Below are 576,716 nucleotides of genomic sequence, written 5' to 3' on the forward strand. Positions count from 1 at the left end.
TGGCCCAGTATTTATATCTTGCATAACTATAGAACTATATCAAAACCAGGGCATTGACTTTGGTACAATTTACAGAGCTGATACAGGTTTCACCAGTTATAGTTACTCTCATCTGTGTTTGCGTTGTGTGTGTGTGTGTAGTTGAATGCATTGTATCATACATGTAGCTGTGTGTAACTACCATTCATATTCAAGATATAGAATTGCACCATTACCACAGGAATCCTTCATACTCATTCCTGTGATTATACCCACCCTCCAATCCTTAACATTCTTCCCTCTGCCAATCCTTAACCCTTGGCAACCACCAATCTGTTCTATCTCTTTCTTCCCTCTGCCAATCCTTAACCCTTGGCAACCACCAATCTGTGTTCCATCTCTACAGTTTTGTTATTTTGAGAATATTATACAAAGGGCATCATACAGCATTTGACTTTTTGAGATTGACTTTTTGTCACTTGACATAATTCCCTTGAGGTCCATCCAAGTTGTTGTGTGTATCCACAGTTTCATAGCTGATCCTTTTTTATGGCTGAAGTATTCCATGGTGTACTTATACCACAGTTTGTTTAACAATTAACCTGCTGAAGGGATTTTTGGCTATTATGAATAAAACTGCTAGTAATGGTCAAGTAAAAGTTTCTGTGTGAACATAGGTTCTAATTTCACTGGAATGAATACCCAAAAGTGCAATTGCTGTGTCATTTTATAAGTACATTTTTAATTTTAGAGGAAACTGCCAAACTATATGGCACCCCACTCCAGTACTCTTGCCTGGAAAATCCCATGGATGGAGGAGCCTGGTAGGCTGCAGTCCATGGGGTCACTAAGAGTCGGACACGACTGAGCAGCTTCACTTTCATTTTTCACTTTCATGCATTGGAGAAAGAAATGGCAACCCACTCCAGTGTTCTTGCCTGGAGAATCCCAAGGATGGGGAGCCTGATGGGCTGCCGTCTATGGGGTCGCACAGAGTCAGACACGACTGAAGCGACGCAGCAGCAGCAGCAGCAGCCAAACTATATTCGAGAGTGATTATACCATTTTATATTCCCACCGACAATTAAGTGAACCTTGTCAGCATTTAGTGATATCACTATTTTTAATTTTAGTAATTCAGGTAGATGTATAATGATATTTCCATCATGGTTTTAATATGCATTTTCCTAAAAAGTAATTTTAATTTTTTTGTGTATTTGTTATCTGTATTTCTTCTTTGGTGAAATATTTTTTCATGTCTTGATCCATTTTCTGATTGGATTATGTTTTTTTTTTTTTTTCATGTTGAGCTTTGAGAGTTCTTTATTTAATCTAGACATAAGTCTCTTTGTTGGTTATGTGGTTTGTAAATATATCTTCTACTCTGTAATTTATCTTTTCATCCTGTTAACAGTATGTTTCGTAGAACAAACAATTTTAATTTTGATAAGGTCAAATTTATCAATTTTTTCAATGGATTACATTTTTTATGTCAAATCTAAGAACTCTTCGCCTAATCCTAGATTGCAAACATTTTCTCCTATGCTTTTTTTAAACCATAAAAAACTTCTACAATTTTATGTTTTATGTTTAAGCCTATGATTCATTTTGAACAAACTTCTGTATAAGGAATAAAGTTAAGGTCAAGGTCCTTTATTTATTTATTTATTTTTTTGCTTGTAGATGTCTAATTGTGTGAATGCTTTTTGAAAAGAAATGAAGTAAGTCATACCATCAATGATTTTACCTTACTTGAGTTTGCACAAACTTTCTTGAATGAGACACAGGATGGAAGTACAGTATTGTATCTATTTATGCACCCATGTTTCAATAAGAATTTTGGGTCTGGCATAGGGGAGGGTCTTAAACCAGCTGCCACAGGTTGATTCTGGTCTACATGCAGGTTTGTCCCACACAGTATTTTTTTTTTTTTTTTTGAACCAACTTAAAAAAATGTGAAGATCTCATGTGCAAATGTAAATTTACAGATTCTCCTTAAACATCAGAAGATTCAGTATTGTAGAGCTATATTCCTCCCTGACAACTGGGTCCTTGAGTTGAGTTCTTTGGCTGGCACATGCCGTTTCCTGTTCATGACGATCCCTGTGGACTCCCTGACGCTGTGAGCCCTTGTCAGTGTTGCCTCCCCTTGTCATTGTTTTTCTGGGATTATTGTTTTACAGGTCCAGTGCTTGTTCCTCTATGGACCTCTCTTCTCTCATTTTGGCCCGTTGCACCTATGATCATTTTAGGTTTCTCTTGGCCTGTGGTTCTTTCCTTTCCTTCTATGTCCCCTACCTTTCTCCTTTGCTCTGTCTTTCCCATGTTAATGATGTAAATCCACTTTCTACTGTCATTGGCATTAAAATGTCACCTGAGAGTAGCCTATCTGGTTATTTCTAGGCCTTTTGGGATCTTGGGCTTTCCTGATGTCTCAGCAGGTAAAGAATCTGCCGGCAATGCAGGAGATGAAGGAAGACACAGGTTCCATCCCTGCATCAGGAAGATCCCCTGGAGGAGGACATGGCAACCCAGTCCAGTATTCTTGCCAGGAAAATCCTATGGACAGAGGGGCCTGGTAATCTACAGTCCATGGGGTTGCAAAGAGTTGGACACAATTGAAACTTCTGAGCACAGCACATTTGGGAACTTGGCCCCACAGGATATCCAGCCCAGGTCCTGGCATATATTTCACCATCTGTGTGTGGTCCGTTTCCAATGCAGAGATAGTAGTGGGGTGTGGAGAATACTCACTAGGTATTTGGTTTTAAACTATGTGTCACGCCTTAGTTATTAAATGCCCCAGAGCAGTTACTGACCCATAGATTGGGCCACTGGGCCCAATCATAAAAGCCTAGCTAGTGGCACATCAACTATAATTATTCTAAGGCACACTTGGAGTATTTGGGAAAAAATGGCTTTCAACTAAGGGATGACTCATAGCATTCTGAAGAGGGAAGGCCAAGAAAAAGTAATGCCAAAGGAGGGGAAATTTCAAAAGCTTCTGGAGATACCTAGGTCAGAGGACATCAGACCTGAACTTCAAGGCCTTCTCCCAAATTCCACAAATCACTTTTGATTTCAAAAGAAACAATGATAACCATCTTGAGCACAAGATGGCAGTCTTAGGTCTGCTTCACTGCCTGTGGCTGTCTGGAGAAAAGTGATAGAAAACAGAGCAGAAACAAAACTGCTCATGTTGCTGAGAAATACTGAAAAATAAATAGCAATCAAGAAGGATGATGAGGGAAGGAAAGAGATTAAAGTAAATGCAAGCAGTTTATTTTGTGCAGTGTTTTGCTTTGTCTTAAAATTTGGCTCTACTCATTGTCTCAAGTCTCTGATAAATACGTGTGGGCTTGGGTCCCATGTGCGTGTTTTGGCTGTTCTAAAGCAAAGACCCTAGGAAGGAGCAGGGGGTGTGGGGAAACCAGAGACCATATGGGTTGGGGAGGAGGCAGACAGACAGCCTTGGTTCTGGAATGGAAGGGGTCTTGGGCTAGCCTATGATGACCTCTTTTCAGTGTTCTTATGAAAATAAGAAAAAGAAATATCCTCTTTACACAAAGAGCTATGCCAAACTCAAGCAAGCATTCAGATGGGGTTCCACTCAGAGGCAAATATAAAAAAAAGAAGAGTAAAAGACCCTTTCTTCCTCCTGTAGCCACTGAAATCCAAAATGAGGGAGAATGCTAACTACTTTGGGACACCCTCCTTTCTGCAAAGAAAGTCATGTTCAGGATAAAAAAATGAATGAGGAGAAAAGGCTAACTTAGCAGGAAGCTCTTTGGCATTCTCTAATGAAACACCCAAGGTAGCCCAGTTGGTATGGAGGTAGCCCAGGTGGTATGGAGGTAACCCAGTCCTATAACCAACCCATAACTATGTCAAAATCCCCAAAGCAAAGGAAGCTGGCAGGCTGCTGCTGCTGGGATGAGATGAGTTCTTTCTGTGCCTTGCCATTTCTCATGATGGCCAGTTGCAGGGCCGTCCCTCCTAGACACAGAAGTAGCATCTCCCATCATTGTTGTTTTCTCCACCCTGAAAATATGGGCAACCTTGACACTTTCAATCCTTCAATAACTTTCAGTGAAGTGATGTGATGCCTGCATTGTATGACTCTCTTCATTTGCAAAATGAAATTCATAAAAGCAATACCACCACTTTTGGAGGTGATATCCATCACATAAAAGAAAGTTTCAGACTTAAAGTTTCAGACACTCAATTACAATTTCTAATTACTCATCCAAGAGCCTTGTGAGATAGAAGATATGCGAAAATATTATCCCTGTTTGTTAAAGGTGGAGTTGCAGGCACAGAAAGGTAAGTTGAGAATTTAAAACTGCACATGCCTTTGCTTCATAATCTGTTATCTCTCTTGAAGTATTCTTTTTCAGTTATTTAGAGAACAAAGAGTTCAAAGGACATTGGTGGTCAGTGGGTGATAATGTCTTTGGGGTTGTAAGATTACTGGGGATGGCTCTCAGTATGTCCCCCCTCAATCTAGAAGAACCAAGTGACAAGGCTTTTCAAGTTGAAGTAAAAAAAAAAAAAGATTTCTTGGTTGTGTTTTATTAATCTGATAACACTCCTTGAAGATTGTTGGAAATATCCTGGAGTATATAAAACCCAGAATTAGCCTTGACTATCCTTAGAAATTGGTTTGTCTTTGGGGACAGAATTTTCTCTTCTGCTCAGCTCACTTGTGAGGGTGAGAGGAGATGGGAAGTTGGAGAGCATTTCCCAGCCCCCAGGACCTTCTCTCTTAATCCACAAGAAATCTTACCTTGTGTTCAGGAGAAGGCCTCCAGCAGTAGAGAAGATATATTGAAACTTTCAAAGAGTGATAGGGGAAAGGCAGAAGTTGCAGTTTCTGTTAAAGGGCCTTGCAGAATCTCCAAGACTTCTGACAGAAAATTATATTATAAGGCATGAGGTCACTCAACATGAAGGTCCTTTAAGAAAGAGGAATCACATAGGTGAAAAACAGAATTTCAAGAAAAGGTGAATTTTGCCACTTAAAAGAGGTCAAATTCATAGAGTCAGAAAGTACATTGGGAGATGCCAGGGGTCAGGGGTTGGAGAATGCAGAGTTAGTGTTTAATGGGGACAGAGTTTCAGTTTAAGAAAGTGAAAAATTCAAGACAAGGATGATGGTGAGATTCACACAATAATGTGAATGTACTTAGTGTAGCTGAAATATACAGTTAAATATGTTTAAAACAGTATGTTTTGTATTATGTGACTTTTATCACAACATAAAACATTGAATAAATATATAAGTGAAAGAAGAGGTGAATTTAGTTCTACAGAATAATCTTTTTTTTCCCCCCTGGGATGACTTCAGAAGTGCAATCATGATACAGACTTTGTATATAGGGCTTTCCATTCATCAGACTTAGGCTAGAACAGTTCTAAGATCATATAAAGCCAAGGGCTATGGCCCTTCGGTAGAAGGAAAGAAGAACACGAGATGAACACATGAAAGCAGTTGCAAAAGTTTCAGGGCCTGTCAGGTGCACCAACTATTGAGAGAGGCTGCTGCTTTACTGTGGAGAAGGAAATGGCAACCCACTCCAGTATTCTTGCCTAGAGAATCCTGTGGACAGAGGAGCCTGGTGGGCTGCCATCCATGGGGTCGCACACAACTGAAGCGACTTAGCAGCAGCAGTAGCTGCTTTACTGAGGGTGGACTGACCACAGGACAGGCTCTGATCAGAGCAAAAGGAGGTATTGATAGTAAGAAAGTAGTCATCAATTTCTCTTAGAGTCTAGTTTGGGCCCAAGAGGCCAGCATAAACAGTTGGTGCTAATTTGGGGAGCAGAGCAGAGGAAAGGTGCAGGCAGTGGTTCCACCCACGTGCCAGCTGTTTCCAGCCTCCTTGCCATCCCCCTGGTCATTTCTCCTGAGAAATCAAGTGCATCCTTTAAGACTCAGCTCAAGGGTCATTTTTAATTGCTTCCTTGAAACCATACTTGAATCTCTGATGGAGATCTCTGTTCTTCTTTTGTCTCCTATAGCTCCCAGCACATACCTTCAGTCTTACATCATGCAAATTGAAATGTTCTATTTTTACACATCTTCCCATAGGCCAAAAGCTCTTAGAAGACAGTGCATGTGTGCATACTCAGTTGCTCAACCATGTCTGACTCTTTGTGACACTGTGGACTGTAGCCCATCAGACTCCTCTGTCCATGGGATTTTCCAGACAAGAATACTGGAGTGTGTTGCCATTTCCTTCTCCAGAGGATCTTCCCAACCCAAGGATCAAGTCTTTGTCCCTTGCATCTCCTGCATCGGCAGGCAGGTTGTTTACCACTGAGGCACCTGGGAAGACAGGGATTGTGTCTTATATCTCTTTATATTTTCAGTGCTAAGCAGTATTTGTCAATTAAGAGAACTGAAGTTCTGATGGTTAAGGACCCACCATTCCCAAACATCTCCCTTGAAGTCAAGATATGAAAATTGATGTGGGTAGCTCTTCACTGACTTGTATCAATAGATGCTGCTTGTTGTTAGCAGTCTTAGAGTACCTTCAAAATTTCCAAGGTTATAGAAAATATCATCTTCCCAAGCAATAACCAAATATTATTTGCATCATTACAGGAGTTATCCTTTTGCTGCAGAGCAATTACTTTAAAGATGGATGTTTAATTAATTAATTATGTAATGCTGGTGAGGATCTGGGAAGAGAAATATAAGAGACATGGAGAAGATTTTGTGGTCAGTGAAAATGAGGTAGCTGTACCTCCATTTCTAACTCATAAAGTCCTAGAATATCAGAGCAGAAAGGGGCCATTGAGGTTGTCTACTCCCTTGTGGTTTTGGTTATCCACTGCTGTGCAGCATAACTACCCCCAAATTAGCAGGTTTAATTTTACTATTATTTTACTTTAATTTCACTATTTTACTCTGCTTCACAGTTCCATGGGTCAGACATTCAGGCAGGTTCATCTAAGTCTTCTGTTCCTAGTGGCGTCAACATAAGTCACTCAGTGGTAGTCAGATGGCAGAGAGATTGGTCTGGAGGCTCTAAGAGGTTCTATTTTATGAGTGGGGGCAAGGTAGGGTTTAGGTATGTCTGGAAAGCTGTCACTGGGACTGTCGACTGAGATGTTTTCCAGCATGCTAGCCCCAGGGTAGCTGGGCTTCTCACGTAGTGATTCAGGATTCCAAGAACAAGTCTTATAGAGCAAAAAGCGGAAGCTGCATCTTCTTTGATGATCTGGGCTCAGAAGTCACACAGTGATTCCCTTACTACTTTATATTGGCTGAGGAATTCACAGGCCTGCCCAGATTCGAGGGGAGGGGACATGGAGTCTACTTCTCAGTGGGAGTGGTATAAAAAAGTCCACAGCCATGTTTCCCAACTGCCATACTCACTTTAAAGACAGGTAAATTTGAGGATTTGTGCATGCTCAGTCATGTCTGACTCTTTGTGACCCCATGGACTGCAGCCCGCCAGACTCCTCTGTCTAAGGAATTCTCCAGGCAAGAATACCGGAGCGGGTTCCTTTTCTTCCTCCAGAAAATCTTTTTAACTCGGAGATCGAACCCATGTCTCCTGCATTGACAGGCAGATTATTTACACTGTGCCACCTAGGAAGCTTGCAAATTTGAGGATTAGAACAGGTAAATTATTTTTCCAGAAACACCACACAAGCTAGTAAGTGGCATGGTTGAGACTGAAACTCAGGCCTAATGGTTTCTAGAGCAAAGGTGAGAATATTGCAAGATGCTGCAGATAGTCCTTTTATATGTCAGTTCATTATTATTATTATTATTTTGATAATGGGAAGAAAGCTTTAGTTAAAGCTACTGGAAGGAACAAGCATAAACAAGTTATGTTCCCTATAGATTTTTTTAGAGTAATAGTTAAAATTTAGAGCTATCCTTAGAAATGAAAATGAAGGCAGTAGTTCTTGCCACTCACAGTATTGTGTGTGTATTTATTGATGAAGTCATGTGTAAAAGGCTGACTTCAGAGTTAGCTGAAGGGATCAATGGGGCAGAAAGACTGTTTTCCCTCAGGGACTGCAAGGGAAGGTGTCAAGGTGTCACTGGAAGTTTAAATTGTCCATTAAATACTGTTTTACGTTAAAGATTATTCAGTCAGGGAAAATCTAGACTGAACTTCTATTTAGAAAAAGGTGGCAAATGTTGCTGATTGGTCTCAGTATCCATTTTCCTTTTCTTCTGAGTAACAGAACCTCCTGCTTCAAATTTCTCAGAACGTTTGGTCAGATGCAGTTAAATGACTTATTTCTCAACCCTTGAGGTAAAGGAATGGCCTCTTGGCTAAATTCTTACCAGAGAAATAAGTGGGAGTGATGTAAACTTCCACGTCATTTCCTCAGAAGGAAATTATTTGCCCACCATTTCCTGTCATCTTCCTTCCTACAGGCTGGTGAATTAGTACCTGAAAATACACCCTCAGAGGAGCTTGGGTCTATGAATAACCCCACGAAGTAGGCCCACACATCCTTCTTGGAATGTGCCTTGGTTCTAAACTGTGATGTGAGAAAGAAACAAATTTTCTACTTGTTTGGGCTACCGTATTCTGGGGTCTCTTTACTGAAGCTGCTTAACTTCCATCCTACTTAATTCAGACAAGGAAAAACTTAGGAATATAAGCCTTCCACACAGGTGTTCCCCAATTCTTTTAGTTGAAATCACAACTTTGGAAGAGAAGACCTGTGCAGAGGAATGAGAAGTCTCTCTTATTAAATCAAAGCACAGTACAAAGTTTGAGTCTCACAAAGAGCATCTGTAATTGGAAAGGAGTGTCAAACAACCCTGGTTCAGCCTGATTTTGCCCCCTTGAGCCTCTTTTCTGCTGGGATGCTTCCACTTCAGTCATGAATGATACCATTTGTCCCAAGGAAATGTTGCTTGGGTATTATAGGGGTCCCTAGGACTCAGTGGATGAGGAGGGCAGGACACTCATGACAGGCCCATGGACACCCACAAGATTGCCCCTGTCTGCAGCGCTAGAGATCATACTGGCTAAGTAGGGGCTGTTGAGAAGACTGTCATACATCCTAGACTTCAGGTAACACTGTTTATTTTTTGTTCTGTTTTTTAGAAAAAATAGATAAAGTGAGAGTGAGGACAGATCTGGAGTTGGCATGAGAGATGAGTTCAAGGGTATTGAATAAAAAGAAAAGAAAATCAAAACCAAAAACAAACAAATCCCCTCAGACAAAGAATTACTAGTGGACAATACAAGCTTGGTCTTTATGCAATTGGGTGTGTGGCACATAGATAGTTCAGGCCGAAGTTCCAGGGAGACATTATATGAAATTTAGTTTGGTGAATTCTTGGTTAAACATCCACACTCAGTGTAAAGATGAATTAATTACTTAAGGAATGAATGTCAGCCTGAATAATGACTCTAGTTGAATGTCTGAACCTATCATGTTAAATAATTTTTGTCAATGATTTGAATGGATTCATGGAAAGCATGTATATTAAAACTTCAGATGAAAAAATATAGGAATAACAATTAAAATATTGGATGTAAGATTTAAGATTTTGTAAGATTATATGAAAGAGTCCAAAAGATTTAATTATCTGGGTCACTGAATCAAAGATAACAGCAATGAGGATTTTAGGAAGGATAAATGTTGAGTTGACAATTTTTTAAAACAAAAGTAAATAGATTTTTCCACACTAAAAAGAGTAAAAAGAAACACATGAGTGATATTAATGATATATTTTATGTAACATAGTAAATTCAAAATATTATTCCAATGTAAATAAATATAAAAAAATTAATGAGATATTTTGTTTTCTTTCTTTCTTTTTCTTGACTTTTCCTTCTTTCTTTTTTTCCCCACTAAATATTTACAGTAAGTGTTTATTTTACATTTATAGCACATTTCATTTTGGATTGGCCACATTTAAAGTACTCAACCACTCATGGTATTGGCTATCATATTGGAAAGCTTGGGTCTAGAAGGATATTGGTAGAGGGTTACAGACCTTGAGGTTGAAACAATGATGATGATGTTGAAACACTTGGAAATAGGTAATAAGAAGTGGGTAAGATATTTAAAGAGGACATAAACATTACATTTGAATATTGAAAGGAATGTGACATGGAAAAAGGATTTCATGTTTTTTTCTTTTGTAGCTAACAGGTTAAAACTAAGGCACAAAGGATGAAAATTATTAAGGATGCAGCACAGACTTTCATAAAAATAGAACTTCACAGTAATTAGAGGTGTACAAAATGGGATTAACTTTAGTTCAACCAATATATATTGAGCTCCATGTAAGGTATTCTGTTAGATGACAAGGTTACCATGACAAATAACAGAATTCCTTCCCCCAAAGAGTTGGTGATGGTTTATGACTAACTTTAATATAATCTCTACAGTGCTTATTACTAATACACTGATAAAAGATGGTTGCTGGAAGTATTTAGGCCAAGTTAGAAGTATGTCCCCTTGTAGAGAGGATTTCTGCAAATGAGAGTGGATCTCAAAATTGTTTGTGAATCACAGTAAGAAATACATCCATACCACAATCCAGCTCACCCCATAATGAGTTTCATGAAATAATATTATCATACATGTGTGATATGCCTTGATGTTTTCTATTCTAGTACAGCTTAGTCTATTTCATTAGAAATATCCTCATCAAATCCACTAAACTGACTGATTAATGGGTTACTACTTCAGTTGGAGGAACTTTTAGTTAAGTATCTGAAGAGGTCCGATACAACTGAATAATTGTACTTTTAAAACTTTAAGGATTATATGGCTTTAAACACTGTGGATTGTAATTGTTGATTGAGTAGGAACCAGGAACATGACTGCCACAATAAATCTAGGCTGGTGGCACAGAAGAGGCATCCATAATGGTTTATTATGGATGAGGAATAAGTAAACTCCCTTGTTTAAAAAAAAAAAAAAAGTTCTTTGATGGTGTCATAAGATAACTCTTGGTAAAACAAGACAACACAAGGACAGGTATGGGTATTGATATAAGACTACTGACATAGACTAGGAAAACAATATAGAGGTTACCATGAGATCTAGTCAGATAGATGGTTCACACTTAGATTTCAGGGTCACCTAGTTATCAATCAGTTCAGTTCAGTCTCTCAGTTGTGTCCAACTCTTTGTGACCCCATGGACTGCAGCATTCCAGGCCTCCCTGTCCATCACCAATGCCTGGAGTCCACCAAACTCTTGTCCATTGAGTCAGTGATGCCACCCAACCATCTCATCCTCTATCGACCCTTCTCCTATTACCCTGAATCTTTTCCAGCATCGGGGTCTTTTCAGATAAGTCAGCTCTTTGCATCAGGTGGCCGAAGTGTTGGAGTTTCAGCTTCATCAGTCCTTCCAATGAACACCCCGGGCTGATCTCCTTTAGGATGGACTGGTTGGATCTCCCTAGGTCCAAGGGACTCTCAAGAGTCTTCTCCAACACTACAGTTCCAAAGCATCAGTTCTTCGGTGCTCAGCTTTCTTTATAGTCCAACTCACACATCCATACATGACTACTGGAAAAACCATAGCTTGGAGTAGAAGGACTTTGTTGGCAAAGTAATGTCTCTGCTTTTGAATATGCTGTCAAGTTGGTCATAACTTTCCTCCAAGGAGTAAACATCTTTTAATTTCATGGCTGCAGTCACCATCTGCAGTGATTTTGGAGCCCCCAAAAATAAAGTCAGCCACTGTTTCCCATGAAGTGATGGAACTGGATGCCATGATCTCAGTTTTCTGAATGCTGAGTTTTAAGCCAACTCTTTCACTCTCCTCTTTCACTTTCTACAAGAGGCTTTTTAGTTCCTGTTCACTTTCTGCCATAAGAGTGGTGTCACCTGCATATCTGAGGTTATTGATATTTCTCCCGGCAATCTTGATTCCAGTTTGTGCTTCTTCCATCCCAGTGTTTCTCATGATGTACTCTGCCTATCAGTTAAATAAACAGGGTGACAATATGTAGCCTTAAAGTATTTCTTTTCCTATTTGGAACCGGTCTGTTGTTCCATGTCCAGTTCTAACTGTTGCTTCCTGACCTGCATATGGATTTCTCAAGAAGCAGGTCAGGTGGTCTGATCCACACAGTCCAAGGCTTTGGCATAGTCAATAAAGCAGAAATACATGTTTTTCTGGAACTCACTTGCTTTTTCGGTGATCCAGCTGATGTTGGTTATTTGATCTCTGGTTCCTCTGCCTTTTGTAAAACCAGCTTGAACATCTGGAAGTTCACACTTCACGTATTGTTGAAGCTTGGCTTGGAGAATTTTGAGCATTACTTTACTAGCATGTGAGCTGAGTGCAATTGTGCAGTAGTTTGAACATTCTTTGGCATTGCCTTTCTTTGGGATTGGAATGAAAACTGACCTCTTCCAGTCCTGTGGCCACTGCTGAGTTTTCCAAATTTGCTAGCATATTGAATGTGGCACTTTCACAGCTTCATCTTTTAGGATTTGAAAAAGCTCAACTGGAATTCCATCACCACCACTAGCTTTGTTCGTAGTGATGCTTCCTAAGGCCCACTTGACTTCACATTCCAGGATGTCTGGCTCTAGGTGAGCGTGAGTGATCACACCATCGTGATTACCTGGGTTGTGAAGCTCTTTTTTGTACTGTTCTTCTGTGTATTCTTGCTACCTCTTCTTAATATCTTCTGCTTCTGTTAGTACCATACCATTTCTGTCCTTTATTGAGCACATCTTTGCATGAAATGTTCCCTTGGTATCTCTAATTTTCTTGAAGAGATCTCTAGTCTTTCCCATTCTATTGTTTTCTTCTATTTCTTTGCAATGATCATTGAGGAAGGCTTCCTTATCTTTCCTTGCTCTTCTTTGGAACTCTGCATTCAAATGGGTATATTTTTCCTTTTCTCCTTTGTTTTTTGCTTCTCTTCTTTTCACAGCTATTTGTAAGACTTCTTTAGTGAGCCATTTTGCTGTTTTGCATTTCTTTTTCTTTGGGGTGGTCTTGATCCTTGTCTCCTGTCAATTTCCTGGAGCTCTCAAATACTCTCCATATGCTCTTCCCTTTCAGTTCAGTTCAGTCACTCAGTCGTGTCCGACTCTTTGTGACCCCATGAATCGCAGCACGCCAGGCCTCCCTGTCCATCATCAACTCCCGGAGTTCACCCAGACTCACGTCCATCGAGTCAGTGATGCCATCCAACCATCTCATCCTCTGTCATCCCCTTCTCCTCTTGCCCCCAATCCCTCCCAACATCGGAGGCTTTTCCAATGAGTCAACTCTTCCCATGAGGTGGCCAAAGTACTGGAGTTTCAGCTTTAGCATCATTCCTTCCAAAGAACACCCAGGGCTGATCTCCTTCAGAATGGACTGGTTGGATCTCCTTGCAGTCCAAGGGACTCTCAAGAGTCTTCTCCAAAACCACAGTTCAAAAGCATCAATTCTTTGGCCTTCTTCACAGTCCAGCTCACATCCATACATGACCACAGGAAAAAAAATAGCCTTGACTAGATGAATCTTTGTTGGCAAAGTAACGTCTCTGCTTTTGAATATGCTATCTAGGTTGGACATAACTTTCCTTCCAAGGAGTAAGCGTCTTTTAATTTCATGGCTGCAGTCACCATCTGCAGTGATTTTGGAGCCCAGAAAAATAAAGTCTGACACTGTTTCCACTGTTTCCCCATCTATTTCCCATGAAGTGATGGGACCGGATGCCATGATCTTTGTTTTCTGAATGTTGAGCTTTAAGCCAACTTTTTCACTCTCCTCTTTCACTTTCATCAAGAGGCTTTTGAGTTCCTGTTCACTTTCTGCCATAAGGGTGGTGTCATCTGCATATCTGAGGTTATTGATATTTCTCCCGGCAATCTTGATTCCAGCTTGTGTTTCTTCCAGTCCAGCGTTTCTCATGATGTACTCTGCATATAAGTTAAATAAGCAGGGTGACAATATACAGCCTTGACGTACTCCTTTTCCTATTTGGAACCAGTCTGTTGTTCCATGTCCAGTTCTAACTGTTGCTTCCTGACCTGCATACAGATTTCTCAAGAGGCAGATCAGGTGGTCTGGTATTCCCATCTCTTTCAGAATTTTCCACAGTTTGTTGTGATCCACACAGTCAAAGGCTTTGGCATAGTCAATAAAGCAGAAATACATGTTTTTCTGGAACTCACTTGCTTTTTCGGTGATCCAGCTGATGTTGGTTATTTGATCTCTGGTTCCTCTGCCTTTTGTAAAACCAGCTTGAACATCTGGAAGTTCACACTTCACGTATTGTTGAAGCTTGGCTTGGAGAATTTTGAGCATTACTTTACTAGCATGTGAGCTGAGTGCAATTGTGCAGTAGTTTGAGCATTCTTTGGCATTGCCTTTCTTTGGGATTGGAATGAAAATTGACCTCTTCCAGTCCTGTGGCCACTGCTGAGTTTTCCAAATTTGCTAGCATATTGAATGTGGCACTTTCACAGCTTCATCTTTTAGGATTTGAAAAAGCTCAATTGGAATTCCATCACCTCCACTGGCTTTGTTCGTCGTCATGCTTCCTAAGGCCCACTTGACTTCACATTCCAGGATGTCTGGCTCTAGGTGAGCGTGAGTGATCACACCATCGTGATTACCTGGGTTGTGAAGCTCTTTTTTGTACTGTTCTTCTGTGTATTCTTGCTACCTCTTCTTAATATCTTCTGCTTCTGTTAGTACCATACCATTTCTGTCCTTTATTGAGCACATCTTTGCATGAAATGTTCCCTTGGTATCTCTAATTTTCTTGAAGAGATCTCTAGTCTTTCCCATTCTATTGTTTTCTTCTATTTCTTTGCAATGATCATTGAGGAAGGCTTCCTTATCTTTCCTTGCTCTTCTTTGGAACTCTGCATTCAAATGGGTATATTTTTCCTTTTCTCCTTTGTTTTTTGCTTCTCTTCTTTTCACAGCTATTTGTAAGACCTCTTCAGTGAGCCATTTTGCTGTTTTGCATTTCTTTTTCTTTGGGATGGTCCTGATCCTTGTCTCCTGTCAATTTCCTGGAGCTCTCAAATATTCTCCATATGCTCTTCCCTTTAGATGTTCATAAAAGCTATGTAAGTCTGTGTTGACTTAGTGTGTGTTAAGTGTACAACTAAGAGCTAAAAGTGGAAGGTTTGGACACAGGGAAGGAAGAAAGTGTGATGATATCATGGGTGTGGCTAAGGTTCAGAGTGACAGTGCAGCGTGAAGCTCACAGACTATGTGGGCAGAGACAGGAAAACTTGAGACTCCCAACTTAGAGTTGGAGGATGTGAATTTGAAAACTTTTGAACAGTAAAACAGGGCTTTGGAGTGAGAGGGAGTGAGCAGGGTAATAATGAGTAACAGCCTCTGGCTCCGGTGTTGAGCTTCCTCCATACCAAAATATTTTCCATTTGTACATGCTTGGTACCTGAAATTCCTTTGCATTATGTCTTACCCCGTTTCCTCTACTAACATACAGATATTCTCAGCAAAGTGAAACATCCAGTGATGAACATTTTTAAAATTATAAACATGCTTTAGATTCATTTCTTTCCAGCAAAGGGAGAAACTCTAGAAAAAAGGTAACACTGGATCTGAGGGGGGAAAAGGCAACAAAAAGAGGAAATGTGGGAAAAGGAGGCATATGATGGATAAGATGGTTACTAACACCAAAGAAGTATTTCTTAAGTTTTCTGATCTGTCCGCTTCTTCTGCCAACAACCTCTCTAATCTTTCTAGGTTACCAATGTTATATTTGGTGTCAATAATTCTTTGCCTTTCTTCACACATCCATAAAGCACAATATTGGCTTTCTTTATAGAATCAGACTATATTACCATGCAACTTGCCTTATTCAGTTAATAAACTATGGACATACCTCCAGGTAAATGTATATAGTTTTAACATTTTAAATAGGTGTATAATATTAAAAAGAATGGAAGCATTGTAATTTACTGAATTTCTCTACTATTAATGGGCCTTTAGGCTATTTCTAGGTTGGGCCATTATCTATCTTTTGAATGATAGTTTTCTCAATTTTTTTTTTTTTCAAAATGTAAAGTGTTAGTTGCTCAGTTGTATCCAACTATTTGCAACCCCATGGTCTTTCCATGGAATTCTCCAGGCAAGAATACTGGAGTGGGTTGCCATTCCCTTCTCCAGGGGATCTTCATGACCCAGGAATCAAACCAGGGTCTCCTGCATTGCAGGCAGATTCTTTACCATCTGAGCTACCAGGGAAGCCTCTAAACGTAAAAACTATTACAAAGTAGGCTGTTATAAAATTAGAAAAGTACTGAACCTGAATTTATTAAAAAGCCTCTAAACTTTGTAACTGCTTCCTTTAGGGTGATTCTAAGGCAATGGCACCCCACTCCAGTACTCTGGCCTGGAAAATCCCATGGATGGAGGCTGCAATCCATGGGGTCGCTAGGAGTCGGACACGACTGAGAGACTTCACTTTCACTTTTCACTTTCCACTTTCATGCACTGGAGAAGGAAATGGCAACCCACTCCAGTGTTCTTGCCTGGAGAGTCCCAGGGACAGGGGAGCCTGGTGGGCTGCCGTCTCTGGGGTCGCACAGAGTCGGACATGACTGAAGTGACTTAGCAGCAGCAATAGCACTTCAATGGGAACAAGAAATTGACATTAGGAGGATCTAGGATAGTGTTTCTTTCTGGTTTTAAAAATAGCTTTATCAAGGAATTATTGATGTATAATAAACTAAACAAATTTGAATAAACAATTTAATAATTTTGAAACCATCACCACAATAAAGATATGAATACCTCCATCATCCTCAAAACTTTCCTGTGCTCCTATTTCATTTCTCCTTCCGGCTTTTCCCTGCCCACTCCTTGCACCTATCACTAACAATTTCTGATTTGCTTTATGTCATGATAGTTTATATTTTCTATAGTTTTATAAAAATGGGAAATGCAGGATATACTCTTTTTGTCTGGTTTATTTCATTTAGCATAATTATTCTTAGATTCATTCATTTGGTGGCAAGTATCAATAGTTGCTTGCTTTTTATTGTTGAGAAGCATTTCATTTTATGGACATGTTGCAATCTGTTTATCCATTTACCTATTGATGAGTATTTAAATTGTTTCCAGTTTTTGGTTATACAAAATAATCTGAATACTCACATTAAATATTTGTGTGGACATTTCTCTTGGGTAAATATATGGGGATACCAGACCACTTGACCTGCCTCTTGAGAAACCTATATGCAGGACAGGAAGCAACAGTTAGAACTGGGCATGGAACAACAGACTGGTTCCAAATAGGAAAAGGAGTACATCAAGACTGTATATTGTCACCCTGCTTATTTAACTTATATGCAGAGTATATCATAGGCTGGACGAAGCACAAGTCGGAATCAAGATTGCCAGGAGAACTATCAATAACCTTAGATATGCAGGTGACACCACCCTTATGGCAGAAAGTGAAGAACTAAAGAGCCTCTTGATGAAAGTGAAAGAGGAGAGTGAAAAAGTTGGCTTAAAGCTCAACATTCAGAAAACTAAGATCATGGCATCCGGTCCCATCACTTCATGGGAAATAGATGGGGAAACAGTGGAAACAGTGGCTGACTTTATCTTTTTGGGCTCCAAAATCACTGCAGATGGTGACTGCAACCATGAAATTAAAAGACACTTACTCCTTGGAGGAAAGTTATGACCAACTTGACAGCATATTAAAAAGCAAGACATTACTTTGTCAACAAAGGTCCATCTAGTCAAGGCTATGGTTTATGTATGGATGTGAGAATTGGACTATAAAGAAAGGTGAGTGCTGAAGAATTGATGCTTTTGAACTGTAGTATTGGAGAAGACTCTTGAGAGTTCCTTGGACTGCAAGGGGATCCAACCAGTCCATCCTAAAGGAGATCAGTCCTGGGTGTTCATTGGAAGGACTGATGTTGAAGCTGAAACTCCAATACTTTGGCCACCTGATGTGAAGAACTGACTCATTTTAAAAGACCCTGATGCTGGGAAAGATTGAGGGCAGGAGAAGGGGACGACAGAGGATGAGATGGTTGGATGGCATCACTGACTCAATGGACATGAGTTTGGGTAAACTCTAGGAGTTGGTGATGGACAGGGAGGCCTGGTGTTGTGGTTCATGGGGTCACACAGAGTCAGACACAACTGAGTGACTGAACTGAAAACTGAAACTGAAATACATAGAATTAGAGTGGCTGAATCACATGATAGGTGTATGTTTCACTTTTTAAGAAACTGTTCTACTTTTCCAAAGTGGCTGTGTCATTTTACACTCCCACCAGTAGTGTATGAGAATTCCAGTTGCTTCACATTCTCAGCAACACTGGATATAGTGAGCTTTTTAGATTCTAGCCATTCTAATTGGTTTGTAGGTATCTTCTTATAGTTTTAATTTGCATTTCCCTAATGATGTTGAGCATCTTCTCATGTGCTTATCTGCCACCTGTATACCTTCTTTGGTAAAATACACATTAAAATCATTTGCATACTTTTGCAACTTTTTTATTATTATTAAGCTTTGTGAGTTCTTTATAAAGTCTCTATAAGTTCTTTATTAGATATATGATTTATGAATAAGTCTCTCAATTTTGGGCTTTTCTTTTCAGTATCTTAAAAGTGTGTTTTTAAGAGCAGAAATTAGTAATTTTCATAAAACCTAATTACCAATTTTTTCCTTTTTATATTGTGTTTTATCTCTGAGTATTTTATATTTTATGGTATTGTAATTAGTATTATTTAAAAATTTTAATTCCTGATTTTTTTTATCACTAGTATATGATACAGTTAATTTGTAAACACTTAAGTTGCATTCTGCAAACTTCATAATTCACTTATTAATATGAGTAACTTTTTTGTAGTTGACTTCCCCGGTGGCTCAGACAGTCAAGTGTCTACCTACAGGAGACCCGGGTTCAATCCCTGGGTCGGGAAGATCTTCTGAAGAAGGAAATGGCAACCCACTCCAGTATTCTTGCCTGGAAAATCCCGTGGACAGAGGAGCCTGGTAGGCTACAGTACATGGGGTCACAAAGAATCAGAGGTGACTGAGTGACTTGATTTCACTCACTTTTGTAGTTAGATTTTATTGAATTTTCTATGTAAGAGATCATGTTGTTTGTTTATGAAGGTGGTTTTATTCTTCTTTTCCAATATGGATTTTTAAAAGTCTGTATTTCTTTACTTACTGCACTGACTAGAATCTCCAGTATAATGTTGAATAGAAATAGTGAAATTGGATATCCTTGTCACCTTCTTGATATTTGGGAAAGAGCATTCTGTTTTCCACTTTAAGCATTATGTTAGCTGTAGGTTTTTTCATCCATTCTACTTATCAATTGAGGCTGTTACTTTTTATTTCTAGTTTGCCAAGAGTTTTCAGGGGTAGATGTAGTCAAATACGTTCCTAAGTTTTTTGAAATCATGATATAATTTTAACTTTTTAGTCTGTAAGTATGGTAAATTGTGTTAATTTAAAAATATTTTCTGGTATTATTTTTCCTTAATTATTTTGTGGAATTCATCAAAGAAGCCATTTGGCCCTGGAGTTTTCTTTTCTTAAAATTTTTTTAAAATTTATTTTTTAATTGGAGGAAATTGCTTTACAATGTTGTGCTGATTTCTGCCTTACAACAACAAAATGGAGTTTTCTTTATGGGAAGATTTTAAACTACAGATTAAACTTCTGAAATAGATATGGGACTATTCAGGTAATCTATTCCTTCTCTAGTGAGCTTTGTTAGCTTTTATCTCTCAAAAAAACACCTCTTTCATTTAAACTGTCAACTTTATCTGCATAGCATTGTTCACAATATTTCCAACTCTCTCATGTTGTCATTGCTTTCCCTGCTGTTATTGATAACCTGGCATGCTGCAGTCGGTGGGGTAGCAAAGAGTTGGACATGACTGAGGAACTGAACTGAACTGATTGATAATCCATGTCTTCTTTCTTTCATTTCTGGCTAGCCTAGCAAGAGATTTATCAATTTTACTCATCTTCTCAAAGAATTGTCTTTTGGCTTCATAGATTTTCTCTCTTATGTTTCTGTTTTTTAAAAAAATTGCATTATTTTCCGTTCTGATCTTCATTATTTCATCTCCCCTGTTTACTTTGTGTTTCATATGTTCTTCTTTTGGTTTTTTAAGGTGGAAATTGAGGTCATTGGTTAGAGACATTTCTTCTTTTCTGACATAGGCTGGGAAAGATTGAGGGCAGGAGAAGGGGACGACAGAGGATGAGATGGTTGGATGGCATCACTGACTCAATGGAGGCTACCTAACATAGGCTATAGAATTCCTCCCAAATACTTGAAGAGGCTTTAGTGGCATTGCACAAATTCTTTTTCTAAATATTTATTTAACATCTGCCTTCCCCACCCTCCTAGCTTTACTGAGCACAAATTCTGATATGTCATATTTTCAATTTCCCTTTTGAATGTTTCTTTGACCTTGTTCCCTTTATCTTTTCAAGTAGTTTAATTATCTGCATGTGCTAATCAGTACTTCACTTCACTGAATACTTAAGATGGACCTTCTGCAGACCTCTCTTTCTCTGCATCACCCTCTTCACTGCTTCTGTCCTTGGGAACTCTGCTTTCCTTGATTTCCCTGACCTTTCAGCTACATCAGGGAGTTGAACTCTGCCTGGGTTCCCTTGCCCTGAGCCACACCCTTCACTGCCTTATGTCCACTGTCTTGAAAGCTGTTGTTTCAGGTGTTTTGTTCACTGTGTTGTTGGCTTGGTTGGGAGGTTAAATGTTCCCTATTACTCCATCTTAGTCAGAGGCAGAAACTGGCAGTGTTTCTGTTTTTGTTTTAATCACCCAGTATGGAATGTTAAGATCGACTTATTATGCTATTACAAGCACTAGAAAATGAAATGGCATCAAATGGAAAACAAAATATCACTGTATTCCATGTATTAAAACAAATTTTGTTTAGTGGAACTTTTGTATTAATCATAAGCATATATGTATATGTGCATTGGATTATGATCTAAAAGGCATTTTTTTACTGTAGGCCATGGACTTCCCAGGTGATGCAAGTGGTAAAGAACCCACCTACCAATGCAGAACATGTAAGAGACTAGGGTTCAATCCCTGGGTTGGGAAGTTCCCCTGGAGAAGGGCATGGCAACCCACTCCAGTATTCTTGCCTGGAGAATCCCATGGACAGAGGAACCTGGGGGGCTATAATCCATAGGGTTGTGCAGAGTCAGACACAACTGAAGCAACTTAGCACACAGCACATGGTGAAAAGAGTCTGAGAAACATTGTTCTAGGAACATCATGGTCCAATATGGACAAGAGTCTGCAGTGCTTAGTCTCCATCTCTGCCTTGAAGGGTTCATATGATTTGGGGGAAATTATCCCTATTTTACCTGAAAACTGTTCACTATCACTTATACAGCCATGGTCTGAGAAACCCTGATATCTTGTAGGTCTTAAATTGAGGCAGATTGGTACTTTTATCAGTTAATAAATAGTTATTGATTGTTCAGTGTGTTTCAGGCACTGTATATGAAAATGTTGAAGTACCAGTGTGAAATAGAGGGAGGCTGTCCCTGGTCTCCTGCCAGAACATACCTGGTGACTAGAGCAGGCAGAAAATCAGGCTCCAAGAATTGATGTGAGTTTTCACAGCACAGAAAAGACTGTGGAGATGGAAAGGAAAGTGTCTAGGGAGAATTATTCAGATAGACTTGCAGGGTTAGAGGTTAAGAAAATGTAGCTGGCCTGTTTGAGGAAACTCAACTTCAGTTTATTTCACTAAACACACACACACACACACATATTTTAATATCGACTACATCCTTGAGACGTATTAATGAAAAAATAAAGATCCTTGCTTTCATGGAGTTCATAGTCTACTGAAAGAGAAATAATATGAATATAAATTATAAATGATATAATAAGTAAATTATCTATTAAAAGATGGTAAGAACTATAGAAGGACAGAAAGCTGATTAGAAGTGGGGCTGCAAGTTTTAATTTTAAGAGAGATTCGGTAGGGGCATATTTAGACTCTAAATACACTAGTATTACCTATCTTTTACAATACAAATTCTAAAAATATTCCAACATAATTAGAATCTTATGGTCTGCAAACCACTCTAAAACTGGCGGTCCTTTGGATGTTGCCTTGACACTTTACTGCCAGTAGGGTGCAAATGGACCTTTTCTGGGAAAAATGGGAATCTGTGGAGATGTGAGAGAGATGTGAGTATTTTTGTACACACCCTTCCCCCAGGTGTTCCACAGGGGCAGCTCCGTTAAGGACACTGGCAAGACACGGGGAGGAATGTTATTGTATGACCTGGACCAAAACATTTTTGCCCTTGGCTTCTCTACTTTGGCACATCTTCACCCAGCAGGGGCTGAGCAGTGAAATGAACTTCAGCCAGGCCAGTTCAGCACCCAAGGCATGTTACAGCCAAGTGATGGCGATGAGAGAAAGGCCTACTGGCCTTGCAAAGGCCTGCAAAGAGATCATTTGGATGTTGCCCGAGGATTCCCGCTTACACTCAGCGCCCAGGATCTGTACGAAAGCCCCACTAAATGCTTTCAGTTCCCTTGTAGTATTTAAGGCATAGCCGAGATCTCAGCATTCACCTTGGCGTTCAGGGTTCTCGATCCTACCCACCCCCAGCATTTTCGGATAGATTTGTGGCTATGCTTATCTTTTGGAGGAGATCCCATCCCCGTCGCCCTTTTTCGCGGGAAGGTCTGCCAGCCTTTTTCCCCCGGGAAGAAGCTGACGAGGGCTGGTGAGCAGCTCACAGGTCGGGCAGGGGTGCGCACGCGTCGGGCGCCGCGGGTTGCGCATCTGGAGCCAGAGAGCGCCCCCAGCGCAGTGCCTGGCGCCGCCGCGGCCGTGGGTTGGTGTTCCCAAGCGTGCCGGGCGCTCTCTCCCCGCGCGGGGGCACCAGAGCCCTCGGAAGTGTCAGGCACTGCGGTGCATTTTCCCAGTTCCCTTTTAAATGACTGCGGAAAAAGAGACTCTCCGAGCCGCAAATGGGAAGACGGATTCTCAGACAAGGCTTTGGAATGCCCCGCAGCCATTATTTAACTGCGCCCTCAGAGCAGTTACGGTTTGTCACTCGACCCTCCCGGATCACCTCGTTTGTCCCTAGTGAGACCCCCAGGCTCTGCCCGCGCCGGGCTTCTCAGTAGCTGGATGTGTGTAGTGCTCCGGGCAGCGCGGGCGCAAGGCACGCGTTCGCTCTCACCCACGCACACACGAAAACGCTCAAGGTACGGCAGGGGAGCGAGGGCTCTGGGTGCCCCGCGTGAGGGTGGGCATCGCGGGGAGTGAAGCTAAGATCTGGGAATGGCTGCATCCTGCCAGGTTGAAGGATGAGATAAAATGACGCGGCGCCACACATTGGACAGGCCAGGGTTGCTACCGCGCATTTAGGGAACCCAATACGCGTCAGGCGCGCTCCCTTCCCCTCACATGTCTCTGTTTCCCGGGCGTGTGATGCCAGAAAACAACAGGAAAAAAGACCCGCTTAGAGAGCTGGAGTTGCATTTGGAGACTGCCCTCCCTCTGCCAAAGCACCAACAGGAAGACCCTCCGAAAACACCGATCCCCAAATAGATGACCCGGAATGGGGGCGGTTATGCTTGGTTACCAATGCTGGACACGTTTCGGTGTTTACAATATTTATTTATTTTTAGGATAGCTCGTCCTCCCTTTTAGGCAGGATGGGAAAGGAGAATGCAGCGGGGAGGGGAAAGGGAGGGAGGATTCCTATAATAAGAATCAGCGCATTTTTCAGAGCTGAACCGAGCCCGGTTTCCATTTCAAAAAAGGAGACGGCCTCTACTGCGATTTTAGAAGAGACCTGGGTGTGAATTAGGGATTGGGAGGTGTCAGAGCCGGGGAATGGTTCAGCTTAGAGGTACCTGGGTCTAAATGCACGCACACACACGCACACACAGGCGCGCGCGTCTACACGGCCAGGCTGTGTGCGGGTGTGCGCGTGTGTGAACTCCCACATGCTGCTGCTGTCTGCTTCTGGCCAGTGGCACCGATGCCTCCCTCCTCCCCCTCGCCCCCAGATTCCCCTCCCCTCCCTGTTGCTTTTGTCTGGAGGGTGTTATGGGTTTGTGTGTGTATGAGCGTGTGTGTTTTTGGATTTCAGACTAATTTTCTGGAGTTTCTGCCCCTGTTCTGCGTCAGCCCTCACGTCACTTCGCCAGCAGTAGCAGAGGCGGCGGCGGCGGCGGCGGCGGCGGCGGCGGCTCCCGGAATTAGGTTGGAGCAGGAGCCTCGCTCGCTGCTTCGCTCGAGCTCTCCGAGCTCCGTGCCCAGCGGCAGGAGGAGCCTGGACCCAGGCGCCGCCGGCGGGCGGTAGGCGCCGGAGCCCGGGTGAGCAGCGCGGACAGTGACCTCCGTCATCTCGGCCCTCATTGTCCCCCTTGGGGTGGCCGCGGCGCCTTCCCAGGTGGGACGCGCCGCGCCACCTGCCCGCGCCCCCTGAGCTCAGGGGCCGTGGCGGATTCTGCAGCATCATTCGGGGGCCCCGTCGCGGAACCAGCATCCTCGGCAATCTCCGCACCTCCCTTTAAGGAGTCCTACCCTGGCCGGTGCTATGGGATCCTGTCCCTTGCCCCATTTTTCCCTCCTTCAGCCTTAGGCACAGGGAGAGAGTGGGCACAGTGGTGCCCCGCGGCGTCAGTGCCATCGAGGGGCAAGTTTATTTCTGGGGCCGGCCGGAACTGGGCACTCATCTATCCCCAGTATCCCGGCTGGGCTCGCGGTGGGGGTGACGCGAGCGCGGAGGGAGAGTACCCCAATTAGTGGCGTATGGGGTCTTGAGCTCAGCCTTACGCGTATCTGTTTGTCCTCAGCCCCGAGGTGCGTCCCGGATCGCAGCGCGCGTCTAGCCAGAAGCCTGAGCCCCAGAGCATCCCGGGAGCGCCGCGGGCCGGTGCTCGGCTCGTTGGGCCATGCAGCGGCGGCCGCCGCGAAGCTGCGAGCGGCGGTAGCGCCCCCTGTGAGAAGGCCCGAGATGCCCCTGCCACTGTGAACGGTGCCGCCCGACAGGACACGCTCAGCCCCTGACACGCTCGGCTCTGCGCGCCTGAGACCAGCACCGAGAGGAGACAGCGGTGAGCGCGGCAAAGGCCACTCGGCGCGGGCAGGGGAGACCGGCCGGGACAGCTCAGCGACACGCACTCAGGCTGACTCGGGCTGGCACTGGTGGCTAGGAATGTCGTCCTGGACCAGGTGGCATGGACCCGCCATGGCGCGGCTCTGGGGCTTCTGCTGGCTGATTGTGGGCTTCTGGAGGGCCGCTCTTGCCTGTCCCACGTCCTGCAAGTGCAGCGCCTCTCGGATCTGGTGCGGCGATCCTTCTCCTGGCATCGTGGCATTTCCGAAGCTGGAGGCTACCAGTGCAGATCCTGAGAACATCACCGAAATGTGAGTTCCTGGTCCTTTTCCTTCTTCGTCCTCTCCTTGCCTCTAGGGCTAGGCTGGTCAGGCGGGTCCCTCCTGGGCATGAATGTTGTCTCAAGTCTGGGGAGAAGTCAGAGAAGAGAGGTGCAGGGCTGGGCCGTGTGTCAGTTACCTGTTTCACTGCCTTGGTGCTGTTAACACTGGGAGAAGTGTGATAATTTAAAATGTTCTAAATAATAGATGTCTATTATATAGTATTCTTATACACTTTATATTTCAAAGCCCTGCCGGTGTGTTTTAGTCTTTCCATATGCAATAACTTAAGTTTTGGACATTTTTGTTTCATAAGGTTCTCTGTGTATATTGGGTTAGGAGCAGTTCCAGTAATATTTATGAGAAAGGAGGTTAAAATAAGTAACTTTTGAAAAATCTGCTTAAGGAAGTTCGAGTGCCTCCCACTTAGCTTCTTTCTCTGAGAGCTGGAGTTTACCAGTTTCCTTTTTCATTTTATACATCAGATTTTGCATAGGAGATTGCATCCAGAGATGGCCTTGAAAATAATCTGTAAGAGGAGAAGTTCCGAGTGTTGAAATGCACTGGCTCAAAAGAGAAAATGTGATCCTTGGAAGCCTAAAAGCCTGGTCTGATTTAATTTGGACTTGACTTCCCAGAGATAGAATTTTGAGATCATTTGGATTATAAATCTTAATTGCCCATTGAATAGTTCCCCAGGAGGAGGTTGGATGATAAAACAGCATGGAATACTCTGATGAATGCTGTCTTCACCCTGGGACCCCTATGTCCCTGGAAGTGCTTGAGCTTGTCCTGGTCCATTAGAGAGGCAGAATTGTGTATTTCTGGCCTCCTCTGATGCGTTGTGGCAAATCTGTTACCAACTAGGAGCTCACCAGTCCTTTCTCTAGCATTCCCCTGTTCCCTCTATTAGAGATTCCCCCAGCCAGCAACTTTGCCCTTTTATGTTTCATTAACATGATATTTTATTCATCCATAAAAAGGATTGGAAGGCAAAGTTTCTCCCGGTTTACTTGAGGCTGTTGACACCAGGATAGGCAGCGTTGAAAGTAGGGCTTGGGCTGTGGCCTTCCGGTTGGCGAGTGCGCATGCATCTCCCCCCTCACCACCCTACCCACACACCCCCACCCCCCCGCCACGGATAGCACACACCCTGGTTATGCCAACGTTGTTGACCAAGACAACCTGTTTTTTAATGTAAGTAAGAGACCTTCCCAGCCTCTGCTGTTTGTCCTGTTGGTGATGCTCTTGTTAGAGGGCTCAGGCAGAAGGAAATGACAACAGAACAGAGGAAAACGTGCCGGCCCAGCAGTGCTAAGATGTGCCGGGAGCAGCCAGCTGTCAGGCTGGATCCAGGATGCTCAGATAGCAATCCTTCTGGCAAGGAGAGCAGCAGGCAGAGCTGGAGAGGAAGGGTGGGTAGGGTCCTGACCACGCCGACCCCGGCTTGGGCTGGTAGAGGCTCGCCAGGTTGGTCAGAGTCTGTGGCCTTTTGTCGGGATTTGTGTTTTTTTCATGAGATGGGGTGTCAGTAGTTAGATGGAGGAAGCCATATGGAATTCAGAGCCCTTCAGACTATTTTGAGACCACGAGGAGTGCCTAAAAACAGTTAGATGTTGTTTTCTTTTGTGATTGTTTTAAAATTCTGTTTTAGGTTCTAGATAGATAATGAAGGAGGAAACATAGGGCTAATTATTATTTTTTTCAGTTTAGTATTTTTAAGGCCGTAATTGGAGGAAAACTCTCTTTAAAAAATACTATTTTACGCCTGAGTGGTCTTAGCTGCCTGATAGATATGAAATTATTAATAACAGATTTGAGTAGAGTTTTCCTGTATCAGTTCTCACAACTGTTGTTATTTCCCTTTTATCTGATGGCAGGTTCCTATTTTCAGGCTTACATTTTTTTTTTTACATTTACTAAAGCATTTGTCACAGTTATTCATCTAATAATAGTAATCATAATTCCTAATTTCTACTCATTTTCTTCTTCTGATTTGAAAATCCATTGAGATTCAGGGAATGGAGAGGTGTGTAAGCTCAGTGTATAGGAATGGGGAATTAGTTTAGAAACAGGAGTCAAGCTGATAGAGGTGAGCTCTGAGAAGAAGTACTTTTCTTTGCTCGTTCCCTCAGCTTTATTTGAGACTCGTCAGTTTATGCCCCAGTGTCTTTATCTGTAAAATGTATTGAGATCCTTGTTTGGAAAGCACTTCATATAATTATTTTGAATTCTGGTGCTTTGATATCAAAATGACATCAGTGGTTGGGCTTGTTTCACTCTCATCCTTATATGACACCATCTGTGCTCTCTTTCTTACATATTAATATTTGCTTGAACAGCTTTTCAATTCTTGGCCAGTGGATACCAGCTACAGTTGGAACGAAATTACACTCTTTTTTTTTTTTTTTTTACTTTGTTGTTAGACCCAATGATATTCCTAAAATACCCTGCTTTAAAGTTCTAGTTTAATAAAGTTTAGCTGAAATTATGTTTCGGTTTTTTAAAAGTAGAACTAATGTAGCTAAATAAAGTGTGATTAGAACTTGCTGAAGCAGTTTACTATATCATTTAAAAATAGTAAATCTCTTAATATCTATATGTTGGGGAAATTGCCTGGAGAATCCACATGGACAGAAGAGCCTGGCGGGCTACAGTCCATGGGGTTGCAAAGAGTTGGACACAACTGAGCGGCTAAGCACACAGGGGAAAAGTCGCAATCACTGTCCTTTTAAGGTTCAGAGAGAAGCCATGGTGGAACATTTAAAAAATATACCTATAGACTAATTAAGGGAGAGAATTTTATTTTTTAATTCTACATGTATGTTTTAAGCCATGCTGACATTTCATTTTCAGAGTTCTTGTTTGAAGCTGTTTTATTAAAAATCTTCCCTTCACAGTATCTGTCTCATATTCTTTACCCACTGATGGGACCTATGTCTAGGTCTATATCCATCTATAGTTACACTTCACACCTGCCTAACATCACCCTGCCAAAATGTGCCAGCTTCTGTTATTTGGAGATGATTATCCCAAAGCAGTGCTAAGTTAAATTTACAAACAATACTATTGTCACACATAAACAGGATACAAGAGTAAAGTCTGTTGTTAGAGTTATGTAATCAGCCATTTAAGTTTCAGAATATGTCAAAATGCTTCTCAAAAGACATGTTCTGTCTCACCCGGTGGTAAGAGATATGGTTCAAACATAAAATAGATCATGGAGTTTTAAAAATCATGGTCAGAAATGGATTCATGTTGATATATGGCAAAACCAATACAATATTGTAAGGTTAAATAATAAAATAAAAAAAAAAAAAGAAACACATGACATAAAATCTACCTACCACGTTAACCATTTTTAATGTACTGTTCAGACGTGTTAAGTGTATTCACATGGCTGTGAAAGGGCATTCATTTTTATATTGCCTATATTTTATGCAGACCAGCAATGACTTTTTATTTCTAAATTTCTTTGGTGACATTTGCTGATTTGGGATTGATATTTGGAGACCAATCTAATATTTTTCCTCTTAGTACAACATAAATAGGATTTGTAGCTTCTGCTGCTCAAGCCTCTGTGTGCAATTCATTGTTGGCTTTGTTAAGCGATTGTAATGTTATGTCATTAATACATTAATTTTGGCTCTCTCACCTGCGTAAGCTTTTCCACTGCTGCAGTTAATTGTACTAAAATATTCTGGCATTTAAAAGGATTCAAAGGCATCAGATTTTATCACTGTGATATTTACTTCTCAGCCCCTCCATTGGGAGTTCTAGAGCCTTGAATTGTGCTTTACATGCATTTAAGAACTACAGCCTGTTTTCATTGTGGTTGCATAAGCCAGATTGGACTTGTTAATAAATTAGGCGGTCTTATTTACATCATTCATTATTCAATACAACTTGCAAACAAGTTAAAAACACTTTTTCTTCCTAGTGAAGGCATTCACACAGTTCAGCTCAGCACAGCCGTTTGAAATCTCAGTTTCATACCTTCTATCTCCACTCTGAGGAAGTTTTTATTACATTGGATAAAACAATTGAAAAGCCCTGTGACCTTCTGACCCTACTTTCCTCCACCTCTCCCTCTCCATCACCTCTGATTAACTGTACAGGAAAATGTATTTGATTATTTTTCATCTCCGAAAAGTGATATTTCCTTATGGGAATTCAGAGCAGTAGAGTTGAGCGAAGAGCCTGGGTTATATATTATTACAAGCAAATAATGGGAAATTAAGATGATGTGGTCATAGCTCCCCAGCTCTGTGTTTAGTTTTGTTTAAGATCTTTCACTGTTTCTATCTCATAAACCTCTGTTTGTGTTATTTCAGTATTCCCTTGTAAAGACATTTTCTAAGTCAAAAAGTCGGCTGAACAGCTGAGAGTTGAGGTCTCTTTATCCCCAGAACATTCTGCATGATTGCTTTGACTATCTCTAGGTTATAGGGGTAGACTTTTTCTTTAGCTGGGGAAAGGGAATTTAATTTTTCTTTTTCGACTTTTTGTTTCTTCTTCTCTTTGAAAAATCTTTGATACCAAGCAGGTGCCTCCAGTTTTAACTCATTGTTCATCCTGCCTGTTATGAAAAGAAACAATATCAAGCCATTATTGAATATTATACCCTGATATTATCCATCCAACTAACTTTACTGCTTCTCTAGAGAGATTCTTGTAGGTTCAAAGCAGTAGGGTAGAATGTAGCATTGAACCTGCTGCTCCTTATAGCAGTGCCAATTTTTGATTTTACTTACTGTTTACAAATCAGTTGGATGATTTAGGGGAGAGGTTATTTAGACAGGGCAATTTTTTCCCTCATTTGGTGTATGTAAGAGAAAGAAAGGGATAGAAAAAAAATCTGAACCTTGAGTTATTAATAGTTGATTGATCATTTTCATAATCTATTTGTTCTAAGTTTTAAAAAACATAAATCCCATCCCCAGGTGGCAGAGATCTGAGCCCTGCAGTGGCCTGATAATTTTAGCTTCATATTTCATTTCTGATTGATCTCTATTAAAAGAGGAAAACAGCCCACATAATCAGGATGCCTTCTAACCATTTGCTTTGCTCTCTGGGCTGTCCAGAGGACTGTGAAGTGGTAAATATTGATCTCAGAGATGAAGGAGTGAATGAATGCTTGTGGTTGTTATAAACCTGGGGAGAAAAATAATACATAGGTACTAAGCTTGCATATTTCAACTCCCCGCTCCACCCATGTTACAGAAAGCTGGAATTACATGATCTGGAAGCAGCTCCTTAATGTTTCTGGGTTGAGCTTGTCAGATGTAAACCGAGGGCTTTGGACCCTATACTCTGTTTCTGAAGCTCCGCAAAGCATCAGTTGTGGAGAAAGTTCAGTTTATACATCAGCTTTGAAGTAAGGAGTGGTGCTTAGAGCCCGGCAGTGAGAGAATCTGAGGACCTTCCATGTCATCATGTCCTGTGTGCATATTTTCAGCATCTGCTCTGAATTCTCCAAGCCATCCATGTCTTTTTAAAATCCTTAAAAATTAATTTTTTTATTGAAATATAGTTGATTTACAATGCTGTGTTAGTTTCAGGTGTACAGCAAAGTGAATCTGTTTTATATATATATACATATATATATTAATGTATGTGTGACAAATAGATGGGGAAACAGTGGAAACAGTGACAGACTATTTTGGGGGGCTCCAAAATCACTGCAGATGGTGACTGCAGCCATGAAATTAAAAGATGCTTACTCCTTGGAAGAAAAGTTATGGCCAACTTAGACAGCATATTAAAAAGCAGAGACATTACTTTGTCAACAAAGGTCCATCTAGTCAAAGCTATGGTTTTTCTAGTAGTTATGTATGGATGTGAGAGTTGGACTATAAAGAAAGCTGAGCAGCAAAGAATTGATGCTTTTGAACTGTGGTGTTGGAGAAGACTCTTGAGAGTCCCTTGGACTGCAGGGAGATCCAACCAGTCATCCTAAAGGAAATCAGTCCTGAATATTCATTGGAAGGACTGATGCTGAAGCTGAAACTCCAATACTTTGGCCACCTAATGTGAAGAACTGACTCATTTTAAAAGACCTTGATGCTGAGACAGATTGAAGGCAGAAGGAGAAGGGGACAACAGAGGATGAGATGATTGAATGGCATCACTGACTCAATGGACATGAGTTTGGGTAAACTCCAGGAGTTGGTGATGGATAGGGAGGCCTGGCATGCTGTGGTTCATGGGGTTGCAAAGAGTCGGACACAACTGAGTGACTGAACTGATGTATGTATATATTTGCCCACATTTTTTTTTTTTTAGACTCTTTTCCCATATAGGTCATTACAGAGTACATCTATGTCTTTTTAAGTGTGATATACTAAGAATACTGGTGGCATGTTAGTGCTGCGCTGATGAGTCCAAGTTCACAGGGTCACTTAAAGTCAAGATCAAGGAAGGAGAAGGGGCCTTAGAAATACTCTGCTTCAACCCCCCTTGCGTGAATGAGGGGCAGAGAAGAGAGTTGCTTTTCTGGCCATGGCACATTAAAGACATCACGGGGTCTAGAAGCTTCCTGCTAGCATCCAAAGGTAGCGCCAAAACCTTCCCTCTAGGGGGCCTCCCCTCTGTTCTGTTTCCTTTGACTAAACCTGACTCCAGCCCACCAGTTTAGAAGCATCAGAGATGTGAAGACAAGTTTAGTCTGGCTAAGTCTATGGGAACCCATCTCTACTGGAGACAGAGCAGTTAAAAGTTCATGAACTACTGATCACAAAGCAATAGCCTGATCTTTGCATGAGAACAAATATATTTCTTTGTTTACTGTGAGTGTGGTTGTTTGTTTTAATTTTAACTCTTCCTCTTCTCTAACACTTTCGCAAAAGCTAGGCTGCAGAGAAAGGCCTTCATGAGTTGGCTGCCATGAGAGATGCTGACCTTGTACCTGCTGGACCATCCAGGCAGGTTAGGATTGGAGCGAGGGCAGAGCAGACAGAGTGTAATGGAGGCCGCTGCCCCAGAGTCTTTGCCATAGTCAGGAGTGGTTACGTAGGTGGAGGAACCCACAACCTTGTATACAAAGTCTGTCTTAGCTCCCATGAAAGCTCTGTGGCCAGAGAGTACTATTCTTTCCAGCCTTCTCTTTGCCTCTACCTTTTCATGGCCCCAAGAGGCATAGCTGAGCCAGTGAGCAAGCTTAAGAGTTGTTGACTCCCATTCGGAATTCATTCTGCTACGATTTTGTACGTTGTACACGGCTGTGCTAAGCCTTTTCCAGTACAAGCGCACTTCTGAGACACACCTCTGGTTTCACACAGGGCTTCTCCCCAAGGGTCCTGGAGAGCACTTTACAGACATCTGCTTATTTAGGTTTAAAACCTTGTTCTGAAGTAGGTGGGAAGGTCCTGACAGCCTCAGAGGGACTGTCAGGTTGATTGGCTTGCCTGGGTTTCTCTGGTCAAGCTGAGCGTAATTCAGGATAGAATTTTATGCAGAGTCTTGCTTAGGGCTTTGTCTGCTTAGACCCACCTGTTCAGATTTGGCCTTGAGAGTACAGGCAATTTTAGGAGAAGTGTAGTTATTCAAATAAATGTTCACAAGTTAAATAGCACAGTAGTGAGCAGGAGGTGGATTGAGGCTTCATCTTGTATCTTTCTCTTCTATCATCATCTTCTCCTTTGTAATCTGTTGTAATCTTAAGAGGTAAATGATTTATGTGCCCTGGAGAATATAGTATCTTTTAGTATAGAATAAAATTTTGATAACCATACATCATTTAGAATCCCTCTTTTTATTGCAAAAAATGACCTATTATTGCCCACTGTTTCCTATAATCTTCATATTCCAATAATTTCCTGAACAGACCAGACACACACACCCTAGAATTCTATTTGTGTGTACAATGTGTCTATGTATATATAAATATAAGTATAAAACTCTACTAGGAGTGGTCCTTTCAGACTTAAGTATCTTGACTTGTAAAGTTTTTTCTAACAATTGAAGATTTACTTCTGTAAACCATCTAGACATTTTGGGGATTTAATTGACACACAATGTTATATTAGTTTCAGGCCTACAACATGATTTTCAATATCTGTATATATTACAAAATGATTACCTTAATAAATCTAATTAACATCTATCACCCCACGTGTGTGTGTGTGTGTGTGTGTGTGTGTTTGTGTGTGCAAGTGTCTCATATTCTGCTCTTTGTGACCCCACGGACGATATAGCCCGCCAGGCTCCTCTGTCCATGGAATTTTTCAGGTAGGAATATTGCAGTGGGTTGCTATTTCCTACTCCAGGGGATCTTTCCGACCCAGGGGTCTAACCTGAGTCTCTTGCATGTCCCACATTGGCAGACAGATTCTTTACCACCACACCACCTTGGAAGTCCAATCTCCACACATAGTTAGCATATTTTTTTTTCTTGTGATGGGAATTTTAAATCTACTATCTTAGCAACTTTCCAAAAATATACTACAGTGCTGACTGTGGTCACCATGCTGTACAGTATACCCCACTCAGACTTTTAATTTTGTTTTACTCATTCTGGATTTCTCTCAACAAGGACCCGACAGAAGTTCTTCTCTAGGTGAAATCTGTGAGCTTCAGGGCAGCGACTCTGGGCTGGGTTAGCCGACCCAGCTACTCAGAAACCCATGTGTCTGTCCTCTTTGATCAGGTCTCAAGAGAAGCAACAAAATATTACTGGTGAGGTATTTTTGAACAGTTCTACAATAGTGTTATTTAAATCAAAAGGCATTAGAATTTTGATTTTCGACCTCTGAAATACGGTGCCGTTTAAGAAGGTGGGCTCTTGTGAACTCTAATCTTTGCCATTAAAGTTGCTTCTATTTCATGTGCCCTGGAGTCCCCTGCTGCGAAGTGGCAGAGGGGCCTGGGCTTGAATCCTCTGACTGTGGCCCACAGTGGGGACAGTTTGCTTCCCTTCTTCGGCCTTGGCACACTTGTCTTGAAATGTGTGTGCAGGCCTGGGAACTGGGGTGGGCAGGGAGCTTGACATGATGGCCGCTGAGTTCTCTGGCCAGAGAAAACCCAGCCAGCACAAACCACACACCCTTTTAGGTCTGCTTTCAGCCTTACTTCACAGCCCCTCTGCTGAGTGAGTGGTAAACAGCCACCTGCCAATGCAGGAGACATAAGAGACGTGGGTTCAATCCCTGTGCCGGGAAGATCCCGTGGAGAAGGGCATGGCAACCAAGTCCAGTATTCTTGCCTGGAGAATCCCGTGGACAGAGGAACCTGGCGGGGTACAGTCCATAGGGTCACAAAGAGTCAGACATGACTGCAGCGACTTAGCACACGCACACCCTCGTATTGCCCTTGCCCTCCTGGGTTTGCCTTTTCCCTTTGTGACCCTTCAGTCTCCTTCTTCTGTTCTTGGTCATGGTTTTTATTCCCTTCCACACTGCCCTCAACAAACAGGCACACACACACTCAGGCAGATGGTTGGCTGCAAAGCCCCTTTCGTGGACAGTGAGGAAATCTTGGGTTGCAGAACCCGTGGATCAACCACCATGGTTCCAACTGAAACTGGCCTGCCAAGGTCAACTCACTCAGAGAGGCAGCAGCGTAAAGGACCCTTGGTAGCTGGATGGGGAGATGGGAGTTGGGGTTCAAGTCCATACTCTCACAGTTTCAGAACTCGGGATCCCGGATGAACCATTTAATCTCATCAGCCAGTTCCCTAATCCTGAAACTGAAGATTGGGATTAGTTGGATGCTAATCTCTAAAGAGATCTGTGATTCTGAGTCAGGCAGCCACAGGTGCCAGTCTTATCTTTTCTGTTCTGGAATTCACCCTTGCCTCCTCCCCCAGGCCTAACCCAGAGCTTGCTCCAGGTCTCTAGGTATCTTAAGCAACAGAGTCCTATCTGTGAGTTTCTCTAGGTTCACCGCTTTGGTTCAGGTTAGATGGCTTTGCAGGTTACCTTCTCCCTGCCAGTCTGCGTGGCAGTGCTCCCAAGGTTTCCTACCCATTGAAACAACTATCCCCCCTGCCCCCAGAGGTTGTTTTTTTTTAACATGCACTGTCTACCTGCACTTTTAGGCAATTGCATCAGCTAATCCACCCATTTACATCTGATCGGAATACCTGCTACCATGTGTGTGTGTTCTGACCTTCTCAGTCCACTCTTGGTCCATTTCTGTGGTTGCTGCTCCAGAAGGATCTCTAATTGGCTTGCCTTTTTGCCAGTCTTCACTTTCCATGACCTCCTAAGCAGGAGCTTGCCTGAAATCAGCTTTCATCTTTCTGCCTCCACCAAGTTTCATTTTCCTCCTGGCTGGAATAGTTTACCGCATGTTTCCTGATCGTCATGTGGGCCGCCTGTCATCTAAGTCAAACTTCATGCAAACATTAGTTCAGTTCAACTAGTGTTTATTGAGGACACTGGTGATGCTACAGACAAATTAGGTACTTTACTGAGGCAAGAAGCCTCTGAGTAGCTTATACACAGTGGGAGAGAGAGAGAGATCTAATTTTAATATAATGTGATAAGGACAGTCAGTGCATGAGGCTAAAACCCACATTTACATGGTGATTGTTTTCAGCTTGAGCCAGACATGGGACCAATTACAAAGGGTGTTTCCTCCCAAATGTGCATACTTTTTATTGTTAATAGTGGGAGGCGTGGACATGTAGACTGGATGTGAGCAATCCGCATGCCTGCTTTCTATGATGACAACAGCCCAGCTGAGTTTGGTTATTTTTTCTCTGTCAGTATTGTGATCTTCTTATGGCTCTATCCACTTATATTCCATATGAACAAACTGCCTGTATCTGAAACCAACCTTTCCCTTCCAGTACACGGGAAGGGCAGGAGTGTCTTTGGTTAAAACTAATCATTCCCCCTCTATGACAGATCCCATTCTCTTTAACTTTTCTCTGTTGATGACTTGCCCTCTCTTGTCTGAATTTTCAATCTCTTCCTCTTGTCAGTGTCAGAATTTAATCAGGACTGGGTCCCTTCCATCTTAGAAAAGTTTTCCTTTAGCTCTGTCCCCTTCTTCTCCTTCCAGGTTCCTTTAGTCTTGGCCCTTTTCTCTCTTCCTTTGACTCCTGATCTTAGAAGACTGGTCTGCATTATCTTTTTCCTCCCCTCTGAATCCAGTCTCAATCCACTGCTTCATCAAACTTGCTCTCCACTGCATCCCAAAGACGTTTATAGAACTAATCTAAGGCAAATTTCTCTGCCCTTCTCTTATTTGCTTCTTAGCAGAGCTTGGCCTCATTTCTCACTCCCTCCTGAAGCATTCTTTTTCTTTGGCTTTGGTGTCAATGAAGTTTTCTCATGTTCTCCGTAACCGTCTGGCTGGGGACAGTCTTCTTACTTAAAGGTTTCCTTTTCTCCTAAAAGTCGACGTCCCTTCAGCTTTTGTCCTAGGGCTGCTTCTCTTCCTGAGCTATGTCACCCTCACTTATGACTTCTGTTGCCTTCTGCATTCTCCTGATGTCCTAATAATTGTCCCCATCAACTATAGTGATGACCTTTGGGTCATCTGTCTACTGAACATCCTTCTTGGATATGTCATAGTGCATCACGCTTGACATTTCAAAATTAAATCATCATGGTCACCCCAAACCCATTTCCAGTGTTCCTACCTTAATGAATGGCGCCGCTGCCCACTTGGTCAAAATGTTTTGTTTTGCATGGCAAAACCTTGGCTCCGCCCACTCCTTAACCCCTGTATTCATTCAGTTATTGTCTTGCCAATTCATTTCTCTAAATATATTTCTCTAATTCTTTTTATCTCTGCTGTCCAGATTCCCTCATTCATTTATTCTTGCTTCCAACAGATGCTAACTGGGATCTGCTCTGTGTCATGCTAAGTACTTGGGATATGGTTGCAAGCAAGATTGATCTGGTTTCTTTTCCTTACCAAGCTTGCAGTCTGGGAGGAGAAAGAAACATCAAACAAATACTTACACAACCAAAAATTTAATTCAAAACCACCATCATTTTTTGCCTAAAATGCAGCAGCTCCGATGTGGTGTTCTGGTCTGCAGTCTCACCCTCTTTGTGTCCATATACCACACTATGTTGGAGTGGGCTTTCTAAAATGCTGACCTTATGTCATTGCTTCTAATCACCCCATGGCTCCCCATGTCTCTTAAAGCCCAAAGTTGTGGTTTTTTAGGTTTAAAAACCCCCAGATTATCACTATATTGCTATACAGTAAAGCATATAACTGTCACCTAGATTCAGACACACAGTCAGCGTAACAGTTGCTTTCCACACCAGCAGATCTATAAAGGAGAACAAATTATTAACTGGAAGCTTGCTTGGTGATCTTGGAATTAGAGCAAGGGCACTTAATTCTGCATTTAAAATGTTAAATGGCATTAAGTTAAGCTTGCCTGAGGCATCCATCTCCATAATGGGAGAGCCTTTACAAAGGGGAATGCAGAACTTGAAGTACTTTGGCCCAGACCTGTGTCCCCTGGATGGACACTCCTTTCTCTAGCCTTTATTCACTGCCCAGCACCAATTCTGATTGACACATTCTTTCTTTAGAAAGGTTAGTGCCTTTAGCCAAGACTTGCTCAAGCCTGGGAACCCTTCTGGGTCTTTAAAGAGATTTTGCACATTTTTTTCTTTGAAAGACATTAACGTTATTATATGGACTTTTATTCATAATTAGATTTTTTAAATTAATATTTGAAAGTTTAAGACATATAAACAGTATAAAGAAGTGTATCATGTAAAGTTAGTCTCCCTCCCATCATGGGTTCCAACTGGCCAATCCCTCTGCCTCTCTCTCCAGTAGAAACTTAGATTTTAGTTTGTGTGCCTGCTTTTAGAAATAGTCTACTCAAGCATGTGAGTCTATTCACATATGTGGGTATATATATATATACATATATGTATGTTTATGTATACATATATATGTGTATATCGGAGAAGGCAATGGCACCCCACTCCAGTACTCTTGCCTGGAAAATCCCATGGATGGAGGAGCCTGGTAGGCTGCAGTCCATAGAGTCGCTAGGAGTCGGACACGACTGAGCGACTTCACTTTCACTTTCCACTTTCATGCATTGGAGAAGGAAATGGCAAGCCACTCCAGTGTTCTTGCCTGGAGAATCCCAGCGACGCGGGAGCCTGGTGGGCTGCTGTCTCTGGGGTCGCACAGAGTCGGACACAACTGAAGTGACTTAGCAGCAGCATATGTGTATATAACTGTCTACATTTTAGTATGTTTTTACTTAACAGTGTATCTTAAAAATGTTTCTATATCAACATATGTGGGACTTCCCTGGTGACTCAAGAAACCCCTGCAATGCAGAAGGCACAGGGGATGTGGGTTCCATCTCTGGGTCAGGAAGAGCCCCTGGAGGAGGGCATGGCAATCCACTCCAGTATATTTGCCTGGAGAATCCTATGGACAGATGAACCTGGCGAGGTACTGTCCGTAAAGTCCCAAATAGTTGGATATGGCTGAAGGAATTTAGCACGCATGTATGCATCAGCATATGTACTGCAACCTTATTTTTTCACAGTCACACAGTACTCATTGAAGGAATAGATTTCATTTGACTAATTTTTACTTGGACACCCTGTGTTCAAGTTCTTGCACACTTGCATAATTTTATCTATAGGAAAAGTTTCTAGAATTTGAATTAGAGGGGCATTTGCATGACATCTGTGGTTTGATAGATATTGCCAAGTAGTCTTGCAAAAAGATCACATCGTTTTATTCTGCCACCCAAACTGGAAGCACCTGTTTTTCTGCAGCCAAGCTGATACTATTAAAACTTTTGAATTTGTCAATCACATTCGTGGGAAATAGTGTAGCATCATTGCTTTATTTCACAATTCTTTAATTATGATTTGTTAAAAATCTTTTTATATAAATGTATGTAGCTCAGTTGGTAAAGAATCTGCCTGCAGTGCAGGAGACCAGGGTTCAATCCCTGGGTCAGGAAGATCCCCTGGAGAAGGAAATGGCAAACCACTCCAGTATCCTTGCCTGGAGAATCCCATGGACAGAGGAGCCTGGTGGGCTAGAGTCCATGGGGTTGCAAAAAGTCGGGCAAACCTGAGCCACTAACACACAACAAGCCATTTGTACTTCTTTTTCTGTCAACTGTATATCCCGTAGGCATTTTCTTTTTCTATTGAATTGGTGACCTTTTCAAAAAATTGATTCCTAAAATCTGTTTAGCAATAAGAAAATTTATGCTTTGTCTAATGTTTTTCTTGTCTTCTGATGTTGATCATAGTTTTTGGTAACACAGACTTAAATGTTTTTGTAGTAAAATTTATTATTTCCTTATGACTTCTGTATTGTAAATGTGGCTAAAAAGAGTCTTTCCTTCTATAAAAGTATAAAATAAGTCTCCTATATTTTCTTCTTTGACCTTTACTATTTCATGCTTTTGTATTGCTCTATTCGGATTTTTAAAATATAAAAGGTGAAGTAGTAAAAACAACTGTTTCAAGATAGCTAATCAGTCTATCAGGTCTCCTGACACCATTGATTATATTATTCAACTTTTCCCTCACTAATTTAAAATATCAATTTTAAATTAAATATTTAAATTTTAAATGAATTCTAATATGGTTGAGTATAAAGATCATCTTTGTGTTTTGGCTTATTTTGGGATCTATCCTCTTCCGTTAATCAGTTTGTTTGTTGACATACTAGCACTAAACTTTTTATCTTCTGAAGTTTCACATATATTTATGTATTTTCTACTTGTATTATTAGTCTTACTCATAAATTACTTTCAGAATTTTCAGGATTATTCTTACATGCTAATTTTTCCGTATGCATTTTAGGAACTGCTTTCCTAGCTCCACCCCCCCCCATAATATTGATATTTTAAATTAAGACAGCATTTATATTTGTATATTAAAATCTCACAGTCTATTAATAAGTCATAAAAGCCCTGCACCCTCTAATTCAAGCCCATTTCTCCAGCCTCATTTTTTCCCTCTCCCTTTCTTTAATAGGATGATGCAGTCTCTCCGGGTTTTAAATTGCCCTGTGGAGTTATAGTCTCACTCACCTCCAAGGCTTCACACTGGCTGTCCTCTCTGCCAGGAATACCATTCTCATGGCTCCTGCCTCTGACTACCTTCCTCTGTCTCTCTTCCTCTGGCCTATATGGCTCTAACATGTGCTTTTACAGCCCCCACCCAGTGTTTCCCAACCCCATCATAGGTCACTTAATATAGTAAATGCAGGCCTACGTACCAGTCTGTATGCCCTCTTCTAGTAGGAACTAGTGTCAGTCACTCAGTTGAACTCTTTGGGACCCCATGGATTATAGCCCGCTAGGCCCCTCTCTCCATGGGATTCTTCAGGCAAGAATACTGGAGTGGGTAGCCATTCCCTTCTGCAGGGGATCTTCTCGACCCAAGAATCAAACCTGGGTCTCCTGAACCGCAGGCAGATTCTTTTCTGTCTAAGCCATCAGGGAGGCAGGGACCATGTGGATCTTGTTTATTGCTCTTCCCTAGCACAGTGTCCCAGAGAAGGCAATGGCACCCCAATCCAGTACTCTTGCCTGGAAAATCCCATGGATGGGGGAGCCTGGTAGGCTGCAGTCCATGAGGTTGCTAAGAGTTGGACACGACTGAGCGACTTCTCTTTCACTTTTCACTTTCATGTATTGGAGAAGGAAATGGCAACCCACTCCAGTGTTCTTGCCTGGAGAATCCCAGGGACAGAGGAGCCTGGTAGGAGGCTGTCTATGGGGTCTCACAGAGTCAGACACGACGGAAGCGACTTAGCAGCAGCAGCAGCAGCACAGTGTCCTAGACTTCCCTATTATCCACAGACATAAGGATATATATATACGTGTGTGTGTGTGTGTGTGTATCCCCTTCTCCTACAAATGTATCTTTTAGAATTCCAAATGAGAATATTTATAAAGTTGTTCTTTGGGTTGTCAGTGTGTAAATTTCTAGACATGATTTTCATAAAGTCATCAGGTTAAGATGTTTGTTTAAATAAATAACCTTTATGGAATTAAATAGCACTATGCTGGTTCCTGCACAGTAAGAAATCAATTCATCGTAGAGACAGCATCTTTGGAAAGGAAGAAAGAAAGAGCTTTGATGAGGCAGGATTATTATGTGTCCAGCAGAAAGGAGAGACAGAGAAGAGATGGAGGGTGAATGTAAACAGATAAAGAGAGATGCAGAACAAATCAGCTCAACAACAAGGGTAAATCCAGGAAAGAAGAATCATATTAGGGAAATTCAATCTCCAATGAACACATGGGTCTAATGAGGAAGATTTGTGCCTTTTCTGTTGTATAATAGCTAATAATGGATATCCCTGTGGATCAAATGCAGTTTTCCCTGTGACTGCATTTATGGCACTTCACTTAAAAAGCGATTCTGGTGTGAAATTTCAGATGTGATTTATCCTTCTTGTAGTCTGGATGGTAGAGGCTGTGCATTTTTCAGGGGTATGAACAGTGTGTCAGGTCCAGTTTAATGAAGCACCTGTTGCACATACTTTTGCACCTTTACAATCAGGGTGCATTGGGCTGATCCTGTAATGTTTCATGGTGCTTCGTTTGTATTCATAATAATTGACATTATCAGTCATCTTAGACATTTTAATAGTTGTTTGCAAAACTGATCACAAAGCAACTGATAGACATAAGAGATTTGCAAGTCTTCTAAAAATAGAGTGGGGAAGAATATAGGTGAACAGATTGTGTTGAATAATCCAAAAAGATAATTCTCCCTTGAGATAAATAACATCCATTTATTTATGTTTACACGATGCAGTATGTTCATAATATACATAACAAATGAAAATAGTTTAGACTCCTTGTGTATTTTGAAATTTAAACTTAAAAAGGAATGGTCATTATGGAACGAGCATATAATATTTAACTCTTAAGAGAAAAATCTTATTTTTGGTTGAGTCACTGACTCTCATGGTAAACCCGGGTGGCCCTCTGGGGCTTAACTTCTTTGCCATCTCATTTATTTTCTCAGGGAATTGCTTTCTCATTAAAAAAAAAAAAACAAAAAACCCAGAACTTTCCTAGAGCTTAACTGCCTGGTGACTTGAAAGCATTGCCGAACCTTTTATTTACGCCAGCCTACCCTGGAGTCCACTCTGTCACCACTCTCCTTTTATTGTAGATTATATCTATACATGTATAGTTCAGTGTGCCATAGACATTCTGTTGACAAAGTTATCTTTTCCAGCAGATGCCTGAAATGGAGGACAGGCATTGATTGTTTATACATGGATTGATTGCTTGATTGATCAATTTATTCATTCATCTAGTCAATTAATCAATCAACAAATATGTTTTGACTATGTTCTCCCACCAGGTGGTTTTCTGGGTCCTAGGTAATAAGACTTAGGCCAGTTCCTCCTGTTTATATGGCTTGTTGTAGGTCCCTAGTCAGAGCATTGTCCTGCACAGCTGAACTCATCAATAGCACCACAGACAGCAACCTTGGACCCTCCCACCACCACCATCACCACCACACACACACACACATATGCACACACACACACACACAGAGTTGTGCCTAGAACATGCTCATCTGCAACAGGAGGACAGACCCACAGAAAGGCCTGCACAGGCCCCGGGAATGGGCGTAAGGGTCTTTTCGTAGAAAATTCTGAGGTCCTACTAGGTCAAGAAGGGCAGGTATGATTTCCAGGCGGGAGCATCCTGCTGCCTCATATGGAGGAGTACCAGAGTGAGGGCCTCTGACATGCCAGGGCCCACTGCCTAGAGCTAAGGGGCAAGGTTGTCTGGGTCTTTGCCTTATGGATCTGACCTTGGCTTTGTGATAGTTTTGAACCATAATGTGCTATAGAATAGAGGAAGTACAGAGCTTTTGCATTAGAGCATACAGAGGGGACCAGATGTCATGATCTTAGTTTTCTTAATGTTGAGCCTTAAGATAACTTTTTCACTCTTCTCTTTCACTTTCATCACTTTAGTTCTTCACTTTCTGTCATAAGGGAGGTGTCATCTGCATATCTGAGGTTATTGATATTTCTCCCAGCAATCTTGATTCCAGCTGTGCTTCTTCCAGCCCAGAGTTTCTCATGATGTACTCTTCATAGAAGTTAAATAAGCAGGGTGATAATATACAGCTTTGACGTACTCCTTTTCCTATTTGGAACCAGTCTGTTGTTCCATGTCCAGTTCTAACTGTTGCTTCCTGACCTGCATACAGGTTTCTCAAGAGGCAGGTCAGGTGGTCTGGTATTTCCATTTCTCAGAATTTTCTACAGTTTGTTGTGATCCACAACAAACTGATGACTGATGTTGAAGCTGAAACTCCAGTTTTTTGGCCATCTGATGCGAAGAGCTGACTCATTTGAAAAGACCCTGATGCTGGGAAAGATTGAGGGCAGGAGGAGAAGGGGACGACAGAGGATGAGATGGTTGAATGGCATCACTGACTCAATGGACATGGGTTTAGGTGAACACTGGGAGTTGGTGATGGACAGGGAGGCCTGGCGTGCTGTGGTTCATGGGGGTCGCAAAGAGTCAGACACGACTGTTATTGAACTGAACTGATATAGAGGGGTGGCCTTTTCTGGTGGTTCAGATGGTGAAGAATCTGCCTGCAATGCAAGAGATACGGGTTCAATCCCTGAGTCAGGAAGATCCCCTGGAGAAGGGAATGGCAATCCACTCCATTATTCTTGCCTGGAGAATCCCATGGACAGAGGTCAAAAAGAGTTGTGCAGTCCCATGACTGGATGGCTAACACACACACATACAGAGAGGTGGTTAGGCTCTCCAGACTCCTCGTCCCATTGCAGTGCCCTCACCTCTCTTCAAGGGAATTCTCATGCATGAGGATCCATATTTCCAAGAACAGCTGTGCAGGATTTCCAACCCCCACCCCGCCCTCAACTTGTGTTACAACAAGCTTTGTGATATCACAGACACAGACAGAACAGCAAAGCATAGACTCTGTCCCCAGAAGTTAATGGGGAATCTGTCCCTGAAGTTAAGCATCAGTAGCTGCAGGTTTCCACTTTTCTCTCTTCCCCATACAGATTTTATTATTGCTCCTGAAAGTTCTAGATCTGAATGTACTAATAATTTTAAGAATTATTCAGTCCGTTTTATATATAAGATTGTTTACAATAGTTTCCATGGTCTCTGGAGGTTATCAATCAATTTGTATTCCATTTTCTCTTTTCACTGTCTTTCTCATTTTTAATTGCAAGACCTTACAGAATATATTCCTTCTTTTTTTCTTTGTTTTAAAATTCTGGTAAAATATACATAACAGAATATATCATCTTAACATATTTAAAATGTACAGTTTGTATCTTTAAGTACATTCACATTATTGTGTAACCAACACTACTACCAAAATCCACAACTCTTTTCATCTGCAAAACTGAAATTCTGTACCCACTGAATGACAACTGCCCTTTCCTCTCCCCCAACTGCTAGCATTCTACTTTCCATCTCCATGTATTTGATTCTTTAATTACCTCCAAAATATGCATCTTTTCTAGCTATGATATATTCCTTGAATTAAATGTCTCTATAAGAGATTTGTTTAGGACTTTTCGATGCACTCACACTTCCTTTCTGTAGAATGGCTTCTCTTTATTGTGGCTTTACATGGCCGATTATGACTAGAATCCCTTTTCACCAATATCTTTGTAGTTTAACTCCAAGGAAAATAATCTCTAACCTTCTATAAAAGCCACTAAAGGTTCACATATGAAGTGAAACCAGTAAAGGCAAAATTGGAAGTGTTTTTCACATTCTATCACTCACCTTACTCCCACAGCCTATAAAGTGGGCTGAAAAATTGTGCCGAAATCAAAACAGACCTTCACAGAAATCCTAAAATTTTACCACTTGAATCATTCTTTTTTCTTGACATTATGCTTGATGCTCGTTTTCCCCTGTGCCACGTTTGATCTATCTGAAAGTTAGAGCAGAAATATTAGTTCCCCAAATTCTCTTCCTGTGGAATGATTTGACCTGATCGGAGGCCAGGAGCTTTCAGAAGTGTACCATGCTGTGATTTGTGCTGACGTGAATGCTTTTTAGAATTCTTAAGTCCTGGGCTAATCATCGGAAGTTTTTTTTACACTATTCATCAATGAAACCTTGATTGACCCGAAATAATGGGAAAAGAGGAAAAGAGATAATTTGGGGAAAAGATAATTTTGTGTTGGATTGGAATTGCAAGATTTTACTTTTTGTAGACAGTCATTTTGAAACACACAAAAAATCATAGATTAAGTGATTTTCTAGTTCATTTTTTGAAAACTATAAAATGATGCTGTTGTACCAGCATATTGATCATAATGGCAACCATATATTGAATAATAAATATAGGAAATGTCACAATTAATCAACGTATCACTAGTATTTGAATAACTGATGATTATTTTACACAATAGGGTTAATAAGATAAAACTGAGAGAGAGGAGTGAGGGAAAAAAAAAGAGACAAGAACTGCAACTAACTCTTAACAGTTGATATAGTTGCTGTAACTGAGCACAACATTTGTCCTCAACTTATTGGCAGTGAGAAGAGAAGCTCATTATTAGCGGGGAGAATGCCTACTAATTCTGCAGGAACATAGCTCTGTCTGGCAGTATGTTCTGAAAAGAGTTTCTTTTACAGGGAATATGAGTGATGCAATTCACAGCTCTTATGAAAAGTGAAAATTTCATTTTCTTCTTACTGAGAAAGTCAGTGAAAGTTGGGGGCAATGACAAGGGCATCCGTTCTGCAAGGACACTAAAGTGGTCCAAGAATTTAATCTCCCAGTACTGTAATTATAAAACTGAAACAATGCAGGGTCTTAGTTACCCATCCCCTCATCCCCTTTGCTGAGCCAGGCAAGGGTGGAAGCAGGACTGCAGATGATCTGAAGTTGTCCCCTCTGACTAGACTTGGAAAATGTTACTCTGTTCCTGGTTAAAGCCAGATTCATTCTCTTTGGAAGCCAGACAAACAGATGGTGGGGCTGACATCCTTTCACAAGACCAAGCAGCCCAACTTGTGTGCCCATCCAGGTGGAAGCCACCCTGTCTGCAGACAAGATGAGCTACCAAGGTACCAGCAGGCAGATCCAGGCTTGCCTGGGGAAGCAGTGCTGTGACAGCCTCGGAACGTGGACAGATGCTTGATAGAGACCACAGAGATCCACCCACAGAGCCCAGCAGAGATGATTTTAGCCTGGAAACTGTTCAGAGCAGGTGTGACCAGACGGCTTCCCAGCCAGACGAAAAGTCCTCTCAGGCTCCTGGGGTGCCCCCACCCTCAAGAGGGATGGCCTCTCATGGGTCTGCCAGGATAAATTAACTGAAGAGTGTACCCTGAGTGACCCAGTGAGCTGACTTGTATTCCTGGTGGTTTAATATTGACCAAGGGCTTCCCTGGTGGCTCAGATGGTAAAGAATCCTCCTGCAATCCAGGAGAACTGGGTTTGATCCTTTGGTCAGGAAGATTCCCTGGAGAAGGGGATGGTTACCCACTCCAGTATTCTTGCCTGGAGAATTCCATGGACAGAGGAGACTGGCAGGCTATAGTTCATGGGGTCGCAAAGAGTCAGAAAAGACTGAGCAGCTAACACTTTCACTTTCACATGGACCAATATGAGAGTACACCTGTCTGAAATAAAGATCTTGGCTCCAGTATCACGTATGCCTCTTTCTTGATGGCGGTTCTGTATCAGGACCATTTCTGTCCCAGAGCTCTTCATCTGACATGGCAAAACTGTGCCGTGGTACACATTTAGTACTTGTCTCCTCAGGTTTGCTATGGCAGGTTATTATGATCTACTGAAAGATCTGAGAACTAATGTGAAATGGTAAATAAATGGGAAGAAAAACCATTTTTTGGTCAAGAAAAACATGTCTCTTGCTCCTCTTGGGGATTTTTTACCTTTGTACCAAGAATAGTATAAAGTTATACTTGGCTTATGTCTGTGTTCGTATTAGTTAAGTTTTTAAAACAACAGAAGAAGTTTCTAAAGGTTCTGGAACAGGTAGAAGTAACTTCTTCAAAAAAAGGAGGCATTTTTTTAAATTTAATTTTATTTTTTAACTTTACAATATTGTATTGGTTTTGCCATATATCAACATGAATCTGCCACAGGTATACACGTGTCCCCATCCTGAACCCTCCTCCCTCCTCCCTTCTCCCTCCCCATAAAAGAGACACTGATGTATAGAACAGTCTTTTAGGAGGTATTTTTATTGTGGTCTCTGTGTCATTTTATCTGATGAGACTCATTGTAAGGATCTCTGTGCATGGAGATGACATACCAGTGCAGGAGAAAAGTTGGAAGTTTGATGTCTCAGAGGAAATTACAAGCAAGAATTAAATCAGTGTCATTAAATCTTTCCATGAGCCAGTGAAATAGCTGAAGATGGACTGTGACCAACTGGAAATGTGCCCCAGACCCCCAGTGGCAATGCTCGCTGTGAAGGTTGCCAGAAAGAAATGCTAGTCTAGTTTGAAAGACCTTCTGGCTCTTTAAGAGAATATGGAAATTCAGATTTTTTTAAATGGGAAATCTTCCCATTTTGGAAAGCTAGCAGCTAAAAACAGAATTTATTTATTTTAATTATATTGACACTCTTCTCACCCTCTGGTTTAAGGTTTACGTGACATGTATTTGTAGGCTGGGGTCTAACCTTAAATTTTCATAGGAGGCTATTATTTAGTTTAAGTCAAATTTATATTTTTTTGCTGGAGACTGATATGTTTTAGATAGAAATTTAGCTGTAAGGTATTTTTCCGTAATTAATTTTTCTGGTCACAAATTGCAGTGTTTCTTTTTGGGAATCACTCCATTGATAGAAATGGATAAGAAAAGTTCTATATAAACACTCAGAGAGGAACCCGAGATATTTTTCCTTCATAATATGTTGCTGAAGTTTTTCTTATAATTTGAATGCTGAAGGGAACTGAGACATTATCAAGCCCAAATTTCCACCTCCATGGATGTGGGCACTGGAGGTAGGTTGAAATTCATTTCATCAGCTGGTTAGTGACCAAGCTGGCCCCTGGGCCCCAGGCTTCTGCTCATTGTTAATAATTAGCATTAATTGAGGTCCTTATATGTGGCTTGGGCAGATTTCTCATAGTTCTAACAACTCCCTGAGGCAGGTATTCTTATTATTCTGTTTTATAAACAAGGAGACTGAGGTGTAGGGACTTGCCCAAGGTCATATGACTGGTGAGAGGTGAAGCTAGTGGGGCTTGTTTATTCCTTACACTACACATTATTTTCCAGGCACTTCAATTTTTAAAAAATATGGTTGATTTACAATATTGGTCTCAGGTATACAGCAAAGTGATTTGGTTATACACACACACACACACACACACACATATATATATGTATATCTTTATTATTTTTCCCAATTCTCTTCCATTATATTAATAGTTTGTTACAAGATATTGAATATAGTTCCCTGTGCTATATGGTAAATTTCTGTCATTTATTTTATATATGGTAATGTACATCTGTTAATCCCCTACTCCTAATTCATCCCTCTGCTTTTCCCTTTTGTTAACCGTAAGTTTGTCTTCTGAGTCTGTGAGTTTGTTTCTGTTTTGAATATACATTCATTCGTATTATTTTTAAGGTTCCACATATAAGTGATATCACAATATTTGTCTTCCTCTGACTTCACTTAGTATCATAATCTCTAGGTCCATCCATATTGCTGCAAATGGCATTATTTCATTCTTTTTTATGGCTGAGTAATAGCCCATATATATGCATGCACACATGCTCAGTTGCTTAGTCCTGTCTGACTCTTTGTGACTCCCGGGACTGAAGCCCACCAGGCTCTTCCATTCATGGGATTTCCTGGGCAAGAATACTGAAGTGGATTGCCATTTCCTTTTCTAGGGAATCTTCCTGACAGCGATCAAACCCGAATCTCCTATGTCTCCTGCATTAGGCAGATTCTTTAACATTGAGCCACCCGGGAAAGTGAAAAGTGTTAGTTGCTCAGTTGTGTCTGGCTCTTTGCGACCCCATGGACCATAGCCTGCTAGGCTCCTGTGTCCATGGGGTTCTCTAGGCAAGAATACTGGAGTGGGTTGCCATTTTCTTCTCCAGGGGTCTTTCCAACTCAGGGATTGAACCCACATCTCTTATATCTCCTGCATGGGCAAGTGGGTTTTTTACCACTAGTGGCATGTGGGAAGCCTCCCTACATATATGTGTGTGTATATATATATGTGTGTGTGTGTGCATGCATGTATATATATTTAACATCTTTGTCCATTTATCTGCTAGTGGACACTTAGGTAGTTGCCATGTCTTAGGTATTGCAAATAGGGCCGCTATGAACATTGGGGTGCGTGTATTTTTTTGAATTAGATCTTTTGTCTCTTCAGGATATATATCCAGGAGTGGGAATGCAGGAACATATGGTAGTTCTATCTTTAGTTTTTTAAGGAACCTCCATACTCTTTTCCATAGTGGCTGCACCAATTTGCGTTCCCCCCAGCAGTGTAGGAGGGTTTTGTTTTCTTTACATGCTCTCCACAGGCACTTGAATTCTTAAATTCCCAAGGAATTTAGGCTATTCTAGGAAGCTGCAGTTCTCAGAGCTTGGCATTGTGTAAAAATCTGAGAAGATATTTTATTTATCTCCTGTTACCTCTATGTAGATATAATGCATGACAGCATCCTGTAAAATGTCCTCATTCCTTTTCATTGACTGTTGTTTTCAGGCTGTGATTATTTGCAAAGGACCATTTTGTAGAAACTTTAGAAATTATATCTTGTTGTAGGTGAAGGATTTACAAGTTAATGGTCCTAGTAGTGTGATACAGTGGCTCTGAGCTTAGAATTCAGAGGCAGGTAGATTTGGGTTCAAATCCTGTTTTGGCAGCCGTGTGACCTTGGGGATGTGACCTGGCAAGCTTGGGCCTTGGTTTCCTCTTCCAAAAAGCAGAAAAAAAAAATCATAGTGCTCTTCTGGTAGCTTTGCTAGGTTAAGTGAGACACCCATGGATACCCCAGTGTCCAGCACACAGCATTCTATCAAGAAGAATTACTGGGGCTACTTCTATGCCCTTGGTCAAAAACATAGATGTGCTGATGCTAATCAGCTTGTGTTATTAGGCTGGCTATTGGAATTCAGGTTCTGAGCCTGCTTACTTGGTATTCTCTGCATTCATGTTGTCACAGGTAGGGTAGTGGACCCTCTGTGAAGACTGGATTGAAGGAGTGAGAAAGTCTTCTTTTGAATCCTGCTTTGGCTCATCATGGACTGATCTTCAAAGCTCCTTCTTAGCAGTTTGCTGAGAAACTAAAGCTACCCTATTGTGGATTCAGGGAACAAGGGCAATTATTTAAATATTTATTTATTTATTTTTGGCTGCACTGGGTCTTCATTGCTTCATGCGGGTTTTCGCTAGTTTCGGAGAGTGGGGGCCGTTCTCTAGTCGTGGTATGTGGGCTGCTCATTGCGGTGGCTTCTCTTGTTGCAGAGCAGGGGCTCTAAGGCACGCGGCTTCAGTAGTTGTGGCTCCTGGGCTCTAGAGCACAGGCTCAGTAATTGTGGTGCAGGGGCTTGGTTGCCCCATGGTATGTGGGATCTTCCTGAACCAGGAATTGAACCAGTGTCCCCTGCTTTGCAAGGTGGATTCTAAACTACTGGACCACCAGGAAGCCCAAGGGGCAATTTTTTTTTTTTTAAAGCACTATCGTATTACCTGTGATGAATAGCTTACGGCAGAAAGGATCCAATCAGAGTTGAAATGCCTCACCCCATGGCTGTAAGCCTTAGCTCATATCACAATCTCTTGTGAAATTTGAGTTTATCTACTTTTATTAGCTTGACTACTTATTTATGTGGTGGGGTGGGATGGGGGTCACCAGAGTGTTGGGAAATGATTCCATTTTGAAGAGTGACCATTAGAAATATTCACTGCTATTTCTATTTCTTTTTGATATATTGCCAAAGTACAGTTTAGCTAACATAGTCTATGTCCGACTCTTTCTGATCCCATGGACTTGTTGTCAGCCAGGTGCCTCTGTTCATGGGGATTCTCCAGGCAATAATACTGGAGTGGGCTGCCATTTCCTTCTCCAAACAAAGTCTAAGGTAAAGGGATATTTTGCTTTGGAGTGATACTGCTGTTAAGCTAATACACAGGAAGAAAAGATGCATTAGAAACCACTCTTTGTTACTTGGAAAGGTTGCCTGGAGGAATTATTTGATAGGTTGTTAAAGCCAATGTGAAATATTTTCAAATGGGATGAGTATCCTTTCTAGGAAATTGTAGTTCAAAAATGTTTCTGTGAATTTTTCCTAAATTTCTCTCTCTCTCTCTTTTTTTCCCAAAAAGCCAGCTATGAACTTTTTGTTAGGCCTAGGGCCCTGGATGTCACATTGAGGCTGGAGAAGCTTTGGTGATGAAACAGAGTAAAATGGCAAATAGTGTGGGCTTTGCTTACATTTGCATTCTTTACCTGTTGACTTTCTGGGGACCCTTCAAGGACTGACCTTATGGAAGCCTTCACTGCCCAGTCATATCTTGTAGGTTCTTTCACTTGCCCTTGCGGTGCAGCTGCTTCACCTCTGCTCAGAAACATCTCTTCTGCTCATCAGATGCTGTGGCAGTGAGCACTGACCTTCAGGAGCATCACCCCCTCAAGGTCAAGAACAGCTGGATCTGAAGATTCTTTCTAGCTGTAACATTTCTGAGACCGAGATGGCAAATAAATGCTCATCTTCCGAGGGCAGTTTTTATCATTTACGAAAAATTAATGAGTATTTAGATTGACTAGGTTGTATGTTTGTGATCTAAATTTGCTTCTAGATAGGACAAATTTTGCTTTCAAAATTGGCTGTCTTCTGTTCCAGTCATTACTTTGTTTCCATGTTTTCTGTATGACAAATGAATTTATTTTCTATTATCACAATTTTTTTAAATTTAATTGTGCCGTGCACGTAGGCTTCAATAGTTGGACACAAGGACTTAGTAGTTACTGTTCTCCGGCTTGAGAAGTTAGGCTCAGTACTTGTGGTGCACAGGTTTAGTTGCTCCAGAGCATATGGGATCTTCCAGAACCAGGGATTAAACCTGGGTCTCCTGCATTGGCAGATGGATTCTTAACCATTGTGCCACCAGGGAAGTCTCCTATTATCACAATCTTCATTTAATGTTTATAGTGTATATATGTCTTGTCATTCCAATGAGATAATAAAAACTCCACTGGGGAATGTGGAAGTCAGATTGATTGCTTTAAGTCAGCCAGTATTCCATGAGAATTAGCTCTCAGTTAGGAAATGGACATGCAACTGTTTGATGAGTAACACTCTTCCATTTGAGGAGTTAACAATTTAGTAGGAGAGTTATATAGGTTAGTAGAAAAATACCGTGGTGGGTACAAAATGTATCTCCATTCCCTCTAATTCTTAATTATGAAGTTAAGAAGGAAAATAAAAGCTAAAAAAAAATGCTTGCCAACTGATGGAATAAAAATGTTCTGATTGAGAAAAAGCCTTTTTGATGTTGCTTGTAAATCAGGAAGTATCTCAGATATTGGAGGGGCCTAGATTAGTTCTGGGGCTCCCTGGTGGCTCAGTGGTAAAGAATCCCCCTGCCAATGCAGGAGATGTGGGTTTGATCCCTGGGTCAGGAAGATACCTGGAGAAGGAAAGGGCAGTATTCTTGCCTGTATTCTTGCCTGGGAAATCTCAAGGACAGAGGAGTCTGGTGGGCTATAATCCACTGGGTCACGAAAGAGTTAGACAGCGACTAAACAACAACAGAATAGTTTCAGGTGAATTCATTGAGAAGTTCCAACTTTTAGGGTGGTAGATAGTGGTCTCAGGATGTAGTGAAAGTAAACATCAACAATAGAAAACAACCCTCTTAATATGAGGTCCAAGAAGGAGTTGTAGAGAGAGATTTGGTAAAGGAGAAAGGCGTATTTGGGCAAAACAGAATGGTCAAAGGCCAGCGAGGATTTTGCACACATTGCAGATGGAGGGGTGAGCCAGAGGACTTTGAGGTCAAGGAGGTAAAAGGTAGAAATTCTTAAGGAGTATCAAATTTAAGCATCTAAATCCACAAAGTCTCTGTCACTATTCAAAGGCTGCCTACTGTCCTTAAAGGGGAGCTTGGGGGAGAATGGATACATATATATGTATGGCTGAATTGCTTTGCTGTCTACCTGAAACTAAACTATCAGAGTATTGTCAGTCGGCTATGTTGTTGTTGTTTTTCAGTCACTAAGTTGTGTCTTACTCTTTGTGACATCACCGACTGCAGTGCACCAGGATTCCCTGTCCTTTAGTATCTCCCAGAGTTTGCTCAGAGTCACGTCAGTTGAATCAGTGATGCTATCTAATCATCTCATCCTCTGCTGCCCTCGTCTCCTTTTGCCTTCAATCTTTCCCAGCATCAAGGTCTTTTCTAGTGAGTTGGCTCTATGCATCAAGCAGCCAAAGTATTGGAGTTTCAGCTTCAGCATCAGTCCATTCAGTGAATATTCAGGGTTGATGTTCTTTAGGATTGACTAGTCTGATCTCCTTGCCATCCAAGGGACTCTTAAGAGTCTTCTCCAGTACCACAATTTGAAGGTATCAATTCTTCAGTGCTCAACTTTCTTTATGGTCCAACTCTCACTTCCATGATGTCTACTGGAAAAACCATACCTTTGACTAGATGGACCTTTGTCGCCAAAGTGATATCTTTGCTTTTTAATATGCTGTCTAGGTTTATCATAGCTTGCCTTCTGATTTAATTTCATGCCTGCAGTCACTGTCCATGGTGATTTTGGAGCCCAAGAAAATAAAATCTGTCACTGCTTCCACTTTTTCCCCATCTATTTGCCATAAAGTGATGGGACTGGATGCCATGATCTTCATTTGTTGAATGTTGAGTTTTAAGCCAGCTTTTTCACTCTTCTCTTTCACCTTTAGCATATACTCCAATATAAACCAAAAAGTTAAGAAGAGAGAGAGAGCTAAGGCAGCAGCATCTGCAGGTTGGAAAGACAGAAGCTGGAAAGCTTGTCTGCATTCAAGGGAATGCTGGGGCATGGGCTCTAGGGGGAGACCTTCTGCCTTAAAGCCCCTGGGACCTTAGCTTTCCAGACCGGTAGGCACGGGCCAGAAGAGCTAGGGGTTGTCAGCAAGAGAAAGGTGTGTAGCAAAATGCTGGGCCTTTCCACTGCTTTGTTGACAGTGAAACCCTTCTTGAAACTTCTATTAAGCAAAGCTTAGCTCAGTAAAGAGCCCTCAGAGTTGGACATCACCTTGACTGGAGTGACAGGAAAAGGTTTTCTCGGAAGTCTGCCTCACTGCCTGTCCATGCGTCTCTCAGCTGTCTGCCCTAGCCTGGCCCTTCCTCCCTCCTTCCTAACCCTAGGTTAGTCTCTGTAGCTGCTGCTTTTCTGATTAGTGGGAGTGATGAGAGGGCAGAGCTCAGAAGACCTGGTGTTGCCAAGAACCTGGTGGAGGCACGTGAAAGTCACCAGTAGGGGGCAGCCCAGCATGCTTCTTAGTCTTCTGGTCCCATCCAGGAGCTCAGGGGCAGGGAGCAGAAAGCTTTTAGAAGGTTTGGTTTTGGGTAGTCCAAGGAACCAGGGACTCGAGCCCAAGTGTGTTTGGTCACCTAGTAACTGAGAAGCCCTGGAGTTCCTCTTCCCTGTGGTCATTTCTCTTGTGGCTTTCTCTGTCTCTGTCTCTCCCTCTTTCTTTCCCCCCTTTCTCCCTTCCTTCCTTCCTTCCTCCCCTTCCTTCCTCCTTTCTTTCTTTTTTCTTCATACACTTAAAAAATTCATAAAAGTGTAATGACATAACAGTAACTTCAGGTGCTTATATTCAGAACTGATACTTAAATATTTTTGTCTTTTTTGTTACAAAGGCATTTTTCTTTTAAGAAAAGAAATAGTTTAATAAAATAGTTTAACAGTTTCTGTTTCTTTATTCCTGACCCAAACCCATTCTGCTTTCCCAAGATGACTTTCCTTGCATTCCTCTTTTTATACCTTACAAATATCCCTCACTATGTAGTATTGTTTTATGTCATTTTATTGTTTTGCTTTAAAAAAAATTTTTTTAGAGTATAGTTGATTTACAATGTTATGTTACTTTCTCCTGTACATCACAGTGAATCTGTTATTCATACACATATATCATCTCTTTTTTAGATTCTTTTCTCATATAGGTCATTACAGAGTATTAAGTAAAGTTCTCTGTACTTAATAGTTATATATAGTAGTGTGTATATGTGAAGCTCAGTCTCCCAATTTATCCCTCCACCCCCCTTGCTGTGTCTTTTTAAAAGTTCACATCAATTGTTTTATATTATAAGCACATATCAGTCTGAAATTTTGCTTATTTTTTTTCTCACTTAGCATGAAGATTTCTTTCTGCTCAAATATGAAGATCTGGTTCAATCCAGCTTAACACACCTCATTTTATTGTTTCTTAATTGATGGACCCTTGGGCTGTTTCCAGCTTTTTATTCTGACTGTATTACAAGTGAATATTCTTGCATATGTTTCTCCTCATGTGGTTCTCAGATGAAAACCTAGAATGGAATTGCTGGACTCTATAAAGCGTGTGAGGTAGAATTTTCTAGGATACTGGCAAATTACTCTTCAAAGTGGTTGTGTCAGTTTATGCTCCCCCGAGCAATGTGAGAAAACTAACTGATCCTTAGAAATGCTTTATATAGTCAGCTTTTAAACATTGTGTCCAGCTAGCAGGAAAGGAATGGTAAGTCCATGTTATTTTAGTTTGCATTTCAGATTCCTTGAGGGGTGAGCAGCTTTTCATATGTTCCTGGACTGTTGGTGTTCCCCTCTGTGAATTGTTTGTTATTAACTTTACTGGCTTCCAGTCTATGATTCCTCCTTAATGGTACCTAAAAAAATGTTTCTTAAGGGGTAGATTTCATGAGCAGTTTCTGGCCTACAGCTATGTTGTGGGCATCTGTGCAGATGGTAACTTACGACAGAGAATTCTTGGCATCCACAGGGGCACTTGCTGACTTTTGCATCCAGCTCTTCTGTTGATTTTTTTCCATTTGACCAGGAGGAAAATCCATTCTTTATCTGGCATTCCTGCCTCCACAGTGGAAGAATATTCTCCAGTGACCACTTTGCATAATTTCACTTTTTTTTTGATGGTTTTCAGCAAAATCTTCTGTCTTGTCTTAGATTCAAGAAGAGTTATGTATTGCCTAACATCTGACTTATTTTTCATCTCATGATCACTGTAAATTTACCATTGACTAAATGTATCTTCTTTTTCTTCTCTTCCTGGGCATTGGTCACTGGAAAGCTTAGAATTAAGCTTGTGGTCCTTTTCCAGCAAATATTGGGTTGGCCAAAAGTTCATTTGGGTTTTTCCATTAGCTTGTATAGAAAAACCCCAATGAACTTTTTCGCTAACCCAAAATATATGTTTTAAACCCAGTTCCTAGCTTCACTGATATCTCTTCCCTGGCTTTTCTTTCTTCAGTGCCTTTTGTTTTTATGTTTAGCTCATTGTATTTTATTGAATACAAGTGTTGCTGCTGCTGCTGCTGCTAAGTCGCATCAGTCGTGTCCAACTCTGTGCGAACCCATAGACGGCAGCCCACCAGGCTTAAGTGGGGAGTTTATAAATTGGAAATCTGATGAAAATGAAATAACAGTAAAATAAAGGGCATAAATAATTAAAGGAAAAGGTAAACATTAATGCTTTGTGCCACAGACATTGATTAATACCTCCTGAGTGTCAAGCCCTGATGCAGTCAGTGACGAGGCAGGCAGAGAGAGCTGAAGAATCTGAAGATTTCAGAACAGTGACAGCCACCATGCCAGCTCATCTGTGAGGAGGGAACAAGTTCCCTGGAATCCTGATTGTGACCCTGAAGGAAGCCTTGCCTACATCGTTTGTCCTTTTCTTCTGCCAAATGCATGAAAAAAGCATTAAAATATAGGGCTCTCTGGAATGTGGTTTTTTATTGGGAAGTGATTTGGAAGAAGGAGGTTACTATGGTTTTTACTGGAAAATGTTAGTGGATTGAAAATCTTGGGGAAAAAATATCTAAAGTGTGGTAATTTTGAAATATCTCATAAAAACTCATGTTAAAAACTGTTGTTTGGTAATTAGGGTGGAGTCTTAAAATGTTTCTTTCTGTGTGAAGAAGCAAAGAAGGGAGTGAATCCTTCCTGCAAGTCTATTATGTTCCAGGCTCTCGGTACTGGGGAGAGCCTCGCTCTTTGAGCAGAAGATGCTCCCCTGTCTTGGACGTCGCCTGGTGTTGCTTTCTTATGTAACAGGAGACAAAGTTTTTGTGGGTCCTTTTAAAATTATTTCTCTTTGGTGTGATTTGGTTCTCTCAGAACCTTTTTATTTTATTTCTAAAGTTTGTTTTCTAAAAATAGGTGTTTTATTTTATTTCTAACATTTATCGTCTAAAAATGGGTGTCCAAATAGTTACCATGTATTTTGATATCTTTTTCCTTCTTTTCGATTGAGCAGAAGGGACCTATAGATGCTATATCTTTCCCCTCATTGGCTATTATTTTTCTCATTTAATTAATGTTGTTAACAGTAGGGTTACATATTTGTTTTCAGTGTCTTAATTGGGATGTTATATATCTTAAATGTTTTGAAAAAGAAAGGGAAATCCATTCTAATACAACTTCCTGGAGTGTCTATGGAGCTCCAAGTGTTGCCCATTCATTCTTCTATCCCTCCATCTGTCTGTCCACCCTTCATCTTTGAAGACCTGCTTTGTACGAGGTGCTTTGTTAGATGCTATGGTGCATGTTGTGGTGGTTTAGTTGCTAAGTCGTGTCCAACTCTTGCAACCCCATGGACTGTAGCCTGCCAGGCTTCTCTGTCCATAGGATTCTCCAGGCAAGAATACTGGAGTGGGTTGCCATTTCCTTCTCCAGGGGATCTTCCCAACCCAGGAATTGAACCTGGGTCTCCTGCATTGCAGGCAGATTCTTTACCAACTGATCTAAAAGGGAAGCCCCATGGTGCATGTTAAGAATTACAAAACAGGATCCACCTATCTTCAAAAAGAGGTCATGATCTAAGAAAAGTGAATAGACAGATGCTCAGATAACTTCAGCACAGGGTAATTCCATGGTAATAGGTTTGATAGCTTTGTGTTTATATTACCGGTGACTTTACTGGTTGCAAGTGACAGAAATTTCAGACCAAACTTTCTTTATGAAAACTAACCTCAGAGACAAGTGGATCCAAATGCTTCAAGTGGCATTTTCAGAGTTCTGTCTCTCTTTTTATCTCTTAGCTGTCTTTCCTCCTGTGTGCTGACTTCATTCTTGAACATTACCTTTCCCTGTGGTAGAAATATTTCTCATGGAATCCCCAAGCCTGTGTAATCTTTCAGCTAAGATCCCAGAGAAAGAAAAAGGCATTGTCAAAGCATTCATCTTTTGATTTTAGGGAAGCTTCTCATTAGTCCAGTCAAGGTTACAGCACATTTCTAAGCCAGTCATAGCCAGGGGGATGGGCTCTCTGTGCAACCAGCATTACCTGTCTACTCCTGTATGTGAAGGACTGGCAGATGGGGAAGAGGTTTCTACAGAGAGTGAGCATGTGCCTGCATGCATATGTGCTAAGTCGCTTCAGTCGTGTCTGACTCTTTGTGACCCTATGGACTGTAACCCACCAGGCTCCTTTGTCCATGGGACTCTCCAGGCAAGAATACTGGAGTGGGTTGCCGTGCCCTCCTCCAGGGGAATCTTCCCAACTCAGGGAATGAAACCACATCTCTTAAGTCTCCTGCTTTGGCAGGCAGGCTCTTTACCACTAGCATCATGTGGAAAGCCCCTCTACAGAGAGTACACGAGGGCAATGTGGGGTTCGTGAAATGTGGCTCCTGAAAGGAAAATTTCGTTTCATTACTGACAAAAGCAGAAAGAGTGGATCCTGGGCCAGGAGAAGAGAGGGTTTGGAGGAAGGGATGAAAGGAGAGAAAGGGGGAGGGGAATCTGCTTCAGTGTTTCTGGAGGTAAAAAGAAGGAGGGACTGCTACTCTTGGAAGGTGAGCACAGATGTGACTTGTCCTGTGTGTGGTGGTGCCAGCATCCCTGTGGCTGTCACAGATTGAAACCCTTTTGAGAGGTAGTGGATGCATTTATAAGTTATTTTCACCTCTGTATCCAGGGGATACCTTGAGTGGAGAGGCAAACTGAACTTGTTAGTTGAAAGAGTGATAAAAATTTAATAAGAAACCTGATGGTCCTGTCATTGAATATGAAACCTGCTCAACCATGGTTTCTCCTTGATCACACTCAGTGTTCCTCCCCTTGCTGTATTTAAAATAAATAGTGCGGCCAGGTGGGTGGGGAGGGATCACCTTGAGCAGTCTGGTGAGGTTGGATGGAAGTTGCCTAATTTTTATGGATTTCCTGCATTGAGTCTTGAGTTTGCACTCTGTTTTTCTTTTCTCTTTTTTTGCAGTTACATTGCAAATCAGAAAAGATTAGAAATCATCAACGAAGATGATCTTGAAGCTTACGTGGGACTGAAAAACCTGTGAGTACTCAGAACTTGCATACCTTATATCAGAACTTTTTTATGCTCTGTAATAGTCAGAGGGACGGGTGTTCATTAGTTCTAACATTCACGCCATTGTGTACTTTCTTAGGACCATTGTGGATTCTGGATTAAAATCTGTGGCTCATAAAGCATTCCTAAAAAACAGCAACTTACAGCACATGTAAGTAAAGCTTGATTCTTTTGCTTCCCAGGACCCAATTTATTCAGTGTTTTCCTCCTCTGTTTATTTTCCTCCTTTCCCAGCTAGAAATCTCCTTTTTAAAAGTTAGTATAGCTTCAACAATAGCTTAGAAACATTAGCTTTGATTTCTGAATAGCTTCAGAGGGGTACTTAGAACAGCCTACTTATTCCCTTTCATGAATTTCTGGGCCATTTCCATCTTGGACAGAGCAATAGACCAACAGAAAGGAGTCTGATGTGAAAACTATGTTCTGTACAGCGTTCTCGATTCTTTTCCTTGGACTCATGACATGTTCCCTGGAAGACATCAAACTAGTGGAATTGAAAGAAACTGACTTGGCCTTGGCCTTCACAGGGAACTAAAAACTGCTCATGCACTTTCTCCTACAGTAGGTCCTCTTTTGAACCTTCATTTTCCAAAAGCTATCTGCTGTGATTGATAAAAGTGGAGAAAAATCAATCATGAAACATGCCAGAGGTTCAGACGATTGTAACAATAGCAAAGGCTTCCACTGAAGTCAGGGTGATATCAACTGACGTCAAATGGAAATAAGACAGTGGGATCACTCCGGTTGTTTACTGTTAAATCCTCTTAGACGATGGCACTTAGTCAATAAGGTGTGGCCTTCCTAAGATGTTTCTTCATGAAGCAGAGGATTACCCACCCTTAAGCTCTGATTGTCACCCCCCACACCCCAAGTTTTCAGTAGGAATTTCTGTGGGAAGACTGTTGCTCTTGTGCTTTGCAGGTTCTCTGCAACAACACCTTCTATATTTCATAGTCTATAGTTGACCTGCAGAATTCTTAACTGCTTGATCTCACTTGATTTTTCTAACAGTTGGTAGGAAGGATCTTTCTGATTCCCATTTCATAAATGTATTAATAAAATCAGGTCTCCAGATAGAAAGTGGCAGAATTTTGATGCAGGGCTCATCATGGCTATGTTCTTTTAGTAAGAATACAGAAAATAAAATGTGTTTTGCATATAATGAGAGAATCATCCCTTGTAACATTTGTCCTCTTTCTTTGTCTTGGGTAGAACAGTTCCCTGACTGTTGCTCAGGCCAGTCTATAAAAGAAATCATTCTCTTTGAGTAGATTGCCTGGATACTCCATGGTGATTTGTTGATCTTATGAAAAACCTTAATTTCATCAAGCTAGTACAATGCCTTCATATTTCATAGGTGGCATTAATGATGAAGTCAATTTGAAAATAAAGTCTGTAGAATTAAAATGCAAAACTTTTGGAGAAAGGTGATAAAACTCCAAGAAACTTTATTAACACATTTCATTTAGAGGCTTTTTGGCAACATCTCTGTAGTTGGTTTGCCTGCACAAATTCTGATGTCTTTATGTAGGCCTTGATAACGTAAACAAGAGAGAAGAAGTTGAACACAAGAAAAAGGTGAAATGCTCTAATGCAGTCACTTAAGTGTAATGAGTGACCTTGGTGCTTATGTACTGGTATTTTCATTACTGCTCACTATAGACCTGAATTACTCAATGACTGCATTTTACTGGCTATTTTACTACATCACTTCCCCTGACGTTATGATCTAAAGAGTGGGCTATGGTTAATTATTCTGGAGAAGGAAATGGCAACCCACTCCAGTACTCTTGCCTGGAAAATCCCATGGACATGGTTAATTATGGTTTTACAAATAGACTTATTTATGACTCTACTGTGCCTCTTCTATTTTCCCTACTTTCCTTGTTCTAAGATATTTATATGAAAACGAAAGCCACCTTTTGTAATTTTTTTTTAGGCTGATATATGGTAGGATGACTTTAAAGGCATTCTCTGGGCTATACGTACTTATCTAAAGTCAATTATTTGTCCAAGTCTCCCAAAGAGGCGTCATTTGAAAATAGGAAACCAAGGAGATGGACATAATCTAGTTTTTTAACAGCCAACAGTTGGGAAGTCTAATTATTGATCAAACTACAAACATTACTGATATTTGTGGTGATTGTCAAATGGTAAGACAGCATGAAGTCAGGCTGATATTCATACAGAAGTCAGAGTGTCAGTAAGCTTCAGATAGTCACAGGACAAAAGAGGCTTCTAATTCATTTCAGCAGTTGGCTTTAGGAAGTGGCGGGGAGGAAGGGTTGAGTCTGGGTCTCAACCTCTTCCTATGACTGAGAACTCGGGGTGCTGGTGTGTTCTCCTTGATTTCCTGAGCAGCATCCTTAGTTGACTCCCAGCACCATGACTGTACGGGAGCTGATAAAGATCTGTGTATGAAAGGCTATTTCTCTCTACCCCTGGGATATACTGATTATCTCTCTGAGTTTTCCCAACAAAATAAAAATATTCACAGGAGCATCTGTTTCACTTTGGGCTTTAGGGACATTCAGACTGGATCCTGTCTGTTACTTTCATCATTCCTCTCCTACACTGTGCTTATTTAGTAGCCCACGCTGACTGTCCGGAGCCCCCTAGGACTGATCCCTGAGTTTATTTCTAGGTGCCTTTAATTCCTGCCCAGTCCCCGAGAATTCAGAAACTGTGAGAAAAACCAGTATTTGTGTTTTCCAGGGGCTTTGCAGAGGTGCTAATTAGCTCCTTTGCACAAGTTCTATAATCAAACAGTAAGAGGATTGTTGATTTTTTTTCCTCCTCTCCTCCTCCCTTTTGGCTTTTGGCCCCAATAATAAGTATGGTTCATAAAACTCATCTTGTTCCCGGCTCTCGGCTGTGCTGCTAGCAGCTCGACAGGGCAGCTGCCCCTGTGCTGGCTTGCTAGCTGACCTGGAACTGTGACAGTGAGTATGTCCTCTTTCTTTGCATCCTCATTCCTCATTCTTCTTGGGAGGAAAATAAGGGTTTTTTTTTTTTTTTTCCTTCAGAAGAATGGGGATTTGTGATGAAGATGAAAACATGTGTGCCTCACAGGCTGTGGAGAAGACACACAGAGTAACTTGTCAATGTATTATACTCTAGTGAAACCCATTTGTAATTCACGTTCCAAAAGAAAAGATTTATGTGGGCACATTTTACAACTTTCCTCTGGATTATTTTTTCATGTGGGTGAGCACTTTACACTCAGTGTGAAGAGAAAAGATGCCAGCATAGAAGAAAGAGGGCATCTTGGTGTGAGTGAAGTTTGAATGAGAGGAAGTCTCAATACAGAATTAAGCTGGAAGTGCCCATGTGCCTTCTCGAATTATGAGCTGCCAAAGTGGCATTTTCTTTATCCATCCACTGACTAGTGTTAGTTCATATATTAGCTCCTCCTGGTCCTTAACTTCTCTCTGGAGGAAACTGGCCAGACATACCAGGAGACCCTGACGCATGATTTTGTGGGATGGATACAACACACTAGCCTCAGTGTGGCCAAGATTGCTCTCCTCTTAGCTCCCCCATATTTACCTGACTCTCAGCCCAGTGCTCACTTTGCTAAACTGGAATCATACACTGAAAGGCTCATTGCAAACTGTTGAAGGCTCAGCTGTTTTGTAAAAGCTAATATTTGTTTTACATTCATGTTACTTATTTAAACACATGTCTAGAGGCCCAAGCATTGCACCCTTTTAAAATAAATTCGACCGGTAAACAAATTCACAGGAGTCAGCTGGCAGTATTAACGCTTTGAACTCCCCAGCTCAAGGTCTCATGGCATGGAACACTGGAAACTAAAACTCCTGTTTCATTAAATGAAACTATTAATATATATTTGAAACATGTCAGTAAATTCGTTAGTATTTTTCAGTCGCAAATAGCACATATTTTCATTGTCTGGATGGTCCAAATCTTCAAATGATATGTTGCTAGACTATTTGTTCTGGACAAAATCTGAGATATTATTTGTTTATCTGGTATTTTGTTTTTATTGTTCTCATTGTGAATTTTGTTTGGTTATTTGGAAGTCATTTAGAAGCAAGCACATGGAGTTAATCAATAGGTATTATCTTTTCGATTAGGATGTATTAAAGTCAGTTAATATTCAAAATTTTGTGTGTCATGTTAATATTTCAGAATATTCATGATGCTCTTTATTTTTGAAGTATCTTTTCGTCTAGTGAGTTTTGCTTTAAATTTAATTTAGTTTAATCCTCCTATTAATTGTTCAGAAAGTCAAATATCTCTAGGAGGTATATAACTTGGCTCAGAATATGGAAAAGAAACTTTTGGGTAAAAAAGAGATTTAAAATAGACATTATGAAAATTATAAACCCCCCACCCCAACCCCACTTTCAAGCAAGAATTATAGCAGAGGCAGGAAAAACTAAGATATCTCAAGGTGAAAGAAAAAGATTACTGGATCTAAGTAAGGCAGGAACCATGATCAAATAAAATTATGTTTTGAAAAAAAATTCTAAATACTTTATTCCGGAAATGTACACTTGTAATTCACATTTAATGTTTTTGATTCCTTTCAGCAATTTTACCCGAAATAAACTGACGATTTTGTCTAGGAAACATTTTCGTCACCTTGACTTGTCTGAGCTGTAAGTAATAATTTTGTATGGCATTTGCGGAAAATAATTTCAAAGGGAAGTGTAATTAAGTATTTTTAAAAATAAGCGATGCTGCAAATCTATTTTTATATCAAAATTTGAAAATGAGTTGAAAAACGATTTCTTAATTGTGGGCTACTTTTTTTATTCCTTCACTAGAGTATGATTCAGCAGTAAAAAAAATAGAAATCTCAATAGTAATGTATCATTTATGATGAGTTTAAATGTTTTTACATAAAGGACTTGTTTTCTAAAGGAGAGGAAAAGATAAGGGTTTTGTGTGAAAAGTATGGCTACACATCTCATAGCATTGGTTTGGTTTTTGTTCTGTCCAGGGCCTAATGGAGAGCAAATGCATTCAAGGAGGAAATATTAATACCAGTGGGCAAAGCCAGCACGCACTGTTGGTTTATGCTCCAAATGACGGTGCCCACTGGCCCTTAATGAACACTGGAGTAGAGACAACCCTCTCCCTACCCACCTATCTTTGTGAGATTTCCTACAGGGTCGGTCACTGCATTCAGGATTTATCCTCATGCCTAAATCCCTTTCGTTGTAAAACAATAGGAAAAACAAAGAAATTTATTGATCTTTGATAGCCAGCATTTCCAAGTGTGCTGAATTCTTATTCATTTATTTATTTGGCTTTGCCAGTTCTTTCAGTTGGGATCTTTTAGTTCTGGCATGTGGGATGTAGTTGCCTGATGAGGGATTGAACCCGGGCATTGGGAGCTCAGAGTCTTAGCCACTGGACCACCAGAGAAGTCCTCTTAATTCTTGGGCTGTCACTGTGAAGCAAATATAAACTGTTGACATTCCTACGCAGAGAACCCTAAAGCCCAGGATGTGTGTGTCAGAAATGAGCAAAGGTGGACCAGGTCTTTGAGTACTAGGCAATACCTTTTTCTTAACCTATATGTGGCCTGGGATGTAGGGTCCACCTCTAATTCACAAAGAAATTGTGCAGATTAGAAGATGCCACTAGTAGAGCAATGCCAAGTTAATGAGTTAGGTAATAAAGAGAGTTACGTGGTGGCAACTCTTTTGGAATAAACATAATCCAGAAGGTGGCAACACTGGTTTTCTAACCCACCAAGAGTTTAGTTGAGGATTAACTGAGGCTTCTGTTGGCCTATTTTAGCAATGAAGCCTATGCATGCGTGCTCAGTCGTGTCCAGCTCTTTACGACCCCATGGACTGTAGCTCACCAGGCTCCTCTGTCTCTGGAATTCTCCAAGCAAGAATACTTTAGTGGGTTGCCGTTTCCTTTTCCAGGGGATCTTCCCAACCGAAGGATTTATCTTGGGACTCCTGCATTGCAGGTGGATTCTTTATGTCTGAGCCATTTGAGTTAGGTTCTAACTTAGGGCTGGGCATACAAAGCTTAAGGAAGACATGTGAAGTAGAGTAAGCTACTTAATATAAAAATTTTGAGCATCACTGCACAGACTTTTTGTGATGGGTTAAAAATTGGATTCTGGTTTCATTTTCACATGTCTCAATATTCTCCCTGTAGCATATTTGATCAAGTCACTCAACAAATGTTAACTGTGTGCCTGTTACAAATCAAACTAACATGACATTAGGCCATGGGGATGTAAGGAGAAAGGTTTGTGCATTCCAGGACTCTGCTATCCAGTGGAAGAGGTAGAAGCCTAAACAGATTAAGTCTAACCTGCTCTAACCATCACTGCAAAAGAAGTCTGCTCATTGTGTGAGAGGAAGAAGCCAGCTGTCTGCCTGTGCTGTGTGGTCGGATGAACACTGGTGTATTTATAATTGAAGATCCCTTTGCTTCTTTATTCCTTCTTAGTTTTTCATGGATTCAAAACACCAGGAAACAACTTAGTTGGAGTTTAAACATTGTGGATTCAAAGGCATATTCCATACCCAGTAGTGTCAATTCTTATTTTGGTGTTGGAGGGATATTTGGAGGCTGTCAAGCCAACACAAATTAAATTAATATGCCTTGACCACATTTTCCCCAAAGAAACTCCTGGAAAAGTCTCCAGGGATTCCCTGAGATTCTTAGAATCCAACCAGAAAACCACAGGAGTAAATGATGTTGCAAAGCCCAGGTCCTGTCCTCAAGGAAATCTCAAGTATTGTGGTTAATGCCAGGCAGAGTCTACATAATGATTTTAAATGGCCTCATTTAAAGGCTCATTTCCATAAATGGAAGTCATCTTAAATAGGCCACTGAGTATTATAAAAAAGCATTTAAAGATTTTTTTCTTGTGGTTTTTATTTTCCTCTTGACTACTTCCTCCTTTACCAATCACAGGCCACAGGAGTCCGAGGCAGCATGTCTGAATGGTGGCTTTCTCTGTGGACACCCTCTGACAGGGGCTAAGTAGCTCAGCCTGTAGCTCAGTTGCCCTTGCTCTCAGAAAACCTGAGGTTGGGATGGGTGCACGTGCGTGTGTATGTGTCTGTGTGTTTTTCTGTGTGTGTGTGTATGTGTGTGAGAGAGAGAAAGATAGAAAGAGAAAGACAGAGAGAGAGAGAGAGAGAAAGATGTCCGAGAGCTTCCTTCCAGGTTCCATCAGTCACATTCACTCCAATCTGACTTTCTTGCACCAGTCAAACTGGACTGTGATCATGTCATTTGGAAAGCCGGGAGTATACCCTCCTGGCACTCACACTTTTGTCTTGTATTCATAATCTCATTTTTAGATCAGATAAAATTGCTCTGTCCTCCACTGAAGTTTGAACTTATTAAGTGGTAACACTTGAATCTCTAACCTGGTTAAAAGTCAGTATGTTGATGTTCCTGAAAACTTAACGTTGGCTTCTTCCCTTAAGATCTTCAAAACAGTGTAATAACTCTGATAAATTTGTCATGGCATCTTATTTTTCTCCATCTTATGAGCCATTGTTTTCTGTACTACATTATGGTTATTTCTATTCCTATCTTGTTTCCTTATGGGTCTGAAAGGTCTTATATCACTTTGCATCCTTTAGCCTCTATGGAGGTGTTTACACATAGCAGAAGATCAGTGTTCAATTAATGAGTGAATAATAAGTAGTTATACTATAAAGATGGGTGTGTCTTCCACAGATTGCCAGATGGAAGGAATTCATAATGTTATTAGTGCTTTGTTAGACACTTTTATAGCTAAAACTGAGAAAGAGAAGGCTGATTGAATTTCATTTTTGTTCCATGTAGAATCCTGGTGGGCAACCCATTTACATGCTCCTGTGACATTATGTGGATCAAGACTCTTCAAGAGACTAAACCTAGTCCAGAAACTCAGGATTTGTACTGTCTGGATGAAAACAGCAAGAATATTTCACTGGCAAACCTGCAGATACCCCATTGTGGTAATATACCTTTAAATCAATGAGTTCTATTTGCTATTAATTATCTAATTGCCATTGTGTGATAGAGAGACCATTACCCAGATTTTGTATATATGCTGTGGATGTCTCTACTGGGTTGGGCCATGTTTGTGTACAGTAGCTGAGAGCAGCTTTGCTGAGCATTCTTTGCAAGTAGAATATTAATGATCAGTGGATGATTTTAAGCATGCAGAAAAAGTGTACACTGTTTATTCCTTTGTTTCTTTGTTCATTTTTCTGTGCATCCATCCATCCATCCATCCAAAAAGTATCTGCTGAGAGTGTGGTACTTCACTAGCCATATATATTTGGTTGGCACCCAGGCTATGTAGAGCAGGGGTCCCCAACCCTTGGGACTGTGGACTGCACAATTAGAAACCAGACTGCACAGCAGGAGGTGGGCAGTGGGTGAGTGGTCAGTGCTCCATCTGCTGCTCCCCATTGCTCCCCATCACTCTGGCATTACTGCCAGAACCCCCCTCCCCACAACCTCACTCTGTGGAAAAATTGTCTTCCATGAGAGTGATCCCCGGTACCAAAAGTGTTGGGTACTACTGATGTAGAGGAAGGATCTTAGGGGATAATGTGTCCTGGCAGCATGAGAACATACAATTCAATATAGAACATTCCTTAAACTTGTCTTGGTCCCAGATGTCAGTGTCTCTTGGTGGGGTGCCACAAATGTGCCCTTAAACATGCTTTCTCCCATGTCTGGATTTATAGTCTCCTTTAGTCTTGTCCCCCATTTCTCTCCCCAGCATTTGTACTTCCAGAATTTAGAAGGGCACCATATCATAAAATAGCTCTGTGAGTGCCAGTGTGTTTACAAGAAAGGAAAATCCAAGGGTTCTGGTTAGGATTTTACTGCCGAGGGCTCTAAGGACATATCTCTGCAGTACCCACATATGCATATTATTCCTCTGTTGAAATTTTAATCAGTCAACCAGTTAATCAGTTCACAATTAAATGTGATCTTCTGGCCCAGTGGCTGGTGACACAGCAGACTGTCATGTAGCACCTGGTTCTTGTCTAAGGGGAATCTGTGTATTAACCATAAACTTTCAAGTCTTCATTTTCAGAGGAGTCTATTGTTTGGAGTCAATTTTTATTTAAGGAAAATATAGCTGCTGCTCATTTTTAATGAGAACGTAATAAAGGAATGATAAGCATTTGTTTCTTCCCCCGAGGAGTCTTAGAAGACAGCAGTTACCCTTTCCCCAGATTTGTGTTGTAACAAGGGCCCTTTGATTTCACAATGGGGAATAAAGCTTTGTCCCTTGTTAACTTCTCTCAGCTTTCTTTATTAGCCAGTACTTTAAAAAAAAGCTTTTAATATCTATCTTTTCCTGATAACTGTTCTCTATTCTGGTATAAATTTGTACCACTGAGAGAAATCGCCTAGAGGGGCAAGAAATTGAATGTTGAGTCACCTGGCCACTTGGCTGGCTCCCAAGTCCCCACGGCTATTGTGGCCACACTTTCAGCAACCACCGAGAGGGGAAAGAGAAAGCATCTGACTCCTGCTCTGATTTCACAAAAGGCTCTTAATAGATGTCTGCTTTGCCCTTGCCTGAAACCAATTCTTTTTTTTTTTTTTTTTAACTTTTGACCATATTGTCTTGAGAACATTCCTATAATACACCCACCTAATGTGTTGTTGATAGACCATTGTGATTGGGGTAGGGGAGGGATAGGAGTGAACTGGTTCTAATGTTTCCTGACCAATTTGTCAATTTTTAATATTTTTGAATTTGTTTCCTACAAATTAGTCAATGAACTCTGTGTACAAGAGTGAGGCCTTGAATCCACTGCTAGAGGGCATGTGTTTGGTTGATTGATTAGGACTGAATGATTACTTTTATGGTCATATTCAAAATTAATTTCAGTGTCAACAATGCTTTTCATAAAGCAACATTAGAAAAGAGGAACTGACAGACTTTTTTGTATGTGTTCTTAAGCTGTTATGCTCTTTCTCTGCTGATTTTTACTTTCTTTCCAAAGGTTTTTTTCTTATAATTGCACAAATACTATTAATACAAATTTTTGCAAAAATAATTTCCTACATTTGCATATTAAACTTGTCTTATGCTTGTTTGTGATCATTCAGATCAGTAATCATAGATCTATCATATCTTTTAAATCCTCGTCCTCTGTTCATGGTAGAATATATCTTGATTATGTTAAATTTTCCATATTGATGGGCATTTCCCATTTTATTACAAAACTATTTCAACAAGTGTCCTCATACATAATCTTTCTACATACATACAGATGCAAAGGCTTTTTAGAGTACATAGTAGGAAACAGAATTTTTGGTTAATATGGTTTGTACATTGAAAAGTGATTACCAATTTATAGCCACCCTAGCAAAGTGTACCTTATAGCAAGCTTCTTATTTTTTGTATCTCTAAAAAAATGGTATGTCATTACTTTTTAGTTTTCATTTTCCTGATTGCTATTGAGTATCTTCTGTTTTTTGGACATTGCAATTATTCTTCATTGAATTGCCTACTTATATCTTGCCTATTTTTCTATAAGATTATTCCTTTTCCTTCCACTGATACTGGTCATTGTTTTATTTTTCTTAATTGTTTGAAAGTTATAAATTGTTCCTCTATAAATTATATAAGGCCAAAATATTTATCACACATACTTAAACATATTTTCTGTAAATATCCAGAAAGAATACCCAACAAGATGAGAAAAGATGCTTTTACTTCCCTGTACTTTCACCTCCCTTCTCTCAGATTGTTATTATGTGAGATTTTATTTTTAGATTGTTACTTGATGTTTTTGAGGATTTACTATTTCTTTGTATGTCCTGGAATTTTGTTCCACTACTTCCTCTTGGAGTGGTTTTTCTTTTTGCTGGAGTGTATCTTCTAATATTTCTTTCAGATAAATTAAAAAAAAAAATCTTCATGTTCTTGCCCAATGGAAAATCAGCCTGTATTTTTTCTTCTCATTGGAATTGACTGAGTGTAAAATTCTAGACTCAAGATAACTTCCTCAGATTTTTGCAGATATCACCACATTTTCCCTGTGTTCAGTATTGCTGATGAGAAGCCCAAGGCCAGCCTGATGCTTCTTTCTTGATAGGTAGCCCATGCTTTTCTTTTTTCTCTAGAATCTTCTAGGATTTTCTCCTTATCCATGTTATTCTTAAATGTGACTACAGTGTAACTAGGCATGTGTGTGTGTATTTAAAATTTTATTTTGTTTGACATTCAGTGTACTTTTTCAGTGTGAGTATTCACATCTTCAGTCCTGGAAGAATTTTCTAATTTATTTAGATGGTTATTTACACTTCTGGCTTCTCTCTCCATACCTCTCACTCTTTCTATAATACTTTCCATCTGCTGGTTCTTTTGTGCTGCATAATGGGGGCCTGTTTACTCACTACTTTGCCCTTCAGCTATTTCTCCAGCTACTGAATTTTTCCTTCTGCCAATCAATTTTTAATTTCTGAAATCTCTAGTGATGCTTTTTTTTTTTTTTTTTAATGATTGAAACACCCTTTTCCATATAGTGTTTCATCTTATCTCTAGGGTATCCTCAGTACCTAGCATGACTGATTTTCTCTTGTAAACTTCCCGTAGTCATTGCTTCTACCTGGGGGCAGCTGCAGCAATTGTTGGATGCTGTGCCTGAGGTGGGAGGGCTAGGGTGGGATGAGGAAAGCTTATTCCTCTTGTCACTTCTTCTTGTTTTCTTAACCAATAACCCCGTGGCTTGGTGGAGGGGAGGCCCCACTGTGCCCTGCAGTCCACCTGCAGTCTCAGGTCAGCACAGCAGTCTCCCTGTTTTGTTGCAGTACATACTCGTGTCTGTTTCCAACTGTGCTGTTTTTCTTTAATTTCATTTCCCTACTTTCTTTTGTTCAGCAGTTTCTCATAGTTCTTATACAGCAATACAATGGCTTCTTATTTTCCAATATGATTGTTTATTAAAAAAAATTGATGTAATTTCTAGAGATTTGAGATGAGAGGGAGAAACTGACATCTGGGGCTTAGTCACGTATTAATTTTCCTCACAACAGTTTCCCAACTTTGGTTCTTTAGGAGAAGTTAGATTGAGCATCAGATTATTCTAGATTGTTGGATTTAAATTCTGTCTCTGAAATTCCATGTTGGATAATATCCTCAAGTCTTCAAGTCTTATTTAAAACATGGATTAATGATCAGTTGGGTTTTCTTTTAGGTCTCACCCTCAGCAAACATTTAAAACATATCTATATATCTACTGTGTTTAAGTCACAGATTAAACACAATGGATGGAGTTTATCTTATTGCCACTTTTTTTTTTTTAATGAAACTTGTTAGCTAACTCTGAGTAACTCACAGGAGTATGGACTTATGTATTTCATCATTGTAAACCCAAAAATTTGCTAGTAACTATGGCCATTGCATTTGGTTTGCAACTGGTAATACTTTAATTTCAATAAAAAAGAGCTATTGGGATTTAATTTCTTTGTAAGGTGGGCTTTCTTTAAAAACTTCCCCTTTTAGTATTGCGTTATGTAAGCATTGAGGAGAGTAAAAAGTTGGCTTAAAGCTCAATATTCAGAAAACTAAGATCATGGCAGCCTGTCCCATCACTTCCTGGCAAATAGATGGGGAAACAGGGGAAACAGTGGCTGACTTTATTTTGGGGGAGCTCCAAAATCATTGCAGATGGTGACTGCAGCCATGAAATTAAAAGACGCTTGCTCCTTGGAAGGAAAGTTATGACCAACCTAGACAGCATATTTAAAAACAGAGACATTGCTTTGTCAACAAAGGTCCGTCTAGTCAAGGCTATGGTTTTTCCAGTGGTCTTGTATGGATGTGAGAGTTGGACTATAAAGGAAGCTGAGCACAGAAGAATTGATGCTTTTGAACTGTGGTGTTGGAGAAGACTCTTGAGAGACCTTTGGACTGCAAAGAGATCCAACTAGTCCATCCTAAAGGAGATCAGTCCTGGGTGTTCACTGGAAAGACTGATGTTGAAGCTGAAACTCCGATACTTTGGCCACCTGATGCGAAGAGCTGACACATTGGAAAAGACCCTGATGCTAGTAAAGATTGAGGGCAGGAGGCGAAGGGGATGACAGAGGATGAGATGGTTAGATGGCATCACCGGCTCAATGGACATGAATTTGGGCAAGCTCAGGGAGTTGGTGATGGACAGGGAGGCCTGGCGTGCTGTGGTTCATGGGGTTGCAAAGAGTCGGACATGACTGAGCGACTGGACTGAACTGAACTTTGTAAGCATTATATGATGAACAAATTCTCTACATTTTAAAAATATTTATTAATTTATTTTTGGTTGTGCTGGGTCCTTGTTGCTGCATGAGGGCTTTTTCTGTAGTTGTTGCCAGCGAGGGCTACTCCGCGTTGCAGTTCATGGGCTTCTCATGGTGGTAGCTTTTCTTGTTGCAAAGCACAAGCTTTAGGTGCACGGACTTCGTTAGTTGTGGTTCATGGGCCCTAGAACTCTGGCTTAGCAGTGAATGGGCTTAGTTGCCCTGCAGAATGCGGGATCTTAGTTCCCGGACCAGGTATTGGACCTGTGTCCCTGCCTTGGCAGGCACACTCTCAACCACTGGACCACCAGGTAAGTCCCCAAATTCGCTCCACTTAATAAGCAAAAACACATCCTCCATGGTGCCTGATGTATCCCTTGAACATAACAGTCACTTGATTAATGTTTTCTGAATTGATCAATTAATAAATGCATGAACTGCATTATATTAATGATCAGATTGGACTAGATATTTTATATAATGTCCCAGATATGTCAGTTAAGTAGAGATGAGTTAAACATTTATATTTTTCCAGCCAAATTATTTCATATTTTAGCACTTTGCAGTTCCCATTGAAATGTTTGTCATTTTTGCATTTTGAAAGAATATCCTTTCTTCTTTCTCCTCTGCCCTTAGTGATTGAATGAGCTCAGTAGGCAAGGCTGGGAAGTTGAACTGCACAGTTCCCATTCCCATTCACAGCACAGTTGAAATGTCTCACAATATTTTTCTAACAGCCCCTCCTGCCGTGAATTACTGTAAATTTATTCATGCTGTGAAACATGTTGTGGTCTGTTTCTCCACCAAGTCCCTTTTAACCTTAGGAAAACTATTAATTACAAGGCAACAAAACATATTCATGTAAAATTTCCACATTAATCAGAAAAAAGGGGGTATTATGAGCAGTAGTTCTGAAGACAGAAACTGAATCACACAAGTGCTAGTGAAGAATGGTTCTTTTTCCAGACTGTGCTGATTTATTACTCCACATAGAAGTGTTCCTACTACTTCTTTTAGTGTTTTTCAATGACATTATTTATAACAGTATATATTCTAAATTCTTGTACTTAGTTCCTATGCATTTGGTTGATCTTTAGTGATTAGTTTTGCCGTACAGGTCTTTTCCCCTGGCTGGATGGAATTCTTACAAAACAGTGTACTTTGTACTTTAATTTTTTTGTACTGTAATTATGATTTAAATTTCTGGAAGAGAGTGTCTTTAGGAGGTGTTACTAGTGGATGAAATGCTTGGTTCTGAGCAGGCAACAAATGTATTTAAAAGGCAGTGTTCTTTTGGGTCAAATCCCTCAATCTGTTTTACTGGTAGCTAGTTACCATAGAACATTCTGGCCCCACAGTGAATTGTTGTTCACTCGCTCAGTCATGTCCCACACTTTGTGACCACATGGACTGCAGTATACCAGGCTTCCTTGTCCATCACCAACTCCTGGAGCTTGCTCAAACTTATGTCCATCGAGTTAGTGATGCCATCCAACCATCTCATCCTCTGTCGTCCCCTTCTCCTCCTGCCTTCAATCTTTCCCAGCATCAGGGTCTTTTCTAATGAGTCAGCTCTTTGCATCAGGTGACCAAAGTATTGGAGCTCCAGCTTCAGCATCAGTTCTTCCAATGAATATTCAGGACTGGTTTTCTTTAGGATTGACTGGTTTGATCTCCTTGCAGTCCAAGGGACTCTCAAGAGTCTTCTTCAACATTACAGTTCAAAAGCATCAATTCTTTGGTGCTCAGCCTTCTTTATGGTTCATCTTTCACATCCATACATGACTACTGGAAAAACCATAGCTTTGACTATATAGACCTTTGTCGGCAATGTAATATCTCTGCTTTTTAATATGCTGTCTAGGTTGGTCATAGCTTTTCTTCCAAGGAGCAAGCATCTTGTTATTTCATGGCCGCAGTCACCATCTGCAGTGATTTTGGAGCGCAAGAAAGTAAAAGTCTGTCACTGTTTTCATTTTTTCTCACCTATTTGCCATGAAGTGATGGACTTGATGCCATGATCTTCGTTTTTTGCATGTTGAGTTTTCAGCCAGCTTTTTCACTCTCCTCTTTCACCTTCATCAATAGGCTCTTTAGTTCCTCTTCACTTTATGCCATAAGGGTGGTATCATTTGCATATCTGAGGCTATTGACATTTCTCCTGGCAGTCTTGATTCCAGCTTGTGCTTCATCTAGCCTGATATTTCACATGACGTACTCTGCATATATGTTAAATAACCATAGTGAATAAAAGCTGATAATTTCAGTTGAGGGTTGAATGTCTGTGCAGTTATTATATCAGATCAGATCAGATCAGTCGCTCAGTCGTGTCCAACTCTTTGTGACCCCATAAATCGCAGCACGCCAGGCCTCCCTGTCCATCATCAACTCCAGGAGTTCACTCAGACTCACATGCATTGAGTCAGTGATGCCATCCAGCCATCTCATCCTCTGTCGTCCCCTTCTCCTCCTGCCCCCAATCCCTCCCAGCATCAGAGTCTTTTCCAATGAGTCAACTCTTCGCATGAGGTGGCCAAAGTACTGGAGTTTCAGCTTTAGCATCATTCCTTCCAAAGAACACTCAGGACTGATCTCCTTCAGAACGGACTGGTTGGATCTCCTTGCAGTCCAAGGGACTCTCAAGAGTCTTCTCCAACACCACAGTTCAAAAGCATCAATTCTTCGGCGCTCAGCCTTCTTCACAGTCCAGCTCTCACATCCATACATGACCACAGGAAAAACCATAGCCTTGACTAGACGGACCTTTGTTGGCAAAGTAATGTCTCTGCTTTTGAACACGCTATCTAGGTTGGTTATAACTTTCCTTCCAAGGAGTAAGCGTCTTTTAATTTCATGGCTGCAGTCACCATCTGCAGTGATTTTGGAGCCCAGAAAAATAAAGTCTGACACTGTTTCTACTGTTTCCCCATCTATTTCCCATGAAGTGATGGGACCGGATGCCATGATCTTTGTTTTCTGAATGTTGAGCTTTAAGCTGACTTTTTCACTTTCCACTTTCACTTTCATCAAGAGGCTTTTGAGTTCCTGTTCACTTTCTGCCATAAGGGTGGTGTCATCTGCATATCTGAGGTTATTGATATTTCTCCCGGCAATCTTGATTCATTTGTGTTTCTTCCAGTCCAGCGTTTCTCATGATGTACTCTGCATATAAGTTAAATAAACAGGGTGACAATATACAGCCTTGATGAACTCCTTTTTCTATTTGGAACCAGTCTGTTGTTCCATGTCCAGTTCTAACTGTTGCTGACATCCTTAATAGTCCCATGGATTGAAATTAGGTTTGCCTTTGATTTTTTTCATTATGTATAATGGTAATTTCAGTTTTTCACTTTACCAACCTTTGCACTTTTAGTGTAGAGCCTCCTTATGATACATCAACAAAATATTATCTATGTTGTGAAAGGTTGGGTCACAGGTGTCCAGGAAGAGAGGCCTGTTTCCTTGAGGTAAACTGATGTTAATGATTTGTTTTTTGTTTACTTTTGTTTCCACTATAATTTATAGTATGCATATTTCTTTAGCATATATGTATATACTCCTTTTTTTGTTTTAAACCAGGAAAACAGGTTGATAGTAATTCATATTTGCTAGCATTCACAGAAGATGAAATGCTATATTAATACTCCACGTATAATTTAGATTGGTAAACAACTTTATTTCCCTAGCATCTTAGCTAGGTTGATTTTTTTTTTTCTGAAAAACATTTACAAAGTCTAGTTTACTGCTTTCCTTCCTTTTATTAGAGACTGGTTTTTATCCACTAAAATACAGCAAGCCACACAGTGGACCGTTGCTTTTCTTTATCTTCTTAGAAGGCAAATAAAGCTGTTTTTTCTAAGCTGTCAGCAGCTGTTCAGATTTTTGTTTTTAGAAGTTTTGTGGTTGCTGTCACTGTCATGACAGCTCACACAAGTCTAGAAACACAGCTTCCCATTTGAGCTTGGAAAGTCACTTTGCTAATTTTCTGTCATTTTTGCAACCAGGTGTAAAGCAGCCACTTCTAAATAGGTCAGGCTCATTTTGGCTTCATTCCTGGCAGTGATATATATATGTTTAGGGAACACAAAAATAGGAAGATATGCCAAGAAGATAGAAAGTGAGTGGAGAGAAGACAGAAAGCAGACAAAAATCATAATTTACTTGAATATTTGTATACCCAGGGAGTGATGATCTAATAAGAAATGAACAGAGCTCAGGCTCACTAAAATGAGGTGGAAAAGAACATAATCCAGACCTGCAGATGGATATTGAAATTAAAACCCAAAGTTGACCCATCTCATTTATTGCAAAGTTGAGTTGATATTTCAAAAAGTTTAGAAGTTAGTTTTCCTCAATTATTAGGAATTGAGAATGCACATACTTTGAATTAGTGATCTAGTCAATATCATCAACTTTTAAGAAGTGTGCACCAGTATATGAAGCAGTGTCCATGGCTGTTGACCTGGATGTGGCTGGAAAGGATATACCAGCCAGCAGACCTCAGCAGAAAATCATCAGCTCTTCAGTGAAAAGGCTGACTCTCTTTAGATCTGTGCTTCCCAAGCTGCTTTAATGTGCACGTGAATCACCAGCAGTTCTTGTTAAAAAAAAAAAAAAATGCTTCTTGGGACTTTCCTGGTGGTCCAGGGGTGAGGACTCCATGCTTCCATTGCAGGGGGCATGGGTCCAATCCCTGGTCAGGAAACTTAAATCCTGCCTGCCATGCAATGCAGCTCCCCCACAAAAATTGCTTCCTTTCCAACAGGTATGAGTTGGGATCTGAGAGTCTACATTATAACAAACACCTTGTTCCATACACTATACTTTGAGTAGCAAGGGTTTAGACATGGGTCTTGGATTTTTGCTTATACAACTATTTATTCTTTTTTTTTTCAATAATAGAACTATTTTATTAAACATATGAACATAGATGCAAAAATCCTTAACAAAATTCTAGCAATCAGAATCCAACAACACATTAAAAAGATCATACACCATGATCAAGTGGGCTTTATCCCAGGGATGCAAGGATTCTTCAATATCCGCAAATCAATCAATGTAATACACCACATTAACAAATTGAAAAATAAAAACCATATGATTATCTCAATAGATGCAGAGAAAGCCTTTGACAAAATTCAACATCCATTTATGATAAAAACTCTCCAGAAAGCAGGAATAGAAGGAACATACCTCAACATAATAAAAGCTATATATGACAAACCCACAGCAAACATTATCCTCAATGGTGAAAAATTGAAAGCATTTCCTCTAAAGTCAGGAACAAGACAAGGGTGCCCACTTTCACCATTACTATTCAACATAGTTTTGGAAGTTTTGGCCACAGCAATCAGAGCAGAAAAAGAAATAAAAGGAATCCAAATTGGAAAAGAAGAAGTAAAACTCTCACTATTTGCAGATGACATGATCCTCTACATAGAAAACCCTAAAGACTCCACCAGAAAATTACTAGAAATAATCAATGACTATAGTAAAGTTGCAGGATATAAAATCAACACACAGAAATCCCTTGCATTCCTATACACTAATAATGAGAAAACAGAAAGAGAAATTAAGGAAACAATTCCATTCACCATTGCAACGGAAAGAATAAAATACTTAGGAATATATCTACCTAAAGAAACTAAAGACCTATATATAGAAAACTATAAAACACTGGTGAAAGAAATCAAAGAGGACACTAATAGATGGAGAAATATACCATGTTCATGGATTGGAAGAATCAATATAGTGAAAATGAGTATACTACCCAAAGCAATTTATAGATTCAACGCAATCCCTATCAAGCTACCAACAGTATTCTTCACAGAGCTAGAACAAATAATTTCCCAATTTGTATGGAAAAACAAAAAACCTCGAATAGCCAAAGTGATCTTGAGAAAGAAGAATGGAACTGGAGGAATCAACCTACCTGACTTCAGGCTCTACTACAAAGCCACAGTTATCAAGACAGTATGGTACTGGCACAAAGACAGAAATATTGATCAATGGAATAAAATAGAAAGCCCAGAGATAAATCCACGCACATATGGACACCTTATCTTTGACAAAGGAGGCAAGAATATACAATGGATTAAAGACAATCTCTTTAACAAGTGGTGCTGGGAAATCTGGTCAACCACTTGTAAAAGAATGAAACTAGACCACTTTCTAACACCATACACAAAAATAAACTCAAAATGGATTAAAGATCTAAACGTAAGACCAGAAAGTATAAAACTCCTAGAGGAGAACATAGGCAAAACACTCTCTGACATACATCACAGCAGGATCCTCTATGACCCACCTCCCAGAATATTGGAAATAAAAGCAAAAATAAACAAATGGGACCTAATTAACCTTAAAAGCTTCTGCACATCAAAGGAAACTATTAGCAAGGTGAAAAGACAGCCTTCAGAATGGGAGAAAATAATAGCAAATGAAGCAACCAACAAACAACTAATCTCAAAAATATACAAGCAACTCCTACAGCTCAACTCCAGAAAAATAAACGACCCAATCAAAAAATGGGCCAAAGAACTAAATAGACATTTCTCCAAAGAAGACATACAGATGGCTAACAAACACATGAAAAGATGCTCAACATCACTCATTATCAGAGAAATGCAAATCAAGACCACTATGAGGTACCATTTCACACCAGTCAGAATGGCTGTGATCCAAAAGTCTACAAATAATAAATGCTGGAGAGGGTGTGGAGAAAAGGGAACCCTCTTACACTGTTGGTGGGAATGCAAACTAGTACAGCTACTATGGAAAACAGTGTGGAGATTCCTTAAAAAACTGGAAATAGAACTGCCTTATGATCCAGCAACCCCACTGCTGGGCATACACACTGAGGAAACCAGAAGGGAAAGAGACACGTGTACCCCAATGTTCATCACAGCACTGTTTATAATAGCCAAGACATGGAAGCAACCTAGATGTCCATCAGCAGATGAATGGCTAAGAAAGCTGTGGTACATATACACAATGGAGTATTACTCAGCCATTAAAAAGAATACATTTGAATCAGTTCTAATGAGGTGGATGAAACTGGAGCCTATTATACAGAGTGAAGTAAGCCAGAAGGAAAAACATAAATACAGTATACTAACGCATATATATGGAATTTAGAAAGATGGTAACAATAACCCAGTGTACGAGACAGCAAAAGAGACACTGATGTATAGAAGTCTTATGGACTCTGTGGGAGAGGGAGAGGGTGGGAAGATTTGGGAGAGTGGCATTGAAACATGTAAAATATCATGTAGGAAACGAGTTGCCAGTCCAGGTTCGATGCACGATGCTGGATGCTTGGGGCTGGTGCACTGGGACGGCCCAGAGGGATGGTATGGGGAGGGAGGAGGGAGGAGGGTTCGGGATGGAGAACACATGTATACCTGTGGCGGATTCATTTTGATATTTGGCAAAACTAATACATTTATGTAAAGTTTAAAAATAAAATAAAATTAGAAAAAGAAAAAAAAAAACATATGAACGTACTGATTTTGTACAACACACATTTCTTTCTCTCCTCTGCCCCAGGAAGCCAGCGCTCTAGAACCCCATGTTTATAAAAACACACTTTGGCAGCTACTATGACAAGGTGAAAAAAGTGCAATTCTGAAAGTGACAACACATAACCAAAGTGGGGAACAGAAAAGGCAAAGCTGAGTGGGCCCAGGGCTGCTCATCTTCTCTCAAGAGGAAACAATTTAAGAATAGAAACTCTTGAGCATTATTTAAGCAGTACTGCCCAACTCTCTTGGTAGCATCTCTGTTTCAATTCCATTTATCTTGATGTTGTAACTAACTAATCTGTTACTTCTTTAAGAAATTCTGCCCTGGTTTATATCCTTTTCAGTGACCCGTATCCCTTTGAGCTTTAAAAACACAGAAGTCGCTCAGTCGTGTCTGACTCTTTGTGACCCCATGGATTGTAGCCCACCAGGCTCCTCGGTCCATGGGATTTTCCAGGCATGAATACTGGAGTGGGTTGCCGTTTCCTTCTCTGAACTAGCTTGAGTATCATCTAGCCCACCAAAGTTTCCCCACCCTACATTCTGTGCAACATCTAAGTTCTTGAGATGCTCTGTGTATGAAAAAAAAAAAAAATCAAGATTAAAGAAGTAAAAAACTATAGAAAATTCTATAACTCTGATGTTCACTATGCACATTAGTATATTAAAAGCTAAGAAATCCTACTCTAAAAGAAGCGTTAAACTTCATTGATCTTATAGTTTCCATGATTGTTTGAGTACATTTCATTTCTTTGTGATATCATGCTATGGCTTTGTTATTTTTATTTGAAGAAATTTGACAAAATGTAAGATATGCACATGTTTAAATTCAGATGTACCAATTAAAGCTAAATATTCATATTAATGTTGGTAATAACAGTAATCTTGCTTGCTTGCTTAGTGGCTTAGTCCTGTCTGACTCTGTGACTCTTCGGATTATAGCCCAGGCTCCTCTGTTCATGAGATTTTTCTGGAAAATACTGGAGTGGATTGCCGTTTTCTCCTCCCGGGGATCTTCCCGACCCAGGAATCAAACCCACATCTATGTTTTCCACATTACAGACAGGTTTCTTATCCACTGAGCCTTTGGGGAAGCCCAATAAGAGTAAATCAGTTCAGTTCAGCCGCTCAGTTGTGTCTGACTCTGCGACCCCATGGACTGCAGCACGCCAGGCCTCCCTGTCCATCATCAGGTCCTGGAGTTTACCCAAACTCATGCCTATTGAGTCAGTGATACCATCCAACCATCCCATTCTGTGTCATCCCCTTCTCCTCCTGCCTTCAATCTTTCCCAGAATCAGGGCCTTTTCAAATGAGTCAATTCTTTGCATCAGGTGGCCAAAGTATTGGAGTTTCAGCTTCAATATCAGTCTTTCCAGTGAATATTCAGGACTGATTTCCTTTAGGATGGACTGGTTGGATCTCTTTGCAGTCCAAGGGACTCTCATGAGTCTTCTCCAACACCACAGTTCAAAAACATCAATTCTTTGGTGCTCAGCTTTCTTTATAGTCCAACTCTCACATCCATACATGACTACTGAAAAACCATACCTTTGACTAGATGGACCTTTGTTGGCAAAGTAATGTCTCTACTTTTTGATAAGATGTCTAGGTTTGTCGTAACTTTCCTTCCAAGGAGCAAGCATCTTTTAATTTCATGGCTTCAGTCATCATCTGCAGTGATTTTGGAGCCCAAAAAGGTAAAGTCTCTCACTGTTTCCATTATTTCCACATCTATTTGCTTTGATGTGATGGGACCAGATGCCATGATCTGAGTTTTCTGAATGCTGAGTTTTAAGCCAACTCTTTCACTTTCCTCTTTCACTTTCATCAAGAGACTCTTTTGTTCTTCTTCACTTTCTGCCATAAGGGTGGTGACATCTGCATATCTGAGTTTATTGATATTTCTCTTGGCAATCTTAATTCCAGCTTGTGCTTCATCCTGTCCAGCATTTCTCATGATGTACTCTGCATTATAAGTTAAATAAGCAGGGTGACAGTATACAGCCTTGATGTACTCCTTTCCTTATTTGGAACCATTCTGTTGTTCCACATCCAGTTCTAACTGTTGCTTCTTGACCTGCATACAGATTTCTCAGGAGATAGGTCAGGTGGTCTGGTATTCCCATCTCTTTCAGAATTTTCCAGTTCGTTGTGATCCACACAGTCAACGGCTTTGGCATAGTCAATAAAGCAGAAGCAGATGTTTTTCTGGAACTCTCTTGCTTTTTCAATGATCCAACAGATGTTGGCAATTTGATCTCTGGTTCCTCTGCCTTTTTTAAATCCAGCTTGAACATCTGGAAGTTCATGGTTCACATACTGTTGAAGCCTGGCTTGGAGAATTTTGAGTAATATTTTGCCAGTGTGTGAGAAGAGTGCAATTGTGTGGTAGTTTGAGCATGCTTTGGCATTGCCTTTCTTTGGGATTGGAATGAAAATTGACCTTTTCCAGTCCTGTGACCACTGCTGAGTTTTCCAAATTTGTTGGCATATTGAGTGCAGCACTTTCACAGCATCATCTTTCAGGATTTGAAATAGCTCAACTGGAATTCCATCACCTCCACTAGCTTTGTTCATAGTGATGCTTCCTAAGGCCCACTTGACTTCACATTCCAGGATGTCTGGCTGTAGGTGAGTGATCACACTATCGTGATTATCTGGGTAGTGAAGATCTTTTTTGTATAGTTTTTCTGTGTATTCTTGCCACCTCTCCAGTAATAACAGTAATAGCTAATACTTATTAAAGGCTTTATGTGCACTATACATTATCTGGAATATTTTCCATAGTATCTTATTAGCCATCCTAAAAGCTCTAGAAAGTAGATGTCTTCAGTATCCCTATTTCTACATGAAGAACTGAAAGCTTACCAAGTATTATAAATAAACAGCTAATGAGTGAGTTTGATTCTAACTGACATCTGTTTGTCAGGGCCTTAACCAATACATTGATGAGCTGCCTCCTTTACTGGGCTCTTCTAGGCCTCAGAGGTGTCTCTTATGTCCAGGCAGCTGGTCATCTCTTATCTCTAGTGAGGTTTCTCAGAGTGTAAAGATCCTGAAACTTAAATCAGGATCCCATTACCGTAGTGCTGGAGGCTCTTGGAGGCATTGCTGAGCTTTGCTCTGTACTTGTGCTGATTTCAAATCTTATTAAGCCAGGAAGTAGTGCCTGGCAAATGGTTTATCCTGCCTTGGCTATTCATGCTTCCCAATTCATTTTTATTGTGCTAATTAAACCTCAAGTGATATTTCAAGTACAGATTGTTTTTTCCATTATTGAGTCTTTGGCCAGCATATTAATGCTGTAGAATTAACGTGAGTCAGATGCTTACTCATTTGTGGAAGACTTTACATTTAAAAGATCTAGACTTGGCCAATTTTTCACAGATTCCTTTGGAAACTGCTATGACAGGGTGATACAATTTCTCTGTAAATAAAGGAGATTCACTCTTCCCTCATAAATAGATGCATAAGTATTTTTTAAATGAACCAAATTTCCAGATTATGGATATGTATTGGTATTTATAGTCTGTGCTAAAATGGATATATGCAGTCTGGGAAGATAGTGTGTTATATGATGAACACCTTCATCTTTGAGTTCAAATCCCGGGTACTTAGGCAACTTTGGAAGAGGTATTTGACTTTTCCAAAACTCACATTCTTTATTAGTTGAATGAGAACAAATACTTCAAGTTTGATTGTAAGAATTAAATTAACAAAAATATAAAGTACTAGATAAGACTTCCTAGTACAGTGAATGCACAATAAACATTACAGCTAGTACTGTAATTAAGCAAACATTTTTAGAACTGTTAATCATGTAAATTTAGGCTTGAAGGAAAAAAAAAACATGGTAGATTTTACAGGGGAAATTAAGATTATGGCTTAGCATTCTCTGCTGAGAATCTCTATTTTAACCTCTTTTGTGCTTAAAATTTCCACACTGTTAGATACATTTGTAAAATGTAGGAGATTCACACCACTGTTTTATGTTTGAGGTTCCAGGAAAGGTGTCTGTTGATGGAGCCAGCTAGTGAGGAGCTCAGACCTCAAGAACAAGCACCATGGCAAGCCCTGGCTCTGTGGTTTTTCCAGACTCAGCAGATTAATCTATAAATACAAGAAAATGGGAGAGAAGTCAACAAACATTTGTGGTTTTGCAGTTGCAAACTGGGAAGTAGATGGATAAGTAGTGACTGACTGAGGCTGAAAATACTGGTTACCAAGTTAGCAATGGGGAAAGTCAAGAGGAGAGCTTGGTTTATATTGCAGAACTTCTACCAGGCTCAGGAAGTGAGAGAGTTCAGTGTACAGGAGAGTGGTTGAAAGATTTTTGCCCCGTACATCCCAGGTGTATATGAACTAGAAGTTTATTTTCTAAAGAGGATAAAACAAAGATCATGAGGAACTCCAAGTAGAGTTGAGGCTGTGAGAGTCATAGAATGATGGGTTTACATACAACTGTTTGCTTTATACCACTTTGCTCTTCTGAAAGAAATCTGAAGAGGATTTTTGCTTGTACAAAACAAGGTGAGGAGCAAAAATGGCATTCAGCATTTGTTTTGCATGGAGCTGTTAAGAGGCAGGGGGCACCCTGAGCAGTGGGAGTGGCACCACCAAGCTCCTTCCTGGGAACTACACTCAGCATCTCATCAAGACACCATAGTTTTGAGCTGTGTCTGTGAGAATCTATGCTTTATCTTGATTTATTCTGTGCATTTGTTAGCAGGTGTGCTAAGGTTACTGCTTCTTTGCTTTATGTCATTTCGGCTTTCAAAAGGTTTCATAGGAAAGTTCTGTTTTTAAATAGCCAGTCCTTAGTCGCTCAGTCATGTCCGGCTCTTTGCGAACCCAGGTTCCTCTGTCCATGCGGATTCTCCAGGCAATGTACTGGAGTATGTTACCATCTCCTCCTCCAGAGGATCTTCCCAACCCAGGGATGGAATACAGGTCTCCCGCATTTTGGGCAGATTATTTACTCTCTGAGCCACCAGGGAAGCCCAAGAATACTGGAGTTTTGGATAGCCTATCCGTTCTCCAGGGGATCTTCCCGCCCCAGGAATCAAACTGGGATCTCCTTCATTGCAGGTGGATTCTTTACCCGTAGAACTACCAGGGAAGCCAGAGAAACCTGTATTTCTAGTTTGCTTCCCCTTCTGAACAAGACACTGGAAGAGAATTATCTGCATAATCTGACCTATAATACCATCCAGAGAAGGATTTAAGGATACTGACACCAGGTGGTATCCATTAAAGAGGCCGATAATAGTGAAACTTTGCAATGATACTGGCAGTTAATAATATGTAATGATTCTAGTGCCCCATTCTTAAAGATTAAAGAACAGCCAAAGATCACAAACTGTTTGAGAAAAGCTTATATTAAAGACAAATACAAAACATCCAAAGAAAGAAAAAGTTGCAAGAAACAAAGTTGATTTAGACAGAAAAAAAATTGATAAGAAATTGTCATTAATGTCTCATAGATATTAGGGATTAGAAGAGATCTTGCTTCCATGAAATAAACACAAGAGTGTTAATAATAGCAGACCATTCAGGAACAACAACAAGCCTTGGAAACTAAAAGTATGACAGAAATGAAAATATCAAAAGAAAGCTTGCAAGGTAAATCTGAGGAAATTTCCCCATAAATAGAGCAGATAAAAAAAGACAGGATACAGGAAAGAAAGGTTTAAAACAGATGGGTTACCCAGTAAGTCTAACCACTAAATGCAAATCTAAGTGGTGAGAAGGCATTACATCATACTTGAATTGACATAGTTTTTTTCCCTTTCTTAGTGGTTCTTATCACAGTACTGCATCCTATAGTTAATGCAATCTTAAATTTGATAAAATATAACTATTACAGTGTTTCAGCTATCAGTAAGGTTTATAAACTTATAGTAAACTTCATGTTTACATTCAGACAACAAAACTTCATAGCATATGGTAAGATATGAACACAGAGTGATGTGAATGTAGTACGGGCATGTAGGAGAGCTGCCTTTCTGTATGAACATGAGCCGAGTTCTCATCTTCCATGGTGAGAGGCCAGTAGATTATGTTAAAACAGAAAAACTGGGAAGCAGCAATATAAGCACAGTATTTAGTGATACAGAGATCAATACCCAAAAGGAAGTTAAAAGAGATGAAATGAGTGCTTCTGGGGAGCAGGAAATAGTGCCACATGGGTACTATTTTTCACATGGTAGTTTGAATATTTTCTTTTTCCCCCCTGTGTTTGTAGTTGTTATGTTTTCCCTCAGTTTTATTAAGATATGATTGACAGACAGCACTGTATAAGTTTAAGGTGTACAGCACAATTTGATTTAAATACATCATGAAATGATTTTAACAGTAAGTTTAGTGAAAATCCATTATCTCATATAGATACAAAATTGAAGAAATGGAAACAGTTTTTCCTTGTGTTGTAAATTATATCTCTAGTAGTTACTTGTAACTGCAAATCTGTACCGTTTGACTACTTTATTCAATCTCCCCTCCTTCCACCTACCCCCAGCACCTAGTAACCACAAATCTGATCTTTTTTTCTATAAGTTTGCTTTTTTGGTGTGTTTTTCGGGTATAAATAGCCTACAATACTCTATTAAGTTTCAGATACACAGCATAGTGATTCAATATTCTATACATTTCAAATGATCACCATGCTCAGCCTTAGTTATAATATGTTACCATACAAAGATATTACATAATTATTGACTATATTGCCTACACTGTCCTTTTTGTACATTTCAAACCTGTTGGTACTTTGCAACTGGAAATTTATACCTCTTAATTTCCCTCACCTATTTCTTTCCTCTCCTACCCCACTCTCCACTGGCCACTATCTGATTGTTTCCTATATCCTATTTTATTTTTGTTTAATTTGCTTTGGTTTTTAGATTCCACCTATAAGTGACATTGTACAGTATTTGTGTTTCTATGTCTGATTTATTTCACTTAGCATAATACTAAGTCCATCCATGTTGTCACAAATGGCAAGATTTCATTCTTTATAGGGGTAGCATTCCATTGTATTTGTATAGCACATCTTAATCTTCATCCACTGATGAACACTTAGGTTGGCTATTGTAAAAACAATGCTGAAATGGACATAAGAGTGCAGACATGTTTTATGATTAGTGTTTTTGTTTTCTTTGGATTAATTACCCAGAAGTGAAATTGCTGGATTATATGATAGTTCCATTTTTAAAAAATTTCAAGGAATCTCCACACAGTTTTCTATGATGGCTGCACCAATTTGAATTTCCACCAATAGTGCATGAGAATTCCCTTTTCTCCATTCTTTGCCAACATCTGTCATTTGTTGTCTTTTTGGTAGTAGCTGTTCTGAATAATGTGAGGTGTTATCTCATTGTGGTTTTGATTTTTTGGTTTTGATTTATACCCTGTTGATTAGTGATGTTGAACCACTTTTCATGTGCCCGTTGGACATCTGTAGTTCTTTGGAAAAACGTCTATTTAGATCCTCTGCCCATTTTTTAAATGGTTCTTTTTTATGTTGAGTTACATGAGTTCTTTGTATACTTTAGATATTAATCCTTTATCAGATATATAGTTTGCAAATATTTATCTGTTCAAAGGGAAACTTTTCATTTTGTTGATAGTTTCCTTTGCTTTGAAAAATCTTTTTTACTTTGTTGTAGTTAAATTTGAGCTTTTCTGGTGGCTCAGTGGTAAAGAATCCACCTTCCAATGCAGAAGACATGCGTTTGATCCCTGGGTCGAGAAGATCCCCTGGAGAAGGAACTGGCAACCCACTCCAGTATTCTTGCCTGGGAAATCTCATAGAGTGAGGATCCTGGCAGGCTACAGCCCATGGGGTTGCTAAGAATCAGGCATGACTTACCAACTAAATAGCAACAACAGCAAAGTTACATTTATTTTTCTTTTTCCCCCTTTATTTAAAAAAAAATTTCTAAGACCAGTATCAAAGAGTATATACTGCCTGTGTTTTCTTCTGGAGGTTTATGGTTTTAGGTCCTACATTTAAATCTTTAATTCATTTTGAATTTCTTTTTGTTCATGGTATAAGTAAGTAGTTTAGCTTTGATTCTTTTGACTGTAGCTGTTCAGTTTTCCTCATACCATTTTTTGAAGAGGCTATCTTTACTGCATTATATATTCTTGCTTCCTTTGTAGAATAGTAACTGTTCATGTAAGTACAAATTCATTTCCAGGTTCTCTCTTCAGTTTCATTGATCAATGTGTCTGTTTTTGTGCCAGTATCATACTCTTTGGGCTTCCCTGGTGGCTCAGATGGTAAAGAATCTGCCTGCTACACAGGAGGCCCAGGTTTGATCCCTGAGTTGGGAAGATCCCCTGGAGAAGAGAATGGCAACCACTCTAATATTCTTGCCTGGAGAATTCCATGAACAGAGAAGCCTGGTGGGCTATACAGTCCATGGGGTCACAAAGAGACACGAATGAGTGATAAACAGACATCATACTCTTGATTGTTGTAACTTTATCATATAGTTTGAAATCAGGGAGCATGATACTTCCAGCTTTGTTCTTTTTTCTCAAGATAGTTTTAGCTATTTGGGGTCCTTTGTGTTTCCATACAAGTTTTGTGAAAATTGCCGTTTGTATTTTGATAGTAATTGCACTGAATCTATAAATTACCTTGGGTAGTATGGTCATTTTAACAATATTAATTCTTCAAATCCATGAGCACCATATATCTTTCCACCTGTTTGTGTTGTTTTTAATTTCTTTCATCAGTGTCTTAAAGTTTTCCAGGTACAGGTATTTCACCTTCTTAGATTTATTTTTAGGTATTTTGTTCTTTTTGATGCAATTGTAAATGGATTTTTTTTCCTAGTTTCTTCTTCAGATAGTTTATTGTTAATGTCTGGAAATGCAATAGATTTCTGTATATTAATTTTGTATCCTGCAACTTTACTAAATTAATTGATGAGTTCTAGTATTATTTTGGTGGTGTCTTTAGGATTTTCTATGTATAATATCATGTTGTCTTCAAACAGTGACAGTTTTACTTTTCCTTTTCAATTTAGATATCTTTAATTTATGTATTTTTGTCTGATTCCTGTGGCTAGGACTTCCAATTCTATGTAGAATAAAAGTGGCAAAAGTGGGCATCACTGTCTTATTCCTGATCTGAGAGAGAGTTTGAATATTTTTTTTAAACACTTTTTGTAGAATTATAGACTTTTCAAACTATGTGGCTATGTATTTTTTTTTTAAAGAAATGCATATCTGGAAAAAGTCACCTGGATCATACCACCAGCTTCAAGATTTTTAAAAAAATAAACCCATTCCTTATATTAATATCTTGCCATGACAAGCCTCTTACATTGGGAAGCTTAATTGTCATGAAAGTTGTCACCAAATTCTAGAGCTGGAAAAATCCTAGCTAGATCTTCTGATTGAACAGTGTATTTAATACAGAATGAATCACATTGAGAGAGGAGAAATGATTCACCTGATGGCACATAGTATGGGCCAGGTTTAGGGTCTAGGGCTTCTGACTCCTGACCCAGTGTTCATTCCAGTCAACTGCACTGACTCTTGATCACTTGTATATGTTTCATTGCTCGATATAAATTCAGTATATTAGGGGACTGTTTGGAACCTTGTGAAAGATACAACACTGCTCTCTATTAAAGGCTGACAAGAAGGAAGGGTTCTGAAGATGTCACACCAGCCACTGAAAGCCAGATCTTGTTGGAAAGTCCTCTACCAATTGTGGGAATACCATGAGACATATACTATGTAAATCTTGCTGTAGTCTGGTTTCAGGAATAAATACTAATAGTGTTGTCAGTAAGGACTGTGTCTTAAGAGAAGGATTTGTGCATAATATTGTGAAGGTGGCAGGTCAGAAACCCTTAGGTGGGCAGGCTAATGGAAATTTCATGGCTGTTGAAGATGAATTGCCTTTTCTGACCTGTGGGTCCTCCCGAGTTTAATGATGTGTTATAGTTCCATGGGACAGAGCTGTTGGGATGAATGCAGTCCTAAGGTGAGTTTCTGATACCAAGCGAGGGGCTTGCTTGACTGGCAAGACCTGACGTATTCTGAGACCCACCTTCATGTTAAAAATACTATGAATAAGAGCAGTATAAACACCCAAATGGTATAATAGTTTAATGAAGTGATACCATTAATAAGAAAAGCTGACTTAGAAAATATAAAAGTACAAAAATGAAGCTGTCTTGAAATATTAAAGAATGTCTATAAGCATCAGAATTTCATCTGGTAACAAATACTTTCTCAGGGTTTTTCCAAAAAAGAGCTTTTCACTGGGATAATGATCTATACAATTTTTTTCATCATGTCATAAATAAGGTGACCAAGTATACCTGTAATATTTAACTATGATTTATATAGCTTTGAAACATTCTAATGCTGTATGGTTCAAATTTATTAATTATCTTTGAAAAATGCTTTGAAACCAACTTCCATAATTGGACTGTTTCAAAATCTTGGTCTGCTTTTTAAACTTATATTTCAAGATCATAGTTTATCTCTTTAAAAATCTAGTTCTGGTAGTGGGTTAGATTTGTGAGTTATTTAATGGAAAAAAATGGGTTTATGCAAAAATTGTAGATGCCTCCCACCCTTTTGTCCTTGACTGTAAAAAAATGAAAGAGAGAAAACTGAGGGAAAAATAAGATGTTCTACAAATACAATGACTGTGTGCAAACAACTGGATTGATAACTGTAAAACAGAACAAGAACCAGAAGATGTAGTTCTACAAACTAGTGGGTTTTTTTTAAAATAAAAGATTATTCTGCAATGGTGTTTTTGAGACACATGCAAAATTTGTTTTCAAATCTCTTTACACATCTTTTGGCTCTCATCAAGTCTGTAAAGCTTATCAATTTGGCATTTTTTCAGATCAACATAAGTCAGTTTCAGAAAGCAAATAATGATTGATTTTTAAAGCAGAGAGAGTTTTCAACTTGTTGCTGTTATTTTGATAATGCACCTAACTATGTGTATATGTCTTCCTTTACTTTCCTTGCTCCACAGGTTTGCCATCAGCAAATTTGGCCGCACCTAACCTCACCGTGGAGGAGGGAAAGTCTATCACATTATCTTGTACTGTTGCAGGTGACCCAGTTCCGAATTTGTACTGGGATGTCGGTAATCTGGTTTCCAAGCATATGGTGAGTCTTGTGTTTGTATGTTTGTAGAGATGAGACTATCTCAGAACTTGAGATTGTATTAACCTAGTGATGATCATTTAATATTTTATAGGGCCACAGAGAGAGGTTTACAATGAGTTCTGTTGTGTATTTACTTTCTGTCTATTCTTACTAAACAAAGACTAAGGCAGATTGTATTTTAGTTACGTATACTTCATAGATTGGAAGTCTGTAGGTCTCTAGTAAGCTTTTTGTTTCCTCATGAGCAAGGTGAGTGACTCTCACTGTGGTTTTTTCCCTTCGAGGAAGGTAAGTAGGAATTCAAGGATTAAATCAGCTTCACACGTTTATAATTAAAATCTGGAGATAAGAGAATAACGTCTGAGTTGCCCCTTTTATTGAGCTTGATTAGACTGGAATTTTTTTTCTAATGTTACAGATGATTTTCTCTAGTTAGGGGAAGAAATGCCAAATCTTCTCACTATTGGGTTCAGTTCTAATCAAGATTATTTTTGTCTGTTAATTCATTTGTAGAATGAAACAAGCCACACACAGGGCTCCTTAAGGATAACTAACATTTCATCTGATGACAGTGGAAAGCAAATCTCTTGTGTGGCAGAAAATCTTGTAGGAGAAGATCAAGATTCTGTCAACCTCACTGTACATTGTACGTAATCAGATCAACGTGTGTTTTTAATAGAAAAGATCATGGACACACCCGCATTTGTGGTTGGGGACCTCTGCTGCTTTGTGCGTTAAAAAAGTATATGCAGTGTTTTCTGCGTCCTTAATTAACAAATGCTACCAGCTCCTTCCATCCTTCTATTTCTGCTAATCTCTCTTGTTCATGTGTTGTCTTTAAGCTTCTTTTTCGATCTTAAACTTATCCTTTTGTGCCTTATCTTGTCTTTTCTTGATAGAACATATTTTGAGCTGGTTATCTTCCTTTTGTTAATAACTTGTAGTTTAAATTTTGATAAACTAGTTTCTAAATTTTGTTCTCTCTAAAAGCAATATGAACCTTTAAAGTTGTGATACCTAAAGTATTGGGCTGGCTGTTCATATTCAATATATTGTTGATACAAAAAATAAACCTCATTAGTTTGACATCAAGCTTCTGTGGGAAGTGGAAGGAATACTACTAAAATGGCTGAAAATTATTATTACCTGCAAAAAACTTCTATTATTATAATTGCTTTAAGTTTCTGTCTTCTGAAGATAAAGGATATTAATGTTTCTTTAGTATATGTACATTGTTTTCCAGTATTGTAAACAATGCAATGTATATCTTAATATTCCAGATTGTTTCATTCAATGTGAATGATGTACATATTCAGTAAAAAAATACATACTCTTCACATCATTGCAAATTCTGAGCTGCCATGGTATAAATTAATGAGGTTTTACTCTGAATTAGGATTTGGCTGAGAAAAACACGAGTGTGCACAAGTATGAATGTGCATTATACACACGTGGACACAGGTGTTGGTACACTGATTAGCATTCACTCATAACACACATTCCTTATGTGACTGTTGGAGTGAATGATTGAAATCACCAACCTTTTGCCGGTGTCAATACTACCCCGATGCCCAGAAGGTCTGGGACTGATAATTTCTCATGATTTTGACCAATCTTGAAGTCAGTGTCATCCCCAAACATGTACAACCAAGCTTCCAACTTTGTGTTCTTAAATCAACACCTCACAAAAAGCACATTAGAGTGTGGTGGCAGGAAGAAATGGGGCCTGGGCATATGGGGACCTGGGCTGGTGGGAGGAAGGTAAGTATTGTTCCTCCCCTATTGTGATCCTTGTGTTTGTCACACAGACCTACAAATAAGGGCACTCCAATTCAAATGTTTTTCAGTTTAGGTTAATATCTATGTAGACTCCCTGGTCTGGAGAGCTGGTCTAGTCTATCAAGGTTTAGATAATGAGAAATAAGTGATACGGAATATTAACAACTGAGAGATCCTTTGCAGTGACCCATTCAGATGTCTTTGTTGCCAGGCTATGATTTCCCCACTTTGTGTGATGAACATGTACAACCAGGAAGTGATGCATGAAGGGAAGGGCATTAGGAGTTCTGGATGCCTGGTCCAGATTTTCCTCACTCAGTAACCTTGGCCAAGTCACTTAACCTCATAGCACTTGGGTTTTTTCATCTGAAAAAATGATACTATTAGGTCTCAAAGGTCTTTTCCTATCCTCAGTTTTATACTTATCAAAGTCAGACCACATGAAAATGGACCACATGAATCCCACTTAAGAGGGATTTTAAGTGTCTTCACTTAGGATAAGTACTCTGTTTAAAGATGCTACCTGATAATGCTTGTTTCCCTTAAGAATAAAGTGCTTTATATTTCATTTAAAAATAATCTCTAGTTTGTTTTTCAGGTTTAGATAGGACCTCAGACATTTAAAGGATCAAAACTTTGATGCATCTGAAATTCTAGAAAAAATGGACTATACTATAATGAAAAGTGATGCTTTTAAAGAGCATTTACTATCGACAGTGAAAAATATATTAATTTATCAGACTTTATAATAATCAGTCAACATCAGGAGTAACATTCTTTGCATTGACCAGTTTTATTTCTTTTGGAAAATTTATGTGAGATCCAGGCTTCAAGCAAGATTTCCAAAGTCATTTTTGTCATTGTATTATTTAGCGAAGCCCTGTAAGAATAGTGGTCCTCAATGTTTTGGTGATTAATCTCCATAATATCAAGGCGTATGTGTTAGAAACCAAAGTCAACTTCAAATGAGCCCTTTCCACTGTCAGAAATCACTGGGATCTGTTTGGAGTTGATTCTCACACTGAATAGGTGTAAAGATGCCTATGATGCGTGGATCTTAGGCAGAGCAGGGAAAGGATTCTTTCTGAAGCTCTCTGTAAAAGTTAAATCAAACTTGATGATGATACAAAATATTGATGGATTCCAGAGTTGCGGGTCATACGTTTTCTTAAACCAAACAATGGTTGAGTAAGACCCCCCCTGTCTATGACACAGAGATTTGGAGATGGGGAGAATTCTGAGCTTTCTGATGCTATTAACTCTCTCTTTTTCAATTTAGTTGCTCCAACTATCACATTTCTCGAATCTCCAACCTCAGACCACCACTGGTGCATTCCATTCACTGTGAAAGGCAATCCCAAGCCAGCGCTTCAGTGGTTCTATAACGGGGCAATTTTGAATGAGTCCAAATACATCTGTACTAAAATCCATGTTACCAATCATACGGAGTACCACGGCTGCCTCCAGCTGGATAACCCCACTCATATGAACAATGGGGACTACAAGTTAGTAGCCAAGAATGAATATGGGAAGGATGAGAAACAGATTTCTGCTCATTTCATGGGCTGGCCTGGAATCGATGATGGTGAGTACCTGATGTTTTTGCATCTAGAGAGGACTAGTGTGTATCACTCAACTATTGACAACATCATGAATACAATAAACCACTCCCAAACCCAGTGGCTTGAAGCAAACATTTCATCTTGCTCATGGGCCTGTAGATCAGCTAGGGAAATTTTGTTGCATGTGTGTTTTATCTGGGGTGCAGGGTGCAGAAATAGAAGCTACACAGGAGATCTACTTCTTAGGATAAGTACAAAGTACAAGAGGACAGCAAAAAAAAAAAAAAAATAATAATGCAAGGCTTTATAAGGCTTCCTTTTGGGATTGGCACAGAGTTTCTTCAACTTATATGCCATTGGCCAAAGCAAGTCATAGGTCCAAGGCCAATCCAAGGGCAGGGCCTCATACTCCTCCCATGGAGGTGATAGGGATGAATAATTTGAACAATATTCTGAGAACACACACATTATTTTTCTCTCAAGTGTTATATGAGATTTTGTACCCACAGTGACAAAATACAGGCAAATCTGTGAGCAGGTGAACTGAATTTGGTCGGCTCATGCGCTGTTTGAGATATGTTTTAACCAGTTGGGATTCAGAATCCTGCTCCCTCATCTGTGGCAGAGAAACCAACATTGTGGAATGTTTTGCTTACCTGGGCTGACTGAGTTAAGGCATCTGCTGATAGAACCGTGAATTATTTTCCTAAGAGTGGTACTAGTTCCCATCTGACCAATGGTTTGAATTGGGAAAAGGATGGCTGGTGCTGGGAGTCCAGTCCATGGTCAGCAGAAGAATTTCAGTGGGAGCCCCAGTAACAGCAGGGACAATATCATGCGTTTACTTTCTCCAGACACTCTTGTTCAGTGAAAGTATTCTTATTTGCTTGATCGTATTGCCCAAATACCTGATACCATTGTGGAGGCTGAGCCATGTGTTTGGCTACTGGGACCTGTTCATGATTAGAATTCCTCACCCTAACAGCTCTGAATTAATCAAAGCCACACAAAGCCAGCCTTGCAGAGAGAAGGGAAAATAGAGACTTGGAGGCCAGTGGGGCAGGGGCTGATTGGGCAGCAGGTACTAGTATGGCTTCCAGGACAGCCCCGTGGACAAAGGTGATAGCTGCCAAGCCACTTTCACCAAATGAGAGTGCAATAATTCTCGTTACACAGTCCATCTTCCTGTTATCCTGGTGTTTATTCAGCAGCTTTTTAAATGCACCAGCTTCCTGAGCGTGCTCAAAATGGGATTTGAATTATATAAGTTTGATTTACAAACAGCCTTTCAGGAGCACATAAAACAAGCTATGTTTGGATGCCTTACCCAGACACCCTGGCAGTTGTTGTCTGTTTCATTAAATCTTCCTCTTAATTGAGAGTTTAGTTGCTTGGCTACATTCGCTGTAGTAAATCGCTAGATTACTGTGTTCATTTTCCTCCTGCATATTTGTGGGAATAACAGCTTTATAGTTAAATCCAGAATCTTTGCTTCTGGGACAACAGTTTTTTGTATATTTTTAAATGAACATTTTATTTGTGAATAATTTTAAATCTACAGAAAAGTTACAGAGATGGTACCGAGAGTTCACAGCTACCCCTCACCTGATTTCCCTGTTGCTAACATCTTGCATTGCTTACTTTTGTCAAAACTAAGAAACTGACGTCACGTTAGTACATTATTCTCATCTAAACTTAAGGATTTATGTGAATTTCGCCAACAACTGGCTTCTGAAACTGTTGGAGGTGAACTTGATTCCAGGTTGAAGGTCTGGCATTTAAAAGTTTTAGAAGTGGTTTGTATGCTTTGATATGAGCACTGTTCTGTCAGTGTAAAACCAGAAGCTTCTATTTTAGATAGGATTTTTATGTGCTTTCTTTTGAACATTTCTGTACAGTACCAATATTTGGTACAGTTTAACTCATCTTATCCATGTGGCCTCATTTTTATCGATGGCTTTTGTTAGTTTTAATTTAGCTAGTGATTGGAAAGAGTGGTTCTCTGGTCTAAGTATAGCTCGAAGTTTCTCAAGTATTCCCTTAAAAGGAAATAATCATTTATTTATCTACAACAAAAATTAAGCCATATTTTTTTAAAGATGTTCTTTCCCTTTCTTTTCATTTATTGTTTTTATCAGATCTTTAAAATAAATATGGCTTTAGAAAAGACTGATTTTTATTTCACTCTAATTATTTACTCAAGGACCCACTATCAGGGAGTAATAAATGAAAGTGGAAATGAAAGAGACTTGGCCTAGGGTGATAGTGGATATAAATGGCCTGTATGGGCCATAAACCAGTGAGACCAGTTAAGAGACTGACCTCACTTGGCTTGTATGGTAGAATCTTTGTGGATATTTATGCAATTTGTAGCCCTAGCCTACAGATAATGGCTTTTCTTAGAAATGCTTTCTTTCCCTCTTAACTTCCCTGAAAATTAAAGAAAAATTTACAAAGGGAAATATTATATATATGTATATATAATACTATATATATTTATACCTTGCTGGTCTAAATGTCGGAGAAGGCGATGGCACCCCACTCCAGTACTTTTGCCTAGAAAATCCCATGGACGGAGGAACCTGGTAGGCTGCAGTCCATGGGGTCGCTAGAGTCGGGCACGACTGAGCGACTTCACTTTTACTTTTCACTTTCATGCATTGGAGAAGGAAATGGCAACCCACTCCAGTGTTCTTGCCTGGAGAATCCCAGGGACGGGAAGCCTGGTGGGCTGCCGTCTATGGGGTCGCACAGAGTCGGACACGACTAAAGCGACGCAGCAGGAGCGGCAGCAGGTCTAAATATACATTCTACCTTAAGGTCATGTTTGAGTTTATGGTCCTTCAGTATTTCTGTTGTCATCATACAGTAGTTGATCAAGAAGTTCAGCTCTCCCAAATCTCCATGATACGAAGTTATAGCTACTTTTCCCCCTGGTTGTTTTGATGAGATCCTTTTTTTCACACTGCGAGTTTCTGGACTTACCAGGAACCAGGCAGTCTGGGATTTCTGTGAAGTCAGTTGCATCACTGTATGAATCCAGAAGAATTAAAACAGCAACTCTTGGGGAGGGAGGAGGGTTCAGAATGGGGAACACATGTATACCTGTGGAGGATTCATTTTGATATTTGGCAAAACTAATACAATTATGTAAAGTTTAAAAATAAAATAAAATAAAACAAAAAACAAAACAAACAAACAACAACAAAAAAACAAAACAGCAGCTCTTCCATCTTTGGTCGCATGTGTTCCTCATTCAGCTCAGAACTCTGATTTCCATGAAATGGTCGCCTTGTTTAAGAATTCACTCTCTATTTGGAGATAGAGAAGGAAGCATGTTGACAGAAATTAAAACAGGAATAAAAACAGATAAATAAAAAGCACCTAATAATATAAAAATGGGTGAGCATGGAAGAGGATGACTGAACTTAGTGACAGTCCCAATTGCCTTTCACACCACATGGAGTGGAAACATGGGATGTTGTGGCAGATGCTCCACTTGGAGCAGAGAGACCCCAAGCCAGCATCAGCCAGGCCAAGAGGGTGCCATCTACAGGTGTGAGGATGTGAGACTGGCAGTAAAGATCCCCATGTGTTTCTCCAGAGTGCTGGAACCTTGCAGAGTCTGACACCAGACACTAGCCCCAGCCAGGGTGTTGTAAGGAGGGACAGGTGTTATCAGGTCTTTAGATGTCAGCAGGGCCCAGGTACCAGTCCAGATCATCACTGGCAACTTGACTTGCAACTGAGAAAGGGAGTCAAGACTTTCTAAACACTACATTGATTATTTCTGATCCCATGCTTGGAATTGAACTCAGCTCTGGTCAGTTTGGAGAAGGAAATGGCAACCCACTCCAGTGTTCTTGCCTGGAGAATCCCAGGGACGGGGAAGCCTGGTGGGCTGCCATCTATGGGATCGCACAGAGTCGGACACGACTGAAGCGACTTAGCAGCAGCAGCAGCAGCTGGTCAGTTTTGAATTATATTTAAAGTACAACAAGGAACTTTCTGCTTCAAAATGCATCTGAAGAACAGTGATTTTTATCTTTCTAGCACATGGAAGAGCACAGCTGGTGACAGTCAAATTTATTTCCTTTCCTCTTGGTTTTCCATTGTCCCTTTACTATTTAGTCACTTCTTGGTCTACTAGAACAGTAGCATCCTGCTCTTTGTTACACATTAATGGTTGAGTTTTAATTGTTTTTTAATCTTATTTTATTTTTTAAGACACATTTCTGGGGCTCATCTCTAGCAATTCTGATTCTGTGGTTCCAAGGTGAGGCTTGGGCTTTGGCATTTTTCGTTTTTGAGATTCCCCAGTGATCCCAGTGTGCAGCCAAGGGTGAGAGTCACTTGTCTGGGATGGAATTCTGACCCAAGCAAGATTTTTCTGCTCATTGTTGAGTAACAGACAATCCTTGGGTCACTTGAGGTTACAGATGGAATCTCAACTGCGAAACAGGATGTCGCTTCTGAGTTAGAAATCAACTCTGGACTTGATTTAAGGGTCAGTCTCCTCTCCCCTCTCTTCGCAGGCTGGCAGCATGGGGGTGGGGGCTAGAGCTAGCTAATGAGATTTAAGCTTTTGTGCTGCCTGGGTGGAGGGGATGGGCATGGGGATGAAGGGCAGGGAAGTGTACTGGCCAGTGGCTCTGTGCTCTTGGGACCTGGGTGTGTTCAGTGTCGATTCACAGCTCATCTTTCCTGGAGAACTTTGGGATTCCTCTCTCTGCAGCCCACTCTCCTGAAGCTCCCATGACATAAATGCATCCGTGTTCTGGCTGCTGAAAGTAGCTCCTCCTTCATACCCAGGAATGCAGCTTTGTACTTTGGGGGCTCCCTCTGGCCCTCTAGACTCCCTCACAGACTTCCTTCTGTGCTGCTTCCATCTGGTCCAGGGGAACCCTCATGATCCCTTGTCCTGACAATTCTGGGTGCACAGGTGGAACCCAGATGTCAGCTGCATCCCACCACCACACTTGGCCTGAGCCATCCCTGGCAGAGTCAGCCACTGGTCCTTGCACCTTTCACCTCCAGAGAACACAGGTCATGTTCTCAAGTGCAGCTGTGGAAGCCCCATGGTGGGGTGGTGGTGATGGTGACACTGGTCCCCAAAGAAACTTCTTTATAAGTCCTTCCTTTTTCTCTCCTCTCTGGGACCTTTTAAAATCTCTTCATGAATCAGATATTTCAAAGGACGAGGATTCAGTCCTTGCTTTTGTGAATTCCACCTTTGGTGCTCACTTTGGTGTCGGTTACTAAGGCAGGAAGAGTCTTGCTTAACATCCTGTTGTACTGGAATTCTAGGATTTTGAACAATTTGTCAGGTCTCTCTGGAGGTTTGAGAAACAGAAAATGCTGGGCTACCTACTGGATGGTGATGAAACACAGCCCTTTTTCCCAATAATAGAAAACACTTCAACTACCCATAAAATGATAAAAGACGGAGAAACACTTGGGCTTTCATTACTGTCTCCTGCTTCTCTTTGTGGTTGTCTCTCTTGGCTTCTAATTCCCAGGGATGTCCCTATCCCGCTATTAGGCAGGACCTACTCATGAAAGGAAGGAACCCTATTCAGCTGAAGATATGCGGAAGTTGCAGGCAATAAAGAAGTAAGCGCTCCTTTGAATGTTCTCTTTTTTGTAGAAGCCTTGAACAGAAAAACTAATCGGAGTAGATAGAACCTCAAACATTTTCCTTTTTACTTTCAGTGAAATAAACTCCTGTCTCTTGTGTTAATCCACATGACTCACTCAGATCTGGTGTTTGAGCTTGGAATTTTAATCATGCTTATCCCACTCTCCCTGTTATTCAAAGGGAAACTTTGCCACGGTGGGAAGGGTTTGCGACTAGGCTCTGATTGGCCTAAGAGTTGTGTCTTTCGTAACCTCTGTGGCTTTGAGCAATTTTCTTACCACCTCTGAATCTAGCTTTCCTTCTCTGTAAAATGTCAGGTTCTAATACTTACATAAAGGTGATTGTGAAAAGGAATATGTCTGGGCGTGGCCTCAGGGCCCCTCACCTCACACAGGGAGGAGCTCAGTGCTGTCCCCTCCCGGGGGAGGGGCAAGAACATGATGACAGTGTGCCCATCCTCATCTCCCTGGTGTGCCCATCCTCACCTTCCTAGTGCGCCCATCCTCATCTCCCTATTGTGCCCATCCTCACCTCCCTAGTGCGCCCATCCTCACCTCCCTAGTGTGCCCATCCTCACCTCCCTAGTGTGCCCATCCTCACCTCTCTAGTGCTATGCTCTCCAGCCTTAGGAAGAAACTTGCTGCCCAGAACTGCTTCATCCCAGCTTTGGCTTTGTCCTCACTTATCTGGGGGCTTGGGCTTGCCCAGAGAAGAGGACCCCCGGACTCTGTCACTTGACTACAGGAGCTTTTTAGACTTGGCCTTTTTAGGAGAAAACTGAGTCAGTGTTAGGTTCCTAGAGAGGGTGGGTGTATAATATAATATAAGCTGCCTCAGGTGTCTAAGCTGTCTCCCCTCACCTTCCCATTTGCAGTGGGACCCAGAGATATGCCTCTAGAGACAAACACATCTCTTGCCCTTACCCCTAACATTTTTGCAGTTGTTATTCAGCCCCCTCAATATTTAGATATGCTATTTTCAGGTTTACTCTATGTTTCACTGAAAAAGTACTATCCTCTATGAACACTGGGGTCTTTTGACTTTGGTCACACTTGCCAAGGAATTATAAATCAGGATTTCTCAGCCTTTAATGAGAGATGAGATCTCCTGGGGATCCTGTTAAATGCGGATTCTGATTCCATGATCTGGAGAAGGGCCTGACAATCTGCATTTCTAATGAGCTTCCAGATGGTGCTGCAAATCCATGGACCACACTTGAGTAGTGAAGGCAGTTCATTTACTTCTTCCTTGCAAACTCTGGCAAGGGTTGGGGAGGGGCAGTGTGAACACTGGAAGGACTATTCAGGCATTCATTGAGCTTACCTCACTGACTGTCCAAGGGTATTAACTAGGAATAATAAAAACATGGAGTAGTTGTTGCACAGAGAAGCACTCTGATTGGTTTTACCCAAAAGCAGGATGGCTCAGGGCTTATGGGATGGCTGAGTGGTAAAGAAACTGCCTGCCTATGCAGCAGATGCAGGAGGCTCGGGTCTGATAACTGGGTCAAGAAGATTCCCTGGAGTAGGAAATGGCAACCCACTCCAGTATTTTTGCTTGGGGAATTCCCTGGTCAGAGGAGCCTGGTGGACTATAGTCCATGAGGTCAAAAAAGTCGGACATAACTTAGCGACTAAGCAACAACAATAACATGATGACTTAAGGAGGCTTAGGAGAGTGAATAAGTAGAGATGGTGGTGCAGGCACACGCATAGAAAGCAAGGGGCTATCTGCAGATTCTCCAAAGAGTCTTCTGTATCCTATTTAGCTTATGGGTCAAAAATAAGACTTGTCTAAGATGAAATTGATCTATTATGTGGCTGTCACTGGAATTCAGTCCCACATATAGAAAAGTTGCTTCATGAACATGAATGTGTGTGGAGACTGAGTGGAGATTAGAAGTGGAGAGGGTGCCCTTTTAAGCAGAATTCTAACTAGAAATTCACGGCAGAGAGATTGCTTGTGAGGGCCATGTGGAAGAAACCTGGAGCTTTTGCTAGCATCTTCTGATTAGAAAGCACAAGTTCCAAGAATATTCAAGGTCAGGTATTATTGTAAACATGAACACATTGATTGTTTAAGAGTAGATTCTCTTATTGAAATCATGACCCGAATGATGAATGCTTTAGACTTGGAACAAACCTAGCCAGAGTGCTAGATGATAAAATACGCAGATTTTAAAGCTTTCCATTCTTTAGGCGGTACATAAAGAGTGTCTCTATGGCCCACTCATTCAGGAAGAATGTCACAGCTCAAGAATGCTCATTCACACAAGCAGTGGGAGTTAGTGACTTATGCTGCCTCATTCGGGAGCAGTTGTCTCCTATGCAAAATGTGCGTCAGAAGCAAACTATAAATATTGGAAGAGCTTTCCCCACAGCTTTTCATTTGTGCCATTTTATCCAAAGATTCATGACGTCTGGATGAACTAGCTCTCCCTACAGCACTTAGAATTGCCCTCGAACTGGCAGATTTAGATTTGGTGTACTTAGGCCAAAGAATGTAGGGTGAGGAAATTTCTCCAAATGTTATACATTCAGAAAATATAAAGCCCCCCACCCCTACTACTTATTCTTAAGGCTATTTGTCAGGACCCATGTCTTGTCCTGGGAGTGAAAGGCAGAAAAGTTTTGCCTGCTTTTCTGCCTTAAAAACAGAGAAGGGTATGGTTCTGCTATAGACTCATAATAATCATGATAATTAAGATTTATACTTAAATAGCTCTTTTTGTCTCAAGAGGACTAATGTTAATTAATTACGCCTCCTGAAGCTCCTGAGGAGTTGCCAAGCCAATGCTATTATCCTCTTCTGTCAGATGGAAGACTCCTTTGTTGTAGAAAAAGGGAAGAGGCTCTCAGTGCTGCAGGCACAGTAGAGATTCAGCCAGAAAAGGACCCAGATGTCTGAACCACTGATGTTTTTGGTCCCTGAGTTCCGCCTGCCATTCTTCGAGGGATGAGAGAAGGCTCTGGAATTCAAAAGGTGGTCTGCCCTGAGTTAGAAAACACTGTTGACAAAGCAAAGGAAAGTTTGTTTGAAAAGAACAAATCTTTTGTTATTCCTTTATCATATGGAATCCTTTGAAATATTTTTAAAAATCACACTAAAGAGAGTCTGCAAAAAGAATTGAACGTCTTAAAAACATTTTTTTTAAGTGTTAGAGACAAGAAGCCTAAAGGAAAGAAACAGATGTGTCTTCTGATCTCTGCTATTATTTTTATCTCTAGAGCAGAATGGAAAGTGAACCCTCTGGTCAGGCTACCTATCTTCCCCCAAGTTTTTTAATCCTGCAAATGTGTTTTTCCTTTTACAGTAGGTTTTGCAGTTAAAAAATCATAAAGATTTACTCATGAAGGTTTATACAAAGTCGTAAGATTTACTCATGAGCTATAAATGAGATTAGAAGATAGAAATAAATAGGCCCTCACATTAAGCTATTTAGCGTGGACTTAATAGAATGGTGGACGACATTGGTTCGATACTGTTGCGGGAGGAAGTGATTCTGTTATCCATGTTTAGAAGCTTAAATGTCCTCAGGGTCCATCTTTTGGAGGTGCAGACATGGCACGTTGAACACAGAGCTTTGTCAGGAGTGTATGTGTGGTTGTAATACAATCTTCATGGTTCTTTTTCACTTGGGGTTTTTCAGGCTGCACTCTGGACCTGTTAACTCTCTTCCCATAATTTCTGACAACAGGCAGGCCTTAGGTCAGCAACAAGGTACTAGTGAGTGTATTGCCTGGAGGTACTCAACAAACGCTTCAGAAGATAGTACTTGAACATCAGACAAACAGACATGGGCACTTATCTTGTTTTGGTTGGGAAAGAGTTGTGGCTTCTACACTGGAGTGAACCGCGGAGGTAGAGAATGGTCTGCTGCTTGTTTGGAATGCCAGTGGGTTAAGGGAGTCCCAGGAAGTCCATATTTTATTCTGGAGATTCCCAACATGAAGCTTCAGAGCTTGAGCCCACCTCTGTTGCTTCTGTCTGAGATTTCTTAGTTGATGAGAGCTACTAGGATAGTCTTCAAGAAACCATGCCATGTTGTTCTCAGTGGCTTCAATCATGTCCAACTCTTTGCAACCCCATGGACTATAACCCTCCAGGCTCCCCTGTCCATGGGATTTCCCCTGCAGAATACTGGAGTGGGATGCCATTTCCTCGATCTTCCTGACCCAGGCGTCAAACCCACATCTCTTGCGACTCCTGCTTTGGCAGGCAGGTTCTTTACCACTGAGCCACTGGGGAAGCCCTCAAGAAACCATGACTCTCTCTCTCTCTCTCTCGGGGACTTTCCCATTGGTCAGATGGTAAAGAATCTTCTTGCAATGCAGGAGACCCTGGTTCAAGGAACCATAACCCTTCGCAAATCTCCACAACAAGTGCATTACTCAAGTGCATTTCATTGACTTGTTCCCCTCCTATCCTGTGTTTATCTTTTCTCGTTCACTTTTTAATACTGATTATCTCCAACAGTGGTTCCCACCTTTATAATGATACATAGTGAATAAATTTAAACTAAATAAAAGGAACCAGTGAGAAATTAGGCTTTAAAATGGCAGATATCTTCAAATTTTTCCATTGCCAAAAGTCTGAAAAGGAAATGGTGATTTTTTTCCTGTTTCTGCATTTAATATGATGTTAATAGCTACTAGGGGCTTCCCTAGTAGCTCAGATGGTAAAGAATCCGCCTGCAATGCAGGAGACCCGGGTTTGATCCCTGGATCAGGAAGATCCCCTGAAGAAGGAAATGGCAACCCACTCCAGTACTCTTGCCTGGAGAATTCTATGGACAGAGGAGCCTGCTGGGCTACAGTCCATGGGATTGCAAAGAGTCGGACACGACTGTGTGACTTTCAACTTTAATAGCTACTGTGCTATTTGCATGTAAACATCATTGAAGCTTAGCTTGACTCAGAAGTTGCCAGAAGCAAAATAATATGCTTGTTAAGCTGGGATCAGCTGGAGTAATGTGACCCTAGCATTTTGTAAAGTCTGGGTCTGTGCATCCATCTGTGTAGCAGGTCTTCTAAACCTTTGTACAGGAAGAGACATTTCTTTCTTTTGATGAGCAAATCCTCATCTGACATAGTACAGTATGGTAGGGAGGAAAAAAAAAAATTGTTCCTCCTATGTTGTCTTTCTGTGAGTTTCATAATCTTGTGCTAAATTTGGCTATTTCTGACAATGAAAGTAAAGTGACAATACTTCTCATGCATCTGGGACAATGAAACAAGGAAAATATAGTGCTTTTCAGAATGTGTAGACCTGACGTCATGGTTTTGCTGGTGAACTTGGTAGAAATGTCATGCACTGATATGAATCAAAAGTCTGGAAAAGGACCTGTTTTCCAGGTTCTGAGCTAACCTATTTCCTTTTGATCCCATCCCAAATCCCATTTTTCTGTACCCATTTGCTATATTGAATTGATTCAACATTTTGAATCTTCCTAGGGCTTTGTGTGGAGAAGGCAATGGCAACCCACTCCAGTACTCTTGCCTGGAAAATCCCATGGACGGAGGAGCCTGGAAGGCTGCAGTCCATGGGGTCGCTAAGAGTCGGACACGACTGAGTGACTTCACTTTCACTCTTCACTTTCATGCATTGGAGAAGGAAATGGCAACCCACTCCAGTGTTCTTGCCTGGAGAATCCCAGGGACAGGGGAGCCTGGTGGGCTGCCGTCTATGGGGTTGCACAGAGTCAGACATGACTGAAGTGACTTAGCAGCAGCAGCAGCAGCAGGGCTTTGTGTGAGTAATGAGTTTGGGTATTCCCTTTCTGTGATGAGCCTGAATACACCTGTATATCAGTCATATATGATGAAGTTCATTCATGTGTAGTTTAGATAAATCTGGCTCTGAATCCATAGAGCCTCTTTACTTTCTGATGGAATCAGGTGGTGACTGCATGTGGGGTTGTTGAGGGTATGAGAAGAAATCAGAGTGACTGACTCGTCCCAGTTTTAGCACTTCCTATGTCCAGGGAAGGCCCCCATCCTGGACAAACTGCACAGATTTGCTCAGAACTGTCCCAGTTTTAAAACTTAAAATCCTTGACCTCAGGCCATCTTAGATGGTTGTTTAATCTAGTACAAGTGAGGGTCCACATACTTCAATCCAAATACTTAAGAAATATAATCAAGTTAATGACTTGTTAAATTAAAAAAAATAAGTTCTATTCTCCTACCTTGGGCTTCCCAGGTGGCACTAGTAGTAAAGAATCCTCCTGCAACATACTAGATGTGGGTTCGATCCCTGGGTAGGGAATACCCCTGGAGAGGACATGGCAACCCACTCCAGTATTCTTGCCTAGAGAATCCCATGGACAGAGGAACCTGGAGGGCTACAGTCCATGGGGTCCCAGAGTCGAACATGACTGAAGTGACTTAGTACATTCTGTTACCTTGGCAAATATATATTTACAATGACCTGGAAGCCTGGGTTTGCAGGTCGAATTCTCAGACTCTTGGAGTTCCAAGCAGGAGCAGAGTGGTTTCAGTAGAGCTGGTCCCTGGTCATGGCCCCTGCTGTGGGCTTCTGGTGATATGGTGAGAGCTATATGAAGGGGATGGGTGTGCATGTGGACACCTCAGCCCACCTGTCCTGGCTCACACTCACTCCTCACCCCTCCTTGGGTCTTGTGTCAGAGGGTGCTCACACTGGTGGCATGGCCCCCTGGAGGTGACAGTTGTAGGGGAGGGGCTTACCAGTCCTAGGAAGTTTGTGCAGGGCCATGGTGAGAAAATTCTGGGCTTTGGAGACCTAGAGTGAGGTCCAGAAGTGAGGAGCAGACTCTAGTGGGCAGATGCCTTGCAGATTCAGATTGTATTTTGAGAGACCAGTGGGACAAGATCAGAATGGGATCTTCTGAGGGATGGGATGGGGACAGAGGTGGGAGAGGGGTTCAGGATGGGGAACACATGTACACCCATGGCTGACTCATGTCAATGTATGGCAGAAACCACTACAATATTGTAAAGTAATTAGCCTCCAATTAAAATAAATTAAAAACAAAAGAAAAAAAGTAACAGATTACCGGGCAGTGCAAAAAATGATTTTCTTTCTTGGGATTATAGAACCTTTTCAGCAGTGGTAGAAAATCCTAACTTTGGGGGGACGTCATTAGGTAGGTCCAAGGATGTTGCAAAGAGAAAGGACTTCAGAGGATGGGCAGGTGCCCTGTTAATGACATTCCCAGAGCTTCCATTGAGATATTCCCTTGCTTTATTCACTGAATTCCCCTTCAACCTGCCGGGTCACTTTCAAGAGCCTTCTCAGGAATGTTGTATCAGCTACAAATAATTCTGACAATGTCTATTGATATTTTGTAACTCAAAGCTATTTTGAAATGATGTTTGGGATTATAAAACTCAAAATATAATTGAAAATGACTGGAATGATGACTTTGCATGAATTGACATAGGGTCATCAGAAGTGGCTGTACAGGTTGTGCACTGCACAATTTCAGGTGATTCCATTAACATTGATGACAGTCTTAAGGGTGCCCCCTAGAGTTGTACAAAGCACAGACTGCACAGCACTATGTAATATCCCTATTTTTTCCCCTGCTAAAATAGGTATCTTCTAGGTGAACCGTATTGAAATTCTGGCTTGAATATTAGGACCACTTTTATTTGGTTCTTCATTTAGATTAATCTTGATTATTTACTAAGAGCTACAAAAACAGAAAATAGGCTCAAGTTTCACTGACTTTAAGTATTTTTCTGCTAAGAGTTCAGAAATGAAATGAGAATCAAGTAAAGTTTATAGTTTACACATTTTATATTTCACACAGTGAGGAAAGACTAAAAGCATAGAAAGTGACTTTGGAAATTCATTTTGTAATCACTTAAATGTTACATCAAATTTTGATTTTAATTCTAAGCAGGCCATCATACAGATACTATAGTTTCAATAGTTTTGACTGAAAAATAAGTAGCAAATTTTTTTTGGTCACCTGTTCTTGTTAACAGTGATTTTTAAAAGATAAAAAAATTTTTTTGCAAATTTTCTTAGAAATATTTTAAAACAGAATATTCTGACCATTTTGGTGACTAAAGACATATCCAAAAACAATGGTATACTCTTGAATTTCTTTCTTGACATAACATTTTTTGTAACCTCAGTACAGAAAGTACATTTATTTTTCTGTGTTATATTAGGGTAATAAAAGGGTTATTCTGTCTTGGAAATGTCCCTTAAGACAAAGTGCAGAGAAAAATTGTACTTTAGGTATTATCATCCAGGCTGGTTAATAATGTGTTTGTGAATACAAATGGACCTGCCAAAACAAAGTTTGAAAGCAAACCCTGAGTCATCAGAGAATAATCAAAGTGGATCTGAAGTGATCTTTTTCTGGAATGAAAATACCAAAATTACAATTAAATTGATCAAGTGTTTAATAGAAACAGCAAAAAATGTGATCATAGTTCATTGATGGTTGAATTTTTTCTCATTAAAGTGATATTTAATTTTTGTTTGCCCTTTTCTTTGCCTTTCTGGAATAGAGACAGGGATTGTGGGCTTGGGAAGAGCAACAAGGTTAACAAGAAGCAAACCTAGAATTTCAGATTTTATTTACCTATAAAACAATCTATTCAATTTAAAACCTTCAATATGTATTTAGCCAATTTTAGTGGGCTTAGTTAGTAATTTTTTAACTTTGAATGCATACTTAATAAGATATCTTTGTTTTGTTTTGCTTTTTAGGTGCAAATCCAAATTATCCTGATGTAATTTATGAAGGTAGCTATCATGTGGTCTGTATTTTGTATCTTTTCAAAATATTTGTCTAAAATGTAATAAATCAACTGAAAGAAGAACTTTAAGCTCAATTAAATATACACTTCAAGCATGACTTAGGCCAAAATAATACTTCAAAAATCATTCGGTATTGATGGCTGTTTTCCCTTGATATTTACAATGCCTGTAAATAGTGTTTTCTCTCTCATGCTTGTTCTTGGAAGTAGTAAATCCATTCCGCTGTAACAGACATTTTGTTTCCATAATTGGGAACTAATTACCTGTTTAAAAGCCTTGACTACCAAGAAAAGGGAGGTGTATCAGTTTCTGGCTATGACGGTAAACCCAATTCAAAATTATGTTTCTTATATAATGAAAAAGCCTGGCTCAGAGACAGGAACCTCAAAGGCGAGGCATGTTTTAAGGTTGGTGAAACCAGCAACTCAACCATATCATCAGGGATCCAGTGTTTTTTTTTCCCCATCTCTGCACCCTTCTGCCCATTGTGCTGGCTTCACTGAAGGCTGGTTTCTTTTATGGTCTTAAAATGAGTCATTCACATTGATGGGAGAAAGGGAGGAACATATGAAATTGTTCCAGAAGAAGAACTTTCCCAGAGACCTCCATCAAACCCTCCCTGTTTCTGACTCAGGACTCAGTTGGGTCATGGTTCATTTTTGCCTTGGTGGCAAAAATCTATTTAACCCTTGGTTAAATAGATCCACCCCTGGAGTTTAGATCAACTTTCCTAGAGGAATAAATTCCCTTGAATAAAATGGATCTCTCTTAAATGGTAAAGAATCTACCTGCAAGGCAGGAGACCTGGGTTCAATCCCTGGGTTGAGAGGATCTCCTGGAGAAGGGAATGGATACCCACGCCAGTATTCTTGCCTGGAGAATTCCATGGACAGGGAGCCTGGAGGGCTTCAGTTCATGGGGTTGTAAAGAGTCAGACACAACTGAGGAACTAACACTTTTACTTTTAGAATGTGGAAAAAGAGAATCAAACTGTCCACTGTATTAGCTTACCAAATAGCTCATCTTTCCTTTGCTGTTTTAATTGAATTCCAGGGTCATTTTACTACATATGAGAATCCATTGTTAATAGTTTTGAAACCACCTTCATGACCAGGAGGCTTCTTTTGGGAAAATGGCAGGCTCAATTTCAAGACTTGGTTTGAAATTTAAAATTGATAAAAAGTTACATTTATCAAAATGTTGCATTTACATATTTATTCTATAAAATAGTCTATTCTTTAATTCTGATGCACAGCTTGACAAATGTGTATATTTATATTTTTAATGTAAAAATAATTTGCATTTTAAATATAAAATGATCCTTTCTGTGTTTATGTGTGTATATTTAACTTGAGCTAATTTTGTCTAGGGAATTAAATTGTGTTTTCTTGCTTTATGCATGTTAAGCCATATTTCCTCCAGGCTGTTGTGGTTTGGGTGATTTTGTGGATGTAATTTGTGTATTTTTATATTTATTTGTTCTGATATGTTTTAAAGAAAGAGTACGTCAAATTGTATCACAGAGAAATTATATTGTGATTTTTCCATTTTAAAATTATGTTTTGAACTCCTTTCCAATAATTTTAAGTCTCTAAAAATGTCATCTTTCCACTGGACGCAGATCACACTTTGAATATTTGGCCTAAAATGTTGTTATATTAAACTGTAGATACTTTAATGATTTAATTTTGCGTGAGTAGCTGGATATAATATTAAGAGGGAAAATAAGCAAATAAATGATATCTCCTAGTGTTTGAAATATTAATAAGTTCTAATATTTTCAAAATGAAAATGGTAAGAATATAGTTTTGCAGTTAAGAATGAAACAGCCACAGATCGAAAATAAATTCTGTTTCTGTTAATTTTCATTCACATTCAAAGGAACACTCTGCTAATAAGAATATAATTTAAATTGGTTGCCTTGAGGCCAGCATGATATTTCTACCAAGGGAAGATTAGCTGGGGCTGGCTTAATGAGGTTGGTTGTTCAGGATGGAAATTGAAGGCACCATATCTATTTAGAATAAAAATACAAACCATTTATAAACAACATTGTCTGTAATGTTTACTAAAACTTTTTATGACTTTATATATAATATTATTAATAAAGACATTCCCTACAGAAAAATCATTTATTTCTATCCTGATCCATGTAGGCTAAAAGTGATCCAAAGGAGCAGCTACATTTGAGAACTATGAGAACATATCCTCACAATTCTAAGTGTTGTGTTGGTGAAGTTCCCTATACATTAATTCTGCAACTGAAATATTGGCAATTCAGAACTCTTTTAAAAGTTCAAATGTGGACCCAAGTTTGCTCTCAGTGCTGAGTCCACATTCTATTTTAAGTGAATAAGTAAGATGTCCAGAAATCAGTGCTGCTGATTTCAGGTCTGATTTCTAGACTCTGTTGCCTTCTTGCCAGTTGACCTTAAGACTAGTAATTACTAGTAACATCTCTGAGCTTTCATTCTTCAGCTGTAAAACTGGTGGTTAGACTTGATTTCCAAAGACTCTTCTAGGCCTATAAATCTATGACTCTATATGGTCAAATTTTTTTGTATTTTCATTAAATACTTTATCAAAAAAGGAATATATTGATATTATATACAAACTTATATAATAAAAACCTTCATGTGCAGAGAAAAATCCTAAACCTGGTTTGGAATTTGACCAACAAAGCAAAGATGTAAAGATCTGAGTTGAATACAATTTTGACATCACACAGTCTTACAGTGAATTTAAACCAAGGTGGGGAGGTGTCATGTTTCTCCCCAGCCACACTGTCAGTGGTTTGGAAGCTTGTGATTTGTCTTGCTTTGTTCTGGATTCTACTGTGGCTCATGTTTGATTGCAGCCTAAAGACAACTTCATGCTTCCTTCTTTTTCCCCTTTCTCCAATTTAAGATTACGGGACCGCAGCAAATGACATTGGGGACACCACAAACAAAAGTAATGGAACCCTTCCCACAGGTGTTGTTGACACGGGTCGGGAACACCTCTCGGTGAGTGAGATGCTTACTTGTTTCCTAAGTTGGTTCTGAGCATTTTGATTGCTTGAATGCCTGAGGGATCTTCAATGCCAGTCTTTCAACAAAATACTTTCATTCAGATATAAATATGGTGTTGAAGGGTAGAGGAACTAATAGAAAGATTTAAGAGAAGTTATAAAGGTGCTGTGGTCTTCCCTGGTAGCTCAGGTGGTAAAGAATCTGCTTGCAATGCAGGAGACCCAGGTTCAGTCCCTGAGTTGGGAAAGTCCTCTGGAGAAGGGAATGGCAACCCACTTTAGTATTCTTGCCTGGAGAATTCCATGGGGTCACAAAGAGTCAGACACGACTGAGCAACTAACACACACATAAAGGTGCTGTATAGCCTCTGACTTATTGCTGATGATTCCTGTTTTAAATATTTGTCCTTTAGGGACTTCCTTGGCAGTCCAGTGGTTAAGACCCTACACCCTACAGGGGATATGAGTTCCATCCCTGGTCTGAGAACTAAGATACCACATGTCACTTGGAAGTCAAAAACAAAACAAAAGACAGATACAAACAAATGTTTGCAAGATTGTGGAAAAATAGAAAGCCTTAGATATTACTGCGGGCATGCGTGTGTGCCTGTTAAGTTGCTCAGTCATATCTGACTCTGTGACCCATGGACTGCCAGACTCCTCTGTCCATGGAATTATCCAAGCAAGAATACTGGAGTGGGCTGCCATGCCCTCCTCCAGAAGATCTTCCTGGCTCAGGGATGGAACCTGCAACTCTTGGGTCTGCTGCAGACAGGTTCTTTACCACTAACGCCACCTGGGAAGCCCCTAGATATTGTTAGTGAGAATAAAAAATGGTATGGTAACTTTCAAAAACTTTAAGTTTCTAAAAAAAAATTGCCCTTTAAAAGATTATTACTACTATATCAAGAAACCAGGTTTCTCATTCAATTGTTATTCTTCAGTTGCTCAGTCATGTCTGACTCCGTTAACTTGTGGACTGCATCACGCCAGACTTTAGTCCTTCACTATCTCGTGGAGTCTGTTTAGACTTATGTCTATTGAGTCAATGATGCCATCCAACCATCTCATTCTCTGTCACTCCCTACTCCTCATGCCCTCAATCTTTTCTAGAATTAGGGTCTTTTCCAGTGAGTTGGCTCTTTACATCAGGTGGCCAAAGTACTGGAGCTTCAGCTCCAGCATCCGTACTTCCAGTGAATATTCAGGGTTGATTTCCTTTAGAATTGACTGGTTTGATCACCTTGCTGTCCAAGGGACTCTCAAGAGTCTTCTCGAGCACCACAGTTTGAAAGCATCACTTCTTCAGCACTCCGCCTTCTTTATGGTCCCACTCTCACATCCGTACATGATTACTGGAAAAACCATAGCTTTGACTATATGGACCTTTGTCAGCAAAGTGATGTCTCTGCTTTTTAATATGCTGTCTAGGTTTGTCATAGCTTTTCTTTCAAGGAGCAAGCATGTTTTAATTTCATGGTTGCAGTCACCATCTGCAGTGGTTTTGGAGCCCAAGATAATAAAATCTTTTACTGTTTCGAATTTTTTCCCCATCTGCTTGCCATGAAGTGATGGGACTGGATGCCATAATCTTAGTTTTCTGAATGTTACATTTTAAGCCAGCTCTTTTACTCTCCATTTTCACCTTCATCAAGAGGCTCTTTAGTTCTTCTTCACTTTCTGCCATTAAGGTGGTATCATCTGCATACCCAAGGTTATTGATATTTCTCCAGGCAATCTTGATTCCAGCTTGTGATTCATCCAGCCCAGCATCTCATTCAGGGATATGTGTAATTCTTCTTGTTTCCACACCTTCACACTTGTCTCCTTAAATATCTTAATAAAAATTTCAGTGCCTACAGAGTGTAATAAATCCAGTAAGTTCTGAAAGGGGCTGGCCATGGGAGGATATAAAAATATGAATGAAATACAGATCTATACCTTTGGTTCTTATACTTAGGTCAGAGACCTGAGATGTGAATATTTGCACCTAAAATGCAAACAGAGGCTGAGCAAAGCAATAGGAGTGGTAGATGTAGACGGGCAGCAACCTGGTCCTTCCTCTTAGGAGAGCTGGAGGAGTCTGTGGGACAGGTTTCACAGCCTATGATGGATGCACGGAATTTGGACACAGAGGAAAGAAGAGGAAGGGTATTGTAGGTGTGTGAACAAGAGCCTGCAAACTGGAAACATTCTTGATTGGAAGGCAGGGTGTGTGAAGGATGGTGGTCAGAGGCAAGGCTGGGGAAGTTGTCCATGAGATCTTGAACCTCAGTGCCAGGTGGTTAGATTTATGGCACAGTGAAGAACATTAAAGGGGGTGTGAGTTCATCTCCCCAGGACTCTGGGGCAGCAGCTCAGGTAAAAACCCAGCAGATTCCTCCATTCTTTTCTTTTCCTTCTTTGTCATGTGCACCCAGTCAAACATCGTGTGAGTTCTCCCTCTTTGTAAACTTCAAACCTGTCTGTCCACAAACTATGGCCCTTGGGCCAAGTTCAGCTTATGTAGTCTATAGGCTAAGCATAGTTTTAACATTTTTAAGCGGTTTGAAAAAAAACAAAAGAAGGATGAAATTTTGTGATATGTGAGCTTTTTATGAAATTCACATGTCGATGTCCATAAATAAAGTTTTATTAGAATAGAATGGGAAATAGATGGGGAAACAGTGGAAACAGTGTCAGACTTTATTTTTCTGGGCTCCAAAATCACTACAGATGGTGACTGCAGCCATGAAATTAAAAGACGCTTACTCCTTGGAAGGAAAGTTATGACCAACCTAGACAGCATATTCAAAAGCAGAGACATTACTTTGCCAACAAAAGTTCGTTTAGTCAAGGCTATGGTTTTTCCTGTGGTCATGTATGGATGTGAGAGTTGGACTGTGAAGAAGGCTGAGCACCAAAGAATTGATGCTTTTGAACTGTGGTGTTGGAGAAGACTCTTGAGAGTCCCTTGGACTGCAAGGAGATCCAACCAGTCCATTCTGAAGGAGATCAGCCCTGGGATTTCTTTGGAAGGAATGATGCTAAAGCTGAAACTCCAGTACTTTGGCCACCTCATGCAAAGAGTTGACTCATTGGAAAAGACTCTGATGCTGGGAGGGATTGGGGGTAGGAGGAGAAGGGGACGACAGAGAATGAGATGGCTGGATGGCATCACTGACTCGATGGACGTGAGTCTCAGTGAACTCCGGGAGTTGGAATGGACAGGGAGGCCTGGAGTGCTGCGATTCATGGGGTCACAAAGAGTTGGACATGACTGAGCGACTGATCTGATCTGATGCCTATTTTGGAGAAGGCAATGGCACCCCACTCCAGTACTCTTGCCTGGAAAATCCCATGGATGGAGGAGCCTGGTAGGCTGCAGTCCATGGGGTCGCTAAGAGTCGGACACGACTGAGCGACTTCACTTTCTCTTTTCACTTTCATGCATTGGAGAAGGAAATGGCATCCCACTGCAGTGTTCTTGCCTGGAGAATCCCAGGGACGGGGGAGCCTGGTGGGCTGCCGTCTATGGGGTCGCACAGGGTCGGACACGACTGAAGTGACTTAGCATAGCATAGCATAGCATGCCTATTTACATATTGTTGTGGAGAAGGCAATGACACCCCACTCCAGTACTCTTGCCTGGAAAATCCCATGGATGGAGGAGCCTGGAAGGCTGCAGTCCATGGGGTCGCTGAGATTCGGACACAACTGAGCGACTTCACTTTCACTTTTCACTTTCACCCATTGGAGAAGGAAATGGCATCCCACTCCAGTGTTCTTGCCTGGAGAATCCCAGGGACGGGGGAGCCTGGTGGGCTTCCATCTATGGGGTCGCACAGAGTCGGACACAACTGAAGTGACTTAGCAGCAGCAGCACATATTGTTGTGGCTACTTTTGCACTCAAGGGCATATGGAGTAGTTGCAGCAAAGTCTGTATGGCCTGCAGAGCTGGAAATATTTATCATTTGGCACTTTGCAGAGAAAGTTTACCACAATTGCTTGTTCCTGGATGACTGCCCTGCTTCCCACCCTGTCTCCCTCTGCCACTCTTGTGATCTTCCAGCCTTTCTTCATGCATCAGCCTGACATTTTTTTAATAGTTTTTCTTTTATTTTATAAGTTTCAGCTGTACTATATTGTAATTTCACATCTGTGTACACTAAAGACTGATAATCCCACCAGCCTAGTTACCATCTGTATCATACAGTTGACCCTCTTCACTCATTTTGCTCACCCTGACCCCCTTTCTCTCTGGTAACCACTAATCTGATCTCTGTATCTATGAGTTGGTTTCTTTTTTGTTTGTTTGTTTTAGTTTTTTAGATTCTACAGATGAATGAAATCATATGGTATTTGTCTTTTGTTTGACTTATTTCCGTTACTATAGTACCTTCAAGGTCCATCCATATTGTCACAAATGGGAAGATTTCATTGTTTTTAATGGCTGAGTAATATTCCATTGAATAATACTCAATTCCATTGAGTAATATTCCAATAAATATATATGTATATATTTATATATATCACATATCACATCTTCTTATCCATTCATCTATTGATGGACACTTGGGTTGTCAACACATCTTGTCTATTGTAAATAATGCTGCATTGAACATGTGTGTAGTTGCTAAGTCACGTTTGACTCTTTGCAACTCCATGGACTATAGCCTGCCAGGCTCCCCTGTCCATGGAATTCTCCAGGCAAGAATATTGGAGTGGGTTTCCATTTCCTCCTCTAGGGGATCATCCTGACCCAGGGATCGAACCCACATTTACTGAATTGGCAGTCAGGTTCTTTATCAGTGAGCCACCAGTGAAGCCCCTGAATCTTGCATGTTTCTATTTTGCACGTGTATTCATTTGTATTGTTTTAGAATTGCACGTAAGTGATATCATACAGTATCATACAAGTTTCTTGTCCACTCTTGGCTCTCCTAAACCCAGTGCAGTGCTGTGGCATGGCGGTGGTGGGAACAGAGTGTTACCAGGTAGATAATGGGATCATTCATGGGAAAGCCATGAATGTTGCTTCCCACTGGATAGTCAGGACCACTGAGCATGGAATGCAATGTATGAGCAGGATTCTTGAGGAGGGGATGCCAGGGACAGAGGGTGGACTAGGTGTTCTTTGAGTTCCCAAAGCTGGGTTGGAAGGGAGAGAGGATTACAGAGACAAGACTCCCCTTGTTCTGAAATAGGCAACCTGACACTGAATCCCAGATACCTGTCCATTGCTGGGAGACAATAATTAGAAGGCACACCCTCTCTGTGCCTAAAATTCTTCCCTAGAAATGGTCCATTGAACATATGGGTGCATATATCCTTTTGAATTAGTGTTTTCATGTTCTGGTATAAATACCCAGAAGTAGAATAACTGGGTCGTATGGTACCTCTATTCTTAATTTTTTGAGGAAGTCTCCATACTGTTTTACATGTATCAGTTTACATCCTCACCACCAGTGTTTGAAGATTCTCTCTTCTCAATATCCTTGCCAACATTTGTTATTTCTTGCTTTTCAATAATAGTGTGGGATGATATCTTATGTGGTTTTGATTTGCATTTCCCTAATAATTAGTGATGTTGAACATATTTTCATGTGCTTGTTGGCAATGTGTATGTCTTTGGGAAAAAATGTTTATCCAGATTTTCCATACATTTTTTAATCTGGTTGTTTGGTTTTCTGTTGTTGAGTTGTATGAGTTCTTTAAAAATTTCAATATTAACCCCTTATCAGATATATGATTTGTAAATATTTTCTTTCACTCATAGGTTGAATTTTTATTTTGATGACAGTTTCCTTCACTGTAAAGGAGCTTTTTAGTTTGATGCAGTCTAATTTATTTATTTTTGCCTTTGTTTCACTTGCCTTTGGATTCAGATCTACAAAAACATTTTTAAAACTAATGTCAGTGAGATTATTGCCTATGTTTCCATTTAAGAATTATATGGTTTCAGGTCTTACATTCAAATTTTTAACTCCATTCTGAGTTAATTTTTGCAGGTGGCATGAGATAGTTTTCTAGTTTCATTGTTTTGCATATGGCTGTCCAGTTTTCCCAGCACCATTTATTGTGTTGAAGAGACTGTTCTTTCTCCACTGTATGTTCTTTGCTCCTCTGTTATAAATTATCTGTATATATATGGGTTTATTTCTGAGTTCTCACTTCTGTCTCTTGATCTGTGTGTCTGTTTTTGTGCCCATGCCAAACTGTTTTGATTACTGTAGTTTTGTAGTGGAGTGTGAAATCAGGGAGTGAGATACCTCCAACTTTGTTCTTCTATCTCATGATAGTTTTGGCTATTCAGGTTCTTTACTGGTACCATACAAATTTTGGGATTATTTATTCTAGATCTATGAAATACGCCATTGGAATTTTGATAGAGTTTACACTGAATCTATAGACTGCTTTGGGTACTATGGACATTTTAACAAGATTAATTCTTCCAGTTCATGAATATGGAATATCTTTCCATTTATTTGTGTGTGTGTATGTGTGTTTTTTTTTCAATTTCTCATCATCATCTTAGTTTTCTGTGTGCTAGTCTTTTCACTTTTGGTTAAATTTATTCCTAGGTATTTTATTCTTTTGGTATAATTGCAAATGGGATTGTTTTATTAGTTTCCTTTTCTGATAGATCATTGTTAGTATATAGAAATGCCATACATATCTGTACATTGATTTTGTATCCTGTGACTTCACTGAATTAATTTACTGGTTATAATAATTTTTTGGTGGACTCTTCAGGGTTTTCTTAATATGGCATCATGTCATCTGCAAATCATGACAGTTTTACTTTTTCCTTTCTGATTTGGATGCTTTCATTTCTTTTTCTTGCCTAATTTCTATGGCTAGGACTTCCAACATTGTGTTGAATGAAAGCGGAAAGAGTGAGCATTTTTGTCTTGTTGCTGACCTCTTTGTTGAGTTGTTATCATAAGTGGATGTTAAATTTTGTCAGGTGCTTTTCTCTTTATATATTGAGATGATCATGTGTGATTGTTTATCCTTCATTTTGTTAATGTTATGTATCATGTTGATTGATTTGCAGATATTGAACCATCCTTGAATCCCTGGAATAAATTACATTTCATTGTGGTGTATGATCCTTTTAAATCATATCAGATGTATTTTGCTAATATTCATTGAGGATTTTGCATCTGTGTTCATCAAGATATTGGCCAGTTATTTTCTTTTTGGTGTCCTCATCTGGTTTTGGAACCAGGGAAATGTTAGCTTTGTAGAATGCTTTTGGCAGGTTCCTTCTTCTTCAGTTGTTTCCTTTTCTTTTTTTTTTTTTCCTGAAGAATTTGGGAAAGATAGTTCTTAAATATTTGAATGTTTTTGTAGAATTTGCCATTAAAACTGCCTGGTCCTGGGCTTTTGCTTGTTGGGAGAATTTTGATTACTGTTTTAATATCCCCACTAGTAATTTGTCTATTCAGATCTTCTATTTCTTAATAATTCAGTCTTGAAAAATTATGTTTCAAGTAGTTTACCTTTTATTATCTTTTATTTTCTAGTAGTTTATCTTTTATTCTAGTTTGTCCAATTTTTTGGCAAATAATTGTAACATCCTCTTATGATCCTTTGTTTTCTTATGATGTCATTGCTATTTCTTCTCTTTCACTTCTGATTTTATATATTTGAGTATCTTTTTTATTAGTCTAGCTGAAGTTTTATTGATTTTATCTTTTTAAAGAGCTAGCTTTTTGTTTTATTGATCTTTTCTATTTTTTGGTCTTTATTTATGTATGCTTGGATCTTTATTATTTCTTTTACTAATATTTGGCTTCATTTGTTATGCTTTTTCTAGTTCCTTTGGGTGTAAAGTTAGCTTTCTTATTTAGGACTTTTCTTGTTTATTGAGATTGGCCTATATTGCTATGAATGTCCCTCTTGTGACCAGTTTTGCTGCACTCCAAAGACTTTGGTATGTTAAATTTCTATTTTCCTTCATCTCTATGCATTTTTATTTCTTCAAAGACCTATTGGTTGTTCAGTAACATGTTGTTTAATCTCCAGTTTTTGTAGTTTTTCCAATTTTTTTCTTGTGACCAAGTTTTAGTTTAATATAATTGTCTTTGGAGAAGATGTTTGATATGATTTTAATCGTCTTAAATTTATTGAGACTTGTTTACTGACCTAACATGTGAATTGTCTTGAAGAACCTTCCATGTGCCCTTGAGAAGAATGTTTATCTACTTCTTTTTGATGGAATGTTCTCTGTATATCTGGAAGGTCATCTGGTCTAACATGTCAGAGTTTGATATGTCCTTATTAATTTTATTTTTGGATAATCAATCCATTGATATAAGTGAGGTGTTAAGTCTCCTGCTATTATTATATCTCTTTCAAGTTCTCCCTTTCAGTTCAGTCACTTAGTCGTGTCCAATTCTTTGTGACCCCACAGACTGCAGCTTGCCAGGCCTCCCTGTCCATCATCAAATCCTGAAGTTTACTCAAACTCATGTCCATTGAGTCGGTGATGCCATCCAACCATCTCATTTGCTGTCGTCCCCTTCCCCTCCCACCTTCTATCTTTCCCAGCATCAGGGTCTTTTCAAATGAGTCAGCTCTTTGCATCAGGTGGCCAAAGTATTGGAGTTTCAGCTTCAACATCAGTCCTTCCAATGAATATTCAGGACTGATTTCCTTTAGGATGACTGGTTGGATCTCCTTGCAGTCCAAGGGACTCTCAAGAGTCTTTTCCAACACCACAGTTCAAAAGCATCAATCCTTTGGTGCTCAGCTTTCTTTATAGTCCAACTCTCACATCCATATATGACTACTGGAAAAACCATAGCCTTGACTAGACGGACCTTTGTTGGTAAAGTAATGTCTCTGCTTTTTAATATGCTGTCCAGGTTTGTCATAACTTTTCTTCCAAAGAGTAAGCGTCTTTTATTTCATGGCTGCAGTCACCATCTGCAGTGATTTTGGAGCCCAAAAAGATAAAGTCTGCCACTGTTTCCACTGTTTCTCCACCTTTGATGGCATCAGATGCCACGATCTTTGTTTTCTGAATGTTGCATATTTGTTCTGTATATCTTGGTGCTCCTGTATTGGGTGCATATACCTTTTTAAATATTATATCTTCTTGCTGGATTGACCCCTTTATCATTATTTAATGCCCTTTGTCTTTTCTTACAGTGTTTGTTTTAAAGTTTGTTTTGTCTTTTATGAATATAGCTATTCCAGCTTTCTTTTTATTCCATTTTCATGGAATATCTTTTTCCATTTCTTCATTTTCAGGCTGTGTGTATTCTTTCTTCTGAAGTCCTTCTGTATGTTGTAGGCAACACACAGACAGATCATGCTTTTTAATCCATTTAGTCACTCCATGTCTTTTGATTGGTGAATTTAGCCCATTTACATTTAAGAAATTATTGACCAGTATATATTGTCATCATTTTGTTAGTTGTTTTATGGCTATTTTTGTAGTTCTTTTCTGTTCCTTTCTTATTCTCTTTCTCTTTTATCTTGAGTTTGGTGGTTTTCTTTAGTGTTATGTTTAGATTCTCTTATCATTTTTTCCCTCTTTTTACTATAAGTTTTTTCCTTGTGATTACTGCGACGTACACATATAACACTATATGTAAGTAATATCCTGTTTTAAGTTGGTAGTAACTTAAGTTTGAATACATGCCAAAGCTTTATCTTTTTTACACCCCATCCCCATGATTATACTTGTGATGGAACAAGTAGAGGCTCTGTTCATCTAGTTTTCAGATCCTTTTCTGAGGAAATTATTTCATATTTAGTTGTAGACTTGCTGTGTCTATGGTAGGAGATGAGTTTAGGATCTTCCTACACCACCGTCTTGAACCCTCTCCCCTGAGTGACCTTTTTAAAGCACAAAATAAGATCACTCTTTTATTGTCATTCTCAGAGTCTTCTCAATGTATTGTGATGAAACTTTTGTTTTATAAACCCAACTCCTCATGATGGTTAATAGGGCCCTGCAGATCTTGCCCTTGTCTGTCTCTCTGACTCCATCTGCATGCTCTCCTCACTGTTTGCCAGTTATCTTTTTAAAATGCTCTTTTGCATGCTCCAGGCTTACTTTTGTCTCATAGTTTTCACACTTGCTTTTTTCTTTAGGAGGCATGCACTTCCCAATGGCCAGCACACAGTTTTAGCTAGAGTGGCTAGCAGCATCCATTATCCTATTTCATTTTCTTCTGAGTAGTTATTATTGTGATAATTATCTTGAGTATTTATTTGTTTACATGTTTAATATCCTTTTCCTTTCCCTGATTCTTTAGTAAGATTCTTAGTATAGGTGACCTGGTCAGTGTTTTTCCCAGCTGTATTCCTAGTCCTTGGAATAGTACTTGACACCCAGAGGTGATTAGACTGATGATGAACACTATAGAATGGGTTCAAGAAGAGAAGGGTTGGAAGTGGGGTGATGATTTAGGTATTTGGTTCAATAATAAAGAGATATGATGAATATTTAAACCAAGGCCATGGCAGTGGGACCAGAAGGCTCAAAAAGAGATGCAACTTAACTGCAACTTATAACATGCACATCCAGTATTTGGAGACACACACATGTTTCCACAGATGACTATATACATTGAAACAGCAAGAAAAACTGCTGTGTTAAATCAACTGCAGAATGTTTTTTAATTCCTTCCTTGTGCAGTCATTTAAGTTTTTACTCTCATACCAAAACACTTAATGTTTCTTGGTTTGAGAATGCTGTTTGTGTATGTAAGAAATCCAAGGAACGTGCATTAAACCCACTGATGCGTATGTATCTCAATTACTAAAAATCGTATGCTAACTTCAGTTTTCTCTTTTGAATCCAAATGCTAAATTTAAGCCCCTAATTGGTATTTCTCAATGTTTGAACTGGGTATTAGAATTAGGGTATTAGAGAGCAAGATCAGTGAAAATAATCCTTGTTGAAAGTCTGTATATTTTGACTCCACCTGTAGCCCCTAGGAATTTGTATGAGAGTGCAGGTCAATGTTTTGTAGAATTTAAAGAAAATTTCAAAATTATGTGTGGACCAAACATTTAATACATCAATAGCCCCTGATCACCAGAAAGATCATTAGATTAGAAGAAAAGTTTCAGAGTCAGGGAGCTGATACAAAATTCAGTGGTATTTTCAAAGCCTTTGGAAGACACTTGCAAGCAACAAATGCTCCTCATAAATGCTGCTGAATTTTCAGAGCAGAGCAGCTCCTTATTGTATGCTGAGAGGTAGCCTTAGATAAAACCAACCAACCAACTAGCCAATACTCCTTTTCTCCCTTGTGAAGACACTCCTACCCCAACAAACATACACACAGTACATGAAACTCTGCATTTGTCAAATAATTTGTCTTTGAGGAAATGATTCTTTTCATTGTCATAGGTGTCTTTGTTTATTAAAACATTCTTTACATTTAGAACTGCTTCAATAGGTTTAAATATTTGCTAGCAGATCATTAACTGCTTTTCTGGAGTCAATCACCTTTCCATTTTCTAAGTTAACTTAAACATTCCATAATGAAATAAAGAATGCAGGGTAGGTATATTATTCCCACGTACAAATGAGGGAACAGAGTCTTAGAAAAGTGAAGCATCTGTGAGCTGTCACAGCTGGTAAAGGTGAGGTATCCTGGAAACATAAGGACAAAGGTTTCCTGAATGCCAATCAGATACATTCTGAAGTGGGGAAGACTGTACTGTGGCTCTGCAGAGAGATCCTGGGACTCAGGGCGGGTCCTCCAAATCTCTCTTCATCTCAGATACCTTCCTATAAGATAGTGCTTGAACTTGTTTATCTGTATAATTTTGGAATTTAATAATAGGGGAGAGAAACTAATAGCTGACGATCTCTTTCCTATGAAAATATTAGTTAGAAATAAAGATTGAAAAAGAAATACACAAAACCATCAGATGAGGGAAATGATCTTGGTTAGAACAAGTTGATCCCTAACTTGCCTTTTAGGAATCACTACAATTCTATTTGTATATAGGTCACAGAGACAGAATTAAGTGTGTGCTCAAACATCTGTAGAAGTGTTGCCTGGGAGAGCCACTCACAACTGAAGCAGCAGAGAAAGAGAAATATCACACCTTTGTTCCACCCTAGACAAGTGTTTGGCATGTGCTCTTTTCTGTGTTTTGCGGCTTATCTAATGCTGTCTCCATCTAACCCCATCTGAAGGTTCTGCTGGGGGGACTTCAGTGTGTGTGTGTGCTCAGTCATGTCCTACTTTTTGTGTCCCCTTGGACTGTAGTCTGTCAGGCTCCTCTGTTTATGGAATTTTTCAGGCAAAAATACTGGAGTGAGTTACCATTTCCTTCTCCAGGGGATCTTCCCGACTCAGGGATTGAGCATGCGTCTCTTCTGTTTTCTGTATTGGCAGCCTGATTCTTTACCACTAGCACCACCTAGGAAGCTATAGCCATGTGTTTTTATTATTCTGCTTTCACTCTCAGCCACACACTTTGAAAATGCAATGTAGTGGATAAATCACACATAAATCACAGGTTTTATATTTGCTAGGTTTTATTTCAACCCACTCCAGTGTTCTTGCCTGGAGAATCCCAGGGACGGGGGAGCCTGGTGGGCTGCCGTCTGTGGGGTCGCACAGAGTCGGACACGACTGAAGCGACTTAGCAGCAGCAGCAGCAGCAGCAGGCTTTTATTTCAGTCCCAAGCTTGAGAGGTATGATCTGGGGCTGCTTTCTTATGTTTTTCTAAATCTCAGTTTTATTATCATCATTATGGCAAACATAATTAATTACTTTTAAACTAGGCACTGTGTCAAGCCCAATACCTATATTAACTGATTGACGATTTACAACAACCTGCAAGGTAGAGTTATTATATCCCCTAGTTTATATATGAGGATTATGAGGTGCTGAGAGGTTAAGTGATTTGTAAACCATGCAACTAATAAGTGGTAAATCTAAATTCTGAACTTGGAGAATCTATCTTCTTAATCTCCTCTTGACACTGCCTCTCACTATGGTATATGAATACCATATATAGTATATTATATGGGCATATTAATCAGGATAAGCTATGCTGTGGTAACAAAAATCCCAAAATTTCAGTGGCTTAAAACAATAAAAGCTTATTTCTTGTTTCATTACAGGTATTGACTGGGAGTTCTGTCAGCCTCATCCTCGTTCCAAAATGAGGCAGACATATCAGCCACATTTTGAAAATTCAGCATTTATTTTGGCACCAAGCCAGAGTACACTGCCCTTAGTGCTATTAACATTATTATCAATGGATAATTTTTCTTGTGGAGGACTGTCCCGGGCACTTCAGTATGTTTAGCAGCATGCCTGGGCTTCCCTGGTGGCTCAGCTGGTAAAGAATCTGCCTGCAATGCAGGAGACGTGGGTTTGATCCCTGGGTTGGGAAGATCCTCTGGAGAAGGGAATGGCTATCCACTCCAGTATACTTGCCTGGAGAGTTCCATGGACCATATGGTCCATTGGGTTGCAAAAAGTTGAACACGACTGAGCAAGTTTCACTTCATTTCACTTCAAAATCACCTTAACCATCAAGCACTTCTTTCCACAGAGTGCTAATTAAGTTCTAGCTAAACTATATCCAGATACAGCTATCCATCTGTTGTTGTCAATAAAGTTTTATTGGAACACCGACAAGCCCATTTGCTTGCATATTGTCTATGTCTGTTTTCACACTACAGCAGTGGAATTGACTAGCTGCAACAGAGATTTACAATATGAGGCTTTACAGGAAAAGTTTGCCAACTCCTGGTTTATAAAAACAGACATATTTTGGCAGTGGGACTTTGGGGGTGAATAACAAAAATGGAAGACAGCCCTATGTCCATCTTTTTTTCTAAATTATTAGTGTGTACTTAGCATTATGCACTTGTGCCTGTGTGATTTCCAGCTCGGAGCTGTGACAAGATTCACAAAGATATGCATTTACTGTCTTGTGTGATTCGCAACTTGCAATTACACTTTTAAATTAAAAAAAAAAACAAACAAAAAACCCTGTATTGATCTTTCTCATACATACAGAAAAGGTCACATGTCAAGTCTACAACCCCATGAGCCTTCATAGGCTGAGCTCACTCTCCACTTCTTTCCTGCCTCCTTCTAGACCTGCTAACTGCTCCAGGCATTCTGACTTCCTAAGAGCAACAATAGCCAACTTAAAAAAAAAATCTTTATTATGGACAACTCTCAAACATGTACAGGGTAGAGAGAATAGAGAAATGAATTCCCCTGTAACTTTCAGCAGCTTCAAAAAGTATTAGGATTTTGTCATTCATGTTTTATATTCTCTCTCTTCTCTTTCTAGATAGGTATGCAGGTATATAGGTAATAGATAAAATATCTATTTATGTATTATATAATATATGATGTGTTAGTATAAGTTTATCTATATAACATCAATTGGATGAATATTTTTATTAGCTTTAACTTACAGTTTCTCACTTGTAGAATAAGGATAATAATAGGACCTATATACTTCTTCCTAGGTTTGTTGAAGAATAAGTGAATTGATACCCATAAAGTTCTTAGAAAATCAAGTAGTAATTATTCAATAAATATTAACTGTCTTCAGCAGCAACAGCAGCTTCAGGGTGCAAGGAACTAATGAACAAGGTCATGACTGCCCTCTGTTCTTTTCTCTAGGTCTATGCTGTGGTGGTAATTGCATCTGTAGTGGGATTTTGTCTACTGGTAATGCTATTTCTGCTGAAGTTGGCAAGACACTCCAAGTTTGGCATGAAAGGTAAGAAGGGTTGTGTTTATTTTACTACTTATGTGGAATCATTTTGGCTTATGACTAATGCTAATTACCACTAAAGAAGGAAGCAGCTAGATTTACAATGACTAGAATTGAAGGCTGAGAAAACAGCAACAAAGCTATGATACTACAAATCAAGACAGAGCAAAGTCATGTTGATTACTCAGCACTACCCACTTTCAATGAGGACAATTGTCCCGGAAAACATAGAACTGGTTTCTTGAGTTTTCAAGTGACTAATTATGTCTGAGTTTTGCTTTTACTTCAGAAAAGCAGGCTAGTGCCAGTAGGCAAGTGACAGACACACATATTTTGTGTAAAAAAAGGTCCTTTCTGTTGTACATTTGACTTCTAGAATTTCCATGGCATGCTTTTTGTGTTGCTGCTACATTTTCAGATTCTCATCTTTTGAAATTTAAAGTGTTGGGAAGCAAAATAAGAACAGCTATTGGAGGTACATTGAAGCATTGTGAATGAGTCACTTCTTATTTTAGTGGAAAAGGTCCTAGAGCTTGAATAAAAATTAGGGTTTGTGTTGCCCACAATAGACCATTGGTCTCTTTTAGAAAATTGAAAATTCATTTCGGGGGGATATAAGTAGGCAAGAGTTTTAGTGATTAAAAAGCATTTGCTCCGATATTTAAACCTATGTATTGACTTATGTTATTGGTGAATTCTTCATGGTCTCTTATAAATGCCACTAGCTGGGGAAAGCTGTGACACCACAGTTAGTGGTGTCTTAATTGTGTTGGGGAGACAGCTGGGTGGGTTTTCTTGATCTATATTGCTCATCACATTTACTGTTATTGTTGCCTGCTTACTTGGAAATGATGTTTAAGTAGCAGTAGGTTGTCCAGTGTATAGCAGGCTCCGGGGTGGATCAGATCCATTTTGATGCTTTCTTCTTTCTTTTTGTGTGTGCCCATGAACAAGATGCCGAAACCTGAAATGAATGAGGAGGAACAGTGGTAAAGGCCTTAAATATAATGGCTAAACCTCCTCCTGACTCCCCGTTTGGCCTCTTGATCCTTGACATTTCTTCTGAAGGAGGAAAGATCTCTCATTCTGCAGTTATGAATAAGGCTTAAGTGGTGGTGATGGTGGACGGGGCTGTTCTCCAATGAGTTTTTATTAGTCCTATGGTGGTGGTTTGCAAACTTGACTGCCTCAGAAACTCCTGGAGGGCTTATGAAAACACAGACTTTCTGGGTTACTCCAAGAGTTTCTGATTTAATAGATCTGCTGTGGGCCTGAAAATTGGCATTTCTAACAGTTTCCAAGGAATGCTGATGCTGTTTTTCCCAAACATTCTCAGAGAGTCACCTTTCTATGGGATACACATGGGCTCCCAGGTCTCTTTCCAAGAGTGACAAGATGTGGGGATAAGCATTGCAAACCAGACCCACCCACAGCTTTGAGGAACTTTCTGTGTCCCTGGATTCAGCTGGTGCCCCAGTCTGGGCTAGGGTTTTCCTCTCTGTATGTCAGCCACCTGCCGTGGGATTTGGTTCTCCTCGTCTTGATCAGATGCTTCTTTTCCTTAGAAGCACTTGTGGTGAATATCCCCAAGAAGTTTTATTAGACGGAGATTCTAGCTCCATCACTTTTCTGCCTTGAGGGTAGGGTTGGAAGCTTTCATCTTATGGAATCTCCAGAGGAAGGATATATCTTAGGTCCTCCTGGGAGCTCAGAAAGGCGTTGGAAACTGTAGGAGCAATATTTGGGAGTCATTCTTCATTTCTACTTTGTGTTAAGACAATAACAGAATAATGGTCTGTAAATGTGAACATGCTCTGTAGTGTAGTGATGGAGAAGAATAAAAGGCAGATGTTTTGTTTCACAGAAGATCGTGTTTCATATAGTGACTCCAGCACTAAGACTAAAAATGTATCTTATCTGTATAATTTGGGATGACCACTGCAAAGCACCTACAATTTTGGGATATAACCTAAATGTAACTTTAACGATTGGTAAGAAAAGGTTTTACTTAACCTTGCCACAGAGCCAATAGATGGCTTTCTCCAAGCAGTAACTACTAGAGCTTATGTTTTACTCCCTTATTTTTAGACATAAATAAAATTGTTTTTAAAAATTTGTCTCGGAGGTTCTTGTTTAGAATAGCTTCCTTCTCTACTGTTAACTACATATCTATCTGTGTCACAGTTTGAACAAATGGGCCTGAGTTGAGGTTCTTGATTTATGGTCAGATGCTGAGCTGTAACTTGGGGATCTAGAAAAGATGAGGTTCATGTAATGAAACTACATAAAGCGTGGTGTTTAGCAATTAATGTAAGTTAAAAGGACCTCGTGTATAGCACAGGGAACTGTATCCTATTTCTTATCATAACCTACTATGGAAAAAAAGCTGAAAAGGAATATATATATATATATCCACTTGTATATATACTTTCGAGGAGGCTCGTGGGTTGCAGGAGACATTGGAGATGCGGGTTTGATCTCTGGGTGGGGAAGATCTGTGGAGAAGGGCATGGCAATCCACTCCAGTATTCTTGCCTAAAAAAAAAAAAAAAAATCTCATGAACAGAGGAGCCTGGCGGGCTACAGTCCATAGGGTTGCAAATTGTTGGACTAGACTGAAGTGACTGAACATGCATGCACACATACTTGGTGTATATATTATGTGTGTGTGTGTGTGTGTGTGTATGTGTGTTTATTTGTGGTAAACCTGAAAGTGTAGTTGTAAATCAACTCTACTTCAATAAAAAGAAGTTAATGTACTTTAAATGCTATTAGAACTTGAATTACTGTTGAAAAACATGCATCTTGAAAAGGGGAGAATATGTAAAAACACTGTTATACTCTGAAATGAACAGAAAACACTTCACTAGTGGTTTCTGAGTGACAGCAGTAAGAAATGTATGTAAGCTTGGCCAGAACCAATACCTTGGTTCTTTATGAGAGGCCAATGGCTGATATGCAAATGAGCTGTTCCAAATGGAACTCTTGCCCTCCTAAGCACCTTCGGGGACATTCTACCCCCATTCATATTCTCTTGTCCTGGAGATAGGTTGAGACTGAAGGGTGGCAGCCGGCCCGTCCATAGGTATTTCTAGCTTTTCACCCATCGCAGCATTGTACGCTTCAGTCCATGGTAGCAGTGTTGAGACTGTAAATTACAGTGCAGTACTATTGATTTGATGGGTCCCGGGTAACCCAAACCAGAAATCCCTTAAAATCACCCTATAGCTGCATGAAGGGCAACTCAAGCTTTATAGGTCAACCCTAGAACCCAAGCAGCATCAGTGGCATTGCTTTCCATGGAAGGGTGATCCTTAAATTCCAAAGTGGGGAGTTAAACCTAGATCTTAGAATACAGCAGTGTTGCATTCTTTTCAGGTAAGTCTTTGTGACTGCAACTGTAAGCTTCATGCTGCTGCTAAGTCGCTTCAGTCGTGTCCGACTCTGTGCGATCCCATAGACGGCAGCCCACCAGGCTCTGCCATCCCTGGGATTCTCCAGGCAATAACACTGGAGTGGGTTGCCATTTCCTTCTCCAATGTAAGCTTCATAGGTTTTTTTAAAAAAAATCTGTTCTTTCAGTTCATGGTAACTGAATCCTGATGGTGTAATCTAGAAGACAGAGGCCAGACTGTGAGCTCCAGAGTTCATAATGATCTTGTTCATCATTACTTACCCAGTGTTGAGGCCAAAGTTGACAGTTGATTAATTTTAACTGGTAGAATGAAAGACCACAGAGAATTTTCAACTCCATCCACATTAGCCTGGTAATTGGAAAACAGTAAATATTTGGAGGCCAACTGGTATGTAAATGGGCTTCCCTGGTGAGTCAGCTGGCAAAGAATCTGCCTGCAATGTTGGAGACCTGGGTTTGATCCCTGGGCTGGGAAGATCCTTTGGAGAAGAGAAAGGCTACCCATTCTAGAATTCTGTCCTGGAGAATTCCGTGGACTGTATAGTTCATGGGGTCGCAAACAGTCAGACACAACTGAGCGACTTTCGCTTGTACGTGAATGGTTAAAGAAAGATCTTGGAGTTTTTCTAAGCTTCTATACTTAAAAAAATTACTCCAGTTAAGTAATGGTTATAGACAGGAAGTCATTTTGTCCAGGTTTTGTCTTAGGATATATAGGTTTTCACATACAATTTTAAAGTAGTATTGTTGTTGAAGTTTGGAGGGTTCACTTTGGCTTTCCATTTTGCACATGAAAGTTAGTTGAAAGTTAGGTCACTCAGTTGTGCTCGACTCTTTGTTACCCCATGGACTGTAGCCCACCAGGCTCCTCCGTCCATGGGATTCTCCAAGTAAGAATACTGGAGTGGGTTGCCATTTCCTTCTCCAGTGGATCTTCCCAACCCAGGGATTGAACCCAGGTCTCCCGCATTGCAGGCGGATGCTTTAACCTCTGAGCCACCAGGGCACATGAGCATCTTCAATTTCTGCCTGTCTGCATCTTGAATGTATGGCCTCAGAATATGCTTCTTTGTCCAACTTTGAGGCTGGCAGAAACGCCAGATGGTGGCTCCCATCTTGGTGTTAGCCTAGAAATTATGTTTCATTATTGCTTGATATGCTTGAAACCTCTTGTTAGCACATCTAATAGACTATCAGCCCTTTTTCAATAAAAATGTCAAGGGGTAGAATTTACCCTAGTCCATTTCTCTATGCTTCTTTCTGTGTCTTGACACCATTCTTTTGGTTTTTGGTTGAATATCTAGTTACCATAATTCCAGAGTCCTGAATAAAGCTCCTCTGTTAGTGTTTGGCCCTCTGTATAGGGATTAGTCATATGTGTGCTTAATATGGATGCATGAACTGTATAACACATCTATCTAAATCTATGTTTATGTCAATACCCCTAGGTAAGTACATAATTTGATCCTTTTTCTTTGAAGACTGCCTATGATTCATTTTGATTTTCACTGAAATAGAGCTCAAGGCCCTTTCCAGAGCAGCTCTACTGCCAAAGGAACAGGCAACCCGGCTTTTGAATTCTCTCATTTTTATTGTAACCAAGTCTTGTATTTAGTTCTCACATTGCTTCCTGGCTCCCTTTCTTTGTTGAAAATGTAGAAGTGCACATAAAGAGGAAATGGAAGCATCTAGGGGCATGAGGGCTGCCAAGTCTTCTAAGAGTGCTCCACTTTGGGAGCCCTGCCTGATGGCACTGATGGGTACAGGGTTGGAAAAAACTAAGGGAGCCAGAAAGGCAGAGCAGGGTTGGCAGCCATCACACTGGTGAAGAACAGTGGTGGCCATCAGCTTTCCGTTAGTTGTGTTTCCCGATGGAAGTCCACGTACGATATTATTCGCTCCATATAGAGGCATCCTTTGTCCTTCTGGGGTAAGTTATCAAAGTGACCTGAAGAGATCCCACAGGAGGAACTAGAATAGGAAACCTTTTCTCTTATTTAGGTTTGACGGCCTACAGATCTCCTCTGCAGGCGCCTCTGCTTACACATAAACCACCCAGATGCCTTCTGATAGTTCCGATTCATAGTTGACTGAAAAACTTTGCTGCCTGAGAACACAGAGCCAGGTTTTAACCCCAGATTCAAGGCCCCTAGTTTAAGTTTCTCCTCTTATATAAATGATCTTCTAAACGTCTTTCAAGAGCAACCAAAATTTTAGTTCTTTAAAAATATTCATAAACATAGTGGGGCCAAAGCTAAAGAGGTTAAAGGTTAAATAAAGCCTTTTATATAAGCTGAAAACAATTCTGGAAAATTTAGGAGGTTGAGTTTAACAGATATTTGGATCAAGTTTTAAAAGAGGGAAAAATGTGACTGAAAGCCAGAAACACAGTTATATAGAAACATCTGTAAGGACAAACTGTTTTCCATATGACCCTTCCCCCCACACACTATTTTTTTTTAAGACAAATCACATTAAAGTATTATAACAGTAACATGTGAATGCATTCTTGTTTTTCAAAATTTCAAGCACATTTGTGATACATAGAGCTATAAGTATTGTAACAGTAACATGTGAATGCATTCTTGTTTTTCAAAATTTCAAGCACACTTGTGATACATAGAGCTAACAGTACTGTAACAGTAACACGTGAATGCATTCTTGTTTTTCAAAATTTCAAGCATATTAGAGATACACAGATATATAGAACTCACCTTCCTCTCCCACTGCCATTTCCACTCCTAATGATAACCTCCTTAACCATTCCCAGTGCATATATTATGTCAATAATAAAATACATGGCTTACTCATTATGTAGATACTTTAATATAGTCATTTATGGTTGCATAAGAAATCATAACACAAATTTGTTTTAATCTTTTTAAAAGTACCAATTTAACTTATAGATCTTTCTGAATCAGTTTCTAGGCATCTACCTCATTTTGTTCTAGTATTTCTGAGGCCTCTGGCATCAGGCTACCTGGGTTTGAATCCTGGCTCTCCTCATTTCAAATGTGTGACTTTGAGCAAATTTCTCATTATCTCATCCTCAGGATTTCCATCTATACTAGGGCAATAATTGTACCCATCTCAGGGAGTTTTTGTAAGACAAACAGTTCATGTATGTGGAGCATTTTGAAATGTTACTGGCATTTAATAGTTACTATACTGACTAAAGAGCAACAATACAAATATTTACTGTAACTTTGTTATTATCATTATTATTTTAAATGAGTTGGAAAATGTAAAAATATTTAAATTTTTACCCAATCTGTAGAAAAGTGATTAACATCTTACTTATAAAGATAAATATTTGGAAATGGATTGCTGAGAGAAGAGGTTTGTATATTTTATATGTTGATTTTAAATGTTAATAAATTACCTTGCAGAAATGCTTTATTAATTTTTACTCCCATCAATAGTGGATAAAGACATCATTTTGTTTATGCTTTCACCCATATCACATATTATCAAGCTTTTATATTTTTGCCAATTCACTTAAAATGCTGTTCTGATTAATAATAAGGCTAAGCATCTTTATCAAGTGGAGAATAGAAAGAAATGTTTATTTGTTGATTTACCTTCTAAATTGTATCTATCAATCTTTTATTGGCTATATATATTGCTCACATTTTCTTCTATTCTTTTGACTTTTAAAATAGTAGCTTTTGGCAAACATTTCATTTTTTTGTAGAAGCAAATCTGTCCATGTTTTCCATATAAGTTTTGCATTTTGCTGAGGAAATCATCCCCTCCCTGAGACTGTAAACACACTTTTTGATATTTCTTTCACTAGTTTTACTTTGTATGTATGTTTTTTAACTTGACCTTTACTCTCTTTGAAATTCTTTTTCTATTTTTAAGTTGATGTGAAGTACTCTGTCTTTTTCAGACATAGATTCAATAAAGATGTTTGTGAGACGTTTTTAGAGAGAGACCAACAATATTATTTTAACTTTCTGGAATCAGAAAGTCATTAATAAAAAGAAATTTTGAAGAGCTTAGTGAATTTTTTTAAAGTAAGTAGTAAACTTTGTTGGTTCTCCTATTTTATTCTCACCCAAGAGTATCAGACAATATAGGATTTTTTTTTTTAAACTTCCCTCCCCAGCTTGAATAGAGTTTAGCATTCTCTTAGTAGGGAACTAAATTTGTCAGTAACAATCAAATCCTTGGAAATTTCATAAAAGATGTTTAGTTGCAAGAGTTATTGAGTAATTTGACAAAGTGAAAATTTGTCAAAAGAGCCCAAGCGTGCCATTGTTGTCTGTTGGAGATGTTATATAAAGCTTTACCCTTATGTTTGTGAGGTGAAGTTCTGCTATCTGAAGTCTCTTACTTCTTATAGGGTCACCATTTGGCTTTTGTCTACCTGAGGGCAGAACATGCTTTTTCTTTGCAGCATATTGAAAATGGGCCCAGAACCTTCAGGAATGGCTCCATCAGGCAAGGCAGGAAGCAGAAGCAGCAGCATTTTTCCCATTAGCTTTTCTTTTTTTTTTTTGCCTTTTTTAAAAAAATTTAATTTTATTTATAAACTTTAAAATATTGTATTAGTTTTGCCAAATATCGAAATGAATCCGCCACAGGTATACATTTGTTCCCCATCCTGAACCCTCCTCCCACCTCCCTCCCCATATCATCCCTCTGGGTTGTCCCAGTGCACCAGCCCCAAGCATCCAGTATCGTGCATCGAACCTGGGCTGGCAACTTGTTTCATATATGCCATTAGCTTTTCAAATGCACTGACCGCAAACTTTTAAAATTCCCTGTCATACGTAGACATCCTATAGGCCCAGTGCGATTCAGGGGAGAACTCAGGTATGCCTGTTATGTAGAGGGTGCAGCTGTATTGTTTAGGGACTTCCCATGCTATGAGTCTTGTGAAAAGATAGAGAGTCCTTTAAGAAATTCGATTTTGTACTTAAACATCAGGAGCACTTGCTATCCTCTCTTTGGTCCTCCATAAATCCCGTGGTGAACTCACTTTGACCTTACACAGATCATCATGCACTGAAAAAAGGCTTCCAAAATTGGAAAATCTGCTACTTTTCTTCTTGTTTTCATCCTTTGTTTCTCTTTTTTTTAACCTCTCATTTTTCTTCCTGCCATTTTGTCCTTCTACATCTCTGTGCTTCCTAATTTAGCATTCTTCCCTCCCTGTTTTGATTTTCTTCCTCCTCATTCCTAGCATCTGATTTTGGTGGACCAGCTTTTCAGAATTTGTGAAGAAGACAGATAATAACTTGGCTTAAGTTCTAACATATGCTCTGGTTTTATCCTACTTTATTTTGGGCAAGAATACTGAATGACTCGGGGAGTAAATTTAGCTCTAAATCAGCGGAACTGTCACGTGGTAACTCAGAAGACAGCCTGTTTGAATACTGCACATCCTTCATGTTTGTAAGTTGTTAACTCTTAAGTCTTCAAACCTAGGAGTTATGGAAATATTGGAAGCTTATGAATCAGACAAGTTTGGGTTCAGATTTCATGTCTCCCACCTGCTAACCGTAATTTGGGGCAAATTTTTAAACTCTATAAATCTTAGATTCCTCTTTGGTAGAAGGAATAATATCCATCTCTTAATTGATTACAAGAATTAAATCAGTGCTTAGTTTCATGCCTGGCTCACTGAATGAATTCTATAAGATAGTTATTGTTGAGATTTATGTTTTAGTAATATATAACTGGGCTTTCCTGATGGCTCAGTGATAAAGAATCTGCCTGCAATACGAGAGATATGGTTTTGATCCCTGGGTTAAGAAGATCCCCTGGAGGAGAAAATGGCAACCCACTCCAGTATTCTTGCCTAGAAAATTCCATAAACAGAGGAGCCTGGTGGGCTATAGTTCATGGGGTTGCAAAAAGTGGGACACAACTGAGCACGCACACATGCATTTATGCCAACTCAGGAAAAGAGAATGGGGAGAGTCCTGTCTGAATGTATTCTGAATCAGGATTGCAGAAAAAGGTCTCAAATGCATACAGTGTATATTTAAGGTTTATTAGTTGAATTTGTAGAAAAAATTGTAATTTCAATGTGTCCATGTTTTATGCATATGCATTATGAATGTAAAGTTGCTGAATCATATGCTTATTTTCAGCCTTTCTGTCCTTTAAGATACTGTGTACAAATTATTGCAAACTCCTAATTTTATCATCTTTTGAGCAATTCATTTATTGAAATTGTTTTGGAGTTTGTGAGAAATCTATTTCATGTATTGATTGATTTGGTATGTAGTCTTTCCTAGTTTCTTTTGGGAGGAGTATTTACTGTAGGGAAGGAGTAGAAAGAGCAGGCAAGGGTGGGATGGAGAAGGGAGCCCCTCTTCCCTCAGAAACCATCAGCTTATGTCTAGAAATATGAGCTCATGGAGGCTCCTGTTATAATATGCTTCCCATTTGTGTGGGGGATTACAAATAATTTCTTTTAACAAAAACAGGCTTTAGTTTTTGATGACTCTTTTTTTTTTTTGAATCATCCTTATGTAGAAGCAATGCTAGCTCTTTTATATAAAATAAAAATTTAAAAACTTCCCCCCAAAAAAACTAGATGAAAAGAGGGATTCTGGATAAAATAGATTCTTCCTTATGCAATTGATTGCCACTCATATTAATATAATCACAGACTAAGATGTTATTTTCCCAGAGAAGCCAAGGCTTGGGCAGGCAAGTGGCCATGGAAGATCTTTGTTTTTATCAAGACATCAGCAGAAATAGAATAGCATGCGCTTCTTCAGTGATCACCTATGAACTTTAGTGGTCTGAGGACAAGAAAGAATGAGAGAGAGAGAAAGAGAGATCCATTCTCACTCACCAAGTCTTCAGTAAGAGATTAATATCCTGAGTTGAAGGCAGAGGCATCATCTCGGCCCTAACCAGTGCCAGTAGGAGGAAGGAAGGGGACTCAAGTTTAGGGTGGGAGTGGAGTGGGAGGGGAGAATGCTGGGAATGAGATCATATTTCTGTTTGCACTCATGGTTGTCAACTTTAGTAGTTCTGGCAAGACTTAAGCAGAGTCAGCCACCCAACTGAACCTTTCCCGTACCTGTAAAAGAAGATTGTGTAAAGACCAGAATTAAGAGTGTGGGATCAGAGGACATCTCTGGGTTTCCTCTGGCTTTAATATCTACCATCCTGTTGCAAAACCATTCAGAACCACCACACACACACTAAAAGAGTCTGCCATGCACTTCTGGTGATATCCTTTATTATTTTGGTGTGTAATGATGCAGTCTTTTTTCTCCACTGTGAAACTGTGATCTATTATTAACATAGGAAATATTGTGTCTATATGGTCAATACTAAATAATCCTGAATATGTTTTCAGCTTATAGTCATCTCAAGAAAATATTGCCTCTCAGTTATAAAGAGAAGCTATTTCTTATCTGACTGACATTCCCAGTAAGTCTGTTTCCTATTAATTTGCATGTAGCATATATCCTAGCAGGGGTACCTTTGACATCCCAGCTCCAAAAAAGAGAGGCAGCTCTGCCTAGCTCTCTGTTTCTGCAATGGTGTGGGCTTCTCAGGAAGCAGACCAACAGCTGATCTTCTTCCCAACTCTTTTGAGTCAGACTTCATAGCATAGCTTTTTTATTTGATTTGAAATAAATCTTGATTTATTCATATTGGAAAGCCACATGCATTCCATAGGCCATAAATAATTTCTGTGTTGTATTCCATGTAGCTGTGAGTGTAGACAACTGCAAGGTGATTTCAGATGTATATTTATTTGCATAATGTATTCCTCACATTATGTCTGGGTCTCCTGTGAGGCTATGACAAGGGTGGAGGAATATTAAAATGTTTAGTACAGGATAGTGGATAGGGCAGGCACTTATTTTGGGCACAGAATGTAAGATATGTGACTTTATTTCTCATAGTTTAATTAAATATCTGTTCTTTGCTCTTTTTGCACTAGGCAGGGGAAACTTAACCTCTTACCATTCTGGGTAATCTCAGATAATTATGGGCAACCACAGAAGATTTAGTGTTTTTCCCCTCAAATCTGATCTCTCCTTTTGCCTTCATTTCCTCATTGCTTAGGGATGCTGAGGTGCCACTGTACAGGAGGGGGAGTTCTGTGGTCAGCGGTGGTCATTTCTCCATGTTGGTGGCTGCTGTGTTGGTTGGTGTCCTTGGCTACCAGGTGATACAGGTCTCAGTTTTATGTTTGTGTTCCTAAGCAGGGTCCCCTGCCTTCACAATCTTCTGCAATCTGCCCCACAATCTTCTGCAATCTGCCCCACAATCTGGGGACTCAGGAAACTCTAGGAGACTTGTCTAGACACAGGGTGGGCTCAAGTTCCTGCCATCATAGGCTTGAGATTGTCTTGACTTCTTGGCCACCTTTTCAGGTCCCTCCAAAAAGGAGGTCTTTTTTGTTGAGTCTCCAAACTTGACTAGATGCTCTCTGGTTCCCCAGCTGCCATGCTTGACTAGGGGGCGGGTTACACGCTTTCTCCTTCCTGCACCTAATTTGCTTATCTCCCTTGAAATGTGTTTGGGAAGAAGACCATCACAGAGGTGCTGTGTGTTCACAGTGTATCACAGTTAGAAGCCCATAATGTCAGGTTGATACACTATTTCTGTAAGTTGGACTGCTTTTTAAAAATGGCGATCATCAGATCCTTTCTTTGTAAACGTAAGTTTCCCTTTGCAATTAGTAGGTAATTTGTAGAGTGATAATTTGACATCTAGCAAATATCTTCTTCTCCCAAATCTCAGTTCTGATGCTTTCTTGCAACAATTATTTAACTTATGAGTGTTGTAAAAGGGTGTTTTTCTGCTTTAATCATTCCTTCTACTAGATTTTGTTTTTAAAAAAATGAAAAAAGAGCATTCTGATCTTGACCAATAATTTCTACTTTTTAATTTTAGTTTTATGTGGATCCTGGATAATCCTTCCTTGAGGCGATGGAGGTTTGGTATCCAGCTGCCTACACTAGGGAGGGTCATGAGGTTACAGAAAAGACTTATGGTCACAGTATTACTGTATCTAAAATATCATTTTATTTTGTAAGATATTTACTTTGTGCTCCTCAAAGTCACTGAGCATTATGCAAATTCTTCTGTTTTTCCTTTTCGCTATGATTAAACATTAAGTAGGTGTAATAAACCTAATCGCTTTAGATTCTCTCCTGCACCTTTTTGGTTGTTGGTAGAATCAAAGACAGTGAGAACTGCCAGTGAGTTTAGGAATCATCCCAAGTCCTTACTACAGAGATGAGAACATTGGCGCCCAGAGAGCTTAAGTGACTTGCCTAAGGTTACACAGCTGGTTTGTGGCAGATATAGGGCTGGGAGCCAGGCCTTATTTCCAGCTTTAATGTTTTATGCTACAAAACTAAGAAATATCATAAGAATAAACAAATTCTATTTCCACACCAAATTTGCTGCTTTTTATGTGCTGCCATTGGATGTCACTAATATGTGCTTCAACTGGCATGCATTACCATTAGATGATACCATCTTTTCCAAAGCTGGGGACATATATACTCAGTGGTAACAAAACTGGTTTAAGGGATGTTTGGGAATAACACCTTTAATGTTGATAGTTTTATATTTATTTTAATATTAATTAGGAAAAATAAGCCTGATACATCATACCCTTGGTTTCCTGGAAATATTATTTAGCATTAAGGCTTAAGTCTTAAAAATATACAATAAAGAAAAATAGTAACTAAATCATTTTGATTTCAGTTTAAAAAATGATTATCTGAGTAAGACTATTCTAAGGCTCTGGAAATGTAATATTAAACAAAATTTCTGCCTCATGGTGCTTAAACTTTAAGTGGGAGAGAGACAGAAAATTCATTGTCGCTCGAGGTCAGGATCCACCTTTTCCCAGTCTCCAATATTAATACATGTATACATACCCAGATACACATTCAGCACACACTCTGAAATGATAGTCTAAAGTTTCTAGTAGTCAGCATTCCACAGCGTTACACACTCTAAGATTCTGTGATTGCTAGTTTTCACAAGACCATGGCCACTTGAGATCAGAAAAGGATAGGACCAAGGTTTTGAGTCATGCCTTGAGTTATCTTATAATTTTTCTCATCTTCACTGATTCCTTTTATGCAGCCCTGTTCACTCCAAGGGCTTGCTGTTGTTGTTCAGTCACTAAGTCATGTCCCCCTCTTTGTGACCCCATTAACTGCAGCATGCCAGGCTTCCCTGTCCTTCACTACCTCCCAGAGTTCGCTCAAACTCACGTCTGTTGAGTCAGTGATGCCATCCAACCATCTCATCCTCTGTCACTCCTTTCTCCTCCTGCCCTCAATCTTTTCCAGCATCAGGGTCTTTTCCAGTGAGTTGGCTCTTTGCATCAAGTGGCCAAAGTACTGGAACTTCAGCTTCCAATGAATATTCAGGAATGATTTCCTTTAGGATTGACTCTGATCTCCTTGCAGTCCAAGGGACTCTCAAGAGTCTTCTCTAGAACCATAATTCAAAAGCATCAGTTCTTTGGCTCTCAGCCTTCTTTATAGTCCAACTCACATCAGTACATGACTACTGGAAAAACTACAGCTTTAACTGTATGGACCTTTGTTAGCAAAGTGATGTATCTGCTTTTTAATATGCTGTCTAGGTTTGTCATAGCTTTTCTTCCAAGGAGCATGTGTCTTTTAATTTCATGGCTACAATAACTGTCTGCAGTGATTTTGGAGCCCAAGAAAATAAAATCTCCCACTGTTTCCATTTTTTCCCCATCTATTTGCCATGAAATGATGGGACCAAATGGCATTATTTTAGTTTTTGAGTGTTGAGTTTCAAGCCAGCTTTTTCACTCTCATCTTTCCCCGTCATCAAGAGGCTCTTTAGGTCCTCTTCACTTTCTGCCATTAGAGTAGTATCATCTGCTTATCTGAGGCTGTTGATGTTTCTCCTGGCAATCTTGATTCCAGCTTGTGCTTCATCCAGCCTGGCATTTCACATGTTGTATTCTGCATATAAATTAAATAAGCAGGGGAACAGTATACATTCTTAATGTACTCTTTTCCCAATTTTGAACCAGTCCGTTTTTCCATGTCTGGTTATAACTGTTGCTTCTTGACTTGCATAGAGGTTTCTCAGAAGACAGGTAAGGTGGTTTGGTATTCCCATCTCTTTAAGAGTTTTCCATAGTTTGTTGTGATCCACACAGTCAAAGGCTTTCATATAGTCTGTGAAGCAGTAGTTGTTTTTCTGGAATTCTTTTGCTTTCTTTATGATCCAGTGAATGTTGGCAATTTGATCTCTGGTTCCTCTGTGTTTTCTAAACCCAGCTTGTAAATCTGGAATTTCTTTTTTTTTTTTTTGGATCTATTTCTGTATATCCTTTTTTTAAATTTTATTTTATTTTTAAACTTTACAATATTGTATTGGTTTTGCCAAATATCGAAATGAATCCGCCACAGGTATACATGTGTTCCCCATCCTGAAACCTCCTCCCTCCTCCCTCCTCCCTCCTCCCTCCGCATACCATCCCTCTGGGTCGTCCCAGTGTACCAGCCCCAAGCATCCAGTATCGTGCATCGAACCTGGACTGGCGACTCGTTCCATATACGATATTATACGTATTTCAATGACATTCTCCCAAATCATCCCACCCTCTCCCTCTCCCACAGAGTCCATAAGACTGTTCTATACATCAGTGTCTCTTTTGGTGTCTCGTACACAGGGTTATTGTTACCATCTTTCTAAATTCCATATATATGCATTAGTATACTGTATTGGTGTTTTTCTTTCTGGCTTACTTCACTCTGTATAATAGGCTCCAGTTTCATCCACCTCAATAGAACTGATTCAAATGCTAAAGCCTAGCTTGAAGGATTCTGAGCATTACCTTGTTAACAGGTGAAATGAGCCCAATTGTATGGTGGTTTGAACATTCTTTGGTATTGCCCTTCTTTGGGATTGGAATGAAAACTGACCTTTTCCGGTCCTGTGGTCACTGCTGTTTTCTGAATTTCAACATATTGAGTGCAGCACTTTAACAGCATCATCTTTCAGGATTTGAAATAATTCAGTTGGAATTCCATCCCCTCCAAAAGCTTCCTAAGGCCCACTTGATTTCATACCCCAGGATGTCTGGTTTTAGGTGAGTGACTACATCATCATGGTTATCTGGGTTGTTAAGATCTTTTTTTGTATAGTTCTTCTGTGTATTCTTACCACCTCTTCTTAATCTTGTCTGCTTCTGTTAGGTCCTTACTGTTTCTCTCCTTTATCATGCCCATCCTTACATGAAATGTTTCCTTGGTATCTCCAATTTTCTTGAAGAGATCTCTAATGTTACCCATTCTATTGTTCCCCTCTATTTCTTGGCATTGTTCACTTAAAAAGGCTTTCCTAACTTTCCTTGCTATTTTCTGGTACTCTGCATTCAGTTGGGTGTATCTTTTCCTTTCTCCTTTACTTTTCATTTCTCTTCTTTTCTCAGCTATTTGTAAGGATTCCTCAGGCAACCACTTTGCCTTCTTGCATTTCTTTTTCTTTGGGATGGTTTTGGTCACTGTCTCCTGTACAGTGTCATTACATTCCAGTTAATTTCATATCCACTCTAATTCAAGTAACTTCTCTCTTTTTGAGATCTCAGTTGCCATTGGGAGCAAAATGCCAACTGTTTGAAAACTCAAATGATACATTTTCACAGTGAGCAAAGACATCATGTAGATTCTTATGTTTTTTATTATTGTGATGGTTAAATATTAAGAAATTAAGTGGAACCCATGTTCTCTGCATGATTTTTTGTTTGTTTTGTTTTTTTTTCTTGAAACACAAGGCTAGTACTTAAGCTCAGGCTGTATTTTTTTGAAGCTATGCATTTCCACAGAATAAGAACACACTTGATTATCCTGCTTATTATCCTCCCAACAAATTACTGATAATACTTTGCCATCATGTGGTATGGATTAATCTTCTTTCTTGAAGCACAAAGGGATCTGGGTTTGGCATGATGTAATTATTCTATGAGCAGATCTCCTTAATGTATTTTTCTGTCTCTATGCTTCGCTCTCTTTTTATTCCCTCTTTGGGAAGCATTTGACCATCATCTTTGGGAATCTTCTCTCCTCTCCTTCCTTTCTGTCAATCCACCATCCCTATCCTCTAGCCTGGGTGATCTAGAGCAGAATCCTCTGTATCCTTTCCCCATGAGACCTGCATTGGGTTCTTGAGTATGTGAATGTCATGTAAATCTTCCTGCTTAGGAAGTTCCCAGTAAGATGTATTTATTCTAGCTTATTTTATCACCTATCACTTAATAATGCTAATAGGTTAGCAAATTCAAAGAAATAAACTCCAATATTACCAGCAAAATTTAAAAAAAAACATATTTGAAAAGACACACCTGCCATGTACGGACTTGCATTATGAGAACTTTAAATGGAAAATAATGGCCACAGTTTTGGATAATCCCATTCATTGGCACAGATTCTTGGACAGTATTAATTTTGGTTGGATTTCTGTTTTTCCTCTGTTCAGTGTCTTATACTACATATCATATTCTTATCAATCCCAAACCTTTTCTTTTACAAAACAATGTATGGGAAAGCAGAGAACTGTAATCAGACTTTAAATATGCCGAGAGTTCAGTTCAGTTCAGTTCATTTCAGTTGCTCAGTCGTGTCCGACTCTGAGACCCCATGAACTGCAGCATGTTAGGCCTCCCTATCCATCACCAACTGCCTGAGTCTACCCAAACCCATGTCCATTGAATCAATGATGCCATCCAACCATCTCATCCTCTGTCGTCCCCTTCTCCTCCTGCCCTCAATCTTTCCCAGCATCAGGGTCTTTTCAAATGAGTCAGCTCTTCGCATCAGGTAGCCAAAGTATTGGAGTTTCAGCTTCAACATCAGTCCTTCCAATGAACACCCAGGACTGATCTTTAGAGTGGACTGGTTGGATCTCCTTGCAGTCTAAGGGAATCTCAAAAGTCTTCTCCAACACCACAGTTCAAAAGCATCAATTCTTCGGTGCTCAGCTTTCTTTATAGTCCAACTCTCACATCCATACATGACCACTGGAAAAACCATAGCCTTGACTAGATGAACCTTTGTTGACAAAGTAATGTCTCTGCTTTTTAATATGCTGTCTAGGTTGGTCATAACTTTCCTTCCAAGGAGTAAGCGTCTTTTAATTTCATGGCTGCAGTCACCATCTGCAGTGATTTTGGAGCCCTCAAAAATAAAGTCTGCCACTGTTCCCACTGTTTCCCCAACTAGTTCTATGAAGTAATGGGACAAGAAGCCGTGATCTTAGTTTTCTGAATGTTGAGCTTTAAGCCAATTTTTTCACTCTCCTCTTTCACTTTCATCAAGAAGCTTTTTAGTTCTTCACTTTCTACCAGAAGGGTGGTATCTGCATACCTGAGGCTATTGATATTTCTCCCAGCAATCTTGATTCCAGCTTGTGTTTCTTCTAGTCCAGCATTTCTTATGATGTACTCTGCATATAAGTTAAATAAGCAGGGTGACAATATACAGCCTTAACATAATCCTTTTCCTATTTGGAACCAGTCTGTTGTTTCATGTCCAATTCTAACTTTGCTTCCTGACCTGCATTCAGGTTTCTCAAGGGGCAGATCAGGTGGTTTGGTATTCCCATCTCCTTCAAAATTTTCCACAGTTTATTGCGATCCACACAGTCAAAGGCTTTGGCATAGTCAATAAAGCAGAAACAGATTTTTTTTCTGAAGCTCTCTTGCTTTTTTGATGATCTAGTGGATGTTGGCAATTTGATCTCTGGTTCCTCTGCCTTTTCTAAACCCAGCTTGAACATCTGGAAGTTCATGGTTCACGTATTGCTGAAGCATGGCTTGGAGAATTTTGAGCATTTCTTTACTAGATTGTGAGATGAGTGCAATTGTGTGGTGGTTTGAGCATTCTTTGGCATTGTCTTTCTTTGGGATTGGAATGAAAACTGACCTTTTCCAGTCCTGTGGCCACTGCTGAGTTTTCCAAATTTGCTGGCATATTGAGTGCAGCACTTTCACAGCATCATCTTTCAGGATTTGAAATAGCTCAACTGGAATCCCATCACCTCCACTAGCTTTGTTTGTAGTGATACGTCCTAAGGCCCACTTGACTTCACATTCCAGGATGTCTGGCTCTAGGTGAATGTGAGTGATCACACCATCATGATTATGTGGGTCGTGAAGATCTTTTTGGTACAGTTCTTTTGTGTATTCTTGCCACCTCTTAATATTTTCTGATCCTGTTAGGTCCATACCATTTATGCCAAGAGTGGGAAACACTAAGTCTAAGTAGCTTCATCCTTTTGTTTTAGCACCAACTTTATAAAATGTTTCACCTTGAGATGATAGTTCATTGCAAATATTTTGAAACAGTAGTAAAACTTGAGAATTTTGTTTGAAGAAAACAGTCATTCTTAGGCTCTGTCATCTCTCCTCCTCCTACCCTCCCCACACCCATAGGAGTTTCTGTAAATCTCTTGGTCTCCTGTTGTATTCTGAGAGTCCAAAAGTAGAAACAACCCCTTGTGTTTGGTGGCAATTGTTGTGGTTACTGGCTGTTTATTTATAATTATAACTTATGTTTACAAACTCGAGGTGTCCATTAATCACCAGTGTTATCTGTCTGTTGGGCTCCTCATAAATTTTTCATGAATTCTATTTTAATATATTGGCTTATACAGTATTTGTACTGACATATGTGCCTTAAATTGCAAGTTGCTAAATTATAAACCCTATTGGAAATTTTTGAAAATGTGGTGTATAGAACCATTCATGACTCTAACAAATTAAGTATATGTGTTATTTTAAAAATATTTTAATATTTCATATTTTTGTAGTCACTTATAATAATATATTAGTTAATCTTCAGTTGACCTGTGTCCCAGTCTATCTATCCAATTGGCTGTCTCCATTGAGTCCTTATTTCCCAAGGTCTTAAAGTCCCCTTACACTCTCTACAGATAAGCCCCTGAGGTATAAGAAATTATGTTTTACATTACCAGAATTTATTTGAATAAAGCAGTATTGAATTCTTGCAATATAGATCTGTCTTAAACCAGATGCATAGATTATACAACTCAATTTAAATAGCATCCCAGGATCTTGAGCTACATAGATGGTTAAATGAATATGCATGAAGATTCCAGGAATTGTTGCTGCCAGGTTTTCTCCTGATATTTGAGGAGTTTCCCACTGCCCTTTCTCAATCATTTCTGTCTGAGCAAGGTCAGTGCCCTCTATTAGTGACTAGCACAACTTTCTTCAATAGAAAACCATAATCATATTAGGTTGAAGAGCTCATTTTTTGGGTGCCTCTGGGCAAACCTTCAAACTTGAGTTTCATACTCCTAGGAAATATTTACTTCAAACTTAGATTTTGTAAATTACCAAATAAAAATAGATGTATTTGCAGTGAAAGGTACATTATTGGGCTATTGCCCAACTCCAATGATGAAAAGGCAAAGTCAGCATAGATGTGGGTCCGTGAAATTCTCCTGATTAATGTTGCAAATGTTCATGTTCCACCCAGCTGCTCTCAAACTCCTTTCACTGGTCCTGTGCACTTTCCCTGGTTTCTGTGTACAGTTGCTCCTAAGGGCCAGCATCTGAGACCTCAAGACCTCCTTCAGAGGCTTAACCTTGAGCTTGTATCACTCTTCCCCCACCCCAGTACACACACACAAACACACACACATACACACACACACACAGAGAACTGAAAGTGGCTGGGAGCTCAGTACTCTGCACTCTCTTCCCTCAACTGCTCTGTTGTTAACTGACTGGTTTAGAAGGAGCAAGCTCACTCCCTTGCCTTTAGGCTGGGCCAACTCTTGGGTAATTCACAAGTTCTCTGTAGGATATATGGTGTAATTTACACTCCAGAGCTCCCTGCAGGGTCAGGCTGAGGCTGAGACTTCACCTGAATTGCAGCTTTTCTTGGATGTGCTTCTTCCATTTACCGCTTTCCTCTCTCCTGGGACCCCTCCTTGGATAAATCACCTGCCATGAACGCTGCTCTCTGAGTCAACTTCTGAGCAACTGACTTAAGACAGCATTTTCTGTAGGAGCTCTAAGAAATTAAATATGTTACTTGATGCTTTTTATAAATACATTTAAAACTATTTTTAACCCCTTGTCTGCCAATCTGAGCTATAATCTGCAAGTGAGTGATCTTAAAATTTAATTAAAAATTTAAGTGAGGGATAGATTATAGTTATCATTTATTGAGGGAAGCCACTGTGTGCCACTTTCTTGACACATTTTCTTTGATTTTCATAATAACCTTGCATTTTAAGGATGAGTTAACTGAAGTCCAGAGGCATTTATTAACATGCCCAAGTCACAGAGCTAGTAATTGGCAGAACCACAATTTGAACCCCAAATCTTTCTGGTTTTAATGATTTAGCTTTTTTGACTGCTGGGCAGCAAGTCAGACTGCTGACTCCCTTGCCTAGTTCTACTTCTAGATGCTATCAAAGAGGCATCCCAACATCAACATTCATATGACTTATTAATATTGGAGGAGACCATCTCTTTATTAAGTGATAGCAAAATGCATTACCAAACACCAAACTTAATTTCCCAGAATGGGAGTGATTTAAAATGATTTCTAATAAGTGCTTGAATCAAGTCACATCCATTTGTTGTGAACAGGGAGTTCTCTGTCCAGTTCATGACCGAATCTGGGGTGTTTCATAGAAAAACAGAATTACGGAGAAGGTGGAAAACAGAACAGGGCACCAGGAATGTGCTCCCAGAGCAGAGAATGGAGGTTTCTCTCGTGGCGTTCTTTCCACGATGGCCATGCTCAGTGCTGCGACCGTATGGTACCAGGATGCTGTTTAGAAAATGACTGTCTTGGCCCCTAAATGGAGCATCATGTTCTAAGAGCCCTAACTCCTCTACAGGAATCATCAGTCTGTTAGAAAGAGAGATCCTTAAAGAAAAAAAAATGAAGGCTAATGACCTTCATTAATGATGGCTTGGTCATCAAGATGGACTTCCATCAGCCATTTTGTGTTGGAAACTGTTTGAATTATTCGTTGCTGACACAAACCCTGCACATGTAAAAATTTCAGCAAGAGTACACAGAAACCAGATCAGAAGTCTTTGAATTTTCTGTAAGGTGATATCAGCACTTACTACAAACTCTAGCTGTTCTCTCTTTCTCAAGTGCCCTCCTCTACTCCTTTGTCTGATTATTTCTTTCTTAATCTTTTAAAGATGAAGCTCAGGCATCACTTCTTTCAGGAAGCTTTCTCTGATACTTCACAATGGACAAAGTTCTTTTTTTGTGGATTTGCATATGGGCTTCCCGGGTGGCCCTAGTGGTAAAAGAACCTGCCTGCCAATGCAGATTAGACATAAGAAACATGGGTTCAATCCCTGGGTCAGGAAGATCCCCTGAAGGAGGACATGGCAACCCAGTGCAATATTCTTGCCTGGAGAATCCCATGGGCATAGGAACCTGGCAAGCAGTAGCCTATGGGGTGTCACAGAGTTGGACACAACTGAAGCAACTTAACACAGCATGTTTGTATTTGTACCATGAATAATCATCCAGGAAAATTCTTAACCCATCATGTTGAAAGAATATGCATACTTATTACCCTTCCCATTAACCTGAGATCTCCTCAAGGTCAACGATTTTGTTTTTGAATCCCCGCGTCCTTAGTACTTGTATGGTGCAAGTCAGAGTTAATGGTCAGTAGGTCAGTAAATGTCTTCTGAACTAAACTATAAGGAAAAAACAAAGATCCATGTATTTTTGGTATACATGCTATGTTATTGCAAATTGTTACAAAGCCATCCAAGTGACTTGGGCAGAAGAGACACTGAAGGCAGACACTAGAAAGGCAGTGGAAACACTTGGTCATTTTTTTGGGGCAGGAGGATCTGGAAGAGAGAGGAATTTGGATTGTGTTCTATAGGCTAGAAGAGATTTGGTAGGCAGACCATCTGAGGGTTGCTAGGGGACATAGTTTAAAAAGTGAGAATTATAATGGAGGACAATTGGAAAGAGAGCATCCTTTGAAATGATAAAGGGTGAAAAGAAATTTGCATTTGAGTTCAGATAGGGTAGCCAAAGGAGCATGGACTCAAGTCCTGCTCAGTTCTTTTTTGGTGGCTTATCCTGTCTGAGTTTCTTCTTTGCCTCTCTTTTTTAATCTGTAAAATCAACACACCAGCTTCACTTTCAGAGAGGAATTCTGATTTAATCTAAAGGTTAATAAGATAGTGCTCAGTAGATATTAAGGGTTCCCTGAAGTTTCATAAAGTTCACCTCAGATCCTTTCAGTGTTTCTTGTCAATGGTTGAAAGTTGATTAGTTGGGAGGGTCAATGATGAGAGAATAGAAAGTGTGTAACAGTGGACATGCATCCATTTATTCTTCCAATAAACATCTTACTGAGGATATACAGTGTATCAGGCACAGGGAGTAAATATGTGTACATCATTACTTGTCTTCCAGAAGTTTGTAGTCTAGAGGAAGTCTGACAACTAAGAAGGTGGCATGGCAATAATCTAAATAGCCGCATGTAGGAGGGGCTGATTTATTGAGGGCAGGAGGAAAAGGGGATGACAGAGGATGAAATGGTTGGATGGCATGACCGACTCAATGGACATGGGTTTGGGTAGACTCCAGCAGTTGGTGTTGGATAGGGAGGCCTGGCGTGCTGTGGTACATGGGGTTGCAAAGAGTTGTACACCACTGAGCGACTGAACTGAACTGAACTGAAGAGAAATCAGAGAGCACTTCACAGGGTTGTCAGCCCTCTAGTAGAGTCTGGAAGGTTGAGTAGAGGAGGAGAGGGTGGAGAAGGCACCTGTCCTAGCATGAAGGTTCTTATCAGGTAGTTTAGATGTTGCTGGAGGGGCAGATACAAGAGGACAATGACACGAGACGATAATGGTAAGATGGACAATGACCAAAAGGCAAAAGGCCTTCCTGTGTGCCATGGAGTTTAGAATTATTCCTGAGGTCACAGGTGAGCTGCTGAATTTAGGGATTGGTCAGGAAGTCATTGAGAGGCAGGGTTAGAACATCTCAATGGGAAGAGTGATCTTGTTTATGTTGATTTCTTGGCTTCTGCCGTGACTTTTTACTTTCTGCCTTGATTTGCTATTAAAGTTGGAAGTGATTAATAAAACTGTTCATATGAGTTATAATAACATTACTATTTTTCTAAAAATTCTGTTTTCACAGTCTTCATATTGTTTTGATGGACTGTAAATCCTTGAGTGGTCATGCTTATTAAATAACTAATGTGGAATTCATTCACTTCTTCAACAAATGCTCTGGGCCAGCAAGAGACCCTTCCCTGTGATAGAGGGACAGAGAGAGAGGGAGATGACAATAGATTGATAAATATATAGGGCATGGAGGAAATGTAGTAGTGGGTGGAGGAGGTGAGGGGAGTCCTGTTGATCTCTCTACCTGATTGCTGTGAGGAAGGGGATGAGTAAGGGTTGGTTATCAGCAAATCTGAGATGTTGTTTTTCCATTGTTGATTTTAATCTTTTTGGAATCCAGTAGATAATAAGAGATTCTCTTTCACTCAGTCAAAATGGCAGCATTGAAACTACATCTACCACCACTCACTGGGTGTATCTGAAGTCAGATGTAGGAAATGATGCCCTATGCGTATTCCTTTTTCTGGCATTTCCTCAGAAGGAGCATATTATCCAGTTTCCAATCTAGAAGTCAAAGAATTGGATTTGAGAATAACAGCTCTATATTTTTCCCCTTAGCTTCAAAAGGACATTTAGCTTTGTTTTTATTGTTCCGAGTTCCTGCTCTGTGCTACCTTCTGTGCTAAATGCATAACATATCTGATCCCTCTTAATTCTTCAGCACAGTGCTGTGAGATAAGGCATCATTATCTTTATTTTTTAAATGGAAGGGAGATTATATTTCACTTGCTTGAGGCCATGCTCCCCCTAAGGAGGCCAAACTGAGGCTGCCTCTGGACAGATATGTCTGAAACTCTCTGACCTGCCTTCATTTCTGCCTTTGTTTACTTTCTGTGACCTTTTTTATCTCAATGTTTTTTTTTTTCTCTTCCTTATTCATTTGGTAAATGTCATCTGTTGGGACTGTGGTCACAAGCTCACACAGCCGAGTGGGAAGCCCCTAGAAGGGAATGTTCAGGTTTGAGGGTATAGGACTAGAAAACACTAGTCAGTAAAGAGGCCAGTGGCCTCATCTCCAAGGGTAGTTTTCCAGTAGGATGGATGCTTTGTCAGCTAGCCCTCAAGGGACACGGGTTGACCTCACCTGTGAATCTAAAAGCCCTGGTTGGAGAGGGGACTCTGTGCCTGACACTTTTTATACTTCATCTTACTTGTCTCCTCAATAGCCCCATCTGTTAGATGTCACTGACCTCCTGGCTAAACATGAGGAAACTGGAGGCTTAGGTTATATGACTTGCCCAAGGCTTGTTCGAGGTGAAACACGATAGCTTGTTTCTGGCATCCAAAATCTTCATACCAGAACTTTCTCACAGTGAATTCTTCAGAACGCTAGCAGGGGAAGGGCTGGTTTATGTGCTGCTGCTGCTGAGTCACTTCAGTTGTGTCCGACTCTGTGCAACCCCATAGACGGCAGCCCACCAGGCTTCCCCGTCCCTGGGATTCTCCAGGCAAGAACACTGGAGTGGGTTGCCATTTCCTTCTCCAATGCATGAAAGTGAAAAGTGAAAGTGAAGTCACTCAGTCATGTCCGACCCTCAGCGACCCCATGGACTGCAGCCTTCCAGGCTCCTCCATCCATGGGATTTTCCAGGCAAGAGTACTGGAGTGGGGTGCCATTGCACAGCACCCTGCAGGCCCCTCTCAGAGAGGCAGGGTGTACATTGCCTATTAAAGACCATCTCTGTTGAGACGGTTCTCAGTAGAGAAATCTTTGAATTAAGTGCATCTCATCTGTCTGAGGCTAGTACCCTGTGTTTTCACATCCTGAGTTTCCTCAGGGCTCACCGTAGGGAGTAACTGCAGTGTGATGGCTACTAGATGGCAGGTTTTCCTTTCTTTCCTGAATTTCCTCAGGGCTGACTGTCTCACATTGGAGGGCTGCAGTTGCTGATGACTATGACATCTTTGTTTACTGATGAGGCAGGAAATGCTGCATTTCTTATCTGTTGGACTCAGGATTTCCTAAGCATATTCTACCACAGAAATCTATTTAAAAGCAAGTCAGTAAGCTCACCAGAAACAAATGTGTGGAATACTGAAATACACCTTGCTGCCTTTCCAACTATCTTTTTGAAGAGAGAGTATGGAGAGGGGAAAAGGAGGAAGAAGAGAAGACCAAAGAAATGAAAGAAGAAGACAGTGGAAGATGGAAAAGGAATAAAGTAAAAGTGCAACCAAGTATTTCCCGATACAATTCTAAAATAAATTTCCACCTTTCATTTATTTCTGGGCCCTCTCCCATGCTTTTCAAATTGGCTCACCAACTTTCCCCCAAGTGAATAAGATGAGACAGAGAGATTGATTTATTTGCGCTGATGACACTCTTTAAAAAAGGGTCTGTGAGGCTGAGAGGCTGCCTGTGTGGGTGATTGAAACCTCCACCCAAGAAGCAAGAGTGAGGAAGTGGTCAGGTGGGGACAGACTGCTTCTCTGAGCTCTCACAGCAAGGGAGTGATAGGGTTGGGACCACAGCACAGGCCCCTGAAGCCCTGCCCACTGGGTTTTCCCCCACAGAACATTTGCTTTCCCAGAGTCTGTCTTATGTCCACGGATTATGTTCTCTTTCCCTGTTATGCTTAACCCATCAGCATAAGCTTTACCAGAAATACTGTTACCAGCAACATAAACTGTAAGATTGTAATTTGCTCTGTTTCTTTTATTCTTGCTACAGTCAAAAGACTCTGTCTTCTCTAGGAAGGTCTTTTCCTGTGTGTTCCCTTTGCTACCAGTTCTTTGAATAGAACGTGTTTATAATTCACAATAAAGGATCAGTTCAGTTCAGTTCAGTTGCTCAGTTGTGTCCGACTCTTTGCAACTCCATGGATTGCAGCATACCAGGCCTCCCTGTCCATCACCAACTCCTGGAGTTTACTCAAACTCATGTCCGTTGAGTCGGTGATGCCATCCAACCACCTCATTCTCTATCGTCCCTTTATCCTTCCACATTCAATCTTTCCCAGCATCAGGGTCTTTTCAAATGAGTCAGCTCTTTGCATCAGGTGGCCAAGGTATTGGAGTTTCAGCTTCAACATCAGTCATTCCAATGAATATTCAAGACTGATTTCCTTTAAGATGGACTGGTTGTATTTCCTTGCAGTCCAAGGGACTCTCAAGAGTCTTCTCCAATACCACAGTTCAAAAGCATCAATTCTTCTGCGCTCAGCTTTCTTTATAGTCCAACTCTCACATCCATACATGAATACAGAAAAAAACATAGCTTTGACTAGATGGACCTTTGTTGTCAAAGTAATGTCTCTGCTTTTTAATATGCTGTCTAGGTTGGTCACAGATTTTCTTCCAAGGAGTAAGTGTCTTTTAATTTCATGGCTGTAGTCACCATCTGCAGTGATTTTGGAGCCCTCAAAAATAAAGTCTGCCACTGTTTCCACTGAAGGATAATTCATAACAAATATTCATATTTCCCATATTTAAGTGTACAAGCACTCATAATCATGTACTCAAGAATGTTTTCAGTATTCTTTCTTAGACCAATGTTCAGTGATTCATATGGACTTTCTGGGTTGGTGGAGATATCTTTATGAAAAATGTTAGAGCTTATACAAATATCAGAGTGTTAATATGCATATAATATATATTAGTTGTTGCTAGAGCCTTGCTATCAAAGTGTAGTACTTGGACAAGCATCATCAGCATCACTTGGGAAATTGTTACTTGGGCTTCATCCCAGACCTACTGAATTCAAATCTGCATTTTAATGAGATTCCCAGGTGATTTATATGTTCATTAAAGTTTGAGAAGCCCTGCCTTAGAGTACATAAAGGACATTAAGGTTAATCTTCATTTTGTTTATGCCCGCTTTACCTAGCTTCTTATGGCTACCTTTAATAGAGTGAAACAGCTTTGCAGTTTCCATCCCAGTAACTTCATTGTGGGCTCTGTTATACATGATTGCCCAAGAGAGCTATAAAGAATCTCTGAGGCACATAATTAGTCCTCATTAGGTAGATAGGTGGGTAGACAGAGATATTAATATAGATATAGATTCCTTTTTAAAAGCTCTATCAGTAGCAGGTATTGAGAACAGTGAAGGGTCTTAGATTTTATGCTACTTGCAAGTCAACAAGTTGGTTTGCCACAGTTTCATAGATGACAGCAGAAGACATGAGACTCCTGAATCAAAGACCCGGGGCTTTATTACTCTTTCCACAGGAAGCGGCACGAGCAGCATATTTACATCAGTTCTCTCTGACCCACATCTCATGGAGGTGATGCAGATGGACCCAGATAGAAGTCTGCACATATTCTGGGTGGTGTTATAGAAAAGGACCCCAAATTTAGGGAGTCTTGAATTTTTTAAAATATTTTTATTGTTGTAAAAGTGATATAAGGCATATTATTTTAACCGTATTTATCTGTATAGTTCAGTGGCACTGAGAACATTCACATTGTTGTTTCAGCATCATCCATCTCCTGCATTTTTCACCTTCCTAAACTGAAACTCTGTCCCTGTTAAGCACTAATTCCCCATTCCTTCACTCTCTGGCCCCTGGCATCTACCAATGTATTTCTGACTCTACGAATTTGACTGTTCTCAGTTCAGTTCAGCTCCATCATGTCTGACTCTTTGTGACCCCATAGACTGCAGCTCGCCAGGCTTTCCTGTCCATCACCAACTCCTGGAGCTTGCTCAAACTTATGTCTATCAACTTCTAGGTACCTTGTATAAGTGGAATCAAATAGTATTTGTCTGCACCTAAGGTGTGTTGGAATTCATTTTTAGGTTAGTTCAATATATATCGTACTATATATATAGTATATATACACACACTATACACACTATAGTACTATATATATTTATACACACACACAAGGGAGAATAGCAGAGGAAAATTTGGACTAATGGTAACTTTTTAATACATAAGTTTTGTTGCCTGTAAATGGATTATCTTGCAAAGTAGTTGATTTCATTTGGCTTTGAATGTCTAAGTAGAGGCTAAATCTTCCAGAAGATTGTAGAAGAGATTTCTTCTTTGACTTCTGGTGTTTTTCTCTGCTCTCAAAGAATTCAAGTGTTTGGAGAAGAGCAATCCATTGCAGAGCGGTCATAATTAATAATTTTTTGACAGTGAAGATAGTTTGACCATTCAAGTTTGCTTGTAGAAGCTTTTATTTTCTATTTCTTCTACAATAATGTATGTTCTGTTTGCCCCTGGAAATTTATAGATAGATTTACCTTAAGGCAGGATCATAGCCTAAATGATTTTTTGTAGTTCATTTCCAACAGCATGATTGTTTTCTTCTTTTTTAAAAAGTCTTCCTTTACATTTTGGGTATCACCAGCTTAGCAGATACGATGTAACTCAGAGAGCTCTGAAGAGACTCTGAGAGATGTTTACAAAATTGGCAAATAGTACAAGGGAGAATAGCAGAGGAAAATTTGGACTAATGGTAACTTTTTAATACATAAGTTTTGTTGCCTGTAAATGGATTATCTTGCAAAGTAGTTTCCTTTAAATAAACCAACTGCCAACTCAACTTATTTCTCTTCTATGAAAAGGCTGGTAGGTGCCATTTGATTGTCACTGATACTTCTAGAAAAGCAGAAAGCTGCTCAGGTGCCAACCAGTGATGAGTCCTTATAAATGGGTTATCTGTAGAATCATAATGACATATATTTGGAAACCAGACACCTATGTTTATGGATGAATGAGGGACATGGTGAATCCTCTTAGCACTCGTGAGGCTTTGTGCTTCCCTCTTTATGAGACTTACCCTGGAATTCCCCTTGGGCTTAGTTTGGCTGCAGAGCTCTGTGAAGTCCCTCTCTGGAGTGCTTTACTGCTGTGTTGACTGAAACAGTTTCCCGGAGTTTGAGCATCAGCTCAGACACTGCAGTTCCAATGAAGCTCCTGAAGTGCAAGTCTCCCTCCTGTGTGAACTGCCCAGCTCACAGACCTGGGCTTCACAGGAATCCTTGTAATAGTTCTATCTTTTTGCCTATCTGTACCCATCATATGAGCCTGACATAGTGGACTGACTTGCTCTTCTCTGCCCTCTCTCCCCCAAGCCACGGAGGGACAAGTAGAAGGAGCTGGCTTGTTGCACTGAGCCCACCCCAATGAGATGAGCTTTTCCTGGCCTCTGGCTTTGCCCAGACCTGTCTCTTCTTCCCTCAGCATTTACTAGAAGGGAGGACCTTGAAGTTAATGCAGACTTGAGTGCTGCCTTCCCTCTCCCTTGGGTGGTATTGATTGGGAGGCTTCAATTATTTATCAGATTTATAAAATGTTCATCTTGCCAAGGTCTTTGTGCACATGGACAAGAATAAAAATATTAATGAATAATAGTAATAAAAAAAGCCCACCAAACATAGATGCACATTCTGATGGGTCTACATCAACTCTGTTGGAAACCTGGTAACACTGATTCAGAGCTTCCTTTACAACTTGATTTTTTTTTCTAATAATATGATGCACCCATTTCCAAGGGGGTTTGTCATCCAGCATAAAGCAAATGCATTAACAAGTGAAAATATGGAATACATAGATTTATTGCTTAAGGTCAGGCCAAACTGAAAAGACGATTCAACTGCCATGTTCAAGATGTCAGTTTCCAACTACCTCCTCCATCTTGCCTTTGTTGAGAAAAGCAAAAATAGAAGTTGATTTTTAAAAAGAGGGTTTTGCATTAACTGTCCCAGATTTTTGTCTAGACACACTGAGACAAATTATCTTCAGGAGTTTTCTTGGTCTGCAAGTGGGGAAGATTCTCTGAGAAGGGTGTGCTGTGCCAGCCCAAATGTCTGCTATGCATTCTTTTGCCCCTGTCAAGGGGATGTCTCAGTAGTGATGAGCTGTTTCAAGCAGAGTGCTGGTGACTTATTTGTTCTTCAGATATTCTTCAGTAAAAGGGAGGTGAGGTGTTTAGTTAGATAAGAGAAGAGTGTGTAAGTCTGAGGAACTTTTCACAGTGTGTTGCATCTGAGATCTTCATGCCACATAGGACTTTTTTCTGGTGAAGCCTCCTGCTCTGTTTCTATCCACTGCTGAGACAAGCAAACAGCAGAGGCACCAAGAGCAAATCAGAACAATTCTTTTTTATTAGCTTGGTTTTTTTTTTAACTTTATTGGAGTATAATTGCTTTACAATGTTGCATTAGTTTCTGCTGTAAAGCAAAGTGAATCAGCCATACATACCCATGTATCCCCTCTTTTTTGAATTTCCTTCCCATTTAGGTCACCACAGAGCATTGAGTAGAGTTCTTGTGTTATACATTAGGTTCTCATTAGTTATCTATTTTATGAAAAGTGAAAGTGAAAATGTTAGTCACTCAAATCATGTCTGGCTCTTTGCGACCCCATGGATGAATGTAAACCTCCAGGCTCCCCTGTTTATGGAATTCTCCAGGCAAGAATACTGGAGTGGGTAGCCATTCCCTTCTCCATGGGATCTTCCTGACCCAGAGATTGGACCCAGGTCTCCTGCATTTTAGGCAGCTTCTTTACCATCTGGGCCACCAGGGAAGCCCCATCTATTTTATGTGTAGTATCAATAGTGTGTATATGTCAATGACCAAATGGCCATGACCACCAGCATTAACAACCTACATCTGACCCTAGTGGGTCAGAGAGGACCCCTAGCAGCTAGATTTTGCAAATAGAAAATAAGTCACTATAGGGGGGACTGTATGTTATTTTTTTCTTTGAAAATCTGGTTATGATTAATATGCTTGCCATTAGGGACATTCTGGGCTGTGGTGCATATCAGAGTTCCATCAGTACAGAAGAAAAAATATTTGAGCTATCCCCTCAAGTGGAGAAGGAAATGGCAACTCACTCCAGTATTCTTGCCTAGAGAATCCTGTGGACAGAGGAGCCTGGTGGGCTGCTGTCCATGGGGTCGCACAGAGTCGGACAAGACTGAAGTGATTTAGCATGCATGCATGCATTGAAAAAGGAAATGGCAACCCACTCGAGTATTCTTGCCTGAAGAGTCCCAGGGACAGGGGAGCCTGGTGGGCTGCCATCTATTGGGTTGCACGGAGTCAGACACGACTGAAGTGACTTAGCAGCAGCAGCATCCCCTCAAGACAGAATTGTTGAACTAAGGTCTATAGATCAAGTCTGGTCCATTGTTTGTCCTTGTAGATAAAGTTTTATTGGCACAAAGCCCTACCCATTCCTTTATAGTTTGTCACTGACTGCTTTTATGCTGCAGAGTCAGAATTGAGTAGTTATGACTGAGACTGTGTAGTCCCAAAGCCTAAAATATTTGCTATCTGGTCCTTTACAGAAAAAGTTTGCTGACCCTTGCCTTAGGAGAACAAACAGTAGTATAGCTAATAAAATAACAATACTCTACGTATTAATATTTTGTAACAGATTTAACTTCTTTTGGTGGGTGCATAAGCAGTGAGATGCAGACAGAAGGCAGTTCCAGTTGAAAGGAATATCAGGGCCCAATGCTCTATTGCAACTTTACCTTAAGCATCTGTGGTCCCTACTGTGGATGTGTCTGCTTTCTATACAAAATTGAGGACTGTTTAGAAAGAGAGTGAGATAATGTTTACAAGTGCCATCAGGGTCAGGGATGGTGCTAGATTTCACTGATTAATAGTCTTTACTGACCAGTTGATTTATAGTTAAAAGTTAGTATATCACATGATTAATAGGTAGAAATGTAAACTGGAATTTTTTTTCTGTTTTGTAAAGAAAAAATGGGAAGTTTTCTAGGTTGTGTGTGGTAATTTCAGGAATATGACTGATGTTTGCTTATCAAGAACAGCATCAAAAAGGAATGATGATGATATGGGTTCTCTCAGGAATTCAGTATGTGAGTCCTTCTGGACAATGTTTGTTATGGCTCTACACGGATTTTATTTTTTATAGAGAACTATAAGGATTCAGAGTATAAAATTGTAGATGTGTGACCTTTGTATGTGCTATTGTTCTTTCTTCCTCTTTTCATGGCTTTTCCAAAGAAGGCCAGCCCTGTTTCTGTCTTCCAGTGTCCAAGCCTACATGTGCTAAGTAACTGTGTTGTCCAGTCAGAAGAAAAGATGATATAGTGTTTGAGAAGCAGGCATTTTTTTAAAAATAATAATCTTTGCTTTTGTGGGGGTCTTTTAATACTTTGGAGAAGGCAATGGCACCCCACTCCAGTACTCCTGCCTGGAAAATCCCATGGATGGAGGAGCCTGGTAGGCTGCAGTCCATGGGGTCTCGAAGAGTCGGACACGACTGAGTGACTTCACTTTCACTTTTCACTTTCATGCATTGGAGAAGGAAATGGCAACCCACTCCAGTGTTCTTGCCTGGAGAATCCCAGGGACAGGGGAGCCTGGTGGGCTGCCGTCTATGGGGTCGCACAGAGTCGGACACGACTGAAGTGACTTAGCAGCAGCAGTTTAATACTTTTAGGATGTGGAAGAATTTTAAGAGAGTACCAGCTAGAGCTCCTCAAATTAATCTATAATTAATGATATCTCCTAAAATCAGTAGTTGAGTTGCTCTTGACATGAATGTTTTGTTGACACATTTGTTAAGTTCATAATATTCTCTAGTGCATCTTACCTCTTAGAATATAAGAAAAAGTTTCCCATACTCATAGTACATCTTTCCATATATAGAAAGCACGTGATTCAAGAACAGCCCACACTAGAAGACTCAGCCTTTTTGCCTCCTATTGAAAGTGTAAATGTCTAGATTCATAAACAAATTATGTGCTTTAGCCATTCAGTATAACTAACATTCTTTACCTTGTATCCTGAATTTAGGCAAACAGTTGAAAAATATTTGCTTTCAATGAGATGAATGCCCTCTGGTGGAAGCATTACCAGACTTTTGCACTTGACTACATTTGGTGGGCCCAGGTAGGACTGGTACAAATATATCAAGTATAATCATGGATAGTGTAGGGATATAATTGACATAACTTAGACGTTTCTTTGTTATTTTAAACATATGCTCCATTTAAGTATGGTAAATAGAAGATAGTTCAAGTTGTAGGAGTCTTCTCTGTATGGACTGAAAACAAAAGATTCAACAAGGAGCTAACTAACCACTTATTATGATAATTCCTTTAGTGCCTTTTACTTTAACATGAGACTCTCTCAGCTGGTAAAGTCATTTGTAAGCAGGGCCATTTGTAATGATTTTTTAATGGAGAACTTTTAGAGAATACCTTGGAGGGTGTTTTAAAACTAAATAGTTGCATAAGAGAGAACTGTTTAAAAGAGTATATGATAACCTGCTGGGAAAAAAGCCAGTGGAAGGGAGGAGCAGGGTTTGGCATTGAAGTTTCACCAAATGACAACTTTATGTCATTTGTCTCATTAACTGCCAGACAATTCATCTTCAGTTCAACAGGGAATGCTTACCAAGCCAGGGATGTGGGCCTGCCAGAACTCAACTTTTTATAGAAAGCTTTATTTTGGAAATTTCTAATCTGAACACACTTGAAATCTAGCTCTCAGAAGACTTTGTAAAATCATTTATAAGTAAATAGGGAAAGGAGGCAGCAAGAGTTAAGTATGAGGAAGTGGCCCTTTTGTAGGGGACAGAACTGTGAAGAAAGAAGAGGTTGTTTGTGTATTCTGTTGAGTTCCATTCTGCCCAACAACTCCTAGTTTTACTGTGACTGTAGCTGCAGCAGAAAGTTGTAGCTTGTTCTGCTCCTCCTTTTTTTCCCACTTGGATTAGATGGAACCATTGGATATGAAAAAAAAAAAAAAACAACAGTCATCAAGGACCATTTTGTATTGAAAGATGATGTTCTGCATACTTAATAGGCTGAATCACCCTTTCCTTTTCAGATATGGCTCATGTCCACTAAGCCATGGACACAGGTGATAAATACCATTGTACTTGTCATATCACCAAGTACCATATTTTCCGAGGCAGTGACATCTCTTTGCCTCAGCATTTGTAAGGGACTGCACTCTGGAGTCTAACAGCCTAGCCTGACCGTGTCTGTTCCCTTGCAAGAACTTACAGATATGTTAATGGCTTGGTGAGAATTGACTTCTGCAAAATTGTGTTTCTTAAACCAGTGCCTTTGACCAAGCTCTGATGCTTAATCTTCTGTTATCCACTGACCTGTGTCCTGAAGTGGGTGAGAGTATGGGATTTGACTTCTCTAGTGGGAAAGATGGGAGAAGGTGATGGTACCCCACTCCAGTACTCTTGCCTGGAAAATCCCATGGACTGAGGAGCCTGGTAGGCTGCAGTACATAGGGTCACTAAGAGTTGGACACGACTGAGCGACTTCACTTTCACTTTTCACTTTCATGCATTGGAGAAGGAAATGGCAACTCACTCCAGTATTCTTGCCTGGAGAATCCCAGGGACAGGAGAGCCTGGTGGGCTGCCGTCTATGGGTTCACACAGAGTTGGAAACGACTGAAGTGACTTAGAAGCAGCAGCAGCAGCAGTGGGAAAGATAGATTGTGTATTAGAGTCCAAGAGAGGCTTGCTAAAGCTTCTTATGGGAAGAGCTGCAAGAATTTCTCAGATAAGAAGTGCATGACTGATGTCGTCCTATGGATACCCTCTTATTGGGTATACCCTTTTACTGGGTATACCCCACAAACCCCAATATGAGAAGCCATCAAAGTGTCATCTGTTGATAATAAGCACTCCTGATGATGTTTCCATTCACAGGTGTTTATTTAGGAAATGTTGAGCAGCCTATGAAGGGACATTTTGTATGTACAGGGGTTGACTTTCTCTTCTTGACAACAACAGTCTCTATCTTAACATATTTTGTTGAAATGGTTTTGAACCCTAAGCAATGTTACCCAGATTGATCATGCCCGTTGTTTACTCAGTTTGGCTCTGAATAATTCTCAGATATTTCTCTGAGTCAGATTCACCTTAAGAGGTTAAATGTTTACTGTCTTCTCTTCCCACTTACCTTCATTCTTTTATAAACATGTGTCCATATTAAGCATTGGGTCAGATGGCCCCATCTCTGAGGAGCCTATACTTACTGGGAAAGTAGAGAGTCACTGGATACTTTAAGCATAATTTGGAAGGTGTTTTGGGAGAGGGTAAGTACAGATTGCTGTGGGAGCCTTGAAGAAGATTACCTAAACTTTAGAAATTGGTCCTAAAGATGAATGCCGGAGGGGGCTTTGGAACTGGCAGAGTGTAAGAATTGGAAGAAGGGTGGGAAGAAGGAGGATGGGAGGACTCTAGGTTGGAGGTTCCTGTCCCAAGGCATGACTGTATCAGAAAACTTGTGGCATTCATACATTTGCAAGGACTTTGGTTTAGCTGAGCAGAGTGAGTGTTGAGAATTGGGGACAGAGACAAGAAGGGAGTTGGGGAGATGAGACCACTTTGGAGGTCCTTAGGTAACCCATGGATAGAATTTATCCCAAAGGATTTTGCATGGCAGAAGTATCTCAGTGATGTGTATGTTGTAGAAAGAACACTTGGGGCAGTAGGAAGAGTGGGTAGGAGGGCTGGGGAGCAGGACTTGAGATAGGGCTACCAATAGTGTTGATCAAGTTCAAGTAATTCAAACTGATATTAGCACGTTTTCAGGGTAAGATTTAAAAAATGAGTTCCTAAAATGTGTGGCAAAGGGAGCATGGTAGAAGGAAGCAGTGTCGCCTGATGGAAAGGCATGGGCAGTCTGGCAGACCTGGGTTCAAATCCCAGTGTGATGGTTACTAGCTGTGCGGCTTTGGGTAGTTTCTTCGTATCTCAGCTGGCTTTTCCCCTTCCAGACAATCAGGGTGATGCTTCTTCTTCAGAGTGTGTTGAGAGTGAAATGAGTTTGTTTCTGTGTTAAATGTGTAGCTTTTGATAGCTGCCCTTGAAGGCACGTGTGTGTGTTTGGGCATGTGCACATAGAGAGAGAAGGCCTTCATCTGGATACGTAATTTCTGTGTGCTGATTCAACACTGTTCATTTCCATGCTACACACTCAACCAATACTCCTTCCATGGTTGCCACATGCAAGGTCCCAGGCCAGGACTCTGTTCCTCTCAGTGACATCTCCTGAGGGGTGGGGCCAGAGAATGTTTGTCAAGTAATTGGTGTTTGCATATGATGAAGAAAAAGAACCCAATGTCCACTGAATCAAAATACCAGAACACTACTCATCTGGGTTATTAACATTTTAATTCAGATCAACTGGAAAAAAATAACCCTTTGGGGGCATCATTCATATCTTATTGAGTATTTTTTCCTTCTCACAATTTAGTTACTTTGAGAACTGAACACTCATAAAATGTTTTTGTGAACCCAGTAGAATCCATTTTCTCCAGGAGGTTGGATAGAGAGAGGAGACAGAGAGTCATAAATCCTATTTAATTTGATTTCATGCATTTCATGAGAGAAGTTCCCTTCTTTATCCTCTCATTGTATTTCTCCTGAGACCTATAAACAGATGGTGTTAGCAGCAATTTAAGAATGCAAATAGCATCACAGAAGTTTTAGAAAGGAATATCCCCACTTCTTTTCCCTCCTAATACAACAGGAATGATAAACCCCAAACCAAAATCATGCTCTACTGGTCAAAACAAATCATTTCCTGCAATAGGATGGCTGCCCCAGTCCAGCTGTCTTTTCCATCCACCCTGGTTAGAAAACAGTAACTATTTCTGAATCTAACGAGTATTTGCTGACTCATCAAATGTTTATGAAGGCCCTGCTATGTAGATGCATGGGAAAAAGAGTGATTATGAAGCTAAATAAGTAGTAACCCTTGCAGTCAAGTGGCTTCTGTATGACTCAAGGCCAACATAACTAAGTTTTAAGAAGAGAGACAGAGGTATTGCTGTGGTCCTCTAGAGGAAAGGTTACTTTTTGCTCCTGCTGAGGGGTGCAGTGGGGGGATGGCTCAGGAGGGAGGGGATATATGTATGCATACGGCTGATTGGCATTGTTGTGCAGCAGAAACAAAGATAACATTGCAAAGCAATTTTACTCCAATTAGAAAAAATAGTTAAGCAAAACAAATGTACTGTACTGATATAAATTGTTAATAATAGGGGAAACTGAATGTGCAGTACATGAACACTTTTCTTTCTGTAAATCTAAAAGTATCCTAAAATAAAAAAATAATAATACTTAAAAAAAAAAAAAAGCTTTCATAGAAGAACTGGGTCTCCAAAATACTGTCCTAAAGAACTTTCCAGTCTAAAAAGTCCCTAATTACACAGAGTTTATGGCATATGCTTTTTAACTGTGTATTGTGTCTTATTTTTTCCTATGAGATTTTTGTTTGTTTTTTTAATAAATTGCATTAGAAAAATGTCCTTGGAAGGCATTTACTGTTCTTAAAACATTAATTTAGAGATTCAGGGAAAGCTCTTCATTGCAAACAAAGGATGGACTGAAGTTTCTTTCATTCCTAGCCAGTTTGGTGACTTACACACAAACAACACACTATCAGAGCCTCTCCCCTTGGCAGCGTGCACCAGAATTTATTGTACCTTTGGTCTGAAAGGAACTGAGAAATCTCTTAGAAACATGACCTGAGAATTCCAAAAGTCATACATACTTTTGTGCAAAACCAAGGCAACCAGAGCTTGTGAGTCCCAGTGTGAGCCCTTAGTCTCTACATTGTTGGTTGCCAACCCCAGTCCTCTAAGAGTCTCACATTCCCAGAGTCCGCTGCTGCAGCTGCTGCTGCTGCTGCTAAGTCACTTCAGTCGTGTCCGACTCTGTGCGACCCCATAGACGGCAGCCCACTAGGCTCCCCCATCCCTGGGATTCTCTAGGCAAGAACACTGGAGTGGGTTGCCATTTCCTTCTCCAATGCATGAAAATGAAACGTGAAAGTGAAGTTGCTCAGTCATGTCCGACTCTTCGCGACCCCATGGACTGCAGCCTACCAGGCTCCTCATATTAAGATGGTGAAATTTATGTCTTCCTTAAAACAATCACCACCATAAATAGTTATCAATTTTTGAGCCTTTGCTTTGTTCCAGAAATGACTCCATACTTTATATGTATTATCTCGTTTGATAGCCTCAAAAACTTCATGAGTTGATGAGGAAGTACAGATAAAGCAACTAAAGATACAGAAGATGAAGTAACTTGACTGATGAGTGGTGATACCAGGATCTGAATCTGGGCAGATATCAGTTACAAATTTTCAGTGGTATTCAGTATTAGTATTATTTCTTTTCATTATTCTTTTCTGCTCCCCCTGCCCCTTCGTTTTTTTGATCCTTCTGTCTCTGCTTCTGGTTACTTTTTCTGTTTTTCTCCAAAATAGGATGTGTTGTTTTTTTTATTTTCATTAAGCTAATCTTTTAATCTTTTTTAGCTGAATAACCAGAAAAATGAAAACTTTATGAAAAGAAAGAAGCTAGTTCAAAATTGAAAAAGGGACAGTGGGAAATAAGCTTATTTTTTATTTTATTTTATTTTATTTTTAAACTTTACAATATTGTATTAGTTTTGCCAAATATCGAAATGAATCCGCCACAGGTATACCCGCGTTCCCCATCCTGAACCCTCCTCCCTCCTCCCTCCCCTACCCTCCCTCTGGGTCGTCCCAGTGCACCAGCCCCAAGCATCCAGTACCATGCATCGAACCTGGACTGGCAACTCATTTCATACATGATATTATACATGTTTCAACGCTATTCTCCCAAATCTTCCCACCCTCTCCCTCTCCCACAGAGTCCATAAGACTGATCGTTGCAGTGTTTGAATTCCAGGCTTCCAACTCTCAGAGATCATCACACATCTATGATTGCAAACACCTTGTCTGCTCTAAGGAGCCGTGGACCCCTGGGAGTGTGGGTGTAGGTAGAAGTTCTCTAAGAATCAGGGGTTTCTTGATAAACATCTTTAAAACCCACCCTTAATTTTAATCTCCTTTTTTTTTTAAGTATTGTTCCTGAACCAAGGGGGAAGCAATTCTGTTTCCAAGCTGGTCAGGTTTTTGGAAGCTTGAAGTGATGCTACCAAAAACTGCATATTCAGAATGGCCTGGTGCAAAATGATCTCATGTATAATGACACAGACAACTGAATGGGGCTAGCTCTGGAGTTTCAGATCAAGGAGACATGATTCCTAGACTGAGCTAGGCACTGGCTCCTTATACATCTGTGAAATTAGGATGATATGAACAGGTTCCTCATGTATTTGGGGGGCTGGAGCATGGTGAAATGTGCCTGCCTAAACAGTAATGGCTATGTGCTGCTGCTGCTGCTGCTAAGTCGCTTCAGTTGTGTCCAACTCTGTGCGACCCCATAGACGACAGCCCACCAGGCTCCCCCGTCCCTGGGATTCTCCAGGCAAGAACACTGGAGTGGGTTGCCATTTCCTTCTCCAATGCATGAAAGTGAAAAGTGAAAGTGAAGTCACTCAGTCGTGTCTGACTCTTCTCGACCCCATGGACTGCAGCCTACCAGGTTCCTCCATCCATGGGATTTTCTAGGCAAGAGTACTGGAGTGGGGTGCCAGTGACTGTATGGATGGGCCTTAATAAACTCTGTATGTTCTTACTGCATCTCATCTTTCCACACGTGTAAAGTTAGGCAGAACACTGAGTTTTTAATTCCAGTGTCCATCCCTGACTAGCTGTGTGAACTTTGGTGAATTTTCTAACCTCTCAAAACCTGTTTTGAGTTGTAAGAATTGTGAGAATTAAAGAATATCTATTAGATGCTCTTATGATGAGTGGGATAGGGTACAGAGAGGCAGTCAGTTTAATTCACCAGTTTCTTGGGTTTTAACTTGATCTCCAGTGTTTACTAACTTTGTGAGTTTGGCCTTGTTTCTCAACCTTTCTGTGCCTTAGTTTACTCACCTCTAAAATGGAATAATGATAATATTACATCTAGGGCTGTTATGAAGATTAAATGAATTAATACATGTGAAGCACTTAGAAGAAAGTTTAGTATATGGTTAACATCACATATTAGCTATATTATTGCACATAGCAAACATAAAAATAACATTCAACAAGTTTATTATTATTAGTCTTAATTATTATAATCACTATTATAAGTGGGCTTCATTATAAGTGGCTCATCAGGTAAAACATTCACCTGCAATGCAAGAGACACAGGAGTTGTGGGTTCAATCCAACCACTCCAGCATTCTTGCCTGAAAAATCCCATGAACAGAGGAGCCTGGCAGGCTAAAGTCCATGGGTTGCAAAGAGTCAGACACAATTGAATGACTAAGCACACCCACATAATATTTGATTGCTATATATATAGCATAATATAATATTACCTTTCAGAATTAGAATATTTTTTAAATAGCAGTAGTAATGTACATGGGCTTCACAGGTGGCACTAGTGGTAAAGAACTCACCTGCCAGTGCAGGAGACAGAAGGGATGGTTCAATCCCTGGGTTGGGAAGATCTGGAGGAGGGCATGGCAACCCACTCCAGTATTCTTGCCTAGAGAATTCCATGAACAGAGGAACCTGGTGGGCTACACGCCATAGGGTTGCAAAGAGTTGGACATGGCTGAAACAATTTAGCATGCACAGTAATATACTTGATAAGAAAATGAAAATGAAAATTTTAAAAATCCCCAAAATGGGAGGAAAATGAAATCTAAATGAACAAGAATATAAATTTGGCTGTAATTGATCAGATTCATTGAGGCCCTTTTTTGACATTTGGTTGAGTGTCTGTTCTTTATGTGGGCTATCAAGAGGAGAAGTTCACCCTGGAGAAGTATTTGCTGAATGAATTTGTTGAAAACCCAGTCAAAGAGAGCAGTGTGATACACTCTGTTATCAGTGTCTGTTCTGGGGCCTCAGATGGGAGCTCTTCTGCCCCAGCTTCAGAGACCCAGGACTGTTTATCTAGAAGAAAGTACTTGAGCTTGGCTGTTGAAGGTAAGAGTCCCCCAGGCAGGGAGGTGGCAAAGGGAAGTCTCTGTAGAGGTTTGAACTGAGGGATGAGGGCAGGGTCGGGTGCTCTGGGGCAACGGGGTCATGTGTGTCTGAGACACAAGATGCTGGAGGACAGAGAAGTGTCAAGTATTGTCCAGGTAGACTGACCAAGGGCAGGGGACAGAGGAAAGGGCGGTCAGGTGGCCTAGGATGGACTTGTTTCTAGAGGGAGCCTGGAGAGAACTTTCAGTAGGAGAGGGACATTGTCAACCTTGAGTGTTACCAAGTTGAGTGCAGATAAACCCAGATCCTTCCAGAACAGGTGTCTGTTTCTAGCAGAAAGAAACAGACCAGAGAACACAGACCAGAGCCCTGGAGGGAGACGGTGTAGCCATGGGTGAGCTGTCAGAGGATGAGGAACAGGGAAGCTTGGGGACCACAAAACTGTGGAGGGGGAGAGGAGGAAATGGCCAGATGGAGGCTGGAGATGTCTGACAGTGGTGTTAGAGGAATCCAGGGAACAGAGACATTTAGAAATAGTCTGTGCTTACCTGTGCTCACCAGTACTGAAGGCCCCAGCTTGGTCAACTGGAAGAGGCTGGAGAAAAGGCCACTGAGAAGTTGTTGCCAAGGCCTTTTGGTAGTATCAGGGCCCAGAAGCCCAGAGTCAAGCAAGTTGAAGACCTGTTTGGTTTTGCCATGGCAGGGGCTGAGGTGTCTGCCACACCCCTGTGACGTGAAGAGGTGAGAAGAAGCAGGGAGGCTTGTAGGGACAGATGGCAGCTGCTGGCTGTCCTCAGGTGCAACCTGAAAAAGTGATCACTAGGCGAACTGGCTTCAAGCAAGCAGATTGTGAAATTACTGAGCAGTTGGGGAACAGCCAGAAGTCCTGGGGAGGTGAGCTGAATTAATTGTATTCATGCCAGGTCTTGATAGCCCAGAGCTAAGCATCCGAAGCGTTGGCTGCACAGAGTGAGGAGGCAGAATGCCTCAATGACTTGGCCCTCAGAGGCAGCTGCCACGTATCCACCAACTGAAAACACCGACACCCAGGGCTTAGTCTAAAGGTGGCAAAGAAGGACAAGTTTGCATCATAGAATCTCTGAGTGTTTGAGCTGCAAATGGGGGTCTGAGGCTTCTGGTTCAGCCTTCTTGGGGAAGCAAGCCCAGAGTGACCCCGGGGCTTGCTGAGGTCAGCCTGAAGTTAATGGCAGTCGTAAATCCAGGAGGGCTTTCTTGCCCCTGTCTACCCTCTACCCCCGCTCCGGCCCCGCCCACAAAGTCTGTCCTCTCTTCACCCCCTGCCTGATGCCATTTCTTGCCCTCTGAAGACAGAGATTATCAAGCAAACTCATCCTAACCCTAATCTTCTTATCACTTTGCTGTCTTCCTACCCATAGCAGCTCTTGCTACTCTCTTCCTTGGAGCTTGTTAGGTGGTTGGTTAACAAAATAGCTTGTGTATATTGCGAGTAGGTGTCTTTCCAGGTGGCTCAGTGGTAAAGAATCTACCTGCCAATGCAGGAGATGCAGGAGATGTGGGTTCAATCTCTGGGTCAGGAAGATCCCCTAGAGTAGGAAATGACAACCCACTCCAGTATTCTTGCCTGAGAAATCCATGAGTAGAGGAGCCTGGTGAGTTACAGTCCATGGTGTCTGAAAGAGTCACACCCGACTTAGCAGCTAAGCATGCACATTAGGGGGTACATAGTAAATAGCTTGTGTATTAGAGATACATAGTAAATAGTTTGTATATTAGGGATATGTAATAAATAGGTTGTGTATTAGGGTGTTGATGGATGTCGTAGATATGACATTCTGTTTCTCCCAGGCAATGCATTCTCCCAATTACATTTTTAATATGGATCTCTCCCTCGTTCATGGACACACTCTCAGTCTGTAATCTAAGTGGTCTATATGCCAGTCTCAATATTCTATCAGAGAAAACTTTTAACTAGAAAAATGAAGTCAAGCAAACTTTTAGTTAAAAATTGTTCTTTTCTTTGCTGTTACCTTCTTAATAGATTTCTAAGGGAGGCTTAACCATCAGCCTCACAGAAGGAGCAAAAATTAGTAAATATTTCCAAGACAGTTGTTCAGTTGATTGTGGATCAGTTTTTCCTTGGCTATTTTAAGTGGTGGGAAAATTGCACGTTCTTCTCAAACATGAATACAGAAGAAATATGACTGTTTCCCACCGAGATGTGAGGGTGAAGATTCCTGGCTTGGGTGAGGGATGTGGGAGTTGAATAGAAGAATAGAAAAGGAATCCATTAATGATTTAGAAGACTGCTTCATTTCCCTACCTCTGTAACAGAGACAGAGCTTGATCAATATCCTCAAGGTCACTCATGCTTGGTATTTGCTATGTCAGCTAGTCTTTTTTAAAGTTTTGAAAGCTATCCCATGCATCCATCCTAAAAGGTTTAGGTGGATGTAGGGCAGAGAGATAGGGTTTTATGGAGCCAATAGGAATGTTGGAGGAGATGGGAGTCAGTGTGGTGGGTGTGTGAAGGGGAGTTTACAATACAGTTTCAATGAGTTGAAAGACTAATTTAGTTCAAGATAGAAACTAGGGAATCAATGGAGAAATTCCTCTTATAATTGCTGATCTGCACCAATAAGGCAATCATTATTGCTAAATAAAACCCTGGCGGTAATGTGGTTTTATTAATCCTTGTGTCTCTTCTTCAGTTATTTCTGTGTTATATTTTCATTGGCTCTTTCCTTTTAAACGTAAGCATTGCTCCCCTAGGGATGTGCCCAGTCATGTCATTTTTTCTGTTTATTTGTTGTTGTTGTTTAGTTACTAAGTCATGTCGACTCTTTTGAGATCCCAGGAACTGTAGCCTGCCAGGCTATTCTGTCCCTGGGATTTCCCAGGCAAGAATACTGGAGTGGGTTGCCATTTCCTGCTCCAGGGGATCTTCCCAACCCAGGGATCGAACCTGCATCTTCTGTGTCTCCTGCATTGGCAGGCAAATTCTTTACCACTGAGCCACTTGGGAGGTCCTCTGTTTATTTACTTTAGTATATATTGGCTTAGTTGAGCTTTTTAGAATAAAGGTTCTCTCTGACAGACTGCTGTTAGAGAAATTCAAGCATCTTATTCTTCTGCTGAACAGAGCAAGTGTGGTGCTCTTTTGGTACCTTATGAAGGGGGCTTTGATGGTTGTACAACCCAGCATCCAAATGGTGATCAAGAGATGAAAGGGGGGCCTGGCCTATGCTCCTATTCATCCAGCAGATGTGTTCCTTTTGGTCATCTCATTGTTTGAGGACTCTGGCCAGAATATCTATATTAACACTTAGAGTTAACTGCTTTTGTCCTACTATTTACTTATATTTGCTTATGTTTCCATCAGCCAAAAAGGGAAAAAACAAACAAATGAAAAGAGTCAAATAACTGACCAGTCTCTCTGCAATATTCCAAAGCAATCCTTGGTTCCATGCAGACTCAAAGGCAGGCAGAACCAACGGCGATGACAGTTACTTTTAAAAGTTTCTCACCAGAGAGTTTTTCTGACTGTGGACACCTCAGGGGTAGACACCCTGAAAAGTTCCAGAGAACACATGTGGTTTCCAGTGAAAATACTATGCAAATATTTTCAAATGCGTTCTTGACTATGGTATTTCCTCTCTATTCATTGCCCTGAAGAATGATGTTTCCTTATTTATTGATATTTAGAAAAAAAAAACAAGTGAAGAATTTCCTATTTCTGATTGGGTCTTCAGATCATATAAGGCAACACCCTGGAGATTAAAATCTCATAGTTTATGGAAAAATTAATTGTCTCTGAGTTTGAAAGACATTGTCTAAAAAGTAACTCAAGCTTGAAGAATGTCTAGACTCTTTCAACATATGTAACCACTGGGAACATGGTAAAACAACAGTATTTTAGTTTCAGATGGGAAGTTATTTCTTTTAAACCTGTCAATAAGCAGACAGGCATTTGAGGGGAAGTCTCTCTACTATGGGACCCCACTCCAGTACTCTTGCCTGGCAAATCCCATGGACAGAGGAGCTTGGTAGGCTACAGTCCATGGGGTCGGTAAGAGTCTAACACGACTGAGCGACTTCACTTTCACTTTTCATTTTCATGCATTGGAGAAGGAAATGGCAACCCACTCCAGTATTCTTGCCTGGAGAATCCCAGGGATGGGGGAGCCTGGTGTGCTGCCGTCTATGGGGTCACACAGAGTCGGACACGACTGAAGTGACTTAGCAGCTCTCTACCCTAAGATTCCCCAGCCTGGGAAGAGAAAGTTCAGTTTATTCCCAGTTCCCAACATGGAATGTGAAAAGAGAAAATCTGATTGTTCTGTCTTCAAATGCTGCTGAATTATCCTCCTAGTGTTAAGTATTAACCATGACAGCAATTCCACTCTAGAATATTATGAGCAGAGTTAATTATAACTGTTTAATGAGGCAGATCCCAATTTTCCATAGATTATGAACCTTCATACATTAAAGAAGAGAGACAGTTCACATTTTTATTCAACTGACATTTGGTTAATATACTTCAAACAAGTTTTGGATATGCCAAGCTGATTATGAAATAGCTTTGCCCTGTTCATAAAATGCTTTTAGTAAAATGAAAAAAACATCCATGTTGTTCTTATCATTTACCAGCTCCGTGATGTCATTTCAGTTTATCAAGAGACCGCTCTGTAAGAAATATCATTGTATTTCTCTGAAGGTCACTAGGTTAGCAAAAAAGAGCTGGCTTCTACTCTCAGTCACATTCAGATTAAAATCCCTTCTTTGCCACCTGCTATTGTCCTGGAGCAGTAACAACAATACTGCCATTTGCTGAGCCGTTATCAGTTTGAGCCATATGAAATTATCACTTTCCTAGGCTAGGATGTGGTTAAATAGAGGCCTTTTCTTCTGGTTCAGACTAATGCATGTGCTAAGCCATCCATCTAGGAGCTTATAGATATTCTCTCATCTGGTTCTTTCAACAGTCTTAAGAAAGATGTAATTATCACCATTTACAAGTGAGAACACCTAGCCTTGCCCAAGATTAAGAAAGTTGCTCAACGTCACAAATTAGTAAGGTGGAGGAGATTTAAACCCTGAGCCATCTTTTGACCTCAGTGTTTCACAGCCTTCTTGTGAAATAGATATTATATCAGTTCCCTAGTCCTTGATTTCCTCTTCTATAAACAGGGAAAGGATTTGCCATGAGGATTTGAGATGACATGTGTGAGGATGTCATGTACCAGTGGTGGATTAAAGTGGAGCTGTCATCACCATCAGCACCACTATCAAGATCTAACATTCTACACACTCAAAGGTGTGTACAGAATGTGCACAATCAGACTATAAAGGAAGTCAACTGTCTGTGTGTGTGTGTGTGGTGTGTGATCTTTTCTCTATTTCCAGTAGCTCTTTGCACAGACTGTAGTGGTTGGAGCCTAACACTTGCACATGCACATCGCCCACTTTACTATTTTCAAAACAAGAAAGAAATTGCATTGAAACTACCCTATCGAGAACAGAGGTATCTGTGACAAATTGGTTTAATTGAAAACAACTTAAAAAACAAACAAAAAACAACTCTACTGGTTTTAGAGCTGGTTGCAGGGTGGGGGGATCAAATTAACCATGGAGAATCTAAGTGGAGGGTTTTATTGATTGCCGTAGGCATGACCTAAATTGCAGAGTGTGAGTTATAATGAAAGTACTACTCTTTCTGCGCTGCTAATTGAGAGGCAGCATTTTTCATATGGTGAAGTTGGGGATGGTGAGCACGGCCAGGAATCTTCTCCCAGCTGTGGCCCATAGACCCATGCGGCTCCAGGACCATTTGCCCACCCTGAGGCAGTCACTTCTCCAGTCACAAACACAGATGATTATTTTATGAAACAAGATTTTGAATTTTTTTTTCCAGAAGGCATTTAAGGTACAGCCTGTAGGTAAACTTATACAGGTTGAGATATTTTAATGTGAAATTATGTCCATGCTCTTCTATTTCAGAGGAAGGGAGGACAACTAGCCCTCTTGCTATGTGGGTCACAGAAATGACACAGAATAGGGAGCAGCACACCTGTGGGCCAGATCTGTTTCTGTGAATAAAATTTTACTGGAATATGGCAGCTTCCGTGTGTCATATTCCATGGCTGCTTTTGTGCTAAAACAGCAGAGTGGAGTGCTTGCCTCAGAGGGACACCATGTAGACCGTACAGCTGGGAATCTTTGCTGCTTGGCCCTTTCCAGAAAACCCATGCCAGTCCCTGCTGTGGAAGCCAGGGAGGTTTCAGATAATCCATTCGACTACACACAAGCTCAAGCTGCTTTCTTTTCATGTCCAGAGATGCAAGTTTGGCAAGGAGAGGGAGGCTTGGTGGTCGCAGTTGATGTGTGTGTATCTCTCTGGGACTACATCCAGGAACATTTCAACCCTCATCTTCAGCATTTGATGGTGCCTGTGAACCACACAGACAGAGAGACAGAGAAAGGAGACATTGTATCTATGAAAATACCAAATTACAGGGAAGAAGATTGGGGGAAATTGACTAGAAATAAGAATGAGGCATCACCTCCAAATGGGGGCCACTGGTCCATTTATTTCTGGGTTGGGGCAAAGGCTCTGAGGGCTCTTGACTTTCCTCTTTGGGAGAGAGAGTTAACAGGTTAAAAAAGCAATGCATATGGGCTAACAAAATGGCAGAGCACAATTGAAAGCCAAACCAAAACAGTACCATGAGGTATGCTTTGAGGTTGGATAGAGCTGTGTTTTACTGCTTGTTGGAGATTGGGCAAGTTATTTACCTCCCTAGTTTTCTTATCTCTGATACGAGGAGAAAGCTCACTTTAAATTAGTTTGTGTACACATAAAGTGCCTCACACTATCAGACACATGAGGAAAACGTGGTTGTTCTCCTCCCTTATTCACCATCTGCCTTTCACAGATTTGTAGTTATGGTCAAGGTGAGTATCATTCGAGGAGGGAAATTCTTGGCTGTAGAGGGACTTAAGAGGTCTGGGACGAGGGTTGAATCTGATGTTAAGTAGACTGGATTCCTTTTCTTCACATTGTGATCTGAAATACGGGCATCTCACCCTCATTGACATGTTTCCATCTTGCTGTGTTTGATCAGAAGACAGACTGTGAGTGAGATAACAAGGGGAGACACAAACAGTCGTGAGATCTGTATTAGGCGAGATCATCACTTATGGTCTTTATTTTCCTCTTAATGTTGTCATTTCGGGTAAACCCTGGAAGTTCAGGGATCTGAAGGACAGGTGGGACAGACTTTTCTCAGCATCTTCCTGGCCTCTGGTCCCCCATCCTGGGTTTCTTCACTGCCCACATTCTGAGGTCTGCCATGGCCTCCAGCATTAGGCCACCCAGATTCTTCTGTGGCTCCCTTGCCTGGTTTCATGCCCACTGATGCTCTTGGCCACTTCTCTGGCCCTCTTTAGTGACAGGCACCTATGGATGTTCTTGCTCAGTTCTCTGGGCTCAAGGGAAACCCAGAGGACCTGAGGCCATCACACAGATGGGCCCAGGTCAAACATGGTACCATCTTACAGCTCTTAGGGGCCCTGAGAAGAGAGGATACATGTGGGACAGCTGCTTTCTAGAGCCACCGTAGGCTCCTCAGCCCCCATACCCTCAGACATCTGGGGGGGTCTGTTAATTCTACCTAACCCTGGGACTCGGCCAATGGCTGGCCAGTCCCCATGCTTCCTCTGCGGTGCCTGGCTCACTGAGTTATACATTCACACTGTCTTTTCTCTGCTCAGTTCTCCTCTTCTGAATACCCCCTTCCTTGCCCCAAATTTCTTTGTCTCCTTGATCATGTAACTGAGGGCATCATACTTCTCTGGGGGTCACTTCTGTGACCCCTTTAGAGGTATGGGGGAAGTTTGGCTACTCCCACCCTCGGGCTTTCTGGGGCCCCAGGTGACTGTCCTTAGGGCAGTTCTGTCCTGGCTTTTCACCTAGCCCCACACTATTGTGACATGGCTTGTTGCAGAGAGTTCCAAGTGTCACACAGATGCAGCACAGTCACTTGAAGGCCAATCACTTCTTTTTGGTGGTAGGTAGGACTCTTTAGAGTCCTCCTTACCCTCCACTTCTCCCTGTCCCAAGCCCCGAGAATAACAGAAATAAGCCCAAAGCTTCCTTGAAATGTGTCAAGCAAAAACAAGCAGTCACTTATACAGAAGCCTGTTTCATACAGCCAGGATTCCTGTATCCAAAGCTATCATGATGACTTAATGGTGCCTTCAGGGACCTTGGCTTTCTACCTTTTCCTTCTGCTATCCTTAGCTTGCGTGCATACTAAGTCACTTCACTCATGTCCAGCTCTTTGCAACCCTGTGGACTGTGTAGCTTGTGAGGCTCCTCTGGCCATGGGATTCTCCAGGCAAGAATACCGGAATGCCCTCCAGTATTGCCATACCTTCCTTCAAGGGACCGTCCTGATCCAGGGATCGAACCTGCATCTCTTACGTCTCCTGCATTGGTAGGCAGGTTCTTTACCACTAGCACCACCTGGGAAGCAGCAGGTAGACCTTTTTCTCATGTTCATGACCTTGTGGTCTCAGGGGGACTGTGTTGCCTCCACGTGTCAAATCTATATGCCAGGCAGAAAGAAGGCAATGAGGTTTGACCTTTTCATTCAAGAAGAGAAGGAACCCCTGCTCCGGACTTCTTGCTGTATCTCAATGGCCAGGATTATGACATATAACTACCTTTAGCTTCAAGGGAGACTGGAAAATCAATAATATTGGTCTCTCTCCCTCAAAGGTAGAGGGAGGCAAGGGAAAAGGGATTTGTGGATGGATTTTTGAATAGCAACCCACAATATCTACCAAAGGTCAGCTGTTTCAAGAGATGATGGCAGTCTATGATGTCATAGGGTTAAAATTTGTTTAGTTTTTCTGACAGTTCAAAAACTCTGGCTGATTCAGATCATTAATTTAGTGAGAAATTGATTTTGGTAGAGTATTTGGGCATCTCCAGTGAATCACCAAATCAGTCAATAGATTAATCGTGGAATAAGACAGGGTAGTAGGAATCATATTCCACTGTCTTAGGGAACAAACTTTTTAAGCCCTTTAGAAGAAATTTCATGAAAACGGTTGATGAATTATATAAATTTAAGTTCTTCTTTTCTTTGGGGTAAGGCTGAATTACCCCCTACTTGCCAAAACATGCTGGAAATGCTTTATTGGCTTAATTTCAATTCCTGTATATATATATGAAAGTAATAAAGCTGCATTTCTTTAAACATATTTCATAATTTAGAGTTTTCATAAATTCATGCTGGCTTTTCTTTCTAGTACACCATAAATTGGATTCTACTGCATATCGATCATATCATAGTAAGAATACTGGAATAGTATGAAAGTTCATTTAAGGAGGAAACTTAAGGTGGCAAAGGGAAAGGAACTAAGGTAAAAGCAGTATAAGGCAATGGTTGCATTAATCAAAGATCTGCAAACCGTGGCCCATGGGTCAGGTGAAACTTTCCATCTGTTTTTTATAAATAAAGTTTTATTGGAACATAGCCAGCTCATTCCTTCATATATCTCATGACTGGTTTCATGCTACAGCAGTAGAGTGGCATGCTAGTTGTAATAGAGACTATGTCCCACAGAGTTGGAAATATTTACTATTTGGCTTTTCACAGAAAATATGTGACCATTACTGGTCATGGGTGATTCTGTGATAGCTGAACACAATGATTGGGTTCCACTTCCCTTCCATGTGGAAATAATTTAACATTTAGATAAAAATAAAATAAGATAAATAGGTGATTTAGCAGAAATGCATTCAAAACTCTCGGACAAGATCCACCGGGGCATTGGGATATTTATTTTCAAATTAAAAAAAAAATACAACAGCAACAACAACAAAAACCTGGCTCTTTGCCCCAGCTCTGTGTCTGTAGCCAGCACCTGAGTTTGCCCTTTGCTTGCTTGGTGCCTTTGAGATGACATGGGGACACTGCCTAGGGTGCAGGGGCTACAGGGTCTCTGAGTGCCCTTTCTTCACTCAGTTCTGATTCTGTGACAACATAGATCACTTCTTATCTAAACCATAGGGATTCTTTTTATTAACAATATCAGTACCACGTTGTCTTTTCCATTTGGTGCATGTATTGACCAGAATGCCTAGCATATTAGGTCTGTGTTAGTAAACATTCGCAACTCATTTTGAACAAAGCACATTCTCTGGTTCAAAGGGACAAATGCCAAGAGCTGGAGTGCAGAAATATCTAATATTTATTGAATGTGCATCATTCGCCATACCCTCTTCTAAGCACTTGATATATATTAACTTATCTAATCTGCACAGGAACCCCAAATTAAATGCCATCATTAGCTCCATTTTACAGACGAGTAAACCGAGGCAGCCTTCCCAAAGTCACACCATCATTGCACATCCTAGTTTCAGAATCCTACTCTCAACCACTCTTCTTCCTGCTTCCCTGTGGGTCAGATTTTGCACAGCAGCTATTTTCCACCTTCACAGCAGTCAAGGGAGAAAACAAGTATGAGAGATGCAGGTTGGAGTTCCTAGAAATTATGGACACTTTTGAAAATTAGAATAAGACTTTTTTTCACTTACCAAAAAACTTAACTCTGTGCCATCAAGATCACCCTCGAGGTTCCTCTTCTCAGCCTCTTCCTCTCTTTAGTCAGATAAAAGCAATTTTAGGACAATAGTTCAGGCAACACAGGTTGGAAACTGGGTCATTTTTGTGAAATCATTTCTCTGCCAAAACCAGTTTTTAATTCTTTCTCAGAATTAAAAAAAAAAAAAAAACAAGCAAACAAACCATGTGGAACAATCTGTGGCAGATGGTTATTTCGGCTCTAGGTGAGTTTTTGTCATTATACTCTGGGACGGAGAACTCTGCTTTGTATAATCATCTGTTATTTCAGTGGGCTGCCAACTAGGAACTAGTGGAGCTACGATGGTTTAGGACAGGAATTTTTTTTTTTTTTTCCTAGAGATGAACATATAACGTCTCTCTACTGTTCTGTAGAATTTTAGATGCCATGTATAAACCAGTAATCTGACAGTTCAGTTAGGGCTTCAGAGAGGTGAGATAGAATTAGTCAAAACACGTTTGCCTTCTTTTCCAGGTTTAGCTTCCCTTGGAAAGTACAACCATAAACAGCTAAACTATGGTGTTCAGTGCGAGCACAAGTCCCTAATTAATTTATGTTAATTAAGTTTATAATTATATAGTAAAACATTTACTTTCTCCCTCAAGAAATTGACTGAATCTTCTGAAGGGGCTTTGTGACTGTAATTTAGGTGCAATTAAGTTAAATTTAGTTAGGGTTTGGTTCATTTAGCTACTGCTGGAAGATGCTAGATGGGAGGAAACGAGCAACATCTCAGAGGCAACTCTGGATCTAGAGGGTGTGTGTGTCTCTCTCCTGGGCTCGAGCAGCTGGTAGGTGTCGAGGACAAGGCAAACTGAACACCTATCAAGGTGAGGTTTCCTGTTCGTCACCTACGTATAGTCCTCAGCTGTGGAACTGTAGACTCCTGTAACTGTGGATAAAGGCAAAATATTTTTGCAATTTTGTGTGTGTGTGTGTGTGTGGTTGTGGAGTTGGAACTGAAGTCATGGAATAGTTTTCAGATGTCTTCCATCATGGGTGTGAAATCCCTGAATCCCTCTTCACAGTCAGTGATATCACCAACCAGAGGCCACAATTTTGGCATCAAAAGGCCATTTTACCTCCTGAGAGGAGTGGGATAGGGTCCTTGGCCAGCCTGTGGCTTTGGTGGCTGGCTATGGTTCAACACAGCCTTCTTCAGCAGTCCTGGGGCTTCTAACTGAGAGGACCACAGTTTCTCAGGAGTGTGAAAATGGATGTTTTGAGCAAAGTTTCCTTCTGTGAGTTTTTACTTAATAGCTTATAATAAAGAATTTGTTTAGGCCTATGATTGAAAATGTAGTTGAAAGCAATCATTTGCAGTGGCTGCTGAGTTGCCTGCAGGATTGAAGTGTCCTGCTCGTGACTGTGAATGGAAATCTGGAAAGTACAATTATTATCATGAGTAGCATATGATTATCCTAGAGAATAGCACAAAAGCATCCTAGCACACCCCAGTGGTGGACGGACTTCACCTATTTTAAAGTCCCCTTGGTTCTTGAAACATTTATCTCTTGGTGGATGACAGAAGTCCTTGTTTTGGAAATGAAGCTGGAGAATTTTTTTGTCCTAAAGTGCCAGGCTGAATTACACAAGATAATTTAAAAGACGTTTTGATGTCCTGTCATCACAGTGAAAGGTAACTTATTACTGTATGATCAGTGAGTGAAACATACTTACAATAAGGATTTACCATATAGTACAGGAAACTATAGTTAATGCCATGTAACACGCTATAACAGAAAACAAAAAAGAATACATATTTGTATATATTCATATGCAACTGAGTCACTTTGCTATATGCTTAAACCTAACACAATATTATAAATCAACTGTATTTCAATAAAAAAGTATACTTAAACAAAATGTGATCACTGAGCCCACTTCTGCCTATGTGCTTTTATCTGTAAAATGGAAGTGCTCACCTTCCTTTTCAATACTTAACAAGCAAATGATATTCCCCTTCCCAAAAGAAGTGTTAAATATGACTCATATATACTTGAGAAGGTATAGGGAAATCACATTTTTATAAATTGAATATTTTTTGCACCCAGTATCTTAGTAGAGTAAAACAAAAATAACCCCAGAAACATAATGGTGAGATAACTTCCAATAAAGTGGAAACTAGATTAGGTTATTAAAGAGGAAATTATATCATATTAAAATCTAGAACATAAGTTCCACTCGATAAACAAAAATAATGATGTCAGTTCTAATGAGGTGGATGAAACTGGAGCCTATTATACAGAGTGAAGTAAGCCAGAAGGAAAAACACCAATACAGTATACTAACGCATATATATGGAATTTAGAAAGATGGTAACAATAACCCGGTGTATGAGACAGCAAAAGAGACACTGATGTATAGAACAGTCTTATGGACTCTGTGGGAGAGGGAGAGGGTGGGAAGATTTGGGAGAATGGCATTGAAACATGTAAAATATCATGTAAGAAACGAGTTGCCAGTCCAGGTTCGATGCACAATACTGGATGCTTGGGGCTAGTGCACTGGGACGACCCAGAGGGATGGTATGGGGAGGGAGGAGGGAGGAGGGTTCAGGATGGGGAACACATGTATACCTGTGGCAGATTCATTTTGATATTTGGCAAAACTAATACAATTATGTAAAGTTTTAAAATAAAATAAAATTAAAAAAATAAATTAAAAAAAATAATGATGTCAACATATGCCTCAGTTCTTCCCAGTCCACAGGAAAAAATGAGAGAAGGGCCCAGAGATACAGAGAAAGTAAGACATGAGAGAGAGACAGAGACAGGTTTAGAGAAAGATGGAGAGTCAGAGGCAGAGAAGGCAATGGCACCCCACTCCAGTACTCTTGCCTGGAAAATCCCATGGATGGAGGAGCCTGGTGGGCTGTAGTCCATGGGGTCGCTAAGAGTCGGACACGACTGAGCGACTTCCTTTTCACTTTTTCAGTTTCATGCATTGGAGAAGGAAATGGCAACTCATTCCAGTGTTCTTGCCTGGAGAATCCCAGGGACAGGGGAGCCTGGTGGGCTGACGTCTATGGGATCACACAGAGTCGGACACGACTGAAGTGACTTAACAGCAGAGAGTCAGAGAGAGTAAGAGAGAATATATCCTCAAAAACACATTTGGGCATCTCTGAAAAATGAAACAAAAGAAGGTATAAAATTGGGAGATAAACTAGAAAGACTCTTGGCTACACAGCCTGGAACAAGACAAGTGTTTGTGAAACTTCCAGTCTAGAAAGCTTTAAGGAAGGATATGGTCATTAGTTGGTTCAAAGTCATAGTAAGCACTTACCACAAAGTCCTAAATGGGCTCAATGAAGGTGGACCAAGGTCAGGAGAGAGATTATTTCAAATGCAATATATATATATATATATATATTTTTATCAGTAGGATAGTTTGAAATTTCCAAGGCTTGGCACCTTGTCTAAATATCCTAATTCTAGTAACTGTGCTGAGCTGAGGAGCTTGAAAATGGCTTGGGGAGTATTAGGTACTCATATGAACTCTACTCACTTCAGTATGTTAGATTTATTTCATCACTGTTCTAGAATGGGCAACTGAGGCTCAGAGAGGCCAGGAGAGCCAGGATCCAAGCTCAGTTCTGCTGGCTTCAGGCTGCTTTTTGCTCTCTAAACAGCCATCCTTGTGGTTTTCTTTCAGGCCTCATGCAATTAACACAGAAGATAAAAACATAGGGAAATTGTACTTACTAAGATTCTGTTACAATGCCAGCTATAAATAAAGTTCTAGAATCTTGTAGAGTTAAACAGTGGATAGTAAGTGGCCATAATTATGAAGAACGGAAGAACAATTTATAATCTGGTCATTACTTCTATGCCCGTGTAATTATACTCTATCCTTTCATCTATGTGACATTATAGATTTTTACACCTTGCTCATAAGGCAGTGCATTTGTCCATCACATGTCCTTTGAATGCCTCTTGTGTTTATGTAGATGATGATTTCTGTTTTGAACTAATAATGTGTGTAGAGTTACAAGGTAAATAGCCTTTCCCTTTTAATCACTTTGACTTACTAAAGAACTTCCTGTAAGGTATGGAAAGCATTCCTTAAAATAATGTCAGATGTTTGGATACACTAAATTTTCATTATAAGAAAAAACCAGAATATATTGTTTTCCCAGTGTCTTGGTTCCAGTTGATTCTTGGCATGGTTGCTATAATTCTTAACCAAGCTGTTATATTTGGTATGCCATGTATGCCATGCATACTTTATTTAAAAAAGAAAATAAACTGTGAAATCTGGTGTGTGTAAAAATGCACTATCTTGAAAATTCAGAGTTTTCTACATGTATAAATTGTACCTAAACCAAGGAAGTATGAAGGGACTTCCTGTGTTACTATTGCATGAAAGAATTGAGGCAGAGAGAATCTTGTCTTTCAGATATGGGTAAATGCTTAAAGCACTGAGGCTGACATCTGTTCCAGCTGCTCTAAGATATTGCTGTGGGGTTAGTCAGGGTTGTGAGGTGGGATGGACTTTTTCTAAAATGAGCTCTTTTGAGCAAATAAAAATGTCACAACGGTGGAGACTTCCGGAATCTGGGGGTTAAGTCAAGTCAGGGTTCAGCTGGCTATCCAAGTCTGAATGCATATGAAGTCAAGTCAGGGGTTCAGCTGGCTGTCCAAGTCTGAATGCTGTGTCTATGGGATTGATTTTGCACTTTTCATGTTTCCTATTGCAATTAGAGTAGGTTCTCCATATTATCGAGACTTTTTGAAACGGGTCACCTGCGGCTGCTAAGAAGTGGTCAGAGGGGTTGGCTGTGGTATTAACATCCCGGGGGTTCCACCTGATGGGGAAATGCTTTTGGACCATGGATCCTGTTCTTGGTGGCTGGAATGGACTGGTGTTCTTTCAGACTAGTGAGCACGTCTGGGACATTACCTTATGTACCTTGCTAGAGTAAGAGATGACCACTGGAATATGAGTTGGATTCACTTCTGAAGGGTCTGATCTGGGACTTTCAATCTGGTCATGTCCCTCATAGGCTCTCCAAGGGCAGGTGAACCACCTTCCAGACCCCATCGCACCTCAGATGTTCTGGAGGAGAAGCATGTTTTATTTCTCATTTCACCATCATAACTTCTGAGATGATGGAAGTCCTTCTGTTAATGTTATCCTGAAGAAAGGTCCCAGAGAAGAAGGGCACTTTTGAGTGGAGGACCTCCTTCCTGCCCCGTGATAGTCTCCTGTTTCTAAACTCGGGCACACACACTTTTCTGCATAAAAGGCTGGGGCCAGACAAGAATTTTGGAAGCCTGGCAGCTTCCTAAATGTGCCTGAAGCAGCCATGGAGGGAGAACTGTAGTCTGGGAGCAGGTCCCCGTGCAGCTGACAGTCATGTCCTTGCTTGTGCGGGCTGGGCAGTGAGGAGGAGGTGGTATGGCGGCAACTTATGAGAGAGGGAACCATCACAGGATTGGGGAGTGGCCACAGTAACTGGACTCCTTGAAGAGCAAGAGTTAAGCCCTCAGGATGTGGCCTTTGGCAATTTCACCTTGTCTGCACTAGAGCATCGAATGCAGTCCACCTCCCAAGATGTCCGTTTCCAGATAGCTCAAAGGCCTTTGTTTTTTGATCCTGTTCTCAGTCGGATTTGGATAATTCATGTTTATTGTAGTCAGAGAGTAGAGATTATCAACCTCACTTCTCTTTGTTTTGCTTTCTAGAATATTTGGTGCTTAGCTGAGGTTTCATTATCTTGTGCACATTGCTAATTGAATGGAGATGAGATTTATGAGGTACCTCTATTCAAGAGAAGGTAATTTGTTTGACCTTCCTCTCTGCTTCATTGGAACCATTAGTAAATCTGACTTTCCTGCTTTGCAGTAATAGGCAGAGACACTGGGCACTCTAAAGACCCCTGATAGCTGCTTTCTTAGCAGGCATCCTAAGTGTTACTAATTTTCAGACTCTGTCGTTGAAGCATTTCTGGGAATGCCTAATCAGAAAGTGGTGGTCCAGGACAAATTTTACTTTTACCTACTCTCTTCTTTGAAGGATCATCTTGAATTTGGACATGGGATCATCGTTCTGCTCTGAGGCCTTATTATATCTGTGTTCACTCTCCAATAATTGGGGCTACCCTCTCTACATGCTTGAGGTCTCCCAAGTACATCAACAGCAGTGCTTTACCTCTAAGTTCTCTTCTTCCTCTTGCTCTTCCTTTTTCCATCTCCTACTTTCATCATCATTATCACCAGCACTATCGTCACCACCATAATCTCCATCATCACCACCACCAGTATCTTCTGTATGATCATCACCACCACCATCATCACCATCATCATCACCATCAGACCAGCTCTGGCTGCCCCATGTCCACTTGTTTTCTGTTGCTTATTTTATGCATTATTTATTTTTCTAGAAATTTATTTCCAGATCCATTTTGATCTGTGGGCCTTGGTTTTACCCACGACTGAGCAGAGCTGAGCAACTTCCTTTGTGTATGTTTGAGGTTCTTGCAGGTTTCTGTATTGATAGGTTAATTGAGCAACAGGTTTTACATCATTTGTTTTCTGTTTGGATACTACATTGTCGTCCTCTGGATTCATATACTAAGAAGAATCACTGTCCGGAGTATTTTGGCAAAAACAAATCTGGACACAAATCTATATTGGCAGCAGCAAGTATGTGGTCTTCTGTAATGAAATTGACAATGCTATGCTTATGTACTGAATGTTTGAGTCACTGGTAAGCCTCTGGTCTGAGAATCATGGAGTAGTGTCTTTAGGAAGATATCATTTCACCTTACAAAGAGTTACCCTATAGATTTTGCAGTGTATGTTTATTGTCCTCAGTCAGAAGGCAAGGCACAGCCCGCAGGAGGACATTAGATTGATTTGGGTATTTCACCGTGTTTGTAGTTCAAGCCTTTTGAGTATTTAATGCCCCTTAAACCATAAACATTTTTTTCTTTCCTACTCTGCTTATGGCATTTTTAAGTTATTCCGCAGATCATTGCAATGGCCTTGGTCTTTGGATGTGCTTCCCATCCTATGTGAAATCCCTGATGTGATGGTGTGTGTGGCCTCGGACACTTTTCATCAGGCCCTGCTGATCAGATCACATCCTCCTTCAAATCATTGAATTTTAATTGTGCAAGAGCTTTAGTTTTCCTTACACATTCAGGTTTTGCCAAGAACTTTGTGTTTCCTGCTTTAATTTTCAGCTCATAACTTAACTTCATTTTATGAAGTCAAACCTGAGCTTTAAAAGCTTTTCTGACTGTCCTCAGCCATTTACTTTAGTTTTTGTTCTTCAGCTAACAAATGGGCAACAGCTTCCTTTTTCCCACTCCCACACCCCATAATTCTGATCATCATGAGAATTAGAATGAACCAAGTCTAGTACTTTTCCCCCAGGAGCTGAAAATGCTTCAGGAGGCACCCACTGGTTCTTGTGTCTTAACTCTGCAACCTTCCATATATTCTGACCAAATGTGTGATTTTATACAGGAAGCTTTGAAGTGATTTGATTAACCCAGTTACCAGTGAGAAGCAGCAGACCCTACACTGTATTGTCTCTCCCCTCCCTTCCATTTTGGTTCTGTTCCCAAGTCCATCAAAGTTCAAGAAAAGTTTTAGACATTACTATGCTATGGCTTGGAATGAATGCTGTCCTTGGTAGCATGAGAGGCAGGCAGGGCATAGAAGATATAGAGACATGCTGTCTACCCTCCTGTGCTTAAAGTCTAGGATGCAGGAAAGTAAACAGAAAAGATATAGAAGTTTAGCAAAAGTACAAAAGGAGAACATGTTAGTGAATGAAGAGAATGCTGTAGAAGTTAAGAGAGAATGAACTAATTACTCGAAGGAAATGGCTTTTATGCTGGATCTTCAAGAATGGTGAAGGCTTGCTTGGTAGAAGGTGATCTTAGGAGATGTGATGGTGTGTAGACGAAAGGAACGTCCTTGGGAAGGAAACGGGGTGCTTGAAGGATGGTTAAGCAGCTTTTGGAATGAGTGCAGAGGAGGATCTAAGCTTAATTGTTGGGAAATTTTCGCCACAGTTGCAGGTGATATCATTTGTAAAGAGGGACTGACCATCCAGAGGTTCTGACTTTATATTTCAGCTCTCATTCTGTTCCTGGGTGACCGTGGATGTATCACAATAGCTATGTGGGCCGAGTGACTCACCTATAAAGTATAATTGAAAAGGCACAAAAGCAAAGGCTAGTTGATGCAACAACCAACAGATACTAAATGTTTTACAAGGATGTCAAGTGAGGACAATCAGGGCTTCAGACCAAGTGCTAAAATAAAACAAAATTGCACCTGGCTCAAGTCTAACTGAAGGAAAGCATTTTACCCCCACCATTTCCTGGACACCTAATCCTATAAGAACACAGGAGATTCTCTGATTTTTACCTGGTAAACATTTTCCAGAAGGCTCTGGGGATGTTTGCTTTGCTTTCCAATGAAGGTGAGCTGTCATTCTGGCACCCTGGCCACCTTGCTGTCTCCAAGGTGGCAGCGTGCCCTGCAGACACCAAGCTGGCACTTTTCTACTTCTCCAATAACAAACGCGATAAGATCTGCTTTTTTAGATTGCAGCTGCATCTTTCTTCCGTTCCCTTAGCATCCTTTCAACTCAGCAGTTTTCCTTTTTGCTTCAGATAAATTGCTGTTAATTTAAATGTACTGCAGATCCTTGCCATTTTATGGCTGATTGCTTCTGAGTAATAGGAGGAAATTGTGTGCATGTTTGAATGTAAAGAAGTCTAAATGGGTCAGAAGCCAATGGTAAAGAAAGCACAGTGCTTCACTGACCTTCAGCCCCCTGGTCCTTCTCTTTGAAGAGGTCGATAAGTGGATCCAGAATCAGCAAATAGCAGAGACCTATCCGGGTTTTTCTTCTCTGCTTTCAACTTGACATCACATTTCTCATTCAGCACCTGCTTTATCCTTGTTCTTATTTAGCTCAGCTAAGTGTAAGCAGCGGTGGCAGAGTTTTTCTAGAATTGTTTTTGATAAAGGAGCTGTTGTCACGATAACTACCGTGCACCATCGGAATTCTGCAAACGCTTCAGAATGTCACATTGTCAAAATATCTATATTTCAGACTCAGAAGCTAGACAGCTCGTTTGGCTGCTAAACCCACAAGATGTTCAGCCATTTGTTGTGGTCTAAAAACTTTCCCCCTCACTAGGAGAAAATAATGATCTATTGTTTTATATCATTTTGTAGCCCTTTTTTAGGGTTTCTTATAAGATGAGAGGGCACAAGTCATTAGATCTTGGTGGCTAAGTTGGGGTCCTAATTGAAATTTACCATCAACCCTTTGGAAACATGAAGCATTGGATACATTTTCTTAAGGTAGTCAAGTTTTAAATTAAACTAATTTTTCATGAGTTGGTGGTGTATCTTTAGTGTATCAGTGGTATGTGTGAGTATCAAGTATATGGGAAGGAGACTGACTTGCCTTCCTTGAGGTGAGGGGTGGTATAAGCCATGCTTTACATGCAGTCACTACACACTGCTTATCAGTATAACAAGCTGGCTTTTCATCAAGAAAGACATAAAGTGTGTATTTTAGGGTGGCTTTACTTGCTTTTCTTGCATGGGTGTGTGGAACTGCGATGTGTGTCTTTGAGAAGGACACATCACAAAAGGCAGAGCATAAGAAGGTTACAGAGGGACACGACACGACATCAACTTAAATGAGGCAAGTGCTGTTGCAGCCTGAGCAAATGGCAGTCCAAAAGAGCTTCCATTGAGTCCAGCAAATTGTTTCTCCCAATTTTAATAAATAAAAGAGGCTGTACATTTTTTTTTCATTTTTAAAATGTATTTTTTTATTGAAGGATAATTGCTTTACAGAATTTTGTTGTTGTCTGACAAACCTCAACATGAAACAGCCATAGCTATACATATATCCCCTCTTTCGAACGTCCCTCCCATCTCCCACCCCATCCCACCCCTATAGATTGATACAGAGCCCCTGTTTGACTTTCCTGAGCCATACAGCAAATTCCTGTTGCTATCTATTTTACATATGGTAATGTAAGTTTCCATGTTACTTTTTCCATACATCTCTCCTCTCTTCCCCTCTCTCCATGTCCATAAGCCTATTCTCTATGTCTGAAAAATGTAAAAAAACAAACAAACAGAAGAGCCTGTAGTGCGGGTTGGGGAGCTGCATGGCGAGGAAAGTGGCAAATAGAAGCAAATTGGAAGAACAGCCTGGTTCCAATTAAACACTCTGACATCAGTAAACTCTTCAAGTTCTTGTATGGGGTTGGCCCAAAAGTTTGTTTGGGTTTTTCCATCAAATGTTACGGAAAAACACGAACAAACTTTTGGGCCAACCCTATGCCACAAACCCAGTGGAAATAAGGTTTGCATTAGCAGCTTAATCTATTGTTATTTTAATCAAGTAAACCCTTTAAAATTGCATGTTCAGAAAAACTGGTATATCGAATCAACAAATATTTTGTTTGAGGGTGATGTCTTCTGTTTGTATCTCTAAGCTTTTCTTGCTTTTATTGGCAAACTTGACATCCTCATATTAATCCCACTGTTTCAGTGGGAAGGAATCTGAGATCCACCCTCTTGAAACCTGGAAGAGTAGCTAAGGTTAGTTCATTTGGTATTCTCAAGCTACGTACCATAGTCCACTCTTCAACTAGTGCTGCTTGTGTTTGCCTGGAGGCTGGGCTTTTAGAAAGAGACTAGAGACAGATATGAAGGAGACTTAATCAGCATCACTGTGTGCTTCCTAAATTCTCAGTGCTCTGTGGTTGATTAAATCCATAAACGATGTTTGGCATTTGTCCCTAGTTCTTTTCCTGAGACTTGGAAGGGCAGGAGAGAGAAGTGCCATGGAAATTAAGCTCCATAGACTCTTTTAGTGTTGTTGTAAATGATTATACAGCTTGGTGATGGTAATTACAGCTCTGGAGGCAGATGACACCAGCACTTGGCAGACCAGACACCAGGTTGAGGAAAATCGAGAGTCTGGAGGGTTGGTTTTAGAAGTGTCTTCCAAAGCTAAACTTGAAAACGTCTTGGAAGCGTCTTGGGGGTTTCTACTATGACATCATCTATTCTTTCACTTATGAAGCTAATGAAGATTCATGCCATTTACTCTCAGAACTCTGTGTAATAAAACCTTCCCTGTTCCTGCTGGGTTTTCACAGGCAAGTTTGGAGAAAGCTTATCACTTCTAAGGTCATGGTAGGGCAGCCACTGCACCAGAGGTTCTGGGAATTTGAGTTCCATCCCACACTAGCTGTCAGAACTTGAGAGGCTGCTCAGTCTCTAGGCCTCAGTTTTCTCACCAGTTAAGCAGGTGTAACAATAGAACCTATCTCCTAAGGTTATAGGGACTTTATTTAAGCAAAGAGCTTAGAAGATACCCTGGCACAAAGTACATTTACTGTGCAAGTGATTCCCTCAACTTTCTCCATCTGGAGTCAATGAAGTATTTGAAGTCAAGGAACTCCAGTTTCTTTATTTTTGCATCATATATTACAGTGTCTGCTATTTGGTTGGTGCTCAGTAGATGTGTGCAGAATTAGTTGATATTAAGTATTATATATGTTTTATATATTATGTGTACTAGATACTACATGTCTTAAATTGTATATATAATGTATATACATACAAATATACTTCATGTTGTATGCTATATACCATATTTTATATAGATTCTACATATGTGCCATAGATATGGTATGGTACTTAATTAAATATATGCAGTTAATTAACTGAGATTCCCAGGTGGCACAGTGGTAAAGAATCTGCTTGCCAATGGAGGAGATGTAAGAGATAAGGGCTTGATCCTTGGGTCAGGTTGGTCCCCTGGAGAGGGAAATAGCAATCCACTCCAGTGTTCTTGCCTGGAAAATTCCATGGACAGAGGAACCTAGCAGGCTACAGTCCATGGGGTCACAAAGAATCAGACATGGCTGAGGGCATACGCGCGCACACACACGCACACACTCACACACACACACACATGCACAATTAATAGTAGGATTCCTAAAAAAGAATCTAAATCCTCACATGAGCTCAATATTTCTCCAGGTGAAGCCAGCCAGTTCTCTGATCTAGCTGAGTAATTAATTAATTATTTTAGACATAATTTGGTTTTATAGGTAGGAAAAGAAAATTAGAATTTGGGTAGATATCTGTTATTGGATTTTATTTTTTCCTTATATATAAAAACTACCGAGGGGTCATCTTTTACTGTGCACAGATTTCTCCTCCTTAAATTAAGGTGTTAACATCTGAGACAGTTGTGGGTGAAATTGCGTGCAGGAATCCTTTGCATCTCTTTCCTGTGTTTCCTGTGCCATGTAAACTCAGTTTTAAGTCTAAACTAAGCTGTTAGATAATGAGACTCCCATTTTCTCCTGATTCCTGTTTTGTAATTGCATTATCTTTATGTTTTCAAGCATATTCCATGTTGTGTCTCAGTTTTGATGTTTATTATGTTCTTTTAAAAGTGATTGTACTTGCATGTTATTTTCCATTGATTTTTCTTTTGAGCATGACTTATGTTTTATTTTGTGTTTCTTTTAGGTTTTGTTTTGTTTCATAAGATTCCACTGGATGGGTAACTGAAATAAAGGAAAAGACAGAGAAGGGGGCTGTGGTGCTTGTTGGTTGATGCTGCCTTGTAAGCTGGACTCTGGGGGCCGGCATTGACCTTTCCTGGGAAGTGCCTCTTACCTGGGATTTCCTGGTAGATGTGGGTGGTATTTGCAGGAGGTACCGCATGAAGCCCGCGGGTGCCGTGAACTGTGAATTGGGGACACCAATGCAGAGACAGCTCACAGGCAGCTAAGAAAGTCAAGAAAACAAATTAATGCTTCTCTTTTGTTCTCACGATCATTCAAATACAAAGTTGAATTGAAATACTGTCGGATTGTGCTTCTCTTCAGAAAGGTGTGTGCTGTTTGACCGTACTGGAAATGTATTGATTTTCAATGTTGCTGTTTATTAAAGGTGAACTGTAAAGTTTTAAAACAAATCTAAATTTAGGAACAGGTGTAGGTACACACTAAACAGTGGAATCTCCATTTAACATGAATTTTAGCACTGTTTTCTGCTGTTTAATCAGTACTGAGTTCAGAAAGTTTCACTTTTCCACCTAGAAAGCAGTGACTAAAAGAGTTAAGGGCATATGCTCCATCGCTGTGGGGGCTTGGGGATAGCCTTGGGAGTTTCTTTCCTTCACTGGCTGTTAAGGTCCAGAGTCAATGCAATCAACAATAACGCTTTCCTTAAAGTGTATCAGCAGACAAAAAAAGAAATGGAAAAAGAAAAGAAATAAGCTAATTGGTAGGGGGCTGTGAATTTTGGTCAGCCATAGTTTCAGAAAAATCGGAAAGATGTAAAGTATATACATATGGTGCATATGCCCTTTTATTTGACCTCTGTGATCCACCTGCTTTTTAGAAGTTTGCCGAGTGAGACGGCCGCAGCATCTCACGCTGTTCCCATGACAGAACTGTAGCTTTTTGCTCTGAAAAGGCCTGCGAGCTGAATGGCTGGCCTGCTGTGAGCAGGAGACCACATTCTAAGAAGGGTAGTCCCCTACAACATACTCCACTCTACTGGGTTTTCCTGAGCTGGACAGCTCTTCCTGACCCCAGCAGCACACAGGTGGCAAGTCACTAATGAATACGTGCTTTATAATGCCCAGCTTCAGTGCTGCAGGGGCAGCCTTCGAGTTACAGAATTCTGCATCCCTGCCTTAGTCTTACGTGGACACCCGTCTCACGCACGTGGCCACCACAGTGACCTTTGTGTGCACTTCGCTTAGTGTGCACCAGGCGGGATGGGACCCCTGTGAGGTTTGGCTGCTCCTGCCTGCCTCACACCTTTCCTGTTGGGGGAACTTCAGAGCCAGGCCCGGAGCATCTTGTTTGAAAACACAGTTGGCTCTGACTGTTCACACCTGCCCATAGATGTCACAGGTGAATTGGAAACTTACTGACATTTTTGAAAAGCCCTTTTGGTGGGGGTGGGAGGGATAGTTACTCAAGTTTTGCAGTTCAGCTTTAAGGTTTTATAGATTTTTAACTGGTCCAACATATTCAGAAACATTGTTTTGAATCTGTGTAACCAAGGCATTAATCTCAACAAACTGGGATCCATGTAGGCACCACTTGATATAAGTAGATTTTCCAAGATGAATACTTTATACTGTATCTTTTACATTAGCCACAATATGTGTTATTGCTTGACGCGAACATTTCACGGAGTCCTGTGGATTACAGCATTTGACTCGGCTGCTCAGTACCCCTGCCTAAAAGAAGGGTGGTTCCTCCAAAGCAGAAACAGGCTGCTGTTCTCAGAAGTTGTGTTTCCCAAAGGGTTTTTGAGTGTGAGGGCAGCTGACCCTGGGCAGGGGGAGGTCTAAATATTCTCTGAATTCCCATTTTCTCACTCACTGTTGAATGACAGTTCCTGTCACTACTTAAATTTTGATCTTTCCCAAAGGTGTCAATTTACAAAAAGGCCAGCTAATTGCAGAAATCCTGACCCCAGAAAGAAAAATGAAATTCAAACTGAGAGCCTGTCACAGGCTGTCAGGATGGTCAAGGTTCTTAAATATCGGCCATTTGGTGCAATTTTTTTTAAAGTTTTTATGTTATTCCGTGGAGTCATAAAGAGGCAATAAACTCTCTAAGAACTATTTTATAAGTATCCCAGACCTTAAGAGAGAGGAAAAAAAAGAATATTAGTCCTCAATAGCTAAAAGAGTTGCAGCTAGATTCTTGGAGAAAATGGAGAAAAGTGGACAGATAAGGCAATTGAATCAGTCAAAGAGCAGTTGACATCTCCTAGGGAACAATGAAAACATCAGGCTATTAGAAAATGGTTTCAGTTGGTCTTGTGTTCTTTGCTTTTCTTTCTTTATTTTTTTTTAAATCCCTAAACACCTCCATCAGTAACCCAACTTCTCATTCCTGTACTCCAGACCACCCCTCTCATTCTTTGCTTTTGATGTCCCCTGTAAGAAATCTTTTTTGAGCATCCTAAAGGGATGTAGCATGCATTTTTCCATCATTATAGAAAGAAAGGCCGCAGTTTTGCTGAAATCAAGCCCATCGTCCTCCAACAAGGATGTGGCATTTTAGTGCCAGGCAGGTATCCTAAGTGAACAACGTGGGCCAGCTGAGTGAACACCATCCCCTCTAGAGGGGTGGCTGTCACCCAGACCAGCCAACTCCTGCCTCCCAAGAATGACAGCCCAGATTTCCAAACCTTCTGATTCTTTAAGAGAAACTTAAAACCTGGATTTTTTATGTGAAATGTCTCTATTTTTAAAAAGTTGGCTCAGTTATTTTTAAAACGTTATGTAGGCCAACAAAACATGTCTGTGGGCTGCCAGTTTGTTACCCTGGTCTTAAAGCAAGATCATTGTTCTTTCACTGTATCCAGTGAGAGATGGGAAAGCATAGGTTCAGATGGGACAGCACACAGCCCCTCTTCATTGGTTTTCCTTAATGTACTGATACAGCCTGTTGGTGAATGCAAAGCAGGTGTGTCCTCTTCAAGAGGTGTGTCTCAGGTCCTGTATCTTGATTCAGGTCCCACTGAGACTCGCCCAGGCAGCTGAGAGATAGAGGAATAAACTCCCACTGTCATCGCATGATACATCAGTCTGAGACTAAAGGAGATCAATCTCTTAACAGGAGGAATGAATCTCCACATACTTTCATGGATTCAGGGGTTTTCTCTCCTAATCTCCAGCAGGCACTGGTTTCATTTTGACCCACTGAATCTTCTTTCCAAGAGAAAGGAATAGAAATCAGGCATGAACAATCCCAGCCCCAAGCCTGCAATGCAGAACCCAGGATTCACTTTTGGCTCTGAACTCTCCCTCCCGCTCCTCACCCGGCTTACACCCCACCCCCCAACACTGACCAGAGACCATCAGGATTCAGCCATTGGATGAGTAAACAACTCAAGGAGTACAGGCATGAATTCAGGCCAGGGGTGAGGGCCAGCATGATGCAAGCTCTCTTACTTTTTCTCTCCTCTTTTTTTTTTTTTCTTGATTCTGTTAAAATCTCTGATTTTTTTCCTCTCTCTCCAACACTCTAAATTGACTCCATGACAGAAAGTTTATTTTTATTTGCTCTATTGGTTACTTTGCACACACTTTTTTTTTTTTTCATTGCAAATGGAATCGAAGCACTAACTGCGACCAGTATTAACTCTTTTCTAGCTCTCCAAGATGATTTATGCTTTCACTTGCTCCATTGCTTTCTGTCTAGTGCCCCCTCCCTTGGTTTTCATCTGATTTCCTCCCACTACAGTAGAAGCTCATTCCATCTTCTTTTGTCCAGACTCTAGGTAATAGATTCCGTAAACTCCAGGGTCTTCACAGGGTTGCTGTATTCAGCCACATGGGCTGTGCCATTCCTCGCTGGTGAAGGTCAGTGGACCCCCAGGCTTGTGCCACGCAGCAGGCTGTATTCCAGGGAAACCACGACAGAAGTAGCCATTCCATTAAGTACGTTCTGCTATGTCCACATACCTACAGTGCCTATAAACCATGACAGGTCTGTTCAAGGGCACCTGGGAAGGTTAAGGACCCTGCTGGACAGGGCAAGGATACAATTTTCTGTGGGGTGCTGCCAGGCTGAATTAAGTTAACAGACTTCCTAATCCAGAAAGTGATATGAAAACAGTTGTCAGAGAAGGCAGTTTTCAACTCAAGTTAGCCCATTTCCTTGTTTTGGTCTTCAGGGACAAAGGGACCTCCCTGCCATCTAATTTTGACAGTGAGATCACCCTGAGTTGAATACAAACTAATGTGGTTTGGAGCCTCGGGCTGGTCGTTAGTATGCACCCAAGATGGCTTGACGTTGGCTATGTCAGGAGTCTTAGTTTCACAGAAAAATAAGCATGTGAGAGGTAAAGGAAAGCACAGAGATTTTCACCACCTTTAAAATTCACCACCATCCATTTTTGAATGGAGCTTCTATAAACAGATATAAAATAGCAAGAGGTTCTATTCACAATGTGTATGTATTTCAAATCATCACACTGTACACTTTCAACATCTCACAATTTTCTTTGTTGATTATACCTCAGTAAAGCTGAAAATACAAAAAAAAAAAAAAAAAGGAAATGGAAAAAAATAGCAGGAGACTCCAGAGAAAGACAGATCTTTGAGTTTCACTCATGTCATGTTTAAATCCATTTGCTGTAATCCATATAGGCAGCCTGTGAATCATTCTCATGCCCTGTTTTGTTCCCCATAATGTTCCAGGTCTTAAAGTCATTTTTCCACATTTCCTGTAAATAATGGATAATCATTTTTATTTTATTTTTAAGTACTGTTTTAACAATGTGGATAGACCATAAATGTACTTGCTGAATTCATTCATGTTTTTAACAAGTCAATAAAGTTTTGTAATTCATCTCCATGTGTCTTGCATTCTCTGTAGGGACTTGTATATTTTCACCCCCACCTGCTTCAAATACATACCATCACCTCATGTGTCGTTGGTGGTGTTCAAAACTAAAGGTGTTAGAAGAAGTGTGAGAAATGTCACTGGAGTGTGGGGGAGTCCCAAAGCCCCTGTAGATTCTGAAATAAATCTCTTCTAAAACAGATTTTTAAAAATTTCAATCAATGTGAGTTGCACATTTATGGTTTATTGATTCTTGCATCAGATATATTTTCATTGGCTAAAAGGCAATCCTAAAATACAGCAAGAAGTTTAAGGGATTAAAAAGATGAAACTTAACATCCTGTGGGAAAGTCCTTTGGAATGACTCACATTCCTACAGGAGGTATTCTCAGTGCTCTGTCCCTCCGTTCTAACTGACTTTGTGGTCAAATGAACCTGATAACTTGTGCTATGACGGAGGGAGGGAGACAGAGAGGAAGACAAGTGGGCACGGAGATAAGGTACCATCTTGAATCTTAACTGTGAGCATGGTGCCCATACTTCACACCCCTTTGGTCTCCATTTCCTGCCTGGCCACACTGTCTTTTCTCATTTTCCCCTTTTCAGATAGGATCTAAAATCAAGGTCCCCAGCTTTGAAAATTTGAGATTGCTTTCACTTTCTTGTAACCTTATAAGTGTTTTCACTCTAAATTGATGACTTAGGGATTGGAAAAACAATATGACCTGATGTCATACATACTTATTGAGCCAAGTATGCCAACCCCCTTCAAAGAACCTGTTTAGTGCTGGTGACTTGTGTTTTTTCTAAGGCACTTTTAAATGTGCTGAGCTGAGAATAGGTTTTGATGGTAATTTGAAAGTTGTATGGTAATCTGAGGTCGTAGGCACTGGGGGACTTTGCGAGTTTGAATTCCAGCTCTGCTCACAGACTAATTGACCTTGGGAAAGCTACTTCACGACTTCATTCCTCAAGAGATGAGGATAATGTTAGCAGTATCTCCCCACTGGGCTCCTATGAGACCTAGATGATGTACTTGGCGTGGGGAGAAGTACTGGGTATCACTAATAATAATACTTGAAAGGACATGGGTTTGCACTGTGCTTGGGTGTGCCTCCGTAAATGCCCTGGATTCACAGACTCACTTGCTTGTATGGGTCATTCAGCAATTGCTTGGGTGAAATAACAGAGTCCTTATGAAGGGGCGCTTCCCTCCCTGGGTCGTTTTGGATGTGGTCCAAGCAGGGATCGCCACGCTGGAGCTTTCTCAGGGGTTCTCCTAAATCTCTTCCTAGATTCCTCTCCCTGCCCAGGTGACTTTTGCATATTGATCACAGTCAGATTTGATTTTGATAGAATAAGAGGTCATGATCTGTTTGGGCCTGCATGCATGCATGCTGCATGCTAATACATCCATGCTAAGTCGCTTCAGTTGTGTTAGAGTCTTTGTGACCCTATGGATTTTAGCCTGCAAGGCTCCTCTATACATGGAATTCTCCAGGCAAGAATACTGGAGTAGGTTGCCATGCCCTCCTCCAGGGGATCCTTTTGACCCTGGATCGAGCAGGTGGGTTCTTTACCACTAGCGCCACCTGGGAAGCAATCACATCCTGTATCCTTAGCCTACTTTCTTTTTCTTCATAGCACATAGGTGGCAGCCAGTTCTTAGCACCAATCAATTGTGTTCCTATGGAACTGGGATCTCAGCGCTGCCAGATCCTTTATTTACCAAAAGATGTCACTGTGCAGGCTTTTTTTTTTTTTTAATTGCAATATGTTCCAATTCTTAAAGAGCAGCTACAAATTCATGCCTTTGCAGAAAGAGGGTGCTGACCATGTAAAACATTCCAGGACTACTCCCTGGCTGTCAGTTTTCGGCCTCTGCCTTTATTCTCCTGACTATGGCCTTCTACAGATAGGGAAACTGAGACCTGTGTAGGACAAAGGACTGTTTTCTCAAAGTGACCCAAGCCCCAGCATTTCCTTGTGTGAGGGGGCAGGGTATGGTTAGGAGGAAAGGGGATAGGAAGAGGCCTGTGGGACCGCCCCCCACCCCACAACAAGCATCTCCACGGTCCCCTCATTTCCTAGTCCTACTCAACTGGGCCTCTATGTGTGTTACCCACTCAGTCGTGTCTGACTCTTTGTGATCCCATTGAGTGTAGCCTTCCAGGCTCCTCTGCCCATGGAATTCTCTAGGTGAAAATACTGGAGTGGGTAGCCATACCCTTCTCCAGGGGATCTTCCCAATCCAGGGATCGAACCCGGGTCTCCAGCATTGCAGGTATACCATCTGAGCCACAAGGGAAGCCACAGTTTGGGCCTGTTTATTATGATTATTCAATGAGTTCAAGTGATGCTCTGCAGTTTGAGGATTCTGGAAGAAAAGCATTGAAGGTCATATCCCAAATATGGTTTTCTTCTTTGGTTTTCACTTTATTAAATTTCACTTTATAAAATTTTCACTTTAAAAATTTATAATTTTTCATCATTTGAAGGGGTTCCTCCATTATCTTTAACTTTTAAATTATCTATTTGAAAATCTTTGGCTAAGGATAAAAACAACAGAAAAATTGGCTAAGAGATTGTTTGAAAGGAAAAACTTGTTTCAAGTTCCTTTAGAAACAAGTGTTTACAGGCAATGGATTTTCTGACTCCTGATGTAGTTTTTCATAGTAGCTGTAGCAGGCAATACAATTGGTCACATTTGGGGTAATGACATTTCATTTATTTAAAAATATTTTGTAATTTGGGCTTTTTTTTTCTTATTAAATCATTTTAAATAAGTGGTACTGAAGTTTTACCAGCACATAATTTAAGGTATTTTTACAGTTGTTACTATCTTTTCTAACACTTTTTAAAGCAGTGTTTATCATTGGATCTAAAAGGTAGATCCAATGATAAACAGGCATCAGGCTAATAGGTATTGGTTTCCAACCGTGTGCCAAGCACTATTTTAAGTGCTTTGTGGTTCTTTTAACAGTCTATGAGGCAGATGCTAATATTGCTCCCATTGGAAAGGTTAGGAAACTGAGGAACAGAATGATGAGGGGCTTGTTCCAAGTTACCTAGCTAATGAGGGGGAATGCCAGGATTTGAATTCAGGTAGACTAACTCTGGGGGGCTTCCCAGGTGGCTCAATGGGTAAAGAATCTGCCTGCAACATAGGAGATATAGGTTCAATTCTGAGTCCAGAAGATCCCCTGGAGGAGGGCATGGCAACCCACTCAAGTATTCTTACCGGGGAAATTCCATGGACAGAGGAGCCTGGTGGGCTACAGCCCGTAAGATAGCAAAAAGTCAGACGTGACTGAAGTGACTGAGCACACACACAGGCTAACTCTGAAAGTTAGTGCTTGAAAGAGCTAGTGGGCTTGGGCTGGGCCCTTGAGGAGGGTCAGGACTGGAGTGAGGCTAGCCAGGTGGCGAGGTCACCCTCAGGGCTGTGCAAAGGCCCAGTGGTCACTCCTACAAGCACTAGCAAGTGAGCAGAGATTATTGTTGTCCAGATGCAGAATAGTAAGGTTAATTGAAGTCACAGGAGAGGCTTTATCCCAGTCAACACCGCACCCCCTGACCTGTCTCCCTCAGTAATTCATGCTGCTCACAAAGTCCTTGCCAATCTTGACAGTACGTGGCACTGTAGTGAACTTGACACTCGCTTTCTAAATTTCACCTTATGAAACAGAAGTTGCATCCAGTATGTATCCGTTGCTAATTAGCTATTGAAAACCCAGAGTGTGTTTGCCTTTTCTCCATTGTACCTGAAGATGGATTTGTTGACTTTGATCATTCTTTTTTTTTTTTTAATTCTGAAGTGAATTTTCTTGTTGCTCTGAATCTGGAGCACTTCCTATTCATATGAAGCAGTTGCTTGGGCTTCCCTGGTAGCTTAGCTGGTAAAGGATCTTCTGCAATGCAGGAGACCCCGGTTTGATTCCTGGGTTGGGAAGTTCCCCTGGAGAAGGGATAGGCTACCCACTCCAGTATTTTTGGGCTTCTCTAGTGGTTCAGATGGTAAAGAGTCTGCCTGCAGTGCTGGAGACCTGGGTTCGATCCCTGGGTTGGGAAGATCCCCTGAAAGAGGGCATGGCAACCCACTCCAGTATTCTTGCCTGGAGAATCTCCATGGACAGAGGAGTCTGGCAGGCTACAGTCCATGGGGTCACAAAGAGTTGTACATGGCTGAGCAACTAAGCACAGCTCTCCAGTGAGGATATGTGAAGGTAGAGAAACCACTTCAGTGAAGATGCGGGTCGGGGATGTGAAGGGAAGGTTTGCTTGAGAACACATCCTGCCACCTCCATGGAAAGGGTCTGGACTTTGGGACAAGGTGTTGGAGATGGCTGAGCGGTTTCTTGCCTCAGAGACACAAGACAGAGCAGCATCTGAGCCGCACGGTCATGTTGCTGCTTCTGTCCCTGAATGTCCTGTCCGCAGCCAGTGTCTGAGACGGACTGCCAAGGGCACATGCTAATTTTCCAGTCATTTGGTCAAGTCCCATCTCATATACCACAGACCCCGGGGCCTGTGTTTACTGAATCAAAAATCTCTGCTCAAGCATAAATTAATGAACAGACAATTCTCTCTTCTTTTAACATTTTTACTGTGTTTTGGAGGAAGAAGGGCAAAGCCTCTTCTGTGTTGGTTTGCTGCCCTTCCATCTCTTTCTACTAGTTCTCATCCTACAGTAATTAGTCTTGCTGAACTGATAAATAAAATGTAGATTAGATTGCTTTATGGATTAGAATTCAGCTTCAGGTAAGCTCACACAATTTCTCTGAAGACCCTGGAGCTGGGTGGGAAGCACAGAGGTGCTAGCACTATTTGGACTTTCGGGGGAGTTCTAGGTTTTTAACATGAACTATGAATCCTGAACTAAGATAGTCTATTTCCCAGATGGCTCAGTGGGTAAAGAATTCACCTGCAATGCAGGAGATGCAGGAGACTTGGGTTCAATCTCTGGGTCAGGAAGATTCCCTGGAGGAGGAAATGGCAACCTACTCCAGTATTCTTGCCTGAAAACTCCCATGTGTCCATGCCTGCCAGAGGAGCCTGGCAGGCTACCATCCATGGGGTCGCAAAGAGTCAGACACGGTAGGTATTGCTGAGTAGTAATAATAGATAATCTATGAGGGTGCTTCAGGATATTCAGATATTACACTCTGAGGAAATATTTCTCTCTGCATTTACCTAGGCTCCTGGATTCGGGGGAGGCCAACTACCTCTCTATGGCCCTCTTGCTCTAAATACTGTTGAGTTTAATGCTGGTGAGCTCCTTTGTCCCTTCAACCCTAGAGGTGGGAAAAACTTCCCTCTGTGGTCAGTCTCCATGACTCGCCACCTCTTGTTTGTCCCTTTAACCTATGCAAATGTCTCTACATCATCCCTATATTTCTTCATGTGAAATCACCTGGGGTGAATTTTTTTTCTGTAACACCACCCCACTGAGATCTATATATGAAAGTGAAAAGTGGAAGTGAAAGTCACTCAATTGTGTCTGATTCTTTGAGACCCTGTGGACTGTAGCTTGCCAGGTTCCTCTGTCCGTGGAATTCTCCAGGCCAGAATACTGGAGTGGGTAGCCTTTCCTTTCTCCAGGGGATTTACCCAACCCAGGGATCGAACCCAGATCTCCCACATTGCAGGCAGATTCTTTACCATCTGAGCCACCAGGGAACTATCAGTAAATTCTTTAATACATTTTCTTGTTTTATCCTAGCCAGATCCTATTCAAAATCTGGTAAGTATTAATCATCAATTATAGATCAGACATGACCCAGGCACTGGGAAGATACCACATTTAGCAAAACAGACGTCCTCTTTGACCTCCTGGGCCCTGGTTATACAGTTAGAGTGCCTGCAATGTTGACACTGTTATCATGCATACTTTGCAAGAGGGAAAAAAGACTTGAAAAGTTAACTTGTCCAGGGTTCCACTAATGAGATCTGTCTGCCTAGGAATTCATGCTTCTGGCCCTCACTCTCTGAGGACAGTGCTCTTTTGTTCTCTTGAGGGACCCCCGGCTGAAAACTCTGAGAGAGCCGTGAGACCTCTGCTCTTCACCTTGGTGGTGCTAATTCTTTTTGACCCACTATAAATTTGTGAAAGGTGTCCCAGCTCTTGGTACCTATTTTGTCTCTCTTTTTTCTTTTCCTTCTTCTTTTTTCTTTTCCTCTGGCTGCCTCTCCACCAACATAAACACACACAGCTATGCTTTATCTATTCTTTAATTTTAACAGTTAAATTTTAAATTTACAATTGGTTGGGTGGAATACGTATTTGAAAAGTGAGATGGTATGTGAGTGAGAAAGAGGAAGGAAGGAAAGACGTAATAATTCTCTCTCTCACACACACACACGGAAAAGGAATATTGCGTATGTTAAGCTTTGTTTGATTAAATTAGAAGTTAATTCCAGCACATTATACTATTATCACCTCCCCACTGCTCACTGGGATTTAATGCTCCTTTAGAAAACTTTCTGTATTGTATTTTTTGCTTTTTGTTTTTACTTCCTTATAAATAGCAAAAAGTTTTGCTGAGAAGTTATTACAAATCCCAAAAGGTTGGTGTTCCATTCTGAGCTCCAAGATATAAGGATTGAGTGGATTCAAACTTGGCCAACTTTCTGACTTGGCAAGTGCTTCCATCCTTATTTATGACAGCTTGGAAACTTCCATTTTCCAGGGCTTATAAGCAATGTTGCTGATTTTGCCTTCCTTTTCTATTTTGCTGTGAATTATGAAATAACCAGCCTGAAGGTTAAAACATTAACCCTCTTAGCAGCCTAAGTGTGTGTGTCTGTATGTCTGGCTGTGTTCTTTCTTTCCTTGGTTGTCAGCCACATTTACATTTTCATGCAGGCAGTGAACTTCCCTTTTCTGCCTTTCCACAAAATGACAGTCGGAAATGCTGAGGTCTGGGGTATGGAGAATGATAGGCTTGTGGTCTCTATTGTGGCCACAAAGGACTTCTTGGTCAGCTGTTCTCCAAGAGACTATATCTCATCCTCAAATGGCAATTTAAGGGCTGGGACTCCAGAGCAAGACAGGTAATCAGGAAAGTCTCAGGGAGTTTTTCTGAGAGGTATGAGTTGGTTGTGTTCTGGGGATCTCCCTGCCCGTTTTCTCAGTAGAAAGTTGTCAGAATGGAGGAACTACTGAGAAGCTGTCTTCCCTTCCTTCTTTTTATCTTAACTCCATATCCAGTTCCTTGAATACTCATCAAGTACTATTTACTTTGGATTCCTGTAATGTCACAAAAGTTGGGAGCCTCTGATTATTGGGTAGAGGATACAGATTTTTCAGAATATAGGCAGGAGGAATTTTTGAACGCAGAATATGTCCTTGGAGAAGCGGGTGCCAAGTGGGGATTAAAGCTGCAAGGATTTTTTTTAATCAGGAAAAATGCTTGTGTGAGAGCAAATGGAGAAGAAGCTAGAGAAGGCTGCGGGGGGAGCATCAGACTGCCTAGCAAGCAGTGCTTTGAAGGGATAGGGGTGGAAAGAAAGCCTGGGTGAAGCACCCCAGATTGCCACTCTCTCTAAGCAGGTGTTGGCAGAGCTTTGGGGTAGATTTGGGGGATTTGAGACTGCTTGATGTCTGTGAGCTACAGAGGGCCATCTGAGGAGTTCTTTGTCTTCTGGGATGTGTCTACCTTACAACTCTGGACCAGGCTCAGTCATTGGTGCCGGAGCAGCCCACAGGAGCATGGACTTTATGCAAATGAAAGGGTGGATTTCAGAGCACTGACGGATTTCAGGGTGTAGCTTGATCACTTTTGCTGCCTGACACTGAGGGTCCACAGGGTGCTCTCATACAATGGAAGCAGTCTTATCTGACCTCCGCCATGTGATGTACAGGATGATTTCACTTCCCATCTCTCTGTAAAGCATAGTGCCCATCTGACAGTGCCCTGCACACCCCTGGCTGGACCACTGGGCTCCAGAGTTGAAGGGAACATTTAGTTCTTTAAATGACCTACTACCAGTTATATTGGTTTAAAGGGCTTCAACCATACCATATTTCTTTTTCAGAAGTGCAGACTGGGCAAGTCAACATTTTGAAATGTTTAAAATGTCATTTTTGAGCTGTAGCCATCCTTTTATTTATGGCAACATAAAACGACATCTGAAGCTAAGACCTGTTTTTGCTTTTCTTGCCTACCTCCCCAAACTACCAGTGACTTGATTTCACTTCATTTTGTGTTCCCTGTCAAACAAATGTCCTATGGTGGCAGCTCTCCTCATTGATTCAGCTCCTTTTGGAAGAGTGTTTATGGAAGTACCTTGCCAGGCATGAGCAAAGAGCTGGAATGGAGCAGAGCGAGGCGTCCTCTTACACAATTCTTCACCCCAGCCTCGAGTTGAATTGTTTTCAAGAAAAATCCTTGTTCAGATTTGACAGACTTTACTGAATGCTTTCTATGGGTTACACCATAGATTGCCAACTCCACTGACTCAGGAGACCAGATGGGTCATGGGAATGAGTAGGTGGAGTGGCCCCGTGCACGGGCAGAGCTAGCCCACCCCAGCTAGTGTTGCTCTGCAGGAATTCAGGCTCACGGTTGTCAAACCTGGTTTTTCAAGGCAAGGGAAGATCTGGAGTTTTGTGTGAAATCTCCCAATTTTTAAATGTTGGCAAGGCTCTTCACATTTTTTAAAGTCTCCGCAAGCCAAACAAAACACGTCTTTTTGCCAGATTTTTCCTGTTGTGACCCTTGTGCTGAATATTCTGTTTGCTGCTTTTAAGATCTGTTCCTCCACAATGGCCTTGAACAGATACTGGTCTTTCAGTTGAGTTTCCTGGAAGCCGACTCTGCCTTGGGGATTCCCATGGGAGTGATTGATTAGGGGTGAGTCTCCGGGCTGCCCAGGGGAGGAGTGGAGAAGGCAGGAGAGGATAGGGGGCTCCCGGGAGAGGGTTTCAGACAAAGCCTTGTTGGGGGGAGCCCCTGAGTGTAAGTTGTCCCCCAGAGATTTGAAAGTTAGGCTTTCATATTCATGTACCCCTGATCACTAGCTGAGAGTCCCAACAGACAAAAGTGGGTTCCAGCAGCTCAAGGGTGGCCCTCCAGCAAAGAGACACAAGTGCTGGCTGTTGCCTAGGCTGGGCACACGACAGCCATGCCATCACATCCCACCACAGGGAGCTATGACTTTGCCCACTGAGCCCACAGGTAAAAAGAAGCAGAATTCCAGCCTGGATCTTCTGCCTGCTCCAGTCCAGTCCCCTGCTTGTTGATTCTTTTTCCAGATGCTTGTTACAGAGATCGGGATGCTGAGTTGGGAGTATCTTAGATCCTGACTACTTGGTGTGTTGGCCCCAGACTCCCAGCTGGTCTCTTCCTCTCGGGTTACCTGGAGGGAGGACAGCATGGCTCTTTGGAGAAGGCAGGGACAGGTCAGTAGAAACTCAGAAGATGCTGTGAACCAGCGACTCCCTAGACAGTTCTGAGAGGGCTCGCTTGAGCCAGGAGCTCCCAGCTCCAAGTTTTTTCACACTAGGTTTGATGCTTCATATCTGAGATGTCGGCAGTGTTTGGGGTGCTCTGTACCCTAGTACTGAGTTCTGGGCTTATAAGACACATCTTGCCTGATTCAAACCTAGAATATTCTATTTCCTTTGGAGAATTGAAAACTGTTCATGTGTTTAATTAAAGATATACCCTCTAAACTCCAAGCAGCTACCCTTGAAGGGAATCCATTGGAGGCAGGGAGAAAGGCAGAAGCTGTAGTACCATCTGCTAACCAGACATCGCTGGAGTCTGAGGGACCCAGAGGCAAGGAAAGATCAGATTTTTTTTTTAACCTGCGTCTACCACGTAGGCCCATGCAGACCTTGCCCTGTGCCCTCTACTGTGGTCAATGGCTGGCTCTTCCTTCCCAACTTCCTGGTGAGCCAGGACAACTTCCTTGGCCCCACCCTTTGAAGGCCGTCCTGAAATCAAGCCAGGTCTTGCGCTTTCAAACCTGCTCAATGTTTGTCACTCCCATCACCCCTGCCTCCCATAGGGCCCTTGAGAGGAGCAAATGGGTGTTCTCACCCTCTTGCTTTCATCCCTGAGTGCACCATTTTCCTCCCAAAATGCAGACTTGTGCTGGTTGGTCCTGTACTCACATACCTCTAGGGACTCACACAGCTAAGTTGATCAAAACCATGCTCCTCAAAAGGTAATTCTCTCTGCACTGTTTTTACAGCCATCCCCTCCCCATCTATTACCTCTGTTCCTCTTTCCCAAGATGCTCACTCCAGCTGGTTGGAGCCTCTTTCTCCCACCATCTGTATTTTCAACTGTTGAGTCCTCCCACTTATTATCTGGGTGAACTTGAACTTGGCATTTATTTCTCAGAGTCTCAGATTTCCCCTCAAGAAAATGATGGAAGTAAATGTCTAGCTGGTGGGGTGACTGGGAGAAATACATGGGAAATTTATTGCAGGTCATCAGGACAGCGTTTGACCTATTGCAGGTGCTCAGTAAATAATACCATTGTTGGTGGCTCAGCAGTAAAGAGTCTTCCTGTAAATGCAGGAGATTCAGGTTCAATCCCTGTGTCGAGAAGATTGCCTGGAGAAGGAATGGCAAACCACTCCAGTACTTTTGCCTGGAGAATTCCATGGATAGAGGAACCTGGTGGGCTACAGTCCAAGGGGTCACAAAAGAGTCGGACTTAGTGACTAAAACAACAACATGATGATTATCCTCACTCTTGTCCTTTTTCAAGACCCAGCATAGATTCCCTTCTTTCTCCCAGAAGCTTCCCCAGACAGCTCACACAGAATTCATGCCTCCTATAGAATCTGCCTGTAATGTGGGAGACCTGGGTTCTATCCCTGGGTTGGGAAGATCCCCTGGAGAAGGGAACAGCTACCCACTTCAGTATTCTATCCTGGATAATTCCACGGACTGTATAGTCCATGGGGTCAAAAAGAGTTGGACACGACTGAGCGATTTTCATGTCACTTCACTTCATCCTCATATAGTAGTATCAAGCCTTATTTGATCTGGTCTGAGAGGAACCAGAGATCAAATTGCCAACATCTGCTGGATCATGGAAAAGCCAAGAGAATTCCAGAAAAACATCTATTTCTGCTTTATTGACTATGCCAAAGCCTTTGACTGTGTGGATCACAATCAACTGTGGAAAATTCTGAAAGAGATGGGAATACCAGACCACCTGACCTGCCTCTTGAGAAACCTATATGCAGGTCAGGAAGCAACAGTTAGAACTGGACATGGAACAACAGACTGGTTCCAAATAGGAAAAGGAGTACGTCAAGGCTGTATATTGTCACCCTGCTTATTTAACTTATATGCAGAGTACATTATGAGAAATGCTGGGCTGGAAGAAACACAAGCTGGAATCAAGATTGCTGGGAGAAATCTCAATCACCTCAGAAATGCAGATGACACGACCCTTATGGCAGAAAGTGAAGAAGAACCAAAGAGCCCCTTGATGAAAGTGAAAGAGGAGAGTGAAAAAGTTGGCTTAAAGCTCAACATTCAGAAAACGAAGATCATGGCATCTGGTCCCATCACTTCATGGGAAATAGATGGGGAAACAGTGGAAACAGTGTCAGACTTTATTTTTGGGGGGCTCCCAAATCACTGCGGATGGTGATTGCAGCCATGAAATTAAAAGACGCTTACTCCTTGGAAGGAAAGTTATGACCAACCTAGATAGCATATTCAAAAGCAGAGACATTACTTTGCCAACAAAGGTCCGTCTAGTCAAGGCTATGCTTTTTCCAGTAGTCATGTATGGATGTGAGAGTTGGACTGTGAAGAAAGCTGAGCGCCAAAGAATTGATGCTTTTGAACTGTGGTGTTGGAGAAGACTCTTGAGAGTCCCTTGGACTGCAAGGAGATCCAACCAGTCCATTCTAAAGGAGATTAGTCCTGGGTGTTCATTGGAAGGACTGATGCTAAAGCTGAAACTCCAGTACTTTGGCCACCTCATGAGAAGAGTTAACTCATCGGAAAAGACTCTGATGCTGGGAGGGATTGGGGGCAGGAGGAGAAGGGGACGACAGAGGATGAGATGATTGGATGGCATCACCGACTCAATGGACATGAGTTTGAGTAAACTCCAGGAGTTGGTGATGGACAGGGAGGCCTGGCGTGCTACGATTCATGGGGTCGTGAAGAGTCGGACATGAATGAGCAACTGAACTGAACCGAACTGAGAGCATGGGTCCTCTTTTGCTGCATTAAGTTGAATTTCTCCAAAGCCCTGGACCACATACCATTCCTGACAGAGGTACTCGCTGTGCTTTCAAAGAAGCAAAGGAAGTATATGTAACTCTCAACTGAGTTCACTTTTGTTGAGGTTTGAGCTAGTTTCTGGATACAACTGTGTGGGACCTCAGGCTGAAAGGCATCATCAAAGATAGGGAACTTCTGAGGTAAAGATGACCAGTAAAGCTTTAGGATCCCAAATGTAGCATAATCCTCACCATGAACAGTACAGACAGAGTTTTCTGGGGGATCTTCTCCGGTCCTGTGGACCAGGAATATTTTAACGCATTAGTTTTCTATGGCTGCTCCAACCAATGACCATGACCTCAGTGGCTTCCAGCAACAGAAATGCATTCTGTCATCATCGTGGAGACCAGAAGTCTCAAGTTGAAGTGTGGCGGGCTTGGTTTCTCCTAGTGGATCAGAGGGCAAGTTGGTTCCCTGCCTCTATTCCAGCCTCTGGTGGTTGCTGACAAGTCTTGGGGTCCTGTGGCTCATAGATGCTTCACTCCGATCTCTGTCTTCACAAAGCCTTCTTCTCCCTGTATCTCTGTGTCTTCTCTTCCTCTCAAAGGAATAATGGTCACTGGATTCCAAACCTACCCTGCATCCAGGATGATATTTTTAGATCCTTAATTAACTTGCAAAGATTTTCCCAAATAAGGTCACGTTCCCATGCTCTAGGAATTAGAATTGAAAATATTTTTGGAGGTGACTATTGAACCCACTCCTCTTGAGAACAGAGTTTAGCTGAGAGGTTGATAGCATAAAGGATTGCACACAGTGTGGCTGCCAAGCACACCTAAGCTCAAATTCCTATTCTACCCATGCTGTGGACTCAGGTCTCAGCTTCCTTTTCTACAAAATAGGGAAAAGAATTTCAAACACAGAGGTTGAGGATTACTTTATATACATGCTGCTGCTGCTAAGTCGCTTCAGTCGTGTCCGACTCTGTGCGACCCCATAGACGGCAGCCCACCAGGCTCCCCTGTTCCTGGGATTCTCCAAGCAAGAACACTGGAGTGGGTTGCCATTTCCTTTTCCAATGCATAAAAGTGAAAAGTGAAAGTGAAGTCGCTCAGTCGTGTCCGACTCTTCGAGACCTCATGGACTGCAGCCTACCAGGCTCCTCTGTCCATGGGATTTTCTAGGCAAGAGTACTGGAGTGGGTTGCCATTGCCTTCTCCATTACATACATACATATGTATGTGTGTGTGTATATATATATGTGTATATATATATATATATGGCACATAGTAGATATACAATATATTTTTTCTTTATAGTGATTTCTACTACTCATTCATTCATTTAATAAAAATTTAAATCTCTGGCCATCAAGGTTAAAGAGACATATCACATGGCCAGTAACACTTAGAAGTAGTTCAGTGTTTGTTGAATGAACAAATGAGTGATCAAATCTACCAGGGTTACTTGCTCTGTTCCAAGCACTAAAGGAGGTTTGTGGCAAGTCTCTTAGTTTTGCTTTCTGCCTGCAGGAAGAAAGTTGATGCCAAACATACAAGGGAAGCTTGTTTTGGATGATTTAAGTCCTTAAAGAACATTACTGCATTGTCATTTTGCTTCACTGGCCTGCACATGTGGCCATGAGAGTGGGTTCTGTGGGGAATTCCTGTCATGATGTCCCAATTAAATAAAAATCTACAGTGCAAAGTGGAAAACTCAGATGACTTTAGGGGCTAGGCAGGTAGTACCCTGGGTAAAGGACCTCAGGAGAGTCTTATGTAGAGAGGGACAATGGCAGCTGCTGTCCACTCATCCATTCAAACTTGCCTGAGTACCTTTTACATCTCTTACATTCCCTACACTGTTCTTGTTGCTCAGGACAAGGACCAAATGAGGAGAATTCCTGTCCTCATGGAGTTTATGCTTTCTATCCCAGCTCCGCTCACCAGCCACACAGAAATCCAGGCCTGTTGCTGCCAAATCATCTGCTTTTTAAAGAGAAGAAGTCAGAATGTTATGTCCAATCTCCTGATTTTTAAATGTTGGCAAACACTGTACATTTTTAAAAAGAACACTGTGCAGGCCAGAGAGAACTTCTCTCTGGACTCAGTTTGGCCTCAGGCTGCCAATTTGTGACCCTTGGAATGGAGTCTCATGACCTTTAACTTGAGAAGCATTTTTCCAGTGTCTGATTTTAAGCTAACTCTCATTTTTTCTGACCTCATTAGAAGTTACTGCTTGTTATCGTGTCCTCCTGGATTGAATGATTCTTAGGTGCTTCATCCCATGTTTCCCGATGAGGTTAACTTCCATCTATCAGCTTTTCTTTTCGAATTCCATCTCCAAATCTTTACTTTTTGGAGTTCTCTCAAGCTTCCAGAAAGCTCTCAGCACTGTCATCTGGATCTGAGTGTTTCTTCTCTGGAGGATCAGGATCTAGCACAAACTCTTCATTAAACTGCTTATGGACTAGTCTACTTCTAAGCCTCTCTTTCTGACTCTGCCGTCCCAATTTTCACAGCCTCTGTGTTGCATTGACTCCCAACCTTAGGTGTGATATTAATTTCTCTCAGAGGGACATGGGTTTAATAGATTTTTTTAAATTAACATTTTGTAAAATTGGAGCTGTCATGGTTTATGGCAGACTGATACAAATGTCTATAATTACATTTTTGGCACTACCGCTTGGGAATAGTCTAGAAATATTTGTTTTAACCCCTTCCTAAAGCGTTCTGATTTATGGGCAGGCCTCTCTATGTACACCTCTAACAGGCTCGGTTGTCATGGCAACCCAGAAAATCATTTGTCAAAAAGCTATAACTTTGTTCTGTGTTGAAGCTAAAAATTTATCTTTTAGGATTTATTCTTATGACAGGAAAATTTTGCGTTTCCATAGATTTGCTTCTTCTCCTTCATTCTGCTTGTGGTTAGAGAGATTCAGGCTTCAGGAGAAGATTTTCTAGAGAATAAGACAAATCCCCCACCTTCCATCCTCCCCTCCAAACACATGAATTCTCTTACCTGTTCCAAAAAGAACTCAAAAGACTCAGTAGTAACCCCCTAGTAAAAGATTTATCGTTCTTGAGTTTCTCATTCAGTATGTTTTTGTTTCTTGAAAAAAAAATGAAATTTTTTTTATCGGTTAACTTTTGTTTTTGGCTAGTAAAATTCAAAGAAAGGGAAGGAAAAAAATGTCTGTCAGTCTCTTCAACAAGCTGGGGCAGAATGAAATTTATATCACCAGTAGTTCAGGGATTGTGGACTCATTGCCTGTTACGGGGTCCAGGCAAATACATCAATCTGTGCAGTGGACTCCTGGCCACACTGCATGCCCTGCCTAAAGGGTGTCACTTTTCCACTTCTGCTGACAGGTTGTGGATCATTCTGTAGGGCTGTCCATTTTATTTTAGTTTTTTTTTTTTTTTTAAGAAAAACCAGAAATCAGTATTTCTTACATGAAATTTCTGGATTTTAAAACACTGGCAGATCATGTAGAATATTTATTAAACAATGCAGTAGTCAAACTAAGCACATCTGGGGACAAATTTCCTCCACAGACTCCTGATGCTATTTCTGCCCTATGCAAGCTACCCAGCGGTTTAGCATGGCTTTGCTTCTTCCGAATGGAAAAACCAAGCCGATTTTACTCTCAAGTTCTTCTTAGAATCAGATTTGTTAAATCATCTTGTGGTTGGTCTCTGTGGCTTGAGTAGCTTTCAGGATCCAGATCAAGTGTGAGAGGAGGCTGTGACGGGGGTGCATCTCAAAGACCCACACACACTCCTCTCTGACATTCCAAGATGGATGGTGGGGTCCATCTGATGCCTTCTGGGATTGTTCACGGATTTATGACTCTCTTTTTGCCTTTGATGGATGAGGCAGTTTAATCCTCTTCACTAAGCTCCATATTTTTCTTTTGTACTGGGAACTCCTGGATGGCCATTGCCTTTCCACAAGAGATAGCAAGGACTGTTTTTTTTCTCACTGAATGTGAAGGTGTTGTGCATCTCATCTATCAATGGGTGACAACACTAATCATTCTTGGGAATGTGCCGTCAAAAACATCTGGGGGCAGAGCTGGGCTGTCACTTCTCTAGAATAAGAGTGGTTTAGGTCCCCCTCCCTCAGCAGTAGACATTCCGCACCGAGCCTGCTTGCAGTTGGATTTAAGGCATTATGGGATCCATGTCATTTATGTGGAATATGGAAGCACACAGTGGCTCTGGCAGTGGGAGCAGGTTAGGAGACACTTGGTGCGTTCAGACCCCACCGTTGTCTGTTTCTCCACTTTCCCATCCCCATCCTGGGATCACACTCTCTAGGCTCAAGCCTTCCTGAGAGAGAGAGCTCCGATCAGTCCTGGTGCCCTTCACCTCTGTGTACAGGGTCCTACACCTGGAAGGCTCTACACCATCTCATTTCAGCTAAACCAGGAAGGGTTTATGAGTCTTTCCACTTTGGCAGTGTTGGTTAGAAAGGTGATGGGAATAAGTAGCTCATAAAGCTGAAGCAAACTGGGCTTATTATTACTCCCCCTACTCCCTTTCATGCTTTACTGGGTAGCCTGAGGGGCATGTGTGTTGCTGTTGTTTGTTTTTCAGCTTTCTTGAACAGATCTTAGCCTACAAGAGAGAAAGGTCACACAATAAATAAGAGAGGTTATTGCATGAATGTGTTCTTACCCTATTTCAGGTAGGAGTGGTTTAATATCTGAAGCTTTTTCAAACATCACATAAAATATTTTGAAATTTCTATACAATGAATGAATTAATTCTGATGTCCATATTCTATGTTATGTCCTTTCCCAAGTGATTTTTAAAATCCTTATGCTCTGTTTTTAAAAATTGTATAAATTACAAAGAGATACAAGACTCCTGCTATCCAGAAATATTTTAGTTTCCTCCCCTCAATAACCTATCTCTGTATATAATTGTCGCATTACTGAAATAATGCTATACAGCTGACCTTAGAACAATTCAGGGATTGTTCCAGTGAACAGCCTCCATATAGTTAGCCTTCCATATCTGTGGTTACACATCATTGGGTTCAGCCAACAACGAATTATGAAGCACTATAGCATTGCCTGTTGTAAAAACTTCACACGTAAGTGGACTTATGCAGTCCAACCTCATGCTGTTCAAGGCTCAGTCATGTATAATAATATAAATGGTTTTTATTTTCTATTATATATACTAAAGAGTGTATTAGAAAGATTTCTTCATGGAATTAACACATCTCATAAACATTTTCCATGGCTTCATAATATTTCATCCTGTGAGTAAACCGTAATCCTTCATAATATTTCATCATGTGAGTAAATCCTAATATTTATAATTATTTCTTAATATTGGGCATTTAAATAATTTCCAATTTCTTTTTTAAAAAACACACTGTCATAGACATCTTTGTGCCTAAACCATTGTTCATATCTTTGGGTTTTTCCCCTTAGGATTAATTCACAGACATGTTTCTAAATTGCAAGGTCTTAATATTTTTAAGACTCTTATAGTATTTACTTTCTGGACATATTGGCTAATTTGCAGTCACACCAAAGGCATATAGTATGCTTATGTCTTACATTCTTATTAACACTGAGTTTTGTTAGTTTTCTCCCCTGATTTTTGCTTTCATGTTTATATGCTGTTTTGTATATGTGTGAGCCTATAGTTAAAAGTGTGTGTTCACATGTGTATACTCATTGCCAGTAAGGAAAGACAATGCATCTGGTCTCCCAGAGTCAAAGAGAGGCAACTTACCATGTACTTCAGTGCTAAGTCGCTTCAGTCATATCTGACTCTGTGAGACCCTATGGACAGACTATAGCCCACCATGTTCCTCTGTCCATGGGGTTTTCCAAGTAAGAATATTAGATTGGGTTGCCATTTCCTTCTCCAGGGGATCTTCCTGACCCAAGGATTGATCCTGTGTCTCTTACATTTCCTGCACTGGCATTGGCAGGCAGGTTCTAACCACTAGCACCACCTTGGAAGCCGTACCGTGTACTAGGCAGTACTTTGCCAACTCCTGAAATCTTCATAGCATTCCTATGAGATAGGATGGGAGTGGTAGATACTAATCATAGTAGGTACTAATCATAGTAGGTACTACTTTTATCCCCATTTTTCAGAGATGGAACAGAGACTCCAGCTGATTTACTTGAGGTCATAGAGCTAATAAACGTCACAGCCAGAGTTCAATCCAATCCTTCTGTTTCCAGTGTCTACACACAACAATTTCTGGAGAACTTTCAATGACTCTAAGGGGAAAAGGGAGACTTTGGGGATTAGGCCAAGTAACAAAATGTGTGACCAGGAGACACTCGAAAGATGGAAGTAAACTTAGATTCTCACAAGCTCTTCTCTGTGAATGGGAGGGTAGGTATAGGTCCCGGGCTTAAAGGAAGATACACCTCTAAGAAAGCAAATTATTTGAGCTCAAATAAGAAGGTCTTTTACCTTTTCTAATAGAAAATAGAATTTGTAAATTATTCTTCATAGTAACATCCTAATCAACTCCAAAAGATTCAGAAATTTCATTTGTGGTTGTGTCCAGAAAACATTATTTTAAAAATAGAGAGAGGCGTTTTCCTTGCATGCTATTATTCAGAATGTAAATTCAATGAACTCAGATCCTCCTGTGTTCTCCTGTTAACTTTGGTGCTGTCCTTTTAACTGAGAACACAATAGGTTTCATGGATACTTAGTTATGGGCTTGAGATGTTGTAGCAACAATCACAATTTAGTACACAAGCATCTGACACTCACACAATAATGATGGGCATTTTAAAGGGATACAGAGAGATGAGGCATGACTTCAAGAGGTTTATAATCTCACAGGTAATTTTAAGTTTACAAAAGAAATAGAGCAAGATGGAATAAGACACCATTCAAGAGGTTTAAACAATGACAGGGATATTGTGAACAGAAAGACACAATTTCTTGTTTTGTGGAGATCAAGAGAAGGATTCATGGGGAACCGGCATTTCTGCTGACCCTGAAAGGATAGGTAAGATGTGATGGAGGTGATGGGGGACCTGGGGCAACATATCAGAATCAGGCAAATGTGGAAACAGCAAAAGAAGGCCCAGTTGTATCACATGATGAGATAGCTTATGTGTTGAAAATATCACATTGCTGTCCATGGCTCTGGCTTCATGCAAGGATGTGGCGGATTGGCCGCAATCCTTGGTTTTCTTGTTGGAACCATAAAATGATATTAGTAACTATTCCAGCCCCAAAACAGAGTATGAGCAGCCCCCTTTCCTTTCTTGGGTGCTGTGAAGGCAAGCCTGGGTGGGGGAGGACGTCTCTGGCAGAGAAGTCCACTGCCCTGGCTACAGCAGAGTCAGCTTGTTAAAGTGCCTGCTTGTATGGTGGTTTGGGGTGAGGAGGAATCTACATGTTTAAACGTTCCCTGAGGGCTTCTGATGCACTATGAAGCTTGAGAGCCCTTGTTCTGTGAGGCGGTCCTCAGCTCATACTGTAGGCTAGAATCCCTGGCTGCTAAGCTGCTAAGTCACTTCTGCTGCTGCTGCTGCTAAGTCCCTTCAGTCGTGTCCGACTCTGTGCGACCCCATAGACGGTGGACCACCAGGCTCCCCCATCCCTGGGATTCTCCAGACAAGAACACTGGAGTGGGTTGCCATTTCCTTCTCCAGTGCATGAAAGTGAAAAGTGAAAGGGAAGTCGCTCAGTTGTGTCCGACTCTTCACGACCCCATGGTCTGCAGCCTACCAGGCTCCTCTGTCCATGGGATTTTCCAGGCAAGAGTACTGAAGTGGGGTGCCATTGCCTTCTCCAATATGTCACTTCAGTCGTGTCCAACTTTGTGCAACCCCATAGATGGCAGGCCACCAGGCTCCCCGTCCCTGGGATTCTTCAGGCAAGAACACTGGAGTGGGTTGCCATTTCCTTCTCCAGTGCATGAAAGTGAAAAGTGAAAGGGAAGTCGCTCAGTCATGCCCAACCCTCAGCGACCCCATGGACTGCAGCCTTCCAGGCTCCTCCATCCATGGGATTTTCCAGGAAAGAGTACTGGAGTGGGTTCCCATTGCCTTCTCCGAGAATCCCTGGAGGGCTGTTAAAAATACTTTTGCCTGGGACCCACACCAGATTAAGTCAACGCAAATATCTAGGGATGTGGTTGGGTACCAACTGATTCTAAGGTGAAGCTTGCACTTTTAGCATTTTACATGAAAAAAAGAAAGAGAGAAATGATCACTCCTGTAGATGGTTAAGTGGATGCCCAATCCATTTCTTACCCTCTGTTTGGAAGATATATATACTTGACGTTTTAATAGTGACACCCATTGATGAACCAAATCCAGTAACCCACTGGGGTTTCAGTGCAATAGTTCTCTCCTGGGGAACTTTCTTTCTTTCTTTCTTTTTTAATCACAATAAATATTTTATTCAATGTTAATGTAGTCCAGACTTTTCACCAGTGATGGGTAACTTTCATGTCTAAAATTTTTACATTTTGAAACAAGAAGCAATATATAAGCTATTTGCTTTAAAGGCTACCCACCCCAGTGTGGAAACTGTGACAAACTTTATTTGAGTTTCCCTTGTGGCTCAGCTGGTAAAGAATCCGCCTGCAGTACAGGAGACCTGGGTTCGATCCCTGGGTTGAGAAGATCCCCTGGAGAAGGGAAAGGCTATTCACTCCAGTATTCTGGCCTGGAGATTTCCATGGACTGTATAGTCCATATGGTCGCAAAGAGTCGGACAAGACTGAGCAACTTTCACTTCACTTCACTTCCTGATAATAATTAGAAGAGCCTAATACTGCATCTATATTTAGTAATGATTTCAGTTTCACTTGCTTTATGTTTTCATATGGCTATTATTATCTAGTAATGTGAGTGCCTCATTTGCACAGTCTAAAAGCAAGAAGATATTTCTCTAAAAAACCCACTAATATGTTCACATATATAAATGCCTGACTTGATGGAAAAACATTACTCACGGGGGCATTTTGCACCTTTTTCTCCTTCTGATCTTTTAACAAATTGTTTATATTGCAGTGTGGCCTATTAACAATGTTGTGGTAGTTTCTGGTACACAGCAGAGTGACTCCCCCATACATATACAGGTATCCATTGTCTCCCAAACTCCCTTCCCATCCATGCTGCCACATAACGTTGAGCAGAGTTCTATGTGCTATACAGTAGTTCCTTGTTGGTCACCCATTTTGAATATAGCAGTGTGTACATGGCCATCCCAAAGTCACCTGGGGAACTTTTGAAATTCCATCTGCTTTGACTACCTCTCAGACCAATTAAATAAGGATTTCTGGGGTACAGAACCTTGGTGCCAATGTCTTTAAAACACCCCAGGGGATCCCAGGGTGCAAGGAAGGTTGAAAACCACAGACAGGTGAGGATGGGCACAGAGGTGTCTCCTTTGCTTAGTTCTTTTGAGTTTCCCTTTCAGTTGGGCAGCTTGGCTGTAGTCACTGGGGCCATTCTTGCCTGTGATGTTATACTGTCACCTCCCTCAAATTCTAGCTCAGCTGGGAGAAGTTGATGTTTTCTTATAGAACTTTATAAAATATGGAAGCAGAATCTATCAAGAACCTATCAAAAAGTTGCCATATTTGGAAATGCTTACCCAAAATATTATTTCCTGAATGTCTGAAATGGGAATTTAGCTGGGCATTCCATGTTTATCCAAGCTAAAAAAGTGAAATCAGGTCAAAATAAAATTGTAAATGGAAGGTTTCTGATTCTACGTTGATAACAGGTCTCCAGGCTAGCAGACCCTAGGATGCTCTGGTGCTTGCATCCAGGGTAATCAGGCCTGAGCCCCAAAGGGTTACCACTTCTTCACTGAGTGCTATTTTCTGAGCCTCTGTAAACTGAGCCTCTTTTCACAAGGTGGGAATGACTTTAGAGCCCATCGGGTAACATCAACTCCCAATCACACTTCCCCCTTGATTAGCAAGGTCAACACTTTGCCTGGAGCTTCTGGGACTCCTCCAGTTTTCCAGTTCATTTTCCATTTATTTGAGGGAAGTGTTTCATGTGGAACCAAGATAGCAGTTGACCCTACCTTTCCTGATTCAGGTTATTAGGTCTGTCTACCTGTCAAGCCGTCTGTTAATCCAAAAGTCCACCAATTACAGGTAACAAGAAGGATAACTGTAACACTACATACAAACCATTACTCATGCTCAGGACTGACGTCATGAGTGAATCTGTGTCTTCACACAAGTCCCCTGCCAAAGGGCTGTGTTCTTGGTTTAATGCTCTGCCATCAACATTTTTGAAATTCTTAATGATTTATGAACAAGGAGCCCCCATATTATTTACTATTGGACACTGCTTAGTCTTCTCTTGTGGGTAAGTGGTATTCCTTTGGCAGGGGAAACCTCTAACAACTACTTATGCATTTCTTCCCACTGCTCCAGGCATGCCTGTGTTAAGAAAGACTTGCACAATTCAATCACAGCCATTTTATCAGGGAGTTTGAATTAACTTAGGTATATTTTCAAGAGTAGTTATCTTTTAGGATGGCATTTAATAGCTGTTAACATTCATCAATCAGCAATTATTGAGCACCTGGCCTCCTGCAAGGCATCTCTCCTCTCTTGCCCTGTCATCCTTATCAATCATCACAGTAGACGTATTCAGTGTTCATCTGTGCATGACCCAGCACTGCAAGATGGAGTGTGCTGAGCTATTTCCTGTCGGTGAAACTAGCCTGGCTTTAAAAGGAGCCATTGTTGCCTTTAGAACGGTGGGTTTTTCCACATCAAACAAGGGTGTGTCTGTCAGGTACCAGAACTATGGGATATTTTTTCTGGCATTTGCCACTGTGAGATTCAGATAGAGATAATAATAAGCCCACTAAAATCCACAGATGATGCATTAGGTTGGCTACAAATCAAAGCTGTCCTCCTCCCACATCCTTTGTGATTGTCATATTGTAAAGTCCTTCAAAATCATGGCTCTGTCCATGCTGAAGATAGCCGTGCAGATAATGGCAACTAAGGTTGACCTGGGGAGGTCAGATGGTGGGAAACAGTTCTGAAATCATGTATGTGTAAGTACTTTGAAAAATCTAATGTGTAAAAGTCATGTCAGTTATTGTTCTTCCTAGTCATGGCTTATAGAGCTGGCTTCAGGCAATTTTGGAATTGCCCGTGCAGGGGTGGCAAATCCTCATCTAATATACAACTCAAAACCACTGACAAGATGAAGCAGCTCCAGCAACATAAGAGGGCCCTTGTGGTTGAAGCGTAAGGCAGAATTTAACATCTCATGCCTTGTGTCAAGGCAGAAGGCTGAGTCTCATTCCATCAGGCGGCCATCTTTGAGCAGAAACCATAGAGAAATAAGAGTTCCATACTATTTGAGCAAGCGCCATAGTTCTAATCTTTTGCCAACGTGTTTTGAGTTAGCCTTATGGTGAAGATAATATCGTTAAGATGGGCTGACAGCTTTCAAGAATTTTATTAATAAAAAGGCTACTTTGCAGATATTGAAGGCCAAATAGGTTGATATGAGGCAGAAAAGCATCTCTAGGTACATAGACATGCAAGTCAAGGGCAGCCCTTCCTATGCTCTGCCCTTCTGGTTTTCCCCACAGTTGGTTAAAAAGCATGGCTGGATTGATACTGTTATCTGAGGAAAAGCCCTTCAGGGAACTGAAATATCTTGGATCAAAGAACATGGTCTTGGACTGAACATTTGAGTGGAATGATTATCAAGAACTACCAGGGACTTGGAAGCATGTGAGTTACTGAGGAACACAGTGTGATGGGTGAGACAAGTCAGTGCCTTCAAGGGACTTCCACCCTTTAGTTTTCTGAGAAAGTCATTATTTCTTTAATTTGTATTGAAATAAGTTCATTTCCAATGTTGTATTAGTTTTAGGTGTACAGCAAAGTGAATCAATTATACACATAAGAATATATATATATTCCTTTTCAGATTCTTTTCCATTATTGGTAATTATAAGATATTGAATAGAGTTCCCTGTGCTATACAGTAGGTCCTTGTTTATCTGTCTTATATACAGTAGAGTGTATATATTAATCATCCCAAACTCCTAATTTATCCCTCCCTGTCTCCCAGGACTTGCGTTCTAATTGAGAGAAGAAATTACACTATTAGATTCTACTCTAATGTAATGTGATTCTTTTCTGACATAATCTAACATTATCACACATTGTACAGGACCACACATTTTTTACCCTTGGAACCAGGTGCTTTAGATTCAGGGATTTATTAAATTTTAGAAATGCAAGATGCTTCCTCCAGTGAATATTACTACCACCTCCAGTAGGACCTGGGACAGCTCTTGGTAGTCACACTCCGTGATACTTCTTCAGTGAAACTGAGGACTAGTCACGCCAACTGAAATAAGTTAAGTCTACAAATAGCCTCACAGTGGTTCAGGTCTGGTTTTAACACCAAGTGAATTTAATTTTGAGTTTGGGGAATGTTTGAAGTTTCAAAAGTGCGAGTAATGGATTTGGAGCTGTGGTAGAGTGTCATACATATGGAATAATGTAATCTCAAATAATTTTGGAATATACGATGACAGGAGTTCCATGAGGGCTATGGTATTCCCCAGATACCCTGAATAACGTCTGGCACTGAGTAGACATTTAGTCAATATTTGTTAAGAACATTAAAAACAGTAATGAGAAATGTTAACTGTTATTTGATTGAATGTTTCTTCCATGTCATAAAGAGTGTCATACCGGTGCTGCTAGGTGGGTATTATTCCTACTATCTTCCTTACTTAAGAGATGAGAAAACTATTTCTAGGAGAAGTCAAGTGACCCATTGAAGGCCTTCGTGGCAGGTGATACAAATGTAATCCCAGCTAGGGGCATGGCCATGGTAGCTGTGTGCACACATTTGTGTTGGGCTGTCTGGGGCCAATTCCTCACTCTACCGTTCACTGGCAGTGTGAACTCAAACCAAATATTTGAGGACTCTGTGTCTACATTTCCTCAATCATAAAATGGGAATAGCTATACTATCTACCTTATAGGAGCATTTAGAGATGCATGTAAAATGCTCAGAAACTGCCTGGAACCAATAGGTTCTCAATATTAGTGAAATCTGGGGCATTTGGGGAGATTTTGTTACATGGCATTTTGTCCAAAGGAAAAAATGGGGGCCTTTATTTTTTAAGATGTTTATTATTTTTAAATTTTATATTTTTTTGGAGGGGGGGTGGTCACACTATGCCACATGATCTTGGGGATTATGGGATCTTAGTTCCTAAACCATAGATAGAACCCACACCCCCTGCAGTAGAAGCATGGAGTCTTAACCACTGGACCACCAAGGAAGTCCTTAAAGAGAGGACTTTTATATATAAAAAGATAAAAGTTCAGATAACTTTTTATACAACCTAGTAATAAAAAAATAACCCCAATGCCACTATCATGGGAAATAGATGGGGAAACAGTGGAAACAGTGGCAGACTTTATTTTTGGGGGCTCCAAAATCACTGCAGATGGTGATTGCAGCCATGAAATTAAAAGATGCTTACTCCTTGGAAGGAAAGTTATGACCAACCTAGATAGCATATTCACAAGCAGAGACATTACTTTGCCAACAAAGGTCCGTCTAGTCAAGGCTATGGTTTTTCCTGTGGTCATGTATGGAAGTGAGAGATGGACTGTGAAGAAAGCTGAGCACTGAAGAATTGATGGTTTTGAACTGTGGTGTTGGAGAAAACTCTTGAGAGTCCCTTGAACTGCAAGGAGATCCAATCAGTCCATTCTGAAGGAGATCAGTCCTGAGTGTTCTTTGGAAGGAATGATGCTAAAGCTGAAACTCTAGTACTTTGGCCACCTCATGTGAAGAGTTGACTCATTGGAAAAGACTCTGATGCTGGGAGGGATTGGGGGCAGGAGGAGAAGGGGACGACAGAGAATGAGATGGCTGGATGGCATCACTGACTCGATGGACATGAGTTTGAGTGAACTCTGGGAGTTGGTGATGGACAGGGAGGCCTGGCGTGCTGCAATTCATGGGGTCGCAAAGAGTCGGACATGACTGAGCAACTCAACTGAACTGAACTGAATAATAAAAGAATAACCCCAATGCCACTATGATAAGCCAAGAATCCAGTGATTAACTCACAAAAGAAAATCTGGTGATTTCCATCTGGTATAGGTGTTTACAATATTAAATAACTTATAAAACTTGCTAGACTAAGAAGAATACCCTCTTTGTGTGATAAAAAGGCTACATCTGATAAGATCACCATCAGACTTAATGGTGAAATTTCAATAGTTTTCCCATTAAAATCTGAAGCAACACAAGAATCTGTGCACCATCACTATGATTTGATCATGTTCAGGAAGTTCTAGCTAATGCAGCAAGATTTCAAATGGATGTAAGAGACTTATTTAAAGAAAAGGAAAAGATATAATATTTATAGATATTAATAGTGCCTTGAAAATGGCAGAGAACCAATTTATAAACCTAGTTCTGAATCTAAAGTTTCTATGCTCTGGCAGGATACCAGATTATTTAATAGCTCACCCATATGTGAGCAATAATGTTAGATAATATAATGGTAAAGTAATATCCCTCAGAGTAGGAAAACAACAACAGCAATCAGTACAGTACATCTGGAAGAAAACAGGTACAGGGATGGGGAGGAAGCTATTTGGTTAAAGTTGATAGTCTCAAGACTTCTCTGGTGGCCCAGTGGTTAAGAATCCACCTTCCAGTGCAGGGGATGTGAGTTCCATCCCTGGTCGGGGAACTAAGATACCACACACTGTAGCCCACATGCTGTAACTACTGGGCCCTCAAGCTCTAGAGCCCAGGTTCTGCAGCAAAAGAAGCCTGCCACAACAAAGAGCCCGCACACCACAGTGAAGACCCCGTGCAGTGAAAATAAATAACAAATAAAATAGATACTCTCCATAGAATTTACAATAGCAAAAAACAAAAAAACACAAGAAAAAGAAAAAACCCTAAATGTTCCATAGTATGAGAATAACTAATTAAATGATGGCAAAATTCCAAAGATAGTAAGGTAAATGTACTCACCATGTAAAGTGAAATGTTTAGAATATTAAACTGTATCTAGTCTATATGCATCCTGATTTCAAACTTAATTTTTACACAGAAAATAGTGAAATAAAATCATCAGAATGTCAATATTATGAGATGTGGGATGAATATTTTCTTTTTTATACTTTCTGTATTCTTCAAATTTTGTATAAAACATAAGCATGTGTTTTATAATGCAAAAAGTCATTCCAAAGCTTTTAACGAAAAAAGTATACCACAGGAGTGAGTTCAACATACTTAGTATTACTTTTCTTCCCATAACATATACTATTTTGTGAACTTTTATTGCTGACATATAATTTAAAGTAAAGTAAATAATGGCTTCTTTACTGAAAACAGTCAAGTCTTTTGTCTTTAAAATGTAGAATTGTTTTAAATACTATCTACTTTCTGCTTCATTGATTAGAAATAATTGAAATTCTACACAGAAGCCTTAATGATTCTTTTTGCCATGTCTTCCTATGAGACTTGGATTCAATTTCTAAAACAAAGACAATGCCGAGGTGTACAAGAAGGCGAAACATTTACTTCATTAACTCTTAGAAAAAATAAATTACCTCACTTCCTTTATTACTGTAGTAATTAACCCACATTGGTACTAATTCTGACGAATGCTATGTATTATTTATTACTCTGCATTTGTGGTTTGGTGGTCCACCTAATGGGTATTTTTGAGTTTTATGTGTGAAACATTGAGGTGGCTCTCATCTTCTGTTATGAGAATTTCTTTCCAGAAGAGTCAAAATACACATTTTTTTTAAAAAATTGGGGTATAGTGGCTTTACATTGTGTTAGCTTCTGTTATACAACAAAGTGAGTCAGCTGTATGTTTACACATATCCCCCACCCCTTCCCTGCCTCTGGAGCCCCCCTTCCACCTCCACCTCCCATCCCACCTCTCTAGGTTATAGCAGAGTGCCGAGCTGAGCTCCTTGTGCCATGCAGCAGGTTCCCCCTAGCTGCTTACATGTGTAAACTATCTAAAGTACCTGTACTCAGTCGTGTCTGACTCTTTGTGACCCCCATGGACTGTAGGCCACTGGACTCCTCTGTCCATGAAATTCTACAGACAAGAATACTGCAGCGGGTAGCCATTCCCTTCTCCAGGGGATCTTCTAGACCCAGGGATTGAACCCACATCTCCCACATTGCAGGCAGATTCTTTACCGTCTGGGCCACCAGGGAAGCCCCATTTTACACATGGTAGTGTGTGTATGTCGAGGCTACCCTCTCAATCCATCCTGCACGCCTTTCCCCCACATCCATGTCTACACGTCTGTTCTCTACATCTGTGTCTCTTTTCTTTCCCTGCAAATAGGTTTATCTGTACCATTTTTCTAGATTCCACATATCATATATTACTGCATATATGTCAAAATAGACTTTTTATTTATTTATTTATTTTCCCACATGTCCTTTTATTTATTTTTTTTAAATTTTATTTTATTTTTAAACTTTACATAATTGTATTAGTTTTGCCAAATATCAAAATGGATCCATCACAGGTATACATGTGCTCCCCATCCTGAACCCTCCTCCCTCCCCATACCATCCCTCTGGGTCGTCCCAGTGCACTAGCCCCAAGCGTCCAGTATCGTGCATTGAACCTGGACTGGCAACTCGTTTCATACATGATATTTTACATGTTTCAATGCCATTGTCCCAAATCTTCCCACCCTCTCCCTCTCCCACAGAGTCCATAAGACTGTTCCATACATCAGCGTCACTTTTGCTGTCTCGTACACAGGGTTATTGTTAGCATCTTTCTAAATTCCATATATATGTGTTAGTATACTGTATTGGTGTTTTTCCTTCTGGCTTACTTCACTCTGTATAATAGGCTCCAGTTTCATCCACCTCATTAGAACTGATTCATATGTATTCTTTTTAATGGCTGAGTAATACTCCATTGTGTATATGTACCACAGCTTTCTTATCCATTCATCTGCTGATGGACATCTAGGTTGCTTCCATGTCCTGGCTATTATAAACAGTGCCAAGATGAACATTGGGGTACACGTGTCTCTTTCCCTTCTGGTTTCCTCAGTGTGTATGCCCAGCAGTGGGATTGCTGGATCATAAGGCAGTTCTATTTCCAGTTTTTTAAGGAATCTCCACACTGTTCTCCATAGTGGCTGTACTAGTTTGCATTCCCACCAACAGTGTAAGAGGGTTCCCTTTTCTCCACACCCTCTCCAACATTTATTATTTGTAGACTTTTGGATCACAGCCATTCTGACTGGTGTGAAATGGTACCTCATAGTGGTCTTGATTTGCATTTCTCTGATAATGAGTGATGTTGAGCATCTTTTCATGTGTTTGTTAGCCATCTGTATGTCTTCTTTGGAGAAATGTCTATTTAGTTCTTTGGCCCATTTTTTGATTGGGTCATTTATTTTTCTGGAGTTGAGCTGGAGGAGTTGCTTGTATATTTTTGAGATTAGTTGTTTGTCAGTTGCTTCATTTGCTATTATTTTCTCCCATTCTGAAGGCTGTCTTTTCACCTTGCTGATAGTTTCCTTTGATGTGCAGAAGCTTTTAAGGTTAATTAGGTCCCATTTGTTTATTTTTGCTTTTATTTCCGATATTCTGGGAGGTGGGTCATAGAGGATCCTGCTGTGATGTATGTCAGAGAGTGTTTTGCCTAAAATAGACTTTTTAAAAAGCTGAAACAATATAGACCACAGGTGAGCACAAATTTTAATTTGACTTCTTTTTCCCTTTATTTTGTCTTCTCTGCTTTAATAAATATGTAATATGGACAGATTTCCATGAGATCCCCTGTTCTTTGTACAAAGCTTAGCACACAGTCATTGTTCACTGTGGGTTATGGGTTGGACAGAAATGAGAATAAAAATCTGGAGCTTCAAACTACTGACCCCACCATCTCCTTTCACCGTGGCACGTCCCTCCCCCAGCGGGGGCACGGCACAGTCTGGCCCCCATCCGAGGGCACTCAGGCTCCAGAAAGATCCAGAGCAGAGGTAGACGCCTTCATTTGGGCAACACCAAACCTTTACGGAGCTCCATGCCTGGCTCTGTGCTGAACTTGGCTAAGCGTGAACTTCGCTGCCATGGAGCTGATTTCAGAGCCTGAGCCAGCGCAGAACAGGAGGCTCCCTCTCCAGGCCAGGCCCCAGCATGCCTGTGGCTTTTCTCTGCTTTGCTGCCCGGGAGTCCTGCCGCCGCCCCCTGTTTCCTGAATCCCTGAAAAACGGCGCATGTGTGGAGGCTGCCAGCACTTCAAACGTGTCTGCAAAATGCAGACAAATTGCAGCTCTTTATTAGCGGTCCGGACGAAGGATTCAGGGATGCTCGAACTGCAGGATATTGGGTTTCTCGGGTCTTTTTTCTTAAGCACTGCTTTCAGAAATTTCATGTTTTGAGTGGTGTGTTTGGCCACCAACGTCTCCCTTTCTCTCCCTCCCTCTTTCCTCCATTCCTAAAGACTTTAGAAGTAAAATAAGATCTCTTTATTGATTATTCTCACTGACTAGGGAAAACACACATCTCATTTGGTCCTTTATGAGAAACGTGCCATCTGTCCTGCTGTGGTCATGCTCTCCTGGAGATGTTTGCTTCACCTTGTCATTGCCAGCCTCCATCATCTCAAGAACCCCTCCCCCCCAATCCTATTTCTAGCTCACTCTCTGCCACCAGCCAAGAGTCCTTCGACCTCCCCAGACCACAAACACTGACACCCACTTCTTTGTCTCTCCTGATCTCCCTCCCGGAATACCTGAACTCCCAAGCCATCTTGCTCTTCACAGCCACCCTGGACATGTGGCCTTGTATGTGCAGTTCCCTCTTCTGGAGTGCTGTCCTTACCTCTTGCAGATCCTTGCTCAAGTACCACCTCAGGGACGCTTTCCCCGATCACTTATATTATCAAATTGTGATAGTTACTTCAAGTGGATAGTCATCATTTATTTTACTTGTCTCCAGAGCCCTAAATCACTAGCAGACAGGCTACACATTCAGATATGTTGCACCTTATAGACAGAAAATTAAAGCTACAGGCAGAATTATTAATCCTTTTCCCCAGAAATTTGATGACCCAACCAATGTGGGTGACTCTGGAATCCCACCGCTTCTCCTGTCTCCATCCACCTTGCATGCCACTGCAGCTCTGAAGCACAGAAAGTGACTGAGTACTCTTAGTCTGGGTGTTCACATCCTTGGGGATATAATTCTATTTCATGTGAAGAGGTCCTGGGTTTTTTGATCAACATCAGGGATCTCATAGCCCATCACCCTTCTGATTCAAGTCTTGCCCTCTTGTAAATCATTTTTCCCATGACTGCCAGGGTTATCTTCATAAAACATATGTTTATACGATTGGAGGGCAAACACTGTTTTTCAGGCTCTGTGTGAACACCATCCTCATTCTGGATGACTTAATAAAATTGGCTCTGAACTCAAAGGAAGACCCTCGGCCAAAGTTGTTGATTTGCCTCCAGACTTTTCCTCCATTCCAAGAATGCTGGTGTTGGACTGAGCTCCCAGGGCTGGGGCTCTGACTCTTCCTCTCCTTGTCATGTACTTAGTGCTGCTTTTCTGGTCACACTGTGTGTCAGGAAATGACCTGCCTGTTTGTGGGAGCCACTCTCTCTGTGAGCCCCTGATTTCAATGAAGAATTGGGGTTTTCCTCTATTTGAGAATTGTAACCTCACTTTGTCCACAGTCTGGTACTACTGCCTGGCAGCACTGATGAGAATCCTTCATTCTTTAGGTTGAATCTGACTTTGTTGAACATCTGGGAAAACAGATGGACAGACATGTTCTAGACCCACCACAAGAGCCAAATCCAAGGTCTTAGGAGACCTTAGACTGTGAACACTCAGTTTTCCAGAAGTTTATGAAAGACCTTGAGTATTTGTATGGGGAGAAGTATGAGAGAGAGTACATACTTGGATGACTCCCCAGATTATCCCTGTGACCCAGGCTTTCTGACTAATTCTTGACTATGCATTTATTCTGCTCCATTTCCTGTCTGTATGATTCAAAGATTACTGAATTCCTCTGCATTTCAGGAATGAGGATTATAATACCAACTTGATGGTGTAATGGTGAGTATCCAATAATAAGATGCCTAGCACATAGGAGGAACGCAGTAAATGCTAATCCTTCCCATCATATTACACACTTTTAACTGATGGATTGATTTTGTGGTTCGACAATAACTGAGCAGTTCTTATACCTGAAGGTGTTCAGGAAGGCTTGTGAAGCAGATAAACCTTGATTCCTGTAGCCCTCACTCCCCTTTCAGAGCCTCTTTGCCCAGTGCAGGCTTCTGCTAGCACCAAAGAAATCTCCTAAGCTTCAGGATTTTCTTATTTTATTTTATTTTATTTTTTTTGAAGTCTAGTTGACTTACAATATTGTGTTAGTTTCAGTTGTACAGCAAAGTGATTCAGTTATACATATATACATATATTCAGAAGGTTTTCCATTATAAGTTATTACAAGATATTGAATATTGTTTCCTCTGTTATATAGTAAATCCTTGTTGCTTCTGTATTTTACGTATAGTCATTTGTATCTATTAATCCCATGCTCCTAATTTATCCCTCTTCCCTTTCCCCTCTGGTAATCAAAAGTTTATTTTCTGACTTTTAGTCTGTTTTTTATATAGATTTGTTTGTGTTATTTTTTAGATTTCATGTATAGGTGATATCATATAATATTTGTCTTTCTCTGACTTATTTCATTAGGTCCATTCATGTTGCAAATGGCATTATTTCATATTTTTTATGGCTGAGTAATATTCCATTATATATACATACACACACACACACACACACACAGGCACATCTTCTTAAACCAGTCATCTGCTGATGGGCATTTGAGTTGTTTCAATGTCTTGGATATTGTACATAGTCACTTCTCACTTTCCTTCACTTAAAGGTGGCTGCCCATTGTGCTTCATTCCTCAAGGCCCTACTGACAGGTTGGCTAGCTGCTCAGTTAAACAATGTTTGGTCTTCATAGCTGTAATGGTTTTATGTGTTCTTATGGATTTGATGGTTGCATTTTCCACAGTGATTTCTAAAGACAGAGAATTAGAGGTCAAAGATGTAGACTTCTAGTGAGGACCACATGCTGCCTACCCTGCCCAGACTTGAACAACTCCAGGGGCACCAGTGGGGGGAGTGTGCAATGACTCAGCCCTATATGTTCCTGTTTCTGGAGGCAGAGGCTTCTCAAAGATGTATAATCTAGTCAAGGACTTGGTTAGATATATTAAAAAATGGTTATAATGCTTGGTTTTAATCAAGATATGCAAAGGGTTTCATGTGAGCAGAGAAGAGAAACATTTAGCCTGGTCCAGAGTGATCAGAGGAGAAGGTAATGGCACCCCACTCCAGTACTCTTGCCTGGAAAATCCCATGGACAGAGGAGCCTGGTGGGCTACAGTCCATGGGGTTGCTAAGAGTTGGACACAACTGAGCGACTTCACTTTCACTTTTCACTTTCATGCATTGGAGAAGGAAATGGCAACCCACTCCAGTGTTCTTGCCTGGAGAATCCCAGGGATGGGGGAACCTGGTGGGCTGCCGTCTATGGGGTCGTACAGAGTCAGACATGACTGAAGCGACTTAGCAGCAGAGTGATCAGAGAGGCATGCTAAAGGAGGTAAGCCTTGAGTAGTAAAGGATGCATAGGAAAAAAGCTAGAGAAAGGATTGGCGTAAGCAAAGACATAGGGTTAAGGCACAGACAAGACACAGCACAATTTAAGCATAGAGCTACCAGCTGCTACCTCAGTTGCTAGGGCTTAAAATGAGAGAAAAGAGACTGGAAGAGAGAAGTCTGGAAAGGATCTTGAATCCAAGCCCCAGATTAGGAGTTTGGGTTGTAGGGCAGTGATGTAGAGCCCTCGATCAAATTTAAGTAGTGTTGATGAAGAAGATTTGCACATTTTAGCAAGTTTTGTCCAGCTGCAGAATGGAGGATGGAACTAACGAGGGTGAAAAGAAGGCAGAGGCTAAGTAGGTCAAGATAGCAGCTGTCATGAGAGCTGGAGAAGCCTGGACCAGAGCAGAAGCCATTGCCTTTTCAGCTAGCATGAGTCCAGCCATAGATGGTCCACCGTTTGAAAAAAAACAATGGGTTCTGTATTTACAAACATAGCTTGTCATAGAATATCAGAGAACTTTTGTGTAGGAGGTAAGTGAAGAAGCAGACCATGGAGCCCCTGATATTCTGCTCTTATTACATTTCCTGGTGGTTCTGGGGGAACATAGAACATAGCTGATGTTTCTGAAGGGAAACTGAGACAAAGAGTTACTGTTAGAAGCTAAAAAGTGTTACAGAATGCTGAGGGATGTGCTGTTGTTTGTTTCTTCCTATTACAGAAAGGGAAACCCTCCTGAAAATACTTTATACAATTTCCCAGGTTGAAAAATCTCAAGTAAGACTAGTAACTACTAACGGGGGAAGGAATGTCTCATTTCATATCATTGTCAACTAGACTTTCTTCTTGCTAACTTCCATAAATTAGTGCTTAATTGTGTAGAACCAAGCTTCCAAGCTCAAGGATTCAATGTTAATAATAATTTAATCAGTTGGCTTAACAGTTAAGCCTGCCATGGACATATACTCTTGAGAGTACATTGTCTCATATAATAATAATTTTAAGAATGATCTGAGAAATGGACCCTCACAGAAAGACTTCTCATCTTACTCTCCATCTTATCAATAGAGTGCAGTTTTTCCAAGCAAAATCTGTATTTATAAATAATTTTAAAAGGAAAGAGTGGAAATTTAATTTTAAGCCACACACTTGTCTTTCTTTTACAGTCAGTTCACTCTTCATGCTTCTTTATTTTCCCCACCAGCATCTTTCACCTTAGTGTTTTAAAGGAGTGTTTTATTGCCCAAGGCCTCACAACATGGAGGCCTACAAGCAGTTATACAGAGAGAGTTTAGATGATATATATTAAAAATGATAAATCATTTTCTAGCCTTCCATAACATTTTATTTTCTGTGCATCCTTACCTCTTTCTGACTCATGTACCTGGGCTGATTAATATCCCCTTTCCCCTGTTACACTTTAATCCAGGGCCCGTGTTTCATTCACCTCCCAATAGTGATCACCAATAAATTCATTTTGCAGGCTGCTGCCAGTGTAAAAATGCCCATCAAAAAGCAGGTAGTTCTGAGCCTGCCTTTATCTGGTACCCTGAAGACTCACATGGTTCTACAATTGGAGCTGTAAATGCTCATTTCTTCATAGGCATGGGCTGGGAAAATGAGAGAAGGCTAATTAATGCATTCAAGGGATCCCACTGAATCAGCAAGCCCCTTAAAGGCACAACAGACATAAACAGGCAGCTGCAGCTCCTTGGAATTCAAAACAACAACAAAGGAGCTAGTTAAATATTTGAATAGCTAAAGTATATGTCTATTCATTCCCATGGAAATTGCTAAAATAGGCTGTCCTCCCATCTCCTGAAGAGTCAAAGTCATTGAAAACCCAAAGCTTTTCATCCTGTCAAACAAGCCTTTGAAGAACAGGACATTTACATTTCCATAACAGGCCAATTCAACATTAGTGGTAATAAAACTTGGGTGCGTGGAAGGACTCCAGAATACGGTGCCCATTTACTCCAGCCTCTGGGGCTGCAGGACTGACTTACTGACAATTACATGACTCTGGCTCCATCCCTGTTTTAGTTTGGCATCTTACAGTTGCCTTTAACAATAAGGACACCATCAGGGAGTAAATACCAAGCTCTAGATATGGCTTGATCCAAGGCCCAAGCACTGATTGGCTTGATTCAGAGACAAACTTTTCTCTCACGGTTGCAGTTCATTCATTCCTGATGCTAATCCCTCCAGATCCCATCCAAAAGGGGATCACTTCGGTCAACTTTTGTACACGCATCCCAGACTTGATTTTGTTCAGACTCACTTTAGTCACATGCCAATTCTTGAGCCACACTGTGGGCAGGGAATGGAATTATGAATTTTTGTGCCTGAGCCATTGGTTCCATCTTGAATCAAATTGGCTGTTTGGGGGTAGGTGGATAACCAAATGGAAATGATACAGGGTGGCAGTCCAAACAACGGCAACAACAGCAAACAAACAAACAAAAAGCCAACAAACAAACTGGACTAGCCTGTTGCAGGGCACCACAGCGCAATATCAGATTGGGTGGCTTAACAAAAAGCATTTACTTTCTCACAGCTCTGGAGCCTAGAAGTCCAAGATCAGGTACAGCCAATCAGGTTCCTGACAAGGGCCCTCTTCCTGGCTTGAAGACACCACCTTCTCACTGTGGCCCTGTGGAGAAAAAGAGGACACCAGTCCTATGAGATTAAACTCCCACTCTTGTGGTCTCATTTAACCTTCATTACCTCCTTAAAGGCTAAATTCAGGTATATTGGAAATTAGGGCTTCAGCATATGAATTTGTGGAAAAGGAAATAGAAACCCACTCCAATATTCTTGCCTGGGAAATCCCATGGACAGAGGAGCCTTGAGGGTTATAGTCCATGGGGTCACAGAAGAGTACACACACGTGCATGCATATAAATTTGGGGAATATACAATATAATCCAGAACACAAACAAATATGATCTCTAATAAATTCTGTTTTAAGTGGGCTTTTATCCACCAGGACTCAATTGCTTTTATGATAATATAGTCTGAGAGTAAATGTGCTTAGCTAGCTTCTAACAGATGCCTTGAAGAACACCCAGCCATGCCTCCGCTCACGTTGCCTCTACTTAATGGCCATGAATTAAGGGGCCAGAAAGTTACTGGTGACTGACATTTAGTCATGATTTTAGAACTATGTAAAGTTTGAGACTCACTGGAAAATAGAGCTTGTGCATTTTTAGAATTCATCTTTCAGAAGTGTCTTCAGTGGAAATTATGAGCTCTACAATAACGGTGGAGACTTGAGCCTACAGAATTGGACACCCTGGCAAATAATTGTGCTATGGTCCAGCTTAATCACCCACACATTCCACCAGACCTGGCTCCAAGTGACCTTTGGCTGTTAAAATATCAAAGTTTCCTCTCCAATAATGAAGATTCCCATAGTTTGAAGACTCTGTTATATTAATGAAAGATATTTTCCCACAACAAGTTTGGAAATGTGACAGACAGAACCAAAATCTTTGGAATGAAGGCATGGCCTTCTAAGGGGACTGCTTGCAAGTTTGCAACTCTGAATTCTTTGTTTGCTTTTTTGTTTCTTGTTTCTCTTCTCATCTGTTTATTCATTCTGATTTGCACTATCCCTCCCCACTCGTTTATGGCTTAGTACGATACTTTTATATTTAGTGGTTCTTAAAGAAAAACATTTTGTTTCAGGTGTTAGTTTTTGTTTTGCTTTTGTTTTATTTTTTAATTGGAGGATAATTGCTTTACAATATTTTGTTGGTTTCTGCTAGTGCAACAATGCGAATCAGCTACAAGTATACATGTCCCCCGGAGAAGGCAATGGCATCCCACTCCAGTACTCTTGCCTGGAGAATCCCATGGATGGTGGAGCCTGGTAGGCTGCAGTCCATGGGATCGCTAAGAGTCGGACACGACTGAGCGACTTCACTTTCACTTTTCACTTTCACGCATTGGAGAAGGAAATGGCAACCCACTCCAGTGTTCTTGCCTGGAGAATCCCAGGGATGGGGGAGCCTGGTGGGCTGCCATCTATGCGGTCGCACAGAGTTGGACATGACTGAAGTGACTTAGCAGCAGCAGCAGCAGCAGCAGCAGCATATATGTCCCCTCCCTCTTGAACCTCCCACCCACCCTCCACCCCATCTCACCCAATTCTGATTTCTTCAGGTGAATTACAATGAGTTTTTTTTAAACTTTTTTATTCTTTTATCATGACTATTTATACATTATGTATTTATGCACACACCTGCACATGCTTTAGAGAGTCCATGTGTGTGCATGTATTCTCTTAACCATACATATCAGAGTCTTTGAATAAAATAAAAGCCTGATATTTTTATAGATAAGATTATCTTTTTAGTAAGATTCACTTGAAACTTTACCATCGTATCAGTTAGAATAGGCTAAGTGATGTTGTAGAAATAAGTAACCATTAAAACAGAGATTATTTTTCCTCCTGCTCCATGTACGACACAGTGCATCCGAACATGAGGTTTCATGGTTCATGGTGATAGGATGAAGAGGAAGTGGAAAACTTATGATAGACTATTAAAAATGTGCAATTTCTGTTCCCTTTGGTTTGTAAAAGCAAGTTATGTGGATTGGTGCTGGTGGGGGGGGGGTGGTTTCTAATCCTCTGCTGGCCAGGGAGGAGAGGGAGCAGTACAGTCTCTTAACACAACTGTGATCCCACATCATTCCAGATTTGGTTCTTGATCAATGAATGCAAAGGTGAAAAGTTGGAATTCATTTACCTATCCATTCAGTTAATCTTTATTGAGCACCTAAATTGTACCAGGCTCTGTGCTCAGTGCTAGAAGTACAGTGGAGATACACGACAAAAATATTTTTGTTGCTCATAAAGAACTTCCAGTGAGAAGTTACAAAAAGGAAGTAGATAATTAAAATTCAGAGTGAGATAATATGACAGGCAAAGAACAATGTGCTTTGGAAATACAAAAAGTAGTGGTCATCAGTCCTTCCAATGAACACCCAGGACTAATCTCCTTTAGGAGGACTGGTTGGATCTCCTTGCTGTCCAAGGGACTCTCAAGAGTCTTCTCCAACACCACAGCTCAAATGCATCAATTCTTCCACACTCAGCTTTCTTTATAGCCCAACTCTCACATCCATACATGACCACTGGAAAAACCATAGCCTTGACACGACTGAGTGACTGAACTGAACTGACTAGATGGACCTTTGTTGGCAAAGTAATGTCTCTGCTTTTTAATATGCTGTCTAGGTTGGTCATAACTTTCCTTCCAAGGAGTAAGCGTCTTTTAACTTCATGGCTGCAAATCACCATCTGCAGTGATTTTGGAGCCCCCAAAAATAAAGTCAGCCACTGTTTCCACTGTTTGCCCATCTATTTGCCATGAAGTGATGGGACTGGATGCATCATCTTAGTTTTCTGAATGTTGAGCTTTAAGCCAACTTTGTCACTCTCCTCTTTCACTTTCATCAAGAGGCTCTTTAGTTCTTCTTCACTTTCTGCCATAAGGGTGGTGTCATCTGCATATCTGAGGTTATTGATATTTCTCCCGGCAATCTTGATTCCAGCTTGTGCTTCCTCCAGCCCAGCGTTTCTCATGATGTACTCTGCATATCAGTTAAATAAGCAGGGTGACAATATACAGCCTTGATGTACTCCTTTTCCTGTTTGGAACCAGTCTGTTGTTCCATGTCCAGTTCTAACTGTTGCTTCCTGACTTGCATACAGGTTTCTCAAGAGGCAGGTCAGTAAGCTCACACACACTGCTGTATTAAGACTCGAACCCAAGCCTTGGAGTCCAAATGCAGCTCCCATCCTCTCATACTGCACTGCCTAGCCCATGTGGACCAGGATAGCATTTTTTGGTGTTTGGAAGCAACAGAAATTATGACATTATAGCTATTTCTTGTGAGGAATGAGAAACTGAGAGGGACCAGTGACAAGAACACTGGATAACATGAGAGAAGAGACTCTTCTAGTGACAGTGAGCTCAAACAGGCCAAGGTTTCTTTGTAACAGGATCTGGGGATAAATTCCACCTCTGCTGGGCTATGACTTATGCCAGTGTTTCTCCATTAAGGCACCCTCGATGTTCCAAGACTTAAATTCCCTGTTGTGAGGTGGACTGGCCTGAGTGCTGTTGGCTGTTTCCCATCGTGCCTGGCCTCTACCCACCACATGCCCGAAGCACACCTCCTCCACCCAGCCTTCCCATGTGACAACCCCAAATGTCTCCAGACGTTGTCCAACTTCCTCTGGGAGGCAAAAATTCAAGAATCCCTCACCTAGCCAGTCAATTTTGATTAGTTTCCAGAAAAGCAGTGGATCTTTAAAGAGCATAGGGGGCAGTTAGTAGGAAACACAAAGGAAAGAAATGCAGTTACATCTTATGGATTTGAGTTTCTTCCACTAACATTGTGTAACCACCTCTAGTGATGTTAAGCAGGAAGTGGATGGCTGATAGCTAATTCATGTCACTGGTGCTGCATTTTCAACAATGGGTTTTCATTTTGTTCTATTTATGGTTATTTTATTCAATTATTTTTATTCAGCACCCAGCTTTATAAGTGTATATAATCCTATTATGTTCTATTCCATTACAGGAGCTTCCTAATAGAAGAGCACAGGGTAATAAAATTAAATAAACATCTTAGCTATTGTATCAGCCTCACACATTTCCTGACCTTGGCTGGATTCAAGAGTCTTGGTGGGGAAGGAGGTTGACAGTGGGTCACTGGAAAGAAAGGCAAAGGTCACCACATCCCAAGACTGGAGAGAAAGATTTGAATACAATTGAAAATATTTTAAAGTGAGATGGCTAGAAATGCTGCCGTCCTCCTACTCCTTCCAAAATTCCATAATAAAACCACAAAAAAATTCCTACATGGTGCTTTGAATTAGCTGCAGCAAATGTTGGTTTAGAGAAACTGAAAAAAGAATTTGCATGCTATATTTATATATATGTATAAATATGAACATAACCATGAATCTATAGCAACAATTGCAAAAGCATTTTCAAATGCATGTCCTATGGCGACAGTTTTTGTGCAAGGAAGAGCATAAAGCATGTTTTGGCCTCAATTGGTGAAGGCACCACAGACAGGTCTGAACAAGTCAGCTCAGGTCTCTGAGTCACTGTTTAGGTTTTCCATGGAAATGAAAGCTCAGGGGAGCCTGACATAAAGTGTTTGTCAGACTCTATGGGTTTGTCACTCTCTTTGAGGCCACTAATATCACTTCTCAAATGATGAGACTTAGCCAATTTTCCTCCCAAAAGACTTGCTCCAAGTGCTTAGCAGTGTTGCTTTGCAGAGAGAAGGGAGTCTGGGAGTGAATCTGAGGCAGTGATTTCCTGAATGTGAAGACAGTATTAGGGAAATATTGTGTGTGTGCAACCAGACATCACCTGTCTTCCCTGCAGGGAGCTTGTGACAGCTGAAAAAAGTGTTTATAGTGTTTTGAGCTCTCACTGAGGTGGTACCTCAGAAAGGCAAAGCTTTAATATGCCTCTCTCACGTTTGTCAACTATTACTAGTAAACAGAGGCTGCTTCTGGGTTTCTCAAGGTTCCAAGTTTAAAACTAACCCTTTGGAATTGCAGTTTCCTTTTTTTTTAATCCACTCAGAGTAGATAGTGTGACCTCCTTTGTTAAAGAATAAACCTTCAGAATTTACAACAGATTAAAAAAAACAACACCCAACACTTTGTAATGTTTGTGAATGACAGAGATGTAGATCAAATGAAGTTTCTTTGAAATAGTCTACATGTTCAAAATGAAAGAGGGATGTGGTTGGCAACATTTTGTCCTCAAAATTAAATGTTTGAAGGGGAAGAGACCATTTTGCCACATTCTGAGCAAGTCTGCTTTGTCTATTCTCACTTGAGGCTTCTGAACCTTAAGTCTGTAGGATCTAAAAATCACGTTAGCTTAATTTTATTTTTTTTAAATGCTGGAATAGAAGCTGACCAATTTTCCCTAATTAAAGTAATATCGAATCTCCAGTAAGTGTCCTAACATCTAGCAAGTATTTGATAAGCACCATTTTTTTAGAAATTGCTTTTGCAGAGCACAGGCTCTTCTCACAAGATGAGGAAATAGTGACCCCAAAGCATCTGAGTATTATTTAGCAGGAGGAAATCTAGGCCGGTGGACAGAGTGCTTTTCTTTAAATTGCACATGATCTCACAATCCCAAAATACCCATGCTCAGGAAAGCTATGGAAGGCCAAGTGGCAATTTATTCCCAGTCATACATGCCTGGTGATTAGCACTATGGATTGCTAGGGCCCAAATGGACCTTTGATGCCACTTTTCAGCCCCTATCTTCATGGAGTAGGAAGCAGAGCCTGTGAGGGAGAGAAATGACCCACCCAAGGGCATGAAGTTTTTTTCTTACAGCATCTAGTGAGACCTCGCACCTGACATCTGGTCCAGCATCTTTATTCCACACTCCTGCCCAGAATGCTGGGTTCTAGGTGTTGCTCACTTTTAAATACTTTTCTGAGATTCCATGGTGGGGGCTGGGGCTACAGGCGGGGGGAGTAAATTAATCAAGAGGGCAACAAATATACTTGCAAAATATTGTTTTTATGTTGAGTGTATAATTTGCCTGTTGATATTTTTATTAGACTTGCAGTCCTTCCTACTGTTATGCTTTTAAATATGATTCTTCTTGATGAGTATCTATTGAGGGCCTGTTTTAGGCACTAGAGATGGTGATGAGCAACATAGACAAGCTTCCTGTAGTAAATCCTGTTGGTATCCCCATCAGGTCCTCCCAGGTCCCGCCATCCTGTGCTCACCCCTGTGTCTTGGTCCAAACACTGGGAACTCTGCCCCAGGGCTCTCTCCTAGCAGAATGACAAATGGTGGTTGGAAGGTAAATGACACAACTTCCTCATGTTTTGGTAAGAAAAACTCTGAGATGCATTCTACACCCTGTCCCCAAGCACTCAGGGATTTGAGCTCCAGTTGTCCCCAATGTAACTCACTGGATAATATATCTACTCCAGGCTTCTTTCTCTCCCTGTGTCATGGGCTCTCTCCCCTTCTAGTGTTCCTGGATCCTTTCCTAATAAACTGAAGGATTCATCACTTGAATCCTTGTGTGAGAGTCTATTTCAGGAGGGTGGAGCCTCTTCTAAGACAGTCACTGACTTCATGGAACTCAAGTTCTAGTAAAGGATAAAGACAAGAAATAATACCGGAAGTGAGTCAGATCCTTTATTGGTATATACTGAGAAGGAGGGCTCCTGGTAGCTCAGCTGGTAAAGAACCCACCTGCAATGCAGGAGACCCCGGTTTGATTCCTGGCTTGGGAAGATTCCCTGGAGAAGGGATAGGCTACCCACTCCAGTATTTTTGGGCTTTCCTGGTGGCTCAGTCCGGAGAAGGCAATGGCACCCCACTCCAGTACTCTTGCCTGGAGAATCCCGTGGACGGAGGAGCCCGGTAGGCTGCAGTCCATGGGATTGCGAAGAGTCAGACACGACTGAGCAACTTCACTTTCACTTTTCACTTTCATGCATTGGAGAAGGAAATGGCACCACTCTAGTGTTCTTGCCTGGGGAATCCCAGAGAGAGCGGAGCCTGGTGGGCTGCTGTCTATGGGGTCGCACAGAGTCGGACACAACTGAAGTGACTTAGCAGCAGCAGCAGCAGCAGCAGGTGGCTCAGTCAGTAAAGAATCCACCTGCAGTGTGGGAGATCTGGGTTCGATCTCTGGGTTGGGGAGATCCCCTGGAGGAGGGCACAGCAATCCACTCCAGTATTCTTGCTTGGAGAATCCCCATGGCCAGAGGAGCCTGGAGGGCTGCAGTCCATGGGGTCGAAAAGAGTCAGACACGACTGAGTGACTAAACACATGCGCATGTGCACTGAGAAGGAAGGGATGATAGGGAGTGAGAGCAGCTGAGAGAGACTCAGGCTAAAACGTTGAGGTCAGGGCCCCTGTGAAGTGGGATAGTTGCCCTGAAAACTGAAGGATGAGAGGTGGCTAGCTGTGAGGAAAGCCTGAGCAGAGGATTTGGGGAGGAGGCAGGGAAATGTGCAGAGTGTGCAGAAATAGGAAGGAGACCACTGTGGCCTTTTCCTAGGAGATGGGAGGGTGCGGGAGCCCACATGGTGCAGGACTCTAGTCATCATCAGAAGTTTATACTACATGTGACAAGAAAGCTTTACAGGGTGTCCAGTGGGGGAATGCAATAATCTGACTGATACTTGAAAATATTACTCTGGCAGGCAGGTCTATGGAAAAGAGGTTCAGAGGAGGCAAGAGCAACAGACCAGGAGACAGGGGAGAAGGTCGCTATAGAAGTCTAACTGGGAGATGACAGATGGTTCTGAGCACCTGATTCAACAGTTGATAGGGAATAAGTCTTGTCCACTAAGTCTTGTCCAACTCTTTGTGACCCCATGGACTGTAGCCCACCCGGCTCCTCTGACCCTGGGAGGAAAGAATAGTGGAGTGGTTTGCTATTTCCTTCTTGAGAGGATCTTCTTGACCCAGGGATCTGAACCCGTGTCTTATGCATTGATAGGTGGATTCTTTATCATTGAGCCACCAGGGAAGCCCAGACGTTGAGTACCTATGCATTAAAACTTTTGTCTCTGAAACTATTTATATGTATTTCACTGGTTCTTAGCATTTTGCAGTGAAGTACCTTTTTCAAATCCAAGGAAATATGTGGATCTTCTCTCCAGAAAAATACAGATATACATGAAATGCGATTTTGAATTTGTGAATTGGAATTTAGAGGTCATGGGGTCAGTTAATAACTGTGTATGTGTGCTGTGCTGTGCTAAGTCGATTCAGTTGTGTCAGACTCTTTGTGACCCTATGGACTGTAGCCTGCCACACTCCTCTGTCCATGGGGTTCCCCAGACAATAATACAGGAATGGATTGCCATGCTCTTCTCCAAGGGATCTTCCCAACCCAGGGATAGAAACTGCATCTCTTATGTCTCCTGCATTGGCAGGAGTTCTTTGGGTTCTTTACCAGTAGAGCCACCTGGGAAGCCCCACAATACACATAATTTTTCTTCAAATTTGTCAATTGGAGATGTTCAGTGTTACTTTTCTTAATAACAGTGAACATAAGTCACATTGGAAATTTGAGGGAAGGGAAAGGATGGAGCCAATGGAGGCTGGTTAGGAGGAATCTGGAACCCTTTGGAACTGTGATTTAACTTAAAGCGAGCCCTCTTGCTGGTCTGTGGAGACGGGACTTATATAAAGGTTGTGTCCTTAAGTAAAAGATTAAGTTAAATCGAAGTGGAAACTTGGCCCCAAACTACATTGTTCTGTGCCCTGTGCAACTGGAATTAATTTGAAGCAAACTATTACTCACTCTGATTATGTGTCAGTTGGAAAGAGAGATGATTGTATCATCAACACAGAGGTCCTTTTCTTTCATTTCCTTTCCAGTGCAATGACCAGTCATCCTAGTTCTTTGAGTGAGGTGACAGGCAGTCTGCTGCTCACCCAAGCACTCTGGAGCGTACTCTGGGCTGAACACTTTCTCTGCAGCCAGGCAGCCCATGGCTCCTCTCTCACCGGTCCTCCAGGGGATGGGTGTGGCCATGAGAAGTTGGACGTGAAGTGCATTTTTGTCAGTGAATCGTATTTTCCCATGTGCTTCCATCATCACAGCATTAGAGATGCTTTTCTTTGGGGTGGAGGGTGATGAGTCTTGCCTTGAAATATAGAGAAATTTCAATAATAAAAAGAACATTATAAAGAAATTTTAATTGACAACACAGCAAATTTTAATTCCTCCAGAGTTGGAAGAGTTGCTTTCCCTTCTAACATATAAAAACAATTTTTTTCTGAAACTTACAAATCAAAACTCCATAAATGATATCCTCTTGAGATCAGAACCCTTCTAACAATCACATTTAGTGTTTGTACCATTCAGCACCACAGGGAAGATTAAATTTCTTCCACTTTGCCTGTTTCTCCCTCCTTCCTCTGATTCTCTCCCTTACATCATAAATATTTCTTTTCAACCCCTAAATTTTAGTTTTCCTTTGAGAGACATTTGAAAAGCAATCTTTATGGCTATTTATTTTATTATTCTGAGTCTCATTTTAGAGCTGTGCTATTTTCTTTTCTATCTTCCTTTTCTCTGGATGAGGAAAACCTTTCTAGAACTTTCTTCAAGAGAGATGGATTTAATTGGTTAATTTCGTAATATAGAGTCTTTGTTGGTCTAGAGTCCAAAAGAAGGAGTTCCTTTAATCTTGCTGCAACTACATTTGCTTTTGAAGGAGCCCTTTATGTTGCAGTGAATAAAGTGTCTCTTTATTAAATAGAAAATAAATGAATGTTTGGCAGGACTCTACTCCCAATGGGTGAAACATTGCAGGAAATTGAGAAATTGTTTCTTTTTGGCCTCATGGGAAAGTTTTGCGGTTGACATTTAGTATCATGGTTTTAAGACTACTGCTTAAATTCATCAAGAAAAAGTTGTTGAACAAAGGACAGCTTTTGGAGCAGAGAGAGGTATCAATGTGATAGTGCTCTGCCTGGTCTGTTAAATTTTCCAAGAACTTTGGCATATGGTCAAGGATATTACATTCTCTCTTACATAATAATTGTGTTAATGTTAAAAAGAACTTAGAAATATTTTAGCAATTTAGGAGCAAGCTTGTTAAAAGTTAGCCTCAGTTGTACTCTTTAATCTGTACCTGCCAAAAAGAGTGTTTTGCATGCCCAAAGAAGAAATGCATCTCAGCTGCAGCCACTAGCCTCTGTTCTCCATTGGACTCTGGGTTCTGGTTAAACTTGGTCAGATCCACTGGCCACCTGATGCAAAGAGCTGACCCGAAAAGACCCTGATGCTGGGAAAGATTGAAGGCAGGAGGAGAAGGGGACGACAGAGGATGCGATGGTTGGATGGCATCACTGGCTCAATGGACATGGGTTTGAGCAAACTCCAGAAGATAGTCAAGGACAGGGAAGCCTGGCGTGCTGCAGTTCATGGGATTGCAAAAAGTCAGACATGACTTAGCGACTCAGCAACAACAACTTTGAGCTCTAGACCTGAGATTCAAACTCTAGATGTCTCCCTCTTAGGTTTTCTCCACATGCTGCTGGTGCTTAGGTGCTCAGTCATATCAGATTCTTTATGACTCTATGGAATGTAGCCCACCAGGCTCCTCTGTCCATGGAATTTTCCAGGCAAGAATACTGGAGCAGGTTGCCATTTCCTACTTCAGGGGAATCTCCCACATAGTTACCTTATTTGGGATTTGTGCCCCATACCCACACTGTGAGTTGAACCCCTAAGCCTATTTCTCTGTCAATTTCCTTGGAGACATTGGGCAGCATCACCATGTGTCTTGTTGTCTAAACTCAAGAATATCTTTGTTCATTTCTGATACTCTCCTCTACTTAAAATCAATGTCCAAATCCTCTTGATTCCCCTAAATAGACCAGACAGCAGTCCCCATCTTGTCCCTATCTCATTTCCCTACTACCAGGCTCAGGTCGTGAATTTTTCAGGCTCTGATTTCTCTAAAAGCCTCCTCAACCAGTCTCTTGCCCTCAGTCTTTCTCTAGTATCATCTTGTTTCTATCCTGCAACCACTTTCTAAAATTAATTTTGATCTTGTTTCTTCCTGGCCTAAGGTTGGTTGATTGGTTTCTAGGGTCTACCTGCAATTTCACCATAGATTCCAAACTCTTGGCTTGGCCCTTGTTTATGTGTCTTGGCTTTTTTTTTTTTTTTTCTCTTTCCAGCTGCATCTGCCCCTTGACAAATATGATTTTTCCCACTCTGATCATAACTGAAGAATTTACAGTGAAAATATACGCCTCTGCTTTTTCCCATTCTTGGTGAATTTTAGTCTGTTGTGAAGAAGCCAGAGAACTCTTCCCCCATAACTGCCCCCCTACCCTGCCTCCCAGATTCAGCTAGAAAGTCCTCCTTTGAGTTCCCATATACCCCTGATGTTCTTCTAGGAGAGCTGATCCTTGATCTTAATCTCCTTGAGGGAAGACCATGCAGTTCTTTATTCTTGACTCTTCAAATATGCCTGCTGAAGAAAAAAAATGAGGAATGAATGACTAATTCAAGTGTTTTCTATGTATAAAATTGGATCCTAATTATGACATTATAGTAGTAGTAGTGTTGGTCAGTCATGTCCGACTCTTTGAGATCCCACGGACTGTAAGATCACCAGCTCCTCTGTCCATGGGATTCTCCAGGCAAGAATACTTGAATGAGTTGCCATTCTCTTCACTTTGGCTAATTTTGATTATTTGGAGGATTGGAAAAGCAATTATGAAAGAAAAAAAATGCTGGATTTGGCATCAGAAAGCTAGGTCCCTGCTCAGTCACTAGTAACTGTGGCTTTTGCTAAGCCTATCAGCCAGTTGTTCTGAGTCTCAGTCTCTTGTCAAGGAGCAGGGGTTTATATAAGGTCTGGCTGAGAAGCAGGGGAGAAGAGTCTGTGGTGGGAGAGGAACCTGGTGAATTATAATGACTACACAAGTGGTATCTGCCTTACTTTGATTCTTTCCATACCTGGAGTTCTCCCTACTGCACCTATGCCAAACCCCAGCCTAGGACAGGTTGAGTGGGGCGGGTGGTGGGCGTGGTGGTGAATGGTTTCCTGTGGCGAAGATGGGAGGCACGTGTTTGTTCAATTAGTTGAAGACCTACCAATGGCAGGATGGATATCAGAAATGGTTCACCCTTAACTTCCCTTTTGGAAATACACAGTCCACCTTCTTATCCACTGTTGGTGAAAGACCTCCTGTAGTGAGAAAACAATTAGATAATGTGCATTGAGAACCTTAACAGTATTTCCCCATCTTGACCCAGTAATTCTATTTCTGGAATTTATCTTGAGGGAATGATCTCTAAAAATGGAGATGGGAGCACCTAAGACATACAAGGATAGTCCTGGAAGTTATGGTTATGACCGTGGATAATGGACAATAATCTGAAATGGGTAATCTGTGAGGAGCACTATGGCCTTGCTCTTCAGTGGGTGCTCGGTAAGACAGAAAGATGATTTTGAGAAAATACTCAAGTGAAAAGAGTCCAAATATTTAATCCACGATGATAATTAAAACTAAGTAAATCAGAAGAATATAGAAAAACGAAAGTGACCAGTAGGAAAATTCACTCTGTTTTGAAAGAGATTAGTTGTAACTAAGAAATCCATAGGCCTTGCCACACTGAGGATGCAGTAAATGAGGTCAATGTTTTCATGCAAACGAATCTTTCTTTAGCACTGGGTAGAGGCCAGGCCTTCCCTCTGCCTTTTAGAACCTGGAAAAAAGCATTCAGAGAAGTACCAATCAGAAGTAAAAACTGGCTTACAGCTGAAATTGTAGAATACCAATAAAGGAAAGGCTTAAATGTACTTTAAAAAGATAGCAATCGTGACAACTTTGTAAGGCATTTTTGAGTGTGCAAAGAGTTTTTATATACATTTTTCATTTCCATGGGCTCTTTTCTTATGTAGCCTTTTATCCTAGCAGCCTGTAAAAATCACTGCAGATCTAAGGAGCTGAGAAACACAGTTATTACTTATTTGGGCTCCATTCTCTTTATCAGACATACCTGGGGCTCCATTACCTTGGGCAAATTTGGAACAGGGAGGCCTGGCATGCTACAGTCCATGGGATCTCAGAGTCAGACATGACTTAGTAACTGAACAAAAAACGCTTTATTGGCCTCTTATCCAGAGATTTCCCTGCTGTGCTGAATTTACTTTGAACATGGAGGAAATTACCTAGAAGGGAACAGTGGGGCCCAGGAAGCAAACAGGCATTTCACTGTGGCTTTCTTCACTTGAGGACCTCCAAACATTTGGCAGACCTTTCCCCTCACATGCCTCTGGAGCCTTGTGCTACAAAGAGGCGCGAAGCTGCTGGGAGCTGCCCACCATCACACAGCAAGTCGGTTGTGGAATCCATGTAGAATCGTGATCCTCTTTCTTCCTCTTGAATCCCCATCCAGCCTGAGTGTCAGTTCTCCCATGGGATTTCATGTTCCTTTTTTGTACTGCTTGTCTTTGCTCCAGAAAAGATCTGTTTTTTTTTTTTATTTCCCCACATGTCCGTGGTTGAGAACCAGGGTGCATTTGTCAAATGCACTGTGTTGCATTCACCCTGCAGTTCCCTGTTTGATGATTTGATACTTAGGGGAAAGAGAGACAGTGAGGAGGAAAATCTGCTCAGTGCCTTGAACCCTGGGTTTTGGCCATTTTTCGCGAAGACAGTCTCTTGCCGCCTCTTTTCTGATCCCAACCTCCCTGTTCTCAGGACGAGAAGTAAATCTTTACACAAAAACCCAAGGGTTTGTTTCCAGGTGTTTGAGGGGAAGTTTTGGTCCCCAGTGGAGCTTTTTGGGGGAGTTTGTTATTTCACTAGGGATAGGGCTGAATGCCTCTGGTTTACGCTTCTCTTTCGAAGTTTATTTTATGTTTTGTTGTGGTTTTCAGATTTCTCATGGTTTGGATTTGGGAAAGTAAAATCAAGACAAGGTGTTGGTAAGTAGTTCCTACTTCTTTGGCTAAGCAATGAGTTTGTGTTGTTTAATTAGGATGAAACTGCTTTGACCCTCTTTATTATTACTTGTTGGCCCTTGATTCTTTTTCTGTGATCCCAATTTTTATTTTGCTGAAGCAAGAGGTCTAGAATTTTCCAGAAAAGGAAAATTGACTTCAGTAGATGGTTTTGTATTTTTGACCTCAACTTGTTTTGTCCTATGAGGAAGTGTGAATTGTGATCCAGATCTAGCTTGTGGCTGCATTTTAAAGGTTAAGGGAATAAAATGTGACTGTACTCCAACTCCACGTATAGCAAACAGTTAGCTGAATATTCAAGTCTGGGCAAGCTTGGATCTAAACTTTCTTCCATTGGCCAACATGTAATAAATTTCTGAATTGGGAAATCAGCTGTTCATTTATGACCACTTCTCTTTCAATGCAGGACTCTAACGTCCAGACGCTATGATTTGTGCTTGATTGCATTCTGCTTCTTGCATTCAGACTGTGTGCCGGCAATTGAAAAGCAGAGTTTGTAGCTACCAAATGAGTGCAGATAATGTATCTCATCACTAGGATTGGAATCAGGTGTGATCTCCTAGGGCCTCTAATTTGTTCAGTATTTTCTATGGGTACAGAGACAATGAACAGGAATTGCTTAGAAGGCATGAAAAAACACTGTCTTTACATCTTGCCCGTGCATTTCCAAGATCTGGCCTCATCTTGACTATCTGTTGGTTAGCATTTATTTTGGTAGCAAAGTTGGTTATAGGGAAAATTGTAAAATAGGAGAAGCATACCAGGGTCAGTCTTCTAGTTCTAAACCATCCACCTATTGTGTGTTCATCCCATCCATACAAAGAAGCCTGTTTCCTTTCCCTTGTCGAGCCTGATAGCAGATCTTTCCTAAAGGATAGTCTTTCTCAATGTCTGTCCAGTGATCCAAAATATCGCACTGGCTGGGCCCAGAGGTGGCAGACACTGAGCCAGAGGGCCCTGATGGGGGAAGTCATCCTGACCCTTATCTTGCCCCAGGAATTCCAAGACTAAAGCTCTTAACTAGCAAAGAGAAGTGGAATGTGTCAAAGTTGGAACATTAAGTGCAACCAGCTCAGGACTTGTCTGCAATGACCTGGGGCAAATTTCAGATCCAGCTGATCATAGGCGATTTGCCAAGATATTGCCAAGATAGCAGAGAGGAGATTGTTTGCCTGTGCAATCTTGAAGGCCTTTCCAGGGCTTTGTGCTCACTCTGTGTGTGGTTGTGGTGAAGAGGGGAATTGAATGATAAACTCTCCCACAACAGTGCTGTGAGATGAGGTCTTCCCTCCACTAAAGAGCAAATCACTGCAACTATGTGAGTGTTTTCCAGGCCAGTTTGCTCTGTAGAGAGGCGCTTATTCCCTGTAAGCTTCAAAAACCGGGCTTCATCCTTTTAGGCCACAGCTGAGGGAATTCTTCAGAATTGTTCTTTCAGCTACAGTTCATCAGAGGTGCTGCTGCTTTGTAGGTTTTATTATTATTCAAGTGTGTTGAGGCCACAGTCAGGAGATGACTGCCACTGAAAATGTAGTTTGTTACTCACAGATCCCAAGAGAAGAGGGCAGATCATGCCATGGTAGGGACCATAATGCTGAAGGGGACACGGGGTCCATCAGGAAGCAGAGGGAGTGAGGGTAAAACATAGACAAGAGCCTCTACTGTGGTTTCTGCAGAAAGGAATGGGCGAGGCAGGGTAAGCAGGTTAGAATTGGCTGGGTTGAATAAGGGACCATCCCTAGTTGTCTGATATGTGGCTCTGGGGTGATGGGGCAGGTGGATAGTGGCCTGGAGTTTGATAGCCTGATAAGGAAGGTGGTTTGGGGGCACAGATTGTGGATAGGTCGGCTTGTATATGAAACATACTTTTGTAGGCAAGCACTTTATTATCTCTAGGAACTGGCAGTCCCTCCTCTTTCACCAAGGCCCCAGATGTTGAAGCAGCAGAATACAGAAAACAAAAGACATGTTTGATATGGCTATCTGATTAACAATAATCTGTCTCTCTCCTCGAAAGCATGTTGGCCTTGAGAAAAGGAAACTCCTTTTCCAGATGACCTACATCGATTCTTACCAGGGCAAAAAGGTCTCAGCCAGGCTTAAAAATGTCTGTAAAGTCATAAATGCCAGATACATTACTGAGCAGCTCTGGTAAAAGAAAAATGCCTCCTTGTACGTGAGACACAGTAAAATCAAAATGGGCTAAAAATGTTTCCAGGCATAGCTCCTATTTGTCAGCTCAGTAATTAGAATTATCTACCCCAAACTCAGCAAGCTGCACATACCCAGCAATTTAAAACTTCTTATTAATATTATAAGACATCTTTTCAAGTCCTCCTGTGAATTTCTCACATGCTGTGATGTGCCCCCGATTCTTCTTCTGTCTGTCTTTTCGCAGTGTTTCTTCCACGTGCACAGACACACAACGAGACATCCATGATTTGCACAGACAGGCTGCTGTCAAATTATATAGACATTCATCGTCTCCCCCGAGAGCTTTCCCCTTCCCGACTTTGCTGTGCTCCATTAGATCAAAATGTTCGTAGAAAAATGGCTGAAACTCTGCAACCTTGCCAGCTGTATCAATCTTCCAGGATTTGGAACATCAATAATGAAACAAACAGCACTTGAATTAACATGCCACTTGATAAATTGTTGAGGTTTATATGTTGCTCAGATTTGTCAACAGTGACCTTCTGGCAAAGTGAAAAGGCTTTTGAAAAATTACCTCTGGTGCTTTATACCATTTCTGTGCTCAAAAAATTTCCCTCCAAACAGAGAGCCCATTCCCTTGGGATCTGTTACCTCAGAGTTGGGGGTTTTACTTAGCAAGGCGGGGGAAGGAAAGAGTGTTCTTCGGTGATAGGCGAGAAGCAGAGAGCAAGTCCCTTGGTTGAACTCTTTAACTAAGGCTCTGCTGTGTACATGGCAGATGCTTCAGAGCCTGAATTCCTGGAGGAATTTCAACATTGTCTTCTAAGTATCAACCTCCTCCAAAATGATTGAATGTTATGGGAATGTGGACAGCCTGCCCTGGGCCAAAAGAGAATCAGAGACAAAGCAACTGGGATAAGTGCATTTCTAATTGTTGCAGGGAATTCAGAAGCAAATATTGCTGGCCTTCTGACAGCATGTGGAGTAACATGACAACTCTTGCATTCTGGGGGTAAATGTGCAGCCTGGAATCTGCTGAGAAATGCCTTCACTGCACCCTTCCCGGGGAGCTCGGGTAGTAGCATGCTTTGCTAACCTCGAAGGAGGGGACAGCTGAGCCAGGACTGGAGCAAGGAAGCCCATGGGGGGAAGGTCTTATTGACAAGAAGAAACCTTAGCATAGCACATTTCCATTTTCCACCTCTGGGTTTAAGCTCTAGGTGATAGGGGCCTGTCAAAAAGCAAATCATAAAACAGGGATGGTTAAGAATATTAGAAAGAACTTGTCTGTATAACTATTCTTGGCAGAATTTCCACTGTTTACAAACACCAGTGAGCTAGGCTCAAGATGAGCACAACCAGTGAGCTTCCCTTGGCTTTGAGTGTTTGGTGGCTTCTAAATTGGCTGTTTGAGAACTTGCTTGCAGAAGTAAGCCAGAGTATATCATTAAAGGCAACTTAAATACACATCCCCTTAAGAGAATGCTTTTTAAAATCACCTATAATAGCAGTTGGCTGCCTCTTACATAGTTTAAGACAGCTAGCTGGGGAATGTCCAGTTGTTATCCCTCCAAACAGTGATAATCCCCATATAAGACAGAAAATAGATTTTGGGGGCTGGGGATGGATTACTGTGATATTTCAGAGGGTATTCAAAAATGTATGATATAACAGCTTTTGTTTCTAGAATTTCTGTGCTTCTTACATAAAAAGTTAAATGTGAAGGAGAAGGTAGAGATTGGATGGAGGTGCTGAGACATCCTGGAGAAGGCAATGACCACCCACTCCAGTACTCTTGCCTAGAAAATCCAAAGAGTCGGACACGACTGAGCGACTTCACTTTCACTTTTCACTTTCATGCATTGGAGAAGGAAATGGCAACCCACTCCAGTGTTCTTGCCTGGAGAATCCCAGGGACGGGGGAGCCTGGTGGGCTGCCATCTATGGAGTCTCACAGAGTCGGACATGACTAAAGTGACTTAGTAGCAGCAGCAGCAGCAGCTGAGACATCCTGGTGGTTGGATGGACACACATGGCCTTGCTCAGGAAATAGGCATTCAGGCTTTCATTTCCCTACCACACATTTGTCTTGGCTGCACATTGGATTTTGTCTTCTCTTTGTCTTTCCTCCATATCCTTTTCTTCCTGTATTCTTCTTAGCTTATTATAGTAGCCCTGGCCACTGGGAGCCTTCTTTGGGACCTTGTATCTATTCAACATACTACAGAAACACATGTACAATATGTCTAGGGGACTTTGTCTACTTTTCTTGTAGGGTGTGTCTATCAAGAGCCCCTGAGATCTTAATTGTTATGAAGTTTTTAATGAATGTAGACCTGTATCTTTGGAAATGTGTTTTGGTTGCAAACATTATGGGTTTAGTGGTCAATGGATAAATTGTTTACATAAGACACAGTAGACTGTATTTATAGGCATATACATTCTGAGATTTTGGACTGTAAAGTTCAAATCTGGTGTGAAAAAATGTTATGGTTATTGTTTTAATATAAAGATATCCATGTAATTGCTTTACAAATAATATTATAGCTAAAGGCAAAGCACAGAACTTTGCTATTGGATTGATTCATAATTGCTATGAAAGTATCTTATAGGCAAAAATGGTGTAGTCTCTGAGAAAGTGAACATAGTAACAGGACAATCCAATGCAATTTTAGTTGACCAGTTGTAAGTTTTTTTTAGTAATTCATACATATGAAGCAAATTTTCATCAGAAGTTTCATTCAAAGCCTAATAACGTAACAAAAAGATATCATTTTGCACATTTTACACATGTAAGTGGATGTAGAGGTACAAAAAGGTAAGGGACTTGTCCAAAGAGTGGAGAAAGGATCAGGATCCGATCTTTGAACTCACAGGTCATCTTTCAGTACACTGTATAATAGGAATCCTAGATTCATGCTGGGAATTTCAACGAGTGTTCTAAAGATTTTCAGAGAACAGAGAGGAAAGCTGCATATCAAATTACAGGAGAAGGAAGTACAGAAATTGAAACCCTGATACATTGCTGGTGGAGATATTAAATATGGAAAATAGTTTGGCAGTTCCTCAAAAGGTTAACCATAAAGCTACTGTGCGTGCATGCTTAGTCTCTCAGTAAGGTCCAGCTCTTTGCAACCCCATGGACTGCAGCCTGCCAGGCTCCTCTGTCCATGGGGATTCTCTAGGCAAGAATACTGAAGTGGGTTGCCATGACCCAGCAATTCCACCCAAGAGAAATGAAAACATATGTCCACACAAAAACTTGTACATGAATGCTCATAGCCACATTATTCATAGTAGCCAAAATTTTAAATAACCCAAATATCAATCAATTGAATTGATCAACAAAAATGTGACATATCCATACAATAGAATTTTATTTGTCTATAAAAAGGGATAAAGTAATGATGCATGTTATAATGTGAATCAACTTTTAAAATGTTACACTAAATGAAAGAAGCTGGTCCCCAAACATCACATATTATATGATCTCATTTATATGAAGTATCCACAATAGGTAAATCTGTATAGATACAAAGTAAATTCATTATTGCCTAGGGCTGGAAGTGGGGAGAGTGGGGAGTGACTGCTAACTGAAATGATAAAAATGTCCTAAAATTAGATTGTTCTGATGGTTTTACAACTCTCTGAATATGTTAAAGCCTATTGGATTGTATATTTTAAATGTGTGAATTTTATATATATCAATTATAGCTCAACAAAACCATGAAGAATTATAGGAGAATATGTTTTTCCACCTTCAGGCCCAGCCTCAGTTATCAGCAATGATGATGACTCTGCCAGCCCACTCCATCACATCTCCAATGGGAGTAACACCCCGTCGTCTTCAGAGGGTGGCCCTGATGCTGTCATTATTGGAATGACCAAGATTCCTGTCATTGAAAATCCCCAGTACTTTGGCATTACCAACAGTCAGCTCAAGCCAGACACATGTAAGTACAGCTGTTTATACTTACTGGGCCATTTGCTTCATAGCTGTATCTAGCAGCATGTTTATCAGAGTCCCTGACAAGGATGATTGAGGGGAGGGTGAAGTGAAATGTCTTATGGATTCTTGAGGCTTTGAGCCCAGGGAATAGATCATTTAGTTTGTTGATTATGGCATTCTTAGGGTGTGTCTCCTGCTGGGATTGGAACTGTGGGCAGAACTGACTTCTCTTGGGATCAATTTTCCAAAACCATTTGTCAACATGAACTTGGAATCAAGGCATGCTTATCTTGAAAAAGATAGAGACAGAAACCAGAAGTGTCATTAGAATGCACATACATCAGTTACAGAAGATAAGCAATTGGTGGGATTCAAATTTGGTTTATTGAAAGTCTTTAAAATAATACACCAATGGTTGTCAGGAATGTTCTATGTTGCACACAGGTGGTATCAATTTAAGTAGTTCTGGGTTTTTTATTCAGTCTTAGTTCTTATCATGAGACTTGCTGTGATATCACAATAACAAAGGGACTTCGCAACAGGTGTGCCTACACTGAATTATGTTTCTCAGAACCAGATGAACCCATTAGCCTCTACTGGGGAACTTAAATCTTTCTTGGAGACTCTTATACTATTTTCTGAGCCACTGCTCAAATATAAAGAATGAAGGACAAAGCCTGAAGGACAACAAGAAATAAAACCGCAGTGAACAAACAGGCTTATGTCATTGGAACTCTAGGCCTTCCCTTAACATGAATAAGGGACTCTGAGGGTCAGACTGTCAGTGGCTAAGGTCCCCTGGGTTCCCTGGCACTGACAAGTAGGTATCTTTTTTTCTGTTTGCATGTTCTTACCCCATCTTACTCTTTTCCTGCTCTTACCTGTCTCAGGTAAGGTAGGACTATTTCAAGGTTAGATTTTGGGGACTGACTTTCCACTGAGAACTCTCATGGATAAGGGGATTTAGCAGTGAGTATTTTTAAAATATCAACAAACATCTGTAATTTCCTCCTATTCATTCAAATTTATCCTGAGGTATGTTTAACAATGGATTTGATTTTGAATTTAATCACTAGGAAGAACAGTATTACAATCTTGTAATATGTGAGACCCCACCACAGATTTCAGTTGAATTTGTAATATGACAAGATAAATAGAATAGCATATATGAAAAATACTGAGCTCCTTGGAATCAAAAGTATTATTTGAAATCAAGATATTATTAATTCTAATATTATAATTATGGTATAAACAAGATGTGTGGAGGCCTTGCTTACAATGTGTATTCTTTGTTGAGATAAGCATCCCCCAACAGTTCTTGAAATGCCCTGCATGCATAACAGTGAAATAATAAAGCAATGCAAGACACTGTAATGAGAGAATCTGTCATCATTTTGATTGTCATCACTAGGAACAGAGTGACCCCCTTTTGACCCCCCACCCCCACCCCCCTGTCACCACTACCAGTACCAGGCTGTATAATATACTTCAGTTAACCAGAGGCTACATTATAATTGAGGTTGACTAAAATTAAACTGTGCTAAGAAATTTGCTTTTGTCAATGGAGAAAAGTTAAAGCTGAATAATCAAGTGGGTAGCATTAGTCCAACAAGTCCAATAAGAGAAAATGAACCAATGATCAAGGAAACAAACAAACGTGCTATAGAATCAAATAGGCTGGGCTTCTGAGTCTGTGGTTCTTTCTACATGTGCTTTCTTTCCTTCCAAATCCCACAGGAAAATTTCTAAAGGTTATTTCCTTAGTCTAGCATCCATGAAGGCTTTTACAAAGGTTTTTGATTAGACATTTTGGTAATTTTAAAGGAGTTTTGGTTTTACAGCTCAACCACTCTATGCCACTCCCATTTGGAAGGAATTGGAAGAGAGTTGAGGAGACTGGCAGCTTCCCTTCAGCTTCTGTCCTCTACCAGAGGGCTCCAGACCATTGGTTTTTCATTATAAACTCTAGTCCTTCAGTCAGCCATCCTGACTGGTTCCGTGTTCTCAATCACTTAGCATCTTATACTAGCAGAAATTTTCTTTCTTTCAAGCATCAAGCCATATGCTCTTTCATGATTTTAAGAACACTTAAAATAACACATCTTCCATAAATTGTTTTTCAAAGAAATGGGAATGAAGAAGCAATTTACTTCTCTTCTCTCTTTACTTTTTCTTAAATGTCATTCTTTACCCCATATTTTTTTCCTTTATCTGCAACGTGTCTGATGCCTTTTGTGAAGCCCTGGGTGTTACCACTCTGGTATATGTTTCTGTAGTCTTGATATATGGCAAAACCAATACAATATTGTAAAGTTAAATAAAATTAAATTTAAAAAAAAATCAGGTTAGATTGTAAGCTCCTAGAGAGCAGAAACTATACTCATTGAACTACTTTATGATAGTATGGGACACTATTTGCCTCTGATGTGGGCCAGATGTTGACCAGATATGGCTATATATTAATGAAATATTAATTACTAACAGACTTGTAACAAGTGTAAATGACCTTTTACAGTGAACCTTTTTCATTGGGTCTATTCTTATTAAACTTACCTACATCGATTTTTAAATGTTGGATGAATTTTTTACATATTAACCAGTTTAAGTAGATTTAGATAGAATTTTAGCAGAAATAAGCCTTTAACAAAGAATCTTTTCTTTGAAGATCCTAATTGTAGTCATTCAGAAATTAAAGTATTCAAAATGCATAGATCTGACATACAGAAGGCGAGGGATTTGTTGCTGTAGGCCCATGAAATTTTGGTAGCTTAGCTTTCAGTTAACTTATTCCCTTCAAATATTTTCACAGCTAACCTTTAAAGAAGGGCTCTTCCAATAAGTTGGATAGGTTACATCTGAAAAACAAATTTAAGAAGCTCTCAGAAAAAGTGTGGAACTTTCTTCATGTGCTTAAAGCAAAATATCACATGAAACATGCAGTCTCTGATGGACCCATCAGAGGCTTGGGTCACAAACCAGCACATTTACTTCTCTTTCCTAAAGCTGCCTGCTATTCAAAGATGTTGGCTTTAGAATACACATGTGATCTTACAAACAGTGATCCCATCATGTTTCACTGAATTGTAAGAATCTAATGTGGAAAGTGAAGTTCAATTCACCACATATTTATTGACTACCCACAATATTCCTACAATATTAAGAATTGGAAATTGGGTGATAATGATGGCTTGTTCCTTGCCCTCAGCGAGTCTCCTTGGGGAGGCCAGTGTTGAAAGACATTGTGTAATTACAAAGCACAAGGTTAGGATGGCTTAGAGCAAGCATCCTAAGCAAGCATCCTAAACCCCAGTGACTTATAGGGTCAATATGAGAAACAGGCTGGATCAGAAAGATGACATGGTGTGGTGAAGATCATGATGGAATATGGGCCTGGTATTACCAGATATTCCAAATTTTCCAGAGAGAGCAGGCTTTTTTTTTTTTTTTTTAATGTGAGTTCTCCAAGATTTAAAATAATGAGTGGAACCAACAAAATATATCAGCACAAATCATGTTTGGTCCACAATACACCAGCTGCTTATGACTTTAAAGATCAATGAATACAAACAGTTGATTGTACAGACAGTGCTCAGAAGTAGCTTGTCCAAAGCGACACAGCCTCCCTGCTGGTGTAACTTTGTTCTAAAAACAAAACGAACCAAAAATCATGATTTAGCCATATTTCTTTAAATGTTGTGTAGTGTAAGATTATTTGAGTGAAGGATGATGCTAAATTATATCCCCCAAAGTACTTTTTCACTCTCAGGAGCTATGAGAGGTTTTCAAAGTCTAGAGGTGGTTTGCAGGATTTTAGAACAATCTGAACAAGGCTGAATTGCTCCCGAGCACTTTCCAATAGCAAGTCTGTCTACTTTATTGCAGGGCCCAGAGGTTCCCCCAAGACCGCCTGATAATAATTTGGTATTTGGAGGCTCCTGTGTCACTGCAGGAACTAAAGGAGGCTAAATCCATGCCTGATGGAGGAGAAGAGTTCTATGGTTATCTGCAAATTCTGGCCAGACAACATCTTGACGTCACTCCTTAGCTTCCAAAACCTAGCCAAGCAAGAAGTTGCCTTCCCAAGAGAAAGCAGTGTGCTCTAATGACTAAGCCCTCAGAGTGCTATGCCACTTTAACTATAGACCCATCTCCTCGATCAATCAGGATGGCAAGATGGAGCTGAGGAGCTCAGCGACATCAAGGCTGCAGTTGGTCTTTAATTCAACTAGTCTGTGTAGACGTGTCTGAAAACCATGTCATCTGACCACACGGGGTTGTTTCCTAGTAGGACTGACCAACTTGGCTCAAGGGCAGCTCTGCTACTGTCCTCTCCTTGTCTTCTAAGAACATTTTTGACAGGGTACAATGGAAACACAACTTCTGAACTGGAAAAAAAAAGAAAGAAAACCCACTCTAACCAACAATACCCCTGAATCATCAATCTTGGGTTCTTTTGAAGGGTGGGAATGTGTTATAGCTTCCCCTTCAGGAAAAGCAAATGCCATAGACTTGTTGTCATCTCTGGAATTGTGTCTTTCCTAGAGCAGCCTTATAAATTAGCTAGAATCCTAGGAGGAGGGTCTACATTAAATGAGAATTGTCTCTAAATATGTACTGTATGTGTTCGTTCTTACAGCGCATGCCCTCTATGTGTATCTAGGGCTAATAACTAACTCTCTGTGGAAGATGCAGATAAGGAATTCTGACTTTCCCCATTTTGATTTCATTTCCAATGAAATGGACATTGATTGATTTCCTGCAGAGTGCACCATGCTCCTCTAACTATTATAGTTTGTGTGTGTGTATATGTTTGTGTGTGTGTGTTTTCCCATTGGTTACATGCTTATTAGGTAACTATGTAGATAAGCACAGATTCATAGACCAGCAAAGACTAAGGAAATAAAACATAATAAAGGGAGGGAGTGTTTTAACAGTAGTTGAAAAGATCATGCAGGGCACCCCTCTTGATCCTCTTAGCTGCCATACCTACACTGTCATTGTGTTACCAGCCAGGGGAGGTAATGGAAGTGGTATTTTTCACAGAACTGCAGAGGTTTTGAACGTATTTGTAACATTACTTTGAGTACACCTGAGCAAAAGTTCTGAAGTATATCCAAGACCCCAGGAGCTCGTCACATCAAGGGTTGAGAGTTATTGGAGGTTATCTTCAAACTTCAGTGCAATCTGTTCCCATGGTCCATTTTGATGGTCCATTTGATAGGGTTTAAAAACAGGCAGAAACAATTGCTTTAGCACTTTCTTATGTCCTTTGCCTGCTAATTTTGTCTTTCAAAAGTACGTTTGCTTCTGAGTATTTAATTGGCCAAAAGATAGCTGCTTTGGGAACTGTTTATATCCCTTTGAAGGCTATGGCCTGCACTTTAAAAATAACCTAGGTCTATTTTGCCCAGCATGAGTGTTAGGGATGAGAGAATGCAGTTATTTTAGGATCCTTAGAAATTGCTTCGTTTATGGCACAGTGGGCTGACAACCCATCTCATGGGAGTCTTCATGGCACACTGCTCATAGACTCTGTAAAGTCCCAATCCAATTTTGTCTCTTGGTGCCATAGGTTCCCACTGCTAGCTATCACAGCTTGATACTACATTCTCCTTTCAACTCCAGAGGAGATGGTAAGAAGCTATCAAATAATGTTTTAAGAAAGCAACTTGAATTCCCTTGTAGAAAGGAAATAAATATATGCTGCATAATTATATGTACAATGTAAGACATGTTAAAAACTCCTCTGAGAAGAAAATTCAAGCACATTTACAACTATGTAAATTAAGAGACTTCATTCTATTAGCGTTTGACCCCTGGGTGATATGACTTGTTATCAAAAAAGAAATATCACCCAATTATAGGATACCTAGATCTCTCAGAGAAAACACTCCATCTTACATTTAATGGCTAAAAAAGGGAAAAAAAACTATTATGGATTTAGGTTACAGAGGCACTCATAGTGATATTCTGATTTTACTTCCACATCATTGACCAATCAAGAGGAAATTATGTACCCTCTCACATACCAGACAGTTCAGTTCAATTTCACCAAATCATCACTGATGTGCTAGAAGCATCCCAGCAGATGCAGGATCTAGTGTTTATTCTGGATATTTTCCAAAGCCCAGCCCAACTGGAGAGAGGTACCAGCAGGATGAATCTAATCAAATGCACCACCATTTTGGTTTCCGGTTGGTCACTCTCACATGTGCCAGCAGATTGGGGACTACAACCAGCTCAGCAAACATATGCAGAGGAGCCTCTTATGTTGCTAGGGAGCTCCCGTTACCCAGATGCTTTGAACACTGAGTGCTCCCTGTGGTTAAGCAGAGATGACAGAAGGGGAGTTTTTCTTGGATGTGATGCTCACTCATAGCTCAATCCTTCATGGCAGCTAATGTAACGGAGTGCAGGCTTTCTCTTTGTGAAGTGCAGATTTTCTCTGTCTTAACTAATTCTGCCAGCTAGAGAGGGTAAGCCACCATGGTTGGGCTTCTTCTCAGATTTGTCATCATGCCAGCTCTCCTTATGGGGTACAGCCATACTGCCCTTCCTTCACTGTGTTGTAGTTTCTTTGTCTGCTCTTTATCATGGTAATTGGTGAATGTGTGCATGCTAAGTCACTTCAGTCACGTTAGACTTTTTGAGACCCTATGGACTGTAGCCCCCCAGGCTCCTCTCTCCATGAGATTCTCCAGGCAAGAATACTGCAGTGGGTTACCATGCCCTCTTCCAGGGGATCTTCCCAACCCAGGGGTGGAACCCGTGTCTCTTACGTCTCCTGTGTTGGCAGGCGGATTTTTTACCATTAGCGCCACCTGGGAAGCCCCTTGATAGTGGATATTTCTCTTGAAGTATGTAAGATGAATTTGCTCCACACCATGGACAGGAAAGAACTGGAGAGAGATCTACTTCTCATTTCAACCTGATAGCCAACCACAAAAGGCAATCTCCCTCTTCGGGCTTAGCCTCTAGGAGTAAAGCAGCCTCCTGAAATGGAGACAGCAGCCCAAAGTGTTCACAGTGCTTGCTGTCTGAGCCCTCTTCCTTTGGCTGAGAGAATGCGGTCTATTTCTGAATGCCTGAGCTCCCTCAGGGAGGTAAAAGTTAGAAGGTAGTATTTGTGGTCCAAAGGAGAAGGACATGTCAGTATTACAGTAACTGTACTCTGCCCCCCAACCAGGGTTGTGGAGGTTCTTTTAAAACAAGACAGTCTTGGGCAAATCATAATGGATTGATCTCCCTAGTTGGCATAGCTCTGATGATTGATTTCTGCTAGTAAGACAATTAAGTCTTCATTCACCAAAATGCCTTCAGAGTCCCTAAAATGCAATTCTTTAAAAATAAATACTATAGGTTATAGAGGGAAATTTGGAAAACATAAGAAATAAAGATGGAATAAAAACTTACTTATAATTCTAACAGAGATATCTAATATCTAATTATCTAAATGATAATATCATTTGGATATCAAACTTTGTCATCTTGTGACTGTCCTTTTAACCTCCTATGCTATAAAGTCTAATCACTTGAATCCTGGCCTTTATTTGTACTGGGCTTTGTTCATATCTCTGTAGTAATGGGTTGTCTTGGGTGAATTGTGTTGGAAAGTCTGTAGGAAGCTCGCTGGGTGTATTATTGTTGGTGTCAGATCTTATATTTGCTTGGTTATTCGTAGGAGTATCACCTGATATGAAGAGCTCACTCACTGGAAAAGACCCTGATGCTGGGAAAGACTGAGGGCAGGAGGTGAAGAGGACAGCAGAGGATGAGATGGTTAGATAGTATCACTGACTCAGTAGACATGGATTTGAGCAAAATCCAGGAGATAGTGGAGGAGAGAGGAGCCTGGCATGCTGCAGTCCACAGGGTCACAAAGAGCTGGGCATGATTTAGTGACTGAACAGCAACAACATAGGAGTTAAGACAGAGGTGGGCTGCGCTGACCTTAGCAGGTCAGGTTTCAAGTGACCCTTAATCCAGAGAAGCTCCGCTTTTACAGGGTGAAGGTCACAGAGGAGACAAACCTTGTGTTGTAGGCCGAGAGGACTTGAGGAGCAAAAGGCTCCCTCATTTGCCAAGGAAGCTTGAGTGCCTCAGTTTAGGATCAGCTCTCTGCATGACTCCAGATGTAGCTGACTGCTCAGTTGGAGCAGATGATCACCTTCTGCCTCTTAGTTCTTCACCCTGGCAGGCTAGCTCCTTTCAGAGAGCCAGGAGTCCTGGATCTGAAAGGGTTAGGCTGGTTACATCTGATTTGCTTTCCACTATGTAGAGATGCCTTTTCTTCTGCCCAGGATTCTTGGGCTGTGCAAGGACCTCTGATAAATTGGAGTCTCCCTTTAGATATCCTGCCTTACCTAAACTTAATGCAGTCAGTGGGCCAGTAATCTCTTTATGAGATTTCCTCATGAGTCTTCTCATGAAAGGCTTCCTCTTCTAATGTCTTAAGCATCAAGGCCTAAGCTGGAGTTCTGGACAGAGGACCTCTATCATCAGTATGACATACTGGAGTATTTCAGAGTTGGTATTTTGCAGAGTCCTATTAAAGTAGATAGGTTCTAAAAGTAATTCCAGAATACACAGATTCCTATGATATGTAAGAAGTTAGATTTGTTCAGTGTTGAACCAAAGTGGGTGGGGAGCCAAAGGGGAATTCTAGAAAGAAAACAATAATCTAATATCTAGTTTCTCTATTATTTTCACCAGTTCCTGTACGTGCTATGAATATGGGTAGACATCAACATTCTTTTTACCCTGTTGCTATTATTTAGCACATTTATTTAACCATGCCATTGACCTTCTGGGTGCATTAAAGTAGAACCCAAGTGATTATTAGATAATGATGGCATTTAGACTAAGTGCCATATTCCTAATGTTCCAATAAGTGGTTGATATAGGGGGGACAGGATACAATGCCACACTATCTAATTATATTAAAAGAGCTGGTCTCCATGTTATGGAATGCCTTCATTACAGGAGATTACATGATATCTCTGCACCACTGAGTGGCCACCCAACATGTTTTCCTGAAAGAAGGATGGATTTTCAGATTCATTTATGCTCTCATGCCTAATACTCATCTCCACCCTTGTTCCTGAAAAGAGTTTGCTTTTACAAGTGGGTTGGCCTTTAGTTTGTTGCTAATGAACAGAGAGAAACTGTTACCCAGGGACAAATTCCTACTTTCTATTAATAGAGTACCCGGCCAGCTGGACGAACTGGCCTCACATTGTCTCTATCCTGGCTTTACTTCCTCTGGCCCATGAATATAAATTCCTTTGTTCATATTGTTCTATCACGCTCCCTCCTTTTCTCTATTTATGAAGGTTCAGGAACCATGATGCTAATGATGACATTTCATCCTTATTCCTAGTTCAACTAATGCCAGTACCTGATATCCAGAGAAGTAGTTGTGCTTCTGTATCGGTTCTTAGCCTTTATTTAGAGAGGGCCATTTTCTTCTTCCCCAAGTGTTGTCATTTTTAGGATATTTTTATCTCTCTTAAGAACCTTTATTTTGACTAAAATTTCCTTGTGTACATATAAGATTTTAGTTTGCCTTGAGCCCTACCTAGACCTTTATTAGCATTGGCCTCTGAAGAGGAAAACTAGGAAGATTTTGATGACCAGGAGCTCTGCCTTAGATTCCTGAACTCCTGGACTTCGAGGAAGTTGATGGCCAAGTAGCAGAGGGAATAACCATATCACTCACTTCCTGAACCATGTGTCTTCTCTGAGTTTGTATATACTCTCTGATGTTTCCTGCACATTGAATCCCAAGTTTTAAATTAAAGCAAATCTTAGCCAGATCGGGGTCTGATCACTGATATGTGAGTATGGTCCTTGGTGTTGACATCCCAGGGGGCCCTCTTTTGTTCTCTTAGCAGAGCTCTGTGTTATCAAGGGCCAAGCTTCTGTGTGTGGGCTAAGCTAGGGAGGGGTTGTAGGATTGGGGATGAATCCACGTGGTCCTCATACCTTATGCCCACTTTTGGAAAGAGGGGGCTTGTATGAATTCACATTGATGACGTTCCCCAAGGAGACACTTCAGCTAAGGGGCACCCAGTCTGAGTGTTAGTGTGGTCCTGTCTCGAAGGTCTTCCTGCTTCCCCACAACAAGCAATGAGCCTCTTACTGCTTGCTGGGCTCCTGCCTGCTGCCTTTCAGTGCTGATCTCAACAGCTCTGCCCTCTGATGCTGCACCAGGATCTGGGGAGGTGGGATAGGGAGGGGACTCTACTGATTGCTATGTGTTGCTTAACTTTATTTCCCTTTCTTATGTTTGAAGAGAGTAGGCCTGAAACATGATCTGCATTCTTTTACTATGTTCAGAATCTCCAGGGCTTGTCCCGCATATGTATGAATGATAATGGAGCTTGGAAATCTTTACTATAGAGGCTCGTTGATGGAAATGAAATCTGTTGTATTGGAATTTGTGATGTAGTTAATCATTCAGAGCCAAACTCTTATGCCAATAAAGACAAGAGTGTCAGATTTGTGGTGTCCGTTGCCTACTTTTTATCACCAACTAATAATTATTCTTACATAAACTTGAGAATTTAGTTCAGTGCTGGGATTCCTAAAAGCACTACCAACAGCATCCTAGAAGTTGTCTTCATTGACTCCCATTTAGCTCCCAAGAAGCTCCTCTGGGCTTTCCAACAGCCTCCACTGCACCTGGCAGAGCCAGCATTAGCATAATATGGGTGAGGCCCTCAGTTAAAGTGCAGAATTTAAAGGAGCACCAAAGAATATCAGCCATCAAGATAAATCACATTTGAATGCAATATTTTAAAAGACAAAAATTAGTGAAAAACCTATGAAGAAAATTTCCAAATTTTAAATAGACAGACTTGAGAAAGCAGGGACTATGGTGAGTGCTACAAATCCAAGGTCAAATCTTGGCTTTAAAATTTTCATATTTTTTCCTTCACTGTTTTTTTAACGTTTAGTTTTTAAAAACATGGCATTAGGACATTAATTGTAATGCTTTAATATTTTAGTATATTTTATACTAACTATAAATGGAATATAATCTTGAAAAATTGTGAATCACTATTGTACACCTAAACTTATATGATACTGTACATCAACTCAATGAAAAAGTGATAATAAATAATGGAGAATAAAAAACATTATTCATGTTAATGACTGAATCTGGGGTGTTCCCTTAAATTTTTTGCACAGGGCAAGAATCTCACTCTGCTCACTTTAACTCAGCCCTAGACTCAGATTCCTTCTGGCCAGGATCTTGTATAAACCTCTGGTCTTTGCAAAATGCCATTTTGTGTACATTAGCTGCTGGGCTGATTAGCTTTCAGGCTTCTCTTCTTTCCTGCATTCCTGACCTAATTGTTCTCCCTCCCCACATCTCATCTGCCCCTGGAGATGCATTCCTCAGAATCAGCCAGCTTCAGCATCCCCAGCACTAACCACCCAGTGCTGTCTGCAGAAATATCTGTACAGACAGGCACTCTTATCTTCTGATGGACTTTTATTCATATGTGACTCAGAGTGAGGAAATGAACAAGACTGCCAAAGAGAGAGAAAGAGAAAAGAAACAAAGAAAGGGAAGGAGAAAGAAAGAAAAGACAGAATGAGAAAGATTCTTTTAAAAAGGCAGAAAGGAGAGGAGGGTCAGGAGATCTTAGCAAAATTGAGAATTAATCTAGAAAAAAATTGGATAAAATTTTAAAATAAAAGTGAAATTTAGATAGTAGATATTGCTTCATTTCCCCACATTTGGAGTTTTAGTATGAGATTTGATAAATTCGAGATATACCTTTTGAGATTTTAAATACTCTGTTTTCACTCAGCCTTTTCCTTAATGCCATGAGCCCCCTTTGTAATGTGTGCATTTTTGATTATCTAAAACAACCAATATCGAATGCCTTTTATGTGCCAGGCCTTACGAGTTGCATTTTCACATAAAAAACAAATGAATCCCTGTCAGTGCCACAGGATAGATATTATTACTCTGTTTAATAGATGAGAAAACTGAGGCTCAGAGAGGCTAGGAGGGGAAATAATGAACCCCCATTATAGTCCTAATGTGGGAGAGTTTCTGTTCAGTCCCCAGTTGGCCTCCTTTAAGTCTGGGGCTCTTTCCAGCTGAGGGTTCCTGCTGATCTTTTCCAAAAATAATGGAGAGCAGTTTTCAAACTCTGCAAGAAGAATTGTACTGTTGGTGTTGTCCCTTTCATGTGAGCTGATCAAGGTAAGCTGAGTGTATTAACCTTCAAACACACAGGCAGGGAAGTGCCAGATGGCAGGTAGTGAGCTTATTGTTAGAGGAGAAAGGAGCCAGTGGTAGACTGACCCCAGGCCTGGTCTCTAATGTAAGGTTAGCAGAGCCCACTGGGCAGCAGGTAGGTCTTCTTGATGGAGTCATTACCAGAAATACTAAATACTCATGAATAATAAATAAATAAATAATAATAAACCCTTACTTTTAATTTTTGCTAGTTAAAATCATGTCAAATCCTACTTCCCCAACCCTGTCTATGCATGCATGCATGCTAAGTTGCTTCAGTCATGTCCAACTCTGCAACCCCATGGACTGTAGCCCACCAGGCTCCTCTGTCCACAGGATTTTCCAGGCAAGAATACTGGAGTGGGTTGCCATGTCCTTCTCCAGGGAATCTTCCTGACCCAGGGATTGAACCCGCATCTTTTACATCTCCTGCATTGGCAGAGGGTTCTTTACCACTAGCACCACCAGGGAAGCCTTCCCGTAGCCCAGCCCACTCTAAAAAGTTTGCCTTTTTTTTGTCTTATTTCAGAAAATCCTAGGAAAAGAATCATATATCATAGATCTTTGATTCTTTCTTGAACACCTTCATTCCTCCAAGATAAGCACATCACTTTTCCTAGGTGAACTTGAGATCTGTTTCTCCAAAGACAGACTTCAGAGTGCCGAGAGTTCGAGGAGCCAGTTGAAGTGCACACATTTACTGAGCTTTATAAAGCAATGTTGCAAGTGTCAAAGCACCCACAACATCTTCCCAGGTTACCCTGCTCCAGGAAGACCAAGAGGACACAGGCGAATATTGCCTTCTCAATGACCATTCTACGGACAGCCAATTTTAGTGCCAGCCATGTGTGAACATTTTGTAGGGCAGATGAGTCACATTTCTGGTTCACCCTCTATGACTCTTTTTTTTTTTTCATTTTCCACGCGAAGATCCATGTTTCCAAATTGCCTGTTAGAAAGGGGTCAAGATTCTTGTAGATATTTAGCCTTTAAGGAGTCTTTTTAAAAACCATGAATCACTTTGATGAGTGGCATTTTTTTCCATGAGAAGAGCATTCATCAGGACATTCAATAAGGTCAGGGGACATCGAGGAGCTGTTATTTTATGGCATCTACTTTATCACAGGTGTATCTGCTCCCACAGACTTGTGTGTATTACCTCATATTTGTCTCCTATTAGGTAGAATAATACATGCTCCCCCAAAACATCACATAGCAACTCTTCTGTGCATGATGACTGCAGGTGAATGAGAATGGTGAGGTGAGCCAAAATGAATAAATTCATTCGGACCCACTGTTTACTTTCCTAATTATCTTAAAAAAAAACATAGAAGAAAATAACGTAGCATTGTAAAGCAATTATACTGCAATTAAAAATGAATAAATTAAAAAAAAAAACAACTTAGAAAAGACCAGAGTTTGGGGTATGAATTATTCAATTGCCATTCAGAGGCCATCATAACAAGTAATGATACAATCAAACTATTGTTTGTTGGAGATTTCTAGGCCCCCTGAACCTCCATGTGTATGTCAGCACAAACCTTCAAAACTTGGGCAGCCCTTTAGCATTTATGGAAGTGCAGCCCAAGAGCGGCTTGGAGAGACTAAAGAGCATGAGACTTCAGAGAAGCAGAGTTGAAATATTTCCAAAGATAATTTGATGTGTCTTTTGCTTACCCTGGAATAAGCATTGTGTGTATTTTATGTGTATCTCCCATTTGCCAATATGGAAAAGTTTCCTAATGAAATGAAACAAATCTCTGACTAATAATACTATCTGGAATATTTAACAAAGAAAACTCTAGGATAGGGTGGTATAGGGAGGTGCTGAGGTTGCAAATTCAGATTAGGCTCAGCATGTATAATCATATATTGGATGATTAATGTGTATACTCAGGAAGTCATGTCTCACCCAGGAATTGAGTGGCAGTAGTCACTGAGTGATATTGCAAATTGCAGATGGAAAGACTTAATGACAATTTTGTAAGTTTTCAACCACAGGCTATTCAGTGGATATACAAGTGCTTTGGCATCTCCAGCTCCTAAAACAGTGTTCAGGACTTTGCATAATGAACATGTGGTGAATAACTGAAGGAACACATGAATGCATATGTATAATTGTTGTACTTGTAATCCGACTGTAGTTTTTGGGGGGAAAATACATCTGTACTTCACCAGGCATCTGACATGGCTAACAAGTTAAGTTCCCCTCTGATTCTGTTAGGAGTAGAAGTTAAGCAACATTTTCATTTGAATTGCTGGATTTGGCTACCCTCTCTGGTCTGCACAGAGCTTTTACAGATCTCTAAAAATGGAAATAATTTTACCCATGATTGGTTAAAGCAAAGGAACTGTGATTTGGAAGGTATGGTATGGTGGCACAGGTGTTTAAAAGGCATTTAGGGGACAGTCTTGTCCTTCTATGTATAACTTCAGTGTTTCCATGAGAAAATGACTCTAAATAATTAACAAGGAAATGGACTTTGGTAACTAGATTCATTTATGACTTGAGGAGTCCCTACATACTAACAATATACCTGACACAGTGACACAGGTAAATAAATAGTTTTTCACAAACATTTTATAAAATTACCAAAATTTGAGAATTCCTAAACTCTGCTCTTTGAAGAGGAAAAGATTTGGTAGTAATTTGGCAAATTTTTTACTACACATAATAAACCAAATGTCAAAGTGCCCAAACAGGGTCAGATTAGATTCAGCACTTCTATTAATCCTATATCAAAACAATTAGAAACTAACATTGCTTCAAAAGTTTACTTAAGAAAGTTTGCTAACTCAGTTAATTTTCTTCAGTGAAAATATGCTACTAGAATGAAAAGTGATAAAAATGTTAACTGTGGTGTAATAGTATTCATAGTATAAGGAATTATTCAGATATTATTTCATTCCTGTCCACAACTTCTTAAGTTTCTTTTGGAATTTCATCTTATGTGATTTGATCTGTACAAAATAATGTGAGAAGAGATAATGGGATTTAAGGAGAGAAATGATTGAATCACCATGTCCCAATAAAAAGTGTTCAAATTGGATTTCACTACATAATGAATTCTGCTTCAACTTACTTTGACATAAATAAGATTGGGTAAGGGAAACCAGAAGTAAATCAAATGAATTAATAAAACTATCAGAGCTGCTTCAATTTTGTCCCCCCAGACAGTGTCTGCTTATTTGTGTAATAAAGCCTGCTCTTATAAATTAAAACCCAGGCATGCCACTTGGTTGAAAGAAAAATTTAAGGAAAAGTTAGTACATTTTTGGGGCCTGATTAGGGTGCCTTCTGGCTTAATCAATATCAATAGTCTCTTTGAAAAGTGAAATCTGAAACCCAGAAGAAGAGGTTCAACTTTCAACTAGAATTTAAAATTAAAAAACAAGATTGGAGATACAAACACGCATGCAATATTGATGATTAGCTGTTCATATTTTCTTAATTATACACATTTACTGAATCCGAGGCAATTTTTTCATTTCGTCTAGACAGAGACCGTGTCTCCATCAGCATAATATATCATGGTATTTGTGAGTCTTGTGCAAAATTGAATTTGCATCTCTGCCGCCACTCACAGGGAGTTCATTATCTTACAGTAAAACCACTGGGAAAAATATAATTTCCAGTGTTTAATAAAACTGTGGTCTTTTCATAATGCTTATGGTGCTTGAGCAATTTGTTAGGCACAATTGATCACAGACACTTAACACCGATTACATGGTGGATAGTGCCAGGAAGGGTGATTTTAAACATTTTCTTTATTTATTATATTTCAGTGTAAATAGGGTATTTTGCAACGACACTACTATTTGTATTTCTCAGAATCGAAGTGCCTTCTCAAAACATTAAATGGAAAAACTAATGCCACAAAGCTAAATATGCAGTTCATAAAATATATCCTGGATGTGGTTGAGAGGTAAGGAAACTAATGGGAAATGCCTCTTGTCTTGCTTCCTAGTTTAGCCAAAGAGAGTGGAAAGAAATAGGTCATTGGCTAGCCTGAGATGTGCCCCTGGACTAACCAGTACTTTATAACTCTCTGAAGTAGAGATGATTATTGTCGCCTGTTCAAGCTACTCGATTCAGAAATCTGTGACTTGTTGATCAAAAATTACTAAACCTTTAAAATTTGCCTTCACTAATTGAAAACTGAAAGGCCAGACGCCTGTATTCTGATAATCCCTTAAAAATGAGATTCAAGTGACAAATCACTGAAAAGGAACCGAGTTCTAAATCGTGGGATTGGGCCCTCAAAATATGATCTCCAGCTATTACACAGCTTTGTGAAGTATGGCTATCACACATGCACAGTTTTAGTACCCCTAGATATTTATTATTAAAGATGCAATATAAATGTGAACCACATCTGGTGTTCTTTGTGCTGTAATAAATTGAGTATGTGAAATGAACTTGTAGTATAAGTTATTTATTTATTTGCTTTTAATAATCTAGAGAAGCACTGTCATGCACTTATGAAAGCCCTAAACTGAAAGCATAAACAAGAGTCAGCTTGGGCAGCTTTAGAAGAAAGAGGCGTCAGGAGGACCTGTTTCCTATCAGGTTTTGTAAACCCAGTGTTCAAAATAGTTTTCCAACAGCGATTCTGAAGATGCTCTGCTTCTTTACATTGTTTCTACCAATAGATTATTTAGCCAGAAAGATCACATCTTCAAGGAACTCAGAATACACTGCACATGGGAAATGGATTTTCATTCTTTAGCTCAACACTGTATGATTTTGTAGATCTTTGTGACTACTATGAAGAATTTGGTGTGGACTCATTTAACGCAGTTCCCAAACAAAGAACTTTACTTAGAGAGAAAGTTAAGGTTATACCTTATAAGGTTGAAGTTGTATCCTCATATTTTCTTGTTTTTAAGCTTTTCTATATTTTTTATTTTCTAAAAAAGTTTTATTGAAGTCTAGTTGATTTACAATGTTGTGTTAATTTCTTCTGTACAACAAAGTGACTCAGTTACATATGTGTGTGTGTGTATATATATATATTCTTTTTCATATTCTTTTCTATTATGGTTTGTCACAGGATATTGAATATAGCTCCCTGTGCTATACAGTAGGACCTTGTTGTTTATTCATCCTATATATAATAGTTTGCTTCTGCTAATCCCAAACTTCTATTCCTTCCCTCCGCTAGTTTGGACTTAGGGGATCCATGGGATCTTAGTTTGGACTGTGAATGGGAAGTTGCTTCCCAAGCTTGTGGAGCTGTTGGGCCCCTAATCTCCAAAATATCCCACGTTTAATGGTTTGGAGAAATGGAATTGGTACTTGAAAACTATCTAGGCTTGGCGTTCAAGTTCAGCCTTAGTTATTATCACTCAAACCTCATGCTTTTGTCATCCTTGAGCCTCAGAGTGTTTCAGGCCAACTTTGCCTCAGTAACATGTGCACATTACGGCCATTTCGTCACCATGCAGAAGTATCTGAGGCTGGTCACTGGAATCTGGAGGCCGATGCTTTTCCCTGAGTGTGTTGACTGAGAAGATTCCAATCTGTCTTTCATCTCACCATCTCCCATGACCTTTATCTCAACACCTTCTCCTTGACCTAACCCTTCACCAGCTTGAAACCTGGAAGTTCTCGCTTCCAGGTTTTGCTTAATTGGCACTTTCTGGGCCACTGAGTATTTTTCACTGCGTAATATAAAAAGGAGACAGAGTGAGCCAGGAAGCAGATGTCTCTTGGGTGGTGTGAGTCTTTGAGAGTTGGAATTTGAAATCTCTGTCTGAAAGGAACAGTGAATGGGTGTAATTAGTTAGGCTGATGAAGGAGTAAAACCTGGTAAGCAATTTTTCTTGACTGGCTTAATGAAAAGCATTAGCTATCAGTTTCTGCCTAAACTTACTGAGGGTAAAACGTATGTGGGGTTTGAACAAAAGATTAAGATTCTGCGTGGGTTTGGACGCTCTTCCTGAGAATAAATTTTGCTTGGGCGGAAGGTATGTGGTTCATTGAAGCGGGGGGGGGGGGGTGGTGGTAGGGAATCAATGACTTATGTCATTTCTTCACACATTTTATTTTAGGAAAATGGATCATATTTCAGGAAATGGAAGAGGTTCTTGCAAAGGCCAAAACTGGTATTTTGTAACCAAATGTGTGTGTTGCTTTTTTCTTCTCATCCCCTTAAGCCAGGCACTTTCCCTAAGTGAGCTTTCAAGGCAAAGGAATTTTTAAGGATTGACTTGAGCTTATCTCCCATCATCCTGCATCCTCCCCTGGTGGTGAGAATCTGGCCAACAGCTGCCAAAGACCTAGAGACCTATTCATCATCAAGTGACTAGCACGAAATTAAGTGCCCCCTCTCCTTGAGGAGCTGTTTTCCTGCTGCCAAAGGAATTAAAAAATGATACTCTAGCATCTTTAATGACAGCTGGTAAAGCCTTGGAGTCAAATTATTTGAGGTTCAGGAAGAAAATGATTTGATATCCAAAAACAAAAATGGCAGCCTCCCTGCATCTTGACTGTAGGCTATTCTGAGCATTCTTTTCATGGCCAGACCAAATACATCAGTGATGTAAAAGCTGGAATCCTGTATGTGGCCCCAGATGCTGTTTCTCTTTCTGGCTGTTGATAGTCACCGCCTCTTAGGATGTTAGGTAACCATCTCCAGCAAGATAGCAATGTCCATTTTAGCTTTGCTTTGTTATCTAGATTTCAGCTTTCTGGCTTGGACCCCCAGTAGAAAAATCTCTTACATTGGGATTAGACAAAAGGACTGAGTTTATACCTTTTTTTTCCTTAAGGGAAATATTATTTATTAGTTTTACTGGAGATTGCAAATTATTTTCTTGATATAATGGGGAAAAAGAAGGACACATGATCTTATTTTGTGTCCTATTTGCTTAAGATTCAAATTAATTTTACAAGAAGTGACAAAACCCATTTTTTAAGGTACATGGCTTCTTGACAAACCACAGAGTAGAACAGAAAACAAAATAAATTCTGCCTCATTAATTTCCAAGTAGTTAACAAGGCAAACTAAGGTCAGCCAGGGCAAAGAAAGAAGAAGAAAATGTTATTCTTGGGTATAGATGTTAGAGAGGGACTTAACCAGTTCTGGAAAGGGGTGAGGAAAGGAAATTTTTTGAGACTTACCATGAACTGTTTCCACATACATTATCTCAGATAAAGTTCACATTCAGGCAATTTCTTATGGATAAGAAGAATGAGACTTGGAGAGTTTAAGTAAGACTTGAGGTCTCAGGAGAAAGTGGCAGAGAAAAGATGAAAACCCAACTTCTCCCACCTCAGAGCACCTGAAGACTTCTGTCTCCACCACTCATCACCAAGCACCTGGGCACTGACCTGAGGGAAATTCCTAAGGGGTGGGGCTTGATCCACAGAGTGTCACGCACTGTGAAATTGACCTGACTCCAGAGGTCCAACCATAATAGTAGAAGATTGGGTCTATTATCAGGACAAATCATGGGTTACAAAATCTGCTTTGGTTGAAATCCTTGCAAAGCTCAGCCTTTATCTGTTAGTTAATTGCCTCATGGATGAACTTTCTTCATTTGTAATCACTGAAAGTAATGACTTTTTAAGAATATATCTTTAAAAAAAATTTTCCCTTCATGTCATTCTAAAATATCCTCAATGCTTTTAATAGTTCAGTTTAGTTGCTCAGTCATGTCCGACTCTTCGCAACCCCATGAATTGCAGCACACCAGGCCTCCCTGTCCATCACCAACTCCATCACCAATCAAACCCATGTCCCTCGAGTCAGTGATGCCATCCAGCCATCTCATCCTCTATTGTCCCCTTCTCCTCCTGCCCCCAATCCCTCCCAGCATCAGAGTCTTCTCCAATGAGTCAACTCTTTGCATGAGGTGGCTAAAGCATTGGAGTTTCAGCTTTAGCATCAGTCCTTCCAATGAACACCCAGGACTGATCTTTAGGATGGACTGGTTGGATCTCCTTGCAGTCCAAGGGACTCTCAAGAGTCTTCTCCAACACCACAGTTCAAAAGCATCAATTCTTCGGTGCTCAGCTTTCTTCACAGTCCAACTCTCACACCCATACATGACTACTGGAAAAACCATAGCCTTGACTAGACGGACCTTTGTTGGCAAAGTAATGTCTCTGCTTTTGAATATGCTATCTAGGTTGGTCATAACTTTCCTTCCAAGGAGTAAGCGTCTTTTAATTTCATGGCTGCAGTCACCATCTGCAGTGATTTTGGAGCCCCCCCAAATAAAGTCTGACACTGTTTCCACTGTTTCCCCATCTATTTCCCATAAGTGATGGGACCAGATGCCATGATCTTCGTTTTCTGCATGTTGAGCTTTAAGCCAACTTTTCACTCTCCTCTTTCACTTTCATCAAGAGGCTCTTTAGTTCCTCTTCACTTTCTGCCATAAGGGTGGTGTCATCTGCATATCTGAGGTTATTGAGATTTCTCCCGGCAATCTTGATTCCAACTTGTGCTTCTTCCAGCCCGGCGTTTCTCATGATGTACTCTGCATAGAAGTTAAATAAGCAGGGTGACAATATACAGCCTTGACGTACTCCTTTTTCTATTTGGAACCAGTCGTTGTTCCATGTCCAGTTCAAACTGTTGCTTCCTGACCTGCATACAGGTTTCTCAAGAGGCAGGTCTGGTATTCCCATCTCAACCCCCAAAATTATTGTATTTTGAATTTCTACGTAACTTTAACATATCATTGGGGCATAGTCTAAAGGTGTCACTTTTTCAGTCATTGCCCAGAGGAAACAACTGTCCTTACAACACCATCCTTATTCCTAGTATGCAGATAGTGGCATCAGGCAGATTGAGGCTTTAATCCTGGCCCCACACAGTTGCTCTTGTGTGACCTTGGTCACGTCACATAACCATAATAAGCCTCAGTTTCCACTCTGTAAAATGGTATTAACTACACAATAAAAAATACTCATGGCTACTGCCTTGGGGTATTTATTCAGAGCCAGCTACTATTCTAAGTACTTTGTCAACATTATTGCAGTATGCACAAAATATAGATAATATCCACCTGCTCTGGTTCACCAAATCACCTTCACTGATTTGCAGTGCATTAATGCATGGCTCACTGTGGTCAATAGAGGTTCTCCTGTGTCTCCCATTCTTTTCTTCCTCAATTTGGGTCACTTCAGGTTCCCATTGCTCAGGCTCTGACCATGTGCTCTGCATAGGATCCAAGGGTGTGACTGATAGATGCTAATGACTATGACCCCCTACTGTCCTCATGTGATGGGTCCTGACCTGGGCAAGGGCTTCGTTATGTTAATTCAGAGATTTAATGTGGCTGGGAGGTGTTAAGGGTCTTGCTATGAAGGGGCCATTTGATGCACTGGTGGAGTGAGAGTCCCTTTCTTAGCCGTAGCTTTAGGTTCTTTATCCTGGATATAACAGACATAGACCAGACTTTCCTGATCTTTTCTCCCAGTCTAGGATTAGTTGCAACTGGCCATATGGCTAGAGGCTCTTAGTTAAGAAAGCAGTAATTTGAGGGAGGAATAATAAGAGAACTAGGAGAGAGTGGAGATGAATTGGAGAAGGCAATGGCACCCCACTCCAGTACTCTTGCCTGGAAAATCCCATGGATGGAGGAGCCTGGTGGGCTGTGGTCCATGGGGTCACTAGGAGTCGGACACAACTGAGCTACTTCACTTTCACTTTTCACTTTCATGCATTGGAGAAGGAAATGGCAACCCACTCCAGTGTTCTTGCCTTGAGAATCCCAGAGACGGGGGAGCCTGGTGGGCTGTCGTCTATGGGGTCACACAGAGTCGGACACAACTGAAGCGACTTAGCAGGAGACAGTGCCTAATATAAATGAGGTTCCTACTTCATAATGTCTTGAAATGATCCCACTAGCAATCACCTTGGTATGAACAGGCAGGATTACAAAATGCTTATCTCTGATCATTTACCAAAGGCATTGGACATTAGGTTCCTCTTGATCATATAATAACTAGGAAATACACCTGAATCTAGGGGATCACCTTTTCGTGAATTGCATTTTAAGGAAATGCTTCTTGATCATCTTCACTGAACTACCTTCACTGGTAGATGTCTCAGGGGATAATTCTAAGTAAGATGCCTTTTTGAATTCTAACATTTCATTGAAATCACAAATTTCATTTTTAAACATAAGCTTTGGTTATCTAATTCTGAGTAACAAACTGCCCCCAAATTTATCAGCTTAAAACAAGAACAATGGATTAATTCTCACAGTTCTGTGGGTTGACCAGGAGGTTTTCTACTTCATACAGTATTGGCTTGGACTTAAAGAAGGTCCAAAATGGTCTATTGCACTCAGCAGCAAGTTGTGTGATAGCTGGCTGGGAATTCAGCTAGGATTATCAGTCAAGACACTCAGTTCCCCTCCACGTGGACTTCTACACATGGATGCTTGTGCTTTCTCACAGCATGAAACAGTCAAGGTAGTCAAACTTTTTTTTTTTTTTTTAAAGCACAGTGTTGAAAGCTGAAAGGCCTTAAGTGTTCAGGTCTAGGACCAGCACAGTCTTGCTTTCGCTACACTCTATTGGTTAAATCAGATCCTAGATTCAAAGCCGGGTCTGGATTCAAAGCCAGGAGCTCACACAAGAACAAGACAATAAGGAGTCACAGTGTTTTGAGGCCACCAAAGTAACAGTCTACTACAATATGGGAATTCTGCATACTGTCCCAGAATATATGTGTTATATTTTAGTGTAAAAATATATTCCCTGGATAGTCAAGTAAATGAACTCTTATGGGAGTTACGGTAATATTTACTCTGATTTTATTTAACCTTGACACACTACCATGGACATGCCACTTAGAAAAGCAAGTTCCAGGTTTTTCTTCCTTTCTCAGCTGTCTGTCTGGTTGGGTCTTAGAACTTAGTAGAAGGGCTAATCTGGGAGGAAAGTGGGATACATCTAGGAGGCACTAGATGGTTGGTTCATGTATTTATCTCACTTATCTAGGACTGAATCCCAAAGCAAATACCAGTCATTTTTATTGATGTTCATATCTTTGTTTTCATTCTTTAGCCCTTAGAATTGAGAGTTATAAATTAGAATTTATAGAAATTTTAAAAGGACTCTGTTTTGTTAAGCTGTCCAGGGAGGTAACTTAACTTGTTTGGCTAGCCAATATAGTCTGCTTAAAAAAAAGAAAATTCTTTACAGCATGTATCACACTAAAAGAATTTTTTTAAAGAGGTGAACTTAGGTCAATATGATAGTAAGATGGATATTAGGCAGGAGAGCTGAAGGGTAAGGTTTTAGTAACCCAGTCTGATTCATTTCCCTGATGGTGGGGGCGTTTTCCATCACAAGCAGTAACACGGATACTTTGAAATAGCACAGCAGCCAGAAAACAAATCATATATCTAAATGTATCTGCCCTTATTTCAGGTCAAAGTCTGCAAATTATCCAAAGGACATTTTTCTTGTTTAAGTTATCTGAGCTCTGCTGCCAAGCAGAATTGTATATTACAGTCCTGCAGAGCTGAGAGAGAGAGAGAGGCCGCGAGCAACAGAATCCATGCAATGTACAGGAAGAGCTGTGTGCGCCGCCATTGTTTGCCATAGCCCTGCCTCTCGTGTCTTGGCCTTCTTTCTGGGTGAGAGACTCCCTTGCCATATCTCCCAAGTTACCAACTCTGAAACTTGACTTCTAAAGAGTAGAATTGGATTTCTTCCTCCCGTTACCTGTATTTTATTACCAAAAAGATTCAAGAATGGTTCAGTGAGCATCCATAAACCCATTTGGATTCTCCAATGAAGACCTCTTTATCATCTATCCATGCATTTTTAGAAGCATTTCAAAGTAAGCTGCAGACAACAGGACACCTCAACCCTAAACACATCAACAAACAAAAGTTAGAGTTCAATATTTATTTATGGTTTGTCTCTCTTTTTCTCTCCCTCCTTTCTTCCCTCTCTCCTTTCCTTTATTCCTTCCATCCATCTGTTCTTTCTTCTCCTTCTCTTTCTCTTTCTCCTTCTTTCTTTCTCTCCTAATTTCTTTGAGATGAAACTTTTATGTAATGAATTACCCTAGTCCTAAATGTACTATTCAATGAGCTTTGACAAATGCCTACTCCTGAGTAACCAAACCCCCATCAGGACCCAGAGCATTACTATCACTCTATTAAAGTTTCCTTCTGTGTCTTGCCAGTCAATCCCCTCCACCCCCTCATCAGAAACAATCATTGTTCTGATTTTTTAAGGCTTAGATTCATTTTGCCTATTTTAGAGACTTTTACTAATGAAACTATACAGCATGTCTTCTAGATGAGAAGTGGGCTTCTTTATCTAATACTTAAAAAATCTTAAATTGTGAAAGTGTAATTCTTTGTGCTCTGAGAGCTATGGCTCCATTTGCTGCCTCATAGAGAAGCAGGGAGTCATCCTTGGCTGTTCAGCAATTTGTGGGCAGTTGACGCTGTGTGCTGATTTTGGCCCCTTCAAGCCTGCAGCAGCAGCAGCAGCTTATTGATGACCAAGTGGATGAGGACGTGCAGGTGGGCACGTGGCAGACATCAGAGGGCTGGGGACGCACATACAGACTGCATGAACTCCAGGCCTGGCTGTGTTTATTAGGGGTCTGCCTTTGTGTCTATGAATCAGACCTGCCTTATTGGCTTTATTCTGATTGTTCCATGAGATGAAGGAAGAAGGAGTTTGCTTCAAAGCATGCAGAGCAATCCAGGGGGAGAACAATGTGTATCTTCTGAGCAGGGTGAAGATTCTTGGCTAACCAGGCAAGACGCTGCAGGCTCTGCCTCCAGTGTAGGGAAAGGAGCTGTATGGGGAGCTGATGTTATCTTTGAGGCTTTTCCAAATCCACAGGGCTCTTTCAATGACAAGAAACAGGTCCCTCTACTTTCCAAGATAAATGAGGTACATACAGTAACAAAGAAAGGGCAACCCAGATGAAGTTCACCCCAGGAGGCCCCTCCAACCGAGTGCTGCAAGGAGATATCATTAGGCTATGAAGTCCTGAGGGCCAGGCTGTGCAGCAAGTAGGTTCCCAAGTGAGGATGTTCATTGTTATTCAGATAAATGAGAAGTCTTACAGGTGTCTGGAAATCATATGCACTAGTCAGACCCCAAACTCCAAGAAGTTTTAATAGATTGCACTGTACACCCACATTACACTAAGGGAGCTGCTGCTCCAGTGCCTTGAACACATGCCCACTGTGAGCTGGTTCTCTTTGTTTTGGATCTCACATGCTTAATTTAATGGGGCACAGTTTGTATAACCAGACTAGTAGCAATCACGCTTATCTCTACTAACAGGTGATTTTATTTAGCTTTGTACTTTAATGGGTCATTGCTTACTGAACTAAGGCAAACTGAGCAATTTTAAGGGTATTATTGCAGTTTAGTTGTCCCAACTTTCTGTTCTATCTCATTACATGGATCAGTCAGCAAGTAACAGGAAGATTCCCTGTCTACCCCCACCTCCACTGAAATACCCTATGTGAACTTCAGCATACCTTGCTTAAGGCTGGCTGAGATCAAGAAGCTTCCTTAAGTTTTCCAGTCTGGAAATATGGTGTTCATGTAAAATTATCACCCAAGCAACCGTTGCTTTCCAAAAATTTTACCATGAAGCCTAATCTACAAATGCATGGAAACATGAGTGATGACAGACATCAAATTAATAAAGTGCCATATGCATCTCAAAACAACAGATACAATCAATCATCTATAATATTGTCTATGATGACTTTAAAAAAACATACAAGATTGGGACACAATTCATAAACCTTTCCTCTAATTAGCTGCAGACAAAGCTTAATAGACAGAAGGAAATTGGACAAGCATCAGAAAAGATAATGCATTTGCAACTTGGCATGGCTGCAATAAAACTGCAGGAAAATATACAGATCTATGGGCTTCCCAAGTGACTCAGTGGTAAAGAATCTGCCTGCCAATGCAAGAGACTTGGGTTTGATCCCTGGGTCAGCAAGATCCCCTGGGGAAGAAAATGGCAACTCACTCTAGTATTCTTGCCTGGAGAATCCCATGGACAGAGGAGCCTGCCAGGCTACCGTCCATGGGGTCACAAAGAGTCGGACACGACTGAGAGACTAAACCACCGAGAATGATGGGGAAAATATAATGCTTAGATCTTAAGACAACCTGGGGCAACAATGTGCACAAATTACCAAACTCAGGACAGGGGAGGAGGTGAAGGGTAGAGAGGTGCAGTATATTGGCCGTAAGATAAAAAGAAAGAAAAGAGGCTCCGTGGACTTTAAACTCTTTTTTTAATGTCTTAAGTGTTAAGGACATATTCTGCAACTTTCCAGCTCTAATGTTTAAGCAACGATGTTGGTACAGAGACTTCCTCTTTCTCTGAAGCCAGGGATGTTGCCTGGATGTGAGTTTAGCAGTGGAGAGGTTGGGAGGTTCCTAGCGCATCTGATCCACTACCTGTCACATCAGCAGTTTTTGATGAAAGGCTTTTTAAATTGCTTTTCCCTGGAAATGATTCTTCCCAAGCAGCTCTCCTTGCCTTCTCCTGCTTGTCGTCCTGTCTTGGCAGCCAGATTATCAAACCCTAGAGAGGGGGACGGGGAACTTGCTCTGTGTGTCTCTGGAGCCAGTGGCCAGGTGTTTGCGGCCACCATTAAGAAGCAGGGCTCAGAAGAGCAGGGTCCATCTGTGGGACCGCCTTGGCTTCTTGGTAAGGTTTATGGCTTTTAAACTAGTGCTTATCGCCTCTTTAAATGTTAAAGAGGAAGTCCCCATGAACCCCTGATGGCATTCAATTATGGTCTTGGTTATAAAATGTTTCAGATCTTTGGGGAGTGTGAGCCAATCGATAGACTATTGCAGAGAAGGATCAGAGCCCTGTGAAGGCTGATCTTTGCCAGGTTTCCTTTTGCTCCCTTTTCCCATCTCCCTGCTGGAGAAGCTTGTTTGAATAAGGGGCTTGTTTGCTTGCTGCAGTACATTTGGAGAATTATTATCTAAAATAAAGGGTGAGTGGTGCTCCGAGATCTTCAACTCATCCAATAAGAGTTTTAAAGAGTGTGATATATAGTTCTCCTTCAGAAGTCTATGTTAATTTCTTTAAATTTTTTTTTCATTGAAATGTAGTTGATTTACAATATTGTGTACAGCAAAGTGATTCAGTTTTATGTATGTTCTTTTTCAGATTCTTTTCCCTTTATAGATTATTTAAAAATATTGAGTATAGTTCCCTGTTCTGTACAGTAGTTCCCTATTAGTTACCTATTTTATATGTAGTAGTATATATGTGTTAATCCCAAACTCTTAATTTATCCCCCCCCCACACCTTCCCCTTTGGTCTCCATAAGGTTGTTTTCTCTTGTCTATATTAATTTCTTTCTTTTTTAAAAGTTTTTTTTGGATGTGGACCAGTTTTTTAAAGTCTTTATTGAATTTATTATAATTTTGCTTCTGTTTTATGTTTTGGTTTTTGGCTGGAGGCAAATGGGGTCTTAGCTCTTTGATCAGGGATTGAACCTACAGCCCCTGCATTGGAAGGTGAAGCCTTAACCACTGGACCACCAGGGAAGTCCCTATGTTAATGTTTAAACAGCACTTCTAGTATTCTTAGGTTGCCCGCATTTGAGCGAGCCCCTCTCTGTCTTGTTTTGTTGTTGTTCTGTTGATAGGTTTTCTGTGAAACAATGCAAGATTTGTTGCTTTAAACATTTTTTTCTGAACATAACAACTTTAGTTATATACATGGCTCCACTTGTTAAAGAATTTATAGAACCACTTTAGATCTAGCAGGATGATCTGGTTGTTAGGGTGAGAGTGCTTGCATGTGTCCATGCCGCAGGCACTGTGCCAAGAATGTAAACCCCACAAGGGTAGGGATTTTCCTTACCTCTTACACAAGGTTAAAGTTTCCTTTACCCACTGCTGCTCAGTAGGATGTTGGATGGATGGAGCCTGCAGTGATGGGAACTGAAAGCACATATTTCCTTCCCCCAAACTAACCCAATTCTGATTACTTGTGAAATCCTGCAAAATTGGAAAGAAAGAAGTAATTTCACATTAGACCTCTGTAGTGTGTCTTTAAAAAGATTTCATGTCCTATAGGATTCTGGCATATCTAGTTCCTCTAACACATTTCTGAAAGGAAACTGATCAAGTACAAGTGCATTTGAAGGGTCTGCTTTTTTAAAAGAAATTGATTTTTTAATGCCCTTTTTAACCCATTCCTTTTGACTACACTTTTACATAAATGACCTCCTGCCATACATTTTAAAATTTAATCATGAGATATCTCAAAGCCCCCACATCAAGATGTCTCAGGTGGCAAAACTCTTGTTCTTCTGCCTTTCTCTAGGAGTGGCTCCTGGTGAGAAGGATGGGGAGCATAGGATAGGTGAGAAGATGGGTCAGTGAAGAGTCAAGAAGCCCTGGTGAATTCCATGACAGTAGCTGAAAGTTAGGAGCAGGAGAAATGGGTATCCTATGGGAGTGTGTGGGCCACCTTCTTTTTTAGAGCTGCTTGTCTGGCTCTTCCTGGAATCATGGTCACAGATCTAGGCAAGAGATGCTGCTATTATTAACCCCATTATCCACATTCCACATAGGAGGCAAGCAAACCTCGGGGGGTGCTGTGACTTCTCCTGGATAGACACCTGGCCAATGGAAGAGCTAGACTAGCCCTCCGGAGGTCTCCTTCTAAGCCCAAGTTCTTAACCACTATGCCAGGAGATCAAACCAGTGAATCCTAAAGGATATCGTCCATAATATTCATTGGAAGGACTGATGCTGAAGCTGAAGCTGAAGCTCCAACACTTTGGCCCTCTGATGTGAAGAAGTGACTCATTGGAAAAGACCCTAATGCTGGGAAAGATTGAAGGCAGGAGGAGAAGGGAACGACAGAGGATGAGATGGTTGGATGGCATCACTGACTCAGTGGACATGAGTTTGAGCAAGCTCTGGGAGTTGATAATGAGCAGGGAAGCCATGGGGTCTCAAAGAGTCAGACACAACTGAGTGACTGAACTGAACTGAACTGAGGCCCTATGCCCTCTGGGACCCCGTGCTATGGGTACTGCTGTGACATTGTTTAAGCTGTGGTTCTGACTTCTGCTCTGAAGCCTCGAATACCAGTCACCACCATCACTCACCTGATCAGGCACAGGAGTCCCTTGGGTGCTAGTCCTCTAGTCCTGTCCCTGGACAAAAACAGTGTGAGGCTGAGAATAATGCCTGCTACCCATGTGTAGTCAGTGCCTTCGGACCCAGAAGGATGGGGCACAGCAGCGAGCCCTTCATCCACATCCCCTAAGTACTTCTTGGGGGCACTTCTGTCCCATTCATCACAGTGATGAATTTCACTCCTGTCACACATGGATATGAAGAAGATGCACTAAATGACAACTGAAAAGGCTTGGGAGGGGAAGACTAGGGATGGCCTTGTCTTTGTAACCATGGCAACTGTAGCCTAGCCCTGCAATGGGTAGAAAGCCTGACCTGTTCTCTTGTGTGCAGTGCTCCTTTTGACTTGTAAGGAAACCCAGAGGCAGGAAAGCCTATAGATCAGACAGAGATGAGGGCTTCTATCTGCTACTGTTGATTCTTCCCATGACATCCATAACTGGTTTTGAAAGCCCCCTTTGTAAGACAGATTCATTTTTGATGGAAATGCCACAACCTCTGATGTATTAGTGGGAAATGACTGTGAAAGAAAGTGTAAAAGTATCAGTCGCTCAGTTGTGTCTGACTCTTTGTGACTCCACGGACTGTAGCCCACCAGGCTACTCTGTCCATGGAATTCTCCAGGCAGGAATACTGGGGTGGGTAGCCATTCTTTTCTCCAGGGGATCTTCCTGATCCGGGGATCGAACCTCAGTCTTTTGCATTGCAGGCAGATTCTTTACCATTTGAGAGACAGTGAGGAGATTTGCTAAAGTCACAAATAGTGGTTTGGAAGTGTCTGGCCCCTGGGCTTGCAGGGGCCTGCTTCTGTCTCACAGCTGATATCCATGGTGCCATTGCTTCCTCAGAAAACTGTCTCCCTCTTACAGCAGGCACACCTCATTTTATTGCACTTCACTTTATTCTGCTTCAAAGATGCTATATTTTCTCCCTTTCTCATCTTTTAACAAAGTGAAGATCTGGGGCAACCCTACGTTGAGCAATTCTATTGGCACCATTTTCCCAGCAGCATTTGCTCACTTTGGTTATTCTCACAGTATTTCACACTTTTCACTATTGTGTTTGTTATGATAATCTGTGGTCAGCGTGACTTGCTAAAGGCTCAGAGGATGATTATTATATTTTAGCAATAAAGTATTTTTAATGGAGGCATGTACATTGTTTTTTAGACATAATACTATTGTACACTTAACAGACTACAGTAGAGAGGAAACAACTTTTACATGCACTGGGAAATAAAAAAAAAATATGCGACTCACTTTATTGTGATATTCACCTTATTGTGGTGGTCTGGACCTAAACCCACAATATCTCTGGGCTGTGTCTGTAATTACTTGTGATTTTCCAAGTGTCGCTGTAATATAAAAAATTGGGTCTGCCTGTGGCTGAGAACAGTGTATTTAGATGAAGTAAATATTTCTGACTGGACAAAAGGACCTTGTTTTTGTTATATATACACTCGGACTTGAAGAATTACACAGTGGCTTTAAAGTTACTGTGGAAAGAGCATTTCTATTGTTTTCAGTGTATTTCTGAATGAAGGCTTGCTTTACCAAGATACTTGTCTTTAGTGCCAGCAGAGTCTAAGGTAGTACAAATGTGCCCTTTTTGAGTGACCTGAGTACTGAAACTGGGGGACAAGAGGGTGATGATTCTCAAAACTGATGCCTTAATAATTCCTTTGGAAATATGCCATCATGGATGTTTGTCTCACTGCACTGAGAAACGCTAAGTATGGTTCTATTAAAGACAATCAAGAGTATTGATTTTTCAGAAAATTCTAATGACTTAGAGATTTTATTCTTTCTCTTATCTAATTCTACAGTAACTCTCCATCAAAAGCTGAACATGTATTTCAGGCTATAACAGGAGATGTGTGCCTAAAATATCTGAAGGGGTGTGCTTAGGACTCTAGGCATGGATGGTAGCAATGTCTTTGTTTTCATTTTTTTTTTATAGCAGGCCCCTGATGATTATCTATTTTATATACAGCAATGTGTATATGTTAACCCCATCCTAATTTATCCCTCCTCTACCAGAAACCATAAATGTGTTTTCTACGTGAGTTTTAAATACATACCTTCAATACAAAGAGAATGTTTAACAGTTCTGTCAGTCGTTATGATCTGATTGTTTTTCCTCTCTCTGGAAAGTTGGGAGGTCACTTGCCCTTCCAGCTGTTAGCTTCAGTCCTCCTTCTGATGTTCCCATCCCTGGGACTATGTCATGGAGGGCCAAAAGAACATTGTTTTCTTTTTATTGAAGTAGAGTCAATTTACCATATTGGGTTTACAATCACTCATATGTTATTTTTCAGATCATTTCCCATTATGGGTTATTACATGATATGAATATAGTTTCCTGTGCTATACAGTAGCATCTTATTGTTTATCTATTTTATATAATAGTAGGTTGTATCTGTTAATACTATACTCCCAAATTATGCCTCTCCTCCTCTCTTTCCCCTTTGTAACCATAATTTTTTATGGTTTTGAGTCCATTTTTGTTTAGTATATAGATTCATTTATATTATTTTTTAATTTCTCATATAAGTGATAGCATATAATATTTGTTTCTGTCTGACTTACTTCACTTAGTATGACATTCTCTAGGTCTGTCTATGTTGTTTCAAATGACATTATTCATTCTTTCTTATGGCTCAATAATATTCCATTGTATGTATGTGTATATATATATATATATATATACACGCACACACACACAATTAAACCAATCATCTGTTGATGGGCACTTGGGTTGTTTCCATATCTTCATTATTGCAAATAGTGTTTCTTTGAACACTGAGGTGCATGGATATTTTTGAATGAGAGTTCATCTTCTCAAGATATTTGCTCAAGTGTGGGATTGTTGAATCCTATGGTAGCTCTATTTTTAGTTTTTTTTTAAGAAACCTCCATACTGTTCTCCATAATGACTGCAACCAACTTCTATTCTCCCCAACAGTATAGGAGGGTTCCCTTTTCTCCACATACTCTCCAGCATTTATTATTTGTAAATATTTTTAATATGGCCATTCTGACTGGTGTGAGGTGATACCTCACTGTGGATTTGCTTTGCAGTTCTCTAGTAATTAGTGATATCGAGCATCTTTTCATGTTCCTGTTGGCCATCTGTAGGTCTCCTTTGGAGAGATGTCTGTTTAGGTCTTTCAAAGGGCATTGTTGAGTAACATATTGGAATGTAGGTCAGGAATTTGAACCACCTGTGCAAATAACATGCCAAACTACTCTATACAATTTGCATAGGGATTTCTATTTCTATTGCTTATTTTGAGTCATAGAGAAAAGAAAGGAGAAAGGAAGGAAGAGAGATAGAGTTAGGGACAGAGAGGACAAAGAAGACTGACCATGTGTCTGGACAAAGAACACAGCAACACTATAATACAGGAGCCCACAGACCAGGAGTCAGTCCCCTATTGTGTGGACGCTAAGCTCCTCAAATTCTTAGTTCCTTGGTCTATGGAAAAAACCTCCCTGCCTGGCCTGTATTTTAGGGCCAGTTAGAAAATCCAAGGAGAGACCTGATTTAACAATATCCATCAGGGTGGATACAAAGGAAGGAGGCCATAATACAGGAACAACTCAGTCTGGGGACATCTCAAGCAAACCATATATCTCGTTGCTCCATTTTGCCTGTGAGACACAGTGCCAAATGCTTCTCTTGATGGAAATCAGACAGATTTCATTCATCTCAAGGAAAGGAACTGCTGGTGTCTCTATAGCCACAGTCACATTCAGAATGTTAGATCTTAGAGGTCATGTAGTTCTACCTCTTTAGTTAAAACATAAGAAAACCACTGTAAGAGTATGGGACTAATTCAATATCTCATAGCTAATAATAGCAGAGAGGGGATGAGAAGTCAGTCTTCCTGTTTCTGACTAGGGCTCTGATACTGCCCTTCTCTCTTTTACCCTCCTGAGGTTCAGGGTGTATGAAAGATTCTGTTTTTGGGTATGTTCATTGGGTTGAGGATCGTGAAGAAAGGATATTCTTGACATTTTCATCCTTAAATCTGGAACCACCACAAAGAGTCCTAAGAATTCCATGGGCACAGTGGGAACTTGGCTTCCATGGTTTCTTTTTTACTTTGTACATGATCTGTGGCTCTGAGGACTGACAGTTCTAGAGTGAGCAAAGCTGAAGTCAACCACAGCAGCTGCATTTCAGAGGCATTCTTTGAGAGGATCCAACAGTACTATTAAAAAATATATATATTTATATATATTTGCAGGTGTGAGTTTAATGATAAACTGTCAACTTTTCCAGGGATTGGATCTTTAATATCATCTTCTCCAATCATTGACTCAGAAAGGAAGCCTCTTCAGCTCTTCTAAGATGACAGAGGGCAACCTGCGTAAAATCATAATGCAAAGCCCTCATTTAACTGATTCGCTTAAAATTCATTTCCTCAAATCGTCAGCTAAAGAGTTTTTAACAGCCAAAGATGGCTATCAATTTAAGTACAAAAACTTTTTTTCAAGCATAAGGAAGCAGCACATTGATCAAAGGGTGCGTGAGTAGGTAACAGGAGGGAGGAGCCATTTGTGCCAATGAACAGCATACATTTTAACCTAGAAATAAAATTACTAAGAGGAACATTGTAAACAGAATGGTATTTTTGAAAAAGAAAACATGCAATCACAGGTTACACATTTAATTAAGGTTTTTTCCAACAATTAACTTGCAGATAGGACCCGCAAAATGAAGAGACAAATATAAATTACTATACGCTCTTTTATAATTTTAAAAATTTAAACAGTGTTCTGAACCCTATAAAATAAGCAAGACTGAACCATATTAATACTTATACAAGAACCTCCAAATTATTATGAAGAGCATACGTGTTTTCATCTGTCTCTTTATTTATAACCTTGCTTTATCCAAAATATTATGGTTGTGTCTAAAATGCAATGGTAATGGTTCTTGAGAATGTGGCTCACCCCTGGGTCTTGGCTCCCCTTTCCCATCTGCTGGCTTCTTCTGAAAAGCCTGAGATCCACCCATGTCTCAGTCATAGCCCCACTGCTCACAATGCCTAGAAACTCACCTTTCCTTTGAAGTAAAGATGTATGTTGTTGTTGTTCAGTCACCAAGTCATGTCCAACTCTTCATGACCCCATGGACTACAGCATGCCAGGCCTGTCCCTCTCCATCTCCTGGAGTTTGCCCAAGTTCATGTCCATTGAGTCAGTGATGCAATGTTGCTTTGTATCTTTGCCTAGTAAGAGTTTAATCTAAAGACTACCATAAAAACTATTAGTAAGGAGCATTGTCTTTTTCCTACTAATGAGAAGGCAAGACACTTAAAAAAATTCTTGAGTGTTCTTTGAACAGCTCAAAGGATCCATGTGTATTCTTTGGGAACCTGGGGATTAGGGTGAATCTGTGTTCTATTTCACAGTAGTTCAAAGAGGGATGAAAACTTTTGGGGTGAGATTTGGGGTATGCTTTGTTTTCTGTTTTTAGTAATTTTAGAACTCTGAATTTGTATAAACAATGAGTATCATTGGTTTAAATGTTTTTATATTTAAATTTTAGATTATTATGGGGAGAAGAGAAGTAGGCAAACTAATCTACAAGGCTAGTAATAGAAGGGTAGGGATGACAGAAGGGTATTCCAGTCAAAAACAGCTGCTCCCTCTCCGCTTTCCAGCTTTGTCTGCCTTGCCTAAGAATCCTGCTTTGTCCATCTCTGTGACAGTGAAAACAGCATGGGCTTTCCTGTCAGAAAGCCCCAGGTTCAAGACTCAACACCATTCCTATTAACTCCACAGTTTTAGAGCCAAGTCATTCAACCCAAGCCATAGTTCTTTCTTCTGTAAAATGGTTTTCAATAAAGTTTCAATAAAACTGTCTTAACTTCTGTGAACCCTCAGCACAACAATAATTATCAAGCTCCTAGCGTGGTTTCCTGGGGGAGGAAATGGCAGCCCACTCCAGTATGTTTGCCTGGAAAATTTCCATGGACAGAGGAGCCTGATGGTCTACAGTCCATGGGGCTGAAAAAAGAGTCAAACATGACTGAGTGATTAAGCACAGCATGGTTTCACATGTTTATAAACAAATTATCTCGTGATGCTTCATCCCTTACCTCATCCCAGCCCATCTCATCACAGTCACCAGGTAACCTGAAGACAAGGGGATTTTCCCATTCTATTGGAATTGCCAGCTGAAAACCTTTACATATAGTTATTTAAAGTTGAGTTAATTAAGATGAAATAAAATTAAAATTTCAGTTCCTTATTTCAAATGGCTAGGACATAGGCAGGGATCTTCCCTGGTGGCGCAGACGGTAAAGCGTCTGCCTACAGTGTGGGAGACCCAAGTTCGATCCCTGGGTTGGGAAGATCCTCTGGAGAAGGAAATGGCAACCCACTCCAGTACTCTCGCCTGGAAAATCCCATAGACGGGGGAGCATAGTGGGCTACAGTCAGCCCATGGGGTCGCAAAGAGTCAGACATGACTGAATGACTTCACTTTCACTTTCTTTCACTTAGGACATAGGCAAACACAGATAGAATATTTCCTTTATTGCTGAAAGGTTTATTGATTGGCTTTCTTGACTCTCTTGCAGCTATAGATGTGTTGCCATTCTGGCCAGTGTAAGCAAGGGCCCCTGGGTAAAGCTTTTTTGGAAAGCAGCTGAAGCAGCAGGATCAATGTTGTGATCAGTGGTGACTTTGAGGTGAAAGCTATGGGGATGGACTGGAGATATAATTTTGAGCTGATAATTTGGAAACAGACTGTAGCTAATCATATTCTTATGACTTTATCATCTTTCCCAATTCCCATGTTACAGTCATTCCAACACTAAAATACTAACTTTACCTTAAATTGGATGAAGTCTTTGATCTCAATGTATCATATTCTTTTGATGGGACACAATATTGTAAAGCAATTACCCTCCAATTTTAAAAAATTAATTAAATAAAAAAAAAGAAAAAGCAGTATACTCTCATTAGTCAGGAAAATCTTTCCTTCTCTCAGTCCTACCCTCATTATTTCATTCATTATTTTGTTTTCCTTTCTTATTTTCTTCCTTCTTTCCTTTTTTCTTTCCTTCTTTCCTCCTTCCTTCCTTCCTTCCTATCCTGTCCTCCTTCCAGATCACAGTAAGGATGTGACCTGACCTAGGAGCTTTTACTGAAAGACTGTTGTCTTTGTGCTGACTCAGGGGGATACGTCATCAATGAATCTGTAGAGCTTCCTGCCTAGAGTATTACTAAGCAGGTGCTCTAGCTATTACAATAAGCTGCTTCAGACTGTTCAAAAATGAGTGACTCTAAATGAATGGTGCCTATAATGCCAAAAAGAAGTGAGACCAAAATCTGATAGGTGCTGCAAAACAGCTTACCTGTGGAAATGACCTTACTTCAAAACACTTTCTTCTCTGGACTCCCTTTCTTGATCAGAATTTATTATAGGTTATTTTCTTCTACCATGTATGCTAGGCACATGGTGTGCTGAACTGAGAATTCATGAATTCTATCCTCATCATTGAATTGGCTTCTTGCCTAACCTTGGGCAGAGGACACACCATGTCTTTAAAGCATTCCTCTAGGAATCACATGGATTGGTATAAAAGGTTTAATTATTAATGGAATTTGCAGAGAACTTGCCTAGCTGAATAACTCCAGCCAACTTTAATTTTTAATCTTTATAAATACCTTTGAATTTTAATAAGTTCTCAGCAAGGCAGCCATTTATTCTTTAGGTACGGCTTCCACCTTATGGTTTTATCACATGCTTTGCTTTATCTCCTCTTCATACCCCTTCTCTGGATGGCATTTTCTGCTATCCTCCACTTCCCTTATATTTTATCCTTGCATAACAACTGTAGTTTGAGAAAATGTAGTTAAGAAAGTAGAAACTAATTGCTAAAAAGGGCATCTGAATTTTCTGTGAATGTTTGCAAATTCTGTCTCCCTTTTGATATCAGAGATGAAAAGTTAGAGTTATCACTTTAAATCACAAGGTATTCTGTGAAGAGAGAGGAGATTTTTTTTTCTTCTATTACATATGCTGGCTTAATATAAAGCCAATGTTTTGAACACACTACTCTGACAGGAACAATTTCATACATGGTGGTTAGACTATGAGGCTAGCTCGCATAAACCTATTTCTCTCAGCCATGAAAAACAGTGGAAAGTAATGCTGTTTTAAGTCAAGTATTTAAGTAAATAGAAAACATCTCCATTTTAGTTTATAAGTCTCTGGCTTTTCTTGTCTCCTATACCAATATGTTTGTAGCCTCACTTAGGCTTGTCAACCCTAAAGAACACTATGGATTTATTTTTCCTTTAAAAAAAGGAGAGAAGAAAGGTGGATGGTGAGATGACACTGTTATGACTGTGTAGCCTTAGGTGAAATGTGAGATGGTTTATACATTCATGAGAAAGGATTTGTTAGTGTAGTTAGCTTTACCGTGGAAATATGATCCAAGTGGGGAACAGAGGAGAGTATGTCATATGGTCCCTCGAAGGGGAAGAAGGAAGCTGGTGGAGATGTGGCAGGAGGGCAAGTTTCCTCAAGTGAGATGCCAAGTAGTAGTGTTATCCCCATACCCGCTCCATGGTGGGGTGTTGGAAGGGGGTGTGTGTGTGTGTGTCTTAGGGGTGCTGTGGTAGAAACTAGGAATGTCCAGGAAATGATATGGACACAGAAGCAGAGCTTTAAAAGTACAAGGCACAGTGTCCATCGGTGGATGAATGGACCAACAAAATGTGGTGTGTTCATACAAAGTATGCAATGGTCAGACTTAAAAAAGAAAGGAAATCTGACACGTGCTGCAGCATGGATGGACTTTAAGGACACTATGCTAAGTGAAATGAAAGGAAAGTAAAAGTGTTAGTGGTTCAGTTGTGTCCAGCTCTGTTTGACCCTATGGACTGTAGACCGCCAGGCCCCTCTATCCATAGGATTCTCCAGGGAAGAATACTGGAGTGGGTTGCCCTTCCTTTCTCCAGGGGATCATCCCGACCAGGGATCAAACATGAGTTTCCCAAATTTCAGGCAGGTTCTTTACCGTCTGAGCCACCAGGGGAAAAAGTATGCAGTAGTCAGCATTAAAAAAGAAGAGAAATCTGACATATGCTCCAACATGGATAAACTTTAGAGACATCACGCTAAGTGAAATAATCTAGCCTCAAAGGGGAAACACTGCATGATTCCACTTAAATGAGGCACCTACAGTAATCAAATCCATAGAGAGCAGACCTAAAATGGCTATCAAGGGCTGGGGGTGAGGCAAGAGGGGAGTTTTTGTTTAATGAAGCAGAGTTTCCGATTTTCAAAAATGAGTTTGGAGATGGATGGTGGTGATAGTTGCACAACAGTGTGAATGTACTTAAGGCTCATGAACTGTACATGTAGAAGTGGTTAAGATGCTAAATTTTATGTTATATGTAATCACAGTGAAAATAAATGTGCTGGACATAATTAAAGAATGTTGAAATTTTCTGTTTCTCCTGCATAGGACAAGATAGAATACTAGAGGGGATAAGAGGACAATGTTTCTACTAAATTGTCTTTTAAACCAATGCTTTTTTAAACTGCATGCTTTAGCTCATTAATAAGTCATACTGTAACTGAAAGTGAGGTCCAGCTGCTTACTGCTGAAAAGCCATTAAAGAGGCAAGGTTTGTGGAAAGGAAAGTTTGCTTTTTTTTGAATATTGTCAAGGAGGGTGGTGGGGGAGGGTGGTAGACACCCTTCCAAAGGCTGACTCCCCCCATTATCAGTGTGCAAGAGTTTTTATAGACAAAGGAAGAGGGTTACATGTAGAAACAGCACAGTCAGCTGTAATAGTCATCTTGAAATTGGTCAGGTGACCAATTTCATTGACCAGTGTCATCCTGATTGTTTTAAGTACACTTAATTTTCAGTTCTGGGCTTTTCAGGTGGCAATAGTGGTAAAGAACCCACCTGCCAATGCAGGGGACTTAAGAGACACGAGTTGGATCCCTGGGTCGGGAAGATCCCCTGGAGTAGGGCATGGTATCCCACTCCAGTCTTCTTGCCTGAAGAATCCCATGGACAGAGGAGCCTGGTGGCCTACAGTCCACAGGTCCACAAAGACTTGGACATGCCTGAAGAGATTTAACACACATGCACCACTAATAATAAGTGGTGTTGAATGTGACCTTGACACCTACCACTCTGTTCATAGCTGGCAGGACTGATTCTAATGCAGATTTCAACTAGATCATTATCTGTGAAAGGTGAGACAATATGGTGAACCCAGTTAGAAGGTCTTCACCTGGGAAGAATGGGTTTCATCAAGATAAGTTGCAAACCATTTCCATAGCAAAAGAACATTTTCAGAAAATGAACTGAAAAACATGTTGCGTTTAGCATCCCATTTAGTATTTTTATAAACGTCTGGGTTCTTTGATTCTCCATTATTATTAACAGGAGCAATAAACAAACAGAAACACACTCTGAATTAGTTTACTTCCCTTTCAAAATGTAGAACAAACACTAGCACACAAATTTTTTGTACCTGATTGGCAAAAATTCCAAAAGACATAAGTCTGGGCTTCCCTGGTAGCTCAGTTGGTAAAGAGTCCCCCTGCAATGCAGAAGACCCTGGGTCTGATTCCTGGGTCAGGAAGATTCTCTGGAGAAGGGATAGGCTACCCACTCTGATATTCTTGGGCTTCCCTGGTGGTTGGGAAGATCCCCTGGAGGAGGGCATGGCAGCCCACCCCTGTGGGTTGCCTGGAGAATCTCCATGGACAGAGGAGCCTGGCGGGCTACAGTCCACGGGGTCGCAAAGAATCAGATATGACTAGCGACTAAATACAGCACAGCAGCTGAAGTCTGATGAAGGGATGATTCAATGAACAAGAAAATGGAGGTGAACTACTTTGGAAATGCAGCGTGTCAAATAAGTAACTCGTCCAGTCATTAAAATAGTATAGTGAAAGGTCTTTTCACTTTTCTAGACTTTAAAACTTTCCTGCAATGAACATCAATTATATTTGTAATCTGATGAAAACAAAGAAAAATAAACAGAACACTAGTTTCAAAACAAGGGATCTAATTGCTTTTTTAAGGATGGCATTCATTTGCTCCATGACGCATTTCTTTAATGTCTTCCTCATTTGCAGCAATCAATGTTTTAACTGTGCACCATACACATACTCACACACTCAAAGCATTACTGATAAAAGTATTGCCAACAAGCATTTATTGAGCACTTATTACATAGCAGGGTGCTTTCTATGCACTGTTGGGTATTTATGGATAAATAATGCATGAGTCAGGCCCTCAAGGAGCTCACTTATGATTCAGGTGGGACCAAAGCCATAATTGTTCATAATGAATGGTAGCTTTTAGTGGCAAACTGTTCTGCACAAGCAACTAATATGCTTTGTCCATATTTAAAACTTACCTGATGGTACAAGGCATGTCTCTGACAGTTTTAAATTAAAATTTTTTCTTTGAGATAATTGTAGATTCACATACATTTTTAAGAAATAATACAGAACGATCCCATGTATCTTTTCCTCAGTTTCCTCCCATGATAATATCTTGTAAAATTATAGCACAGTATCACAAGTGGGATGTCGCCAAGGATACAGTCAAGATGCAGAGCCTCTCCATCACCACCAGGATTCCTTATGTTCCCCTTTTATAGCTACATTGTCTTCCTTTTCCTTACTTCTCTCTCCCACCCATAATCCTTTGGCAACCACTAATCTAGTTCTATAATTTTTTCATTTCAAGAATGTTATACAAATGGAGTCATAAAAGATACCATCTTTTTAAGTTTCTCTCTCTCTCTCTTTTTTTTTTTCTCATTTAGCCTAATTCTCCAGAAATCCATTCAGGTTTTTGTGTGTATCAACAACTAGTTTCCATTTATTGCTAAGTTGTATTCCATTTGGGAAGATCCCCTGGAGAAAGGAATAGCAACCCACTCCAGTATTCTTTTCTGGAGAATTCCATGGACAGAGGAGCCTGGTGCACTGTAGTCCATGGGGTCTCAAAGAGTTGGACACAACTGAGTGACTTCTACTTTACTACTCTATTCCATTGTATAGACGTATCACAGTTCGTTTAATCGTATACCTGTTGAAAAACATCTGGGTTGTTTCCAGTTTAGGGCTATTGTGGAGAAAGCTACTATAAATATTTGTGTACACTGTGCTTCCTTGGTGGGACAGACAGTAAAGACTCTGCCTGCAATGTGGGAGACCCAGGTTTGATCCCTGGGTCAGGAGGATCCTATGGGGAAGGGAATACCCACTCCAGTATTCTTGCCTGGAAAATTCCATGGACAGAGGAGCCTGGTGAACTACAGTCCATAGAGTTGCAAAAAGTCAGACAGAACTGAGCAACTAACACTTATACTTTTACAATGTGTGAATTTAAGTTTTCATTCCTCTAGAATTAATGCCCAGAATTACAATTGTTGGGTGGTATATAGTTGTATATTTATCTTTTTTTTTTAAGAAACTGCCAAAATTTTTTCCACAAAGGTTGTACCATTTTACACGCCCATAAGCTATGTACGAGTGACCCATTTCTTCACCCTTGTCAGCACTTGATGTTGTTATGATTTCTCTTTTAGCCATTCTGATAGGTATGTAATGATATCTCATTGTGGTTTTACTTTGCATTTCCCTAGCAGCTAATTCGGAGAAGGCAATGGCAACCCACTCCAGTACTCTTGCCTGGAGAATCCCATGGGCAGAGGAGCCTGGTAGGCTGCAGTCCATGGGGTTGTGAAGAGTTGGACACAACTGAAGTGACAATGGCACCCCACTCCAGTACTCTGGCCTGGAAAATCCCATGGACGGAGGAGCCTGGTGGGCTACAGTCCATGAGGTCACTAAGAGTCAGACACGACTGAGCGACTTCACTTTTACTTTTCACTTTCCTGCATTGGAGAAGGAAATGGCAACCCAATCCAGTGTTCTTGCCTGGAGAATCCCAGGGACGGGGGAGCCTGGTGGGCTGCCCTCTATGGGATCGCACAGAGTCAGACACGACTGAAGCGACCTAGCAGCAGCAGCAGCAGAAGTGACTTAGCAGCAACAGCAGCAGCTAATTATTTTGAGCATCTTTTCTTGTCATTTTCTGCCATGCCACCTCTAGATACTTTTCATATCCATCTTGTAATTGGATTTTTTGTTGCCTTTTAACAATTGAGTTCTGAGAATTATTTATGTATTCTAGATACTTCATCAAATATAAAGTTGCAAATATTTCCTCCTAGTGTTTTTCAGGTCTTTTCATCCCCTTAACAGAACCATTAGTAAAAGTTTTAAATTTTGATTCAGTTCAGTTCAGTTTCAGTTTAGTGGCTCAGTCATGTCCAACTCTTTACGACCCCATGAATTGCAGCACGCCAGGCCTCCCTGTTCATCACCAGCTCCCAGAGTTCACCCAAATTCATGTCCATCGAGTTGGTGATGCCATCCAGCCATCTCATCCTCTGTCGTCCCCTTCTCCTCTTGCCCCCATTTTGATTAGGTCCAGCTTATTAATTTTTCATGTTATGTATCACGCTTCTGAAGTCAAATTTAGGAATGCTTTGTCTAGCCCCAAATCTTGAATATTGTCACCCATGTTTGTTTTTTCTAAAATGTTCTATAGCTTTATGTTAGATATTTAAGCTTAATTAATTTTTAGTCAGTTTTTGCATAATGGGTGAGACTTTGATCAGTTTCTTTGCCCAATGATGTGTAATTGCATGAGTACCTCTTGTTGAAATGCTATTGTGTTAGTTTCCTACAGCTGCTATGAAAAATTACCACAAACATGTGGTTTACAAGAACAGAAATATATTCTGTCACATTTCTGGAGGCCAAAAGTCTGAAATCAATGTCAACAGGGCCTTGCTGCCTCCAAAGGCTTTTGAGCATGGTGTAATTCTCTATTTACTTAAATCTTTGTCTTCTTTCTTCAGCATCATAGTTTTCAACATGCATGTCCTGAACAAATTATGTTAAATTTCATCTAAGTATTTCATATTTTTGGAGCAATTTAACATGGTATTGAATTTTTAATGTTGGTGTCCACATGTTCATTGTTAGCTTATAGAAACAAAATTGATTTCATGTTTATTTTGTATCCTGCAACCTTCCTGAACTCATTTATTTTAGATAAGATTTTTTAAATATATTTTTGTAATTGTCTATATAGACTGCCATGACATTTCATTTCTTCCTTTCTCATCTGCATGCTTGTATCCTTTTTTGCTTTATTGAACTAGATAGAACTTCTAATATTGTGTTGAATAAGGATGAGAACTGACATCTCACTTTGTTCTGATCTTGAGGGGAATGCATTGGCTTTTACCATTAAGTATAATGTTATCTGTAGGGATTTTTTGTGTATGTGCATATTAAGGTGACGAAGTTTCCCTCTATTCTGTGTTTTGAGAGTGTTTGTCAAAAACTGGTGTTGAATACTGTCAAATGCTTTTGCTTCATCAGTGGATAAGGTAATGTGATTTTTCTTCTTTAGCTTGTTAGTATGGTAGATTGAATTGACTGGCTTTTGAGTATTGAACTTATTTTCCATCTCAGAACTAAATCTCACTTGGTCATGGTGTATAATTCTTTTCATGTATCACAGAATTCTATTTGCTAATGTTTTGTTAAAATTTTTAACATCTGTATTCATGAGGGATATCTGATTATCATCTTTTTTGTACAATCTTCATCTGGTTTTGATATCAAGGTAATGCTAGCTTTAAAAATGTATTTAGAAATACTCCCTCCTCGTCTAATTTTTTTTTAAACAAATTGTGTGGAATTGGCATTAAATCTTTACATATATTTTAGAATTCTCCAGTAGAACTATCTGGAATTGGAAATTTCCTTTTAGGGAGTTTTTAAATCTCCTTAAAAATTATAGAGCTATTCAAATCATCTGTCTTATTTTAAGTGAGTTGTGGTAGTTTCTGCTTTTCAAAAAATTATTTCATTTCATCCAATTTGTTGGTCTTATGTGTGTAGAGTTGTGCATAGTATCCTATTATTATCCTTTAAATGTCTGTAGCATCTATAATGTTTCATTCCTGATTCTGTTGAGTCTTCTCTCTTATTTTCTTTGTCAGTCTTGCCAGAGACTTGCAAATTTTATTGATCTTTTTGAAGAAACATCTTTTTGGTTCACTGTTTCTCTTTATGGTTTTTGTTTTCTTCATTGATTTCTGCTCTTAACTTTTAAAATTTCCTTGCATGTTTTGTGTTTATTTAATATTTTGTGCTTCTTCTAGTTTCTTGTGGCAGGAGCTTAGATTATTGATTTGAGGGTTTTTTCTTCCTAATGTAAGAATTTCATGCTCAAAATTTTCTTCTCAGCATTGCTTTATATGTGCTCTACAAATTTTAGTACGTTTTCATTTTCATTCAGTTCAAAGTATTTTTAAAAATTTACCTTGAAACTTCCTTTTTGATTCGCGGATTATTTAGACATATGTTGTTTAATTTGCATGTGTGTAGTATTTTACTATAATCATTCTGTTACCATCCTATTTTGACTCCATTGTGGTCAGAGAACACACACTACTTGATTTTAGTTCATTTACATTTGTTGCTGTTTATTTGATATGTTCTACCTTGTGTATATTCTGTAGGTACTTGGACAGTTGTTGAATTGGATGTCTTATCAATGTCATTTAGATTCTGTTGATTAATGGCGTTTTCAGGTCTTCTTCAATTCAGTTCAGTCACTCAGTAGTCTGACTCTTTGCGACCCCATGGACTGCAGCATGCCAGGCCTCCCTGTCCATCACCAACTCCCAGAGTTTACTCAACTTCATGTCCGTTAAGTCGATGATGCCATCCAGCCATCTCATCTTCTGTCATCCCATTCTCCTTCTGCCTTCACTCTTTCGCAGCATCAGGGTCTTTTCAAATGAGTCAGTTCTTCGCATCAGGTGCCCAAAGTATTGGAGCTTCAGCTTCAGCATCAGTCCTTCTAATGAATATTCAGAACTATTTAGAACTAATTTCCTTTAGGATGGACTGGTTGGATCTCCTTGCAGTCCAAAGGACTCTCAAGAGTCTTCTCAAATGCCACAGTTCAAAAGCATCAATTCTTCAGTGCTCAGCTTTCTTTATAGTCCAACTCTCACATCCATACATGACAACTGGAAAAACCATAGCTTTGACTAGATGGACCTTGTTGGCAAAGTAATGTCTCTGATTTTTAATATGCTGTCCAAGTTGGTCATAGCTTTTCTTCCAAGGAGTAAGCATCTTTTAATTTCATGGCTACAGTCACCATCTGCAGTGATTTTGGAGCCCCCCAAAATAAAGTCTGTCACTGTTTCCACTGTTTCCCCATCTATTTCCCATGAAGTGATGGGACCAGATGCCATGATCTTAGTTTTCTGAATGTTGAGTTTTAAGCCAACTTTTTCATTTTCCTCTTTCACTTTCAAGAGGCTCTTTTGTTCTTCTTCATTTTCTGCCATAAGGGTGGTGTCATCTGCATATCTGAGGTTGTTGATATTTCTCCTGGCAATCTTGATTCCAGCTTGTGCTTCATGCAGTCCAGTGTTTCTCATGATGTACTCTGCATGTAATTTAAATAAGCAGAGTGACAATATACAGCCTTGACGTACTCTTTCCCTATTTGGAACCAGTATGTTGTTCCATGTACAGTTCTAACTCTTCCTTCCTGACCTGCATACAGGTTTCTCAAGAGGCAGGTCAGGTGGGAACATTTCTTTCAAAGATGGGCACAATAAAGGATGGAAATGGTATGGACTTAACAAGAGCAGAAGATATTAAGAAGAGGTGGCAAGAATACACAGAAAAATTATACAAAAAAGAACTTCACGACCCAGATAATCACAATGGTATGATCACTCACCTAGAGCCAGACATCCTGGAACACGAAGTCAAGTGGGCCTTAGGAAGCATGACTATGAACATAGCTAGTGGAGGTGATGGAATTCCAATTGAGTTATTTCAAATCCTAAAGGATTATCTGTGAAAGGTCTTCTTCATCCTAGCTAATTTTTCTGTTGAGTAGTTTTACCAGTTATTGAAAGATATTGAAGTCTTCAATTTTAATTGTGGATTTGTCTGTTTCTGTTTTAAGTGATCTCACTTTTTTCTTACATGTTTTTTGGTGCATTCGCATTTAGGATTGGTGTGTATTTTTAGTTGATTGACTCATATCAATTGTCTAGTATCTCCTTCTGTCTCTGGTAATTCTCTTTGCTCTAAAGTTTAGTTTAAGTGATATAAATATAACCATTTCTGATTTCTTTTGATTGATGTTTCCATGATCATTTTCCATTCATTCTTTTCTTTTCAGCTTGCCTATACTATTATATTTAAGTGACTTTCTTATAGATTTCATATAGTTGTCTTGTATATATATCATTCATATATGAATTTCTGTCTTTTAATTGGCTTATTTAGATCCTTCCATTTAATGTAATTATTGATATCTTAGGGCTTAAGTCTCTCATTTAATTTTTTCTTCTGTTTGTTCTCTTTTGTTGCTGCCTTTATTTCTCTTTGTTTCTTCTTCCTGATTTCTTCAGGTTAGTTGAACATTTTTTATAATTGCACTTTGATGTATCTATAACATTTTTAAGTGTGTCCCTTTGCATACCTTTCTTAATGCTTGCTCTTTGTATTATATTAACATAATTTATCATAGTCTACTTTTTTGGCATTTTACCAGTTCAAATGAAATGTAGAAATGCTACTCCCTTTCTTTCCCTTTGTAACTTATAATTGTCTTCATTATTTTTTCTATATACATTAATAATAAAACAATGTTATAATTTTTGCTTCATCCACCAAACATACATTAGAGAACTCAAAAATAGAAGGAAAATGTATTATATTTACTAATGATTTGTTTTCTTTTCTTATTCCTGAAGAATATTTCACTGGATGTAGGATTCTAAGTTGACAGTGTCTTTGATCACTTGAATAAGGTCAGGCTACTTTCTTCCAGTCTCCATGGTTTCATATGAGAAATCCGCTGCATTCAAATAGTTTTTCCCTTATACATAAGGTGTCATTTCTCTCAGTATACTCAACATTTTTTCTTTGTCTTTAGTTTTCATAAGTTTGACTCGAATCTTCATAGTGTGTATTTCTTTGGGTTTATCCTGTTTGGGGCTAACTTTTTTTTTTAGGGGAACGTTTTTATTATAGTATTTAAAGAAATACAAAGGAAAGGCAGTGTATAATACTGCTTATCCATGGAAGAGGGATACTTGATTCATTTAAAGGGCATTAAATAAATGTATTAATTATTATCACTTCCCTGGTGGCTCAGATAGTAAAGAATCTGCCTGCAACGCAGGAAACCCAGCTTCCCTGGGTTGAGAAGATCCCCAGGAGAAGGGCATGGCAACCCGTTCAAGTACTCTTGCCTGGAGAATTCCAGGCACAGAGGAGCCTGGCAGGCTACAGTCCAAGGGGTCGCAAAGAGTCAGACACAACTGAGTAACTAACACACACATCAATCATTATTTGGCTATACTTAGAAAGAAAGAAATACTTCATGTCACCCTTTTGGTTTCCCCTCAGCAACAGCTTTGATCCCTGAATCAGAAGGACCCCCTGGAGGAGGGCATGGCACCCACTCCAGTATTCTTGCCTGGAGAATCCCATTAGAGGAGCCTGGTGGGGTAAGGTCCACAGGGTCACACAGAGTGGGGCACTACTGAAGCAACTTAGCACTCATGCCCAGTCACAGCTCATCTCAAGGAATATCAGTGTTTTCTCAAGTTTCCCACTCTGTCTTCATTCCTAAACCATTTCCTCTTCTGACCGAAGCATACAGGAATGAAAAGTTGGAAGAAAGTATATTTTTGAGTGCTAGTGTGCTTGGATGCTTCTTGAATCTTTAGATTTATTTCTTTGCTAGATTTGGGAAGTTTCTATTATTACTTCTTTTAGAGTTTTCTTATATTTGCTTTACATCTATTGCTAAAGGTGTTTAGTGGTACTTAGTGGGAAACATTGAGAAAAGTATATCTATTCTGTCTTCCTGGAAGCAAAGGTCACATTCAGGACTGAGGGAACTCACCTCGCTAAAGTCTAGCTTTTGAAATCTCTCAGTCATGAATAAGCAAGGTACATGGCTCTGAAGAGTGGGTCAAGTCTGCTTCCATTCCCAGGAAAGGCAGTCTGGTTGGTGGAGCATGGCAGCAATAGCTATGTAACAGGCAGCAGAGTGCTGGTTTCAGTTGCTCTGCCCTCTGAGAGCAGTGTTCCACCGAGTGCCTGGGAGGATGAGAATAAAGGTCAACTATTTGACACGAAGACCTAGAAAGACTTGCCTGGGTTTCATAGTGGGTTCCTGAATCGAAAGGGAACTGAGATGCTATTTAAGAAACTGAAGGAGAATAATGGTCTAGGATCTTGACAGGACTAGACAGGGTGATCAGAACAACAGCACTCACACCTGCTACAACACGGTGACCCTTGAAAACATTAAGTTAAAAGATGCCAGACACAAAAGGGCATATATTGTATGATTCCATGTATCTGAAATATCCAGGATAGACAAATCTATAGAGACAGAAAACAGATTAATAGTTACCAGGGGCTGAGGTACAGCAGGGAATAGGAAGTGAGTGCTTAACGGGTTCAGGATTTCCACTTGGGGTGATGGAAAAATTCTGAAAACTAGATAGTAGATGGTAACGATTTGTTGTTGTTTAGTTGCTAAGTCATATCTGACTCTTTGCAACCACATGGACTATAGCCCGCCAGCCTCCTCTGTCCATGGGATTTTCCAGCAGGGATACTGGAGTGGGTTACCATTACCTTCTCCAAGGAATCTTTCTGACCAGGGATGGAACCTGCATCTCTAGTATTGGCAGGCAGCTTCTTTACTCCTGAGCCACTTGGGAATCACCAGATAGTAGTGACAGTTGCACAGAATTATGACGTGTTTACTGCCAGTGAAACGTACACATTACAAATGATGAATTTTGTGTTATGTGTATTTTACCATTTTTTTTAATGGTGGAAAATGAAAACAACAAAACCAACAGTGCTTCTAATCCCAGTGCCTAGCAGACATTACTAGTTACTCATGGCACCCTTTCCCCAAAGCCCCATCCTCCCAACATAATGTTCCAATCAGTAGGAGGAGACATAGATGAAAGAATCTGTTCTATATCTCAGGCAGGAAGCTCCTTCTGGAAACACCAGACATCCAATCCAGAGCACCACCATGGATCCGAGATCCTACCAGGAACTCTGGCTGATCATTTCTTGCCTTCCATGGTCAGAATTGGTCCAGGGCTGGGGTGCCACAGAGGTTACTGATGCTACCTCAGTTACAACAGCTGAGATGTGTCAAGGGCCAAGTGGCAGAAAGAAAGCAATCTTGCTTTCGTATTGAGATACAAGAGATAATAGGCAGGGATACTGAAGTGGGTGCAATCCTCTACGTTGCTCATTCCTGAAGATTTCAAGGCGGGCTGCTTGCAAGTTCAATTTCAGGGGAGAGATGGGAGTGATTTATGGTGACATCTATTAAGCTTTTATAGAACATAATACATGTGTTCTTGCTCTTACTGTAAAATTATTTGTTGCTAATTAGTTAGGGCTGCCAGCTCACTATGTGTGAGACTGTCACACTCCCTTCCCTGTCCTGTTAATTAGCCATCCAGGGTCTCACCCTGTCCCAGTGTCCTGGAGCTTTCCTCCCTCTGTACATTTCTTATTTCAACAATGAAGCTTAATTGTTGGCTTTGGTTTATTTTGGATAGTGGTTTAACTCTAGGGGCAGGGAAGTCCTTGGAAGTAGTCTAACAATGAACAATGTCAGGTGAGACAAGACAAATCATTTTTTGCACACCATCAGGCATTATATAAGCGTGTTTAACCCCAAAATAGACATCTGTCTTTCATAAGTTCTTTCCATGGAGTACAAAATCCCTGTGGAATAATACAATTAAGCTCTGCAGTACTTGGTTTAAGTCAAGTACTTGGTTGCTGGAGTCTGGGAGGGAGGTCTTTGTATTGGAATGACTCATGAATACGTGTGCAGCCAGAGGAGTGCCTGGGCTGACAGTTCCTTGGCAGCAGTGACGACTGTCTGGCATGGGGCACTGTGATCCTCAGCTCTGAGAGAGATGCTTTGAGGTGCTGAAGCTATCCTGACAGTGATGGATCTTGTCCCCAGCCTTGGGGCCATTGGAGGGGCCCTGGTCTGCCTGCCTGTGGAGTGTGGGTTGTATATCGCTATTGACGTCTTCGTGAGAAAAAGAGGTCAATTCTGTGGGATTTTTCTGAGAGCAGGGAGCCTGCTTCATCCAGCCAGTGTGAATCTAAAGGTGACAATCTCATGAAGTCATTATCACAGATAATGGCAATAAAAAGAAAAGGTTTTCCTAAGTACAGTTCTGCACCCAATGAAGCTTGTTCACTCCTCCGCTCAATGAGCCAACAAAACAGGCTCAGGAGACAGAAAATTCCCCGTTTACATTGATTGCATCGTGCGTGCCTCTGCCCACCTCCTGGGAGATGGCTGATCTCACACATCCTCATGACAGAGTAACGTGACTTCATTGACTGGCAAGCAGCTGTCAGTGCAGTGTGAGAGGTGTGTGTGTGTGTGTGTGTGTGTGTGTGTGTGTGTGTGTGTGTGTGTGATGCCCACATGCTGAAATGAAGAGGAAATGGAAAACACAGCAGAGCTGTTGAAATTTAAAGGGAAAGTATGTCTTTATTAAAATTCACTTGGGAAATGGAAGCTGTTCAAATCAGACCATGTGTATGAACCCACCAGCCAACCAAGAAAGGGGACTAATTTCAACCTTTAACCTGTTTTGCTTTGGGACAAGGTTCAGATAATGAGTGCTGGAAAGGCAGACTGAAGCACTGAGCTTGGGTTGGTCCAGACAACCAAGTTATTAAGATCCGGGCTCTCCATCCACAGTGCCATACTGGTCCACATCTTCCTGTCCTTCTCCTCCTCCTCTGCTTCATATTTGAGGCTTCTTTGCATCAGTTTCTTCTGCCCATCTTCACCTCACCCCCTCAGAGCTTATATGGGTCTAATGAAAAGTGACACTTGACAATATGTTTTGACATTAGATACAAGGATTCATATGACATATTGACCCATATGACAATATGACCCATCACATGGGTCCATATTTAAGGGCATTGGAAAGGTATGAAGGTGACCCCCGTAGTGTTTGTATATAGTCATTTCACTTCTGAGAAACCTTCTTGGATAGAAGACCAAGGGATGAATTAAATAACCTTTTTGACAAATTCCAGTGATTTTTAATGAAATTTTTTCTTTGGAAACTCTGGATCACTTAATTTGGCAGCATGGTTAAGGGAAAATATGATTAAGACAACTATTTATGTTTCTGAAAGTCATGTGGAGTATGGCAGTTGAATGAGTTGAGTGAGTAATTCTCTCACTCTGATTATCCAGTGATGACTTGACTCTTAGGATTTGTAGCTTTCCTTTTATTTTCATTGCCACTGCTGTGGCACAGGGACTTCATGAATTTGTTATTGTTAATGCAGTGATCTCCTAGCTACTCTCTGTGCCTCTGGGTGCATCTTCTTACCGGACAATATGTTGTTGTGGTTGTTCAGTTGCTAGGTCATGTCTGACTCTTTGTAACCTCGTGGATGGCAGCATGCCAGACTTCCTGTCCTTCACCATCTCCCAGAGTTTGCTCAGATTCATGTCCACTGAGTCGGTGTGTTATCTAACCTTCTCATCCTCTGCTGCCCTCTTCTCCTTTTGCCTTCAGTCTTTGCCAGCATCAGGGTCTTTTTCAACATACTGCATATATAATGCCACTCCCTTGTTCAGGAACCTAGATTCTGCTTATGGAATCAAAGCTAGACCTCCTCATCTAACCTTTGGGCTCTGTATGATCTGGTTCCATTTAACCTATCAAAGCTTCTGTTGAAACTTCTCTCCCACTACCTCTTACTACACCCCTGATTAAACAGCAATTTTAGTCTCACCATCCTGACTTCATGCTTTTGCTTCTTCTCCTTTATTTCCAACTATTATAAGAAATCCATTTTTCACATGAAAACCCAGAGCTTTTCTTAATATGTGAAGCTTTTCCTGTAATTACCATTCACATTAACTTCTCCTTTCTTGAGTTCATGTCTTTCGAGTCGACAAATGTTTGGCACTATTTTTGCACTAGTGTTTTGCATTGATCTTAACATTTTATCTACAGGTTTTATCTCCAGAATGATTTTTTTACTTTTGTGATTCATGGTCTCCGTAATGCCACTGTGCCGCTCTGGTGTAAAGAACACTGAACTTGGAATTGAAAGGTCAAGCTTGGGTTCTGGTTCTATAACTGTCCAGCTGTGTAACCTTAGATGAGCCCCTCAACCTCTTTGAGCCTCTGCTTCCTTAGCTGTGAAATGAAACTCAGGAAACTGTTCATAGCCCATTCCACAGAGCCTTTTCCATGCTCCTTTAAAATAACATGTCAGAGTACTTCGTAAGCCTTAAAGTACTCCAGAGCAGAAGGCCCCATTAGTATTATAGTTTGTCTATAATAGTTAATGTTGAATTGAACCCCAAAAATATATCTGTAAGGCACTATTTATCTTGAGCACCAGATTGCTCAGTAGCAGTGGTCACACCATGTAACCATTTATGGTTACCATATATACTACATTTAAACACCATTTATACTACATTTTACTTTTCCGAGTGCCTTTTATTTAGAATACCATTTTGTTCTTGCTAGGATGCAAGGGTCAGGGATTTCTATTCTCATTTTACAGTAAGAGGAGAGAAATGGAAGTTGGACAGATATATTAAGTGAATTTCTGTAACTCATGTAGTTAGTCAGGTTCCCAAGTGGTTCAGCAGTAAAGAATTCACCTGCCAATGTAGCAGAAGCTGCAGGAGATGTGGGTTTGATCCCTGGGTCAGGAAGATCCCCTGAAGTAGGAAATACCAACCCACTCTAGTATTCTTGCCTGGGAAATCCCATGGACAGAGGAGCCTGGCGGGCTACAGTCCATGGGGTTGCCAAGAGTCGGACACGACTGAGCATGCACGCACACACGCATGTAGTTAGTTACAGCAACAATTGGCCTGAGGCTTCCTTTCTGCCTCTTAAACCTTGCCTGCAAACTGTGGTTATTTCCACTCACTGCTTCCCCCACCACGACCCTGGCCCCTGCCATGGGGCGCTTTCCTCCTTATTTCTCACTTTTCTTCCTCAATGGACATTTTCCTCCGGGGTCTTCACTGGTTCTCTCATGGCTCTGGTGGTTTCATCTGGACTTGTATGGATCTCACTCCTGTTCAGTTCATTGCAATTATGTGCATATTCATCTTAAAATCTAAGAATATTTTATTGTTCCTTCCAAATCCTGTTGGTTCACTCAAGTATTTTATGGTAGAAGAACCTGGATCACATAAGTGACCTGAGTCCTATGTTAGGTCCTAACTGTCAGTTCAACCCCATGCAGATTTCATTCCTCCTGAGGCATCAAGTTCTCTCTGGAGGCTTGTCCACTCAGCCCTAGGTGAGGCTTCAACCCAGGGCTGACATCATTTAACCACACCCATAGGAACAAATTGTCATCAGCTGATTACTGCCTCAACTTCAGTATACCATAAAATTAATAATGGCTTATCTTTTATTTTCTGTTATCTTATTTTTTATTGAAATATAGTGGATTTATAATGTGTTAGTTTCAAATATGTATTTATATATAATATATATAGATGTATATACATATGTATACATCTTTTTAAAATTCTATTCCATTACAGGTATTATTATAAGATATTGAGTATAATAATTCCTTGTTTATCTATTTCATATATAGTGGAATGTATCTATTAATCCCAGACTCCCAATTTATCCCCCACCCCTTTCTCCTTTGGTAACCTTAGATTTGTTTTCTCTATGAGTCTATTTCTGTTTTATAAATAAAGTCATTTGTATCTTTTTTTTTAGATTCTGTATATAAGTGATATCGAATGATATTTGTTTTTCTCCAACTGATTTCACTTAGTATGATAATCTCTAGGTTCATCTGTACTGCTGCAAATAACATTACTTCATTCTTTTTATGACTGAGTAGTATTCCATTATAGGTATATACCACATCTTTTCTATCCATTTGTCTTCTATGTCTTTGATATTTTAACAGTGCTGCTGTGAACTTCAGGGCTCGTGCATCTTTTTGAATTAGTTTTCCTTTTTTTCCAGATATATGTCCAAGAGAGGGATTGATGGATCATATCATAGCTCTATTTTTAGTTTCTTAAAGAAATTTCATTCTGTTCTCTGTAGTGGCTGTACCAATTTACATTCCCACCAGCAATGTGGAGAGTTCCCTTTTCTCCACACCTTCTCCAGCATTTATTATTTGTAGACTTTTTGATAACAATCATTTTAATAAGTGTGAGGTGATACTTCATTGTAGTTTTGATTTTCTTCTCTCTAATAATTAGTGATGTTAAGCATCTTTTCATATGCCTGTTAGTCATCTGTATATCTTCTTTGGAGAAATGTCTATTTAGTTGTTCTGCCCATTTGTTGGTTTTGCTGTTTGCTTTTCTGACACTGAACTGACTGAGCTGTTTGTATATTTGTGAAATTAATCCCTTGTTGATCCCATCATTTTCTTGAATGAATTTGATGTAATCTACTCTGAATATTTGATGTCATTTTAATACTTTAGACCATGCTAATTGCAGCTGTAAGTGGTTATTAACATTTAACAATGGAATTTTTAATCACCCAATGTAAGTAGTTTCCTTTGTAATAGTTGCATTGAAACTTTCTCAGGAGAAGGCAGTGTCTAGAAAGGACTTCATTGTAAACTTGGGGAACCAGAGCAAGAGCCAGATTAGCCTCACCCAATATAAGATCCTCAACAGGACCCCATGCCCAATGGGTAGGGATGGTCCTTGCTTCTCTAAAGCAGTGTAATTAGGTAACATGACTTAGCTGTGCACTTTTTATAACAACTCTCCAAAAACTGCATTTGTAGCATTGACTGCAAAGTTTGGAAGTATTCCAGCTGACAGAAGCACACAAAGCATGTTCTTGTCCTAAGACAGAGAGGAAGGGAACCCAAGCAGCATGACTATCATGTTATAAATCTGCCTTCAGTTCATAAACCGCCTTTAACACAGTGCTTCCTGATGTGAGTTCACACCCCAGGTTTTGCAGCTCATCGGAGATGGAGAGTATAAATAGGCAGAGGACACAAGAGATAAATCTGGTAGCTGCAGAGGAAGAGTGATTTGACTTCTGGGGACAGGCTATACTCATATTCTGCTGACTTCATGCAGTCCTTATCTTCCCTGCCGTCCCCTGTTCTTAAACTTTTGAACTATGTGCTGTGTTTGGTTGATAAATGTCTGTAATGAGAAAGACCAGGGTATAATGAAAATGGCACTGGATTTGAGGGCAAGCAAATGGTTTTGGGTCCTGGCTAAGCTCTGGGAAATTAGCACTTTTACTGTGCCTTGCTGTCTTCATTTGTGAAATAAATAGGTTGTTTAAGGGCCTCAAGGCACCCTGGGTTGAGCTCTTGAGAACATTCCATCTGAGTGGAGACTCCAAGGAGAACTTCCCTAGTAAGGTACTGAAGACATTCTGCACAGATTGCTGACTGGAGTGTATCTGTTTGCCCCTTATCCATAGCAGTGAAGTGAAGGAGAGGCTGGGGCTGTAACAGCTGAGATTTTTTTTTTTTTTTTACTTTACAATATTGTATTGGTTTTGCCATACGTCAGATTTCTGAAAATAGATGGAGCGTGGTTGCTATGCTGATACATGAAACATAGAGGAGGGATCTTCAGCTCAGGATATGCCATGGGGACCTGAAGTGGAGGCAAGAGTGCCCTGTTCGGTGGAAGCTGGAGTGGCTCCAGGCTTGGGACCAGCATGTACAGCAGGTTCAACAGGAGGAAAGAGTGAGAAAGGGCTTAAAACACGGAGGCATGAGAAGTGGATCCACTTCATCTGCATCTGGGCAGAGAAGTGGATATTTATTTATCTTCATACAAAAAAGAATCTAAAACATTTCTGTGCAGAAATTGCCAGATTGTCATAGAGGATAAAGCCTGGTAGTAGCATGGGTATTAGAACTCCAGAATACTGTTCTCTTTACTCTGACATGTTTATTCTCTAGCCAAATGGTCCATTGTCTCCCTGTTCATCCTAAAGCAAGGCATTCCTATCTATGTTCTACCAATGATCCAATTCTTAACTAAACTTTCTTTCTGAAATTGGCTGCTAAGTCGCTTCAGTCGTGTCCGACTCTGTGCGACCCTGTAGACGGCAGCCCACCAGGCTCCCCCATCCCTGGGATTCTCCAGGCAAGAACACTGGAGTGGGTTGCCATTTCCTTCTCCAATGCAGGAAAGTGAAAAGTGAAAGTAAAGTCGCTCAGTCATGCCCGACTCTTAGCGACCCCATGGACTGCAGCCTACAAGGCTCCTCTGTCCATGGGATTTTCCAGGCAAGAGTACTAGAGTGGGTTGCCATTGCCTTCTCTCTCTGAAATTGGCAATACTGACTAAATAACCCAGGAAATCCTTATTAGCTACCCAGACTTTCTTTTTTCAATATAAATAAGATTCCAGATCCACTGTACATGTGAGGACAATAGCAACTGAAAGAGAAGATCTGAGAGAAAAACTGACCTTGGAGGGTACAGAAATTTTTTGAGTGGAAGAAAGTTTTAAAGAAAAAATGTTCTCTGATTTGAGATTTGATACACATAAATCAAAATTGGATAGCTAGGAAAAAAGAATTATAAGATAAGGAACTCATACAAATTAAATCTATGATGGCAGAAACAGAAGTTTCAATCATAGGTATGAAAGATACAAAAGAAATTCTTCCAGAATAAAGAGCAAAAAGGTAGAGGCAGACAGAGCTAGAGAAGAAGAGAAAAAGAACTAATTCATGAGAGAGAATTTGCACAATTCAATTGTATCAGGAGAAGTGGAATATGATTATTAAGATTTCCAGATAATGAGAACTGAGGAAAATGGTAGGAGAAAATTATCAAAGGAAAAACCAAAAATGACTTTCCAGTGTTGAAGAAGTACCGTAGACTTCAATCTGAGAGGTCTGCTAAGTACCAGCAGGAGAAATGAAAAATCTGTCCGTTTGAATTTTATGCTAGAACAATCTTCATTCTTAGAAGAGAGAAGTCTTTTGATCTTGCTGCTGTAGACATCCGTCTTCAAGTGGCTCAGAAGTTCTCTACATGGCATTAGTCATGAAAAAACAAATATAGACCCAGCACTCACTTAGCCTTGTAATATACAATATTAAGCTGGTCATATTAACATGAAGTGAAATGTTAGTCTCTCAGTCATCTCTGACTCTTTGTGACCCCGTGGACTGTATCCCGCCAGGCTCCTCTGTCTATAGGATTTCCTAGGCAAGAATATTGGAGAAGGCAATGGCAATCCACTCTAGTACTCTTGCCTGGAAAATCCCATGGACGGAGGAGACTGGTAGGCTGCAGTCCATGGGGTTGCTAGGAGTCGGACACGATTGAGCGACTTCACTTTCACTTTTCACTTTCATGCATTGGAGAAGGAAATGGCAACCCACTCCAGTGTTCTTGCCTGGAAAATCCCAGGGATGGGTGAGCCTGGTGGGCTGCCGTCTGGGGTCGCACAGAGTTGGACACGACTGAAGCGACTTAGCAGCAGCAGCAGCAGGCAAGAATATTGGAGTGGGTTGCCATTCCCTTCTCCAGGGGATCTTTCATACCCAGGGATTGAACCTGAGTCTCCAGCATTGCAGGTGGATTCTTCACCATCATATTAACATAAATTTTGTTTATTGCAGTTTAAGTTTTAGAACCACAAAAGCCTTAATTGTATCATATTGTGAATGGAATGTACATGGCAATAATATTGGCACAGTTGTAGTAAAGACCAAGCTCAAAGAATAAACCCCAATGTGTGAATGGGGTAGAGAGAAGATAGGGGTGCTAATATGCCCATATATATGCCTTATATACAGAAGTGTCAGGATACTGGCTGAAATGGAGGGATAGTATGATAGATAATCAATAGAAGAGCTAAAAATTAATACAGCAGTTAATTATTGGACTGACTGGGAGGTAGTGTGAGCAAAATCTTCCTCTAATAAAGGGGAGAATCAATAAAGAAGTCTTAAATTGGGAAAACAATAGCTTATTAATTAGAGTTATGGCAATTACCCCTAGAAAACCAAAATCCAAATTGTATTATATTGATTTCCCAAGAGAGTAAGACCAAGGACAGGGAGGAGTGTGGAAAGGTACAACTTTTTTCTTAAGGCTCTTGGTTTTTTTATCATGTACATGTATTACTTTCCTTTTTCTGAACATTAAAAGATAAGAGTTCCTTTCTAACTTTCAGAGTTTCTGTTTGTAAAGATACAACATAACAATAAGCCACATGAAATAGCTAATATTTGTCTCATTTGGGTCTGCAAAAATGGAAAATTCACTTGGTTCAACCTAAATAGATTTCAGATTTTGGACTTCAATGTGGATATGCCTTAATATGAATATCCAGTACATGAGCAAGCCAGTGACATTCTGGCAATTTGGAGATGTCTTAATTCATTACTCAACAACACCCTTCTTTCTAACCAACATTTCAAACCCTTTCAACTTACAGGGGAAAATTCAAATGGCACATCCTACAACCCTATACCCTGTATTTAAAGAACTTACTTTTTCTTCTAAACATGCACAAGTCACAACCCTGTATTTCAAACATCTGTCATTGTGAGTTTTACACTCTTCCTTGTACAACTGTTATCTGTGTACCTTGTGTCTCATCTCCCTATTAGACTACAGTTCCTTTAGGGGAAATATTTGTGTTCTATTGGGAGAGACTGCCTGGTTTTGAAGACAGTTCTAACTTGTCTTGCCCACTTTCCAGCTGTAGGGCTTTGGGCAAATTGCTTAACATCTCCAAGACTTATTTCTCCCAACCTCCAAATGAAGATAGTGATATCTCTTCTTAGGTCCAGCAGGATGTCTGAATAAGCAATTGTATGCCCAAGGCTTGACATAACATCTTGTATGCAGTGGATGTACAATTAATGACCATCAGCCTGACTTCCTCTTGCCCTTATTCACCCTTGAACCTTCCCCAGCATCAAACACAATTCTTTACACACAGAAGCTTAAATGGTGAAATGAGGAAGAAAAAAAAAATATATGTTGGAGTGAAAGATGCTGAAAGTATTGAAAAATCCTTTAAGGAAAACAAAATTAGCCCTACCTTTGAAAATACAAGTTTTCCAATAATCATATTGAAGAGGAAATAGCGTAGTACTCTGTTCGGCATATTAGTTGTATAGTAACCAACCCATCCAGAGATGGAAAACACTTGGGATGCACCCAAAAATGTTGTCTGTGATCCTTTCCTTTTCATTCATCACATATCATGAGCTCTACTAATCATTGCCTTTCTGTGGAGTTGAGGCAGATCTACAGCCATCCTGGGAAGCTGGCAAGGAATGCCAGAACTCATGAAGTGCCCACTGGCTCCCACTGTTTCTTAGGCTAAGTGCTTACCCCATTCTCTTGCATTCAGAGCTTTCCTCATGTAGAATAACTTGCTTTTCTAGAATTGGCTTAATGACTCCAAGGAACCTTTACTGAATGGCCCCACTTTCAGAACACTTGTTTGGCACCTGTCATCTCTGTTTATCACATTCTGACCACATTATCATGATATCTGCATTTCTCTTACCCTTACTAGAGTATGTGCCCAGAGAAGATACTCGATATATTTAAGCTCGGATAAACTGTTCACAATTAAGACATAGAGTGGGAAGGCCACTGAATGCACACTGGTGTGTGTGTGTGTGTGTGTGTGTGTGTGTGTGTGTGTGTGTGTAGTATGTGAATTAACCCCACCAAAGATGAAACATGTCTTTCACAATGGAGCTTTCATTCAGAAGTACATTGGTAAAGGCCAGCTAACTTGAAAAAGTCAGTTAGGAATATATAGTGGCTACCAGTTGAAATTATTGAAGAAAGGAAGGTTTCTGTTTGGAGAGCATAGAATGGAGGATCCCAAATGATAAAACAGACATCAGCATAGGCCCCTCAAATGGACGATAATGCATAGATTGGGAGGGTGACAGAGGGCATTAAAGGGGTGTTTTCCATCCTCAGTAGCAGGTAGAGCATTAGGGCTTAGGGACACAGGGTTGGAGAAGTAGGCAGATAAGCCTGTCTGGCCCACCTGCCAGAATCTTGTACAATCACTCTGCATAATTATTCTTGAAAATACAAACATTGCTGGGGCTGACTGACAAGTATTGTTCCAGCAGGGAGGGCTGTCAAGGCAAATCAATCCAACTCTACCACATGCCAGAGTGTAGAACAGATATAATTTTGGCTGTTAGGGGCTGTCAAAGCGAAGGATGTGCCGTATGTGTATTTTGAAGTGTGGTGTTCCCTTTAGTCTAACAGCTTGAAAGATTTCTGGGGCTTTCCCCCTCTCTGGCTGTTTTCTACAAGAAGTTTTGAGTATTTTAATTTCAAATAACTCAAGTCTTTTATCTAATGTGAATTTCAGGTTAGAGTAAACCCAATCTTACCTTTCCTCCATAGCTGCTCTGCACTCATTCAACACATGGTATTAAAATTTGATTTAGGAGGAAAAGGTCCTTTGCTGCCATTGGATGTCATAAGGGGTATCCAAGTTAGGTACCTGGTGCACTCCCAGCAAGGCAAACTCACCTTATAAGAGTCTGTTTTGTCCATCACTAGACCCAGGGCAAGGCTTAGCCCGAAGGGTCCCACTGGGCCTCTTGGGAGTCCCTGAAAGTCCACTTCCTCCTTCAGTGGCCCAGCATCAAAGCTGAGGCCCTTAGAAGGGGATTCACTCAAAACCTTTCCTCTCTCTGAATTTTTCTGCTTCATCCATCTTATTGGATTCTCAGTGACTTCCCCAGTCATTGTCCCACTAGTTTTCTTTTCCTTCCTTCCCTCCTTTTTCCCCCTTCCTTCCCATTTGTGGTACCTATTTAATTTCTTTCTACTATTCTCCTTGGGGCTTCCCAGATTGTACTAGTGGTAAAGAACCTGCCTGCCAATGCAGGAGATGCGAGAGACAAGAGTTCGATCCCTGGGTTGAGAAAGTCCCCTGGAAATGAGGAAATGACAACCTGTCCAGTATTCTTGCCTGGAGAATCCCATGGGCAGAAGAACCACAGTCCATGGGGCCACGAAGAGTCAGACACAACTGAGTGACTGAGCATGCATGCACATTCTCCTTAACTTACAAACACCCTCAAATCTCTCCCTCCTCAAAACCCCCCCAGTACCCATCCTTGAGAGTCACCATGTCATCCCTAGATCCACCTGTCTGTCCCTACCCCAACCCTCCACTTGTGGAGTCTCCACTCACCACCTCCACTTCCTAACCTCTCACTGACTCCTCAGCCCCAGAAGTCTGCCTTCTGCTCTCTTCAGGCTCATCCTTGGCCCTTTCTCCTGCCTGTCTCATTTGTCCACTTTGGTCTTGTTCTAAGGCTCCTTGTTTTCTGACTGTCCCTGAAAACATCAGGATTAGTCCTTGGTGACTTCATCTGTTCCCTTTGGGGTCACAGACTTGATCTCAGCCTCCCTGTGGTCTGTCACCCTGAGCTGTGTGCATTTCTTGGACAGGAGACTGGAGAGGAAGGATGAATGAGTGGCTGGATGGAGCCCACCTTCCAGCTCAGCATGGGCCTCTGTGAGAGGGAGGTCTGTAGTTACTCCTAAACTTGCCCCTCTGCCTTTAGTTCGACTACTGCCAGAATCATTTGTTCTTGTCACGTTTCTTCCATGCTCAAAAGTCTTCTAGATAGGACTTACATATAAAACAAATCCAAGGATTCACTGATTATGGAACATGAATGTGCTGAAGCAGACCTAAAATACTGTTTAATCTAAACTCTTTTATTTAAAGACAAGAAAATGAAGGCAAAAAGCAGTAAAGTCATTTGTCCAAGAGTCCGGACTTGTTAATAAGGACTTCAAGGTCCTCTGTGATCCAACCTCATCCTCCTTTTGCTACATATTGTCTGCTCCTTCTCTTTAGGAAAAAACTGGACAAATCACAATTTCTTAAATCCCACTGTGGGCTTTTTCCTCCTCCTGCTTGCTTTTTCTCTTCCCCCTCCTTAAGTGCCCTCTTCTCTACCATTCTCATCTCTTGTTCAATCACTCATCTATTTTTGCATGTTCATGTTATTATTTATTCATAAAATAGTATTGATTGCCTAATATGTTCTAGGCCCAGCAGTGGGTGTGGAAAATTACATCTCTTCTTTCACCCCATCCCCAAAGCATTCCTGAGTAAGCCCATAGGCATTGATTTTTTATGCCATTATGATGATAAGCACTCTGGACTCCCTGCACAGTGTTTGACTGAGGGTGGTTTTTGTGTCATATGTTTTTTCCTTATTGAGCTCTGCCATAAGAAATATTATTAGGATGCTCACTATTTACACTACAGATGTTGTTAAGGACATTGATTTTCAATGTAAAATCCATTTGATGTATTCCTTTCAAAACTAAATTCCATGAAAAATCTTACTTAGAAATTTCTGTGCTGTTACTTATGAGTAGTCAAAATTTTATAAATTATTGTGTTTCCCTCTTGGCTTCTGCTGCCAGGAAACTCAGAGTCAAATTATGGCAATTTTAATAGCTATTTGGAACATTAGAATCTGCACATTTGCATTTCTACTTATCTTGTTTTAGCCTTCTTTTCTGTTTTCTCTGACTTGAGTTCTTATTTAAGTTTTTCTTTTCCCTTACATGATCACATAAATTACTTGAAATCGCTTTAGTCATGTCCAACTCTTTTGTGACCCCATGGACTGTAACCTGCCAGGCTCCTCTGTCTGTGGGATTCTCCAGGCAAGAATACTAGAGTAGATAGCCATGCCCTCCTCCAGGGAATCTTCCTGACCCAGACATCGAACCCACATCTCTTATGTCTCCTGTGCCTCCAGTGGGTTCTTTACCACTAGTGCCACCTGGGAAGCCCTAAAAATACTGGAGTGGGTAGCCATTCCTTTCTCCAGGGGATCTTCCTGACCCAAAGATCAACCCTTTGTCTCCTGCATTGCAGGCAAATTCTTTGCCATCTGAGCCACCAGCGAAGCCCAGGCTATAGTATATGCTTAATAAAGGTTTGTTGAACTAAAGTGATAAATGTAGACCTATGATTCCCTAGGTGGGCAAACTCAAGCTCACTTTCTCTTTCACTTTGTATGTTGTAAGAAGGCCAAGGAAAGATAAAGTATTGTAGTGGAAAGAATTTAAACTCTGCCTGTTACCAGTTGTATAATACAAATTCAGTTCAATTCAGTTCAGTTCAGTTCAGTCGCTCAGTTGTGTCAGACTCTTTGCGACCCCACGGACCACAGCACACCAGGCCTCCCTATCCATCACCAACTCCGAGAGTTTACCCAAACTCATGTCCACTGAGTTAGTGATGCCATCCAACCATCTCATCCTCTGTTGTCCCCTTCTCCTCCTGCCTTCAATCTTTCCCAGCATTAAGGGTTTTCAAATGGGTCAGCTCTTCACATCAGGTGGTCAAAGTATTGGAGTTTCAGCTTCAGCATCAGTTCAGACGAGTTATTTAGCACATGTGATCCCCTCCTTGTTACTTTAATCTGAAAATGGAAATAAGCATACCCTACTAGATTGCTGTGAAGATTGATAACCCTCATAAACCTCTCAGCACATTTCCAGGCCCTTAATAGCAATCAGCACATATTAGGGTCTCTCCCTTTCCTTCCTATTTCCTTGTTTCATTGGAAATTGCACTTGGAAAAGGATAAGTGGATTGCTCTATGACCACAAGTTAGTCAATTAATTGTAGTGTCATCTGTAAAATAAATGTGACTATTGACCTCATTCAGAGGGATATGAAAATTAATCGATGGTAATGCACATTGGGATTTTTTGCTGAAAATTGCTTAAGAATGGCTCAGTATTGTTTCATGTTTTATTTTATCATTAATGTTATTTATGAATATTTGGCTTTGTCTTGTCCTGGTGTTTTTTACATCTCTGGTCTTAATCACGTTTATTTTCAATATTATCCAAACTTATATCTTAATAATAAAAATATAGATGAAATTCAAAACCATAGTTCCCATCTTTCATATAAATTAACTTTTTCAAAGTAGATGATTTAACCTGTTTCAATATGCTCCTTATGATATAGACATTAAGATATTTAGTAAATAATTTTTGTTACTTGCATTTAAAATCAAGCTCAAGCATGTTTCATAGCTTTGGCATCCTACTTTATGTGCTCATATTTTATTTTTATTGGCCATTTTGTAATGATATTCTTCATTATGAGATGCTTGATCCATTTCAGATGATAAATATGAACGTTTCAAGTATTTCTAGTTGAAGAGATAATTAACTGAATGATATACCTGTTTTCACTTTATTGGCAGGGAATGCTCACTGCACGCAATCTCAAATAGGGGCTTGTGTTACAGAGTCCAAGGTCGCTCTCCTGAGAGTTAGGGGCTCTGAGTTCTAGCTTGGCCACTTTCTAGCTGTGTGGCCCTGGGAAAGTCACTTCACCTCTCTGAGACTCACTGGCCAACTGTCAAACATGAGGGAGTCGGACTCAGTGATCTTTAACTTCTGTTTCCATCACAGCATCTAGTCCTCTGCACTGGAACTGCTGAGGCAGGCCATACATTTAGGTTTGTAGGGAGACATAGAGATTCCTCCTAATACAGAACATTATTTTCTGGGGTATATTATTTATACAGTCCTACTAACAAATATAAGATGTCTTTCCTTTTAACTGCAGAGTAGTTGGCATATATTAAAGATTCCATGAATGTCTGAATTTAAGGTCCATGTGATGAGTAGGAAATTTCCAGGGGGACAAGGTTCTCTGTGAAACTCTATTACTGAGGAAATGGGAGGATATGTTTCCTACTTCAACCTTAAATGGGTGGAGTGATATTTATTTATTTATTGTGTTAGTTTTAGATTTAGTAGTAATGGGTTGAACTATAGCCTACATGTATATATAGGATATTTACTTTTGGGAGAAATTGATACTAGGAATTTTATTTAAACCATCTGAAACTACAAGCATCTCCACCAACTACTGGAACTTCTTTGTGACAGAATGCATTTTTCAGTGGCTGTAATGTGATGCTAATACAAAACTAGAAATCTACTCAGTTCTGGTACTTGGGAAACAAATGCCCAAGTGCAGTGAATTTCCACCCTGGAAAATTCCATTAATGATAAAGATATCCACAATATTTAGTCCCTCATCTCAATTATTACTTCTGGTCATCACTTTCTCCCTGATTCCATGAATGAAGTCGCTCAGTCCTGTCCGACTCTTTGTGACCCCCTGGACTGTAGCCTACAAGGCTCCCCAGTCCATGGAATTTTCCAGGCAAGAGTACTGGAGTGGGTTTCCTTCTACAGGGGATCTTCCCAACCCAGAGATTGAACCTGGGTCTCCTGCACTGCAGGCAGACACTTTACCATCTGAGCCACCTGATTCCATAGAGTAGATTTATTTGCACAATAATCTAATCACACCCTTTGTTTTGACTATATGAACATACATAGATCAGTCTGCAGACCACAGGAGTTTGGTGGTCCCTACACCACACACACCTCTTCTGGGTACTCTTATCTTTGGCAAGGTGAATTTTAAAAAGATACTTTTTATTAAAAAAAAATTATTTAAAGAAATCAACTATTGTCTTGATTTTTCCCCTTCAAATCTAAGAAGCTATTTATGGTAGAGTCTGGGCGTTTCATTTATTTATTTTTGTTAGTTATTCATATTGTGTTTGAAGTGGTTTTACTGGAGTCTCCAAAGTTAAAAGCAGAGCTTTGACTGACCTAAGAAATAAAGAATGTAAAAATTTTTAACATACTTACCCGATAGCTTATTTATCATGGAATCTTTGGGCTTCCATGGTGGTTCAGATGGTAAAGAATCCACCTGCAGTGCAGGAGATCTGGGTTCAATCCCTGGGTTGGGAAGATCCCCTGGAGAAGGGAACAGTTACCTACTCCAGTATTCTTGCTTAAAGAATTCCATGGACAGAGGAGCCTGGTGGGCTACAGTCCATGGTGTTGCAGAGAGTCAGGCACAACTGAGAGACTTTCACTTAGACTCACTTGGCCAAGGATACTTCACATAAAATGAACCCAAATGTTCCTAGGACCCTTTAAGGTGTTATTCAAAGCGCCTGTCCACAGTGAGATTGTCTAGAATAGAAATCAGTGCATTGCTTTTTTCATTAAGAAAGTCTTGGGACTTCCCTGGTGGTCCAGTGATTAGGACTCCACATTTCAACTTCAATTCCCAGCCAGGGAACTAAGATCCTGCATATGTGCAGCTTGCCCCCCACCAAATAATGATAATCAGATCAGATCAGATCAGTCACTCAGTCGTGTCTGACTCTTTGTGACCCCATGAATCACAGCACGCCAGGCCTCCCTGTCCATCACCAACTCCTGGAGTTCACTCAGACTCACGTCCATCGAATCAGTGATGCCATCCAGCCATCTCATCCTCTGTCGTCTCCTTCTCCTCCTGCCCCCAATCCCTCCCAGCATCAGAGTCTTTTCCAATGAGTCAACTCTTCACATGAGGTGGCCAAAGTACTGGAGTTTCAGCTTTAGCAACATTCCTTCCAAAGAACACTCAGGACTGATCTCCTTCAGAATGGACTGGTTGGATCTCCTTGCTGTCCAAGGGACTCTCAAGAGTCTTCTCCAACACCACAGTTCAAAAGCATCAATTCTTCGGCTCAGCCTTCTTCACAGTCCAACTCACATCCATACATGACCACAGGAAAAACCATAGCCTTGACTAGACAGACCTTTGTTGGCAAAGTAATGTCTCTGCTTTTGAATATGCTATCTAGGTTGGTCATAACTTTCCTTCCAAGGAGTAAGCGTCTTTTAATTTCATGGCTGCAGTCACCATCTGCAGTGATTTTGGAGCCCCCAAAATAAAGTCTGACACTGTTTCCACTGTTTCCCCATCTATTTCCCATGAAGTGATGGGACCGGATGCCATGATCTTTGTTTTCTGAATGCTGAGCTTTAAGCCAACTTTTTCACTCTCCACTTTCACCTTCATCAAGAGGCTTTTTAGTTCCTCTTCACTTTCTGCCATAAGGGTGGTGTCATCTGCATATCTGAGGTTATTGATATTTCTCCCCACAATCTTGATTCCAGCTTGTGTTTCTTCCAGTCCAGCGTTTCTCATGATGTACTCTGCATATAAGTTAAATAAGCAGGGTGACAATATACAGCCTTGACGTACTCCTTTTCCTATTTGGAACCAGTATGCTGTTCCATGTCCAGTTCTAACTGTTGCTTCCTGACCTGTATACAGGTTTCTCAAGAGGCAGGTCAGGTGGTCTGGTATTCCCATCTCTTGAAGAATTTTCCACAGTTTATTGTGATCCACACAGTCAAAGGCTTTGGCATAGTCAATAAAGCAGAAATAGATGCTTTTCTGGAACTCTCTTGCTTTTTCGATGATCCAGTGGATGTTGGCAATTTGATCTCTGGTTCCTCTGCCTTTTCTAAAACCAGCTTGAACATCAGGAAGTTCACGGTTCACATATTGCTGAAGCCTGGCTTGGAGAATTTTGAGCATTACTTTACTAGCGTGTGAGATGAGTGCAATTGTGTGGTAGTTTGAGCATTCTTTGGCATTGCCTTTCTTTGGGATTGGAATGAAAACTGACCTTTTCCAGTCCTGTGGCCACTGCTGAGTTTTCCAAATTTGCTGGCATATTGAGTGCAGCACTTTCACAGCATCATCTTTCAGGATTTGGAATAACTCAACTGGAATCCCATCACCTCCACTAGCTTTGTTTGTAGTGATGCTTTCTAAGGCCCACTTGACTTCACATTCCAGGATGTCTGGCTCTAGGTCAGTGATCACACCATCGTGATTATCTGGGTCATGGAGATCTTTTTTGTACAGTTCAATTTTAAAAAAGAAAGTCTTACTCCCAAGAAAAAGTCAGCTAAATGCCATGCAAACAGCCAAACCAAACTTCCCAATGCCTTTCCTCTTAGCTGCATTGCTGAAAGACAGATAAATGGCAGCTGAGTGTTTGTACAACTTGGGCAAACTATTAATATTTCACCCGTCTGTGCCTCAGGCCCTTAGAATGCTGGTATCAGGAGGTAGAGAGGGAAAATGTGAGCAAGGAGTTCAGTGAGTGAGTGGGGTAGCCAAGATGTCATAGTGAGGGGCTCAATGTGATACAGGCTGATGGCTCCCTAAGACAGATGCTTTCAACTGGTTGGGGCTCTAGCAGGAGATGGTGGGGTGGGTGGGTGGGGGGGTCTTGGTCAGACATCATGCACAAAGGCCTTGATGTACCTGGGAGTGAAGGGTGGGGATGGCTTTCATTTGAGAGGGCTGGAGGGAGAAGTTATGGGTGTCCTCAGGCACGTTATGATGGTGGTGTTTTAGTTGCTAAGTCGTTTTGTATCTGACTCTTTTGCGACCCCATGGAACTGTAGCCTGCTGGTCTCCTCTGTCCATGGGATTTCCAAGGCAAGAATGCCTGAGTGGGCAGTCATTTCCTTCTCTAGGGTATCTTCCTGACCCAGGGATCAAATCTTCCTGACCTGCATCTCTTGCATTGACAGGCATATTCTTTACTGCTGAGCCATCAGAGAAGCCCATCCTCAGCAAAGCCAAGGTTTTATTGGAGCTGAGGAGGTAAAGAGAAGTTTAAGGAGAGATTTTGGATACAGGGACCTACTGGATGATGGGCATTTCATCCAGAAGAACTGATGGAAGGACTTGTGAGGGAGACGAAGGGGTTAGCATTGGCTCTGCTTGGGGCAATTATGAGCAATTTGGCAGTTTGAGGCTGGATAAAGAGGGATGGTCTGAGAGGGTACCGAGGATTTCCTTTGGTGATTGAGGGAAACAGGCAATGAGGCAGTTTGGGATATGCTTCAATGCTCTCCTGGAGGAGAATGGGAAGAAATTCTTAGCTCAAGTGTGTGATAGCTTCAGACTAGTTGTTCTTCCTACTCCTGACATCTTGGAGAATTGAGCTTTTTTATTGCCTGCACATTCAATAGGATTGTTGTCAGTTAACTGAAATAATAAAACTGAACAGTATTTGTCTCTTGCTTCTATTATCATTTGGCACATTTTCCAACAAATATTTGGATAGCACCAGCTGTGTGCAGAGCACTATGAAACCCTGGCAGAAATGCAAATACAAACAAAAACTTGTTACCTGTGCCCCTCAGTGGCTTCCAGTCTTAGAAAAGAGGAATTCCTTCTATTTAGATGGAGTACATTGGCAAAAGGCCACTATTCATGTAATCTACTATATCCCAAACATAGCAAAGCAAATTAATGCAAAATAGCCCATTTCTTAAAGATGTGTCTACTGCCTTCAAGGTCAGTGTGGTAAAACTGGTCTTATCAATTTTAGCTTGGAAGATGATGAAGTTGTGGCTTTATCCATAGCTTTAGAAAGTTATTTCCCATCAACGTTTTTTACTGCTTGGAATGAAAGAGAGGGTGGGGGGTGGGGTGGGTAGGGATAGGGAGAGAGGGAAGAAAGGAAAAAAAGGAAAAGGAAGGAAAGAAGGAAAAAGAAAGGAGAGAGAGGAGGAGGGAGGCAAGAAAAGTGTAAATCAAATGCAAGAAAAAAAAGTTAAATACTAGCCTTGATCTGGTTAGAGTGTAAAGTAAATCAAGTGGCAATTTAATTCTCAATGAACATATGACAACCATGGAGTTAAATATTAGATTTAAATAGGGCAGCTAATTTTCTGCAAGAATTACATTCATCTCTTTATATGGGCACTCTTCCTAATGAACACATCTTTCCCCTCTTAAATTCAGGCATTGCTGCTGGAGCATGAGAAATTAATATACATTCTTAGATTCATTAATAATGTTGCTCATAAAAGACCTTTTGATTTTTATCACCCTGAGTTCCCAGAGGCCCAAGGAAGCAGCTATAGCTCCAAACCACATGAATTATCAGGGGGAAAATCCTATTAAAGCAAAACCTTAATCACCACCTGCATTTTATATCAAGTTGTATCTAAGAAGAAACTGTATATATCATATCCATCAACCTAGCATGGACAAATAAATGGTGTTACAGTCCTTCCACAGAATATTACAAAGTAAAAGCAAAAGAATTACTACTACCACTACACACAGTGTAATTCAGTCTCAAGAACAATGTTGAGAGATAGACTAAGACAGGGAAGGATGCATGTAATATGAGTCCATTTATTAGCTTCAAAACAAGCAACAGTCTCTCACTGGGGAGGTGTCAGTGGCAGCAAACCAACAAGGGAAATGATTAACACAAAATTCCGGATGGTGGTGATCCCTGGGACGTGAGTAGGAAATGGGTACAATCCAGAAAGAACACAGTGGTGCTTCAAAAGCTCTAGTGATGTTCTGTTTCTTAATGGAATGGGAACTTCATGGGTATTCATGTTATTATCATTATTAAAACTGTAGAGATAAGTTTTGTATTTTCTTTGGAACTTTTGATAATTTGAACTGGCTGTTGAACTAAGCGGAAAGGAAGCGGGAGGTTATTTTCACTTTTTACTCTCTTATTTACATACTTCCCTTTCTCTCATCACACTTAGCATAACTTACAACTGAAAAAGAACTTTCTGGTGCAGAAGAAAAGTTACAGACTCTGGGTTCAGACAAACCTGAGTTCACATCCCAATTCCTCCATTCCCACACTATGAATCAGTGACATTCCTGCAGACTCAGTTTTCCCATGTATAAAATGTAGGAAAGAATGCTTCTAAGAGTCCAATATTGTTGACTGCACATTCCAAGCTCTAGAGGGACTCACAGTCTCTTTAGTCAGTCTGCCACTCAGGGATGAGAAGTTCAGAAAAGCCTGGTGGCAGTGACCCAGTGGAAGCCCTGGGCTCAGGGATCCAATGCTTAATGTGCTGGGTGACGAGGCCCAAGCTCACACTGTGGAGTCCTCTGTCCTCTGCAGAGTCTTTTTTTGGGCTTCTCCACCAGCTCTGTCCTGAGAATCATTCACTTGCCTCCCACTGGGCTCCCAAAGAACTTCCTTGGGACCGCCTCCTGCCTCTTCCAGGAAGGTGATGGATGAGTGGCATGGGCTAGCTCAGCTCTGCATGAAAGGAATAGTCCCCCTTCCCCTGATGCTTCTGTACATGTCTCTTCTTGGCTTTGGACAGCCAAGGCTAGAACCCGCTCTTAGAAAGGAGCTAAGGAAACCAGCTTTTAGCACAATGGGCTAGACATTTCTGGTCTAAACAGAAAGAGTCACCAGAACTCAACCATGGAGCCCACCACGTGAGGAAGCAAAAAGTGAGGTGAGGACACAGCCTTCATCAGCAATGCACAGATCTTGCATTTTCCCTTCGTGTCCTCTGAGCCTGTCTCCCTCAATATTTTGAAGGGGCTTAACAAAGGCTTAGGGCTTCCTAGCTAGCTCTCTGCCTTTCCCACTAGACATAACTGATGAATATATGCAAAGCATCTGGCTTGTGAGAGACCTGCCATTCATATCCATCCCCTTCTCAATTCTCCCCTTTCTTGGTCCATAAAGCTCATGAATGATGTTTTGCAGCCAACAGCTAAGTGATTCCTTTGGTTCTATCAAAAACAGTGATTCCATTCTGGAGAGCAAGCCTAAACCACCGACTGCCTGGAAGCCTTCTGGGTGGATCTTGAGGATGGATGCTGAGTTTATCCTCCAGTTTTCTATGTGTAGAGGAGAGACTTTAGGTCTGTGAGCTTAGGATGCAGCCTGCCGACTCCTGCCCTTTGCCTTCAGCTCTGGCTGCCTCGATTCCAATTTCCGTTCTGTCTTTGTCTTACAGTTGTTCAGCACATCAAGCGACACAACATTGTCTTGAAAAGGGAGCTAGGTGAAGGAGCCTTTGGAAAAGTTTTCCTTGCTGAATGCTATAACCTCTGTCCTGAGCAGGACAAGATCTTGGTGGCCGTGAAGGTAAGCGAACACTCCAGAATGTCTCATTACCCATGGTCACTACTCACATGTGGAAGTGTTGCTTTATTTTATTTCATCGCAGTGACCATTTCAGGAGCAAAGTATATCTGCCATGGTAGATGTGTCCAAATTCCTTTAAGTGATGGAAAGTGGAAAGGATGTTTGGGGCACAGGGACAATGGGTTCTGCTCAGGAACATCTTTCCAGCCTACAGGCTGTGGATATCTCTGAGCTACTCTCCCCAGTCAGTGTTAACTGAACTCTGGACAGAAGTCAGTGGGGTCAAACACAATCCAACCCACTAAACCTGGAGACTTCGCTTTCTCCTCAGATTGCCCGGAGCATGTCCAAGTTCAGCTGGAGCTTGTCTCATGTTCAGAAGACCTGGAAAGGACACTGTGGCCTTCACTTCCCTCTCTCAGCCTCATTTCCCCTGAGATGTTTTGTTATACTTACTTTGTCCCTTCCAAATATCTCCAAGGCCCCAGACATGGCATCTGGAAGGGGAACATCTCTGGGGGATGGATCTTACCGCCCTAGGAGACACGAGATTTTATTGAAATACAGAAGTCTGAAAGTCTTTTGTCATAACCATTTCTCCATAAACTCTAAAAAGGAGACCTGAGGAATCCCCTGGCAGTCCATTTGTTGTAAAGCTCCATGCTTTCACTGCAGACGATGCAGGTTCGATCCCTGGTCAGGGAACTAAGATCACACATGCTACATGGCATGGAAAATAAAAATAAAATAATGAATGCATATATGTTAAATTACAATAATTCTTTTAAAGGAGACCTCATCTTCAATATGGAGAAGGAAATGGCAACCCATTCCAGTACTCTTGCCTGGAAAATCCCATGGACGGAGGAGCCTGGTGGCTGCAGTCCATGGGGTCGCGAAGAGTCAGACACGACTGAGTGACTTCCCTTTCACTTTCCACTTTCATGCATTGGAGAAGGAAATGGCAACCCACTCCAGTGTTCTTGCCTGGAGAATCCCAGGGATGGGGGAGCCTGGTGGGCTGCTGTCTATGGGGTTGCACAGGGTCGGACACAACTGAAGCAACTTAGCAGCAGCAGCATCTTCAATAAAATTGTAAAGTAATTAGCCTCCAATTAAAATAAATAAATTTATATTAAAAAAATAAAAATAAATAAACATTATTGAAAGGGCTAAAATTTCCACTGGGCCCTCTAAATCACAAGGATCAACACAAATAGCACAAAAAACTTCAGCGTATCTTTTACATATGCACTGTCAAAATGTTTTAAAAAAATCACCAAGGTACAACTTATGTAAAACACTTAAGAGAGGCATATGTTTATAAAATGAGTTAAGGGCCAAATGAATAAGTACGTGGCTAATGTAATAAAATGTAACTTCTTGACCCAACGTAAGATGATTGAGTTTTGGTTTTTCTTTGTTCGTTTGGCCAAATGCAAAGTATTTATACAAATGGCATTTATTTCCTCATTATCACCAGGACAACTTTCTTTGTGAGTTGATGGATGTGTTTTATTTATTTATTTATCTTTCTGGTCTTTTAACGTTTTAACTTTTATTCATTTTTAATTGGAAGATAATTGCCTTACAGAGTTGTGTTGGTTTCTGCTGTACAACTTCGTGAATCAGCCATAAGCATACCTATGTCCCCTCCCTCTTGAACTTTTCCCCCATCCCCACCCCAACCCAGCCCTCTAGGTTGCCACAGTGCTCTGAGCTGAGCCGCCTGTTATACAGCAACTTACCACTAGTTGAACATTGTCCTGGCTATAATGAGGAAATAAATGCCATTTTACACACGGTACTGTGTATGTTTCAGCGCTACTCTCTGAAGTTGTCTCACCCTCTCCTTCCCTCATTGTGTCCACAAGTCTGTTTTCTATGTCTTCTTCTCTATACCTGCCCTGCAAATTGAACTGAGGTGGATGAACCTCAGTTCATCCTATTATACAGAGTGAAATAAGTCTGAAAGACAAAAACAAATATTGTATATTGACACATATATAAGGGAATATAGAAAAATGGTACTGAGGAACTTTTCAGTTTTTAAAAGATACATATTCCATTACTGTTGTATTTAGCCTTAAAATACTTTATGCGTAATGGGTAACCGAGGAGAGAAATAAAATGATTCTTGAACTTTCCCAACCTTCAGACTAAACACAGTTTCTGTTACAGTTCATCCTAATGAAACACCATGCATCTGCTTTCCTTGCCATCAAAAGTGACTAAGCCGAGCGGTTCAGATACACTTAAACTCTCAGGAAAGGCTCCTAAAAAGCTCTACTTTGGGGTGAATAAAGGACAGGCCTTTCTAGGGATGAGAAATGTAATATCTATGAAATAAACATCATCTCAGTAAGATAGGAAAGTGGAGGGGGTAGTGAGACAGAGGAGAGAAGAGGGGAAGGGAGATGTGGGAGAGAATCAAGGTCAAGCGGGGTGAGTGGAGTGAAAGGAGGATCCTGCAGGGACCCTGAGGATGTTTAATTCCTGCTGCTGAGATGGCTTCCTCTCTTCTTTCATTGACTCAAAAAGTTTGTTATTTTTTTTAAAGCACAAAATGTTCAGAACATTTGGCAGTGTTATATCTGCAGTCTTCGCTTTCTTCTGCTGTTATCTTTTTTTCCCCCTTTGGAAAAATGGGACCAAAAGGTGCCTCTATTTTTGGAGATTCAGAGCCCGATACAAGGATAGAGCTGGAAGACATTCTGGGAACATGTAACCCCAATCTCGCATGTGTCATAGACAAGGACAATGAGGACCCTGGGGCCAAGGTCTGGGCCATGTTTCCCACTGATGTTTGGAGGCCATCCAGGAATCTGTTCACTTCATGAGGTCACAAGGTGAAAGCTTTGAATGTGAGAAAATCGTAGGAGATGAGGGAAACCTAGAGGATAGTGTAGGAATAGCTGAGAGGCCTCAGCTCGGTAGTGTGTGCTCAGTTGCTTCAGTCGTGTCTGACTCTTTGCGACCCCATGGACTGTAGCCTGCCAGGCTCCTCTGTCCATGGCATTCTCTAGGGAAGAATACTGGAGTGGGTTGCCATGCCCTCCTCCGGGGGATCTTCCCAACCCAAGAATCGAACCGACATGTCTTATGTCTCCTGCACTGGCAGGTGGGTTCTTTACCACTAGTGCCACGTGGGAAGCCCTCAGCTGGATAGAAATAGACCCAAAATTTCTCAGCGGGTATCGCCTTTCACGTTCCTGTTATTTCTAATTCTGTGCTTGCTCCTCTGTACTTCTTGCAGTGTCCTTAAGGAGCCAGTGCTACACAGCTAAATCCAGGGCACCTTTAACTCAGACATCACTTTTCCTTCCAAACTCATGCTAAACAGGATTTCAGAGCTCGATCTAGTAAAGATGAAGGATTAGCCGGTGTCAGCAATGTTCAGCCGGTAGTCCTGCCCACAGCATGCTTCCCATCACTACTGTTGGTGCTGCTGCTGCTGCTAAGTCGCTTCAGTCGTGTCCGACTCTTTGCGACCCCATGGACTGTAGCCTGCCAGGCTCCTCTGTCCATGGCATTCTCTAGGGAAGAATACTGGAGTGGGTTGCCATGCCCTCCTCCAGGGGATCTTCCCAACCCAAGAATCGAACCGACATGTCTTATGTCTCCTGCACTGGCAGGTGGGTTCTTTACCACTAGTGCCACGTGGGAAGCCCTCAGCTGGATAGAAATAGACCCAAAATTTCTCAGCGGGTATCGCCTTTCACGTTCCTGTTATTTCTAATTCTGTGCTTGCTCCTCTGTACTTCTTGCAGTGTCCTTAAGGAGCCAGTGCTACACAGCTAAATCCAGGGCACCTTTAACTCAGACATCACTTTTCCTTCCAAACTCATGCTAAACAGGATTTCAGAGCTCGATCTAGTAAAGATGAAGGATTAGCCGGTGTCAGCAATGTTCAGCCGGTAGTCCTGCCCACAGCATGCTTCCCATCACTACTGTTGGTGCTGCTGCTGCTGCTAAGTCGCTTCAGTCATGTCCGACTCTGTGCGACCCCATAGTCGGCAGCCCACTAGGCTCCCCGATCCCTGGGATTCTCCAGGCAAGAACACTGGAGTGGGTTGCCATTTCCTTCTCCAATGCATGAAAGTGAAGAGTGAAAGTGAAGTCGCTCAGTTATGTCTGACTCTTCACGACCCCATGGACTACAGCCTTTCTTTAAATCCCAATCACAGCCCTCATCCCATGTTCAACCCAGACCCAGGCCCCAGTCCCCATGAACCTCCTGGCTTTGCCAAATAATTGTTTGCAGATTAACAACCCACGATGAGTGTTTGCTCTTTAATCAAAACTGCTGAAAAAGAAAACAAAGAAAATTTGTCCCTTTATCTCAAGTAGTGAGAACAAAATACCTACAGCTTAAAAAGTCATTTCAACTTCAAGGTTGTACACCAAAGAAATCTCATCTCCCTGACCTCAAATGTGGCCTTTTGTGGAAATCAGAGGCTTTGCTTACCTTGGCCAGAATGATTTCAAGCTTCAGCAGGGCGGGGGCCCATTTTAACTGTCTGAGATCCAGAGGCTACAGCTATGCAAGAAACAAGTCCGATTTTTCATGGGCTCTGGAATGAATGGGATCAGAATAACACATGGAGCTGCCTCTTGCCAGCCTTACCGGCTCATTTTTAGGCACGTGGGCCCATTGTAAGTATATTCAAAGACTATCTGATAAGTCTGAGAGGAAAATGTCTATGGTGCCTTCCTGACCACAGTAAGGGAATTTTTTTTTAAAGGAACTGAACGTGGCCTCCAGGGCCTCCATAGCCTGTCACCTCTGAGGAGTGGCTGCCGGGGCTGCTTCTCTTCCATTGGAGGCACCCAAGGATGTTTGACAGTCTTTCTGCCCGTTGCCTAGCAACCCCTGCAGCATTGATTATGCATGCTAAGAAATAGCAGCTATTGTCCTCTTTCCTTCTCTAGAAGGAGCTGACTGATTTGAAATCCAAGGTTTTGCATTCAGACTGACAGATGTCAGGTTCCTGTAAATTTTGACGCTGCTTGTTCCAAATGACTAAAGAGCTTGAGCAATCCGCAGAAGTCAGTTTAAGATGCGAGTTAGCCTAGGCTTGTGCAGACCCCTCAAGGGTTCATGGCCTGAGTCAGCCTTTCCCATTAGAGTATCTGCTTGTTTGGATCCAGTTGGATTGCCCTTTTCTTGATATTTTTGGATGACCTTTGTTTCTTAGTGAAATGGATTTGTGCCTTCCCACTGAAAGACAACTGGAGAACCCATAGAGAAAATGAGATGCATAGAAACGAGCCTTTGATCAAAATAATTCCTTTATCTTTAAGTAACTCAATTGCCAAGGAAACACTTCATTGCAGTTTCTCTGCATTAGCTGTGGATGCATTAACTATTTTTGGCTCCATCCAATTTGCTTTTCAATAGCTACAATTCCTACAACATTTCCTTGTGCTGTGAATGCACACTAATTTTCATTTTTTTAAATATAGCCACAAGTGGGCTTTGTAGGATTCATGGTCTCTCTTCCCCCTCTCCACTAACTCAGGTGTATTCCTAAAAACATAAAGTGCTGAACACAAGAGAGGCCTTAGGAATCATATCTATAACCCACGTCTCGTGTTTTATAGATGACAAATCCAGAGAAGCTGAGTGACTTCCTTGAGGCATGAGTTAAAACGAGTCATAGATGCTGTACAAGAAGACTTGGCAAGGCGCGAAATAGTGATGTCTGAGCTCTGCAGGCACTTTCTTTAGTATCTAATGAAGGGCTTTTTCTTTTCATATTGCTAAATATTTGCTTATCAACAACAGAGGAAATGATGCAAGGGTTTTGGCAAAGTTGACTGATACACTCGGTGGCACGTTGCCACAAGCCAGCTCACGTAGCATCTAACACACCATGGCCATGTCCGTGCCTGGGGGGCCCAGCCCAACATAAGAGCCATACAGCTCCCTTCACCCATCAGCTCTCATCTCAAGTTACCCCTTCAAGGAAACTTCCCCTTGCTACTCCCTGGTCTAGGTCAGACCTCCCAGTTCCATGTTATTAAGGCATCTGTACTTGTCCTTGAGAGCATTTGTTAAGGCTGTTAATCAGTACATGTATTTGTGGGTATATTTAATCAACAACATTTGTCTATCTTCTCCAGTAGAGTGGCATATTCTTGAGGGTAGGGATCATGCCTTTCAGCACATTGCCTAGTATGTAGTGGCAGGCAACAAATGCTTGTTGGATGGATGGATGGCCTATTGAAAAAGAGCCCTTTGAAAAAGTAAAGAGTTGGCAGTTGGCACTTCCAAGTAAGGAAATGATTTGATCAGCTATTTATATGTGTGTATAGTATATGTGTGTGTGTGTGTGTGTGTATATATATATATATATATATATATGATGTAATCTAATGAGAAATCATTTTAGAAATAACTGAATCACTATGCAGAAATATAGAGCTATTATTGAAATTCTTTAGTTTAACTCATACTTTTTTTGCCAATGAGGAAGCAGAAGAGGGGCCCAGAGAAGATAAATAATCCTTCCAAAGTCACATAGCTTGAACGAGATCACTCAATGTCAGACCAAGGACTAAAACTCTAACCTCCACATCAGCCCAAGGCTCAATGCATCATATTTTAGTGTACTGAATCCTACACATGCCCTATAAACCAAATTGAGGAAATTCAACATGATGTATGAGGTAATACAAAGGAGTGGGTAGTTTTGCTCAATTGTGTATGATGATAAGAGAGATATTCTTGTTTTCCCAAGTAGAAAAGCAATTCAAGGAAATAGGTGGAAATAAAGAAAATTCCAGAGTGAGTGCTTTGGCCTCATGAGGGGGTGCAAGCAAAACATCTCAATCAGCTTTGATAATAAGAGCAGTATAATGTTCACTGGAAACCCAACTCAAGCTGGTTTAAGCAGAAAGGGAATTTGTTTGCCCAAACTACTGGAAAACCTTGCTGTTGGTGCTCTAGCTTCAGGCATAGCTAGCTCCCCGGCATCAGCAATTCCCTCTCTCTCTCTCTTTCTCTCTTTACGTCTCTCGGCTTTGCTTTCTTCCATGCTGAATGCATTCTTGGACAGGTTCTCCCCACACTATGGTAAAGATTCAGCAACAACTTCTCTGGGTTTACATGCAGCCATCCTAGCAACCCTGGAGAAGGTAATGGCACCCCACTCCAGTACTCCAGTATTTGCCTGGAAAATCCCATGGACGGAGGAGCCTGGTAGGCTGCAGTCCATGGGATCACTAAGAGTTGGACACAACTGAGTGACTTCACTTTAACTTTTCACTTTCATGCATTGGAGAAGGAAATGGCAACCCACTCCAGTGTTCTTGCCTGGAGAATCCCAGGGACGGGGGAGCCTGGTGGGCTGCCGTCTATGGGGTCGCACAGAGTTGGACACGACTGAAGCCACTTAGCAGCAGCAGCAGCAGCAGCAGCATCCTAGCAACCCAAAAGAGAACTCCTCTTTCCCAACAATTATGCACAAGTCGAAGGGCCAACTCCTATTGGTTTATCTTGAGTTGTTTCACCAGGCCCTCCAGCCAAGGGAATAGAATGTTCTGATTATACAGGCCTGGGTCACATGCCTATCCCTGCAAATGGAAGATGAGGTCAGCTCTCCTCACACATGTTGACCAAATGTAGGGAGGCGTTTGTTCCCTGTAAGAATGTTAGAGCTTCTAAGTGAGAAGACAGAGAAAAGAGATCTGACAGGAAAAACTGAAAGATGACCAACTTAAATAGGACTTGCAGGACCTCACTGTGAGTAGAGCAGTTGGGATCTAGAAGCGCACTAGGATCTGAATTGGCCCTTAGGGCAGTCCCTTTGTTATCCTTGCAGGAGGCACTAGGTCTCTCCTCCAGGCCTCCCTGCTGGCATGACACAGCTGTCTCACCCCTCTCTGCTCCCTGGCTTAGGCTGCTGCCTCCTGCCAGCTGCTGCTCCCATGGTATCTATAACTCACCTTCAGATTCCTCAACAAGGAAATACCATATGTCCAGTTATTCCACTCAGTGTTCCTGCCAGGCACCTGCCCGCAGTCCCAGAATCCAGTGTGGTCACGTGACACAGATGAGACCACTTATAGGCCAGAAGCAACTAAAGCCAGTTGTCTTAAAATATTTGTAAGTGGAAGAGCTTGAAAAGAACCGCTTTCCAGGAACCACCAGTTCTGGAACAGGGAAACAATCTTTAGATAAGAAAGAGTGTGATTCATTTTGATATTTGGCAAAACTAATACAATTATGTAAAGCTTAAAAATAAAATAAAATAAAATAAAAAAAGAGTGTCAAGAGTTCTCCACACAAGTTTATTTCTAAACCAGACGGCTATTTTCTTTCTCCCTTCTTCTCTTCCTTCCTTTTCTCCTTCTTGTCTTTATTCTTTCCTTCCTTCTTTTTAATTTTTAAGAAGAGTCATCCTTCTGTTCTCACATCTTGATTATTTTGTGAAGTCTCTCACCCATTCCTCCCTCTTCCTGTGCCCCTCTCCTCTTCTTAATTTACTTTAGTATGTGAAATTCCTTTCCCACAAATAGAAATTGATGACAAGATTAATGTAGTTAAGAGAATATTTGTCAGTGTTGCCCTTAAAAGATAGTTTATATTCCTTAACAGAATATAATGTTGCAGAAAATACTATCAATTCCATCTTTATAAGTTTCTGGTAACAAATTGTAAAACTTTTAATAGTGGCTTGCTAAAAGACTTAATCATCTTATTGTCTGGACATTGCTAAATAGATCTCTATCTTCTTATAGTGGGAGTGCATTCTTTCCTGGTGAGTGCATGTGTATGTATGTGCTCGTGTATGTGTGTGTGTGCACACTCATATGTGCTGTAAGATGGGCAGCAACATTTCCCGTGTCAGAATCCCTCTTGTACTGGAGTCACTTGGGCCCCAGTTATTAAGTTGCTCCATCAATGTCCCTTCCCCAGTAACTTCAACTTTTAACCTTTGATGGGAGACCTGTTTTTTGTCTCGTTAATTTGTCTCCTTAACCCTTTTTTTCTTGGCTTTTCTCCAATTTACATACATCTTTTCAGAAATGCTGAAACCAAGCAGTACATTCCACTCTACTGAGGACTCATCTGATACCAAACATAGCCGGGGTATTCATTTTACTCCTTTGCATCTCTGGAAAATATGCATTGTGGTAGATGGGCTGCTTTTTAAATGACTTTAACATGACAGCCCAAATCAGAGTCAAATCAGGGTCTACAGTGATCCATCAGCTCTTTTCTATCCAGTGGAATTATCTCAGTCAATTGAATGCTGGTGTATTTAAAGCCTGTAAGTATCTTGCAATTGTCCATATTGGAGGCCAACTTCTGATTCATTCTTTTGAGTCAATATTTCTCTAATATGACAGTTGCTGTGAATTAGTTTCCTGTCTTTCAAAGATTAGCATTTGTAATATGCAACTTGATATAATATACACACACAAACCATCAATCTTATTCCCCAAATTCTCTAAGTACTTAAACTATGTGAATTAGAAATTAATCTCATGATTCCCATTAGATGTTTGAATTGTTAGAGTTGGAACCATGAGACCATGGTTTTGAAAATAAACATAGCAGCAATCAACACCCTGGCTATGAATCTTGCATTTGAGACTGCCACTTGGTATATATTTAAAATCCTTGCAAGGGCCAGTCCCGTATCATTGAGCTGATATACACAGAGTGTTGGTTTCTAGTACAGTGAGCACTATCTGGGGGTGTGTGTGAGCATTATTGTTTTTATTGTCATCTAATTAGCTTTTACATTTCTAGGAATGTTAGGAGGGTAGTTACTACACTCTTCTTAGTTTCTAACATTTTATTTCTATCAAGCTCTGTCTCTGAATTTATTAAAATATACTCCTCAAAATTTCACTTTTGTAAGAATTGGTTAGAAGCTTTATCTACTTTTCTTCATAGATGACCCTATAAGTTAGAAGAATCATAGTCTTGTGGCTATTGTTGTTGCTTACTTGCTCAGTTGTGTCCAACTCTTTGTGACCTGTGGATTGCAGCATGCCAGGCTTCCCTGTCCTTCACCATCTCTTTCCAAATACTTGAGTAATCATTGCCTGTAAGGAACCTTATGAGGAGGGTGTCTGTCTTAACGCTATTTCAGTTTAGCATTGAAAGTGAAGTCAAAGTGAAGTCGTTGCTCAGTCGTGTCCAACTCTTTGCGATCCCATGGACTGTAGCCTACCAGGCTTCTCTGTCCATGGGATTTTCCAGGCAAGAGTACTGGAGTGGGTTGCCATTTCCTTCTCCAGGGGATCCTCCTGACCCGGGGATCAAACCCAGGTCTCCTGCATTGCAGGCAGACGCTTTACCCTCTGAGCCACCAGGGAAGCCCCTGATGGCTTATTATCAGTTTAGCATTATTTTCCCCCAAAGCAGATTGGCTCATTAATAGCCTACTAAGGTGGATTTTATAGAATGGATCTGTCCAGTAGAAGTACAATGTGAGTCACAAAGCAAACCACGAACCGTTTGTCTTTTAAAATTTCCTAGTCTGCACATTAAAAAGTGTAAACATCATGCATCGAACCTGGACTGGCAACTCGTTTCCTACATGATATTTTACATGTTTCATTGCCATTCTCCCACATCTTCCCACCCTCTCCCTCTCCCACAGAGTCCATAAGACTGTTCTATACATCAGTGTCTCTTTTGCTGTCTCGTACACCGGGTTATTGTTACCATCTTTCTAAATTCCATATATATGCGTTAGTATACTGTATTTATGTTTTTCCTTCTGGCTTACTTCACTCTGTATAATAGGCTCCAGTTTCATCCACCTCATTAGAACTGATTCAAATGTATTCTTTTTAATGGCTGAGTAATACTCCATTGTGTATATGTACCACAGCTTTCTTATCCATTCATCTGCTGATGGACATCTAGGTTGCTTCCACGTCTTGGCTATTATAAACAGTGCTGCGATGAACATTGGAGTACACGTGTCTCTTTCCTTCTGGTTTCCTCAGTGTGTATGCCCAGCAGTGGGATTGCTGGGTCATAAGGCAGTTCTATTTCCAGTTTTTTAAGGAATCTCCACACTGCTCTCCATAGTGGCTGTACTAGTTTGCATTCCCACCAACAGTGTAAGAGGGTTCCCTTTTCTCCACACCCTCTCCAGGCAATGAAACATGTAAAATATCATGTAGGAAACGAGTTGCCAGTCCAGGTTCGATGCATGATGCTGGATGCTTGGGGCTGGTGCACTGGGACGGCCCAGAGGGATGGTATGGGGAGGGAGGAGGGAGGAGGGTTCGGGATGGGGAACACATGTATACCTGTGGCGGATTCATTTTGATATTTGGCAAAACTAATACAATTATGTAAAGTTTAAAAATAAAATAAAATTGGAAGAATAAAAAAAAAAAAAGTGTAAACATGCAGATGAAACTAATTTTATTAATGTATTTTACTTAACTCAATCTACCTAAAATATTTTCATTTCAACATACTGTTAATCTAAAAATATTAATGAGATATTTTATGCATACCAAGTTTTCAAAATCTGAAATCTGTATTTTACACTTGCAGCAGCACATCTCAGTTTGGACCAGCTATAGTTCAAATTATCACTGACCACATGTAGCTGTTGGCTACCATTTTGAACAGTGCAGATCTGGAAGATATCAGAAGAGTAAACAGTCTCAGTTAGAAACAGATCTTGACCCAGAAACACTTAGGCATGTTGGCCACAATTCTCACAGATATTTGTTGCCTTGTAGGAGAGTTTACTCATTGTCTTTTATGCTTTAAGCACAGTGGTATGCATAGAGAATAATAAGGTTTTGCCATAATAATCTCTTTTTTTATCTTTCACCTTAACTCTGTTTCTCTGCTCTCTAAAATGTATAAGAGTTAAAAAATACTCGGCAGCCTTCGAATGGGAGAAAATAATAGCAAATGAAGCAACTGACAAACAACTAATCTCAAAAATATACAAGCAACTCCTCCAGCTCAACTCCAGAAAAATAAATGACACAATCAAAAAATGGGCCAAAGAACTAAACAGACATTTCTCCAAAGAAGACATACAGATGGCTAACAAACCCATGAAAAGATGCTCAACATCACTCATTATCAGAGAAATGCAAATCAAAACCACTATGAGGTACCATTTCACGCCAGTCAGAATGGCTGCGATCCAAAAGTCTACAAGCAATAGATGCTGGAGAGGGTGTGGAGAAAAGGGAACCCTCTTACACTGTTGGTGGGAATGCAAACTAGTACGGCCACTATGGAGAACAGTGTGGAGATTCCTTAAAAAACTGGAAATAGAACTGCCTTATGATCCAGCAATCCCACTACTGGGCATACACACTGAGGAAACCAGAAGGGAAAGAGACACGTATACCCCAATGTTCATCTTGGCACTGTTTATAATAGCCAGGACATGGAAGCAACCTAGATGTCCATCAGCAGATGAATGGATAAGAAAGCTGTGGTACATATACACAATGGAGTATTACTCAACCATTAAAAAGAATACATTTGAATCAGTTCTAATGAGGTGGATGAAACTGGAGCCTATTATAGAGTGAAGTAAGCCAGAAAGAAAAACATCAATACAGTATACTAATGCATATATATGGAATTTAGAAAGATGGTAACAATAACTCTGTATACAAGAAAGCAAAAGAGACACTGATGTATAGAACAGTCTTATGGACTCTGTGGGAGAGGGAGAGGGAGAGGGTGGGAAGATTTGGGAGAATGGCATTGAAACATGTATAATATCATGTATGAAACGAGTCGCCAATCCAGGTTCGATGCACGATACTGGATGCTTGGGGCTGGTGCACTGGGACGACCCAGAGGGATGGTATGGGGAGGGAGGAGGGAGGAGGGTTCAGGATGGGGAACACATGTATACCTGTGGTGGATTCATTTCGATATTTGGCAAAACCAATACAATATTGTAAAGTTTAAAAATAAAATTAAAGAAAATGTATAAGAGAAGGATATAAGGTCAGCATGTTAAAAAGGATAGTCTTGATTTTACCTTGTATCACTGGAAAAAAACCCTGATGCTGGGAAAGATTGAAGGCAGAAGGAGAAGAGGGTGACAGAGGATGAGATAGGTGGATGGCATCACTGATTCAAGGACATAAACTTGGGCAAACTCTGGAGATGGTGAGGTACAGGAAGCCTGGTATGCTACAGTCCATGAGGTTGTGAAGAGTTGGACACAACTTGGCAACTGAAAAACAAGTCCTAAACCACATATACTTTGAACGCACAATCATTTGTCATGTCCCACAGCATCCAGCCACACCAATAGTTTCAAATAAGTCCTCTGGCTTCTCCTACTAGCTTCCCATTAGCCTTAATATTCTGTGGAAGCATTTCAGATAAATGTTAATCTTCCTTTGTTTTTTTCTCCTATTTTACCTTCACTTCAGTTCTGTACTTGAGTTTATTTCATTTTAATCCACTCTTCCAACTCTGGATCAATGTGAACACCAGGCAGTAACTCACTGAAGCTCTAGATAAGTCTTCTCCCTTGAGAATGTCTTCAGAAAGGATGGCGTCTTTAGAGTGTCAGGAAATTCACCAGGAATAAGATGAAATGAAGCTACAAAGCAGATGCTGGGAGTAAGAAAATGGCAGTGTTCAATGATGGGGCAAATACTCCTGTCAAAATGAAACTTAAGTGGAAGGGACTGTCAGTGAGGGAAGCTGCCACCCTGTGTCCATTGCCAAGGGACTTGGGGAACTAGCCAAGCCACCCTTAATTGAGTAAAATGACAATCAGCCACGGTGCTAAAACAGAGACGAAATTTATAAATAGGGTTGATAGCAGGATTTTTCCAGCTTCTGATTGCTGTCTGGCTGTGGTTCCACCCTTAGAAAAATTCTGTCCTTCGAGTGCCAAATTCAGAAGATGATTTTGCCCAACTCGTTACCGCCATATTTTCTGAATCTCTTAAAATAGAATTGGATCATAATTTAGCAAAAGAACTTGACATGTAAAAATGGATGGGCACATACATAGGATGAAGCCAGATTTGTTAAATACGTTTGTCCCATGAATAGTGAGATCTGCTTTCTTAAATTGAGAAATAGTACTGAAGCACAGTTTTTAAGCATAGTTTTGCACTGACAGTGGAGTTTCTTCTTGTAGGATTTTGCTCTGGGGAATGGAAATATGAGATGTTTGTTAAGTCTTTCAGTTTGATGCCCCCAACACAAGAAAACCCTGTCTTCCTTCGCACTCTACCCTGCTGTCTGACATCCCTTCATCTCTCTCTTTCACTCTCTCTCTAACACACATACACACAATCTAACATTCTTGAGTCAATACTACATACCTGAAACTTGAGAAGAATGTTTACCTGCAGAATGTGTTCATGCTTTTTGATAATGACCTGAAAATCTCAGTTGCCTCCTCCAATTCATGGTTAAAGATGGAATAAGGCCTTAGAAATGAATTATCTCAGCAACTCAAAGCAGACTGCATAAAGAGACTGGATCTCTGAGAAAGTGCCACAGGCTTCAATGGATTTCAGGAGGGAACCAAGGCAGTCTCAGAGGTACTTTCATGCCTTGGACTGGCCTCATGCCTTATCCATGCATCTTTTGGCCTTCTCAGATCTTACTTAGCATGAGCGAATTGAATGCAAATTGGTTGAAGTTTCAAGTTTGAATCTCCCAAATATCAGTTTGTACCGGGGAGCTAGGGAGGTATTTCAGCTTAGACTACCTCACCTAGTCCTCCCAGGCAGCCTGTGAAGGAAATGACTTTGTTACCCTTTCCTTACCCTACAGAAGAGAAAACCAGAGTTCAGAGAGGTCCAGAGCAGAGCCAAGGTTTGAACTTGGATTTTTTTTTTAATTATTTTATTTTTTTATTTAATTTTATTTTTTAACTTTACAATATTGTATTAGTTTAACCATATATCAACATGAATCCGCCACAGGTATACACGTGTTCCCCATCCTGAACCCTCCTCCCTCCTCCCTCCCTGTACCATCCCTCTGGGTCATCCCAGTGCACCAGCCCCAAGCATCCAGTATCGTGCATTGGACCTGGACTGGTGACTCATTTCATATATGATATTATTTTGATGTGAAGCTAGAACTGCTCCCCTGTGGGTATCACCAGTGTTAAAATCTACACAAACTTTGGGGCCAGCTATCTAGGAGAGAGTGCTTTGGGCTGTCCTCTCCTTAACCTTGCATCCTCCTACCTGCTTTCTCTTCCAGATGCTTCCTTCATTTCTGTTCCTTACTTGGGCTCACGCTCTGTCTTTCCAGATGACCAATCACTTTTCATCCCTTCCCAATGCTCCTTAATCTCTAGTTTGCACAGACCTCATGGGTCAGTGTCTGTTGCCAGACACTGAGATTGGCAGCCAGTGATAAATGTGTGAACACAACACACTTCTGTCAAAGGACGTAGGGGAGATGGGCACTTACCAAAATCATAATGAAAATCTGAGTGTAAGAAATGCTCCATGTGTGTTTTGCTCTGTGAGCCCAAAGCTGATAAGGACATGAGGGACATCTCTTCATGTCCATCTGTTCACCTCATCTACAAAACAGTGGGTAGATTGAAAAAAAAGCAGCTAAGAACTTGCCGATGGGTGAAACCAAGGTAAACAAATCGCCAAGATAAGTTCTTCTCACTTGGAATGCAACAGATATGAGAGGAGATTAGTTTGAAAGTGTATGAGCCCAGTTTTCTGAGCTGAACGGGAGCAGAGCCGTAGACCTCAAATTTTCAGTCACTGTTCATTTTGTTATTATATGAAGAAATGTGCAGTTTCTATAGCAATGACTATCACAGCTTTATGGCCTCTCTGAGCACTCACTGGCCCAAATCTGCTCACTTTCCAAGCAGAACCAGTGGTGCATTTAGGGACACTTCTCAGAAAACTACATTCTTGAGTGAGAATAGTGAACCCCATCACCAGACACTTTTTTTTTGGAATGACATCTCCAGGATCTCTAGAATTTGACCTAAGAAGCAACTGTGTCTGGTCTAATAAGAAGTATACCTATAATTCCTGTCTCCTTAGGTCAGGTCACTGAAAGAAAGCTTCAAATCCTACTAAAGGCAGTTCATGAAAATGCTAGCTTCTGGCAAGGTTGTAACAGAAGAGACTTCATGATCTTGCTGCTGCTCATATTTCCTGTTGCTTATGCAAGGCAGGCCCTGTGTATTCTCAGTGTACTGTCTGGAGAACAGTCTTAGGTGGGGTCGATTGCATATTGCAAACTCATTGTGCGGTAAACTCAATGACAGACCACCCAGACCCCCTGGGAATGAAGGACTTGCTTCCTGAGTTGCTGGGAAAGCTGCAACAGACAGTCCTTGGCTGCCAGCAACTTATGAAGGCTCAGCAAGTCCACTCAAGGTCATACTCCCTTCCTGGTGTGTCCCCCATCCAATGGTTGATTGTTAAGGGGCTATAAAGGCCCAGCCCCCTTTGCCCAACTCAGGACCACTCTGTAGGCTCATCCTGCAGGGAAGATGAGCTTCTATTAGACTGCATCACAGCTTAGCCTCACTCTCTGCCCAATTCCTCCCACAGGTATGAATCCCAGTTCAGTTCAGTTCAGTTCAGTCGCTCAGTCATGTCCAACTCTTTGTGACCCCAAGAATCACAGCACGCCAGGCCTCCCTGTCCATCACCAACTCCCAGACTTCACTCAGACTCACGTCCATCGAGTCAGTGATGTCATCCATCCAGCTATCTCATCCTCTGTCGTCCCCTTCTCCTCCTTCCCCCAATCCCTCCCAGCATCAGAGTCTTTTCCAATGAGTCAACTCTTCGCATGAGGTGGCCAAAGTACTGGACTTTCAGCTTTAGCATCATTCCTTCCAAAGAAATCCCAGGGCTGATCTCCTTCAGAATGGACTGGTTGGATCTCCTTGCAGTCCAAGGGACTCTCAAGAGTCTTCTCCAACACCACAGTTCAAAAGCATAAATTCTTCAGCGCTCAGCTTTCTTCACAGTCCAACTCTCACATCCATATATGACCACTGGAAAAACCATAGCCTTGACTAGACAGACCTTTGTTGGCAAAGTAATGTCTCTGCTTTTGAATATGCTATCTAGTCAGAACTTTTCTTCCAAGGAGTAAGCGTCTTTTAATTTCATGGCTGCAGTCACCATCTGCAGTGATTTTGGAGCCCCCCAAAATAAAGTCTGACACTGTTTCCACTGTTTCCCCATCTATTTCCCATGAAGTGATGGGACCAGATGCCATGCTCTTCCAGAACAACCATAATACGTGTCTTGCCCACCAAACTCCATCTCATCTTCTCACCAGGGATCCCAACATGTGGCATATCCCAAAGTCCATTTGTTGTCCAGGTCAGATGCATCCACACAGGGAGATCAGACTCAAGGCAGTGAGCTACACAATGACCACCAAGTGCCTGACAGAGTTCTTAGACACAGGACACAGTGCTGGGCCCTGCACTCAGGGCACACCTGGTGGATGACAGTGCTTTCATTCTGTTCCAGTGTCTACTTAAGTGAAAATAGATGCTCCCATTTGCCATCTAACTTTGATCATGACTTACTACAGTCTCCTTGGAGAAGGGAGTCACATGCCACCTCTCCCAGGAGGAGTCCTTTGGGCTTCCCTCTGACCTCCTCTTTTGCTCCCAGTGTTTGCTTCTCATGGCCTTTATCACCCATTCCACAAACACCTCTGGACTATACACCATATGCCTGGTACTGTGCCCAGTGCCAGCAGTGCAGAGGTAGAGACACAGTCCCTGGGTCAAGGAGCTCACCTTCTATACCAGAGATAAGCAAATACACATGCAATTAGAGTGTATATGCCGGTGATATGATAGAGCTGGGATGAGGTGTACCTATGAGGGTTGTCCAACCTTGCCTGGGAGGCCAGGCCACAGGGATGTGACAACAATCCATGTGTCAGTGAACACTTCTCAGGAAGGTGATGGCAGAGCCTAGTCTTGGAGGACTGCTAGGTGTTAACCGGGTGTAGTGGTAGTCTACATATTCTTACAGGTGCTGTAACAGATTACTACAAATTCAGGGGCTGAAACAACACAAATCATTTCTCTCACAGTGTTGGGGGCAGATACCTGAAATTAGGTTTTCTTAGTTAAGGTCAAGATGCTTTGGCTCCTTCTGGAGAGTCTAGGGTAGAATTCTTTTCCTTGCCTTGTCTGGATTTTAGAGGCTCCCCATATTCCTTGGCTCGGGCCTCTTCTTCCTTCTTCCAAGCCGGCAGTATAGTATCTTCTCTCCTCTCTCATCTCTGCTTCTATACTAATAGCTTCTCTCTCTTGTTCCTCTTTGTTGTTGTTCAGTCACTAAGTCGTGTCTGACTCTTTGAGACCCAATGGACTGCAGCATGCCAGGCTTACCTGTCCTTCACCATCTCCTGGAGTCTGCTCAAACTCATGTCCATTGAGTTGATGATGCCATCCAACCATCTCATCCTCTGTCATCCCCTTCTCCTCCTGCCTTCAATCTTTCCCAGAATCGGGGTCTTTTCCAGTAAGTTGCTCTTCACATCAGGTGACCAAATATTGGAGCTTCAGCTTCAGCGTCAGTCCTTCCAATGAATATTCAGTGTTGATTTCCTTTAAGATTGTTGGATCTCCTTGCAGTCCAAGGGACTCTCAAGAGTCTCCTCCAGCACCACAGTTCAAAAGCATCAATTCTTCAGCGCTCAGCCCTCTTTATGGTCCAACACTCACATCCACACATGACTATTAGAAAAACCTCCTGCCTGTCTCTCATAAGGATCCTTATTTGTGATGACATTGAAGTCACTCAGATAACCTAGGGTCATCTCCCCACATCAAGATCCTTAACCTAATCATATTTGTAAAGTCCCCTTTGCCATGTAAGGTAACATATTCAGGGACTAGAATGTGGATACCTTTGGGGCAGGGTATTATTCAGCCTCCAACATTGGTGACTACAGCCAAGTCAGCATACCAGGCAGAGAGATGAACATGGACAGGGCAGGAGGAATGTGGCCAGTGTCATTTGGGCAGCTTTAGATATTTCATAAGGTGGAAGCATAAGTTTCAAGACAGGCATGTCAAGAGATCAAGCTGGATAAAGGTGCAGGGGAGCCAGTTCTTTCAGTCAGGCACTGTGTCTGGAGGTTGAATTATAATTGTGATTTATCACCCTATTTGTTCATGAGTGTCTGAGGGCACTATTTAGGTCAACATTTTCTTGATGACGCTGCAGCTGTGGTCAGGGATTGGCATAGGACAGGAGCTCAGCATGTGTGTGGCATCAACAAATGCTTGTTGTGCCCTGTTGTGACACTGTGGTGGGAGGCAGGATGGAATGAACAGAGAACTAGAGGCACCAGAGCCCGTCTGCATGCTCTTGGACATGGTTTTTGTGGCAGCATGACTGGCCTTCATGAGCTCGCTTGCACAGACATTTCCTGAGCCAGCAGTGAGTGGGGCACAAGCTGGGGAAGTCTTTTTGGAGAGCTTACGTAATAAAGACTGGAGATGTCTTCATTGTTGAAGCTGGAAGATGGGTATCTGAGGGTTTATTATGTTCTTCTCTCTAGCAAATATTTTCATAATATAAAGCTTTACAAAGTTTATATGAGTAGGGGTGAGGTGCACAGGGCAGCCTAGAAAGTACAAGTGAAAGTGAAAGTGAAAGTTGCTCAGTTGTGTCCGACTCTTTGCGACCCGATAGACTGTATAGTCCCTGGAATTCTCCAGGCCAGAATACTGGAGTGGGTAGCCTCTCCCTTCTCCAGGGAATCTTCCCAACCCAGGGATTGAACCCAGGTCTCCTGCATTGCAGGTGGATTCTTTACCAGCTGAGCCACAAGGGAAGCCCAGGAATACTGGAGTAGGTAGCCTATCCCTTCTCCAGGGGATCTTCCCAACCCAGGAATCGAACCCGGGTCTCCTGCATTGCAGGCAGAGTTTTTACCGACTGAGCTATGAGGGAAGCCCAAATGGCCCCCAAATGGGAGAGGTAATGATTGGGACCAGACGATGGTTAAAAACGATGATGATAGAAATCTTAACAGCTGTACCTCACACTGCTCAGAATGGCCATCATCAGAAAGTCTGCAAATAACGCACGCTGGAGAGCACGTGGCAAAAAGGGAGCCTTCCTACATTGTTGGTCAGAATGTAAGTTGGTACAGCCATTATAGAGAACAGTATGGAAGTTCCTTAAAAAACTAAAAATAGAGTTGCTGTATGATCCAGCAATCCCACTCATGACATATATCCAGAAAAGATGAAAACTTTAATTCAAAAAGATACTTGCAGCTTAATGTTTATACCTGCACTATTCATAATAGCCAAGACATAACAGTCAAGAAAACAGCCTAAATGCCTATCAACAGATGAATGAATAAAGAAAAAGTGGTACATATATACAATGGAATATTAATCTGCCATAAAAAAGAACAAAATAATGCCATCTGCAGCAACATGCATGGACCTAAAGATTATTATACCATCATACAGAGAAAGACAAATATTTGTGGAATCTAAAAAATGATACAAAGGAACTTATTTATAAAACAGAAATAGACTCACAGACCTAGAAAACAAACTTATGTTTACCGAAGAGGAAAGAAGGAGGGATGGATAAACTGGGAATCTGGGTTTAAGAGATATACACTACTATTTAATATATATAAAATAAACAAGGACCTACTATATAGCACAAGGAAATATATTCAACATCCTGTAAAAAGAAAAGTTCATGTCAGTCGCTTAATGGAGAACCCCTATGCAAATTCTTCGTAAACTGTAAAACTTTGCATATCCAGAAGGAGCTTTTCCTCAGTTCTTCATACAAACATTTTTTTTTTGTTTTCAATTTTTTGATACCGGAGTGTGTGATACATGGGATGAATGTCCTTCCCATCCAGGAACCTCAAGCCCCCTAGAATAATTACTTCTTGACAGCTTCCCTCTCATACCCTCAGTCTAAGCTGTGTTGATTTCTCTTCTCTGCCCCCGGTCCTCAGACGCTGAAGGATGCCAGCGACAATGCACGCAAGGACTTCCACCGCGAGGCCGAGCTGCTGACCAACCTCCAGCACGAGCACATTGTCAAGTTCTATGGCGTCTGCGTGGAGGGCGACCCACTCATAATGGTCTTCGAGTACATGAAGCACGGGGACCTCAACAAATTCCTCAGGTATGGGAGACGCCGGGAGCCAGGTGGGAGGTAGGCTCCATATGAGCTGGGGGTGAGGACAGGAAGTTCCCAGGAATGACCAAGGGGCCCCTGGACCTTTCTCTGGAACCACCTATCCTGGTGACAACACCAACGCCTGCCGCAGAAAAAGAGCCCAAGTCCACTGCATTGCTTCTTTTCCTGAACCAACAAATCCTACTAATGTGACACTAACGATTCCATTCCTTCCCACCTGCATTTATTGAGTGTTGCATTTATTAAATGGTACATGGCATGTACATCTGAGATGGGCCTTAGGATCTGTAGGAGTTTGCCTCGTGGATAAGGGAAGAGTGTTGTTCTGATAAAGGAAACAGCAAGAGCTCAGGCTCCCAGGTGTCACAGGAAAAGGCTTGGGCTGGTGAGAGTGATGAGTCTTGGAGACACCCGACAACGTTAAAAACCAGGGCGAGGGGAGGTTTATTAGACAAGGAGGTACGAGGAGTCATGGCTGGAAAGATGAACATTTGGACTCTGTTCTGAGGACAGAAAGCAGAACCAGGAGGTCAGTAGGTCAGAGGACTGAGTGAAAAGAACACCATCAAAAGAGTGAAACATCTAGAAGGAAGGACAGGTCTAGGGAAGACTCAGGATTGGGACTCAAGTCAAGTCCCTGAAGTCAGGAAAAGATGGCCAGCTTCATCTGGGGGTTGTGTGGTGAGGGAGAAACTGGAAGGTGGCAAAATGAGGAAAGGGGAAGCATGGCAGATAAAAGGGAGTTCTTGGGCTGCTAAATAGGGTTGTTGCTTGGATTTCCACACTGGCCAAACGGGGTCTTGTTTCAATGGCAGGGTCTCAGGCAAGTCCCTTCCTTGGGGCAATGGGTGCAGGAGTCTGGGAGGGGCTGCAAGATATAGCAAGTGAGAGACACCTCACAAAGTGAAAGGCATCGCAGAGCAGTGTCCTAGTGTCATTAGTGAGGGGACACTTATGATCCAGGCAGGATGCTGCGCTGGAGTTGAATCTCCGCTCTGGCATGTATTAGCTGAATGACCTTGGGCAAGTCTCTTAGCTGTTCTGATGGCACTACTGAGCCAGCAGGGTAAGCATGAGGCTGAATTAGAATGAATAGAAAGCTCCTGGCATAGAAGCCTGTAGGATGTTTTCAACAAACAGAAGCTTGAATCCTGCTACTAGTGATTTCTACTCATACACCAACTACCTCAGTGAGGGAAACTGAAGGGAGCTGGGTTTGATGTGGGAGATAGAGGATGGTTGTGGTCACCCTACTGGAACCCATAGGGAGTTTTCTTATCCTGTATCTACCAGGGGAGAGAATAAGTGTGTTGATCCCGATACTCCTTGGTGAAGGAAATCAAGTGATGCTTTTATTTACATTAAGCAGATGTGCAAATGGAAGCCACACATTTAAGATCTTACACAATGAGAAAAGTAAGAAGTCTCAGTGGTGAGGGCTGGAAGACACAGTTCTCCTTCCTGTTCTGCATCTGCTGCTTGGGGCCCACTGTTGGGGTCCCCAACCCACTTTGCCTCAATCACCTCAACCCTCAGGTGGGTCTGAGTTAGATCCCCTCAAAGACACATCTGGCTCTAACATGCTGTTTTCTTTAAAATGTAACTAATCTTTGAAAGATTAGCAGTTGTTAGCTATGATTTCTTGGTAGATAGTTTAACTTAAGAGAAATAAGGAAGATGTTCCTCACTGGCCTCAGTTTTCTCACCTGCAAAAGGGGTATAATAACACCCACCTCATGGACTGGTGTTAGGACTATTGTGATGGCTAATGTTGTGTGTTAGAAAAGGCTAATGTATTGTTAGTTGCTCAGTCATGTCTGACTATTTGTGACTCCATGGACTATAGCCTGCCAGGCTCCTCTGTCCATGTGATTCTCCAGGCAAGAATACTGGAGTGGATAGCCATATCTTTCTCCAGGGGCTCTTCCAGACCCATGGATCAAACCCAGATTTCCTGCATTACAGGCAAGTTCTTTACTGTCTGAGCCATCAGGGAAACCCATTGTGATGGCAGGTAATCAATAGATGTTGCACCCATAGCCCTTCTTCTCTGACACATTTTCCTCTTCATTTTGGTTGAGGGATCCATAATCCTGGGAAAGTTACACCTTTTGCGTTACTGCAGCACTTAGACTACTCTGTCTTCCTCCAGTTTCTACAGGCACTAGAGAGAGATTTCCAATAAAATCAGTACCAGTAGCTTCATGCAGCCACTGGAAAGTTCGGGAAATGTATAATTTAAGGAGTAAGTCAGTTGCTGACAGAAAGTGAAATGGGGAGAGGTACTACTGTGTTTAGAAATGGCAGCCCATGGCTTGTACAGTCTGGATCATTTCGACCGTCTCTAGCCCCATGAATACACATACACAGGTGGTAGGAGAGAGGACAGTGGGAGCTTGTACACAGTTTGACTCATCTAATGTGAAAGGAAGAAAAGAAGCTGCATTTAATTGAGGTCTAGCTGCTTAAAGGAGAACTAATTCCCTTCTATTCCCATGTTCTAGGCTATGTCCCTATTTTAAAATGGTGCTTTCCCCAAACTGTAGAATAATAAATTCAAATGTACTCACCTGGACTCAAGTAAATGCCTCTGTGAGCTCAGACTGTGCACATGTGTGTGTGTGTGTTGATTCCTTCACTCTCAGCTCCATCCCTAGTTCTCTTCCATGCCTTCCAGAGGATCAGGCACCTGATTCTTCCTTGGCAGCTTGTACAGGGCAGGGAGTTGTTGAAAACCTCCTCTGCTCAATTTCAGAACCTGCTGAATTCTGGGAGCAAAAGGTTTTCTATGCTAAGAATCAGGTTCTCAGGTGCAAGGATGTGCTGTGAACTACAGTCTGTCCTCTCCTTCTGGGAGGGAACCATGCCCTTATGCTGCCATGAATTGTGTCCTTAAGTATCATTGGAAGTTCTCTGTGAAGACAGATGTCTACAGTTATCCTCCCACCCCTTTTATTCATCCCAAAGCCATTGAGGACCAACAGGAACAGGCCTTATGTTAGGTTGGCTGGGAGATGAGGAGTCAAGCATGGTCCTTGCTTTCAAGGAGATTACAATTTTTCCTCTTAGAATTCTCCTAAATTACCTTCCAATGAAGGGAATATAGAAAAGGGCCCTTTTTTCAAGTGATAACAGCTGTTTATTGGGAGTTCCCTGGCAGTCCAGTGGTTAGGGCAAGGGAATTTCATTGCTGGGAGCCAGGTTTAAAACCTGGTCAGGGAACTAATATCCCTCAAGCCTCGTGGCAAGGCCAAACAAAACAGCTATTTTTTGAGTCTTTCTAAGCATTCTAAATGTTTTAAATGTATCAACTTAATAAGCTATTATTACCATTATCCCTGGGGCTTCCTATGTGGTGCTGGCAGTAAAAAATCCACATGCCAATGCAGGAGACCTAAGAGATGCATGTTCAACCCCTGGGTGGAAAAGATCCCCTGGAGGAGGGCATGGCAACCCACTCCAGCATTCTTGCCTGGAGAATCCCATGGACAGAGGAGCTTGGCGGGCTACAGTCCATGGGGTTGCAAAGAACTAGACACGACTGACGTGACTTAGCACAGCACAAAGCACAGTAACATCCGCAGTATACAGTTGAAAAAACAGTCACAGGACTAGTGAATGTCAGAGCTGAGATTCAAACCCACAGCCCCTGGCTGCAAACCCCATTGTCTCGACCACATCAACACTTCCTCTTGAAGGGACCATTAAAAACCAGAAGGGAAGCAGTGTTTTGTAGTGTTCTAGAGTCACAATGGGTTTGGGTAGACCCCGGGAGTTGGTGATGGACAGGGAGGCCTGGCGTGCTGCGGTTCATGGAGTTGCAAAGAGTCGGACACGACTGAGCGACTGAACTGAACTGAACTGAGCTGAGAGTCACAATGGGTTTGGGTAGACTTCGGGAGTTGGTGATGGACAGGGAGGCCTGGTGTGCTGCGGTTCATGAGGTTGCAAAGAGTCAAACACGACTGAGCAACTGAACTGAACTGAAGAGCAACAAGAGTGTGGCTGGGTGCTTCTGCCACCCACACTGGGAGACAACAGGCCAAGGCAGGGAGGGGACGCCTCCCTGGTCAGAATCCTGACCCTGCCACCTGCTCCCCAAGCCCAGAGGGGCTCTCCCCTCTTGAGGCATGTTCTCCTTAAAGAGGTGAAACATGTTGTTATTTCCAGGAGCTGCAGGTACCCTGTGGGGTGAAGCAGAGACGTGTTGTCGCCTTTGCTTGCACTCCTCTTAAGAACTTATTTAAAAGCCTTGCCTGCCCTCTTTTTACACCAGGACTTTCTACTCAAGATACCCAGAACTGAGCAGGAGAAATGTCTGGTTAACAATGCAGGAGCCTGCCCCACCCCCCAGGGGAGGGGGCACAGGGCAGGGGGCCCTGGAGAGCCCCTGCTTTCCAGTGCTGTGGAGCAGACTGCTGCAGGATGGGGGTTTTACATACACAGAGGTGGCCTTTGGCACTGGACTCTAACTTTTTCTCTTTCCTAAAGTCTCTGCCGCAGAAAGATTCTTAGAGGAGTCTGGATTTCTAGGGCTGAAATAATGCTGTGTCCCCTCTTCTATCACGTGTGCGTGTGTATTCATGAGGTTGTGTGCAGGTGAGCCAAACTGCTTCAGTCGTTTCCAACTCTCTGCTATCCTATGGACCATAGCCCTCCAGGCTCCTCTCTCCATGGGATTCTCCATGCAAGACTAGTACAGTGGGTTGCCATGCCCTCCTCCAGGGGATCTTCCCTTCCCAGGGATTGAACCCACATATCTTAGGTCTCCTGCATTGGCAGGTGGATTATTTACCACCAGCACCACCTAGGAAGCCCATTCATGAGGTTATAGAGGGTCAAAATGATCCAGACTGTACAAGCCATGTGATGCCATTTCTAAACACAGCAGTACCCTTTCCCCCTTCCACTTTCTCTCAGCAATTGACTTGTTCCTTAAACTGTACAGTTCCTGAAACTTCCAGTGGCTCCATGAAGTTCCCAGTGCTAATTTTGTGGAAAGCTCTGTCCAGTGCCTGTAGAAACTGGAGGACAGATCAATCCGGGTGCTGCCATAATGCAGAAGGTGTAACTCCCAGGATTACGGATCCATCAACCAAAATAAAGAGGAAAATGTGTCAGAGAAGAAAGTCTGTGGGGACAACATCTACTCCAGTATTCTTGCCTGGAGAATCCCATGGACAGAGGAGCCTGGAGGGCTTTGGCCCATAGGGTAGCAGAGAGTTGGAAATGACTGAAGCAACTTGACATGCCTGCATGCAACCTCAATACACAGGCACATGTGATAGGAGGGGGCAGTCCGTCAGTTCAGTCGCTCAGTCATGTCCGACTCTTTGCGACCCCATGGGCTGCAGCACGCCAGGCTTCCCTGTCCATCACCAACTCCCAAAGCCTAGTCAAATGCATGTCCATCGCGTCAGTGAGAGGGTACACAGCCTCATTTCAGCCACAGATTACCTGTCATCACAGTCGTTCACTCTTTGAACTGAAATCTGTGACGATTTCACCCTGGCTTACATTCTCGGGGTGTTTCAGGATTTCTCATAATTTATGTGCATCTCTAGATCCCTTTCCTGGCATTTCCTATGATGAGTGAAAATACTGTCACTTTCCCCTGCCCCTTTAGTGCTGGAAGGATTGGGCTTGAGTAACCTTTAGTGAGGGGACGGGGCCAGTTCTGAGAGCCTCGTCACAGGCCAACCACAAAAAGAAATGCACAGCGGGTAATGCATGTTTTCATATCACCATCCATTTCTTTTTTTTAAGGAAAACTTTATTTCAAAGCCTTTCCCTCTGGCTTTCAAGTGAAAATCCACAAGGCACCATACAAGCGGTGTCTAAAGCCTCTTCTATCAGTGTAATTGTATTAAGTAGGTATAGTCAGTCCCCCACTTCACAGAATGAAGAAGCAGGCCCAGAGATGTCTGCACCCACTGAGGTCAAAGCTAGCATGTTAGAAGGAGATCAAATTCATTTCTGATAACCTAGAACCTTGGCCACTGCACTGTAAGACTTCTTACTCCAGAAGAAGAGAGTCTGAGCAGAAAGAAGCCAAGGCTTTTCCTGTATTCTCCTCGGTGTGACCACTGGCAGTCAGGGCTGGAGTTTGAATGGAGGTGAAATAAATGTGTTAGAATTTGCCTTATACAAAAACAGAAAAGTTATATCCAGATGTTTTCAGATAAAAGGAACCTAAGTGACAGCCCCAGTGGCTCAGTCAGTAAAGAATCCACCTGCAATGGAGGAGATCCAAGTTTGATCCCTGGATCAGGAAGATCCCTTGGAGAAGCAAATGGCTACCCACTCCAATATTCTTGCCTAGGATATCCCATGGACAGAGGAGCCTGGCAGGCTATGGTCCATTGGGTCACAAGAGTCAGACACAACTTAGCAACTACAGCCAAATCAAATGATAACCCAACATAATAGACCTTTGAATTTTTGACTAATGAGAAAATTACAGATTGGGCATCATCGACTGAATGATATGAGTTTGAGCAAACTTCAGGAGATAGTGAAGGACAGGGAAGCCTGGTGTGCTGCAATCCATGGGGTCACAAAGAGTCAGACATAACTGAACAACTGAAGAGCAACAACAACAAACTGGACTCGCTAAAAGACTTTCCCAGGCCGTAGGGCTGGACGCAGTCAGAACTGGGAAATTCCCCAGCTCCTTGTCCAGTGCTTATTCTCTGAAAATGCAAGAACAAAATGTCTGGTGACAGTGTGTTTTGGGAGCCACTGTGGCTGAAGCCGCGGTGGGAGGGGCTGTGGGGCTAGCCAGTAGGAGGAGGAGTAAAACAAGTCGTATGTTCTTGGATAATTCTGGCTGTTATTTTCAAATAGTGATACAGCTCTGGAACGCTGTGGATGGGGTCACCCACTTTAAAATTTGTTTAGAATCTTCTATGTTTATTTGAAGTGCTTCCAACTGTCCTGAAGGATCTTCTCCCTTGTTTGCCTTTGGGAGGGAGAAGCCCTTAGACTGTCCTGGCAGGTCCAGCAGCAAAAGTAGTCTTTCCTCCTGGCCCGGCAGCGCCCCCTCAGTCCATCAGGGCAGTGACTCCAGTCTTAGCTCACCAGGCAGGATTCCAAGTTGGGGAATGCAGGGTGGAGGTAAGGGGTTTAACAGTGGCATCCTAAGACTGAGACCCTCCCTTCCCTGAAGCACATGCCACTGTTCAGATGCCTTAAGTTGCCACACAGCTGGAAAAAACTGGGTAAGACAGAATATAAAGAAGATATACAACTGCACCATACTTCACCACTCCCCACACATAGTATGGGGAACAAAAGTTGCCCCAGTGAGAGACTAAATGTATTGTGATTCAAAAAGCTGCCCTCTGCCCTCTGTGATGGCCGGTGCAGATGGAGCTGGAGATCAGGGATGGGACTGAGCTGAAGGAGATGGCATTTTTCACTGGGAATGAATGCCTGGGATGAAGATGCCCAGTTATTTTGCCAAGCTGGGCTTGAGGATGACAAGGGTAGCTTGAAACCATGTTGAGCCATGGAACGGGTGAAGTGGGGGAGATTAGAACTGCACTCTGGAGGGACCAGCCTGGGTGAGGACCCTCTGCTGCAGGATGTGGCTGAGAGGGGGAGAGTTGGGGCTCCTGCTGGGATGCGATGACTCCTGACTCCAGGAGAGTGAAACTCTCCTCCAGTGTTTTATTTTAATTTGCATATTTTTTGTTCACTTGTTTTTTGCTTCAGTCACCCACTGCTTTCTAGGGTTTGGAATCTAGCCAGTGCCTGACCCTAGCATAGTTCCAGAGCCCTAAAAGGTGAACCTGTCTGTATGTTGAGGGAGCACTGTTCAGGCCCACGGGGTCCTGGAAATGTTAGATTTTCTGGGAAATGAAGCCTGGGTACTGTGGAGGCTTTGGGGGAAAAACTATGGATGGATTGTCCTTGCCTCCTATTTTTGCTAAGGCAAGCAGTATCCTCCCACACCAGCAGCTGATGAGGGGCACAGGACCCCTCAAGGCAAAGAGCCGAGGCTCCATGAGGCCTTTCGTGTCCTGTCCAGGGCGCATGGACCGGATGCAGTGCTGATGGCCGAGGGCAACCCACCGACGGAGCTGACACAGTCGCAGATGCTGCACATTGCCCAGCAGATCGCTGCAGGCATGGTCTACCTGGCATCGCAGCACTTCGTGCACCGAGACCTAGCCACCCGGAACTGCCTGGTGGGCGAGAACCTCCTGGTGAAGATCGGGGACTTCGGCATGTCCCGGGACGTGTACAGCACCGACTACTACAGGGTGAGTGGCTGTACCCGTGAGGAGGCCCAGGGCCCTCCTTCCCTGGGGACCTCTTGTATTCATGTGCTTGGGCTGCCACAACAGAATACTGCAGGCTCAGTGGCTTGCACAACAGAAGATGATTTTCACACAGTGCTGGGGGCTGGAAGTCCAAGCTCAAGCTGACAGTAGGGCTGTTTTCTTTTAAGGCTCCTCTCCTTGTGCCTTCTTGCTGTGTACGGCCTCACATGGTCTTTTCTTTGTGCACATACATCCCTGGGGTCTCTCTCTGTGTCTAAATTTCTTCTTATAAGAATGCCAGTCAGACTGGTTTACAGCCCGCCCTAATGGCCTCATTTTAGCTTAATCACCTCTTTAAAAGCCCATCTCTGAATACAACTGTATTGTGGGATACTAGGGGCTAAGGCTTCTACATGTAAATCTGGGGAGGACATAATTCAGCCTGCAACACCATCCTGCCCTTTCCATGGTTCTCTAGATATTGTTAAGAGAAAGATTTCAACATGAGAGTTGTGCGAGGGGAAGCCTGAGGACTTTAGGAGGCCACAAAGTTAAAGGATTTAGAGGTTTGGTTTTTATTCTGTGAAATTATGCCTGGAGCCTTTTGTTTGAGGTTTGACTTTAGGTGAATTTATTCACATAAATGAAGGTACACTAAGGTGTTGGAGGTTCCCACTGAGAACCGTCTTGGTTGGTGGCCATCATGGTAAGAGGTTCCACCCTTTAACATGCTAATGGCTAGAACTGTATTCAATGATGCAGATCCACTGATTACCTGGAGTTGGCCCCCTTGGAGTATTAGATTTGTTAACTGAGATCTCAGAACTCGGGTATGAAAGAAAAGGGTCATTTCTGGAAAATGGGAAGTTGTGATACTGAAAGTGAAGATTTGGGGTCATGTTCTACCATCTCAAATCCCCCATTTTTTTTTCTTGTTGTCATGCTTGATTTTTAAGGGCAGAGGGATGTAGGTAGAAAAAGAAATAAGTGTTCCAGAAATATATCACCTAAAAAGATAAAACCTATAACTGAACTAACTTTTGTACTAGATTGGGCCTGGTGAAGAACATGCCTGTCCTTGCCTTTGCTCCTCCCATTATGACTTATCTTTGAGGAAGAACCTCCTCCTTTTGTCTCCTGTACTCCTCCTTGCAGCCTCCCTCACCTCAATGTCTGCCTTTTAGCTGAGCTGACTTTGCTACAATTAGTCTAAGACAATGAACCCATTGCTTAGCTGCATATTCTTCTGTAGATTGTTTTGTGGGGTTTCTTCCTTTGTCATTTTGATAAGCATTGTGATAAGCATTTTGATAAGCACCTGTTCTAAGTCTAATGATGACTAGTTTGGTCTAGAAAGCTAAAACATAGCAGGAGGTTACATGCCAATGGATGTGTGTTCTCTGTTAGCTCTGCTTCCTTGGTAGGAAGTGGAGAGATGGGGGCATTTCCCTGTCCAAGGAGACAAATGAACACATGGGTTCTTCCTTAAAAACAATCTTTACTGATCTTGATGAGCATCCAGGGAAGAAATATGTGGCCCTGGCAATGGCTCTCCCTTTCACAGTAAGTTAATAAAGGTTTCAGAGTGGCCTGGCACAAAATAAGTGCTCAGTAAATATTTTCAACTTTATTATTATCCAAATCAATAAAGCTATGCTTCATTCTCAAAGCTGTGACTGAATGAGGTGGAACTCAGTGACTTTTTATACATTCTCTGGAAAAATAATTCTGAAGAAAAAGACTGAAAACCTTAACAATATGAAGATAAATTACCCAATTACAAAATAGGTGAAATATTTTTAAGTTTCTCTTGGTGCCCCCAAAGAAAATATACAAATGGCCAATAGGTACATAAAATGATGCTCAACATCATCAGTCATTAGGGAAATGTAACTCAAAACCTGAGGTACCGCTTCACATCCACTGGGCAAAACAGACAATAAGAAGTGTTAACGGGGATGCGGAGAAATTGGAACCCTCATAAATTGCTGGTGGGAACCTAAATTGGTGCAGTTGCTTTAAAAATAGTTTGGCAGTTCCTCAAAATGTACAAAAGAGAGTCATCATATAACTCAGAAATTCTACTCCTTGGTATATACCCAAGAGAATTAAAACCATATGTACACACACACACACACACACACACACACACACACACAGGTACACAAATGAAATAGCAGCATTATTCATAGCTCAAAAGTGGAAACAGTTTAAGGGTTCATCAAATAGTAAACAGATAAACAAAATGTGATCATCCGTGTGATGGACTATTATTCATTAATTAAAAGGAATGATGTACTGATTCATGCTACAATGTGAACCTTGAAAACATTATTATGGTTAAGTGAAGGAAACCACGCACAAAAGGTCACATACTACGTGATTCCATTTATACGGAATATCCAGAATAGGCAAATCCACAAAGCAGGAGGTAGATTAGTGGTTGCCAGAAGCTGGGGGACAATGTAGAATAAGTGACTGGTTCTGGATATGGAGTTTCTTTTTGGAGTGATGAAAATGTTCCATAATTGTGTAGTGTGATGGTTGTTTAGTATGTGTATAAATATAATAAAAATAAGTGAACATGTACTTTAAAAGGATGAATATTATGGTATAAGAATTATATATCAATTTAAAAAGCCTTAAAACTAGCAAAGCAATGACCATCATTATAGACATGAGAATTTAGCCTTGGTCATTTATGCATTTTAAAACACTGTCATTTGTCATCTACTGTATATTCTGATTTTGTTAAAAAGAAAATCCTCCACTTAGTGACATTTTCTTGAAATATTTCCTGCTGAATAGATTGGAGGAAATAATGATTCCCAGTTTCTTTATTTGTTAGATGTTCTTCACAGAACTATCCTAGTCATTAAGAAATGTGCTTCAGGTGCCACACTGATTTAATCCCCCCACCATGGTCCCTACTTAGTTGCAGCGTCAAGGTTTATATGTTCACTTTGTTGTTTGTTGTTCCCTTTGAGGATGAGGAGAAAGAACCAGCCTTACCTTGACCTCTGTGACAGGTGAGCCTGGTGGGATTTGGTACAAAGTGGATGATGAGCATAAGAACTGGCCGATTTAGTAGTAGCTTAGAAAAAATAAATTATGAATTTCATTTTGCTGTCTCTAAAATTTTCAAATGGTAATCTACTTTTTGGTTCCATGGAAGTATTTATTGTCATAGAACTCATTTGTAGAATATCTTTGCTTATTCAAATATCAAAAGCCTATCCATGGAGTTCATTCTCTTGAGTTTGTCCAATGGACAAGTAGAAGCCGTTGCTCTGCTTCTACATGTGAATTCAGCATGACTTTGTGTGGCTACCTCCCAGGACACTTTTGCTTTCATGTAAGTTACCCACCTGTTGGATCATCCATAAGCTTAGTGTTAAGCCCATCCCCATCATGGTTTCTCTTCATATTTTCTGCCATGGAAGCTGGGGAATCTGTTCTCCTTACAGCTCATTTGTGGGCACATTTTTGTAATTATTTTGTTCTTAATTTCTTCAAAAGCCTTCACACTCCAAGGTGGGGAACTGCTGTGGCTGATGTGGGCTATCATCATCACCACTGTTAATATCCTTCCTGCACAGTAGTAGATGAGGACTTTTGTCTTTACCAAGGGTATCTTCCATGGAAAGATGTTGTTTGGGCATGGAGTCAACTGGATTAAGGAGTTACATGTTCTTTTTCTTTAAGCAAGAACCAATTCCACTGGCAGCCTGAGCTTTCTGCTCATGGTGGCTTGTGAGCTGCCTTGTGGGGTGGCCCCAGCTCTGTGTGATCCATGGCAGGAGGGGCGGGTGGCAGCTGTTCCTCCATCATGGGGGAGCTGGCAGCACCAGGAAACGGCTGCCTCAAAGCTTCCACCCTGTTGCAGCTGAGCTAATTATATCTTCCTAAAGAAGGAAGAAATCGGAACACTACATTTGCATTGAAACCAGCCTGATATGGCAGGTCCAAAATTACTCAAGCATTTATGTTCTCTGAATTGTTTTAATTAGCAGCTCTGCAGTACCAGTCTTTCATTTCGTTTTTATTCCTTCCCTCCACTGGCAAAGCCTGACATTTAGGAAACATCTGAACCAGATTTCTGTCACATTCTGCCTGTCAGAGACTTAGGATCTCAGTCTACTTGATCATTACTATGCCTCAGTGGATCCACTGAATTTTTTTAAATGTGTGCTTTAGTATTTTCCATGATTTGGTTTCAACATGCCTTTAAAATGAATGGTGACCATTGGTGAATACAGAGCCCCAAAGATCTGAAATCCTCACTTTTAAGTCTTATACAACACTTTGAATTTTAGTTTTATGGTGGTGGGGGTAAGCAATCTTATCCTTTAATTCATCTTTCACTTAAGAAAAAACAGGGATCGTTTATTTTTCTGGCCCAATGTTAATTGCAGCACTGTTTATAATAGCCAGGACATGGAAACAACCTAGATGTCCATCAGCAGATGAATGGATAAGAAAGCTGTGGTACATATACACAATGGAGTATTACTCAGCCATTAAAAAGAATACATTTGAATCAGTTCTAATGAGGTGGATGAAACTGGAGCCTATTATACAGAGTGAAGTAAGCCAGAAGGAAAAACATAAATACAGTATACTAACGCATATATATGGAATTTAGAAAGATGGTAACAATAACCCGGTGTACGAGACAGCAAAAGAGACACTGATGTATAGAACAGTCTTATGGACTCTGTGGGAGAGGGAGAGGGTGGGAAGATTTGGGAGAATGACATTGAAACATGTAAAATATCATGTAAGAAACCAATTGCCAGTCCAGGTTCGATACACGATACTGGATGCTTGGGGCTAGTGCACTGGGACGACCCAGAGGGATGGTATGGGGAGGGAGGAGGGAGGAGGGTTCAGGATGGGGAACACATGTATACCTGTGGTGGATTCATTTCGATATTTGGCAAAACTAATACAATTATGTAAAGTTTAAAAATAAAATAAAATTTAAAAAAAAGAAAAAACAGGGAAACAGAATTAGAAAGCTCATTAATAATGGACATTTAAAGAAGCAAATGAATCTAACTTGGTTAAAGGCCATGGTGAGAATCCTAAAGTGTTAAAATGATATAAACAAGTCCAGAAATCATCTGCAAGTGCTTAATACAGTTTATCAACAGCAGAGAGAAAGGAAGACAAGTTTTGTTAAAATAAGCTGATATAACAAGTAGCAAAAAGAACTGTTTTGAACTTCAGGTACTTTGTCCCTTACTCTGCCTACCCCGGAGGAAAAAGGGTGATAAACTAGAAAATAAAGTCCTGAACCATAGAGGAGAGAAGGCTTCGGTAATTTAAAAACTGGACAAGCACATGAGAAATAATCTAGGGTTAATTTTTATACTTTGGTCTTGGGAAAAAAAAGTGTTTATTTTTTTAAGGACTATTTGCTTGTAATGTGAGCATTTCTAAGTAGATAGGCAGGTAGATTATAAATAGGTAGACAGATGAGTAGATAGATTGTTGAGTAGATAGGTAGATCTTAACTCATTCCACTGATGTTTTTACTGTGCTGTGTGAAATGCTCAGGTCATCCCCGCTATGGGGAGCAACACTGTGTCTACCTGGTGATAACTGCTGATTCCTAAGAGATAACTTCAGTTCCACCACCTCCCTGACTTCCTCCATGCAGAACAACGGCTGACAAATCTGTGATCCCTCAATACTTCCTAGAAATAAGCGTTACAGCACAGAGTATTTTGCCTCATGGAAATCTGCTCATGTCTTCTCATTGATGTGAGAGCAGAGAGAGGACAAATCTTATATATCTTTATATCTGTGCCAACTGGTAGAGTGCACGGCACAGACTAGGTATGCTGAATAGGACACATATGAGGAAAAGCCTTGATGAATGTGTCTTTTTAGCTCTATTGATGAAAACTTAAGATACTCAGACTTGCAGACAGGCCTGGTGCTGGGCCTAGGAGCACTGCCTTCAGGAAGTAAAGTTAGAGTTATAGGGACATCTTTATCTCAGACAATTTATTTTCAGTAGAAAGCCCAGAGCTGAAACTTATTTACATTAACACTATAGTGGGCAAACTTCCTCTGATATATTTGCCTAGAACCCTTAAAACCAGAAAAAACATTCATTTAAAAAGGCAACACATCTTCTTCCTGAAAGAAAAATGCTCTCTATGTCATTAACTCTCTTTTGCAGATACCATTTCCTTATTTTTCTCCGTAATACATACTCACATGATGACTCTTAACTTTCACACAAACAATTATAGACCTTTCTGGTTAGGTTCTTTTGATTAAAATGGCCCCAGAAACATAAGAGATGTTTTATTCTATGAAATCATCTTTAATTTTATGCCTTGAACAACAGTGAGAGAAAAAGCACAGTTCAGAGGAACCTGCCTGTTGGGCAGAAATCAGAACATTGAATTCAGGCTAATTCTATGTTAAAGTAGATTTGCATAAATTGTTTTAAGATTCTAAATGACTCAATTTGTATTCAAGCCTCCCTAAGAACCTTTCACGTATGCTTTGGAGTTGTAACAGGGTGGGTGAGTGTCCATTTATTCATTCATTCAACACACATTAATGAAGCAGCTGCCACAGGCTAGATACTGTACTAAATAATAAAGGCAGAGTCTTTAGACGTGTGATAATGGCTTCCCTGGTGGCTCGGCAGTAAAGAATCTGCCTGCAATGTAGGAGATGTGAGTTTGATCTCTGGGTTGGGAAGATCCCCCCTGGAGGAGGGCATGGCAACCCGCTCCAGTATTTTTGCCTGGAGAATCCCATGGACAGAGGAGCCTGGTGGACTACAGTCCATATGATCACAAAGAGTTAGACACTACTGAAGTGACTGAGCACACACAGCACCATGTGATGAAGGGGCTTCCCAGTTGGCGCTAGTGATAAAGAATCCACCTGCCAATGCAGGAGACATAAGAGAGTTCCATCCCTGGGTTGGGAAGATCCCCTGGATTAGGAATTGGCAACCCATTTCAGAATTCTTGCCTGGAAAATTCAATGGACAGAGGAGACTTATGGGCTACAGTCCATGGGATCGCACAGAGCTGGACACAGCTGAGTAACTGAACACAATGTGATGGATGCTGAAATATCAATAGAAATATGTATAAGAAACCCTAAAAAGAAAGCTACCAGTCTGCTTTAGGACATAAGAGTCAAGTTCACAAAGACAAGGCATTTGAACTGGTATTTAAGATATGAACCAGAAATTTATCTATTGGCAAGAAGGCTGTGGACGATGAGGGGAGGGGGGAATTCTTGGCATTGGAGGTATCATAGCAAAAGAAATGGTGCAAAAATACCATAATGCATGCCCTGAGAATGAGGCTCCTTTACATACCCTTGAGGCTAAAAAAGTAGGCTATTCACATTATCATCAGACTTCACAGCTGCCTGTTTGCTATGCCAAATTCTTTGAACTTGGTCCTTTTGTCAGTGGGAAGCTACTGAGAGATTTTATGCCAGAAAGTGACATGTCAGATTGCATTAGTTTATGAAAATAGATCTGCCCAACAGATCCCCAGATCTCCACTGCTGTATGTATTTGATTGGTCTAGTGCAGTGTCTCTCAAACTAGATCCATTAGCTGATCCATCTCTTTCACCAGTAAAAGAGATCCATGATCACTAAGGTAAGCAATAATTTCCTTGCTACAGAACTCCTTAGAGCCTTTAATCTATTACTGGGACTTGTGGTCTTTTCAGAAGGGCTATAGAAAGTGGCCAAAGTCTGCGCAAAAGAGCTGGCCTGGTTCAGAGCCCTGGTTCCATCCATTTACCAACTAGTGGAGTCTGTTAGCAGATGATGGGATAAATCCTCTTGTTTTTTAGTCTTCTGAGTCTCTTATTCTTGAAATCAAGAGCCCTTCCTCTTTGTACACAGAAGAACTACAATACAGAAATTGGTGTTTTCAGGTGAGCTGGGAAGGATGGTAGGCAATAGCCCTTTGATGTGCATGGACCAGAAGGGTTCTGATTTCTCATACTACTGAGAAGTATCTTCAGTAGATATTTTCTCCCATTTTTACCCATCTGGAAGCAGTTAGGCTTCAGCTATCTTATATCTGTCACATTCCATATCTTTGCATCACTGAGACCAGAGCCCCTTAAAAAGGACACTGACAATAAAGACCTAACAACAATATAGAGAAAAGAGCATCCAACTGTGATCCTAAAGACAAAAGTTTAAATATCTGATTTCCCTTTCCTAGCAGTTAGAATGCACTTAGCATTTAGCTACTAGTAGTAGGCCAAGCAGATAGGGAGTTGCTTTTTTTCACACTACAAGAAATTTACAGGTGGGCAGTTTTCTAATGGGTTCGGAAGCTTTCCAGTGTCAGAGCAATTTACTGGCACCTGACATTTTCTTGGTCTTTTATTCATGGCTGAAGGATGGTTGCCTCAATTCCAAACATGTCAAAACTGCAACTGGAGTAGAAAGGAGCCAGGATGGCTGCAGGGAAAAAATAATTTCTACCTATATACCTTTCTTTCATCAGGAAGTAACTCTTTCCCAGAACTCTTCTGCAAAGACTCCTTCTTATACCTCACTGACCACACATGGGCCAAGACCAAGGACTGAACTTACTAGCAGAGATCAGTGGCTTTCTGAAGATCTAGATAAACTGTGATTGTACTACAGGTGAAAAGGAAGCCAAAGTGAGTGGCTTTGAGAAGAGCAAAGAAACCTTTCCATGCTCACCTTAGGTGCCATCATGGCTTCTGTTTCTTTATTCTCAATGAGCATCTGCCTTTAAAGCTTGCTGAGTAAAATAAATTGAAGTGCCACATATTAACTGCTAAAAAATAAAATTGCAAGCATTTTTCAATAGGAGAGTTTTATTCCTCTGTATATAATGCATCTTTTTCCTCAAGCTCCTTTAAAGATTTTCCCTTGGATTCATTGGGTTTCATTGGGTTTTGTGGGCTTATAATTTTCATCAATTTGAATATTTTGGGCCATTATTTGTTCAAATATTTCTCCTATGCCCTCACTTACTTGCAAGGGACTCCAATTTCACTTTTGCTAAGTCACTTAAAGCTTCCTCGTGGCTCACTGAGCTCTTTTTATATTTTTGGATTCTCTTTTCTTTGTGTGTTTCATTTTGGATAATTTATATTATTTTGTCTTCAACTTCCATAATTTTTTCTTCTGCAGTGTTTTATTTTCCTTCATTCCCATTCATTGTAGTTTTCATATCACTTATTCACGTTTTCATTCCTACAAGTTCTGTATGGACCTTTTCTTATATCTTCCATTCTAATCAACTCTAATTAACTTTTATAATAAATGTTTATTATAAACATTTTATATTTGAATTTATATTTGTATATTAAACTTATATTTAAATGTTTATATTATAAAACTATAATTTTATAATTATGCTTTATAAATGTGTAATAAATGTTTCAGTATGTTTGCCTGTAGTTCCATCATGTGTGTCCATCCTGGATCCATTTTCATTGTTTGATTTTTCTCTTTATCATGGATCATGTTTTCCAAGTGCTTTGTATACCTTATGATTTTAGATTGGATGCCAGACATTGTGAATTTTATCTTGCTGTATGCTGGATATTTTGCCTTACTAAAAATATTTTTGAGCTTTGTTCTGCAATGTGATTATAATACCTTGAAACTATTTGATCCCTTTGTGTGTTGCTGGTATGATTTATTAGGCATTTCAAAACCATTGCTTACTTTAGAACTAATAATTCCCTGTTGCTGAGGCAAGATCTACTAGGCACTCTACCTAATTCCCCATGAATCATGAGATTTTCACTCTGCTTCATGGGAACTGGCAGTATTCCTGGTCCTGTGTGAGCAGTGGGCACTGATCCTTTGGGGTTGTTCTTTCCCAGCCATTAAGAGTGTCCTCACTTGCATGCAATGATCAATACTCAGCTGAATACTTGAAAGGCGCCTTCTGTAGATCCTCAGAGTTTTCTGTGTGCTGCTCTCTCTTCTCTGGTTTTGTGTCTTATCCACTCTAGTCACCTTGATCTCTCCGGGCTCTCAGCTCCATGTCCTCAACTCAAGGAGCATGCTGTGCTCCACCAATGAATGAATTAATCTTGGCAACCATGGGACTCACTATGTTTGTTTCTAATCTCTCAAGAATCATGATCTCTAATTTCCTATTATCTAGTGTCTTGAAAATCATTGATTCATATACATATTTAAGTCAGTTTTTGGTTGTTTCTGACGGGACGGTATAGTCTTTCCCTGTCACTCCACCTTGCCTAAAAGTAGAAGACAGTTGCCATCTCTCAATGATGATTAATATGTCATTAAAAAATCTATCAGTGAACTATGTGTAAGCTGCAGTAAAGAAAACAAGTGCTCCCACCTCTTTAGATCAGCTACTTCCTGTGAAGGGTTTTTTCTTTTTAATTAAGTAACTTACATTTACATAATACTTCTTCTACAATCAAAGTTTTCCTGCCTACACAAGATTATTACTTTCGTAAGAGAGTAGATTTTCTCCATCTTCAGTGAGTGTTGAGCAAGAGAAAATTATCTAAGCTTCCTTGTTACCTCTGAGAGATTCCCAAGGCTCAAAATGTGAACTAGTTCAAGAAAGCTTTGGAAAAAGCTGTGTGAGCAGAATATTAATAACACTCTACACTTTTCACATTTTCCCACAGTCTTTGTCCTGTGGTCAGGGACAGAACACCTTGGATGGATAAGGACTGAATTCGTCCAATATGGTATTGCATATATAATTTTTAGCCGTGTCTCTCCAAAATGTAGATTCTGAATGAGATATATTCTGTTCCCTAAAGAAAACCACAAATCTCTTGGGGAGAAGAAACATAATGAATCACTCTAATGCTAGGCATGTTGTGAAGTATAGATATAAATTGATTTTTATTGGCATGTGGGATGAAATCTGGGAGAGAAATAGAATTTGATTTGAGTCTTAAAGAAAGAATGAAGCAACTGACAAAGAATTAATCTCAAAAACATACAAGCAACTCCTGCAGCTCAATTCCAGAAAAATAAGCAACCCAATCAAAAAATGGGCCAAAAATCTAAACAGACATTTCTCCAAAGAAGACGTACAAATGGCTAACAAATACATGAAAAGATGCTCAACATCACTCATTATCAGAGAAATGCAAATCAAAACCACAATGAGGTACCATCTCACACCAGTCAGAATGGTTGCTATCAAAGTCTACAAACAATAAATGCTGGAGAGGGTGCAGAGAAAAAGGAACACTCTTACACTGTTGGTGGGAATGCAAACTAGTACAGCCACTATGGAGAACAGTGTGGAGATTCCTTAAAAAAACTGGAAATAGAACTGCCATATGATCCAGCAATCCCACTGCTGGACATACACACTGAGGAAACCAGAATTGAAAGAGACACGTGTACCCCAGTGTTCATCACAGCACTGTTTATAATAGCCAGGACATGGAAGCAACCTAGATGTCCATCAGCAGATGAATGGATAAGAAAGCTATGGTACATGTACACAATGGAATATTACTCAGCTATTAAAAAGAATGCATTTGAATCAGTTCTAATGAGGTAGATGAAACTGAAGCTTATTATACAGAGTGAAGTAAGTCAGAAAGAAAAACACCAATACAGTATATTAATGCATATATATGGAATTTAGAAAGAGGGTAACGATGACCCTATATGCGAGACAGCAAAAGAGACACAGATGTAAAGAACAGACTGTTGGACTCTGTGAGAGAAGGTGAGGGTGGGATGATTTGAGAGAATAGCATTGAAACATATATATTATCATATGTTAAATAAATCGCCAATCCAGGTTCAATACATGAGGCAGGATGCTCAGAGCTGGTGCACTGGGATGACCCAGAGGGATGGGATGGGGAGGGAAGTGGGAGGGAGGGTCAGGATGGGGAATACATGTACACCCATGGCTGATTCATGTGAATGTACGGCAAAAACCACCACAATATTGTAAACTAATTAGCCTCCAATTAAAATTTTAAAAAAATTTATAAAAAAGAAGGAAAGAATAGCAGATGCAGGTGGTGTTGAACTTAAAGACTATTGCAGATGACTGAAGTTATAATCAAGACTAGGTGACCTGATTACAAGTATTTCTCAGGTAGAATATGCATCTTCTAACATTAACCTCCATAATGCCTCACACAGTGCTGAGCTCTTCCTAGGTTCTTACTGATTATGATGATTGCCTAAAAGGAAGGTATGAGAAAGCTTGTACACCATTCCCCTTGAAGTCTTTGGAAGTAAAGATTTATCCATAATAGTGGGACTTCAGGGTGGAAATAGGTCCTAGGTGCAAGTATGACTTGACTTTGTCTCTCAATTCTCCATAAAACTTTCTTAGAATTCTGTCCTCAGGCAGTTAGTTCACATTCCTGTTTGGTCTATTGATCCAGATTTGAAGAATTATAAAATTACAAGAGATTGTTACAACAACCTAACCTAATCTGTGTACATATGAAGACATTAGAAACTCCAGGATGTATACCTCTGCAGAGTGACAACAGCTTCTCTTGGTAGTCATTAATTGTTTGGTCATGAGAACTTAGTAGAGGCATAAAAACTGAAAAATTCTACTTATCTAATAAAAACAAGTTCCAAATTGAATTCCACTAAGAGAATTCTCAAACATAAAGTTGCTTTAGAATGTGCACGCTAAGTCGCTTCAGTCGTTTCTGACTCTGCAACGCTATGGACTCTAGCCTGCTAGGCTCCTCTGTCCATGGGATTCTCCAGGCAAGAATACTGGAGTGGGTTCCCATACCCTCCCCCAGGGGAACTTCCTGACCCAGGGGTCAAACCTGAGTCTCCCACTGTTCTTCCTTTTCCAGCAGATTCTTTACTGCCAAACCACTGGGGAAGCCCTACTTTAGGATATCCAACTGTTAGACAACTTCTCAATTTCTTTCATCCTAAGGAAGCATAGCAGGGTGACCTTACCTAGTGCTATCATGCGTCCCAGGCTTGACCATGCCTCTGAATAACTCAAAGTGATTTCTTCAAAATATTGATTACTGGATCTCACCTGAGATATACTGATCCAGCATCTCTGAAGATGAGAATTAGGAATTTATACTTTTAACAAGCTTCTTAGGTGAGTCCAAAGTACAGTCACATATAAGAATCATCTGGTTTCTGCTCGGCAGAATTTATAGAAAGTAGGTAATGTGGTCTCATCTATGCTAAGATTCACATAGTAATTTTATGAAAGATCTTAATTATCAAGCTTCAGAAATAGAATAAGTGCTGTTAAAACTTCTTTCAAACTTGACCTATTATTTTCCTGATGGAGATAGTGCTATAGTAATTAATAGATCGTTAGGACTTCCAGTGGGAGAAGCTCTTCAGATTTTAATCACTGTCATAGAGTCATGTTCTACTCTCCTTATGTTCAGAGCCTAGATCCACTGAACCATGGCATTTCTGAATTGGTAAATGGACTATCATTTGATATTCTCCCCTCTCATCCCAGGAGGTAAGCTTGACTCATTGTCTGGCTAAGCATTGTCAAAGACAACAGAAGGATAGAGAGAGAGAATAAGCAGCAGGTTCAAATTGCTGTGACAGGTACCTGGACAAGCCAACATCAGAGCAGCGATGCTTCCCTCCCGCAGGGAACCGGGGCTCCCCGGCTGGTCCTACAGTCTAGGCAGACCCCTGCTGGCTTTCTCTGTCACTGCATAGTTGTATGTCTGTGTGGGTGACTAGTGGGGGCCCTGTGCAGGAAAAGCAAGAAAAAGCTTGTGAGGAGTCAAACAGCTTGTCAAGGTATCCTTGTGGGTGTCTGTATTGAAGTGTCACAGTATGAAGGCTTTTTATTAGCAGCTATTTTAGAATCCTCACACTGAAATGGAACAGTTTCTTCCCTACATGGCATTTCCAGGCTGGCTTCCTCCCTCACAGCCCTACGACAGCACTAGCCACCTCCTAGGGGGGTGGAGAACATGACGCTGGGCTCCTTTGACGGTGGAGCCAGCTATGTGGCCCACGCCCTCAGCCCTGGAGATAATTTGGTTCATTCACATGTTGCTGATGACGGGGATACAGCAGAGGAGGCTGAGGAGGATTTGAGGCTCATGCCTCAGAATCCGTTTGAGCACAGAAACCTTTTGTGAGAGTATAGTCATTGATGCTCCAGTTTTTAGGGCACAGAGGGAGACTTTACTCCAAGGTAAAGCTGCACAGTGAATTAAGTCCCACATCAGCATTTTGCTATTGTTTTTGTGGCCACCTCGGGTATTTGAACTCTTCACAGCTCTTTTAGAGCAAGTAGTGAATTTCCCCTGGAAAACTCATTACGTTTCATTGTAGGAAACAATTGTGACCTTAAAAGGCCCCTGCTAATATCTTAGAGGGTTGATGTTGGGTCTTGTAAGGAAGACTAACATTCACTGGCCTCTTTTTATATCTCAGCTTGACATGTAACCTTCTCAACCACATTCAGACGAACAGAATAATATTTGGAGAGGTGAAGTCAGTTTCCTGAGATCCCATAGCTCATCCAAGTGGCAGAACTGACATCTGAACCCCTGTGCTGGAAGGAAAAAGCCATGTTCTTCCCACTCTGAACCTCCCTGGTGCCCTCATCACATGCCCAGCTTCCCCAGGCTTCTCTCTGGGAGGTGGAGACAGGTTGCCTGGTGAATTCTCTGAGTTCTGCCCTTAGTGGTCGTGCAGGTCCAGCTAGGACACCGGTTCACTGTGTAGGACAGATTCCTCAAGCTTGGTTGGCTATCGGAGAAACGGGGATGCATACTTTAAATTTCAGAACCACAGCTTCAAAGGGCTTCAGATATAGCTAGTCTGACTTCTCAAGGAAGGAATCTGGATTCTTTGCAAATTTCAAATCTGATTACTATGCCAAGGAATATGGAACCAGCAAACAGCAGATCTGGCTTCATCCTCACCTGCAGTATGCATGCAGTGTGCGGCTCTGAGCAACTCATTTCACTTCTCTGACCTTACTTTCCATCTCAGTGAAATGGCAAAGAAGTTTGTTCTGCCTGTTCCTTGGTGCTGTCATGAAGCCACCATGGAAAGCATAGAGAATATGTACGTGAGTTATTCTTCTAATCAATGGACAGGAACAATGTGGAAACCCTGTGGCGTACATTGGGCCCCATCTCCCATGTTTGGAGAAATGCTCTTAGATAAACATGCCAGAAACTTGGATGGGCTCCTAGGAATGTGGGCACTGTTTCAGGTCTTTATAGGGTGGTCTCAGGGTGTCGATATAGGGGCACATACATTGGCCATCACTCTTTCAATTCTTGTCCCCTGGATTTATGACATTCCTCCCACGAGTGTTTTACAACCACTTTTTATACCCTGTTGGGCAGCCCTCCCAGGCTAGAGTGATGTTTATGAAGTCTTGGAGAATGTCAAAGGACTTCCCTGATCCTTTCTGCCTGTTGATTTGTACTCTGTATTTCTTCTACTATATCCTTAAAGAAAACTTCAGCTGCCACTGCAGAAAACCCATTTTAATATTCTGTGTGATATGCTTCCTTTTTCTCTTTGTGGTCCAGAACTATCACTTGCTTACCTTTTGTCAGCCATGATTAGTCATAACTATTTGCTTGAGCATGAAACACATGTCACGAAGCCTAAGCCACACACGCTGTAGCACAAATTTGGCTTGGACAGCATGGGGCAGCCTCTGCCCTTTAGCAAGCTGATGAAGTCTAGGGACTCCTTCCCCAAATAAGGCTTTAAATGCATAACATAGAATACATGGGGCTAAACAGGTACACCGTTCCACTGCAGTACAGTTACAACATGTTTAAAATGTGATATACTAATGCCAGTGTTTTTGTCAAAATATTCAATAATGAGATCTGGTGGCAGATCTAATAACCCCTATAATTTACAGGTGATGAGCATAAATGATGTGTTGCGATACCTGCAACAGCAATCATGTAACCTGAAAATATCTGCTTTTTAGGGGTGACAATACTGTGGTTTGCTGCCGACATTAAGGATTGGAAATACTAACTTTTGTTAGGTTAGTGAAAATTAGATGCAAACCAGGCTTATAGAAACCTCTGAATTTTTTCCATGGATCCCTTGAGAGTCTGTGCATTACAGGTCCTACTTTAGAACATTATAGGCCAGTGCATTAATGACCATTAGTCAGGTATGGTGGAGCCCTGGCTCAGAGCATTCTAGAGTATCTGAAGCATGGAGGTAGTGGTGGGGGTTAAGGTAGCATACAGAATTTAGACTCTGGGGCCAGACTGCCTAGGTTCAAATTCCAATTCTACCTCTTACTAACTCTGTGACATTGAACATGTTCCTTAACCTCTCTACACTCAATTTCTTCAACTGTTAAATGGCAGTGACCATAATACATTTTCAAATTACTTTTGCAAGGATTAAATGCACTTGAAATTGTACCCACCACATAGTAAGCATTTCGTGTGTTTCAGCTATCATTATTTTAAGTATTTGAACATATAAAGAGAACCCCTTAGAGCTAAAGAGCATTGGAGTGAATCAGTCCTGGACAGGGCAGTGTTAAACTAGGCAGACACATACCAGTGTTTAACTATCCACAAGTTCAGCCCATGGAGAAGGAAATGGCAACCCACTGCAGTATTCTTGCCTGGAAAATCCCGTGGATGGAGGAGCCTGGTAGGGGTTGCAAAGAGTTGGACACAACTGAGCGACTTCACTTTTCAGCCCATATTTCCTTACATCTCAAGGATACTACAGGGGTTTTTGCCAAGAGTCTTGATGAAATCAATATACTTCATGCTCTTGACATTCTCCCTTGTCCCTATCCTGTGGTTCACCTAACAGAAAGCAGATGACCATCTACTATGAGCTAATCTTGATGAACCTGTACTTGCTCCTAATCACCAGCACTTCTTTTTCCAAGTGCATTCAAACCCTTTTTAAATGTTAATAGTTTCTGTTAAATTTTAGTCCAGGACAAAGGTCATGTTTGGTTCTTGCTTCTTCACTCCCTTTTGAAAATTGTGTCAATGTTTGTTCGTCTCCCTTTATCATCTTTTCTTCTTTCTTTTCCCTAGTTCCTACTGTTCACATAAATCTCAGACTTAATATTGTCAAGGGATATTCTTTTAAAAACAACTTTGAGTTCTCCATTTATTCATCTGCTTTGGGTTTCAATTTATTATTGATCATATTTGTGTCATTTTTTCTAAACTTTAGATCAATTCCCTTGATGGAACCAGATATCAAATATCAAAATAAGAATTGCATAGTTAATTTACTCAACAAATATTTTGGAGCACCTTATGTGCCCTAGGAGGGAAAACGTGAGCAAAAATAGACACATCTCAGCCTAGTGAAGCTAATGGTCCAGCTCGGGAGCCAGGCATTAATCAAATGAACATATGTAAGTAAGAGCTGTGATGAGTGTCATGAAGCAGATGTCCTGAGGGCTATAATTATCTATAACAAGGGATCTGACCTCTGGGAAGACTGAGGTAGGAATCTTTGAGCTGAATCCTGTAGGTTGGGTTTACTAGGACAAAAGAGGAGGAAAGTACAGCCCAGGGGGAGAAAACAACAGGTAGGAAGGTCTGTTGCAAGAGAAGCAGAGCATAAGGAAGGAAACAAAAGATGGCCAGTGTGCTAAACACAGAGTGTAAGGTGCCAATCCAGATGGAGAAGCAAAAAGGAAGAAAGGAGCTGAGTCACAAAGGACCTTGTCAGCCATTTTTCATTATCATGAAAGAGTGAGATGCTGCTAAGAATTTCAAGCAAGATATTATTGTTGTTTAGTTGCTAAGTCATGTCTGACTCTTTGCAACCTCATGGACTGCAGCACCCCAGGCTTCCCTGTCCTTCCTGTCTCTCAGAGTTTGCTTAAACTCATGGCCATTGAATCAATGATGCCATCCAACCATCTCATCCTCTGTTGCCCTCTTGTCCTCCTTCCCTCAGTCCTTCCCATCATTAGAGTCTTTTCCAGTGAGTCAACTCTTCACATCAGGTGGCCAAAGTATTGGAGCCTCAGCTTCAGCATCAGTTCTTCCAGTGGATATTCAGGATTGATTCCCTTTAGGACTGACTGGTTTGATAGCTTTGCTGTCCAAGGAACTCTCAAGAGTCTTCTCCAGCACCACAGTATGAAGTATGTTGGGTGGTGCAACTCTGGAGAGCCAGAGCAGCTATAAGCAGATGGGGTAAGAGGTTCTTACAGAAGTTCAGGAAAGCCAGGCTGGTATGTATGGTGGTCGAGGGTGATGGCAGTGGAGACAAAACCAATAAAGAGGTTTATAAGCTATTTATAAGGCAAAATCGCAGGACATAGTGGTGGATTGGGTATGGAAAGTGCAAAGCATTGGATGTCAAGGATATGAAATAGATTTCTGACCTGCATGGTTGGACAGTCAGTGGTGCAATTCCCTGTCCTGGTTTTCAGATGGGCTGGGCAGAGAACAAGACCTCAGTTGGTACATATCAAGTTTGATGTAATTTTAAGCCAGCTATATTTCTTGGGTGTATATTTCTTGCTCTAAGAAGCAAGGGAACACTGGGAGGAGAGTGATCAAGAAGTCTGGGACCAGTCCATAGGACAGATAGTGGAGGGAATGGGGAGTATTAGGGTGAGAGAAAGGAAGGCCTAGATATAAACACAATAGCTGCTTTCTGCCCTGCCAATAAAGACAGTAGTTCTAGAGGCCAGGACGGGGACTGCTGGGTAAAAGTTTCATGAAGTGGATGTGGCACTGTGTAAAGAGGAAGTACCTAGGAGTGAGAGCTCTGACAGGCAACCTTGCCAAGAGATGAGTTCCTTGTCACTGGAGTGAAGCATCCAAGCATAGACTTTCCATCTTCCATAATGTTGAAGAAAGTGTTTTGTAAACTATGTTCTGTGGAAGACAGGGATTTTTTGGAGGAGTTTCAGTGATTAGTTCTATATTTAAATGTCATCTGCTATGTGTATTATAACAATTAACATAACTATTAATACTAAGTACATTATAGCCATTAATAAAAACTAATGGAAACCAACACGCTCAGATGGGTTGTATATACAATTTTAACACACTGGAAAATAGCAAAACTTTTATTTCTTTTTTTTTTTTTGGTTTGATTTATAATACATAAATGTAACCAATGTGAAATTTTATAAATAAATTTATACTGATATGATGCATTTTTACTTTACTTAGTTTGGTGGATTCTGTAAGGTAGATTACTTCTAAAGTCCTTGATACTCAAAGATTTCAAGGTTTTTATCCTTACAATCAAAGTCAGCTACCATATTCTCATTTATGTAAATTATTTTAGCACAAATAAAATATCTATCTGGCTGTAACCTCAGCCAGATAGAGTTCTTCTAAGCACAGGGAGAAATTTATAAAGCACTCTGTTTCCAGAATCAACTGTTTTGCCAACTTACCCAACACTTCCCAGTCAGCCCTCAGTCTACACTCTTCTTGCTTCTTTCAAACTTGCCAAACTTCATCTGAGCTTTCAAATGCACTGATTTTATGTGCATGGACTAATATAAAGAGTCTAGGGCTTAGTATCTCATTATACTTATGACATAATTATTTAAATGGTGTAGGGACCACGACCAACAGGTTCTCCATGTCAGAGAGAGAATTCCCAAATGTTCACAGTTTTGAAGCTGTGAATAACAAAGTGGCAGTAGTTAAAGAGAAACAAAAAGAGAAATGGTAAGCAGATCAGAGAAACTCAGAGAATGCTTGATTCAACTTTTTACCAGATGACTGCTTCACTATTCTCTAGAATCTCAAGACAGATTCACCAATTTTTCAATAGAGAGAACATCCACCCAAGATCATCCACCCAATTACTTGGCTGTAATTTTCTTCTCTACTTGCCCATGCACTGATAGGACACATCAGATCAGATCAGTCGCTCAGTCGTGTCCGACTCTTTGCGACCCCATGAATCGCAGCACGCCAGGCCTCCCTGTCCATCACCAACTCCCAGACTTCACTCAGACTCACGTCCACTGAGTCAGTGATGCCATCCAGCCATCTCATCCTCTGTTGTCCCCTTCTCCTCCTGCCCCCAATCCCTCCCAGCATCAGGGTCTTTCCAATGAGTCAACTCTTCGCATGAGGTGGAAGACTGGAAACTCAGTCTTTAGCATCATGTCCATTCAAAGTAAATGCCAGTGCTGACCAGAATGACTAGGTGAATCTCCGTATCTCCCTGGGAAACTTGCTGCAAGATTTTAATGTATACATTCATGCAGAGCCCCATATTATTTTTACCTCTTAGTAGAGCCAACTCTCACATCCGCAGATCACGTGATTTGCCAGGCCTTGCACATGAAGGACACTTTGTTGGCAAAGTTGCTTTGCTTTGAATAGAGCTGCAAGGCACTGATTCTAAGAGATCTGTACATATGACTAGGGGACTCTGTTATCAGCATGGGTTATTTGGCTTTTGTCCATATTAAATGTTTTCATGGTAAAAGCAATGATATAAAAAACTTTTAAAATTTTAAGAGAAAAACTAAATCATTTTAAAACTCGCATGGTTACATCTATGTGTATTTGTACACAGTAATTCTCTTATATTGTGTGTATATATATATGTTTGTATATAGGCAGATATGTATACATGTGTGGATATGTATGCATAGGTATGTATATGAACTCAATTTTTATTAGTGATAGTTGTGTTCTACAAAAACTAGCATATATTGAATCATTGTTCCTAGAGAAAATACAAGGTTCAATTCAGTTCAGTCACTCAGTCGTATCCGACTCTTTGTGACCCCATGAACCACAGCACACCAGGCCTCCCTGTCTATCACCAACTCCCAGAGTCCACCAAAACTCATGTCCATCGAGTTAGTGATGCCATCCAACCATCTCATCCTCTGTTGTCTCCTTCTCCTCCTGCCCTCAATCTTTCCCAGCATCAGGGTCTTCTCAAATGAGTCAGCTCTTGGCATCAGGTGGCCGAAGTATTAGAGTTTCAGCTTCAACATCAGTCCTTCCAACGAACATCCAGGAGTGATCTCCTTTAGAATGGACTGGTTGGATCTCCTTGCAGTCCAAGGGACTCTCAAGAGTCTTCTCCAACACCACAGTTCAAAAACATCAATTCTTCAGCGCTCAGCCTTCTTCACAGTCCAACTCTCACATTCATATATGACCACAGGAAAAACCACAGCCTTGACTAGATGGACCTTTGTTGGCAAAGTGATGTCTCTGCTTTTGAATATGCTATCTACATTGGTCATAACTTTCCTTCCAAGGAGTAAGCATCTTTTAATTTCATGGCTGCAGTCACCATCTGCAGTGATTTTGGAGCCCAGAAAAATAAAGCCAGCCACTGTTTCCACTGTTTCCCCATCTATTTCCCATGAAGTGATGGGACCAGATGCCATGATCTTAATTTTCTGAATGTTGAGCTTTAAGCCAACTTTGTCACTCTCCTCTTTCACTTTCATCAAGAGGCTCTTTAGTTCTTCTTCACTTTCTGGCATAAGGGTGGTGTCATCTGCATATCTGAGGTTATTGATATTTCTCCCAGCAATCTTGATTCCAGCTTGTGCTTCCTCCAGCCCAGCGTTTCTCATGATGTACTCTGCATATAAGTTAAATAAGCAGGGTGACCACATACAGCCTTGACATACTCCTTGTCCTATTTGGAACCAGATTCCTGTGAACCTTTGATCATGACATTTTCATCAACTGATCAAAACATAGCCTTCTATGTCTTCTGTTTGACATAGACATGTCTATGTCAAAACATGTCTCCTGTTTAAAGACATCTTGTTTTATATATATTGTTGATCCATTAAGGTTGAACTCATGGCCAACCGTACTATAACTCTTTCTTGAATACAACTTTTCTTTCACACATATTTTTTTCTCTGTAAGGTACATCACATCCTTCTTGCTCTTAGGAATGCTAGACAGCACATTAGCATAATCCCTGCAGGCTGTTTTAAATAGTGAAATCACCAATAAAGAAGATTTTTTTTAATGGCATTAAATAGACTGTGAAAAGGATACACACTTTCAGTGTCAGAGCTAAAACAAGAAGATAGAGTTTTACCTTGTTCCAGCTTAACCAGGAATGTGCAGATGACCTAAAATTTTCACTGCTCTGCACATACCTGTGAATAACTAGGAAAGCAATGTGATTATTGATATGGGGATTATAAACATATTTTAGGGATTAGGTAAACTTACAAACTTAAATTGCACTCATCTCACATGCTAGTAAAGTAATGCTCAAAATTCTCCAAGCCAGGCTTCAGCAATACATGAACCGTGAACTTCCAGATGTTCAAGCTGGTTTTAGAAAAGGCAGAGGAACCAGAGATCAAATTGCCAACATGCGGTGGATCATTGAAAAAGCAAGAGAGTTCCAGAAAAACATCTATTTCTGCTTTATTGACTATGCCAAAGCCTTTGTCTGGGTGGATCACAATAAATTGTGGAAAATTCTGAAGGACATGGGAATACCAGACCACCTGACCTGCCTCTTGAGAAACCTGTATGCAGGTCAGGAAGCAACAGTTAGAACTGGACATGGAACAACAGACTGGTTCCAAATAGGAAAAGGAGTACGTCAAGGCTGTATATTGTCACCCTGCTTGTTTAACTTATATGCAGAGTACATCATGAGAAATGCTGGGCTGGAAGAAGCACAAGCTGGAATCAAGATTGCCGGGAGAAATATCAATAACCTCAGATATGCAGATGACACCACCCTTATGGCAGAAAGTGAAGAGGAACTAAAAAGCCTCTTGATGAAAGTGAAAGCTTAAAGCTCAACATTCAGAAAACGAAGATCATGGCATCCGGTCCCATCACTTCATGGGAAATAGATGGGGAAACAGTGGAAACAGTGTCAGACTTTATTTTTTGGGGCTCCACAATCACTGCAGATGGTGACTGCAGCCATGAAATTATTATTTTTTTTTAATTTTATTTTTAAACTTTACAATATTGTATTAGTTTTGCCAAATACCGAAATGAATCCGCCACAGGTATACCCGCGTTCCCCATCCTGAACCCTCCTCCCTCATCCCTCCCCTACCCTCCCTCTGGGTCGTCCCAGTGCACCAGCCCCAAGCATCCAGTACCGTGCATCGAACCTGGACTGGCGACTCATTTCATACATGATATTATACATGTTTCAATGCTATTCTCCGAAATCTCCCCACCCTCTCCCTCTCCCACAGAGTCCATAAGACTGATCTATATATCGGTATCTCTTTTGCTGTCTCGTACACAGGGTTATTGTTACCATCTTTCTAAATTCCATATATATGCATTAGTATACTGTATTGGTGTTTTTCTTTCTGGCTTACTTCACTCTGTATAATAGGTTCCAGTTTCATCCATCTCATTAGAACTGATTCAAATGTATTCTTTTTAATGGCTGAGTAATACTCCATTGTGTATATGTACCACAGCTTTCTTAGCCATTCATCTGCTGATGGACATCTAGGTTGCTTCCATGTCCTGGCTATTATAAACAGTGCTGCGATGAACATTGGGGTACATGTGTCTCTTTCCCTTCCGGTTTCCTCAGTGTGTATGCCCAGCAGTGGGATTGCTGGATCATAAGGCAGTTCTATTTCCAGTTTTTTAAGGAATCTCCACACTGTTCTCCATAGTGGCTGTACTAGTTTGCATTCCCACCAACAGTGTAAGAGAGTTCCCTTTTCTCCACACCCTCTCCAGCATTTATTGCTTGTAGACTTTTGGATCGCAGCCATTCTGACTGGCATGAAATGGTACCTCATAGTGGTTTTGATTTGCATTTCTCTGATAATGAGTGATGTTGAGCATCTTTTCATGTGTTTGTTAGCCATCTGTATGTCTTCTTTGGAGAAATGTCTCTTTAGTTCTTTGGCCCATTTTTTGATTGGGTCATTTATTTTTCTGGAGTTGAGCTGTAGGAGTTGCTTGTATATTTTTGAGATTAGTTGTTTGTCCATTGCTTCATTTGCTATTATTTTCTCCCATTCTGAAGGCTGTCTTTTCACCTTGCTAATAGTTTCCTTTGTTGTGCAGAAACTTTTAAGTTTAATTAGGTCCCATTTGTTTATTTTTGCTTTTATTTCCAATATTCTGGGAGGTGGGTCATAGAGGATCCTGCTGTGATGTATGTCGGAGAGTGTTTTGCCTACGTTCTCCTCTAGGAGTTTTATAGTTTCTGGTCTTACGTTGAGATCTTTAATCCATTTTGAGTTTATTTTTGTGTAAGGTGTTAGAAAGTGTTCTAGTTTCATTCTTTTACAAGTGGTTGACCAGTTTTCCCAGCACCACTTGTTAAAGAGATTGTCTTTAATCCATTGTATATTCTTGCTCCTTTGTCAAAGATAGGTGTCCATATGTGTGTGGATTTATCTCTGGGCTTTCTATTTTGTTCCATTGATCAATATTTCTGTCTTTGTGCCAGTACCATACTGTCTTGATAACTGTGGCTTTGTAATAGAGCCTGAAGTCAGGTAGGTTGATTCCTCCAGTTCCATTCTTCTTTCTCAAGATCGCTTTGGCTATTCGAGGTTTTTTGTATTTCCATACAAATTGGGAAATTATTTGTTCTAGCTCTGTGAAGAATACCATTGGTAGCTTGATAGGGATTGCATTGAATCTATAAATTGCTTTGGGTAGTATACTCATTTTCACTATATTGATTCTTCCAATCCATGAACATGGTATATTTCTCCATCTATTAGTGTCCTCTTTGATTTCTTTCACCAGTGTTTTATAGTTTTCTATATATAGGTCTTTAGTTTCTTTAGGTAGATATATTCCTAAGTATTTTATTCTTTCCGTTGCAATGGTGAATGGAATTGTTTCCTTAATTTCTTTCTGTTTTCTCATTATTAGTGTATAGGAATGCAAGGATTTCTGTGTGTTGATTTTATATCCTGCAACTTTACTATAATCATTGATTAGTTCTAGTAATTTTCTGGTGGAGTCTTTAGGGTTTTCTATGTTAAGGATCATGTCATCTGCAAACAGTGGGTTTTACTTCTTCTTTTCCAATTTGGATTCCTTTATTTCTTTTTCTGCTCTGATTGCTGTGGCCAAAACTTCCAAAACTATGTTGAATAGTAATGGTGAAAGTGGGCACCCTTGTCTTGTTCCTGACTTTAGGGGAAATGCTTTCAATTTTTCACCATTGAGGATAATGTTTGCTGTGGGTTTGTCATATAGCTTTTATTATGTTGAGGTATGTTCCTTCTATTCTGCTTTCTGGAGAGTTCTTATCATAAATGGATGTTGAATTTTGTCAAAGGCTTTTGCATCTATTGAGATAATCATATGGTTTTTGTTTTCAATTTGTTAATGTGGTGTATAACATTGATTGATTTGCGGATATTGAAGAATCCTTGAATCCCTGGGATAAAGCCCACTTGGTCATGGTGTATGATCTTTTTAATGTATTGTTGGATTCTGATTGCTAGAATTTTGTTAAGGATTTTTGCATCTATGTTCATCAGTGATATTGGCCTGTAGTTTTCTTTTTTGTGGGATCTTTGTCAGGTTTTGGTATGAGGGTGATGGTGGCCTCATAGAATGAGTTTGGAAGTTTCCTTCCTCTGCAATTTTCTGGAAGAGTTTGAGCAGTATAGGTGTTAGCTCTTCTCTAAATTTTTGATAGAATTCAGCTGTGAAGCCATCTGGACCTGGGCTTTTGTTTGCTGGAAGATTTTTGATTACAGTTTCAATTTCCGTGCTTGTGATGGGTCTGTTAAGACTTTCTATTTCTTCCTGGTCCAGTTTTGGGAAGTTGTACTTTTCTAAGAATTTGTCCATTTCTTCCATGTTGTCCATATTATTGGCATATAATTGTTGATAGTAGTCTCTTATGATCCTTTGTATTTCTGTGTTGTCTGTTGTGATCTCTCCATTTCATTTCTAATTTTATTGATTTGATTTTCTCCTTTGTTTCTTGACGAGTCTGGCTAATGGTTTGTCAATTTTATTTATCCTTTCAAAGAACCAGCTTTTGGCTTTGTTGATTTTGCTATGGTCTCTTTTGTTTCTTTTGCATTTATTTCTGCCCTAATTTTAAGATTTCTTTCCTTCTACTAACCCTGGGTTCTTCATTTCTTCCTTTTCTAGTTGCTTTAGGTGTAGGTTAGGTTATTTATTTGACTTTTTCTTGTTTCTTTAGGTATGCCTGTATTGCTATGAACTTTCCCTTAGGACTGCTTTTAAAGTGTCCCACAGGTTTTGAGTTGTTGTGTTTTCATTTCATTAGTTTCTATGCAAATTTTGATTTCTTTTTGATTTCTTCTGTGATTGTTGGTTATTCAGTAGCGTGTTGTTCAGCCTCCATATGTTGGAATTTTAAATAGTTTTTCTACTGTAATTGAGATCTAATCTTACTGCATTGTGGTCAGAAAGATGCTTGGAATGATTTCTATTTTTTTGAATTTATCAAGGCTAGATTTATGGCCCAGGATGTGATCTATCCTGGAGAAGGTTCCATGTGCGCTTGAGAAAAAGGTGGAATTCATTGTTTTGGGATGAAATGTCCTATAGATATTAATTAGGTCTAACTGGTCTATTGTATCATTTAACGTTTGTGTTTCCTTGTTAATTTTCTGTTTAGTTGATCTATCCATAGGTGTGAGTGGGGTATTAAAGTCTCCCACTATTATTGTGTTATTGTTAATTTCTCCTTTCATACTTGTTAGCATTTGTCTTACATATTGCGGCGCTCCTGTGTTGGGTGCATATATGTTTATAATTGTTATATCTTCTTCTTGGATTGATCCTTTGATCATTAGGTAGTGACCATCTTTGTCTCTTTTCACAGCCTTTGTTTAAAGTCTATTTTATCTGATATAAGTATTGCTACTCCTGCTTTCTTTTGGTCCCTATTTGCATGGAAAATCTTTTCCAGCCCTTCACTTTCAGTCTTTATGTGTCCCCTGTTTTGAGGTGGGTCTCTTGTAGACAACATATGTAGGGGTCTTGTTTTTGTATCCATTCAGCCAGTCTTTGTCTTTTGGTTGGGACATTCAACCCATTTACATTTAAGGTAATTACTGATAAGTATGATCCCGTTGCCATTTACTTTATTGTTTGGGTTCGAGTTTATACACTGTTTTTGTGTTTCCTGTCTAGAGAATATCCTTTAGTATTTGTTGAGAGCTGGTTTGGTGGTGCTGAATTCTCTCAGCCATGAAATTAAAAGATGCTTACTCCTTGGAAGGAAAGTTATGACCAACCTAGATAGCATTTTCAAAAGCAGAGACATTACTTTGCCAACAAGGTCCCTCTAGTCAAGGCTGTGGTTTTTCCAGTGGTCATGTATAGATGTGAAAGTTGGACTGTGAAGAAGGCTGAGCGCTGAAGAATTGATGCTTTTGAACTGTGGTGTTGGAGAAGACTCTTGAGAGTCCCTTGGACTGCAGGAGATCCAACCAGTCCATTCTGAAGGAGATCAGCCCTGGATTTCTTTGGAAGGACTGATGCTAAAGCTGAAACTCAGTACTTTGGCCACCTCATATGAAGAGTTGACTCATTGGAAAGACTCTGATGCTGGGAGGATCGGGGGCAGGAGGAGAAGGGGACAACAGAGGATGAGATGGCTGGATGGCATCACTGACTCGATGGACGTGAGTCTGAGTGAACTCCGGGAGTTGGTGTTGGACAGGGAGGCCTGGCGTGCTGCGATTCATAGGGTTGCAAAGAGTCGGACACGACTCAGCGACTGAACTGAACTGAACTGAAACTTACAAATACAAAATTTATGATTAATGAGGCTCTATGGCATATATACTGTACACATACACATTATATAGTTGTAGTCACTTTGAACTTAAAATGCTTATTTAGTTTTTGTGCTTAGTCTCTTATTATAAACATTTTTATTGTTACAGTGAATGATCATTTTTGATGACTAAGCAATATTCCATTGAGTTAGCATAATTAACATGTTGTTGCCTATAGTTTGATTTCTAGATTTGTTCTTTTCTTATTATTTTAAGTAACTGTACAAAGAGCATGATTGTACACAGGATAGTTTTATTTTGAAGGATTTACATAGCATAAACTCCAGTAGTGGCTCACAGAATATGAATGTTGTTATGACTTGATCTGTATCATCATCCTGCTTTTAAAACAGTTGTATAGTTAAGTGCACCATGATATGAATGTTGCTAATCCCCAATCCCTGGGTGTCTCAGTTCCATCCAAGCCTAAGAAGATGGGTAACCAAATGAAAAGTTTGGCAAATTCTTAAATAAAACATTGTCCCCTGGGTATGCATCTGGATCCCTTTGATTATGGTTGCATGATCTCTGTTGCTCTGTTGATGAGTTCCTCCAGGGCAATGCAGGAAATTAACAGCCAAGAAAGTGCCTCCTCCACCTTTCCCATAAAAGAGCAGAGACTGAATGTGAATCTGAAGGAACGTTTGCCGGGTCCAATTTGTGTAGGGTGTCCAAGAGGAGATATCAAAGCATGAGATGCTGAACTACCTTAGAGTAGACGTAATGAAGAAACTGGGACCATGGAAGCAAGAGTTAGTGGGTCAAACTGTGAGAGAGCAAGTAGCCTGAAATAAATTCATATACCATGCCAGGTTTTTATAGGAATTTAGGTGATGCTTTCATAGGCTGAGCAGACCTTTCCAAACAGGCTGGAAAGGACAAATGGCAAAGCCAAACACTCCACTTTCTGTAAACCATTCTTGTTTTCTCTAATCTAATGCAGATTTTCTGCCTGTGTGCTTTTTACACACTGAGGTCTAAATTATTTTTTTCAATGAGTAATTCCTTAAGATATGTGGGATGTGATTGCATGTGTGCATTTGTGTGTATGTAATTACTCATCTATATGTAATTAAGCAAATATTTTTCCTAATCCATGGTTTTTTCTATTTTATTTTGGAAACAAAACATAGTTTGTTTAACCTATAGTTCAAATTGTATAATCATTGGAAATTGCTAATTTTTTCATTGTTTCTTAAGTCATTTGAGAGTGCATGATACTCCAATGTCCTTTTTCTCCATAAGTGAAAGAATTGCATTTTTAAAAAAATAGCATTTCACTTCAGTCATTATGTCCACAGAATGAAAAGGAAGGAGTTCTAGAGAGAGAAATTGTTTTGAAATGTCTGTGTTGTGAATCATTTAGCAGTTTAACCTTTAAAATGATAGTTTCTGGGTTTTCATTGATTAGTCTAAAGAGGGATCTATACAGCCAAAATAATTAAATTGTCTCAGTCAAAAAATTAGCTAAACTCTATGGGCAAGAAGGATAACAATCCAGTTGATGGATCAGCATCATGTGGAATAACTACCCAAGAGAGTTAATTTCTGAATTTCTAGCCAGTGCCTTTGTTATTGCATACACATTCTAATTAGTACAAATGTAAACTAAAGAATGTTTTGCATTTTCTTAGTGTTCCCATGCAATAGCATTTTCCCTTTTGATTGGATTGAATTATGAATTACACAATCCCATGCCATAAAGTTTTACTATTACATGTCAGTATTAGAGGTTTAGGAAAGGGAGCCGAGTTTGGTGGCCTTTAGCCAAAGTGGCTCTTAGAAAAACTCACCCATGGCCACACTGTGAAGACTGACACACAGCAGTTTCCCTCGGCTGCTCTTACTGGCAAAGCACAATTGTTCGGGATTCTTTCTCAGCAGAACCTTGACCTTAAATTGTATCAAAGGAGGCATCTAATCTAAGTCCACATGGTAGCCAAATGCCTCTTCTGTGTGTGCTAAGGCCTTCTCATCCTCACAAAAATCCTTATGCTTTTTTCAGATCCACCTTATTCTCGTTTCGCCAATCTCTCCATTTATTTTCCTTCTTACGAACTCATTTGCTAATTACAAAATCATACTTTTGCACACGTGCCACGGAATACAAAAATGTAGGGTACAGAATGCAGAGATGTCCAGTACATAGTATTTGTTATTGTTGTTCAGTCACTAAGTCATGTCTGACTCTTTGCGACCCCATGGATTGCAGCACGCCAGGCTTTCCTGTCCTTCACCCACTCCCGGAGTTTACTCAAACTCATGTCCATTGAGTCGGTGATGCCATCCAACTATCTCATCCTCTGTGACCCCCTTCTCCTCTTCCCTTTAGTCTTTCCCAGCATCAGGGTATTTTCCAATGAGTCAGTTCTTCACATCAAGTGGCCAAATTATTGGGGCTTCAGCTTCAGCATCAGTCCTTCCAATGAATGTTCAGGACTGATTTCCTTTAGGATTGACTGGTTTGATCTCCTTCCAGTCTAAGGAACTCTCAAGAGTCTTCTCCACCACAGTTCAAAAGCATCAATTCTTCAAATGCTCAGCTTTCTTTATGGTCCAACTCTCATATAGCTACTGTTTAATGTTCATATGACCATTAGGCTTAAAGGAAGTAATTTATATGCTCTAACTTAAAAAATTATTTCAAAGATAAGACAGCCTCAGTTAATTTCAATTTCACATAGATATGTAGATAAAGTATAATGATGTATGTTTATTAGTCAAGATGGATAGCATGTAGTTAAGTAGATTATGTAGGTTTTTTGTGTTTTTTTTTTCTCAGAGCTGTGGTGGTTTATTTCTTCTGTCTTGTTCTTTCTGGATCCAACTTTTGTTAAGCAAAGCAAGGATAGGGAGGTGGGAAAGGGCACTTCCTATTCTGACCCCTCAAATCAGTTCTTGGTAGGGAAGTCATTTTGCAGATACATGAGCTAGAGAAAAAAAGGCCCCGTAAGTGTTTTCAATTCTAGTCTTAAAAATGACTACCTATTTGCCTTTTGACAGCAACTTAATACCAAACTGCTGTCTTTTTAAGTTTATAATCAGTTCTGTTCCCATGACTGCCTGAAAACTTAATGACCCCAATGTAAGACTGATGGAGAGAGAAACAACATTAAATGAAATATGCAACCCCTTAAGCAGAGGCCCTGGCCTGCGATCAGCATCAACAGATTCCAGGACAAAGTACCTGTTGTTCTTTGAAAAGTATTTCAAAAGAGAGCTGTAAAGACTTCTGTTGGTGGTTTCTTCTGCTAACTCAGGCCCTTGCCTTTTTCTTTAACTCTTTGTTTAATTATATGTAAACAATTCTCTTTGCATCCTTGAGCTTGTTCTAGTTATGAAAATGGAAGTGAATTATCCTTTTATTCTCTTAGAAAATAAATGCCAATCAGTGACCAAAGTGTTCTTCAAATTTGGAGGAGTGTAGCAAGTGACCTAGGCTATAGGAGCATGGGTCCCACTGGAATTAGGGTGTTTTTTTGGTTTGTTTTTTAAAATAACTTTCTAGAAAACCTCAGATCTCCATTGTCAAACTCATTATAACATCTCATCCCTAAATTATATGATGAGAGTGGAGAGACGTAATAGCCATCATTTTAAATGGGAAAGTCTTTTGCAAAGAAAAGGAACAGCCTGGTAGAAATTATAGATAAGCTGGTTGGAAAGTTCTCTAGTAAAACCCCACTTTTTGAGGGTGTTGAGAGGCAGTAAGTTTAGGAGCTGGGCCTCTGTAGCCAGGCAGACATAGGTGTGAGTTTCAGTTTTCTCTTACTGACCCATGATGTCAGAAAGGTCGATTATTCCTTTAGAGCCTCAGTTTCTTTTATCTAAAATGATGATATTACAGATCTTGAAGCTGTTATAAGAACTGAATAAGATAATTTAGTTATTATTAGCTTTCTTGCTCTAGGACAGGGGTCCCCAACCCCTGAGATCTAATGCCTGATGATCTGAGGTGAAGCTGATATAATAGAAATAAAGTGCACAATATATGTAATTTGCTTGAATCATCTTGAAACCATCCCCCAGCCACCCCACCTCGGTCCATGGAAAAAAATGTCTTCCATGAAACCAGTCCTTGGTGCCCAAAATGGCTGGAGACTGCTGCTATAGGGAAGTGACTCATAAATTTTGGTGTGCATGGGAATTGTAGAGGGGCCTTGGTAAAATAGATCAGGCCCCCCAGGCATTCAAATTTTAAAAAATCAACTGTAGTTCATAAAGAAGCATTTCAGGTTAAACTAAAAAAAGCTTGGTGTTAAGAGCCAACATACCTGGGTTCCAATCTCACTGTTGCCATTAATTCCTCTTAAAAGAAAAGCCTCCTAAACCTCCCTGTTTCATTCTGCTTGTCTTTCTCCTGTATCTCTGGCAGATGGTTGTGATCACATGAATGATATATGTTTTGAACACTTGAAACAGTACTAGTATGCTAACCAATAGGACAGCAGAGTCACTGATATTATTACGGGCTGTGAGCATGACTTGACTCTCCTATCATAGAAATGTCTTTGACTAAGCTACCAGGACAAGGCTGTGTCTTTTGAGGAAAAAGAGGTTTAAAGATCTCTTATCTGTCCTTGCAAGGGTGTTGGTAGAAACAGCCGAGCCCTTTATTAATATATTATGTCATGTAGATAAATCAAGCACATAGGGAATTAGTAATCAGGTATGAACCAATCTCTTGATGTTATTTTCATATTCTTTTTCCATGATGGAAACAAGGTAAAGTTACCCTGTCTGAAACCCCATAATTTGTGTCACTGCTTGAAAGAGTAGTTTTGTTATTGTGAGCAGCTGGCTGCTGATTCAAGCTTATTGAGTCTTACTGAGGACAAACCCCTCTGAGTACTTTATAGGTGCCACTCATAAAATTCAGCCAACAACTCCATGACTATACTGGACCCTGCTATAAAGGTGAAGAAACTCAGCCTACTTTTCACACCATCAGTAAATGTTGAAAGCCAGGATTGGAACCTGCAGAGTATTCCCTACACAGCCCAAGATCTTAACTATCCCTCTGAAAACTAATTGCTAGTTGCCTGCGCTTTCAGTATGCTATTGACTTGCTAAGAGTGATGATACCTATCTGTGAATTAATATTTATGGTCCTTGTTTGGCATAAATATGGATAAATACTATGGTGGTATCTTTTTGAAGAATAAAATCTATCCTTGAATGGGTTAAGCACAATTTGGGTTTAAGATTTTAAAACACTTAATTTATTCACATGGACATGTTTTTGCCAGCATCATTATGGGCAAAGGGAACTTTCATTAATTCTGCCAACATTTATTAAGGCTCTGTGTTAAGACAAATAACACATGCCTTCAAGGAGTACCCGATTTAGTTAGGAAGAGAGACTATTAATTATTTTACAGTTTTTCTGTCACAATTTCAGAGGTGAATTAAAAACCAGAAAGGGTGGGAAAGAGGAGGAAACAAGAGGATGGCGGGTCAGGGCGGTGGGAACAAGAACGTTCTATGAGACAGGTCTCTAGGACTCTTTGAATTTCTAGTGAGCAGATCCATGCAGCTGGAACGTTAATTACACAGAGAACCTCTCTGTGTTTTTTGTAGAACCACCCCGAGTGAAAAGGTGGCTGCTAGACAGTGAGGCACTAAAAGGTTAAATTACAGTTCTGATTTGACTGCTATTTGAAGGCCAAAGATGACCAGCTTCAGGCAGCCCTCAAGCCAAATTATAAGGTTCTCATGCCCTCCCCAGTTCAGACTGACTGATAGTAATTCTTTAAAGGGATCACTCCAGTCACCACTTAAACAGTGTTTGCCAACCTCAAAACTTCTTCTATTTACAATATTAACGTTTCATGGTCATTTATGCATCTCATTTGTTGGTAGGCTTAAGTCCTTTAGATCTACTGAAACTATTTGATAAATTATTAAAGAGAAGGAGCAAAAGAGACAGTCAGGCGGGAGAGAGAAACTTGTGCCCATAAATGGGGACTCACTGTTGCACTCTCTGTGTTTCAGTCTAGGACGGTGATTTTAACTGTTCCACTCAGATCATTCTATCCAAACACCCTATAAAAGTATGCTTTTGATCAGAAGAGATCATGTGATAATTGGGCTCTGAAACACAGGCGATTTCACTAAGGAAATATGAAATCAGCTGGGGCTGTTTCTGTTGAGACTGAGGGAGAAAGGTCACATTTTCTCTTGTAAATGAGATCTTAGATTTGATACTTTTTGATTTTAAAAAGTGAGCATTTGAGACCTGAAATGGCCCAAGTTTGCATTTCGAGGTGAAAGGAAATTGTTAGGAAATTCAGCCTGTAGCCACTCCACTGAAATGATATTTTTACAGATTTATGTTAATTGAGCCCCCAGCTTTAAATTGGCTGGGCTCTCATCAATATCTGGTCAATAATTGATTTGGGTGGAAGAAGAAATGATCCAGTGACTACATTTAGATGGCTCAGCACATGGAATGTGATGCCGTTTTACAAAACACATGGGTAGGAAACCCCACACCCTGTTTTCTTTTTGAAGTTAGGAAAATACAAGTAGTGTCATTTCCTCAGTTCAGAGAGGGGAACCCAAGTCTTTGAGGATCTTCTATCATTAAATTCCCTCTTTTCCTTTCTTTTTTATATCCCTCTTCTTAGTCTCACAAACATTCAAAGCTCATGATTCTTAGTGAAATATTAAGAGGGAAAAATCAGTTAATACCAAATTGAATAATTCAAATTATTTTTCTAAGCAGAAGCATTAACTAAGCAATGGTGCATGTGAGGAGATAATTCTATTCCTGCTTTTCTCTTTAAATAATTTCTTCTTGATTGCTTAACTTACCATTACTAAAGTATAAGGGCTTGGTAAAGAAACTGGTAAAGAATCTTGGTAAAGAATCTCCTTTCCAATGCAGGAGATGGGGATTGGATCTCTGGTTGAGGAAGATCCCCTGGAGAAGGAAATTTCTACCCAATCCAGTATTGTTGCCTGGGAAATCCAATGGCCAGAGATGGTGGGCTGACTATAGCCTGGTGGGCTATAGTCCATGGGGTCACAAAAGAGTTGGTCATGACTTGGCAACTAAACCAGAGAAGGCAATGGCAGCCCACTCCAGTACTCTTGCCTGGAAAATCCCATGGACAGAGGAGCCTGGTAGGCTGCAGTCCATGGGGTCACACAGAGTCGGACACAACGGAGCTACTTCACTTTCACTTTTCACTTTCATGCATTGGAGAAGGAAATGGCAACCCACTCCAGTGTTCTTGCCTGGAAAATCCCAGGGATGGGGGAGCCTGGTGGGCTGCTGTCTATGGGGTTGCACAGAGTCCAACACTACTGAGCGACTGAACTGAACTGAACTTCCTTAATGTATTTCTTATACATCCTATGATGTATTTATTATCCATTGTTAACCAAAATTTCAGAAGCAGAGATGTAATTGTAATAAAAAGGTGTTTCTTTGGGGTTTGTTAGGACTTCAGCCGGGAGATATAGATTTAAAAAGCACCTGAATTATGATCCACCAGTCTGTAAAATGGGGGAGGCTTATAAAGACAGACATGGCAATGTTATAGTGAGTTATATGAGTTGTCTATTAATAATTGTAATTGGAGTTGGCATGAAGGATGTTTGTTAAGTAAGAATTGGTCGGGGCCCCAGATGACTACATGATTATGAGGGGAGACCTTGAGACCAAAAGGTTGTAGCTGGCAGGTGTTGTTCTGAATACTTGGTGTCACTGGTGTCCTTGGACCTGGTACAGCTCAAAAAAAGTCCAGGTTTTCAGTGATGCAGAGACATATCTGAGACCAGATCCTCAATGGCCACCCAACTCATTTTTGTATGCCAAAACTGTGAAGATTCCATGATAATTTCAATTTGTCATCACAATCAACAAATGGTTGCTTAACCCTTACTAGTCACTGTAGGATCATAGATGTGCACTAAATACAGTTTCCAGTCTACACATTTTAAACCTATCTGGAAAGACAAAATTTATGCATAAAGTGATACTGCCATAAGTAGTTTTATCAGAAGAGTAAATGCTACATGTAGCTCATGTGTTGGGGTTGGGTGGGGCGTGGGGGGCAGTGGTTTGTAGAGAGCCACAAAGAAGCCTGTGCCATATCTTGAAGGGAGTTGACAAGATCCAGAAGAATGAGCGCATTTCCCCAGGAGATACAGCTGCAGAGCAGAGGCACAGGAAGGTCCATAGGCAGACTTCTGTGGCTGAAGCCAAGGGCTTCTTTGGGGAAAGAGATGTCTAGAGGTGGCAGGTTCTTCAGGCTGCACCTACACAACATATAGGGTGGACATAACCTTAAGGGCACTGTCAGTGTGACAGTTCACAAGCCAAATGCCACGGAGCCAAGAGGACCACACATGGCTTATCTGATGGCAAGGGATGACATAAAATGACAAAAAATATCTTTGCTATAAGCTGGGATTCTGAACTTAAATCTTAAGTGTGGATCTGCACAGAATTGTCTTGGCATGGGGCCAGAATGGGAGTACTTCATTTCCAAATGCAAATATCTAGGATCAGAGAACACAGGCAACTTCAGATCAGATCAGATCAGTCGCTCAGTCGTGTCCGACTCTTTGTGACCCCATGAATTGCAGCACGCCAGGCCTCCCTGTCCAACACAACTCTCAGAGTTCACTCAGACTCATATCCATTGAGTCAGTGATGCCATCCAGCCATCTCATCCTCTGTCATCCCCTTCTCCTCCTGCCCCCAATCCCTCCCAGCATCACAGTCTTTTCCAATGAGTCAACTCTTCGAATGAGGTGGCCAAAGTACTGGAGTTTCAGCTTTAGCATCATTCCTTCCAAAGAAATCCCAGGGCTGATCTCCTTCAGAATGGACTGGTTGGATCTCCTTGCAGGCCAAGGGACTCTCAAGAGTCTTCTCCAACACCACAGTTCAAAAGCATCAATTCTTCGGCGCTCAGCCTTCTTCACAGTCCAACTCTCACATCCATACATGACCACAGGAAAAACCATAGCCTTGACTAGACGGACCTTTGTTGGCAAAGTAATGTCTCTGCTTTTGAAAATGCTATCTAGGTTGGTCATAACTTTCCTTCCAAGGAGTAAGCGTCTTTTAATTTCATGGCTGCAGTCACCATCTGCAGTGATTTTGGAGCCCAGAAAAATAAAGTCTGACACTGTTTCCACTGTTTCCCCATCTAATAATAAAGCATCAAACTAACTTTGAGGAAACATTAGTAGGACTAAAGTAGCAAAATTAAATTTCATGTACACATGTACCCTCCCACCCCTCTTCTCCGCAAGGCACTGTTTGGTTTATGGTTACATGGCTTTTAGTTTTAGCACAAGACACTTTGATACACTTCTCAGAACCATATCCTTTAGCATTCCCCAGGATGTCAGCAGGACAAAATGCTGTTCTTTGCTCTCTAAGGCCATGTGTTCCTCATTTATTCATTTATTTATCCATGTCTTCATGTGTTTATGAGGCAAATATTGATGAAGTGTCTATTTTGTTCCAGAAATCATGCATTTCATCCTTATCCTTCCTATAGTCCATGTGGTAGAGAACCTCAAAATTAGAAGTCCTAGAAAATGCTATTTATCCCTTGATACCAGACCAATCTTGGAAATTAAATAAGTACACATATTATGTAGCAATAATTGTGTAATTTCTAAAACTGTCTTTGCTCAACTTGTTTTCAGGAATTGCCGAAAAACATTTAAAATGGCAAACCTATCTAGTCAGTCATGCAACATTTTGGACCTGCAGTTGACAGATAATCTGGCCCAATTTCCTCATTTGCCAAAAGCCACAGAGTAAGACCAGGCCACTAACTTCCCAACTCCTTGTTCAGTGTTCTTTCTACCTCATTAAGCCATCGCTTTGAAAATATCTTCTTTGTAGTCTTTGTTGAGAGGAAAGCCAATTTTCATTCTGAATAAAGTGTCCCCACTTTCAAAGATTTCTTTGAAGGATAACTTATTTAATTTCCCGAGAGGCTTTCCATACCCAGACAGCCTTGCACTTCGGTACCCAGAGAACATGTACTCTTAGCACCTAAATTTCCTAAGTGCAAAGTAAGTTGTTAATATCAAGGATACCATCCACCAACCCTGGTGACATCTTTTGTCAAGGGCTTCCTGCCTCTCATTTCTTGCAGCCCAAGTTTTATCTACACTCTGCCAGGCTATTCCCCAGGATTAAATTAGATGATGTGTGTGAAGTGCTTTGGACACTTTGGAAGTAGACTGCAAATGTAAGAGACTGCTATTAGCTCCACTACTCTCTAAAAGGAGGCCAGGCAGATATTCGTCTTTGTGTGTCTGGCATCTAGAAGAGTTTGCCCAATAAATATCTGTTGAAAAGAAATGAACAAAAGATTTATTGAAGATCACGTTGAAATTCAGGGCTTGGGAGCAAGCACGTCACAGTCTTTGTGTCAAAAATGACATCAGAGGGACAAAGGTAAATGTGACATTGTTGTACATTATTTAATGCAATCAAAGAAGTCTTTGCTCTTTCTATCTGAAAAGCAAGTGCCTCCTGTTTTTGTGTGGTTTCCAGTGCTCCATTCTCCAAGCGCGAGCTGTCTCCTGCTCTCAGGCTTTTCTGGCTTGGATCTGAAGTGAGCTCCCAGCCCTGGCTGGCTTCGGGGAGTTGTCAAGCACACAGAAAGGCATGGGGGAATTTGCTTGTTCCTTTGAGAGAAGGGAACTGTCAAGAAACACAATCAGCTTGTGGTCGGCCTTTGGAAACTGTCTCCCACGTTGGTCCCAGAGAGAACATTTGTGTATGTGTTTGCTTTGGTTCTGAGAACTAAACACCCCATTTTGACATTATGTGCTCCAGCTCCTGAACACTGGGGTGTTTCAGAAATGATGCCATGGGCTCATGACGCAAAAGGCACTGCCTTGCTTTAGAAACAGGAAGAAAGGGGATCCAAAGGGGAGTTTTAAAGAACAGAGGAGAATGAACTAAACTATTTCAGAAAGGACAGAGCTTCAGACAATGCTAAGGGGGACCCTGGAATTAGAAGAGATCACCAAACACCACTGTCTGTTGTTCTTTTAAAGAATGTGTGGGCCTGATGTCTTCCTCCACAGCATCATCACAATGTCGGGTGGAAGCAGGCTGCTTCCAAACAAACTTACAAGTCAACAATATATACGTCCCATTGAATGTACTTCCTCTCTTTTCAAAGAAGATACTATTTCAAATATTATCTTCTAGTAGCGGAAAGCAATAGAAAAAGCTCTCAGTGATAAAAGTCCACATTTTGATCAGAGCATGTTAGAGCTCTCTGCTTACGAGTATGGAGGGAGCATTTCATTAAGGAGACAGGTGTGGCAGGCGTGTTTCTGTCTTCTGTCTTCTGGACTGGGCACCTCATGGGTAAGGTGTTCGTGTATGTAGATGGCATTTCACAGAGCCAGGCCCCCTCTGATCTGTTCTCTGTGGGTTTGTGTGTTTGGATGCAGGTTTGTATAGGGCGCCCTCAGCCATCAGCCAGGAAAGCGCCCCGACTCCAGTCACATCATCCCTTTCCCCCTTCCCCGATCTTTGTTCTCCTTCTCCCTTTCCTTTGAGCCCCTTTTCTTAGGAAACCCAACAGTGGATTTTTTCTCCCCATGTCTCTATGGTGAGTTTTCCCAGCATTGGATGTCTGGGTTGCCATGGCAGCAGCCTCCTCCGCTAAGAACGGGTGATTTCGGAAGAGGGGATTGTTGCAGTTGCAGGGAGGGGATGAAAAGTCATTAATGTGGGCCAATCAGTATGCAAGACCAGAACCTCTGGTTGCAGCTTCTCTCATACAGCAGCCAGCGCTCGTTAAGTTCCAGTGGCTGAGATGGAATGGGGTAGATGAGGGGAACCTCCCAGCACACCTGTCTGAGTGAGACTAAACGCAGCCTCATTTCCCATGTATCCCCAGAGGGATCCAGGTCTTTCTATCATGTTCCACCTGTGTCTCTTCCTTTGACTTCCTCTTCTTTGCCTCCTTCCATCTTGGGGACAGGGCTTCATGGAATGACCCTAGCTGGGGAGTAATTGGAATGAGGAGGAGCAATAAGATCTATCCTTATGGTTTTATATACTTAATTATTTTTCTGGTTATTGGCCATCCATCAGACAGAACAAAAGACAAATATAAAACATGCCCTGTGATATTGTTGCCTGTTTGAAACCTGGAGGTAGCCAACTTGGATGATATTAGAAAAAAATATATGTTCAAACCTTCAGAGGAAGCATTGACGACTTACACAGCTCAATAGAGATCCAGGGCAAAGTAGGAAGTTGAGATCTCTATGCCAATGTCATCAAGTCTGAATTCCAAGATCTAGGAAGGGCTGTGCTATGTGGTTGAGGTTCAGTGCATTTACCTGTAAAATGGGCTTGTTAGGAATATTTTACTCCAACCTATCAGCTAAAGTTCCCTCTAAGATGCAAGTAGAAAACCTAAGAGATGTGAAATGATCTAGGCTCCAGTGCAGAAAGGTCCATTGTTCTTACAAGTTTGTAGAATCTGAGAAGCATTGGCATGGCAAAACCCCCAGAAAATCTGTCCTGAAGGAAGAGCCCTGATGCTTTCTGTCCCTGTATGTACTTTCTCCAACCACTGCTGGGCTTCTGAGCCTGTTCTCAATGACTCACCACTATTGCTCCTGCTCCAGGCCTGCTGTGGCCTCTGACCCTGACACTGACTGCCAGAGGTAGATTTTTACCTCAGCTTCTCCTTGCCTGAATCTTTGTCCAGATCCTGTAGGTGTCAAGGTTTCCACAGGGCTCCACACTGTGCCCAGTGTCTGGCCTCATGCTTGAAGCAGAGCGGAATGTAACAAATATTTACTCTCTACCATGGCTCTGTTCCCTCTAACCCCCTGCCCCGCCCACTCCTGTCCTCATTGGTCCATCAGAACGTCTATTACTGTAATGTGATTGAGGTCTCTGGTCCAGTTCATTGTATTGTGACATGTCAGTTTCCAGGTTTTGATGGTATTGCTGTGCAAGATATCACATTGGGGAAGCAAGATGATGGTCCAGGGACCTCTCTGCACTATACAGGCAATTATTTGTGAGTCCATGATTAATTCAAAGGGAAGAGTTGCAAGTATAGCAGCACTCAGTAAATCTTCAGTGAAATCTCTCAGGAGATCAAGCCAATGGACATTTTTAGTCCTCATCCCACTTGACATTTGTTGTCCACACCTTTTGAAATGTTCTCTCTCCTAGGCTTCCTTGATGCTGGACCACTTTGTCTTCCCCATCTGCCCTAGTTACCCTTAGACTTCAGAGATAGAGGCCAGTCATTAACTGTTGGAGTTTCTCAAGCCTCTCCTCAGGCTGCCACTCCTCCCTAGGCTTCTTTTGCCCATCTGGGCATCAGTGACCACTGTAGCAAAGATGATCTTTGAAGGCACACCTCCAGCCCAGACTATCCCCTGCACTCATATTTCCCCTTGGATACTGCAGTGGTCCCTCCATCACTTCATGGTCAACCCTGTCCCTTCCAACAGTCTCTTTCTGGTTTCCCAACTCCAGCATGCCCCAGGTCTAGCTCAGTGACTGGCCATCATCTACCAATGTAGCAAATAAGAAACTTCATGCTTTTTCCACCTTTATCACCAGGATCCTAGTCTGAGCCACCAACTCTCCCCTTGATGACCACAGCAGCCTTTCAGCTCCTGCCAGTGCCATTGCTGTTTAACATGGCAGCCTGGGTGTTCTTTGCAAAATGCAAAGCTAACCATGCCCTTCTCAGCTTAAAATCTTTACTGACTTCCCATCGCTCAGTGAGGAAAAAAAAATAAAATTGAGACACTTTTCCTGACCTGTAAGATCCTAAAAGTTCTGGGTCTTATCTAAATCCCCTACCCCATGCCCTATTCAACCTCCATCGCTTACTGCATTCTCTAGTTTTAAAGCTCCTCAAACACATTTCATTCCCTCCTGCCACAGGACCTTGGAACATGCTCCACTTACTATGCCTAGAATAATTTTTCTCCTCTCTTCACCTAGTTAATTCTTAATTATTCTTCAGGTCTTGGCTCAAAGGTCACCATTACGTGAAGCCTTTAACCAGTTAGCCAGCCCAGAGCAAGTCCTTTCATTAGAAGCTCTTAGGCAATGCCAATATTTAGCCAGAACACTAACTGCAAAATGTGAAATATTTCTGCACAATTTGATAAATAGCCACCACCCTGAGTCCGTTTCCTTCACCCACTGAAGAGTTAACTCCATAAGGAACCTTTAGACACAACTCAGTGCAGGTTACCTTTAGTTGATGCCTGTTAGCTATTTTGACTATCTCTCCTATTTTTATGCATCATGTACCTCTCCTCTACAGCATTCATCACACTTGAATTTCACACTTATTTTGAGATTACTTGATGAATATCTTTAAGTTCTGTGGGCTTCCCTGGTGGCTCCGTTGGTAAAGAGTCTGCCTGCAATGCGGAAGACCCAGGTTCGATCCCTGGATCAGGAAAATCCCCTGGAGAAGGGCAACCCCCTCCAGTATTCTTGCCTGGAGAATTCTGTGGACAGAGGAGCCTGGTGGGCTACAGTCCATGCGGTGACAAAGAATCAAACACAACTGAGTAACTAACACTTTCACTTTTTCTAAGTTCTGTAAGGGAGAGGACCATCTTTGCCAATATTTTCCCCATATCAAATGCATAGTAGATACCTAATAAGCATGCAGAGAAGGCAATGGCACCCCACTCCAGTACTTTTGCCTGGAAAATCCCATGGACAGAGAAGGCTGGTAGGCTGCAGTCCATGGGGTCTCTAGAGTCAGACACGACTGAGCGACTTCACTTTCACTTTTCACTTTCATGCATTGGAGAAGAAAATGGCAACCCACTCCAGTATTCTTGCCTGGAGAATCCCAGGGACAGGGGAGCCTGGTGGGCTGCCATCTATGGGATCGCACAGAGTCGAACACGACTGAAGCGACTTAGCAGCAGCAGCAATAAGCATGTGCTCGATGAATGAATGAATAGTTTAAATAAATGAGCAGACCTTTCTTAGGTATCATCCAATTTGACCCTTGAGTCCACAAAGGTGAAACTGCCAGCTGAATTGGCTCCTGACTCAATGGCCAGCCCCAATCTAGGGCTCTTTCCGTTCTCCCACCCTGTCTCCTTCGTGACGCCTCGCATGAGACACTATTATTACCATCCCCAGATCATTCCAATACTTCCCAACTCTTCAGCATCCCATATCCTCCATCCTGTTACCATGACCCAGTTTTAGACTTCTAAACTCATTGCTGACAGAATTTGTGTGTGACTTTTTTTTTCCTGTTCTCTAAATAAAAGATTAAATCACAATGGTCATGTATATGCTGTCTCAAAATAGTGTTTTATTTAGAGAGAGAAGGTGTTAGTTATTACTGGCATTTAACATTTGTTGAGTGAACAAAATCTGCTGAACATTGCAGAGAACATGGGATTGAAGAGTTCCTGCCCGGTGTACATTGTGGCCTAAATTAGACCCAGATGAATCACTAACATGCAGAAGGATGGATGTACAGACAGTCCAGTGGCCGTGCATACAACATGCTCCAACTGGAATGGGAGGATTGCCCCTGAGACAAAGTGACATTGTTATCAGGGCTTAGAGGTAGCCTTAAACCATTTTAAAAATAGCCAGTGAATGATAAAGTCCACGTGAGTCCTTAGAAACAGAAACGTGTTAGAAAAATTCTATTTCGCTTTTCTTCCTTTGCAGAGCCTTCCTTAAGGGAAATGCAACCCATAGATTCCTACTGAGATGCAGGCAGCCCCTGGCCCCCTATTAGCAAGAATTGCTGTAGAAAGCCTGCTGGGCTTCAGAAAGAATCACACTGCTCTGGACTGTGTGCCCAAGAAGGACTACACTCTGTTGCTGCTGGTTTTTCTCCCCACTAATAATTATAATATTGGTAGAATTTAAGAAAAAAATGATTCCTTATCCCTGGCTTTTTTTTTTTTTTTTTGGCATCGGGATAGCCTCTGAGTCTCACTCAGCCCATCCGAACCTGCAGTATCCCAGATGCTCAAGCGAAGAGAAGGTATGACTTCTGTAGGTTCTCAACTGAAGCCAAGGTGCTGTAAGAACTCCAGCAAATTAGAAATGATCATGGCCTGGGAGTCAAGGCATTGCTGGAGTCATTCTGTCAATACTTGGGCAAGTCGTTTATCCTCTCTGAGCCTCTGTCTCTTTTTCTGAGAATTGGACATCATAATCCCTAGCTTGCTGGGTTGTTGCAAGAATTAAATAAATTAACGTATGTAAAGAACCAGCATATGGCCTGGAACACAGATTGGTGATGTTTCCAACACTGGAACATACCACCTTTATCTAGCCAACTAAACAGAAACTTGAGATCAGGTCCAAATTTAAGCTAACAATTCCAGGCTTGTAAAGTTTTTAATACAATAGATCACATTCAACTGTCTGAAGGTAATTAGCCTTTAAAAGGGGATGAGAAACACATGGACACTTGAGATCCCCAGAGACGACAGCATTCTCTTCTTAGACTTTAAATATTGTTACAAGCCTGGGAAAATAAAGGAGTCAAAGTTTTAAAAGGAAAAGATCTGATTGGATGCGAGTCTCAAATGTAATGAGATGCTTAAAATCGACTTAACAAAGAATACTTTTTATTTTGTGAAGTGATCATCATGCTTTTTCAATTTGAACATTAACGTGAACATACAAGACTGCTGTACACAGGTCATAAAAATGTGAAAAAAGTGAATAGATTTAACACGAAATATTAACCTTGGGAAAAAGCATTTCTAAAGATGTAATCCCCTTCCCATTAATGTGAGTGATAAAGCAACTCAACATTTATTAATGCAGCATGAAACACATATCTGTGATGAGACCAGGCAATGACCTCCTTCATGGTTTCTTACTCCATCAAGCTTAGCAATGAAGATTTAAGGTGTCATGTCAGGGGGGTGGCTTCCCCGATGACTCAGTGGGTACAGAATCTGCCTGTAATACAGAAGATACAGGAGACATGGGTATAACCCCTCAGTTGGGAAGATCCCCTGGAGAAGAAAATGGCAACCTATTCCAGTATTCTTGCCTGGAGAATTCTATGGACAGAGAAGCCTAGTAGGCTACAAGTCCGTGGGGTTGCAAAGAATCTGACACAATTGATAGACTCAGCAGTAGCAGCAGCAGTTAGAGGGATAAGGTAGAGTAAGATAGTGATTCTGCCCCAGGTGGCTGTGGGCTAGTGGGCAGAGCACAGATGCCCAGACGCAAGTCATTTAAAGCTCAGTTTTGCTGGTGGAAAATGGAGCTATTCCCTGCTCTGCCTGTCTCCTGATCACACATTATTGAAAGAGAGACATTCTTCATTGGGACCTCAGAATCTGCCCTCCCTGTGTGGTTCCTAGGAGAGGACATAGATCGGTGCCCTAAGACGGGACTCCCCAGCCCCCAGGCCATGACCCGATGCTGCTGTTAGAAACTCAGGCACACAGGCAGGAGGTGAGCAGCCAGCAAGTGAAGCTTCATCTGAATTTACAGCAGCTCCCTATAGCTCACTTTACAGCTTAAGTCCTGCCTCCTGTTAGATCATTAGCAGTATAAGTGTAATGCACTTGAATCACCTTGAAACCATCTCCCATCCCTGTCCATGGGAAAATTGTCTTCCAGGAAACCAGTCCCTAGTGCAATGAAGGTTGGGGACCACTGCCTTAGGATATGCAGTGGAGGGCAGGGGGCCCTGGATTCCGAATCAGAGAGCAAGGGCTCTATTCTCGGCCTGCAACCAGAAGGCTGTTGGCCTCGGGTAGGCCTGTAAGTACCAGATCTCCCATCTGTATCATGGCATTACATGAAAACTCAAAGAAGTATGGAGAGATAGAGAAAGAGATGGGGGGTAATAGATAGCAGCCCAACCCCTCTCTCAGATGCGTGCTGTGGGAAGAGCAGGAAAAAGACTGATTTTCTCATTGCCCCCTCCCCTCCTCTCACCCCCGTTAACCTTCTTCCTCTCTACAGCTGCTTCCAAGCTGGTGAACCCAGTTTCACCTACACACAGAATCACCTGGGGTTTTGTCCACATTTAGCCTTGTAATAAGTAACATGTGTCTGCATCCCTGTCTCTACCTGGCCATGGAGGCAGCTAATGAGGACTTCTCCATCAACTCCTGATTTGCTGTTGTCATCATAGTGTAGAATTCGCAGAGAAGACCTGGCAGCCAGACAGGGCAGGTGGAGGGCCAGGTGGTGGCTGGGATTTAGACCTGGCACAATGATGAGCAGGTACAACTAGTGGCAGGGCATTAGTTCAGGAACAAAGTCACTGGTTGAGATTAAAGTCAGTCTCCAGTTGATGTTAGGGATCAAAAGAAGCTGAGTGTCCCCTGAAATAGATGGACCACAAGTCTTATGCATGGATACTTCAAAGTCCTGTCAGGCAGGAATTGGCTTTAAGGAATTTGTCCTAGGGGTTGGGGATCATCACTGAGCTTGTGTTTAGAGGCACATATCCAGGCATCTCTGGAAGCCTGAGGGACAGGTGTGGTTACCAGAGTGATGACTAGACTAAGATGGAGCCGAATCCTGTACCAGGAAAGAGCCTTCCTGGAGAAACTCCAGCACTGTGAGTTTTGAGCTGAGAGTATATGGTGACTAGCACAGATGCTTGCCACCCCTTGGGGCTGGAGAACAAGAGTGAATCCAGGCATAAGATGGAAGGAGTGCCAAGTCACCCTGACATGGGGGCTGATTTTGTCTTCAGCAAAGAAAATTTAAGAAGGGGTTGGAATAACCTGAGGCTGCTTAAGCAATGATGGGTCTATTAACCTGGATGGGGAAAGGTGGCTCCAGCCATGATGGAATGGCAGAAGTAGGAAGAGATAGTGGGGTGTCGTTGCTTAACCCCCTTAATAGCAGATACATTTCATGCCCTGCTTCAGATCCTCTTGGCTTTGCCTGTCTTTGGAACCATTGGCCCCCTCATTCTGCTCCAGCTCCTGTTGTGATGACCAGCTGTGTGTGGGTTCCCCAGCTGACTGCACAGTGCCTTACATCTTGCCCATACTATGTACCTCTCACCTCCTGGCTTGGCACCTCTCCACTGATACTGAGATATCAAACTCTACTGGACTCACTCTGAAGCCTATGCAAGCTCACTCAACATAGAAGTTCAGGGAAACCAAGACACAGTATTGGAACCTTTGAGTAATAGGAGACAGGAGCCTGTAGATAAGTTATTCCCCAATCTTCTCTTCAGTCAGACTCTTTTGAGACCCAATATTTCTGTAGCCTCTCAGAAGCAGCCTGTGGGCAGTTAGTCACACAGACACCACATAGGAGCCAGCTCAGCAGCTCTTCTTACTGCCTCTGTCTCTTTCCCTCCCTCACTCTCCTTTCCCCTCACCCTGGCTTCCCTAGTGTTGCACTCCCTGAGAAGGTAGGAGCCAAGAACCATTGACCTCAGGCTCTGCTGCATGGAGAAACTCTCTTTTCTGCTACTGTTCTCATTCCTTAGAATTTGATATATGGTGAATTGATTCAGTAAAGTAAAGGAATTTTCTACAAGAAGGACCTCATTTATCCATGGTACAGTGTCACCCCCGACATGGTTTCACCATCCAGACTCAGATGATGTCATTTTAGTAAAGCCCCACTGTGGGAAGTTTTGCCCCAAATGGACCCTCATCTGTGGCTGAGGTTTGTCCATCTCTTTTTTTGAGCCCCTTGAGGAGCCTTTCCATTCTCTCAGCCAGGGAAGCTCTTCCCTGTTGACCTCTGTCCTTGGGGATTCTTGGTGCATTTTTCAAATACTTTGTCTCAGGTACCTCCTGGCGCCCCACCTCCTCGGCTCACATCAGATAACCCAGCCACTTATCTATATGTGCAGGAGGACAAGTCAGCCCATGTTAGCTGTTTGTCTCTCCCACTGAACACCCTTCAGTCACCTAATATGGACGGTTCCTCTTTTATGACTGCCCAAGCTTGTAAGAACAGTTGTAAGATATTCACTGTCCTCAACTGAGACTCCTCCTCATTAGTAACTTATGAAAGCTCATTTTGTACTGTCTGTCAAGACTCCAATATCCTTAAAAGAGAACTATCATGATGAAAATCATATTCTAATATCTTTCACTATGTCACTGACAACACCATTAAGGCACAAATCATTATATTAAAGATACTTCTCAGTAATATACTTTAGTTCTTCCTCATCTTAATTTATACTAGCTCAGCATCATTGCTATACTGATATACTCAACATCCTTCTAATTGTTTTTAGCAAATTTAGCTATCAAGTTCTCAATATTAACAACAAAAAAGGATTTTTGCCCCAAGTCATATGTGGGGGAAATAATGTGTGCATTCTACACTAAAGTTAATTTCACCTTGGTAAGAATAGCCCTGCCCCAAATTCTCTTGGCTTCTTTCCCAAACTCTCATTGCTTCTCCACTTCAGATATGCCTGAGCAGCTCAGCATCCCATTTCTTATTGAGAGTGGACTTCCAACTACACCGGCTTCTGCCCTGGGGCTGGGAGGGTGGACCACTCCATGCCAGCCTCCACCCTGCTGTGTTCTCTGTTGGTTTACTCCAGCCCTATTTCTGTGTTCACTGCTTGGGTTCTCAGTCCATTCGGAAGAGCCTCCACAGCACAATGAAGGATAGCCGATCACAGTGAGAACCAAGGAAGGTGGACAACAACCTCTTTTCCAGAAATTTGAGATGGCAAGGTGCTAAGTGAGCAACGGAGCCTAAGTCAATGCCACAGCCTGCTTACTGTAACACTTTAAAAAAAATACACTTTATTTTTTAGAGTAGTTTTAGGTTCCTAGAAAATTGATCAGAAAGTGAATTCCTGTACACACCCTAACCCAACACATGCATAGCAGCCCCTACTATCAAATCTCTCCAGGGTCACGAATGTACACTGACACAGCATTATCACCAAAAGTCAGTAAGAGTTTTTTGCCCCAAGTCATATGTGGGGGAAACAATGTATATATTCTATGGTAAAAAAAGAATCCATTATCACCCAAAGTTTCAATAAGAGTTCATACTTAGTGCTGTATGTGTGTGTGTGTGTGTTTAGTCATGTCAGAGCCCACCAGACTCCTCTGTCCATGGGATTCTCTAGGCAAGAATACTGGGGCGGGTTGCCATTTCCTACTCCAGGGGATCTTCCCAACCCAGGGATCGAACCTGTGTCTCTTGCATTTCCTGCATTGGTAGGTGAATTCTCTACCACTGTGACGCCTGGGAAGCCTGAACGTTTTATGGGTTTTTACAAATTTATAATGACATGTAGCCACCATTATAGTATCTCTAAATATCCTCTGTGCTCCGCCTATTCATCCCTTCCTCCCTCCAGCCCACTGATCTTTTTACTATGTCCATAGTTTTACCTTTTCTAGATCATTATGTGGTTGGTATCATACATGCAGCAGTGGCCCCCAGACCAGCGAATCCATTACCTTTGTTCCCTCCCTGCCCATTTTCTCCCCACACAGACTGAGAGAGGGGAGGAATCTAGGGTGGTACGTGGTTACTGAAGGGGTTTTTCTATTACAGGAGCAGGAGTCTGGTCCAACTTTCAGGTGCTGGACTCTGACTGATAAAGAGATTTTCTCTAGAATATGAGGTGCCCAGAGCTCCTTTTCCCTATGCTGGAGACTGAAATTTTTAACAGGGGACAACTGAGAAAGCTCCACTGGGTATCTCAACTCAGAGCATCGAAGGATGCAGGGCAGCGGACTTCACAGCTGCCCTCACTGAGCATTCAGGCAGTTAATGACCTATTGGGCATTCGTGTCAAGAAGCTGATTATATCACGTGTGAGATTAGTCTGTCAACTTTCCTTGACCTGCCCTTGAGTGCGAGCAGCCAGGCATTGCTCTCCTGAAGGTTCTGCCTTCTCGCCTGAAGATGATGTTTGGTCACCCCTTAGCCTACTTCCCTCCAGCTGAATAAACTCCTAGTTTTCCTGACCAGGACGGTGGGTGATATAAATGCAAAGCAAGCTTGCTGGTAATTTCTGAAGACCCCAAGAGGATAACTCTCAGAATGAGACCAGTTCTGATTGGTTGAGTTTTCATTAGCAGAGATCGTTAAGAGCCTGACCCATGAGGCTCTCCGCTGGTGTGAGCCTCCGATGTGTGGGTGTGTGGTCTTCCCAGATGCTATTAGTTGCTGCTGTCTCTCCATGGTGGTTTACTTTATAAAGATCACTTTGTGTTCCTTTTCTGCAGAACCTATTTTTTTTTCCTCCAGGGTAATTCCCACTTAAAAATAACGTGCAACTTTAGTGATTTCATTTAGAGAGGTGATGAAGTGACCACTAACATATTTAGCAAATTGATAAAAACTCTTCCACAAATTCCTCAAAAAATAAACATTCCTATCTTCAAAAGTTTGACCAGATACAGCCCATGAAGAACTAATCACTTGAATGTATACTTTTTGTCATTTTATTGCTCCAGGATTCAGTTTTATTCAAGTTACGGTGATAGGCAAAGGTTAAAATATGACCCCAGGGCAGAGAGAGAGGTCATTCACTAAGTCATTGCTATGGGATAGAGGTGGCATATCAGACCATCAAGACCAAAAAGGAGTTTCTGGGAGCAGGTAAGGTTGTCTTCGAAGGATACTTCAACATCAGGCCAGGCTAGGATAAGAGTAACTCGGGTTAGTTGCCCTCTGAGTTGGGACAGCACTTGGAGGGTAGAGCTAGAAGAGCTTAGAGGAGGCAACTGCAGAAGTTTGAGTAAATGTGCAAGGAGGCTTGGATTATGTAACAGTGGACATGAGAACATGGGCACATTCAGGGCATGCTTTGCAGGTCGACCTGAAAGAACCTAATGACGACTTGGATATGGGCAATGAGGGAGAATAGGGAATCAATGGTGAATCTTAGCTTTGAACAAAAATATGGTAGTCAGTGGGCTTCCCTGGTGGCTTAGATGGTAAAGAATCTGCCTGCAATGCAGGAGACCTGGGTTTAATCCCTGCCTTGGGAAGAGTCCCTGGAGGAGGGAATGACAATCCACTCCAGTATTCTTGTCTGGAGAATCCCATGGACAGAGGAGCCTGGTGGGCTACAATCCATGGGGTCGCAAAGAGTTGGACACAACTGAGCAACTAACACACACACATGCACAGAGTGGTCCGTGAAGATAGCGGTGATATTTAGGGAAGAAGAAGGGAGAGACAGGGATTCAAACGGGAAAGAAATTTGAGGACATTTAAGAGTCGGACAAGGCTGAGCAATTAAACTGAACTGAACTGAACCTTTAGGTAAGCAGAAGACACACTACCATTGGAAAGGGGCACAGATTGTTTTGAAGTTCAACATTCTTAAGTTGGGAATCATTTCTGATCTTTTTCCCCCAGTGTTCAGTTAATTTGCAGTAGCTTGTTTGTTCTGTATAAACCTTGTCCTTCTCTGGAGTATTCTTGTCTTCATCTCTGAAGACAAATTCAGGACTGAAGAGAATTGTTATCCCCGAGTCTGTGTTCACAGAGGAGATTAGGAGTGCTTGAAGACCTTTATGTGTTTCATGCAAGCTATTTCCGTAAATGGAGTCAAGTAGATATTAACCAGTAAATGTCATATGCTAAATGCCAATGATCTGTACCTAAATGGATGATTTGGTATAAACAAAATATAATTGGCAGGCATAGAGACCTTGGGAGGGAATTTGCAGGAAAAAAAATGTCATAGTGGGTTGACTGAGGGATTGAGAGGCAGGAAGCAAAATACACAAAGAAAGAATAGGAACAGACAAGCATTAAGGACACCAAGGCTCTGAAATCTTTTCCCAATTTCCAATATCCCTGGTGGGATACCACCAGGGTAGTTTTCCTCCTCAAAGGAAGCTCAAACTTTTTAGTATTCAAGGAGTGACCTCAGCAGAGATGTAATCATATAACTGATGGAATATTGGGGGAGTCATCAGGAAAAACAAGGTAATGTGGAGGGCGCTTCCTACTTATGTACTGACAGAGAGAAGTGTGCTGGGACCATCAGCATAAATCCCAAAGTTCAACATCGTGGGGGCTATAACTCAGGGTCCTGAGAAACTCAGGAATGCGTCTGTGCTACTTAAGGGACTAGAAGTTAAAGAATCTCTCTCCTGCCCCCTCCTCCTTCCATTGACAGAAAGAGCAAGGGACCCATGTAGTCAGACTCATTTTGTTTCCTGAATCCATCACTTTCTGGAAAAGAAAATATCAGTTATCGCTGTCGAGTTGTGTAGATCAGGGAAGTAGGGATTTCCTCCTGAGCAGAACTCAGAGAAAGTGGCTAATTGCTTTAGCTGGCTTGCCTGGCTGGTCATCCACCAGGTGGATTTGGGAAAGTGGTGCAAAACAAGGGGCAAAAATCAAAGAGACAAAGACAAGATTTGTGGATTTGGGCTCTCCCATTGTCACCTCAGACTCTGATTCTGATTGTGCACTCAGATGTCTCTCCTTAGTGAGTAGCAATGATAGTTAAGTCATAGGTTATGTGTTTGCTTTAAAACAATGTTAAGTAGCTTGCCTTAAAATACTATCTGGAATGTAGCATATTGTTTAGATATAGAAGTTAAGGTATAGATACAAATACACAGCTATAGACATGCCACTCAGTGACGCTGTGCCCTTACCTAAAACCCCACCACTGATGACCCCAGTAACATGCCACACCCGTTCCTACCTATCACCCCCCTTGCTATAGTCACTACAGCCACAATGGTCTCCTTACTATCCAAACAAAGTTTATTCCCAACTCAGGACCTTTTTATCTGTTAACTCTAGTCCCTGGAAAGCCCTTCTTCCTGATGTTTGCATGTCTTGTTCTTTCACTTTTTTCCCAGATTTATGCTGAGATTTTCCCTGCTTAGAATACCCTTTGCTGAGCTTCCTGTGTAAATGATCACTGCCCCTCTAGCCTATCCATCTATTCACCTGCTTTTCTTCACAGTGTTTCTCACCCTTGGCATTATCAGGCATGCTGCAGCTGCTGCTAAGTCGCGTCAGTCGTGTCCAACTCTGTGCAACCCCATAGACGGCAGCCCACCAGGCTCCTCCGTCCCTGGGATTCTCCAGGCAAGAATACTGGAGTGGGTTGCCATTTCCTTCTCCAATGCATGAAAGTGAAAAGTGAAAGTGAAGTTGCTTAGTCATGTCCAACTCTTAGCGACCCCATGGACTGTAGCCTACCAGGCTCCTCTGTCCATGGGATTCTCCAGGCAAGAGTACTGAAGTGGGGTGCCATTATCAGGCATAGATATCTGTTTATTGATGTATGGCCTGTACCTCTCATTAAACTGAGGGCTTCATGAGAACATGGAGCTAATGGACGTCCCACCCCAGTGCTCACAACGTTGCTCAGGACCCGATCCAGGTAGCTTAATAGATTGTTGCTAAATGGATGAATGATACCAAAACAAACAAATGATTATCAAGTCAATGAAACAGATCAATCTCCTCTGTGCAATGAGGGTTTGAGAATCCAAAACATGTCATAATAGCTTTTTAAAATATTATCTGCCAAGATGGAAATGGATAGTCCTTTGAAAATGGGGGTTTGGCTTTTAGCTGAATTTCTCCAGGCTTTAGTTACTCCAAGTGCTCTGCTCAGGATTTAAGGCTATGCAGCTACAGCAGTAGGTGAGAATCAGAGGGTAGATGATGCAGGAGGCAGGGTCATGCTGAGTAGGGGTTTGAGGGCTTTAGACCTCCTCTCATCAATCTCTATCTGTCCCCTTACTTCCCCAGCCACGGAGACTAAGTATTAGTGGTATATCCAGGACAGCTTCTAGTCCAGCCTCTCCCACCTGTAAGTGTCTGCCCCTAACCTCTCCCCCTCCCCAAAGGCCCCTCCCAGAGGGAGGTTCTGATGAGGCCACTTGGGGGACACTGTAAGTAAGATGGCTTCATCCAGAGAAGTTGGGATAGCCAATGGAACATACCTCAGGGTAAGCAAAGGGATGGGAACCCCCGGGACAGGACACCCAGCCCTTTGCCTCTCTGACTCCTCCCCACACCCTCACACCCTCTCCTTCACCGAGGTGTCACTTCAACTCATTAATCTTCAGGCTTCCATGGCTTTTTTTGGTAACTGGTCCCATATGTTCGTTACTCTGTGTACAACACATGTCTGTTTCCATTCCTTATTTGCAGTTTAAATTAGAAACGGGTGTCGCTCTCCAAGCAAATTGGCTACTGTCCTTTCCCTTCTGTCCCCTGTACCCATCTGGGCTCCAAGGACTCTGTACCAACAGACCCAAGGAAGGTTGACAGGAAGATGCCTTTGAGGTTTTGGCCCTTTTTCTTCTTCTTCCATATTTATTTCATACTGTAGTGTCTATCTACCAAGACTATGCCCCTGGGGAGCCAGATGCAACTGTTTTATTTAACAGATATTTGTTGAGCATACAGGCACTGGCTAGTGCTTTCTTTAGGAAGTGTGCATCAGAGGCAGAGGGAGATGCCAAGCATGTGACCATACACATACGCACATCAATGCTACTGATTGGTACTGTGGGACTCCCTGAGAGTTCAACTGGCTTTTAAGCATCAAAAGTACTTAAGTTTAGTCCTAATGGACACATAGAAGTCAGCCAGGTAAAAATTGAGAAGCTGCATGTGTGAAGGACCTATGATGAGGAAGCGCTAAGGAAATTTAAGACCAGATGGAGGTTACTATCAGAAAAGGGGTAAAGAGAAGACTGGGGAGGGAGGAACTGAGAACAGCTAGGGTGCTCTCAGACACTCCAGTGACATTTCATTTTATCCTAAGGGCAATGCAAAGTCATTTGAGAGTTTATAGCAGAAAAACAAATGAGTTGATACAATTAATATTTTAAGACCATTGCTCTGGCTATTGTATGGACAGTGATTTGGAGAAAGTTGTTAAGAAGGGAAATGATAATGCCGTGGATGAAAATCCTCCTGCCTATACAGAGGACATGGGCTCAAATCCTGGTCAAGAGAAGATTCCACATGCCATGGAGCAACTGAGCCCATGCACCACAACTGCTGAGCCTGAGTGCTGCAACTACTGAAGCCCGTGCATCCCAGAGCCCACCTGCAACAAGAGAAGCCACTGAATAGAAGCTTGTGAACCATAATGGAGAGTAGCACACACCCCACCCCACTTCACTGCAACTACAGAAAGCCCAGACAGTTCAGTTGCTCAGTCATGTCAGACTCTTTGCAACCCCACGGACTGCAGCACGCCAGGCCTCCCTGTCCATGACTAACTTCCGGAGTTAACTCAAACTTGTGTCCATTGAGTTGGTGATGCCATCCACTGTGTCCCCTTCTTCTCCCACCTTCAATCTTTCCCAGCATCAGGGTCTTTTCAAATGAGTCAGCTCTTCACATCAGGTGGCCAAAGTATTGGAGTTTCAGCTTCAACATCAGTCCTTCCAATGAATATTCAGGACTGATCTCCTTTAGGATGGACTGGTTGGATCTCCTTGCAGTCCAAGGGACTCTCAAGAGTCTTCTCCAACACCACAGTTCAAAAGCATCAATTCTTCGGCGCTCAGCTTTCTTTATAGTCCAACTCTCACATCCATACATGACCACTGGAAAATCCAGAGCTTTGACAAGATGGACCTTTGTTGGCAAAGTAATGTCTCTGCTTTTTAATATGCTGTCTAGGTTGGTCATAACTTTTCTTCCAAAGAGCAAGCATCTTTTAATTTCATGGCTGCAATCACCATCTGCAGTGATTTTGGAGCTCCGAAAGTCTCTCACTGTTTCCACTGTTTCCCCATCTATTTGCCATGAGGTAACGGGACCAGATGCCATGATCTTAGTTTTCTGAATGTTGAGTTTTAAGCCATCTTTTCCACTTTCCCTCACTTTCATTAAGAGACTCTTTAGTTCTTCTTCACTTTCTGCCATAAGGGTGGTATCATCTGCATATCTGAGGTTATTTATATTTCTCCCAGCAATCTTGATTCCAGCTTGTGATTCATCTAGCCCAGCATTTCTCATGATGTACTCTGCATATAAGTTAAATAAGCAGGGTAACAATACACAGCCTTGATGTACTCCTTTCCTGATTTGGAACCAGTCTGTTGTTCCATGTCCAGTTCTAACTGTTGCTTCTTGACCTGCATACAGATTTCTCAAGAGGCAGGTCAGGTGGTCTGATATTCCCGTCTCTTTCAGAATTTTCGAGTTTGTTGTGATCCACACATTCAAAGGCTTTGGCATAGTCAATAAAGTGGAAGTAGATGTTTTTCTGGAACTCTCTTGCTTTTTCGATGATCCAACAGATGTTGGTAGTTTGATCTCTGGTTCCTCTACCTTTTCACACAACACAGCCAAAAAAAAAAAATAATAGAGAAAATAAATAAATAAATAAATAAAAGGAGAAAAGTGATGGAGCAGTTAGGAAGCTGACACAGTGACCGAGGGAGGGAAAGTACCCAACCAGGAAATCAACATAGGGGTGGAAATAAATGAAGAGAGTTGAGATGTCTTTTGAAGGATATTCTCAGAAGGACTTCTTAGAGTTCACCAACCCCTGACTGCATGCTTCATGCCTTCCAGGAAGGGACAAAAGTGATGTCTCCCACTCTCAATCTGTGGCTAAGCCACTGATTCCATTCCATCACATGCTGCTGATGGTGATTCCTGACTTATGTGTCCTCGGCATCCCTGTGTTGGCTCAGCTTGTGGTTCAGGGCAGCTCAGGGAGATCAGATGTGTAAAGTGTTTGGCTGAGCCTGTAGTACATGCTATTTGGATTTTGACCATTGGCCAGAAAGCTTAACACACCCTTGCCATCACAGCCTGTATGGAGCAGTGTGACCAGCTCCTTCTCAGGAAACTTCAACAGAGACTCAGGACCTTGATCTTCTTTGACAACCTTCTCTCCTGCCCTTTCCCAATACTCTCCCTTTCCTGTGACCCTCTGGACACAGTGGCAAATGTTCAGGCATCCTAATATCAACTTCGAAATGGAAGGGGGCTGGAAGCAAGAGTAAATTAAGGAGTGGACAGAAAGGCACCAGTGTCACAAGCCCTAGCTGTTGTTAGCATCAATTCCCCACCTTGTGTTATGATTATAGAACAAGCTCCCGAGGGCAAGGACCTAATCTCATCCAATGCTGTTTCCCCACAGTGCATGTAGTACTTAGATGTAAGTGAGTTGATATGTACTAAAATAAAGCCACGTGGATTGGGTGTTACCACATAAGACATTTAATTTCAGCTGCCTCACTGGAGCCTCACAGATAATGACAGGGTCTCTCTTCTATATGTGAAAAACCTAGGGCTTCGAGGGAGGTGATGCCTTGGCCAAAGTCACATGGAGAGTCTTGTCAGCACCAGAGAAGACCCCCGGGCTGTGATGCAGGACACCATGCTGGGCACCCCCAGGAGGGAGTGTCTACATGGACCACAGTAGGAAAGGGGCCCCTCAGGCCTGTGTAGGATCCTGGTTCAGGCTTATTGTTGTCATCCCAAAGCGATTGCTAGAATATTTCTTTTTGCCTATTTCTGGCCACTGGGCTGTTTACCAGCTTTTCTAGAACTTAGCATGTTGGGAAAGGGTATAGGCTTGATTCAGGCTTCTAAGATTTCATTCCTATGTATATGTGATGAAAGATACTATGATAGGAAGTATTTATTTACATTCACTTAGTAACTAGCTGAGCTAGAGCAAGAAACCAGATCTGTTGACTCTGCTGCTGCTGCTGCTAAGTCGCTCAGTCGTGTCTGACTCTTGTCGACCTACAACACTTTAATTTCTGCCACCAATGCCTCTCAAACAAGTATCTGCCTAGACTCTGGACACAAGTTGGCATGTCCAGAACAGGAGCTCATGAAGGTACAAAATCAGCATGGCCCAGGTTTCTGAAGTATCCATTTTAATACATGACTTAGGGAGAAATCATCACTTTTCTTAATGTGCTGTGGAATCAAATGCAACAGTGATTATATAAGATGTTAAAGATGAAATAAAGTCTTTATTTATCTTTAAATTCTTTAAAGACTTTAAAGAAATTCCACAGTGGCCATAAGCACCTTGTGCTAGGCCTGGAGACACATGGTCCCAGTTCCTCCCCAACCGCTGGTCTTTTACTTCTTTCTGCAGTTGTAGGGGCTTTGGTGCGATGGCTTAAGAGGCATCCAGAGACACTGATTTTCCATTACACTCAGGAGCCACTGTTATTAACTGTTTGCTGTCCATTCTGAAAAGAAAAGCTGCTGGTCAGAAGCTGAGTTTCAGTTTCACAATCACAAAACAGCTGTTTCTTATAATATGTGCATTTTCTATGGGTATATTTTATCTGTAGATATGTTGGGAGAGGTACGAAAAAATGAAATTTAAGTGTGAGTATTGTCTTTAGCACAGAACATCATGTACAGCATGAGGACTCAGTAATTGAGAGTTACTTGTATTACATGACTTCTTAGCTTTCACAATCATCCTAAGAAATCACAGTGTCTATTATAACCAAGGTCACAATCACTGCACATTTCATATATCACAGACATAGCAGAAAAGGACCCATAATGATGCCAGGCAGGCATTCAGAGCTCCCTGGAGAAAGTAGCTTTCCCATTAATGTTACATTCACGTGGACACAGACATCAGTTTCTGTATCAGAATGAACTGGGAAGAAAGATAACTTACTCATTTTTAACGGGCTCTGGTGTATTAAGTCCTCATCTCTGGTTAATGATGGAATGTGCATTCTGACAGGGTCCTCAGTGTTAACTAACAAGCTGGAGTTAATGGTGGAACAGATGTGTGGTGTCCAGCCAGAAACCTTATTTTCCCATGTACTAAACAGAATGCCTTGAGAATAGCAAGAATCACAGTAGCTACCACTGATACTGAGAATGCTGTTTGTAGTACAGAGAAGCTTCCCCCCCTCCCCACACACTGTTGGAAAATCACTGATTTCTTCCTTTACTTAAAGTTAGCTGGAATCCAGCCTTTCTGAGTTATTTCCATAGAAGCAATTTCACATTGGAATTTTGGAACTAAACCAACATACTGTGACCACCTAGATAGTGACACAAATCTATATAGTTTCTGCTTTCCTGGTTGTCTTTGCTCATGACTGGTCAGTCTCTGTTGGCTTTTCACTATGAAAGGATGCAATGCTTTGGTCTCAAGTACTAAAGAGTCAGATGATCTCTTGGGCTAAAACCCATAATGCTTAAGAGGCTGTAAGCTCAGTAATATTGAACACTAAAATAATGGCAGGATGAGGCATGTATTGTTAGAATGTACAAGTTCCCATTGCTGAGTGGTGTAGGGGTACAGGGACCACACATCAGGCTGCCTGCTGTCTTCATTCTTTCCAAAGGCTTCATCCTCCCATTGATTCACCTGGGAAACTCCCCATCAAAATGGATAAGAGTTAGTGGGGTAAGGAGTGGGGAGGTAGTCAGAGAAAGGGGGATGTTAAGGCAATGGCACCCCACTCCAGTACTCTTGCCTGGAAAACCCCATGGATGGAGGAGCCTGGTAGGCTGCAGTCCATGGGGTTGCTAAGAGTCGGATACGACTGAGTGACTTCACTTTCACTTTTCACTTTCATGCATTGGAGAAGAAATGGCAACCCACTCCAGTGTTCTTGCCTGGAGAATCCAAGGGATGGGAGCCTGGTGGGCTGCTGTCTATGGGGTCGCACAGAGTCGGACATGACTGAAGTGACTTAGCATTAGCATTAGCATCATTGTTTAATTTCACTTTATTGATAAAATGAAGAATCCTCATTTCTAGATCCCAATGTGATTCTTAAACATGGTTTAAGCTTAAAAATTGCAGTTTTAAGCTTTACTGAGAGAAGACTTCTTTGCTCCTGATTGGAGAGAATGTAAAATCAAGTGAAAACTACACTCACTTCTAAGACTAGGGTGGTTGGCTCTTGAAACTGTATAGAGAGCACAAGCAGGGGCAACAGGACCCATGAGGGATGTCACTTGAGGTGACATGGAGTCTGGGAAGTCCTTCTGCCTTTATCTACAAATGATGGGGAAGTCCCAGGGTCTGCTAACTCTCTCTTAGCTACCCCCAGAGGACCTGGGGTGGAGTTGGTGGACAAGATGAGGACTGAGATTGCCCTGAGGTTTGCAGGGAAACAAGCTGAATCGGGGGCTGTTATGGAACAACAGCATCTGCTAAGTTCTGGAATCAATTGATAACAGGGAAACTGTCAAGATCTACCTAAGAAGGGAAGAGAGCAGTGGCTTGGGCCTTCACTTGCAGGCATGAACAAACTGATGTGCGTGTGTGCTAAGTCACTTCAGTTGTGTCCAACTCTTTGTGACCTTATGGAATGCAGCCTTCCAGGCTCCTCTATCCATGGGATTCTTCAGGTAAGAATACTGGAGTGGGTTGCCATGCCCTCCTCAGGGGATCTTCCTGACCCAAGGATTGAACTTGCATCTCTTATCTACCTGCCTGGGAGGTGAGTTCTTTACCACTAGCCCCACTTGGGAAGCCCTGAAAATGTTCACCGAGGACTACAGATCTGCCTTCTGGCCCATAATTGTGCATCTTCTCATTTTGGGAGCTGTTCTTGCTCCTCCTGGGAGTGTTCTGGAATCAGAAGGGGGAACAGTGGCAAGCAGAGTGTTGTGGACTGAGTGTGTCCCTCCCCACCAAATTTAGGTCTTGAAGCCCTAACCCCTATGTGGCTGCATTTAAAAGCAGAGTCTCTGAGGAAGTAATTGAGGTCAAATGAGGTCACAGAGTGGGGCCCCATCAGCAGGATTAGTGTCCTTATAAGAAGAGACATCAGAAGTTCATACTCTCCCTGCAGTCACACAAGCTACACAAAGTTGCTAGGAAACCAGAGCTCTCACCAGAGACTGAACTGGCTGGAAACTTGATGCTGGGTTCTAGTACTGTGAGAAAATAAATGTCTTGTTTTAGCTCCCCAGTCCATGGCATTTTGTTATGGCAGCCTCAGCAAGTGAATGCAGAGAGCCTTTCCTAGCCCTGAGTCTGACTCCATATCAGACTGGAGGCAGAATGTTTCTGGAGAGACGGGTCCTGGTGTAGACTCTGCCTTCTAACCTGTGTGGTCTCTGGTAGGTCACATTGCCTCTGGGACCGGAGATTCCTCATCTCTTAAACTGAGATGAAAGGACATGCTTGGCTTACCCCAGAAGATTACCAGGAAATCAAATTCTTAGTGTAACAACAGCTAATATGTTTTGAACTTTTGTTATTAATGTGTACCAGGTGTTATCCTGAGAGCTTTATGACATATAGTTAAATTCACCTTTTTTAGTGTACAGTTGTGAGTTTTGGCAAACAGTCATTTAACTGCCACCACAATCAGAGTTCAAAACGTTGTCATCACCACCCTCAATTCCCTCATACATCTGTAAGACAAGCTCCCACCCAAATTCCCAGGCCCTGACAACCATAGGTTTTCTAGGCCTATAGTTCTATCTTCTCAAGAATGTCATACAAATGGTATCACACTGTGGCACCACGAAGCTTTTCTAATATCAACTCGTTGAATCTTCACAACCATATTCTGAGGTATGTACCATTATTATACAATTAATAGATATGGAAGTGCTATGAAAAAGCAGAAAATGTATACAAACAGAAGGGATTTCCCCACTATTTATATTATTATTTCATGGTGAACAAAGACAAAACGAATTCTCATTGGGAAAAAATATTCAGAAAATATTTTGACTAACCCAGAAACCACTTGACTTGAAATTAGTGTCACACCCTCTATGACCAGATTGATAAAAGATAATGGAAGATTTTCTAGGCTGTAAGTGACAGCGATTTCAGGTGAGGCAATAATCATTTCCCACTGGAAGAGAGAGGGTGACCAGGTTATCCCCGGCACTCCTCCTGACCCCATTCATTCATGGCTGTGTTCATGGAGCTCTGTTCACTCACAACATCTAGGAAGGGCTGAATCACTTCCCACGAAGTATCCTCTGGTTTGGTAGCCACACACCACAAAAGCAGCCATCACTCTTTGTAATAGGAGATGTGATCCTGGATATGGTCATAAAGTATTCACAGTCTGACCACAGCAGTCCCAAGTTCTCCAAGGAGAAGATTTTGCACAAATTGTTTCTCTCTCTCTTTTTTTTAACTTCCTATTACAGATGCAGTACATAATAAATAAATACATAAGGTCCAACTATTTCTTAAAATTTACAGATATCATGAATTTTTAAGGAACAGCTCAGGAGAAACTGCAGAAACAAAGCAAGTGGGTGTAGAGTGTGATCAGGAGATCTAGGAGTTTCTTCAATATTTAATGCAGCCAAAAGCCTCTGACAGCTAATCATCCCTTAATGGGGCTTGGCCTTTGGCCTGCCTGTTTCTAAGGGAGTAAAATGTTTGGCTTCCAAATGAGTTATCACTCACTCACTAAAGACCACAAGTTGAACGTGGCCTCCCAGGCATCGTTGATCTTTGCTCCTTGAGTTTAGAAGGTCCCACATTAGCTGTGTTGTTGTTGTTTAGTTGCTAAATCATGTCCAAGTCTTTGTGACCCCATTGACCACAGCCCACCAGGCTCCTCTGTCCATGGGATTTCCCAGCATTGGAGTGGGTTGCCCTTTCCTTCTCCAGGGGATCTTCCCAACCAGGGGAATGGACCCACATCTCTTGTGTTGGCAGGCAGATTCTTCTTTACCATTGACCCACTTTATTCGCCTTTAAATTCACCTTTACAAAGCCAGCTGGGCGCTTGCTTTGGATCTATAGAGGGGCTCCAGCCTGCCACCATGCCTCTGAGATTCACAGAGGGGAGAGTAAGCATCACTGTGGTTGGAGAATGAGCTGTGGGGAGGACAAGAATGATGCTTTGGGAGATAAAAGAATTAGGCAAAACAAAGGGCAATGTTGGCATTTGAAAGGGGACTAGACAAGTGAAATTTGAGAGACGATTCAGAGCAAGGGACTCAGAGATAGAGTGGGAGGATCCACACTAAAATAGATGCTGTCAGAGAAGAGGAGACAGTGAGGGAGCAAGGAAGGTGGTAGATGAGTTTTACGTGACGCTCAACAGGAGAATGAGAGCTATGCTTGTTACCTCCTCTCATCAACCAGTGTACCTGGAAAACAGATCGCATATTCCTCTTCAACTTGTACCAGGGATAAAGATACTTTGTGTGTTTGTTAAAAAAAAAAATAAGAAAGAACCTAAGCTCCAAAAAATAGTGGATTATTATTGCTGCTGGTCACCAATTCATGTCTCCACTTGCTCAGCAAGTTCTTTGACCTTCCTAAATCCTAGTTTGCCAGTGTAGAAAAATAAACCCATTGCACGTTAAGCGATGGGGAAATTTCCACAATCTATAACCTAGTGACCAAAGAGTATGTACCCAAAGAGTATTTCTTGGGTAAGAAATAAATATTGTAGTTAAACTGATTGGATGTGTGCAAGTTGATTTAAAAATAGTAAAATTATTGATTTCTGACACAAGACAGTTACGAAGGCCCTTTTAGGATTTTGTCCAGGATTTGTTGTTCAAACACCTTTCAAACACATAGATTTAAAGGATGCTCAGGTCTAGGTGTTTCTCCAAGAACAGTTTACTTTTTTCACCAGATCATCCTATATACATGTCACCATCAAAATTATGAGGTGTCATAGAAATAAATATTTAGAACCAAACAAACAGTTCTTTTCATAGATGTTTTAATGACAGAATCCATTATTTTCCATAACTTGATTTACTTTAGGCAGTATGGAATTTTTTTTTTCCCTTTATGGACACTGGCTCCAGACATTGTTCTGATTAGCTTCACTGATTTAAGCAAGTCACAATGATTAGCAGCCTTGATGGCCAGCCAGTCTTTCCTTTTCCATCATTTAACTTTCCAAGTCTAAGGCTCTGTCCTTTTTCTCCAACTTCAGAGGATATGAGATGTCAGTCAGCATCTTACAGAGCAACATTCCCTCATGTTATTCATTATGACATCTTCCTAAACTTCACTCCCAGATCAACTAGCACAAAGTCTGCACCATAGACTCCCCCATCTACTGTACAGATGGTAATGTACAGAATTGTACATTAATGTATAGGATGTACAGAGGAATGAATGGGATTTCATACACGGCTTAAAGAGTTTTTATACTCCCTGTGAATACCAGTATTTTGGATTACATTTTATTAAGAAGTTTTGAATTTCACTGAATGGTTCTTATTTGGGGTGTCTATTAGGTTAGGCAGTTTCCAACCATTTAATCTAAGGGCAGTTCTATGACGAGTTTAGAGAAGTTATTGGCAAATGGATGGGAAATTACTGAATGCTGATCTCTTTGAAGGAACATATTGAAAATTCCTCCCCAAATATCAACACTCAGAAGAAACTCGAAGACATGGTCTGCTTACCAACCAATGCCCCCCAAGCCTTGCCAGCCGTTAAGTGATCGGCAGCCTTCCCTCTTGGGCATGTGATCCATTAGCAAGAATAGGGAGTGCCCTCAGTATTACCAGAGCTGTGCTAAGGGGTGCTGGGTTCCCTGGCACTTAGAAATATTGCTGAGCTATAGCAGGGAGGATAAGTTCCTTGAAGTGATGGAACTTGAACTTGTCTTTAAGAGACATTCCAGAGCAGGTAGAAAAATAGATCAAACTTTCCAAAAGGCATGAGTAGGTTTGGCCTGGGTGAGGAGCCACAGCTGTTTGCTGGCTGAATTCAGGGCATGAACTGGAGATTGCAGAAGCCTGAAACACAAAGTGAGCCATCAGAATGAGCCACAGGGTGTCCTGGGGGAGGGGTTATGTGTATGGCTCTAGATAAGCCACTCCAACTCTCTGAATTTAGGGGCATTATTTATAATATGAAGGCAAGCCGATGTCTACTCAAGAGGGTAATTACTGGGCTCAAATCAAACCACTGAGCAGAAATTCTTTGTAAAGGTAAGCTGCTGTGTGGTGACAGATGATTATGGTGGGAAAGTAGTGGCAAGTGGTTAATTACAGAGCGAAAATTCCAGTCTCTTGGGTTGAGGAAAATAAAAACTGTAAGCCAAGTCAGCTCTCCAGTTAAGTGGATTTTCCCATGTTGTATCAGCTCCTTCTGGTACATTTAGTGAAGAGCACATTCCTGACCAAGGTTGATCACTGGAAGGTCTCTCCTGGCACCACCGTGTGTCTGGCAATCAGAGCAGCAGTTCTGACTCCCCATGTCATACTTGGGATCACTTTCCATCTCACAAATATTTAAGCAAGAGTGTGAGGGCCAACTGCCAAGTTGCACAATACAGGACAAATACCTCATTGTGTTTGTTGCTGCACAGTATGTGGTGTTGTGAGATCCAAAACCACCCGGTGACTGTGACTGGAATGCGACGGTATTCTGTAACCAGGGTGGCTCTTTCTTTTTATTTTTGGGGGGCCACTTTTGTGACATGATCCAAACTCCTGAGAAAAGGTGGCAAAACAAATACTCAGATATGTTCTAAGTGGGTTTAGAAAACTCGTGAACCCTGTCTGAACTTTTATTAGAAGCTCCCACCACTGGCCCATTTGACATTAGAACAAGGAAAGCATTATTTATAATGGCATGTGTGAAATCTCAGAGGGGGTTCTTGGAAACATTAGAGTGAAAAATCTGTCCCAAAGAGACTGCAAGTGTAAAATAAATGATCAGATGGGAAAACATGTAAATCAAAGTTTGAATCCTTTTTTTTTTCCTCCGTTAAAGGACACAGGAGCCTTTTCTTTGGCTATGAGCAACACAGGACAGAGAACCTGTGAGAGAAGTGGTTGTAATGAGAGGTGCCCTACAGTACTGGTCACTGCAGAGGGAGGACGTGACCGCCCTCCGTGGGAAACCAGTAGTGTTGACTCTTCTTAATGTATCTAGAATGGCTGCTTCCCACTGAGAGAATAAGATAATAAAGGCTCCAGAGAAAGAAGCAACACCTAGAAATAATGTAGTGCATTAAAATTCATAAAGAGCCCTCACAAATATTGTCTGCTTGAGTATTTAGCTTATGATAACCCTGCTGCTGCTGCGTTGCTTCAGTTGTGTCTGACTCTGTGCAACTCCATAGACGGTAGCCCACCAGGCTCCTCCGTCCCTGGGATTCTCCAGGCAAGAACACTGGAGTGGGTTGCCATTTCCTTCTCCAATCCATGATAGTGAAAAGTGAAAGTGAAGTCGCTCAGTTGTGTCCGACTCTTAGTGACCCCATGGACTGCAGCTCACCAGGCTCCTCCATCCATGGGATTTTCCAGGCAAAAGTACTGGAGTGGGGTGCCATTGCCTTCTCCTTATGATAACCCTAGGAGGTATATATTCTTTGTTACCCACATTTTATAGTTGAAAAAACTAGGACACAGAGAGGTTTGGCAACTGGTTAAGTTTATCCAGCTAGGAAATAGTATATGGAGTAGTATGTATTGGAGCCCAGCATTTCATTTGTCGCATGTGGGTTAGTTCCCAGACCAGGGATCAAACCTGTGCCCCTTGCAGTGAAAGTGCAGGGTCTTAACTACTGGACCACCAGGGAATTCCCTATTTTGCTTTTTAAGTGCAGGGTCTTAACCACTGGACCACCAGGGAATTCCCTATTTTGCTTTTTAAATTGAAGTATACGCATTCTATTTGTCTGGTGGTTTAGTTGCTTATTTATGCCTGACTCTTGCAACCCCAAGACTGTAGCCTACCAGGCTCCTCTGTCCATGGGATTTCCCAGGTAAGAATACTGGAGTGGGTTGCCATTTCCTTCCCCAGGGGATCTTCCTGACCCAGGAACTGAACCCTGGTCTCCTGCATTGCAGGCAGCCTCCGGCATTGCAGCAGATTCTTTACTGACTGAGCCACCAGGGAAGCCCTTCTATACTTATACAACATAACTAATTGATGTACTGCAAAATGGTCACCACAGAATAAATCTAGTTAATAGTTGTCTACTTAATATAGGTCAAATTTGTTGTTGTGAGGAAAACTCTCAGGATCTACTTTCGAATATGCAATATAGTATTATTTACTATAGTCACCATGCTGTACATTGTACCCCCAGGACTTACTTTACAGCTGGAAGTCTGGACCTTTTGGCCCCCATCTAAAGTCATGAGTTGAGTATTATCCACTGCACCACAGCTGGGAACACACAAAGAATACAAAAGCTGCCATCTTCATAGTTTAATGTGTCCCAAAGTGGGATTTTTACTGTCTAGTTCTAGGAATGTATGTAAGTGGCTCTTTCTCTCTCTTTCTCCCCTACAAAACACATTTAAATTAATTCAGTTCACTAAGTTAAACAAAGTTAAATCTATTCTTTCTGCCAAACTCCTGGGACACTTCAAGGGAATTCTGTTCATTGTGGATCTCCAAGAAATAAGGAGGGTTACAGATTATGGTATATTTGACACCTCTGACCTAGGAACACATGTGGAGAGAGTGTGTGTGTGTGTGTGTATGTGTGTGTGTGTGTGCACGCTCAGTTGTGTCCAACTCTTTGCAACTCCATGGACTCTAGCCCTCCAGGCTCTGCTGTCCATGGAATTTTCCAGGCAAGAATACTGGCCATTTGCTCCTCCAGGAGATCTTCTCCACCCAGGGAATGAACCCATGTCTCCTGCACTGGCAGGCGGGTTGTTTACCACTGTGCCATCTGGGAAGACCCTGACCTAAGAGCAGGTGTGGAGAGCTAGCTCTTAATACTTTGAGGGTGAAGTAGCCAAAAGAACACCACATTGGTCCATAATTATGGATATTATGGAGAAGACAGGATTTCCCTGTCTTCTCTTTACTGCTGCTGCTGCTAAGTCGCATCAGTCGTGTCCGACTCTAGTGACCCCATGGACTGCAGCCTACCAGGCTCCTCCGTCCAAGGGATTTTCCAGGCAAGAGTACTGGAATTGCTACCAGCAACTGCCATTGCTACCACAGATCAACTATTCATTGGATGTATTCTTGCCTGGAGAATCCCATGGACAGGGGAATCTGGCAGGCTACAATCAATGGGATCACAAAGAGTCAGACACAACTGAAGCAACTGAGCATGCATTATCTGATTTCAACATTTTTCTAATTCTAATTTCAATATTTCAATTTCAATAATTTCTCTATCCCCATACAAGATAGAATTATGTCTTTTCACTAAAAAGCTAGGCAGAGACCTCTCACTCCATGTCACTCTGCACCACGTAGCTCCCCACACTGCCTCCCACATTGGTGCTGGGGTGTGGGCTGCCAGCACCTGGGGGCCCATACCAGCTTGGTGTCCCAGTGTTTGTAAGTATCTGAAAATGTTGGTAGATTTCCTTTCCCAAAGTCCTGGGTACATGGGGTTTCAGGGTTGCAGAGCTGAGTGGATATCCACCAGCCAGAAACATGCCCACGTGGCTGTCCCACTGTGACCACCAGCATCCCTTCTGCTCAACCTGGGTTGTACAGGTTGTGTTTTGGACATCAACCCTGGTGGTGAGTACCATTATCACTTACAGGCATGTCCAGGCAGCTCCATGAGGGAAATCAGTGTCATTTACCAGTGACTGCCTGCCCCTGCAGAAGGAGGAAAGAGTGATGAAATTGAAATCTGATGGAAGGCAACAAGCCCACACTCAGCACCTGAACTTTGGATGCATTTAAACCCTGAAGAGTGAAACTACAGGGGCACCCTAACCCTGTGCCGGCAAGTTACGTCTCCGCTTGTCACACCCGTATTTTTCGTACAGAGAAAGGAGGGCACCCTTTCACATGTGCACTTTCTTTGCTAATAAGAGCATCATTTGAAATTACCAACAAATTAGACATCTCTGACACTCTCCACTCCTTGGACTTCAGAGTGGAGCAGCATTTTTTAGGCACTGTTAGTCCATTTTCTTCCCTTAATGAGTCAGAAATGAGAATTATTATTGTTGTTGCTTGGTTGTGTCAGACTCTTTTCGACCCCACGGACTGCAGCACTTCAGGCCTCCCTGTCCTTTACTATCTCCTGGAGTTTGCTCAAAGTCATGTCCATCGAGTCAGTGATGCCACCCAACCATCTCATCCTCTGTTGTCCCCTTCTCCTTCTACCTTCAGTCTTTCCCAACATCAGGGTCTTTTCCAGAGTCAACTCTTTACATCAGGTGGCCAAAGTATTGGAGCTTCAGCTTCAGCATCAGTCCTTCCAATGAATATTCAGGGTTAATTTTCTTTAGGATTGACTGATTTAATCTCCTTGCTGTCCAAGGGACACTGAGAATTGTAATTGGGCAGAAACTCTATGTGGCATTGGTCTCAGAACTCAGGGGCTGGCAGTTGTCGGGGGAGTCTAATTCCTGAAGTCCTATGAACGCAACCACTGCCCCAGTGTCCGCTTGGCATTTGGGCAGGTAGTGCTGGGGTTCACCAGCATGAAAAGTGGGACCTGCACCCACAGGCCGATGGTGCATAAATCTGATCTCGGTTCAAAAATCAAATAGCCTTGATGGGCTACAAGCCTATACATGGAATTCTTACATTTTCTCCAGGAAGTAGGAAATAATAAATCTCTTTGGTCAAAGTTTTCTTCACCTGTGCTAATGCTGTTGCCGTGTAATGCCTCAGCCTTGGCGTTTTTACTAAAATGGGCTTTTCAAGACCCATACTTGTCTCTGAGTTTAAGCTTGCACTCCTCATTGCACTGCGGGCCAATAATCGAGATATGAGTCGTTGGGGCAAGGAATAACCACTTTATTCAGAAGGCCAGCAGACCAGGAAGATGGCAGGCTCATGCCCCAAAGAGCCGTCTTGCCTGTGTTAAAATTCAGACTTTTTTATACTAAGAGGGGAGGGGATAAAGTCAAGCATTTCCTGGTTCCCATCTGCCTCTGGAGGGGTGTGTTAAATTCTTCCTCCCAGCAGTGGAGGAAGGGCCTGGTCGGGATGTTTCCTGTGAATTAAACAAAGGTATTTTAGCTTAATGCTCATTAGCTGGGAAGCAGGATTCCCAGAGATGGGCCATTACATATAATTTAAGCTTATACGCAGCATCCCTTTAGTGATTAACTTGTAATAGAATACAAAATGTTCTTCCCTATTACATACTTACCAATTTACTTTTGTAAATCACTTCAGTTGAAGTGCCATAGTAAAGTCTTGAACTCAAAGACCTGATTTCTTTGTGTCCATAGCAACCTGAACCTCAGTTGCCTCATCTGTAAAATGGGAATAGTCATTTCAGCCCTGACCATTGCTGGGTTGTGACAAGGATGTTCAAGACAGCTCTGTGTGATCTCCTGACAGTTTAAAGCATAAGGAAGCTGTGGCTTTGCTAAGGAAACAGAGTCCCTTGGTGGGTCATTTTGGATCCTGAACCCTCATTATCTTGGCCAAAGTTATCTTGTTAATTAGACAATCAAGTCATTCTCATACCAGAAAGTATGTGCATTTGTGTTTTATACAAGATGAATATCCACCCAGTCACCATCTCTGCCCCTATATAGTTTTGAGAAAGAGAATTGCAAACAGTATGAGAAAAAATACTTTGACCACTCTTTGCCCTCTGTCTCTGTTGCTTGAGATGATAAATTGTATTTCCCTTATGCCTTATAAACAGTTAAAATTAATAAATACAAATAAAGGGAAAAAATGCACCCCATCTCCCTTCCACACTTTTTCCCCTGATGATGGGAACTTGGTTTTCAGGTGACTGATGCCATCCTGCTTACCCCTTTTCTGCCAGGTTGGTGGCCACACAATGCTGCCCATTCGCTGGATGCCCCCAGAGAGCATCATGTACAGGAAGTTCACCACCGAAAGTGACGTCTGGAGCCTAGGGGTCGTGTTGTGGGAGATCTTCACGTACGGGAAACAGCCCTGGTACCAGCTGTCGAACAACGAGGTGCGTGTGTGGTGAGCAGCACCAAGATGCCTAGAAGACGAACACTGAAAGATATCCCTGGGCTGGAAGCCAGGAAATGCTCTCCTGTGGCGTCCCTGTGGCTTTGTTGGGAGCAGCACCTCCCCATGGCCTGCCATGTACCTAAGTATCATGGTCACTCTCCAAACGTAAGAGTCTGGAAAGAGAAAAGCACAGCATTTGCTGATGTGCCTGTGATTCTCTGGCGCGGGGATCCAGGAGTCATTCCGTGCTGTTCATCTAGGAAATTGATAGCAGATGTGGCATTTTGGCACCCTGAGAGTCCAGCTAGCTTTTTGGTATTATTCCAAGAAGCTTTCAAGCTTCTCTCCTTTTTTGCACATTTCACTGGTACATTACTTCTAGTGAAAAACTCAAGCATTTTGTTTTTCTTTTCTAATCCTTTTGCAATTATGTCTATATTTAAACATTACTTCTTGGTCAGGCACCTCACTTCTTCAGGTCCAAGTCTGTCTTTATCCAATGCCATTATCCAAAATGACTGCTAATTTCTGTACCCTGGGACTCCCTGGCACAAAAGTGACCCTGGTTCCATCTCAGGCCAGTACAACTGAAACCCATTGGAATTCCAGGGTGTGGTTTGGGAGGGTTCCATCTAGATAAATTATTTCTCCACCACTTTGGTGAAATCAGTGTGACTTGAAAAATGGATATGAACCCATCAAGTTAATCATGATATGCAAACCTAGAACAATTGTTCTCTTCTGAAAAGAAAAAGAAACACTAAGTGGGTTTCTTTAAAGTAACCCTCTCTTTGCACTGACATTTATTGCATCCACATTGTTTTTCCTCTGGTCTGACCCTGTCTCTGTGCTCTACTCCATGCAGGTGATAGAATGCATCACTCAGGGCCGAGTCCTGCAGCGACCTCGAACATGCCCCCAGGAAGTCTACGAGCTGATGCTGGGGTGCTGGCAGCGAGAGCCCCATATGAGGAAGAACATCAAGGGCATCCACACCCTCCTTCAGAACTTAGCCAAGGCATCCCCAGTCTACCTGGATATTCTAGGGTAGGGTCCATTCCCCCAGACCAGTCCTTCCCAAAGCACTTCCTCAGTTGGGCCGAGAGGATGAACGTCTTTTAACTGCCGCTCGATGCCATCAATCCGCTGTTCTTTGCTCTGACAGTATTAACAACAAAGACACCGAGAAGCTTTCCGAGGGAAGCAACGTGTACTTCTCCACCTGTAGACACAGTATGGACTTCTTTTTAGCATTCTCTTTCTCTCTTTCCATCTCCCTTGGTTTATTCTCTAGTTTGGGGGTTTTTTTCCCTTTATTTTTTGTCTTCCTTGCTTTACAACCTCACCTTTTCTTTTTTAATCAATCTGGCTTCTGCATTACTATTAACTCTGCATAGACAAAGGCCTTAACAAACCTAATTTGTTATATCAGCAGACACTCCAGTTTGCCCACCACAACTAACAATGCCTTGTTGTATTCCTGCCTTTGATGTGGATGAAAAAAAGGGAAAACAAATATTTGACTTAAACTTTGTCACTTTTGCTGTACAGACACCGAGAGTTTCTATGGATTCACTTCTATTTATTTATTATTATTATTACTGTTCTTATTGTTTTGGGATGACTTAAGCCTGTGTATGAAAAAGGAAAACTTGTGTTCAATTTGGGAAGCCTTTATCTATGGGAGATTAAGACCAGAGAGAAAGAAGATTTATTATAAACCACAGTATGGGAAGAACAAAGACAACCATTGGAATCTACTGGCGTCAGTTTCAACTTAAGAAAACCCAGCCACTGGTAGCTGGGAGGAATGTATCGGGCACCTTCCCCCAAGGACCTTTCTGAGGAGTATAAAGACTGTTGAACTCTGTGCCATGGACTATTCTTTTCCCATCACCGGAAATGCTAGAGTGTAGTACAGAGAAAATATGGCTTCTGGGAGGCAAGATGGCACACAACACGTTCCGACAGTCTCATCTTGTAGGCCATGGTGATGGCACTGGTTTGTTTTGCCGAGTGTTATCCACGGAGCCTTTGTCAAGTTGAGGTGGATTCTCGTCCAGAGATCATTTCAGGGTCAGATGGGAAAGCCAAGGACTTGGAAAAGAGAGGACAAGCTCTAAACTCGGAGGCAAGTTTCTCTTACACTGAACTTTACAGACAGCACTTCCTTCGACCCCTGCCCTCCACCCCACCCATCCATCCAACTGTGCAAGCAAAACTGTGCATGGTCTTCGTCAATTAATACCTTGTGTGCATAAACTACCACTCCAGACATCGTGCCCCGATATGTAGAGCAGATCCGTAAAAGGTATAACTTAAATAATTATGGGAAGCTAATTGAATTCATCAGCTGAGTATAAATGTCTCTGGGTCATATGGTGGTGATGGGTTGTTAACAAATACGGACCCTGAAACTTGGATATCCTCAATGACATCCCACTCACTGTGGGGCTGGGGGAAGGGGAAAATCAACCCCCAAGGGAGAGGAAACCTCACCCACCCTGGGGGTATCACAGGCATTGATGTTCAGTGTACACAGGCTGAGACCTTGCTCTGGGCTCTGGTTGGGAGAGTGGTTTCATTCTAAATGTACTCCATTGTCAATAAGCCGTTTTGTTCTTTTCACTGCATTTTAAAAAAGTAAAAATTAGGCACAGCATACCAATGGGGGGCTATGCCCAGACTGAGCTTTGGAGGTGTGCTTCTGGGCATAGTCACAGGTTTTGCAAAAAGAGGTTGTAAATTTAAATAGAAATTTACAGTGACCTGGGTGATCACTTATACCAAGGAAGAAAATTTTTTCTGTTCCTCAAGAAAACTTGCTACCCTCTGTGAGGGGAATTTTGCTAACTTGGCATCTTTATAATACAAGCCAGATTGAAAGGGAGTGATTTGAATTCAACTTAGGTCATTTTATTTCATGTTTGTTTCTGAAGGTGCAAGTGCTCTGTTTAGGTTTTGCTTGTGCCCTTAATTACTGGAGCACCTTATTTTCCATTATAGGCATTGAAAGCCAGTTCTCAAAAAATCAAAAGTATCTGTTAACAGAGAACGAAAGGAAACCCAGTAGTATCTGCTGTCGAATGAAGGGGGTTGGACAAGACAAACCCCATAGTCCTTTCAAGTTCTGCACTGGCCTGTGAGACATGGGAGCTGAATTGTTGTTCTCTTGGTTGGTGACAAAAAACCCTCCAGAACACACATAATAATATAATGAAAGCCATATCTCCATGATATATACCTGCATGTATATATCCTATTAAGGACCCACAGTACTGTTAAAACACTGTGGCACCCTGTGAAGCAGTAAGAAGAGGCAGGTTTGTATCAAACTTCTCTAGATTTCATCAGCAATGACCTGAAAACCTCCACAGGTTTGTCATTCTGTGCAACTGGCCAGCTGCTCTGGGGGAAGAAGCTGCAAGTTACTTGTTTGATTTTAACAGAGAGCAAAGGAGGTAATACTCGAAGGGTTCAGATTAAAGGAGGGCTGTGCAGTTTTGGAACAAGGATTTGTTTAAAGCAGATGAGAGGAGGGAAGCATTCCCCTCCCCTTTCAGTGTTGTGTTTTCCTCTGAAGGAAAAAAGCAAAAAAAAAAAAAAATTTTCCTTACCTTCTGACTCCCTCAAGGTCTTGAAATGAAAGGTTCTATGCAAGTGCAAAGTTTTATAGTTATTTATATTGCTGCTTATTATTAATTTTTTTCCTCTGTTGTCTCAAGAGTATGTACTGACTGCAGAGACGTCTCACATTGAAAGGATCCCAGATTGCTTTTAAAGTAGCCGAACGAAACACAAACCATCTTCGAGTCTCCACCCTTGTTCCTCCAGAATCCTCTCTTCTCGTGCTTATAATGTTAAGAAAAGGGCCAACCTAATTCAGCAGCGCAAAGGTCACAGAATGGGGCCTACCATCAGATGCATTAAAAACGACAAGAGCGGTGACAAACCCAGTTCTCTAGCCTGAACTTGGCCTGACAGTTGTTTCCATTTATACATTGTTTCATAGTTTCCCAAGCATTTTTTTTCACATACGGTGACAAATTATTCCCATTTTTTAGAGGTGAGGAAATTGAGACTTGGAGAAGTTAAATGACATGCTAGAACTCTCCAGGCACCCCTGGGACTTAATCTAAGTACTCTTGACTCTGAAGTTCATGATTTGGTCCACGAGAGACTCTCATATATAAACAAACTGTATGAAAGAGAAAGCTGGCTAACAAATTCATGAAGTAGGATATGAAATTAGAAGAGCAAAATGAATTATGTGAGATGCAAGCAGCTGAGATCTCATGATATATAACCATGTTCATAGCTTCAGATAAACCTTTGCACACTGAACCAATGTCATAATCAGGCTTATTTAGGAAACATTTTGAACTAGGCTATAAAAGATGATATCAGAATTCACATTATGTGTTCACATCAGCGCTCCCTGTGATATTTCCACGTATTTATATGTGTGTTATAAATACTTGATTTATACATAGACAAACGCACGTGTATAGTGTGTTTGTGAGCTTATGTATAAATTTATAGGCACACAGTAATAGACATAATTATGAGTAGGGTGCAATATGAATAATTTGCTTAAAATCTGCTGAATAACCAAAACCTTTTTAATGTCATGTTGCTGGTAGTGCTTCCCTTCTCCATGTGGCTAGGACCCCATTACACTTTTCAACTCTGTGCAGTACTGCATGGGTGGGAGACATATTTAAGATAATGCGCTTCCCATAACAACTGAATCGAAGCCATCCCACTTCATTGAGTCCTTTTTTCTGGCTCTTTGCAAAGGAAAATGCAGCTGGAAATAGATCTTCTTATGTAAAGTTCCAGAAAAGGAAAATTTATTTTTTTTAATCCTTTTGCACATTTATTTGTATTATGCTCACCTGTCCCACTGAAACCCCTTTACACTTGTTTTCAGAGGCCAAGCACTCCAGAAGAGCACTGGAGTGTAGGGAACCCAGTGTCCTGAAGGCCAGTGGTGAGATCCAAGACCCCTCTGCAAGGTGAATTCCCACATCCTAGCGGAACACAAGAGACAACGGTATACAACGCTGGCCTTTGCAAAGAACCGTAACGACAGGGTCCCCTGGTCAGGAATAGACTTCTTTTTCTTTTTTTTAAGCTTTTCCCTTTTTACATTGGACCTTCTATAATACCAATAACATTAAATCATGTATCTAATTAAATAAATGACTACAGACACACATAGCCTCAATTCTCTTGCTCTTTCTTTCCCTTTTTTCCCCCATTTGAGGACTTTTTGTTTCCCATGATGAGCTTCAGTTTGGTCCTATATATCACTGTTACAGAAAATCTCATGGGGGGAATGCCAGAGACCCAACTCCTCAGATGGCTAAGTGAGCAGTTAAAGCAGTTTCTTCCCAATTCGTGATGGTAGGGTGCAGAGACTCTGAGGTTGAGACAGCAAATGATATTCTAACACATCCACAGTGGGACGGACTTGGATAGAAATATGAAGGGGTATGTTCTTGTTGTCAGGGCTGGAATGGATCACTGCTGCTAGAAGTCAAAGGTTCTCGAATATCCTTAGTTTTTGTATTTTTTTTTCCTTTTTTTCTTTTACCTTTATTTATTTATGTATTTATTTATTTATATATATCTTTGCTCCATTCATCACAGACACAAAGAGAAGCAAAAAAATAAATAAAAAAAATATATATATATATGTATATGTGTTGCAGGCAAAACACTGTGAATTTCACAAGAGCAACCAAGCAACTCTTTGCCATCTTAACATTCGTCTCAAGAGACGCAATGGGAAAACATGAGATGCCATTTTTTTTAGTCTATGCATTTTAGGCCAGGTCTGTGTTTATTTCTTTGGTCTGTACCTTAATGAAAATGATCCTGAGTGAAGGCTGAATGTTCAACATACTGGAGGAGCAAGCAAAATAAAAGCTGCTAATTGCCACAGGTTTGAATTGGGAGAAAAAAAAATAATTGAAGAAAATGAAATGTAAAGGCCTGCATCTTGCAGATTGTATGTCTTACTGTAAAAATGTATAAAACTCCTGGAAGTGTTTCAATATGAGGTCTTTGAATTAAATGTGGATTTTAAATATATAATCCCTGGGCAAATGACTAAATTATGGTGAAATACTGTTCCTTGCATTCATTGATCATTATCTATCCCTCACAAATCTGCCTAGAGATGCAGTCTCTGGATCTGCTTCTGTACATGGAGAGATGTTTGTATATATCCGGGCCATATCTACACACACACACACATTTCAACATCTAAAGATATATTGCCCCTTAAATTGTGACCTGGTATTTGAAACTCTCTTTTCATTTGCTTTATTTTCCTTTTAATGTGACGTCTCTGTACTGATACTTACTGGTTCTTGTTTTGCAATCTTTTTGGAGGTCCATTGCTTTATTAAGACCCACTGCATCTTGGCTGATTTCAAAGTGACACCAGAATATCAGTGCTTTAAAAAAACAACAAAAAAAAGTTTTGTTTGTAAATTATGTGACCAGCTTCTCTCAACCTGACATGGAAAGTCTCTTGTACTACACTGTATTTAATAAAAATGATGTCTTACAATAAATAACATCCTCCAAAAGAGACACTAAAAGTGACATGATTACTAGAATTTTCACAAGGCATGGTGTGCTCTTTGTCTGTCTGTCTGGCTGTCTGTATTTTAGGTAAGGTCACTGCAGGTACCTGCCATTTTCATCAGTTGAAGCAGTGAGAGTAAAAGATTCCCCCTGGCTCACCCTTCCATAACCTGACATTTTTAACTTTGATCTTGGATAACTAGAACATCTCTGTCCAATCGAACTTTCTGCACTGATTGAAGTATTTTATCTGCACTGTCCAGTAGGGCTAGTGGGCACTTGACATGTGGTGAGTGGGTCTAAGAGCTGAATTTTAAATTTCATTTCATTTCAATTACTTTACATTTAAAGAGTCACATGTGTCTCGAGACTACCATGTGAAACAGCACGGAACAAGCAGATAGAATCACCAGGATTTCTAACAGATCAAACCTAAGAAGCTTACCATAAGAGAAACGTTGTGTATTGTGGTCTAGGATTGGGGCAGCTCTGAGAATCGTAAGGATTCAGGAAGAGAAGTAGCCAGGTGGAAATTTTCACATCTTCTCAGCCTCTCCGTTAACCAGTGTTTCCTAAATTAAAGGTGAAGGAAGATAAAAGAAGGGTGGTTTCATGGAGATCTGGCAGCCCATCTTTTCCTGGCCATCAGCACAGTCCACTCACACTTGTATTTCTCAGCATCTCACGGTCGTGTTCCCCACTGTCTGACCACTGCCTGTCTATCTCCTCTGAGATGCACAGAAGGCACCTGGGCCGCATTCCTACTGGAGGCTTCAGGAATGCAGTTTGACAGCCCTGCCCTTAAATCATACTCCTCAGGAGCTTTGTCCATGAAAATGCCTCTCACTGGTTCAGATATATGTTCCTGGAGTGAAAAAGACACAACCAGGTTAAAAGTCAGCAGAGACTTGGGGAATTCAAAGCCATGGGGGGAGGGAATAACTTGTCCAAACATCCCAATAGGAACGCGTGTCGTCGCTGCAGCATTGAAGTGTAGATCCCACTCAGAGAAACAGCATTACAGACTGCAGGGTAAGCCACTGAGACCCTGGCCAGTCATAACCCATTTGGATTATTAAAGATCCACACCTTTACCAGACAATGTTTTTATATCCCTATTATTTGTATATTTATAATTGGCGAGTAAAAGTATTAGTCGCTCAGTCCTGTCTGACTCTTTGCAACCCCATGGACTGTACCCCAACCCAGGCTCCTCTGGTCTCCAGGCAAGAACACTAGTGTGGGTAGCCATTCCCTTCTCTGGGGGATATTTTCAACCCAGGGATCGAACCCGGGTCTCCTGCTTAGCAGGCAGATTCTTTACCATCTGAGCCACTAAGGAAGCCCCAATAATCAGTTTAAATTCCAAACCTAAAGTCAAAGTTTTCAGAGCCCTCATCTCCTGGTTTGTAGACCCCATCCCATTTTCTCCCTCAAATACACACCTTTAGTTCACCCTTGAGGAAGCATAACTGCTTGGCTGGGAACATGACTTCCGAAGTATTGTGGCTAACAACCTCATTCAAACAGGTGTCCTAACCTTTAGAACAAATTGACTAACAAAACCAGTGCTCAGTGCATGCCAGGGTGTTATGTATGTGTGTTAGTTTCCTGGTTTTCCTGTAACAAATGGCCACCAAATGAGTGGTTTAAAACAACAGAAATGTCTTGTCTTTCAGTCCTGGAGGCAGGAAATCTGAACCTGTGGTGTGGGTGGGGCCACGCTCCCTCTGGACACACTCAGGGAGACTGTCCTTTACTGTTCCAGCCTCTGGGGGCTCCAGGTATTCCTTGTGGCCACATCACTCCAATCTCTGCCTCAGCGGCCTCCTTGCCTCCTCCTCTGTGTGTCTGTTTTATAAGGATACATATGGCTACCTTTAAGACCCACCCAGATAATCTAGGAACAACTCTTCCTTGCTCTTTTTTGCCTTATCAGATCAGGTTCCCAGGTTCCAGGGACGACTATGTGGGCATATCCTTTTGGAGGCCTCCCTCTAAACCTCTCCAGTATGGTAACTCACCCAGCTCTTACATCAACCCTGAGAGGTGGGTACTATTATTATCCCCAGTTACAGGTGAGAAAACTAAGGCACTGTGACTTAAGGAACTGCCAAAAAATTAGAACAAAAGAAATGGACCAGCAAATGTAGTAATTACTATTTGCCAGAGAAGTAGTCATTTAATCCCCCAACAAGAGAGAAACTCATGAGGTCCCACTCCAGGCAACAGGCAGAATAGAAATGCAGGCACCTGGCTGGTTCCCCGAAGTCCGCAGCTGGAGTTTGGCCTAGCCACGTGTCATGGTGCTTAGGGTCTGGGCTCCAGGCCCCTCAGAGACTGCTGAAAGCAATTCAACATCCCAGCCCTGTTACGGATGGAGTTATGAAGGGGGCTGATGCCAAGATTCCAGGTTCCAGGCGACTAGACAGTTTCTAGGAAGTTAAACCTGGAGTGTAAGGATTTGGGTCATTAGGGATGGGGTAAGAATTTGGCATGAAGCCAAAGCCCCAAATCTGGCATGGTCTTTGGGATGCTTTCCTGGACCCACTGCTCCTTAACCCCCTTCATACCACTCATGAGCTTCGGGAGGGTGAGCCTGCAGTGGAGACGGTTGCCTAGCAACCAGGTTCTGAGGCCTGCAGTATGTGAGACTACCTCTCTGCAAATCTGGCCATTTCCCCTGTGTCAGCTCTCCCACAGTTAGAGCTATATGAGAGCTAAAGACCCCATCCCTCCGGCCTTCTACAGGTGGTATTTTACAATGAATGCCAGGCTTACACCAAATTCATCCAACAAGCAATGATTTATTATTGACTATGAGGTTGGTGGGCTATAGTCCATGGGGTGGCAGAGTCAGACACAACTGAGTGTCTGAGCATATATAAAATGCAATGTGGGCCCAGAAACTTCCCTTCCCTGACCTTACATCGAAGTCACAGATGCAATGATGTGCTAATGCCAAGACCAGCCTGACCTCTGTTCAGGTGACGTGGGGGTGGGATGGGGGGAGACACGATGGAAGACCCAGGGAGTTCTGGTCACTGAAAGCTGCATTCCTGGCATTAGAGACCTGGGCTCTGCCAGATTCTTCTGCCTCCTTCATGTAGGAACAACGACACTTATCCAACACTTAGAATAAATCCTCAGTCTTCAGAATCAATCACTTCATGTACATACAAAAATCTGCCACTTCCCTTATCCTCATTAGCAAACAGCCTGGTATTGATAATAGCATGTTAAATACCAATTAACTACTTCAATCACTTCTCACATGGGCACCACTATTCATCTATAGGACATCTATTTTTCATTAGATAGATCATGATATCTAATCACTTTTAGTATTACTATATAGGTTGTATTTGTATACACACATCATGTTGTATTGTTGTTTAGTCACTCAGCTGTGTCTGACACTTCCATGACTCATGGACTGTAGCCTGCTAGGCTTCTCTTTCCATGGGATTTTCCATGGAAGAATACTGGAGTGGGTTGCCATGTCCTTCTCCAGGGGGTCTTTCCGACGCAGTGATCAAACCTGTGTATCAAACCTGTATCTCCCACATTGCAAGCTGATTCTTTACTGCTGAGCCACCAGGCAAAGCCCTAAAGTCACACAGATACTATAACAACCTGCCTACCAACAACAACCTCTCCTTCTATAGCAGGTACGTATGGATTTGTAGATACCAGCCTAAGTGTGGGAAATGCCACTACTTCGTTTCGTTTATATCAGGCTACATTTGACTCAAGTCCACGTCCTGCAGGAGCAAAACCAATCTCAGCAATTACTGGGGGTGCCCTCCCTTCCTAGGGTATCCTTTAAATCTCAAGATTCATCGACACCCAGGAAATACAAGAAGGGCTTCCCATTTACCTTCCATCACAATCCAGTGATTCTTATGCCAGAAATGAGAGCTCTGCCTCTAGGACAGATGTCCTCCAACATACTATAGCCACCTCGAGGGCCACCACCTCCTGACACTTGATCCACAAGGTATGATGACTGTCTACTCTCAAATTGAGTGACAGGCCTTAATTTGGCTTTTAGTTTCCTTTGGCTTGTGGAGATTTTTCTGTTTTTTCCATTTGGTTATATTTTATCAAGCATGTGTATGTGAACAAGACAGAAGCTTTCTGTACTTGTTTTGTGCTCCATCTTCCTGGAAATCTCAACACTTTCTTCCTTCATTTAGGTACGGATTCTTTTCACATAGCCCTATTTTTCTGGCAACAGCAGTTCTTGCTGTAGATCAGAATCACTTGGAGAACTTTGAAAAATGCAAAAGCCAAAGCCTCACCCTGAAAGAATTAGTTGCTATTAGTCTGAGTTGGACAAGTTGGACAAGAAACTGTTTGGCTTTTATGCGTGTGTGTGTGTTTGTGTAAACTCTCTAATTGTTCTAATGTGTAACTAATGTGGAGAACTGTTATTCTAGAGAATGATAAGATTCAGCATCAGAATTTCAACCATCCAAATAGAAACATCTGAGTACTTGACTCCAACAGAAAATGGGTCAGACCGAGAAGGGCCTAGAACTGTCACGAATGCTGGACAGAACACTAGATAGATTTGAAAAGCAGATCATCAATGTCCAAGGAGTTAAGTAGTAAATTACATGTTCTCTCTTCCTGCAAAGCTCCGTGGAGACCCATTATGGCCCTGTATTGAAAGCAATCAATCAATCAGTCCTGATCAACTGAAAGGCTGGGCTCCAGCTCCCCATAATGGCAGAAGAAGATGGTGGTTCTCCAACCACGGGTTCTGATGAAGAACACCCAGCTGCTAGCTTACCGTAACAAGCAGGGCAACCACAAGGCTTGGAGTCAGCCTGTGACCATGAAACTGGAGCTGTCTGGATACACTGGAGCTCAAGTTCTGCCACATTGCTATTAAACACTAGCATGAGACCATTACAGGTGAGAGGCCAGCACTTCCTTAATCATGCACATTATAAGTCCCCCAGCCCCAGGGATGATAGTTATTTTTGTTCAAATTCAGCCAGATCTGGGGACTTTTCTAGTGTAGACTTTAAAAAAGCACTTTGAAAAGTTGTATCATACTTTCTTAGTTTGGGACAAAGAAGACCTTTCTGGATTTAGGGTAGAGGGGTGATTATGGATCAGAATGTCTTTCCTGGAGCTCCTGGAGCATCACAGATTCACAGGGTTGGAGGGGGCACAGAGGGCAGTCCCATGGACATCCTTGCCTGGGGGGCCAGTCCCAGTGAAAGGGAATTCATTTGAACACCTCCTCCTGTCTTGCCCTGCTCCAGCCTACCCCCTCTCCCCCTAGGCCATTTGCATTTTACAAAATTTCCTAAGCAAGCACTTCCTGGTGCTGAACTGACATCTGCCTCCCATGGGCTCAGATCTCCTGGGAGTGCACAGAATGACTCTCATTCATTATTACTTGGCACCCTTTTATGACTCCCTTGTGCTCTTCCTCCCACATCCATCCCCCTACAGAAAACTTTGGAATGTTTGCCAAATACCCAAGACAAAAGGAGAAGGAACTCAGCTCTGCCTGGTAAAGCTAATGCCCAGCCCACAAGTCCCATTTTCCCTCCCTTGTTCTCCAGGTTTCAACTCACTCTTGGCACAAGGAGAAAGCAACTTCTAACAGGATCAGAAAGACTAAAAGTGAGGTGTGGCTCCTCCTCCCCACTTACTGGTGATGTCAAGACAGCTAACACTCCTCACAGCCCTCAAAATAGAGGTCCATCCAAAACCTCCCAGGATGCTCTTGAAAACAAGGAAAATGAGGGGGTCTGGATGTTCCCAGAGACAGCAAGCTTTAGTGTCTCTAATGAGAAAAAAAAAAAAAAAAAGGTGAAAGCATTGCTTATTTGCCTGCTCAGCCAAGGGTGGGGGATATTTGCTAACCTAAAGATAGGCGTAATTTTTTTTGTTTTGGCTCAGGAACATCTGCTTGTATAGTGATCAGGCACTAGCACTCATTAACACAGGAAGTAAAGTGTCTGAGGTTTGTGTCACTGGGAGTGCTCGAGAACACAGTAAGACAGACACTCACGGGAGTGATTTAAGAGCAGTTTTCACACTGGGCAAAGGTTCAGCCTGTGAGAAGGTCTAGTACCCAGGGGCTGTGGTTGTTGAGAATTCAGTCATCCATAGTAATTAAGGGTCCCTCTCCCCGAAACTGCGGGGATGACATTGACCATGGATATGTGCCATGTGAATCAATACCTAATGAGGGCCTGGTGGCAGAATCATCTCAGAAAATGCCTGCTGAATAAATGAATAAATTTCTCAGGCACACAGTGAAAAGAATGCAGAACATTCTGTGCACCCTTTCTACGTTCCAAAGTTCATTTACATGTATAATTTTGTTTCCTAACATTCCTCTGAGGATTGGAGCATGGGCTTTCCCCCCATTTTACAGAGAAGGGTCTGGTCATGGTCCCAGGAGTTGAAAGTAGGAAAGATAAGAGTCAGAACTAGAAAGTGAGTTTCCTAATTCCTGATAGAATTTTACAACACTTAATCACCCAGCCAGTGACTGTAAGGAAAACTCAGTGACTGTAAGGAAAACTCCCTAGATTCTAAGTTCTCATTTATAAGATCAGGATATAATTTCAATATATCCTGAACCCCTTACCTCCTTCCATCCTCCTCCCTTGGTTTAAAAAAAAAAAAAGTGATGCTGTTAAAAGTGAATTTTTGAACACGTTAAGTGTATGGAAAGTGTAACAAAAAGGAAAATAATACAATTTAAATGTCACTTACTTCGTTTGCAAATCTACACAGCAACAAATAATTTGAATCAATATTGGAAAAATACAAAATGCAGAAATCATTCACATAATTAATAGGAAAGATCGAAAACCTTCACAAAGCAATGGTATGACCTCGTCCCTTGGCTCTGGGGAGAAGGTGGGACTAGATGTAGATAAATATGTGAAATGTACACTGGGGATGGACTATCTCAACCGTGTAGGGTCACAGGTGATGAAACTAAGGCACAGAAAGATAATGAACAGTCTTGCAGCTCTTAGGAGCAGTGCTAAGTCTCATTACTTTGTTTCCCAACTTCCAGACATCCTCAGATGTGGGCCCTGATGTTCCATTTCTTTGACTCCCTGCAGCTGAAGGAGGCATTTTCATCACAGCGGCCTAGGTGCACGTGTGCATGGGTCTATGTCCACAGCCTGCCTATTTCTAACGCCCGCTCCCTGCCCCACAAAATGAGGTTCAACAACTATAATCCAGCACTGCAAAGGACGTGCATTTATATTTTAAGTGCATACAAAATAAAGTATTTCTCCTAGCCTTGCTGTGTCAGTAAGAGCAAAAACTAAACCACATTACTCTCCAGATTTTAGTTGTCACTACCAATTTCCAGATTCTGCTTAGGAGAGCAGTCTCAAATAAGAAAACTGAAGATAAGAAAGAATCTGGGGAAGCTGTAAACAGCTGCCAACTTCCGTCCCCAACGTGGGTCCTCCCCTCCTCCCCCTCTGCTGCAGTCCTGGCTTTTGGAACCCGCTGCCCTCTGGGGACACAGTCCGCCCTCCACCATCCTACCTACTAGCTCCGCATCTCTCTCACGTCTTTTTAAAAAGATATTTTGGGAAGCAGCACACGCACATCCAGAGACCAATTACTCAATCTCCCAGCAAGTATGGAGATGATGGAAGTATAGCCCTTTGGTTTCCTAGCAACAGCGTGGGGGGAGGCTGGAAAGCGAGCTGGTTGCCCAGCACCACCTTGCGTAGAAGGCATTTGCGCATTTGGCTTTTGTTGTCTTTGACGGCCATTTCTAAAAACGGGCTCTGTATTCTTGGGGGGATTTTAGGCACTTAAGTTATTCTTTTAAAAGCTCTCTGCTGACATCCACAGGTCCTATAATTAACATCTCAAGTCCTAACAGGCCGGAAGTGTTCTGTCACCCCTAAAAATACAAAGCCCCATGTTGGTCTTCTTCCTATGGTTTATTAAGAATTTCTCCAGTTCCCTAGTTCCTCCATGACCTCTCTCACCTTTACACATATTCATCCCAGATGTGGATAATCAGCACTATTTTTTTTTATCCAAGTTGTGAACTCTACCCTGTAGAAAAATCATAAGATTACCATCAGTGGACATCTTAGTCAGTTTGCTTTTTAATCTACAAAGATTTCTACACCTGTTGTCTCAATGCCTCCACGGTCCCCAACTCTGCTCCCGGCTCCCCCATAGCAAGGGGAGTGTTTGACAAACTGGAGGAAGAATGGATTAAATAAGGGAGGAAGGCATAGCTAGCATTATAACTGACTCCCCTAAATGGAAATACCCAGGATCCCAAGAGAGAAGACTGTTGAGTGGGAAAGCAGTTGTCTCTGTTGTTTATGGGAGGGGGAGATTTGGGGGAAGAGAAATAAGAAGTAGGATCAGAGAGAAATGTGGGATTCCCATCATCAATAAAAGAAAACTCAGAGAGTGAGAGAGTTGAGGAGAGCTGGGTCAATCCAGGCCCACATCTGTTATTTCTGACCCAAGGACCCCTTAGTCACAGAAACCCTCAAGAGAGTCAAGCCTTCTGGTTGAAGCTTAGGGATAGGGGAGGGCCAATGGGAGTACCAAGGACTGAAATGCTTTAGGGTGTAGGGGGACACCAAGGGTCATGAGGCGGGACACCACATGTTTTGTTGCAGTACTAACAGGATGGGGCACTAAGCTTACCCTTCTGTGATAAGTTTACAATCACCTCTCAAATATTGGGGATAGGAAGTGATGGCTAATGTGAGAAGTTGGGATTCCTAGATAATCTTACAAATTTTATTTCAGCCAAGTGAGAATGTTTCTCTAATAAACAGGGAAATCCCTCCATTTTCCCCCTTCTTCTTGTTTGTGCCCTGGTTCGTTCTCACTGGAGTCAGGAAATATACACAGATGGTACCATTCCCATTAACCTGCCCTCTGGGGCTCATGGCTTCCCAGAGACTTGGTAGGCATCTACTTTTAGTCCTTCTGAGCAGGCTCCAGATAGATGGTGGTCATCTTGCTTCTGGATTGAATTCAAACCTGAATAAGCTAGCTCATGAAGCCATGAGCAGTGGCTAAAACTAGTGGAAAAGGAAAGGCAGTTCTCCCACTGGTGTTGAACCCCAGGATGAGTTCTATGGACTGGTCCATAGCCACCCCTGAACATGTGAACTCCCTTCTACTCCTGGATCCAACTCAGGAGCTAAACCAAGCCTGAACTGATAGGCTGAGGGGATCTAGGAAAAGGAAGGAGGATGGGGTAGAGATGGGGAAGGAAGACCTTGACCTGGTCACTGCTTATGCTTTACAGAGTGAGAAATTGAATGGAAGTAATGAGAGACTGTTATTTCTATGCAAAATCCAAAGGGAAATCCTCCAGGGAAAGGAGTTTTGTTCATGTGAGCTTCCTTCTGGTGTCCTTGGTCCCTGCAGACTGGGCTATAGAGAGTCAGCATGGTTTAGGTGCCCACTCACCACAGGAACACTGAGATCTGCTGGTTCTACAGAGAAGGGAGACTCAGGCAGACTCCTCCCCATCTCCTCCCTGCACCAGCTTCAGGGGGAACCTGACATTAGGGCACCTGTGCCTTCCAAGGGCTTCCATGTATAGAAGTGGCAACAGAATGCTGGTTTGGTGAAGCCCCTGAGCTATCTAAGGGCAGATTCAGGGCCACATCTCAGGGCGGTGGAGTCAAGGCAAATCCTCTAAAGACACCCTGGTTCTCTAAAGGCTGAACACCAGCTTGTATTTTTTCCCTAAAGCTGTGAGCCTAACCCAAAGGCAGAGCCAGAGAAGTTGACAGGGGGGTGCTAAGAGACTGTGAAAATAGACTTCCTTCCACCCTTTTGCTCAGATCCAGTTTGATGTCCAGTAAATCCCATGATTTGCCTCTCAGAACTTCCCAACTTTGTGGATGAAAACACTCAGGAGCAAAACATGATTCTCCAAATTGTTATTTTTGAGCCTACTGAGGTTGATTCTTTATTTCATCACTTATCTGAAGTTCTGCATGTACAAGTTTGGCTCTGACACAGGCCTTTGTCAGGAGCCCAGTTACCATGGCAGTGCCTCCAAAATAGAACAAGTCCGACACACATCAATAGACGGCACAATAAATAGAATGAGTACTACTTACAATACACAATTCTGTTTCTACTGGGTAGTAATTTGTGCGGAGAGTTGAAAATAACTACACCTCCCCCCTTCATTTAATTAAAGGAAAACAATTCCACAAATCGGAAATGTGCAGTGTTTATATCAGAGTGGAACTCAAGCGGCTATGTGATTAAGAGGCCAGGATTGTGGTTGAATTTTCAGGGGAAAACTTAGTGCATTAAAGCCAGGGCCATTCAGTGAAGCGCTCTCTCCTAAAACCCAACTTACAATGTGATTTGGTTTGAGGCACTAATTGTAAACTAAGAGTGTATGTAAGAAACATAGAACATTTTTTCGCAATAGTAGGGAGAGCATTTTTCTCCATTTACTCATGGCCATCTGGTTTTCTCCTATTGTCCCATGATACTCTTACATATCATGCTTTGGATCAAAAATTATGTAAGCACCATTATTATTAGAGCTTCCCTGGTGGCTCAGTGATAAGTAATTGGCCTATCAATGGAGGAGATGCAGGAGTTGCAAGTTTGATCCCTGGATAGAGAAGATCCCTTGGAGGAGGGCACAGCAACCCACTCCAGCATTCTTGCCTGGAAAATCCCACAGACAGAGCCTGGTGGGCTACTGTCCATGGAATCAATAAGAGTCAGATACGACTTAGTGACTAAACAACAACAACACTTATTATAGGTAACTGCAGGGTCTTGGAGGCTGTTGGGAGACCCCTTTGGAAAATCTGTGAAACTCACTGAGAAAGAAGATAGCCATCTTTTCAGTTGATAAGTCAGTGAATACAGCATAGTTTGTGTGGTTTCTAGGTAAATACGTGTCTCAGGGTCTCCAATCTCTCAGGCTCTCTCTGGGTGGCTCTTGATCTGAGTAAGCAGTTTGACCTGGAGGAGAGTGTGCTGCCTTTGAATTCAGACAGGAATGGATTCCACAACCAACTTTTTTGCTCATCTAGTGGAAGTCCCTTATACTTGGCTTTATTGATTTTAAAATGGGGATAACCCTCTCTACTTTAATTTGGTTAGTGACACTGAATGATTTGTAGGCACAAGGATCTAGCAAAATGTCTGTCTATTGGAGGAAATGATCATCAGTGTCCTTTTCTTTTTCTTACAACAGGAGTAGCTACCATGGTAGGCTTCCCAGGCGTGGCCTTTGAAGTCGCTCTGAACCTGAGAGTGATAGAACCCTGGACAAGTTCATTAACTTCTGAGACTTGCTGCCTCAACTCTTAAAGGTAGGCACCATTGAAAACATCTCACAGGGTACTGTGAACAATAGCAGAAATGACCCATGCAAGTCACCCAGCATAGATCGTGACACTGGGCGGACATTTGTCACAGGTCAGTTTCCTTGGGATGCACATGCTGGGTTGGAGATCAGCATGTAAGATGTTTATTAAACAGCGCTCTTGGGATGAATGCTTATGGATGAGAAGAGAAGGAAGCAGGATTGAGAAAGTAAAAGAGGTTCAACATAGTTGACTTGACAACTTGATACCAAGTGGCCATTTTGCCTCATGCCAATACTATGAGCTCATTATTGGCCCCCATAATGGGCGGGTTGGACATTCAGCCATGAAGACAGCTAGATCAACCTCGATATGTTGGAGTACATGCTGATGGCTCAGGTGCCTGCTTCATCCCTGGTCATCTGTACATTTCACACGTGTGCCTTTGTGCCTTTACTGCAATGGCTGAGGATAGAGGCTGGCTGAGGTCAGTGGACCAAAGCATTTTGTCTCTTCTATAGTTCAGTGCCTCTTTCAAGGTTGAATACCTTCTGAAGGTCGTTAATATGTCATGCACTTATCAAGTTTCAGTCTCTCAGCTTCAGATCTATTATTTTAAAACTGAATAAAGCAGTTTTAAGTTTACAGAATAATTGTGAAGATAGTACAGAGAATTACTGTATATCCATCACCCAGTTCTCCCTATAACTAACATCATACATCTGCATAATATACTTGTCACAATTAAGGGATAAATATTAGCATATTATTGTTAACTGAAGTCCGTTCTTTGTTCAGATTGCCCCAGTGTTTCCCTCATGTTCTTTTCTGCCCCAGGATCCCATCCAGAACCACACATAACATTTAGTAGTCAAATCTCCTTAGACTTCTCTTGATTATGGTCTTTCTTTGGACATTCTTTGTTTTTGTTGATTTTGACAGTTTTGAGGTCAGTTATTATATAGATTATTCCTCAGTTGGGATTTGTCTGAGGTTTTCATTGTGGAGTAATGTGCTTTGGGCAAGAAGGTCACAGAGTTATAGGCCACTCTTCACCTCGTTTGAAGAGTACATGCTATTTGTGTGACCTGTCAGAGTCGACGCTAACTCTGGTCATCTGGCTTGCAATGATGTTTGTCAGAGTCTCCACTGTAAAGTTACTCTTTTTATAAATCTTTTCCCGTGTTGTACTACCTTGAGGGTGAAGGAGTAGCTACATTAATTACTCAGAATTCTTCAGCATGGAAGATTTGTCTATTTTCTCCCACTTATTAATTTATTCAATTATTTATTTACACCACTATGGACTTGTAGAAATTAATATTATACTTTGGACAATAATTCAACACTCCATTATTTATCTTATTGCTCAAACCATTCCAGCTCTGGCCATTTGGAACTCTTTTAGCTGGCATCTGGATTCCTTTCCATTACAGTGGGATTCCCCATTACTATGCATTTTTCCGATTGGTTTTGTTTTTTTGCATTTTCCTATTTTTTGGCATCTTAGATACTCCAGGCTCATTTTGAATATTTCCTGCCTCAGTCCTAGTATCAACCAGTTCTTCAACAAACCCTGATTCCTTTTATTAGAGAACAACATTAGAAACTAAGATCTGAGTTCTAGATATGTTTACTATAATTAAGGGGTCTTTGCTTCCCAGCCCTCCCTCTCGGGTCAAGGAGATATATGGATGCATTCCTCTGTGTAAATATTTCTATATGTAACCACATATATCTTTGTTGTTGTTGTTCAGTTGCTCAGTTTTGTCTGACTCTTTGTGACTCCGTGGATGGCAGCATGCCAGGCTTCCCTGTCCTTCACTATCTCCCAGAGTTTGCTCAAACTCCTATCCATTGAATCTATGATGCTATCTAATGATCTCATCCTCTGTCACCCCACCTTATCCTCCTGCCTTCAATCTTTCTCAGCATCATGGTCTTTTCCAATGAGTCAACTCTTTGCATCTAACAGCCCAGGTATTGAAGCTTCAACTTCAGCATCAATCCTTCCAATACTAAGCCAAACATGGGTTCATACTGATGTCTCCAACTCTCATCTATTACCACATGGAGAATTCTAGCCTCGTTCCCTCGCTTATTCATAACCTCCCACTTCAACAGTGTGAGACCTGGCTTCTACCATCTACTTAATTGCCCAGCCCAAGTATACATGCATAATGGAGTCAGAATTGTTAACCCAAACCTTGGGTTAACAAAATTATCAACTGGAACACAGTGCTTATGTAAAGTTCCTTTTGCCTTTAGCCTTTCGAATTCTGCACATTTCCAAATTGAGTTAAATCAACTCTTTAGTCCTCTAAATTCATTTTCTTTTTGGCTGCACTGTGCTGTATGCAGAATCTTAGTTCCCTGACCAGGGATCAAACTTGTGCCCTCTGCAGTGGAAGTACAGATTCCTAATAATTGGACCACCAGGGAAAACCTCTCTAAATCCATTCTTCATCCTGCACTGTGATGCTGGAGCAGGACCGTATTTTATCTTTCCCATCTGGCACGGTATTAAGCTTTGTTATGGGCATTAGAAGGACTCTGGTGGGATGTGGAAAGAGGAGGAACTTCTCTTCTTGGTCTGTGTGGTCTTCCCTGCTTGGTCCTGTGACAGCGTAGCAGCCACCAACACATAGGACATCCAAGAACACTGCCTTTTTGAGCAAGTTATGCCATCAGGGCTAGCTTCATGGGCATATAATCAACGTAGTCACACAGGACTCCATTCTCCTAAAGGGCTGCATGCTTGGTTTAATGCTCTGTGAACACCATCTTGAAGTTCCTAATGATTTTATCTTTTAACCTATGCCTATCAGGGAAGTCCAGTAGGACAACAGGACATGTGTGTATGCAGGGGAAATAACCAGGTAACAGTGCATATACTGTCAGATCCACAGGCAGAGCAGTCAGTGTTCAGCATGCACACCAAGCAGTCAGCCTGGGTACCTGGTGCACCTAAGCATACCTGGGACTGGTCAGGGCTCTGAAGATCGCAGGGGTGGCCTGGACTGGGATGGCAGCAGCAGCAACAGAAACAGCCATGGTGGCAGCCACAGTCCTGGAAGAAAGGAGAGAAAGCTCTTGAGTTTAATGCTGGGACCTGTGGTGAGAAGCCAGCTTTCCCATTCATCCCTGGAGGCTGGTGCTGTGGTATCTGCACAAATATTAACTCTTCAGCCTGAGGGCTGAGAGAGGGACTACCTGTGCTCAGCCAGTAAACATTTCAGTAAGTTATTACAAAAGGAAAGTGTGATACTGTGAGTTATAATAAGAAATATATTATTGGTCTTCATCCCCATTTCAGGCACAGTTCAGTTCAGTTCAGTCGCTCAGTCGTGTCCGACTATTTGCGACCCCATGAATCGCAGCATGCCAGGCCTCCCTGTCCATCACCAACTCCCGGAGTTCACTCAGCCTCACGTCCATTGAGTCAGTGATGCCATCCAGTCATCTCATCCTCTGTCGTCCCCTTCTCTTCCCACCCCCAATCCCTCCCAGCATCAGAGTCTTTTCCAATGAGTCAACTCTTCGCATGAGGTGGCCAAAGTATTGGAGTTTCAGCTTTAGCATCATTCCTTCCAAAGAAATCCCAGGGCTGATCTCCTTCAGAATGGACTGGTTGGATCTCCTTGCAGGCCAAGAGACTCTCAAGAGTCTTCTCCAACACCACCATTCAAAAGCATCAATTCTTCGGAGCTCAGCCTTCTTCACAGTCCAACTCTCACATCCATACATGACCACTGGAAAAACCATAGCCTTGACTAGATGGACCTTTGTTGGCAAAGTAATGTCTCTGCTTTTGAATATGCTGTCTAGGTTGGTCATAACTTTCCTTCCAAGGAGTAAGCGTCTTTTAATTTCATGGCTGCAGTCACCATCTGCAGTGATTCTGGAGCCCAAAAAAATAGAGTCTGACACTGTTTCCACTATTTCCCAGTCTATTTCCCATGAAGTGATGGGACCAGATGCCATGATCTTCATTTTCTGAATGTTGAGTTTTAAGCTGACTTTTTCACTCTCCTCTTTCACCTTCATCAAGAGGCTTTTGAGTTCCTCTTCACTTTCTGCCATAAGGGTGGTGTCATCTGCATATCTGAGGTTATTGATATTTCTCCCAGGAATCTTGATTCCAGCTTGTGCTTCTTCCAGCCCAGTGTTTCTCATGATGTACTCCGCATATAACAGAGCTCCTCAAACCCTTGGCATTTGCTAAGTGCTGAGAGGTACTTTTGTTATGTTAATGTGGTGACTTTTAGAAAGCATCTAAGGAGGTAGGTTGGGCTTCCCTGGTGGCTCAGACAATATAGTGTCTGCCTGCAATGCAGGAGACTGGGGTTCAATCCCTTGGTTGGGAAAATCCCCTGGAGAAGGAAATAGCAACCCACTCCAATACTCTTCCCTGGTAAATGCCATGGACAGAGGAGCCTGGTAGGCTACAATCCATGGGGTCACAAAGAGTCAGACACAACTGAGCAACTTCACTTTCATTTTCAAGGAGGTAGGTTAATTGCCAGGAGAACCAATCATATGATTAGAAGGTTGAAACTTTCAGTCTCCTCTTCTGACCTCCATGGAGGGAAGAGCAGCTGGAAGTTTAACCAATGGCTGATGGCCAATGATGTCTATGTAATGAAGCCTCCATAAAAACCCAAGGGATGGGATTTAGAGAGCTTCTTGATTAATAAACATCTGGAGATTTGGGTGTGGCTCTCATAGACAGGACATGGAAGCTCCTCGCCCTTTCCCCATACCTAGACCTATGCATCTCTTCTATCTGACTGTTCCTGAGTTATATCCTTTTATAACAAACCAGTGATCTAGTAAGTAAAAGTTTTCTCTGAGTTCTGTGACCTGCTCTATCAAAGTAGCCAAAACCAAGGAGTGGGTTGTTGGAACCTCTGATCGATGGGCCAGGTGATGATCTGGACTTGCAGCTGGCATCTGAAGTGTGTGTGTGCAGGGGGAACAGTCTTGTAGAACTGATCCCTTAACCTGTGGAATCTGATTCTATCTGTAGGTACTGTCAGAAATGAGCTGAATTGTGGGACACCCAGCTGGTATCTGAGAATTGTTTGAAAATGTGGAGGAACTGCCCCCTATTACCACAATACACATTTTTATTAGAACCAGAGCTCTTTAGAAAGTATAAACAAGAACATTGCAATAAAGCATATCAGGGAATTACTAGAATTCTTCAAAGAGTGTAGAATTTCTGCTTTTGAATTTGCTGCAAGATTGGAAAGCATAGGTCCATACACTAGAAAAAGAAATTAAATTTTAAATTGTCCCATTTAATGGAAAGAGCTGTAGTTTCATATGAACTTTCCAAAGAACCAGTTGCTAACAAGAAAGGCAATTTAAAAATCGATGTATTCTTGTCATAGAAGATGTAGCAATACTGCATAACAGGCATTTTGAGTTATATACAAATCACAAAGTCACTTTAATTTCTTGTACAAATTCCATGAATTATAGGAAATGTCAGAGGAAGCATTAAAATGTCATTGTATAAATTTATGTTTAAAATTAAACTCAGACTTAAACAAAAATGATTTGTATGAAGAGTTAAATCTTTTTAGAAAAGGATTTAGAATCATGCTCTAGATGTACTAAAGTCTTATTTTGAAATAATTTGTCTGAAATTTGTCCCAGTGTTGTCACAGTCTGTAATATACTCCTAACAACTCCAGTAATGGTTTTATCAGCAGAAAGAACCTTCTCAAAATTAAAAATAATTTTCAATCTTACATTTTCTAAGAGCAAACCAACATTGCTTTCGATTATATCATTGAAAATGAGGCTGCTAAGTTTTGATTAATTTGTAGAAAAATAAGCCAGAAAAATCACGATTCAATCAAAATATCACATTAATAAAATATTATTATTTATTGTGTTGCATAAAATGTGATATTCAAAATATTAATAAACTCCATGTAACTTTTCTTCACCACTTTCTCTCTAATACCATTGGGTCTCTCAGGTCCTAAGGCCCAAATAGCTGTTCTGTTTGCACTGCACTGTGGACCTGCCACAAAGCCCTTTCGTGCTTTGGGTACTTGAAGCTGGCAGCCTTTTTGATGATTCAATGTGGGAGACAGACCCTAGGGTACTCCCTGTAGTGTGGGCAGGACCTGTGATGTGCTTGTAACAGATAGATTATGGCACATGTGATAAGGTGTCACTTCTTATCATCCATCCTTGATATCCTTTATGATACAAATTGAGTAGTACTCTTTGTTAGCCACCTAATGATTTTGCCCCCTGTGCATGCTGTGTTCCATAGACAGAGATGCAGCTTTGGGAACTGGGGCTCTCTCCAGATGCAGGAGACCTGAAAATAGGTTATCTGCTATTAAAGGCTATCTGCTAAAAGCACACCCAGCAACTGGGGCAAAAATTCTTCATTAAAGGGGCACTTGGGCAATCTATCACAGAATCTGTCCATCACAGTAATTAATTATTCTTTTTCCTTTATATGTAAAAATCAGATACACTATGAAAAAAATATGTGCAGCTCTTACCTGACATCTGGAAAAATGTTGGGCATCTGGGAAAACAGGCCATTATTCCGAAAAGTGGTAGAACTAGGGTCAGCCTTGTTTAGAGGGAAATTCGGTAGTCTCGTCTATGTTTCGAATGGCCCAGAGAAGATTTGTGCCTTAAAATGTTTACCCAAACTACAGTCCTAATTTCTTCCCATTGCCCACTCTTCTCACACTCCATGAAAAAAGATATTTGGGCAATATAGCATTGTTAATCAGCTATACTCCAATACAAAATTGTTGTTCAGTCACTCAGTCATGCCCAACTCTTTGTGACCCATGGACTGCAGCCCACAAGGCTTTCTTGTCCTTTACCATCTCCTGGAGCTTGCCAAAACTCGTGTCCATTGAGTCAGTGACACCATCCAACCATCTCATCCTCTGTCATCCCCTTCTCCTCCTGCCTTCAACCTTTCCCAGCATCAGGGTCTTTTCCAATGAGTCTCCTCTTCACATCAGGTGGCCAAAGCATTGGAGCTTCAGCTTCAGCATCAGTCCTTCCAACAGATATTCAGGGTTGATTTCCTTTAGGATTGACTGGTTTGATCTCCTTGCTGTCTGAGGGACTCTTTAGAGTCTTTACCAGCACCACAGTTCAAAAACATCAATTTTTTTGGTGCTCAGCCTTCTTTATGGTCCAACTCTCACATCCATACATGACTACTGGAAAACCCAAAGCTTTCACTATATGGACCTTTGTTGGCATAGTGATGTCTCTGCTTTTTAATATGCTGTCTAGGTTGGTCACTGGCTTCTCTGATAGCTCAGTTGGTAAAGAATCCCCCTGCAAAGCAGGAGACCCCAGTTCGATTCCTGGGTGGGGAAGATCCACTGGAGAAGGGATAGGCTACCCACTCCAGTATTCTTGGGCTTCCCTTGTGGCTCAGCTGGTAAATAATCTGCCTGCAAGGTGGGAGACCTGGGGTCGATCCCTGGGTTGGGAAGATCCCCTGGAGAAGGGAAAGGCTACCCACTCCAGTATTCTGGCCTTGAGAATTCCATGGACTGTATAATCCTTAGAGTTGCGAAGAGTCAGACGTGACTGAGCGACTTTCACTTTCAGTTTGGTCACAGCTTTTCTTCCAAGCATCAGTATGAAAAAGCAATACAAAATAAAAAGTTTAAAGTTAAAAAAAAAACACATGTAGTAATAAAATGTAAGAAATTCCCATCCAAACCCATCTGCTAAGGGTCATTCAGGAAAGGAAGCCTAAGATAAAAATTAACAGCTAAATTAAGATCCTTCAAATCTGTTTTAAAAGTATCCTCTAGAACAATCCAAAGGGATAAGACAATTAAGGTGACCCCCAACCCCAGGCAGGGAGTTAGGATTTGTTCCCTGAGCTCAGTACAGCCAGATGATGGCACACAGACTGTAAACTCTGAGCTGCCCCTCCTGCATGCATGGTCACATCCACAGTTACTGTGGCATCAGTCAGTCACAGATCATTTCTTACCAAATAGCCTACAGTTGAAGTTATTTGAAGATATGGGCACTGCATGTACATCTTCAGAGGAAATGGGGAGACATTGAGAAGGAAAGATTTTACTCTAGCTCATTTCTATAGCTAATCTTTGCCCCAGTTCCCATGAGCTCTTGGTTTTGTGTGTCTGTTCTAGTTTGAGGAAATTTTTTGGTTTTGATTAACGAGTTAGGTCTCAATAATGGGAAGTTGAAGGGGGTGGATAGAGATTTAGGAGTCTGGCAGTATTTTGAATTCCAAGCTATCTGTCTAAAATGCTCTGATTCAGAGAAGTTACTCAGCCTCTGACTTTAGATAGAGAGGGAGTTCCCCCAGAAATTTGATTCCCCCTTTATCCCTTCCCCCAGGGTGGAGAGCTATAACAACCACCTGTCAACATGAGGAGTGAGCCAGGACCGCAGGACAGATGGGTCAACACAAGCAGACTGAGGCGAGCACGGTGCATGAGGAAGCTTTTCCCATTTTCCATTTCTTCCTTTTATAAATTTTAACCTCTTAACATTTAAACTTTTCCCATGATTCTTATTCCTGTGGCTAGCTCTTTTCTTGTTATTATAGTTTACTCATAGATGTGATAAATGAATATAGTAAATGACTGCTGAAGGTCGACCAGATGGCTTGATGACTTCATTTACTCTCTCTTTGGGAAAACAATTGAAAGAAATCCCCACTACTCATTCTCCTGCAGGCAGAGGTGTGCAGTGATTGCTTCTGAAAATGAAAAGATAAACACTCTTATTGTGTGCCTGGAAGCTCTGGGGATCCTAGAGACACTCTCTGCTCCACCATTTTATTTGAGAACATAAGGAATTAATTGTACACCTTGCCGAGGGAAAAGGGCATATTGTATATTCCAAATATCAAGATCTTTCTTTTAAGATTAGAATACATAGTTGACACAGAGAAAATGCTTTCAAGATGTTGTGGGGGGAAAAAAAACCTCAAGACTGGAGTTTTTATAACTTGATATTATTTGGCACCTGCATAGTTCCAAATCTCTGTGGGATACGACTGTTGTTTCTCAGAGACCGTAATCCAGACATCTATAATCAAACATGAATTCTCCCAAAAGATACAGAAAGAAAGCATGGGAGAAGATACAAGAACTCTTCTCAGGAGTTTCTAAATATTTCCCGATACGAGAGCTTGAGAGACCAGTTCCCCCTCGGGGAGTTCCAGGTTTCTGAGTCTGGAGGGTAGGCACATGCTTTGCAGTTCATCCACACTGGGTCTCAGCATGAACCACACACATGGATGGGCTTTCTCTGACTGTGTAGAGGATTTCAGACAACCAGCTGGGAAGGAAAAAACAGGGGAATGGACAGGACATTTACAGTCACATCAGGGCTCTGATCCCATCTCTTAGCTATGTGCTTTTGCTGTGCCTCAGTTTCTCCATTTGAAAAATGGAATTGGCAATATTTTACTTGCCAATCTATGTCTATGGCAATAATTAAATGAGAAAAATAGATAATACACTCCTTGCACAAAAGAGACATTTAAAAATGCATGTGTGGTTAGTTCCATGAGGGAGGGACTCTTGATACCCAGCACTTTTCAGGGCCAGGTATGTAGCAGATGCTCAAGAATATTTGTGGAATAAATGAACCATATTAATACTTTTGAATTTTCCATCATTGTCACCTATAAATTAGACAAAATGTTTCACCACCTATGAAGGGAAGACCACACTGTTTTATAAGGAGAAACCATTGCAGGGTCTCACTTTCTAGATTCACATACTCTAATATCCTGCTGGTAGGGATGTAAATTAACACTACTTTAGAGAAGAATTTGGAAAAATAGTTTAATAAAGTTATACATGCACACCTCTTGAGAGCAGCAGTCACACATGTAGGTATATACCCTAAGAACATATCTTTGTATACAAGGCTACATATGCCAAAATATGGGTGTTCGTAATAGTAAACAATGGAAAACAACCTAAATGCTGAACAGCTGGAGAATCAATACAAATATTCTGTATATTCTTAAGATGATATTTTATAACAAAGAAAATTTAAAAAAATAAAACAACAGATGCCAGCATATATGACTCTCATATATATAATTTTGAGCAGGAAATTTTATTTGCCAAAGAATACACAAAGACTTGACTAAAAAGTTTTAAAAAATGCATAACAGTACCATATATTGCTTAGGGGCAAAAATGTATATAATTAAAGTATAAAGACTTGCAAAGAATAATAAATACTATATTCAGAATAGCATTCCCTCTGGGGTGGGGGAAGGGGATTGAAATCAGAGAATTTGATACAGAGGAATTACATAAAAAGAGGTAGGCACAAAGGTGTTAGATGTATAATCTATTCATATATCCTAAAAAATGAAAATTTATATTTGAAAGGATCTTATCATGTAAGAACTGAATAAGTCCTAGGACACTAGTCCTACCTCTCCATTCTAAAGACAAGAAACTTCAAATGTTGGAAAGTGAAGTGACTTGCTTAAGGGTTCACAATCAGATGGTAGCAGGGCTGGGATGACAATCTAGATTTCCAGGTCCCAGGACAAAGGTTTTACACCGTTCTTTTTTTTTTTTTAATTGAAGTATGCAAAGTGATTCAATTATACATACATATATATATATATATATATATATATATATATATATGTGGAGCTGCACTTAGTCACTCAGTCGTGTCTGACTTTTTGTGACCCCCATGAACAGTAGCCCACCAGGCTCCTCTGTCCATGGGGATTCCCCAGGCAAGAATCTTGGAGTGGGTTGCCATGCCCTCCTCCAGGGGATTTTCCCAACCCAGGGATTGAACCCAGGTCTCCCATATTGCAGGTGGATTCTTTACCATATGAGTCACCAGGGAAGCCCAAGAATACTGGAGTAGGTAGCCTATCCCTTCTCCAAGGGATCTTCCCAACCCAGGAATTGAACTAAGGTCTCCTGCATTGCAGGCAGATTCTTTACTAGCTGAGCTACCAGGGAAGCCTATATATATATATAACTTTTCAGATTCTTTTCCTTTATAGGTTATAATAAAATACTGGGTATAGTTCCCTGTGCTTTGCAGTAGGTCCTTACCTGTTTTATATGTAGTAGTTGTGTGTGCCAAGTTTCTTCAGTCATGTCCAACTCTTTACAACCCTATGGACTGTAGCCTGCCAGGCTCCTCTGTGGGATTCTCCAGGCAAGAATCCTGGAGTGGGTTGCTATGGTCTTCTCCAGGTTATAAAGTAGTTACACAGCTCTTTTTAACTACATTGGTCTTATTTCTTTTTCCTTCCTGGAGGCAGGAAACCGAGCCTACATGTGAGCAGGGCCGTCAGCAGAAACTTCAGATGTGTCACAGGTGAGCCACACAACGAAGGCACAGAGAAAGGGCTTCTGAGTCCAGGCAGACAGGATATTCTTGAAGAGATGTTTACCAGTTTCTCACAGACTTTCGTTTCCTGTCTTAGAAAAATCACAGGGCATTCATAGGAAAGGTCATCTGAGCTTGCTCACATTTTCACTCTGGTCCCCAGAAAACTAGGACCAGAGGTGGCAAATCTACGACTCACTATCAAGACAGCCAGACTCCTAGGAATTTCAAAGATTTGCATCCTTGGAACTCTCAAGGTAGGAGACCATAGTTCAAGATTTCAAGGCTCCATGGAGATAACCGCATAGTGGCAACAAGTTTATGAATGGACAAATGAAACCTCCATGGATATTACTTCATGTATATAAAACAAGACAACATGGCCCAAGAGATGCTCACATTAATGCCACGCTTTGTATCGTGCATCAGTACTCATGTATCCCCTGCAATGAATTCCCACTCTTCACTTTTACATTCTCCTGCCCATTAAGATTCAAAGCAGATCCAGAAAGTTCAGTTGGCTTTGTTATTGATAGTCAGTTCAAAGGGGTGTCAGGGTCTATTCTTCCTTCCTATGTTCTAATGTCTTTCTAGTTTTTTAAACCAATGTTTTTAATGCATATCTATCTGTCTCATGTGTACCCCAGAGAAACAGAGTAACCTGACTCCTTGATGGAGAAAGTTGAGGGTTTCCATATTGAACCAACCCTCCTCTGTACCTTGGGGACTTTCTCTACCTGCTCCCCTAATCCATGAGTGATGTACCTGTTGCTCTGTTATGGCCATGACCTGACACTGTACCTCAGAACAAGGCACCATCTCCCACCTGGATCCACACTCCTACGTCCACCCCCAACCAGTGAACATTCAGCCCAAGGCCAAAGCTCAGTTGACCTCATCAGCTGACCTTACCTCTCCTCTCACTCTTATTAACAAATCCCTACACTATTTTGACTTGGTCTCCCTCTTTGTCTCTTTTTCATTTCTTGGTCTATGGATATTCCCAAGTAGATTGATATTTATACTGGAGTTTCCTTAGAAAACTTCTTTGGAAGAGATTGATTTCTATTAGAATTCTGCTTAAGAAAATTTCATGGGTAGAGTGCAGTTATTGGGTCTGCTTGTCGACCCACAGATACTCATCCAAGCTGCAAAATGTCACTATACCTTCACCTCCAAGGACTGCAAGGCCTGGATCTGATGAAGCTGTAGAGGGGCAGTGCTCAAGTTTGTTTTTAACCTCAGGTAAAATTCGTATCTCCCTATTCTCCTTACTCTTTTATTTAGGCCAGGGAGTAAAAGTGAAAAGTGAAAAAGTGATAATTGCTCAGTCATGTCCGACTCTTTGCGAGTCCATGGACTATAGCCTGCCAGGCTCCCCAGCTCATGGAATTCTCTAGGTGAGAATACTGGAGGGGGTAGCCATTCCCTTTTCCAGGGGATCTTCCCAACCTAGGGATCCAACCTGGGTCTCCTGCATTGCAAGCAGATTCTTTACCATCTGAGCCACCAGGGAAGCCTGTTTAGGCCAGGGGCCCATGCCAATTATCCCATGTTTTATGCCAGAGTAAGTTTATGTGTCTTGCTTTCCTTTACTGTTTTGTATAGATCCTTCAGGAGAAGAGCCTGTGTGACATAAGAGAAAATGAGGTAGAATCTTTGAGCAGCTCAAGGGAGGCTCACTAGGCTCTACAGGGAGGAGGCCAGGATGGGGAAGGCAGGGTCTCTTGTAACATAGTCAGGACTTATGATCCAGCAAGATCCAAACTGCTCCAAGAAGGAAAAGCTAGCTGAGTGAAAAGCAGCTTTTCTTTTGAGCATTGCAGATGCACAAAACTAACCCTCATGGGTCAGTAAGGCTAGGCTACCTGAGATCAAGGCTGAGATAGTGGACCAGAGGCTACTTGAACAGTGTTTTGAGTCTACCTGAAGTCTTACCTGAGGTTATATCAAGAGTCCCAAAGAAGTCTAAACAGGAATGAAAGGAGATGCTTGTTATGCAACTCTGATCTTAGGTCTTATTCTCAGACTTCATTTCTTTTTTGTGTGTGATAAATTAATACTTTTGATAAATTCTTCAAAGTTTTATGAAAAGCATAATTGCATCATCATCACGTTAAGACTATTTCTTTAGTAGAACATGTAAACTAGACTTTTTTTACAACCTTGTTTATTTATTCACTTAAACTATACCTCTAAAATGTATAGTTTATATGTGTTAAGTATGCTTAAGTTTTATTGAAATGTATCTGTATTTTAAACATATGTCTTGGCAAGCGATGCTCTGGTTTGTCTAGAAGCAGAGGTAAAGGTAAGTTGATATTTTGGATTTTTCCTTTTAACTCTGAATTTTTCTTCAGAGAGGCTGAAATACAGGACCACAAAAATGAGACAGTAGGATGATTCTTTGGTCTTCTGAGCATAATCACATGTACTTCATTTGTTTTTCATTGAAAAAGAAGCTACCACATGAATCTTGTAAGTTAGCCTGGGCCTTGCTGACAGAAGACATAGAGCCTGAGGGAAATGGTCTTCCACAAATGAGAAAAAAGAAATAAAAGAACCAAAGGGCAACATTGGGAAAAAATTAGAGAGAAAAAAATCAAGATAGAAAAGACACCAGATTGCTTCTTTAAGTATTTGGGGCTTTGAATCTCATGTTTGGAGTACAGCTGGTGACAGATTTTTTTCTTGCTGTTACAAGTTGGTAACTGGAAATTCTACTCAGATGAAACCACAAATACATTCCCAGACAATACACTAGGCAGAGATTCCGCATGTCACCAAGGGGCATACAGACATGTAGGGCACAGGGTGAAGTCCAGGAAAGCAGGCCTTGATGAAGATTCCTTGATCACATTGGGCAGCAGTAGGTAGTGACAGTTTCCACCCAAACCCTTGTTGTGTGGGCCCGCCTGGGAGCATGCTTCCTGTCACCTCCTCAGCGAAGCCTTCCTGACACTCAGCTTGTCCTGGTATGGGGCGATTGGCTCTCTTTTAAATTTCTTTTTTGAATAATTTACTTACCTATTGATCTATTTATTTTTGGCTGCCCTGGGTCTTCTTTGCCACTCGTGAGCTTTCTCTAGTTGCGACAAGTAAGGGTTACTCTACTTTTGGTGCACAGGCCTCAGCGTGCAGGCTCAGTGGTTGTGGCACACGGGCTTATTGCCCTGTGGTATGTGAGATCCTCCCAGACCAGGAACTGAACCCGTGTCCCCTGTACTGGCAAGTGGATTTTTAACCACTCTGCCACCAGGGAAATCCTGATTGGCTGTTTGAGCCATTTTTTTTTTTCTTTTTTCAGAATGGAGCCCAAGAATGAGTCAGACTAATGATGAGACAAACAGTATTTTTCTAGCTCAGTTGCCACATCAAATTCCTGACAAATACTTCTGGAAAGTTCCCAGGACGGACCTCAGGGATGCTGTGTGGACCAGCTAGCTCTTCTGGCTGCAGGTTAGCCTAAGTTTCCTGTCCTTAAGGTGCACCAGAGGCTGCAGTATCCACCTGCTGATGCCTGTGCCAAAGGTATTCATGATAGAGTTGCTTTTCTGACCGCATTTCTGCTCCTTGCTTCCAAGGGGCTGTTCTTGCCAGCCTTTGCTCTCATAAGTCATCCCAACCCTGTGTGTTTACGATTTCAAAGCCACTGTCCCTATGTCCTTTCATTACTGAAACTTCTGGTGTCAGTGTCAAGGGGGTCTGAAATATTAGAATCTTATTGAGATTTTGTTAAAATGACTCTCGAATTCTTGGCTTGCTTGTCACTGCCTACTCCAGTTGGCCTGCAGAACACACGGAGTGACGGAACTGTGTTGTAATCACTCCACCTCTCTAGCCCATGCTGCAAAGTTGTATGCCTCAAAAGTCTTCCCGGAAGACTCTTCGGGGCCTCTTGCACACTGACCCCAGAACATCCCTGTCACCACCATCCACACTGCAGGGTGGGTCTCAGTGCCCACTGGGCATGAGGATCACCCTAAGTATGTTATCCTGAGGTGGGACACAGGCCTTTGGGGTTTTCAGTTCCCCAGTGATTTTCACCCACCGAAGGGTTCTCAGTACTGTTTTACACTTAAACATACAGACACATACAACTTTGAAGAAGATCCAAGCAGTTTATTTTTTACTCTTAAAAAATTTTTACACTTATCAAGATTTTGAAGGTAACAATGTTCATTGTAGCCATTCAAACATAGAGATGTGCGTAACAAGTGGCCCAGTGGTAAAGAATATGCCTGCAATGCAGGAGCCACAAGAGACACAGGTTCAATCCCTGGGTGGGGAAGATCCCCTGGAGAAGGAAATGGCAACCCACTCCAGTATTCTTGCCTGGGAAATCCGATGGACAGAGGAGCCTGGCGGGCTAAAGTTCATGAGGTTGCAAAGAGTTGGACACAACTGAGCAAATGAGCATGCATGCATGCAACAATAAGGTACAAATACCACCTATGCTAAGCCCATTCCACTCCCCCCACCCCAGGTACTAGTGTTAATAAAGTAGTATTTTAAACTTTACTTTGTATTCATGAGAAGGATATGCCAATAGATATATAAGTTGTTGGCTAATTCACTTACAAACCTGTCTTTCTTTCTTGCATTGCCTTGAACATAACCCATCTCCTTTTCCGTTGGAGGCATACCTTCACCTTGGGGAGAATTATGTTTCTAGCGAGAGGAAGTAAAAGAGCTGGGTCAGTGTTCCCCTTCTGATACATGAAAATAAGATCTCTGACCCTGCAGAAAGACAATAGTCTGGCAAGAGAGGAAAGCTTTTCTAAATTTTTAAGCAAGGAATGCTGGACAGACTCTTATCGACTTGGCATCACCACTTTACTCTTCTGAGTTTTTCTCTGACCTACAGAAGGGACTCAGAGAGTATACTCTCCAGCGTCCTTTTTTATATGTGGTTCTGGGTCTGAGTTTGCAGGAAGAGGGAAATTTCTATGTGGGCCTCCAAGGTGAAGGGAGAGACTTAGACACCTGCAGGCTGGCACAGGTCTGGGAGTAGGCAGGGAGGCCACCAAGGTCAAGGCCTCAGTGGCAACAATGTAGTTCAGGGTAACAGAACAAGAGGAACCAATTACATTCATGTGTTTACTCTAGAAGGGATTCTCCTGCACCAACTGTGTGCCTGACATGACTCTTCAAAGGTGCCAGGGAGGCAGCAATGAGCAGAACAGACCTAAATCCTGGTCCTTGTGGAGGTCCCTTGGAGCAGGGACTTCAGCAGAGAGGAAGCTCGTGTGTAGTAGTAAGTGGGACAGAGCTCCTCCCCCAGAGCACAGTGAAGAACAGCAGCTGGATGGGCTACCCTGGCCCCTTGTCCCATCATCAGCCACAATCCCTAGCAGTAACTTCCCCAGATGCCATCTTGGAAAGAGGAGGAGAGGAGGAGCATTAGACTCTAGATACCCACAAAGACACCATGCTGAGCTGAGGCAGGGATGCTTTAAACACAAGAAGGGAAGGGGGTGCCAAAAATGCAACTTTCTAGACATTTTCCACTCTCTAGACATTTAGAGATTCCAGAAGAAGATTTAGTTTCTACAGAAAATAAGTACACATACAGCCTAGAATATCTTGCTTCCCAGGTGGCGCTTGTCGTAAAGAACTTGCCTGTCAATTGCAGGAGAGGTTAGAGATGCGGGTTCAATCCCTGGGCCAGGAAGATCCCCTGGAGGAGGAAATGGCAACCCACTCCACTATTCTTGCCTGGAGAATCCCATGGGCAGAGGAGCCTGGCAGGCCACAGCCCATGGGCTCCCAAAAAATCATTTCACATGCAGACTTATTTCTGGTTTTGCTTTTAAAAAATGGGATCCTACCTGTAAACTTCACTGTCTAAATTGTCATTCACTCAACTCCATGCCATCGTAGAGAAACCGCCCAGCAAATGGTACATCTCACTTTCATCATTTGAGTAGGCGGATGCAAAGGAAATGTGACTTGTAGGAGGGGTTCCAGGATCCTTTAAAATGAACAAAGAGGCTTCCAAAAGGAAGAACTCACTCAAAATTTTGGTAATTATTGAATCGCTATTGCTATTGCTAAGTCACTTCAGTCATGTCCGACTCTGTGCGATCCCATAGATGGCAGCCCACCAGGCTTCCCCATCCCTGGGATTCTCCACGCAAGAACACTGGAGTGGGTTGCCATTTCCTTCTCCAATGCAGGAAAGTGAAAAGTGAAAGTGAAGTCACTCAGTCGTGTCCAACTCTCATCGACCCTAGGGACTGCAGCCTTCCAGGCTCCTCCATCCATGGGAATGGGGACCTACATATTAGTGACTGTGCACGGCAGTTGCATGGTGAGCTCGTTGAGTTTCTAGGTGGGCACCATTCAGAATAGTGTCAAAAAGACTGATAAGCACTCATTGGCTTAAGGTTGGTTATATTGAAACAAATATGGGTTGATTATTAGGGGAGATGTCTCAGAGGGTCAATTCAAAAAAAGTAGTAAGAATCTGAATTATAGGGAAAGGAATGGAGTTTTGTTACATTCAAGTTGGGCAATTCATTGTGTGTCAGTCGCTCAGTTCTGTCTGACTCTCTACGACCCTGTGGTCTGTCCATGAAATTCTCTAGGTAAGACTACTGGATTGGATAGCCATTCCCTTCTCCAGGGGATCTTCCCAACCTGGGGATTGAACTTGGGTCTCCTGCATTGCAGGCAGGTTCTTTACCATCTAGCCACCAGGGAAGCCCCGGGCAGGGAGTGGGTTGGTCTAAAGGCTGACCTTCTGACAGAAGCGGCCTTGGACGCTCACCTCTAGCTCCTGGGTTTTTAGGTGAGGCAATTCACTAAATATAAAATATCTACAAGAAGCCTTGATGATACTGTTTATAGAGATAGTGAGTGAATAAACACATCAGTGAGTGAGACTAAGGGTGAAGAAAATACACCACTCATGGTATAAAAAATTAATGGGAGTTTTAAGGGTCTAATACATTAAAGCAACAGTTAGAACTGGACATGGAACAACAGGCTGGTTCCAAATAGGAAAAGGAGTACGTCAAGGCTGTAAACTGTCATCCTGTTTATTTAACTTCTATGCAGAGTACATCATGGGAAATGCTGGACTGGAAGAAACACAAGTTGGAATCAAGATTGCCGGGAGAAATATCAATAACCTCAGATATGCAGATGACACCACCCTTATGGCAGAAAGTGAAGAGGAACTAAAAAGCCTCTTGATAAAGGTAAAAGTGGAGAGTGAAAAAGTTGGCTTAAAACTCAACATTCAGAAAACAAAGATCATGGCATCTGGTCCCACCACTTCATGGGAAATAGATGGGGAAACAGTGGAAACAGTGTCAGACCTTATTTTTTTGGGCTCCAAAATCACTGCAGATGGTGACTGCAGCCATGAAATTAAAAGACACTTACTCCTTGGAAGGAAAGTTATGACCAACCTAGATAGCATATTCAAAAGCAGAGACATTACTTTGCCAACAAAGTTTCATCTAGTCAAGGCTATGGTTTTTCAGTGGTTATGTATGAATGTGAGAGTTGGACTGTGAAGAAGGCTGAGCGCTGAAGAATTGATGCTTTTGAAGTGTGGTGTTGGAGAAGACTCTTGAGAGTCCCTTGGACTGCAAGGAGATGCAACCAGTCCATTGTGAAGGAGATCAGCCCTGGGATTTCTTTGGAAGGAATGATGCTAAAGCTGAAACTCCAATACTTTGGCCACCTCATGTGAAGAGTTGACTCATTGGAAAAGACTCTGATGCTGGGAGGGATTGGGGGCAAGAGGAGAAGGGGACGACAGAGGATGAGATGGCTGGATGGCATCACTGACTCGATGGACGTGAGTCTGAGTGAACTCCGGGAGTTGGTGTTGGACAGGGAGGCCTGGCGTGCTGTGATTCATGGGGTCACAAAGAGTTGGACACAACTGAGCAACTGATCTGATCTGAATACATTAAAGACTATAAAATTGCATAGCAAAAAGTTATTCCATTTGCAAGTCTCTTCATATATTCTGATTCCCCAAAGGAGAAAGACTTAATGCAGGACTATGATTTGATCAACACTTTTTAACCCTTGCCAGTCTCCTTTAAAAACAGAGGGAAAATAAGTCATAGACTAGGAACCTTTAGCAGGCCATATCTAGACAGAAGTTGATAATTTGTGCTATTTCCTTTGAATTAATGTTCACTGAAACATTCTATTTATGGACTGAATCTTGTTTTCCATCTATCTGATGGGATGAAGTGGTTTGAAAATATACTTATTTATGTAAAAATGAGAGATAAATTAGTAATTGAGAATTAACATATACACAATAATATATATATATATATATATATATATATATAATAGATAAACAATAAGGATCTACTATATGGCACAGGGAACTATATCCACTATCTTGTAATAGCCTGTAATGGAAAAGGATTGAAAAAGTATATATATATATATATATATATAAAATGTGTGTGTATTTGAATTTCCTTTTGTACACCTGAAACCAACACCTTGTAACTATATTTCAATTAAAAATGTCTAAAATTTTAAAAATGAGAGAGTAAATATAAAGAAACATATTAATGAAACTGTATATGTAGTTCAAGTTATGGCAATATTTGAGCACTTTATTTGAATAACAAATATTTGAGAAGAACTCATTAACATAAAAATGATGCATATACCATGGTTCTTCAAACATTCGTTCTTTAAAGCAGATTAGACACGTCCCTGGTTGGCACTACTAGTGGCTTAGCACATTTTTTCTTTATAGATCCCCTCTCCCCCACAAAAATTTAATCTCTGTTTTTCCCCAATACAAGGGCTTTATGGGACTTTCCTAATTACTTGAGCCAAATTAAGTAAAGTTTTATTGTAAAATAAACCTAAGGTGGAGTATTAGTCCCCAAAAGAATAACATTGCCCCAAGAAATTGGGTGATTGTTTTGTGACAAGCAAATTTAGATGAGGGGACTTGTTTGGAAAGCTTGTGGTATCCTTGAATATCTAGTGCAATTGATGGAGAATAAATATAATCATTTACATGCCAATCCTCTAGTCAATTCTCATTCACTCTGGCTTTTTCTGCCATCGTAAAGTATGAATGGAAGGAGACAGACAAAAAAAGCTGCAGGGACCTCTACTCAGTACTCTGTAATGACTTATATGGGAAAATAATCTAAAAAAGAATGGATATATGAATGTGTATAACTGATTCACTTTGCTGTATGGTAGAAACTAACACAGCATTTTAAATCAGCTATATTCCAATAAAGTTTAAAAAAAACCTTAGAAGATAAAAAATATGAGAAAGGAAAAAGATTTACTAAATGTGACAGTGATATGAAGAGAGGTTGGAAAGTAGGTTGATGGGCTGAAATAAATGGAGAAGGAAAAAATTAAAATGGGTAGCATCTTAGTAGAGAAGGGATGTTACAGATAACCTATTCCAGGAGAATGCAAAATATATATCCTTTGGAAATTAATTGACAGATGTGAGTTCCACTGTTGGCTTCACACCTTAGCAGCTGCAAGCCTGAATTTCTCCATGCATGTAATGGAGTAATTCATCTGGAGAAAACACAGGAATAGGGAAGGTAAGGGACTATGATAGGGAGTGGCTCTAGATGGTTGACTGAGACAGTATTCCCCTCTCTAAGAGAGTTTGGAAGTCATAATTTTTGATAAAAGTAATTAGAGCCTATAGCAATTATTTTCATGGAGATCCATCAAATTATATCTGTTGTTCAGTTGCCAAGTCATGTCTGACTCTTTGCTACCCCATGAACTACAGCATGCCAGTCCTTCCTTGTCTCCCTGTCCTTCACTGTCTCCTGGAGTTTGCTCAAACTCATGTCCATTGAATCAGCGATCCCATGCTCAGTTGCCCCTTTCTCTTCCTGCCCTCAATCTTTCCCAGCATTAGTCTTTTCCACTGAATCGACCCTTTGCATCAGGTGTCCAAAATATTGGTGCTTCAGCTTTAGCATCAGTCCTTCCAATGAATATTCAGGGTTGATTTCCTTTAGTATTGACTGGTCTTTTGTCAGACAAATATTTTCAGAGCACAGCTAGAGATTAACAATCATTTTTTCATGAAAAAAAGCACAGGTGATACTTTTCAAGGGTCTATCAAATATTAAATTGAAGTTTAAAATCATGCCCATCTTTGCCCATGAAGATTCAGGTTTCTCTTGAAGTTTAAAGAATGTAGGCCTCTTTCCATGTATCCTATTGACTTTAGAGTGGCAGGGTTCAGGCACTGCTCTCAGTCAGCTGCACTAAGAGGAGAAGATGTTGGCCAAATTGCCCATCCTAGAGCCATGAGTTGTATTTTCAATATAAAATATGTTCCGCTACAAGTGATTAGCTATAATCACCCTAAATTTCTTTCAGATCCTGAGCCTTTGGATCTAAGCTAATTTGCATGTCTGTCATAAGGGCTGGCTTTGTGCTGAAAATCTGGCCCCATCATGTTAGGAAATGCAATCTAAACAATGTCATCTTTATTAAGTGAGGACAGTCCCCTAAGTCTGACAGCCAGTGATTTAGAGTACGTAGGAGGGGAGGAGAGCAGGGTAGTGACAGGTCTTGGTGGAGTACAGCAGGGTTTGCTTGGGGTCAGTATACATGTGGCAGACAGCAGGTTTGATGGAGGCAGTGTGGAGAAGTGAGCAGATGGAGTCCAGATTTGGCAGAATGGGGATCCCACACTCATTCTTGACATGTAAGTAAGAAAGGGCTGGAGATTTAAGATGAAGCCAATGTGTCTAATGCAATAACTAATCAAAGAAATCAGACAGACCTCTCTGTCCAAAGCAGGAATTGGCTGAGTTAACCTTTTCTGACTGCCTAAAGTATAGGAGACAGGCCCTCGGTCATGGACAACCGTGCCTTATTTCCTTGAAACACCAAAAGCAGCTCATCACAGTGTATTAAGGAAGCTTTTTTGGGAACCAGAAATTCCAGCTTTCGACATCAAGAATATCCTTAAGACCCTTCAGTTCAGTTCAGTTCAGTCGCTCAGTCGTATCCAACTCTTTGTGACCCCATGAACCGCAGCACGCCAGGCCTCCTTGTCCATCACCAACTCCCAGAGTTCACCCAAACTCATGTCCATCGAGTCAGTGATGCCATCCAGCCATCTCATCCTCTGTCGTCCCCTTCTCCTCCTGCCCTCAATCCCTCCCAGCATCAGAGTCTTTTCCAGTGAGTCAACTCTTCACATGAGGTGGCCAAAGTATTGGAGTTTCAGCTTTAGCATCATTCCTTCCAAAGAACACCCAGGACTGATCTCCTTTAGAATGGACTGGTTGGATCTCTTTGCAGTCCAAGGGACTCTCAAGAGTCTTCTCTAACACCACAGTTCATAAGCATCAGTTCTTCGGTGCTCAGCTTTCTTGACAGTCCAACTCTCACATCCATACATGACCACTGAAAAAACCATAGCCTTGACTAGACGGAACTTTGTTGGCAAAGTAATGTCTCTGCTTTTGAATATGCTATCTAGGTTGGTCATAACTTTCCTTCCAAGGAGCGAGTGTCTTTTAATTTCATGGCTGCAGTCACCATCTGCAGTGATTTTGGAGCCCCCCAAAATAAAGTCTGACACTGTTTCCACTGTTTCCCCATCTATTTCCCATGAAGTGGTGGGACCAGATGCCGTGATCTTCGTTTCTGAATGTTGAGCTTTAAGCCAACTTTTTCACTCTCCTCTTTCACTTTCATCAAGAGGCTTTTTAGTTCCTCTTCACTTTCTGCCATAAGGGTGGTGTCACCTGAATATCTGAGGTTATTGATGTTTCTCCCGGCAATCTTGATTCCAGCTTGTGCTTCTTCCAGCCCAGCGTTTCTCATGATGTACTCTGCATATAAGTTAAGACTCTTAAAGCTTACAATTTTCTTAGGTCACAAATTTCAGAGAGTCTTAGGATTGAATACATCTTCAGGTCACTAATTTAGTGAGAACAAAAGTAAGAAAGCATGCTGTAACTGGCAAATTCTGTGCAACTGAAGAGCAGACTCATTAATGAGTGATCCAGCCCTGGGTTGTTGAGTGGTGTTCCAAGCAGCCCAGCAAAGCATGCCTTGAGAAAGGAGCAGGGAAGTCAGGGGTCTACTCAGATGCTGAAGGCCAAATGTTTATGCCTGACTCAGCCAGAGCACCTTCATTTTCTTTTTACCAATGTCCACATTGGGATTCTAAACCAGTTTCTTTTTAAATTAGGGGCACTTCTGAGGTTATATTCACCTTAAGAATAATTTACATGGCTCAATCTCCCCATTTCCCTTGGAAGACTTGAACAAGCCTTTTGTCTTGTTACTGTCTAATGTAAGTATATGCAGTGATCCGGAGACAATCCCAGCTCTCTTGGAAGTTGCAATTCACTGGGGTGAAAGTGGAAGACATCTGAGTATTAGGCATAGTGTTACCAGAGAGTACGGTAGGAGGCGCTCTAGATCAGTGTGGAGTGCTCCAATACGTCTTTAAACTTCCAGATTCTCCCGAAGTCTATAACTCTCTCTTATTACCCACAGGATCCCAGAGGTCCCCTTGGGTTCTCAGATGCTCTGACAGACAGTGGCCTCGTTGCAGGTGACTTGGAATTGCCACTTGTATGAAGGCTGCCTGGTGGGCTTGCTAGACCACCTCCTAGCAGCAGATCCACTCACCAGAAGACTAATCTGGACCAGGCTCCTCATAGGAAGTACATACGAAGTCATCAGAGGCAGAAGCCTCTCTTTCTCGTCACCAACCTGCTCCCACCTCAGGTGTCCTAAGTTCTGCCTTTGGTCTCCTAATGTTTTAGCTCAAAACCCCTACGTGTCTTCCAGTAGCACCTCACCCATCAGGAGAATCTGAAGTTCCTGTGAGACCTGTTCCCAAACCATTTTCTTTTTTAATTAATTAATTTTTAATCAGAAGATAATTGCTTTACAATAAATGCTGTGTTGGTTTCTACCATACATCAACATGAATAAGTCATAGGTATGCATATGGCCCCTCCCTCTTGACAGAAAGCATGTTTCCCCACTCTCAATGGTGCAATACCCTTGGTCTTGAGAAAGAATTCCCTGGTGTCCACGTGGTTGAAAGAGTGTAGAGAAAGAGGTAGATTTTCACTCAGATCTAGAGTCATCCTTGCACAAACACACAGAAAGGGAAAGAGAATTATATATATATATACTTCCACATATCAATGACACATTGACTATTCAAACACTTAAGATACTGCTACAATTCCCTTTGTGGAAAATTGTTTGATAGAGAAACATGAAGTGAAGTGAAAACTTGTAACAAGGTCTGACTCATCTAGGAGTCAGGAAGTCATCTCTGAGGTGCCAAGGAGAGAAGAGAGTGTTCTCAGCATGGGAAGGATCCTGAGGCAGTCTGGGGCCTGACATTGTCAAAAACTGAAGGAAGGCCAGTGCAGATAGAGATGACAGCATAAAGGGGAGAAGAATACGTGCAGAGATATCTTGGAGAGATATGTGGGCGCAAGTCATCAGGAGCCTCGTAGGCTAAGTCACGGGTTGAATTCATTCTAAGGGAGCAGCCGTGAGTTGATGGACTGCTATTTGTTGTATTTACTGAAACTGAAGAAAGGTAATGATGGGTGTGGGTATATGAGTTATGGAATCTATGTTGGTCATTCAGGGGAGAAATAATGTTGTGTCACATTAGCTACAGGCAATGGACATGGGATGTGTGGATCAATTCAAGGGATATTTTGGTGGTAGAATCAGTGAAACTTGGCTGGGTTCCATCATAAGAGGAAGAGATTTTAAAATTGACTTCAAGATTTGTCATCTGAAAATATGGTTCTTGACTGAGATGGGGAAGATGAGAAAGAGTGCGTCATGAGTTCAGCGTTGCATATGCTGAATTTGTGATTTTCCTGAGGCCCAGATCCAGAGCTGCTATTACATACAGGTGATGTGCTTCGTGGATCCAGGGGGCTTCTGCCAAGAACACAGAGAGCAGTATTACCTAAGCAGCTCTGGAGAGCAGGCTCTAATCTCTGTACTCTACCTTCAGGTTCCCAAAATTCTACAGCTATAACTGGCCATTTTTGAAAAGTAATTTTCTCTAGAATTCCTTTGAGGAAGGTCATGCTTTTGGCCTGTGACTTTGATGTCAGGTGTTAATGGTACCCAGACTGTGAAGGAGACATAAAAAGAAAAACAAAATCAAAGGGAAAGGGGGAAAGGTTTCCTTCCCCTTAGGACATCCTTAAGTTCTTATTTCAGGAAGAAAAGAGGGGTGTGTGTTGATGTTTCTCAATGTTCAATACATCTTTAAAATTCCATTGACAATTTAGCGACAAGGAGAGACTTTCTCACATTTTTCTAGCACATTTCAGAAGGTGATGACCAACCAGGACTTCTCAGAAGTCAAGTGAGGCCTCTTCATTTTTCAAAACTCCTGCTATATCAAAAATAAGTACCAAAACAGAGACACAAGGATTATGCCATAATTTAAATGTACTTTAGAGAAATTAATGCTTTTAATAAGCATTTAATGCCATATAATTAAGCCATTCACGAGGACAGTGAGATCTTGATGAACAGTATCAACTCATAGTTCAGTATAGGCATTGTGGATTGGTAAAAAGTGTAAAAATATAATGTCCAAAACACTTAAAAACAGTTTTGGACAGTAGAGAGTGAACATGTGCCAAAGTTTTCACAATATAGCATCTGAATCATTAATGGAGAAACAGAAAGATGGCAACACCAGTTCAAAAGGAGAACATAAGGGACTTCCCTAGCAATCCAGTGATTAAGACTCCATGTTCCCAAGTCAGGGAGCCCAGATCTGATCCCTGATCAGGGAACTTAGATCCCACATGCCGCAACTAAGACCCTACACATCCAAATTAAAAAAAAAGGAAACTTGGGATGTTTATGGTCAATGGGAAATCCAGAAATGTCGATATAAGATTAATAAATTAGATGCTCACTGGTGAGTAAGCCACAGAGCCAGGAAAGTATCATCTCTGGCTGTCTTGTCTCAGAATCAGGAAAGAAATTCAGCCCACCTTATCAGTTTCAGAGAATTGTAAATGTCTGGACCTTAATCAATTGTGCAAAACAAGTTACACTCCCCTAGAGAGTCAGGTATCTCTTTAGCAGGCTTGTTAGGCAGTGCTTCACCAGGGCACTAAAGGATTCGTACTCATCCTTTTGCCTGTTTCTATGCTGTGGATAATTTTTCTTGGCAGGATACAAATTTAAAACCTCACAATGGGCATTTTCTGCCTGCAGTCCCATTCCTGTGTCTCCATGATCAGCTATTGTTTGGGACCAGGAGCCCAGTGCAAATAGCCCATCTTACTCTCCCCAGAAACATCCCAGTTTTAACATTCAACTCCACAAAGACCAGTCAGTTGCACTGGGATCCAAACTGAAAAAATATTCTTGAACAGTCAAGTTGTCTGATAGTGAACTGCAGATTTATCAAGCAGATTTCTCATGCTTAAAAGTACTGCTGTGCTCTCCTGCTTGGAGGTGGCAATTCATCAGAGAAAGCTGTTGAAGAGGTGAGAAGAGGCAGGCTAAAGTGAAGGATAGCTTTTTAGACATGGAACTTGAGGAGGGAGATTCAGTAAGGAGAAGCAAGGAGGGATTGAAATTTTTGTGTAATAAAAGAGATGGTCTCATAATGTTATTTTTAGAAATGAAAATTTTATGGTTATGACCAAAACATACCCTTCTAGTCCTGCATGCTCCTCCATAGTGAATACTAATAGGGGATGAATTGGGAGTACACTTTTATGTTTGAAATCTACATATAATATTCATCATTTTTCTAGAGTTCTATTAAATCTAAAAGACTTATGCTAGCATGGTTTCAGTATACATCCATTGTTTTTAAAACCAATTCTAAATTCGCTTTGAAAATAGATTACAGGAAAATTACAGGGAAAGTTACAAATATGACATTGAAAAATTCTAAATATGCACTCCAAATCAATTACTATTCTTTTCCAATTCAGCATCAATCCTGAAAATACCCAGACAATCCAGAAATCGATGTGTCCCCAGAGTCCTATGCAAATAGTCTTCTGAGCTCTGGTTTACTTTCTTAAAAAGTACTGAGAACAGACCCATCACTTGAATTTTCTGAGGTGGGCTGTGCTATGCTGTGCTCAGTTGCTTCAATTGTATCTGACTGTTTGCAACCACAGACAGTCACCCACCAGGCTCCTCTGTCCTTGGGACTCTCCAGACGAGAATCCTGGAGTGGGTTGCCGTGCCCTCGTCCAAGGGATCTTCCCAATCCAGAGATTGAACCCATGTCTCTTGAGTCTCCTGACGTGGCGGGTAAATTCTTTACTGCTGAGCCAGAAGGGAAGCCTTCAGAGGTGCATTGCTAAAGGCGATTTTAACAGCCTTATCAACGGGACCCACCAACCTCACCTGGGAGGACTGGGGTTCACTTAGCCCAAGTTTTATGTTTCAGTCAAATTCCTACTTGGTTGAACTTTAAGATAATCCTGGATTTTAACCAATCGTTTGTTGGATAATAACTATACACATGCTTCTGAGCTTTAATTTTTCTCTAGATGGGTCCTTATTTCACTTTATTTATCCTTATATCTCCAAGTGAATGTCACAAACATGGAAGATACTCATTAAATACCTGGGACTTGACTGGCTGCACACACTGGGTGCAGTTTCTGGTGTGGCAAACCGTGGTGGATGGCAAACAAAAACTGTGGAAATTTCTGAAAGAGATAGGAATACCAGACCACCTTACCAGCCTCCTGAGAAACCTGTATGCAGATCAAGAAGCAACAGTTAGAACTGGACATAGAATAATGGACTGATTCCAAATTGGGAAAAAAGTGTGTCAAGGCTGTGTATTGTCACCCTGCTTATTTAGCTTATATGCAGAGTACATCATGAGAAATGCTAGGCTGGATGAAGCACAAGCTGGAATCAAGATTTCCAGGAGAAATATCAGTAACCTCAGATATGCAGATGACACCACCCTTATGGCAGAAAGCGAAGAGGAACTAAAGAGCCTCTTGGTGAAGGTGAAAGATGAGAGTGAAAAAAGTTGGTTTAAAACTCAAAATTCAAAAAACAAATATCATAGCATCTGGTCCCATGCTGGATGGGATGGGATGGGACCATTAGTTCATGGCAGATAGTTGGGGAAACAATAGAAACAGTGACAGACTTTATTTTCTCAGGCTGCAAAATCACTGTGGATGGTGTCTGCAGTTATGAAATTAAAATATGCTTGCCTCTTGAAAGAAAAGCTTTGACAAATCTAGATAGCATATTAAAAATCAGAGACATTACTTTGCCAACAAAGGTCCATCTCGTCAAAGCTATGGTTTTTCCAGTAGTTGTGTGTGGATGTGAGAGTTGGACCATAAAAAGGCTGAACACTGAAGAATTGATATGTTTGAACTGTGGTGTTGGAATAGACCCTTGAGAGTCTCTTAGACAGCAAGGAGATCAAACCAGTCAATCCTAAAGGAAATCAGTCCTGAATATTCATTAGAAGGACTGATGCTGAAGCTGAATTTCCACTACTTTGGCCACCTGATACAAAGAGTCAACTCATTGAAAAAGACCCTGATACTGAGAAAGACCAAAGGCAGGAAGAGAGGGTATGACAGAGGATGAATGACTGGATGGCATCACTTACTCAATGGACATGAGTTTGAACAAGCTCCAGAAGATGGTGAAAGACAGTGAAGCCTGGCTTGCTGCAGTCCATGGGGTCACAAAGAGTTGGACATGACTGAGTGCTGGAACAACAGCAATACTGTAAACAGTACACACTGAGTGCAGAAGTGAGGAGAAGGGTTGTATGATGACTGGAACCAGTATCCAGTACTTTTTTATGGAAAACCTCAGAAGATGTAAACCAGTCAGAGTGACAGGAAACCCAGGAAAGCATGTGTCTCTTTCCTTTAATGGCATACGTGCTATGGACTGAAGGTTTGTGCCTGACCCACAAATTCATATGTTGAAGTGTGATTGTATTGAGAGGTGGGGCCTTTGGGAGGTGATTAAGTCATGAAAGAGTTAGCTTACAACTCAACACTCAGAGAACTAAGATTGTGGCATCTGGTCCCATCAACTCATGGCAAATAGATGGGGAAACAGTAGAAACAGCAACAGACTTTATTTTGGGGGACTCCAAAATCACTGCAGATGGTGACTACAGCTGTGAAATTAAAAGACGCTTGCTCCTTGGAAGCAAAGTTATGACCAACCTAGACAGCATATTAAAAAGCAGAGACATTACTTTGCCAACAAAGGTCCATTTAGTCAAGGCTATGGTTTTCCCAGTAGTCATGTATGGATGTGAGAGTTGGACTATAAAGAAAGCTGAGCACCGAAGAATTGATGCTTTTGAACTGTGGTGTTGGAGAAGATTCTTGAGAGTCCCTTGGACTGAAAGGAGATCCAACCAGTCCATCCTAAAGGAGATCAGTCCTGGGTGTTCATTGGAAGTACTGATGCTGAAGCTGAAACTCCAATACTTTGGCCAGTTGATGAGAAGAGCTGACTCATTTGAAAAGACCCTGATGATGGGAAAGATTGAGGGCAGGAGGAGAAGGGGACAACAGAGGATAAGATGGCTGGATGGCATCACTGACTCGATGGACATGGGTTTGGGTGGACTCTGGAAGTTGGTGATGGACAGGAAGGCCAGGCGTGCTGCGATTCATGGGGTCGCAATGAGTCACACACAACTGAGCGACTGAACTGATGCTAAAGCTGAAATTTCAAAACTTTGGCCACCTTATGGGAAGAACTGACTTACTGGAAAACACCCTGATGCTGGGAATGATTGAAGGTTGGAGGAGAAGGGGATGACAGAGAATGAGATGGTTTGATGGCATCACTGACTCAATGGACATGAATTTCAGTAAGCTCTGGGAGTTGGTGATGGACAGGGAAGCCTGGCATGCTGTAGTCCATGGGGTCACAAAGAGTCAGACTGAGCAACTGAACTGAACTGAACTTGGTCACAAAGATGGAGTGTTCATGAATGGGTTTCATGCCCTTGTTAGAGACACCCGGGAGATGCTCTCTCTTCGTCATGTGAGGACACAGTGAAAAGATGACCATCTGTAAACCAAAAAGTGGATCTTCACCAGTCACCAAATCTGCTGACACCTAGATCTAGATCTTGGACTTCCTAACCTCTGAACTGTAAGAAATAAATTTCTGTTAAGTCATCCAGTAAATGATATTCTTATAACAACATGAGCAGACTGATACAAGAAGAGACCATGGTTCCAGGGTTTGAAGACTTCTCTATCATGACACAAACTCCTTTAAGACAAAAAAGCTTGAGAGAAATGAAGAATGAAGGCCTTTACTACATGCTTACCCAGGAGACTTGAGAGAGTAGAGTGCCTCTTGCTGAATAGTTTTGGTTCCTTCCTTGGGTAGGATATAATATCCTTGTCAAGTTCTAATTCTAAGAATGAGGCTTTTATTTCACTTCTTTAGAAACTTTGGTGATTGGGGAGAAAGATTTAACACCAACTTTCACCCCAGTCCAAGGTCTGAAAAGCCAGTTGCAGACACTTTAAAAACTGAAAATTGAACACAACTAGCTGATTGTTCTTCTTGTATTTTTTTTTAATTGAAGTAAAGTTGATTTACAATGTTGTATTAGTTTCAAGTGTACAGTAAGGTAATTCATGTATCTATTTATCTATCTATCTTCTTTTTCAGATTCTTTTCCTATATAGGCTATTACAAAATATTGAGTATAGTTTCTGCTGGTTGCCTTTCTCTCTTTTTTTTTCCTATCTGCTCATAATTAACAGTAAAAACAAGGAGGATTGACAAGGAAAGGAAAAGAAACCAGCAGTGAACTCAAAACCTTTTCTTAAAGAAGAACTCCAATCAGTAGGTATCATTTGTGCCCTCTGAGAAAAGCCAGCACAGAGGGGCTCTAATGGAGGGAGAAAACCATTAAGAAACTAAGCATAATTAACCATCAGAATTCATTAGTGAAACTATCAAGGTGCTTAACTAATTCTACAGATTTAAAATTAGGCTTAGTTTCCAGAAATAGACACACAGGGGAGGTTTCTTCTGGTAAAGCAGTTAGGGGCATCTGAAAACCTCCTTTTGTCTACAGGATGATCTTCAGACACTGGTATGTTCTTTGTAAATCTTTCTCTCTCCACAGCTGAGAGAGACCCCATCCTAGTCCTCATAACCAGTGCTCCTCTTTGGCAAAAGGAGCTTGGAAAGTAAGAGATTCTTAACAGTCAGGGCTTCGTTCATTTATTTACTTATTCATTCATTTAACAAACACTGACTGAATACTTAAGATGTGCCAGGCCCTAATGTAGATACTGAAAATAGAGACAGAGACAAAATGGGAAAAACTCTGCTCTTGGGAACTCACATTCTCAAGCCGGGGTAGGTAATTTTTTTTCTGTGAAAGGGCCAGATAGTAAATATTTTAGGCTCTGCAGGCCATGTGATCACTGTTTCAACTCAACACTGCTGTTAGAGCATCAAAGCAGAAATAGACAAAATACACATATAAATGTTGTAGCTGTGTTTCAATATAACTTTATTTATAAAAATAAGTAGAGGTTGAGATTTGACGGTGAGCCATAGTGTGCTGACCCCTTTTCCAGACATTCATGATCATTGACCTTCCCTTTATATTTTCCCCATTTTCAGTTTTAGTAGCCTGTGATACTTGTCACTCATTTTCTCAGCGACTCTGTTTTCAGGCGTAACCATTTTGCACATTGAAATAGAGCAGGGGTCTGCTCCCTGCTGTGAGATTTCCCTGATGCTCCCCAGGTTCCAACAGTTGAAAACACCAGGCAGATCCACCCATGTTTGATTAGCTTCTGGGTTCACCATCATCTGCCTCTGCAAACGTACTAGACTTTGTATCACCAAGTATATGTAGACTCCCCTGGTGCCAGAGGAAGTATTAGACTATTCCTATTTTTTGCCTGTCCCTACCAGTCTTTATTTTCTCCTAGGACCTCAAATTGTTAAGGGACCAGTAAGCACTCTAAGTGTCTGCAGTTCTAATTTCTGGATCTAGTCTAGACCCTATGAACCAGAAACAACACAGCCATATTTCAAAGGTTATCAACCCTTTAAATTCACTTGGCTTTCATATTGTTTGCCAACTTGCCTTATAATGGATAAAGAGAGGCAAAAGGAAACGTAAGTACGTGTAGATGGTTGTGTGTGGTGGTAGTCGAAGTGTGATGGGAGAAAGTGTGGGAATGGACTTGTGGAAATGTAGTGTAAATACAATGAGGGAGAGAACACTTTTTGTGATCTCAACAGTTGGCATTCCATTAGGACACAAAACTGTCTTTGTTGGAAAAAGTCTCCACAGTCTCTCCCTTTCTTACTGGGCAACATTGCAGGGTAGGGTGTTACTTTTCTTAATTGAGGGGGGAAATTTGCAAGTCCTTAGACCAGTACAGTGGGGAGGGTGAGGACAAACAGAGGCAGAGGGTTAAGTTGGGTGCAAAGATGGTACCAGTGTGGTGGTAGAAGGTTAGCTCAAAAATGTCCTCCATAAGTTCTGCAAAACCCACAAAGATTTGGCAGGAGGGATTTTTCTTGATGATTGGGTAGTGACAATGGGGAAGGATCTGTGTTTGCCTGGGGTTCATATGAAAATGTAATGAATACATTGAAGATGAAGAGGCAGAGGAAGCAGGAGAATTTAAGACTTCCAGAAATTCTTAAAAAACATTTGAAGGAGCAGGGAAGTATAAATAAATAAATTTAAATTAAAAAAAAATAAATAAAGTGTATGGATACATCTCAAGGAGCAGGCAGGCTCAGAATTAACATCTCTGATTTGCATGAGAAAAAAATCCAAAATAAAACAGCCTTTATCTCAAACGTAAAATATCCTAATTAAGCTAGTCTTATAATTTTTGTGAGATAAGAAAAAGCCACTCTTGGAATTTCTAATTTTCTTTTCTACACTCTTGTGTCTCTAGTGGGAACTTCTTTCTCTGTACCAACCAGCACTCTACTTTGTCCCATCATTCCATCAGAATCAAATCTACACTACTCAGGAGTGTGACCCAGAGCCTTGAGACGAAGACTTGACATGATTATAATGGGATTTTGGGAACCAACCAGAAAGCGAAGTGTATGCTAGACTCATTCAAGTGTCCTTAAGACCTCATCAAGGCAGAAACATTGAAGCTTGATTTCTTCCACATATCTTATGCTGCTGCTGCTGCTGCTAAGTCATGTCAGTCGTGTCCGACCCTGTGTGACCCCATAGACAGCAGCCCACCAAGCTCCTCCATCCCTGGGATTCTCCAGGCAAGAACACTGGAGTGGGTTGCCATTTCCTTCTCCAATGCATGAAAGTGATGGCCAGTCATGGCCGACTCTCAGTGACCCCATGGACTGCAGCCTACCAGGCTCCTCTGTCCATGGGATTTTCCAGGCAAGAGTACTGTAGTGGGTCGCAAGTGCCTTCTCTGACATATCTTATAGCAAAACATGTTCTAAATGAATCAAAGGATGATATTCTTAACCATGGAAAATTTCATGAACATTTTATATTACAAAAAATAAATAACCAAAAGAATTATGAAAGTGAAAAAAATTGCAACACGTATTGACAGTCAGAGGGCTTAATTTTCTTATGATATAATAATTCTTAAACTCTTCATGCATTTAACAAATACCATCTGCCTACTTGGGTTTCCCAGGTGGCATTAATTATAAAGAACCCACCTACCAATGCAGGAGGTATAATAGGCGCAGGTTCGATCCCTGGGTCAGGAAGATCCCCTGAAGGAGGGCATGGCAACCTACTCCAATATTCTTGCCTGGAGAATCCCATGGACAGAGGAACCTGACAGATGATGGTCCACTGGGTCACAAAGAGATGAATACAACAGAAAGGACTTAGCATACACGCATACACATCTTCTTACTGTATGTCAGATGCAGTTCTGGGCATTGATCAGGGGCTCAGTGGGTAAACAAGACAGATAAAATCCCTGCTTTCAGTAATGTGTGAGTGATGGTGTGGGAGGTGTTAAGAAGAGAAACTCTAACAGCTCAATGAACATAAGCCTGAATTGACAGATCCCATAAAAATAAGCATAATAGGTGATGATTTATACAATATTATTCAATGGACTTTGATACTGACCTACCAAATTGGCAATGATAAGATTCAATATTGGACTTCCCAGGTAGTCTAGTGGTTGAGAATCCACCTGTCAATGCAGGGGACACAGATTTGGTCCCTGGACCTGGAAGATCCCACATGCCCCAGTATAAATAAGCCCAAGTATCTTGACTATTGAAGCTCATGCACCTACAACCCATGTTCCACAGCAAGAGAAGCTACTGCAGTGAAAAGCCTGTGCACCACAGCTAGAGGGTAGCCCCTGCTTGCTGCAACTAGAGAAAGCCCACCCACAACAGCAAAGACCCAGCACAGCCAAAAGCAAAAAAATAAATAAATATAAATAAAAAATTTAAAAATCTTTTTAAAAAAGACTCAAAATTAACAAAACTTTAGGGGGAAAGTATCTTTCCACCTGTTGGTGGAGAGTTGATTCTTTGCTAGCTTTCTGGAGGGTTGTTTGCCATATGTATCAAAATGTATCTACCCATGGACATCACCACTTTGTATATACACATGGACATTACCAGATGGTTAATACCAAAATCAGCTTGATTCTATTCCTTGCCACCAAAGATGGAAAAGCTCTATACAGTCAGCAAAAACAAGGCTTGGAGCTGACTATGGCTTATATCAGGAACTCCTTATTGCAAAATTCAGACAAATCAAAGAACACAGGGAAAACCACTAAGCCATTCAGGCATGACCTAAATCAAATCCCTTATGATTGTATAGTGGAAGTGACAGATAGATTCAAGGGACTAGATCTGATAGACAGAATGAGTGAAGAACTATGGACAGAGGTTCACAATATTATACAGGAGATGGTAACCAAACCCCAAGAAAAAGAAATGCAAGATGGCAAAGTGGTTGTCTGAGGGGACCTTAAAAATAGCTGAGAAAAGAAGAGAAGTGAAAGGCAAGGGAGAAAGGGAAAGATATATCCATCTGAATGCAGAGTTCCAAAGAATAACAAGGAGAGATTTAAAAAAAGTCGTAAGTGAACAATGCAAAGAAATAGAGGAAAGCAATACCATGGGAAAGACTGCTGCTAAGTCACTTCAGTCTCTACAAGAAAATTAGAGATAGCAAGGGAACATTTCATGCAATTATGGGTACCATATAGGACCAAAAAAGTATGGAGCCAACAAAAGTGGAAGATATTAAGAAGAGGTGGCAAGAATACACAGAAAAACTAAACAAAAAATGTCTTAATGACCCGGATAACCACAGTGGTGCGATCACTCACCTAGAGCCAGACATCCTGGAGTGTGAAGTCAAGTGGGCCTTAGGAAGCATTGCTACAAACAAAGCAAGTGGAGGTGATGGAATTCCAGCTGAGCTATTTCAAATCCTAAAAGATGATACTGTTAAAGTACTGCACTCAACACACCAGCAAGTTGGGAAAACTCAGCAGTGGCCCCATGATTGGAAAAGGTCAGTTTTTATTCCAGTCCTAAAGAAGGACAATGCCAAAGAATGCCAAATGGCACAGTTTCACTCATTTCACATGCTACCAAGGTACTGCTCAAAATCCTTCAAGCTAGGCTCCAACAGTACATAAACCAAGAACTTCCAGGTGTATAGTCTGGATTTAGAAAAGGAAGAGGAACCAGAGATCGAATTGCCAACATCCATTGGATCATACAAAAAACAAGGGAATTCCAGAAAAACATCTACCTCTGCTTTGTTAACTACACTTAAGCCTTTGGCTGTGTGGATCACAAAAAAATTGTAGAAAATTCTTAAAGAGGTGGGAATACCAGACCACCTCACCTGCTGCCTGAGAAACCTATATGCAAATCAAGAAGCAACAGTTAGAACCAGACATGGAATAATGGACTGATTCCAAATTGGGAAAGGAATATGTCAAGGTTGTATATTGTCACCCTGCTTATTCAACTTATGTGCAGAGTACACCACGTGAAATTCTGTATGGGATGAAGCTCAAGCTGGAATCAAGATTTCTGGGAGAAATATAAATAATCTCAGATATGCAGATGACACCACATTTATGGCAGAAAGTGAAGAGGAACTAAAAAGCCTCTTGGTGAAGGTGAAAGAGGAGAATGAAAAAGTTGGCTTAAAACTCAACATTCAAAAAACGAAGGTCCCATCATTTCATGAAACTCCAGTACTTTGGCCACCTCATGCGAAAATGAGGTTGACTCACTGGAAAAGACTCTGATGCTGGGAGGGATTGGGGGCAGGAGGAGAAGGGGACAACAGAGGATGAGATGGCTGGATGGCATCACTGACTCGATGGACGTGAGTCTGAGTGAACTCCGGGAATTGGTGATGGACAGGGAGGCCTGGCGTGCTGCGATTCATGGGGTCGCAAAGAGTCAGACACGACTGAGTGACTGATCTGATCTGATCTGATCATTTCATGGAAAATAGATGGGAAAACAATGGAAACAGTGAGAGACTATTTTCTTGGGCTCCAAAATCACCGTGGACAGTGACTGCAATCATGAAATTAAAAGAGGTTTGCTCCTTGGAAAAAAAGCTATGAGAAACTTAGAGTATTAAAAAGCAGAGACATCATTTTGGTGACAAAGGTTCGTATAGTCAAAGCTATGATTTTCCCATTAGTCATGTACAGATGTGAGAGTGGGACCATAAAGAAGGCTGAGCACTGAACAATTCATGCTTTCAAACTGTGGTGCTGGAGAAGACTCTTGAGAGTCCCTTGGACAGCAAGGAGATCAAACCAATCAATCCTAAAGGAAATTAGGTCCTGAATATTCATTGGAAGGGCAGATGCTGATGCTGAAGCTGAAGCTCCAATACTTTGGCTACCTGATGGGAAGAGCTGACTCACTGGAAAAGATTGAGGGCTGGAGGAGAAGGGGGCGACAGAGGATGAGTTGGTTGGATGGCATCACTGACTTGATGGACATGAGTTTGAGCAAAATCTAGGAGATAGTGAAGAACAGGGAAGCCTGGCATGCTGTAGTCCAGGGGGTCACAAAGAGTTGGAAAAGACTGAGTGACTGAACAAAAAGAAATTAAAATTTAAAACCAGTTAAGCATCTGGGCCCATCACTTCATGGGAAATAAATGGGGAAACAGTGGAAACAGTGTCAGACTTTATTTTTGGGGGCTCCAAAATCACTGCAGATGGTGATTGCAGCCATGAAATTAAAAGATGCTTACTCCTTGGAAGGAAAGTTATGACCAATCTAGATAGCATATTAAAAAGCAGAGATATTACTTTGCCAAGAAAGGTCTGTCTAGTCAAGGCTGTGGTTTTTCCAGTGGTCATGTATGGATGTGAGAGTTGGACTGTGAAGAAAGCTGAGCGCCGAAGAATTGATGCTTTTGAACTGTGGTGCTGGAGAAGACTCTTGAGAGTCCCTTGGACTGCAAGGAGATCCAACCAGTCTGTCCTAAAGGAGACCAGTCCTGGGTGTTCATTGGAAGGACTGATGCTGAGGCTGAAACTCCAGTACTTTGGCCACCTCATGCTAAGAGTTGACTCACTGGAAAAGACCCTGATGCTGGGAGGGAGTGAGGGCAGGAGAAGAAGGGGACGACAGAGGATGAGATGTCTGGATGGCATCACCGACTCGATGCACATGAGTTTGGGTGAACTCCGGGAGTTGGTGATGGACAGGGAGGCCTGGCGTGCTGCAATTCATGGGGTCCCAAAGAGTTGGACACAACTGAGTGACTGAACTGAACTGAACCTTTACTCAGAAATTCCACATCTAAGACTTTATCTTCCAGTTATATTCACATATTTGTACAAAGCTATGTGTATAAGAATTAGAAATTTAAAGTTTTAGCAAACACCAGTGACTATTTAGTTGTTATTAATAATTGAATGGTTCACTCAAATATGGTACATTCAGTCAAAGGAATACTATGATGCTATTAACAAGGAGCCAGATTGTATTTGTTGATGTGGAAAGATCTTCTCATTATATTACTATGTTAATGGGGAAAAAAGCAAGATCTTGGACAGTAGCATAACTTGTTCCCATTGTATAAGGATATATGAGACTTAGGATACACAGGAAACTTCCAATAATAGTCTTTTTGAATTTAGAGTCTAGGGTGAAGGAAGACTATTTATTATACAATTTCTCATTTTAAAATTTTTGTTAGTGTTTTAGTTGGAAAATGGTGCTTAATTTAGAAAATACTCCATGTACATAAAGTATTTATAGGACCCATCTTGAACACTCAAATAAGCCCTGAGTTCCCATGAGGGCAGTGCTGGGAAGGCAATTTCCACAGCCCCTGCAAATTTAGAGACCAAGGGTTTGATCCCTCATGGACTTTGAGAGAACCCACCCAGAGGCCATGAAGGCAATTCCATAAATAGAAATACCTGCAATGTAACACCCTTCTGAGCCATCCAGACAGTCCAACGCTCTACACCAGGGTCAGTAAAACCTTCTGTAAAGAGTTAGAAAGCAAAAGTTTTAGGCTTTGGGGGACACATATGGTCTTTTTCATATATTCATACATATATATATGATGTACATACAACAGTATATATATTCAATATGACTATATATATATATAGAGAGAGAGAGAGAGAGAGAGAATATTTCACCAAGCTTCCTTTTAAAAACCTGAAAGCCATTCTTAGCTCTCCAGCCATGAAAAAACAGGCCTGCAGACTAGTCTGCTGTCCTCTGCTCTACACCAGTTTACAGTGGGCAGCAGACAGCAGTATGACAGGCACTCTACAGCAGGGAAACAGGCTCAGCAACCCTCTCCCTCAACTCCGCCACCGCACCAGCTACTGGCAGATGAGTGTTTTTCCTGGGTCCCCATAGACTGATGTCACAGGATATATGCCTCCCTCCCCTCCTCTCACCTGCTACTCCCCTGGAGTAGGAAATGGAATCCTAAGTCAGGGCCTGAGTTCTCAGTCTTCTTATAAAACTGTCCCTCCAGGCCTTCTCCCTATCATCTCTCCCCTTCCTCTTCCCACCCAGCTCCCATTCCACCAGACATGCTATGTCTGTCTTCAGGAAAGTCTCATTTCTCGGTCACATGTAAGAGGATAAGAGGCAGTCAGAAATAATAGACTTCCCCCCTCACTCTCAGGGGGTAGATGTAGGCTCTCTTCCTTTCCTTATCTCCTCTCCAGGATGGTCTGGAGAGGAGATATCTCTCCAGGTCTGAACAGGCCTTCTCTGTATGTATCTGAACACAACTGGGCTAGGTTTTGTGTGAGTTCCAGGATTTCTGTTCCTACAATAGCAATAGTTCCTACAATAGCAAGTTGACACTTGCCCTATTTGCATTAGTGTGTAGGAGGGAAAAGTACACACCTGGGCATTTTATGGAAGAACTATCTGATAGTGATAAACAGGCACCAGGGGAGAACATTATTTAAAAAACAAAACAAAACATCTGGCAACACCCTCAGATTAGTGGAAGAGGAATTTTAGTGTTAGATTTTGGCTCAAGAAGATGGGAGAGTCCCGTATCTGATAGATGAGCATGTTGTCTTTATGGCGAAGAATGACAGAAAATCGGGAGGAAGATAAATTATTTCACCTAGGTTACCTGTGGGTTCCATCAGAGTAAAGCGGCCTCCTAGTTACTCTGAGTTCAGAATGGGCCCACAGAGGAAAATGTGATGTGGTCAGTGGAGGAGGCTGTGCGAAGCACAACACAGATGTGGCTGCTGTGTGCCCAGGCCAACTTCCTGCCTGAAACTAGAGCCTGGTGCTGATGGCACTGTGGGAAGAACCATGAGACCTTGAGAAGCTGCCTGGCTGCACTGTGTATGTGCTCAGTCACTCAGTCGTGTCCGACTCTTTGCAACCTCATGGATTGCAGCCCGCCAGGCTCCTCTGTCCATGGGGATTCTCCAGGCAAAAATACTGGAGTGGGCTGCCATGCCCTCCTCCAGGGGCTCTTTCCAACCCAGGGATCGAACCCCAGGTCTCCTGCATTGCAGGTGGATTCTTCACCGCCTGAGCCACCAGGGAAGCCCAACCAGCACCAAGCCCCAAAACTTTGGTTCTAGGTTAATTCCATTGCAGATTTAGACAAGTTACATGTCAATTTCCTCATCTGTAGAATGGGAGGATTGGGCAGTGGTGATATTTGATGGCACTTCCAGCCCAAACATTCTGTAAGTCTATATACTAAATTGAAATTTTCCAATTTTAAGCCAGAACTGCAAGCCCAGGTGTTTTCTTGTAGTATTTTTCCCTTCATTGCATATTATTTTTTCAATTCATTTATTTCCCCTTTTCTATCAATTCACCTGGAAACAAAGGAATATGATACGAGGAGTCATCTCATACAATTTCTTATTTAACAGAAAGAACTTGGTTTTCAGCCTCATCAAGCTCAATCCATAGTCAGAATCAGACAAGTGAACAATAACATAAACAAAGCTATGAAAGTAGAGAATGAATCTTTAAAAATGATACAGATGAACTCTTTTATGAAACAGAAAGAGTCACAGATCTAGGGGAAAAAACTTACAGTAACCAAGGGGAAAATGGGGGAGGGATGAGTTGGGAGATTGGGAATGACATATATACACTGTCCTGTGTGTGCTAAATTGCTTCAGTCATGTCTGACTCTTTGCAACCCCATGGACTGTAGTCCGCCAGGATCCTCTGTCCATGGGATTCTCCAGACAAGGATACTGGAGTGTATTGCTGTGACTTCCTCCAGGGAATCTTCCTGACCCAGGGATTAAACCTGGGTCTCCCGCATTGCAGGCAAATTCTTTATCATCTGAGCCACCAGGGAAGCCCCATATATACACAATTTTATATATATATATATATATATATATAATATAGATAGCTAATAAGAATCTACTGTATAGCACAAGGAATTCTACTCAATACTCTGTGTAATGACCCAAATGAAGAATCTAGAATAACTGAATATGTATCTGTGAATAACTGATTCACTTTGCTATATAACAGAAACTAACACAACATTGTAAATAAACTGCACTCTAATAAAATACATTTTAAAAGGAAATAGATATTTTAAATATATGTATGTAGAGGATGCCATGGAGAATATGGAAAGGGCATCTCTCCAAGTGTCAGAAATATCAAGGAAGGAGCAGAGTTGGGAGCGTCACAGGCAAAAGGGAGAAGCATCTACAAAGACTCAAAGGCAAAAGACAGGCACATTCTAGGAAATGAAAAATTTCCAGATGAATACGACTACAAGTGTGAGGGATATAGCTCATATGCGAGATAGGAAAGGCAAGCCAGGACACCCACCCAGAGTGACAAGCAATAGCCTAAGGGGCACTGAAGGATTTTAGGCAAGGGGATGACATGAACACATTTGAATTTTATAAAGTTGGTTTGGGCTAGAGTGCTGAGGCCAACCTTCACCCTGAAGACTGGAAGCAGAGAGTTCTGTTAGAAGGCTGTACCAGTTGTCCGGGTGAGAGACATGATTGTGGGCTTACCAGTGGCCAAGACAGATGGACAGAATTGTTGGAGAGATATATGTTTGAAATTAAGAATCCGTGAGAGATGGTCAATGATTGACCATGGAGGGAGAGAAGCGGGGAGGTGCTGGAAGTTACCCCAGAGATGTTGAAGGATTAGTTCCAGATGAGCAGTAGTGCTATGTATGGAGGTAGGATAAAGAGGTGGAGGAGCAGCCACGGGGATGGAAGGAAAGAGATGATGATTTTGGTTTTGGACATCAATTTTGAGGGTCTTGGGAACATTCTCCTGAGATGCCCATTAGGATCTGAAGCTCAGAAGAAAACTCTGGTCCAGGGACAGAAACCTGAGGTTCAGGGTAATCAAGGTCAAGCCAGGGGTTGGTGATCACTGAGAGAGAGAGTGAAGGGACAGTACACGTAGGTCAGCACCATTTAAAGAGAACAGCAGCAGGCAAGGGGGGTGTGGGCAGAGAAAGTGGACCTTCCAAATGACGCCAAAACAAGAGATGGCAGAGGCAAATGAGGGATGGGTGGGGTCAGAGAAGCCAGGAAGGAGAGCTCCAAGGAGACCGCGTGTGTGCTGTGCTGAGTTGCTTCAGTCATGACTGACTCTTTGCGACCCTATGGACTGTAGCCTGCCAGGCTCCTCTGTCCGTGGGATTCTCCAGGCAAGAATACTGAAGTGGATTGCCACGCCCTTCTCCCAACCCAGGGATCAAATCTGTATCTTTTGTCTCCTGCACTAGCAGGGAGATTCTTTACTGCTACCACCACCTTGGAAGCTAGATCACGACCAGGGCCAAATGCTGCTTCACCAGCAATTTGACCAGGGCAAATTGATGAAGGGCCCAAATGACTGAAAATGGCCATTGCATTCAGCTCCAAGGGAGACTTTGGGCATCTCAGCACAAATATGAAGAGCTTTAATGAGGATGAAATCCAGATGACAGTGACTGGGGAATAGGGGTGAGGAACTGAATACCGTGCATCATTCTCTGCATAGAGAAGTCAGGCTGAGAAGGGGAGAGAGACGGAAGCAGATATGTGGAAGCATTTCTTCTTTTTAAGGTAGGAGAGATTTGAGGATGTTTAGATGTAGCTGGGAAAAGGTCAATAAAGGAAGACATTGTGGCTCTAGATGAAAGAGGTAGACAGGTCAGAGGAAAGCCCTAGAAGGAAGAAGGGCTTAGGACTGGAGGGGAGATGCAGTAGTGGACATGGCACACAGAGAAAAGCAGGACAGAGGAGTCTCTTCTGTAATAGCTACTAATTTCTTCATGAATTCATGCTGTCAAGTCGTGTTCATGCTGTTAGAATACTCTTCACATTTGCTTCATGAAAATCCTGCTGCTGCTGCTGCTAAGTCACTTCAGTCGTGTCCGACTCTGTGCGACCCCATAGACGGCAGCCCACGAGGCTCCCCAGTCCCTGGAATTCTCCAGGCAAGAACACTGGAGTGGGTTGCCATTTCCTTCTCCAATGCATGGAAGTGAAAAGTGAAAGTGAAGTTGCTCAGTCGTGTCTGACTCTTAGCGACCCCATGGACTTCGGCCCACCAGGCTCCTCCGTCCATGGGATTTTCCAGGCAAGAGTACTGGAGTGGGAAAATCCTACCCATTGACAAGACCCAAGCATTCACAGTGCGATCAGCTTCTCTGTTGCTCTGCACAATTACAGATTTGCCCCACTTTATCAATCTCTAAAGATTAGCTGGGCTTTGATGCCATCTTTCTCCTACTAGGTTGGACGCACCTTAAGGGCAAGAACTAGGCTATGCGGTTTTCGATGTTTCCAACTCTGCTGGCACACAGCAGGTACTCTAAAAAGACTTTTGATTCACTGGCTCAGAATTGAAAAAACATTGTCATTCAGCAAGATCTCCTTCACCCCAGCCTCTTAAAATAAGAAATGGAGAATGCAAGGGGCAAGTCACATCAGGAAATATACAGAGGAAAGAGACCATGAGCTTTGGAGACAGTGGATGAAGTTAAAAGGCTTGCCTCTGACATTTATTAGCTGTTTGGTGCTGGGCAAATCACTTAGCAATTCTGGGTCTCCATTTCCTCTTCTCTAATCCAGAGTTAATGTGATTTACCTGACTGAAGATGAAAAACACTTAGTGTCCTTATCGCTTAAAACATGTTAAATCGGGATTTATGTCTTGCAACCAAAAACATCCTAGCATGTGGAATTCCAGGATAGGAAATTTATATTTAATATAGAAAGGATGACAATGAGTTAAGGTTGCTGAGGGGTTGCAGTTCTTACATGTGATGTGATTATGTGATAGTGTGTGCTGTGTGACAAATCCCGTAATGTGATGTGATTGTATATTAGTGTATACTGTGTGAAGTGTGATGTAGGAAAGGATGAAATCTGATTGTGTGATGGTTTGTAGCATGGGCTTCCCTGGTGGTGCTGCTGGTAAAGAACCCACCTGCCACTGCACAAGACACAGGAGGCCTGAGTTAGACTCCTTGATCAGGAAAATCCCTCGGAGTAGGAAATGGCAATTTACTCCAGTATTCTTTCCTGTAAAATTCCATGGACAGAGGAGCCTGGCAGGTGACAGTCCATGGGGTCACAAATAGACACACTGAGTGAGCATGCTAATAATAAATAATTGTAGCATGTAACATGATATGTGATAGCACGTGATACAACTTATAGTAGTGTGTACTACGTGACATGCAGTATATGATGACAATGTGTCATATGATTGTGTGGCTGTGTGTGCTGTGCGACATATGACGACAGTAAGTGACATGACTGTGTAGCAGTGTGTACTGTGTAAAGGCAGCATAGGATGATGTATGTGACATGACTGGGTGGTAGCAGACACCATGACTTGTAGGGGAGAGTAGCATGTGACCAAGGTCTCACTCTAGGGTGATTAACCCTAGAGTTTGGGATATGAAGTAGAAACTAGGAGAGAGGCCTGTTCAGGCTATTCAGCTAGCCCAGGTGAGCAGTGATCAGGGCACTGGCAGGGGATCAGAACAGGAGGAGATGTGAGGGATAGGAAGCAGCATATGCCACCTAAATCTCCTGCAGGCAGCTCAGACTAATGTGTCTATAACCGAAGCCCTTATCTTTTTCTGGCTTTCCATCACAGGTGGTGGCACAATCCAGTTGCCCAAATGGGAACCTCTGAGTCATCTAAGTCCTGGCTTTTACCAACACTCAGCCAGCCATACCATGAAGTTGGCCACTGACAGCAGAATCAGTGTCAAGAGGTTTCTGACTCCTGGCCTCTGATCTGCTTTCCTAGGGTTCCCTAAGAATCGTGGGCCAGAGGGGCTGCTGGACTGCCAAGAGGAGAGGAAGGCCATGGGCATATCCTTGGTGCATCTCTGGAACAGGAGGAGGAAGAAGCGTGGTCAGAGAAGTAGAAAGCAAACAGGAACAGGAATCAAGGAACGACAAAGAGTAAAGGAGACTGTTCTGCAAGATCCAGCCCAACAAAGATGTCAAGAAGGAGGAGGAGGGCTAGAAGAAAAAGCAGTGTTTACAGTCAGGGCTGCAGCCTACTTCTCCACCCATGAGAAGGCAGGGAAAGGCTGTGTTTTCATAGTGCTAAGATGCAGGATGCAAAGGCAAAAATCCATGCAAATTATCTTCTTTTGGCACTCTGCAGATGAGAAAAAAATAAGGGCAAGTTGTTGAATTCAAACCTCAGGAGGGAAAAAGCAGAATCTTTAATTCAAACAAGCACAGCAGGTATACATTTCTTCAGTCAACAAACACAGGTGTGGAAAACAAATGTAATTGTCTTTGTTTTCCTACAACTGAATTGAGCTTCTGTCTTGAGTTTCCTTTTCCCTTAAAAGCTTAATATAAAATATTCCATGCAAAATGGTGCAGTCGCTATGGAAAACAATAAGGTGGTTCCTCAAAAGATTACAGATACAATCACCATATGATCCAGCAATTCCACTGCTGGGTAGGTACTCAAAGGAATAGAAAGCAAGAACTCAAAGGAGATACTTGTACATCCAGGTTTATAGCAGCATTTGTTCACAATAACCAGCATGTGGAAGAAATTCAAGTTTTCATAGAGGAGTGAATACACAGAATGTGGTATATCCATACAAAACAATATTATTCTGCATTTTAAAAAAAAGGAAATCCTAACACATGTTATAATGTCAAGATGAATCTTAATGGCATCATGCTAAGTGAAATAGGCCAGACACAAAATGACAAATACTGTGTTATTTCACTTATATGAGCTACCTAGATAGGGTGACTCATCGAGACAGAAGATAGAGGAGCCAGGGAGAGGGAGGAATGGTACTTTATGAGTACAGAGTTTCAGTTTTGCAAGATGAAAAGACTTCCTGTGATGCTATCTCAACATAAATGGACTTAATGGCAATGGACTGTAAACTTAAGAATGGTAAATATTATATGTATTTATCACAATTTAAAAAAAGATGTGATAAGCAAGAAAATAACTTTTGTAAATCTAAAATACTCCAAAGAAATAGTTACTAGTGTTATTCTCACTGTTTTAGGTTTGTGTGCATGCATGCTCAGTCATATCCAACTCTTTGTGACCCCATCGACTGTAGCCCACCAGGCTCCCTCTGACCACAGAACTTTTCCAGGCAAGAATACTAGAGTGTCTTGCCATTTCTTCCTTCAGGGGATATTCCTGGCCCAAGGATCGAACCCATATCTCTTATGTCTCCTGCACTGGCAGGTGGGTTCTTTACCACTGAGCCAGCTGGAAAGCCTGTTTTAGATGTAAACTCAGGCAATAGAGGATTTCCTTGTCCCTCCCTATAGGCTCGCTCAATAGCATGGAACAGGAATTGGGGAGGGCATCCGTGCTAACCTATCCTCTTTGGGCATCTACTGAGAGGTATCACCCAGTGACCTTTTTCTTCTAGGCTCTCAGACTTCTGAGGGTCCCCAGCCAGAGGGTCCCTGCCAGCTTCTGCAGTAGGACCACTTGCTGTGACCAGGACTTTTTCATGTCAGTCAATTTTTGATGGACACTTCAGTTGTTTCCAATATTGATGATCACAAATTGTACATCTATGCACTTTCTCATACATGTTTGTGGTGAACATATGTTCAGATTTCTGCTGGGAATGTAACTAAAAAGGAAACTATTCAGCCATAGGGTCTGTATATGTTCAGATTTAGTAAATACCGCTGCACAGTTTTCCAACTGATTTACCAATGTACACTCCCATCAGCAGCACACAATAGCTCTGATTGCTTTTTCACATTTTAAAAATTCTGGTGGCTGTTTTGAAGTTGTATTGTGGTATTATTTTTGCATTTCCCTGAAGACTAATGAAGTATTTTTTCATGCACATGTTCACCACTTGGATACCTTCTTCTGTAAATATCTGTTGTATTTCTTTCTATTGGTTTCTTGCCTTTTATTGATTGCATATTTATGTATAATATTTTATGTAATGATATAATTAATTTAATATAATTATAATTAAATTTCATATAATTATATATATATACATAGTTGATCCTTGAACAACACTAGAATTAGCGGCATTGACCATCTTAGTAGTCAAAAATCCCATGTAATTTATAACAGATTGAACAACAACTTCATTATGCAAATTTGCTCTATGTTCATGGTTCCACATTCCCAGATTCAACTGTAAAGATCATGTAGTACTGTTGTATCTACTATTTTAAAAAAAATACACATATAAGTGAACCAAGACAGTTAAAGCCAGTATTGTTCAATGGTCAACTTTGTGTGTGTATATATATATATATATATATATATAGACAGACATATATGTATGTTTTTAATCTGTCTCTTATGCAAAAGAATACTTTGTTAAATGTGTATGTTATAAATATATAACTCCACTCTATGGCTAGCTTTTTCACTCAATTAAAAGTATCTTTTCACACATGGAAGTTGACATTACCGTGGTCCAATAAATCTTTACTTTTTCCTTTATGATCAATGCTTTTTGTACTATATTTATGGAATTCCAGTTGACTATTTCAAATTCTAAAAGATGATGCTGTGAAAGTGCTGCACTCAAAATGCCAGCAAATTTGGAAAACTCAGCAGTGGCCACAGGACTGGAAAAGGTCAGTTTCATTCCAATCCCAAAGAAAGGCAATGCCAAAGAATGCGCAAACTACCACACAATTGCACTCATCTCACACACTAATAAAGTAATGATCAAAATTCTCCAAGCCAGGCTTCAGCAATATGTGAACCATGAACTTCCAGATGTTCAAGCTGGTTTTAGAAAAGGCAGAGGAACCAGAGACCAAATTGCCAACATCCACTGGATCATCGAAAAAGCAAGAGAGTTCCAGAAAAACATCTATTTCTGCTTTATTGACTATGCCAAAGCCTTTGACTCTGTGGGTCACAACAAACTGTTGAAAATTTTAAAGAAATGGGAATACCAGACCACCTGACCTGCCTCTTGAGAAAACTGTAATACAGGTCAGGAAGCAACAGTTAGAACTGGACATGAGGCAACAGACTAGTTCCAAATAGGAAAAGGAGTATGTCAAGGCTGTATATTGTCACTCTGCTTATTTAATTTGTATGCAGAGTACATCATGAGAAACACTGGGCTGGAGGAAGCACAAGCTAGAATCAAGATTGCCAGGAGAAATATCAATAGCCTCATATATGCAGATGACACCACCCTTATGGCAGAAAGTGAAGAAGAGCTAAAGAGCCTCTTGATGAAACTGAAAGAAGAGAGTGAAAAAGTTGGCTTAAAACTCAACATTCAGAAAACTAAGATCATGGCATCCAGTCCCATCAGATCAGATCAGATCAGATCAGTCGCTCAGTCATGTCCGACTCTTTGTGACCCCATGAATCACAGCACTCCAGGCCTCCCTGTCCATCACCAACTCCCAGAGTTCACTCAGACTCATCCATCGAGTCAGTGATGCCATCCAGCCATCTCATCCTCTGTCGTCCCCTTCTCCTCCTGCCCCCAATCCCTCCCAGCATCAGAGTCTTTTCCAATGAGTCAACTCTTCGCATGAGGTGGCCAAAGTACTGGACTTTCAGCTTTAGCATCAGTCCTTCCAAAGAAATCCCAGGGCTGATCTCCTTCACAATGGACTGGTTGGATCTCCTTGCAGTCCAAGGGACTCTCAAGAGTCTTCTCCAACACCACAGTTCAAAAGCATCAATTCTTCAGTGCTCAGCCTTCTTCACAGTCCAACTCTCACATCCATATACCACCAATGGAAAAACAATAGCCTTGACTAGACGGACCTTTGTTGGCAAAGTAATGTCTCTGCTTTTGAATATGCTATCTAGGTTGGTCATAACTTTCCTTCCAAGGAGTAAACGTCTCTTAATTTCATGGCTGCAGTCACCATCTGTAGTGATTTTGGAGCCCCCCAAAATAAAGTCTGACACTGTTTCCACTGTTTCCCCATCTATTTCCCATGAAGTGGTGGGACCAGATGCCACGATCTTTGTTTTCTGAATGTTGAGCTTTAAGCCCACTTTTTCAATCTCCACTTTCACTTTCATCAAGAGGCTTTTGAGTTCCTCTTCACTTTCTGCCATAAGGGTGGTGTCATCTGCATATCTGAGGTTATTGATAATTCTCCCAGCAATCTTGATTCCAGCTTGTGTTTCTTCCAGTCCAGTGTTTCTCATGAAACTCTGCATATAAGTTAAATAAACAGGGTGACAATATACAGCCTTGATGAACTCCTTTTCCTATTTGGAACCAGTCTGTTGTTCCATGTCCAGTTCTAACTGTTGCTTCCTGACCTGCATACAAATTTCTCAAGAGGCAGGTCAGGTGGTCTTGTATTCCCATCTCTTTCAGAATTTTCCACAGTTTATTGCGATCCACACAGTCAAAGACTTTGGCATAGTCAATAAAGCAGAAATAGATGTTTTTCTGGAACTCTCTTGCTTTTTCCATGAGGCAGCAGATGTTGGCAATTTGGTCTCTGGTTCCTCTGCCTTTTCTAAAACCAGCTTGAACATCTGGAAATTCATGGTTCACATATTGCTGAAGCCTGGCTTGGAGAATTTTGAGCGTTACTTTACTAGCATGTCAGATGAGTGCAACTGTGTGGTAGTTTGTGCATTCTTTGGCATTGCCTTTCTTCGGGATTGGAATGAAAACTGACCTTTTCCAGTCCTGTGGCCACTGCTGAGTTTTCCAAATTTGCTGGCATTTTGAGTGCAGCACTTTCACAGCATCATCTTTCAGGATTTGGAGTAGCTCAACTGGAATTCCATCACCTCCACTAGCTGTGTTCATAGTGATGCTTTCTAAGGCCCACTTGACTTCACATTCCAGGATGTCTGGCTCTAGGTCAGTGATCACACCATCATGATTATCTGGGTGATGAAGATCTTTTTTTTTTTTTTTGAAGATCTTTTTTGTACAGTTCTTCTGTGTATTCTTGCCATCTCTTCTTAATATCTTCTGCTTCTATTAGGTCCATACCATTTCTGTCCTTTATCGAGCTCATCTTTGCATGAAATGTATGGGGAAACAGTGGAAACAGTGGCTGACTTTATTTTTCTGGGCTCCAAAATCACTGTGGATGGTGATTGCAGCCATGAAATTAAAAGACGCTTACCCCTTTGGAAGGAAAGTTATGACCAAACTAAACAGCATATTAAAAAGCAGAGACATTACTTTGCCAACAAAGGTCCATCTAGTCAAGGCAATGGTTTTTCCAGTAGTCGTGTATGGATGTGAGAGTTGAACTATAAAGAAAGCTGAGCACCAAAGAATTGATGCTTTTGAACTGTGATGTTGGAGAAGATTCTTGAGAGTCCCTTGGACTGCAAGGAGATCCAACCAGTCCATCCTAAAGGAGATCAGTCCTGGCTGTTCATTGGAGGGACTGATGTTGAAGCTGAAACTCCAATACTTTAGCCACCTGTTGCGGAAAGCTGACTCATTTGAAAAGACCCTGATGCTGGGAAAGATTGAGGGCAGGAGGAGAAGGGGACGACAGAGGATGAGCTGGTTGGATGGCATCACCAACACAATGGACATGGGTCTGAGTGGACTCCGGGAGTTAGTGATGGACAGGGAGGCCTGGTGTACTGCAGTTCATGGGGTCGCAAAGAGTCGGACACGACTGAGCGACTGAACTGAACTAAGAACTCTGCCTATATTCGTGAAAGCGGTCTTCTAAAAGCTTTATTGTTTTATTGCTTATGTTTTCATCCTCAATCCATCTGTAATTGATTTTTGTGTGTGGGGTGAAATAGAAGTTGAGATTTACTTTTTTTCCATGTGTATATTTGGTTGACCCCACATCATTTATTAAAAAGACTGTACTTTTCTCAACGTATTTCTACATATTTCAATGACGATGTCATGAACCAGGAGACTGTATATATGTAGGCCTGTCTATGAGTTCTCTCTTTTGTCTTAATGGTCAGTATGCATACCTTTGGGTCAATATCACATTGTCTTAATCACTATAATTTTATAGTCATTCTTGGTTTCTGGCAACTAGGCCTTCCAGCTTTGCTATTGCTCTTCTTCAAGAGTGTCTTGATTATTCTTGCCTCTTTGTATTTCCACACTTTTGAATCACTTTTTAAAATTAACCTGTACACACACACACACACACACACACACACACACACACACATCTGCTGGAACTTTGATTAGAATTTCACTGAATATGTTTAAAATTTTGGGAAAATTGACATGCTTGCAATAATGAGTCTTCCAATCAATGATCGTGGAATATTCCATTTATTTAGATCTTCCTTAATTTCCATCAATAATGTTTTGTAGTTTACAAAATAGAAGTCTTCACTAATTTTATTGTATGTACTTCTAAGCATTTTGATACTTTACTAATTTTCTATTTTATAATTACCTTGCTAAGTTCAAGTATTAATTTTAATAGTGTGTAGATTATTTCATCTTAATTTCTATTTTGTTTCTGGTTCAGTTCAATCACTCATTTGTGTCCAACTCTTTGCGACCCCCTGGACTACAGAATGATATGCTTCCTTGTCCATCACCAACTCCCAGAGCTTGCTCAAACTCATGTCCATCGAGTCAGTGATGCCATCCAAACATTTCATCCTCTGTTGTCCACTTCTCCTTCTGCCTTTAATCTTTCCCAGCATTAGGGACTTTTCCAGTGAGTCAGTTCTTCATATCAGGTGGCCAAAGTAGTGGAGATTCATCTTCAGCATCAGTCCTCTCAGTGAATATTCAGGACTGATTTCCTTTAGAATTGAATGGCTTGATCTCCTTGCAGTCCAAAGGACTCTCAAGAGTCTTCTCCAATATCACAGTTCAAAAGCATCAGTTCTTCAGCATTCAGCTATCTTTATAGTCAACTCTCACATCCATACATGACTACTGGAAAAACCATCAGATCAGATCAAATCAGTCGCTCAGTCATGTCCGACTCTGCGACCCCATGAATCACAGGACTCCAGGCCTCCCTGTCCATCACCAACTTCCGGAGTTCACTCAGACTCACGTCCATCGAGTCAGTGATGCCATCCAGCCATCTCATCCTCTGTCGTCCCCTTCTCCTCCTGCCCCCGATCCCTCCCAGCATCAGAGTCTTTTCCAATGAGTCAACTCTTCGCATGAGGTGGCCAAAGTACTGGACTTTCAGCTTTAGCATCATTCCTTCCAAAGAAATCCCAGGGCTGATCTCCTTCAGAATGGACTGGTTGGATCTCCTTGCAGTCCAAGGGACTCTCAAGAGTCTTCTCCAACACCACAGTTCAAAAGCGTCAATTCTTCAGCACTCAGCCTTCTTCACAGTCCAACTCTCACATCCATACATGACCACAGGAAAAACCATAGCCTTGACTAGACAAACCTTTGTTGGCAAAGTAATGTCTCTGCTTTTGAATATGCTATCTAGGTTGGTCATAACTTTCCTTCCAAGGAGTAAACGTCTCTTAATTTCATGGCTGCAGTCACCATCTGTAGTGATTTTGGAGCCCAGAAAAATAAAGTCTGACACTGTTTCCACTGTTTCCCCATCTATTTCCCATGAAGTGATGGGACCGGATGCCATGATCTTCGTTTTCTGAATGTTGAGCTTTAAGCCAACTTTTTCACTCTCCACTTTCACTTTCATCAAGAGGCTTTTGAGTTCCTCTTCACTTTCTGCCATAAGGGTGGTGTCATCTGCATATCTGAGGTTATTGATATTTCTCCCAACAATCTTGATTCCAGCTTGTGTTTCTTCCAGTCCAGCATTTCTCATGACGTACTCTGCATATAAGTTAAATAAGCAGGGTGACAATATACAGCCCTGACATACTCCTTTTTCAATGGAACCAGTCCATTGTTCCATGTCTGGTTCTAACTTTTGCTTTTTGACCTGCATACAGATTTCTCATAAGGCAGGCAATGTTGTCTGTTATTCCCATTTCCTTAAAATTTTCAACAGTTTGTTGTGATCCACAGAGTCAAAGTCTTTGGCATAGTCAATAAAGCAAAAGTAGATGTTTTTCTGGAACTCTCATTTTCTATGATCCAATGGATGTTGGCAATTTGATCTCTGGTTCCTCTGCCTTTTTTAAAATCTAGCTTCACCATCAGAAAGTTCTTGGTTCACCTAATGCTGAGGCCTAGTTTGGAGAATTTTGAGTATTACTTTGCTAGCGTATGAGATGAGTGCAATTGTGCAGGAGTTTGAACATTCTTTGGAATTGGAATGAAAACTGACCTTTTCCAGGCCTGTGGCCACCACTGAGTTTTATACATTTGCTGGCATATTGAGTACAGCACTTTAACAGCATCATCTTTTAGAGCTTGAAATAGCTCAGCTGTAATTCCATCACTTCTACTAGTTTTGTTCGTAGTGATGCTTCCTAAGGCCCACCTGACTTCAGACTCCAAGATGTCTGGCTCTAGGTGAGTGATCACACCATCATGGTTATCTGGGTCATTAACATCATTTTTGTATTGTTTCTGATATATGGAGATAAATATGGAAATTGATTTTATGGAAATATGGAAAACATGAAATATGGAAAAATCATAATTGATTTTTAAAATATTTGCCTTGTACTTAGTCATCTTGCTAAGTTCAACTGTTAGTTCTAATTATTTGCAGATTCTTTTGAATTTTCTTTGTGCACAATAACAGTATCTTCAAATGATGACAGTATGTTCTCCTTTCCCATTTGGAAGCATTTTGCTTAATTTTCTTATCCAGTTGTGCTTGCTAGAACCTCTAGTATAAGTTGAATAAGTATACATCTTTGTCTCATTCCCAATCTCAGGAGCAAAGTTTTTAATATTTTATCTTAAGTGTGAAATTCTTACTGTAACACTTTGTATAAAAAAAAAAATCCTTTTTGAATTAAAGAGTCTCCTAATTCTAGTTTGCTAAGAGGATTTTAAAAAATACAATGAGTATTGAATTTTATTTAATGCTTTGTATTTCTCAATAAGGAATATATAGTAATTTTCCTATTTGTGTTAATGTGGTGAATAACATTAACTGATTTTTTGAATGCTAAACTATGTCTATGTGTTAGTTTGGTTGATTTGCAAGTATTTCATAGAAGATTTTCATATCTAGATCATGAGATATATGGCCTCTAATATCCATTATTATTATGTTTTTGTCAGAATTTGGTATCAAAATTAAGCTGTCCTCTGAAAACAAATTCAGATGTGTTCTATCTTTTCCTTTACTCTGGAAGAGTTTATGTAAGGTTGATAGTATTTCTTCCTTAAATATTTGGAAAAAATTACTTGTGAATCATCTGGGGATAGTTTTCTTTCTGGGATGACTATCGCTCAATTTGTTCAATCAAAAGCTTATTTAGATTTTTTATTTCCTTTTGGGTCATATTTAACAACTGTTTTTGAGAGATTGGTTCATAGCATCTAAATTTTTAAATGATTGGTATAAAATTGCTTATAGTATCTTCTTATGATCTTTTTAATATCTTTAGAATACATACTGATGTCCTTATTTTATTCACATTACTGGCAATTCTTTTATTCTTTTTTCCTTTATCAATGTTGCTAGGAGTTTGCCATATTTATTAACCTTTTCAAAAAGCCAATTTTGACACTGTTGATTTCTTTATTGAACATTTGGTATCCCTTTTATGATTTCTGTTTTTAATTAATTATTTCCTTCTAGTTTCTTTGAGGTTTTATTTTGTGTTGGTTTTTTTTTTGCTATTATTTCATAGGTCAAAATGAATACTTGCATCATATATTAAAAGCTTTTTTGTATTTATTCTTTTCTTAGAAATTTTGGTAAATATTTTATGCAACTTGAAAATAAACTATATATTGTTGCCATCAGGTCCAGTATTCTGTATGTATCAATATGCAGGTTGTTAAGGTCTTCTATATCACTATTGACTTTTTTTATGCTTGTCTTCTCAGTTGAGAGAAGTTTGTTAAAATCTTAAATCATCATTGTCTAGTGTGGTCAGAAAGTTGCTCAGTCATGTCTGACTCTTTGTGACTTGATGGACTACACAATCCATGGAATTCTCCAGATCAGGATACTGGAGTGGATAGGCTTTCCCTTCTCCAGGGGCTCTTCCCAACTCAGGGATTGAACCAAGGTCTCCTGCATTGCAGGTGGATTCTTTACCAGCTGAGCCACAAGGGAAGCCCGTATCATCATTGTACATTTGTCTAATCTCTCTTTAATTGTGTCAGTTTTTGCCCTATATGTCTTAAAGCAATGCTACTGAGTGCTTACAAATTTAGAGTTTTTATGTTGTTCCAATAGATTTATCTGTATATCATTATGAAATAACTTGCTGTGTCTCTAGAAATGCTTTTCACATTAAATTCTTCTTTGTCTAGTATTAGCATAGCTAGCTCAGCTTTCTTTTGGTTGGTATTTTCATAGTATATTTTAAAATATTTTACTTATATCAAGAAGTATGTTTTGTAAGCAGCATATAAATGGCTGACAATTTATGGCTTTTTATCAGAGTATTTAGTCCATTTCACTTATTGTAATTACTAATATATTTGTGTTGATCACTGCCATCAAACACTTGATTTTTTGTTCCTTTGCTTTCATTACTTGATATCTTTTGGAAAGCAATAAAATATTTTATTATACCATTTTTTCCTCTGTTGTCCTATTGGTTATGGTTCCTCTTTTTACTTTCCTTTGAATAGCTATTCTATACATGAACACATATACTCCTAAATTATAAGAGGTTAATAATGCAGAATATTACCTTTACTGCCTCTCTGATAATGCTTTAGGTACATTTGCCTCCTACCACTTTTAATGTATAGTTATCCTGCATTTGAGTCTAAATGCATTTTAAACACAGTGAGACATTACTACCACTGCATTATTTAGTCAATGTTCATTTTAACTTGTCTTTTCTGTTCTTCCTTCATTTCAAAGTTTCCTTCATTTTTCCTTTTCTAAAAAGCTCCCTTTAGTATATCATGCAGTCATGTCAGCTAACAACAAACACTCAACTTTAATTTCTCTACAAACATCTTAATTTTGCCTTTGTTTTTGAAGGATACCTTCACTGTATAAAGAATTCTAGTTGGCAGTTTCATTCTTTCAACATTTTAAAGATGTCATTCTACTGTCTCCTGGCTTCTACTGTCTCTACCGAGAAGCTAGTGATGACCTAATTGTTGCTTTCTTGCTCCTTTGAAGGTGATAATTTCCTCTCATTTGGGCAGCTTTTGAAACTTGAAGTCACATATATTAGTCTATTTCTATTGTTTTCCAAATAGCTCTTACGCATTTGCTCCATGTTGCATGCTCAGTCACTCAGTAGCGTAGACTCTATGGCCTCATGGACTGAAGCCTGCCAGACTTCTCTGTCCATGGGATTTATTACTCAAGAATACTGGAGTAGGTTGCCATTTCCTCCTCCAAGGGATCTTCCAGAACCAGGGATCAAACCTTCGTCTCTTCAGTCTCCTGCGTTGGCAGGTGGGTTCTTTACCACTAGCACCACTTGGGAAACCCCAATGTTTTCCAAATAGCTCTCACATTTTAACCCCATAGTTCTCATATTTTCTATCTCTCTCTGAACCTGAGTTTGAATATTTTATTGGCATATCATTCAATGTGTCTGTCTACATGCCTGCATTTAATCTGCTCTTAAACCTATTTATTGAGTTCTTAATATCAGATGTTGCATTTTTCATTTCTATAGTTTTTATTTGGTGCTTTTTTAAGGATACTAAGTCTCTGGTGAACTTCCATTTCCCTCTAGTTTCTTCAACACATTGATTGTAATAAACATTTAGGTATCAACAGTTCAGAATGTTTCTAGTCATATTTCCCAGCATCTTTCTTTCTCTTTTCCTTCTGGAGCTCCAGTGATGCAAGTATTAGCTCTTTTGTTATTGGTTCATTTGTCCTACAGGTACCTGAGGTTTTGTCCTTTTATTAATTCATGTTTTCTTTATGTTCAGACTGAGTAAATTCTATTGATCTGTCCTCAAGTTCACTACTTCTATCTTCTGTAGACTCTACTCTATAATGAATTCATCCAGTGGGGTTTTTTCAGTTGTTACATGCTTCAGCTCTATAACTTCCATTCGGTTTTTTATATAATTTCTACTTATCTGATGAAGTTTTCTATTTTTATTAATCCAAGGTAATTTATAATTGTTTTGAAGGTAATTTATAATTGTTTTGAAGCATTTTCAGGTAGCCCCAACATTGGATTTGTTTCACACTTGTCATCAGTTTTTTCTCATTTATGTTGTGATTCTCCAGGTTCTTGAACTGACTAGTGATTGTTTATTATATCCTGGACATTGTAAATGCTGTACTTTGAAACTTTGCTGTTGTTGTTAGTAAGTTGAGTCTGACTTTTGCAACCCCACAGACTGCAGAATGGCAGGCTTCCCTGTCCTTCACTATCTCTCGGAGTTTGCTCAAATTAATAATATCCACTGAGTCAGTGATGCTGTTTAACCATCTCATGTTCTACCACCCCCTTCTCCTTTTGCTTCAATATTTCCCAGTATCAGGGTCTTTTCCAATGAGTTGGCTTTTTGCATCAGGTAACCTTTAGCTTCAACATCAGTCCTTCCAATGAACATTCAGGGTTGATTTCCTTTAGGATTGAAACTGTATATCCTATTTAACAGGTTGAGGTATAGCATGAGGGCTGGATGGCATGTTCAGCCTGTCACAAGGCAGTGCTGACAACACCCCTGAAAACAGAGGCCCTGATTCACAATGCCTCAGTGAAGCATGTTGGATGAAAGTTCAGCTGTCCCAGTAACTTCCCAGGGAAAGTGGACACCACATTACATTGCTCCATTTTCTTCAAGTGAAGGTACAAGATCAGCTCCTCACTGGGCTTCACTGACATCAGAGAGGGAAGAAGCAGACGGCCGACTCACAGCACTCTGTTACTGAAAAGTGAATGTAGAGCCCTAGATTCCCACTGGAACCAGAGGAGAGGAGGGGGAGAGCCGAGTGCCAACTAGTCCTGTATTTGCCAAGCTCCTTCAGCCCTGTTGATCCTAGGTAGAGGTGGACTCTGATGGCACTGAAGGAAAGGTGGTAAAACTGCATGGGGATTAGCTCTGCCTACTACTTCCTCATCACAACCCATTCTGTTGTGTGGGGTGGAGGCTCATCTCCCCATTGGATTCCATCAACTCAACCGTGACCAAGTGATTTGGACCACTACCTGCTTTGACAAGCAAGGGATTAAAGATCAACTGCCCACTTAGTTCATCCAACATCACACAATGTGCCAACCAAATTTTCACTACCTCCTTCTGCCAGATGGGAGATGAAAGATTAGCTCTATGCTCAGCTCTGCAGATACCACCTGGCAAGGGGAATCAGAGATGCCACCTGCTTCTGTGAGGGTTTAGAGCTTTGCAAGATAAACCTACTATACAACCCCAGTGAAACCTCAGCAAGGAATTCAGCTTTTCCATTTGTGTCAGGTTAAAGCACTGTCAAAAAGATTTTCTGTTGTTAGTTGTTCTTTCCTGAGTTCTTTGGCTAGGAGGAACATGTCCTGCCAACATTGTTTAGCAGTGCTGAGTTGGAAGCTTCTGCAATGTCTTATCAAGGATACATGGGTGGGTGGCAGGGGTGGGGGGGTGGGGCAGTGGGGAACAAGGAAACCAAGGGAATTCAGTATCTTATTGTTCCTTATAGCCCAAGGATTTTAGGCAGTCCTCTGCCTTCTTTCCGGAGAAGACAATGGCACCCCACTCCAGTACTCTTGCCTGGAAAATCCCATGGACGGAGGAGCCTGGTAGGCTGCAGTCCATGGGGTCGCTAAGAGTTGGACATGACTGAATGACTTCACTTTCATTTTTCACTTTCATGTGTTGGAGAAGGAAATGGCAACCCACTCCAATGTTCTTACCTGGAGAATCCCAGGGACGGGGGAGCCTGGTGGGCTGCCGTCTATGGGGTCGCACAGAGTCGGACACGACTGAAGCGACTTAGCAGCAGCAGCAGCTGCCTTCTTTTCACTTTCAGAAACTTTGTATCCTCTGTTGTAGTACATCTAGGGTCTTTTAATTGTAGGGGAGAGAGAGATGACAAGGGAGGAATGGGCTAATGTACCTTAGAAGAACTGAAAGCCCCAAGTCATTTGATTCTAGTTGTACATTTAAGTAGATCAACATACAGGTTTTTCATATTTGATTTCTAATCTGTTTTTATGTGTACTTCTCATTTAGACTTCTCAATCTTCCTTGTTTCAAGTCAGAGAATGAAAGTGAACTTTTTATAAGTTTTTTCTGCTGTCTCTTCCAATAAGAAGTGATATGTGGCAAATCAACTTTATAGGGGAAAAAAAAAAAGGCTTGATTTCAGCATTATAATTCCTGTGGTGTAAACAGCAGCATTATGGTTTATTTCAGCTACAGCATGGTACCCCTGAATTTGGAAGTTGAGAAGAGCACACAATAACGCTTTCATGAGCCACTATGAACTGGCTGCAGGACACCACTGGCTGTGTGCCATTTTATGAACTTCACTATTTCTCTATTTCTGGACGAAATTTTACAAAGTGTTTGATATTCTATAATTTTGATACAAAAATTGCAGACTTCCTTTCATCACAATGTGTAGAAAAATTGTATTTCCTGTCAGCAACATCCCTAATCCTAGGAAAGGCCTGTATTTGTTGGGTTAATATTTTAATAAACTACTTGGAATAGGGGACTAGAACTTGGAGCCATGCTTGAACAACAATAAAATAGATTGTTGCTACGTCTGAAGAGTGAGGGGGGTTTGGTTTTGTTAGGAGGATCTAAGCTGAGAACCAGAGCTTAACTCCTTTGGACAGTAAAGGGGCCTTGTATGAAGTTGGTGGAAGTACAGAGAATGGGTACGAAGAGACTTGGAGCATTAATCAATGAACAAAATGTCAGGAAATTTCTCTTAGGATTTTGCATGTGATATAAATACTCTTTCCTGTTTTCCCACGGAATTTTCAGTCAAATTTACTAACGTAAATGGCACTGTGCCTTTTATTTATTTTGGAGGGAGTGAAAACTAGTGTTACATAGCGCATCGCAGTGAAGACCCTGTAAATGATGAGGCCACCGCATGGGAGCTATGCAATGCCAGTGTTATTCTTCTATTTTCCCATTCTTTAAGAAGTACATTTTGCTCATTTTACTATATTTTAGGAATGGTATGGAGTTTTATTGGAGTTCTATGCCATAGTCCTTCCCCTGAAACCTTATTGCATTGTCTTAAATTGGGACATATTCATATATTGATGTTCCTGGTTCTAATTAGTGTAAAAGCTTTGTGACAGTTTTCTTACTCTCCCTTTAAAAATATTTCTCCTACCACCAGGGCAGACATGCTCTTCTCTTGTGTAACTCTTTCTCTCATCTCTCCTCTACCATTAGATAGCAGCCAGAGTTAGCCTGTTAAAGACAAATTAGGTCATAATACTCCCCTGCTCAAAATCCTCCCATATTATCTTATCACAATAAATACCAAACCCCTTCACAGCCTACAAGATCCTCTCTTTCACCTTGCTTCCTATTACTTCCTCAATCCACCCCTTCATTGCAGACGCACTGGCCTCCTCACTGCTCCTGGAACACACCAGTGTGCTCCCAACTCAGGGGCTTGTCTCTGCATGATTCACTCTTCCTCTTTGCCCAGATAAATACAAAGCACTTCTGGAACCATGATAAAAGTAATGAAAGCTACGTATTTCTTGTGTATCATCGAGGAGTATCATTGTATTTCATTTTGTGTCTGCAAGTTGCCATAGGGACAAATGTACTGTGCCTTCCAGGACCTTGTAGAATAGGCCAGCTGCCCCAGTCAGTTGATTCTAATATGGAATTAATGGGGTGAAGACCACAATGAAGTTACTGAGGCTGTCTTAGGATCCCTTCATTCCAGGTGGGTTCAACCATCAGGTAAGAGCAATCTTGCCTTCAGGGCTATAGGAAGAAATATCCGGGTGCCATACAGTGGCTTAGAAGCTAATTCTTTTCCAGCTTCCTGGCTCTGCTTACTTATTTAGAATGAGCTTACCCATTCCCCATCCTGAACTTTGCCTGGCTAACCTTCAGAACCAGCTCAAACAGACCTTATCCGTGAGAGTATCCTTGGTGCTTTGTAGTAGAGGTGTGCCTTTGTGAACACTGCAACTCTGTCAGAGGTTACAAACTCAAATCAATTCAGGGTCTAAGTAAGTATCATAAATAGGTACAATAGTGAGCTGGAGACCACAGGTGAATTCTACACAGGGTCAGATGCTGCTGACAACCACCTGTGTTCCTACTGAGGATTTGGCCCCAGTTTATCCAAGTCTTCCCATTTTTCAAGAAAAGACAGAGAACTGTATTTTATATTAAACCTGATTTATTTTCTGGCAACCATTTATTTTTATCATATGATAGTTACTTTCATAGATCAGAAATATTCAAAAAATAATCTCATAGGATGTGGTAGGCTGAATGCAATGCCCTAAGGTATTTCTGGGAAAGGGGTCTTTGCAAATGTGAATAAGTTAAGGATCTTGGGAGATGATCCTGAATTATGTGGGTGGGCCTTAAATGCCACCATGAATATCTTTATGAAAGGGAGGAGAGGGAAATTTCACATGGAAGAGGAGAAGGCAATGTGACCACTGAGATTAGATGATGCAGCCTCAAGTCGAGGAATGCTGGCAGCTACCAGTAACTGAAATGTTCAAGGAACATATCTTCTGGCAACATGTTGATTTCAGCCCAGTAAAACTAATTTTGGACTTCTGGCCCCCACAACTGTAAGAAGCAAGCTTGTGGCAACTTTTGCAGCAGCCACTGAGTAACCTAGTACATATGAGTTAACTCAGCACAATACAGGTTAATACACAAGAGTAAATTTTAAAATATACATGTAAGTATATATGAGTGGGAAGGTGTGTGAAAGCAATCTGTAGGTCAAATAAAGCACATCTGCAAGATAGATCTATTGCTCAGACAACTGATTTTGGTCTGTTTTAAACTGCTTATTTTAAGCTCTGCTTCTTATTCACCCTTTTCTTGTCTATGGTAATGGGCACTGTGATCTACGCCTTCATCAAAATCGTTTTTATATCATTGCCAATGGAAAGTAAAGTATTTTTCAAATGTATTTCTAGAGCCCTTGTATTATCTAGAATCCCCATGCAGAGGTTTAATAACTCCAAGTTTCTTTTACCTTTAATGAAATTCATTAGAGAAAAGTGACCTCAAGTTGAATTAGATTCGGTTCATTAAGTGCTGGATCCTGATACACACAGCCAGGAGGAAGCAGAAACTGTAAGTAAAAGCAGAGGAGTGAAATGTCTCCAAAACCTGTTAACTGAACAGCATACATATGTACATCACAAGGTTTTGCTGCCTCTCCTGTTAGAGCACTTTGCTTCTGGAGCAGGCTTTCTAGCTTCTGGAAGTTTCTGATCCATGATCTCAGCTTTTGGATTTCCACGAGTTTCCATGTTTGCATCCTTAAAATAGTCTTTTCTTGGGCTGGCTTGAGTATGTTGGTGTCACTTGCAACCAGAACTAATTTCGTGGCTTCTCAAGAATCAATTCCGGAGTTTTCCTTCCACCGTGGACTACCATGTTCATACATGCAGTCGCTCAGTCACGCCTGATCCCATGGACTGTCGTCCGCCAGGCCCCTCTGTCCAGGAGTTTTCCAGGCAAGAATACTGGAGTGGGATGCCATTTCCTCCTCCAGGGGATCTTCCCAACCAGGGATTGAACCTTCATCTCTTGAGTCTTCTTCGTTGGCAGGTGGGTTCTTTACCACTAGTGACACCTGAGAAGCCCTATGGATTACCACAGTGCCACCCAAAGTACCAGTTCAATGGAGACAAGAAGCTTACCTCAGAATGTGAATCAAGACCTGTTTCCTTCATCAAGAAAATCTCCTTGTGAATTTCTGGGACTCAAAAGTCTGCTTAATGATGTAATGGATTTACGTTCACTTGCCAGTTCTTTGTCTTGTTAACAGCAACCAGCAGTGTGAGGAGTGGCAGCCAAGTCTACAGCCCTCACCTGAAGTAGCACTAGTCCAGAGCTTTGCCAGGGAGAGGAAATTCTAAGAGTGTAATTAGTTTCTCTCTCTCTAATGCTGCTTCCTCACAGAAGGCACAGAGTGGGAGAGAGGGCAGCTTTTGCATCAGAATGATGCTTCCAGTCTGCACAAAATATACCATTTTCTTTCTAATCATACGGGAATAATTTTTCTCCACTTAACCACCAGTTTTGTCCTTTGAAGTCAGATCTTGTGTTAACTCCAATTTGCACAGAATGGTCCTCTAGGAAACTTTCTAATCACTCACAGGATTGGCCTGTTTCTAATGCAGAATTGCCTTGGTCCCTGAAGTGAGTCACATGCACTTATTTGGTACATTTACCAAAGGAAAACTTTTTAAAATAACTGAAAATCAGATTAACAAGAATCTAAGCAGAAACATGACACGACTTGGCTCTGCTCCCTATTCCTGGGCAGGAGGCATATATTTCTGGGAGCGGTTGGGACATTTCTTTAAGGTTAAAGGAAAGAGCCTTCAGTCTGCTTGGCAAGTCTGTCAAAGTCTTTCACAGCAGTGCACTGTCAGGCATCTCAAGGCATCTGCTCGAGACAGGACAACTTTTTTTTTTGGTCCAAATGAAACCAGGGATGGAAATGGCAGTGAGTTAATTAAAAAGTATTTAGTTGAGACCTGCCAAAGTTCAAAACATTATCTTGGACATATACATGTGAAGGATTGGATTAAATTCATTAGAGGGATTAGAAATAAGGAGAAAAATAAATACCAAAAAAAAAAAAAAACCCAACAAATGAGACATAAACTATATAAACGCCAAAAATACGTTTTCTTCAAACTCTGAAAATAGACGTGCCGACTTCTCTAGGAAACATGTATTTTAAACTGTTGGAAAACAAAACAGTATACCTCAAAGTAATAAGGGTGTGAGTGTTAGAAGTGAAGCCTCCTAACAGCAGGTGCTTTTGTGTTGTTATTAGGCATCTCTGTGCTTCCAAATGCTTCATTAAAGTCTCTGCTGCTGCTGCTAAGTCGCTTCAGTTGTGTCCGACTCTGTGCGACCCGAGAGAGGGCAGCCCACCAGGCTCCCCCATCCCTGGGATTCTCTGGGCAAGAACACTGGAGTGGGTTGCCATTTCCTTCTCCAATGCATGAAAGTGAAAAGTGAAAGTGAAGTTGCTCAGTCATGTCCGACCCTCAGCGACCCCATGGACTGCAGCCTACCAGGCTCCTCTGTCCATGGGATTTTCCAGGCAAGAGTACTGGAGTGGGGTGCCATTGAAGTCTCTACTATTAATTAAAACTAAGAATGTAGCATGAAGTAGGCCAGAGGGGAGCATTCAAGCTCCAATACAGACCCGCAAAGATGGGAGGCTCTGTGCTCCCTCCAATTCTGATTCATGCTGCACCAGGATGTTCTTGCTCCCACCTTGTCTAGACACATTTTTACTTGGTATCTGCCTTCCTCATAAGACGATCAGTGATGAACCTCAAAGATCCATTTATTTATCTGCTCAGTAAGTTTTTACAGAGCACTTGTTTATGTCACACCATATTTTCGATGCTGCCAATACTTCAGTGAACAGGTGAAGCAGGTCCCAGGTCCTGTGGAGCTTATATTATGGTGTGATTCAAATGTGCCAAGTGTGTAAGAGGGCACACTGTTCTAAGGATGGCGGCTCACCTTCCACCTGCTCTGGGTTTTTCAGACTCTTGATTGTATTGTACTTGGGGACCACTTTGTTCAGATTTATCTCTGTAACATCTCTTACAAATGTCACTTACCATCACTGTATTTTTATTTTCAGACATAATGCAGTCATTCACAGTGAGGCAGGCCAGGCAGCAGAGTATCTGCCCACACAGTGCTTAAATTGTTCTTTCAAGAACCTGATGTCATTCTGGTACTCATTCCTTTGTCTGAAATTTTTCTTCTTCTTTTTTTTTTCTTTCTCTGTATGCTGTTATCTTTGGTGTTCTGAAATTTTGCAATGATGCTCCTGAGTTTGAATCTTCTATCACTCTTTGGAGACGTGTGTCTTTTAGGTCACAGAATTTTTCTGGTAAAATTTAGTTAATAAATACCTTCTCTGTGTGTATGTGTAGGGGTGTGTGTGTGTGTGTTTGTGTGTGTGTGTGTATATCTGTGTTTAACTTTTATAATTCTTAATAGTCTGATGTTAGTTTTTTTTTCTGGTTAGATTCTTGATTTATTAGAAAAGACCCTGATGCTGTGAAAGATAGAAGGCAGGAGGAGAAGGGAACAACAGAGGATGAGATGGTTGGATGGCATCATCAACTCAACGGACACAAGTTTGAGCAAGCTTCTGGAGTTGGTGATGGACAGGGAAGCCTGGCGTACTGCAGTCTGTGGGGTCACAAAGAGTCAGATATGACTGAGTGACTGAACTGAACTGACTGAAATTTTTTTCTCTCATATTTTTATGTCATTGGCTTTGGATTTATCTTCTTGAGGATTGTCAAGACTTTATATTTCAAGCCTTTCACTAAATTTTTAACTCATTTTAATTTAATTTTGGAAGTCGTCTTGTTCTTTGTTCCATTCTGCTAGTATTTTATCTTGTTTTATTAGTATATATGAGGGCAAGGTAGTTTGCATAAATACGAAAAACAATAGTAGTAAGGTAATCACTCAGTCGTGTCCAACTCTTTGCAACCCCATGGACTGTAGCCTGCAAGGCTCCTCTGTCCATGGGATTCTCCAGGCAAGAATACTGGAGTAGGTTGCCATTCTTTCTTTTAGGGGCCAGGATTAAGGCAAAGTGATTGAGACACTCTCTCTTCTGGTGCCCAATTTAAGGTGACACCAAAAACTCAGGAATCAAAACAAAATAATTTTCCAGTATAATATTTTATTAAAATCAGTATGAAAATGTATGACTAACAAATATCAACTTTTAAAATACATTGCCAGTAACAGTGATGTGCCAAGCCACACTGTAGTCAAAGTCAAGAAGAGACAGCAGTAATACTGATCCTGTCTTTATTTAAAACTGATATTTTATCATGTACTTTTTATGTCAATTTTGATTTTTCAAAATATTATCTTATTATTTACCCTGAGTATTACGTTTCTTTTAGCTTCTTGTAAAATTAAGGGTTCAAGACAATTATTTCACTTTGTTCATTTATGTCACCCTAGTCCCAGTCCTGAATGAATACAAATGCATAATGGCTTTATAATAGAAGTTTCCCATTCACATACCAGTTTATATGGAATATGATACAGCCATGAAAATGAGTGACATGCTGATATATCTTACTACATGAATAAACTTTGATAACATTATGATAAGTGAAAGGAATCAGACACAAGGCCATGTGTTCTGATTCCATTTATATAAAATATCTAGAACAAGCAAATCCATAGAAACAAAGTAGTTTGGTGATTGCCTGGGACTGTCGGAGAAGGCAATGGCACCCCACTCCAGTACTCTTGCCTGGAAAATCCCATGGATGGAGGAGTCTGGTAGGCTGCAGTCCATGGGGTCGCTAAGAGTCAGACACGACTGAGTGACTTCACTTTCACTTTTCACTTTCCTGCATTGGAGAAGGAAATGGCAACCCACTCCAGTGTTCTTGCCTGGAGAATCCCAGGGATGGGGGAGCCTGGTGAGCTGCCGTCTATGGGGTCGCACAGAGTTGGACACGACTGAAGCGACTTAGCAGCAGCACAGAGAGGAAGCATGGAGAGTAACTACTTAGGGGTATATGGTTTCTTTTGAAGGTGATTAGAATGCACAGTGTTACAATTAGACAGTGGTTATGGTTGCAAACGGAGAAGGCAATGGCGCCCACTCCAGTACTCTTGCCTGGCAAATCCCATGGACCAAGGAGCCTGGTAGGCTGCAGTCCATTGGGTCGCTAAGAGTCGGACACGACTGAGCGACTTCACTTTCACTTTCATGGTTGCAAAATATCGTGAATGTACTAAAGGCCATCAATGGCAATTTTTTTTTTATTTATATCTTGTAACAGAAACAGAAAGAGAGAAATTGAGAGAGTAAAGAGAAATAAATGGAAACAAGGTTTCATTTCACTTGAAGTCATTAAATACCTGTAAACTAGAAGCATATATTGTAGCACACAGAGAAACTACTAAGAAAACCTCAAAATAATATATTCAAAAACAGTATACATAGTGTTCAGCATAAAAAAATTTTAAACACACATTCAATATAAAGAAATGCTCAAATAACCACACTGTATTTTAATTACTCTGTACCCATATGACAACCTGAAATAAATTCTAAATATATCAAAAAAGAAATGGGATACATGTTTTTTCTTTGAGAGTTCAGTACACCCCTTCTGAGCTGCTTTTTCGTTCCTGAGATTCCGGTATTATGGGATTCACAGCCAGGTCTTTCTACAAAACTGTGGGTCTTTTGGTTTATACTTAAGATGATGTATCTAAATGAAACCTGTATCCATAAGTTCAATCATACCTTTGATTCATAACCTTACATAGCTTTGATGAGACTAATTCTCACTCCTGTCCCTGGGAACCTTACCATTCTAAGTGCACCCTAGGGATCAGCAGAATCACCATCCCCTGGGAAATTGGTGGAAATGCAAGGTCTTGGGCCCCACCCTAGACTTAATGAATTAGAATCTGCATCTGCATTTTAACCAAATCCCTAGGCTATTTGCATATATCTTATAGATTGAGAAGTCTGCCTTAAGGAGATAATTTGTATACATAAGAGATACTACTGTGGGGAAAAGCAAGGTGGAGGGGGAAAGGGAAGCCCATTCATGGATCCATTTCCTTGAAATTCTCTTTACCTCTCAAAAGCAAGTGACACACGTGGATACCTTGATGTGCTTATGATGAAAGGTGAATGGGCCGTGGGAAATCATCCACAAGTAGTCCATATGGCCTGTTCAGGAGAAAGCATGACTCTGAGCTGATCCAAGGGAGATAGGCAGGAGTTCAGCTTATGAAAGCTCCAGGCCAAATGGAGATTGGAGTTGTCCATGAGGGCACAGCTGGGAAAAAATGTTTCTTTTAAAAAAAGAAATTTCCAGGTGTCCAGGTAAATACACAGAACATGGGGACTCTGAACTGCATAATGCTATACTGACAAAAAGGACAAATTAGAAGGAAAAAAAAAAAAAGTTCAGCATCCTTCCCCTGGAGGAAGTGGGAGTTGATGACTTTTCTGGGAATAAGACACTATCAGCACTGAAACTTGGACATGAATTTGAGCAAACTCCAGGAGACAGTGGAGGACAGGGAAGCCTGGCATGCTGCAGTCTTCCGGGTCTCAAAGAGTTGGACGTGACTTAGCAACTGAACAACAAGGGCTGAACTTATTCCTAGTGTTTGAGAGTAGACAGTGAATCTAACCCAAGAAGCTCTGTCAGAAAGTGTTAAAGTGCAGGAATGGAGGAAACAGAAGATTCTCTCTAATAATGAGAGTAGCTGAAAGAATGGGAAAGAAAATTATTGTGGTTAAAATACATTGTTCTGTCCTATCCCTTTCCTATGCTTAGAAAGGGCAGAGTAAAATGTATCAAAGTGAGGGAATTGTTTTGTTTTTGAGGGGGTGGGGAGAGTCTGCTTACAAAACAGTATATACTCACAGTATATACTCACTGTATATATTCACAGTATATATTCACAGTATATATTCACTGTAAAAATTTGGAAACAGCCACTCAAAAAAACTAAAAATTATCTGTAATTCCATTACCCAGATTATATGTGAGTAGGTATCTATTTAGTCCTTCTATCTTAATTTTTATCATTATTTTAAAGGCTTTTTTAGGGGGGTAACTGCACTATGCAGGGATGCAAACATGAACAAATTAAAGTTTAAACCTTGCAGAACTACATACGATAACAAATTAAAAACCCTCCTTCACTCTCGTCCCCATCGCCATCTCCAGCCCACTCCCCTAACCAGGACTAGCTATTTTTTAAAAGTCCTTTCTCGGTGTGTTTGCCTTCTTAAAGACACACAAAAACATATTGTCTGCAGTAGTTTGTTTGCTACATATGTGGACTCATACTCTTTTCATATTGTTCTGCATCTTGCTTTCATCCTTTGAACCATATGTTTTGAAGAGTGTTTCCATGCTGGCACACAGAGAGCTATCATGCTCATTAAACTGCTGCATAGGGTGCCATCATATGGATACATCCACATAATGATTATTTTATCATTCACCTATTGATTGGCTATTTAATTATCCTTTTTTTTCAATATTGTAATGAATGTGACCATGGCGTGCATATGCATGCCTCTGTATACATGTGCCACTATTTGTGAAGGATAATTCCCTAGAAGAATTATTCCTGGTACAGTCTCTGCATTTAAGTTTGGGGTAATTCTTTGCAACTTACCTCCAGGTTATGACAATAATACCATCAACAGTGATTAAGAGTATTCACTTCCCATACTCTCCTACTTTTCCTAAAATATTGCCAATCCAGTTGGCCAAAGCCACTCCTGTTTGTTATGTAATTTGCTCGTTCTCTGTTAGGAATGAGATTGCCCAGACTTTTCTCATACACGTGTGGTCATTTTTAGTTCTGTGAAATACTCTTTTGATCCAATTCCATTTTCCTAATGAGTTGTCTTTTTTGTACATATTTGTAGGACTTTGTTATATATTATAAATCATCTTGTCCAGGTTTTTTACCTTAATATATAATATTTCTGCAACCCCAAATAGTAGAAATTGATGGAATCACAACCTATTGGAGGTTGGGAGGAACCAGACTTAAAAGGGCTTTCATTCACTGGAGCTCAGTAAAGTCAATGAGCTCACGTGAGACTAATGGATGCAAAAAGGCTTCTGGACTGGCCATAAGTATGCATTCTCGTGATGACCACTGATGTTCCTGCGATGTACCTGTCAGGTTGCTGCTGGGCATGGATTTCTTTCAATGAGATCAAATGCTTTTCTTGTCTAGCACATAGACTCCACGATGGGCTGTTACTGTAAGGGCCGGAAGATAATCCCTTTGTCTGAAAAATACATTTGTATTTACCCTATCTCCTTTTTCAAAGTTGATCAGAGAGTGTTAACAGAAATGTTTTGAATAAAATAGAATTTTTTAAGAGACAAGGGGAAGAAATTAAAGAAATAAGTGCCCAAAGCTTCTATACACAAGCTAGAAGTTATTACAAATTGTCTCCAAAAGACCTCAATTAGAGAGAAGCACAATCAGAGCAAGATTCACATTATCTATCCAAAAAAAGACATCACTTGCGCAAGTAAATAATAGTTTTTCCTAATATCGAAGGGTCATAAGAAAATACTATATGATGGGAAGTCCACTATCCTTAACCCAAATTCCAAAGAGAGTCTTGTATTTTCTCTCCGTACCAGATAAAGTTGAAACAGAAGAAAAGTTGGGGAAAATACTTTTAAAAAAAGAACAAAGAGGGCTTCCCAGATACTTCAGCGGTAAGGAATCTGCCTGCCAATGCAGGACACATTCGATCCCTGAATCCAGAAAGATCCCACATGCCAGGGAACAACTAAGCCAGGGCACCACAACTATTGAACCTGCACTGTAGAGCCTGGAAGCTGCAACTACTGAGCCCATGTGCCAGAAATACAGAAGCCTGCATGCCCTAGAGCCTACGCTCCACAGCAAGAGAAGCCACCGCAATGAGAAATTCGCACATCACAGCTAGAGAAAAGCCTATACAGCAATGAAGACCCAGCACAACCAAAAATAAATAAATAAATAAAATTTTTTAAAATAAAGATTATTCTTTTTAAAAATTGAAAAAATAAAAGCATGTTTGAAATTCTCTACAATAAAATGTTAACAGCAAAATAAGCAATGGGCAGATTAAGTGCAAATTTACATGTCTCACTTACCGCAGACTGTATCCATGACAGTAGGAATATATAAAATAGATGATTTAAAGAGAAAAGACATAATTTACAAAAATACTCATTATAGGATTACTTTCAAGGATATTTTCTGCAAACACATTTAGAACTGAAGTCTGCTTTCAAACATAATTGTGCACTTCTGCTGTTGAGATAGAGGCACACATGCAAAGAAGATGCCTTGGTACCAGTGGGCAGGAGACACACATGAGAAACCGCTGGCTGTGGCTTATCTGAAGAAATCGGCAGTGGGGGAAGAAATGAGGATACAATTTCCTTTTCTAAAACTAGTGTGAGCTCTTCTCTGTACTCCCTCCTTGATGCTGGGTGTGCAGGGAGGGGACCGAGCTCACTGGTCAACTCCCATCATACAAACGAGTGGGCCATGTGTGAAGGGCAGAGCTTTTCAGTGTTGGGCAGAGCCAGTGAATGATGAAGTGGCACTGTCTTCTTTCTCTTTTTCCACCCCTGGGGCCCAATACTGAGTTTCTCTCATCCATCAGGCAGGCCTGGAGTTACTGAAATGGAACACAACTCCCAGGGTACTGGGCTGGGGCCAGCTCAGTGCCAGGAACTGAAGGAAATTTCCTGACATCATGGGGTTAAGATCAAAAACATGGGCGTGGACTTGGAGGGCTATAGGCTGGTTGGACTTCATGTTTTGCTTTATCTTGAGGTGATGAAGGCCTAACTCAGCACATCTCAAAGTGAGAAATGCAAACTCTCAAGCCCCACCCCTGACTTACTACATCAGGGATAGGGCCTAGTGACTTGCATGTTAACTGGGCTTCCAGATGATTCTGACACATGCTCAAGCTTGAGTACCTCGGGTATAACTTGTGGAAGGAAAAGTTGCTTTCTTGTGACCCAATCCATTTCACTCAACTTTTTTGTGAAGATGGGGGTGAGCTAAAAACAGTGTTACTTTATCTTCTTTTTCAATATATCTGGTTCTCAGGCATAATAATTCCTCTAGAATCATGCTTTGGGGACTTGTGTTTTCCTGGCGATAATATTATCTAATAGTGATCTTACCCTGGTTTCCCATAAAATTCATAAATCATCATCTCTAACACAGTTAAGCTGGAGTATTTTTAGCCTAAAGAAGCTAGCCACAGCATAGTTCTAAAAAAATATCTGCAATTTGCATCAGTAAATGGTGTAAAAGCTCATATGTTGCTAAGAAAAAAGAAAGAAAAGGGCAGAGAGCTTTCAAAATAAGATGTTCGATTTATTCAAGCTTGTGAAATAGAGAAATCCAGACTGCTGGTTAAGCTTGAAATAGTAACACTGCTCTCATCTACCAAGGACTAAAGAAAGCAGTTCAAAGCATGTTTTACCTATGTACATGAATCACGAGAACACGTGTTTCCCAGGTACCTGAAACTGGAGAGGGCTGAGGCCAAGTTCTCAGTAGACCAGGGACAATCAAACAATCAAAGACAAAACCCTGTCTTTGATGTTCAAGGGCTTGGCTCCATAGATATATCTGCAGTGTTAAAGCAAATGCTTCAGAAAGCAGCTATGTAAAGCTCCTGTCACAGTGCTCCTACCAACTGAAAAAGTGACTGGTTGCCTAAAGATTTTTATAGCTAAAGAGAAAGTGAGTGGTGGATTGAGTCAGGAAGTCACATAAAAGAAAATTCAGGCTCGTGATTTATTTATATCTATCATGCAGTTGCCAGAGCTATTATAACAATGTCAAGGACACAATGATGAATTTAATAAGATATTGATGGTGGATCTGACAATGGGTTAGTGCCTAAAGTAGTGAAACATCAGGGTAAAGTGCATTATGTGCTCCCTTGCATCGTTAAAGTGACTCCGGGTGCATGGGGAAGCTGTACTGAGACTTCTTTCAGAAGCACTAAATGGCTGCTCTTCAACTAAAAGCTCTCCAGCTCTTATCTTGGCATGATGGATCAGCACTGAAACCTGTGCATCCAAGGGAGAAAAGAGAGAGTGCCCCAACAGATCTTAGCAAGATCAAGCATGTTGCCTCCAATGCTCACATATCTTTAACAAAGCCAGGCTTGTTATTAAAACATGAAATACTGTAAACAGGTAGATATTTCACAAAAGGCAAACAAAGCTCCAAATTTGGTTAATTTCTAACTAAGTCTCCAAGGAATTGGCTTCTTCATTTATTTCCAGACTTTGCTCAATGCAATCAACAGCTAATTCAAATTTTTTGGACTTTTAAAATATTTATTTCTTAAAAGTTAACACGTGCATAATAGGAAACCAAAAAACACAAGAAGCAAAAAACAAAGTCACCCATAATCACCAGCAGCTTACCGTTTGATGTGTCCAATTTGTGTATTTACACAACAAAGCCTTCATTTTTATGTAATTAAGATCATACAGTTATGTATCACATTTTTTCACACTTTTTAAAAGTCACTTTTGAGATCTAAGTTACCTAAAATACAGTTCAACTCTCAGGGATTTTTTAAAATGTGTTTCCACCTTTTAAATTCTTTTGCCCTGAGCTATGAGAAAAAAACAAATAGAGGTTTTAAAAGTTATCTGAAAACGCAGCTTCTTCAAGTCGCCTTTTGATCTTTGCATTTTGAGAGTTCTCAGAGTGCATTTGATAGGCTCGTTCTCTGTAGTCATGAAATTAAATGAGTAATTATCAAGTTTCTGTTTGGCTTTGTGCTCTGACACAGAAAAGTGTCATGACATCAGGAAGGAGAAATGAGGGAGAAGAGAGAGTACAGAGGGGAGTGAGAGAAGTGAAAGAGATTAAAATCGAGAGGAAAAGAGAAGAGAATAGGATGAAGGCAAGGAGAGAAGAAAGGCAGAAAGATAGACTGGTCTACACAACTATTTCAAAAGGAAATAAGAAATCTAAACATTTCACAATTTTTTCATCTCATTAACCTAAACCACCAATCAGTCAACTTTTAACTTATGTTGATTGTGACGTCAAAATGAATGAAATATATCTACTTTTGAGCTTAGACCCTAAATCTTGAATTCAGGCTCATGCTACAGCTCACATGGAGCTCAAAGTGACTTGTGGCTAAGCCATGTATTTCCTGTTAGCTGTTAACACAGATGTTAGCTGATAACATCGGTGGAGAGTCAAAGATGCCACCAAGACACAGTGCTTTCCATTGGTTCCATCACTGTACTTGAAAGGGGCTTGAAATGAAAGCAATCTTGTTAAAAGTTTTGAATTATGATGAAGGGCTTGCATTTGGCAATATACAGTTGATTTGTATTATTCACAGTAATTATGCTCTATAAATTTGCCTCAGATATACAATTAGCTGATATTGAGCCTTTACTTCTAAGGATAACATAGAGTTAAGTTCCTGCAAGCCTATGGTTACAATTTGATCAACCAATCAATACCTGATCTTGTTTTATGTTTCTCTATTTAAAGCATCCTACACAATGTGTGTATGTGTGTGTGTGTGATTCATTAAAATTGAAATTTTGGTCAGTAGCAACATAACTTATCCTTAAGTGGAGTTATCTATAACACATACTTTCTCCATAAGGCGCATCACACACTTCTTGTGTTAGACAACACTGCAGCTCTGTTTGGGAGCCATTTTAAAGAGTGAAAACACCAATAAGAAGCCCAAAAATGCAAAACAAAACAAAACTGCAAAAAGAACACGTGTTTACAGTATAAGACCTGAAACAAGAAGGGAATGTCACCCTCTCCAAGCTCAGTTAGGAATGTGCTTTGTTGGGTGATTTAAATTTTTCACTGCTCTGCTCATGTCTGCAAATGACTACTCTAGGAGTATTGATTTTAGAATTACAGATAAATGTTAACCAGTAGGCAAATTTGCAAATAGAGAATCTGCAAAAAATGAGAATCAGCTCTATTTGGTCTTTCTTTTAATTTTGCCCACAACCTTTCAACTTTCAGGCTTCCCTGGTGGCTCAGCGGTAAAGAATCCTGCAGTATGGGAGACCTGGGCTCAATCCCTGGGTAGGCAAGATCCCCTGGAGAAGGGAACAGCTACAAACTCCAATATCTGGCCTGGAGAATTCCATGGACCATGTAGTCCATGGGGTAGCAAAGAGTCAGACACGACTGAGTGACTTTCAACTTTTATTCTGCCTTCGCTGTTTGACTCTGGTAAGTTTACTTGTTGGTCTGTTTCTTGAACTGTAAAAGGAGAATATTTTTCTTGTCTCTTCTAGATATCTAGAACTATGTTTAAGTTCCTGCCTTTATCTTAAGTAAAATAAAAATAAAGTATGTGTAGAGGAGACTGCATTAGTGAAAATTTTAAAGAAATAAAAAGCTACAAAACTTGAAAGATAGATTATAAACTGAATTGGTGTTATTGGTGTTTGAGTTTACAATGCCTTCACAAACTTTACCTCACTCAATCCTCATTGCCACCGATTTTTGTTTGTGGTCACGCTGAGCAGCTTGTGGGATCTCAGCTCCATGAACAGAGACTGAACCTGGGCCATAGCACTGAAAGTGCCAAGTCCTAACCATTGAAACACCAAGGGAATTCCCATGACCACTTTGTACTGAATGTTTTACAAGGGTTCCAAGAGGCTAAAGATGCATCCATGGTCAGACATCTAACAAGTCATAGACTAACACTTCAGCCTCCGTCTTTAGGTTACTAATTCTCTCCACCTTCCTTGAACAGAGTGAAAAGAAGAGGCATGGCCATTCATAAAGTTTTCATTAAAATATGCACAGTACTATTTCTTACACTTGCAAAGCCCATATTAGATGTTTCCCACAATCTTTGAGTTCCAAAATATCAACCCACAGGGCTACATGAAGGTTGTTCTCACAGTCAAAGTGTGAGGAAGTGTAGAGAGTCATTGAAGAAAATGTAAGGAAATGTATTTAGGGAGAAACAATTCTTGTTCTGGAATAAAATGAACTGCCTTGGCTTGTCAGGAACAACTTAGGACAAGCCTCCTAAAATCATTCAAAACTGTATTCTGACACTGCTGCTGCTGCTGCTGCTAAGTCGCTTCAGTCGTGTCCGACTCTGTGTGACCCCATAGATGGCAGCCCACCAGGCTCCCCCATCCCTGGGATTCTCCAGGCAAGAACACTGGAGTGGGTTGCCATTTCCTTCTCCTTCTCCAATGCATGAAAGTGAAAAGTGAAAGTGAAGTCGCTCAGTTATGTCCGACTCTTCACGACCCCATGGACTGCAGCCTACCAGGCCCCTCCGTCCATGGGATTTTCCAGGCAAGAGTACTGGAGTGGGGTGCCATTGCCTTCTCCAATTCTGACACTATCAGGCCTCAAAAGTGGGGAGTTAAATGGTGAATGAGACACACTGGAAACCAATTTCTCTGACTAAAGTGGGCAGTTGAGGAGCTCCAGTTGCTACATCTGATTTTCCAAGAAAAGTTGGAAAGTCTTGTTTTCGTATGAAATCTCCACGGCAGAGACAATTGATGCTCATCCCAAATCCATGCTGTTGCTTCTGCTGCTAAGTCCCTTCAGTCGTGTCCGACTCTGTGTGACCCCACAGACAGCAGCCCACCAGGCTCCGCCGTCCCTGGGATTCTCCAGGCAAGAACACTGGAGTGGGTTGCCATTGCTTTCTCCACCCAAATCCATGAGCTCCCCAATATTTTCCAGCCTCTGTTGCAGTCCAGTTGAAGCCATATGACCAGTTCTATCCAATGGTCTATGAATCACTGGTATCTTTACAGGTCTCTGTCTCTCTCTCTTTCTCCTATTTGTCCATCTCTCAAGGAAGATGGCTTGCTTGTATTTCAGACTCCTATTATCCTTGATCAGTTCCCTCCAGGAAGATCCAGATGCCTTTACATTAAAGGTATCACACTTTTTTTTTTCCTTCTGAAATTTGGATTGGCCATTAGAATACATGGCAAATAGGGAGAACTGTGCCACAGTATCCATTCTTGCCCTCTTCTATGCTTATTTGGTACTAGACTTTAGTCATCCACATAAAGGTTTAGCATAAAGCCCAATTTTTACGCTATCCTTATTGCTATGTGTGGGTCTATGACTGAGCCATTTGGGGGTGTGTGTGTTGTCTTGCCTCACTTTTGTTCATCCTTCCAGTTGGAAGCAGATATCAGAAAGAACCACATTGAACCACGTAAGGAGCTATAGTGCCTCCCTGGCACTGCAGAACTACCACATCAGTCTTCGACTGCTTTTGTTCGGGTTGAGAAAAATTAAACTTTTAATTTGTATAAGCTATTCTTATCTTGGGTCTTTGTTACAGCAGTCACCCTGTATTCTAGATAATCTAACTCCTATCAAAACTCTTGGAAAGTCGAGTTAATGTGGCATGACCAAGCCATGAAGAGTAATGGACTTTGAAGGCAAATAGAAACAACACAGAATTTCGTTTGGCCACTCTCTTACAGTGTCTAGAAGTCTGAGACAATTAATATCTCTGAGTCTCGTTTCCTTTGCTTCAAATCTGAGCAGGAATCATACATCATTGGGTTCTTGTAAAGGTTAAGCGAGCCAATGTATATAAAGTTCTTGGCACTTAATAAGTACTCAACAAATGACTGTTGCTGTTTTTGAAGAGTCAGACACTTTAAGGAAGTAGGAGAAAGAGAGTGGGAAAGAGGGTGGGCGTGGCTCTTTTTGCCTGCGTTCCTCGCAGCCTGGGTGAACTGTGAGTGCCACAAAGAAGCCACAGGCACCCAGGGAGAAGCCAGTTTGTTCCATGAATTCCTAATCACATCCTGTTGTTCACTGCTTTCCTCTGAACAGAAAAACTCATCCCATGGCTGACAGACATCTGGACCTGCTACACTGGGCTTATTCATCCAACTTAACCGTGACCTTGCTCTCTTTGCCTGAGTGGAGCAGAGACTCCTTCTCTGCCTTGGACTGCAGGTGTTGATGAGCAAGAAGCACCATTTGAGGAAATATGAGCTGTAACCCCTTCAAACTGAGTCAATGCCAACAGTCCCAACACTCTGCCAAGTGCCAGAGTCCAGTGGAAAGTTCTGAATCCAGCTGCACATTCCAGATGTGTGCACTGACTCTATGCCAAGCTGTTCCAAAGGCTCGAGGAATGCTCAGCCCCAAGGCCTGGTGGCCTGGGGCCAAAGTTTGGGATGTCATTCCAGGGAGCAAGCAGCTGGGGAAATGGAGCATGAATCCCACCGTAAAAAGAAATGCTTCTCTTTTGGCTTCCTGCCTGGCCAATGACACCACCTCACTAGTGTAGCACCTGTCCTCCAGAGTAACTCGCCCATCTCAGGATTGGTATGGACAGTCAAGCTGGCCTTCATATGGCCAGTCAGCGGCCACCTTGATAATGAGAGTCCATGTGCCCTGGGAAGGACTCTTATTTCATAATCTTCCCTTGGCAACCATATTGTCTGAAACTGAACAACAGAGCTTATGCCTTCTTTTTTGAAGCCACTCCAAACACACACCTTTCCCTCACCTCCCTGGCAGGATATTCCCCATCTCTCTACAAAACCTCAGTCACAGTCCTGCCTTAGCAAGCTGGAACTGGAGTGTTGATTCACATCCTTTCAGCCTTGAGGATCAGGTTCTGTTATGACCACGGTGAATCTCATCTTCCGGTAAGCTTGTCTGGGGATTCAACTTCCAAGCACAACCATTCTGGGTTCTAACACAAACCGGAAAGGGACCTTAGGAACAGGGTAAGGGCATGGGGAGGATGTCTGCTAGTGAAAATAGACAAACATCCAAGACAGACTAGGAAAATCCAGGGAGAGGCACATGGACAATAAAGGAGGAGAAGGTACCAGTATAAGGGACAGAGTCAGACTTCATTTTACTTTCTTTCAACCCCAAAGTGGTTTCTCCTCTGCCGAGTAAGGAAGGAAGAACTCAGCAGGGGGAGTGAAGTAAAGAGAAGCAGCTCAGAGCAGAGGAATTTCACCAGCATGTTCCTTCAGGAGCAACGCTGACGTGTGCCTCTCCCAGACTCTGTTGTGCCCATAAAACCTGAGGCGCGGCCATTTCATTGGGAAAACAGAAGCAGGCGGCCTGCGTTACGCAACCCTCTGTGCCTTGTCTGCACGAGGGTGTTTTGTTTCATGTGGCAGTTCAGTATTAAGGGACAAAAATCTAATTTTAAGTAAATAATGATGTTTATTGTGTTTTTAATTAACAATCAACTGGGTCTCAAGCCCAGCCTAAGCCAAAGAAAAGCACAAGGAAAATAAAATCCTCAGAGGAAAAAAACTTAACAGAAACTATGGGCACAGAGTCCCGTGGTCAGTTCCTATTTTCCCAAAGCACACAAAATATGTGGATTCTCTGAGTTCAATGCATTTGGCTATCACTGTGTATCCAGAGTGGCTCTCTTTCTGAAGTTTCCTCTGCATATAGGCAGACACACTGATGCTTGCTCTGTTTCCTGATGTTCTTTTTGGGTAATGTCAAGGGTCTTGTGAAATCTCAGTACAAGTTCTTTATACTCAGTGTTAGTCGTTCAGTCATGTCCGACTCTTCGTGACCCCAAGCACTGTAGCCCACCAGGCTCCTCTGTCTGTGGAATTCTCCTGCACTGCAGGCAGATTCTTTACCATCTGAGTCACCAGGGAACAGGTATGGTGTAAAAAAAATATTGCAGGGAGCAAAGGTTCCTACCAGGCTCTTAGCCAGCACAAACCACTTTGGAGTAAGCTGGGGTCAAAGAAAGATTAGGAGGGAGCCCCTGAGGAGTGGGGTGGGGGGCTGTGGAGGTGGGATTGTCTCATTTACTGCTGGCTTCTCTCCTATAAATTTCCAGCCTCCCAGCCTCCCACATGAGCAGTACTCTGACTGTGTGGAGTCTGCCTGCACAGTGCCTCATTCCCATCATTTCCAAGAGCTCTTCCCAGTACTGCAGCTTTCCCTAAATATGTATGGAAGGTGTGTCCACATTATCATCAGCTGCCTAGAATGCTGGGAGCAGGAGAGAGGGAGATTGGCCCACTGGAGTGATCACGAAGCATAGCAAGAACTTCCTTCCATCCAGTTCTACATCAGGGGTCAGTGAAGCGGCCAGACTGCACCCATACAATGTTTATAGGCTGTCGTATGCACCAGTAAGGGTGCATTCATTACTTCCCAGAGGCTCAGCAGTAAAGAATCTGCCTACAATGTGGAAGCTCAAGGAGACACAGGTTCAATCTCTGAGTCGGGAAGATCTCCTGGAGGAGGGCACAGCAACCCACTCCAGTATTGTTGCCTGGAGAATCCCATGGACAGAGGAGCCTGGCAAGCTACAGCCCATAGGGTCGCAAAGAGTCAGACACGACTGAAGTGACAGCACTGCACGGCAAGAGCCAGGAAATACATTCGAGATTGTACCACATGATGTGTCCATCTCTAAAATGTCCTCCTTCCTAAGGACATTCATTTGAAATTTGATTGACATGCTGTTGACAGATGAGTTATCTGCCATGAAAAAGATAAAGTAGAGAGAAAGACCATTGCTTTCAACTGTTACTCTGAAAGATGACCTCAGTTTGGGCAGGGATCCACCTGCAAATAGTAGAACCATCAGCCTCTGGGGAGCTCTTAAATGCCCTTTATAAATAAATAGGTTTAACATTCAAAGCCAAGTTTCAAAAGGAACAGAGGTTGTCCCAGGCTCCAAATGCTGCTTACAAATAAGACAGTGGACCCTATAGAAAAGCAAGAGAGAGATGGTACACTTTTTTTTTGCACTGAATGAAACGTCCACGACTGCCAGGCAATCTGGAGGAAATTTCAAGGCCAAGGTCACTGTGAAGTCCTGGAACAGTCAATCAAAAGACTTAAAATTGGAGTATTAGACTGAAATGTTTTTGAATCCTAATGCTTCATAAATGACATAAATGATGTCATTCATTCAAATTGCCTTTTCCTCATCTATAAAGTGGTTCTAATAATACACATATAAAAGATATTATCAGAAAAAATGAGTTTTTTTAATGTCCTTAGTCCAGTAACTGTTAAGAGCTTATACTCAACACATCTTAAATGTCTGTCCTCTCTTGTCCCCAGTCTTCCATCAACCACTGTGCCCAACTGTAGGTAGTCTCAGTGATGGTCATCAAGTTTTGTGACAAAGACACTGTGTAACAGAATATGAAAATTTTAAAAATAGATTCAATAGACTATAATTAAGAACTCGTAATTTTTTTTTAAGTAGAGAGGTTTATTTATTTACTTATTTATTTATTTATTTTTATGTCTCCTGCATTAGCAGGTGGGTTCTTTTTTTGACTTCAGGCTCTACTACAAAGCCACAGTTATCAAGACAGTATGGTACTGGCACAAACACAGAAATATAGATCAATGGAATAAAATAGAAAGCCCAGACATAAATCCACGCACATATGGACACCTATCTTTGACAAAGGAGGCAAGAATATACAATGGATTAAAGACAATCTCTTTAACAAGTGGTGCTGGGAAATCTGGTCAACCACTTGTAAAAGAATGAAACTAGACCACTTTCTAACACCATACACAAAAATAAACTCAAAATGGATTAAAGATCTAAACGTAAGACCAGAACTATAAAACTCCTAGAGGAGAACATAGGCAAAACACTCTCTGACATACATCACAGCAGGATCTCATGACCCACCTCCCAGAATATTGAAATAAAAGCAAAAATAAACAAATGGGACCTAATTAACCTTAAAAGCTTCTGCACATCAAAGGGAACTATCAGCAAGGTGAAAAGACAGCCTTCAGAATGGGAGAAAATAATAGCAAATGAAGCAACTGACAAACAACTAATCTCAAAATATACAAGCAACTCCTACAGCTCAACTCCAGAAAATAAACGACCCAATCAAAAATGGGCAAAGAACTAAATAGACATTTCTCCAAAGAAGACATACAGATGGCTAACAAACACATGAAAAGATGCTTAACATCACTCATTATCAGAGAAATGCAAATCAAAACCACTATGAGGTACCATTTCACACCAGTCAGAATGGCTGCAATCCAAAAGTCTACAAATAATAAATGCTGGAGAGGGTGTGGAGAAAAGGGAACCCTCTTACACTGTTGGTGGGAATGCAAACTAGTACAGCCACTATGGAGAACAGTGTGGAGATTCCTTAAAAACTGGAAATAGAACTGCCTTATGATCCAGCAATCCCACTGCTGGGCATGCACACTGAGGAAACCAGAGGGGAGGGAGACGCGTGTACCCCAATGTTCATCGCAGCACTGTTTATAATAGCCAGGACATGGAAGCAACCTAGATGTCCATCAGCAGATGAATGGATAAGAACTCGTAATTTTATAAGGAAGATAGAGTACATGCACTAACACACACTGATGCAGAACACAGTTAGGTGAGTTGTGTTGTGGAAAGCTCAGTTGAGTTCCAGTCTCTTGGATATGGAGGCAGGGGATAGCTGACATGTAAGCTTGGTAAATTAAACTCAATAATAGAAGTTGAAATGTTTACTAAAAACACATGCAGACATAGTTGGTCACATCTATGTAACATCTGCCTGTGAAACCTGATACTTGGGAAAACACGTTTTGCTTTTCCTGTACACTCAGTTTTGGCACTTAAGAAAAAGAAAGAGGATTAAACTCAGGCACTATAGCACTCAGTTAAATAATAGGGTGTAAATAAAGCTTGGAAACAGCTCACTTAGGGGTCTGTTGCTGTTGTTATTATATATCATGTCTTTCCCACAATAAGGGACAATTATATATGGGCAGAGAGAAAGTAGTCAGTTTAAGAGAATATCAAGAATCTTTCTATCATACACACACACTTTTGCCTTAAAAGTATCCTACTTGTTTTAAACCACTGTCAACACGATTGGATTGGTCCATTTGGAACAAGAACTTGCTGCTGCTTCAAGTCTACTTGTTCCAGAACTAATAAAGAACAAAGCCTTCTGGTTCTGAGTTACTTCTCAGTGGATTAAAGTGGGTGAAAATTCATTTAGGCTGGGGCAAAAGGTAGTTCTGGAAGCAATTTAAATTGCATTAAAGATGTGATTCTAATGGCTGCTGTCCTCAAATAAACTTCTGATCCTCTAGCATACATCCCCAAAAGAAGAGCTTGACTACCAGTTGGCATTGACTAAGTACTGAAATGATATTCAATCCAAGGAAATACAAATTTTAACCTTTTCTAGTCAATTATGTTCATAATCTCAAAAAATGACCTTGGAAAATAAAAATAACTTACAAATTTTGTCACTCTATACTTAGTTTTCTTACTATGTTTGGTTTTGTCTTAAATTTTCAAATTAAGCAAATAATGTTAGGTATCAAAACATATTTATTTTAGACATTTTGAAAAATACAGAAATGAACAAATAGCTAGATGGGGAAAACTGCAAGTACACGAAGAAACCACAGTTGACATTTTGCATACTTCCATACTTTTTGCTCTACACGTTTTTGTGTAATTAAGACAATACTTTAAATTTACTTTTTGATGCTATTTTTAACACTTAGTAAAATAGCATAGGCATTTCTCCAGGTTATTGAAACATTGTTATGATTTTGAAAGTAGTAGAGACTCTTGGTTAAAATAAAAGGGTGAACTTAGAAGGAGTTAATTACCCTTCCTAGTTGCAATAGCAGCGATTGCCACAGGAAGTTCAAGGTAAATCTCAGGACAGATCTAGAATCCCACCTATAGTCTTAGAGAAAGAAGACCTTTGATCCAAACTGTCCTTTCTCAGAAAAAGAACAGTGTGAGTTGAAAGAAACCACATTGGAGCTCATTAAACTGGACCATTACAACCAGGTTATGGAAAAAGAAGGACTTCAAATTATCAAATCCAAGTTCAACTTCTTTATTTTATAAACAAAGACAAACTGAACCCATAAATGATAGTGTCTTATACAAGCCCCATAGAACGGAAGTTTATGGAAGACCAAAGTGCCGAAGACATTGATTCCAGTCTCCTGTCCCCTGCATCTCCTTAACTTGTATTTACCTTCTCTTATATCCCGCATTAGTACAGAAGAAGCATTCACCACTTACTAAACTCACCTCCCAGAGAGATGAGGCCCAGGTAGTTAATAACTACAGAAACCTTTTGAAATCTGCAAAATGACCAAAAAGGGTAAAGCTTTATTAATGATGTTGATGTGATGTTGATATGATGATTATTGTTTCCTGGCTACTTAGGATGCGGATCCATACGACCACCTTCACCTCATTTATTTATTCACTCAACAATAGTATTGAGTATGTCAGGCACTGGTTCTAACCATAGATATGGCAGAGAACAAACAGATAACACACTTCAGGAGTTAGCATTCTAGGGGAGAGAGGAGTAATGAAGTTATAGAGTATAATAGTTAATGATAAGTGGTAAGGAGGAAAAAATAGGCAAAAATAAAATATGCAATGTTCTAGGAATGGGGTTAAATGTTAGATGGTGTGACCAAGAAAGGAAATCTTGGGCACAAATGAGAAAAAATCATTCTGAGGGGAGGGAACATATTCCTCGAGGCATGAATGCGCATGTGGTTTTGAGACACAGGGAGGAGGCTGATGTGACTGGAGTCTAGTGAGCAAAGGAGGAGCAAATGGGGTGAATGAAGACATGGCAGGCAACCAGATGACGTGGAGTCATAGTGTTAGTTGCTCAGTCAAGTCTGACTTTTTGTGGCCCCATGGACTGTAGCCTGCCAGATTCCTCTATCCATGGAAATTCTCCAGGCAAGAATACTGGAATAGGTAGCCATTTCCTTCTCTAGGGGATCTTCCCAACCCAGGGACTGAACCTGAATCTCCCTCATAGAAGGCGGATTCTTTCCTGTCTGACCCACCAAGGAAGCTCAGGGCTTCTGAGCAGAGGAGTGATGATGTTTCCTGTCTTCAGTTTTAAGCAGCATCTCTCTGACTTTAAGCAGTCATCTCTGCAGAGAATAGATTCAAGGGAAGTAAGAGTTAACTCAGCAGGACTGGGTTGCTCAAATCCTGCACATTCAACACAGATCTGGCTTCAAAAAAAAGGTTTTTGTGGGGGTCCTGGGAGATAACTTCTGAGCCCTTGGAATACTCTGTTTAATAAGAGTTTTGTTGTTCATGAGGGTTTAGGGCAGGCTCTACTAGTTTCAGCAGATAAGAGGACTGCAGTCTGAGTAGCTGGGATCACTCACACAGATGCTGCATATGTACATGACTGACCCACAATAAAAGCCTGAACACACGGTTTTCCTAGTTGAAACAATTCACAAGTGTAGTCACACATCATTGCTGAAAGGATATTCAACGTGTCCTGTCTGACTCCCCCAGGAGGACACACCTGGAAGCTTGTGCCTGGTTTCTCCTGGACTCCATCCATGTGACTTTTCCTGATTTCCAACTGCATGCCTTTACTATAATAAACTGTACCATGAGTATAACAACTTTTCTGAGTCCTGTCTGTCCTAGCAAATCGCTGAGCCTGAGAGTGGTCTTGGGGCTCCCCAACACACAGTGGGAGGCAGTTGAAAGTAAACAGGAGGGGGATGCATTAATCCATGTGTGAAATAGTGGTGGCTTATCTACCATGATTTTGTCTCAGCAGAGTCCTGGTGACTTCTGTTCAATTTTTGGAAGATTATTGGTAGGGAAAAAATATCTTTCATTAATGTCAATTGACATGACCCAGGATCTCTTTATTAAAAGGTAATTCTGGTCTAATCTGTCAGTGAATACTTTCTATTTTTCCTCCAGGGAAGAAGTTCTTGAGAAACTTGGTAACTCTAAGTGCCAAGAAAAAAATACCAGGATTTCTTGTTTCTCTGTGAGTTAGCAGGTCTGCATCTGTCAGCAGGTACAAATTATAATTGAAGGAGCTCAGGAATAAGGAGAGGTTTGTGCCACTCAGAACCATCCCTGATTTCCATCTTTCCCACATGGCCATTAGTCACCCCATCATTATTCCAAATGAGTGGATGAGACAATGACCTTGGGAGGATCATTGTAGAAGATGGGAGAATATGAGAAAAGAGATTCATAAGCTTCTACTTGAGTGAGGAAAAAAGATTTTTTTTTTTTCTAATTCCATGGTCATTGGACCAATTAGGTTGTGGACCTAATTCCAGGTCATTGTATTTACTGTAATTCTTAACCTAAAATATGTATGCCATCAATGGAATATGTTAATAAATTGTGTCAATAGATGTTTGTGATAAAATAAAATGGGTGCTTGTGAATAAAACCTAAGCCTTTCTACAAAGTTAATGTTCTACTGCAGGACTTTGGGGTGAGGAAGGAAGGGCATAGTGTGCTTCACACAGCTGTGAAGCTTTGGAGAATTTAAGGGTCTTTATAGACAGGAGAGTAAACTTTTTCTCTAAAGAGTTCAGTTTATGTTTGGGAGACAGAAGGCAGAAATGAAGCTATTGGGATCAATCTGCTTCCTAGGTTCTTCAACTGCCTGGATTATGATCTTTGTCTACCCAAAAAGCAAGGGAATAGGACCAGAAGAAGCTATCCTAGGCAACTCATTGCATGTGTGCAGGAAGAGGCGTGAACCTGGAAATCAGCCAAGCCTTGGATTAAATCCCATCTCCACCACTTACCAGGAGTGTGACCTCAAGCAAGTTAATTAGCATCTTAGAACCTCCCATTCTTCCCTTATTAAATGTGGATTATGTTACCTGCCTTCAAGCATCAGTGTATAAGATTTAAATTATATATTTAATATATAATAATATATTGCAGGCAGATTCTTTACCAGCAGAGCCACAAGAGAGCTTGGCTTCTGGTAAATTGCTTATGGTGAGAATTGGCTGATGGAATCTTTGGATAGTGACAGTTAAAATCCAAGGTGAAGATTTTGCCCTTCTCTTATTAATAGTTCAAATTTTCTGTAAATGTCACTAAATACAAAAGACTTAGTGGTACTCTGAGGGAAGGAAGGTTTTGGAGTGACTTCCAGTGTGAGGTAAAGGAAACCACAAAGACGAAACCTAAAGCCTACTGCCAAACTGGATGCTGTGTGGACTTACCAAGAAATTGAGAGCTCCCCCAGAAATCTGGGGTACAGGGAGGAGTCCCTCCCGGACTGTGGGATGGGGGCCTGGGTTGTCTTACTGAGTCATACTAAGATCAAAGGCCCCAGAAGTTTGAAAGATATGGGTGGCAAATTCTGGGGTTTTCTGAATAGAGCATTTTGTTTTCATAAGCACTTGGTAACTTGGTAAAAATAATACAATCACTTGCAAATGCTTTTACTCTGCATCTGCCTGTGTGAGTGAATGAGTTATACCTGCTCTCAACACTGATGGGTATACTGTGATAACCCAGGGGCTTTACAGCTCAGAGGGCAAACTGGATCAGTGCCCTAGGGTCCCTTTGGGGGTTCTGAGGGCTGAAGTAAGGAGAGTACATGTTTCATGCACAGGCTAAAGGGCAGGTCTTCCTTGCTTATTTGCAAACAGCTTGATGAGAGGTTTAAAAATCAGAGTCCATTAGCAGAGTCTACAGACTCTTGAAACCTTCCCATGCCCAAGCCACTGAATTCTATTTCTGGATTTGCTTTCAACTCCAAGTAAAAATTTTTAACCCGGGCATTCTTGCCCTGTCCCTGAATTTCTCACATCAGAATCCAGACAAGTGTCTCAAATAGAAATGTCAGTTAATCAGTGGAAAACTTTCCAGGCAGAAGATAAGGTTTGGCGGTTTTAGAACAAGTGAAAGAGGCGTTGTGAAAAGTTTGCATAGCTGACGCTGAAGCAGAATAGAGGTTCGCCCATCACAGATTCCATATTTGGCAACTGGAATCCAGTTGTAGTGTCTTTGTCTTTCAGAGTTCCATAAGATATGCACTGCTCAAATGAAGGAAAACATGCACTCACTTGTTAAAGGTAAAATAGGAAAAGATTCTTTACTTCATGAATTCCCGTCTGAAACTTCGCTGGCACATGTATGATATAAGGTGTCAGGAATATTTTTGAATTTTAATTTGGCTCTTTCTCATCACTAACATACAAATTGCTGTGAAGGAAATACCATATTTTGTTCAAACGCCATAGCCTTCTGTTTCAGGGAAAAAAAATTAGAAGGCTATAAACCAAGCAACAGTTTCTATTTGGGCCTTTTTGGCAGAAAAAATAAAGGGGAAAGGAGCTGGGAAATATATATTTGTTAGCCTGGACTGAGGCACAGGAAGAATCCTTTAATAAAATGCATGTACTACTAAATCCTGCCTGGAAACAAAGAATGATATAAACAAGCCATGGCTTACAGTTTCAAAATCCAGTAAATTATATTTATGGTTGTGCATTTGTCAAGATAAGAGGCTAATGGTAATCCAATAAGCAGATAAGAGTAATAAGAAGCACTGATGCAGGCAGAAGTCAGTCTCAGTGATGGGGATGCCCTTTCGTATGTGTGGTTCTGAAAGACCTCATCAAGTGTTTTCAGATGGGGATGATGGTCAGGTCGGGGGTGGGCAGCTGGCAGAAAGTGGGCAAGAAAGGTCATTTTTGCTTGTAGCTTTTCAATAATGACAGAGCACTTACCATTTTCTAGTTTTATTATAGATGAAGAGATACATTTTATAAGACGTAATCTACAGCAATACAGAGAAGAGATTTATTTCTGCCTTGAAGTGACTTTTAGAAAAGAAAAACTAGGGCAAGAACCAACATTTTTTAGAAGAATACTGTACCTAGATAGCAGAATAAGCACAAAGTACATTTTCAGACTCTAGACAAAAATAGAAATCCTAGCAATTGTCAACCTCCTAAAATTTGCCCAGGACTGATTCTAACAGACTACTTTAGATCTACATCTGTTGTGTTGTGGCTAACAGGAATAGATTCAGCTCACGGTGTCTGAGGTGCTCTGTTCTCCAGGTGGCCTTCTAATCTGTCTCTGGCAGAGTTTTACGGATGTAGCAAGATGTGGAGGAAAGGGTCACTGTGAAAGCAACTCTCAATAGTCTAGTCATTTAGTTCCAAACCAGATATGAGTGTGAACAATCCCACTATAGGAAGTAAAGAACCTTTCTTCAAGCTAAGTCTGATCTTGGTCATTATGTTGAGCCAGTGGGTAGGCAACCGATATATTCATGTCTTCGTGTCGGGGCTTCCAGCCGAAACATGCAGTCCCATCAGGGAAAGCACCACTGCCCATATTTGACATAAAGGGTCTGGATTCACAGCAAGGCCGAGGCAGGGCTAACCACACTTCCTGCCTGAGCCCTTGTTGCCCATCTGTGCATGAGGGCTTGGAGCTTCAGGTTCTCAAAGACCAATAAGGGAGGTGCAAGCAGAGCACTTTCTCAAAGACTTCCAGAATCCTTCTATTCCACAGTAACCAGTGGAAATCTCTAGTTCCTCAATTTTCTCTTGCAAAGATTGAGTTATGCTTCCAGAAAATTCTAAAAGTATGCAGGCTAAAAGTTTCCACTTGAGCTGATTTAGTTTAGTTGTCAGACACCATTCAGGGCAAGTGGAAACACATAGGGTTTGTTGTGAAGCTAACCTGGGTTCAAATTCTTGCTCAGTCACTGTGATCGATAGACTTTTCATCTATGAAAATGATACAGTGCAAGGTGGGTACAGTGATTAGAAATCATGTGTGGAAAACACTTGGCATATAGAACACAGTCATTTAACAGGAGCCATCGTTAAGATCCACCATAAGCTCCATCATTAAGCTCTGCATTAAGCTGAGACTGAAATTGCTGAAGTAGATGACAATTATCCTACACCTAAAATTTTCTTGAAATTCTTCTTTAAAGGCTTATTTGCTGGACTTAATCATAAGTAATAATATCTTATGACATTAGAAATAACTATACTACAGTTTACAAAGTATTTTCAGTTATTATCTCGTATAATTCTCACACCTATTGGAAAGTTTGATTTTATGATAACATTCACTTTAGAAATAGGGAACTGAGGGTTAGAATAAGGAAACTGCTTACGGTGATGAGTACGTTGGCAAATATGGGTTTCAATGATGTCAGGTTGGCCAGAGCAGTGATCAAGCTCATGCTCGCACTAATTCTTTTATTAAACAAACATTTATTGAATCCCTGCAGGCCCTGGGCTAGGTGCTGAGAATACAACAGTAAGAAAAAACTCAGAGCTCCTGCCTTCAAGGATTTTATGTTACTACAGGGAACACAGGCATTAAACAACTACTTTGGAAAATGAACAACCTGATTTAAAGATGGCAAGAGCTGAACAGACACTTTACCAAAGACGACAAACATATGGCATGTAAGTATAAGGAAAGGTGCTGAACAGCGTATATCATCAGGGAATTACAAATTAAAACAATGAGCTACCACTACCCATTCACTAGATTGACCAAATTCGACACACACACAGCAACAATCACTGGCAAGTATGTGAAGCAACAGGAACTCTCATTCACTGCTGGTGGGAATGCAAAATGGTACAGCCTCTTTGCAAGACAAGTTGACAGTTTCCAAATAGGTAAATAAATAAGCATATTCTTACCATATGATCAAGAAATAATAAATGTGCTACTCCATATTTACCCAAAAGAACTGAACATTTATGTTCACACAAAAACCCGCACACAGATGTTTATAGTAGCTTTGTTCACAGTTGACAAAACTCAGAAGCAACCAAGATGACCTTCATTAGGTGAATGGATAAATAAATTGTGGTATATAGAGACAATGAAATATCATTTAGAGCTTAAAACAATGAGCTATCAAGCCATGAAAAGATATGGAGGAATCTTAAGTGCATATTAATAAGTAAAATAAGCCAATCTGAAAACTATATATCATTCTGGAAAAGGCAAAACTCTGGAGACAGTAAAAAGATTGATGCTTATTGGTGGGCTGGGGAGGATGGAGTGAGGGGTAGGCAGAGCACAGAGGATTTTGAGAGCAGTGAAACTAGTCTTAATCATACTATCATCGCGGCTACATGTCATTATAACTTTATCACAAACCTTTGGATGTACAACACCAAGAGTGAAACCATGCAAACTGTGGACTTGTGATAATAATGATGTGCTGACATAGGTTCATCAATAGTACCAAATGTTCACTCTGGGACAGCATGTGTTGGTAGAGAGGTTGTCCATGTGTAGAGGTAGGGAGTGTCTGGAAATCCTCTGTACTGTCTGCTTAATTTTTATGTGTACCTGAAATGTCTATTTTTAAAAAAGAAAACTTCAGTGATTGTAGAAAATACAATGAAAGGGATAATGCAGAAACTTCAGTAGTCTAGTAGTCTAATGTAATCTTGCAGAGTCAAGAAAGAAGTTCACAGGTGATCTTTGAGCTGAAATCTGAAACACAAAAGGGGAAAATATCCCTTGTGCCAAAATATTATAACTTGACAAACTGAGGTCCTCATATAAACAGCATGGTCCTGATAAAGGACAATAAATGAAATCCACTTAAGATTATCATCATAGGCAGCAAGTAATTCTTGTTGTAATGATTCCACTTGTGTGAAGTGTGCCTCAGATCTGGAAAAAGAAAACACGAGAAGGGGTCAAATATTGTCATGGTAACAGAAACACAAAGAACCCATGCTAAAGGGTTTCCAATAAGCAAGAACAGGCTGCATTCAGCGAGTAGTCTTCCGTGAAAGTTGACATCTGTTACTCATTTGTTGATCCTAGGTTTGGAGAAAAGCACAGTAATTGGAAATACTTTTACATTCTGGGAAAATATTGAGTGGAAGAGCTCTTAGTGCTTCTTAAATATTGGTCCATTACTTTTAACATTTAGTAGGATCTTGCTCTCTCCACTTAAAGAATGGGCAAGAGAGTTGGGCAATATCTAGATTCAATAATTTCAAAGCTATGGAAGATCAAAGACAGTGTGTCGCTTACGCTAGGAGAAAGGAGCCCTCTTATCATTGAAAAGACATCTTTTGGGTGCTTGGGAAGAATTAAGAGAAAATGTATACTAAGGAGGAGGTGAAAAGTGGGGAATATTCAGGAGATAATAGCAATTATTAATATTTTGCTTTGGGAAAAATAACAAGGAAAAAATACCCACAAAGCCACCTATATACCTATAGATTATAATGTTCAGAGCAAGGATATTGATATCAAACAGACCTGAATTTGAGTCCCAGTTCTACCTGCTGACTAGCACTAAGACTTTAAGGAAGTTTCTGAGTCACTCTATAATCCAGTCTCATCTGTAAAATGCATTATCAGACCAACATTATGGGCTTTTGGGAGAATTAAATACTTCGGTAAACATACAGTTATTATCATGGTATCTATCTAGCACATAATAACCACTCAATGAATATTAATTGTATTGCTATTTTTAATGGATTGACTAGCTCCCCCAGCATAACTGTTTTACTATACATCAATCCTGTTCATCTTTTTTTTTTTAATTTTGTATCAGAGTATGGTTGATTAACAATGTTGTATTAATTTCAGGTATACAGCAAAGTGATTCAGTTATACATACACATGTATCTATCTTTTACAAATTCTTTTCCCATTTAAATTATTACAGAATATTGAGCAGATTTCCCTGTGCTACATTCAAAATAGATAACCAACAAGGACCTGTTCACCTTTAATTTCCATTGGACTGCAATAGTTTTAAGAAAGTTCTAGAGGAAAGTAAGAATCCCTTGGTGAGTTGCCAGATCGTGGAGAGTACAAAGGCAAATGTCAGCCAGTGGCAGTTTCCTGTCTCTGAGGAGCCCCAGTTTGGCCCGTCGATGATCTTGGTGTCTAGATGACCCTGTAATTCTAAGATGTGCTGATGCCTTTGTTCCCATTTAATATTTCTTTGTAGCAGCAAGTGAGACTAACCCATGGAAAGCATCAGAATTGCTGGCCAGCAATTCTGGCCTCCTCACCTGTTTTCCACACCACCCTCCTCACCTGTTTTCATCCACTCACCTGAGCTGTCATCCGTCCCCTTTGAGAAAACTCGAGTCATAGCTGTGTATTCTGCAATATCTAACAATACTGCCTTTGTGTTCCCAAAGGCTGAAACACAATGTCACCCAACTTCTCTCTATGTGACCTTGACCAAGGCCAGGTTACTTATGCAATCTGAATTTCCAGGCCCCCATCTCTCCAAGGGCCCATGAGGGAATCAGATGGCCCACTCAACCTAAGTGATTGGGAGATTTCAATAAACGGATTATGTACAGGATATGGAGGGTTTGAAGAAACCTGTCCCACACTTGGTACATGCGTGGACGCTAAGTCACTTCAGTCATGTCCGACTCTTTGTGACCCCATGGACTATAGCCCTCCAGGCTCTTCAGTCCATGGAATTTTCCAGGCAAGAACACTGAAATGGATTGTCATTCCCTCCTCCAAGGGATCTTCCCAACCCAAGGATCCAACTCACATCATCTGCATTGGCAGCAGAGGTCTGTACCACTAGCGACGCCTGGGAAGTCCCACACCCGGTACATATGCTCAGCATATACACTTGTATATGCAAACACTGTTTGCTATAATGTCAGCCTTTCTAATTTTAAGCTTGCGGTTTTTAGGTTTGGGATTAAGTGTTTATTCACTTCACATTCCTTGGCAGAGTTTTAGCAACTAAACTTCAGCCCATCCTTCCCAAACTTTATGTAGCCCATGAAGTACTGTCTGTACCAAAAAAAAGTGAAAGTGCTAGTCATTCAGTCCTGTCTGACTTTTTGTGACCCCATGGACTATATAGCCTGTCAGGCTCTTCTGTCCATGGAATTCTCCTGGCAAGAATACTGAAGTAGGGTGCCATTCCCTTCTCCAGGGGATCTTCCCAACCCAGGGGTCAAATCCAGATCTCCTGCACTGCAGGCAGATTCCTTACCATCTGAGCCACCAGGGAAGCCCAACTGCACCAAATCAGTGGTAAATTTCTAATTATGCTGTCTGCTTAGAGGGAAGATCATGCCAGCAACAACTTTTCCAGTTACCAAAAGGGTGACCTATCCTTATAGGAAAAGAAGACTCAAGGGCCATAGCATTCACAAGGATTTGAGCACCACAAATAATGGAGCAAATGTCCAGAGAGCACCAATATTTTGATCTTTGGAAGGAGGGCTTTCTGAGTTTACAAACAGGCAGGCATTTGTTAGCCAGCCCAGGAACAAACCTCTGCTCTGGTCAGCCAGTTTCACGAACTTAGTCTTAAAAACAAACAATAAAAGGTGCCAATCATTCTACTTAACTATGTGGCTAACCATCTATTATTAATCAAAGCACATACTTCTAGAAGAGTAAATGGGGTCTCAAAGAGCTGAGCTCAATAAGCCCCCTAATGCAGTCAAACCCGTGCTTCATATCATGTGGTAAATGGAATGATTGATCGGGACTGCACACAAAAGATGAAGGCTCTCTCTTAGTTCTTTCAGACCTTTTTCTCCTCCTGTATAAGCATGTCTGAAAATACTAAATGGAAATATATGTTCATATAAGAAGCAAGTATATCTTTGTTTTAAATGCTCCTTTGTGAGAGATTAAACCTGGGTAGCTTGAAAAAATCAAGAAAAGGAAACTTGCTGAACATTCCTGCTGTGTCATTTTTCAACTATATTTTCTGTAATAGGAAGAGATTTCTGGTCAGGCTAAGTGCTGCAACCAGATTGGAAATTTAGAGCATCTTTACAATTATGTTCTTATGCGATTGGAAAAGCATCTTATGGGTCATAAGATGTTTTGGTCATAAACATATTTCAGAATGCAGATAAAAAGGCAAAGTTCTGGTCTCCCAGAATTAGCTAAATTTTTATGCCTTCACGATGAGATACATAGCAGGCTGACGTAAAAGCAGGAGAGTGTGTGATCTGGGCACACCCTTTAGGGAAACACTGTCTTGTCCTCATTTCTCTTCAATAGTAAACTCCAAATGGCACAACCTCATTAACATAATCTCTCAGTCACTTGATCAAGGGACCTTAAGGTACTTTACCAATGTTAGTCTGCTGACTTCAACAAGAGCCTGAGGAAGTCCCCAGACTCTCCATTCGTGTTGTTTCAGGTGAATTCACAGATTAACATAAATTTAGTCACTGCTTTAGAGCCTGAGAAATGAGTTCTTACTCCACTCCCAACAGGGCTTCCCTGATGGCTCAGAATATAAAGAATCTGCCTGCAATGCAGGAGATGCAGGTTTGATCTCTGGATGGGGAAGATTCCCTGAAGGAGGAAATGGCAATCCACTCCAGTGTTCTTGCCTTGAAAATTTAATGGACAGAGGAGCCTGGTGGGTACAGTCCCTGAGATCGCAGAAAGTCAGACTCAACTGAGCAACTAAGCACGCACGCACTCCTGTCACGCTCCTATCAAGGTATTACCATTAGGGTATCAGGCTTTTATAGCATGGTCAGTTCAATTCAGTCGCTCAGTCGTGTCCGACTCTTTGCGACCCCACGGACTGCAGCATGCCAGGCCTCCCTGTCCATCTCCAAGTGCCAGAGTTTACTCAAACTCATGTCCATTAAGTCAGTGATGCCATCCAACCATCTCATCCTCTGTTGTCCCCTTCTCCTCGCACCTTCAATCTTTCCCAGCATCAGGGTCTTTTCAAATAAGTCAGTTCTTTGCATTAGGTGACCAAAGTATTGGAGTTTCCACTTCAACATCAGTCCTTCCAATGAATATTCAGAACTGATTTTCTTTAGGATGGACTGGTTGAATCTCCTTGCAGTCCAAGGAAACCTCAAGAGTCTTCTCCAACACCATAGTTCAAAAATATCAATTCTTCAGCACTCAGCTTTCTTTATAGTCCAACTCTCACATCCATACATGACTACTGGAAAAACCATAGCGTTGACTAGACGGACCTTTGTTGGCAAAGTAATGTCTCTGCTTTTGAATATGCCGTCTAGGTTGGTCATAACTTTTCTTCCAAGGAGTAAGCGTCTTGTAAGCATAGGACATGATCTAATACGGAGCCATGGTTGGGAACCACTACTGAGGTCAGGAGTTTCACCAAGAACCATGCCTTTCAGGGGTTTTTGCTTTGGAAAGACCCTGCTTTGCTAATAAACAGCAGACTGTAGTCTGATGGAATTTTAAAGAAGTTATTTGATCCAAACTTTATGGTGGTCTCATTTATGCCTGATGACTGTCAGCCTTGCATTAAGGGTTGTGACTGAGGTTTTTCAGACTATGGGAAATGGCTTATTACTAAGGGATGACATAGATTTAGATGGTTGCAGCTGACAGAATAAATAATTTAAAATAAATAAATGAAAGAGAATCAAAAATGTTTTTTGAAAATAAATTAAACAATCAAAAACATCAATTCACCACAAATAACAAGAGTATTACTTTGTAAAATGTTTTATCTGTGTGTGTGTGTGTGTGTGTGTGTATGTAAAAGTTGTTTTTGATCCTGATGTAAAATGTTAAAAGTTCATCTTGATAAAGTTCATGGTGAAATAAAATGTGTAGAACTCTGACATTTAATGCTAATACTTGTCCCAAATGTGAAATGTATCTCTTTTGTTTTACATGAGAAATCTGGAGCTCTGAAAGATTTCGTAACTTTCTCCAAGTTCACCCAGATACACCAAGGGACAGTGATTCAGAATTCACGTTCAGCCCTGTGTGTCCACAAAGCCTAAGCTCCCTCTGTTACACTAAGATGCCTTACTACCGTCTACCACCCAGGCTTACACCAATATTTGGCATCTTTCTTTCTCTCATCTTGATGCACAAACTAGACAGACAGACTACTAACAGAGTAAAGTAAAAGAAAAATCTTAAGTCTTTTCCCTTTAAACTTCTATCAAGGGAAGGAGGCTCACCTGCTTTTATTTCGGGGCTTCTCACCCTTGGAACAGGAATGTTTTCTCGGCTCCAGTCTGGTTCCTTCTCCTCCTATCAACAGAGAGTTGAAGAGCACCTTATATTGTCCTGCCTGTGATAACTCCATATGCTCTTACAGATGATAGCTGGGATATCCTCAAGGAGAACAAATTCGCAGCAATATAAAATAGTAACGGTTCATTCTCTCTGAAGAAGCACAGGTTCCCTTAAAATATTCAAACCCAGCAGGTTTGAGCTGTGAATATATTAAGCAGTGCTGAAATGTTTCTTAAGTAAATTCATTACTGAAATGTAACACACATACAGAAAAGGACTTAAACCATAATGGCACGGTGCAGTGACTTATTATAACCTGGAAACACGCATGTAAACATCACCCACATCAAGAAAGAATGAAGTAGGGCACCTAGAAGCACTTCAATGCCCTCTTCTTGTCACTAATTCCCCACATGAGTAACCAGAACCCAGACTTTTCATCATAACTTGCCTATTTTGAATTTTTTTTAATAAATGGAATAATCATGTTCTTTAATCCCTTTGTGTTTGTCTTCTTATATTCAACATGGTATTTTTAAGCTTCACCCATATTGTATGGTTATAATTTGTCTATTTCCATTGACATTTAATATTCCATTACATTGATATACAACAATGGGCTAACCCATTCATCTATTATGGCCATTTGGATATTTTCCAATTTGAAGCTCTGAGCATTTCAGTGCTGCTATGAACATTTTGCTAGACATCTTTTAGTGAACATATGTTTGCATTTCTGTTATTTATTAGGAGTGGAATTGCTGGGCAAAGGTATGCATATGTTCAGTTTCAATAGCTCCTGCAAAAGAGTTTTCCAATACTACACATTTTTCTTTCCTATCAACAGTGTTAGGAAAGTTCCAGTTGCTTCACACCTTCACCAAAATTTGGTATGTTCAATCATTTTACCCATCTTGGGCTAAGGTTGAGTGTGTGTATGGGTGTTCACGCACATATGTGCACATGTGTGTGTCTGCTTCAGTTCAGTTCAGTCGCCCAAGCATGTCCAGCTCTTTGCGGACCCCAGGGACTGCAGCATGCCAGGCTTCCCTGTCCATCACCAACTTCCAGAGCTTGCTCAAACTCATGTCCATATATTTCTTTTTCAAAATCAATTTCACTGTGATTTAATTTACATATAAGGAACTACATTCATTTAGAATATAGAATTCAATGAGCTTTGACAGATATTTACACCCATAAAACCACTGCCTCAATCAACACAGAATATTTCCATATCCCAGGTTTTCTCATGTCCCTTCTTAATTTTCTAGGAGAGAGATTAGAAGAGGAAGGAGGTTCCATTCCTTGTTGTGGGCTACCTTGCTCCCCAGGCTCCAGGAGACCAGGATCTTTTCCTTACTGATGGATGAATGCAGTTTTTACAGTGCTGGGTTCCTGTAGGTCACAACTTTCCCCAGCTCTTGACTCAGGCAGTCCTGGCAGAAGACCCAGAAAGCATAGCATTAATCACATTAATTGTATTTAAACCACCATATGGCCCAGTAATTTCACTAAAAAAGATACATGTATCCCAATGTTCACTGCAACACTATTTACAATAGCTAGAACATGGATGCAACCTAGATGTCCATCAACAGATGAATGGATAAAGAAGTTGTGGTACATGTACATAATAGAATACTACTCAGCCATAAAAAGGAACCCATTTGAGTCAGATCTAATAAGGTGGGCCAAGCTAGAGCCTATTATACAGAGTGAAGTAAATAAGGAAGAGAAATATAAATATCATATACTGATGCTTATATATGGAATCAAGAAAGATGGTACTGATGAATTTCAGGGCAGCAATGGAGAACAGATATAGAGAACAGACCTATGGACACAGGGGAGGGGAAGAGGGAGAGGGTGAGATCTATGGAGAGAGTAACATGGAAACTTACAATACCGTGTGTAAAATAGATGGCCAATAGGCACTTGCAGTATGACAAAGGGAACTCACACAGGGGCTCCGTGACGATCTAGACGGTGGGACGGGGAGGGAGATGAGAGGGAGGGTTGGGAGGGAGAGGACATGGTTATACCTATGGGATGATTCTTGTTGATTTATGACAGAAAATCACAAAATTCTGTAAGACAATTATCTTCAGTTAAAAAAAAATAAAGTGGCAAATAAAAACTTGTATTTAATTTCAGTTTATTTCAACTTAAACATAAATATTCACAAAGAGTTAATGACTACCGTAGTGTACAATGCAGGTTTCAATTTTAGTAAAAATTTGTATCAGAATTTTGCATGCTTTACAAATATCTCTCCCTGTTGGTACAAATTAATTTCATGAACTGTGAGTGTCTTAAGGGAAGATTCTTGCCTTATTTGGTACATTTCACTATTTTTTTTTTAATCAGGTAAGCAAAAATCAAACTATTCATTCAAATAATCTTTTTTCTACAAATTTTCAGTAATAATCCTGTGGCAAATCCTGACTCTTTCTGTGATTTGTGTTAAAACTTCAAGCTTTGGAACTCAAAGACTTTTCTTAAAACTGAAACATAGTCAATTTATACTGTTATATTAGTTTCTGTGTACAGTAAAGTGATTCAGCTTTATATACATCCCTGCACACAAGTATGTGTGTGTATTCTTTTTCAGATGTTTTTTTTCTCTTAGTTGATTATAAGATTTTAATATAGTTACTTGTGCTGTACAGTAGGACTTTCTTGTTTGTCTATTTTATATATGGTAGTTTGTATCTGCTAATCCCAATCTCCTAATTTAGTTCCCTCCCCTTTTTTCCCTTTGGCCCATAGGTTTGTTTTCTATGCAAACAGACCCACTGTTGACTTTCATCTCTGGGTCTTCTCATCTGTGTTATGGTGAGCAAGCCTATTAGTCTCCCTGAGCTTCAGCTTCCTCACCCATATAACTGGGAAATCAGTAGATATGAAACCTATTTAATGAGTGTCTGACACATCCTAGCCCCTGAACAAATGTGTGTTGTTGCCCACAAATCACTTGATCTATTGAATGATGCTAATAAATACCCCTATTCCATAGGATTTTATTATCTTATGAACCCTCTGGAAAGTGCATAGCATTCTAAAAAATGTGAAGTGTTGCTCCCCGTGTTGGGCAGGAGAAGAAATAGTAATAGACACGAGTTGAGGCCTCTGAAATAAGGTACAATTCATATTGAGGGAAAGGGGTGTGAGAGCTGTGACTATGCCAAGCAGCAGCTCCTAATGGGGTGCAGGGACAGAACTTCTGCCAAGTTCCAAGGAGTGGATGGAGGAAGAGAGGGAGGAGGTAGAAAATGGGAGGCTGAGCATCAGATATTGGACCAGTGTTGCTTGTGTGCTTTATTGACAACAGCGTTCACTGCTGTTTATTGATTGTCCAATGGAACTCTGACCAGAAACTGTGCTGAAACATTTAATCCTCACAAAAAAAGCTACTGTTGTCCCCATTTTACAAATAAATCTAAGGTTTAGTAGGAAAAATAACTTCCCCAGGGCCACACAACTAGCTTACATATGTGTCCAGCTCAGTGTGATTCCATAATATATGCCCTTGACCACCACGTAGTGTATCTCTGCTGCCATGTGCTTTTCTCCTTAATCCTCTTGAACTCTGTGAAGTATGCTTTGCCACCTGTTATAGATGGGTTTTATATTTCAGAGTTGAAATTACATTTCCCAGATTCATAGATATGGAATTGCACTTGGAGAACTAGGGTTTGGACTCAGCTATTTTGGCTCCACATCCAGGGCACTTTCTATCAGACTAGGTAATAATGGTGGAAATCTTAAAAACTCACATGATTAAGACCTACTATATGTCAGGCACTATTTTACACATTATACACGTAGAATTCATTTATCCTCATACAAAAGTTTAAATTTCTTCATCCCCATTTACAGACAATGAAGAAGAAGCTCAGAATGGTTAACTACTATGCAGAGTGCATAATAAATACAGAAGTTGGGATGTGAACTTGAGCATCGTGGTTCCACAGTCTCTTTTTAATCACTATGTTAGAAGCAACCTCAATGTCAGGGTGTCTCACAGGTGGGCTAATCTCTGGGACTACACAAATGCCTGCGGGCAGGATTGAAAGCCACAGCGTGAAATAGGCATCTGCAGAAAGGAATAATAAAAAGGAAAATTGCAGGTAACAGAACTCTGAGAAGAGCAGCAAGCCCATTAACCAAGAAGGACTGTCATGGTTTTTTATGGTCCAAAGAATTGCCTTGCTTTAATTCTAACACACAAGACTGGCCTTGCTCTATCAACAGTGGAAATCACTCACATCTAGAATTGACATGAGAAACTGATTTATTTTCATTGTTCATTACAGCAATTCAGTGCAATTTATTTAGGACCACTGTGTCTCACTCAGAGGGAAATTCATAACGCAAACACATTAATCTTGGGAGACAGTATCTTGGATACCAGCAGTTTGGATAATTAGATTGTTACTCTCAGCATGCATGGTCTGTTATAAGCAACAAAGAAGCTTATCAGATTCTAATAACCCTTGGTGAATATTATACAAACTACTAAACACAAAGACATTCACAATTCGCAAATAAACTTCCAAAACTTAGATTCTTCTTTGTCCCTCCTGTTTGCCAAGGGGAGGTCCAATATATATTTTCCTTTTGTAACTGAAAGGCCATAGTCTCTCATCAGAAACCTGTCTGGAACAGTTTTTTATTAATCCTCTAAAGGTTCTTCATTAAAGAAAATTTGAAATTAAAAACCGTGAGCAGTGTGACCTTGAAATCACTAGGGCTTAGGTTCGAAGTCAAGATCTATCAAATATATTGTAAGTTTCTATTGATTTATGTAAATTGAACCTTCAGACACCTAGTGACTTTCAGCCAATAGAATCCCCCATTAAGTGTCTCAGAAAATAATGGTTCAGATAATGGAGAGGCCTTGACACAAAACCACCTTCCTAGTTGGATATGAAGAAGCATCTGGGATTGATAATCCTCCTGCTGTATCCCCTGGCCAACAACAAGTTGTGACTCTGTCTTCAACATGGACAATAGAATATGTATTTGGATACATGCTCAAAGAAAGTGACTGGGCCAGGTGGTCAAACTCTCAGAAATACAAAAGTCACCCGAAGTTCACAAACAGCTGTTATACTTCAGAGGTACTGGAAGTTATGTTTCCTTCTTCTGTGCTTCCACTCTCTGATCTACATTTTACACTACTGAGTTCCATTCTACTACCATGATTTTGTGGATATGACCTAGATTTTTTATTCTTGTGAGTTACCTCACTCCTCCCCAGTGGACTGAATCATTGCCCTCCCTACTAGTCACATCACCTATCTCTGACCTCAAACAGTTGCTGACTGTTTGAGTGTAGAATTCCAGGTTGCTTAGATGGATTATCATTTCTGACTAACTCAGCTTATTCATTTATTTATTCACACAATATTCTATTAACCAAGGAGCTATGTGGCCCCAAAGATTGTCCTCAAGTTCTGTCTTTCAGCAAGTGGAGGAAGAGAAGGCCAAGAGGGCAAGAGGATCCTGCTGCTACAAGGAAATGCTTGACAACACTGATGTAAGGGAAATGGCAAGGCCTGAAGGAGTTAAAGCCATTCTACATGCTTGTGCTGAGAGTACTACTCTCAGGCTTCTGCCCTTCTCCTCGTGTGTTTTCACCCAAACATAAAGATGTTGTTAGTCTTTCCTCTTGCCTTGTCATTGCTACACATGTTATTGTTATTGTTTATAAAACCTGCCTCTCATTTCCCATTGTTTGCCCTTGTGTCTCCATCTAAGTCACTTCCCAGCCTGGAATGCTCTCCCCCTGCCAAGATATTTCTCTTGATAGAAAAGGATTTCCCCTTCTGTGCTCTCTCAGCACAATGCACATGCATTCCTGCTCTGAGCACAGGGCATACATATGGCAAACACTGATTCTCAGCCCAAGATGAGCCAGGATTTTAATCCACGCTGTGGGTCCCTTTTCCTGACCTTTAAAAAGAGTATGATGATACTTAACTCGCAAGTTTATTGTAAGAATTAAAGGAAATGACATATATAAAAGTGTTGGGGAGAGCTTTCACCTTATAGGCATTTTAAGGAATCAACACCCCTTCCCTGTACACAGTTTTCTTCCCTCCTAACTTTGTGCTGTTACAAAACAAGAAATGGCCCTCAGTAACAGTTTAATGGACATAAATATTATTTATTGAGAGTTTACTATATGTAACATGCTTCTTGTGACACTTTACCTTTTTTAGCTCATTTAATCTTCATGAGATATTCATGGGTTTGGTTCAGTTCAGTTAAGTCACTCAGTCATGTCCAACTCTTTGCAACCCCATGAACCACAGCACACCAGGCCTCCCTGTCCATCACCAGCTCCTGGAGCCTATCCAAACTCATGTCCATTGAGTTGGTGATGCCATCCAACCATCTCATCCTCTGTCATCACCTTCTCCTCCTGCCCTCAATCTTTCCCAGCATCAGGTTCTTTTCAAATGAGTCAGCTCTTCACATGAGGTGACCAAACTATTGGAGTTTCAGCTTCAGCATTAGTCCTTCCAATGAATACCCAGAACTGATCTCCTTTAGGATGGACTGGTTGGATCTTCTTTCAGTCCAATGGACTCTCAAGAGTCTTCTCCAACACCACAGTTCAGAAGCATCAATTCTTTGGTGCTCAACTTTCTTTGTAGTCCAACTCTCACATCCATACATAACTACTGGAAAAACCATAGCCTTGACTAGATGGACCTTTGTTGGCAAAGTAATGTCTCTGCTTTTGAATACGCTGTCTAGGTTGGCCATAACTTTCCTTCAAGGAGTAAGCGTCTTTTAATTTCATGGCTGCAGTCACCATCTGCAATTCATGGATTAGGTTCCATTTATTAGTCCCATTTTGAAAAAGAGAAAACTGAGGGGCAGAAAGCTCATGTAACTTGCCCAACTTTACAAAGAGAGTAAAGTTGAGATTCAGTCTGGGTTGTGTCATCTGAACACAAGCACTTATCTTAGTGTGTCACCTTTAGTGACTGATTATTAAATATTTGTTGTGTGTTGAAAGTGCAACTCAAAATACCACTTCCTTTCTCAGAGTGTTTCAGCCCACAGTGACTTCGCTTTTCTGTGGGCTCTCTTTTGCTCTGTTAGTGTTTCTCATTAAGTGGTTAATCACTTTCATATTCAGATGTTTTTCATTTCTTCACCCAGGCCAACCCAACTAAATTATAAGCTCCTGACCCAGCACCCAGTAACTTCTAAATAAATATGGATCCACTGGGTAATGATTGACATGACCAGCATTTATTATGGAATATGTAAGTTTGAATATGTATGATCTGGCATGCTGCGGTTCATGGGGTCTCAAAGAGTCAGACACAACTGAGCGACTGAACTGAACTGAACTGATTAAAACAAAATAAGTTTAAATGAAACAGTAGTATTCATTCATTCTTCCATTCAACCATCAAAGTACCTACAGTATCTTAGACAAGCCAAGAAAAATTATGGACTTTTTTTTTTTTATTTAACTTTTTTTTTTTTAATTTTACATAAAGTTTTTATTACTATATCCCCTCTCTAGCACATCTTTTCAGGGATTTTCCTCTGCCTTTTATTGACTTTGAGCTATTTCACAACTTTGTAGGTTGAAGAATGCTGATAATAATGCAAATGATTCTTGTCCACAGAAATGCAAATAAATTATGGCTTGTGGAACACAATTGATTATTGCCCTGTGGATAGGCTAGTTTTATAATTTTTTTTAAATTTTATTTTATTTTTAAACTTTACATAATTGTATTAGTTTTGCCAAATATCGAAATGAATCTGCCACAGGTATACATGTGTTCCCCATCCTGAACCCTCCTCCCTCCTCCCTCCCCATACCATCCCTCTGGGTCGTCCCAGTGCACTAGCCCCAAGCATCCAGTATCGTGCATCGAACCTGGACTGGCATCTCATTTCTTACATGATATTTTACATGTTTCAATGCCATTCTCCCAAATCCTCCCACCCTCTCCCTCTCCCACAGAGTCCATAAGACTGTTCTATACATCAGTGTCTCTTTTGCTGTCTCGTACACCGGGTTATTGTTACCATCTTTCTAAATTCCATATATATGCGTTAGTATACTGTATTTATGTTTTTCCTTCTGGCTTACTTCACTCTGTATAATAGGCTCCAGTTTCATCCACCTCATTAGAACTGATTCAAATGTATTCTTTTTAATGGCTGAGTAATACTCCATTGTGTATATGTACCACAGCTTTCTTAGCCATTCATCTGCTGATGGACATCTAGGTTGCTTCCATGTCCTGGCTATTATAAACAGTGCTGCAATGAACATTGGGGTACACGTGTCTCTTTCCCTTCTGGTTTCCTCAGTGTGTATGCCCAGTAGTGGGATTCCTGGATCATAAGGCAGTTCTATTTCCAGTTTTTTAAGGAATCTCCACACTGTTCTCCATAGTGGCTGTACTAGTTTGCATTCCCACCAACAGTGTAACAGGGTTCCCTTTTCTCCACACCCTCTCCAGCATTTATTATTTGTAGACTTTTGGATCGCAGCCATTCTGACTGGTGTGAAATGGTACCTCATAGTGGTTTTGATTTGCATTTCTCTGATAATGAGTGATGTTGAGCATCTTTTCATGTGTTTGTTAGCCATCTGTATGTCTTCTTTGGAGAAATGTCTATTTAGTTCTTTGGCCCATTTTTTGATTGGGTCGTTTATTTTTCTGGAGTTGAGCTGTTTTATAATTTTAAGGTTGATTTCATTTTCCCTTTCTGCCTATATATTTCTCATTCTTTGAACACTCCTTGAAGTTGCTGTTGCATCTTACTAATTTCCTCATTAATTAACTAAAGCTTCTGATATGAGTTCATTTTATATTTGCTTTATTTATATTTACTTATATTTGAAATTGGAAGGAAAGTTATGACCAACCTAGATAGCATATTCAAAAGCAGAGACATTACTTTGCCAACAAAAGTTCGTCTAGTCAAGGCTATGGTTTTTCCTGTGGTCATGTATGGATATGAGAGTTGGACTGTGAAGAAGGCTGAGCGCCGAAGAATTGATGCTTTGGAACTGTGGTGTTGGAGAAGACTCTTGAGAGTCCCTTGGACTGCAAGGAGATCCAACCAGTCCATTCTGAAGGAGATCAGCCCTGGGATTTCTTTGGAAGGAATGATGCTAAAGCTGAAACTCCAGTACTTTGGCCACCTCATGCGAAGAGTTGACTCATTGGAAAAGACTCTGATGCTGGGAGGGACTGGGGGCAGGAGGAGAAGGGGAGGACAGAGGATGAGATGGCTGGATGGCATCACTGACTCGAAGGACGTGAGTCTGAGTGAACTCCAGGAGTTGGTGATGGACAGGGAGGCCTGGCGTACTGCGATTCACGGGGTCGCAAAGAGTCAGACACGACTGAGCGACTGATCTGATCTGATCTGATATTTGAAATTCATGGTTTTACCCTTTCAAGGAAAATATCTGGAGAAGGCAATGGCACCCCACTCCAATACTCTTGCCTGGCAAATCCCATGGATGGAGGAGCCTGGTAGGCTGCAGTCCATGGGGTCGCTAAGAGTCAGACACGACTGAGTGACTTCCTTTTCACTTTTCACTTTCATGCATTGGAGAAGGAAATGGCAACCCACTCCAGTGTTCTTGCCTGGAGAATCCCAGGGACGGCGGAGCCTGGTGGGCTGCTGTCTATGGGGTCACACAGAGTTGGACACGACTGAAGTGACTTAGCAGCAGCAGCAGACATTATAAAGTGCTCAAATGAAATGTCTATCCAATGTCCTAAGTAAGCATGCGAACTTTCAAACACAAATCTAGATTCTGTCTCTCAACTAAAGTTTCTATAGTCTCTTTTTACTTTGTTTTTTGTTTTTCTTTTCTTTTCTTTCTTTCTTTCTTTATTTTTATTTTTTTACATAATTGTATTAGTTTTGCCAAATATCAAAATGAATCTGCCACAGGTATACATGTGTTCCCCATCCTGAACCCTCCTCCCTCCCCATACCATCCCTCTGGGTTGTCCCAGTGCACTAGCCCCAAGCATCCAGTATCGTGCATTGAACCTGGACTGGCATCTCGTTTCATACATGATATTTTACATGTTTCAATGCCATTCTCCCAAATCTTCCCACCCTCTCCCTCTCCTATAGAGTCCATAAGACTGTTCTATACATCAGTGTCTCTTTTGCTGTCTCGTACACAGGGCTATTGTTACCATCTTTCTAAATTCCATATCTATGTGTTATTATACTGTATTTATGTTTTTCCTTCTGGCTTACTTCACTCTGTATAATAGGCTCCAGTTTCATCCACCTCATTAGAACTGATTCAAATGTTTTCTTTTTAATGGCTGAGTAATACTCCATTGTGTATATGTACCACAGCTTTCTTAGCCATTCATCTGCTGATGGACATCTAGGTTGCTTCCATGTCCTGGCTAATATAAACAGTGCTGCGATGAATGAGATATTTTTAAAATTGAGATGTTTTTACATACTGTGAAACTCACCATTTAAATTACACAATTCAGTGGATTTTATTATGTTTAAAATGTTGTATAACCATCACCACTATCTAATTCCAGATCAATTTTGTCACCCCAAAAAGGAAATCCATATGCATTAGCAGTCACTCCCTGTGGCCCCCACACTGATCCCAGGCAAACACTGATCTACTTTCTGTCTCTGTATAATCCCCTTATCTGAACATCTCCTTTAAATGGAGTCATAATTTGCATCTAGCTTCTCTATCACTTAGCATGATGCTTTCAAATTGCATCCATGTTATAGCATATATCAGTACTTTACTCCTTTTCATGGCTGAATAATATTCCATTGGGAGGATATATTACATTTCATTTATGCATTCACCTGTTGATGGACATGTGGGTTGTTTTCATTTGGGGGCTATTATGAATGCTGTGTTATGATCCTTTGGAAATAAGTCTCTTTTGTGGATGTATGTTTTCAATTCTCTTACATATATACCTGGGAGTGAAATTTCTGGGTCATAAGGTAACCCTCCCCACTCCAGTACTCTTGCCTGGCAAATCCCATGGACGGAGGAGCCTGGTAGACTGCAGTCCATGGGGTCACTAAGAGTCAGACACGACTGAGCGACTTCACTTTCACTTTTCACTTTCATGCATTGGAGGAGGAAATGGCAACCCACTCCAGTGTTCTTGCCTGGAGAATCCTAGGTATGGCAGGGCCTGGTGGGCTGCCATCTATGGGGTCGCACAGAGTCAGACACGACTGAAGCGACTTAGCAGCAGTAGCAGCAGCAAGGTAACCCTCTTTAACTTATTGCAGAACTGCCAGACTTTTTTCTGAAGTGGCTGCCCCGGCAGCAACATAGGAAGTTTCCAATTTCTCCACATCCTTATGGGGGAGACTTCTTTTTGCAAACAGTAAAAGAGGAACACCTGAGAAAGCAAATCCCTGAAAAACAGCTAAGTAACACTTGAGTAATTACCACGTTACACGTCTCACAGGCCCCTGTGAAAATGCTGTCCTCCACTAAAGCTGCTGGGCTCCACTGGCTCTTTCTCCAAGGGAATGCTCTTGCCTCTACACTCTGCAGCCCCAACTATGAGAATTTCCAGCTGAATATCAGCTTTTGCTTTTTCTCATTGATATTTTCGCTTGGCTCATAGGAGGAGGCTGGGTGACATTATTCCTGCCCAACTCCAACTTAACATATCCAGCCTGGAGACTACTGGGAGCCATTGGGAACTCAGAAATATGACAGTGGTCCTGTCCTTCAAGCCAAATCCTCCTGGGGCTGACCTGATTGGCTATACCGTTATCATCATTTTAAGTCTTGGGAGCCTTACGACTAAATTTTACTTAAATAGCATAGCTCTTTAAGCCAGCACTATGCTAAAGCCCAGTCTAGATATTAAGAAAATTGCTCTGTGGGCAAATATGAGTCCTAATAAAATGAGAAACCCTCCAACATTTCTCCAGGCAGTTTGCCAGTGCCTGTGCCGTGGCTGACAGGTAAGTGTGGGAAGTGGAGGGAGAAAATGTGTGTGGGCTGGTCAGAATCTGTGCGAGTTCAAGGATTTTATTTTTTGGCTGCCTCTTCCAAGGCTTGTGCTGTGAGTTACATGACTAGCTGGGCATCCCAGGCTCCTCACACCTATCAGGTGGCTCTTGCCAGCTCAGTACGTGTTTCAGCCAGCCTGTCTAGGATGGCAATCGAGTTTGCTGCTGGAAGGCTGAGCTTTGGCGTGATTTCACACCAGGCCTCTCAACTGTGCCCTTTAAAGTTTCATCACTCCCAACCAGCTGTTATTTCACTGCCTGCGGTTTTGTGTCTAACAGTCTATAAGAAGATTAATAGTTCCATGGTTAATGGGATCATGATTTTAACACAAGACTGCAGCCAGCTCCAAGGGACTGCTGATAGAATTCTCTTGCAAGCTGAAGGGTTTGTGGGATTTTGGAAAACTGAAACTGGCTTCCTCAGAATGCAAGTTCTATTTCTTTCTGAGATGGTAATAACAAGGGTAGCCAGGTCCTCCATGTAAATCTCCTGAGCACGATAATAACTTCACACCAGTTATGACAGACCAGTTCCCCTCAGGCCTTTTGAGTCTGTCTTTTGAGCTGAAGAAATAAAAGAATTCATTTAGAGCAGTGGTTTTTCAGCAGGGAGAGCAAAAAGCAGTTTTTTGCACATTGGTCTTTTTAGAATACAGATACTCCCAGGTGACGCTTGTGGCAAAGAACCCACCTGCCAAAGCAAGAGATGTAAGAGACACAGGTTTGATCCCCGGGTTGGGAAGATCCCCTGGAGAAGGGAATGGCTACCCACTCCAGTATTCTTACTGGAGAATCCCATGGACAGAGGAGCCTGGTGGGCTATAGTCTGTAGAGTCGCAAAGAATCGGACACAATTGAAGTGACTTAGCACGCATTCCCAGGTTATTCCATGGTTCTCAAATACATCAGCTCCTTTGCAGGTGGATCCAGTTGGTTCAACAGTCAGCAGTATTGATGCTCCCATCTCTGGGAGATGAAATCCTTTGAGCCCAGCAACTGCCTCTCTTGAGTCCTGCCCCAACATCCTCTCCATGGACTCTGTTATTATTCCCTGTGGAACTCCTTTCTGTCCTCAGGAACTACTATTTGGGCTTATCAGTTTCCTCATTGTGTGTCCAGTCTCCTCAGTTAACTTATAATGGAAGATGATAAAGTAATAAATACTAATTGGATAGCTATGAGTGTATTTGATTTCACTTAATCTTGAGAAATGAGAATTATAATTCCCATCTTACAGATGATGAACCTAAGGCCCCATACAACTTAGGTCATTTGTCCAAAGTCACACAACTCATGGTCAAGCTTAGATTCAAACCCCAGTTTGGGTGATTCTCAATCTCTGGCTTGATCCCCCAAACTGTATTTGGGGATAAACCCTATAGAAATGCTGTCATGTGTCTGAGTTCTCTAAAACTATAGTGTAGTTATCTTGCTCTGTTAAAGGTTTATGTCCTCAAGGTTTATGTTCCTGATGTGGGTCCTCTGACAGATATATAGATGTATCCTTGGACCCTAGAAGCTGTGCATAATATATCAGGTCATGTCAGGTCAAAATGAGATCAGTACTATAAGGTCATAAACAAAGACATATTTTTAAAGCCTAAACTAGCTTGTCATGAACACATCTTTCCATTTCCAGCTAGATTCTAACCAAACGATGTTAGATTACATTAAGCCTTACATATATGGGAAAACCCATTTTCCCCTAAACCAATTAACGGGGTCATCTTTCGCAATTATCGCTATAATCAAGCTAATGTGTTATTAAGAAGACTGAAATAATTGGTTGTGATCTGGTTACTTTGGTCAATAAATAATTGAATTGAGTGACCATTAAGGAAAATTTAATCCATTTCTCTGCACTGAGTCAGTCCACAATATTCAGTGTAGTGGAATATGAAGCTATATGTGCTGAATTTTAGAGCTAATAAGAGTGTTCTGATGTAATTTACTTCAACTTTGCAAGTAAGACCAAACACCATGCTGCCTCTCTGCATGTTTCTTTATAGTTTCCAATATGCTTTATTGGTGTTGTTTTTTCTTTTCTTGAGATGCTCAATGCTCCCTCCCAACTTTGTTCATGCTAACTCCTGTTAACCCAGTTATTTCCTAGTCATCCTTTGAATCTACATTTGATTTTAATAAGAGAAAGCTGACCTGAAGCCCCCTAGTGTGTATTCTTATAACATCAAAATCTCCCTTTCATATCAAGTATTCTAGTTGTAATCTGATGTCTAATTTCTATCTCTTCTGCCAGTATGATAACCATAAAGGGTAAGAATCAAGGCCTCTGAGTTTTGGTTATTTTTTTGGAGGGAGAGAGTTTTGTCTTCATTATATCCCTAACATCCTCCAGAGTGCAATCGCATAGTAGGTACTCAATAAGTGTCTGTAGATTGAATGACACTATAAAGGCACAAATAAATGAAGGGTAAAGACAAATAACATTTACTGAGTGCTTGTGCGTGTGTTTAATCCTCACAACAATTTCATGAGAAAGACATCACAGCCATGTTTTATCAAAAGAGGTAACACACTTCAAGGGGTTAATTTTTTTTCCAGCAAAAACTTGAACTCAGACCTATCGTAAAATCAGTCTGTAAGAATGTGAATCCACTGCTCTTTCCACCAAAGCTTTCCTTTATATGTTTAAATACCACTGTGTCCTGAATCCCACTTTCACTTCTTAAGGGGGAGCTCAGGTGTGAGTTGCCTCTTGGGCATTTTCTGGATTCCTAGCCAGTGCCACTACGTGTCCTGCCTCAGCAAGCATCTCACTGTTGAAGGAGCTTTGTTACTTGAAACACTGCTTTCTCTGTGAATTCCACTTCTGCTTTTCCTCATCACTTCTCCTAACAGTAACCCACAGGCAAAAGAATGGTCTGAGGATTTTGCTAAACCCTACACCCAAGTCAGGAGACAGCAGCATGGTTCTTGGTGTAAATTTAAAACAAGGATGGAAAAGGTAATTTTTTGAGAGGCCATTAGGAGAAGCATTATAGACAGAAAAGCAAACCCTAGAGAACATTTATATGAATGAAGTTTATCTTCTAACCAGGGAATATGTTAATGGAAGTGCTGCTGCTACTTAAGAAACAATAAAAATGCAACCCAAAGTCTCCCAGCTGCCCCCAGGGACAGGCAACCCTTGGGCAGACAGATTACACACTCCTCTGTGCTCAAACTCCTTCACAGGAAGCATCTTCCAGGGCTCAACATTAGCTCTGCCCACAGTCAGCAAGAACCACAAGCTATTTTTATGTGAACTCTGACTTTTAAAATGTCTACAAAGTAATGAAAAATTTATACAAGTATATATGGGCTATCTACTTGCATCTGTCTAGCTGTTGGGCTATTGAGGCAAAGTTGAAAGGCTATCTTTAGTGATGGGATTTCTTCTCTTATTGGATAAATTTCCAAGGTTCTAGGTCTACTTGAAGACCCTATATTTATCATGAATACTTTTCCTCTTTATTTCATGATCTGCTTGTGTCAAAGATTGGTTCCCAAGTAAATTAGATAGCTTAGGAGACCCCAAGACATCCTCTATTTGACCAGGGTTGTCAGATTAAGCAAATAAAGCTATGGGATACTCAGGAAAACATTAATTATTTTGAATTGTCCATGCATTGTAGATTGAGAAAAAAGAAAAATATGGAAATATATATATATGATACTAAAAAATTATTTGTATTTCATCTGAAATAGCTGATAAGTATCTAAATTACATACTTCTTTCTTTAATAATATTTCTCTGCTAAGTTGGCTTTCCTGACAAGTTACTTATTTTGCAGAATTTGCTTATGAAATTTCTTATAGTTACAGTCTAAGTTCCCATCATATTGTAACATAGCTTATACGGTGGTCACATCCAGCTTATTTTGGTTTTTTGTCGATTGAACATTCTATATTGAGAAGCTATGCTCAAATTAACATTGTAAGCCGGTATACTGAACATGTACATGCATAAAATGAACAACTGTAAGACTTAATCTTATGATCTGATTTTTTTTTTTTTTTTTGAAGCACACAGTGCCATCTTTCATGGCATAGCTTGCTTTTCCATTCTTCAGGAATACATTGAATCACTTGATCGACAATTTTTTAAATGTTGTTCACTGACAAAAAATGAAAGAGCATGATCATCAAATTTCAATCCCTTCTTCAATATTACACATACTATAAGAGTATTTAGTTATATCCATATAACAGAATTCAATTTTTCAAGGGATAAAATCCATTTCAAAAGATACTCATGGCAAGTACTGTAATAATTATCCACTTCAAGTCAGATTTTCTTATTCTGTTCATAAGTAAGTTTGTCCTTTTAAGAACAGCCTTAACACTTGAAGGATAAGTTTTTTGTCATTTTTCTTGAACACATTCAATGAGTTTCTTCAAGCGATGGAGTCTTCAATAATACTGTTTGCTTTTCTCTTAATTTGCATAATCTTACTGCTAAAGAGATATTGAAAACTGTAAGTGATAAGAAATAAGTAGACTTCCCTTAACAGATTACTTAAAAGTCAATAAGATTTGGGAGGAGGCATCCCTTCAGAATTAAAATATAATTTTAGTGCTTTGAATATACTGAGGATTCTCTCAGTTGCATTTGTCAAAGAGAGTCAATGGGCTTTGGGAATGTGAGAAGATTGAAAAACACTAATTGACAACAAGATCACCAAAAATCCTTTAATTGCTCAATTCCAACCATACAATATGACTTCCCTGTAGCTCAAATGGTAAAGAATCAGCCTGTGATGCAAGAGACAAGAGTTCAGTCCCTGAGATGGGAAGTTCCTCTGGAGAAGGGAATGGCAATCCACTCCAGTATTCTTGCCTGGAGAATTCCATGGACAGAGAAGCCTGGCAGGCTATAGTCCATAGGGTGGCAAATAGTCTGACACAACTGAGCGACTCACACACACACATACACACATACACAACTAAACAAATACCAAGGTACAAAGATTTCATGACTTCAATTACTTCAATGTCAACAGAAAGACCATCAAATGCTATTTGATAGCATGACATAGAATATGGGCAGGTCAGCTAACACCTTCCATAGAATCATCTATGTTTTGCTTCAACACTGATTGCATGTTGTCTGTCCTTGTCTTCAAATATTTACTAAAATTGGTATTTGTATTACCTCCCCAAAGGCAGTAAATTTTTTCTAAGTTGTAACTCAACTTGAGAGCCTTTGCAAAAATTTGCTATTATTTTGAGCTCTCATCTAAAAGGGATTTTATTCACAATAGTCTTATAAGCAAGTCTTTTTAAGACAATACATATATTACCACGTATGTATTTATGTGCGTATGTGTTCAGTTGCTCAGTTGTGCACGACTCTTTGCAATCCCATGGACTATAGCCTGCCAGGCTCCTCCATCCGTGGGGTTTTCCAGGCAAGAATACTGGAATGGGTTGCCATTTCCTACTCCAGTGAATCTTCCTGACCCAGGGATTGAACCTGGGTTTTTTGCATATCGTCATTGGCAGGCAGATTCTTTACCAGTGCACCACCTGGTAAGCTCACATGTATATATACTATATATAACATACAGTATTGCACAAAGAAAGGAAAAATTTTCTGCATTGTGATTACTTACATCCATGGCTATGCCTTAAGAAAAATCTCTGATAATCTCTATAATTATGAATAGAGCTATAATATTTTTAATAAATATTATTGTAGACTGCATTTTGGCCCTTGAATATTTGCTTACAATTTTCAAATCTGAAAATACTTCTGCAAGCAGCTTTCAGGCTTCCCTGATAGCTTAGCTGGTAAAGAATCTGCCTGCAATGCAGGAGACCCCAGGTTGATTCCTGGGTTGGGAAGATCCCCTGGAGAAGGGGTAGGGTACCCACTCCAGTATTCTTGGACTTCCCTGGTGGCTCAGATGGTAAAGAATCCACCCAAGACCTGGGTTCCATCCCTGGGTTAGGAAGATTCCTCCAGAGAAGGGCATGGCAACCTACTCCAGTATTCCTGCCTAGAGAATCCCATGGAGAGAGGAGCCTGGCAGGATACAGTCCATAGGGTTGCAAAGTTAGAGCAACTAAGCAGAGCAGAGCACAGCAGTCCCTTCAAACGCTTCTTTGGGGCTGAAAGACTAATGATGATATACAGTGCAGAAGGGGCCATCTCTCACTTGCCTTCCTGGGAGGCTGTCACCAGATGGCTCCTCAGTGCCACCTGGATTCTGACAAGGTCTGAGACTTTCTGTCTCACTCCTACTTAGGGTAGAGCTGCAGGCTATTAAATGGCTTATCTGCAGCAAGAATGGGTTTTTCAGCACCAGGATGTCCCACCATTCATGGTGTAGTGTCTAGACCCTTTTATTCTGGCGCTGCCCTATTGAACAAGGGACAGAAAACTAGCACATTTGCTCCTCTTGCTTCTGCTATCTCTATGTACAATAAGCTATTTGCATATTATAAGGGATCATTGTTTCTGTACCAACCAAATCTGTCAGCCTTGCCTGACACAATCCCCATACTAAGTCTCTTTCCAATGCAGAGTGCACATCCAGTTCACAGGAAACTCTCAAGCATGTCTTTGGATACACTGAGAGTGGGGGTTGATTCCAAGCAAGCAGCAACTCTCTTTTTCTCTACCATCAAAGGAGTAAGACAAAAATATCAATCATCTGTGACCACAATGATGCTGCATAGCAAACAACCTCAAATCTCAGTGGCTTAAAATAACAGTAGTTTATTCTTATACCTATCGATTGGTTGTAGCAGCAGGTATGTTCCATAAGTCTTTCATTCTCCTTAGACCAGGTGGCTAGCCAGGCATGGTCTTCCCATGACAAAAGTGGAGACACTGAGAGGCATGCCCTATCATACACATTCCAAGCTCTTGCTTGAATCAGTTGCTAACATCCTATTGACAAATCAAGTCACATAGTAGAGTGATGGATCAAGACACAGGAGAAGTACACTCCACCCATGGCCATGGACAGGGAAGGACTTTTTTTAACGATAGGCTAATTTTCCACATCCAAGAACCACTCTGTGATCCAGGTTCAAGGGACACAAAACCAGCTTTCAGATTAGCTCTGTTACCATCTCTCTCTAAAGAGGAAGCATCTGTTGCTCCTTATCTTAGGCATGGTACTAAGCATAACTCTTTTCAAAGAAATCTTCCCCTCACCTCCACCTATCTAGACTTTTTTATAATCCCCATGAAGATTAGGGATATAATTGACTTCTGATTCCCTTCTTGGAAGTCCTGCAGGGCGATGCTTTGCAACTCACTTCAATATCTAATATTCAGTACATAAGGGCCACTACCACACCTTCTATTATAGGTGCTATATTCCATTATAGCAAAACTATATTCCATTATAGTGACTTCTTACACAACCAAAACCTGGGAATGCACACTGCAGATGACCAACTTGGGGGCTTGAAAAAGAAAGTGTAACTCCAGTAAAACAGGGTATTTGCCATCTCTCTTAATATTCAATCTCCTGTTGGTTAGATTTTGAGAAAAAAATAAACAAACATAAAGCTGCATAATCAGGAATCCTAGAAAAAGTCCTAGAGAGAATGAATTTTCAGTGATGTTAAATCCTCCATGTCTTTCCTGGTTTTGCCACCAATGAGAACTCATGTCCCCTCTCTTCAGGCATCATCTGCCCAGAAATTAATTTTCATTGTGTGGCAAGTATACAATTCAATGGAAAGCCATCTCACTCTATTTTTTACCTAAAACTCTCTTTCTAATTGCTCTTACATGTGTACAAGAACAAAACTTTCCCTCTGCCTTTATTGGTGGCTCTTTCCTCACATTGAGTAAAAAAGAATGAAGCATTGACAGCAGTCAAAGGGAAGAAGAGACAGAAATATATTGAACAAAAGAAGTACCAGTGTCTTCATCAACCATATTTCAGAACATTAAGCAGTTTGGAATAAGCCATACACTGTAAAAATTGGGATGCAGCCTAAGCATATCTTTCTATTGAGGACTGGTGCATTTTGACCATGTCAAAGACATATTAATTAATTAACAATGGACCCACTAAGATAATAAATTCGATTAAAAATTTTTGAGGGGCTGGGTATTTGTAGGCATTTAAGAAAATAAGAATAAGATTGCTAGGTGAATGCCTTACAGGGTTATCTTTTCAACTGGACAAAAATTATTTGCATCTCAGCAAGACTGACAGATAAACATTAACTTCACAAAATATGAGTCTTTAATTAACAATACATAGCAGAGCCATGAAAGGTACATTTCCAAAGATAAATGGTCCTTGTTTGGCCTGTTAAATCATACCCCAGTACATTTTTGGAAGGTCATTTTGTACTCTCTTGGCCATAAACAAGTTTAGGATAGTTTTTCTCAACAAGGATATCTGGACATGTTTATGCATTTGTGGATGAGGTTTGGTGAAATTCTATTTGCAGAGGGATTGAGGAGCCTCCTAGGAAATCATTCATGCTATTCCCACTGGTGAGTTGAGCTGTGTTTGGGCAGGTCTGGCAGTGGCGTGTCAAGGGCAGGTCAGGGGGAGGAATCCTCTCTGAGTGCTGGCAATAAAGGGATACGTTGTCTGTAGAGGATTTAACAACAATAATATAAGCAACTGAAAGTTCATCTGCTTCTGATTATCACCTTGCTCTAGCAACTCTGAACAACATGAGTGATAAAATAGTCATCCCACTAGGGTAGACCACTCCCACCTCTCTCCTCATTGGTATGGAACTGATGTCTGGGCACCAACAGGAAGATATAATGGAAGTGTGTGGCAGTTGGCTACAGGAAAGAGAACATATTGTAAGGGAAGGCAAATTAGATTAACTCGAAAACAAACTTTTGCCTCGCAATAATCTGATCTGACAAGGCATTTTGGGTACACAATTGTTACGTGGGTTGAATTATTTCTCCCCCAAATTCATATGTTGATGTCCTGTCCCCCAGTATCTCACAACGTGACCTTATTTGGAAGTAGAGTCATTGCAGATGTAATTAGCTAAGTTCAGATAAGGTCATTAGGATGAGCCTTAGGGCATTGTATGTGGTGTCCTTATAAATAGGGAAAGTTGGGACAAAAAGACACACACACACACACAGGGAGAACATCATGTGAAGATAAAGGCAGAGACTGAGGGAATGCTTCTAAAGCCAAGGAATGCTATAGATTGCCAGAAAACCCCCAGAAACTAGGAGCGAGGCATGGATCAGATTCTTTCTCACAACGCTTAGAAGGAGCAAAACCTTGATCTCTGACTTTAACTTTCAAAACTATGAGACAATAAACGTCTGTTGTTTAAGCTGTCCAGTCTGTGGTACTTTGTTCTAGCAGCTCTGGGAAACTAATTCATGAGTCCTAGGTTTGTTGTAGTACTCATCACATCCATAGTCCTTGTCTTAGTACATGGTAGCTATCTACTAAGATCACAGAAGTTGGGCATGACAGTCAAGGTAAATTTCACTTCAATATATAAAGCTCTTTACAGCTTATGAAGCCACTCCCTCCTTGTGTGGTAAATTGGCCAAGTATTTTCAGAGAAGAAAACTTTGTTTCAGAGAAAGTAATCTATTTGCTCAAGAACACAGAGTTCGTATATTGATTCTAGAGCCAGGGCTCTTGAAAAATGCCTCCTTTTTTTAACTCTCTCCTTGCATGATGACTGAGTAATCTCCTAGATCTCCTAGGATATGGAATAGAATTATGATAACATAAATATTCTTTCTCTTATCTAATAATAAAACTAATGTATTTATCTCAAGGGCTGGGCAGGTTTATGCTAACTGGACAGTCCATGCATTTGGAATGACTTCTACAGGATTTAGGAACCAGCCAAAACTGAGTTGTCTAGTTCATATGCCCCCACACCTTCCCATAGGAGGCTCTAAGAGGATAATAGAAGTACAAACACCAGGTGAGTATGTATGTACTTATTTATAAAGCTATTAGGTTGAAGAAGTTTAATAGAGATTGTCTTCACTAAAGCACAAATTATCTTTCTCCACCATAGGAAATCAGTCACATTGCTTCTCTTGTCAATTATTTCTTATTAATCAGGATCTAACTTAAGGGATTTCAGAGAAGGGATGTATTAATGTCAGGTGTACTTATTGAACAAATCTCCCTGGGAACAGTTTAGAGTTGGGACTGGGAGTTGAAGTTAAATTTTATTTATTTTTTTTAATTTAAATTTATTTATTTTAATTGGATGCTAATTACTTTACAATATTGTATAGGTTTTGCTATACATCAACATGAATCTGCCATGGGTGGAATTAGGATATGCAGGTGGGAAGAAAATAATGGATAAATGCAAGTAGATAGTCTGTAAGCTCTTGTTCTGATATAATATCATACACTATTCTCTTTGTAACTCAGAATTTTATTCAGTCATTCATTCATCACATATTTATTACATACTTATTAAGTGCTAAGCACTGTTCTATAAACTGGGACTCAGCAGTGAGTAAAGCAAAGTCGCTGCCCTCCTGAGTCTTATACAGGGATGAGGAAGATGGATAATACACCAAGAAGCAAATACAGTTGTCCTCAGTATCCACAAGGAATTAGTTCTAGCACAGCCCCCAGATACCAAAATCTGTGGATACTCAAGTCCTTTATATAAAATGATATCATATTTGCATATAAATTATGTGAATCTCATGTATGCTTAAAATCATCTGAGGATTACTGGTAGTACCTAACACAATGCAACCACCTGTAGATAAATGCAAACACAATGTAAATATTGTATAAATAGTTTCTGGCGCATGGCAAATTCATGTTTTGCTTTTTGGAACTTTTTATAATTAAAAAATATATTTTCAGTCCTCAATTGGTTGAATCCAAATTGAGGATGCAGAAACTGTAGATATGGAGAACTGAGTGTGTGTCTATATACCGGGTCGTAATAATGGCTATCAAGAAAAGTTAAGCCAGGTAAGGAGAAGTGAAACCTCTGTTGTATTTGTATAGCAATCTGAACAAAGTGAATCATAGAGATGTGTGAATATCTGAAAGAAGAGCTTTTGAAGCACATAAAACAGTAAGTACAAAGGCCCTAAAGCAGAAGCTTAGTTGACATAGAAGGGAGGCCAGGATGGAAATACTCAACGCATAAAGACTGATTAAGTGATCAGGGACTAGCATATTTTGAGTACAAGTTTACATTGTGTAATAAAGGGAGAAAGATTATCCATAGCATATGTTATCTTTAATTTTTGTGTTTATTCCATTTTCAGCTTTCTGTGTCTTTCAAGAAATCATAATGCTTTTTGAGAAACCATAACAAAAACATAAAAGCTTTCATTTATTGAGTTCTGTCTCAGTGTTCAACCCTACACTAAGGGCTTTACAAACATGATCTCACTAACCTTTACAACAACACTTAAAGGTAGATATTGTTATTCCCGTCTCACAGATGAGAAAACTGAGACTGCAAATATTTAAATGACTTTCTTATCATTGTAAAACTAGAAAAGGAGCATGAGGATTCAGTGAGGCTGGACTGATTGCAAAGCATTTGGCTCTCAAACACAAAACTTACCATTACAGGTCAATTTTTGACTTAGAGGTTGCATTTTATCTGAAGAGAATTTTTAAAATATGCAGCTTCTTGTGGTATTCTCAAGTTCCATAATATTTTAAGTAGAATATATTCCTTCTCAGGTTCATTCAAAATATACCTCTTGGTTGAATGGGTTTTCTCTCCATCCTTACTCCTTACTGTATGTCTTAATTCTGCTTCCTCTGAGTATATTTGTTCACATGTTTTTTAAGCTTGTGTTGACTGCTTACTGTGGGCTGGATGCTCTGCTGGGGCCACAAATTAAAATGAGGTGGCCCTGACCTTGATAAGGCCCAATCCCCACCTATCAGCAAAAAGGCAACACTGTGGGTTTGGGGCAGATCTCCAAGGACCCTACCAGCAAGAACAAGATGGTACTCTCAAATTAAGCAGTTCAAGGAGAGATTAGTAAAGTGCATTTGGAGACCTTTCATGACTAGTTAGGTGTAGGCAGAATGTAGGGAAATTGCAATGGACAGAGCAGGACCCTGGTGCACTAGGAAATCTGACTCAATAGCAAGTGCAGGCATTTCTCATTTCTGCTAGGATACCAAACTGAGTTTGAATAAGCTTTTCTGCTTTGAAAATCCTGCCAAATCTAGTGTGTGAATGCCCCTAAGATTCTATTTTTGGTAAATGAAAATGTCCTTAAGAAAATGTGTTGCATTTTCCCCTTGCTCCCTTTTCTATCAACATCAAAAACCTCTTGCTAACAGTAGCCTTCAATGATTTCAGTTACCTTTAATGGAAAACTCTCGAGTGCTTTTTGTTGCCATTTTCGGCTTTCCCAAAGGCTCCACTTTTATGCCAACAAATTCTCTTCTTACAGTAATCAAATCACCTATTGTTTGCAGTAAACAAAAGAAAGACTTGTGTTTTATCACCAGGATGAAACTTCAACTCAATTCAACTTCAGTGTCTCTCCATTTCAGAGACATGCAGAAAGTATTGCTTTCAGGAATGTATTATTTACCTGATGCTGCATAACAAATTACCCTCAAAACTCATAGATTTTTTAAAATAATTATTATCTCAGGTTCTATGTATCAAGAACTCCAGAAGTATTTGTCCGGGTACTTCTGACTTTGAGTCCCTCATGATGCAGTAGTCAAGATGTCAGCTTGGGCTGCAATAATCTGAAAGTTTGACTGGAGCTAGACGATCAGCACCCAAGATGACTCACTCTCATGGCTGTTGACAGGAAGCCTCAGATCTTTGTCTCAGAAGCCTCTCCATGGACTGTTTGATGTGCCCTTAGGTCACCATGCTGTCTTCTTTCAGAGTCAATAACCCAAGAGAGAAAAGCTGAGGTTCCAGTGCCTTTTACAAAGCTACATGCCATCACATTAACATATGCTAGTCACTAGGTTCTCACACTGATGAAAAGGAGACTTAAACTCCACTTTTTGAAGAAGTATCATAGAATTTGCAAACACAGTTTAAAGCCATCACCAGCAGTATCTGGGTTCACTACTCATGCACCCAGTAAATCAAAAGATTTACTGTTATTTGTCAATCCTTTATGTTTTCTTATCTCTTAATTTCAACTGATTGCACCAGCCTGTGCCACCAGCCTTGGTAGTTTTTGATCATTACTAGAAGAATACTTTTCATAATTGGAAAGCACATAAAAGCAAAGGAATAAAAATAGAGCCATATTAAGGAGGGACTATATTTATCATGATAAAGCCCAGTATTATCATCAAAGAAGGATTTCACCAAGTGCTCTAATGAATAAGAGTATAAATGCTGGTTTCTTTACAATCAAGTCCAGCCTTTTGAATGGTTTATTGAATTTGTCAGTTTCTTTAGGCTAAGTTTAATAAAAAGATTTGTTAATAGATGTGTGAAACAACGTATAAAGAAGTTGCGATAATTTTTAGGGAATCCACAAAATCAGGCCACATATTTGCAAGATTCTGGAAAATGGTCCTCCACAAAGGGAAAAGATAATTGAGGAATGAAAGAGAAACATTCATGGTGACCAATAACCCAGTAGGATGGAGTGTGGCACTTATGTTCCTGTGTTCCATTTTGGATTCACTGCAGGTTTTCATGACTGTCTCACCCTCAACCAAAACCACCACCCCTAACATTGTACCATTAAGTAGAATAGCAATGTGCTTATGTTGACCTGGAATATAAAGAGGTACAGGCTGGTGAAACAAGGCACTGGTGGAATGAGACCAAATGTTAATTTTAGTACTTTTTTCATTGGCTTGTGCAGTGAGAAGAGTATCTCTGATTCACCCTTCTGTCTCTAAGATCACAACTAAAATAGTTCTTATATTTGGTTTCCCAGAGAATAAGAATTAAACTTGCAGAAACATGATTACAAAGACTTTACAGACTGTCCCATGGAACTTCAATGCTTAAAGGAAAATTTAACTTAGCAAATTCAAGTTTCTGTGATATCTACAGCTGTCTAATCAGTTACCTTTCTCAATCCATATAGCCATTGTTTGGACATATAAAATACTGGTTCTGTGTTTGCAGTTAAAGAATAAAGAGTAGCTAACATTTCTGATCAGTGAGGCCCTACCTAACCCCAATTTACAAGTTAAAGCCACTAGGGGAAATATCAGTTTGTTAATATAAGGTATGCTAAAGTGAGACCATTCCAGTCTTAATTGCAACTGAAGTATCTCTAAGATAGGTTCAGTTTATCAAAGTAGGTGTGGGACAAACACTCAAACACATAATTTTCAAAGTAATGATAGAAAACAAATTCCATACTCTTGACCACTTCAGCAATATCAAGGCTATAAAACTATACATTGTGTGAGTAATAGGGATATTTCTTCATAAAGAGCTGTTGTAATCCTGAGTCTCTAATTTCCCCAGAAAGGAGGGAGAGGAGTATTACCTTCTTTGCCTAAAGTCCAAAGAGGAGGCTTTCATGAGCCCACTTGGACACTTTCAAAGAATTACTTTTTCTCTAAAGTTGCAAACTTTAGAGAAATTAGCAGAGCTAATTTCATTCTAAATCATTCATAATTTCATCCATAATTTTGATAAATGTCTTCTAGACATTCTGATTTTGTGAACTGAGACTCTCACCATGACTTAAAGTTATTGAGAGGACATCTATTACCTAAGAATGACTGAAAAGTCCAGGGACTTGAAACGTTTTCATTCTGTGACTTTATAGAAGATTTGTATACAAAATACACTTTAAAGGTAAAGAAGAAGAAAGAAAAAATCAAACTTGTGTTTCATTACATATGTTTAGCATATCATTTATATGTATAATGAGATCAGTGACTTTTTCCCCTGTAAAACTGGACCATCTCCTTTTGACAGGAGATGCCAATTTTCACATCCGAAGTATTTCACATTCTAGTATATTTCCTAGAATTGAAAGTGTTCATTATGAAGACTGTAGTTGGGGCTAAGAGAGTTGGGTAAGGTTAACCACAAATAGATGTTCATGAAGGTAGAGATCATGCATTTTCAAAAGTTCTTCAGTTCAGTTCAGTTCAGTCGCTCAGTCGTGTCCGACTCTTTGCGAGCCCATGAATCGCAGCATGCCAGGCCTCCCTGTGCATCACCAACTCCCGGAGTTCACTCAGACTCACGTCCATCGAGTCAGTGATGCCATCCAGCCATCTCATCCTCTGTCGTCCCCTTCTCCTCCTGCCCCTGATCCCTCCCAGCATCAGAGTCTTTTCCAATGAGTCAACTCTTCGCATGAGGTGGCCAAAGTACTGGACTTTCAGCTTTAGCATCATTCCTTCCAAAGAAATCCCAGGGCTGATCTCCTTCAGAATGGACTGGTTGCATTTCCTTGCAGTCCAAGGGACTCTCAAGAGTCTTCTCCAACACCACAGTTCAAAAGCATCAATTCTTCGGCACTCAGCCTTCTTCACAGTCCAACTCTCACATCCATACATGACCACAGGAAAAACCATAGCCTTGACTAGATGAACCTTTGTTGGTAAAGTAATGTCTCTGCTTTTGAATATGCTATCTAGGTTGGTCATAACTTTCCTTCCAAGGAGTAAGCGTCTTTTAATTTCATGGCTGCAGTCACCATCTGCAGTGATTTTGGAATCCCCCAAAATAAAGTCTGATACTGTTTCTACTGTTTCCCCATCTATTTCCCATGAAGTGATGGGACCGGATGCCATGATCTTCATTTTCTGAATGTTGAGCTTTAAGCCAACTTTTTCACTCTCCTCTTTCACCTTCATCAAGAGGCTTTTGAGTTCCTCTTCACTTTCTGCCATAAGGGTGGTGTCATCTGCATATCTGAGGTTATTGATATTTCTCCTGGCAATCTTGATTCCAGCTTGTGCTTCTTCCAGTCCAGCGTTTCTCATGATGTACTCTGCATGTAAGTTAAATAAGCAGGGTGACAATATACAGCCTTGACTCCTTTTCCTATTTGGAACCAGTCTGTTGTTCCATGTCCAGTTCTAACTGTTGCTTCCTGACCTGCATACAAATTTCTCAAGAGGCAGGTCAGGTGGTCTGGTAAAAGTTCCTACCAACTCACTAATGTCTTTAGTTCTGCAATCAGACACTTACTTCTACCATTTATGAGTTTATATCTTTTTAAATGTGAACTACTGGGAGTGCTTCCTCCTTTCTTGCTTTCTTATCTTTTATCTTAACTGATTATGAGAATGAACACATTAAGTAGGTCTCATCTGTCCTACATAACCAAGTGTAAATGAGTTTGTTAGATCCATTATTCAAAGGAGATTTTAAAAGGAAGAATGAAAATGAGGATACGAAGCTGAGAGAAAGGAAAGGAGATAAGAGATTCCTTAAGGGGAAAAAATGTTCAATAGACAGAGGATAAATTTTATTTGCTGAACAATATTGTCTGGACCTGATAATGGAATCCAGTAAGATTTACTATGATCCACCTCATGGACCACTAGACAATCACTCAGATATGCACCCATTTAAATAAGACCATGGCTGCTGATACTGTTAATGCCTTTCATTTTCTTTCTTTCTTTTTTTTTTTTTTTACTTTACAATATTGTATTGGTTTTGCCATACATCAACATGAATCTGCCCTGGGTGTACACATGTTCCCCATCCTGAACCTCCCTCACACCTCCCTCCACGTAACATCCCTCTGGGTCATCCCAGCGCACCAGCCCCAAGCATCCTGTATCCTGCATCGAACCTGGACTGGTAATTCATTTCGTATATATTATACGTGTTTCAATGCCATTCTCCCAAATCATCCCAACCTCTCCCTCTCCCACAGAGTCCAAAAAACTGTTCTATACCTCTGTGTCTCTTTTGCTGTCTTGCATACAGGGTTATCGTTACCATCTTTCTAAATTCCATATGTATGTGTTAGTATACTGTATTGGCGGAGAAGGCAATGGCACCCCACTTCAGTACTCTCGCCTGGAAAATCCCATGGACGGAGGAGCCTGGTAGGCTTCAGTCCATGGGGTCGCTAGAGTCGGACACGACTGAGCGACTTCACTTCTACTTTTCACTTTCATGCACTGGAGTAGGAAATGGCAACCCACTCAGTGTTCTTGCCTGGAGAACCCCAGGGACAGCAGAGCCTGGTGGGCTGCCATCTATGGGGTCGCACAGAGTCAGACACGACTGAAGTGATTTAGCAGTAGCAGCAGTAGCATACTGTATTGGTGTTTTTCTTTCTGGCTTACTTCACTCTGTATAATAGGCTCCAGTTTCATCCACCTCATTAGAACTGATTCAAATGTATTCTTTTTAATGGCTGAGTAATACTCTGTTGTGTATATGTACCACAGCTTTCTTAGCCATTCATCTGCTGATGGACATCTAGGCTGCTTTCTTGTGCTGGCTATTATAAGCAGTGCTGTGATGAACATTGGGGTACATGTGTCTCTTTCAATTCTGGTTTCCTCAGTGTGTATGCCCAGTAGTGGGATTCCTGGATCATAAGGCAGTTCTATTTCCAGTTTTTTAAGGAATCTCCACACTGTTCTCCATAGTGGCTGTACTAATTTGCATTCCCACCAACAGTGTAAGAGGGTTCCCTTTTCTCCACACCCTCTCCAGCATTTATTGCTTGTAGACTTTTGGATTGCAGCCATTCTGACTGGCGTGAAATGGTACCTCATTGTGGTTTTGATTTGCATTTCTCTGATAATGAGTGATGTTGAGCATCTTTTCATGTGTTTGTTAGCCATCTGTATGTCTTCTTTGGAGAAATGTCTGTTTAGTTTTTTTGGCCCATTTTTTTGATTGGGTCGTTTATTTTTCTGGAATTGAGCTGCAGGAGTTGCTTGTATATTTTTGAGGTTAATTCCTTGTCAGTTGCTTCATTTGCTATTATTTTCTCCCATTCTGAAGGCTGTCTTTTCACCTTGCTTATAGTTTCCTTTGTTGTGCAGAAGCTTTTAAGTTTAATTAGGTCCCATTTGTTTATTTTTGCCTTTATTTCCAATATTCTGGGAGATGGGTCATAGAGGATCCTGCTGTGGTTTATGTCAGAGAGTGTTTTGCCTAAGTTTTCCTCTAGGAGTTTTATAGTTTCTGGTCTTATGTTTAGATCTTTAATCCATTTTGAGTTTATTTTTGTGTATGGTGTTAGAAAGTGTTCTAGTTTCATCCTTTTACAAGTGGTTGACCAATTTTCCCAGCACCACTTGTTAAAGAGATTGTCTTTTCTCCATTGTATATTCTTGCCTCCTTTGTCAAAGATAAGGTGTCCATAGGTGGGTGGATTTCTCTCTCGGCTTTCTATTTTGTTCCATTGATCTATATTTCTGTCTCTGTGCCAGTACTGTACTGTCTTGATGACTGTGGCTTTGTAGTAGAGCCTGAAGTCAGGCAGGTTGATTCCTCCAGTTCCATTCTTCTTTCTCAAGATTGCTTTGGCTATTCTAGGTTTTTTGTATTTCCATACAAATGGTGAAATTATTTGTTCTAGTTCTCTGAAAAATACCATTGATAGCTTGACAGGTGTTGCATTGAATCTAGATTGATTTGGGTAGTATACTCATTTTCACTATATTGATTCTTCCAATCCATGAACATGGTATATTTCTCCATCTATTTGTGTCCTCTTTGATTTCTTTCACCAGTGTTTTATAGTTTTCTATATATAGGTCTTTTATTTCTTTAGGTAGATATATTCCTAAGTATTTTATTCTTTTCTTTGCAATGGTGAATGGAATTGTTTCCTTAATTTCTCTTTCTGTTTTCTCATTATTAGTGTATAGGAATGCAAGGGATTTCTGTGTGTTAATTTTATATTCTGCAACTTTACTATATTCATTGATTAGCTCTAGCAATTTTCTGGTGGAGTCTTTAGGGTTTTCTATGTAAAGCATCATGTCATCTGAAAACAGTGAGAGTTTTACTTCTTCTTTTCCTATCTGGATTCCTTTTATTTCTTTTTCTGCTCTGATTGCTGTGGCCAATCCTTGTCTCCAGGCTACTTATCTGTGATTCCATTTTTATTTCAAGACTTTGGATCATTTTCACTATCATTATTTGGAATTCTTTATCAGGTAGATTCCCTATCTCTTCCTCTTTTGTTTGACTTTGTGGGCATTTATCCTGTTCCTTTACCTGCTGGGTATTTCTCTGCCTCTTCATCTTGTTTATATTGCTATGTACGGGGTGGCCTTTCTGTATTCTGGCAGTTTGTGCAGTTCTCTTTATTGTGGAGTTTCCTCACTGTGGGTGGAGTTGTACGGGTGGCTTGTCAAGGTTTCCTGGTTAGGGAAGCTTGTGTCGGTGTTCTGGTGGGTGGAGCATGATTTCTTCTCTCTGGAATGCAATGAAGTGTCCAGTAATGAGTTATGAGATGTCAGTGGGTTTGGAGTGACTTTGGGCAGCCTGTATATTGAAGCTCTGAGCTGTGTTCCTATGTTGCTGGAGAATTTGCGTGGTATGTCTTGCTCTGGAACTTGTTGGCCCTTGGGTGGTGCTTGGTTTCAGCGTAGGTATGGAGGCGTTTGATGAGCTCCTGTCGATTAATGTTTCCTGGAGTCAGGAGTTCTCTGGTGCTCTTAGGATTTGGACTTAAGCTTCCTGCTTTTGGTTTTCAGTCTTATTTTTACAGTAGCCTCAAGACTTCTCCATCTATATAGCACCGTTGATAAAACATCTAGGTTAAAGATGAAAAGTTTCTCCACAGTGAGGGAGACCTAGAGAGGTTCACAGAGTTACATGGAGAAGAGAAGAGGGAGGTGGGAGATAGAGGTGATCAGGATGAAATGAGGTGGAATCAAAAGAGGAGACAGCAAGCTAGCCAGTAATCACTTCCTTATGTGCACTCCACAGTCTGGACCGCTCAGAGATGTTCACGGAGTTATACAGAGAAGAGGAAAAAAGGAGACAGAGGTGGCCAGGAGGATAAAGAGGGGAATCAAAAGGAGTGAGATAGATCCAGCCAGTAATCAGTTTCCTAAATGTTCCCCACGATCTGGAACACACAAAGAGATTCACGGAGTTGAGTAGAGAAGAGAAGGGGAGGGAGGAGATAGAGGTGACCTGGTGGAGAAAAAAGAGAGTCCAAAGGGGGAGAGAGCAGTTAAGTCAGTAATCTCACTACCAAGTAAAACTGGGTACTGAGAATTAGGTTCTTAAAGGTACAAAATTAATAACAAATGCCAAAAAGCAAAGATTAAAAATCTAGAGTAGAGGATGGAATTTCAAAAATACAATATTAAAAACAAGAAAAGAAAAAAAAAACAAAGTCACAAAAATTATAAAAATATATATATATATGAAGTTTGCTTTAAAAAATAGAGTGTCTTTTTTTTTTCCAAAGTAATAGTAGGTTATAAAAATGAAAATTAAAGGAGTAATAGAAGACTTAAAATTAAAAAAAAAATTTTTTTTAAGTGACAGTAAAAATAGTAAAAAGTTTATCTAGGACTTTCTCTGGTGTTGTTGTGGGCAGTGTGGGGTCAGTTCATTTTTGGATAGTTCTTTGGTCTGGCTTATATTTCTCAAGATCTATAGTCCCCTTCCTATGTAGTGGGTACTAACTACAGGGTTTTAATCTATTGCACCCGTCACTTCCAAGGTGGTTCCCTCTGTTTTAGCTTCTTCTGTTTGCTGGTCTCTTCAGTGTCTGATTTCCACCCTGACACAAGTGGGCGGTGGTGGACACTTTTTTAGGCTCTTGTTCAGTCACACTGTGGGGAGGGAGGGACGCTGCAAACAAGATAATACTGGCGTGTGTTTGCCGTGTCTCAGCCACATTGGGCCTGTCCCCGCTCACCATGAGTGTGCCCTCCTTGCCGGCACTGCTTAGGCTCTAGGTTGGTCCCCGGAATGATCAGAGGCCAGCCCTGGGCTGCATGCACCTCCCAGGCATGGGAGGTGTTCAGGCACTCGGGTTCAGGCACTCGGGTCGTCCTCAGAGGCTCAGACTCAGTTGGGCCTGCATTTTGTGCCCTTCCCAGGTCCAAGCAGCTCAGGTGATGAGGTGTTTGGTGAGCGCAGTCGCTACGACTTATCGCCTCCCCGTTCCTGCCACTCAGTTTTCTGGGTGTACAACCAGCGTACCTTCTCAGGCGGATGTTGACCGTCCAGAATCCCAAGAAGTTTTAGTTAGCAAAGAAGCTTGCTTGCAGTTTGGTAAACAATGCCTCTCTGGGGCTGCGGTTGCCCCCTTCCAGCTCTGGCTGTCTGTCACCGGAGAGGGATGGTCTGCAGCCGGCTAGCTCTGTTCAGTCCTTTCTTCTGTGAGCGGGCCTGGCAGTGTCTTAGATTAGGGCTTTTCGCGTGGTAGCTATCCCACAGTCTGGTTTGCTAGCCCAAGTTAGTTCCCTCAGATTGCCCTCGGGGCATTCAGGTCCAGTCCTTACTCTAAGCAATGCAGCCCGCGCCTCCCTGCTCAGCCCCCGCTTGCTAGCGGCGGGTGCAGGTGTCTGAGCTGCTTCTCCGCTGGGAGAGTTACCGTTGGGCACGTAATCTGTGGGGTTTAATTATTTATTTATTTTTCTTCCAGTTTTGTTACCCTCTGTGCAATGGCACCCCACTCTAGTACTCTTGCCTGGAAAATCCCATGGATGGAGGAGCCTGGTAGGCTGCAGTCCATGGAGTCGCTAAGAGTCTGACATGACTGAGCGACTTCACTTTCACTTTTCACTTTCATGCATTGGAGGAGGAAATGGCAACCCACTCCAGTGTTCTTGCCTGGAGAATCCCAGGGACGGCGGGGCCTGGTGGGCTGCCGTCTATGGGGTCACACAGAGTCGGACACGACTGAAGCAACTTAGCAGTAGCAGCAGCAGTGGTTCCAAGGCTTGCCACAGACTCGGCAGTGAGAGTGTTTCCTGGTGTTTGGAAACTTCTCTCTTTTTAAGACTCCCTTCCCAGGACGGAGCTCCATCCCTACCTCTTTTGTCTCTCTTTTTGTCTTTTATATTTTTTTCCTATCTCCTTTTGAAGACAATGGGCTGCTTTTCTGGGTGCCTGATATCCTCTGCAAGCATTCAGAAGTTGTTTTGTGGAATTTACTCAGCGTTTAAATGTTCTTTTGATGAATTTGTGGGGGAGAAAGTGGTCTCCCCATCCTATTCCTCTGCCGTCTTAGGACTGCCTCTTGTAAATGCCTTTCAAAGTATTTGATGTCAACGAACTCTAGGCATTGTCTCAATAAAATGCCTTGTGGAAGGACTTGACTTATTGGAGTAGATAGGAGTTTTTTGAGCGGTCTAAAAGGAAAATAATTGTACAATGAGCAAGTAAATGGAAAGAATCAAGATCTCTGTCTCCAAAATGACAGTAGACATCATCACTTCTCATGGATCTAAAGCTGGAAAAGATCTCTCAGTATTTGGCATCCAAACTCAAGTCTTCCTTCTTTTAGACACTTCCTCCATCCATAGTAACTGTGAAAGGAGTCAAGTGGCTCTTAAAGAACCCCCTAAAAGGCCAGTGGTGGTATTGGTACTCAGTCCAGAGATGAGAAAGATTAGACTTTTCTGTGAGTATGTGGAAATCCTCATCTATCGCCTTGAGGACAACGGACAGATCCCACTTAAAACGCAGTTTGAGAGACTTAAATTGCATACACAAGGTTGGCATTTTTCCATTGTTACTTCCTAGAAATCAGAGCCATTAATCAATGAAATAGAATGACTATAGAATGCCTGGAAACAAATCACCAAGATTATCTACTGCTGTATTCTGTGTCTCTTCTTTGTCTTCCCCTTGGCAATAATTTCATTCTCTATCTTAGCAGTTTCTTTGGCTCCAGTGGAAGGCTCATGTCATCTCACTGAAGTCTGCTGTCCATTGATTAGGACCCTGGAACCAACTGTGTCAGCCTTTTTGGCTCAAGATTCTGGCACTGTTCCCTAAGTATAAAAATGGAGTCAGTTTGGCACAGAGATGAAACAAGGTTTGAAAGGAATACATGCTTGAAACTAGAGTGGGGTTACCCTGAGTGTATCATTGGTTTCACCGACATGAAAATACAATACTTCTTTCACTTCAGTGCTCAAGGTTGAGGGTGTGTTCCACATTCCCAAATAAATTATGTCTCAGATACCAGCTGTGTATGTTTTTGATGTAGGTGATGACCTTTACCCTCAATCATTCACCTCAATTTGCACTTGGGCATCTGTTATACATTTGATCTATTCCTTTTATTATTGTTATTATTGCTCCATGTCAAGAATAGTATGTAGACTGAATATTGACTTGCCAGAAGTAATAGCTAAAACGTGCAGCTTCACACTATGAGAGAAAGTGGTTAAGCACAAACCTCAGGGTTGGAGAATAGGAGTTCATTGAATGAAGATCATCCTTGAGCAGCCTTATAAAGAAAAGGGAAATTTTGTCTACAGTAGTTAAATTATCCTTCCTTGAGCAAAACCAATCTAGCCAAAAAAATAACTTAACTGGAATTAAGCTACAGTTAGGTTGTTCTCAGAAATGAAAACAATGTCTGTAAGTGAGAATTTTCTAAAGTTGTTAAGAGATATGATGAGATTCACTAAGTTAGAATTGGAAGATCTAGTGGACTGCTCACATGAACTTTGGGTTGAAGTTAGGGGCTTCACTGATAGCTCAGTTGGTAAAGAATCCCCCTGCAATGCAGGAGACCCCAGTTCAATTCCTGGGTCAGGAAGATCTGCTGGAGAAGGGATGGGCTACCCAGTCCAGTATTCTTGGGCTTCCCTTGTGGCTCAGCTGCTAAAGAATCCTCCTGCAATGTGGGAGATCTGGGTTCAATCCCTGGGTTGGGAAGATCTCCCAGAAAAGCAATAGGCTACTCACTCCAATTCCATGGACTGCACACTCCATAGGGTCACAAAGAGTCGGACACAACTGAGCGACTTTCACTTTCTGAAATGATTAAAACAATTCATAAAATGTTACAGTGGAAGAAACCCTGGAGGTGATGGCATTCAACTCCTTATTTTGCAGATAAATAAATGGAGACCCACAGAGGTAAAGTAGTTGGTGAAGGTCAAATTGAAATATTGGCTGAGCTGTAACCAGAATCCATTTCTCACCTCCACCCCCGCCCCTGCCTCCAAAAAAAAAAAAAGTCTTTACACAAAAGCTGCTTCACATAGAGAGGTTAAGTTCAGTTGAGATAAAAACACTTATTTTGGATTATTTTTATCAGTCAAGGTCCAATTAGAAAAGCAGAAATCATGCTAAGTGTTTGAAAGAGTAGATTTAATACAAAGACTGGATTGTGAAGTTACTGAAAGA

At 41.1% G+C, this 576,716-nt stretch overlaps 1 protein-coding gene across 6 annotated transcripts; it reads left to right on the forward strand.

Annotated features, from left to right (window-relative positions):
• The first annotated feature begins 24,945 nt into the window (after positions 1-24,945).
• On the forward strand, positions 24,946-432,175 carry NTRK2 (neurotrophic receptor tyrosine kinase 2). 6 transcript variants are annotated; one of them, XR_009738137.1, is made up of 19 exons: positions 24,946-25,365; positions 59,776-59,850; positions 59,963-60,034; positions 64,443-64,511; positions 67,690-67,844; positions 91,690-91,826; positions 92,340-92,472; positions 94,885-95,190; positions 109,515-109,550; positions 112,473-112,570; positions 127,199-127,298; positions 247,049-247,096; positions 253,051-253,239; positions 325,537-325,667; positions 346,636-346,808; positions 354,856-355,090; positions 425,409-425,567; positions 426,435-427,880; positions 430,503-432,175. XR_009738137.1 is itself a non-coding variant. In XM_061426053.1 (18 exons), the coding sequence occupies exons 1-18, from the start codon at positions 25,154-25,156 to the stop codon at positions 426,618-426,620; spliced, it is 2,514 nt and encodes an 837-aa protein (XP_061282037.1). In that variant the 5' UTR covers positions 24,946-25,153; the 3' UTR covers positions 426,621-432,175. The 6 variants fall into 6 exon arrangements, 5 of the variants coding, with proteins under 5 accessions (XP_061282037.1, XP_061282038.1, XP_061282040.1 ...); XM_061426053.1 differs by having other exon boundaries at positions 426,435-432,175; XM_061426054.1 differs by lacking the exon at positions 247,049-247,096 and having other exon boundaries at positions 426,435-432,175.
• Positions 432,176-576,716: the final 144,541 nt, after the last annotated feature.

This window comes from Bos javanicus, chromosome 8 (genome assembly GCF_032452875.1).
Source record: "Bos javanicus breed banteng chromosome 8, ARS-OSU_banteng_1.0, whole genome shotgun sequence".
Lineage (NCBI taxonomy): Eukaryota > Metazoa > Chordata > Mammalia > Artiodactyla > Bovidae > Bos > Bos javanicus.

Coding starts and splice junctions, on each gene's coding strand:
- NTRK2 (XM_061426053.1), top strand. CDS start 25,154: ATGTCGTCCTGGACCAGGTGGCATGGACCCGCCATGGCGCGGCTCTGG. Junction 64,512..67,689: donor CACCTTGACTTGTCTGAGCT/GTAAGTAATAAT, acceptor TGTTCCATGTAG/AATCCTGGTGGGCAACCCAT. Junction 112,571..127,198: donor CGGGTCGGGAACACCTCTCG/GTGAGTGAGATG, acceptor TCTTTTCTCTAG/GTCTATGCTGTGGTGGTAAT.